Source organism: Lonchura striata, chromosome 5 (assembly GCF_046129695.1).
Source record: "Lonchura striata isolate bLonStr1 chromosome 5, bLonStr1.mat, whole genome shotgun sequence".
NCBI lineage: Eukaryota > Metazoa > Chordata > Aves > Passeriformes > Estrildidae > Lonchura > Lonchura striata.
Genome location: NC_134607.1, coordinates 55,502,006 through 56,036,086, shown reverse-complemented (window position 1 = coordinate 56,036,086; position 534,081 = coordinate 55,502,006). Strand labels below are relative to the sequence as shown.

Here is a 534,081-nt window from a genome sequence, read left to right as displayed (position 1 = left end):
TGGGGCTAAGTCCAAGACACAGCATTTGCCTGCACTTGTAAGAAAATATTTTGCAAAATTAAAACTATATGGCTCACATAGCTTGTGGATACTACTGAAACTACAGACTCCTATCCCCAGAGACAACTCGTAAGTGTATTAAAACCATATTTTAGACCCAATAAAGACCTAAACCAGCATGCAGACAGCCACTGCTGAGCACTCATACACTGTCACTAACCTCAGATGTTCAAGAGTAAAGTGAGCTGCAAGAAAACTTGAAACTGGTCAAGTGCACATACAGGAGATGTGCCTTCCTAACAAGAGCTGTGCCTTGCAGACACAGGGCTTGATTCAGAGTGGTAGCAAGCTCTTAAGAAAACCAAGCTTGCAAATACCAGAACTAGCAATAAACATAACTTAGCTGGAAGAATACTTTCTACAGGTAAATGCAGAAAAGTAAATGTACACCCCTAGAGTCTGTCTAATTTGTTAGTTATTGCTTTTGTTGAAAAGCCTTGAAATACCATCTTTAGGCTGCTCCTACCGATGATTCCTCAACATAACGGACAGGGTAAAATCTTTGCCACATTTAAAAGAGATTTCTGCTGCTGCTTTCAGTGCAGACTGGATAGCATACACATTTCATGTGCTGATTGTCTTGAAAACAGCCACTTCTCCCAATGCTTGTAAAATATAGAATTTTGATCTCTTTACAAATATTAAATTATCACAGTAATTGAGAGGGAGGCAGTCAAATTTTAAGTCTGCTGAATTAACATAAAGGATGCATCACTTTGTGCTGCGCTCAGCCTTAACAATAATCAAAGGCTGCTGGACTCCTCAGGTGGAAATACACAAAAATAACTTTGTCAATTTTTAATCAGTTTCTTTTCTGTTCAAGGCATGTGATCACATCCTCGCTGCTTGCGAGATGATTTTTAGATCATAATTTGCTCTTGTTATTTGGAGGAACCTTCTTTTGTTAAGCAAGATGTCTTTGCCTTTTTAGCTCTTACCAAGAGCTCAAAGGCTAGAAAATCTAGACTTACTCAACTTCCTCATCACAGTCATTCAATTTAACAAAATAGTAATCTACAACAAAAAACAAACACAGAGAAAACAAACATTCCAATAAGAGTGTTAAGACTAAATTAAATCAAAGCTCAAGCAGCTGTCCATCAGCAGCAGCAGGGTTTAGAGTAAACAATTCATCTTGTCCTTCAGATTTGGAAACCTATGGCTTTATATCTACAATTTTCTGCCATAAATGAAGATAGATTCAAAGACTTCAGAATCCTGATCTCTATTTTATCATATATGAAATCTGAGTGCTTTCCTGCCAGATTAAAATGCTTCATGTTGAGTCAGCCCAAATCAAATTGTCAGATGTTATGTTAATTAAGTACTAATTTCTAACCTTACACTGTAAGAGGGCTCTTAAAACATTTCTATGTGGAAAGATCCTATGTGAAGTATGTCTGTTCTTCCCCAAAAAGAAAATGCGCAGTTTCTATACCATTGCACTCGTATAGATGTATTTGATGATGATTTCTGTGCATACAGGAATGAAGTTTGTTAATTAAGAATAGGTCCTTTTTTCCTTTCACAAAACTCTGTAAGGAAGGCCTTGCAGCTGGACAAGAACATTTCTATAATGTTTGAAAGTTACTTGAAAGTTTCTTGGGTTATAGTGACACCTTATGGCAGTTTTATTGTACCTTACAGATCATTTTGAAATTAACATTTTATAGCCTGGCACTATCAGTAAGGAACTGCTTTGATGTTTTTAGAAATCTTTTAGTTACAAGTTACTCAAAAGATCATTTTACCTCTTCAAATTTGTGTTTTCCCTTTTCCTCTTACTAGAAAAATACATTTTACAGTCTTTGGTATTATCTTCTCTCCATGTTTAACAGATAACCTATGCCAGGCAGTACAGTTAAAACATACTATTCTTAACTAGCTGTGTTGATATGCAATTTGTGAATAGTCTCTTACTTGATTGATTCACTGAATTATAACATGTAGCTCATTGTGTTTCTCTAATCCTAGATCTGAACTCTGTAAAAGAAAACATCATGATAGAAGTTAATGAACTTTTTTTCCTTTTAAATACTTTTGGAAACTAAAACTGTGGGACATGATAATAAAACTCACTACTACATGAAGATCAGAATTTATAAAACCTGCCTTCCTGGGGCTCTCCCTTATGTGAATTTTCCAGTGTCTAACCAGAGCTATCTCTACCTACAGCTCTTCCCTCACCTGAAATGCAAAGTTGGTCCTTCTAATGAGGCAACAATTACCATGAAACTTACATTAATTGTTTATCTTTGGTATTTTAATAACACTGTCATCAAACAAGGGTGGAAACTGGGTAACAGGTTTGAAGTTGCAAAGGGCTGAGAAGGAATGACAGAGAAGGATAACTGAGCAGTCACATTAATCTTAAAAACAGAGATGAAAATCTACAAATTCTCAATCTGAATTGTTAATGCTGAACTGCAGTTAGAGCTTAGTTATGTTAGAATAAAATAAGCTCCAGAATATCTTTCACGTAACCTTTTCTTGTTTTAAAATTGACATAGAGACAGCTTAAAATTATAAACATTTTTTTCTTTGCGCAAGATATTTGTTTTAAATCAATATCTTAAGTGTCAACTGTTAAATCTACTAACAGATGTCAGTGACTAAATATGTCAAATCTCTTACAATCTATAAATTAAAAAATTAAAACCCACATGCTTTTGCCTTACTTTTAAAGGTATTTCCATTGCTAAGCTAGCTGAAATCACTGGCTAAACACCTAGCATCACCTGCAGCTGTTTTGAAAGAATGGAAAGGAGACCAGCTGTATTTCAATTTAAACCAGCTTGTTTTTCAAAACTAAGAAACTGAGCAACACAAAAAGCAAAACCTCTTCCCTCACAATGCCTGTATTAAAACGTACTGAGGAAAAATGAACTTAAACAACTGCATCTTCTTGAAAGACACAGTGACTAGTAACTTCAGTAACTAGTAAGTTCAGGACAGTATTTTAATAATGATTACTCTTATTCAAATAAATTTTGTTTTAAAACACACAGATTTAATACATTTCCTTCCTAATGTCTCTAATCTTTATGTATATTTATAATTTAATATTTGACCTACCTTTCATCAGAAAATGTCTGCTACGGCAAAACAGGGAGTGGAGGAAAAAATGTGACTTATTCAAATTCTTCATCATAGTCATTCAATGTAACAAAATAGTAATTTATAAAAAAAACAATCACAGAGAAATAAAGCATTCCAATAAGAGTGTTAAGACTAAATTAAATCAAAGCTCAAGCAGCTGTCCAGCAGCAGCAGCAATAGTTGTCAGGACCAATCAGGCTCTTTCATAAAACAGCATCCACCAGCACTCCCAGCACAGGCTGCAGGAATGTGTAGAGAGAAGGTGGACAGGAGACAACTTCAAAGAAAATAGGCCCAACTCTGCAGGGTAGACACTAGATACTCTAGCATTTTGCAGATGACAGTTTCCACTGTCCTTCCTGTTTTGGGGTTTTTTTCCCCTCAGCAATTCCCTGAACTCTGCCTCTCTGCACTGAAGTGTTGTTGTATCACTGGGGCATCTGGATTCAATAATCTTTCGGGTCACTCACCTGCAGCTGCTTTTAACATTTCTACTTCAGGCTCATGCTGCCTGTAGAACAGAAGACAAGGCAAACTGATGCCTACTCATCAGCACACTCCACTGTCTTGCCAGAGCTGGACCATCAGGCTGAGGTGTAGAGCCCCATGTTAGGTTCCCTTCTGCAGCCCCTCATGGCATAGTAACCATCTCCAGCTGAAAAGCAACAAGCCCAAAATTCAGGCTGTCACTGTCATAAATTCAGTATTCCTTTACCAAGCATCACCAGAAAAAGGCAATTGTCAGAAGACCCCAAGTTTTCCCCCTCCTTCTAATTAACACAGCCATGCACTGCTTGGGAGCACTGATGCAGGAAAAAAAAATCAAAGAAAAAGTAGATGCAAAAAATGGCTTCACCAGAAACAGCCTGGAAAAGCTGCAGGAACATGCTCCAAAGGAAAATTCTGACAAAGGAAGCACTACATGTGGGATTGAGCTCAGTTAAATTGGAAATTATTCTCTTCTGTGTGAAGAGAGACACAAAATTTAAGACACACTTATTTAATCTCTGCAATGTGCAGGAAATCACAGCTTTATCCTACCTATGTCATGAATAGAATAACATAACACTTCCTACCCAGCAGCCAGTTAATGATCTGGTTAGCTTAAGAAATATTTTGTGTTTGCTAAATCAAAGAATTTCAGCTGTATGGCTCCAGTTTGCAAAATGTGGCAATGAAGATATTGCAACAGGTATTTGCTATTTCACTGCAAATCTTTTATTTGTAATGGTTGTAAATCAGTAAGACTCGAGCAATTAATTCTTTAGGAAGCATAAAACCAGTAAGGATTCAAACTGAAAAAGAAAAAAGCCCAGCTGATTTATCAGTTTCCTGCTTGCCAGATAATAAAAAATAGATAAACAATAATTTAATCTTGCACAGAATTATTAAAATGCTAGTACTTTACACCGAAATTACTCCAGTTGCAGAAATAACATTTAATATCAATCAAGTCAGAAAATTACACATAAAATAGTTCTGTTGTAGTTTTATAGAACAGATCAAGAATTTAGGCACAGCTTGCATTAAATTGTATATAGTTCTACAAAAACTTTAACTTTCTTCCTATTTTGTAGCTAAGTAGAGCCAGGGTTTGCAGCATAAGGCTATTTGAGGAAGGTCTACAATTGAAGCTCCCATTCAATAACAAAAGTATGAAAATTATATTCTAGTCTAATTTTATTTTTTCCTGATTCGTCTGCTTTGATTTTCTAAGATTTTCATCGTAAGTCACAATCATTGTAACACACAATTATTTTTGGAAATTCTTAAAAAATAAAAATAGTGAAAATATCTATCTGGTGCCAAGTTAGGATAGATTCTTCAAGTGAAACTTACAGTAATTACAGAGGCATCTGATTGCTTCATTAGCAATTTCTTATTTGCAATATTTGAAGTCACTGCTGTGACATTGGTTAAAATACTTATTAACAGCTTTGGTGCCATAGGTAAGCATTTATTTGATCTGCATGGCAACAGCAGGAGTCGCAATTCTAGTTTTTTTTTTTTAGTTCTCTGCTCTAATATTTGATTTTTCTGTTCAGAAAATAAAGCAGTAATTCTGTGTGGTGTTTGGTTCTGAAGTCACCTGCTGGAAAGCAAACTCTTCAAGGTTTTGATTTCGCTTACTCTTAAAAGTACTAGGTTGCATCAAGGAGACACAGAGACTAACATGAACAAAGGTTGCCTGTGCCATAACTTCAGCTCCCAAACCCCTTGCTTTTCAGGTAAAAGATAACAATGTTTTCATTGATGTAGTTCCAAATGGAGATTCTTCTTTGATTATTTGGCTAATTATTGCAGAAGAGTGTAAAATCTAGTCTTTTGACTAGATTTTGTTGTGCAAGAAATGAAGCATTTTAAGAAATTCCATCATAAAAAGCCAAATAATAATTAAGGCACAAGCAAGACAATGAAAAAAACAATCTTTAAAAAATTGGTACATAAATATAGGTAGGTCATTAAACTTCTAAATTTCTAAGTTTCCAATCATTCCACACCCACCCTGCCTTCATTTTCAGGAAGAAACTGCAATAGATCCGTAACAGTATAGTTCATAGGCAGGTGTCCAACAGAGGAAAAAATATGTTTTTTAAAAAAGTCTAGGGTTTAAATTTTTTGTCTAGAATACTTACTAAATTATTTCAGAGCTTGACTAACTAGTATTTTTTGAGCTGTTCTTGGGTTTGTGCATGGGTAGGAGTATAAACTGAATTCCTGCTTTGTTAGTTTGGCACAGGAAATCAGAACTCACCTTGTTACCTATGAACCATTTTGCAATCCTCTGAGCAACTGCAGTGGTCTCCAGCTGGTAACACAGCTCTACAAATGCTGACATAAAAAAGATTAATCTAAAATTCTGGTGTATAACAAATCCAAAGGTTGGACTAGAGATTTTTAAGTGATGAAATACAGACAATTAACTGCCAATATCAAAGGATTCTAGGCAAAGAAAAAACATCCGCAAATATTACCAGCTTCCCTGTCTGAAATCTGGATTCATGAAAGAGTTTATAAAATGTCAACTTTACTCCACAAAAAAACCAAGCCAGAACATCTAGGTTTCAGCATGTGAAACCTTCTAGTTTAAGAAACAGGTAGGAGTTATGGATCCTACCAATATCCAGGAATGAAGAGACAAAAAGAACATTACCAGGGTGAAGGACACACCAGTCAGATCAGGACTGTGATTAGCTGAGCAAATTAAGGCAGGCATTTCCTCAGCAGGGAGCTGGCAGATGAGAGGACTGTGCTCATTCGATGGATTCAGCTGTGGAAGGAAAGGGGCTGCTGTCATCCTCAGCAAGTGAAAACAGAACTGAAGCCAGCTGATGCTACCTTTCCATTTTCACCTAATCTATCTTTTTGTTATTTTACTCTCTTCGCCCACACCATCTCTGGCCAACAATGATGTTTCTGATCAGATCAGACATCAGATGTCTTGTACTTGAATAATTTATACCACACAAAAAGCTGAGAATTTCATTTCTTCAGAGTGCTGGCAAACTCTAACCTGCCAAGGCAGTGTATCTTGAAACTCAGGTTTAGAGAAAGGGCTGGTTTCTGGGTCAATGAGCTGTGAAAATGCAAATTGACATCACTGTGTGTCATCAGAAAAAGTAAATGCTAATTTTAGAGGCAGCTAGTGTAGCAATTTCTCCCCAGAACTTTAATCCACTGCATGAAGCCAATATGTGATGACATTTTACAAATGTCTGGACAGCGATCTCTAACTCGGAAATACACGGGATAAAATGTATTTCAAACAAAATGTACAGGGGAAAAGTTTTCTACAGAAGTTACTGTTAATTTAGTGAAAATTATCAATAAAAATATCTTCCAACATGAAAATATGAAAATTTGTTTATTTCCATAGGCAACCTAATTCAGAGTACAAAGTGATATGTATTTCCCAAAACTGTCACTGTACCTTTTACATAGCTTTAAAGTAACTGATCTAAAAGTTGATACAAGAATAATTTTGGTTTTGAAAAGCTGTCCAATAAACCAGATATACACTAATGCCATGCTATGACAGTTCTATTTATGAATCACAGCTGACACAACAACAGTATCACTATAAATCTCATGAGAATTTTAATGTTTTACAATGAGAACATAAAACTGCCACTAGTAACAGAGACTGTACAATTAGACAAATAAACAAGTATTAAATATTTTGCACAAGGCCTGAGTTCACTATAACACATTTTGATTTACAGCTTCATCTCAGAAATCTGTACAGCAGTTAGACCTATTCCAGAGAACTTGAAGACAATACAACTTCAGGGCTCATTTGTTACGTTGATACAAGGGTGAAGCCTGAAAGGCAAGAGCATTTGGTGTATGAATCCAAGGTTTTACTGCCTTGTGTAATTTTCTTGAAAAGCAGTCAAAATCTAATGGAAGGTAATGTACAAGGCAGAACCTCACTTGCAAATCAGCTAACTCATCTGAAATTCTCTAGATAGGTTTCCTCACAGCTTTCCAAAGGAAAATTTCACAATGAATATATAAAATGCAGCATATCTCTTAACAAAGAAAAAGAAGGGTTACATACACAACAGGGTCTTTTTTCTGTACTCCCTTTCCCTATGCTTCTTTCATTGGAAATGGCACAAATCACCAATATCCCACCCAACCCAAATAAAAAAAACCCTAATCAGTAAGCAAAGGTCACTCCAAAGTCCAAAAACTTCATTGTAATGCAAGATCCAGTGTTCATAAACTTATGTTTAAAAACCTTTCCTTTTCTGCTCAAGTTACACAGATGTAGGCAGACTAAGCATGTATTATTTACAATAGATAACACAAGTATCATATAATTCTTAGCCTGTATGGAAGCTTTATCAAATTTGATTCAAATCTAACTTCTCATTTAATCTGTTTTTTGGTGCAGTTGAACTGAAAAATCTCAAAATCCTATAACCTAGAATATAATCACATTTACCTGTCTACAGACACAGATAACATTACAACAGAGGTTATAATACAAAAGTCAACATACATTTTTCTTACTTTAAAAGGCAATCAAGGTTTTTGTTAAGGTTCCACATAAATGTGAACCAGTTGTTGCTAAAAAGACAAAACAGAAAAGGAAAGTTTTAAAGAATAAGGCTTGAAATGTTGTGTACCTACACATCCAAAAATTCACCCTTTTACTTGGGGTACTCAACACCTGTGTAAGGCCACAACTTCCCCACAACATTTCTTATTCACAGTGAGGAGAACATAGTATCTTCATTAATAAAAAAAACTAGTATCTACCACGCTCCCAGTAAAATTCCTCTCCGTATCTCCCAAGTAATTGGTGGACTCCTTTACTTTCAAAAGACTCCAGTGGTACTGCTGCTCTCCTGCAGAAGCAAGTTCCAAGGGCTGTTCTGTGCCTTACACCACTTGTGTGATGAAAAGGAACAGAAGATTGGTTCCCTCCTCCAGTGACACCTGTGCCATTTCATTCCTGGCTTTTCTCAAGATTCAGAACAAAGGGTTTCTAAGCTAATCTGAAACTCAGTAGTTTTAAGATTCTCCATTAGCCCAAGTAGAGAAGGTTTTTCAAGCCTCTTTAATACAATCCTTCCCTCTAGCAGGACTAGTTTGTTTTCTGTGACTGAGTTTTGAGAGGATGTTTCAGACACTTTCATACTTAAACCCAAATGGAACCAAGAGCTCAAATATGGAAAACACTGCTGTCTTGGTGCAGTCATGTTCATTTAGCAAACACCAGAGCAGCCAAAGCACAACTGATGTAAAATGTGCAGCTATTTTCACTTAACTTCTTCTGTAGAAAACAAAATATAGATGAATCACTTAAAGAATAGGAGCTTATGCCCTTTCCTTTACCTCCCCTTTACAAACGAATGTAAACTAGATGGGCTGGACACTTCAGCCCAGACCCTGTCCTCATTTCCACAGCAGAATGAACACATGCTCACAGTGGGTGAGCAGAGTGGGTACACAGTGGCTGCTTTGATGATATAAAATGACAGGCTTTCACATTTTTTCCTTTAAATTAGGTTGAATATGAAGGGCAGAAATTTAGTGTAATTTACTGTCTTCCTCAAGGCATTGTAAAGAATAACTTATTACCAGGTTACTATTTAATTAACAGCATTTGTAGTTCCTTAATCAGGTACCAATTTCAAACCTGTTCTCTGCTTTACTTTACATGAGGACTAGGCAGACCCTCTACTTCAGGCCAAGCTAGATGTAGCACTACTTTCCATCCAAGTTCAGCCATAGGAGGCTCTTGGAATACCCACATTTTATAACATTGTCCTTTCTCCTCTGTCTTTCCCAAAAACCAACCTGGATGTGAAGCACAACTCCTGCTCTCAAACAATTCATTCCGGCCACAAAACAAGTCTTCCAGCCTCTTGCATGGCCTCAGAATCACAACTTTTAAATGATCAGTTGGCCAAGGATTCCTAAAGAAAAACTATGGTAGCAGGAGCCAAGTAGCACATGGCCATTGTGACTTACCTCTTGCAAGTCCTCTTTCCTTTAAGTTAAGAAGAAATAATTCAAGAACTTCAAACACACTGAGTTTCCTGACAGACTAAGCAAGAAGCAACTATGGGACTAGAAAAGGGATTGGGCTCACTGCTTTTGGTTTTTTTCTTAAATTTTTAAATAACTGGAAGATTTAGTTAGAGCTTCTTTAAGAAACCTTTCTAGTTTTCTTTGTTGTTCTTCTACTCTGGACATTCTGAAAATTACGGCAAACAAGAGAAATCAAAGTTATGCTTTCAAATATAAATGGAAAAACGTTCTATTGCTCAAGTCAGAATTACATTTCAATACCATTTCATAAAAGAGCTTATTTTAATTTGAACCTGTAGGATTTTTTTTTTTTGTTCTTACAGAATAGATTATGTTCTGGTATAGCCCATGCCAAAAGCACATACCCCAAACTGCACAGTTTAGGAGGCCCAGTATATGAAATCACATCAATTTTTTTTCCACTTTCCCTGCAATAGGTTAAACTAAATCCAGTTCTGAAAAGCTCCCAGTCCAGTGAGATCAGCGACTGAAACCCCAGATCAGGACACTGACTTTAAGACTGCCTTTGCCATAGATGTATTAATTTAATACATTGTAGAGTCCAATTAGATGTTTTTAATATAAACTTATTTTCAAATAATTTAGAGGAATGCAGATTCAAGTAATTCTTCAAGGGCTTCCCTTAGGTTACCCTAAGAAAACACAGCTTCAAAGGGTTGACATAAAAGAAAATATGAAGTATGATTGAGAGTGTAGAGTGCCAGCAACCATAAATAAACTTAAATAGTTTAACAGTTGTAGTATAGTACTTAAATCTACATGGATATTTTAACATAACCTACAATGCTTACCATGTATATTAACAGCATATAAGCATCGCAATGTTTTCCAGACCACAAATTTATTGGTCCCAGGTATTTTAAAATAATAGGACTAACACAGCAGCTATAATACATAAAGAATTCTTTAAGAAATATGCTTAATGCTATCATGGCTCAGAACTGTGGACATATAACAAAGTACAAGTCATTTACAGAATAAGGCCCTTTGGTTTCTTAAGCAGCAAACAAAAGCTTCTTCAGTGAAAAGCTTGGAAAAATAAAGCAGGTAGGCTTTCTGTAAAAAAGGTAACTAGTTCTTTCCTTCTCAAAATAACCATTTATAGTCTTCAAAATACTAGGTAAGAAGGCTCTTGAAATTCTTAGGAAAACAAAATTTAAAACTCAACAGTAGTATCTGGCAGAGCAGAGATTCCACCATGGGCAAGCTGAACATACACCTTCTGGAAGTAGAAGAAACTACTATTTGGATTTCTGGAGACCTTTATTGAATTTAGAATAATACAATAAAAAGGATCTGCAATACCTGTGTATTTATCATACTCTAGAGCTTACAAAACCATATTTGAGAAATCACTTCATGTCAATCTATCCTTCATAAGGACTTGATTTAAACCGAAAGTAAAATGAAATAGTTCACTCCATCAAGGCAATTTATGGCAGTCTGCTTTTTCAGAAAACCCTGTGCAAATTGTATAATTGTCTCAATTGAGCCAAAAATGATTAATTAATTCAAGATATTTCTGTGTAACTGAGTAATGTGTGTTTCGTTACACAGTTGGGGCAGTCAACATGTGAATTTTACATTTACATTCATTTTTTGAAGTTTCATAAGTACAGGGGTTTTTTCACATCAGTTAGAAGCAGTATCATACTAGCTAAAACAATGGAATATACAGTAAATGTGATGAAATCACCACATGTATTTTAAAATCCTGCTTAAGTGGTATGTTGCTTTTGCTATGGGGCTTGTAACAAGGATCTGGCATTATAAAAGAGATTGTAAACCAGCATGACCTTTGAAGCAGTATTCTTACTCTGTCCCAAACTTGAATCAAATTTTAGAACAACTTCTTATACCTGATGAATCGTGTTATATTTACTACCACATTTATTACATTAGCTTACATGAGAGAAGAAAGTCAGAATATGCTCCCTTCTTAGTCTCATCCACAGTTATTGGTTAGAGTGCTTTATCTATAAAATTTGGCTACCAAAATTTTTAGGCCAGAGTAAGAATTTTCTTTTGCTAACTGTCATAGGTCAAAATAACAGCTTGTGATAAATTCAGGCAACAAGAGTAATTCTCCAGGTTTGCATCCAATAGCAGCATTATCCCATAAGCATTTTTGCTGAACTTAAAATTTTGTAGGAAATTTCACTGAACTTGACAGAGTTCACCTCTGAATAATTTCAATACTTATTTTTCCGATTAATATACACATCCTACCTTCAGCACTCTCATGTTGGTAAAGAGACAGGAAATCTTTAGCATGTAAGATGACTTTGCACTTACACAATTCCACTGCAGGAATTCCACCAGGTGAATGAAACATCAGCCTTTTTTCTTGCCCAAAAGTCTTTACTTTGCTGGGTTGAAAGTTTCCCCAAGTCATACTTTTATTAATCAAAACAAGATGTTAATCAGCTTACCCATGATCCAAATTTCATCAATCTTTGAAGGAAGAAAACAAAACACTTTACCCAAAAAGATCTTTTAAGTCATTGCTAGCTGAGCTGCTGTTTGTCATTGTGTTTGCTGGTTGTGCGAAGTTCTGAGGAGAAAAGAAAGGATTACCCTGTATACCAAAGCCTGGCTGTGCTATCATGTTCATCTGAGGTCCCAAGGCTGTATTGCTCGCATTTGGGGACCCTGGTGGTGCCACAAACTGATTAACCCACTGGCTTGATTTCTGTTGAGCCAACTGCTTCATGCTAACTTTGGGTTTTTGAGGACCAAAAAGATTATCTAAAGCAGACATATCTGGGGGTCTGTTTTGTTGTGTCAGTGGAGAGATTGCAGATGCAGCATTCATAGGACTGTAATTTGGCATATTGGCAGGTGGTACCATGTTCATCTTGTTTGCTCCTGTTGCACTTGGACCACTGAAGAAATTCTGAGTAGCAAGACCTGCTCCCATGGTGAATCCAGCAGTCTGAAACCCCATACTTGTATTTAGTCCATTTGTCATATTTCTCTTTGTGTTGTCAATGGGCGATGAAAATCCCATTCCAACACCCATAGAAGGAATGGAAGAGAAGCTGTTTGAAGATGCAACTTGAGCTTGGTTGATAGGACGGCTGGTCAAAGATGACATATTATCTATCAAGGTATCTGTCAAATCTTTTGTCTGCAGAACACATAAAATGAAGTTAAATGTTTTACCTGTACATACACTCTGGCAACAGTATTTTGTTGTTACCCCTGCAGACCTGGTATTAGTTTTTCAGAAATTAGAATGCACTGCATGAAATTGGACATGAAATGTAATAACACACAAGAGAAATTACACTACTTGTATTCTTTGCTACTTAGAACTAATTGTCATGCAGCTTTGACATCTAAGACTACACACAAAGCACTGCTGTGACTGTTTGCTTAAATGCCCCATTCCTATTCCCAAATCCTATATATACTTCCTTAATAAACTCTTCAGAGAAAGGGCATAATAAGAAAGGTTTTTTTCCTTATCTAGTACAATGACCTTCTGATAATAATGATACCCTTGGAAACTCTAACAATTTAAAAAGTGGAAATATTGCTAATGATGAAAATGAAAGGCACATGAAAATTTAATATAGCTTCTCAGCTGTACCAGTGTGCCACCAGAGAAAAAAAGTGACTCACAGGAGGAAAAAAAATGCTAAATGCATACACAGCCCTTGAAAAAGCATCAGAGCCCCAATGGAAACAGTGCAGTTGCTTGTTCTCTCTCACCTGCTTCACTGGAGGTGTTATTGTAGTTGCTTGGGGCTTAAGAGGTTGCTGGCTTTTCAGTTTCTGTGCCTGTTCTTGTTCTTTAGCTAACTTTTGCTTCTCTTCCAGTGTAAGTGAGGCCTTTAAAAGGGAAAGTACTAGTAGTAAGTTGCACAAAATGTTTATTCTGACATTCATATTTTTTTATTTCATACTAACACTGTTTCAATAATATGTGGTAAACAATACAATTATTTACACAAAATAAAAAGTCAGCAGGTGAAATATACTATAATATTTACCATATTGCTAGAAAGTACTTTAAGCAAATATAGTATTAAGAGCAGCATAAAGATAAATTTGGGTAGATGTCAAATAAAAGATAAATATCAGCAAAACCACATTAGCTTTGTTTCCTTAATATTTGGTATAAGAAAAAGTGTACTTCAGTTTTTGTTTTTATATGGTTACTAACTTGATCTAGAAATGCAATTGACCATGGAGTTGAAAAGGGAATTTCATTTTAAAACTGCTCAAGCGTCTTTTGAGGATTTTGACTCCACTTTTAATAATGAAGGATGAAATAATTAAATCATTCCCCCTTAGTGTAAAATTAATGCAAGGATTCAGATAATTAGAAGAAGGAATGATAAAGCATATAGATTCTGGGGAGCCATTTCCATAAATCTTAGTACGAAAAGAATTTTACAATACTTAAAGCTTATGTTTACTGTATTACTGCTTATATTTTATCTTCTGCTATGTTTTTCCTTCACTTCTTGTATTTAACAACATATTGAATGCTTTCACTTAACTTTGGAAGGTACAGTAAAAGTTAGTGTCTGCTACTACTTAAAACTCTACATTTTATCTTCATTTCTCTTTATCATTTTATCAAAAGGATTCCTATTTTACGTTTCCTATCTATATCCAGTGGTGAGGTTTCAGTTTCATTTAAATCTATAATTAAGGAGAAATAAAATTACCACAAATTTACAATCCTAATTGCTGCCTACTTCAAACAAAGATATTTTCAAGGAAAGGCTTACATTGAAATTGGAGGATATGATTTGAATGTTTTTCATGGACCTTCTCAAGTGACTATATAATGTAATGTGCTATATATAAAAACAGTTAATTTTTCTACTAAAGCTTTAAATATGGTACCTATTTACATACACACTTTTTCTCCTATCAGCCTTGTATTAGGCAGATGGAGGAAAAAAAAAACAAAATAAAGTAAAGCACACCTTTCTCTGTATTGATGACATCTCATTCTCTTTACTATCAGATCCACTAGTTAGAAGGTCAGTTCCATTATTGAATACCTTGTCAATCTGTTAAAGTTCAAAGAAAAAAACCTTCATTATTTGAAATACTGTAATTTAAACTATGTAAATATCAACTAAGTGATCTTAAATTTCAATATTCTATGTGTAAGTTACATATTGTTACTTACTTGATTGCCTGTACCACTAGATCTTGCCTCTTCAGCCCCACTCATTTGGTTGGCTATGTCCAAGGATCTACATAGTACAGAGTATATTACAACAAGACAACTTTGTATCACATTCACAACACTAATCTAACAACACAGATCATTCTTCTGCATTTAAATAACACCAAACAATTGCATTGAGAGCAACCACTTCTATATAATGCCTTCAGGAGACTGGCAAATGTTCCTATGCTAAATAGCAAACATCTCCTAATAATTTCCCACGGTCTTAATTTCTCCCTTTGAACAGGGTGACCCGGATTTCCCAAATTATTTTGTGTCAGAAATCTCACCTCATATCAGGCCCCACAAAATAGCTCCAAATACTTCAAAATATCACAGCCTTCTAAAAGGCTGCAATGTTTATGTTTCTCTGATATGGTTTATTTCTTAGCAACTAAAGGAAAACAGCTTAGCATATAGAAGCAGATCTCCTAACAACTGTGCTTATCTGAGATAATTCTCAACTACTGAACTTAGAATTACCTTATTTTTTATTGCTGTGGCTAGAGTTCTCTAACATTTGCCAAAAAATGACTACTTTTCCAATAAATACATTAACACTTACTTCTGTTGCTCTTGCATGACATGGAGTTGCTCAAGTTTTGTTTTATGCTCTGCTTCCAATCTATTGAGCATATCTCTTATAACACAAATAAAAGAATTGAACTGGAAAAAAAATACATAAGTTTGAATTTTGCAGGGATGGAATTCAGATAGGTGTAACTTAGCAGGTAATACCTCAAAAACCTACAATACACAATGTAAGATAAAGTGTAGATTTTTAAATGGTTTATATTCCACCTTCGTTACCATGCATTAGGTAGATTATTATAAGCAGAGTGCATACTGAAACAGGGAAAAATACATGCCACTAAAAAAGTGAAAAGAGCCAATGCAGACAAAACCTCCACATACAAGTATTAGCAGTTTAATTTGCAAGCAAACAAACCAACCTATTATTCCCTTTCCCAGTATTTCATAGCAATATAGCATTTTATTTTAATACTTATTATGTTAGTAGCTAACTGCTTTTGCAGGGTATTTGGAAGGTGACAGTGTTGATTTTGAAATTTTACACCTGATCAGTTAAATACACTAAAAAATAAGCTTCAAACACAGAAATACTGTAAAATTGGGAAGCATTTTTCTATTGCTTATTTTCACAAGAGACACAGAAATGCAGTAATGTATGAATTTTTTTATGACAACAGATTAAATTTATTCTCTGGTAATTGTCAAGGAAAAGCATGCAAAACAGTCATGTTCCTACCTGATTGAGATTAAGATTGTTCTCAATACTAAGAGGAATCAGATGGGGCAGTACTTTTCCTGCAAGCTGCTCTTTGGTAATTCCCAACTTCTTGTGAGTAAATGTACATTTGTAAATACCTAACACAGAAGACCAAAATAGGAGAAATTGATAAGTTTGGTAAACAATGTGAACAAACTCGAAGTAGCACACTCATACATGTATTGATCATCTGAGTAACCACTGTGTCTGTGTGCAAGCAGGGACAAACACGACCAAGAGAATCTTAAAGGCTATGTACTGATCCACAAGAAACAGCATGAGGCTTTGCTACAGTTCAGAACAAGATGCCCAAATTCTTTGCAGCTATGAAACCTGATATTAGTGAATGTATTGTTTTGGCCAATTATCTGAGAATATACATCTTTGAATAGACGATGTGCAAGTCATTTGCCACAAACTGACACACTGCCACTTGAGGAATCAAGCTGCATCAACTAAGGATGAGCTCTCTCCTGGCACACTACAGGTAGCTAGGATTAACTATCATCCTGCTCTCTGATTTGTTTTTACAGACACTGTTAGCTAGAAGGTTTGGACTGTTACAGAACTTATGCATAATCTTTATCTGTTTTAAAATCACTGAGAAAATAATCCTGGCAGGCATGAGAGACCCAGTGTCAAGCCTAAACATTCTTGTGTTTAGGTATTTCTGACAGGAAGAGTCCTCTGCTTAAATAGTCCAGGTTCTGGTGGCAAACACTGAACATATGAGCATAAAAGACACAGCAGCTTTCCTCACTTTCTATGGCAGTAAAACAGAGCTGTCACCAAGACAAAGACGGGGAAGGATGGTATTGTGATTCTGGAAGAAAGGAGAGCCTAAGTACATAAAACTGATTTCAGCCCATCATTTCCAAAGTAGGATTCACTCCATCTGAGTAGAATTCAGAATTAACACAACTAAAGCAAAAAATAGAGTCTTATTCTTAGATAGCAAATAAAAGTCAAAGCTGGAAGGGTTAAAGGAAACAGGCAGTTTCAGATCAGTATATATAAGATGCCTTCTTGCTGCTTTTGAGCAAATAAAAATAATGCTGCCATCACATATTAGTACAGCATTTAATGAGGGTTACTAGCAGTGCAGCTGAGCTGTTACAACTGGTCTACACTACTTTGGTGTCAGAGGGAGAAGTAGTCACTGTCTTCCAGACTTGGCCAAGGAGTCACAACTGTTCCTTGGCAGTGGCTCTGGTCATCTAAACTCCTTAAGTCCACTCAATTTGCTAAAACCACACATCCTATAACAGGCAAGCACTACATGGCAGTAGGAAAGCTCAAATGGGAATGAGTTTCCCCTTCCAGAAGTAACAAGCCATTAGATTTTGTTAGTTATTTTGGGAGACCTCACCCAGACTGTGTTCCATTTCTGCCCACAGGCACAACTGTGTGCCTAAATATCCAACAAAATGAGTCTAACAAAACCTGCAGTAAAGAACAGCAGATTTTACCATCATTTATAGCATCTCCTATGCAAGAGTGGTAAAAGAAGGCAACAGTAACATGTCAAAAGCTCCAGCATCTGAAAGATGATAGTTCATATGGTCCTCCGAAAAAAAGCCTCTCTGACTCTGTGAAGCACTCAGTCCATGTAAGTGTCACAGCCCAAGAACTGCAGTGAGTACTCAGAACTGCACCAGGCCCCGAGGATCGAAAATATATGTACTAGTGTCCAAATGTCATACATAAGGTAACTGAACAGGGACATACTCAAGAAACAGAAAGTTTTTAATTTTTAATAGTATTTCAGGAACACACTATGTAAACATGTTCAATGGTAACACAGAAAGCTCTCAGATTTACAGTATCAAAGAACAAAAGACAAAGTTGGAAGTAACAGTTACCTAAAATACCCATGAGGACTGCAGGTTCCTTTGATGGAATTTGTTGTAGAAAAGGTAAAATATCATCAAGCACAAACCATTTATCCAAGTACTCCAAAATCTTGCCCAAACACACTAGTGAGTTTACCCGGACCTGTGAAGCATGATAAGAATTAAACAAACTTTATTTATAGAAAAAAAAAACAAACCAAAACAAATTTACAAAACTTGTAAGAAAATCTTTGTACTGAAAAATTCAAGACAAGTTAAAAAATGCTTTTGTATCGTGAAAGAAAAATGCTTGTTTTTATGCTAACAAAAACTTAGTTTTCTCCATGGCAGACATTGCCAATATGTATCACAGTGGAACTCACTTCAGTAATTTTCACAGTATTACTAATACAGTAATTTGTTAACAAATTTAAAAATGGTTAGAGCAAAGAAACAGTGCTTCTGCACTTTTAAGAAGTTTTTAAAAAATTCAGTAAGAAATCAGAACACAATGATTGGCTTTTCTTTAAAGACACAACACTGTAAACCTAAAGTAATTAAAGGTTGCAACATTTTCTGAACATTGGAGAATGTTACTATGATACTCACAGCAAGAGAAGAAGTTTGCAAACATGCATTTTTAATTCTTGGAATTAATGAATTCTTCATTGATGGGTAATCTATTAAATTTGCAAATGTGGGAATTATGTTTAGGCAAAGCTCCTAAAAAAGAAATCCACATAAGTTTAAAAAGAAACATGCATATTTATTATAAAATTAGTACTAATATAACTCAATATCAGTTTGAAATGTCTTCTTAAGCTTTCCTCTTAAGGAAATATTTAAGGAAATATGTTCAACTAAGCTACCCTTAATATATCAGACTCACTTAAAAATAGCTAGAATAATGAAGCATCATGTTATGCATACAGAATCTTCAAAAATACAATTTCTGAAAAAAAGAGCATTCATAAATTAATAATATTTAAATAGCAAGAATTTCTTGCATTTTCACAAGGCTCCTTTATACAAAACTCAGCTTTTACTGCAACAAACTATCAATCTCCTACATAAACCAAGAAAATTTCAATGAGTACTATCAGTAATACTGCAGTACAATGATAGACTCAATGATAAAATATCATGTCAATATAAACCATACTTTAGCAACAGAGAAAAAGTAAACACACAATTTCAGCCCAGTCTCAAAAAAAAAAAAAAAAAAAGACAGTAATACTAAGTATATGCTGTAAGTAAACACCTCAGTAACCAAAGTACTGATGCAGAAATAAACTCATGACTGGTACTTAGAAACAAAAATCAAAAATCTTTGTCTCTAATATTACAAAGGCTTTGCAAAGGCAGAAGTCACATCTGATTATCCAAAACCACCTTTGAGAAATATTTAGTTTCTTTATCTCTCACTCCTGAATGTTTTTGGGTAACTGGAAGTTAATTGCAGTTGAATGATTAAAAAATATTCCCAGAGGAACATTAGAAAGGTAGAGAAAGCCTAAGAAGAAGAAAAAAAAAAACCAAACATGGCTATATAAAATATCACCAGAACGAATATTAATATGATTTTAGAGCACATCAGGTCTCCTGAGGTAACTGTCAGCATAAATGTTCTCACCAGCAGGAGCTCAGAATAAGCCACCTCTCACAGACTGGTACAAGCATGCATGCCTGCATGGTTTCTGCTGCACAGGCAGTGAAATAGAAATGCATATCCTACTTTCTGCTATGGTGGCTAGTAGGAATCTAAGGTAAGAGCATTAGAACGGTCAAGTGGTTACCTTCCCAGAAAATAAGGGAACTAAGTTACACTTTACCAGAAACAAATGTTCTTTAATAAAGCATTCATCTCTTTCAACATTCAGGCATATCATACAGTTTTATCTTTTCAAGTGAACAAACACATGAGTATACAAAAAGTTGGCATGTCAGCTGAAAGAGGAAAAAGAAAGTTTTAAATAAAGGCTGTAACTACTATACCTGGATCTGAATTGAAGGTGCCTCCAAGGCTCTATAAACCATTGGTAGAACGCTGTTCTTTATTTCATCTGGTGGAGTTTTGGTTAGAAGCAAATCCATTTTTTGCAGGAAGATTAACAATATCTATTCAAAGAAAGACAATTCAGAAGCCAAAAGTTTTAACTGCAAAGGATATATTTACAATTTAAAGTGTGGTGTATCATATCAAAAAACTTCAGAAGTTTTCTTATAACTCAGTAAATGTGATCACTTACCATGTTGCTTGCCTGAAGGCATGGAAGACAAAAAACACTTTAACATGTTATTGCATTTTAAACACAGCAAAAACAAATCAAACAAAACAGGCATGTTCTAGACTAATTCTTCTGAAATAATAAATCATAATGACTCAGTAAGGAGTTCTAGTTTCTACTTACAAGAACTTATAAATAGTTCTTGTTTCACTTAATGGTCTTTTGTTAAAATATACCCACAGAAAATTTTTATACATACATCACTGTTACAAAAGCTGAACTTCCAAAAAACTGTAACTCAAATTCTGTCCTCAAAGCACTTGATCACAACTCCATATACACAACCTGTATTCCATGTGTCTTAAATCAAAATAGGGACATAATAAAAACAATATTATGGCTACTAGATGGACAAAAAGGCCTTTAGTCTATTTAATATGGAAATCGTGTATCATAAAATTAAAAATACCTCAAAATATTCACATCACATTAACTTAAAAAAACCCACTAGAATAGCATATATGCATAGTGGGATCTGTCTTGTTTAAGAGGAGCCATTTAAAGGTTAAATAAACACTATTTTAAAACACTTGGCCAGCTCAGGCTCAAATACACAGCACTGCGTAACTTATAAGATTCATATCACAGCTCGGATAGGTGCTAGAGGGGACAGTGAGGATCCATTGATGGTAGAACTCCTTTCAGAAAATAGGTTAAATTGGATGGATAAATTATATTTTAAAATATCACATTTAAAGCAAAAAGTCAAGTATTTTAGAGCAAGACTTAAGTTTTTGTCTAAAAATACATGGCAATCAATGCTTCTATGTCAAATAAACAGAAATATTGAAGTGTAGAAAGAGAAATGTACAAGGACCCCATTACAAATTTCCCCCTTTTATTTATTCCCCCTTTCTCTTTACAGAGAAGAAAAATAGATTTTTATAGTGCAGTTAATATGTGTTTTCTTATTGGAAATTTATAATTTCCCAAACACACACAAAATCATTCACTTATTCCATGAACAGTGATTCTGATGTAATAGGCCCATATTTGAGACAATCGGGGTGAAATGGACAGGACCAATTTTAAAGCTACATTTCATGGTTTTCTTCAATACACAATGTTTGTCTTAAGCTTGAGTTTTTAAGACTTACATGTTCTCTTAACACCTGTTCTTCTCTAATAACCCTAACCATGTAATATTGTGGAATTACAGTTTCTAGGTTTAAGCTTCTAGGATCCTATTTGATACTTTTTATCTATTTGGGTAAAAATCAAGACGGTACAGTCACAGATGCATACACACCATTTAATTGCTGCAATTAACAGCAGCTGCACCCTAAGTAATAACGCTTCATTCATTAATGCAGAGCCCAGTACTTGCCACGAAACACTTCTGTGCAGTGAATTAGAAAATGAATTTACAGCACATCCTATGCTGTCTAGGGAATCCTGTAGATACAAATTAAGGGTTTGTCTTGGAAGTTATGTCAGAATAAACTAGGATGTTAACATACAACACACATTACTCCACACTAACCCCAAGGAAAAGTTTATCTAAATATTACATTTTCATATTATGAATTCCCTTACAAAAAGACATTAAGAACACTAGCTAAATTTCTTCATATTGAACTAGAGTAGCTTTCCTATGATGCATTTATTTCCTAATCTGGATATCTTACTAAAGTCAAGCAACAGGCCCCTCATACAAATCTGTAACATCTTGAAAGAGTGTTTGGAAGAAACACTGGCATCCTCCCTGAATACCCTTCTTTAGAGGTTACAAGCACACAGAAACTAGACATTTCTGCCTTGTACAGAGATTGTCACACCTACGTCAGAACTCATCCCTGTATGGGCCACCAACTGTTCACTGTTAGTTTATTATCTTACTGTAAGACTGATACCTTCTCTCTGTGAGTTCTCACAGGCAGCTCCTCACAACACTGACTCCTTTTCTTCTGCATGGCTGGCTGACTTCTTCTTGTCCCTAATACAAACACCTGACCCTTTCAGTCCCCAGCAGCACAGACTGACCCTTACAGTCCCTAACAAAACCACCTGACCCTTGCTCCTCACAGCAGCAGAGCCAACTGACTCCAACTCTCTCTCAACCAGCTGAGCCACTCTTTTATAACCCATCCTTATTGGGCCATCCTATTAAGGGCAGGGCAGCTCCTACTCTTTGGTAATTAGTACAGCTGCAACTCCTCAGGGGCAAGATTGCCTTCAGCACTATCTCTATTCTCCTTCAATCCATCCTCCCACACACCTGGAAATCCATCCTCTGGCACTCTGAACCTCTGTATTTTTTTCCAGAATTCTGATATATTAACTTTGAAAACATGACCTAGATATTTAAACTCTGCCATACTAAAAAGACCATAGAAATAATAGTTCAATAAGACATATAGTCCTTTGCATTAAAAACACCAGCGTAAGAATTTCACAGTGTCTAGACAGTCACAGAAAAACTTTGCAAAGACACATCTTCACGAGTTGGCTCCAAGTTTGAATTTTGATTCCATCATCTCTCAAAATATAAACTAGCTTTTGTGTCCATTATACTTCAGATCTAACTTTGCTACAAACTTTTTGCAGCAAGGATTGTGTCACAAATCTAATGCTAAAGGCAGCAGAACACAGAGTTACCTTTCAAGATGACACAGCGCAAATGAGATGTTCACTGGCTTCTGGTTTGTTAAACATTGACTTTTTTCAAGACAAAAAACTAACATAAAACTTCAGAGTACCAAGTATAAACAGCATCTAGTAGTTCAAATTTCCTGAGGTATTCTCAGTTAAACAGATGTCCCCTTCCCTGCCTCCACAATTCTCTGGTCCAGTTTTCTGAAACCCAGAAATAAAAGGTCTGCTATGTTTACCTCACCCTTTAAGTGCTCTGCAGAAAAATAATGGCACACAGGAGTGAGCTCAGAGGAATGCATACCTGTCTCTCATCTGTGGAATCACAATGCCCTACTTTTCAACAGATTTCTCATGGTGATCATCATGGTGATGACAAAAGGATGCAAATTTTTGCTCCTTTACAGTAACAACTATGTCTTAATATTTTTATACATTTAAACAGCAAGGAAAACAGCATATTTTACTTACACATTACATCTGTCAAATAAAAATGAAATTAATTTCACCAATTTTTGCACAGTCCTCATACAAATACTACTCTTAATATGAATAAATAGTACTTCTTAGAGAATGTCAAAGCTAAAATTTTTCCACCCCATAATCCCAGTGTCAGCAAACTGGTTACAGGCAAAAAACCCCAGGTTCATATACTGATAGAATATATGCAAACATTGTACTGTACAACCCTGCTCAGATTGCCCAGATATCTGTTAAAATGCTTACAAATGTATCTTCTACAATCAACCAAAACCAAGTGGTAAATTAAACCTTTTTTGCAAATCTCATCTCATCTATAAATGCAATATACCCTCAGAACACATCTAAACAAGCAGAGGTAGAGGCTTTGAGAATTTCCTGGAAAAAACTATTTTGAATGAATCATGACTAACTGCCTGGACAACTACAGAGCAGACTGGGCAATGTGTGTGAAGCTGTAAAAGGAAAATAGAACAATTAGAATTTTCAGGGAAAACAAAACCACAGACAAAAATTGTAATATGAATAATATTAACATACCTGGATTGGTTCTTGCTGCTTAAAAACAGGACCAAGATCAGGCAGAATGAGCTTGATATATTCCTCTTTGGTGCACTCCTCAGCAATTAAGAGAACATTAGGCAAGACAAAGGGTACCATATCCGGATTCACAAATTCAGAAGTCAAGCAAGGCAGAATTCGCTGAATTATAACACGCTGAAGGAAAAAAAAATGCCAAGTATGAATCATGTACTGCACTGCAGTAAGTTACCATTGTGCCCGTTCAGCAGCTTTTGTATTACCCTGATATTTACAAAAAAAGCAGACAGATAATTTTCAGTTTTGATCTCTTATTTACACAATACACTGTAGTCAATTTACACTGTACTACTCTGCTTAATTTTCTCTGTTTGCACCCAAAACTAACAACTGTGAAGATCAACAAAAAGCAATTAACAGTACAGAAAATAGGACTTCGAGCCACACGAGTTATGAAAACCATACTCCATATGCTTTCTTTAAAAATACCCTAAAAAGACCCTTAAAAATACCTAATAAACCCTCTGAATTAGTAAGTTTTTCTTTCTGTACCCCATCGTTCACTGAATAAACAAACACATAATCTACTATACCTTCCTGCAAAACTCCAGATACATTCCCTAAACAGGATTCTGAAAACTGTGGATGTCTACTGTAGCATTAGACATCCTTAAATGATTTTGAAGTCAATAAACAGAAATACATGGTTCAAGGGCACAGTAACTTCCCTCATAAAATATACTTTCAAGACAGAAAAAAAAAACAAAAAAAAAATGCCCTAAAGATAATTTGGTCAATCCACGGCCGTCTAAATTTAGGTGAAATACATGCCACTTATTTCCAAATTCAAAGGAGCAACCATTTCTGAGCAAATGAAAAAATTACTGAATTAAAAAGAATAAACTATGGAGTCTAAATGTTGCACAGTGTAGTGCAAAACATAATTAAAACTACAGAAATCTAATGCACTGGTTGAGAAGCTCAGTTATTCTATTATGTACTAAACCAATACTACTTTTCTATCACATATGCATTACGGCTTATATAAATTAAGGTATACCACAAAAGGAAAGGGAGCCAGTCTAGACATATTGCTTAACACTACACAGGAGAAATATGTAATGCCAGGCATTTAGCTTTGAGATTTCTGAGCACTGCCAGCACAACAAAGCACTTAGTCTACTGAGAGAAGGAAACTTTGCATCATTCAACATTAAAGTACTGCCTTGCTATGAAAAAACTTGAAGCAATCTTATAGGAAGAAAAGGTGGCAAATTGGCTTCAAAGAGCTGTGATGGCATCTGGAAACACAGGGAAAGCCTTGTAAGTGGAGAGAAGACAACTCCCTTTCAAAGTGGGATGAACTACAACAGGACATGCAAATGATGGTTCCTTATTTGGCTTATTTGTCATTTTCCATTTAAAGTATTATTGATTGCCAAGGAATACTTCCAGAATAAGTATGCTCCAATCTCCCTTTATTTCCTTCTATTCTATTCTGACAGTCTCACAGCAGTCTATTATGGTAAAATGCAGCAGAAAGTCCAGCATTCTAAAAGTCAAAATGCTAACAGATGTTTATGTATTTTCCAACTTGCTATTACAAGACATCGTTCAGACATACCTTAGGTAGTTTTGGCAGAACTTTTGGTAGTCCTTTAAAAAACTGTGATTTCTGCAGGTTATCCCTTTGAAATAATGAATCAAAATACTGAAGCGTCATTGCTCCTACATCATCGAAGAATGGTATCTAAAAATAAGATTAGAAGTTTGTGATCTGGAGGGGGACAACACTGACACTGCTACAATAATTCCAAAATATAATCATCTATCTACCATTCCAATGCACGACAGTAAGCCCTTATAATGACATGTCTGCAACTAACAATTAGAAAATTAAATTTTTACATACCAAGTAGTAAAATATTCAGAAACAAGTTGGTTACTAAGACAGAATTTTCCTAGGATTTTTCAAAAACTCATGCATGTTATGTATATCTAAGTTAAAACAATATTTCATATACAATAAGTGGTTTACCAAAAAAAGTATTGAAAAATAAAAACTTGGAATAAATATTCTTCTAGGAATAATTATGCTATATTATATTACAACACAGGATTACCTATTAGGATTACCCATCCACATCTGGCTCCCACCCCTGGAAACTCCAGAAAACCCTGGAACCTCTGATATCTCTACCCTATGACTCAGTGTGCAGATATGGTAAAAGAGACTCAATATCTTTATAAAACCATACTTCTTAATACAACTCCTCACAGATTTATTTGTTGTAGTCCTTCAGACATTTGAGTTGATACCTGAGAAATATCTGCCAATTCCCTCACTCCCATCTTTCAGCATATTGGTGAACACAACCATCACCTGATCCCTCTCCCTTCTTCACCCACTGTTTCTTTCAACAGTTAAAACACTGATTCCTATTTCTGCATACCATCTTTTAACACCACAGCAAACTAATAAAATCCTTTAGCAAAGCAGATCTATAAGCAAGAATCTGAAAGGCTATCAGATTGGAGAAAACAGGGCATAAGACAAGGGAAGAACAATGCTACTTTCAGATAGGAAAATGGAGCAACAGTTTTGCCAAATCAAAACTTACATCATATCCTACTTGCAATTAAATTTTGCTTTGTTATGGGAAACTATTTCTGAATATAATTTATTGTTCTGCAGACTTCAAGAATACAGCAAAATCTCAAGCTAAAAGTTAATCCTTATGTTTATTGCCCTATATAATTTTCTTACTTTCAAATCCTTCCAATCTAATTTTAAAGTCCAAAATGTAAAAAATCACAGCACTGAAAAGCTTCCAATTGAATGGAAAGGAATAAAACAGTGTTCCAATGAATAATTTTTTAATAATTGAATAATTTTTCTAAATTCTGTCTCAGCCCCCACTTTTTCCATATAAATAAATGTCAGCATAAGGATAACTTTTGGCATCAACTAGCATTACATCTAAATGGTTAAAAACTATTTAGCATTTCAAATAAAATGATTAACAGAAAACACTTCAAAATAGCTCTACAAATCAAACACTCATTTCTCTCTTTCCTATGGATCCTGTATTTTCCATGGACTGACCTTAGTCATTTGATCTGCGTCTGGTCTGACTGCCGGAGCTACATTTAGGAGTAGCTTTACATGCTCACGCACCTCCTCAGGTATGTTCTCAAGAGTACTGGAGCTTAAACGGCTCAGCTGTGGAAATCATTCAAGCATGAATAAAAGTCAGAAAACCCTGCAAGTAACTATTTCCAATATATAGCAGGTCTATACTTTGTTCTCTTGATGGTTTCTCTACTCGTGCATTTGATATCCCTCCCTTCTTGCTCACAGTCTTTCTGTTTCCCAAGTGTCTACCTCTTTTAGGTCCCACCCCTGTTTTTCCAACTTCCCACTGTAGTTCAGGTTATCAGACAACACAAACATGATATTTTAAACAGGCAAATGTCATTATCTGAGGTGTTGTCTGCACACATTAAAACACAGTACATACTGTGTGGCAATGGGCACCCAAAGAAGTTACAACCAAAGAAACCTGCATATGAACAGACATTATTTCAGTTGATCCAATTAACTGTGACACTGTCCTCTGTTAATATTCACAGTCCACAAAGAATAGTGGTGAAATAGTGATAGCAAAGTGGATACCAACTGCCATGTCAAGTGATCAAATCACTCTAAACCCAGCACTCTTCAATGGTCCTACATATGTAATTCACTTCCAGGCGTTTTATACTGTTCACCCCAACAGTTAAGCATTATTTCACAAGACCAGCATTCAACAGGTTAACAGAGAAATCAGGTGAAAAACGCAATTTTTAGTTTATAAAGTTGGTACGTGTAACCTCGTCTAAACATCTTTTTATTTCTCATATTTTGCTACAATTCTTTTTCTTGTTGTAACAACAGTATGCAGGGTAAGATAACACTGTCAGATGGTTTATGTTGGAGCACTGATAGTTTTCTCAATATTTAAATCTATTTGACAGTAGTAACTTTTCAAATATGAAAATCAATAAACAATAACCATAAAAAGAATAAATACCTGGTCCAGCTGTCTACTAAAGCTTTTATAAATATCTTGCTTGTTGACCTCAAAAATTGGTTTCCCTTTATTAAACACTGCATACATAACAGCTCCCAGAGAGTACATATCACTGGCTGTCTCACAGCTCACAGAAAGAATATATTCTGGTGCTAGATACTCAGGATTTGGAAGACACAAGGATGGCAAGTTTGGATCCCATTCCTTACACGGGAACTTTGGCTACAAGAGAAGTATGAGAAGTGAAACAAAGTACATTTATCAAGGATTTTTAAATACCATTTTCAAAAAGAATCTCAAGCAGCGAAAAATAATTAAGCCCCTCAAATTCAATTAAGAATCAAACAGCAACACATTAAGGCAAAACTGTTAAGAATCTCTGTCTGTAGCTTAGAGTGATTTGCGGATGCAATTTTATCTGAATATCAGAGCTGGGAAGTGTAATTTAAAATCAAAGCACTGCTGTAATGAGGAAACATGAGCTATGATGGAATTAATTTTCAAAGGTAGCAGCCAGACACTGAATAAGTGCAACACACTAAGTTAGACTTGCAAGTCATCCAATATGCAGGGGAGCAAAAGTGGCACAGGCTCCAGCCTCTGAAACTGTCACTAGTCTACTGTGACCCCACTGAGCTGACTCAGGCTCTTTGCCTGAGACAATCAAATGCAGAGCTTCAATCCAGACCTGTGCCATATGTTCTAACTACTGACCAACAAAATACAGAGGTGAATAGTAAATAAATGTTTACATACAGGGATGCAAAATCATGAAACTGGTTTCAGGAAAAGACCTGAATTTGAAACTGAATGATGATAAATATAAAGATTATTACCTCCTGTTCAGATGGATTTGTTGATTGGATACAAAAATCAAAGCCCATAATTTTCCAGGCTCCACTCTTATTCAAGATTATATTTTCAGGAGTAATATTTCCATGAACCATTTTGACACTGCTATGCAAAAATGACAAACCTTCAGAAACCTGTTCATAGAAGATCATTATTTCAGGTTAAATATTTCCCCAAACATCCTGAGACATTTACAAATATTCTGTTCTTATGGTCACAGTTAAATTCCTAAGTTAACTCAGAAACAATTTTTCATATTTTAGCCTATGCCTTAAAAATTATGCATGAAGTAAACTAAACACAGATGGGTAATCAACGGGTGAGATTACTAATGTTAATTAACTATCACAGTGTTAGTGTGGTGGCGCATTCCCCTCTCCTCTCATTATGTTCTTCATCTCAGAAGAACATAATGCTTTATGAAGCTGGTCAACATATTTACCAAACAAAACCTGGGAGCTAATGGCTCTCCACAGAACATAAAGAAAAGATTCACATATGGAAGAGACAGCTGTAACATAGACATTTACATGGAAAATAAAAATTAACTGAAGTTTCTATTTTACATGTCAGAACAATCAAAAAAAGAATAGCAGCTTAGAGCTTCTAGTGGTTATCCTCTTTTACACTTAGTGATCAGGGCAGTATTATCTCTCACCTCACCATTGTTTGATTTACTACAGGCAGACAAAACTTCAGCAGTGTACTGACTTCATTTTAAAATAAATCATTAATACTAAAAACAGAAAAAAATTATAAACACAACCTGTACCATACCTGAAGCAAACCATATTTGGTCTCCACGTCATAAAGTTTGTATTCTTTAATGTCTGATGGTAAAGGAGAAGGTAGGTTGTCCCAGCTGCCAAGAACATTAGCTAAACTTGCACAGACTGGTTCTGTACAAAATGCCAAGCAATCCCTGTATAGGAAATGCATTGAAATATTTCTTGTACATAAATGCAATATATCTCTTGATATAGATAAATAAAGAACCACACAAACACCATATATATTGCCAAAGCACCTGGTGCTACCAAAAGCCATGTTTTATTTCTGGTTTTGAATTCTTTTAATATTATACTAAAGACATAAATGTCTGAAATTTTAAAAAATACTACAATTAGGATAATTTATTCTCTAACATTCACATAAATTACTAATGATTCACACAATGTTTCATAACTTTTTTTTAAAAAACAATTCTTTCCTTGTCCTGATCCAGGACAAATTGATTAAATAATTCTTACTACTATTAAAACTTGTAAAATCAGACTTCTACCTATGCCTAAAACCAACATGTCCCTGACTGAAGCAGTACTTAATGAGGTCAGACAATGATCAGAAACTAAATTAATATAAGGGAGCACCTGAATATTCTTTTACTTTGACAACTGATAGAGAATATCTGCAAACACAAATACACACTTGTTATATGAACTGCAGTTTGCATGTGAAGTGACTGTTCTCTAAATTATTTTATTGATTTTTTTTTCTTAATGAAAAATTAATGGTCTTGCTTATGCATTTTTGCATCAATTGTGTTTGAAAAGCACAGAAGAAGCAAACTTCCATACATAAGGACTGGTCATAACACTGTCAAAATTTCAAATATCAAAATTGGTCCTGAAACCAATATATGTCTCAATTCCACAAACTTCATGAGACACAGAGTATTTCTTTACATCCACATCCTTCATACTGCTCTGCACAGCAGTGAAGGCCCTGGACAGCCATTGCAATTCACTCCTTAATTGGTTTAAAGGGCTTTTTTTTACCCATGTATGGTAGCACACATACCTACTTTAACGATCATTAATTCATGAGAATACTAAATACTGCATCAGTATGAACACAGAAAACAGAAACCAAGTAACAGTAACAAAGATACATTTTTGAATACAAAGTTATAGGCAAGAAGACAGAATCTAACTTTTTGATCACTCCATAAAAACATCAGAAGACAAGTCTCAGCATGAAACTACCACATTTTTTTTTAGTATTTCAATAATTAACAAGCTTGACCTTTGAAGTAAAGTAAGGCCACTAAAACATGCCAACCTCTTATTATCCACCCAGACTTTAGTTTTATCTACTGCCTCTCTAGAAGTAAAACAACTGAAAAGTAAAAAACATTGAATGCAAAGTGTCAGCCAACCTGACAGTTTTTTTGCTTGGTTTCCTCACTCCTATTCTGATAATGACATACTTTTCATGTTTCTATTAGTATAACTAGGGTTGTAAAACTTGTTTCTGTTCTAAACACAAATCAAAATGAGAACATAGAAGGACAAGTACTTTCTTTTCAGTCTGACTTCAACTTTACCACAGAGCTTATCCATTTAGTTAAGGCACAGATGAAAATACCAGAGAACAGTTATTCTGTGGTTTTCATAACAAACTCCCTGATTACTGCTGTTTTGAGAGAATAAAAAGATGGCTGTTTATTTTTTACTTGAAGAAGTAATTAAAAAAAGGGGCCCAAGCCACAGTATTGGAGGGATGCAGTAAGCAGAGTATTGCAGAAGGTGATGTCTGCCATCAGGGCAGCTGCCTTAACAATTTCCTGAATAAAATCAACACGAAATTCAGAGTAATAAGATAAAAACATTTTAAAAAATAAAAAGTGACAGCTAAAAATATATAGGCTTTCTACAGGGAAATAATGTAAAAAATGCAATGTCTAGTAAATTATAAGGGACAATTCATACTACTACTATTTTTAAAGGGTAGGAATGATATTATAAATTAACGCATAATTTGGGGGTTTTTATCATTTTCTTCAATAACAAGCTAAATATAAATTAAAAATCTTTTCCAGTGCTGTTAATGTAATTCAAGACCAATTAAATATTTAGTATAAATAAGGAGCTACTCATATAAATACATGTTAAGAGGCTTTACATCATATGTATTATGTATATTTATATTAAATATAACTATGTTGGATATCAGTAATTTGTAGTATAAACATTTGATTAATAGTGGAAAAACTATCTACACACTAGGGTCAGAAAGGTATGGCCTTTCTTTCCATATGTACTTCAGCCCTCCAGGTGCATTAAGTGTCTATTTGCACTATAAAGGAGAAATATAATGGGTGACCTGCAAGCAGTTCTTTACAACTGTGCATTACTTTGGGAAAACACAAAAGAAGAAAAAAAGGAATAAAAAAAAAAAGATTAGGTACAGCCTAGCTAGAAGCCCATGAGAGATTTCTTCAAGAATAAGCACTCTGGAAAGACCCGAAATCCTAAAACAATCTTACAGCATACTTGCACAAAGTTACACACATATATATTCTACATAAATCTTTATTTTGCTAATCTTCTCCAAAACCTGTTACATCCATTTCTGGCACAGCATGCAACTGTATAGGTTTTGTGCTTCTGGTGTTTCTACCAGCAGCTGAGTGTGCCAAGTATGGAAACAAAAACAGCAGAAGTGAAGTGTAAGGCATTACTAAAAACTCACAAACAAGAACTGATGTAACTACACTGTTACTTTTATTCAAAAGGCTTAAATGCTTTGCAAGAACACCACCAAAGCTTTCTTAAAGGTATGAATCTTGATGTTTTCTTCTGAAGGGTAAAGTTCAGGGGAAAATTTGCTGAGTCAACTGGAAAACTGTGACAATTTTAGGAAGAAGCCCAAGGGATTCTCTGGGATTCACTTGCACACCCTATAATTTGAGATGACCCTAGGCCATTTAGCACATAATAGTTTATTTACTATTGTAGCATACTGAGAGCTGCCTTCAACTACCTAATTTATCTTCTTTAGGCCATTGTAAGGGACATACTAGATCATAGGTGCAATGACAGCTTTGAACCACTGTTAATGTGAAATCTGTTTAGCACTGGAGGAAAGACAGATATGAATATGCAAGTGCAACTTAATCCAATAAACCTGTTTCAAAGCAGGCATTGGAAAGATGAAGAAGCATTCCGACGGTATTCTCAGCTCCTAGAAATCATTTGGAAAAAGTCAACACAGAAAGGAAGGACATTATATAATGAATCTTTATCAGGCTATAATTTAGGATCACAGAACGGCTGCAGTTAGAAAGCACCTCTGGAAATATCTAGTCCAACTCCCTTCCTCTTTGGGGAATAAAACCCTAAAACCTCCATGATCTTCTCTGGAAGTATGAGGATCAGATTCCTATTTTAATATGAAACCTCGTTTTCTTTGTTAGATTTTAGTACGTTATTATCCCTACAGCTGAACAATAAATCTGCAAGACTAACCAGCTATTTTCCCTGGTGACCAACCTTTCATAAATCAAATAGGCAATATTGAAGAACATGCTGAATTTTGTGTCTCTCGATTGGCACTTGAGGGCCTATTCAACATATATTTAGCTACAATACATACAATTTATCAAAAATCCCTAATCTCACATGTACTAAATACATCTCATACATGGAACTAAATGAATGAATAAGTTTTGAGAGAAAACTATTTTAAGAGTGTTCTTTAAACACGAAATGGATTAAAGCACCAAATTTTCATGCTGTAATGGTCATGTGTAGCCTTACAGCTGCAACTGGACTAAAATCAAACAATAGATTATTAAATTTGATTCACATCCAAACTACATTCTATGGTGGGGGGAATATGGGGGTAGGGTGAATACCTTGCCTTATAAATAAATACACTAAACTTGAATCTCATCAGATGTATGTATTGAATGTTCCAGACAGTTTACATACACTACCAAAACAATGATTAAAAGTAACTGTTCTCTACTTTACTACAGCTTACCTGGACTCTTCTAATGGGTGTTGAACAGTAAGTAGTCTAGGGTGTCGAAGCCTAGTTAGCTGTTGAACACCTCGTTTTAAGGAATCAATAATCTGATCTTTTTCAAATTTTTGGTACTTGTCTATTAGCTTCTTATCAAAGACAAAAACAGCCACTTCCTGAAAATAAGCGACAGAATTCACTCAGTATATAACACAGCCAGAACCTAAGTCTATACACAATTATATACAAATGTTTGTTGAATCAACAGTACAATCCCACCAATACAATAACAAAACAAAGAAACTGACTTTTTCTTACCTAGTCTCAGTCATGAATGAGGTTACTGTAAATAAACTCTGAAACAGACATTTTGAATTAAGGTACTAATGCTCCTTTATTGTATAAACAGTAACGCACAAACTATAACCCTACCTACACAGTGATAAAGCAGCAGATTCACAGTCAGAAATCAGTTTGATTTAAAGTAGATTAAAGCATTTATATCAACTATGAATAGTTAAAATATTCTGAGTATATATCAAGCATTGCTTTATTAAACCAGGTCCTGTCTCAGTGTTCTGCTCCAAACCAGTACGATCTGACAAAACAGTCACAGTAGTCTATTAACTGATCAGAGCATTCACATGATAAAACATTAAGAATTTTGTAATACTTAAAGATGTGCAAAAAGAAGTCACAAAAATGTTAAAAACAGAGAAATCCTCTCCGACTTCTGCAACTAGAGCAGGAGATAATTAAGAAATTTTTATGAAACTTTGAAATTACAGAGGTCGATGTAAAATAAAAAATTAGATTACATTACCATCTGGGAAGTTATTAATGTGAAATGTATTAACTGATGAAAAAAAGAAATTAAAAACTTTCATCATGAAACAGACTTTTATTTGCTGCTACAACAGCATTATGAATAATAATAATAATAAAGGTTAGAAAGCAGTAGAAAATAGTATGAAAATACAGTTTGCAGTCCCTAAGAGGAACTCAATGCTCTTTTACTGCACATTTTATAACCATTACTCTAATTAAAATCTCACAGGAACAGCTTCATTATTAATTAAATAAAACCCTACGAACTTTTACAAATAGGCTATCCACAATACGAAATTCAGCCCAATACACAAAAATTGTTTTTTAGCTATTTTCATTAAGCCCTTAGCAGGTGAATACTTGTAACTATCTCTTATTTCCTGCCTCTATCCATACTGGCTCCTTGCTCCAGCTTTTAGGTGTGATGGATCAAACATTGACACAAGGCTGAGAAGAGCAATGACAGGGGATGGAAGACATACACTGGGACATATACAATAACAAAATTTCAAACTCAGACTTCACTTATGAAAAACCTTCTGTTTGATGACAATTCAGAAAGTGAGTATTTAAATCTGCTATGGCTTGAATATTTTGTGATGGGTCTAAGTAAGTGCTATTGGCGCTTGCCACAAACCTGCATGGTTTGTTTAGACTTGTAATTTCCTGCTCCTGGCAAAAGAGAACACAATTTGTGCTTCAGATCCTTAACCAGAGGACTCAAGGACATTAGCTCCCTCTTGACTGTCTGTAGCTTTGTTGTTGGGATTTACCTTCTGAATTCTGCTAGCTTTACAACTCAGCTGGCAAGTGCTTAGTGACCTTAGCCTATCTATTTATGATTGCACTTTCTAAACAGAAGGACAAGTGCCATATTGTGCCAAAAAACCTGTAAGTGCATAAAGTCTAAGTTAATAAATTTAAGATGAGCTGAAATACATACTGTGAAATTATACATCTATATATAACCAGAGTGACTCATAAATCTTTCAAACAAACAACAGCAGATCAGCTATGAAATAGCACCAGACAAACAAATGCACAGGTAAATAATTCCTCACATTCTGTTAGGTTGTTACTAAGTCACCTACACAGTATGCAAGGAAAAAAAAGGTACATTAAAAAAAAAGTAACAGACAAATATTCAGAAATCCTGGAAAAGCAGCAAGGCAGGAACCAGGCAGCCCTTGAAAGAGAAGAATAAAGTTACAGATATCTATTGCCACCAGAGATGGAGTATTTGTAACTGCCCATTGGCTCAAAATAGGAACAAAAATAATCCTGAAAACAAAGATTTCTGACTACTGTAATGTTAAAACCTCCAAATTTAAGTCATTGCAGCCAAATAAAACAAATAAATTATTACTTGTGTTGTGCAAAGTGACAACAACGGGCGTAATTAAGCCCTTACATCCTGCTTGTCTGATTACAATACACATTGCAAAAAAACCTTATAGCTTCAGGTTACACACTTGTAATACAGCAAATATGTGCAACTTCACAAAAGTGACTGCTATCACCTGGAAAATGACAGCTAGCCCAAATAACATTCAGAAGGCACATGGGAGAGAAATAAAAAATAATGTTAAAGAACGTATATTGCAGTACAACACACCATAAGTTGCATTGCTGCACAGTTTGTTTTGCAATGACAAAGTGAATGTTGACATGATGTTACCTAACTGGTAATGTTAATAATGAATGGTAACTGCATGTTAAAAGACCAGCCATCTGAAATTCCATGCAGTATAACTGCTGCTGTATTTTCCATTACTAATGATGGCATACAGCTGCACAGATGTTAGTCAGGGTTTACAGATATATTGCAGGACCACATGGAGCACCTGAACTTAAACTCTGTAAAACTGTTGGTCAGAACACCCCTGAAGGCTTGAAAAACGTGATAGACAGGAACCTGGTTACATATACACTGTCAACTATAAAGCGAAAGAAACTTGCTACAACTCTCCAGACCTTAAGGACATACCTTCTACAGGTCAAATGCTTACTAGGAACATAGATTGTATAAAACCTATCAAAATTACCATGCTTCCAATGTAATCACTTCGTATAGCTGAGTAAGACCAAAAAAAAAAAAAAAAAAAACCCCAAACAACTGCTGTGCTGGGTAAATTCAGTAAATAAATGATGCACAGAGCTCTGCAACAGCTAAAAAAATGCATTAAAACATGGCAGAAGTACCTGATTAAACATTATTCAAACTCTGTCACACAGAATCAGATCACACATTCTTTGCAGATTATTTATTCTGTGTATTATATATATCTATTTGATAATGTTTATTTGCCTATGAGCTAACAGATGGTATAAACATTTTCCAAAGGCATTCCTTTGTGTCCATTTCTTTCTGGTACATGTGCAGCAAACTGATGCACTGCCTGAATAACTTCACATCATTTAGCATTACATTTACCTCAAGACTGTAACTTATTAACACTTCTATTTACACTTTGAAAATTGTATTTCCTCCCTGAATTTGAAAAGACTTTTCATATTTCTCCAGTGTAACAAAATAATTTCCTGCAATAACAATTCTTAAACTCTTTTGGCAAACCTTCTGAAGTGACAGTCCCATATTAATTTACACATGTGACTTAAGTAAGTCAAAAGTTTGAGTTTTGGTGCTCTAAACCCTAATACTTTAAGGAAACTAAAAAGGAACACTACTGATCTGATAGCAGCACATGGAAAGCATAAATAACTTCCTTCACAACCTCCTCCTCTATCCCATGCCTTCCTGTTACAGCATCTCATAGCTTAACGTTTCTAACTGCTCAATTTCTGTATGGTAGCTGAGCAAAAAACTACAGTGTTGTTTGCTGACAAAAAATGATGACATACTTCATAGTTATTTTAAACTGTAAAAAGCCAGAATTGTTACCAAAAAAAAGCTGCAAACTGCAACAAACTGAACAAACTGGGGAATCAATCTATGGTAAAGCAAACTTCTTCCTTCTTGTCAGATCACTTTTAACTCAGATGAATTCTTGATCTTGGTTCCAAATTGTATGCTATGAATACAGAACCACTTCTTTCTCCAACAAAAGGCTTAAAGCATGTATCACTTACTTACATAGCTGAGAACAATGTACTTAAATAGTGCTGAGTTCTTTGTGTCATTTCACTACCCTTAACATGAGTCTATCCAGTCTAACTTTAACTGCCACTTACCAATTGCTACCAATCAATCTGTCATCTAATGTTTATAAACACAGGTCTTTACTTGATAACTCACCTGCTTTGTTGATTTTTTAGTTCCATTAAATATCTTCCAAGCAAGACCATTACCTCCACTGGCAATATGTCGCCCAACATCGAATTCCCTGGTGACGGGATTTCCCATGACTGCACTGGTGACATCAGCTGTCACCTTTGTGACGGTGCTCTTCAGCTTGTTCAGCATGGACTCCATGGTTTCAATTTGCACCAAAAGCTTACCCTATAAATACAAGAAAACAAAAGTTTCACAGTCCTCTCAATTTAACCATTTCTTGAAAACTGTAATAAAATAATACGCAAAGGATTTATATACTGTCCCTCAGGACAGGAAAGGTTCACAACCTGTTATTAGTATACATCAAAAAGAGAAACACATCTGAAGGAAAACAGACTCCTTTAATTCCAGTGCTCACAAAATTACTCATTTGTCTGAAGCAAAGGATTGTTTAAGATTCCCAGACCAACAAAATAATGGAAGTGTATTATACAGACAACAGGTAAAAAACAGGAATATTCTTTCCTATGCAATGCTTTTCAAAATACAAGCTCAAAATTCAGTATTTTGCCCATCAGACTGCTGACATTACCATTTGCATTATACAGGTGTTAACGAACTTAAATATTAAGTGAAGTGGAAAGAAACAATAAACCATTTTTTTATGCTCTACCAAAATTGTGCAAGAAGTTTTTCTCATACCACCTTTCAAGTTTTAGAGCTAAAAGACTGTGGCAGCTTCCAATTTACTTCATCTTCCCCTGTAGTGTGGCCTTTCAGAGTTTTTTATATTTTCTTAATAAATCTGACTTGCCTATTCTGCGAGATACAAGTTCTGAAGCCTGCGTCCCATTTATACAATTGTTTCTCTGATAATGTGTACGCAGGAAAGAATGAAGGCAGCAAACAAACAGAAAAAAACCAAAAAGATATATTATTACAAGAAATTCATGATCTGGAAAAATGCACACAAGTCCTCACTGTGCAGCCCTACACCAAACTCCTATGAAGACACTGGCTCATATCCCTGTATAAAGAAACTTTTCATTAACCTGATAAATAGGTATAAACAAGGAGCATGGATTATTCTAAAAAGGAGCTATAGGCATTTCCAGGTCTCAGCAATTTTATTCAGCAGCTATTCTGTGGGCAAACTCTATATGCTAAAAGACTATAAAATCAATCCCAGTGAGTTTAAGATAATCCCAAATCTAATTTACTTGGGTTTAGATCTCATGCTTTTTCCATTGTTTTGCTCACTCCCAGCCATCAAATCTTCTCTAGTACCAATGCAACACCATCTTGTTAGGACTCTCAAAACTAATAAAACACTTTGCAAAATTAACTGCAGAAATATTACGAAACAATGTATGTGCATGCATGTTCAAATTCCTTTGTGCAAATATGAAAGGAAGCTTCTCTACAGAGATGGTGGGGAAATGGTGTAGTATTCACTAAATCAGAAGTGTCCTCTGCTGTGGGTGACAGCCTTACTGCAGTGAGTAGCCTGTAAAAGCCACTAGGTGAGAATGTCAACATCATTCCAATATCTGAAGTGCTAGAATTTAAAATTCAAGCCTGGTAGACCCTGTCCAACCTGTTCCCCTCCAGCTAGACAGTAGGCAAACTACTGTTTAATTTAGCTTCTGAGCAAGCAGTACCAAGGAACTTATTTCTCAATAAGCAGATGGGGTTTCAAGTTTACATCCACCTAACTGCAAATTTGTAGAAATCCTCTTATCAACCTTTGAATGTAAGCTAAAATAGTATATTTTGCTTCATAAAAACAATTGCTTCAGTAAAAAATCTATATATATCAACAGGAACAATGTAGCTAGAAAATCCATGCCCCACCAAAAATATCTGTTTTGGATAGTACCTCTAATACCACAAATCATGACAAGTTAACCACATCTGAAATACACAAGTCTAGTTCTTAACTGTAGGAAAACTTGCTTGTTCAGTTAAGACTGGTCTAGTATTTCCAAAAAAAAACCCCAAAAAACCAAGTAGCAATAAAGTCAGTCACCCACAATGAAATTTGCATTTCAAGTTAGAAGGTAATAAATGAGACAAATACAAAATCTGAAGTGCCTGGATAAGCAACACTGGACATGCAATAAATATTTAAGAACTCTTCCTGTTTGAATTTCACGAGTAATATTAATGGTACTGATTCTGAGTCCATGAAACCTGGAACTAATCCTAAAAAATTCTGAATGTTCAATATTTCATATTTCATGAATGCCCCTCACAATCAGTAATGGTTTTTATGCCGATGTACATCAGCAATCATACAGCAGCATGATGAGAACAACCACTTAGCAAGGTAGTAAGCAACACCAACACTGCTCTCAGAAAGAAGGCAAAACATTAAAAATGTTGAAATCCAAAGCAAAGACTGTACACCATTTTTCAATTCTCACTCATAAAAAAACCTGCATAATGCAAACCCAGCAATTTATCCTCAAACTAATTCGCAGCTTCACCTGATGTAGGGCTGTGGCCGCACACTGTACAGCAGTATAACATACACTACCGCTATTCTGAACTACAGCAAGCTGGGATCCCCCTTTGGGAACCAAGACCAGCAGGCTGGTGCACAGCTACTTCATGCCATCCACCTGCATCCTATATCCACCTGCCCCAAGCAATGATCAATCCACAGAACTAAGTGCTAGAACAACTGAATCACAGCAAACAAAAAACTCGAGCATTTTTAAAGCAAAACTAGTCTTTTGCATTTGTTACAAAAAAAAAAAACAGAGGATCAGATGCAATGAAGCACTGTGCAAGGCTGCTGTAGCCGCACGTCCCCTTCTTAACTTTCACGCACCATTTCGGTTCTGGGCTTCAGCTGAGTCCCTACCAAAACCTCACGGAACGAGATCCATGAGCAGAGTTGTTCTGCCTGTCGCCTGGTGACAGGTGAAACCCAGCCCGTGCGCTGCACAAACCGCGGTCAGCCTGCTGCGGGTCAGTCCCCGGAGGAAGTGTTTACTGTTATTTACACCGCGAGCGGACTCGCACCGCTCCGCAGGGCCGGCGCTGCGCTCCCTGCTCCGCGGGGCAGCCGGGAGCAGCGCGCCGGGCGGCGGCCGGCCACAGGCGGCAGGTGACCGCGACCCGCCGGCTCGGGCAGCCCAGCGCTCCCCTCCCGGCCCTGCCCGCGCGGCGATCGAGCCTCCGGGGCGGCCCTTCCCCTCCAGCCCTCAGCGCCGGGCACCGGGACCCGAGCCCACCGCCGCGCGGAGCCGGCCGGCCCTGCCCGCCCCCGCAGCGCCGCCAGGCCACGGGCAGCCGCTGTCGACCCGCGCCGCGGCCTCGCACCTGAGCCCGCGGGAAGCTGCCGGCGCAGCGCCCGGCCGCCCGTCGTCCTGTGGGCCCGGCGGGCCGCCTGTCACGCCGGCTCCGTCTGTCGCTCGGACCCCGTCCTGCCGCGGCTACTCCATAGTGACGGCGGCAGCCTCGGCGGCGGGGCGGGGGCGGCCGGCGCTCGGCTCACTTCCGACCCGCAGGGGCGGCGCTGGGCGCGGCCGGGGCGGCGGGCGGGAAGTGATGCGCTCCGCCGGCTTCCGCCAGCGGCTCGGCCGCGGCCATGGCGGGGTATTTGACTCCGCGCTTCAGGAGGATCCGCAGCCAGAGCGAGTTGCAGCCGCGGCGGGGGAGCGGGCGGCGCCGAGGTGGGCGGAGAGCGTCATTCTCGTCTCTGCGCTGCAGCAGCTGCTCCCCCGCAGAGCCGGAGGGGCCGGGGAGCGGAGCGGGCTGCGAGGGGCCGGTGCCTGCCCGTTGTGGCACCCCCGGCTGCCGGTGCCGCGGGAGGGGGCGGCGGGCAGAACTGGGCTAGGGAGGCTCGGCAGCTGAACAGCGGGGAGAGGAGCTTCCTCCGGCCGTACTCCTGGAGCTCACCTTACGGGGCTGTTAGAGCTGGGCTGGGTGTTTCGACCGGGAGGCAGGCGGATGTGTGAGCATAAACTAGGGGCTTCGGTGCCTCAGTGAGACTGAGAGCGCTGGGGCTGCTCAGCCGCGAGAAGAGAAAGCTCGGCGGTGTCTCTGCAAGTATCTAAAGAGAGAGTGCAAAGAGGATGGAGGCAGACTCTCTTCAGTGGTACCCAGAAAGGTTGCGATTCCGTGTGTGGACATCTCAGCATCTGGAGATACTCAAAATCTGGTTCTGGGCGACCAGCTCTGGGTGGCCTTACTTGAGCAGGGAGATTGGACCAGTTAGACCGCAAAGGTCCCTGCAAGCCTTGGCTGTTTTGTGATTCTCTAATGACTTAATGTGTATGTATATAGCGCATTCATAAAATGTGTGGTCATAACAATGACAAAAAACCCCTCACCTTTTTAAGTGGGTTTTTGTTCTCTTCTCTTGACTCTACTGTATTGGGTGTGAGTCTGCTTACACGAAGGACTGAGTCATGAAGTATTATCTTTGTAAAATTCAGCTGATTTCTGAATATTTTTTAGAAATATGAAACTAAAATCACAGTGTATTTTTAAAGTATTAAAGTACAGGTTTATAAATTTGTAAAACTTTCATATAAATACTTTGCAGACTGCGATGGTCCTTTTCAAGCAACCCAGCTGTGGAACAGTATTATACATGCCCTTCACAATCAAGTGGAAATCAAAAGACGCAGACAGCACCTGAAAACATATAGGAACTGTTTCACCGGCTCCAATGCGGTTGATGTGGTACTAAGCCATCTTATGCAAAGCATGTACCTAAGCTGCAATGATATTTCTCGGCTGAAGGGGGTCCGTGTTTGCCAAGCATTGATGGATCACAAAGTGTTTGAGCCAGTTGGAGCCAGGGTTTATTTATTCAAGAATGGGAAGGAAACAGAATTTGAAGACACGGACACTAGTCTCTATAGATTTGTAAATAGCAGTCTTGATCCTCTACTTCCAAGAAAGAATAAGGACAATGGAAGCTTATCTCCTGAGCAAATCTGCAAACAGAAAACAAAACCATGTTCCAAGTGAGTTATTCTAAACTATTCTAATTTTTCTCTTTTTTTAAAGAAGTTAAGAAGATTACCTTTAAATGAAGCCGTGTCTGACTAAACCAGGTGTTGGAGACTTTGAAAAGTCTGTGCCAGTTTTCAGAAATGTCATTTCTAAATTGTAGATGCTTTCAGGTATTTTTGAGTAAGTATTTTGGTCTGCCATTTGGTATTTGGAATAGAGTCTGGCACAGTAGCATAAGCCTAGGAATAATTTGGTTTTGCTATCAATTGTGCTGAAATCTGAGACTTAGCACAAATTAGCTAGTTACTGAAAGCCAGTTAACAAAGTGGAACTAGCAAACATTATTTGGAATCAATAGCCTTGCCCTTTCCACAAAGCAGATGTGGATGAGAGGAATTCTAGTAGCAGGATGGACTCCAGATATAATGAAGACCTAAAGTTCTGATGCAAGAGCAATTTAGTAAGTAACAGAAAAACAAATGTAATAATATTTGTTATACATGTTTTTTTTCCTCCTCCCTAAGCAGAACAAAGGGTGGCACAACACTTTCAAACCCCTTAGCATTGGAAGCAGCTGATAAAAAGAGGATTGAGGAGCTCCTTCAGTCAATATATGTTCATGCATCTCTACCTCCAAAGATCATGTTTAATGAACCAACTTGCCTGCTTTCAAAGGGAGGTGAGGATTGAATTTTTATTTGTAAAACTTGATTGTTCTTTACTGTATCTTTGAGCAAGTGCCCCATTTCTGTTAAACAATGCTCCACAGAGACTTAGATTTAACATGTCAGTAATGACAAAATATCTAAATGAGTGTCAACGGGGTTAATGCTTGCAGTAACTAAACAGAAGGAAACACAACAGGGTTATGTTTTTGCATAATGGTGCTATTTATGAAAACACTGCTTCAGAAGTAGGTCTTAAGATTAAGACTATCTTTATTATGTGTGTCCTTTGCTTTTCACTTGTCTTTTTTTTCCTTCTACTGATTAGTTTATTCTGAATCCTAATATGATGGGGGAGACATATTTTTTTAACATTCCTATTTTGATCCCTTCTTATCCAACACAGCAACTTCAAACTATGCTGTTACCATGTTTTCTTTGAAAACTTAAAGATTCTTTAGTAAGTAAAAACAAAGGTTAGTTGTTTACATAAGATCTTGTTTCTGAGGGTTTTTTGTTTGTTTATGGTATCAGTAATAGAAGATGTCTGGAAACAACAAACTCTGCTAAGACTGCTGCAGTTAATTGATGTTCCCCTTCTAGAAGATATCTTGGTGTCTTCAGTGAAGACAAAATCAGACAGTTTTGGCAAAGAAGAAGACATGATTATCTCAAATACTTTCCTGGACAGAGAGGTTACATGTAGCTTAAACTTGCCCAAGTAAGTTATCTATGAATGGAATTTGTTAGTAAATGCTTTATTTTACATTTGATCAAAGAATTTTTGTTAAGCGAACAAATAGACATTATGCTTGTGTACTTGTAGGCAGAGGTGGCATTAGTGTGATTGCCTTCTTTTCAGAAGTGGTAAGTGATTTCACAAAAAGTGTATGTTTAGAGTTGGACACTTGAGTATTTTAAGTAAACATTACAACTTTAACCTTGAGTGTTGTAAACCCTCCTAGTTTCTAGACCAGATTCTTACTCTTAGGTCAAACATCACAACTTGAAAACTTTATTCTGAGTCTTTTTGTTTGTTTGTCATGGTTCCTAGTGGGCATGGTGTGAAGATAGTTTCTCCTTTTCTCTTGCTAATAATAGATGCCTTACTGACTTTCTAAGCTGTAGCACTGAATAATGCTTATATAATGAGAATATAAAAGTGGCTGCATGTTGTCAGTGTTCTTTTCCTTAAATCTTCTCTTTTGTGGTGTTCCTGTTTAGTGTTGATTAGGCTGATTTCTGTCTTGCATATACTTCTAATGAATATGTCAAGGATCATGTGAATGTCTTAGGAATTACTATTTTTGTCAAATTAATACTGTTTTTATCTGCAATTTCACAATCTTTGCTTCTGTTCTCCATGATAGAAATAAGATTCTGTGGATCTTAAATAATATTTACAACTTGTCATTGGTTCAGATCAAATTATTTTACATCCAGAATCAGATAAAAATAATTGTTTATCTGTCCCACACATTTCTATAATTTTATATTCCTTCTGTACAAAATGGTTGAGACTTTTTTCTCTGATCTTCTGGCTTCTTTCAACAATAAATTATGCACCTGAATTTTAGATGGAAAATTAGGTTATATTTTCTTTCCTTACTTAAGATATAGAGACAATTGATGCTTGTGAAAACTCATGCCTTTATAGAAGGTTATATAATAAACTGCTTCTGTAGTGCTCTGGGATTTAACCAACTTTTATTTTCCTCTTTTTTTCAAACTAACTGTCTTTTTCTCTCCTGTAAAGATCAGGTTTTTTCACCCTGGTTAGCTCTGGTGGGTTCTCAGTGTGTGTGTTGGAGTAATGATAGGGTGGTGTTTGATTTTTAAATACTGGGTGAATTCCTGGTGTCAGTGGCAGTCTGGCATAATTGCATGATACTTGTTTTGATCTGGGTTTATCTCTGGTGTATTGCCTTTAGCATAGGAAAAACATGGAAGTTGCTCATTTTGAGCGAGTTCTTGAACTGCTCAAAGTGAAATAAGTTACACAAACTGCTTAATATACAAGTTAGTGTTGTGGTTCATATATGTGACTATACCTGCATGGTTATTTTTATCTAGTTTTCTTTAAAGGATTAAATGGACCCTGAGATAGCTCAGTTGTTTAGAGCATGGTGTTAATTACACCAAGGTAACAGATTCCATACCATTTACTTAAGAATTAGATGCATTGATCCTTGTGTGTCCCTTCTGACTCAGAATGTTCTATGAATCTGTGAAAATAAAAATAGGTAAAACATTTTAAAGCAAGCACTCAAATGACCTTTTCCTTCTACAGGCTTGACAGATGGCTCTGTGCTGCAATTGAATGCTTGGAGTATTTTCCTGACCAATTCCTAGTAATGGTTAGTCAGCAGTTACCTCAAAGCACTAACAGCCCCAGCAGTCTGAATACATACAAGAAGATTCTTTTTGATGTTATAATGAAGTATTACAGTCAAAAGAAAGATTCTCTTCTTGGCACTCAGGATTTTGATATTCATTCAGGAATTATAGAACTTCTAGGTAAGAGCAACCTGGAACAAAAAATAAGGATAAAAGCTGTGTAGAGGATGTCACTAAGTATCAATTGACTGAATCATGACACCATTTGCAATGCCATTGCAGATGCACTTTGTAGGTTGGAATGCTCAAGATCACTATTATGAACCTCTACTTGAGTCAAGGATAAATTTCAAAGTTAGATCAATTAGCTTAGGGCCTGGTCCAACTGAATTTTGAAAATCAGGAAGGATTTAGATCCATCAACCTCTGTGGGTAACTTTCAATAGATAACTAATCTCATTGTGAAAAGTACTTACCCCAAGTCAGAATTTGCCTTATTGCTACTACTGAGTAATTACATAAAACTAAAATCACTGCTATGAAGTTTTTCATGTTAACCAGAATAAGGTTTTTAAAGTTATGGACATAGGGTCCTTTTTAGTTATTTGAAATTGTTAAAGGGACTATTAAGAACTCTCCCATCATATACATACAAGTAAACTAGAAGTGTTTCATTTAAATACAAGTTTAAGATTAATTCTACCTAAATGGGCTTTCTTGCTGCTTCTTCATTCCTATTGGGTTGTTGTGCCTTAACCCCAGCTGCCAACTAAGTACTACAAAGGTGCTTATTCATGGCCTGCTGCCACCCTGCCCCTGGTGGGGAAGGAAAAATTAAAACTTGTGGATTGAGAAAAGAACCCTTTAATAACTGGAACAACATGAAATTTTGTTTGGAAGGAAACACCCCCAAAACTGGGATTATTATTGGGATTTAAATAAGTATTCATTACTCTGAAAATGAATAGTAACATTGGATATGCTGTTTTACTCCATGGTAGAAAAAGGAAAAACAGATCAAGCTCTGGAGGCATTACAACTTTATTTAAAATTATTAGCACCGAATATCAGTGAAGAACTTCACAGGCTCCTTACATTCCTAGCCATTGCGTCGGAATCTGAGGGCTACAGATTGCAAAAACAAGTAAGTATCTGTTCTGCTTAATGTGAAAAATAGCAATTTGTCATAGTAAAGCTATAATTTTTGTCTCATTAGAAGTATTCTGTTTACTGCCTTTCCATGTGATCTGTTTCCCACTGATAGCATTCCATTGTACTTAGTCTTTGCTAGCACACTACAAGTCAATCTAATGCCAAATCTGGGTACTACTTTTTCTAGTTTGATAACAGATTTGTGATCATCAAGACTTGTACAAAGTTCATCATACAAAACAGGACACTGTCAAAACCACAAGCAGAACTGCTGACTCAGTTTCTGATGGACAATCACTCCGAGCTCTTCAAGGTATCATTCTCCTTACATCGTTGGCTTTCTCATTTTAAATGTTAAATGCCATGAATTGCCTTTTGAGTATGACAAGTCTGAGGTACGGTGTTTAATGCTCCATTTGTTCTAGTTTAATAGTACAGCCAAACAGGGTGAGAAGCTATTCCAGACTACATAGGACAGATTTTTGAGAGCTTTACAATCCTTTTTAAAGTATATCCTCTCTATTTCCATGATTTGTATTAGGAAAATACTTAAAATATTAATAACTTCTAATACGGTCATTTTGGCACTTTGTTGGTGATGAATGCCTACTAGATACTTGGGTATCTTGGTGTCGTTCTCCTTTAGAAGTTCACTGGCATACTCTGAGTGGTAGAAAAAGGGCATGCTCTTGTACCCCAGTGTACGTGTATAGCTTTGACAACTCTAAAAGATCCTTCAGTATTTTGGAATGTTAACTTCTAAATTGAAGAAAACAAATAGAACCACAAAATGCTAATAGCTTTTCTGTTAAACTTGAGTTGTGTAAATATGCAGGCTTTTTATAATCTCCTTAATTTGTTTCATCATATTGTCACATGTTAAAAGATGAAACTTTACCATACCCTATAAAAATAAGCTTCACAGAAATTTGGTTTCAGTAAAATACTGGATTTTATTTTTATACAACACATAAATTTCCACTTCTGACTTCAGGTTGAGACACAGGAGAATTATTATTTTTTTTAAATAGCTCTAGATTAGTTTGCAAGTATTAAGTGGTTAGTGAGGGCTTTGTATTTGTTAGTACACAGCCAACCCCCCTTTTTAAATTTGTGTTAAGGGTTCTGACATGAGGGTTGGGCCTTTGATTCCCCACTGGAGATAGGGCCAGAACTGTGCAGCAGTGACGGTGAGTGGATGGTGGTTCACTCTGACAGCTGCCACTGAAAGCCTTGTGTGAAAGCTGAAATCAGCTTGTTTGGCATTGCAGTTTTTGCCATGGAAAATGGTATCTAGAACTTTTGCTTCCTATTTCTTTTGTTAGAAATACCAGAAATAAACACATACATCTTAGTAAAACTATGTTTTAGTGCAATTCTGTGAGAGACTTTGAATGTGTACCTAAATAAATGTGGCCATAAATTCTTCTACATTTTATTATGTGTTTTTAAATTGGCTATTTGAAAGCTTTAGAGTATCAAAATACAGAAGTTTTGCTTTTGTAATATTTTCTTTATTGGGTTTTATTTTCAGGCTCCTTTGACTCTTCTGGAACTAACAAGTAGGAGATTTCAGAGTTTGCTAGAAGGGCAAGATCCAGATATCCATTCAGGTAGATGATGGGATAAATTTTTATAAAAATAATTTTATAAGAACTGATTTATCATCAGTTGATTATAAGTGCATAGACTTATTTTCCTTTGATAGAAGTGAAGCATTACGGGGAATAGTGGTCAATGCATTAAATATTAAATTATATGCAAAACTGATCTGAATATTGGAGAACAAGGATTCTATTAATAATCTAGTTTGGATACATTACATTTTTTTTACCAAATAATTGCTTCTGGGACTAGTACTGCAAAATGTGCTTCCTGAAGTTATTTGCTTCTAATTTGGTTTGTGAATTTAATGGGATTTTGTATTTAGGAACAGTATTCTTTTATTTTTGCCACAAGACATGTACAAATTCTCACAGAACTCAGTAGTTCAAGGTTCTGATAGATGACTTGAGCACAGACTTTGATTGTTTAGTGTTGTGAAGAACTTTCCCTTTTTTCCGAGTAAGCATAAAGTTTATTAAGATCTTGGGACTTATGCACCAAGTATCAAGTGCCTTCCTTTTAGGCTACACTACCCTTCTGTATGTGGGGTTCATACTTTTTCAGCTTATTTCTTTTGAGCTAACATTCCATCTGGCCTTGCTGCCAATACTGATTAAAAGGGTTGGTTTAAATAATTGAATTTCTTGCTGACTCGTTATCTTCTTTGACTGTGCATTGTGTGTTTAAACAGTGAAGAGAAACCACTCAGGAAACAAATTACACTTGAGTTATTTTGCTGTGTAATATTAAATTTCATACAGCAGCTGCCAGAGAAGTAGTTTGGTACAGAATCTTTTACCATCTGTGTTGGGTTCTGGAATGAGGCCAAATTCCTTCTGGTTTAGTGTTCTGAGAATCACATATTGTGAAGCCAGAGGATACAGAGATGAGCAACAGTGGAAAGAGCTGCCTGTCTGTAATATTCTTGGAACCTATGTGATCTCCATTGACACACTGAAGAGACAACAGAATTACAAACCGCATGCTCCCTTTTTCTTACTAAGTTTTGGGGTTCCAATTTATAAGTGCATATAGGTTCTATCTACTTGTTGAAATAGTTTTGAAATAGTTCCATACTTGTTGAAATAGATTGTAACCTCTCTGGCATGGCATATTCCTATTTTCCTGTGTGCCACATATTCTGGTGTAATTTTCCCTTTTCTTTCCAAGATCATTCATAGGAGCTATTGAACATTCTTAGTTGGTGAACTTCTTAAGTCCAGGTGGGAGCAGGAGGGAAGGCTGGGAGACTCAGATAAGAAAAGGGGTCTGTCAATTGCAGGAAAGTAATCCTTAAATCTGCTGGAAATAAGACTAAAACCAGCAAGGGAACTCCAGAATTGGTTTAAATCTAGTAAGATACTTGAAACCACAAACTAAAGATCAATGCTGAAGTTTTAAGAGTTAATCTCTTTGACAGTTGTTAAGCTTTCCCTTTTGAAGGAGCTGTCTTTTTTCTTCATCTGATTCTACTGAACCATAGAAGTATTGATGTTTGACAAACTTACTTTAGAAGAAGGGAAGGACAGGACCATGTGAAAACTGACAGCTCAGGTTAATACTACTCTCTATGTGAACCCTAAAGATGATGGTGTTTGTAAAGAAGGATTAGTAAGAAATCTTTCCCCTTTAGGCAACTGACACTTGTTCAACCAAATTGCTCTCTAATATGTATAGGAAGAAAAAGTTTCTGTGGAGTAGCTGTATGCCAGTCCTTCCTCAGGCCAGGACTCACCTGCCCAGTGAGGGGGTTTGAGTTCTTGCAGGGCAGTACTTAACTGTAGAAATGTGAATCTCTGCAGTAAAGTTGTGCTGAGTTAAATATATCTCTTGCATCACCTCTGCCTGATGCCCAAACCATGCTCACGTAGAAGCTCTTAAATTCTGTTCCTGATTTTTGTAGTGTGGTTTAGAGGCAACTATTTCTCCAAAGTATTTATTCACTTGCATTAGGTACTGACCCTTGCTACAGATCTGCTTTATTCACAGGGAATCTTTGGATCCTGACAAATGCAAGGTGCCATTCTTATGTAATGTTTTTCATTGTGGTTTCTGTGTGAGAACTGTATTTGTTCTTTGTCTTACAGGCCTGTTTTGCAATACAGAATCTTGTAAGATACTGTACTTGTAACACCGCTTTTCAACTTTATTTTTGCAATTCATGTTTAGATTTCTATCCATTCTTAATGGGGATCTTTGTTTCACATTGCTTGTAGATGTAATCACATCTAACTGGAGTATCAATATCCCTATGTTTCTTATCATATTTTTAACAAGGCTTTTACATGATTCATGAAACTTAATCTCAACCTCTGATTTCTTACAAAGGCTTCACCTTCTGTCAGCGCATTACAACTAAAGAATATGAAGATCAAAAGCAGCAAACCAACCAGTATCTTCTAGCACTGATTCAAGAGATGGACAATGACCCTGCAGTTCCTTTGAAGCAAAAGAAGAAATTGATCAGAGAATTACAAAAATACCATTCTTTTGTCTACTGTAGTGGTTGTAAAACTACATGTGAATTTTGTGCTCCAAACGGTTAGATTTCAATACAGTCTTTGTAAAATCTTTTTTTTTTAAAGAGCAAAGGAGGCACATGAAAATTGCTCATAAAAATCTTTTTATCTTACATCTTTACATCTTCAGTTTCAGGAAGCTAACTTTCAAAATTACTGTGCTGCTAAAAAGCATTAAATCTAATTAATCTTTTAAGCAAAATAGCCTTAATTATTTGTAAGTAATAACAGCTCACTGCTTGGGCTGCCTTGAGTTCAGGGTTTGGCACTTTTTTCCATCTGTCCCACAACTCCATGGCATTCTGTCTGAGCCACATGTATGTTTTGAGCCATGCTTGGGTTGATAATCAGTAGGGGGTTTTAATCTTTTCTATCTTTAATAATAACTTAATTTCATCTTAAACCATAGGTTATGACTTCTGTGGGTATTGTAAAAGTGTACAAAGTGTGTAAAAATGTTGGAAGCAGGTCAGTGGGTTTTGAATCTGCAGCAGGAACAATTTATTAGGCAGGGGAGCTGTGTATGCTTGCAGTCAGTAATTACAAGCTCTTGTTATTCACTCTGGCAGACTGAGCTGCTGCTCATTCAAGGAAAAAGTTACATTTTGAAGAAGCCCTCTCCAGGTCTCTTTGTAGGCTCCCTTAAGGTACAGAGAAGGCAACAATTAGGTCGCTCCAAAACCTTCTCTTTTTCATGCTGTCTCAGCCTTTTTTAATAATAAATAAATATGTGATATAGTGTGGTAGGGGTTACATTGCTTCTTTCATCCTTGCAACAGACATTTAGTCATGTATTGGACAAAAACTCGAAGAGGTGGTATTGGAAGGGGCCTCTGATCTAGTCTCACCACCCAGGTTGAAGTGGACTTGATTAGTGCAGGCTGCTCAAGGACTTTTCCAGTTGAGTTTAGAATATTTCCAAAAACAGATATGCCACAGTGTCTTGGGTCAGTCTGGTCCAGACTTTCACCAGTCTCGCTGTATTTAAAAACAAGCAACCATACCCTACTGTTACACTAAAAAGCAAAAAAAAAACAAAACAAAAAAAAACCAAACAAAAAAACAAACAAACAAAAAAAAAACAAACAAAAAAACCCCCAAAATAAAACCCCAATCAAAATAAACTGCTTTATATGCTTTATATTAGAGTAGAATTTCTTGACTGCCTCCTATTCTTTCACTGGCACTGCTGAAGGGTCTGGCTCAGTCTTACTCACTCCCTCCCGTGAGCACTCTTAGGGCTACACAATCACAGCACTCTCAGCCTCTTCCCTGTGTGACTGATCTTCTACTCCTCTTATCATTTTCTTGGCCCCAATGCTGGACTAGCTCCACTATAAGTATTTTTTGTTTTTTTCTTGTTATGAGTGTGCTGCTTTAAGTAGGCTTCAAACATAGTCAAGTCAGCAGGATACCAAAGCTTTGTTAAAACAAGTGCTGTTTTGTTTTTAAATTGAGATAGTTACACTCTAAGATAAAAACAACACAACCTATTGCCTGTAGACTTAGTTAACCTGCATTTGAAGTAGCCTTATTTAAATTATGTAGTCCTATTAGAAATCGGGGGAATATAGCTGAAACCTCTGTCCATGAATCCCTGTTTATACACTTGCTATTTAAGTGTGACCAGTGTGAAATAAATAATTTCTAGAGGAGGAAAAATGTCCAAGTTTGCTCTTTCAGAGGTGAATGCCCTAATTCCTATAGTACAGGGCCATACATTCTTTTCCTAGCCCTATGTGGAGTTTTGGTCATTCTTGCAGAAGAGGGAGCATATATAGAAGCAGGTTATTGAGACTTGTAAACAGGAAACTATTTCCTGTTTAAGTGCTTCTGGTGTTGAGTAGTAGAAGAAAGAGGTTTAAGTTGGTTTTTCTTTTTTTTTTTCCTAATTGCTCTCTCTCTTTGTCTTCAGTCCCTTTATTGTGTCTTACTCAAAATACTAAACCGGGTAACTGGGAGGGCTGATAACATGGTAATTTGTGGGCTGTGAATTTCTTTGGGGAAAAACTGTGTTGTTAAAAAACAAACTTGCACTTTGTGACTTGATTTAGAATTTTCTTGTGCTAATTTAAATATAATAAATAATTGTATAAAAAGTTATGAGCCTTTCATTTCATAGTGTGTTCATTGGGAAGAGGTAGTTCAGGGGGTGTAGAAGCAGGTGTTAAACAGTAGGGAACTGTTCTGAGCAGCAGTTTATAGCTGCCCTGTGGTTCCCTTCAGTTTATAGGACAAGAAGCTAAGATTGATCTAGCTCTGCAAAGGAAAGGAAGAGCTCTTGAGAGCCCTGTTTTATTCACATACCCTAACAGGAGGATCTACTCACCTTTAATCTGTTGACAGGAGCCTGTTATTTTACATCTAAGGGTGCACCGAACAGAATAGGTTGGGTCTATAGACTACTGGTTTTCAGTTAAATTCCAAAATTAGAAATATTTTACTGGACTTCAGGAAGTCGTGTCATGTATTTTTAACAGTATCTGACACAGAATCATGTTGTAGGGAAACTTGGGACCTGTCACTCATTTCTGTTTATGATGTCTAGCATAGAGCTATAAAATTAACTGCCAGTATGAATGTGTTTGAAGTAGAGAATATTCACAGTGAAGAGTTTAGTTGAGGTATTTTTCAGTACAGTCTCAACAAAGCACAAATGGTGCCACCTTCAAAGGATGTTTGCTTCTATTCATGGAGTATTCATGTATTCCTACAAAAAAGTTCATTAGTGCTTTCATGAGAACGTGTATGTTTCTTTAAGTCCCAGCTAAATTATGCTGACACTTGCATGAAGCACTTAGTTAAAAAACTAGAGCTTGGATACAAGGGCTTCTCCATGTGGCTGTCAGTGACAGTGTACCAGACTTACTCGTGTCCTACAAAAAGTTATACAATCTGCGTGCAACAAGTTGTAGGTACTGGTCTCATGCCTTCATACCCTAGCTGCCTCCTGTGTGGTTCACATGGCTGCTAACAGCAGGAGGAAGGTACCCCTTTCATTCCTTTCAGCAGGTTAGACTAGAGGAAAGCAACTTTGAACTTTTTCTAAAGTAAAAAAAGTCACACTCAAGAAGAAAGATCATCTCCCACTCTCTGAGGCACTGGCTGCTGTTTGATGTTGCCCTTATGCAAGGTAGCCAGGTTAGGACAAACGAGAGAGGGAATACGAGACACAACAGGATACTCCAGTGTCCATTATCCACCCTGTCTGCCTGTCTCTGTCTTGGCAAGCAAGTCAGATGGGGCGCCCCCACTGAGCCTGGCCCTCCAAGCCTTCTGGCTCTTCCCCCTACTGCGTGCCATACTGCACAGACTGATGGCAAAGTAACACAGCTTATGATGACAGAAATAACACATTCTGGGATATTTGTGTTTATCTAGGATGCATGGAGAGGACACAGATGGGTCATCACCCAGGACACAGCTGCAAGCTTTGTTCACCTTTGTGCCACATCTTTATCAGAAACATGGGAGTGGCAGGAAACTTATTTGCTCAGGCATTGTTTAAAACAAAAACTAACCAAAAAAATCCACAGCCTATTAAATTAAAAACTCTTTAGAAAAAGGAATTGTACAAATTACTCTCTTTTCAAAGCCTAAGCATATTGTCAGTAGCAGTGGTCACATTTCAAGTATATTTCTCTCATAGCTACTCACTAAAATATCTAAAAATAAAACTCATGTATTTCTTTTCAGGGGAGGCAACATCAAAGGCTCCTTTTGAGATATGTTTAATGCCCTATTAGTGAGATATGTGAGTTAGAATAATACTCATTTTGAAAATAAAAACAAAACCATTTCTTCTCACTATGTATTAGCATCACACCAGTACAAGCACTTGATATTTTTATTGCCTCATGCACTGAGGTGTTCTGCAATAAAAATACAATGACGCTATCAGAAAAGATACAAACATAATGAAGTTGCAATTAACATATCATTTCATAGTATTATGCTTGTAAAACTTTATTTCTAAACTCTTAAAATTATTTTTTCTCAACCCAAATCAATACAGGAAAGCTAAAACACAATCCTAGCTGATGGAAAAAGAGGTTGTAGTTCAAAGAATTCCATTCTAAGTAAATCAATGGAATGACAACATATCCGACTATGCTACCTATATATCAAATTTTTCTTCACAGATATTGTGTCCGTGTTCTTCATAGTCTTCTCTAGTTACTATCATGTCTTCAAAATCATCATTTTCAGAAATGAGCTTCCCACCTTCCCAAGAATAAGTGATAGGGCTGGAAAATGAATAAAGTTATTGTTACTGCTCTATAGATTTATTTAAAATAGAAATATGCTGTGATGATTTCCAAGACTTTTATTTAGCCATACCTATTTAAATTACATTTTTGATTGCTAAATCAAACCATCCAGCTCCAGAGAAGTTATGAGACAAAGTTTGAAACTTTAGCAGGACTAGCTAATTTGGTTTTTAAAAAAGGGCCTCTTTGAAGGCAGATGTGAAGAGGGAACGACATGGGTCTACCTTTGTATTTACTTTGCACAGATAATAAGTCTTTAATAGTGTTTTAAAATACTCCTTATTTAAAAAGTAGATTTTTTTGGTATATTCAAAATATATTTGTTTTGTCTCAACTCCTTCTGCAAAGATGTTACCCCTTCCTAATCACTGAAGTGGTACATTAATATGACATGGCAGCATTCAGATACTGAAAATTCTAAGTAAAATATGAAGTTCTAATCGTACATACTTATAATACAGTCATATTTATCTGTTTACAGTAAAAAGGCTGACCCTAAAAACACTTCCTTAACTTTATGAGGTAAAGTACAGAGCAAGCAGGTGATCTCTCTATTTGGTTTGTCTAAAAACACACTGATTTAAAACAGTCTTCTTGCACAATTTTTGTTCACTTAATATTTAAATTAAGGCCTTTAATCAATCTACCTTTTTAATCAGCAAAAGAAACCCTACTTTATTGTTTGTTCTGCTAGAAATATAAAGCCCCTTCTATTTAGTAGTTTAGGACTTACTTTTCAGGAAGAACAACGGAAACATCATAGTCAGTTGGCGTAAGACATCTAACTTCAGAATAAACCCGATCTCTGAAGCCTGGAAAAAGGGTGTTTCCCCCAGTCAGAACTATGTTCTTGAAGAAATGAGGCTGCATTTCTGTAAAATAATTAAGTAAATCTGTGGTTAAGAGATGGAACATATATTTAAAGATTAAAGGTGGTGATTTTTCCAATTTTGTTACAAATTTGAACAGAAGTAAGAAATATGCATACAAAAAATTATGATCATCTAATCAGCATATCAGTTAAATAGAAATATGAGAAGGTGATCAATCACCCTATGTTCTCCCTGATTTCAGAATTTGGCTTTGATAACTACTGTTTTTTTATATTTATTAAATTTCACATTTGCCAACATAAATCCCCTTTCAAAAGGGATTTTAAGTGACACAGGCTTTTAAAGAGTACATTAATAGCCTAAATGCTGCCATACTTACATGGCATCATAAAATCTATTAAAGTCTTCTTTGTAATAATAACAATTACATGTACATAATCTGTGAAATTAAAGCCTTAGCATTACTTCTGACAAACAGAAGTCAGAAAGGTTTTACTCTTTGATGCTTAAATTACTGAGTTTTGGTCAGTTTCACACCAAATGAAACCAAGCCATTACAACATCCCTCCTTTTCCCACCCACCCTGTCCTTTTCAAAATACTTTCAGGATATACCTTCAGGTAAATTCTGAATAGAATAAACAATGGCTTCAGGAATTCCCATCTCTTGGATACCAATATCCGAAGGATGGAAAAGTATTTCTGGAACTGCAAATCTTTCATTTGTTAGACGAAGTATTTGTTCACCAGTCTTGTATTTTCCACTTAACACCATCTCTTCCCTTGGCTAAATTAAAGACAGGAATAGTACACACTGCTTAAGAAAAGAAATTGCATCCTAGAATATTCAGCTAATCTATTTAATGTACTGCAGAGGTAGGCAGTGTGTGCTGCCATTGTCATATTATCTATCAACAAATCTTTTAAGAATAATGCATACTCTGATATTAAATCTGAAGTGACTTTACTCTTACCAACTGCAGTTTTGCCCAAAGCAAAATAAAACTGCTAAGCATAAGAGTGACCTTAAAGTATAGAACTGCTTTCAAAATTACAGTTGGCTCAGTAAATGAGATAAAGCTCTTAAACTGTCTTCACTGGTATTTCAGGCTCCTCTATAACAGGATTTTGCACTTTTAACCTTATTTGGGTGTTTAAATGTAATTCAGAGAAACTTACAAGAAAAATATCAAAGAGAAAACATTTCCTAACAATGTTAAAAAACTAAATAACGATAGGGATAAGTTATATGACAGGCCACAAACAAGAGAAAGCTAAACTGTTAAATAATAGAACATAAAATGCAATGCTGGAAAAACAGTATTTTGTTGTCATCCCAACTTATTGAGGAAAAACTTTACCAATTAATGCATAACAAGAAAGATGTTACAATACAGCATTAGAAAAAAGGGAGTATTTCTATCCTCTCCACTAGATTTGTGCAGGGGAACAAAAAAACTTCAGAACTATTATTACCTTACAAAATCCTTTTTTGATTGTGCTGAAGTCTGGCAAAACATAATCTACCATTACAGTATTCTCCTCTCCTTTCAATCTGAAAAAGAATGTAAAATTCAACAGAATAAAGAACAAATTCTAAATTCCAACTATTTTATACTGACTTGTTTAACTTAACTGGAAAGTTTTGTGATTAAGAAACAGATTATTCTACATTTAGTACCACTGCATACGTACTTGGCAATGTCCATGTCTTTGTAAAAGTCTTGAGAAACATAACACACATCTTCTTTCACTTGATTAATTACGTGTGTTTCATCCATAACATGTAGCTGCCTGTGAATAACAAAAACCAAAACCACAGAAGTTTGAGAATAATTAAGTGTTCCCTTTCCTGTCCAGTTTTCCTCTGGAACTGAGCAACCATTGTTTTTCAGCCACAGGAAGCTACTGTCTCAGTATCTAAACTTGTATTCAATTTACAAAAGCATTCCTGGCCTACTGGAGCTTAATATTGTCCTGTTTCACAGTTCAGTAAATACATCAACCTGCATTTGCCCACTGTCTTGCTAACAAGCACAGCTGTAATCCTGCCAGTAGCTCTTTGGTAAAGACCTTTACCTAGATAAAGTTCCAAGCTGAAGGATCCCAATGATAGGTTGGTCCTACTGCATTTTCTTTACAGTATTGATACAATCAGTTAGCAAACTGACTGATGACCTACTGAGATACCTCAGAAAATATGTTAAGACTTGTATAATTGTGAACACAGGTAACCTCAAGAACTTCAAAAGCATTGGCACTTTGAAAAATAACAGCCTAATTAATTCTTCAATGGATTTAACCCCTTCTCAATTCATCTTGATCTTAAAGGTCAAGATGGTAGCTAGCAGATTATAACAGACAGAAAATTCCCTTCTCATTTAAACAGCAATTAATCTAAAATTCATAGAACCAGTATGCATACTTCATAAACTTCTAGCTTACTTCATACCAAGTTTCAGAGTGAAAATTAGCATGCTTTACCTGTAAGAGATGATCTCCTTTAGATGGTTGGTTAAGAGTTTCCCTCCAACATTAATCCTACAGAAAAAGAGTAACATGAGGAATTCTGCTATTATTAACTTCAGGCACAGAAAACACTTCTAGAAAATATATACTTCAATATACCTGATGATTGCCTCTTTCTTCTTTTTACTTCTGCAATAAGGTACAATGTGGGTAAAAGAGTATCCGCTATCCACGATGATACAACACAACTCAGATGGATTATCCCGGAAGTACCTATGTGCACTAAGAGCTCCAGCTGAAATACAAAAAAATTAATTCCATTTTTATATGCACAGTTATAATTTACAGTGATATGAAGGTGTACTTGCTTCATATTTTAAATGCCTTTGAAAGACTTTCAAGTCCTCAATATATAATTATACTGCCACTGCATTAATTCATTTTGGCAGTGGATAAAATTGTTATATATGTCCCTATATAATTTTTTCAGGAATTCCAGTCCATGTTCCCATTTCCTCTAAAGTCTAATCACACTGATCATGCTAGAAACTTATCAAACCTATCTAAAGGAGTACCCTGTGTCCAGTTATCTTTCAGAAGATTGGTATGATTGTTTACACATTCTCTGTGAGACACAATACATTTCGTAATTGTAATGCTGCATTTTATTTGCTAACACATAACAAAACCAAATCAAAAAAAACCAATCCTACCCCCTCTAAATAAGGAAAGCTATCAAAGACTTCATGCAAAGTTTTGATAAGAGTTCTTTAAATACTATCCTGTTCCAAAATCCATCTGTTATTTCTGTCATCCTTACTCTCCTCAAATTTCCTGTCATTATATACCACGACATTCTTTAGGAGGTAGTACAAGAGTACAGCTGGAATTTATAAAAGAAATCATTTTTATAATGTTTAATCCACTTTTACTCAAGAGCCAGGAAGCAACTGAAGTGATATTTTTTACTATGTATATATATGTGTTTGTGCATGTATGCTTGCTTATTCATTTATTTAAAGGGTTAAGCTTCAAAATACATAAATGCAAACAGGAAAGAGACATACTCACCATTTACTCTAAGAACTGCTTGAAATTGATATTCTTCAAATAGAATTTCATTCATAGATTCTTGTATTGAACTAAAGTTAAAATAAGGTTCGGTAATAATAATATTGGTATCTACAAAATCCACCTATAAAAAACACATTAAGATTGTCATTGCATAAAATGTAAAAATTAAAAATCCCTTATCATCTTTTGCAACAGTGAAAATCATGTAAATCTGAAGACATGATTACCACTTGCTATATCTGTTTGTAAAGCCAGACTTAGAATGTTCTAGCTTTTTTGAAGGCTTCATGATCAGTAATACAAGTTTATCTAATTAATGGGTAAAAAACATAATAGAGGGGAACACTTTTATATGTACCCTGATTCTGTTCCCATCCTTAAAAATTGTAATGCAACATTTTAAAGGGACACCACAAAGGAGCACTAGAATTTGAATGTAAAATACTTTACACTAATCCTGTCAGCTACAGAAAAATAAGTCTCCTTGACAGCTCAGTACTTGCACCACAGATTACTTGTCTAATAATCAAAGCCCTGTACAGTGAAGAGTCAATAATAAAACTCCCAGTGACCTCTACTGAGGCCAGCAAAAGATCCTGGACTTTCCATGTTTATCAGTATCTCAAACACTCTTTTAGAGAGGACTTAGTATGGTTGCTTCAATCACAACTGGATATGGCCCTAAAAACATTACCAGCTGTATCTCTCTGTAGTCTTCATTTGTGAAGAAGAATTAAGAACAAATTATCAAAACCATGACTATATTGAATAGAGTTCCAAAACTAAAACGAAATTTATGTATCAAAAATCCAGTACTTTATATTTTAAATATAAAAAAGTACAGAGACTAGGTTAATTTGAGGCATTACTTTCATTCTCAGTATGCAGGTGTTAGAAAAAAACTCAAGAATTTCCAATGAACTAAATAATTTTAAAAGAAAAAAAAAAGAAAATATTAATATACTTCCTATGCTAAATCCAGCTTGTGTGATACAAAAAAATAAAGTATCATATATTTATATTTTATACATTTAAGTTATTCATGGGTAGAAAATGGCTTGCCAAAGATGATTACAAAATGTGTAGATATTTTGGCCTACTGACCCGGTCATCCCTCCCTTTTACATTAACTATTTATTGATCTCTTAACTACATTGTATCTGTGTGTGATTATTTTTTATTAACTTGACCTCTAATGATAGTGATATGAATTTCTTACGTGAGCTGCACTCAGTAGAAGTACATGCCTACAAGACTAAAAAATTTAAATATTTTTCAGAATTCTACAGCAAAACTCAAAACATTTGCAAAAACTTAAATACCTGTGATTTCTATTTGAAGGCACTTTCAAAGAGAATGGTAAGATCACCCGTTCTACATAATATTTGTTAATTCCATTAGTCAGTATTTAATCTACACAAAATGTGTAATTAAGAAAAGGCTCTTACTTTATACATTTCTTTTCCAAAGAGATAATCCCAAACCTGTCTCTGAACATCCCAGTTCACCAAGTAACCCTGTAGGAATTTAGAAACAAATTTACACTATTTAGAAAAAATAAAATCATACTTTAAAAAAAAAAAGTCGACAATTGAGACTGGTAATATAAAAAAATTGAGAGTTAAAATGTCTAAATTTACATTATTAGGCTAAGGAGTAAATGTTACATAGGATTAAGGTATGTTACAAATATTCCCCATTGATACATTGATTACTGCACTACAAAAACAATGTACATTGCGTTTTCTGTAGACATTATTCTTTTTGGCAGAAGCCTGTCAGTCTTCCACAGTGCCAGGGAAGCATACTATGAAGCAGATTACCTGGAGTGCCACCACCCAGCATGTAGGGAACATACAAGTGATCAGGTCGAGTCAGCATGGGTTTATTACACCTTGATTAACTTGTTCTCCTTCTATGACAAGATGAGACATTGTGTGGAGGAGGGAATGGAAGTGAATGTTTTCTACCCGGACTTTACCAAAGTCAGTAAAGTCTTTGGCACCAGTTCCTACAGCATTCTCCTGGAAAAGCTGGCTGCTCATGCCTTGGACAGGTGAACTCTTTGCTGGGTAAAAGACTAGCTGGATGTCCAGGCCAGAGAGTGGTGCTGAATGGTGCTACAACCACTCGGCATCCTGTCACCAATCCCCTTGTCCAGACTGTTGGTAACAGGGGCCCCCAGGGCTCATGCTGGGACAAGGGGATTGGGTGTAATTCAACAGAAAGCACTGAATTGGGTAGGACTGTTGATCTGCTGGAGGATAGAAAAGCTCTGTAAAGATTTCTGGATGGGTTGGATTGATGGACTGAGGACAATCTTATGATGTTCAACACAGCCAACTGCCACATCCTGCACTTGGGTCACAACAACCCCATGCAGCACTACAGGCTTGGGGCAGGCTGGCTGGGACATTGCCCAGTGGAAAAGGACCTGGGAGTGCTGGTTGGAAGCCACTGAGCATGAGCTAATGTGTGCCCAGGTGGCCAAGAGTATCGTGGCCTGCATCAGCAATAGTGTGGCCAGCAGGACTAGGGCAGGGATTGCCTTCCTGCACCTGCTGAGGCCATCCCTTGAATCCTACTTTCAGTTTTGGCTCCCTCCCAACAAGAAAGGCATTGAAGGACTGAAGCAAGTCCAGAGAAGGGCAAAAAAGCTGGTGAGGGGTTCAGAGAACAAATCCTGTGAGGACCAGGCTGAGGGAGGCTGTCTAGCCTGGAGAAATGGAGGCTCAAGGGGGACTTTATCGCTCTCTGCAGTGACCTGAAAGGAGGCTGTAGTGAGGTGATGGTTGGTCTCTTCTCCCAGATAACAAGGGACAGGACCAGAGGGAATAGCCTTAAGTTGCACTAGACAGTTTTAGAATAGAAACATTTTCTCACCAACAGGGCTGTCAACTACTAGCACAGGCTGCCCAGGGAACTGGCTGAGTCACCATCCCTGGAGGTATTTAGAAGATGTGCAGATGTGACACTTACTGACATGGCTAAGTGATGGGCCAGACAGTGCAGGGTTAACTTTTGGACTTGATTATCTTAAAGGTTTTTTTCAACCTAAACAATTCTATGACTGTTAAACTTCACACTGCTGACTGATTCTTGTGTGATACTACATATAACCCTGCAGTTGGGACATACAGTATGAAAACTATTCCTTAGAACAATTTACATTTGGCTTTAATGTTAAACTGAAGATATCTTACTTACTTTCTGAAAGGGAAGAATATAAAAAAGACCAGAGGGATCCTTAATTTCATCCAATTGATTTGCCGTAAAGGTTTTCAAGCGTGCAGTCTTTGACCTGAACTGACAGTTGGGAATAACGCTGGAAAAGATTGGAAAGCTTCCTATTAAACATGGTATAAGACACATTCACTTTCTTTACGCCACTTTCATAAACACTGTAATTTCAATAATATTTTTGCTGCTGTATTTTGGCTTTAGTCCGTTAACTGGAGCCAGTAGTAGGGGAAATGTTTAATTTCTGACAACTCCAGTACAGAAGAGACACCTTTTGGAAAACCGAACACCACCCCCCACCTCTGCCGCACACTGCGCTGAGCTGCAACCCTGCTGCCGGCACAGCAAGAACAGCGCCAGGGGCTCTCCCCCAACCCCGGCCAGTGGGGCACGGTGTGACACAGAGGCACGGTGTGACCCAGAGGGGCACAGTGTTACACAGAGGGACACGGTGTGACACAGAGGGGCACAGTGTGACCCACAGGGGCACGGTGTGACACAGAGGCACGGTGTGACCCAGAGGGGCACAGTGTTACACAGAGGGACACGGTGTGACCCAGAGGGGCACAGTGTGACCCACAGGGGCACGGTGTGACACAGAGGCACGGCGTGACAGAGGGGCACAGTGTTACACAGAGGCACGGTGTGACACAGAGGGACACGGTGTGACACAGAGGGACATGGCGTGGCCCACAGGGGCACGGCGTGACACAGAGGCACGGCGTGACACAGAGGGGCACAGTGTTACACAGAGGGACACGGTGTGACCCACAGGGGCACGGTGTGACACAGGGGCGGGGGTGCGGGGTCCGCAGCCGCCGCAGGGGCGGGGCGGGGCAGGCCGCGCCTCTCCGCGGCGAGCGCAGGCGCGCTGCGGGCCGGCGTGCCGGTGAGCGGCCGAGGGGCTCGGGGCTGGCGGAGAGCGGCGGCGAAGCCGTGAGGGGACGCCCAACGCCCGCCCCGGCCCGGCCCGGCCCGGCCCCTCACCTGACGTTCGCGTGGCTGTAGCCGATCTTGGCGTTGTAGGCGCCGTTATCCAGCACCAACGTCGCCATGTTCCCCACGGCGCCACGGCCGCCGCCGTCCCAGTATTGATCCGCCACCGCCGTGGATCTCTACGGCGACCATAGAGCGGAGGAGCAGCGCGCGCGTGGCCGCGGGACGCGGGAGTGCCGGCAGCGCTCCGCCTCTGCCGCGCGGCGCGCGCCCTGCCGGTGACGCTGCGGAGCTGCGGCGCCATTGGCCGGGCGTGACCCGGCAGCGCTCGTCACACGGGGGCGGGCCCGCGGCTCCCTGCCGCTCCCAGCCCCGCGGGGCGGCACCGACGGCTGGGACAAGGCGGGGGTGCTAGGGCGAGAGCCCGCTGTGGCGGTGGTTTAAAGTTACAGACTGCCCCGGTGACCCTGCCGGCTCGGGATGCTGCGGTGCGGGAGCCCCGCGCCTCGGGATAAACGTGTTGAGTGACAATCTCATTGAGAAGTGTATAGCAACACGGGCCTGGGCTATATAAGAATGTGACACAATAGAAAGGGAGACAACTGTAAATTCCATCATCATTATTTTACTGTTACAGAATCACAGAATCAATTTGGTTGGAAAAGACTTGAGATCACCGAGTTGAACATATGAATGAGCATTATGTAAACTAGACCATGGTTCTAAGTGCCATGCTCGCCCTTTTCTTAAATACGTTCAGGGATGGTGACTGCACCACCTCCCTGGACAGTCCAATTCCAATGTCTAATCACCATTTCTGTGAAACAACAACAACAACAAGTTCTGGTGCAGTTTAAGACTTAAGTCCTCTCATCCTGTCCCTGATTTTCTGGGAGAAGAGGCCAACTCTCAATGGGCTACAACCTTTTTTCATGTTGAAAGTCTTTCAAAATGTGCATAATTAACACTTTTATTATAAATTATATGGAAAACAGTGCTATTGGAATTCTCTGTTCCTGTGCAGTTTTTGCTTTACTGAAGTCTGTGTAATATAGCACCATAGACCTTTATAAAATCACAGAACCATAGAACAGCAACAGGTGGAAGGGTGCTGAAAGATTATCTGGTACAACCTGTTGTAGTAAAGGGAACCATGATGAGATAATCTAACATCCTGTCCAACACCATCTTGAAAACCTGCAGTCAGAACTCCCTGAGGAGAGGTTTTTGCAGTGATTGGTTGTTCTCACTGGGCAGAAGTTCCCTATTTCAAAATGAAAGCTCTCCTGTTACAGCTTAACACGTGTTGCCTTTTGTCTTCTTGTGAAGAGAGAGCCTCCATCACTGTAGCCACTCTGTAAGTACCACAATACTGTGATAAGGTCTCCCCAAGCTTCTTGGGGCAGAAAAAAAGGAAGTTCTTCAGTCCTTCAGGGTGTGTTCTTGAGCCTTTGATCATCTTTATAGCCTTAATTTGGATGCTCTCCGGTTGTCCACAATTTTTTTTGGAGCTGCTAGGAGTAGAACTGGACACAATACTCCAGGTGTGGCCTGAAATGCACCAAGCAGGGTGGGATGATCAAGTTTCTGTCCCTGCTAGCAAAGCCCCTGTGGATGCAGCCCAGGATCTGCTTTGTGTTCCTTGCTGCAGTGGTGCACTGCTAAGTCCAGTTCAGCCTGGTGTCACCCAGACCCCCAGGCCCTTTTCTACAAGGCTGTTTCTGTGCCACACAGCTGTGAGCCTGCACTGGGCTCTGTGGGTATGTCCATCTCAGGTGCGGCACCTTGCACTTGTCTTGTTGATGAATTTTGATTTATATGTTTTACTTACCATCACTAGTTCTTTTGTTGTACTCCAGTAAAACAGAGCATTACAGTTTTGTATTTGTATGTAATTTACTTTCCTTAACTTAAAAATAACTGTTACTCTATATGGTGACTCTTCTCCCTAACAAGTATGAAATAGCTTTCCATGAGCCAGGATGTTCATTGGAACACATGGCAATCTGCTTTTAGACAAATCCTCTTTATCTGCTTGCGAAGGAAGTGTATCTTAAGGACAGCTTCCTTAATCTTGACTGTAGCAGATACATAGTTTGATTCTTGAGAAGAGGTCACAGGAATTATTCAAAAGCCCGTTTTTCAAGTTCAGGATCTCCTGGGTGCTTTTTAAAGAACACTGTAGGTTGTTTTCCCTCTTTGCCTACTGATAAGTATACTCATAGTAAATTTTGGGTTTGTAATTTACACAAAACTTACAATAGTAATAAATTTATTAGGTATTCAGTGTTAAAGGGAAACATAAAATACTACTCTTAAAATTGCATAACTTTTATTCTTTTACTAAAGTTTTTAGAATAACTGTTTAGATTCAGAAAGTCCTAAAATCTATTGCTAACTTTTGCCTTGTGAAAATAAAAGTGAAAGCCAGAATTTAGTAAATTACTGTTTCCCTTCTAAATACTATATCCAGCTCTATGAAGCTTCATCTGTTACTGTCCAATTACTTGTATTGGATTTTGAGTTACTTTTGCTTTGCTCCTTTTTTTTGTTTTCCCTAGGATGTAGGACAAGTGCCAAGCATTTAAGAGTTTACTTAGATTTATATTAAGTGGTTGATATACATAAATATTTCCAATTTCTTCAAACTAAAGTTGGTGTATTTACTGTCACTGCTACTTGAGGGCAATCCATACATATTTATTGAGATTGTTTACACATTCACCCATATATTCCAACGGCACTTCTGATAAGACTTTCTGTTGTCGTTGGAGTATGTAACACAGACCAAGTCAGCCACACAGCAAGGACACATAAATAGGACTTTCAAAGTCCATGTGGTAGCAAAACTTGTACATTGCCCCTTACAATAGTGAGAATTGCTCTTTTGTGGTGCTCTTTGAATAATGCTCTGTCAGACTATTTAAGCCTTGCATATCTGCATTTGAAGACAAACCATTATCTTTTGTATTGTCCATAAGAAGGAATGCCAGATTTCTCATTCTTGAAGTATGATACTGAAACTTAGCTCAAATTTAGTTTATTCTCTTACTACATCTCCTATTGCTTTATTTAATGGGAAAAACAATTTTTGTTTTAAATTCTGTGACCTTCATGTTTCTGAAGTTGCTTGAGCTCAAGTTGGTTTTGGTTTTTCCTCTCAGCTCCATTCCAGGTTTTACAGTTAAGAAATCCCCACGAACACAGGAAGCTGTGAGAGAGTCAAACTTACCCTGCAAACCCTCTACAAAGCACAGCTGCTTTTTGGCTCCAGTCTGTGGCAACGAGCAGCCTCAGAATTACTGAACAGTGCCAAGTACAGAATTTCCAGGTTGTTTAGAAAGATATCCTCAAGGAAGAAGTTACTGCACCCTTTGACACAGGAGGTTGTTATTCTGGACTTCACATCAAGAACAGCAAACACTCTATGTTGGGTGATGGTGAAGGGCAGAGTGGTGGCTGAGATGACTGCCTGAATGAAAACTCTACATCCATGGCTTCTTGGATGTTCTGTTGAATTCACCAATTCTGTTGTGTTCACCAATAGGCCCTAAAAATACCTATGGCAAATATAAGACAAATTTTTTCTCTGAGATCATTTCCGCATCCTGGATATGCTCACAAGTGGGGTTCTTTCTTAGTGACATAAGTGCCAGCTGCTCCAAGAGGGAGAGAATCCAGGAGCTAGGAGGAATACTGTGGCAGGGTAGGGCCTTGCTAGCCAGGGCCTGTCCCACCACCCCCAGCCAGGGAGCAAGGCAGACAGGCATGGGAGTGAAGCCCAGAGCCCAGGTTATCAAGCAAATGTGACAATGAAGCAGGTGGAGCATCAAGCACATAAAACACTCCTCAGGTCACAATCAGATCAGGACTGGTGGGATTAGCAAGGACCAGACATAGTCTGGGGATCCCCATGCAAGTCCCTGGTGACTGGGAAGGTCTGAAATCAACATGGAAAGTTGGTGCCCTTCTAATTGCCTTCTGGGTGAGGAGGGTGTGGTGTGTGGTAGGTGTTATCTGAGCATTTTCCCCTCTTCCTCCACACAATATGCTCCAGGACATGGGGATACAACATGAGGTCACAACTCAGATCAATGTACAGAAATATTTCTGGTCTTCAGTTCTGACATCAGCGAGGAGTTTCAGGACTTCCCCTGTTCTTCCAGAGCTATGCTTGCAGGACACTTGAACGAGAACACTGGCATGTGTCCTGCTTTCCTTGCCACTTGTATTTTCTCTCTTGATGAGAAGTTGACCCATCATGATGATGAATATTGCTTCTCCATGATACTGGTAGACTTTTTCCTTGAGAAAACTGAATGCAAAACAGACATAAAAGGGTTAGCTTCATACACAGCTCATTCCTACTTTATAATTCTCCTTAAGAATATAAGGAGGTCAGTATTACACAACTGACTGATTTTTAAATGTCTGGAAAAATCAATTGAAATCTCCTGACCTATTTTTTCTATTACTGCTTCATATTTCTGACTTAAAGGTCCTTAGGGTTTTGGTTCATCACTTGTAAATTATTAATGTTATGTATATGAGAAGCAGAGAAAATAGTATCTGATGTCTTTCCTCTTTAGCTCAAAATCTATTACAGAGGCCCATCCTGCATATGAGGTCACATCAGAAAAAGTTTTTAGTTTTCTGACTGATAGTTTTTTCTTTTTCCAGTTAATATTTTTAGGGTACTTGGTTACTCACCAATTCTTCCAGATGCCTTTTATGAATGAGGGAGTGCCAGGGGAAAAGGGTTACAAAACCCTGTTTGGATGAACAAAACAAATACAAGACATTAATTTCTTAACTGACTTGGAGATTTTACTACAGCATGAGAGGCTATTCTCTCAAAAGTAAAATAACTCATAGGCTGTATACTTGTCACAGATACCCAGCAAAATGTTAGCATCTGAGGGATAACCTGATTTTACAAGTCTCTGGGTTTGAGCAATGCAGGTATAGGATATTTGTGTATATGTGTGTGTGTGTGTGTGTGTGTGTACATGTGAATTTCTTGCCATAGCATTGTAAGTTTCTGTCAGTGAGCTCTTTATCTTATCTAGCCTTGTTCCTTTCCTGTGGTGCTGTAGAAGCTGCAGCTGTCCTGTCTTTGGGCTTGGCCGAGGTCAGGCCCAGGCAAAGGTGTGATGCTGTTGGGACTGGCTCCACAGCGGGAGAGGGATGAAGCCACAGGCGGGGATGCAGAGACACGCTTCCGGAATTTTGGAGATGGGAACGCTGAAAAGGGATGAAAGAAACAGCTGGCGGAAGAGAGAGGGGAAAAGGTGGGCGTCGGGGCTGAGACGGGCAAGGCTTAGGGCGCTGAATGGGGACGCAGATGCTGAGCAGGCGGACAGGGGCTCTGCAACAAGCGAAGGGGGAGGCGCCACTGCCCTTGCCCGTGGCCCCGCGAGCGCCGCGCGCCTGTGCCCGTGCCGGTCCCGGCGCCGCTCCCCGCGCGGGGCGGGGGCGCGGCCGTCCCGCCCCGTCCCGCCGCCGTCACCAGGCGATGCTGCGGCCAAGATGGCGCCGGGCGTCGAGTGAGCGCGAGTGGGGATAGCGGCTCCGCTCCCGGCGCTCTCCCCACCTCGGGCAGGGGCGGGCGCAGGGATGAGGCGCGTTCCTGGTCCCGACTGGTCGTCGTGAGGGGCGCGGGCAGGCAGACACCATGGCGGGGATTATCAAGAAGCAGATCCTGAAGCATCTCTCCAGGTCAGTGGGGTGCGGTGCACCGGGCAGGCTGAGGCGGTGCGGGGAGGGGGCGACTGCGTGTCCTTGTCCGGGTGAGCGACCCTCGGTGTGGGCGCTGGGCGGAGGGACCGGGTCCATTCTGCGCGCAGAAGGGGGACTGAAGACGCCTCCTCGCAGTGATTTGGAGGCAGAGGAGGTGGCTGGGTGCTCGCGTGGGGCTGTCCGGCGGCCACAGCCGCTTAGCCGGCCCCTGGCGGTTCCTTCGCCCGGAGCCCGGCGGCGCAGGCGGGGAGGGGGCTCGGTCTGCCTGGCGCAGGAGGGAGTCACCGAGTGAGTCACCGCCGGGTCCGGCCGCCTCCCCGCCGGGCTGGCGGTGCCCGCCCCCGCTGCCCGAGGTGTGCGGGGGGCAGAGAACGGGGGAGACCCGAGCCTCGTGATTCCGGGCGGCGGGGGCGAGCGGCCGCCGCCGCGGTGCGCTGGCTGGCCGCGGCTGGGGCAGCTCGGCCCGTGTCCGTGCAGCTCCGCTCGCCAGCGCCTGAGACACCGAGCGGGGGAGGCCGGGCGACAGAAAGGTGTACGCGGAGAGAGGAAAATACGTTCGTGATTTCCTGGGTGACTGAAGTAATGTCTAAGGTGCCTCACGGCCTGAAGCAAAACAAACAGCCCTCTTGTAAATTTCTGAGCTGTCAATGTCGTGTGCTTGAAAGATGGAGAAATCGCAGAAAGTACACAATCTGTTTAATACAGTTTTAAAAAGCCGCATCAGGTTTCTTCCATTTTCTAAAGAGGCAAAAACCTGTTAGGTACTTGATCTTTCATAATACCATAGCCTTGCTAATTCTTCAGAGCTTACTTGTATATCTTAAAAAATACAACCTGAAATACTTCAATTTTTTTTTTTCCTTCCATAATGTTCCATTCCACCTTTGGGTATTTTTTCTGAAAAGTGTTTATAGAGAAATAAAATGGAGTGACATATTGCCATTTGACTAATCTGTTGTTGATGCATACAGAGAACATAATTCTCATTCCAAATCCTTTGATATCTATCTGCTAAATGTGATGTATGGAGCACTGGTAAAATAATTTTTCTTCTCAGCCCTGCTCATGAGTTGCGTAGCAGGGAATGCTGACAAAGAAATCTTTTCTTCACAGAGCACCGTGAGACTGGAAATACAACAAGAAGATGTCATCAGCCTTGAGTTAGTTTTCTAATCAGCAGTATGCTTAGAATAGCTGGATTAGTAGCTTGTTTCCTGTAGTGATATGTAGCAAGCTGTACGGAAAGAGAAGTGAGCTCTAGTCTCTGTGCTACAGGTTAACTCTAAAATGTGTCTGGGATCTAGGCACGAATAAAATGGGTTGGTTTTTGTCCAGTTTTTCAAATGTGTAGCTGAATAGATTAGAACTAAGTACTTTGTCATGTTGGTAAATTTGTGATTCCTCTCTTGTGTGCTGTGATAATGCTTACTCAACAAGGTTCTGTCAAATGATTATGACAGATTTTATGACTTCTGGAAAGCTTATGGGATATATCCAGTGGTCTGTGGCTTGCAAGTTGAACTTGATGCTCATAATCCATACTATTCAAAGAGTGTGTTTGAAATCTAAAATGTAGACAGTATTATTAAGCCCCTTCTTATGGGTGTCCTTTATTACATGTTCAGATAATATCTTTACTACCTGCAGAACAGGTGTTTCATTGGTTTCAGAAGTTGGTTACTCAGGAAAACAGAATTCAAGTGACATGAGCTTAAATTTCAGGACCTTGATTTTTCAGCAAAATTTATAAAAGTATTAATTCAGGATTTTCATTGATAAGTTTTGTAATAATGTGACTAAGTAGCCAAATATATAAAGAATTTCCTGTACTAGAGAGAGTGCCAAAGGATGCTTTCACTTTTTACTCTTACTATAATAGTTACCGTTCTGCAGTTTTCATAGTTTCTTGAAACTGCTGCCTGCTTGTCATCTTCAACTAAGCAGGTATTAGTGGCAGAATTAAAAAGTATAGTGGAAAAAATTACCCTCTTATCTTGATTTATTTTCATTTTTGAATATTTTATTTCCCTCTTTATTTGAACAAAGATATGAATTTGTACCTTAAGTTACAGAGAAGTACTTTGATTTTTTGCCACAAACCACAGAACTGTTGAGGTTGGAAGGGATCTTTAGATCTTGTCCAGCTTCAAAAATCATTGATTTGGCAATGTTTGCCATGAGAATTACTGCAATATCTGTTAATCATGTGTTTACTCCTTTTCCTGTCTAGATACTGTATTTGCAAATTTTGGAGCGCTGTGTCATTCAGCAGTGCAGTTTCCATTTAGCATTTCCTGGTGCTCTTTTAGATGAACTGATAATGGACACTGGTGTAGAAGGAGCCTCATCATTCTACGTTTGTTAGACAGTGAAAATTTTACATAGGTATGAGTCTTTAAAGTCTGAGAACAAGAAGATGACCTAAACTGCATTTTGAAATGGTTTTGATATCCAAATTAGTTTTTACTTTATAAAAGTTTTTTTGTTGCTGTGTTACAGTTTAAGAGCAGTGAAGGTAATAAAGTTTATTTTATTCCATTTGTAACAAGTCTTTATCTCATGTCAGGACATGGTGATGAGTTTTTTGCTTTTTCCGTCTTTTAAAATTTTAAAAAATGTCCTCTATATTCAACATGCATTGTTCTTTCCCAAGGGTGTGGTAGAAAATGAGAAGGAGGGAAGGGGTAGGAACAAACTACGTCTGGTTTTGTTGTACTTCACATTATGTGGTGCTTGGTGTAGGATAGGAAACTAAATGTATCAACTAAACTGAAGAGATGCGTTTGCCATTTGGAGGCAGGAAATTTTGACCTCTCCATGTTGTGTTAGGTGTGGTTTTACTGAATGCAATTGATGGAATGTCTTATTTCATATGTACCCTAAAATGAAACAAGTTTCTGGATAGCAGCATCATTCTTTACAAAGGTAGGAAAGATACACCATCCCTAGGAGAAGCCTGCTCTGTATTGTTGGGATCACTTGTATTGTAAAGGTCCTCCCCAGTGAACCAAAACTTGTGTTGTACCTTCATTTGTGCTGTTATGTATTTTTAGTGGTGAGAGATTTCTTGTTGAACATCACCTTTTTTATTACAGGATTTTCTGTTCAGTGCTTTGCTATGATGATTGCAGATATCCTTCAGCATACCTTCTTTTTTCTCAGACTTGATGGACAAGTGTATAAAACAATGGTGTTAAAGATTTCCAATAAGAATCTAGATTGCCCTATGCAAGTTCACTGTGGGGTTACTGTAATACTGTCTCTGGTTATGAGGGGATCATCTCTGTGGCGGGGGTTTCAGTCTAGGGTTTTTTGGATGGGAGGTACATCCAGAGATCAGGTATTACTAACTCAGACTTACTTGTATAAGGGTGTTTTCAGGTGTTTTTTAGTTTTGGCTTTTAGTCTCATTGGAATTCCCTTTCTAGTTAATGAGCAATCTGAGTTTTCTGTGTATTTGCATGATCCATGCCTTTCTTTGAAAAACAGTTTTGTTTAACACATATGTGCAAGAAGCACGAAGGCAAGCTTATAAACTTTGCCTGTCTGATAAATAGCCACATTGAATATGACAATTTTCATTTCAATTGATATTAACTCTTAAGTTTATTAATGATAACACATAGTTTAACTTAAAAGGTTACCACTTGCATCTTACTCAATATTTTACACAGAGAAAACAGTAAGAGGTTTTAAAGTGTTTGGTATGGCAGAAGTTTTCAGTTGTGTCATTAGTTAATATTCTGTATGAACTTAGACCTTTGCTTTTGCTTATCTTAATCAATAGATGTGAATATACTAAGATTTCAATAGAAGAAAATTTCAGTGAGTTTTGTGACAATTGTTTTCATCTCATAGTTAGGAAGTAATTCTAAAGCTCATATGAAGAGTGGTTGTACTTAGAATAGTATCCTAATTGTATGAATATCAGGAATCACCTGGTACTGATTTAAACAATGATATTCTACATCATCTGGTACAACCGATATGTATCCAACTGAAGTATTTGCCCTGCATATTGACCTGCTTTTACGCCAGTCAGACATGCCTGATTGGTGAGGAATTTTGTCCTCTCAAAAGACCTGAGTGACTTCTTTTAGAGTGAAGCAGTGTAATGCCTTTATTGAGCTAGAATGGACTGTTTCCTTGCTGAAAGTAAATGATCAAAATTGTTTGGATGAACTTTGAAAATTCAGATAGTAGCAAAATAAGTAGATTTTTGCTTATTTTCAGTTTTGTGTATTCTATTTCTGTGTCACTTGAGTTTTTTGAAAGTTATCCAATTCCTTTAGCCAGCCAAAGAACACAAAGTGTGTACTTTTCTGCTTCTCTCTTTGCTTGTACTAATTTTGCAGAGTGTATTCTAGGTGACTGACTTTATTGGCTTGTGTAGTATGTGAGAAAATTGCAAAACATAACGTAGATATAGCAATTTCTGTTGTTCTAAATGAGTCTGTATTGTATCTGAATGCTTGCAGAAAATGTTAGCATTATGTTTGTCTAGGGAAGAATGAGCCTAAAAAACTACAGTAGTAAAGCAGAACTGCTTGGAACAGCAGGCAAGAAGGAGAAAGAGCAGTTTAAAATTTCACTATAATCCTGAATTTCTTATGTTTGAAAATCAATACTTTTAGTATTTAAGTGGAGACTTTATGCCAACAATTTCTTGTGTGTGAATGTGTTGATGTGTTGTTAATGTTCTGATGAGTGTGAAGGAATCAATAAATGCTTTTTAAAACAGAAATAAAAAACTTTCACTCGCTTCTGTTTTTGTTAGTAGCTTCATGCATCATATTGCATTTTAAGATTCTGTAATATAACATCTTCCAAAATTCAAACTGAAACTGCTGTGATGCTTTATGAAATCATACATGTATACATTTTGGAGATAAATGAGCAGTAATGCATTTTCTGGAAAAATTCTTAGTCATTACCTTTATTAATATTTGATATTAAATCTTGTGTTACTTCTCAGAAAGGTCTCTTAAGCTTTCAGTAACATTTGGATTAATAAAATAAACTCACGTTATTTTTGCAAATGTATTATAAATCTAAATGCTAATTCTACATTGTATTTGTATAATTAAAGTCATGCTGAAGCTTTGTTGAAGTCAGACAACTCTTGTGCATATATAATAAAAACTAATACATTTGCACAATCAAGAGGAATTAATCAGCAGCATTTTTGTTGTATGTGATAATTTTCTTTAAAGAGTTCTCCGAATACTAGTAAGTTTCACAGTGAAAATGATCTTGAAGATTGCTCTGTTCAAGTATCTGACACACTAATATGAAGTATTTCATGGGGAAAAAAGATATTTAAATAAAGCCTGTAAGGAATTAAATTGTCTCTTAAGGTCAAGTGATTATAGAGTATGTAAGAATCAAAACTAGCCCATGGTTACATATTTTTGGTTGAAATTTGTTATTTCTCCTGCCAAAGCCTTGGTGTTTTGAGGGTTTTTTTAATATTGAAGCAGAATAAAAGTTGTTACTAAATAACACCAAGAATGAGAGGTGCTTTTTAAAGTGTCTTGCTTAACTTTTTCTTTTTTACTACCGGAAGATTGGATGAAGGAGATCAGATAACTTCTGATGAGACATTAATGGAATTATAAGAGTTTAGGCAAAGTGATTTATTTCACAGATTTTTTGCAAATCATGAGAATAATTGCTAACAAGTAATTACTCAATTATATCACGAGTATCTTGGGTTTGGTCACTTGCACAACAACCCAGGTTTCTCAATACAGCAACTCCTGTAGAAGTGCACCTTTGAGGAGCTAGTGCTAACCATGGTTCAGATCTCCTCATTGTCTTCTTTTTTGATAAGGAAACACAGGAGCAGAAAGAGTTCCAGCTAGGATGTGCTTTTTAGTTCTTCCAGCCTCCCCTGCATCTATGAGCCTTTCTGGAAGAAGAATGTCCCCAGCACAGATTTTTGTGGCAGCTCTGCGATGCATCTTTACCATTTAGCTTGAGAGCCCCAGAGTTTTGGGTTTTTTTTACCTCAGAGGCTCTTTTTGACTTCCAAGGAAGCAACACTTGTATCCAGCTACCCAGGAATCTGAAAGTATTTGCCTACTTCAGAAACAGTTTTCATGTTGTAGTTTCTTTCATTACTGGAGGTCTGGAGCCTTGAGAAGAATAATAATTTGTAACAGGTGTCTGTTATTCACTTTAGTGATAATTTGTAACTAGGTATCTGTTATTCGCTTTAGAGATAAATCTCTTAAATTCTGCTCTGATATCCCAACAAATTGTCTACCAAGGTCATTGTACAAATGTTTGGGTTTTGTTGCACCCAAAAGGTTGAAAGTGTAGAAATGGATTATATTTAAGCCAAGATACCTCTTTGAAATGAAAACAGTTAGTAGAGAACTTTTTTTTGAGGAGCTTATTGTACTAAAATTTCATAGCCTGCAAAATCAGACCATCAAACGTGTGGAGGTCTTTGTAGCACCATCCCAAATGCAAAAACAAATTCAGAAGTCCCATTCCCTTACATCTCTAGAGAGTCAGTTTTCTTTAGTGTGAATTTTCAATAGCTGAGGTTGAGACACTGTAAATATGAACAAATAATGTGAGAAATCTCAGGCTAGGCAAAACAAAAGTGAAAAGTTGTCTCCCATTATAAAATGAACTAAAACCATTTTATGCTGCATCTTTGGGCTGTGTTCTTCCTCATCTTCTAAATGTATTTACTGAGTATCTCTGAAACGACTTGGCTACATTATATAGATATTTTCTGCATGATTAAATTTTTTTTCATAAGCTGTTTATATAAACAGGACTCCAGTACTGTAGTATCAGGCAGAAAGGGATACTCTCCCAGGAATCTAGTGTTTTACACAGGTCTGTTTCCTTTTTAACTCTGTAGTGTCATGATGTGTAACAAACTGTTGTAACTGCAGTTATCTTCAGCTAAAACTCTCTTACATTATTGTATCACTCCTTCTTCCCTTTGAACTTGATCCCTTGTGTGCCCCCTGTGTCCCGTTCCCTGCAGCGATCCCAGCAGACTCGGGTGGAGATTGGTTTGCTGTGAATATCCTTACTACCAAAATGAGTACCAGAAGCTTCTCAGAAGCCGTGGCAACTGACCACTTGCTTTCACCAGGAATAGGGGCCTTATGTCTGAATACCTTGCCCTCAGGTAACTTTCCCTCTCCCACCTTTGTAGAGTAAATGTAAGAGGTGGTGTGTATTTCTATAAATTTAGGAGTGAAGTGAGCTCTATAAAATGTTACTAGGGTTTCCACTACTATTTCTTTTTGTAATTTAAAATTATGCAAAAAATAATTGTTTGTATGCAGCTGTGTGTTTTGGATTCTTTGGGATTTTTGTAAGTCTTAAATTAAATTTGGGGTTGTGAACTAAATCAGCAATCCTATTATAAATATAGCTTGATGTGTATTTTCTAAATGTAATCTGCGTATTTCCCAATATCTTTAGGCTATATGACATTTGCTGTTTATTATTTGCATCTACTTAATTGCTTCTCATTACTTGTTGTGTATTAGGTCTGTATTGACATACTTGAAGGATCAGTCAGCTCTTTAACTAGTTTACAGAAGTGACTGATTTTCTTTTTTTAAAATGAAAATAATTATTGTAGTTAATATCAAACGATCTTATTTTGTTGTGAGATCTGATCAATTAGTATTAAAAAAGATACCTGCTAATGTCATATAAATAAGAGATGCCATTTCAAAAAAGCAGGTATTGTTATGCTTTTACACTGTATCATTATTTCATGATTTTAAATTTCTGAAGTTATTTTTCATCAAATGGCTTTTTTTTGCATTAGATACAGAACATTGTATTTTAAGTCGTATTTAATAGTTATCAAGTATAAGCAAATTAAGGTAGTTTTTTTGCTGCCTGCAATGGGGAAGTTGTATTACATTACCACATATTGTTTGATATATTCAGGATTTTATATTATCTTGTACTCAATGTATCATTAATGCATGACATGTATAGTCATGTTTGAATAAATTTCTTTGGGTTTGACCATATTGGCCTTTTCTCTGCTTGATATGAAAAGACTCATGTAATAGAAAAGATTAATATTGGTCTGTGTGAGGGTTTATCATAAATGAAAGGTAAATTGCTTGAGCAGTGTTTTACTTGCAACATGATTATCATTTGTGCAGTGCAAGCTCCTCATTTATGCACAGTGCTTGGCTGTGTCTGTGCAGATCTGCTTCATGACACATAATTAGATAATAACCGTTGGTGACAGCAGCTGTCTCAGTTTCTGCCTGTACCCAAAAAGCAAGCAATAGAGCTTTTCTAAATGAAAACAAAATAATTTCCTATATGTGTTATTACAGAATTAACTAGGGAAAGCATGATGTATTTGGTGAGGATTTGAATATTTGAGAACGTGTGTAAAAGGTCTTAAAGCAAGTAGGAGTGTGCTAAGATGTCTTTAGGAAGTCACCTGGAGTGAGAATTTTTGCTGAAGTCCTTCTATGTTGTGATGAAATGGAAGCAATTATTTGGAAAGTGTCAGCAAAACAGATGTATTATTCAGGGCTCCTGGTGGTGTGATACTGCTCCAGATGTGTTACACAAATACGGGTTGCTTGTTGAGCCGATTAATTAGTGATTTCCCTGGAAAGGAAGTTTAGTCCTTAGACTATGATAGGGTAAAAAGCATGATAACTGTTAGGTGCTTGATGTCTTGTATAGTAGCCTGAAAAGTCCCACCTGAAGTTGTAGGGTTGTAGGTGCTATTTTGGATTTGTCCAGTGTGCTATAACTCATGACCAGCCTGAGAGCAGTAGGTCCAGGCTGGGTAAACAAGGAAATGCCCTGTTCTGCTTCAGAGGGTTGGCCAATGAGCACTTTCACAAAGTGCTTTGCAGCAGGTGATGCAGATCCTCTCCATGCTGGACATCCAACAGGCCATGGAGGGCTCTCCATCTTGCACTCAGACACCAAATACATATCTGATAATTCTGCATATGTTTGAGGTAAGATTAGATAAAGCATGTAGGCACTTGTGTGGAGTGGCCACAATAGTGATAGGTAAGGGAGTGATACCTTTCTTGTGTACAAATTGATGTTGGAGGGTGTAAGAGGGTCCCAGCTGGGTGTCACATATAGTGAGGGGTGTACTTGATTGAGCCAGTTACTTAAAATCAGCTAGGGTTTGTGGTGTTACGCTGGATGAGAGGAACTCAATTGTAACCGTATACACTGTTGATCCAAACACATTTTTTCCTGTGGGAAATTTGACAGAGTTAGTTCTATTCCTCTTCTATACTTGAAGTCTTAAAGTTTGAAGTGGTATAGTGAACTGAATGGTGGTAGATCCCCTCCATTCTGTTACTTAGTCATGGGAAGGAAACATCTTGAGAAATTCAATTGAAAAAGACCATTTTTATTGTTTTAGAAATGGTGTAATATTCCTTAGTGATCAAATAACATGGTTCAGCCAGGTGAAACAGTAAAAAAAAAGTTATCTTTGTGTTCCATTTCTGCTGTTTTATTATTGATCCAGTTGCCAGTGCATAGTAGGTCATGCTTCCCTTTTTCAAAGCTTGTTGTTTAAGCAGTTTGAGTTCCTAACAAGGAGATAAGCAAAACTTGTAGCACATACTGTGATTTAATAATTTGTCATGATTAGAGAATATCTTTAGAGTCATATCACTGAGGAAATTTTATTTAAAAAGGAGAGAAGGCCTGGTAGACCTGGGGAAAACAGTTCTATATTCAGGAGATTTGCAAAACAGCTGAGAGTCTGTCTCCAAATGTGATCCAAACTTCTCTAAATCCACAGGTTGTAGTTTCTGTTGTCAAACTTGACAAGGCACCTGGTATTTGCTCCAAACCTTTGGGGAGCATTGCTCTAAGCTTCATGTGGTTTGTGGCCTTCTGTGTACAAACCATAAGTTTGTGGCTTCATAAAAGTGTTTTCCCATCTTCTCTGCCTGTTTTGGGGTTTTTTTGGCTTCTGTTTTCAACTTCTTGACCATCTTCTCTGCCACCATGGTGAACCTCAAAGCCTGTGGTGTTACAAAAAAACCTCTAGAAAATAAATATTTTAGGCAAGGAAATAAATGCATCTTTTATGTCGGTGTTGAGTTATTTTAGAGGGAGTGAACTGAAAGAGCTGTTGTGGTCCTGACAAAATGCATTGATTGTAACTTACTCCTCTTTAATACTGCACTGTTACTGTACAGTCTTTTATGCTTTTCACAAAATTCTTAATCTGTACTTTGTAAATTGAGGTTGAACATCTATCCTTAACTGCATAGGAATATTTAGTGCATCTGTGTGTAGATATACCCAAAGGAGCTATGTCAGGCAGCTTGTGATATTGACAAATTCATATTTCTGGATTCTTGTATTTAAACTGTAAATATTTACAGCATTATTCTACTTATGAAATTCAATATTAAAGCTGTATTGAAATCACATATTAATTCAGATATGTTTTGAGAAAGGAAGTGTAGTTTGTAAAACTGAGACTCAATTGTGAAAACAATTATGCTAAGAATATCTTCTCACAGCTCACCTGTTGAGAGTTTCCTTCCATGGCTTTTGACATGAAGGGTACAGTCTTAACAGGCAGATATACTCTTATGTCTGTCTCTTCTGAATGAAGCAGTACTTGGAGCATTTTCCCTTTCACTGACTGCAAGGGAGGAAATAAATTCAAAGCAACACTCTTGGAAGAATTAAAAAAAAATGTATACAGAAAAAGTTATGGTCCTTTTTGAATTTTTTTCCCTGTCTTTCTGCTCCCTGTTGAGAGAAACTGGCTTCTGTTTTGTTTGTTTGAAGGATACTGAAAGTAACTCAAAAATGTTGCCATTCTCCTCCTTAATGGTATTTTGGTGTCTTCCTTGCTCTGAAATTTGAAAACCTCTTTCTGTAGGTCCTGTGTGTTTCACTGTGATGTGTCTGCAGCTGTGACCCAAGATCATGCTTAGATCTCTCTCTCCAAGCTGATAGGCATTTCTGGTGTGGCTGAACCACAGGGAACTCTGAGGGCGACTTCTTTCACAGAGCATGAATCTCGGGAGACTTGTGTGTACCTGTGTGTGTGTAATGGCAGAATGGTTTTGCATTTGCTGTGTTAATGTGACTTTAAAATGACACCAGTTTGTAATTCTTATGTTGACCCTTACGTAGAAAGTCAAGAGTGAGAGGTAATACCAGGTGACTGAAAACACTCAATAGCTGTTTTTTATCTTCTACGAATTTTGTACTACCTGAGTCAGATGAGACTTTGCAATGGTTTCTGAGATAGGAAGTTTTATTTTTTATTTTGCAGTTATTGATAGGTTGTTTTAATGAGGAAGGTTATTTAGCTCTTCTCATTATTCTTTCCTGTTGAAAGTAAGAAAAAAGGGTAACCAGAAAACAAAATAATTCAAGTCCTTTATTCCCCTCATAATGTTTCTAAACAGATAATTTTGAAATACATTAGTTGCCAAGGAAAATACATTTATCAATAGCCTTATTTCAATATATTTTTAGTGCTAAAATGATGAAACTGTATTATTTACAGATTAAATCTCATTGCTTGTGGATAATTTATGACTGTAAGCAACACAATAACAACTGCAGCACTTCTGTCATAAGAAATATATCTAGTATTATTTGCAAATACTTGTATTTTGTCGGGCTATGTAAATGTATATTCAAAGCTAACCATCCTGGGAATGGAGGAATGGAGTCAGGGAGTTGAACTCAAAAAATGCCTTCTCTGTTTTAAGCTGTATTTGCAAACTCTTAAGAGGAAAAGCTTGCTGACCCTCTTCATCTTCTTCTACCATCTCCTCCAGTATCAGACCTAATGAGGACCTTGTAGTTCAGTTAGAAGTTGCTCTCTTGAATGGAAAGGAAGTGCTGGAATTGCACCTCCTGAGGCATTGCTGCAGGGCAATATTCCATCATTGAGGACAGACAAACCCCTTTGCTCTCTGCCTGGAGAATGGCAGCACAAGGAGATTATAGTGGGAAAAGTCACGAAGCGTATTGCCAACAGCAGTATTTTCTACTACCTAATCTTAGAAAACTATTCTAAGCAGAATAGTTCATGAGCAGAAACAATTTTTCATGGCAGATTGAAAGTGTGGTAAAGTTCTTAGCTTACGGTAAATACAATGCTACAGCTGTTCGTTTGAAGGGAGAGAAACCATGGGCTCTGTCATATTGTCTCACAAGGATGTGGAGTACCATTTGACACAGTCACACAGATTGTTTCATTTTATCAGCAAATCCTAGTGCATTTGAAATTTAATAATATAAATATAATATAAAGTAATTTAATAATAATATAATATAAAGTAATTTATATGTACACTTCTAAATAGTGACACATTTACCATATGGATATCATTTTGGGATTTTAAGTTTTCATCCAATATATACCTCATGCTGCTATGTGTGTGTATGTGTATTTCTAATTTGTCATTAGATTCTATGGCTGAATCTAATTAATATTGTAAATAAAAGTTTTTTATTGCAAGATTTTAACTATATATATATAAAAATACTGCTTATAACTAATTCTAGGGGTTTGGGATTTTTTCTCCTTTAAAAAAATTAAAAACTGAAACAGATTAAGTTCTAATAAATAGTTCAATAGTTCAAATAGTATTTGTTATTCTGGGTGACAAAAATAAGAAGATATCTCAAAATATATTTTTGTTTATATATTTATAAATTGAGCTAATGGGATGAAAAAAATAGACAAATTCTATCATACCATTTCTTTCCCGAGTGAAATTTATCAAAGATTTCTTCAAACCCAGACCATTGCTTTAAGTTAAATTGTCACTGATATGCAGGATAACTTTGATTGCTTTGTATGTATTTACTTAAGCTGTGTTTGTTTTTAGGTTCACCAAAAATCTGTCACCTGACAAGATCAACCTGAGCACGTTAAAGGGGGAAGGTCAGCTGACCAATTTAGAGTTGGATCAAGAGGTACTCCAGAACATGCTGGATCTTCCAACATGGCTGGCTATAAACAAGGTGTTTTGTAATAAAGCATCCATTAGGGTGAGTGTTTTATTGTGCTGGAATAGTAATAAACCAAATCTTTTTTCTTTTCATTTTGTCTTTGTAAACTTTCAAGCAACTTTGTATTAGTAGGAGATTGTGATAAGTGCTTGATAAAATTTTAAAGAACAACCAAGATTTTATTAGCAATAATTTCTTCTTTATTTTTTGTTTCTTTTCATCTGGAAATAATGAAAATAAGAGTAATTACTTTTAATTTTTTTTTCTTCCTGAGTAGAATTCATTCCTGCATGTTTTGAAAATGTGGCAGAAGTAAAAGTTTATATTTGTCTGTGGTACTTAGTTTATAATAATTGTTTTGTGTGTGTTCTCTCTTCACTCCTCTTCATTTATCACTTTCCCTCTTGTTCTGTTCCTGTTTCCAAAAATACCTTTCAGAGTGCTTCTGATGTCTATGGCAAATACAGGAAACACAGTAAATCTAATAGATGCTGCATTTTTAGTCATTCTGGCTGCTAATAATTGAAACAATGAATATCAGCTGTATCACATTTTATGAATGTGGGATTAAGAAATGAAGTATGGCTTGTACTTGACTGAAGTTACAATTTGGTTAAACGTTAACAGCTCCTTAGTTTTTTAGTAGGGTTTATTTATGGTTTTTTTGGTGTTCTTTCTTTGATTTTTTTTTTCCCACTATGAGAGATTGTCCTGATTTTTCTAAATGCAATGAACTTGATGTTTTGTTGCAGGCATCCAATCAGTTGTAGGTCAACAAAGGAAATGTATCTTTTCTTTCCTTTTAAAGGAAATAATGTGTAAGGCAGTGATGCTTTTTCTGATGCTTGACAACCCACTGTTAGAGACTGATTCTGCTTTGTTCCTCTGTTTTTCTGCTCAGGGATAACTAAATTTTGAAGTTCAAAGTTTTTAACACCCAGTGTGTGCATAAAGTTACTATATAGTATGTTCAGATGAGCTTAATATTTTGAAAGTACTATTATGCTGAGTTCAGAAGTTCGAAATATAATTTGTATGCCTAAAACACGTTCTGTATGATTTATTTTACTGTATTTTTGAATATTTAATTTGCTTTAGAGTAGTGTCTTCTCTTGCAGATACCATGGACAAAATTGAAAACACATCCCATCTCTTTGGTGAGTTTTGAAATAAACTCTGAAATGTACTGTGTGTAGCAGAATCTATATCAAATATTTATATAGTTCTCTTGATGTGATTCTAGAAATAACTGAAACATTAACAGGCCTTTACTAAGGGTCCTCTGGGTAGCAGCAGATCAAGGCAAAATGCCTTAATGTTTTCCTTGGTAGGTTTATTTTCTTAATCTGTGGCTTCAATGTAATCACTGTAGTGTTTGATCGTTAGCTTACTTCTGTCACCTTTTTAGTCTTTGCATGTTAATTTGGGTTTACCTGAAGGGTAGTTATTTGTCCAACCAACCCCTTTTAGAAGTTCCTGCCTTTCTTTTGGAGCTGTCTTTTCTGAGACTTTTCAGTTCTATGTCTGTACTTTACATAGTGATCTCAGCTATAGCATGTTTGACACACATAGCATTTATAGGGTTTTTGTAACCACATAGGGTTCAGCCTGGATATAAATAGGGAGTAAAATGTGTAAATAGGACTCAACAACAATTAGAAGTCACATTAGTTCTTGCATTTGCTTTCCTTTGTTCTTTATTTTTAAATATACTAACAATTGTGGTAGCACCAGAAGTAATTTATTTGATGGCGAGTAAACTTTCTCAATTGCATTTGCATAAGAGTGAATATTCCTTTAGCTGTCACGTTTCCCAGTCTTGCAGTAAATGTGCTTGTAATTCCTACATTCTGAATCAGACTTGGGAAAGACATGTTGTTTTAAATTATTGATGCACTTGCTAGTGACCCAGTTGGAATGTATTTATGTCTGTACTGCTTCTTCCTGACACCCAGAACTTAAAGTCTGGTATTGCCAAGGTGGCATGATTCAACCTCTTGGCTGTGAAATGCAACTGCCAAATTAGGAAATGGGTTTAAGCTCTGCTATTCTTAAACATGGCACACTTTGACCTGTGGTAGCAAGGTGCTGTTTGCTTTGCTCCTGTTGAACTTACATTACCGTCCTTTGAGGCTAAGATAACTTTCAAAGTAACCTTTTTTACATAAAGGTGTCCTTGAACAAGTGCATTAAATATGTAACATAAGTTCACTATTCAATGCTAGATTGTACAACAGCCTTTTTGATTTCTAAAGGAAAGTGAATTCAGTGGCCCAAGTGCTGAACCTTAGCCCTTCATTACATCACTGAGCTCCTGGTATTTTGGCAGGGACGGGAGAGGGGATATTTTTGCTCCTGAGGCTTGAATTAAGTTGAAATAGCATCCTCTTTTAGCACAGCTTACTGGATAACTAGAGCCCACTTGTCTAACCAAAGGGACTTTCACTGTGCTGAGTTGTCCTTTGTGAGAATCAGTCTGTTGACATAGTGACACATACTGTTTGTGCATGACCCAGTTCTGGTTTTATATGATAAATAGGATAGTTTTGAGGAGTGATTTTGGGCCCCAAGCCCATCTGTAGCAGTTTTTACTCTATCCAAGTACAGAAGTTGCCAGTGAGAAAAGACATAGATCTGCATCCAGGCATTCTTCATTACCTCTTTTTTATACTGTGCAATCGCCTTGAATCTGTGTCCTACTGTTCTGTGCAGTAGTCATATAGTAAATAGAATTTTTAAAAGAGTGGTCAAACATCCAAAACTGTTAGGGTAAGTAGGAGAAATCTTGGCTTCCCCCCACCATCCTTAAGCCAAGGGATTGGGTTTTTCTTGGTTTTTTTTCTCTGTTGTTTTCAAGGCAAGATATTATTGAGACAGCTAAAAAAATAATTTTAATATGTCCAAATCTACTGTTAGCAGCTATTGCTTGCTTCCCTTTAAGCATCAAAATACTTGATGCTTAAAGTGAAGTATAAATAAATCCAGACTAGGCAGTTCATTTGTTGTAGACAGGTTTTCTTGGATAAGAGTACCACAGAAAAATGTTGTACAGATTATGACAACAAGCATGATTAACACAATATCATAACAATCTAGTGGCTAAGGCAGGTTGAATAATGAAAAATCTATAATTGAGGACAAAGGGGTTTTTGGTGTTTGTCTGACCTAAGAGCATAAATGAGGGAATTCAGAAGGGGTGATAGAAAGTTATAATTAGACAGGGAAAAAATCTTAACTGCTGTGCTTTGAATCAGCTTGCATTAAATATTTCATTAAAAGAAAAGCCATATAGAAAGAAAATTCAGATAACTACACATTAAAGCATGTCCATTTTGAAATGTGATTTTTGAAAATGTATGTTTTGGATAAATGTCAGGGATCAAGAATTTCATTATACAATATTTGACTGGGGATGTGTGTTAGAACCCACAAAAAAAAAGTTAAGAAAAGATCATTCTAGTCCGTTACAAAAGTTTGTGTAAAAATTGACATGGTAGGAAATGTCTTATGTATATTTCAGAAAAAGTTCTCAAGTTCCTTATATGTCATCTATTTACTTTGTTAGCTCTAAGGTCTCCAATGTTTTTTTTGCTTTGTTTTGTTTTTCAAGTCCTTGGATAAAGTTGTAATGGAAATGAGCACATGTGAAGAGCCACGTGCCCCTAACGGACCCTCTCCTATAGCAACTGCATCCGGGCAGAGGTCAGTGATGGTACTTACATGTAATTGGTCAAAAAAAGGTTTGGTATTGTATAAAACAGATTGACTGCAAAATTTCAGAAGTATATAGGGTTGCAGCCTGCCATTCCCATCTCCTCCAAAATTTTATTTCATTGCTTGTATGTGAAGTAGTGTAGTGGAAATGGAGCTATCCAGACCCAAGCCTTGAGAAAAGATGTGAACTAGATCTAGAGCTTGCAAGGTAAATTTCATAGAGGTGCAGCTGCTATGTCAGATATTTACTGAGTTTAATTGATACTAAGTTTTTTAAAAATGAATGATATCTTGCCTTCCTCCATTTGGGAAAATACATATAATGTTTATGTGGGTTTTAAAAATTTTTCTTTTTTATTTGTTTTGTCTAAAGAGTTTTAAGGGTTGTTTGTTAGTGCAGTATTTTAAAGTTATATTTCCTTAATTGTATCAGCCGATTCTTACTGAGAGATTTCATGTACACTGTGTAGCCCAAAACTTAAGCAATTTGGTGGGTCAACACAACATTACATTAGTGATTTTTTTCTCTCTACACCCCAGTAATTTCTTTACATGGAACTCAAAACATTTTTCCATGGTCATAGGGACCTATATACAGAGAAATAAATTTGATGATACAATATTTTTTCTTGTAGTAACATCTATATAATGTGTAGAGGTAGTCTATGGGCCTCTGTGTCTCCTAAAGCATACCTTGAAAACCACAGCCATAGAGACTTTGTGTAGAATGAAATTTGATAAAGGAAAAGGAATGACAAACCACACAAGTTTTGTTTTTTTTAAATAAGCAGAAAAAAACCCTAGAAAACAAAAGGATAGAATTTTTTAGATGTTAAAATAATATTTAATGATCAATTTTCCATACACTAATTTAAAACATTCAAAACTTATAAAATTTTTATTTAAAAATTATTTGCAACAGCCTAATCTTTTTTAATACTGGAATGGATGTTTATTTGCTGTAGAAGTGTAACCACCATTTAGGATGCCTTTCTTCATAGAATCAAATAATGCAAATACTTTATACTCTTTTGAATATCTGAAAGTTATTATTTTTAATGGACAAAATAATTTGGCTTATAGACATAAATACTAACTGGACTGGAATTGTCAAGTAATTAATTTAACATGAATTACTCCTTATGTATGCATAAAGAAGAATAAGCTTTCTGCATAACGATGTAGACTGCTTTTTCTATATATTTATAATACATACATCTTTGTAATTGAACATCAAAAGATTGTATTAACTGTTATACTTTGTGTAGATTTATTTTAGTCAAATATAAGCTCTTTATGTAGAGATGAAGATCACAGAGTGAAAATTATTGTAAACTAGATCAAGTATATTGAGCAAAAGTTGCTAACTGTAGAATATGTTAGTAACTTCATTTATTTTAACATCTGTTTAATTTTGTGCCCTTTCACTTGGTTTATATTTAATATGTTGGCATTTCACTTTTTAGTGAATATGGCTTTGCTGAAAAAGTGGTAGAAGGCATTTCAGTTTCTGTGAACTCCATTATAATACGGATTGGTGCAAAAGCCTTTAATGCTTCATTTGAACTTTCCCAGCTGAGAATATACAGTGTAAATGCAAACTGGGAACATGCTGACCTTAGATTTACCAGAATACAAGAAGCTCAACGTGGAGAGGTAAATAATACCTTTTACTTACTTTTTTCCCTTGTTTTTGTGGTAAAGGAAGAAGTAGAACTGCAACCTTTCACAGGGTAGAGAACATACCATTACTGGGAATGGAGACATTCTGTGCTCAGTAATTTCAGTTGTCCTTTGGGAGCACAAATACGTAAAAATGGTGGATGTGAGTCAGATCAAATGGCCAATGTGGATGCTTAGGCAAGAACGAAGACCAGAGCAGGCAGGTGTATGGTTTCCCTCCTACATTCTCCAAGTGAATGACTATTCTAAAATGCAAACTGAGCCAGACTTTAAGAGTGCTGAAAGAACAAAGAACGATGTATTAAATATGGAAGGATAAGAGGTTGTGCTGGTTGTGTTGTTGTTGTTATTAGTAGTAGTAATAATAATAGCAACAACAACAACAGGAATTATATTTTAAAAGTTTTAACTAGTTATTTGTTTGCTTGTGAGGGTTTGCCTGATAAGAATTTTTCTTTCTTTTAATAAAGCAATTTAAAATGAAATTTAGTCAAGTCCTTCTGCAATTATTTTCTTGGAATACCTAAATCATATGTATATATAACAAAGTAATAGCAGTAAAGTGTACATGTTTCTACTGTCCCAGAGAATAGCACATGGAAGTGCTAGTTTGATGTACACTGTTCATTTGCCTTCTCCCAGCTAAACAAAGTTAAATGTATGCTGAGTGCAAGGTTGATTCTAAAGATTGTATTCAAGGAGACTTGTTTTAGCATCATACATCTGGCCAGCTTACTCCAGAGTTAAGGAGTCTGGCAGTTGATTTTTATGTCAGGAAATAAACCCCAGGAGAATATCAGTTAAAAATACCACATAAGTAAGAAGTTGAAAACTATTTTTATGATAGTTTTTATTTTCTACAGCTTATCTGTATGCTTATGCTCCCATGTTAATGAAGTCTGATGGGAAGAATTAAAGTTTGACTAGATGGAGTTTTGTATTGGCAGATTTTTTGGTTTCTAGGAACAATTAGATTCTGAGCAGTTGACCTGTATACAACAGAGCTTTCCTTGGGAGAGTTTTCCTTTTTAGTGCAATTAATACTAGAAACAAATTTCCAGATATTGCAGTGAATTATTTGTTAGCAGCAAATTGTATGAAAAGGTGAAAAACCAAAACCAATGCTGTACTTTGAAGATAACATGTGCTGAATCATATATTTAGAGCATAATCATTTAGCTTTGCACTGTAGCTACATTGCTAATACAATAAGGAATCTCCTTAGAATACTTTTAGAAGCTTTTGATCACACTGCATCTTCTGTATGAGGAGATATGTGCTCTGCTTTTCTGCAAAAAGTGTTTCAGGATGCTTTGCACTGTACTTTCCATCTTGCTCACTTTATGGAATGTACCTCCTTTCCAGACACACTGGATATGTTTTACTTAAGTCTCTGTGTATGTTCTCAGGACATAGGCTGTAAGATTTTCAAATTGACAAGAGGAGAATGACACATGAAGAATAAGTCAGATACCAAAAAAATTCTTCTGTCTTGCTCTTTACTCATGGCTGATCCTTGTTTCTTCAGAGAGTAATCATAGAATCACAGAATAATTAAGGTGGGAAAAGACCTGCAAGATCATTGAGTACAACTTTTGACCAAATGTCACCATGCCCAGCAAACCATAGCTCTAAGTGCTGTGTCCAGTCATTTCTTGAAATTCTCCAGGGATGGTGACTCAACACTGCCCTAGGCAGCCCATTCCAATGCTTATCCACCCTTCTAGTAAATAAATTCTTCCTCATGTCCCTACTTTAACCTCCTCTGGTGCAGCTTGAGGCCATTTCCTCTTGTTCTGTTGCTAGTCTTGTCTCCTGCCTGGGAGAAGAGACCAACCCCCATCTTTGTGCAATCTCCCCTCAGGCAGTTGCAGAGAGCAGTAAGGTCACTTCTGAGCCTCCTTTTCTCCAGGCTAAACATACCTATCTCCCTCAGATGCTCCTCATAAGACTTGTGCTCCAGACCCTTCACCTTCTCTGGACATGCTCCAGCCACCTCCATGTCTGTGCTGAAGTGAGGGGCCGAGAACTGAGCAGTCACTCTGCCCCCAGCCTGCGGCACTGCCTGCAGTTGTTGTAACCCAAGTGCAGGACCTGGCACCTGGCCTTGTTGAACATCATAAAATTGCCCTTGGCCCATCAATCCAAACTGTCCAGATCCCTCTTCAGTGCCTTCCTACCCTCCAGCTGATCAATACTCTCTCAGCTTAGTGTTGTCTGCGAACTTTCTGAGGGGACTTGATCCCATCATCCAAATCATGTAGGAAGGAATTCTAGGTAAAGAATTACTGTTTTTCCCTATTGATGTCCTGTTCATTTGATGTTTTCCATGATGCTCCTATTGGACAGTCACTGATTTTTCTGTATTTGATTTTCAGCATCCAGCTGTACTTGATGCTCTTTTGTCATTGTTATTCTAACATTTGCTTGCTGTGTCTTCTAGAAATCTATGTAGTAGATTCAGAGCTTGTGGAGTCTGCATGCTCAGTGTTTAACTTTCTCTTATAATTGAGATAAAACACTCCAAAAAAACCTCTCCTATCCTGTAGCTTTGCTTCCCTCCTTGCTCTTTCCTTATTTAACATTTTGAAACTAAACTACACAATATTTTTTTCCTCTCCTAAAAGCAGCTTAGTATGCAATAACTATGACCTTTATTTTTTTTTGAATATTTTAAATGCTTCTTGTTACCTCAGCCTGATTGGAAGTAGCTTAATATTTCTGTGACAAGCAGGGTGAGGGCTTCATGACACCTTTAGGTGGAATAACAAATGAGTTGTATTTGTTCTTGTCTGTATAGCTCCTGTGAGTTTTTGTGTACATATGTACAGATGTATACATACACATGCACAGGATTAGGTCCAAATAACTGTCATATTGCATCAAGGTGTTTTTCTCTTTTTTTCTGTCTTTAAAGGTTTTGACTTTTAAAGAAATCAACTGGCAGATGATCAGAATAGAAGCTGATGCAATCCAGAGTTCTAAGCATGAAATAATGAGTGCTCCAGTTCGACTGATTACTAACCAATCAAAAATTAGGGTCACACTTAAAAGAAGGGTAAACTTGAAAATTTGAAGTCTTATTTTATTTTTAAGTTTGTAACTCATGCTTTTAATGCATACATGTGCATAGTAATGGTTTTAAATTTAGGCCATATGAATGTAGAATTCCCTGAGCTACATTTATAATAACATGTAACTGGAAAGACTGTAGAATTTACAAGAAATGCTACAGGCAGATTTTGAAAATAAAGACTTTATATAGGTCCCATTAATAAGACAGTTTGATCTGCAGAGTTTTGTTTATGATGATGCTCATTGTTTTATCTCTCTAGATTCTTGTAATATTTACTTTATTTACATTTAGAGAAATGCAGCAGTTTAATATCTGATGCATGCCAAATACATAGAGTGAAGCATAAATATACTGTGTCTTAGGTACTTCTTACTTACTAAGAGGAATCAAATTTAAAATAAAAAATGTTTGTTATTGCTTTTTGCACTAAGCTTTTCTTTATCCCATGTATTTAATATAAGAAATAGAAGTACTTAGTTCAACTTCTTTAAATTTTTATTTTACAGTTAAAAGACTGTAATGTTGTGGCATCCAAACTGGTTCTGATTCTGGATGATTTGCTGTGGGTTTTGACTGATTCCCAATTGAAAGCCATGGTGCAGTATGCCAAATCTCTTAGTGAAGCCATAGAGAAATCAGCAGAACAGAGGAAAAGCCTGGCTTCTGAAACAGCCCAGGTATGAGAATTGATTGTCTCACTATATCATTATCAGGTGTTCTACAGCACAACACAGTGTGGTTAGTTGTGTTAATTTGTTTTAGAGAATGTTCAGTTACTCATTTTCATTCAGCTGTATATCTTAAATTACACTGGGAATTAATCATAGTTTAAAATGGTCTTTATTTTGCAAGATTTTGTGTACTGATGTTAACTGCAGAAAATAAAAGTAGTTATATTTCTTTATTCATGTGCAGTGTTTAGACTTCTGTATTTACTTAACTTTTTATTGACTGTTCAGTAAATTTTTTCTCCAAATATTTTATGGTTATGAATTTAAATAATTAAGACACATTAAAGTAACCTTAATGTGTGGGTAGATATGCTTACTATAATGATTTAAAGTGCTTGTCCAGCTTGTTCTCATAGTACTGAAAAATTAGCTTTTATTAAGAGTTTATCCTCATGCAGCTCTTGTTGGAATATATAGTGAAAACCAAGTCTACTTTAAATATATTTCTGCTGGCATATCTGTGCTGTTGATGCTGCATGTAAATTTTGGTATTCTTCAGCACATAGTGCACGCTAGACCAACAGGGCTTTGTGAGTGTAGAGGGGAGGCACCTCTTCTTGTCTGTGAAGAAGCAGGATAAGTACACTTATAGAAGATAAGTGCTATAAAATAAAACATGATTGATTACTGAGTACAGTCAGTTGTAGAGAATTTCTTAGGGTAAAGCCAATGTACTGTAACAGAGAGTTCAGTGAGTTCAGTTCTTTTGCTGGCCCTGATGCCTTATGCTGTGATGTGAAGATTTAGCAATAGCATGGTTACCTGCTCTTGAGCAGGGAGGTTCTGATTCTTCAGTGCCCTGTACTTGCATCTCACCTGTTCTCTGACACTGGCACTGACTCATGCTCAACCCTATCATGATGTAGCTTGAGGAACTAAATAAGCAGAAAGGACCCCACTGTTAGTTCCCTGAACAGCTTGCAACAAAAGTTAGAAAAATACTAGTTCTGTGAGTGACTGGGGTGTAAGGAAGTGGGAGGAGGAATAAGGAGAATGGGGGGTGCCCTGGCAGTGCAGTACAGTGCACACATCTATTAACTCAGCTTTATTCTAAAAGAGTACACTTAAATCTCAGTAATGATCCAAGGGGGAATGCATATAATGCAGATTTTTCCTTGTTTCAAATGCCTGTTTTGTGTAAAGAGACATGCTTGAAAGAGAAACGATAAACATTATAAATTTATGTGATGGACTAAATATTTTTTCAGATCTCTGCCCCTGCACCCAGCTCCCAGCAAGTGAAAGCTCACCAGACAACAGCAGCACCTGATCAAAACGATGCAATAGTAAAATTATTTAATGATTTTGATGTTAAGGAAACTTCTTATCACTTAGTAATTTCCCACTTGGACCTACATATATGTGATGATATCCATTCTAAAGAAAGAGGTACTTTTTGTTTTTTTAAGTTTCATGTCTGTGAATCATAATCATCTTCAGGGTAGATATTTTGAGGAATACAATAATAAGAAAATAAGAATACAATAAAGTCAAGAGACGTTAATTTAGAGGAATAGGTAGAATTGTCTCCAGTGTCTATGGACTCATGTAAAGCTATTTAGGTAGCTCTGTTAGGACAGCATCTCATTAATAAATGTAATTATTTTAGAATCAGTGCAAAACCTAAGAGTGCTGGTAGCTTCTATACTTTTTCTGTCTTCTAGGAACATATTCTATCAGTCTGATTGTTACTGCTGGGTTTTTTTCTTTTATAAGTTAACTGGGTTATGAAGAATGCAGTGGCAACATTTTTGTGGCTTGAAGGGATCGCTATACAAACTGTTTCTTTAATACTCCTACAAATGCAAACTAATAAAAGAGCAGTCCTCTTTCTGTTACTAATTTAGACAATTTGATATGGTCTGCAGCACATGAAAAGAAGGGAACAAGTGTCCTGTGACCTTAAAATTTTGTGTGTAAATCTTGAACTGCTTCTTTTTAACAAAAGCCTATTGCATGTAGTTACATTTAGAATCAGGAAAAAGAAGAAGACAAATAAGGACATTTGTTCATGCCTTTCAAAAGTGATCATATGGAAATATACAAGGTCTACTATAATACTAGTCACTGAAAAATTTATGGAAGCATACAAGGTCTGCTGAAGAAGAATATGAAAAACTTAGAGTTTAACAAAAATGCATTTCCTTGGTTAGGGAAGACACTTTCAGAACAGCAGAGCATCAGGTTCACTGGCTAGAGATGTATTTCTTTACATGCAGTGTATCTACGTTGTATCCTAGTGAGATCTTTTTATTGGTCCTTTATTTTTGGCCATGGAGTTTAAATTCAACAGTTGAAAAAGTCAGAAGACAAGAGTCTCAGAAGACCCCTTCACTGCAATATTTGTCAAATAAAATCATATTATGTAGTATTCTTGAAAGTAAATGTTGACTTCAAAGACTGATCATAATCATATATTCAGTGTAAAAAGTTTTGTTTCAGAAAAACTGCAGTAATGTGTTTTCAAGATGTTGTCTTTTTAGTAGCATTGAAAACAGCACACAATCTGTAAGTAATGACTGAGTACAGAATTCTGCAAGCTGATCTTTAGAAACCAGTGAAGACTATCTAAATGAAAATTTTGAGGGAAGATAATGAAGTTGTAATGAGAGACAGTAAAGGGAAGAAAGTAGTGTTAGGTGTTTAAAGGATTGCACCAGCATGAGAGCTAACATGCTAAATGCAATGTCTACAGGGCCAAACATTGTTTTGTTTTACAGACCCAAACAGACGTGTTACAGGAGGGGCCATGCAGCTTTCCTTCAGCTATTTAACAGTGGACTATTATCCATTTCACAAAGCAGGTATGAAAGTAAGCATTTTATTAATTACCTGTGACTGTCTTGTTTGAAAGCTAAAAAAAATTGTGTGTACATGTATACAGCTTGGATAATTGTGCTCAAACCATTTGAAAATGCACCTTTTTACTTCCTTCTAGGTGTAAAAACAAACAACAAAAGCAACAATCTGGGAACCAATTGAATTTCTGTGAATGAGCTGTTTTAGTCCAAATGCTTTCACTGTTTTGTTTGGTCAACAAAACAATGTTTACACATTTCTGACATGAAGAGAATTTTGTGTTGACAGAGGAAGGCAGTATTGCATATTGAAAATTCAGTAATTTGATAGTAACATGAATCAATCTGTTAGATTTTTTCATGTATAGAAAACTATCATTTTATGTCCATTTCCAACCAGTGTTTTGCTTTTTACATTATTTTGCTGAACAAGAATCTCAGTGTGTAGAGGTTCAATTGGGTAGCCTTTTGTTAAGAAATGTACTAAAAAAATGTTAGCAATTTCCGAAGTGTTTCTTACAAATAATACATTTCTCACTAATAATTTCTAGTAGAAATCTAAACAATTTAAAAGAAAATACATTACAAAGCATGCAACAACAAAACAGGGTGTGATCATCTTCCTAATCAGATGGTTTGGAGCAGAAATCCACAACATCATCATTCATATTAGTCTGTCCTCTACTCCAAGCCTGTAAATAGTCAGTTGACTGGTGATCCATCCCAATGCTGAGCTCCATCTGTTCCCACTGGTTTTGTCCTGCATGCCATCTTGTGCTCCCTAAAAGCCCGTGTTCATCCCCTGCAGGGTTTCAGTCGTATGTGCTCTTGCCACGTGTCTATGATCCTAATGAGATCACAGCCATGCAACTGCATACAGGAGTGTGGTTGCCTTGCTCCCACATGATGCTGCATGTGTTCATGTTCTTCAGAGAGGCAGTTGCCCAAACCGGCTTCCCAGAAGGCATTAGGGCTTTCCCTATGGTGTTGCCAACAAAGTCCTGTAGGTCCTTCAGAGTCTGTGTGCATCTGCCCATGTTGCTAGCCCTGTTTTGAAGAATCCCAATATCATGGGCTTTTGTCCCTTTCTGTTTTTTCTCCTGTTCCTTTATCTTCTTACCTAGCTATAAAACTGATAATAACTTGTCAAAGATAACTGTGAAGAAGGGTGGGGAAAAATGTCATCTCTTGTGATAGGTTCCAGCCTAAAAGTGTATTTAATACTGCAATATTTGCATTTAGACTTAAAATCACTTTTTTTTCCCAAAAATAATTTTCCTATTTTAATAGCAAACATATTTGCTTATCCCCAGTATAAGTATCCAAAAACTCATTAAGTCCCAAATACAGTAAATTTTCACATGGTAGTATTTAAACAGTGATGTACCAACTGATAGAAGTTATTTGTTATTGCATCCTTATTATTGAACAGGTTAGTAGAATGTCTTTACAGGGACTACTTGATACTTGAAGATATCACTTCCTTTCAGAAGTTTGAGTACTTGGCCAACAGAAACATGTTGGAATTGAAAGCAAGAACAAGAGAATTTCCAGTGGGATTGATTTTTAAGGCTGTGTGTACTGCAGCACTTCTTGAACTTACCTTGTTGTTTGTGTGCCATAAAGGTGCTAGAGAACCAAGACAAAAAGAATACATTTCTGGAAAGGGACCAGGAACTTCTTAGGACACAGTTCTGGCAGGAAAGATAAGCTTGGAAAAAGTGAGCATGAGAACATCGTTCTGTTACTTGCTCTCACTTTTTTTTTTCAATTGAACATTTTTTTGCATGTTCTCACATATGACATTAATGTGTCGTAAGATTTCTCTGAACTGAAAATACTCAATGATGTTTTGAGTGTTAGTGGTGTTATAAGGCAGCTGGCAATGCTATATTCTGAGTGATTTCGTGAAGTGCTGAGATTTGGTTTATAGAATATAACTTCTGTTTTAACGTCTGGTATGACTGCTCTTGTTCTATAATTACAGCATGCAATGAGCTTATAGTTTGAAAAATACTTGTGAAATAGTGGAAAGTTGTTATGTTGTTAAAATCAAAATTTCAAATGAGCTAATATTTTCCCCATTTCTCTTATTTGCAGGAGACAGCTGTGATCACTGGATGCATTATAGTGATGCCACTAAAATCAGAAGTGGATGGGCCAAAGAATTATTAAATGAATTCAAAAGCAATGTTGAATTGCTTAAGCAGGCTGTGAAGGATCAAGTAGTAGATTCTCCTCCCAAATCACCACCTGCTGTATCTCCTCAGAACCTACAAACAGGTATTTTGTTTACATCACTAATTCTCTACTTCCATGAAATATTAAAACTATGAAAAAAAAAAAGACTTCTTTTTAATGATTCCATCACTATTCTTTCTTACAGGCAAGGAACAGATACCAAAAGGAACATCTAGGGCTTCCTCTGTAACTTCCCAACAACCAAAGGGTAAACTGATGTCTAGTCCTATTGTGGTTAGACTTGCAGATTTTGATATATATCAGGTACATTTCTTTAAGTTAGTAAAACTGGGGCAGCTCCACCCTTGACTGTTTTGTAACTGTGGTTTTTAAGGGACAGTATGAAGCCCATTGAAATTAATGAGACTTTCCATTCATTATTGCAGTAGACTTTTATGGACCTGCTTTTGCTTTTTTAAAATTGTGATCCTATCACAATTATGTGTTGGGTCTAAGTTCTGTTGTTCTCCAAATTATGAATTTGGAATTGAAATTTAATCTTTTCATTGTACTATCTTCTGTGCCCAATATTTTAATATTTTTTTAATATCGTGCTTTTCTTATTGTTATATTTTTGAAAGTACGTTCAAAACTGTTAAGAGGTTTTATTAAGTTGTAAAATCTTTTTCCAGCCACTCCTCCTCCAATGATATTTTGAGCAGACACTTACCATTTCCATCGCCCTCCCCTTTGTTAGAATGAGTAGTTTTAGTTGCTGGTTGTTGTCCAGATTGACTGTTCTGAGCCAAGTGAAATAGAGGAGTGTGTCTCCATTAGGCAGAATGGTAGTGATATGGAAGGATTTACTCTAAGTTTCAGGTCCTAACAAAAATGTTTAGTGTGTGTCATTGTGATTTCTGCTTGCTCTTTTTCCAATTTCCAACACTTTTCTGCCATATTGCTTCTGGTGTTGTGGGATATTGCAGATTGTTGCTAGGAGCATTCATCTAGATCTGATGTGGTTTTGTACTATTGTTTTGTATTGTTCATGTTTCCATTTGCCTTCTGCTCTTGTCTCCTCCTCTCTTCACAAACACATTTTCAGTTTTTAAATTGTCATTATTTCTATGCAATTTCCTAAAAGCTGTTTTTCTAAATAGATAATTTTACTTGAATTTTTGTGTCTGTTAATGTAGATATGTTTGCCTTTTGAAAACAGCTGCACAAAGGGAAGCAGGCTTATAAAAGTCATGTATTCATTCTTTTCAGTGACATTCTAGTAGTGTCATCATATATTCAATATTAATACATTAGGTAATTTCAGACTAGCAGTTTGACTTACTGTTGAATGGAAAAACTTTGTTTTGGCAATATACTTTTTAAACTAGGTCACGTTCAATGAAATTTAAGGTCAAATATATATCAAATGTTGATTTCATAATTTACATTGTAAGGAAACAGAAATGAAGATTAGTGTTCCATAGCATCTTGAGTCTCCTGTGAAGCATATTCATATGAAATGCAAGCTTATCTAAGAATACACATCTCTGCCAGGTGCAAGCTGAACACCTTGCTTCACACACAGTTTGAAAGTTGGTCTGTGTATTGGAATTTATTCTTATGACAATACAGGAACTACCTAATGTGTGTAATAAACTTATCTAGCTTATCTATCCCTTATCTAGACTGTATGGAAATACACTCCATCCAGGCATAAATTCTTAAACAGGAGCTGTAGTATTTGCAATAAAAAATAAGATCATTCTAGGCTTCTGCTGAACACCTTTGAAAGTGACCTGCTGCCTCTTGCCTCATACAAAGGAAGGGGTGCTGGTACCTTTAAGACTATTTTCTCTTCTATGCGAGTAATTTCTGCTTCTAGGCAGTAAAGTGTTTGTCGCTGTCAGCACTTTGTGTTGTGTTGTTTGGGGGCTTACACCCAAGGGCAGTGGAATGTTACCTTACTAGGGATTGTTCCATGCAACTACAAATGCTTAATCATTCATAAAAATGTAATGTGTTAATGAAATAATCTTTTATCATTTACAGGTTTCAACAGCAGACCAGTGTCGTTCTTCCCCTAAAGCTCTGATCTCTTGCAATAAAAAGTCACTTTATCTTCCACCAGAAATGCCAGCTATTCATATTGAATTCACTGAATATTACTACCCAGATGGGAAAGACTTCCCTAGTAAGTTTTTTTTATTTTTACTGATGCTTAAATTTTGTGTGTTACTTTCACCTTTGTGAAGCTTAAAGCTTGAAATAGGTAATGGCTTTCTAAAATGGATAGAGTACAAGACTGCTCCATTTCCACAGTGCTTGCTCCTGGCAAACTCCTATTAATACTGTTTTTTATAAACATGGTTGTTCAGTCTGAAATCACTTGCAGCATTTTTACTGGCACGTGAATTATTCATTCTCCACATCCACATATTGTTTCTGCAATTTCACTGCCTGACTACAAGAAAGGACTCCAACACTTGCAACAATACCTAAAATGCAATGAAGAGCTGCTGGAGTTATTTGTAGGAATGTGTTTTGTGGCTGGCCTTGTTTTATATACAGAAATGTTAGTGGATTACTTGGGGATGAAACTTGAGGACAGCAAATTTCCATGGTCTTCCCTTTCCTCTGTAATTAGAATATTCTCCCAATTTCTTCAGATTTAATTATATTCTTAGTTTTTTTACACTCAAAAATTCAGTTACTTTATTGGAGTGAGAGAAAGAAGCATCACTTCAGGTATCCCCTAACAATTAATTCTTTGTTGAGACTGAAGGACTGGGTTTCTGTTCTTTCTCTGCTGAAATGTACTGGTGAAAATGTAAGTTTGCAATAATTTAAAAACCAGAAAACCCAACCCATAAACATTTTACTTATTCTCATGGTTTCATTTTCTTTTCTCTTTTAGTTCCATGTCCAAATCTGTATGGCCAGCTGAATGCTTTACAATTCACTCTGGATCAGAGAAGTATTCTTTGGCTAAACCAGTTTGTGTTGGATTTGAAACAGAGTCTTATTCAGTTCATGGCCATGTACAAGTTAAATGACAATTCAAAATCAGATGAACATGTTGATGTGAGAGTGGATGGACTAATGTTAAAGGTATGCTGTCATTGAGTAAGGGTTTTGTGGTTCCTTGGAAGACTACTTCTTTTATCCTCTTACAAATACCTAAATGAATGAAAACACGCTCTGCAGAATATGGTTGTTTGAAGACAGCTTGTTTCCTGTACTCCTTCATGTCCTGGTATTTTGGTTTGGGTATTTCGGTTTTGTATTGAAGACCTGAGTGGGAATACTAACAAATTATTTCTCTTTGGTTGACATAGCAGACCTAAAAAAAAAAAAATTGAGCACTAAAGTAAAACAAGAAGTGAAAAATTAATATTTGTATTCTATATTAATGCAAGGGCCTTCCCTTGTTTCTGTGGTTGTATTATATGAAAGCTCTTTTGTCTTGCTGGTGAATGCCTTAAAGAAAGCAGTTCATCTGTAGGTCTATTTCATTCTCCAAAACCCATTCTCACCATTTTCTGTTTCATGCTGGCTGTTGCTGTAATTCAGGTACATATGAGTTCTCTGTATGCTTATTCCAGAGGATTAATGCTTCTTAATGCAGCTGAACATCAGATTTTTGCTTCCCTTGTCTTCTTCTTTGTAAGAAAAAAAGATTATTGAGCAGATAAATTTCTCATCCATTCCCTGTTTGTATTGGGCATTGTATTGTATGGTTTCCAAGTTTCAGAGATGAGCAAAGTGAGTCTTTTCAGTGGTGCCCACAGGAGAGGTTTCAAGGGCTCTAAAATGTCAGCATATGGAGAGATGGTTATCTTTCTAAGCTCTTGTTACATTCTTAATGGAACTTTACATGGACATAGTTTGTACTGAATAGAAACAGTTATTAAGAGCAAACAACTGGAAATCTGCAAATATAGATTGATCTGATATTGAATTAATAGATGTGAATAGCCTACTAATCTATGAGAGGATAAAAGTATTCTTACATCCCTCAAACCTTGATTTATATTAATTATGTCATCCCTGTATTAACAGCATTATTTTTATTCTAGCAAATGATGAATTGATGTTTACATATCGTATAGTTAATTATTTTATTTAGTTATTTTCTCTGAGTCTGTGTATTTAAATGAAGAAGTTCATAACTCTCTTCTTTGTGTCTTTAGGGATGATTTTTTACTCCTACTTTCTAGATTCAGAATGGAGATAATTGTGATAGAAGGCAGGGTCACTGATATTAGCAAAACTAGAGTGGCCAATGTTCATGTTGACAATTTAAGATTCAGGATTTGGCATAAAATAAGTTTACTTTAAAATGTACACTAAAAATACACAAGTTAAATACAGTGTGCTGAACTATTTGTTGTTCTTTAGTAGTTGAGGTATATTATTATTTTCCTGATGAAAGAAATGTATTATGATTATCAGATAATTGTCAAAAATACCTATTCTGCAGTGTTAAGAATATTAGCTGCATTGGCACATCTAACTGCTTGTATCTTAACAAAGAAATAAAACACTGGTGTACTCGGTATGGTGAAAAACCCTATCTGACACACCAGATTGAACTCCAAATTATAATTCTCTGTTTTTCAACAACGTAAATTTTGGAAACACTTTAAGAAACCTTCTACCAAGCTGCTTGAGTTAAGGAAATGAGCTACTTCAGCCTAATATAGCTGAACTAAATTTAAGACCTTCAGATAAGAAAAGCCTGAGACCCTTATGTTTTTGTACAAATATTGATGCCACAGCATCCTTTTAAAAATGAGAGAGAACATACATCTAGTCTGTGAGCCCAACTTATCCCTGTTCTGTTTCACTGTACTTGATTTCTCATAAAACTATAATTATATTCCTTTGTATCAACTGTCATGGCAATTATTTTATTTCTTTAATTGTATACCTTCTTAACCTACATATTTTTAACTTGAAAAAATGTATGTCTCCCTTACAGATCATCATCCCATTTGAAAACAAACCTGAAATTCATAAAGATCAACCTCGTGCACTTTCCATTCAAAGTTCAGAGATGATTGCTACAAATACCAGATGTTCACCAAACTGCAGACACTCTGATCTAGAAGCTTTGTTTCAGAACTTCAAGGATTCTGAATTTTTCAGTAGAACTTTCACCACTTTTCCTAAGTCCCCAAAAAATTTTAATCTTTTGCATCCAATTTTCCAGAGACATGCTCATGAACAAGATACCAAAATGCATGATGTTTATAAAGGTTATATCATCCCAGAATTGAATAAATATGCATTAAAGACATCTGCAGCTACTGATGTTTGGGCCGTGCATTTTTCCCAGTTTTGGATAGATTACGAAGGAGCAAAAAGTGGGAAAGGACGGCCAATAAACTTTGTGGACTCGTTCCCGCTTTCACTTTGGATTTGCCAGCCAATAAGATTTGCAAAGTCACAAAAAGAGCTTGTATCCTGTAGTCAAACAGCCTTGAACATTCCAAAAAGCGAGTCTTGTGATCTCTCTAATAGACTGCAACGTAAGAAACTTCTAAAGGAGTATTACAGCAGTGAGATGGAGCCCTCAACCAATGGCATTCAAATGTCTGAGACTTCAGGGGTGCTTTCTGAAAACTATTCCTCTGATGCAGACGTACATGTTCTTGTCCATGTTCAAAAACATGTAAGCGTGCAGATAAATCACTACCAGTATCTTTTTTTGCTGTTTCTCCATGAATCTCTTGTATTGCTCCTGGAAAACTTAAGGAAGGACGTAGAGGCAGTGACAGGAAAACCTGCAAAGCAAACAGATGTCTGCATTGGGATTCTACTGAAAAGTGCAGAAGTAGCCTTACTGCTACATCCAGTGACTCAGGGAAACCCTTGTAAATCTGGTGAGGAAGAAGGAAGTCCTGTGGCATCAGAACTCTCCCCTGTGGGAAATGGGGAAACTTTTACTTCAGAGAGTAAATTAGTTGGTAGTAAGATAGTGGAAGCTGGTATTACTGATTTTGGTTATGTAAATGACTGCAAGCCTCTGAATGTGGAAGTTAATAAAGGAATTTTAATAGATCCTCTTTTGTTTAAATCAGACAGTAATATGGATTTTCAGAAAGCAATGTCATTTTCTGATGATGCATCAGATAAAGGTTTGGGAGATACAAGTGAAGGAGGAAGCAGTGGACTTTTTAGTAGAAGTGATTCAGAAGAGGTCTGTGGACCTCTAAGTGAGAAAAGTAGTTTGAATCCTAGGGATTCGGTGTCCATTCTAAATAAAAGAGAAGATTCTACTGAATTTTTTATTGATAAGGAGGATGACAGAAACATATTCTCAAATAAGTTAAATGAACAGGAAGGCACAACTGAAGGCTGTCCTAACCAAGTTGCTGACTTGGAAACAGAAACTGCCTTAGAATCTGAAGAGCTTGAAATCAACAAAGACAAAGTGGCTTCAGTTAAAATGTTTGCATCCCAGTCTTCTTCAAGGTATAGAAAATTAATACTAAAACAGTTTTCCTACTCTTTGAAAATATTTAGAAATCTTGTTGACCACAGACTTCTAGTACTTTCAGCAGCCAGGAAGGGAACATCTTAAGAGTTAGACTTGATGGTTCTTCCAACTCAGGCTGTTCTGTGGTTTTGATGAAAATTTTTAAAGCATGTAAAAAAGTTATGCAGTATCCAGCATTCAGGGAAAGTTAAAATGAAGTGTTAGTTAATTGATTTAAACTATTTACTTTTAGTTAAAATATTAGGAAATATATATTGAGAGAAGTATTGACATAAATACCTAGATGAATATATGTTTCTACATTTACCTCTTCTTGTCAAAGGATTATTGAATAATCAGACTTTTTCATTTATATCTTGCTTGGTTTAGAGGAATTTTAAAAGTAACTTCTATGTATTATTTAATTTAAATAATAATTTCATAATATCTTTATATTTTAAAAGTGCTAAGCCTAAGGAACGCTACTCATCCAACCTCCCTGCATTCTCTGTTTCTTACAAAAATATGAAGAGAAGTCCATCACAAGTCTCTCTGGATACCATCTCTATTGATAGTGTGATGCTAGAGGATCATTTGATAGAGAGTGATGGTAGTGATAGTCAGAGCTTTCTGGAGAAAGGTAAGCAGGTTTAAAAAATATTTTTAAGCAATCATGAAAATATTGTTTTTTATTAAAGTCATGCTCAAAAGGATTCTAGTCCAGCAAATCCTGGATACTTTACAGGACTATTTCTGTTACCTTCATCGGTAATATCAAGTGTATTCACCATTTATAATTTCAGTGGAAAGCAGTAATTTGCTCTACTTTAGCAGGACTATTTAATTTTAACTCTGCTTCATTTTCCTCTCTTAAGGAAAGTAAGAGCATTGAAGTGCTTTTTTGCAAATCTGAATTAGGCAGAACTTGTTCCTTGTTATGCTTGAAAGCAACTGCTTTGGCTGCAATAACTACAGGTTGGAGCCCAAATCAGTCTTACACTTGAAGTGGTAAAGAAGCTTTCATTTTAGAAGTGGATGAAAAAAAAATGAGTTTTCTCTAATGCTCACCATGCTAATTACCAGACAGACAGATAGCCTCCTTGCAGCTCCTTTCCCAAGTATTGACTGTCTAATAGCAGGTATTTGTCCAATTTTTGCTCATCTGTGTATATACTGACGAAATAATTTTCATGTCAGGAAATAGAGTAAGAAAACCTTATTGCTACCTCTTTTTTGATAATTCTAGTTTGCATAAGACTGGGTTTTTTCCTAAGAGATTCAGTCCAGAGCAATAATGAGAAGACTGCTTCACTTGCCTGTTACATATTTGAATTGTAGGAGTATTCCTGCATATGCTTATGTGGGAGTATGCCATGAAATTAATACATGAAATTTCCATTTTAAATAACCTGTATATGTCTTTTTAGGTTGTTAAACTATTTAACTGCAGGTTAAATATGCTTTCCAGTTGTCAAGGAAACACTATCATGATTGCTCTAATGAACATATATGTAGCTTCTTTAAGCATACAAGCATCTGCTCTAAAGGCACGGTGCAGTATTTTAGACACGCAACTTACAATTTTTTTTCTGGCTGGCTGGATTGCATTTATATTATTTGATTTGGAAACCTAAAAAATACCTTCACAGGTTTTTTTAACAATGCATGTAGAGTGCTGTTTTGGTTTTGTCACTATATCCTGCTTTAATTTTGATTAGCATCTAGAACTTTGAACTTTCGATAACAGGAATGGATTTGGCAGTTCAACTATAAATATTTGTTTAATAAGCCACTCAACTCATGTTAAAAACAATTTAATGTGTGCATTCACTAACAGATACGGACTTTATTCATAATGTAGGTGATGTTCCCCTCCTTGCACAGCCCCTCAAAATATCCTAGGCTAGCTCAGAGGTAAGCAAGCTGTGAAGGGGAGGAATATCAGGCGATGGCAAAGATTTCCAAAAGAGGCTCTTACCCTAATATACGTTGGTTCAGCTCTCTTTATTCTCTGGTGTCCAAGGGGAGAGCAGTGCAAAAAGAGCACGAACAGGAAATGTCAGGGATCTATATAGACTTTGGACAGGGTGGGCTTCCCTGGCTCTCCGCCAATCCCATTGGGGCAGGAAGGAGGAGGGATCCAGGGTTATCTTGATCAGAGTCACAGGGTCCCAGGGAAGGGGGAATAGAGTGCCCATGAGCTCACTGTAACATGTAGGAGTGATTCAGATCATGCTATGCTAACTTTGCATTTTTTCTGATGTATATTTGGAAGGTATTACATCCACAAACTATCAAAGCCCATCAGAAAATGTCCACGAAGGAGGCACAGTGATGGAAAATTGTGATGGGTCATCTCCAGATGCCATGAGTGCTGCTTCAGAAAATGCCCATGAGACTATTGAAGAAATGGTAATATTGTTGTATTCCATTAGAATACATTATTCTGTGAATTAAACCTTAAAGCACAACTAAAATGTCTACTTTTAGAGGTGATTTTTCAAGTAATTAGAAAAATGAACCCAAAATAGTTGTAATGATGATGGATACACATCTTCTGATACCAAAGCTGACTTAAAACTGGCTTCTACTTATTTTTAAAAAATACTGCAACCCAGCACATAGAGAAAACTGGCTTCTACTTATTTTTTTTTAAGTACTGCAACCCAGTACGAAGAGAAAAAGGGCTGACTAATATTCAGATAGCCAAAGTTTCTTAGGCTGTTCTAGCTTTTTAACCTGATTCAGCGCTGCAAGTGCTTGATTGTGCTTATTATATGCATAAAATTGAATGCAATTTTAGGAAATGTCAGATACCTGACATTTCAGGTATCACATAAGCCATGTGCTTCTCAGTCAGAGTAAGGAAGCTCTATCTCACTTCCATGGCTTTTCTAGCCAGTTCTGAATTGGTGTCAGTGGGGTATAAATAAAAGTGTCTGTGTTTGGAGAGGCTGTTGAGCAATCTGTTATGAAGCCATTGTGTACAAAAAGAAGAGAATAAGAAAATGAGAACTTTTTGCTTCTCTGTGAGCAAGGGTTTTAGATACAAAGGGTTGTTTTCCTTTTGTGGTGGAAAAGGTTTAGACATACCTTACAAATTATAATCACTGTAAATTCATTTTATAATTTTATATTGTTATATCTGGGTTTTGTTGACAGATGTCTGTTGTGGTTTTTCAAGTATTTGGTGTTAATGGTGAAATTGACATCAGAGGAGAAGACACAGAAATATGCTTGCAGGTCCACCAAGTGATACCAAACCAACTAGGAAATATTGGTGTTCGACAATATCTGTGCAACAGAACTGTTGGTAAGAACTAACAATTCAGTGTGTTGAAATTGGAGCTGGAAACATTTGTTCTAAGTAAATAAAAATGTAAACACAGCTTTATGTTAGACTAGCATCCTTTATATGCTAGTTTAGAGCTCTGATTTCTTTCTTCCTTGCCATACATTAAAAAGGAGGAATAAATTAACTGTGTAGGATGATCATGTGGGTTAAAAGGTGCATTGCATTGAATTCTGGTCATTAGTTTTCTTTTTTGAAAATGAAGTAAGTTGCATTATGTGCTGGTTTTGTCTGGGGTAGAATTAATTGTCTTCACAGTGACTGGTATGGGGCTATGTTTTTGGATTTTGTTTTCTGTATTAAACTGTCTTTGTCTTAAACCATGAGTTTTCTGGCTTTTACCCTTCCAGTTCTCTCCCTGATCCCACTGGTGAGGGACGGAGTGAGAGGCTGTGTGGGGCCTGGCTGTGGAACCACAGCACATTGCATTGTGTTTATTGTTTTGTGAAGATGGAACTCTTTTTGACTCTAATACTACTTTGCTTTATTCCATTAAAGGAATGTTTATTTTTTTCAAGATCAGTTTCTCTAGATTAAATGACACACACAGTTTAAACAGGCTTATAATATGTGGTTTAAGAATTTTTTTTTAAATTTCCTCTGTCAGGAAATATGAGCTTTAAAGACAGACAACTGTTTTTAGTTTGCTTTGGGTTGTTTTTTTTTTGTTTGTTTTGTTTTTTTGGGGAGGTTTTGTTGGTTGGTTGTATTTAGCTTTTTAAGCTTAATACAAAGAGTTTCGTGCCAAATATTTGCACAGCTAGATCAACTGGTGTCTTGTCAGAGCTGTTCTTGGGCATGAGTACAATATATACACACTTTGCCAGAAAACCCAAGTTCTAATGGATGAGATGTTTTCCTTGGCATGATGTATTGGGGTGGCAGCTCATGTCACAGTATGCTTTGCTCCTGTCTGCCAGCCTTCAACATGGATTGCTGGATGTAAGCTCTGTTCCACTATAGGGTTTTTGGGGCAAATACCTGACACACCTGCTTCTGGTTCAGCTCCTTTCTGAGAAAATAGCTATAGTAGCTGTTGGTTGCCATCGTTTTATTCCAACCTTCTATCAGCATGGCTTTTGTTCAGGAGGTGCTTCAGCTTCAGAGGTGGTACAACCTCTGATCCTCTGGCTAAAGAATACATTTCCTGGTAAGCTGAGCCTCTGCCAGCAGCTGCTGCCTGAGCAGCTGTTGCATGATGTTGCAGTCAAGCATCTGTTGCAGTCAAGGATCTGAAGCCTAGGAAAAGTTCCAGCAGGGAGGACTCATGGCTGACCTTCAGTTCATACAGCAGGCAAATTGACTTCTGGTTATCTGCCATATCCTCTGTAAAAGCCAGAGGGAGTAAATAATATGAACATGCCACCTTCCTGCTCTTGTTTGTATCTACAACTTGAGCCTCTGATAATAATAATGCTTCTCAGCTGATAATGAGAGGCTTGTGCACTGTCCAATTATTTTGTGGATAGAAGGGGTATAACGTGATTGGAATCTCCAAATACTTCCACTTCGTATCTCTTCCTTTCTCTTTCTGGCAGGTACCTGAATGGCTGAGCCAACGACACTTTTTTTGGGTTTTTATGCATTGCTGGTCACTCTATTCTGTAATGTACATCTCCCCACAGATGTTTTCTCTCCACTGTGATTTCTGTACTGTCAGGAATCTTCTGCTGCTGCTCCCTGTGTCCCATATTCATTCCTATTAGAACTAAAAGATAAAAAGTTTGGAAAAAGCTTGAGAATCAGATCAAAAGAGACTGTTTAAAAGAGTTAATGGTAACAAAATACAACCAAAAGAACAGGTGAGCAAATGTGTACAATAATATCCTAAAAAAAGCAACCTCCCTCTTCAAAACCTTTAATAAAACTTTCTCAAGTGCTGTATTAACAATTGAAACCAGTAATCTGAGGAACCATGCAATGCAGTGAATACTGAACTTATAATTACAGTCTACAAGATGTTCTGGATGAAGATAACCATTCAAAACCTACTATACTGTTAATGCAGTAGATGTAAAAATGGAAGAATTTGGCTAAAAGCTGGACTAAGTTGAGGTCTACATGGTTGCTGTGTAATTCCCTGCGGGGCTGGATGTAGGACTGCAACTTTATCTGTTCTTGCCTGGCAGCAAAACCAAAAGAAGGAGGGATGGAGTATGGCAGAGGTGTTGTGGGAGGGCTGTGCTTTTACTGAGGTCTTACAATGCTGACCATGCATGTTAGAAGGCAACAGCAGTTCACAGCAGCTTCCAAATTTTTTTATGCATTTTTTACTCCATTTTCCCTTGACTCTGCCCCTTTGAGGTATCTGCAAGATAACTAAAATAGACACAAGGCTGAGACTGGATGTATGTTCTTTTCCTCTGTTCTTTTTCTGTACTTTGGATGATACAGGCACTCTTCGGATGCTGAAATACTTAGGACACCTACTGCTTATTTCTTTATCTGTATGTGTGGGAAGTATATGGATGCTTGAGGGAAGCAAAGTTTCCCGAACCAGTTGCAGAGGTTCATTGAACAGAATGCTCATCATTCTTCTGTCCAGAGAGTGTTCTTTCTTCTCCTGGGCTGCTGGTAGTTTATTCACTTTTGCCTGGACTGAGCCTAAAAAGACAGTTCATACTTGCAGTATGGTTTTGGTTGGTTGCTTGGTTTTTGGCTTGGATTTTTGTTGTGAAAGGAAATACGCGATTTAGCACTTCTTAAACATTGGAAAGATGGAAGGATGGAGTCATGGCTGTCAGTGTTTTGGAAACATCTATTCACAGAGGTAAAAAAGGGAGAGATTCTGCTTCACAGCAGAGGCTGAAGATTCTCATGTACATCTTGCCATTGGTATTTGTTGGCCCAGATCGACCGTGTGTCCATCTACCCTGACTCTAGTGCCAGTAGATAAGTGTACAAGTCCTGACTCTGCTGCTGTGCCACATCATCCGTGAACTGGCACACTATACAGGAAGAGGAACCCAATTAATGTACATATAGGAAAGCAAATCAATTACAATGTCAGACTGCTGTAGCTCTAGGCACTGTCTGTTGCATGATGAATTGACATAATTCAGTTGATTTTTCTTGAGTTTCTTTCTTGAGGTATCTTTCAACTTTCAATGCTTGGTTTTTCTGTTACTGTGATTGTGCTTCTTGTCATAATTTCTGTAGGTCAGCCATCACACTGATGACATGACAATCCCATGGGGTATATAAAAACCATATAACCATTTTATATAAAAAATGGTTACTGCTCACTGACCCCTCCCCAACAATCTGCTTACCTTAAATTTTTATTTTAGTTTACTTTAGTTTAGTTTATTATGGTTTTTAGAACTTTTTAGGTTGAATGTTGCAATTGTCCTTACTAACTAAAGATACTGAAATTAGCAAGAAAATGCCAGAGTTTTTCCAACATTCAAATTTATTGCCACTCAAGTAATGCATATGTGGTCATATTTTCTATCTTACTGCATTGCTGTTTATGGTTCCTAAATCAGGAAGTTCAGCCTTTCCAAGAAAATACCTGTTCTCCTGAGAGAATGAAGTGACTTTAATGTTTTTCTGAATTGAAATTTAATGACTTAGTGGAAAAGTATGCAAAGTAATTGGTTATCCATCATCAAGGCACCAAGGAAACAATTTTTTTTGTGTACATGGTGATAGTTCTCCATTGTCTTTTCTCTTGCCACAGTTAGGTACTGTGCCCTTATATGTACTCTTTATTTTTGTACTTTGAAGTGCTATACTTAGAAATTTGCTCTGAAGTTCTGTATTTGCAACACTGCCTTTTATGAATAGTAACACAATGGTACTTATTGGAAAATCAGTTGGACAATAGAGATGGAAATAATTACAACGTAATTGATTTTCTATACACTGAAAAGTTTTAATGCAAATTTGTTTTCTTTTTGCAACAGGTTCTGACTGTAAATCTGTGGCTGGACCTGTTAATTCATCACCTGAGATTAGTCTGAGATGGGAAAGTGGGCCTAGTGCTGTTGTACATTCCCTGCTAGCTGTAAAAAATGGGTTTCTTCAGTGTCATGTGGAGAACTTCAGTGCTGAATTTCTAACATCTTCTCTCACAAACATTCAGCATTTTCTAGAAGATGAAAGTGTCGCAGAAGTGATGCCTATGAAGATAAAAGTTTCCAATGCAAGGATTAATTTAAAAGTATGTTAACAATGAGATATTTGGCTGCTCTAAAAAAATGTGTTCTTGTTTCTTTGATGATAAACTACTAATCTGGATATAGTTAACTTCAAAGAAACTGCTATCATACTCTGAAAGGTCTTTAGATAACACTGAAACAATTTTAAAATCCATAGATTTGGTTAGCTCTGTGGTATGCCTGGAGGGGAATTTTCTGCATGAACAAGCTATTTGTATGAATTAGTATTTTATACTTCCCCCCCCCCCCCCCCCCCCCCCCAAATCTTTCTTATAGAGTCATGGTGTCGAGAATTTGATATGTAAAGTTCTAGAGGCACAGTGTGGGTTTTTCTGGTTAGGTTTTTTTGCTTAGCGAACGATATGATTTTCTAATTACAAACCACGGATTTTGAAGGTTATTCCTCTCTCCTAGTTGGAGGGTAGTTCTTGCAATGAGAGTTCTGTACAAAATAAAGAGAAAGGTTATGGAATTCCAGTACAAACAATTTCACTTGAACACAACCCAAATTTCATGTTCTTCTCTACGTAGAAACAGATACTGAACAGTGCAAGCGTTTTTCAGCACATATCTTAAAATAGTAACATTAAGAGGACACTTCTGCTCTCACCATCTTCTTTAAATGTCTGAAAGAAAGTCTCCTAGGGGACTTTCTTTCAGACATTTAAAGACGATGGTGAGTTCTGTCCTGCAGAATCACTGAATATAAAGATAAGGACACTTTTTTGAGGGGTGTAGAACCACAGAAAAACAAACAAACATAATTATTACATTGCTTTGGACAGTAATAATCACCCATACAAACTTTGAACAAGGTGAGGATTGGAAGAGCAGCTTCAGTTCTACATCTGGGGCTAAGGTCTTGATTCTGCCAAGATCATTATTAACTGGAAAGGCAATTATCTTGTGTTCTACTCAAAATGCATCAGTATTCCTTCCCTCAGTGATACAGCCCTTCCATCCCCTGAGGATCTTTGGGCACTCTTGGAGCTGTTTCTCCTCTACAGGATTAGCCCAAGCATTTTCTGTAAGAGATGTGAGCCTTCTCCTCAAATTTCAGTGGATCACAAACATGAATGCCCAAATGCAAATAGCAAAATCTTTACACATAGCCACATGCATTTAAAACCAGGATTGTGCTGGTTTATTGGCAAGAAGGCAGACTTAAGCAAAATGTTCTTGAGAAAGCAGCTGCTTGAGATGGGGAATATACAATAATAAACTGGCAATAAGATTCTACTTGGCAGCAAAAGCACCCAAGTGCTCACTCAGCAGTGCACACAAGTCATGGTGAAGTTACTCATGATGGTTGACAAAATGCAGATTTGACATAGAGATGATTAATTTCTATAGGGTTGTTGGGTGTTATAGAGTGAGAAGATATGGTTCAAATGTGTTCTGCATTGCCTATTCAAATGCAGTATGTTCTTTTATTTCTTCTGCATGAGACTTCATGCAGTGTTTTTCATGTCAGGAGAGGAATGTGAGAAAGATTGTTATTGTTTGATTTTTCTGCTGCAATTTTAATGCTGATTCAAGAAGATTTGGAAGCAATATCTCAACAGCTTTCTTGGTATACATTTAATGCTCATGTGTATAGTTTCTGATGATACTGGCTGTGTTATTCTATTTGACAGGCATAATGAACTATAAAGACTTCCTGGGGAGACCCCAGAGAAGTAATTTGTGAAGTTTCTCTTCTGTTAATACAGTAGTATAACTAAACTGCAGCTGGTGTCATCCCAAATTCTGAAAAGACAAAATCTGCTCAAGAATAATTGCTATACCCATTCAATCTTTAAATAGTTCAAGGGAAAATCAAACACTATATAGCACAGGCTTCTTATCTGTGACTCAGCTCCTGAGCTAACAAATGTCTTGAGTTGGGGTATAATCTTATTGAGATGTCTGTAAAAACACTTTGAAGTATTTTAGTTGGACTATATATTGAGTTCAGCAGACTTACTCCAGAGATAATTTTGAGCCTTTAAAATGATCCCTGGGGGGAAAAAAAAAGGGAGACAAAGTTGAGTGGAGATTGCATTGGAAAATTCTGTTCTGAAACATTCCCTTTTAAGTTTCATTAAATGCATTTATGTTTAAATAAACATCCTAATTATCTATTTTGATTTCCTTAAAAACTCATTTTTTTATTATGTGTCTTTTTTAGGATGACAGTCCACGCGAAAATCTTAAGGCATCTGATCTGGTTCCCATAAAACTGCATATTGACATACTCTGGATAGAAAGAAATGATGATGGCACTTTTCTCATTAGAGGTTTGTATGTTGCTGAACCTTGATATCTCAATTCAATAATCCTCTTGTTTTTTCCTTTGTGCATGCTTGTGACTAATTATGAAAAGATAACTGGTGATAATTTGTGTAAGCTGTGTTGCCATATGCCATAATTCTATGTGTAGTCACAAAAAGGAAGATTACCTTTTTGAATAGTGTATTGGCTGTGATAATCCACAGCTGAATCAACCTGGAAGAAATAAAAAATATGCTTATAATCTCATCGGGATATGCTTCATCAGTGCATATCACTTCATCTTGATAAGTTCAGGGTTCCTTTTTTGCTACAGAACAAACAAAAAATTGCCTTTCTTTACAGATTTCCAAGATGGTTGCTGTCTTTTGTTGTTTTGTGTTGCAGGTAGTAGTAGTAGAAACTACTGTAAAACCATGACATTGACTCCTTTCCTTGATGTACAGCAGTATATTTTAACAGGTGTTATATAGTGTACTTCAGTTACAAATGCTAGAAAGTTTCCTTAATGCCAAGTAATTAAGGTTATTTTCTAATCTAAAAATTTGATTCTGCAGGTTTATCTCACTGTATTTTTAAATGTAAATGCCATCTTCAGAGAGACCTGGAGACAGTATGTTAATGGCAATATTATAAGTTCTCAAATTTCTGATTATTCAGAGTGCATATTTTTTGGTGATGATATAGGTTGTTATAAAAATGCTTTTATTTTCTTCAGGCTGGAAGTTACATATTGTTTCTTTCTTCCTCTAAAAGCTTATGAGTTTTAATTAAATTTTAATCTTAATTTTGACTTTGAGAGGCAAATATTGATGTACTTAATATTATAAGTATATTTGTTTTAGGTGGGTTTAATTTTATACTGATAAGAATAAAGCTTAAAAAAATTTTGACAAAGCCTTTGCACACTATTTCTGTAATACAGACAATCAAAAAGTAAATGAGATGTCAAAGATGAAGAATTCGAGCAGCACGTTGCAGCAAGTAGTGGCATCTGTTGAACGTAAAACACAAGACCAAGCCACGCAAACTATTTGGGAGACACCCCGACTTTCTAAATCAAGCAGGGATTCATCTGACTTCCTTAAAAATGAGGTATAAAGAACTCATTTTGACTTCACCTTGCCCCCTCAAAATTATTAATCATAATTGTAAGGCTGTGATTCACTTCTGTTTAGAAATCTGTTTGAGATAGAAAATACGGATTGTGGATATTATGGTGTGGTACAGCAATTTAACAGTGCTTTCTAAATAGTGTAATAATACACTGCACACTGACTCTTTTCCTTTATGTCAGAGGGAATTTTATAAAGGAGTTTTCTTCTCCCCATCTCCCTCATTCCTTTACAACACAGCTGCCAAAGACAAGGAACTTAGCTGTGTGGTCAGACCCATTCTGATAGATCAGTCATACCCAGATTTTGAATGGATAATGACAGAACCCACACATTAATTTGGCTGATTTTCTCACTGGGTAAGAATCTGGTCCTAGAGCTCAGCAACTTGGGTCACTTCCATTCCACTCCAGAATGGAAATGGCATAGCTGAAACACTGGCTTTCCCACCTTTTGAGCTAATTGCATAAAAATATCTCCATGTCCTACACTAACTGAATGAGAATCAGTTGCAATTGACTCAGCCTCAGCAAACCTCCGCCCAGCAGTGAATTGGAGCATTTAGTTTTTTAAAAGTTACTGAAATGGAAAAAGTCATCAGTATGGAGTTATAGTAATACCTTTCTTTTCTAACCTGTTCATTTCAGCTTACTGAAGAAAATGAATGTCTCAAACAGGAACTAGCCAAAGCCAAAATGGCTCTTGCTGAGGTCCAAATGGAAAAAGATGCCCTGCTTCATCGCTTCAAGAAGATGAATGTTGATCATCAGTAGGACACTGTTCTGTTGGTACAAAGCATCATCATCATAACTGCAGGTGGTGGTGGCACCTAAAATACTATCTGCAAATCACTTGAAAATGCGGGTTTTTTTTGCTTACAGGCAAAATTTTCTCATTACAAAAAAATATGTTTGTGAACCAGGTACTCTTCTGAAATTTTCATTAAACATTGTAACTTTTCTCAGCCCATTTTAAACTGAAATTACTTTGGAAAAATCACTTTATACTGTACTTTATTAATTTACTGAGGAAAATATCATATAATCTACTTTTAATATTATCAAAGGAAATGTTATTTTTAAAATGTTTTCTGAAAAGTGGATGGTTCAGCAATGAAAGAAGGTGCCTAGGTACATAACAGACTCCATGTACCATGCCTCACTTACCTTAAAGGTGTACCTCTCTTTCTAAGGTTGTTATTTGATTGTTGCCAGAAGATATCTATAGAAGAGGTTACATTTGCACTATGATGATACAGGCTAGATCCTCTAGAATATTATATACTGAAAATTAAAATACCAGCCCTAAATTGACCCTACATTCAGTGTAATTTGCCCCAAGAGGATTTTAAGTATAATCCTCTGGTGCTATGGAGTTCCATATATCCTTCCCATACGCACTCTTAAAATAAAACAGTAAATGCTGGAGCCTTCAAATAAGAGGGCATACTTCTGGGCTTTCCTTCTGCTTGAAGGTCCACTGTATCCGTACAGCTGATGTAATTTAGACATTCACACTTTATTTTTCTTTTCTCTGTGAAGAGGATATAGCCCTGATATAGGATCTGGCCCTTTGTGACAGGTGAGCTTTGAGCCATTTTGCATGCATGTCTGATTATTGCACAACTCATCAGACATGCCCAAGGATTTGGTTCAATATGTTTAAATAAATAATGTCAGTGCTTGTGAGGGGTGGAAATCCTACTGGGATTCATTAGTTGTATATTGCTCTTTTTTTTTATAAAAAAGCTGTACAGAATCACTTAATTACCCAAAGAAATCATAAGATTACATGAAATGCCATTATACAGTTTAAATTATGGGTGATTTGTACAGATTGAACAATAATTTTCAGCTAAAAACTGGTGCAGATGAATAAGTGAAAAAGCACAATACCATAAAATAGAGACTGTAAGAGTGTGCTTTTAAACAATTTAGGAAACAACGTACAAAACCATACATGCCTGTAAGAGATTGTCTTTGCTGGAAGTAAAACTCAATGAATAATTTAACTAGTGACCTTGAATCTGACAAATGAAAATCTTTTAATTGCTACCACAATTGTTTCTGCTCCATGGGATGTTGGAGGAAGTTCTATTTGTAGATAAGCAAACAAATCTCAAAAAGTATTTAGTATCCTGTGGTTTGACTTTGCATACTCAGGTTGTCAAACCAGTTTTAATTAAATTGTTTTCATTAAAACTTTTCAAGGACACATCATTTGCACTGCTGGAAATAGTTACTGAAAGTGTGTAAATTTTAACAAAGAACTCTGTGGAAGAACTGTTTCAGGCACTGCCATATAAAACCCTAGTTGAAACTTTTCTTAATTCCCATGGAAATTTTAATTCTATCATTCTGAATTAGATGAAAAAATATACACACAATGTTTCTATCAGAGAAATATTTGTATTTGAATAGTTATATAAGACAACACAGTATTAAGTATGAGTGGTGCAATTTCACATAAATATAATGTCAGATTCAGGGGAGGATTTCTCCTTTGGTTTAACTCTGGATGGTACTATTAAAATAATTCTTATTTGGTTTATCCTTACCAAGATCTAGTTGGAATTATTTTGAAGAAGGAATGTATAGAGTGCTTAGTAGCATGTTGCTAGAATATTACATTGAGAATTATCTAATTTTTAAAAAGAAATAAATAGCAATATCAAATGTCTGGGTCTTTTTTACTGCATAAACTAAAACTTGCTTGTTTTGAGAAAAACCAATTGCAAACCAAATCAAAAATAACAGCCCAAACCAGCCTTTTTGCGTACAGTTGCTGAAATTCAGGTTATCACTTCTTAGCACTCATAACTGGATACATTTCTACTTCATGGCCATTGTACAGTATTGAACATCACCTGTGGACAGTTCAGAGGAGATGAGTGTGCTTGGTTGTGAGTTTGACAATACTGAGAGTGATAGTACAGTGTCATTCTGAAATGTGTTTTACTATTATAAAAACTGCAGAGAGAGAGTTAATTTATCAATGTTTGAAAGTACAAAGTTAAACTAAGCTCTAATAGGTTATACTAAGCATAATTACAAAAAGCCTCTGAATAAAAAAAAAAAAAAAAAAAAAAAGGTTTAATTCATCTTCAAGGCTCTTCTGGTGTTCATAACCTCCTAGACAGGAAATTTGTACTATCAGTAGAGCCTCTTGCTTTTATTCTGCAAATACCTAAATGGAAGATACTTTGGAGAACTTAATTGTATATAGACAACTGACTCCAGAAGTCTGGTAGGAAAACTGTTACCATGTTTTGTTCTATGTTTTCTATGGAAATTTTAACTGGCCTACACTTTAGTTTAGCACTCTTCATCTTGCTTGGAAATGCTGGTTTAATATCTAATGAAGCTTTCACATCAGCTCACCCGAAAGAGGCTGTGCGCTTTCTCAGGCTTGGTCACTGAATCTTTCTGGCATGTGCAGTTCCAGTTCTCACTGCAATTCTAACTTTGTTGGTAAGCACCAGTTTTAAATCAAAATTTTGTGGCCTTACAGTATTACTTATAAAATGCCTAGTAAAGAGGGAGTTTTGCAGAGATCATACCTGCTTGGGTCCCATCTACCTAAGTCCTTTATTTCCCAGTTCTGTTAGCCATGTTCTGTTTGTACACTGTCTTGCTTGGGTATTTATTTGGAAGTCTTAATCTGGGATCACAAATGATCTCTAAAGGACAACTGCTATCTTCAGAACATTTCCTATGTCTGCCATGATAATGGTTACCTTTATTCAAAATAATTTTATAATAAATGCAAGGATAATGTGATAATAAACTTCACTTGTATCAAGCATCTACAATTCCAAGAGTACTGAATGTATGTAAGTATTGCAGAAGCAAACTCCCTGCAGTGACCAGATTTCAGGTAATGATGGACACAATGATTTCTATATAAAATAATGTGCTCGCATTGGTCTAGTTCTTAAAACATTCATCACAAAATGCTTCAAGTGGACTTTCAGCTCACTGTTGTCATCTGCACATTTTAGAGTACATCAGATTCCAATTCAGCTGTTGGTATAAATGAATGTCTTTTTCTCTACTGTAGAAACAGACCATCACCTTGCTGATATGTTAAGTACTAATGAAATTGTGGGTATTTGTTGTGAAATCCATTAATTCACTCCTCCCAATAGGGAAATTATTTTTTTGATAGCCCTGCAATACAACCTTATCTTTTTTAAATTCCAACCCATGCCACTTCACTTTTGCTGACCGGCTTTTGAATAGCAGCCCCAATCCCTGTGCCTCATTGTGAACCCAGTGGCAGGCTCTGCAGTGCTGAAGCACAGCTCTTGTGCTGAGCGTGGCTCCCGGTGGTGCAGCACCAAGCAGCGTGCTCAGCTCACTCGGCTGAGTTCCCTGGCAGTGACCTCCTCATCTTAGTAACAGCAGGAAACCTAAGAGCACGAGCAGCACCAAGATCATGCTCATTGGCGTTAAGGGATGCAAAACTTGGACAGGAATAGTGGTCTTTGCTGGAGGAACAAAGCTTTGTTTCTCAATAAAATTAGGGAAAAACATAAAAATTGCTGGTAAATAAAAGCTGTGTAGTTACAGTTGTTTACAGTTTTAGGTATTTTTAGCATGCTTATATAAAAACTTAATTAAAATTGTTCTGCTTTTCGTTTATGGAAGATATTTTTGAACACTAATATTTCAAGAACTTTTTTGCAACTCTCAGCTTCTCAAATGTTATAGAATGTCTTGCAAGTATGTGTCATGCTACTTGCCAGCTGAAACAAGTTGCAGGAATTAAATCTTCAAAATTCAACTAACTCTTGCCTGTGTTTTCTCCCAAAATAAGGGGTAACTTTTGCATCCCAATGAGATGAGTATTTCATATTGGTAGCTATTTAATGGGTAGATTAATAACTTTTTTAAAAGGATATTTTTGTTGTTTTGTCTGCCATTGCCCAAACCACTCCTAAGCAATTACATTAAAGTATCTGTATTTTATTATTCCTTCACTATCTCCTGCCTTTTTTTTTTTGTTGCCATCACTCATTTTAGTATGAGTGGAAGTGGAATATATGTATGTCCTAAAGCTTTCTGCCATGTAATCTCAGTATTCAATCTTAATGTTGTCTTAACAATCTCTGAGAACATTATTTTGGAAGTAAAAATAAGATGCACTTATGCTGTATCTTCTTTTAGGGCAAGATGGCAGTGTGTGGAGCATATTGCAAGAACTGGTTAATGCAGTTTTCCTAGGACAGAGTCTGTTTGAAACCACCATGATTTAATTTGAGTTAGATAATTGGTAAGTACTTTAAACATTTGACGGAGACATGGACAAAAGAGTGCTTCCGAAGTGGTAGTCTGAGGCAGTAAATGCTGAATAAAGAGGCAGCCTCTACGCAACCTATCTGTGCAACAAATCTACAAACCTCATTTCACCCCTACCACTGCCAGAAACAACTTCTGTCAGTGTAATTAAATTGTTCTCGTAAGGTGGAGGCTGTGAGCGCTGGAACACGGTTCTGCAGTGTGAGTTCCGTGCTGCATCCCTGAGGGTGAGTGCCCTGCCGGTGCGAGCGGCCGCGCTCCGCTGCCGGCGTTCAGGCGGAGGTCGGCGCACGGCCGCACGGGGAAGGGACAGCCTGGAGCTTCCAGCAGCTAAGGATGCTCCATTTCATAGCGCGACTTCAAATCAGGGTTGTCTCGTTTTCGAATTTAGGTAACTTGGCTTTGTTTCTACTGCCTTCTTTATGGCATATGTTATTCTCTTTAAGTAAATCACGTGAACTGCCTGAACAGTGTCAGAAGAAAGATATTCTTCCTCCTTTTAGTTTTAAATAAATTGCACAAACTTATTTTTCTACGTATTGTCCCTTTATGGTAGGATTTTTAACAGATTTGTTGTGCTTCATCATTATCTCTTAGAAGTGTAGAATAATTTTTTCTGGTTTTCCTATCATTGTATAGGCAAAAAGCTCCACCTTGATATCAACAATTTATTTGTTCATTTTCCTCACAAACCAGAAACCCCCTTTGTTTTTAATAAAAGGAACATATAGAGGTTTTCTGTGTTTCTTTGGGAATAACTAAATGTAATCCTTTACAAATGCTTACCTTATGCACCTTCGCCAGATGGTAATCTAATATGACAGTTTATATTAACACCATAGTGTGTGGTAAGTGATCTGAAGTTATTTCTTTTTATATCCTGTTTGGCTATTCAAAAACTTACAGGCAGAATGACTAAGCAGAGAGAAAAGCAATATATATAAAATTTACTGTAGGAATGGGGTTGCTTTATTTTTGTCAAATAGAGAAAATAGCATAGAAAGCAGCTGTCTCTTCATTCCTCTGGAATATTAATGTAGTTTTTTGCTTCCACTTATTTTTAATTCTAACAAGAGTCTTCAACTCAGGATAGGTACAATGGAGAGTTTTTTAAGATGTCATCCCGCAGTGCCAATATTAGAACATGCTGCAGAACATGACAATATACTGGACACCAGCAAAATCACAGTTGCTTACCTGAACTGAGTTTTATGTAGAAATGAAGCTTCTCTGCTCCAACTTAGCAGGACGATAGCAGGAAGTTTCCTGAAAAATCACTTCCATCTAAACATGAGATTTGCTATTGTGTAGTATTCACCAAAAAAATACATCTATTTACAGACCTTTTGAGTTTGTGTGTGTGTTTATATTTGAAAGTATTTATACCACAGCTTTCTTAAAGAATTATAACAAATATGTCACCCCCAGCATTTAATTTCCTATCCAGAAGAAATGTAAGAAATATAGTAAATTGCAAACAATCATTGAGAAATTCTTTAAAGCCGTATCAGAGCTATTTGCTTTAACTGGATCCTAAATCCTTCCAAATCTCTAACAGCTGGCAATGTAACTCATGGAAACTACAAGTTAAGTTTCAAACTCATGCTCATCTGAAGATATATCTAAGGAAGGTCATGACCTGAATGCTGTTTTTAAACCTTCCTTTGCTATTATCAGAAGCATTCTCAGCTTATGCAACAGGAAAGAATTCCTTCAAAGTCACAATATTAAGAAGATCTTTTAAAAGACTCCTTGAAATGGGACTTGACAAAATACTTCAGCAGGCAAAGGCAACCTAGAGTTAATCTCTTTTGCCTTTTCATTATTCAAAACATGTCTCTTATTTAGCTACTGTAAGTCAAGGAGGAAAAAGGGAGAGGGTTTGAAATAAGCATAGGGAAAACAACACATTAGAAAAAACTCTGAGCACCTTATTCATGAAAACATGTTCCTATGTGGCTGAATATCTGTCATCCTTAATGTCAGTGTGGCAGCCTTTAAATCCACAGCTGCTGGAATCAAAAGGAATATTTTTACTTAGCAGCAAATAGTAATGTATAGGCAGTAATAGATTTATTTTTTTCTTCTCCATCTGGTGATAAAACTCATATATGGAGCAACATCATACTGCATGTGTTAGCTGGATACTGACAAACACTGTCATAATCTCCCACTTTGCTGATGTCCTTTCACTTTAAGGACACTTTGAAACTTCTTATGCCAATAAGGAGACCCATGGAGTGGGATTTATGAACAATAGGAAATTTAGGTGTCAGATACTCAGTGTCCAATCTCATCCACTCTACCATTTCTGATATCCACTGGAAATGGGCCTGCCAGAGAAATCTGAGCCTGAAACACTGGACGTGATTACTGTGAGAGCTTTATTGAAGCTGTGTATAACTAAATAAAGATAAGGCACAGCTATAGCACAAACATATCCTCAGCATGATGTACATGTTGACTACAACCATCCTAACAGGGATGTGAGAAAGACAGGGTTGTATTATAGAAGGAAGTAGAAAAGAGAGACTGAGAATTTCTGTGAAAGGAAATTTTAAAAATGCAGCAAGAGAGAAGTGCACAATAAACAGACAAACTGAATATTAGTTAAATCAGGTGCTATGAATGTTTCTCCGCACAGGAAACAAGTCATAGGACAAGGGGAAACTGCCTCAAGTCACACTAGGGGAGTTTTAGGTTAGACATTAGGTGTCACCCTGATTCTTAAGACTTCCTAAAGCCTTCTGAGTTTACATTCCTTTAGGGAACTTTCCCACACTATTTCTGTGAACATATTGTTTACATTCTTTTATGGGGGTGGAGAACACTTAATGTACTGGTGGTTTGTCCAATGTCTTTGGAGAGGTGGCCCATTCACTCTCCAATCCAATGTCACCCTTGGGAAGGTATAAAAGACAAAATCAGATAATAAACTTTCTTCTTTACCTTGCAAATAGCAGGTGGCTCATGTCGTGCTTTCACGTGTCCTACAGCGACAATTATGAAAAAATTTTTGGACCAAAAGGGTTGTCAAGCACTGGAACAGTCTAGCCAGGAAAGTGGTGGAGTCACCGTCCCTGAAGGTATTTTAAAGATGTGTATATGTAGCACTTAATGGACACAGAGCAGTGGTGGACTTGGCAGTGGTGAGGCAATGGTTTGGCTTGATGACCTTAAAGGTCTTTTCCAACCTGAAGTTTTCTGTGAAAAGGGATTGGGCTAATGCAGGGTAGTGTCTGGGAAAAGTGTTGGGGTATTGCTGAGAAAAGCAATATTTGACTAAATACTAACATCAAAATAAAACTGGGCAGTTCCATATTTTGATGCTTCAAATTTTAAAATTTACAAATTTTATATTGTATCTTCAATATAAAAAGGAATGATGTGATAAAATAGTAGTGTCATAGAAGCTTATTAATTTGCCATTACAAAGTCTATTCTCAGAAAACTAGTGTGTGGTAGGTCCAGAGGTGTGAAAAGAGGAAACAAATGTAAGAAAACAGCAGTTACCAGATTTATGTGCTTCAGAATTTTCCTACTTGAATTATTCATCCTACTTTAGTTATTCACTCAGCTTTATTGGAGGCGGATCTTTTTAGCTCCAATTTCTTGTATACTTAATTATTTGATTAAAGATTACTTTGCATTAATTATTGCATATTTTTCAAGGATTATGCCAGCCTATTTGCATATCCATAGCAGTGTGTGTCTCTGTACTTTCTATTCTCTTAATAGAATATGGAAATAGAACTTCTATCCCAAATAGCTGCACCAGTTTCTTTCCAATGGGAAAGAATGCAAAGATTAATTCCTAGATCTGTTTTTCTGAATCAGTTCCAGTTAGAAGAGTGTTGTGGATATGCTGGTATTCCTGTAATCCTCTCTGCTACCTTTGCTACAGATGCTCTGGGGTAGGTCAGTACACTGTTATGTTCTTGAAACATTAATCTTACATGGAATAATTTTTTGTGCATGGATCTTCCTTTAAGAGCTTAGCTTTTACTTACTTTGATGAAATAAAATCAGGGCATTTTGCCTGGGGTTGATAGTCACCTTCAGTTCAGATAAGTAAGTGTAAATCAAATTAATTGGCTGGTTTAGCCATAGACTTTACCAATTATTTTTTTAGACCAAGACTTATTGTATTTTTAGAAGGCTCAAAATGAGGGAGATGCACATCAGCAAACAAATTACTCATGTTAATATTTTCCTCTGTAATCTAGTTATACAAGAGGTAATTGAGATTAAGAAATTCACTGCATAACCATGTCCTCATGCAAAAAGCAGTAACTTTCTTCCCTAGGCAGTGCAGGACTAGCTGTTTAATTTTAATAAACACTCTAGAATGTTGTTTGTGGGGCTTGAAGAAGTAATTACGAATGAAGAACCTTTTTACTGTTGGACTAACTGAATAAAATATGTTGGGGTCCTAATCTTGTGCTAGGAGCAAAGTACCAGCTTCATGAAATCACCATTTCTGACAAATTTGATATTAATTTTTCTTGACAGACAGCAGCAGTACCCTTCACATTAGAATAACTGTGTGGTTGTATACGTACTGTACAAAACCACAGTAAACACTGTGCAGTGTATTTTAATTTACGTATGAAGACTCCATTAAACTACACTCATACACAAGGCAGTAACCTGAGATAAAACAAATTAGCAAGACAATGAGCTTACATACCTGTTATTTGTGCTGTGTTGCTATCAGTGTGCACACATACATGTCCATGCTAACATGTCATTTCTCAGAATAAAACCATGTGTTTCCAAGTGGAATACGAAGCAACCCCAAGCCTATTCTAAATTAAAATATTGGAATGAAAATAATTGTGTTTGCTGTTTTGATTATCATATAGCATTAAATGGACATTTTTATAGATGTGTCTGGAGATGTAACAGCAGTTTTGGAATTGTAAAACAGGAATCCAAAATATCCTCCACTAAAGAATTATTCCTTTCTTTTGACAATGTTGAGTTCCACCTACTAGAACAATGGACTCTTGCATACTCAGTTTTAGTCCAAGTTATCCTGAAACCTGTTGTCTTACTACGGAGGCTCTTTATGAGCCTGCTGGACAGTGCAGGTCCTAGGAGAGACCTCTACACAGCTGTACTGGCAACCTCTTCCCGATGTGAAAACTGGCCATTTTCCCCTTTTACTTTCCTTCCTTTAACCACACACAAGATAATCGTCCCTCTTAAAAACAATTTGATTTTTTAAAAAGTATTCTGTAAGTACCTTGTCAAAAGCTTTTTGGAAAGCCAAATACAACCTATTGATTGACTTGCAATTTTCTATATGCTCTTTAACTTCTTCAAAGAACTCCTACAGAAACACGAGACATGAGTTGCTTCTCCAAAAGCTGTACTGAATATTCACTGTTGTATGCAGACAGGTGTCTACCAATTTTCCAAGCATGCAAATCAACTCAGTAGTTCTCCAGGTCTCCTTCAAGTCCCTGAGGAATCATTAGGATCACATTTACCACCTTCCACTCATCTAGCCAAGGCCAATTGAAACAATAGCTCACATGTCATCATTTTAATTCTATGAGTGTTAGATCTGAGGTCCTTCAGACTCTTTGGGGAGTTCAATCTGGTCCAGGCAAGTTATTTTTATTTATTGATTTGTTTCAACAAAACCTTTGCTTATGAGACTGTAAGTTCAGTTAAAACCTTGGACTAGGCCTGTAAAGAAAAGCCCTGGTAGTTGAAATGTCAACTACTTTTTCACCACAAATAGTTATATCCACTGAAAAAAAAAACCTGGCCAGACCAAGAATCCAATGCAAAATTAGCTATCTGCATCATTTGTGTTACGAATAAGCATCAAAGCTAAAATTCACATGGATTTGGTAAATTAAAGCTAGTAAGAGAATCAGTGGAAGACTGTACATTTGACAATGCTATACTGGGAAAAAAGAGTGCTGTGTCCATTTGGTTCCAGGTTCATTCCCACTGCAACATTAATTAAAAATCTTTTTTTGTCATGTATTTCTCCTTTGAAATGTCAAATAAATTCTGCCTTGTTGGTCATTACCACACGTATGCACAAATACAAATATACCTAAAGAATGCACAATGTATGTGTTCACTCAACCATTTATATCAATTCTGAGCAGCGATTTACTACTATGTATTCATGTAGGATAGTTACTATCAGATAAGACAAAACCAGAATAGACCCCCTGGCAGAACAGTTCTAGCTGTGCTATTGCCTTACAGTGCACCAGCCCCCTGTGCTGTTTTCCTGAGTGTTACTGATGGAGAGCAAAGATAACACTTGCACACAATTCTACCAGCTGTCTGTACTTGCAGTTGCAGTCCCTTGTCACTTGCATGTTTCAGCTGAGACTTCTCTATGATCCCTCTTTCAGGCAGTCAAAATCTGATGTGTAGGCAATGTTGTACATATCCTCAAAGGAAGATAAGAAGAAGAAAATATTTTATAGTCTGAAAGAGGTTCTATGTATCAAAGATAGAAACAAGTTGTTTTTTATGCAACAAGCTGCACATTAAGCAGTACAGGCAAAGCTTTAATACTGTGCTGTATCCGTCAGCACACACTGGATTGGGGCATCTAATCAGCATGCTGCTCTTACCAACTTGTATCCACATTTGATTGTGCATTTCTCTCTAATGCATGAAAAATAGTGTCAGGCATATTTTGATAGCACACTGACGAAAACCTAACATAGAGCAGAAGGACTGGATGAATAATCATACTGCTAATCCCACCTGCTGTGACACAAGAAATACATGTAAAGATATCTATATATATGCCAGTTAACCTTAGGATCTGCCATCAGAGCAAAATCACAACTGCACTGGAAATGGCACAGCAGACAGATCTGACTTTCTGTCAGTACTATCTCATGCCCATATTCTGGAAGTTTGGCTTTCCAGCACTGACACAACTGCAGTCTGTGTGTCCTTGACACTTCCCAGCAGTGGGATGTTTCAGCCCTGTGGGTAATGTAGCACACTCCCATGGTATATTCAGATGACTCTGTAGGTTAGTGGCTGTGAGACAGAATCACAGTTTAATTTCTTGCTCTTCCTTAACATGTTCAGAGCCCCATAAAGATGATGCCATGGGGTCACTGCAAATGCTGAGACAATGTCTTGCTGTTGTGCAACATCACCAAGGGACTGGTTTTGCATTCTTTTCCCCTGCAAATTTCCAACATGCTTGAAAGGAACTATGTGTTTATAGCAAATGGCATCTAGTCAGAATTGTTTGGTCAGAGACAGGATTGTTGTGGATAAGTTGTCAAAAATGGCATTTCCCTCACATGTTACTTCACCTTCTACTTAATTGGGCGAGTCCAAGAATCCATGCGGCTTTTTAAGACCACAGAAATCTTGGTGTTTTTATATCCCTCATGAGTTAGTTTTAGTACCTCCAGTTTCTATAATTTTCTTTTACAGTGGGGGAGGATGCAAATCCTTTTGCATATTTCAGTGGCGAGAGCTAAACTAAGCGTCATGTGAGTATTATGGTGTGTCCCAGTTTTCCAAACCGAGGCCATGTCCACTGTGCCATCTACCTGCTGAGCGTATCCCTGAGGAGGGCTGACCTGCATCCAGGTTCCACCTTGGCAGGGAACCAGGACATGATGGCATTCACACTTGGCCTCAAGAGCTCATGGCTTCAAACTCAGGTTTTTTTCTATGCTATAGACATACACTCTAAAGAGTAAAAGACAATATCAAGAAAGAAAAACACTTGCCACACAGATGCATGGATGCATGAAAAATACTTCTTTCTCTTGGGCAGCCTTCACAAAAAATTAGAATAACAATCAGGCCTATTTAATGCTAATTTATTTTCTGCTGTCAAAAAGAGCTGATGGTTTGCTCTAGCATTTTGTGCTCTGTTTCAGAATACCCCTCAGAATTTGTAATCAGGATCTTAGGCCTTCCCTATATCTTTATGTGAGAGAATGGACAATGCATAGTCCTGAAATATGATGTCAATATATTTGCTATTCTACACAACTATTTTTTAATATCATAATTTAGTGTTTTCTTCAATACCTACAACTCAGTTTTTCATACTCTCTTCCATGCATCTGCTTGAAAATAAAGATGGAAAAGTCATGGAATGTTAGAAAGCACCCATTTAATATACCTTTAATTCAGGGAGGCTGCAGGAGGAGGAAATGAAGACGTTGTCACCCTGATATGAGAACAAAGCCGAGTGATAGTTGCATTGTAAAAACATTAACGAAACTCCCTGCTTTATACAGTCACTTCTAGTCCTTTCAAATTACAAACCAGTTAAAGAATTTCTAGGTAGGCTAAGTGCTCTCTCTGGTATTTTAGAAAATGGAAGAAAACAGAAGGTAAAGCATATGTTGTGTTGAGAGAAATTTTGAGATTGAAGGTGTGATGCCACTTAGATACTGACAGCTGCAGTGGTCATAACTTAAAATGTCTTTACAAATACTAAAATCCTAGAATCAAAATTCTGCTGTCATATGGAACATCTCTGCTTAAAAAGCATACAAAGCATACAACATTTTGAAGGATCTCTTTGCTGTATTATGAATTATTTTTCTCATCTGTAACTACTGCAAATTATACAGCCGTATTTCTACATTCTGTGTCTAATTAACTTATTTATCATTGTTACATACATCTTTTAAAACTCCACAGTCTTTTCCTAATATTACCAGGAGCAAAAAATGTAAGACATTTAAAAACACAAAGGAGTCCACTTAATCTAATGAATGGGTTTGGCCATATACATTCAACTCAGTCTAGATACTTTGCTTTTCTTACTACAGCCCTCTGTCAGTTTCATCTCTGGAAACAGACCAGCCCATGTTCTCAATTCTTCGCTTCAGTAGCCCTTAGAATTTATCCACGTTTAACCCTTCCATTAAAGAGTGCTGCTTACACTCTTTTTTGCTTTTCAAATTGATGGAATTACTCTGTTCTGCCTTATTTGTTAATGAAACCAAATCTTCTATTTGGCCTTCACAGGTGTTTTTGGGCACTGGGCTGTGGGTTTATTTCTACATTCATAAAATCCTTCTGAATTTGCTGGCTACTGCATGCATCTGCTCCATTGATATTTCTATGCTGATTTTCCTTACTGTTCTTCAACAGCTTTCTGGACGATCATTTCAATTAGAGCACAGTCTTGAGATTTTATTTTCCCTAGAAGAATTATGTAACATTTATACTGAGTCATATTTACCATCTGCTGATCCAACCACATAAACAATACAAATTCTTGAAAACCTGAGATTTTCCTTAGCATCTGCTTCTAATCTAATTTTTCACAAATGTGCAGGTTTATGCACACACTCCTGCCTTAAGATTAGCCCTTCATTGAATACTGGCACCTCTTCCGAGGCTCTAAGCAAACTTGAAGGAATCTCTTCATGCAGAGCATGCTGAAGATACATGTGAGGTGTTTATCAGGCAATGCACGTGACTGAGTACAAAATCAAAAGCAAGGCAGGAATACAGGGAAATTATGGCAACCTTAACATGAATTCAGAATGCAGGGGTGCTCTCGGTTTATGGCTGACTTCTTTGGTACTAGTTAATGCTCAAGTGGCTGGCAACAAGATACAACTTTTTAGTCTGGCTTTAAATTACAGTTTTCCACGGTGACTGCTATGGCTAAGGACTTAAACTATAAATCGAAATTCATGTGATTATACATTTACATATTCAAACCACATTGAAGCCCTTGTGATCACAAAATCAGGCCTTAAAATTGCTATTTATATCAGACTCTTTCAGTAAGAAAAGCTGTAGTTAGAGTCCTTAATAATTTTATGCATGTGTTCAGTTCTGTGTCCTGCTGACAATATTGGAGAAGACATAATTTTACATCCTGAAAATGACAAAGTATGTAAATTACATTTCCTAGCTAAAATATACTGTTTTGTATGAATGACTTTGTGGATTACTTTATTGAAATGATAGGTCTCCATAAGGATTGTTTTTTTCTTCTGTATGAGAAAATCAGACCCCACAATGAAATTTCTATCAATTTTTAAGATACTAAAATTTCTTAATTAGCTAATAGAAACACAAAAACATTTGTAGAACTGTGACTGACAGGCACTAAAACAAATCGTTTGTGAAATCAACAAGGATCTTTCCACTGCCTTAAATGTACCATAGGTTTGGTGTAATAAACACTCTCCAAAAACCTAACATCAGAATCCTGCCTCACACAATGTTATTTTGCCATTGGTCCCATTGCTTCTTGTGAATACAAGAGGAGAATGGGAACACATGGGAGAGTGCCACTAATCCCAGTGGGGGGTGAGGGATTATAATTTATTTGCCTATGGTCCTACCTACCCCAATTACTAAATTTATTTGCCTATGGTCCTACCTACCCCAATTACTAAACTAAAACAGGAACACGGGGCTATAATCTAGTTCTCGCATATGCACAGTATGCTGCATTTGTCAAGGATGTACCTAGGAGTTGACCAGCACTGAGTATTTTCAGTTTGGCTTAACAGAACCCCAAATCCAAGAGGAATGATTAATTTCGGTGCCCGGAAAAGTCACACAATCTGAATGGTCTCTGTAACAGAACGGGGAGCTCCAGAAGGGCTGACTGGATTGGATACCAAATATGTTCAGTTATACCGATACTCCGTTGGAAATCCCGAGAAGCCGGGACCGTGCGGCAGGTGCCGGCTGCCCGGCTCGCTGCTGACGCCCGCGGGGCCGGGTTTTCCTGTCTGCCTGCCCCGCTTCGCGCGGCGGAGCCCCCGGCTCGCACACACGCGCTGTGCCGCGGGCCCCTCGCCCCGCCCGCTCCCGCTGACAGTCGCCCGGCGGGAGGGAGCCGCCCTCTGCTCCCGCGGCTCCTCCGCGCCCCGGGCCGCCCGTGCTCGGCGCGGCCCCGGCCCCGGCCCGGCGCTGCCCTCAGGCCGCCGGGAGCGGCCGCGGGGGCGCGGGCGGGCGGCGCTGCCGGCACCGCAGTGGGGCGCGGGGCGGGCCGCGGGGCAGGCGGAGCGGCGCGGAGGGGGCGCCGTGCCCGGGCAGCCACTGGGAGCGCGCCAGCCGCGTCTCCTCAGCAACGGGCCTGGCACGGCAGGGCTGCGCCGCTTCCCTCCCTCCCTCCGCCCGCTCCTCCCCGCTTCCGTCCGTCCGTCCGTCCGTCCATCCATTCATCTGTGAGGGTCGTTATCCCCGCCGGCCCGGCCGGCCGCGGGGGTCGAGGCTGCCCGCTCCCCCCGCCCCAGCCCCTCGGCCGGGGCTGTGTGTGCATGGGGGGAGGTTCTTTATTGGCCTCGTCCTCCCTCTCTCCCTCCCTCCCCCCTTCTTCCACACTCCACCCAGAAATGATCCAGTGAAACTAGGAGGAGGTGATTCTCCTCCTCCCTCCTGCTGCTGCTCCTGCTGGTCTGGAAGGGACTGCAGGAATCTCTGCCGTGCTCTGCTCTCAGGCAGGGGCTGGGGAGGGGAGACCGTTCTCTGGAGGGAGGGGGCCGCAGTGACCCGGGGTGCAGCTCTCCCGTGCGGGGCTGCTTGGTGCCCGACCATGGGGAAGGACCAGGAACTGCTGGAAGCCGCTCGCACTGGGAATGTGGCTCTGGTGGAGAAACTCCTCTCTGGGAGGAAAGGAGGGATCCTGGGCAGTGGATCTGGAGCTATTCCCTTATCCAGCTTATTGAGGTAGGGACATCGTTCCCCATCAAATGCTGGGGATATTAACCTGTTCTTCCCTATCATCATTATCATCGCCCCTCTCATCTTCATTTCAATTCCTGCATCCTTCATAGTAACAATAAATCGTTCACTCTCTCGCCAAGTACAAGCATGCCAGGGTTTAAAGTCACAGGCAGTCATTTTATTAATATAGTGGTACTGAATTTCCTCCCTCAATGCGTCTGCAGGGTCCTTGTTCATTCTGTTACTAGCTGTGGTGCAGAACTTATGTTTTGACTGCTGGGTTAATACATACAATATATTAATTTTCCTTCCTTTGATATTTCCATCTTCAAATTGCTACTTTAATCACAGATGGAAGTGTTTATCACAGACAAGGCATTGCATTGTGGAATTCTGTGTTAAAAGACATAGCTTCACCCCATACCCTCACCCACTGCTTCTTCCCTTGCTTGCAGAAAAAATTAGCCATGCCATTGTAATAAGCCTACAAAACAAAGAAAAGAAATCTTTTTTTTGTGGGAGATCTTTGAGGCAGAGGAGGTGTAAAACTTAGGGAGCAGATTAGGTAAGAGCAGCATTACTTTCAAGGTACCTGGATTTAGTGGAATGAAACTGGGTTACTGGCCATGTTGGGTGACAGGGCTTAACTTCAGTCGTTAGTTGTATCTCCTGCGATCTACAGCATAGCTTTGATCGTAAGTTTCATCATGCTCTTAAGTCAGAGCATTGTCAGAGTCATTTATGGCATTTGACTGTACTCAGAGCAGAGAAGGTCTGCAGCACACAGTCTAGTGCTAGAGTTCAACACTAAACTAGGCATAGCAAAAGAAGACAAAATTAACTTAAACACTGTTGACCTAGAACTTGAATAAATTGGGGGTTGGTTTGATTTTTTTATTCCTTAAAGAAAGAAAAGGCCTAGCACCATGGAAGTTGATTAAATTAAAATGTGATTCTGTTGCCAGTGCCTTCTTATCAAGGTATTTATATTATTTCCATGTTCCCTATCAGGGAAATTTTAATGGTAACTCTCCAATTTATACTCCAAATCATACTGTTTAAACTCTATTTTAAAGTCTTGCTATTTTAAAACTAGGTTTAGTGCTGTAAACAACAACAGTTCAGGTATTCATAGTTTACCAAAGTTCTGTGGTGCCCCAGTTCAATTTGCTATTGCACCACTGTTGAATTATTAGCCCATTGACCAAAACCCAAACACACCATGTCATTGCTTGTTTGTACTGTACTCGAATAGGCTGCTTAGGAAGAAATGTGCCAGCTAGTCAGTTAAATTTGAAATATGATACCTACGTTTCTAAGTACAGAAGTAAGTTCACTTCAGTACAATGACTGGCCATTTATAATCTAGTTCTAACACATGGTTTGTGCAATGGCTTTCTCCAGGGCTAGTGTCTGTGCTGTATTCTTGCACTGTTTATTTCATGTTGTATATTGTGAGTTCTGTATATCCAGAGGGAGTGTATTTCCTTGTGTTTGCCGTCCTTTATTAAACAGCACTGTGGTATGTTGTGTACACAGAACATGTGAACCGTGTGTTTTTGTATATGCAGATGGGTCATCACAGTTCTTGTTTGTTACTCAGGATAGAAGAATTTTAGGTTGTAAAGTCAACTGGCTTTTTTCTTTTTCCTGGAAGTGCACTTAGCTTGAAGAGAAGTAAAGCAGAGTAAAACAGACTGTTTAATTTATGGCATTTCTTACTAATGTTAACAAGAATGTCTATGTCTTTCTGTAAACACAGCTTCAAAAATTAAGAATGAACTTTCAGCTGTATGCTGCATCCAGCTGTATGATGAAATATTTCTAATTTAGAAAGAATTCAGTGAGCATCATTAATGATGCTTAAATGTTTCACAATCTAACACAGTATAGAACATAGGACTTTTTAGAGGGTTCAGCAGGAAAGCTTGAAGCAGAAACTAGCATGCATTATAGTAAATGTTTTTCAAGAAAGAATTATATGTGATGGGTATTTTGTTTTGACATAGCTTTTTTTTTTTTTGTTTGTTTTTGGAAATGTTCCATGATCTAACTGTTGCCATTAATTATGGATTAAGTCCAGAATGACATGCAAGATTAAGGTTGGTTCTATCTTGGTACAGAAAACATGGAAACAATATGAGAGTCGTATGAACATCCTGATCCTGTTTGGGAAATCAACACACGGAAAATAATGAAGCTGTAGAAGAGCAATACTTGTACAGTATAAAAGTTTGACTTTGAAGCGGAACCAAAGATTTTTTTAAATAGAAAACCTGAAGAAGTTTACTAGTACAGCTATATTGGTATCTTTGCATACAGTTTATTAGAATAAAAACTTTGGAAAGTTTTAATAAAAGCAACAGAGAATAATATAGGGACATAATTTTCTTAATTTTATTTATTTTTTATGAGTCATTTTGACAGTAACTCCTGCTGTTTTGTTGATCATAATTATTGCTCAGTTTCTAAAATTGTGCCCAAGGACTGTACATGTTCCACTGTAGTGAGAAAGGTCTTTCTTTCTCCTTTTGGTAGTGCTGTTTCTACTGTTAGGTTGGAAAAGTACAACTCTTTCAGTATGCATATAGACCAATATTGTGCCTGATGCATTGGTCTAGGTAGCAGGACTACATTGTCCCTTTGGATTTCTTCAAAGTGCTGAAGACAACTCAATTTATGTGACTGAATGCTCTATGGATAGACTATGGACTAATTTCTATGGAAATTTGCTTCACAGTAATTATGTGCCCCGTGAATGAAATTTAATATGCATAGATTGAAAAATACACCTTGATTGTTATCTGAACCAATGAAAAAACTATCTGAGCTCTGATGTCCTATTTACATTTTTATAACAGCTTTTTTTTTCTTACTGATTAATGTATTTTTTGGTACTTGGGAGGAAAATAGGGCAAACTTTTGTATGGGTATTCTATAGTTGGACCTACTTGTTGATGCTAATTGCAGACTAAATTCTATAAATTTTAAAGGCCTGACTTCTAACTCCTAAGTCATTAAATTATAACAACAGTTCAAGAAAACAGCTCTGTTCTGCAAAGCTATTTAAGCACACATATAAATGTATGAATGAATTCCTGCGAGAATTTCAACACGTGCTTAGAGTATGTGCAAAGTACATGAAAATGATGTATGCTTAATTAAGACTTCATATGCATCCAGACATCTGTAATACTTACTACATAATACCTCATGGCCAGATTAGTTTGTCTAAAACAATGACAACAACTCAGTGATGTTTGACTGTGTGGACTCTATAACTCATTTCAACTTAGGAGGAGCTTTGGAAGGCTGCTGTGGGTCAGTTTGTGTCCCCTGCCTCAATATCCATAGTTTGCTCTTTATTATAAAGATTGTGGCTCAGTGTAGTGAAGGTGAATTCCTCAGGTGCAAAGATCAGCATTGCAACATACTAGAGCAAGTAACCTAAGTAAACACTTGATGTAATTTAGTTGCTTAAACTTGGGTACTTACTGGCACTTTAGGTGTGTTCTTGGAATGGAATGATGGACTTTGAAAAGAACCAGGAACTCTGGAGATACATATAAATTCCCAGTGTGATACACTAGGACATCTGAAGCTGTATTACATGTTTTGCCTATGGTCTCTAACCCAAAACATTAGTGCAGGGTTGGAGTCTCTTCTTTCACTATGTTGGGACACCTTATAAAACATTCAAAGTTTAGAAGACTTAAGTCTAAATTTATTTTTTCTGTTTCTTTGTGGATTCCAATGTCTGGAATGGTCATACATTAATATATTAAATATATTTTATATTAAAAAAAGTTTTTGAAGTTTAGAATTAGGAATTTTTTTTCCAGATTGCAAATAGAATTTTCACATATTTTTATGTGATTTCACTGGCTCTTATATTATTCCAGTGTAAGCACAAAAACCTGACAGTAAAATCCCACAGTCTCTCTAGCAGAATGTATAATTTCATTTCTGTATTCAAAATTTTTAAATGCATATTAAAGGATTTAACACATAGAAAGAGTAAAGTGTTTCTAATAAACCTGGTATTTTTAATTTACTTAATTTAATTATCTGTTTATACATAGCATGTTTTAATTGACCAACCAGTTTTTCATTGTTGGATAGAGACAGCCTATGTTTCTTTCAAAGAGTTTTTAGGAAAAATAACTTTGGAGGTTTTAATGTATCTCAGAGACCTTACTTCATTTTGCCACATGTAGCCATGCATATGCCCATTTGTTCTAAGTTACTAGCAGGAATGGATAGTTTTTGATTATATGTACATATTACATGTTAAAAGAGCTTTGGATTTTTAACGGGACTGTGGGATTGAATATTAATTAATGTGAACTGGCACAGACTAGTAGGGAAGGTTGCATTGGCCCTTTTTTGCTCTTTGTTGGCTGCTGCCATTACACAGCATGAGAGGGTGGAGCAGCCTGCCTGGAGCTGGTCTTTTCCCCTTCCACACTTGGCACTGTGGCAGGGAATGGTTTCGTTCTTTGCTCAGCCTTACTTAGCGCGGCTACACCATGTGTAGGCCTGGCCCGAGTTATTTCTCCTCCAAAGTGTAAGAAACACGGCAAGCAGATTGTCAGTCTGGGAGTTGCAATCTGTTTCCTCATCTGTTTCTCAGAGCAGTGTCTTGCTTGCAGCAAAGCCACAGTTTAGCCTGATGGCCTCAGTGTGTGCTGAAAACCACACAGATCCTCTTCTGTCCCTGTGCAGAGCCCTCTGATTCATTCAGCTTCCTTTGCGAAAACACATCACACTTGGTAGGCCTTGTAGAGCGGGAAGTATTTAAAATGTTGAAATACTTTATGAAGCTTTAGTTAACAATTTTTAAGTTTTTTCATGTTATAATTTGAATAACAAATTGATCAACTTAACAAGAATAAGGGATCTATTTCTGTTTATCATTACAACTAGCATTGTTTAAAGCAAGGGAACCTTTCTTAGGTTCTTTTATAAAGAGATAGTATAATATGAGGCTTGCAGTACCAGAGTTCTGGGCTCACATAATTCCAAGGTATTTATTTCAGACAACCAGCACAGATAATAAAATGGAAAGTATTTATTACATAGTTCAATTCAGCATCCAGTTAGTCTGTATTTATTTCTAATTTTAGTTATACTACTTTTAATTAATGAGGGGGTTTGTACTGATGTCCTAAGCAGAGACCAACATTCCCAGATTTCCCAATTACCTTCTTTATCATGTTAGAGAAGTTAATCTAATTCTTCTGAGGCCATATTTAATCTTTCTTCTTTTTGCCTTTCACTATGGAATGCAAACTAATAATCAGGACAACAGTTAGTTTATGCTTTTTGGTATTAGTGATAGTTGATTGCTGCATTGACTCTGCTTTCCCTTGCAAATGTGTGAGCTTCTTTTAGGCTTCATTTTGTTATCCTCTACCCTTCTTGGACTTATTTTTATTTTTGCTTTTGTTAAATGCTTTCAATCCAAGTTCAGGCAACATTTTATCTATTGAATTCCTTAGATTTCTTCTCTAGTTTGAAATATTTACAATATGTAAAGGTAGCAATATAACAATATCCCAGGACATCTGATAGATGGTTAAGGGCAAGGCAATTCACAAAGTCTGTGTAGTAAATCTTCCCTAGGAGTTCCATATGATTCCAGATATAAGCTCTGTATTTAAACTCTATGGATAAACTTCTCACATCTCCTTACTGCAGAAATAGTCTTCTGAGTATTGTTCAAATATATGTTCTATTAATTTTTATAATGTTGGACCAAATGCAAAAAATGACCAGCAAGAACTGTAGATCTAGTGTAAAATTTACCAAGGTAATTTTTTCTGCTCATAGATAGGATCAAGATATGGACTGATGGAGTTTATGATGGAATCAGGCAGACCAGTAAGGGAAATTTGACAAACGTGTTAAAAGGAGAAGGTAAGGAACAACCTTCTGAAGACTGAAGTGTCTGTAACTTAAAACAATACCTTTAGAATTCTTGTAGAATTCTTCGCCACTAGATGGCTAGTGTCTAATTCCCCAGAGGACCCTGTAAAGTCATTGTGATCACTACCGTGTTCCCCTTCTATCTAATATTTATCATTTTAGAGGTTTGGTAATTCAGTAATTTGGTAATGCTGCTTTGTAAATTTTTGACATTGGCAGAACATCACTGTTTTTAAGTACTGATGTTATAGTAGACATTTAAAGGGGAAACAAATGAAAGGGAATGAAGAATGATGTAATCTGAAAGGTCTGCTATCTTGTGAAGGTTGGAAATGTTATGAAAAGCAAATACAGATGCTTTTAGGGCAGGTGTTTTTACACCTGCAGCAGGAATTCAGGAAAACTCTACAGGTTTGGAAACCTCTACTTCTATTTTATTTGCCTTAATTTTTGTTAGTATTCCTGGATGAGATGCTACGGAGTGCTTACAGCTCAAGGCCATTTTTTTTTTTTTCCTGAAAAAAGGCACTATTTAAAGAATCCTATAAACTGCTTTAATTTATGCTACTGGTATATAACCTGTAAGGGACAGTGTAATGTAGAGTGCAGTTACAGTGCCTTTTCTTCAGCAAGCTTAGTCTGCTCACCTGGGGAGGTGACAGATACAAGAGTTCCGCAGCTGGAATTCCCTTCTGCCATGGAATTTGTCTGCTGGCCACCTCCAGTTAGAATACACATCCTAATCCAATACTAATACTTTAAGGTAAATTATATTGACAGTTTTTAATGTTAAATGTGTAAAGCATAGTAAGTAGTGTTAATTTCTGCCTACTCATATGACATTTTCATTTACATGGACCCTTTTGGGAATTCGGGAATACATTTTTTTTAACCTTCTAGCCTTTACTGGAAGAACTTTTTTATTTTTTAATTACTTTTTCCTGGTGACAGTATTTTCAGTATGATTACTTTTCATTAAGAAGTGATACAACAACTATTCTGCACCTCACTTAACACCTATTAATTTGTAATAATGTACAGGTATCTACTGTAAGAAAGGGTCTGTGAGATTTAATTCAACAAGGTTTTATTTTTATTATAACCATTTTACACTGTTTCCTATGTATTGTGTATGCATTATCTAAAGCAAGAAAAAATGTTCAAAGTGACATCTTGAGTGCAATTTAGTTCCTCTTTAAAACAGTCAGTGGCAGCTATGTTTCTGTAGGTGTTGATGTCAGTGCTAGGTGTCTAGGTTCCTATTACAGGCAATGGAGATCTAGTCAGTTAGGGGGCATAGAGAGTGACTGAGCTCACCCCAAAAGTGGGTATTGAATGAATTTATTTCTAGATTAAACATGTCCCTAATTTAATTTTTTTTTTTTGTAGATAAACGTTGAAGAACAAGTAAACAATTGTAATTGAAAGTATATGTAGAATGTATTAAAAATAACCGCTTGTTTAGGTAGGTTGAAGCTCAATTTGGGTAGAATTTCTTCCTTCTGCTGGTTTGGATTAATTCAGAAGCAATAGACAGTAGGTACTGATTGATAATCAGTAGATTAGCTGGCCAAGAGGCAGAATTCTGGATGGTTGAAGTTAGAGAGACATGAAAACTGCTTAAAATGCATGATATCCTATCACATGAGGTTTATTGAAAATGCTCCAAGTATACAAGAAACAAATTAGAAAACATGAGCTGAAGTTGAAACTTAGGAAAATAGGAAAGGCAAAAGTAAATGTCTTGACATCAAAAGAAAATATGGACTCAGTGCTTGGTGGGGCAGAAGACCTAGTGACAAAGCTCATGGAAAAGGCAATAACTTGTTGCCTTTTCTGCTTTGGTTGGTTGGCTGTACAGTTTGACTTGCCAGCTGTAAAGACAGTCCCTCAAAAAGAGGAAGATCAGGGGATCATTTACATTTGGGGAACCTATATTACTCTGAGGCCACTATTAATTTTTGGGGGACTGTGTCAAACATGGGAAGTTTCTGATGACTGAAAAAGGAAAATGTCATGCCCGTGTTCAGGAAAAGCAAAAGGAAGGTTCTGGAGTCACCTGGCTCATTAGTCTATCCTAAGTCCCAGAGAAAATTCCAGATTATATATCCTCATGCATATAATTTCTGCTCTCATAAAGGATAACACAACTGATAACAGCCAGCATGGATTTGCTAAGCTTAAATCATTCCTGACCAACGTTAATTGCTTTCTACAAAGTGAAAACTGTGTCTGTGGACAGAAAAAAATGTGTTTTACCTCAGAGCAATCTCAATTGAAATGATGAGCTATGGACTGAATAAGAGGACAATAAGGTGGGTTGAAATTTGGCTGCACTGTGAGAGGGTGTGATAAATATACAAAATCCAGCTGCTAGTATCTCCTAGAGGGTTCCCTCAGGATTCAAGGGCCAGTATTGATTGCAATGTTTCATGTATAGCAGGTTTGTAGATGACACCAAACTGCAGAATAAAACATTCATATGAAGAATTGCTGTAAGGAGGGACCTGGACAGGCTGGAGAAATGGGCTTATTGGAACTTCATGAAATTCAGGCAAAAATATTGTGTAGTCCTTCAGCTGGGAGGGAATAGCTTGTTACATCACCACAGGTTCTTGTGCTGGAGTTGGACAGTTTTTTTGTGTTGTACTTATTTTTCTGACATGTTAGTCATTACAAAACCACAAATATCACACTTAGTCTTTGAGTTTACACATTAGTAACTCTCTCCTAGAAGAATGGTGTGATTGGTATGTGGATTTTCTCCTAATCCTTCATAGCCTGGACAAGTGCTGAAATAGGTTAAGTTATTAAATATTCATACTGCCATAGTACGAGAAGTGTCCAGGAAGTAGATTTATAGTGAAAGTAAGAAAAAAGAAGAGTTTTATAAATCAGAATTGGGACTATCTTTTAGACTAGGTATTTTCTGCATATTGCATCTTGCTCGAATTTTTCTTGCGTCAAGCACTGCATATGGCTTGAATTTTAAACCTTCATGATAAAACTTTCCAGTGTAGTTTTTACTGATATTCTGATAATCAACTCTTGAGTTTAATGTCTTCTGTGTTTACTTACGGACTTGTTAGGGTCATTTTTTTCTATTTTTAGATGTCATTCCATATGACTAGTGAATCTCTAGGTTAGTTTTTGCGAACTAACATCCCCAGCATATTCATATTAGCAGTTTGACCCCAGAATCTCAATTAAGTCATTGGTAAGAATTTTTAAAAGCATAATTTGCTTATTTTTAGTTTTCAGCTTTCTCAAGCAATTATTTATGCACTTTCATGTCCTTCTGTCATCTGGATAGTTAATTTGTCAAAATAGGCTCATAAGTGATTTGCAATCACCCTGCTTCCTGTTTTGTGCACATTTATTGCAGAGCAGTATCTTGCATAACCAAGTGGTAGATCTGCCAGGGATATTCTCACATAATGTGCACAAGTAATGCTTCAGAGAACCAAATAAATCATTTGTGGAAATAAAGCATATGATATGTAGTATACATACATGTTACAAATCTGTTTGCCTGTCACAAATCTATCCCTTGTATTCCTACTTTCATATAGACTATGTAAGTTTTGATTTCAGAGGCAAAGGAGTGTTGTCATAAGCAGAAAATGAAGCCTCTAAAGGCATGGAATAAGCATATGTTTCTGAGGAGGTGAGGAGATGAGGTTAGAAGACAGGTGGAGACCTGAATCAAGGTATTTGGAATGGTTTGGCAAGCAGGCTGTATGTTAAACTCTGAAAAGAAATGATTGGCGCAGGAAATGGGTAGAAGAATTGAGATTAGGAATAAGAACTGAGACTGACCATGGCAGTTAGCAGCACTGAGGACAGTGAGAGAAGTTTAGGAGATGAGCTGTGAGGAACAGGGCAGAATAAAGAAAAATTCATTCAGCAGAATTGAAAGAAAATGTATATGCACCGAAATACAGTTTTCATTCAAAGCCTGACATTTTCATATTTCCTTGCTATATTTGTGAAATGCATTTGCAAACTGTCTCCTTTTCTTTTAGTGATAAAATAAATTCCTATAATAGTGGTTAATAAAGGGCCACCAGTCATGACATTAGTTTAAGTGGAAGAAGTGGTTGTGATAAATCATCTAGTAAAGTTTTGCCAAGATGACACTACAGGGTGAAATTTCAGGAGGTTTAGTTTGCCTTTTTTATGAATGATAAAATTAAAGTTGCCAGTGAAGTTTTTATGTATCCCACTGAATGTAGGCATTACATGTTTATATTTTAATGACACAATCTGTAGTCTTTTCCTCACTTGCGGCCCAGGATAGACAGTGCTCATTAAATAAGCAGTTATTCAGCATTTTTAACTTACTACTCGGTGTTCAGCCCTGAGCCTCATTTTCTGCACAAAATTCAAACTCTTCTCTAGAAAAAGAATGATTAATTTTTGTCCTGGGCTTTTTTTTGGGGGGGTGGGGTGATGTTTGTTATGATATGATATCTGACTGCTTCACAGCATTAATGAGTTTACTGTCCCTGTACTTCAGTGACTGGGTAGGGTTTTAATATTTGCACTTAAAAATGCTGACTGAAGCACTCTTAGATTATGGCAAGAAGCATGTGTTGAATTGGTGTTTCCATCTGGTGACTTCAAAGAGCTCCTTTTTCACAGGATTAATATAGTTAGTATAAAATTATAGGAGTGGCTCTTCATGGTCAGAATGAATGTCTGTCTAGTAAAGTACTCTTCTCCAGTTTTGACTGTGAGTCAAGAGCCTGTTCTTAGAAGAATATAGTGGCAAAGCAATCACGTAGTATGTAATAGTTTCCCCAGTGTACTCTCACAGCTTTTAGCAATTTACAGCAGCTTTCTACAGCAGATGTATTGTCTTTGTATTAAATAGCTCCAATGCATTTTTTCTTCCGTGCATTTGTTCAATTGGTCTTTGAAGCAATGGAAATTTTTAGCATTCATGACATCTCACAGCAAGGGTTTCACATCTTAATGAAGTATTGTGTGAAGAACATTCTCTGTAAATTAAGTAGCATTTTAGACGTTCAAATGTATAAAAATCTGTTCCGATATTCAGAGGTTTGTTTCTGGAGAACAGACATGGATAGAATTCAGTTCCATGGTGCAGCATTAAGCTGCTGTTCCTGTTCTTACCTTGTTTAATTGATTTAATAAATACCAATGCACCTTTTAATACCTTTGATTTTCAAAAAGAAAAGAGTTTTTATTCAATCATCCCCATTCTAGGGGATAGGCCTTCAACTGTTCCAAGATCATTCATTGCACAATAAAAGGAAATCATGTGATTAAGTCTATTATTAATACTTATGTGTTAGTAGGATGACTTAGCAGCAGAACTTTAATCCTTGCCTTTGCAATCTCAGCAGTTTTAATACACTCTTTCTGTATATAGTTATGTATATATTTCCACAGAAATTTAAAAAAAAAAAAAATTCTTTTGAGATTGTAAATATGTACTACCCATATGGTGGTGAACAGAACACAAAGAAATTTGAGATACCTCTAATAACTTACAAAAAACTACAACTCCTGATGTGTATCTTATATGTTTATGAGACACTATGTAGAATTTAAGATGCTGGAAGATGGTTGTTTCCTTTTTTTTTCTTTTCAGTGACTAGTGATACTCATTGAACAAGATTCCCATTATATTACCTGAAACAGGAAAAGTGAGGCAATAAAAAATCAAACTTTAATTGTTGAAAGTAAAATGTAAAGATGAAATGAAAGAGGGAAAGATGTTAATTTCTTCTCTTGTGGGAAACAGTTATTGAGGAAACAGCGAAATCATTCCCCAGTGATGGAACATTTCCTCTTATGCCCTAGAAAGATAGTTTGAGGCTTAAATGGGATGTGTGTCATTTTCTCACTTAAACTGTGGACCAGAACTAATGAGTTACTTCAGAAGAGAAGCTGTTCCTGAACTCTGGTACTTACTGTGTTGCTACTGCTTAACCAAAAAAAAAGAGAGGAGCTTCAGCACTGAGCATCCATGTCTCTGTCATTCAAGCAAGAAAGATTTACACAGGCATAAATGGCATTAACGGAGTAAAAGCAGCAGAAATCTTGTCATGCATCTCCAGTGCATGAATAGTTTTTGCTAAGATATGAACTGTTTCATGGTTTGCTCTCCTTTTGCTTTGAAGCTCAACTGGTTGTAACAGGACACAGACTGAGGAAATAAGTTCTGAGAAAAGCAAGTGAGGTTGTTTAGAAGTGTCTGCTTTTTAAAATGCCAAGGGAGCATTGTCCTTGTTAGACTGCCTATTTCAGCAGATAACCTTCAGGGAATAAATCAGCTAATTATGATGGTGGTAAGAGACAAGGAGATTTCTTTCCCTTCCCTCCGTAACTAAATACTGTTTTCATATGACTTTTTCTGATCACCATCATCCCTTCTTTTCCCACTATAATTGTGATGCCCAGTTTGAAAGCGGGGGGAGAATTTAGGATGTGAAGAATTCTGAGGTTGCTTATGTCAGCCTTGAAAAAGGGAACCTTGCTGCAGACATTCACCTCAAGGCCAGGGAGTCCATATTAAAAAAAAAAAAAAAAAAAAAAAAAAAAAAATCTAGCTTAATGACTTTGATAAATGCAGAAGGCACTGAAGGCACTAGGCTGAAAATGGCATGGAAAAATTGACCATAAAGCAGAATTCATTGGGTAGTTTGAAAGAACATACACAGTACTGATCAAAAAATGTAAGATTGAGATACAGGACTGAATTACAAAGTAGGGCATGATAATTTCCTGGACAAAATGGTAGAGGTCCATTTTCAGAACCTTCCTCAAAGACTGATGAAAACTTTTGAAGTGGCAAATAAATTTATTTAGAGAGTGACAAAAAAAATACATGCAGGTGATTCAATGTTATCTGATCTTTGCCCAAGAGACCCATAGCACATGTAGATGAATTTGCCTAGCTACTTGGGAAAATGCCAAAACCAAACCCACTATCTCTGAAAAATGGCAGGAACTCAGGAAGGAAGGAACTCAGTCCTTTTGTGGTATTTCTGTTAAAATAAGTTCTTGGGTTAAAAAAAATACTCAAGTCAAGATTGAGAAAGCAGGCCTCAGGATAATTTTTTAAAGGATAGAGCCAGGATGTCTAGACTTCTTTCTTTGAAAGTTTACTACTTTGGCTAGTCTTCATAGTAGCCAATTACCCAAATCTCCTTTGAAAATATGACTTTGTTAAATTACACAAAATGTCACCATTTCTGAATATCACAATTCCTAAAGAGGAATTAAGAGCAATTATTGAAAAAGGTCACTTCATAATATGCATCTCTTTTGATAAATGTCATTTGACTTGTGAGCTGCTGTAGCACCAGCAACTGCAGCATGCATTATTGTAATAATATAATATATACAATAATAATATAATAATAAACAAACAAATAAATAAAATAATACAATAATGCATGCAGCATGCATTATTGTAGTCTTCCAGGATTCTTGGAAAAGTCCAGAATACAGCTGAGAATTTCCCCATAAAAATGAGCCTTTTGGTAAACCTGACAATTCATTATATTCCTGAAAAGTTGTGTCTTTGGGGATTTTCTTTCTCAGCTCCATAGAAAGCAATGTATGTACCAGATTCATTCCACAGTTTTGCACTACCAAACTTACTGGGCATCATATGCACCTCAGGTAAAACATATAGAACTCAGCAAAGGATGGTTTTATTTTCACTGTAACTATAAGGCAGATGCTACCTTTCAACGCAGTTGAATTGACACTCACATAGGGAGTTGTCAGGAACTATTTCAAATTTACCAGAGCAGCAAAGGAGGCTGTCCTGACTGTGATAGCACTGCTCAAGGCATACTTCTGCAAATTTAGTCACATGGCCTAACATTCAGATCATCACAGGCAAATGCAATACAATTTTGATGACAAAGCTCTTTCCCTTTTCAACTCCATTAGGGTACATTATTACACATCTAAGCATACAGAACTTGACAATAATAGAAATTATTTAAATAGCTGTTTTTAATTTAAACTGCTTTTGATTAATGTATGAAGAATTACTTTCTTTCTAGCGATGTTTGAAGTTTAATTTTCATGGGCATCATGCAAAGAAGTTTTAGCTAGATTTGAACATGATTAGAAACTGGTAACACCTGGAACTAAGATTAGAGACTTGTGACCCGCCTTAAAAATTGTCAGAAAAGGAAAAAGTAGACTGACTTTAACTTCTCATTTGAAGTGCAATATGTCTCCTAATTTGGTATTGTGCTGCTGTGCTGAAGTTGGCTGTATGTAATACAGTACCTGATTTTTTCCATAATTTTCAAGAGGTTTTTGTTTTGAGCAGGTTTTGGGTTCAGTAAGCATATGTAGCAATTGCAGTATGCAAAGAGAAATTTGCCTTGTATCCCTTCAAATGGATTCTCAGGCTAAAGCTGGGATCATTTATCTTTACAGTAACAGCTGAAGACCTTCACACCTAAACATTAGTTCACATTCCAAATGAAGAAAATGCCTTTTGGCTAACAGCAGTGTATTCTGTAACTCTACACTGACTGCATTAATGATATTGTGTAACTGAGTGTTACTGTGCTAAATATTACACGTCTCCAATTCTGTTAGTGCTTTGATCATTTGATCAATTCAAACACTATCAAGTTGTGTTTATGTGTTTCACTGTTAATCAATAGTGAGCTAGCCTATCAATTTTTCAATAGGTCAGTATTTTCCACTACAGCTTAAAAACTTAAATGTAAATAATTGCTCACTTTATCTTCACACATATTTTTTTTTTTTTTTTTTCTGTGGTGGGATGTTACTTCAATGCTAATGAGACAGGGCTGGGTATCACCATCCTCCAGAAAATAATACAAGTGGGAGAAAACATATTGAAGACATTTTGCAAATAAATTTGAGTTATGTTTTACCTATATAGGAAACCTTGAAAAATCTTGAAATGAGCTCAGTCACAGTTAGGTAGTTATGTGTCCATTTTATAGATCTATGCTTCAGTGAAGAGAAACAAGTTCCTTTCCTTAGAGGCATGCATCAATAATATGATGATGTCGAAGGTGCATGTCCTCTTCCCTCCCAATCAATATCTTTTTTTTCAAGAAAGTAGAGGTGTTTGTATGTCTGCAGTTGTGCATGAATGTTTCACATAGCTCTGAATAGCAGCTGGTATTAAAATTAAAGTGGATAATTTTTGAAATAATTTTTTCAAAAACCGTCTTCAATTAAAAAAAACCCCAGCTTTTCTTGTTGAACTATGGTAGTTTTTATACTTGTTTTGATCTAAGTTTCTGACCACAGAAATGGCATGGAGTGTAACAGAGCCCAAAACAGTAGTTAAGCTGATAAACCCTGTAATTCACTTCTGATGTGGAGACTCAGGTTCAAGTTTCTGGTCCTGTCCCAAGAGAGTTCTGTTATACCTGGTTTACCCAGCATGTACTTTTCCCCAGACCAAAGATTATACAGAGTTAAGTAAAAGTATGGAAAGAGATTAAGGAATTTAAAACCAAAACATAAAAGCAGTGTTGGACATGGCACTTGCTTGGGAAACAGAATGATGGTACCAGGGTTACTTTAAGTTTAATCTTCCCATCATAATGCAGCAGCCTTAGTTTCATATTCTGTTCTTTTCTGTTTAAAAAACTTAGAAGTCAACACAAAAAAACTCCACTTCAGAACGATTCTTTGTTTAAATTTCACATAGGAAAGTGGAATTACCTGAGACTCAAAATTTGGAAATCATATACTTTAGCGAATTCTAACGGCAATTTGTTGCAAAGTAAGGGAGTGTTCTGTTTGTACTATATTGAAACCTTTCTGAACCACACCTTTCAATTAAATTGTTTTTTTGTGACAACATTTTGAATGAGTTAGAAATGTGTTAAGAGTGCTATGATGGTCGGTTCAGAAGTGTTATCACTGTTTGAAGTGGACCTGCAGTTTTCTCTGAGGCACAAACTTCAAAGTACCAGCCTTCTCAGAGTATTATGACTGTAATTTTATAGACTTAGCCGAACTGTGCAGTTATGCATGTATTGGTTGTAGGTTTGATTTGTTTAGGCACTGAACAAGATTTAAAACTGATCCTTTTTCAGATGAGTATCATCAATCCATTAATGTCTGTGGTGAAGTTTTATATTTGTGAAATAATTTTCATCTGCTGAAGTAATTACTATTCATATATGACTTCTAGCTGAAATGGAGAAAAATATGTTCATTAAAATATTACATTACTGAAATATATCAATTTGGAACACGGAAGTCTTTCTTTAATATCTCTATTTCTTTCTTCCCGTTTTCTCTGATTCCTCTTTCTTGGTTTCTCTGCCCACCTGTCCCATCTGCCTCTTTCCCTCTTCTCTTCCCTGTCACTCTATTTCCATTAATCTACCTTTCCATTCATCCCTTTCTCATTACATCTCTGCACTCCCTTCTGCCCTGCCACCTATCTCTCTTTTATCTCTCCACCAGTTTGAGCCATAAAGAGAATCACCTGAGGCAAAATAATACAGGAACACAAATCAGGAAGCATTGCCTATTAAGCTGAAAATAGTATGATGGAAGGATACAGTGACAAAGTAGTCTGGAAAGAGAGAAACTGATGTCTTAATGTAGGAAAAAAAGTTGGTGTTCTTCAGGATGACCCAATGGCAAGTATGATTAGACTGAAACAGAACAAGTCACCCATAATCCTATCCAACATTAAAAAGGAAAAGTCCAAAATAGAGAAGACATGTTTCATTTAGAATGTGGAAATCTGCTTGGGTTATATACTCTTTTCTATGAACTAGACTCAGCATAATTATAAGGGTAGTAAAAATCCTAAACAATTGTTGGATGATTTAACTGATTATATATAAGTTCATTAAGAAATAAAAATCCATGCACAAATACCTGATAAGAACATAAAATACTTCAGAAAAGAGAAATGAAGATGAGGATGTCTGATATGTTTTCAGAGATAATTTAGATGACAGTGAAAAAAGAAAAAGGTGTGACTATGGATTTCTGGCAGTAAAGAGAGAAGTTTTAGATCACACACTTTTAATTGGCTTTGGTGATATTGCTAGATTGTGGTGGATGGGCCTTTTTTTATAAGGTATTGTAAACAAAAAGCTTCACACATAAGTGCTTCAGATTTGCACTGGGGCTCTTTTGAAATAAGATAACTAAAGTAATGAAAAAGCAGAAAGAATGAGGAAATATACAGTGACTTGCTGATTTACTGGTTTATAAAAAATCTGGAGATATTATTTTGTTAGTTAAAACATAAGCATGAATAAACATATTTATTTAGGAGAGATATAAAGAGAAAGTACAGAAGGGAAGTCCTTCTCAGTATGCAATTGTCTTGATAAAGAGATAGATCAGCTAATGAGTAAAAAAGCTGTCTTGCAGAGATCAAGGTCATATACTGACCTAAACTTCAAAAGTCTCTTTCTCCCCTTCCTAAAGATCTTATGTCTAGGCAAAGTGTAATAGAAAGTGGAGAGTGCAAATTTAGGATCTCTTAGATCCTGAAGTACTGGAAAGCATGGTAAGGTAACACACCCCAATGTTATTTGTAAATGACATTATCTGTGCTAGGATCAACAGAGCCATCTATATATGGTTCCCTTTAGATTTATGTGTATGGAGCAATGATACCCAGTCTAGATCTACACAGAGCAAGCTTGGGTTTAGCAGGACCTCTTAGCTCAGATTCAGTATCATGCAAATGTGGTTACAATTCTTCCAGGCTTCAAGCTTGTTTTAGGAGCATTATAAATGCTAAGAAGTGCTATTAAGTCCAAACTGGCTTTTGCAGGCAGTCCTATGTCTGTGTACCCACATTTGTCTGCAGATAGTCTGCCCATGAACTGTGGCATGTTGGTGGCATATTGTGTGTACCACTGAATGTTGTATATTACCACATGGTGTTCTTCAGATAAAATTCACTCCACTTTAATTGTACAAGAGGGATGATGCTCTCTTAGTTGTTATTCAGTATTTTATTTTTTCATTGTCACTGTTAGCTTATGCCTTTGACGCACAGCTTGTAGGTGTTTCTATAAAGAGAATTCTTTTCCTCACTTATTTCACAGCAGAGTTTTGCAAGTATAATGCATTTATTTTCAAAAACAACCTTGTTTGATGGCAGGGTATTATTACTCCACTTTACAAATGGATATGTGAAGTCCTGAGACACTAGGGTCAACATTATTGAGTAATTTTAGATGCCTGATTCAAAACACCTAAAACCTGCTTTCTGATTTTGCAGAGTATTTGTCATCACAAACCATTTAAAAGTGCAAAGCACAATTTCCTCTGACTAACAGGGCAACTGCATGTAGTGCTTGTGCAGTTAAAACATATTATATGAAGTGGGTACTCTGAAAGTTACATGCTTGATGATCATTCTTGTAAAGTTAGATTTAAGAGACTTTCCTACTGTCAGAAAACCTCTGTGATACAAAAGGTCTGCATCTCTATGTCAATATTGCACTACCCTGCATACTCATTTATTCATTTTTCCCATGCAGTCCTCTAGTCCATTCAGAATATATTTCCCTTTCTGTTTAACTTCACATTTAGCAGGCTGTGTTGTACAGATTCATGAACTACCTTCAGAGTAGGTTACATAGACAGATTGAGGGACATTTAATGAGGAAAAAAGTGTATGTATAACTTATTTGTGCTATTTATTTACTTTTCAGTGTGATTTCTTAAAATATTTTTACATAATTATATATATATAATTTAATTTTATTTTATTTTGTAAAAAAACATGATAAACTAGAAATTCCCTCATGTTTGTGGTATCAAATGTTAATTTTCGCATCACAACTGACCAGCTGCATGATAACAACTCATGAGGCTAAGACCCTGAGTATTCATGGCCAAAGAAGATATCTTTTGGCCTCATTAAGTTTATAAGCCACTAACTACGTAACTTGATGCAGGACAATGAGGAAGGAAATACTTCAGAGTATGCTGCACAGAACTCTGTGTGCTTGACTAGAATGCTTGGTACAGGTAGCCAGTGCTTTTGGGCATTATTTTGTTGAAAGTGTTGCTGACATTACTGTTGCTGACAGTTATGGAATTCACTTTAAGAAAATGCATTCTGCAAGAGTGTCTAACAAATGTTTCTGGTCACTTGATGAAAGTTCAGCTCTTTTAGTCTGTTCAATTGTCTTCTTAGCTTTAGCCTTTATTCCAAATATACTGTGTTTCTTTGTGCCCTTTCATAGCTCTTCATTTTAGCCTTGGGAGGCTAATGCTGCCAGTCTTTTCCTCAGCTATTTAAATTATTTCAACAGCCCCTCTCCAAATTTCATGTCTTGCCTGTATGAGTTGGGTCCTATTTTCTGTCTTCTCATTTAATTTTATTTTAATTTCCTGTGCATTTCCCTTAATATGCTAATTCAGATTTTGTTCCTTTGTCCCCTATTTTCTTCTTCCATTCTAGAGCTCCTTTCTTAGAAATCTGACATGTGACATTTCAACTTAAACAAAGCAGTTTAATCATAAGCAAAGTAAAATGTGATTTTATATTGGGGAGTGGAGGTAATGCATAATAGGCAGTGTTGCTAGAGCACTTGCTAAATTCACCATCCATAAAGAAGAAAAGTTAATCAGAGAAAGAACATATCTGAGTCTACATTTTAGTGATGGGCAGTAGATTTTTTGCATGGTCAGTACAGAAGATGGTGATTTATTTAATTCTGCATGGTAGGAGATGAACAGAGTCTTAGAGTGCACTAATGTGTAAATAGTACACTCAGGGAACTTCTTGTTTATGAAAGAAAATATGATTATTAGAGTAGAATGAAGGGAATGCAGCAATCAAGCAGTATGGAAATAGTTTTAGAAATATTAATATTTAAGTTTTTGGTTGAAAAAGGGAAAAAGGGCATTTATTTTTGGGTATGTATATATAAATATATCTAAAAGGAACCAATAAATCCTTCAGTAAGTGAAGCTAATTTTATTGGTTTGACTAGTTGCTCTGCAGAGTGAATGGTAGAATTTCTCTGTGCCATGAAAAGCACTGTTTTCCTCACATTCAGCATATGCATGATGCAGGTACTTTGTTTTGCACTAGAACTTCTGCATTGGTAACATGTTCCAAGTAGAGAAACAATTTCAGAATGTCAGTACATTCAACACTTTTATAAATCTATCTTGACCATGAAACACATTCTCAGAGTATTTGACTGATGAACAATAGGAGAAGACCTTGTAAAATTTCTCCACCCAAAAAATGCAAAGTTTAGAATTCATGCTACATAACTATTTAAAAAAATATTTAAATATGCTGGATGTTTTATTTTATGAAGAGTATTAGCTTTAAAAACTTTGCCATATCTGAGAATTCTTCTTTAAAGAAAATTGTGAAGAACCCTTAGTGTGGTGTATAGTTTTCATAAAGGAAAAATATGATGATAAATATTGCTTTATCTAAGTCTAATATAATAGTTTACTATCGTTTAACTTTGAATTTGAAGCAAAAAAATCATTCATGATCTAGAACCTGAGCAGAAAACATTAATAATTAATGAATTATAATTTATGTAAAACTAGGTCCCATCTTAAAAGATAATTGTAAAATTGAGTAATGAAAAGAATGCAGAATATGCAACATTTTTATTTTAAATATATAATCAGATTGAAGTAAATAAAATAATACTGTGATTCTTAAAACCTTAATGTTGAAAAAACCAAACATTGTATTAGCGTGAACATGAATGTTGTCATGGATTAAAGTGTTACTAATAAGAGACTATAAACATAGAGACTATAAATGATAGTTTATTCTACCAAATTTTAATGTTAGTAGCCAGAGGGTTACTGTAACAGTAAAACAAAGAGGAAGATGCATTAAATGTGGCTGACTCCCAAGCTAATCTCAAAAAAGTCTGGTCTGAGAGTTCCCATATTCCTCTAACCTGTTTGTTTCCTTTGTTCAGTGTCTTGAAATAAATTGTGACTTAGAGAAATGTCAGAATTTGATTCTGTAGAGTATTTTTGTTTTGGAGGAAGAAACTAAAATTACATTAGTCAAATTGACAGATACTGAAAAACTAGAAACTATTGCAAAGTACTTTATAATAAACAGGATTAGACTATAGTAAAACCTTGATAATCTGCAGGAATGGGTTAAAGACAAACAATTTGATAAACCAAAAATATTTTTAAGAAGAAAATTAAATTTTAAAGAAAAAATATATAAAGAATACTGAGTATGAAGAAATTGGTATCAGATTCTTTAGATAACCACTCTATACATATACTATCAAAAGAATTGAGAGATCTCAAGAAAGCTCCAGGAACCTAAATTCTCTAGCAACATGCTGTAAGAATACTCCTAATCCCGATTTACAATACAAAACCACAGTAGTGGCAAGCAACACTAATAGAAAAGTTCCCAACATTTATCTCAAATTTTTCTCAAGATGACAGAAGTATGTGCCAAAATTTTAATTTCTTCTCACATCTCTTACTATGGGCTAGTGGTTTGTATTTATTTAGAGTTCCTCAGATGTCTGCATTTTTGTATTCAGTTCCATTCAACTTCCAGTAGGTGCATCTTGGTATTTTTGTTGCTCTTCTCTGATATCTGTAAAAATAGTGTATTTTATACAGTTGGTGGCTGGGACACATCCAGGTGCCTGGTTCATTTGGTTTTTAAACACCCTGGGGAGTTCTAATCTGTCAGTACCTGCAGGTAGTTGGAGCAAAATTTGTTACTTGAACATGTAGCTGATCTAGCACTATACAGCAGGATCTATTCTTGTAATCTCAAATAATGATTATATTTTTTACTAAATGGTGTATTAAGACAGTAAGTTGTGACATATTTTCAATAATTTTTAAAAGAATTTTATATTAAGGGGGATCCTCAGATTGGTGAAAATTTTCTCATGGCAGAAGATTACTGGTATAATGTGTGCTGCTTTCTCTTGATAAATTATGCCTTATGTACAGGTTTATCATTTCATTTTCAGAAGTTTTATCAAACCAAGTGATAATGTGGCTTTCACTGTAGAGAAAATTAGTGATTATTTGCAGCACCCAGCATGTTTATTATAACAAACTTTATATCTGGATGCCCATGTTTTGAAATAGATCTTTATGTTTTATACTGGATCTGTGAGAACCATCCTATTTGTCCTTCCATATTGAAGATGCAGTTTGCAGTGAGCTGAAAAAAGCACCTTCAGATGGTGTTCCTTGAGGCTGTACCTAAGAAATAAAATTCTTCTACAATCTTCAAGAGATGTTTCCCTTTTAGTACTTTACCAAGGATATTGAAGTCAACAGGAACTTGAGCACATCTTCAAGGTATTGCATTGCTATTCTGAGAAAAGTATGATATTTAAACAGTTGGAATGAGTGCATCATGCATTAGTTTTCTGTTACATTATCCCATGGCAGGTGTATTAAACTATTTCCTATTCAGGTGTTTATGAATACATTTAGTGAAGTGCATGATTGAAAATTCCCGGAAAGCATAATAGACAGGGTATTAGAAATTACAAAAAGCAACATCAGTGGAACATCATACAGGTGACTGATAACAGATTAACCAAATACATTAAGGCTTAATTTAAATGGATCTAGCATTACCCATCACACAAAAATCTTCTATATGTGGGATTTTCCTTCTAAAGTGGGACAGTTGTGGTCAAAGGAAATCCAAGCTGTTGTTCTTTGTTAGACTTAAAATGGAACAAAATTCATGAGATTGTTTGAAATTATAATTAATTAATTTTATTAATAGATCAACTATTCAAAGGATTTTGCTTAAGATCTGAGGAAGTCCTACATGGATAATTAATATTTATCATCTCGTATATATTATTAATATAATATCAGACCAAGTTTTAGTGTGAAATTATTCTCTATTTATCTTGATCTTTTGCCCTTAAATGCAATTGTAATGGTGTTGCTTTCAACTGAACTTCAATTTTAGTCTGTAATAGAAATGACAGTGTAAGACTATCCATTAACTTATGAGCAAACACTTTAAAATTAGTTGATCGGAAATTGCAGAATTAAAGATAAAGCAAGAATGTAATAAATCTGAAAAAATTAATATTTCTGTAGGCATCCAAAGTCATATGCATCTGGATAATGGAAGAAGCTTCTACCAGAAGCTTCTTATTTATCATGGGGAGAAATAAAGTAGGAGAAAGGGATTAAAGCTGGAATGGATAAAAATACTGAAAAGGATGAATAAAAGTACAGCCTTTAAAGCAGTAGGTGCTCTTCAGGAACAAGTGTGTAGTGTGAGATAGTAAAAGCAGGGAGGAGACTGTGTTCAGTGAGAGTGAAAGATGTATGTGTGTGCCTAAGTGGATATCCTACTTGATAGTGGTTTACCCTGTCTTTTGCAAATAATTTTAATTTAGAAAAATAACATTTTCTCAAGACTATTAAATATAGAATGGAATAGTATGGATAACTAGCTTCAGGATAATTGGTAAATTTGAACTCTGACAGACCATGCTGTTAGCAATGAGAGTATCTGTTGCTTTAACCCTTTAATCCCATGAAGAAATGCCTCAGTCCTTAAAATTCTAAGCTAATACAGTTCCCATACCTTTCCCAGGTTTGTCTTATATGCTGTCACAGCACCATTGTACTCTTTTGGGAATATGCCTACTGCTCTTTTCACAGCTAAAATCTACACAACTTAATTAATTTAACTTCCATTCACTTTTTCTATTTGGTAATAACCAACCTAATGCTGAAGGGTTCTAGGTCCTTGGACTGTTCTCACTTCTCTTCTGAGCTGGCAGTGAAAGATTCTGTTCCCGCTTTGTGCAAGGAGGACCAGGAGTAATAGAATCTCCTGGATTAGAGTAGTAGAATTAAATGTTATTTGTACTATTACTTAAATAATACTTAATACTTAAATACTTAAATAATACTTAAGTAATGAAGAAATGAAGTAATTTAAAGAATTGAATGTTATTTGTAACATTACTTAATCTGTAATGATTTAAGTTCCTACGGAGGATAGGATAATATTTTATTTTATGCTTTCTGATATGTAGTAATCTCTGTTTTACATCCAAAAAAGAAGTCAATCATGAAAATATAGCACATTTCTGTAGCTTTTGAAAGCTACTGCAGGCAAAATTTATATGTCGTAATTTCCTTTGATGTAATTCCATAGATTTTTTCATGTGAATATCTTGCCACAGACGCTGTATTTCTTACTTTTGTTTGACAGATTTTAATAAACTACCTGTCATCAAAACACAAGCCATTTGCAGAATCTCCTGCATAATTCAATGTAGGCTTTATCATGGAGACTTGTTACAAGTTTCTGAGAGAAAATCCTTGCTCTTTTTCATGCTTGAAACATTATCTTGAAAAACCTGTGTCAGGATTTATTATTCTTATGATTGTTTCTGTATTTCATCTAGAATTAACCAAATATAAAATTTACAGTCATTCACTAGTTAAGGGACTGGATGGTATTCACCAGGGTATTTCCTGGGTGAATGCTCTCATTTCCCTTCTTAAGGATTTTCCACCACCACTGAGCACCTTGAAATGAAAAAGTCAGCTTTTCTGAGTTCTTATAGAAGAGGAGATGGCTACTTATATTTCTGAAAGGCCCTCCAATCTATGGGCTGTAAATGGAGGACATTTTCTTTAGTCTTGAAATACCTTACCCTTGAAAGAAGAGGGGTTTTCAGAAATGTGTATGTCTTAGAATTTCCTCTTGACTAGATTTAAGGAGCTGCATAGTGTTGTTCACCTAGATTACTTTGTTGAGTGTTAGCTGAGGTGCTTAATTCTGGCAGTGTTTATTTGTTTGTAGGAATTAAACTTATTTAACCTGAGGAGAAAGAACTATTACCTGTCCTTATGTACTGTCCTTTTCATAATTCTAGGCCTTAGAAAAAAACAACTGCTCTTTAAAATTAATAGAAAAAAGAATCCAGACCATGGAAAGCTGAAGAGAAAGCTCAGAACATAGTAGTCTTTCAACTTTATCCAGTTAGTATTTATTTACAATTTGGTATGCCCTCCTTTTTAGAAGAGAACCATAAAATTAAAAAAAAAATTCAGTCCAAGTACTGAATTCATGGAAAATATCTGGGCTTCAGTCTGTGAATAAGGAAGTAAGATCAAGATTTGAAAGATAGCATTATAATAATGGACTTCTATTAAACCATGTATAGAATAAAGGATGTAAAATGATTCTTTTTTGAATCATCAACAGTTTTTAAAATATCTTTAGCCCCATCAGGGTATGTGTATTTTCTTCATGACAGCATATCCAAGCACATAAAAGACAAGAGGGTGAATGAAGGCATCAACTTGGATTTACCAAGGCTAATTTGTAGCTGGCTAACCTGTCTGCCATCTGTGAAGGGAACATAAGTCAACAATGTTTTGCAGCTGAGAAGGTCAACAGAAAACATGGCCAGCAAGTTGAGGGAAGTACTTATTCACCTCTGTTCAAAGACTTGTACAGTTTTGGACTTCATTATAGGAGATGTAAACCAACTGGGGAAAAGCAAGAAGAGAGAAGCACAACAAGATCATTAAGAGGCTAGAGCTGACATAGGAGAAGTTGAAAGAGCTGTTTGTTCAAGCAGAAGAAAAGAGCACGAAACAGGATCTCATTAAGGTGTCCTCAACTAAACGACTTATTTTGGTGTTATAAAGGGCACAAGTCTTATCAGGTGTGCACAGCAAGGAGAAAATGGGGGCAGATACAAAATGCAACAAGGAAATTTATGTTGGATATTACGGATAAAAAACACAGGGTAATGAAGCTATGCGAAAGATTGGCAAAAGAGGTGGTGTGATATACATGACTGAAGAAACTTAAAATTTGACTGCAAAATTTCCCAAGCAAACTGAACTAACCTCAAAATTAGCTCCAGCTTTTAAATTTTTTTTTTTTTTTTCTCAGAGAAAGGGATCGAATTAGATGATTCCAAAGGTCTGTTTTATATATTCTGAAAGTCTTCACAGTTAAATTCTCACCATAAGCTGTCTTTTCTGGCAACAATATCCACAGCTACAAGTTCTTCTGGTGCTGAAGCTCGGCCAAAGAATGTTCATGTTCACTACTTGCTACTGTTACTTAGATTCTTAAGCAGTGACACTGTTGGGCAAGAGTAATTTTATCCTCCCTTTCTCTTTGATAATATTATTTTCTCATCGACTAATTTAAGGTGTACTAATTTAGTAACTCTACTATCTGTTACTTTCTTCATTATGAGTTGATAGAGATGATTGCATGTTCCTTTTGTTTTCCACTACAGTTTGTCATTGTTAAAGGTGTCATTCTTCACAAACAACTTCATGGTAAAGTAGTTCTGGTACCTAGAAGTTCCTTCAGCCTCTGAAAATTAGACAGTTATCTTTTATTGGGATAGAACTTCTGTTGTCCTAGTCAGTCCATTATTTACGTTGTCACAAACACTCTGAAAATATGAAATTGTTCAAATTGTCTTGCTATCTGGACCACAAACATTTAGAGTTTTAGGAGAAAAGAAATAGGTATGTTGTAAGTTTTTTGGGTAGTTGTGTATTGTGGTCTTTGGTACAAGTCATTTGATCAACTTTTGACCAATCTCATTATTCTTTTCCTAGTGGTTAATGGAGGACTTTATGGCGGTATTGAATGCAGTTCAATATATCTCCTACATGCCTCTCTAGGACTGCCAAAAGCAGAGATGTTATTAATGCATCCTAGCTCCAAGATTCTTAGGAAGTATGTGTAGAATGGAATGTGAAGTGCACTTGTCTTACATGTGTTAGAAAGGAAAAAACCTGGTTGGTTTGGACTGACTGGATATATTTACTCCATCACTATAATAAGTTACTCTTGCTGCAATCTGCTTACTGGTGTCTAGATTAATTTTTTAGATGAAACACTGTATAGTTGAAGAGAAGAATTTGAATTATCTTTCTTTGAAGACAAAAAAATTACAGATGAATTTTCTATTGTGTGTACGTTCATGCATGTCATCAAGAGGTGGACATCTTAGTAAAAGAAATTAATACATCTTCATGTAAAATTAATGTGTATCACAGAAGAGTTGATGTTGCAAGGGACCTTGGGAGATCATCTGCAGAGGTCAGCTAGAAGAGGTTGCCCAGTCAGGTCTTGAGTACCTCCAGGAATGGACACACTGCATCCTGGGCCAATCCACTCAGGTGTTACATAATCTTTACAGTAAAAAAGCATTTTGTTACTTCCAGATGGAATTTAATGTGTTGAACGTCATGTCTGTTGCCTCTTGTCCTGCCAAAGGGCACTACTGAGAAGAATTTTGCTTTGTCTTCTCTACTTCCTCCCACTGTATACTTACTGTGATATCCTCCCTAAGCCTTCTCTGGCCTAAACAGTGCTACAAGACTCAGCTTCTACTCTTTTAAGATACTCCAGGCCCTTAGTTTTGGAAGTTAAGGTTTTTTTTTTCCTTTCAGTAACAATTGTGAAATAATTATGCTGATAGTTTAGACTGAAGTTTGTCAAATGTTTTTATTTTGATTTCTTTTATCCTGAAAATATAGCTCTATTTAAAAAAACTTTATCCCCTTACATAAAAAGAATTTAGAAAAATATCAGGAGAAAAAAAATCACCATTTTATTCATGTATTATGCAGCTATAACTTCCCCTCATTTTATGTTTTCTTCTTAACAACGGGAATAAAGAAATAGCAATACAGCCGATAAAAACAGAATCAAATGCTGTTGGAAACACTTAAAACATGGGGAATTGCTGTTCTTTTATTGCCTGAATTATTGACAAAGTAACTGCTCTCATTCGATTTTGAAATATTTTATGCATAATTTATGTTTTATAGTATATTACCAACTGTAGTAGTAAAACCTAATTTTATGTTGCTGTCTTTACAATGCTGAAATATTGATGATGATTTGATAGTAACTGTGTTGAATTTGGTATAATATCCTATTCATGCAATGCTTAGGTTGTGTTCAGGGTAGAAAGACTAATTGGTCACCTTTGTAAGGGTAAAATCCACATACTGTCTTTTGGAGAATATGAAACTTTCTTCCTCAGATAGGTTACAAATATGAGTTCTGTTTGATGTAGCTCAATGTTTAAGTGTGAAAATAGTTTCCAAAGGAAATGGCCTTGGGAAGAAGTGAATAATCATAGTATATGCATATTCTTCTTTATGAAAACCTCCACAGTGTGTGGAGGAGCATTTAGAAATTTAGTTTATTCTGTATTTTCAGATGTCTGTCTTTGCTTATTACAATAACTATATTTAAAAATAAGTTAAATTTAAAATAAAGTTACATTTTACAGTGTGCCAAGGAGATAGTTTCTAATTTTGGATTATATACATATGGATTATTGTTCCTCTTTTATATTTCATTTGAGATCCATGGGTTGAGGTCTAAGTTTAGAACTATGTACTCCTTTTATTTCACAGTGAACCACATCACTAGAAATCATAAATGAAGAATAAAAAAAATAATATGACTTTTATAGTATAACTAACTTGAGTTCTTCTTTTTATTTTTAATCTTGTGGTTGACTGCAAGTTTGTGGTTGATTGATTTCTGCACACATAAGATGATGCAGCTGCAATTAGAACTCCTTGATCTCCAGTGCCTATAATTCACTTCATCCACCATGTACAAGTGTAAAGAAGGTAGTACAGCCTGCTACCAAATCTCTGTGATCTTTTAATGGCTATAATTGTAGGATGCAACTGTTAGAAACTAAGTTCAAATGAACTGAATTTTGATTTCTTTCCTCCTTTTTCTTTTATTAATTTTATTTATATTACTCAATATTAATTGCATTTTGTTTTTATAGGTGTTTTAGTTTGTACTGGCATTGGTTAAAACATCTTCTTGAGTCTCTCCTCCCAGCCCTATAGCTGTACCATTCCAATTTTCCTTCTACTTTTTGTGTCTGTGTCCAAGAAATCAGTTTCTTTTTTATTGCATAAGAAATCAATGGGAAACCAGCTACGTACAAGTTTGAAAGAAAAAGAGGTCCATCTTGAGCTTGAAGAATAGTTTAAATGGTAAAATTCAATGCTATTTTATCTTTAAATTGACAGAGGTCATTTGTGTCTTTTGGTTTGTAAGATAGTTTTTTTCCATAATGTAATTAATCTGTGGGAAATTTAACTTAAATTTGATTATGAATAATTTCTGTATATAGTTCTGTAGTTTGGACTTTTTGTGACTCCCAGTATCTTCTGTTACAGTTTCCCATGCTCAGGTGGACTAGAGCACCTTTTTAATTTCACTATAATGATTAGGTGTGGAAATGGAGCTGTGCCACCATGTAATCTATAAACAAAGTGATACAAAATTCTCTCTGCTGTACTGGAAGCTGGCTGATCTTTTAGATCAGTATATCCAGTCAAAGATTTCAGTTCCTAGAAGCTCTGAATACGTTATCAAACAATTGACCTACTATATGCTTGTGAATTGTGAGTAGGAGTTGTAAGATAGCATTCTGTAGTTTGATTTTATTACCTCAGCCTTCCAGAAGCTGAACTTTGTCTCAGAGATCAATTGAATGTGTCTCCTACCCGACTTCAACTATCTTTCTTCTCTGTTTAAATTTCCTGATTTATACTTTCCTTTCTTTTTCATTTTTGAGGGATTTTCAGAGATAGTATGACATACTGGCACTATGGAAGTTCCTAGTTCCAGCATATTCTTCATCGTGGGTATGGATATCCAACTCTCACTTTCATGTTTGACCTGTTCTCACAAGACAGAAATTTGTTCTTTCTTCTGGAGACACCATCTAATTAATTATGGAAAATAGTATCTTTAATAAGTGGGACAAATTTCCAGTCTTTAACTAGATCCCTCTCACCTAAGAAGGCTTCTTTCTCCTTGACTGGTGATGACTGGGAAGTGAGAAGTGAGAAATGTGTCAGTTCAGTAAGGCTTTGGCTGTCTTTAATTTCAACTTGTTTTGTCTTGGTGGGATTAATTTTTTTTTCCTAGCCAGTCACTTCTGGCTTCCTTCTGTAGAATATGAAGTTTCTTCCAGAGTCCCTGTTTATAAAACTTAAATGTAGGTATTTTTGGTGTGAAGGATTTTCATACCTATGCCTTTGATTTTTTGAACCCCAAAAAAGACTGCTACTTTGGTAAGTGTTCTTTCTGCTGAAAAGTTGAAGAGATTCGTGCTGCTATAGCCATTAGTAATATTTTCCTATAAGGTAATTCTGAGTCCATTGTGGATTCCTTTCTTGAACTTTTACCAGAATGAGACTCCTAGACTGCCTTGCAGGTGTACTATGCAGTTGTGGATGCTGCTAGGAATTTCCATCAATATGAGTGTGCATGTGAAGGAGGAGAAAAGAAGAAAAGAAGTTAACAACGGTGGTGTATTGTTTGGGATATTCACAACTTTCCTCCCCCTTATCCTCTATTCTGGTGTCAAGCAGTCAAGCAATTCCTAAAAAAAGAATTTGGGTCAGTGTACCACTACTTCTCCCTTCTATGCTCTTTGCTGGGAGAATCAAAGGCATAAAGCAGAAACATGAGCTGTGGGCCAGAGGCTCATCATGATCTGTCTGGGCCCAAACTCAAAACAGTGGTGCTCTTGCATCCTCTAAGCTGATAACTGCTGCTAGTGAATGACAGGCTTCTGCCAAAATTGTGACAGGAATGTGAGGCTGCATCTAACTTTAACATGCCAGGGAACATTCCTGGGTACTGGAAGGTGCCATGTGGCATTCTCCCAAGGAAAGAGCTACCATGCTGAGCTGAAGAATTAGTATCTGCCTAGGGCCTGACAGACAATTTGGATTCAGCTATCCTGTTTAGAAAGTTTGAGGAGTGTAGGTGTGGAGCGTTCTATGCCAGTATGACCTTAGTGCCAGAAAATAGTGCCAAACATGTTTTGTTTACTATTGGTGGTGCAGCCTGAGTTCCTAAATGGTTCAGAGCTGAAGTGACAAGAGAACTGACATGGCATTCAGGGTTTGGCAGGATGGAGAGTCCTAGCCTGCATACAACTCTTGATATGTTTTCTGGGAACTAAGCAGAGCCAGATAGTTTTAATGATATTGACTGTGCTTTGATATCAACAGTATATAAGCATTCTAGATCCCAGACTATCCACTGCCATTTTGTAAATGAGGACTGAAACAATTGTGTCTCTGTGACATGGAAGAGAAGTACATAAAGCTCTACTGCCTAAAAATTATTGTCTGGAGAATCTGTTGGGGATTTTAGGTTGTTCAGAGTGACTCAGTGATGTGGGAAAGCCAAAAACCAGTTTATCTTTGTAAAATTAAAAATACAGTATTGTACCAATTTGTCTCTATGTGAAGATTTTTGTAACTGTGATGGCTACAAAACTGAAGCTGTAAAATTCATCTTGCCATTCAAAAAAAACCTCCAAGCTGTTCTGAAATTATTTCATACCCTAGACTGCTCCTAATGTTTTGTCTTCTATGTGGCAGAACTATATGATCAGCTATATTAAAATTTGTATTTCACATAATAAAAATCTATTCCTTCATTAGTTGGACTGTTGAAGTTTTATGTTTTACAAAAAAAAATTGTTTCTGTTTTTTTTACTGTACATTTGGTATAGTTTTGGAATTGCATGAATTGCATTCTGGTATTCTGTTTCCATGCCCAAGGAGAAATTAACCTTACAGCTTTGATTATGCTTTTAGAGAAAATATTTACAAATTCTCTGTGCATTCAGTCTACTCTGAGCTAGCGTGATCAAAGTCTGTATGGAATCATGGCTGTATGGAATCTTTACGCTAATAATGTACCCCCAATTAATTCAGTGTCTCCATTAGCAGTATTATAGGAGTATTACACAGCTATGCTGTGTGTGTTTTTTCAAATCATGTGCTATGCAAGTCTTTCATATAAACTTAGGTTGAGCTCTCTTGCCTTTTAAGATGCCTAGTTCCTTCAGATCACTTTACACTTTTCAGGTGGCTTCTTGAAAATCCAGGAGATGAATATTCTAGTAACTAGATGTTTTTTAAACATTTACCTTCTACTACAACCCCCTCACCCTAGGAGAGATGTGTTCCTTGAGTTTTGCTAACTTTAGCTGTCAGACACATCTATATGAGCTTCTTTGCCTGTGTGGTGGGACCATGAGGGGGGCCAGCCCTGAACTACCATCCAGCTAGGCCTTGGCCACTTTTAAAATTTAATTCCACTGGAAGGATATATATATATATATATGAGAATTTTCTAGTGTAACTCCAAATATGATAAATGTAGTTTTGGTCAGCACTTGGGGGAAAATATTCCTCTTCTTACTATTTGAAATCCAATTGTGCTCCCTTTGATGAAATGATGGCTTCATCTGAATAATTTTGCTGCCAAGATTGAACTAACAGTCAAATCTACTTGTTAAATGTGACCTTAGAATGAGATATAGTAAATGAACTTTCTTTCCAAGATTAAAGATAATTGAAATTTAAATCAGGTAAATTCAGCAGTTTTTCATGGGGTTTTGTGTCTGGATTCTTTTAAGAGTTAATACTAACTATCTTCTAGAGAACCTAGTCCTTGTGTATGTCAGAGGCCTTCCCATCTCCATAATTTTCTAAAAACCTACGGCTTTCTGGAGATTTCACAAACAAGTATCCCTTCCTCTCTGTGAATGTATGACCTTTAATGGAAAAAAAAAAGAGAGAGATTTATATATATAATAAAGGCAAGTAGGATGGAATCTCCCATCTACACATGCATTTAATAAATTTTTTTGTGTATCGTTTCCCTTCTTTTTGTTATAGGCCAGTCTAGCCTTGCATGATACATTTAGTTTAGTACCTAAGGTATTTAGTTGGGGACTGTTTTTTTGTTTTTTTTTTTCCTTCTCAATTATATAAAGATTTAGGAACATTTTTTGGATTAAACACAGCTGAAAAAAATGACAGTAATTGTTCGATGAGTCCTTCAGGTACCATAGTGCTGATACTAAATTAGAGAGAGAGATGTGATGAATCATTTTGCATGGTGTCTTATTGTGGAACTGGGATCTCTCCTGTGATGTTTTTGGTTTTTTTTTAAATCTATGATATTAGGAAGAATATTTGCAGACAAATTTGGGTTCTCTAGATATCTCTTACCAAACAGAAAGTTCAGAAAGGACATTAAATTATTCCTGTTGTAGCTGAGTCTTGTTATATATTTTACAGAAAGGTATTTGCCACAACAGATTTTGTGAAGTATCCTATCAGTTCAATTTAAAGGAGCAGAAAGATGCTGAAAAGATTATTCTTTAAATACATTCCCCCACATTTTGCATTTTTATTTTAATATTGTTGAAAAGCTTATGATCCAGAGAGCTGCAATTCTATGGAACACTTGCAATACTTTTGGAGTAGGTCTCAGGTTCATTTTCTGGAAAACATTCCACAGTAAAACTATTTGAGGTACAAAGAATATTTCTTTCTTGATGTGTAATTGGTTTTTGGAAAATTAAAAAACAGTGTTCACTTTAGATACATCTGAAAATAAGTGATGGGTTATTGTTCTTTTTAAGCTGTTTGAAAGTCTACATCAGCCGAATCTTCCGTTATAGTAGAAGCTTCTGTGTCATTTAAACCTCTTAGTTTTGGATTTCATTTCTACATTTGATAAGGCTTTTAAATAGAGTAAGAAACAATAACTCCTAATGGATTTAAATAGGGAATTCTAACATAAATAGACTGAAAATTTACTGAATAATTTTACAGTAATTATATTTTCCCTTCTAAGCTGTGTGTCATAAATGATTTTATTTAATGTAAAACATCATATTGGATGAATTGATATTTTCTGAGTGATCCAAATGATTGCTAGCATATCTTACCAAATACTTTGTCAGTCATGTGATGGATATGAGCTTTGTAGTTATTTCAGTAACAGTGTTTAGGAAATTTTAAGTGGTGACGTTGTTACATATCCAAAAGCTTTGGAAGACCTTTGTAGTATGTCACTGTGAAACTTCAGTCTCTATTTAAAGTATGCTATTTGCCTTTGTCAAAGTAATTTAGTGGTTATAAAAGTATTTCTAGTCATGATCATAGCTTTGGATGCCTGCTGAGGTAATTCTGACCTCTGTTGGCAAAGCACAGCAAATGAAATGTGTGCTGAGTAGCATCCTTCTGTTTTGATATTATTTATTTCCAATATAACATGTTGCTGAGAAAATAAATTTTGGAAGTAATTCTGTATTTTTATTGTTGAAAAGTTTTTTCTGTCCTACTCTTCCAGTTAGCTAGAGCATAGCTAGCTAACATAGGATAGAGAATTTATGCTTAAACTGTCCTTAGTTAATAACATTATCTGATTTAATAATTTTGTATCATGCAATAGTTTCATCCAATATCATTCTTATTCAGATTTTCTATGTTATGCCAAAAAACATTTGAACATTTCACATTATAATAGCTCTATGTGTTAAAGATTAGATGTTACAATGATTCCATTTGAGGTTTGCAGTATCTCTGATAAAGACCTATCTTCAAGGCTCTGATAAAACTTGATTAGTGGATTGGTTTTTCTCAGTTGTACTTAATCCAGTAGCTGATTTCACCCTGATTGACTTCCTTATTTAACTTGATAATCAATTTAAGAGAAGAAAGAAATGTTGATGTAATCTGAACATTCTATGTAGTGACTACGATTTCTATAATGTGTCCTATCTATATTTTTATGTCTTTCCTAAGCTGTGTCCTTGTTAACGAAGTTAAATCAAAGCTGATGGAAAGAATGAGTGTTAGCACTTGGATGGAGGCAGTCAACATGCAGATACTCCATGGTAGCATTCTAGCAAATGCAATAAGAGCACCTCTGATTGGAAATGATGTTTCTCCAAAGAACAGGCTCAAATTGTTTAATATTCATGTTACTAAATATAAGCATAATGTTTACATTATACAGTTCAGCATTATAAAGTCACCCCTTTAGGACAACAGGAAGGAGTTTTAGTACTCTTTTGAATACATTTTGATCAAGGTTACTTTCAATTACCTCATATCTTGTAAAAATGTACTGTTGCTCACTTCTGATGTCCTCTGCTTGCTTATTGTATGCTTAGGTTCACGGAGTCTAAATAACTGAGGAAATATTCTACTGGAAAGCACAAATGTTATGCATATATTCTACATATGTTATAGGTCATTGATAGACTTCAAGAGCCTTAATAACTCAGGATTCATATTTTGGAAGTGACTTCCTGGAGCTATAGTCTTTCACAGTTCTGAGTTTAGGCTAAGGTTATGACAGGTTGTCCAAAAGGGTTGGACATTATCAGTGCTATTATGAGATGAAGATATGGAAGCTTTGAATTGAGAATATGGGAAATCACGCAAATAACATTTAATATCATGTGGATGCAAACATAAGAAGTGAGACTCTCGCATGTTACATTTTCATATATTAAGATAGGGAGGGATTGATTACATTGATGAAAGGATTAATGTTACTATAGTTGATTTCTGGCTCTCATTTTCAAATCTCAGCATAAATTGAGAATGAGGTGTAAGATGGCCTTCAAGAAACAAGAGGAAATGGAATAATGCATTTCTTCTTGGGCCTATTTTGCTAGTGTCTGAAGAATTATTCTACTTTTGAGGAAACCCAGATGAGGAAGGACAAGGCATTAAAGCCAGCTGAATTGCAGACTCTATATATAGCACGCTCTGTTCTGTGTGTCCTAGAGCTATAACAGAGTCTCATCTCAGGTTGGTTTCTAAGATTAACAATCTTTAGTACTGGATTGAGGTCACAGATCTAACAGCATCCATATTCAAAAATCTTTAATGCAAATTGTTACTCTTCGCAATGCTTCTTCCAGTGCCAGAGCTTCAGGAATTTTTATTCCACTTAAACAAATGTCAGTAAGTGTTCCAGGGTGCATAATTAATCATTTAGAGGTTTTAAAATCTCCTTTTCTAGTAAATATTGACTTTGCCTCTCTGTGATAAGAATGTGTTTAAAATTGCAAACACCATGAATTTATGCTGGATGGGAATACTATGTTGGATCTCCAAAAATGAATTGTGGAAAAAAAGTCTCTTTTTTTACTAAAGATTCAAGGTCAGTTGAATTAGGATAAAGAATGGCTAAGGGAATAGCTTTCCTAATAAAATATGTCATCATATGTGTATTCTTGATCAAAAGAGAAATATGACTTTGCTTCAGTTTATTTCTGATAAAAGTAATATTAGAGTGGCTTTTAAAAAATTTTATTTTAATGTCAGCCATTTTTTGTAAAAGAAGGAGTCAGAATGATATTTCTGAGAATGTGTTCTGCTCTACAAAAGAAAATAGTGATGGACATTCATGGGTATATTCATGTAAGTGTATGGAATCTAAAAATCATAAAATAAACTGAGTTGGAAGGGACCCACAAGGGTCATCAAAGTCCAGCTCCTGTCTCTGCAGAGCAAAAGTCACACCCTGTGCCTGAGAACATTGTTCAAATGTTCCCTGAGCTCTGTCAGCTGGTGCTGTGACCACTTCCCTGGGGAGCTGTTCCAGTGCCCAAACACCCTCTGGGTGAAAAACCTTTTTGTAATGCCCAAACTAAACCCCCCCTGACACAACTTAAAGCCATTCCCTTGCGTCCTGTCATGGGTCACCACCTCCTCTTCCCATCATGAGGACGTTGTAACTGCAGTAAGATCTCTCCTCACGTGTCCTGCAGGCTGAACAGACCAAATGACCTCAGCTGCTCCTCATATGGCTTCCCCTCAAGGCCCTTCACCATCTTTGTAGCTCTCCTTTGGTTTCTCTCTAGTGGCTTTATATCATTCTTATATTGTGGCACCCAAATCTGCGCACAGCACTCATGGTGAGGCCACACTAATGCAGAGTAGAATGGGACAATCCCTCCCTCAACCAGCTGTTGAGTGTTTGATGTACTTGGAATTATGTGTTATGCAAGGGCTTTTGCCGCAGGCTTTCTCAACCACTCTGAAGACTAATTTCTGTTGTGCTTATAGAAAAATAATTATTGTTTATGTAATTTCACTAAGTATTAGTTATGTGAAAAGAGTTGAAAGAACCCAGTATTTACTATGGAGAGAGTTTAATATGTGAATGTACCCATAAGTATTGTATTCACACTGAAAAAAGATATAGCCACAGCAATTAGCCTTTCTCTATTATATGGCCTAATAGTAAATAACACAGTGAGCTGTGTTCCTGGTTAATCTTGCTCAATCTATAGATCTTATACAAAGTACATAGGTCTGATTCATAACAAATACATAGAACCAAACTACCTCACATATGTTAGGGAGCCCAAACTCATGATACAATGGGTGTGGAGTTGCTATTCGTAGGAACATTTAGCCTGATGCACTGATCTTCAGCATTAGCTGTGTAGTATTCTTTCAGATTGCTCAGATCACTTTAGATCATACATACCATTAGCAATTATTTTAGAACATGATTCGCATTGCTTAAACATGAATGATTTTACTTATTAAAGGTACTGGTTTGGTTTTGGATGTGTATTTTCATAATTTAGTAGTTGTTCTTACAGCATTCTTCTGCAGGATGATGCTAAATGAGAGATAATGTTTTTTCCAGTCAGAATGACTGGACTTTCAAGGACAGAACCCTGGATTAAATCCAAAGATCTATCTGACTCATCACTGACAAACTGGAGTTACTGTGATTCTCTGTGGACTAAGCCAAACCCCGGCTTGTCCCTGTAGACAAGTGGATACAGAGGAACCCTTATGTCGTAACTAATGGAGGCTTTCTCTCTTTTAACTACTCCAGACAAATTGGTCTTGACTGTAAAAGCTAACCAGTACTAGTCAGGAGCATTTTACTTTCTGATTATAGCCACAGTATTATGCAGTATACTCAGCCACTATACTTCTAGATGAGTAGTCCATAAGGAATGATGAAGCCAGACTGGTTAGATAAAGGTCAAATGCAAAGTTACCTTATATATGACAGATTTTTAAAATAAAGCATAACTGATCTCCTATTATTTGGGTGACATAATCCTGAAGTCAGTGTATTTCTCCTTTTGGTTTTTGCATATTAACTGATTTTTTACAACATTTAAATTGATGTAACTCTTAAGATTATCAGGATGAAACTACAAACCCTCAAGGAAAATTGATTGCAGCTTCAAGTAAACAGAGTTCTCAGTTAAAATAGTTCATGTGACTTCTGTTCAGGTTTAGTTTATTTAGATTTTACCATACAGAGTACTTAATTGGAGAGGCTGAGTGCTCATCAATATGTTTTTCTAGGTGGATTATTTCCCAAACTGGGCATACCTAAATTTGCATGTAGTTACACAAGCACAGACTGTCTAATCTGAGAAGTTGTAGGACATGCCTCCCAGTGGTCTATGTCAACCATAAAAGACCACTGGTTTCTCTAGTATTTTTAATATAGATGTCTTAACCTCAGAGACATACAGCCACACAACTGGCTCCCAGGCTACTTCACCTACTTTGTTGACTGATCCAGCTTTGTCTTCATTAGCAATCACACACTGTCTCACACACCCACACTACAGCTCAGCCTCTGATCCAAAGTTTCCCTCCAGTTTCTGCTATGCAGACCCTCATTTGCTCCATTTCCTGGCCAGGCTGACATATATTCTCACCAACCCATCATCTGGCTCAGGTGCAGGTAGTTTGGCCTTCATACATGCACACAGGATAGATGCCAAGGAAAATTGAATCAGAATTTAATAAAATTGAATGCAAAACATGACCAGTCAATCGTGCTGCAGAACCAACTATACACAAGTGATCAACCCTTTTTGTTCCCTTATCCCTCTATCTTCTCAAACTTGTTCCTCCCCTAATCACCTAAATCCATCCCTTTCCCTGCCTTTGGTTCATCCCCTAAATATTCCATCAGAAATCCTACTCAATTCACATGTCCCGTAGCCCTAGACAGTGATGTCTGTCAGCTTCAAGTGTTATCCAGCATTGTTATCCACATGTTGATATGTGTCACCCCTAGTCAGTGGGGTGGAGGCTCTCACAACACAGTTTTGAGAGGGACCCCCAGCAAGTTGTGTCTTTGCCTGCCATGGTGCTGCTGTGCTCTGCTGGACTTAGATGGATGGGATTTTAATGCACTGGTGGTGTTCTGTGAGGAGCTCTAGAGTAGTGGGGCTGGGGCATTGCTTGATTCTCCAATTTTCTGTTGTCCCTTTGTGCTCCTTTGTGGATAAACAGGAGCTGTTTATCACATAACCTAACATGTGACTGAGAATTTGTATAGTTTCCAATCATCTCAGTACTATTCCAGCCTGTTCTTTGGGTACTTCACAATCATAATGTCCTCATTTACAAGTTCTATAATTTCTCATCTCAGAAGTTTCTTTAAAGTTGTTTCTTAAGTCCTAGCTCTATCAAAAGGTGCTTTTGTAAAACTTTGTTGTTTCAATTGCAATTATTTTATGCTGAGGTTAGTCAAAGGATAAGGGCATATTGTCTCTGTGTAAGACTCATAATGACTAACTCTATTCTGGATATCTAGGACTTTGGTGTAGATATACACACAGTTTGTGGTAATTGGGAATGGGGCTGTGGCCAAGTCTCATCCCTAATGGGCTACAGCCATGAAAAGCAGGTGAGCAGCATTGAAAGTAATGAGGCACAGAGGTGTACTGAGCCTCATCCCCAGTGGGTACAGCTGTGCAGGGCAGGTGAGCAGCATTGAAGATAATGAGACATGGAGTGCCCAGGTGCACTGACCAGTCATGAGAGGGAACAGAGGACACACAGGTGTGATTCATGAACAATGAGGGTTATAAAAGGTTGGGCTGAAGATCAAGGCCAGCTGCTTGTAGTCTCCTGAACTGATGTGATGTTCTCCTGCATGGGTAGGTGTCTGAAGTCTTCTGATGAGGTATGGTGTTACTCTGTGTAGGTTGAAGCCTTCTGATTTTGTATTGTGATACTCTGTGTATTGTATGAGCTGTGGTATGTGCAGTGGCACTTTGGTATCTCTGTGCCTGACTTTCTGCCTCTCCTCAGTAACACGCAAGATTTTCACTTGTTTATAGTCAACCTTTTTTGTAGTCCTTTCCACTGGCAGAGTAATGGATGGCAGGTTGGACTAGTGATGGTAGGTGTCTCATCATTCTTCAACCAAAAATACAGTTGGTAAGAATGGTAGTGAGCAAGTATATGAGATTATCTATTGGACATTAGGCTATTTGCATGCTTCTAAATGCTGCTACCCTACTCCAAATTTTAGTCTGGGTAGCTGTAGCCTGTTAAATCTATCAGTGCTCATTTAGCAGTGCTTCTTCAAATAACTTGAAAAACAATACCTGGTAAGATAGTGGTTTTTGAGTCTTATGTTGTTGGGCATAGTCCCATACTTCTACATTTTTTTCTAAATTGTGCTTTTTACTTCCATGCTTGTATTATCACTCTAAGCATTGTTCCTGCTGTTTGCCTATTTGGGAAAAAGATATTTTTCTAACCCACTGTTGTACCTAGCTGTAAGTATAGTAATGGCTAATGGTTGTATACTAAAAATCAAACTCATAATATGTATTGCGCTTGATATATCAAATAGAAATTGTGAATTGAGGAGAATCAGTATGGAAATAAGATCACAGCTTGGTGGAATCTTCCAGTTTTGCAGACTTACGCTAAGGCCAAGAGTGTAAACAGATCAAGGTAAAAGAAAACAAGTGGAATAAACTGCTTTGGAACCTGAACTTGACTAACATCCTTAATCCCATAAGTAGTTGATCATTAATTATTGCATAGTCATGACATAGTATAATGGAATGATTGCTGCTTACATATAGAGAGAAGAAATGTGATTGAAAAATTAGGCATACCTTGCAAGCATAGTTCTTGTACTGTTGGTGGAAAGTGTCTGTGTGAGGATTAGCTGGAAAAAAGCTTTTATTTCCTTGCTTTTCTGTTCATATGTGTTCATATGTTCTGGTGTGTAAAAGCAAGCACTTCACAATTATTTCTAAAAAGCATAGTGAAATAAGAAATCAATCAACTAACCATCTTTTATCTGTTGCTTTGGTGTTTCTTTTGAAATTCTACTCTTTATATGTAACTACTTAAGCTCATTAAAAAAACCCAGTAATTTTCTTACCAGGTAAAGAGTATTTTCAATTAATATTTGACATCAGTTCATAAGGTCAACATTCTTTGTCCACAGTGAGAATAGGCTCAAGAAGGAGACCTTTCTGCTTTTAGTAATAATGTAAATAGTATAACAGATTTCTGTTTCGTTGTACTTTACTTTGGCAAGATGTGATGGAAGAAACTAATTGATAATCATGTTTTAATTCACCATTGAATGAAACTAATTTTTTTTGCACAAAAACTAGGTTCAATTACTTTTAAAAAAATACATTACATAATGGCAAAGTTTTGAATTTACTGATGTGCTTGGGAAAACAGATTCCTAACATTCCCTATAATGTATGCCACATTAAGAAATTTGGTTGACCGCATCACTAGAAGTAATATGTTTTTGAGAACATTCAATATTAACAGTATCCTGAAGAGCTGCTAATTTTCTTTCAACAAATATTCTTTTCTGAAGAGTGAATGGTATTTGTTTTCTGTCAGATCTGCCTTGGTGTTGCTTTCACAAGTGTTTAAATACACAGATAAATCAATATATTTAATGATTCTTCACGTATATAGGTTTATGATACTAAAAAAGCGGTCTTAAGGCTTTTCCTCACTCCATACTAAACTTTTGTTTGATGTCAGATGCTTTTTATTTAGCTTATATATGACTGGATTTCTGTCCTGCTGTATATTAATTACAAGAGAAAAGCTTTAGCTTAATCTGAGATTCTTAGGATGTAAGAATTTGTGTTCAGACAGTCTCATTTGAATTTGATTCTCAGTTATCAAAACATAAATATCCCGTGTATATACTGGACCTGTTGCAATGCAAGACTTCTTGGGAGAGGATTTCAGCACGGGCCCAAGGGAAGAGAGCTGCCTGCAGCCGAGTCCTGCTCATGTTTGCTGTGTTCTGTAGTTTGATAACCATGCTGTGATTTTAAGCATGTCTTTGTGTACGCTGTGGGAGCTGATGGCGATTAGTCTGTCCATTCTGTCTTATCTCTCTTGAGTAATCAGCATTTACTTATTGTCTTTTGTCCTTTGCCTTTCAGCCACCCAACCTGTGTGTTATGAGGAGTTTTGCATAGGTGCATTTGTATACTCTAATAAAGTCTCAGAGGCTTTTTTTTTTTTTTTAATCAGTATAGTTTCAGCTAAAAAATATTTCCTAAGACCAGAGTCAGGAAATTGAACGATGTTTTAATTAGTGAATGGATTAAAGAAGAAAATTAGGGAAGAATGAATGAGGATTATTTTAGGGAGTTTTGAAAGGAGTTTTTTAGATTTTAGTTTTGTTTTACTTTTTAATTCATAATGCCTAGTGCATCATGAACAGTATATGAATTCATGAGTCCTTGCATTTTGAAAAAACTGACAGACAAATCCTAACAACTCCAAGTCAAAGCAAGGAAGCTATCATAACCAAGAAAATTATATTCTGATTGGTAGTGTATTTTTTGTTTTGTAATATTTAAAATCTTACTTTTCATACCGCTTGTTTTCTTCATTCTCCTATAAGCTGATATATATCAAAGGATGAAAATATAGTTCAATAAACAATAATTGATAAATGCTGCACAGAAGTATAAGACAGGTTGTACCTTATCAATACTTAAGTACTTCTTTCCTTCTAATAAAAAGGAAGGATTATCTTTGCCATATACATAACATCTGTCTCTTGCAGAGGAGCTGTCAGTTCATGGGCTCAATTTTTACTATACCATGAAGTTAAAATAATTTCCTTTAATTGAAAAGATTAGAATGACTTCTGTAGAAAAGAACATCTGTAGATGTCTGAGCAGATTGTTTAAAGACCTACTTTTTTTTGCTTCCTTGTACCCAAGAAAATAATTCAATCCTGTTCTTGCAATAAATTAATTTGCAAGGAGAGGTGAGGTACCCAGCATTATGTAGAGCTATGCTCAGTGCAAATCACAATGTTTCACACAAATAATTGTGTGAAAACAACTGCTTAAGTTTATGAGCTAATGAATCATTCAAATACACAAAATTAAAGAGACCAGTCTACATCAGTATTCCCTAGTGTGGATATATATACACACATATGTGGATATATATACACACATATATTCCATTTTATAGGTAATAAAATACAGATTCAATAATAAATAGTTCTTAATCATATGTTAAGCAGAACATATCATTTTACTGATGTAGACAATGAAAAATGTCAGTATGAAAAATTCTTTATACTTATTAGCTTCAAGTTATTTTCTTTAAACAGCAGCACTTAATTCTAAAGTATGGTGTAAAGGGAAATATGGCTTGCCAGTGACTGTTTAGCACTATATTAGAAACTAATGAATATAGACTGTAATTCAGGACTCAAAACTTTCAGAACATAAAATTATAATACTAAAGATGAAAACTGTTACAGAAAAGTAAATTGGTTCTGTAAAGGATACAATCAATTTCAAATGTGGTCAGTTTGATAAAAAAGCCTGCTGGTTCTCAATGCACCTGTTTCCAGGGCTTGATTCTGGTGTTGGTTTTGGTAGATTAGCAGCCATGTTTTCTACTTTGAAACAAAATATGTCATTTGTTTTTTTAAAAGTCCGTAATAAATCATGTGAATAGTTAAACAGGACATACAATGAGGCTGTCTGTAAAATATGTGAAGATAACAAATGTAATGTAATTAACTTCTTTTTAAAAGTATATCTAAATTATTTTAAAAACACAATCGGCTAAAAAGGGAGCTAAACTATCAAGTTAAATAAAAAGAATAAGTTTCTTGCCCCTTTAAACAATATGATTGGCTCTCACTGATCTGATGTTTGATTCTAGACTAACTGACCTAAAGACAATGAATGCATACTTGTGGAAAAGTAGTACAAAATCAGATGATAACCTCGGTGTAATTACCAGGGTAATAGAGGCAGAACAGAGAGATCTAATTGAAATGACTAGTCTGTCATTAGTTTGAGTCTGCCCTACATAAAGTTCATGGCTCTCATATAGATGGATGTGTAAAATTATTTTTATAAATTATATCAAGATGACACTTGCTATGTTAAGTTTCTTTCAAGGTAATTCATCTCTTAAAGCTTAATCACACTTGTTGCGGAGATCTTTAAATTATTCGTAGATCAAATTTCTGACACTTCTGTATTTGCCAAGCCAAAAAATTAACACCACAACTTTGTTTTATTTGCAGCATCTGGCGAGGACCAAACATAAACTGCACTGACAGTTCAGGTTATACTGCTTTACATCATGCAGCTTTAAATGGACACAAGTAAGTGCCTCATATTTAGTTTTTATGTGGAATGACATTTAACTGTGTAATGCAAGGAAAATATAGTTTAGTTCTGAGATTTGTACCAAAAATTGGCAAACACTGACTTATTAAAAGAGCCTTCTTTCCAATAGAATATATTAATATGTTTTGATACTGTCATCAATATTAATAAGTAGTAATGACAAATGGGAATTGTAGTTTAAAAGCAATTGATTCTATACTGCTTCTTCTAAATTCTTCCTCGGTTTTGGGGAAATTTAGCATTGTTACTGCTAGTCTTGACTCCGGTGCTTTTTCGTTGCTGGGAAATTGCAGCAGAAAATATTGTGTTATATTTCTATATGTATGTACATATGTGTAGAGTGTGAACATTTCAGGAAGCGATTTTGCAAAACAACAGTAGAGATTAATTGTTATCAAAGCAAAAGTAATGTGGAAAGAATATTTAGTAATTATATACTCAAAAGCAGGGGAAAAAAAAGAGTATTTTCACTAAGAAAGTTTTGACATAAAGCTTTGGTCAACACCTCATTGTGAGACAAGGAATTGATCCAAACCCGGTGGAAAATTAAGATTGATTTGCATGAATTTTAATTCATGCAATTTTTTGGACTGTCCATAAAATAACACATGGATATATTATTAACAGTTTATTCATTGCAAAATTTGTCCTTCTATGGAAAAATTAGAACTTTAGGCTGTGTCTTCAATTGTGTTCTAGAAAGGTGCCTGTTTTCTTTAGGATGGATCAATCTGTTGATAAATATGGGATATTCTTTCTAAATAAATATATAAAGTAAACTCCTGAACAAAATATTGTGCATTTTCCTGAGTTTCAGCTATGTAGGAGGGTACAGAATCGTCCATATTTTTGCTTCTGTGAAATTAGAGCTAAGTTCTTAATATGGTCTGTTTAACTCAGCATTTTTATTTATGATTTATGGATTGTTTCTTGTGCTATTGATAATTTTTGACTGCCCAAACCCCAAGCATTGCTTGCAAAGATTGCTGATTTTAAATAGATGAAAACAGGGATTAGTATATTTAATACTAGCAATACAGTAATAGTTATACAGAAAGTTTAAAATATTGCTGTATAAACACTGAAACAGAGGTTTCAAGTGAATCCTAGCAATATCAAATCCCAAAACACACAAAAGCCAGATGATGATTTTGGACATAGTATTGCCCAAACTTATTCCAAGATCAGTGAGGACTTAAAAATGTGGACTTATGTACAGCAGCAGATATAACTACAGCCTTTGAAAAGTCCAGTGTTAGCTGCGAAGACCTCTTACACTCACAGTAGCAGTAACTGACATCACAATTATGCCTTGTTATATTAAAGTTAGTTAAAATACATTGTGAGGTATTTTGTGATAAATCATGAGGGTTTCAGGACCTGTTACCCAAGCCATTATACTGTTACAATGGTAGCATGGCCAGTAAGCGAATTGGACAGACACCTGGTGGTCCTAATTTTGTTAGTCATCATAAATAACCAATAAATTACTTTGCACTCTATTTGAGTTTTCAAACTTGAGTTTCAAAATGGCATGCAATTGTTTTATACAAGAACCTTCTCACTTAGAAGTTCCTGTCCTTTAAAAACTTCTGGGATTTTAATTTTTCCCACTTTACACTAGACTGAACCTGAGAGGTTTCAGAGTTTTGTAAGAACATAATCTGTGGCTGGGATGCTTGGACACCATTGTTCAAATCTTTGATCACTGGATGTGATGAATTCCCTCCTTCTTGGTTATTCTGGGATAATTTTCTTTCCTTGGGAAACTATTCTGCTTTATATAGGTAATTAAATAATATCTGGGGCAGGCACTGGAATCTCAGTCTCCCTAAGTTATTTCACTTAGCCCAGTAATGTTACTGGGCTAAGGACTTTCAATCTCCTCCTCTCTGAAAAGTATTTGTACAAAATGAAAAAGTTCTGCCAAAGCATTAAAAAAGACTCACCCAAGATAAGTGTGATGGGTCAGGGCATTCTTGAAGGATGCATGTTCTATTTTCTGGCTTGAATCTTGCAATAAACTCTTCCCAAAATTTCCTGTATGTTTTAATCTATGGGTTTCATCTGTGCAGGGCTTTTCTTCTGATCTTCCACTTAGTTCAGTTTATGCTTCCTTTGTTTCATGTTCCTTTCAAAGGAACTGTTGTGTATGTCTAGCTCTCATTGGATTATTTCCTGCAAGACTATTATTTAATGGGAAGTCTCTCAAACCTCATGTGTACTAAAAAGCTTCCCTCAGGAGACACTTTCCTGTAACTTTTTCTGTAACAGAAATCTTTCTGTAGTGGACCTGCTATTTTTTGGCTGTTCTCATGGCATTTGACCTTGTCAGGAGTAACCAAAATCCAGCTTAGCTTTTCCTCAAAGTTTAGATGTGATGACTCCAGTATCTTTTGAAGTCAACTGGGAGTTTCTTTTGACCTGGATATACCTAACTCATCATATGTTTTTCAATATGCAATTAAAAAGGTTCCATCAAGGTTGGAAGAATAATTGCCTTAGATTTATCTTCTGTCTTAATTGAAGTCAGTTTGTAGTAATTATTTTTGTCATAACATAGCCTACGTTGAGCTTCCTACCCTCACTAATGTTTTTGAGCCAAATCAATAAGTTGGTGTTTTCATATTTGTAAAAAGCATGTGTAAAGCTGTTCACACTGGATCCCAGATTCTCTTAATAATTAATGAGGCCTGACTGTGTCTAACTATGAGACTACAAATGCAGCAGCAAGACAGAATTTATTTACTTTCTGACATACTTGGTAATGTTATCATGCCACACAGCTGATTTTTATATCAGCTTTTGAAGCTAAATATAGGAGACTGCTTAAAATCAGGGATGCAATATACCAATTTATGCTAATCTTTCAGTTAATGTATGATAAGCCACACCAAAAGGCATATAAAGATAAAGTGGTAGTAAGTCACTTTTCCCCTCACTGCTGCAAGGCTGCTGAATGTGGGAAGTGAAAATCGCAGTTATTTCATGGAAGTTATACATAGAAGTTGTTTTAGATATCCACCTAGATCATCATTAAATTTTTTCCTAACTATCTTTGAGATAATGTCTTAAAGAAAAAAGATTATTACTTAAGCCTTATGGTAAGAAGTGTGTCCATCAAACTATCCTCTTGTCATCCTGTCTCCAGAATTCAGCAGTGATGGGGACATGAGTACTTCAATGCCTTGAGGGATGTGCACATGTTCTGTACAGGCAAATTCTAAAACAGATTCTATGGCCAGGTGATGATAATATTGTTCATGATATTCATAAGTAGTCAGAATAATTACAATTAATAGATTTGTTGATGTTTCACTATCTATTTCATTTTCAGAAATTATTGGTCTTCACTTTTTGTAGCTGTTTTGCTTGAAATACAAGTTTATTTTATTTTTATTTTCCAGGATAAAAATATTAGTCATATGTATGTTCATGTAAAAACTTAATAAAATTACCTTCCTGTTGATTTTTAGATTTACCTCCTGTTTTCCAGGGATATAGTTCTCAAATTACTTCAGTATGAAGCATCAACCAATGTAGCAGATAATAAAGGTTACTTTCCCATTCACTTGGCTGCTTGGAGAGGAGACGTAGATATTGTGAAGATTCTCATCCATCATGGACCATCACACTCCAGAGTGAATGAACAGGTGAAGTGATGAAAAATATTTATGTGCATCATCAGGAAAAAAAGCACATTCTTTGGGTCTGACCAATTTATAGACAAGTTTTAAAAAGCCTATTTTCAGTTGTTTCAGTAATTTTTTCTTCAAGATTGATAAAATCTTCAATTATAAGCATACCAGATACATTTCTTATGAATAGGCACTGACTTAAAGTATCAGATTTAAAAAGTATGGAAAAACCTTCTGTTTGTTTTGGAAAAATTGCATGAAGACATAGTCCAACTTTGCATATTTTCTGTATGGTTGTAAATGTGCACAAACTGTGTTTTTTTACTCTATTACATATTAAGTTCCTGAAAATCTTTGAGATAAAATTAATGTCCTTGGTATAGTTTAAGAGTACTGTAAATAATCAGATATGCAGAGGTAAATGACAAACCAGATGGACTGCAGGGGGATGCACGTGTAGCAGAAAGCACACATAAAAAGACCAAGAAAAAAATTTAGTATTACAGTGTGTAAGGGCAGTATAAGCATGTTGTCTTCTGCTGTCAAACATATGGTACACCTTCTGTTTTTATTCTGTATATTTTTATGTGGTCCATTCATAGGATTAGTATTTAGGAATAGAAAGAAGCTGATTAAAATTTGACACCATCTAGGCTGAGCTGCTTAAGAACTGGAAGCAGGGTGTGAAAAGCAGATAGTAACCATTAAGCAATTGCATTTGCTAGGTTAGTCAGAGGCTTGGAATGTGAAGGTGCGAGTCAGCTCCTAATTCAAATCAAGCTATGATGCCTATGTTACCTGTCTGTGCACCTTTTGGTCCCACAGAGGTCTGGGCTGTGTAATCACAGGAGCCAGCAGGGCTATTCAGGTGACTAGAAGGAGGATTCAAGTGATCAAATGCAGAAATGCAGGACTTTGAGGCCCTGCAGTAATGGGAGACATCTGCATGGGCCTGAGAGTGTGACAGAGGGTGCTCAGAATTTCCAGGTCTGTGTGGAACGAGTGGTGAAATTCAAGTATGGTACCACCTGGCACCCCACAGCACCTCAAATGGCAAAGTGCAATCTAACAAATTAATTGTTCTCTCAGTGCCCACATTAGTGTGGCTAGAAGGCAAACTGTGAGAAGATAAACATGAGACCTAGATTACAAACACTTAACCATTGTGAGATGCCATATTTTGAGTAATTGTTTGATATCTGAGGTTATGCACCTAGCCATTGGAATGCATACAATAACTGAAATATGATTATCAAGCATTAGTGCTGGAAATATAGAAAAGTAAAGTAATAAAACATGTCCATGTGACAGTCTTCCATGAAATCCTGTAGTACACATTCAAGAAAAAAACAGAACTCAAGATTTGTCATTCTGTGAATTTTAGATTAACATAATTCTCCAACTTTCTCATTCTCATCAGCTGTTTTATGTAGGATGAAACCAGTTGAACTGTAGGATTACCTTTTGTCAAGGAGAGGTTTTTTTTTCAGTTTTATTTATGCAATGAAAAGCAACTATTGAATTGTGCATCGCTCATTTGCTTGAAGACGTTACCTGTATTCTACAGACAGAATACTGGAAACTGTGTAGGAACTTCAGAGGGCAAAAGTGAAAAGGTGTTTCAGAAAGAAATGTAAATTCAAACCTACTTCTCCCCAATCCCACATATACCTCCAGACTTCTAGAATATTGGCAAACTTGATTAGGTGCTATGTATCTGGTTTGATCACTGGAGCAAATAAGCAGGGATACAGCTGATACTTATATACTCCACTGACTCAAAAAAGGTCCTCAGATGTCCTCCTGTTTATGCATTTAACCCAAAAACCTTATAATAGGAAACATGTGAGCAATCCTCACAAGAAATGTTGCATCTTAAGTCCTTTAAGGACATCTTGATCGTGTTAAACTTTGAAGTTGAACTCGTGTATATAGAGGTTTTCTGACCTTGTAAATTCCTTGGTGTTCCACTCTAGACAATGGCCAAGTTTAGTGTGTTGCATACTTTGCTGGCACTTACTTCCCTCTGCACATTAGCACTCTATGCAGGAGAATAGCCTCTCTATCCCAGAAAGAGGGAATGTCCACCTCCGCCCATGTATCCTCAAACAACACCTGAGAGGCATCCTGACCCGAACACCTGTTGTGCATTCCCATGAGCCTGTAGGATTTGGAGGCTTTTGCTTATTTGTAGATAGGCTCTGTAAGGCAGGTGATTCCTCAAAGCTCTTATAACTTCTCTGGAGCTGAAGCTATGGCTTGTAAGAAATCCTGGACTATTATCTCCTTTTTCTTCTGAGAGCTGGACATAAGGGCAACTGTTTTTCATTACACTTATTCACTGTAAGAAATAGTGTACTCAAGTCAGATTTCTTTCCCTCTGTTTTTGTTGTTGGTGTTGTTTTTTTAAGTATCATATTAAGATGTAATTGTTTGCATTTTAAGAAAATTATTTTGTTCATGATTTAAAAGTTATTGCAACTGATTTGTAATGCATTTATATTTTTATTTATCTGAAATGCTATATGAAAGAAATGCTTCCAAAAGTGTATGGGAAAGAAATGGATGACTGAACAAAGAAATAAATGATAAGTTCATGATGCATAAATGTATATTAGATTAGATAATGGATTTTATATGGTATATTGTAAATTGGTAGAACTGCATTCTATGCTTTGAAAATGCAGTTAAGTTGCATCATATACAACCATATCCAGCATCTAAAGCTCTGAATGCCCCCTGCTGTTCCTATTACATAAAATTGGAACAAACAGTAAAGAGACAAACAGTTAAATGACAATTGTGTTATGTTATGGGGGTGGTGGATTGTAGACTGGCAGCTTTCCACACAGAGAACAGTTACAGCATAACAATTATGTATGAAGAATTCTATCACTGTTCTATGTAGGAGTCTTAGTTGACAGGCATGGTGTATCTTTTTAAATCACAAAATATGGTGACATTGCAAAAATATAAGTGTTTAATTTCATTGATGAAGATCTAAAATTATATGAATTATAAACTGAATTAAAATAGTATGAGATCAAGATTTGTTAATTGATTATAAAATAAAAAGGTGTGCTCTTAACAGTCAAACTACTTACAGTTTATTTCTGTAAAACAGATCTGGACAGCCAAAACATTTATTGCGGCAACTTCCATCATAAAATTGCATCATTGATAACAGATCCTAATTTATGAAAAAATGGTTAATAACAGCTGCATACAGATCACTATGCAGTGTTTGGTTTTTTCAGCAGAAAATGTGAATAACATTAAGGATAAAGGTAAATGTCTTATTAAATATGAATAAAATATATTCCTATTATATATACAGAATATGTATTGTTAAAAATTTACAAAAAAATATGAACCCTTCTGAAACTTTTATGGATTCAGTGTGTTGTAGAATTTGCCTGTGCATCAAATTGTAATTGCCACAGAAAACACCCACATTTCTTTAAAACTATTCAACAATTCTTCTGAAATATGAAGAAAGAGTCCAGGATACATTCATATGATGTAAACACCTAAATTTTAACATATTTGCAAACTTCTCCCAGTTGTACAAATGAAACACAGGCTTCTCTGTGACAACTCATGGACTTGGCAGAAGTTCAATTCAGTTCCGAAATAGCCTGAAAACCAAATATTTTTCGAGTTCTGCATTTGATTTTACCCCTCAATTAGATACTAGAGTATGAATTTCAGTTTCCCCTTGCTACTCTTACTGTACTTTGTTTAGAAGGAAAGAAGTGCACACAAAATCTTTCTGATTTAAGCCAATTGCAACAATAAATTGGAAAAAAGCTTTTTCAAAGTAAGCAACTATATTACATTACTGTTTTATGATGTTTATGTAAGTAAAAGTGACTTTCAATGGGAAATCAGTAGACTTGATTTTGATTCACACTGAGTAACTTGCAATCAAACTTCCTTTATTTTTTTTCAGAGTTATTAACTTCTTGGGAAGCTTCCTGATTTAATACATAAAGACCATTCTGAGGTCATCCTTTTCTCTGTCTTGCATATATTCTTTTGCTCCTTTCCCCTCTATTTAATTACTTAGTTATTAAAGCCTTATTTTTGTATTGTATTTCCTCTAGTTGACTACTTTTGAGTATATTCAGTATATAGATAGGTGTTTCCAGAATCTCCCATTGTTCCTGCTTTCTTTAAATTAAACTTAAATTCTCATTTCATAACTGAGAGAATAGCAAAAAGCTTTTAATAACAAATGTCTTGTTCACTTACTTTACTTTGGGATTATGTGACAAAGAAATGGCTCAGTGATTTAGGAAGTGTCCTTTTTCAAGTTCAGCATCAAAACACTTTGGTGAAAAAAGGAGTTGAGCGTCCTTTGGAAAAGGTCTGTTAAATCAGTATGTGAGTTATTTTTGCTTGTACGGTACTTGCATGGACTTTAGGAGATTTAAAACTTACTTGGCAAAAAAGGACTTCACAACTGTACAATAAATGTCCTGAATTTACCCACAGTTTAATAGTGGCTTCACAAGAGCCTATATAATATTAATGTTAGCCATTCATTCTCTTGAGACTTCCTGTACTTTTTCACAATCAGACTGCCAAGCTACAATAACTGTCTCTATAATGCATTTGCTAATCTGCCCTCTAATGAATAGACCTCAAGATATATTGTACATTTTGCAGTGGCACACATCTTTAGCAGCTAAATGATGTAGCACAGCCTGCAAATACTGATGAGATGCAGGGCAGTGAAGGCACAGTTCAGTTTGCAGCCACAACAGCCTGAGTTCTGGCTGCATGAAGAGAAGAGATTCAGAGAAAGGCTACAAAAGGTCAGGATCGTGCCCATGAAATAATACGTAACAAATAATGAAGGAAATTTAAAAAAGTTTAAAAGCTGAATCCATGGAAAGCTTTCCTTATTTCTGAGCAAGGTCCTTTGGACTGTAAGAGTAACTACTTGTCAAAAAATATGATTTATAAATATTAGAGACTTCTTTTTAAATACTGTATTTGCATAATATTGGTCTACTCTTTTTACCTTACATTTTGTATGTCTTGGTTCTTATTTTTATTCTTTCTTTTTCTAGAACCATTCAGTCATAGAATGTCTTTTAGTTGCTACCATATAATGAAGCATCTGAAATGTCTACAAGGATTCTGGTCTTTTTCTTCAGCACTAGATGTATTATTTAACCCTTGGATATCAAATTTGAAGTTCTAATTACATAATGGTAGTTTGCATGCAGATATTTTTTTAGCAGATTATCTGCTTATCACAATGAGTACTAACACAAACTTTCTGTACTCCAGAAGCAATTGTTTATGCTTGGAACTGAAAATACAGGCAACAGCACAAAATTATTGCAAGTTTCTTGAATAATTTTTTTCCCATTTTAAAAATGCTTCTAAACAGTATGTTGCTTTAGTGATATGAAGATAAACTACCTTAAAATCAATAATCTCTCTACTCCATTCTAAGCTGATTTATTTTATATAACTAGTAATAAATCATCAAAGTAGATAAAATTGTCAAAGTAGACAAGTTTAGAATTAAACAAGTTTTAATTTACTCTTTGGAGGTTAAAAATATTTTTGTCTTCTCTAACTCAATTGAATTTATTAATTTACATTTTGAAGCAGGCAGAATGTTTTACTATCAAGTTTTAATTAGGTAGTGCCTCTCAGCTCTGATAACACAATATGTACAATGCCTCTTCTGAGGGCATATATGTAGATAATTTAATTATCATGTTTGCCCAAGTTGAGTTCTTCTGCTTTATTCAAGTGATATGTAGCTCTTTATAATTTTGTATCAGTTCAATTGGTCATGAACTGAAATATAGCTTTTATTTGGCAAATAAGAACAATAGAAAAATGTTCAACAATATACAGCTGAAAATAACATTTTGTTACTTTGCTTTTGTGCATCAGACTTTTCAGTATGCCTTTGTGTGAAAGTTCAGCTGGATATTCTTTATCCAGAGAGCAAATTCCAGTTTGCTGTTCAGCAGTAGCAACTTGTGCTGTTTGATCTGTGTCTGTATCTATCACATTTTTAGAAAAAGGCCATAGCAAATTTAATTTTTGTTTCTTTTAAAATTTAATCAGAATACTTTTAAGCTACAGTATTAGATCATTAGCACAAGATTTGAATTAGTTCAATTAGTACTTCCATAAGTTCTTGAAAAAACCCTCAGACATAAGCAGATATTGAACAGATATTTACAATTATTGACCTCACAGAATGCCAATATAGTTAGACATATAACTTGTATAACTATTTCTATTGGATATATAAATACAGTAACTGGAGGCAAAAATTACCATGATTGTAATTTTATGTGCAATTATCTGATTTTCATATTAATTCTACACAAAATCAGGCTGCAATTGCCTATTCATCTAGCTGTTCATGAAATATTGAAAATTTAAAAAATTTAATAAATTATGCTTGTGATTTGTTGGCGTACAATTGTACGTAAGAAAATTGCTTTGCTTGGTCCTATTTAAAGATAGAAGTCCCTTGAGCACAAAAAGCTTCTTTCAGGTAGTTTATAGAGCATTGCAGCAATGTAGTATTGTCACAGTATATATATTTTAATCTGAATTTCAGGTCTGTGTAATGAAGTAAGCCCACATGGTGGTCTGAATAATACACAATGATTTAAATACTTACTAGTCATCAAGCCATGTCTGCCAGTGGAAGCTTCTCACTTCCCACCTGGATCTTCTCCAGCCTCTGTGTTGCAGTTTAGCAGGAAACACATTCCAGTCTCTCACATCTTGTGTGGTGTTGTGGACATCCATGAGTTTGACTGCAACACTGATTTACCTGAATGTATTGATCTGTCTCTTGTGTTTCCCAAGTTCAACTGAGTCATCTTAGATTGTGAGAGATGAAAATGACAGCAATGTTGTTAGAACCACAAACCCAAGAGTCAAGTTCTTGGTTACAGAATTAGAAACATGATTACCAAAAAAACAGTTCTTACCTTTTCCTCCTTTTTAGTTTTTACTGTTTATCCTAGCTAGCTTTTGAGTGAGAGTCCAAAGCCTTATTTCTCTGACATTCTGTCTTTTAAAAGACAATTGGTTTTTCCTATTTTCACTTCTCTGTCCCTTGAACTTTCTTCAGCTGGCTCATTGAAAAATAGAACTACAGATTCAGATGTACCACTTTATCTTCCTTTAGAATGGTATCTCTACCCTCTTTAGTATCTTTTCTGAATTTACATTAATCTTAAATTTTTTATATAGCACATTAGCTTATTGGTTTTGTACTTTTACAACATTCCTAAACTGTTACAATATTTACAAATTTATCAAAATATGCATTAAATGTATATATTTCTACAATGTATAGCATCTATTTTATTTTAAAGCTCTGTAAGGTCTGCATATGATATATTAATAATATAGATGACATATAGAATTCATAGAGCTCAATAAACTATTTCCTTTGTATTTGCCTGAAGCTATTTGTCTCTTTGGTGTTGCAAGTATATAGACAGAGTTGGAAGGAAACAATTAAAAATATAATGCATATTCCCAATATTTATTGCTTAGTTTATTGAGTAATATTTTGGGAAAAATTTGGAGGGGATTGTTTTATAAAGGGAGGGATTATTGCTGTTCAGTCTACAGCATACTCATAATGTCTTAAAACATACATACCTCTCTTTGGGGTTCTGAGAAGACTCAACTGCTTAAGTGATTTGCTAAGTCTTTCTATAGGCCCTGTTTTGACTTCTGAGTTTTAATTGTTGTCTGGATAGTAACTTTTTATAGTGATACATGAAACTAACCTTGTGCCTCTGATATATTTACATTATATAGTTTTACTCCATAATTCCATTTCTCTAATAACAAACTGCTGTGGTATGAAACCAGCAAAATCATGAAGAGATTTCACTGTCAGTATATTTTTAAGAGAAGGACTCAATCATAATTTCAGGAACAGCTGAATCAAAGAAGGTTACAGATTTTGGCATATCACAAGCTACAAGGTTTTTCAGGGGTTGTTAAAATGCATTGGTAGCAATGCAGACACATAGGGAGCTCATCTGCTTGAGAGCAGCAAGCTCAGTATATTACTGTGTTATTAAAATGTCAGTGGAGTAATTTTGAAGCATTTAACATGTATTACCATACATTATATTAGAAACTCTGCCTCTGAGTGATCTCATGGAAACAATTTATAGAAGCTGAGCATTTCTATTGTGGGTTAAACATGAATTTCTGAAGCTTTTGGGTTTTTTTAACAGAACAATGAAAACGAAACAGCACTGCATTGTGCAGCTCAGTATGGTCATTCAGAAGTTGTTGCTGTTCTGCTAGAAGAGCTGACAGACCCCACAATAAGAAACAACAAACTGGAAACACCTCTGGATCTGGCAGCACTTTATGGACGTCTGCGCGTTGTGAAAATGATCATCAAAGCATATCCAAATCTGATGAACTGTAATACAAGAAAACATACTCCTTTGCATCTTGCTGCTCGTAATGGCCACAAAGCTGTCGTACAGGTGCTTCTGGAGGCTGGAATGGATGTCAGCTGCCAAGTTAGTGTGTAATTCCTTCCCTCCTTCCCCTATGATTTAAATGAATTTTTTTTCTTTAAAATATACTTGTATTTACTTTGTTAGAAGTGCTGCAAAGTGTTATATAATACAGCTTTATTTATTACAATTCAAACAATGGGGATAGCTCAAGAAGCATACATATCTTCAAAGCTGAGTGCATGTTTTAATGTTGTCTTGAAACATGTGGATACACAAGTCATATCAACCATTCATGTAGGTGTATATAAATATATTTTCTACAGCAGCTGCTGTAAAGGTCGTAAGCTGATTTTCTAAAGCTATGGCCCATTATGGTCACAGCAATCTAAAACTGTTTCACTGTGAGCTCATTCTCCTATAATTATTCCGTTCTAGACTCAAGTTACTACATAATAATAATTTTGATTTTCCCGATTTCTAAACACATGTATAAATCTAAGAGAAAATTCTATAGCAATACATTCTCCCAGCTAATGACTCCAACCTGTCAGCTGTTTGGTGTGTCTTGTTTTTATGCACAGTAAGTTATAAGGGCATTAAAGGGGTAACTTTAAATTAAATAGACATAGATGGGAAGAGACACAAGGTATAGCAGCAGTGAATTTTATGTTCAATTCTTTGTACTGGAAGGTGTCTAGTCCTTTTAACTATAGGGGACTGGGTTCTGTTATGTGTTCTGAAATGTTGCCTCAATCTTATGATTTCTTTTGATTTGATTGATGGTACTGTGTTTGTTGCAGAGTGGATTTAATCTTCATAAATAGGGTAACTTCCTTGCTCTCTCTCTTGCTGTATAAAATATGCTTTGAATTAAGGTTGTTTCAAGTTTATATCTATTTTCAGTTGATGCAAGCAACCAGCCAAACTTAATTACATCTACTTTAGAGTCACAGGCATTCTCTACTACTTAGCAGTTGGTTAGAGCCCGCTGATAAAAACACCAAAGTTGTGGGTTCCATCCCTGTGTGGGCCATTCACTTAAGAGTTGGACTTCACGATCCTTCTGGGTCACTTCCAACTCAGAAGATTCTGTGAACAAATCTTGCAAACTTTTTCTAAACTTTGATTAAAATTATATCCATTTTAAGATTTAGGTGCATTTAATTAAACTCCATTATACACAAAATTTCCTTTTATATAGAAAGATTGGTCTTGGATTCCATACACTTTTATTTCTGGGTTCTTCTATCAAGATCATGTTTTTCAACTTTTGAGAAAAAGAATATGAAGTGGGGAAGAAAAGATAGACTAAAAAAAAACAACAAAATAAATCAAATCGGAAAATATTAGTGTATTTTAAGATTAGAAGTGGATGTTCTCAAGTGCCTTCCATAGCAAAATGTGGTAAAATTGTTTTACTATTTTATTATTTCTTGCTTATTTTGAGTTAGTGTTGGTACTTGCTTCAAACTATTTTAAAGTGAAACACTTTTGTGTGATTTGTCTGTTTTTGAATTTGCCACCCATCAAGTTTTCAATTTAATTTTATTTCTTCTTTATTAAAAAGAGACACTTGCAAAGTACTCATAAGCAGCTCATTTTTTATCTTTCATTTACGGTTACTACATTGTCACTAATTTAGAAAAGTTTAATGCTACAGCAACATAGATCTTTCAAATGCATATTTCTGAATATATCATTTCTCTTTTATCTAGCAAAAGAATGAGGAAAAATTCAGAAAGAAACTGGTGCCTGAATTGATATTTAAAAAATAGAATAATTGAAGGAAAATAATCTCTGTCATGGCAGCTTACAAACTGATGGTTACATGAGGGCAAAATATTACACAATACTTTTATGAAATGTGTTCTTTCTCTTATGTAATCTAGATAATTTTAGCACTACTGTGACTTCTCCTAAGCCATTTTTATCTATAGTTGTAGAAAAAAATTTTTACTAGACTTTACAAAATACAGTGGTTGCAATCTTTTAAGCTGTGAAGGATTCTTTTAGTAATGGTGATCTCTTTGACATGTACACTAAAATTATAGGACTTAGTCGTTTTTAATTTTTTTATTCTAATTGCTTTTGTGTTCATTTATATTTTTAGATTTTTTTGTAGTTAGAGGCAGAGATTTTTTTTTTTTCCCCTAGGTTATCTTGTTTTCTTAGGGTTTTGTCCCACTTGAGATAAGGAAATATAATTTATTTATTTTCTTGCTGGTATACATGTTCTCTATCAATATGTTCTTTTCCATTCAGCATCTTAACATATTGGTAATTTGGCTCTGTTTTTACCTACTGTTAACTTGTTACTTCTGTAGCCTCTGAAAAATTCTGTTGAAGATTACTGGCAGCTTATTAAACTGAGAACACAAAATATCAGCCTGTCACTTAAAACTAAACTCAGTTATTTTGTTATTAATTAAATTAATCTACTTAGGAAAGACCTGATCTGTTTGGGAAAGAATAATTGACAGAGTAAAATCTTATGTGGTAAACAATTTTGTACACGTTTAAGCATGTTAAATAAATTCAGTTTATCACCAGTAAAGATCTCAGAATGTTTAGAGATTGATAGAAATAGCCTGTCTTGTATTACCCTGTAGTTATAAAGATGTATTTTTTAAAGGGGAGGTTTACCTTAGCCATTTTATCTTTCTCTTTTTTACTCCCTGAGCACTTTTAATCACAGCATAGATTTGGACTAATAAAAGAGAGCATTTAATTTTTTATTTAATTAATCACACATTTTATTAATTTCCCAAGTCTATCCAATATCCTTCAATCTGGAATTATTTATGAGTGGGCAATACAAATCTGCTTCATCTCTTTACACTTTGGAGTTTTCATTTAAATTGAAACATATGAAAAATACACAAGTTTAGGTTGAGTGATAGAATTTGGCCTTCAGTAAATTAAGACACTGCACAGTTCAGTATGTTTCATGTAAACAGTAGGTCAATAATTATAAATACCCTAAAATCTTTGCCTCTTATGTTTATCCAACTTTAGTCTATCCCTATTTGCCTTCCCTGTCTGTTCCAATAATGATGGCAATTTCCACTGCTTATCGTTGGTAGTTCTGCCAAAAGCTGTGCCCCTTCCTTTTTGCTCTCACTGTCTGTGGAGGATATTATTTGAATCAATTTGCAAAGCTACATTTTGTCCTTCAGATTCTGTCTGAAATCCATGTCAGAACTATAGCAAACTGCCTGTGAATAAAGGCTAGACAAGTGACCTAATTGCAAGCTCTTGCATAGTTACATGATTAAAAGAAAATCTGTAAGAATTAAAACCCTTGATGCTTCTCTATGAGCCTGCAAATTATATGCCAAGTTGACTTGGGTGTGCTGGTGTGCCTGTTGATGTCTTCTGGCCTAGCTTGGTTTATGTGTCCTGCTGTGACACTGTGTCTGTATTGAGTAGTAAGCAGGGGCAGGGACTGTTTTATTATATGTTTAGCACAATTTGTGCTCTAGTTCTCTGTATTTCATATACAGAAAACTTATGCCACAGAATCAATATATTATCCATTGGTGCAAACTCAAGCAGACTTTAGCTCACTTTGCTCATGAAAAATTGCCAGCAGTTTCTGTATTAAATATCACTGGGAAAGACTTTCCAAATATAATGGTAGTGTTTACTTGGCCAGGAAAATATAATCCAAGGCAATGAAAGTTTCAGGAAGTAAAGTAGTGAGAATTGTCTATAAATCTTAAGCTCACATGCTGTAGTATAGACGAGAAGAATATATTAATACATAAGCACACTGTTATAAGTGAAAAAAAGCTACCTAAAAGTTCTAGGACATCTTAAATAATGTATAGAAATTACTTGCAACTATATTTTTTAATCCTCATGATTTGTGTAAATGCTCTAATGTATAAGAATAAAACATTCTGAACTTACTTCTACCTTCAAGTAGTAAGCCACATGTACATTTAAAAAGAGAGATACATCTACTTAGCCAGTCTGAATTTCTCTTGCCCATGTTCATCCTGAGGTTCAGCATTACCTCTAAGTTAAAGCAGAGTTTTGTAACTGAACTGTCTGGTAATAAGGGCATTTCTGCCTTCTGGATAGTTTTTAGGTTAAGGGATCTGATTCACTTGTTAGTTATTCACTTATTACCATGAAATCCTGCCTAGGGCTTTTAAGATTTGTGTCAGCATTCATCTCCATGACATCTTATGCAGGGTTACACATCTGCATCTTACAAGTGTGCTTTCAATCTCTATATTCTCAGATTGGTTTTAGTTCAGTTTCATGATAATATTTCTCCTCTTGTTTGGAAAATCACCTTCGTAGTGTACAGATGCTTGCACTATTGGTGTTGTGCCTTTTAAATTCCTCTTTTGAACAAATTGTTCATAATATAGATCTCATTTCCAGGATGTGACATTCATTACTATTGGCTGATGTCTCAGTTATAAAGCACAGATTGCCCTAGAATGCAGGGCAGTGTGTAATATCTGTAAAGCATTTTTAGGATAATGTTCTGACATGACAGGAAATATCATGGTAGAATAGACTAAGAAGCAAGAAAGCATATATGGAAAAAAATGGTGTTTGTTTGGATTCTTCTCCCAGCTCTATGAATTACATGTGTAAAGGTGGGTTAAGTTCCTGTACTCCCTTTATGCATAGCAGAACTATCTTCTGGTTCTTAAATTGCTCCCAGATAGATTTGTTTGCCTTACTGGAAGTTCTTCTCCTGTTTTAATTCAATTTCTTACAAGATGCATGCTTTCATCAAGGAACATATTGCTTACCTTTCCTCCAGTGGGGAATTTTGATGAACAGAATGACTTCTGCCTATTCCAATTATCATATCAGGATCTTTTTCACCCTTTAACTGGGTAATCGGAGGATAAATCCTATTCCTCATCCTCAAAGCTGTTGATTCAGTATGCCAGAACACTGATATTTCTTAGTTTCAGATCACTGTACATCAATAGAAAGTTGTTGTCACTAATGTAGACCATTTTCTCCCTTAAACAAGGATCCTTATTAGTACAGAATATCTACGATCTTAGTCAAGGTGCAACTGGTTTTCATCTTTGTAGTTCAATCTCATAGAAATAAAATTTAGTGCTCTGGCTTCCTCTAACAATTGACCCTCTGTGGATTTCATTGTTGATATATACATCACTAATTTTTATTCTTGACAGAATCAGAGCATGGTTGAGGTTGGAAGGGAGCTCTGGGAGTCATCAGGTCCAACTCCCCCTTTTCAAGCAGAATCTCATAGAATAAGTTGCCCTTGAAGATATTTGGAAGTTGTTTGGACAACTTCTGAATATCTTCAAGGACTGAGATCGTACAACTTCCCTGGACAAACTGTACTAGTACCAGGGCTCAGTTGCCTGCAAAGCCAAAAAAAAAAAAAAAATTCAAACAGAACATACTGTGTTTCAGTTTCCCCCATTCTTTTCTGTCACTGGACCATGACCAAGCCTGGCTTAGACTTCTTTATACCCTCCTTTCAGTTATTTGTACACATTGATGAGATCCACTGTAAGCTTTCATTTGTCTAGGCTTAACTGCCCCAGCTCTCTCTGCCCTTTCTCATAGAAGAGATGCTTCAGTCTCTTAACCATTTTAGTGTTACTCTCTAGTAGCTCCATCTCCGTCTTGTGCCAGGGAACCCACAACTGAATAGAGCATTTTTGGTGTGGACCCACCAGTAGTGAACAGAAGGGGAGCCACCTCCCTTGACCTGCTGTTAACACTCCTCCTCGATGACAGAGAACTCTGACTTAATAGTAGTAGGTTCACCCAATAGTCATGCCAGTAAGTGATCAATCCAAAGGAAATGCCATATGACACCAAGAGGATATTAGGCTTTTTTCAAGATTGCCCATGTCAAGCCTCTTTCAGTAGTCAGAACTATAACTATCAGTGACTTTTCTGAGAACTTTTCTCATTCCCAGAAATTTCTGAACTGCGCATTAATCTTTGTGTGTACCTTTGTGGTTGCACTGTCATTGCAGTTATCCCATTTTGAAGTCAATTGCAGTAACTGGAAGTCTCCTGAAGATATTGTTTGAGTAAATGATTCTGAAACCATCTCTAGTAAATCTGAATATTTAGTCTTCTTGTTCCAAATAAACCTGGGAATGTTCAACTGGATTGCTTCTGAAAATGGAAATAATAGACCTTTTTTTGAGATATGTGTTTCGCATGTATATTCTCTTACTGACTTCCATCTCCCCTCTGTTACACTATAAGTGGTATGCAGGATGTGGATGTCACTGGGCATGCTCTACTTTTTACCTCCATGTACAGTTACAGTATGCTCACATCCTATCTCAGGATCTCCAATTATTTCTAAATATCCTGTCATTGCATTGCTGTAACTCTGATGCATTCTGACACAACTAGTTAATAATTAATTACTTTTTTATTTCAGAATTGGGTTTTGTATGGGTGTATCTTTAAGGTCTTTCTACCATAGTAAGTATGACTTCGATAAGGTATAGAAAAAACAAATTCAAGCAGTAAAACCTTTAGCATTTGTCACAAATAAATTTCAAATTCTAATTTACTATATTAAAAAAAGAAGGTAAGTCAGTAACTCAGTGTGATCTAGTAGTGCTCTAGCTAATGATAATGCTATTGGATAGAAAGTTATTGTCAGATTTTTCAGTAACAGCAGTATAAATACTAAGAAAAGTAGTTTGTTAAGAGAGTGTGGTTTCAGTACTATCAATTTTATTTGAGCAAAAGTCTGCTCACAAAGCATTTTGTGTCAAAAAAATCTGCCAAATCAAGTTCTCGGACATCTTAGGTAGAATTTAAATTACATGAGCACAGGCATCTAAAGCTGTTCGGGGTGCCTTAGGGTATCCAAGGCATCTGTATGGGACAGCTGTGAGGCAGATCAAATGTGAACATCAACTGGACCAGCAGCTGGACACCAGGATATCCTAGGGCATCTCTCACCACATAACTGAATTGACCTTCTAGGGTGTGATCCAGTTTCACATTAAAATATTTAATTGTAAATGTCCACATGTAGACTCTCTGACTCTGCTGAAAAACTGTGTTCCACTGATGGTGTTGACTAGATTTTCACTGCCTAATAATAGGAATTTAGAAATTTTACACAAATGCAGGCTTGTTAACAGGGACCTGTATTCTATTCCTATTATATTTTCTTATATAGTTATTAATCTTATAGTAGAATTTGACAGCATTTTTGGCTTTGTCTTGAATAATAATAAATGATCTTGTATTCTAGTATTTATTCTTGCCTATTCTGTGTTTTTTATGTATACGTAAAATAGAGGAGAAAAGAATGTACTTTCCAAGTGTATTTTTTACAGAAGGATTAATTGGTGTTTTAAATGTCACAATATTTCTTTTTTAGACAGAAAAAGGGAGTGCCCTACATGAAGCAGCCCTGTTTGGAAAGGTGGAGGTAGTACGCATTTTGCTTGAAACAGGTAAATCTGATTTACAGGAAACACTGAACAAATACCCTTAATTTTCCTATTTTGGTGTAAGCCTCCTTCAGTTTGGTTATACAAATTACTTTTCTCTTTATCAGCCTTTGCAAATCTAATCACATGTATTTCTCATTAAAACAGTGTTCTTTTAGAATAAGAACAAAGGTGATGTTCAGATTCAGAAATTCCATATATGACTCAGTGTATGCCACTGTATTTTGAGAATAAATACATTATGAGAACAAAATGGCTACATAAAATTTTGTTATTCACTCTGAAAGGCAGCCAAGAATATTCTTTGATGTAGAGACCAGAAGATTCATGTTCCTATTTATTTCCTTCAGTTAGCTATTCCTAGCATACATATCATTCTGCTTCTTCATTTCCTGGATAAACTGAGTGCCTACAAAGAAAGGGGAAGGCACTGTGTCTCTGAGAATTGCATTTGTCCTGGAAGAAAAGAACAGAGATATAAAGTACAAACAACCCATCTACTGCATAATAAGTTTCAGAATTGTGATAGGTAAATTACTCATCTAGACAACTGTCTTCTCAGGTCAATGGTAAAACCAATGAGAATGAAAACACTTAGAAATAATTTCTTGCAGATCCATGAACTTCCATTACACTGAGGGATCTCATTGGTCTTTATTATCAGTTCTTGTGGTGTTACTTATATATTGCAAAAGAAGGTATATCCTAATCTCAACTAGTGTATCCCTGATCTCAGACCTGTTTTCAGAAAAAAAATGGTCCTTCCAAGTTGCTCCTCTGTTTGGATGAAAAAGGAGACTAAAAGGGATCTTCACCTGCCCTCAAAAGGCAGGGCCTTTTTATTTCCTAAAAAAAGGACTGGATATCATCACCCAAACATAAGAAGCCCTTTAGACCACAGAAAAAGCCCACCTTTTTCAGATTAATACATGCTACAGCCTCTACAAGCATGCAATTGTCAAGACAGTGGAGTAGAATCTTCACTGTGAACTCCTTCAACCCTAAATACTCTGCATTTTAGCAACTCCCCACCTCCTGCCTTTTGTACCTAACAATCCCCTCTTTTCTAGTTCTCCTTCAAAGAGTCAGAAGATGTTATAAGTAACTACTACAATGGAAGGATGTGAGTTGGTGTGCCTGGCCTCTGAAAGTCAGCTGCCACTGCTAAATAGCCCAGTAGTATTTTGGGTTTGTTTTCAGTGAGAAAGTTTTGTGTGTCTCACAAAACAAATGGGGAAAATGTCCATTGTTTCCATGGAAACTCCTACAAAGGAATGGTAGAGTATCCTGTACAACAGGTTCTGATCCAGGGCAAGCCTCGAACTTAATTCACAGTTGAAGATAAACTTGTTAGCAGTATGGATGGTCTGTGAGGAAATCCTGTGGCTGATCATAGTGCCTGTATACTACACATGGTTATTTCAGTCTATCCATGCATGAATTTTGAAAATGTTGACATGAAGTACAACTTTATTAACATATAGATAAAAACTTTTTAAGTCTTGCTCCTGAAACACATACTGGTACTATGGACTAGAAAGGTCCCAATGAATTAAAGCAGTTTGGAGAGAAATGTAGGAAAAACATTGAGAGAATTTCTTGGTTTTACAAAATATCCTTTTCAGGATGGCTGTTTAGGAACAGTCTGTTAAAATAATCCCAAACTATCCATGTCAGCATGTGAGTTTTAGGCTACTCAAGCTTTAAACACAAACGTATCCTGTACTTCAGCTGTAATGTAGTTGTAAAACTGCTTGCTTTCAATTTGTCAGGTAATTCACTCTGATATAACACATTTATAATCTGAAGCATTCGGGGTTAAATATTCCACCATAGATCCCTTTCTTTTTCAGGAATTGATACCAACATAAAGGACAGTTTGGGTAGAACGGTTTTGGATATACTTAAAGAGCATCCATCTCAGCAGTCTCTTCAAATTGCAGCTCTACTTCAAGGTAAGTCATACTCAATTACATGTTTGTTAGAGACATTAGAGAAATATTATTGTATATAGTAATTTCTACTCTTTAAATGTTTCGTTACACAAAGGAGCAGTCTTTTGATTTAAAAAGATGAGTTGAACAACAATAAGTTGTTCAATGTCTGAATTTCAGAGTAAACCCTTTCTTTTTTGTGGGCCACTGACATTAGCATGGTGTGTCGCTTATAGTCTTTTAACATTCTTCATCACACCATAACATATTGTAACATTTCAATAGCAGTTCCATCAAATTGTAATGATAACCTACACTTGAAATGCTTGATTTGTAGCAACTAAATGATGGAAAGATGATGACAATTTTTCAAACCATTTCATTATATTTTTCATTTTCCTTAAATTAAAAAAATAATAAACCAGGCAGTATCTCTTATTACTATAGGAGAAATAATAAGATTTTCACATATGCATTTGTTCTCATTCCCCATCTTACTTCCATGGTGTAAAGTTGATGGAAGTTCATTGTTTACTTCAATCATTTACTCTAGAAGATGGCAGTAAAGTGCTGAAACATCAACTACAACATAACTCAGTGTTAAATGTAATTTATTCTCTTCTATGGAATTTTTTCCCTGCATTTTCAGCTTAGCCTTTCATTAAGTGCATTTGACAGAGGAGGTCCCTGCAGGTATCAGTGCTGCATCTTCATCTGTATTGATTATTGCCACCATTAAATAAGCCATTTTAATCATTTCAGTGTTGGTTCTACACATGAACTAGCTCATGTTACAGGTTCCCTTGTAACTGTAATTTATAAGAACCTTTCTTAGAGAAAAGGAGGTCATGCAACCATACTGTGTCATTTGTTTTCTGAATGACTTCCAAACTAGTTGACCAGCTTCCATAAAGTTTTCCAGTAAGATGATGGGCTTGAAGATACAAAGTTTCTGTAAGTATAATGAAAATTTTGCAGGCTGTAGGAGAGGTATTCCTGTAAGGAGCAGATTCATGTTAGAGCTGAACCAGTTAACAGCTTGCCTTGAGGTCTCCCTCTCTCCCTTCTTCCTATTTTCCTTTGCCTTTTCCCTCAGTTCCTCCCTTCCTCCTCCCCTACCTCCACCTACACAATTCCCTGACATATTCTCCATTTACATAAGACTTCAAAGTGACTTGATTCAGTTCATGAACCAATAGAATACAAAATATATATTTATTATACATATAAAATAATGAAAAATTATATTAAAAAATCTATACTTTCTGTAGTTTTAATTAGGTTGCCTCCTGTGTGATTCAGGTCCCAGAGTTACCTCTGTCCCAGGTAACTGGCAGTAATTTGCATTGAAAAGTGGGGAGGAAGAGGTGTGGGGGGACACAGGACTTCCCCTGTAAGCAGAAGGGAGTTTCTAATTTGAGTCAGACTCAAACGTCAACCTTTAAGTCCTCACAGAACTGCAGCATGAACATACTACCATGTAGAGGAAAAGAGGATTAAAGTCATACTGGAATTTCTTCAGTGGCAGGAAAAGTGTCAGTCAGAGCTCCCACTTTTTTAGACATCCAAATCAATCATCCTTCAGGTATTAATCTAAGATTCATCATAAAATCCCATCACCAAGTAAACTAATTTTAATTTTACTACCTCTTTATTGTTCTATTTGATCCTTATTGTGATAACCTTGCAGTCTCAACCCCACTGATGAACAATTTTTTCAAGTACCCTTGCTCTATGAGTAATAAAGCACTACACCTCCTCTTGTGGGTTTCTCATGTTGATGGATCAGTACCTGCCCTCAGTCTTTACCACACACACAGAGAAAAAGAAATATATTAATTTCAAACCTTTTTGTTGCTGTGACATGAAGTCTTTTTCAGAAGTGTACTTTGAAGTATAAAAATGGCTGCTTAGTAGTTTCAGCTCTTATTAGTGCGATGAAACTGTCTTGTAATGAGCAGCTGTTTATTTTTGCTCTCTGCCTATAATCAGAAGCTATGTGCAAGAATGAAAAATGGTTACAAAGATGCCATTCTGACTCTTAAGACAATATGAGGAGCTACAACTTACTTAGGGAACTTAGATTATTTTTCATCAGCAAAATGTTCACTGAATCTTTATCCATCAAAGTTTGAGCTGAAGTTGAAAAAATCAGGAGTGGCAAGATTCAGTACTATCACTACTGATGATGTAGTTGACCTACCCTCTAAAAAGACAGCTGACTATACTCTTCACTAAAATGTGGGTATTTATCCTATTGTAGCTGAAAAATCAATGAAGCACTAGAATTTTTGGAATCCTGAATGTACTATAATTGAGTTTGACTTCAGTGCATAATTAATTCCATGCTAAGAAAGGGTAATTACTAAGAGCGATTTAGTGGCTTCCAAATACATTCCTGTTAAGGCTGCTGTCTTCAGATGGTTGTCTAGAACAGCTTACATGGCTCTTTCATGTAGTCTTATAGGAAACAGAAATTAAATTAATGATGCCAGACAATTACTGGCCAGATTTTTTTAAGTTTCTTGCTAATTTTTTGCTTTATGCAGACATACTGGCATTGATTTGTTCTTTCACTTTGTTGCAACTATAGACTAAGATTTTATTACCAAGCATTCTCATTAATTTTTTCTGGTTCCCCCTTGCACTGTTCTGAGTGCCACTTTACAGTTTATAGTATTAACATAGCATAGTATTTGTCCCTGTCACAAAACATTAGCTTTCAAAATATAAAACAAAGGCTGAAAGATGCATATTGAACATGCTGGCAGAAACGGGCAAGGAAATTATGTGACTAGTATTACTGGTGGGTCTGTTATGCAGAGGGATAACAGAGTTGGAGGAAATGTTTAGAAAGAAAATGAGTTGGCTTTGGGGATATTTATAAGAAACTTCTTTGAAGGAGATAAAAGTAATTTCTGTGTTTAGAAGCAGTTAATGGAGGTGGTAACACTATATCCCATGAGCTGATACTAAACCCAATAGGGTTTAGTTTAAGAATTGTAGATAGAAATTGTTCTTATTTTAAAGGATATTTAGAAAACTGATTTTTACAGATTGTAGGTTTAAAGAAACAAGGCCTTTTGCCCATGAGGTTTTAGAAGTGATCCAGCATTCTTGTGATCTTTATTTTACATCTTTTCTCACTATCCTGAGAAAAGCGCAATAGAAGTTTCTGCAAAAATTTTTTGGTTTGGCTTTTTTTTTTTTGTGTTTGCAAAGACTGTCATATTTTTTGAGATGTTGCCACATTATGTGATAGAAGGAAAATAAAATATCACTTTAAAGAGCAGCCTGAAAAAGACTGAGTAAGCTATGCAACACCTAAATATTTTTTTTCTGCCTGTTAATTATAGTTGAAATTAAGAGAAATGACAGTTCAGATTTTACTTCTATGTTTTTTTTTGTATGCCACATCATTTTCTATGTCTTCATCAGGTCTAGGTAGCATTGAACTCACTTAAAATTACTTATTAGGGTTTAGATTTTTAACATAGTAAGGAAGAAATAGCTGTATAAGTACTATGTACTGGAAGAGAACTAGGATACTGCGCCAAGCAAGGCCAGGCTACTGGATGAATTTCGTGGGTGCACTGAAACAACAGTACTTGGTGCTGAAGCAGTTAACAATACTGGCACTAAGGGCTTTTATAATTAGGCATTGGAGATAAAAGGGATGTTGCCAAGGCTAGTAGGCCTAAAATTAAACCAACCAGCTGTGTTTTAGTTTCAGCACATGTGAATGTGACGCAGGTGCAAGCTGTACCTTCTTTCAACTCTTTCTCCACAGCCCACTATGCTCTCTATTAGAATCTTGCTCTTTTACTAATTCTAGAAGCAGAATTCTCGTTATTATAAAACAAAGGAGATAGTAGATAAACAGATAAAAAATGGTATGAGTCCCAGTAAACGCTGCTGCATAGATAGTATGGAGGGAGATGCAGTGGAAAACAGTTTCCTTTCTTCTGCTGAAGCTGCTTAGGAACCTAAAGTTGTTTGTACCTGTTACCACATTATTCATAAATGTAAAATACATAAGCAGCTGCAGAACCAGAACTCCTTTCTATTCCTCTCTGCTTAAATAGCTTTTTTTTTTTTTTTTTAATGTATTCTCTCTTTCTTTCCTACTCTTTCTGTGGACAAGTAGATATTCCATTCCCTTGAGTGTGGAAGGCCAGACTCACTGGAAGAATGGGATACGTTTTCAGTCAAGAATTTAATTACAGCTACATGGAAGGATGAAAATAATTGAGATCTCAATTTCCCTTCAAAGTTTGGTTTTGTTTTTATTTTTTGATTTCTTTTGTTTATGGGTTCATTTCGTTTTGTTTTTCTGGGGACTCTTCAACTTCTTCTGTAGGCGCTTGTGCAAAGGCTGTAGACCATTGACTACATTAATGAATTAATTTAACTACTGTTGTTGAGACTGAAAGTTTAGCTGCACCTTTATGTATCTCACAATCATAGGAGTACTTCAGTGCCTCTTTCTGTTATCTTCCCTGAACACACACACAAAAATGTTTATTGATTTCAGCTTTCTCTGAGATTCAGCTTAACTTGAATAATTTAGAAATTGTCCTCTGAAATTTAGAAGACTGAAGTGAACCAGCCTCCATCTCAGCTTGTCTGTCACCTTAGCACACCTGATAGTTGTAGGTACCAGTCAGTTTCCTGCTCCTGCAGCTGCTTTAGAGAGAGGAGGAACTGGGTCACAAAGCCTCAGGTGGGTTCCTTCCCATGAGGGCAAGTGAGCTTGTTTTGGGAGGAGTTTTTTTGAAAGCTTCCTGGCTAGGGTAGGACTCAGTGGAGCTGCAAAATTCTCAGAAAAGTTCTTTAAGAATCTTAGGGAGGGCAGAGGTTTTTCTGAAGATTGCTACCCTTCAGGAACATGTGAAAGAGGTGTAAGCACCCCTCTGCAGGGATATTGGTTATGGAGGGGACTGGTTTCTGTGCAAGTTTTATTTCTCTGATCTAGTTATTTGAAGAGTCTTCTGGTTAAAAAGGTGAGTTTTCATATTTATTTTGTGATCAAATTTGGTTGTTTTTGGGTTTTTTTTGGAGTTTTAAAAAGCTTTTTGGTCTCTGTAGGGAAAAAACGTTCTATGTGAATCTACCGCATGGTATGGATGAAGTAGGGTATAAAAACAAAAGAAAGGAGCTTATACTTAATTTAAAGGAAAATAAGGATTAAAACAACTTGTTTGGGTTTTTTATTTTCCATTAAAATAAAAAAGTTTTCTGAGATGAATATAACCATTACTCTAAAAGCTAAGGTTTGTAAACAAAGCAAAACTCTTAACCCTACCAACTCAATGAGAAATTAGGATCTAAGAGGACCTGAAGTTAAAGCAAGTTGTGCTTTTATACTCCTTGGAAGTTCAGGAGCAGCCCTAGCTGAGCTGGGCCATGCTCTCTTCATGCTGGAGAGGCAGCTGTGTTTCTCTGCTTGTATGTTTAGTCTTTCCCAGCTCTTTGGCCTCACCGGTATTGCAGAACTTAAGATAGCTGAAGTTCCAGCTGTTTGAACTTCCCAGAGCTTATTCCCTTATTAAGTTATATTCCCCACTGTTCTTATTTCCACTGCTGTGTATATATGTAATACTTTTATGGTATTGCTTTTTGTGTGCAGGATCCAACTTAGGTTGAGTGGGGCTTTGACAAAATCTGGTAACTATAGGAAACAATCCTACTAAACAAAGTTTTTTGAACTCTTAGTATTAAGAGCTGAAGTAGTCCTACTTTAGACTGAGCTGTAAAGTTTATTCTGGGTAAGGTGAAGTAGTACTTTTACAGAAGTAATATAGTCCATTGTCCCATTATGAATTTGACAGGTTGTGTCCTAAACAGCCTTGACTCTCCCCTGTGGTAGGAATGATGAGGTTTTTTCTAAAGTTGTGTGAAACCACACATGGGGACACTGTTCTGGTCATGAAGTGGTATAAGTCACTAAGCTTAGCTTTGTTCTGAATTCTCTTTTTGATTTGAGAAAAATGATCCACCCCTGACCACTTGAGCAGTCTCTCAAGCACTCAGCAGTGAGTTAAGTTTGGACAAGATTTGAAGATGGATTCCTAGCCAGCTGCAGGTGATTAGAATGCAGCTGCTGGTGAAAGCATCCGGTGCTTTTGTGTGTTTTTTCTCTTGCTCTTGATACAGATCACCTCTTCTGTGTCTCTTTCTCTGACAGTATTATGGGTAAATATACATTTACCAAGACTATAAGCCTCTTTGAACTGAGGCCCTGTCTTTATCTCGTATATATCTGCTAGAGTTTTCAGTAGCGTAAACCAAGTTAGGAGTAGTAGTCCCACAAAAGTCCAAAGTTTCAAGGGTTGCACCCTCACAACATTGACATGCTGCCAGCCTGTTGTAAGCCTTTTGTACCATACCTTGCGAGAGCCAGCTGTAAAGGTTTTCTGGAAGAACTATGTGTTTTTCAAAGTAAGTATTTAAGACTTATGTTGAACTTGGGATTTCCTCTTCAGAACTAGCCTCCAGGAGGTAAGTGCATTGGTCTGGAAGTGGGGACTGATAAAGAACAAAAATAGAGAATTATTTTAAAACCAGAGTCTTGTATGATTATGTGACTACAAGGTTAGAATTCTTCACAATAGCTCCTTCATTTCCTCTGCTAATTATAGCTGTAATAATCTAATAATTGTAACATTCACCTAATAGAATTACATTTCCTTTTGGACAGTTGCATAATTACCAAGCAAACATTTTTCATACATGAATTTGTATTTTCTTTTAGTTTTATTTGGGTATGGCTTGCTTTTTCTCTTATCCCCATCTTGCACATTAACTTGACAAATACTATCACTGGCAGAGCTGGAAAACATTTCAGAGCATTTTGTCATGGTGTTAGTTTTCTCATGGACTCCTACAGTTCATCTTTGCTTTCAGACCCACCACACAGAATTTTCATATGATGAAATTTATGACAGATTATGCCAGGGACCACTGCCAGTCATTAAACTTAATATATGGCTCTTTCAAATCATACAATTCTTTAAAAAAAAATACCCCAACAATCTGCAAAGTATTTTGAAACTGCATGCTGTTCTATGCCATTTCCAATTTCAATTTCTCAGATGTCTGTTTTATCACAGATTGTATTTGGGTTTTGGGATTTGTTATTTAATCATGAGTAACAGCAAGCTAAACAAGTGCATTGTAGACTGTAGAAATTAAATCAGGGAGATTTCACTTCCCAGAAACTCCTTAGTCCTTCAGTGTGATATTGATGAAAGACATTATTGTACTTTGGTGCTCTGTGTTGCAACATATGCTATTGTGGTTGCTATCGGTATCACAATGAAACTATTTAAACAATTTCATAAGCTCGAGAAAATGCAGATGCAGAATAACTGCCCAAATTGAGAACCAGTTACTCTGCTGGGAAAAAAAATCCTGCCATTACGGCATAAATCAATTTCTTATTTATTATTGCACTGCAATTCATTAACATTTTGGTCTTCCATTGAGGTAGCTTGTGTAGAAAAGCACATGAAAATAATGTAGATATTTATAATAAAGGAACATTAATGAAATTGAAGTTTAGCACATTCATTATTTCCATATACATTGTTGTGAACATGTGGCAAGGGAAGTTTTAAGGAGAAAAAACGGAAATTTCAGCACACTGCTTTTTAGACTGCTATTTTAAACTAAATTTTCAGAATTGCTTTTTGTTTTTGCTCATGTACTATATCTGTGCTGCAAGCAGAGTGTTTGGCTTTCTAAGCAATATCAATGTTTGTATGTGTTGTGAATATCCTGAATATCTTGACAAAAAACTCTCCACAAACTTAGAATAAAAGTCTCTTTTAACTGCAATAATGTAATAGAACAGTTATGTTGATATTTCAAGGAGACAAGAAAAACACGTTACCCTTACAATGAGATTTCTGTAGCTGTTTCCACAAATTGGAGGACTGGCCATTTTAGTGTTTTACAGTGCTTTCAACAAATGACTGCCTTGCAGCAGTGTTTATGAATAATTATTATTAAAAGGTTGTAATAGCAATATTTGCCAATGACTATTAATTTTTATAATAATGTTATTATTATTAATAATAATTATTCATATTGTTGTAATATGAAAATTTGAAAAGTCTTTAATGAAAAACGAAGTAACAAATATACTTGATTGAAATAAACCCCCTTAATTCAGTCTTTTAAGTGTATTTGTATCTTTAACTTGCAGAATATATGGAAACAGGAAATGCAAGTATTTCAGAGGAATGCCCACTGGAATGTGCAGAACATCAGTCTTGCGTTTTGTCCCCAGAAGTTCCTCCGTCTCCAAAGGCTAAAAGTAAATACATGTACTCTGTGAATGCAAAAGCTGTACTGAATTTCTCTGTAACATTAACATTCATACAAACTTAAAAAGTGGAAAAAAATTAGAAAGTTATTGATAATCAAGTATGGTTTTTTTCCTACCATGAATCACCTATGACTCTGTAATCCATATCATCTAGAAAATCAAGGAACTGTATTCTCAGAAAGGACAAATCACTAATGGTTTACAATGTACTGCATTGTTTGATCTTAAATATTTTTAATTTATCTGACCTTTTCCATTGCATAATCAAGCAAAACAAAAATGCTAAATATGTTGAAATACTCTGCAGGTATTGTTTACATTTGGGTTAAAAATTGAATTTACTTCATCTTCCCCAATGAGCTCAACTACCAATTGTTTCACACTTGGAAGCCTCTTTCAAAGGTCACAAATGTACTGCTCTTCCATTTGTCATCTAACACAGCTTTCATACACTGTAGCAGCCACTTGTGTGCATGTGCTTTCATTTTATATTCTGATTCACCATTTCCACACCACAGCCACTAAAACAGGGCATTTCCTGAGTGTGGTGTCTTTCATGAAAGTCATCTTCCTGTAGAACCAAACCTGACTTCTGCCTTCAGTAATCTTCCAGAGTGAATGTAGTGGACTGCTGGCAAATAACTGAGCCTGTCCTTGGATTTTTGTGTGAGTTGTGGTGTTATTTTGCTTCGTAGTGATTTTTTGTGTTTGTTGGGGTTTTTTGTTGGGTTTTTTTTGTCTTTGTTTAGCATGTTCTTTTTCTTTAACAAGTTCACTGGGAGAGTTTTTATTCATGAGAGAATGAAGCTTCCTAATGCATATCAGGTTATGATCTTTGGGGTAATAGTGAACAAATGCTGTAGTTCCAATAATATTTCCCATTGGGGTACTTAACACATACGTGGTGTGTGAAGATAAATAGTTCCTTTGAGATTAGCAGGATTGTGAAGCCAACTGTGCGATAGAAATCTGTCCTGAAATTAAGTAGCAAATATTTTTAAAATATGTTGTACTTTTTAACAATAAGGTCATGATCTCGCATTCCTTATTTCCTCTAACAAGGCATAAATAATGTAAACCATACTAGCTGTCTTTTGCTTGTCTATTATGTAATCTGATACTAAAGGAGAGAAATCATACTTGATCATGCTTCCCATCCATCTGTCTGCCATTCACTGACAATCTAATTTCAGATAATTTAAACCAACTTTGGAAAAGGATTAGCAGTATCAATTACCTTTCTGTGACTTTCATGAAAATAGGGAGCTGGATAGAGGTGAAAGACCCTAATTAGTACCTGCCCTGAAAGAAACAGGCAAAATCTTTTATGTATTCTGGCTGCAATCAGCCAGTCAACTGGTACACTCTCACCCAGGTCAGTCCAGTTCTGTCACACAGAGCTCATTCTTGCCCAGTAAGAAATACTGCAGGCCATATGTGGAAGACTGTGGGACTGGGGACATGAACACAGTTCTGTAGGAAGCAGTAGTTCTGTTTTTTTATAGCACACTGTATAATGATTTTAGAATAGTTTTTAATATTTAGATATTTTACTTCCAATTTTTAGTTATAATATGAATCTGGAATAATTTACATTTTCTAATTAAAAAGAAGAATGCAAATAAACCTCATTATAATTTTGCTTAATTTACAAGTTTTCGTGCAAAGCTACCATTGACTAAGAGTAGCAAGAGTTTGGAATGCAAAATTTCTGTTAGATTTTAAAAAGCAATTAAATGCTTTTAATTATCAACTTCTATTCTTGTCTCTGAAAATTTTGGTAATAACTGGCCATGGTTATACTTTAAATATTGAGTATGTGTGTTTACTTAGTGTAGCAAACAGTAACTATGAAAAAAATGAAACAGAGCTCTAGACCAAGCAGATACAATTTTATCAGTGGATTCTGTAGTTATGTGAGTATACTTAAATGTGTTTTATGTATACTGAGCTTAATATGCTCACTCTGTTTTTCCTTTTCAGCATTTTATTTCCAAAGATGGAATAACATGGAAGCATCTGTATTTTATCAAGTCTAAGCACTGCAGTTTCCACCAATATGACTGTTGTAAACCTAGTTAAAAAAGGGGGTTACTTACTTGCTCCTGGAAACTCTTGGTCTTTTTCATTTTTCATTGCTATTACTAAAGGTAGCTGTATAACACACACAGAGTACATAATCAGAACCCAATGTGGTTGGTCATAATGAGTAACTTTTCAGTCTGTGGAGGCCTTGGTGCTGCCAGTGGATTATTTGCAGAATGGTTAGCACTGAGTGTGATTCTAGTACTTATTAGTACCACTATTCCCAATAGTGGTCTTCAGTATAGACATAGAAAGCCTATTGTCTTACTGTTCTGGTAGATTTCTTAACTAAATAAATCTGATAAATTAAGGAAAAAACATGAAACGGTGCAGAAAGCACTAAATGTGAATTTCTGATAGACTGCTGTAGGAAGACATGTTTTAACTTGTGTAGGGTTTGCCCAGTATATTCTTCCACTCTTCCATTTAATCCTGGGAGAGTGAGAAAGAATTATTCATAAAGCTTAGCTACTTTGATGGGGAGGACATGCATTCTTAGTCACTCACAGTTCACAGATCTTACGTAGTGTATTAATTACAGCAGCAAACAGTAACCCAGTGCAGAGTATGGATTTTGTATGTTTGTAGAAACTTTCCTTTCCTGGATTAATTTAACATTCTTGAGTAGTTGCTATTTCTAGAAATTTTCAGGATTAGAAAAAATAGAAAGGGTAAGTATGTATTCATCCTAATTAAATGCAAGGTATAGGGCAATGCAGAAGTATGTAGATTGCCTCAAGCAAATTCCTAGCCTGGAACAAGATGCTATTATTTTTGAGCAGAGAATCGTGCATGAAGATCATTATTTAGAAGATAAGGTATGGAAAATAACAGATAATAATAAAGTTTAAAGAATGTGCATTTCCTTTTTAGGCATAAATTACCCCAGTATTCTAATTACTGACTAATGGTGTGTCTGTTTTTAAAGGTGAAGCTGTGACTGGAGAATTATCAAAGCTCTTAGATGAAATCAAATTGTGCCAAGAAAAGGAATACTCTTTTGAAGATCTGTCTCATACACTATCAGACCATTATCTGGAAAATTTTAGTAAAGTATCAGAGGAAGATCTTATGACCAGTGGAAGCCAAACCAAGCTTAATGTAGTAAGTAAGATGGGATACAAGGACAATGTATTCAGTTACATCTGATTTATTTATAGCACATCCAAGAAAGAAATAATAAGAGTGAGAATAGTACAAGGTTAACATTATAATAAAAAAATATAAAATGTGCTTCTTACAGATTTAGAATGTAATGTTCACTTCATTTCTCAAAAGTATTGCTTACCACACCTCAGAATGGCTTTTTATGTCACCACCATTACATTCAAGTTACTTATTTTGAGCATGATGAGGACAAGGAAGGGGTTTGTTTGTGGACTCATTGGAGGATCAGTATGTTCAGTACTCTACCAAATACTAAATATTAACAGAATCTGATAATCTGATAAGATACACCCCCAAAAGAACCAGCTAAGCATCCTCAGTTACTTTTCTTCTACATTTTATTATTATATAGCTTTCTTAGTGGCCTAATGGTATTGAAGACTGAATCTCTAATACAGAAAATTTTGGTTGTGATACTTCAGTGATTTCCAATGACAGTTGACGATAACTTCATTGCTACTAATATTATTAATAACGTACTCTAGGATTAATTTTTTCTTTACTGTAACAAGGCTTTTTTTTTTTTAAATTGAATTCTCTTCCTCAGTAGGTTTCCTGATTTCAGCTGGTTTAAGCTTAAACTTAAACCATGACACTAAATAAATGTGATTGCCCAGGGAATAAAGCAGAGAACAAAGGAAAACTGCTAAGTTCTAAATTTAAGTTAATGTTTTTCATAAGTTAAGAAAATTTATGCTTATTTATGCGAAGAAAACCATGGCAAGTTAAAGACTTTCATGTTTTGGAGGATTTATTATGACATATAGAGACAAAATGAGATTTACAAAGATGCATAGCTACCCTGAAATGCAGTAGATGCTTTTGTAAAGCCCTTCTAGATGTTTGAATGTTTAGATGCATAACTCACATTGAACTCAATTTGAACAAGATACTAATCCCATTTAATCATTTTTAGACACTTGTCTAGTGTCTCTCTGAATTTAGGTGTTAACTGCTATTTAAATCTTCTCAGCTGCTGTTTTGCAGAAAATGTATTCCATATAAATCCATCTGTTCAGGCCTAAATGAAGTACAATGTGAATAGAAAGTATTCAGATGCTAAATCTGTAATTTCTGTGACAGGGAAATATAAAGGTAAATTAGACAATATATTTTTTAGATATTTCATATATTTTATATTGAACTAGATGTGGAAACAAATCTTCAAAACTGGGGACTGTTTGAAGCATTTTATGGTACTTTTCTGCTGGGGCATCCAGCTTTTCTTTTAGAGAAAACTGTAGTCAGGATGATGGGTGTGCACTCCCAACATGAAGTTAGGATGGAGGGCAGAATACATTTTCCCCTACAGCAAACCCAGCTATACAGATCTGTATGGAGAGGACTCTGTTGTGATGTGAGATTTTCCTGTTTGTTCTAAAGCGTCCATTTAAATTTTTAATGTATTTTAGAGTTATTCAGTCTGTTCAGTTGCTACCTAGCATCCTTGCATAAAAAAAAATGAAAGTTGCTTCCATTTTGGGTGGATGTTGCCTTCCCTTTAGGTTCACTGTGTAGTACATGGGTGATATGAAAATCCACATGCTCTGTAAGGGGCCACAAGAGAGTAATTGGGAAGAAACACTAAAGTGAAGAGATATGTTTAGCTCTGAAAATGATTGCAAAGGTGGATACTGCCAAACTGCTCTGGGGGCAGGAGCAGCAAGTGTAGTCAAGGAAGATGTGTGACAGTACAGTGATGACTGAAGAAACTTAAATGAATATTTATTATAAGAATGTGAAGATAATAGAAAGAAGTGAAGATGTATATATAAGTGGAGAGTCAGAAATAGATTCCTTGGATATATATTAAAGAAGAGACATTCTTGCAGCTTTATCTGACTTAACTTTTCTCCTCCGTGGGAAGCTTCTGTAAGAATCTCAGTAGGTTAAGTGGGTTCTTTTCTGTTGTCTGCATTTATTAACCTAATATTTGCTTCTACTGCACATGCCAAGACCCTTTGAAAGTATGGGCAGCACAGGTCAGCCTGTGGAGTCTGCCTGGAGCACAGACTTTTTTCTGCCTGCTGGACTGAGTGTTGCCTTTCTTGGTTATCAGCTCCAGCAGAGGGCTGGAACCACACCTGGTGTGCTTCCACAAAGGAGCAGTTACTTCAGGTTCCCATCAGCAGATTTTTCCTAACTTTCATTTCTGGCTGCTCTGGCATCAGCTCTGAAGAGGTGTAGAAGTTAGCTCCCTGTTGATAATGTGTTAGGTGGTGCCATTTCCTGAACTAATGTCGATTCCAGAGACAATGACTGTTGAAGGCTTTTCAACTTCATGTAGTTCAGCAATCTGAGAAATTTCCAAATCCCAAGTCACGCCACTTTGTGACCCTTAGGGAGATTCTGCAAAGGCGTTGGCTGTGTGGAGACATCTGAATTTTTTGCATCATGCTATTGTTCAGAGAAACAGGGGGCCGAGACTGGGGAATTTCTGATTTGAATAGTAATTTGTGGATCATAAACTTAGGAAGCTGGAGCAAGAAGCATCAGGAGCCACCTCCTGAGGATAGCATGGGCTTGGGAAAGAGAAGGCATCAGGAAGCAGAGTGTATTTAAAAGCATTTTTTTTTAACAATTGTCTCTTTTCAGGAGGGCCAAAACTGCTGTGGATAAATGAGATTATGGTTGATTTGGGGCTACAGAAAAGAGTTTCTGTCTACCCAGAATGCACAGCCTGGAATTCTGTCCTAAATTTTAACTGCCAGCCTGTTGTTTGAAACAGTGGGGCTCACAGTTTTTGTTTAGTGTAAGGGTAGTGTGAATGCCTGCTTTTTAATATAATAATGTGACAGTAAAGGACTCATCTGGAAAAGTAGTGTCCAATTCTATCCATGGCATTGGGGTGAATTTCAACACTGGCTTTATAGTCACCCAGATAAAGTATGGATCATCAAGCTGTGATCCCTTCTAGGATTGTTTCTGCATTGTACAGCCACTGGAAAAATACCAGTGCAATCTGGAGAGCAAGACTTTGGGTGCCTTGTTCACAGGCACATTCTATTCCTTTTCTGGTCTTAGGCATCTTGCTTGGTTTGTTGCTCCATGATGCAGCACTTGTAGACTTCTATGCTTTCTTTGAAAGAAGTGGGTTGGAAGTCTTTTAGGTCAAGGACAGAATTGAATCCATTCCTCCATTTGCTGGGTTATTAGACAGGTAGTCATCCAACAACATAAGAAGTTGTTCTGGAATATTTGTAGTGAGAAACTTCTTCTTTTCATCAAATTTTGCATTGAAAACAATACATGTTTTTATTACTTTATATGTTTCTATTGGCCAAGTGTGTGATTTGTGACAAGGCATTAAAACCCCAGAGATTTATGTGCTTACAGTATTTTCAAGTCAAATAGGAAGCAGAGTTTGCACAACTCTGAGATTAGGTGGAAAAAAATAACAAAAAGAGAAAATAAACTATTTGGTTTAGTCTTCCGAGTTCCAAATTACTTATCAGCTTTGTCTCTTACATTTCTTTGGGACATGGAGGAGGTGACTAGGAAAATTGATGATGAGGATCTCGGGGACTAGAGGGCATGACATCTGGGAGAGGGAGAGTACAATGGAGCAGTAAATAGAAGTATGGACAGTAACAGTAGACCCATAGTGTAGACATGAATAGGAACTGATCTGGAAATGAGTGAAAATGTCCCCACAGGATGCTTCCCTTACAGAAGTTAAAAGGGGAACTGTGACAGAAGAGGAGATTGTCTTAGCTTCCTGAATGGGAGGGAACAATTAATGAAGAGGGAGGAAAAGACTGAATGATGAACAGCAGAAAGTCAGATGAGAGTAAGGTAATGTTATCTTTCAATTTGAAGAGTGCATTATAAAGGATAAACTAAAGGAAGTCAAAGCTGCACTGGAAATGTCATAATTTAAAGGTTTTCTTTTGCCACTCTGGCTGTGTTTGTTGTGCTGTCATGCAAAATATTAATGCCATATTTCCTAGTCTGTCTTTACCAGTCATTAAAATATGTACATTACAACATAGCATGCAATGAGCCCCTGTTCATTGTCTCCACAAAATTAAAAGCCCGATTGAATACAGTTTTGCAATTCTACTTGAGGGAGAGCTCCAAAAGGCATTTTTATAACTATGCATCCTTTTAGTTGTAATTCCTAGTATTTCTTAATGACTTGTATGCTGGGTGGGGTTGATGATTGATTCATAGATTTGTGTCTCCAGTTTCTGTCTTTGTTTTTCCCATTTTGATCATTGTGACTCAAATGTACTTTTTAGTTGACCTATGTATGCAGTCTTGGAAAGCCCTAACTGGTGCTGCACAGGCAAGCTTGGGAAGCTTTATACTTGTGTATTGCTAAGTGCTGACATACTACAGTTTTTTGATGTTCTCTAGATAAAAATTTTCCAAAAAAACTAGAGTTTGATTGTTCAGTGAGTCAGAAAAGAAACTGTGCTTCAAAACATATTTCAAAAAAACATGATGTGGAAAAAAATATAGGAAAGTCCTTGATTTTATCACAATTCAGTTAACAAAGATGTTTCCTTTTCAAGCTGAATTAAGTGTGATTGCATTTTCAGGTTTGTGGTTTTTTTTTTTTTTTTCAGTATAATTAAAAAAAAAAATATTTGTTTTCCAATAGATGGCAGTCTGGTTCAGTAATTTCAAGAACAAAAGCAACCATCTTATATAAGAGTTTTCCAACTTTTTTCATTACTGTGTTAGAATTGTGCATTTTAACACAGTTGATAGTCGAAACTGCTTCTAAATGAACACCTTAAATTCCTCTAGGAGAAAAATTTATGAAACATCATGACATACATTTAAGCTACAGACTAAAACATCAGGACTAAATTTAGATGTGTATCATGGCATGAGGTTACACACCAAGTGTGCATTCAAAGAATCTGTGTGAATTGAACAGCAAGCAAGAAAATTTAAATAGGTATAGTGTACAAAGCAGGGATCCAGAAAAATTAAATGTGTCAGGAAAATGAACAGAAGACTGTCAAAATGTGTATTGTGAGAATCCTGAGCTCCAGCAAGAAAATTGCTTTAGAGTCCTCTGCTTGTGGCATTCTAAGATCATTACCAGTTTCCTGTCAGGTGTGAGATTCCTGTGTCTGTATTCATGTCAGGACAAATAATTCTAACTGTATTATTAAACCCAGAAACACACCATCTGTATTGCAATGTATTTGCACATTGTGTTCTTTAAAAATATAATATCAGAAAATGAAAATATGGGCTTTTTGTACATGTAAGAAATGCCTATGGATATCAAAGAATATTTTACTTTTTACTTGCTTTGGATAACCTGTGACTACAAAACAAAAAGTAGGAATTAAGAACTTTTCCACTTGTGTGTGTGTGTATATACATTTGCTAGACGTACATATTGGATACAATAAATATCAGACTTTCTTTCATAAACTTGATGTTTTATTTGAAAAATATTTTCCTGAAATTGTCTCTTAAAAAGGCTTCATCTTACTCTGTATTCAAAAGGTTATTTCTGTCCTTATTTTGAAAAGTGTGGCTTTCTTTTAATGTAGAAACTATATTCTATATTTTTTGAGAACTCCTGAGGTTTTTTTTTACTAAAACTAATTTTAAAATGTACCACTTCAATAGAACTGAGACTCCAAATTGAAGTATATTCTGCAGAACAGTCTCTTTAATCTTGTGTAGTAGGTGGCTGCTTGCAGTGTTTGCTTTTACATTTATTCTGTGTTCAGAAGCATAATAAAAAAATGGTGTTATTGCTTTTCAAATGCAAATGGAATATCTTACTGTCTTTGGATTTGTGACACGAGTTTAGATTAAAGAAACAGCTCTTGAGAATTTTGTGTTCTTAAAGGCTGAGTATATGTTAAAGGATTTTGCTTAATTACATGGCATAAATACTGAGAAACTTAAGATGCCCCTAATTTATTTTTTTTTAACTGAAGATAGTAAAACTGTGTAGTAACTGCACTAGACAGGGATTTCACAGAAGTGACAGCAGCATATCTATTTAAATTTAATGTGGTTATATAATTGATAATAAAGGCTGGCAGCAGTAATTTAAATAGAAACATGAGGAAAGGTTCTGTGTAGTCTCAGGGTAAAGATTTGGATTTCATCACAGGCATATAGATGTCAGTTTCTGCTTAATTCTGTCATCCAGAATGAGAAGTTGATACTTGTGCATGTTGAGAGAGTGGAAAAAAATATACGTAAAAATATAATAACATTGCTGATAACAGTGATGGTGCATATTCAGAGATACATTTTTTACTCTTATGTCAGAATATCAAGAAGATGCGGCTATATAACAGCAATAAAACTATAATCGTGTCTGGTTTATATCTAAGGAGAGATTCAAAAGCATAGGATTATGTGGTTTTGAAAGAAGTTGACTAAAAGAATATATGAGGGTAGATAAAATTTATGCTTGTTTTTGCACAAGTCAATTATTCTAATTAATTTTCTTTTCTATAAGGAAAAGAACAATTATTTTTTTATAAAAGACAATTTAAAAAAATCATTTCACAAAATAATTGCTAGAACTTGTTGAAGAATATTGAAGTAAACTATTTAGTAGCATTATTCAAGAATACTGTTTTGGTTTTACTTTTAATATAACATTTACATAAATAATGGCTGGATTGAAATAAAATAGCTCAGAGTGACCAAACATGCTTGAGTAAAATAATTGCTGTCTTGAGCCTTTAAAAACACCGCACGTTTGCATTCATGCATTATTGAGAGAGGGATACACAATTTCACAGAAAAATGATGAACAAGCCAGGTGTAAAATGGCTTACTAATGATGATACAGTAAAAACGCCTTCCAAAATATTTTGGTTTCTTATTCATTAGGGAATAGTAAGATAATCAGGCCTGATTTTATAGGGCTTCAAGGACAGAAACAGGTACATTTAAAATTATTTAATATAATAACATTTAGTGAATTTGATAATAAAACTTCAATGTGTTTTGCAGGTATTTATGATCTATTAAAAAAAGGAAGAGAATTGTATTGAGAGACAGTGTTTGGAAGATTGTTGCTTTACTGAATTCCTTTTTTATTATAGTGTTAGATAATTTAAGTATTGCTAAATTCTGATGTTGCAAGAATTTTGCATTATGTTGCTCTTTCACCCAGTTCAGTTATGAATCCTATTTTGCAAGCATATATGGACTCTTATTTCTGTGGGAAATAACAGTATTAAGGCCATCTCTCCCAGGATATGTAAACATAACTTTTTGAAATTCCCTTGTTGAAATGGTTTACCCACACTCTGAAGATTATATAACTTTCAAAATTTATTTTAAAAGCTACCGCCCAACTAAAAACCATCTGCTACTACCAATTTCTAGTGCACAATGTAGTATTTCCCACTGAGAACTGTTGCTGCTGCTAATTTTTTTCAGTAGATATTTATAATGGGACATCCAGTACCAAACATCCTCTTGGTCAATGTGGAATTACATACTTTCCATAAACTGCTTTACAAAATGATTTCTAAGTTCTGTTTAAACTTGAGCTGGTGATTACAGAGAAGCCGAGGGAAACCAACTGGATAGAAATTTTTGCCCTCTCCTAGTGAATGGGGGTTCAGATGTTCTGAATGTATCCTTTCCTCACCTGTGTTTTGTAGCTATTAAAAGAGATTATATTCTGTACCTGTAGGTTAGGCTCTGTTTCAGCACAGTACTGTGAAAATTTATGTTAGAGGGGTCCGTAATAGCAGCTATGTGGAACTCTGTGCAGAATAATTTGCCTGGTATCGTGCTTCACAGCCGACTAAATTAGCCTGCAGCTCCCTGCTGCTGTGATTTTGGGTAGAAGGATTGCTAGCCAATCCTCTAGTGAGCTGCACAGACCTACCCTGTGAGAAAGCTAGTGCTTGTTTAAGAATATAAAATCTCAAAACATGACAACATTTAGTATGATTTAAACTACATGGAGTTTAGTATAACTAGGGGAACGTGCTGGCCAAACCAGCAGTCAATTTAATTTGCATTAAAAAGTACCTACTCTTTTTTCCACTAGAATGATTTTCTGGAATATTTAAGCAGTCTGTGCAATTATGTGTGTGTGGCAAATTCCTTGACTATCAGGTACTAGCAGGAAAATAGCTTACAGACAAATGCATCTCTCTGAATGCTGTTATGTGTTTAACTTGCAGTGGTGAAGCCTGAAGGTATCTAATCCTTTTGCTCCAGTCTGTCACTTTGTTTACCACCATGTAAATCCCTGTATTGCTATTTTTCAGAATGTGTGCTCTAGACATAGGCGTTTTCTTGTTGGTTGAGTATATGCTTCCATTTATCCCTATATGGTAAAATCTGATAGAGTAGAAAAGAACAAATGCTTTATGCACACCCTCCATAATTTGCAATATTTCAGGCTTGTTATTTCTTAAAGATTTCTTTTTCCTGACTAAGTAATCTTAGCATTTTCAAGTTTATTTTGTATTTCCATGCTGCCAAGCACTTTCACTTGCCCTGCTGTGGACCCTTTCATCTCAGCTGAATTTGTTATATAAGGATCTTGGATATGGGTTTAGAATTTTTTCCATATAAAGTAGTTATAATACAAGCTTTTCAGATCAAAGAGCTTGTTTGTCTGTATGGTTATAAAGCGGTGTGTAAATTTGGGGTGCTGTGGCAATGATTAGTAAAATTTTGTCTACTCAAATATTCTGTTTGATAGCTAGTTTTTATTAAATTGACTGCAGTAGATTTTTTTTTTTACAAGGACAATTTTAGTTCAATACTGAGCACATATGTAATTTTGAAGAGTCATGTCTGTTTCATTATACTTAGTTGAGCACCAAAGATATCTACTAATCTCAGCAGGATTAGCCAGGATCTGAGGACTCTGTCAGAACTGATCCTGAAATCATCTTCCCAATATGAAATGGATTTGTTTGCATTAAATACCTTTTTTTTTTAATATGTTACTCAATGCTTTAGAGAATCTTCTCTCTCATCTGTGTTTCATTTTTTTTTTTTAACATCCCAGAGGTGACTGTGCCATTGTGGAACCGTTGCCAGTGCTGCACAGCAGAACTCCTTCTCTTCCTTTTCTTTCAATACCCTCAGGGTCTGTCATCCTGGTGGTATTCACTAGTGTACAACAAGATGCCCATTCTGAAGCTCCAGTCTCCAGGTTCATTTGGGACCTTCCAAGAGAGTTTCAGTCACTTCTGGAGAACAGAATGAGAAGATAATAACGTGAGATTTCCAGCCAGACAGGGGACTTTTTTAATGTTAACAGCAACTCTCTCTTTGTGATATTATAATACCAAATCATCAGGAACAGTTACTGGTAACCAGAAGTGCTTCCCTCAAGCACTGACCTTCCTTAGAAATCTGTCAAAAAAAATCTGTCATGGACTCCTACCCTCTATTTCCCTTGGGTTTCTTCTCTCTTCAGACTGTTGTCTGGTGTTCCAGTCAAAATCATGTTTTCAGATTCTCCTTCACAAGAGAACAAAAAGTTCTTTTAATTTTCCTTGGTTTTCTCAAAGTACATTTTCTGTGATTTCTGGTGATTTAGAGCATCACCAGTAGGAATGCTGATACTCCAAAGGTGTATTGGTTTGTCACATTTGAGCAATAGAGTATGGAACAATGTATGAGGTCTGGAAGGAATACAAAAGACTTTGCTGACATGTAGGTACAATTGGATTTTAATACCTGAAAACATAGTTTTTGCTCTCTGGAAAAGCTGCTTTTGTTAGTAACATATAGGTAAGTAAACATATGAGTAACATATAAGAAGACTGAGCTTAGATATGTAGCAGATGTGTTTTTCACAGTCGTGTGTAGATATTTATGCAAGGGAAAAGATAACTGAGTTAATAAGGAAAGAAGGAGAACCTATTCTGCAATCTAAACAAAAAACACATTGTTCTGGAACATTTTAGCTTTTTATGTTTCTGCATTTTAAGAGATGGGAATTTATGTAATATTTTAGTGCTCTTAGCACTGTTGTCTGTAGGTAACAATGCAGATTTGATTGTTCATTATAATACATAGTGGCATCAGAATAAATGAGTGCTATACCTACACAGCAAGTTAAAAACAGTAGAGGGGGAAAAAACAAATGTTTTTGTACATAACTCAACACTGATTTCATGTCTATTCCATTAGTGTTAGAATTAAATCATTAAGCTTGGAACTTGCAGTGAAACCTGATGATCACCATCTGACACAAAATGCATGAGAAAAGAACCATATGGGTATGTCTCTGTTTTCTGTAGTGAGTGGAACAGCATAATTTTATCCCAATGTTACAACCAGGAGATGGAGCCTGCTAATCCATCAGAGCAATGTGAACTCCTACAGCATCCAGTAAGGGGTGGGGATTAAATGTGTGGTTTCACTCTATTTTATTAAATTATTCTTTTGAAGTAGGCTAAGTAGGTACTTAGCCACAGTCTTGCTTTCCTTTCTTTGCTTCTTAGTAAGATGTATACAAATAATGCTAACGGTAAATAGTGTGCCATGTTTCACCGGGCAAAATGATCACCCATGACAAGCTAATAAAAAATAATGCTCTCTTTAAAAATTGTTTAGTAGCTGAAATTAGAGCATTAGACAATTTGTTTGGACTACTTGTTTAATTTCATTTTTATTCTATCCTAAAGGCAAGAAGCAAATTTGTTTTATAATAGGTGTATAAAATAAATTATTTCTGTCCTTAAGTCTTGAAAGTTGACCAGTCATAACAAAGAGTTTCATTGTATTCTGTTGGCAAATTTTTCCTGCCCTTGTTAATAAGCTTAGCAAGTAGAAAATTAATAGAAAAATATGCTGGACCAGATTCCAATACCTCTATAAAATATAATACCTCAAGGGATTCAGTTAAAGTGCCTGATAATTACTATGCATTAGAAAAGTTTGCCCATGGACATCAAGAGTGTACTAGAAATGCACCCCTTAGCTTTTCTGGGACTTTAATATAACTGGAACCCTTGCCTCAGTTCAGTGGTATAAATTTTTAAACTGAGATTAGAATCAGAGACCAGATTTACTTGATGTGTTGTGTCACATGATGCATGTGTTGATCTTTACACCAGTTTCTTTATTTTTTTCCAGAGAAATGTGTAGGCTGAATGACTTACACAATTTTTGAGTATCTATTTTCATTTCTTCTCTGTTGGCATCTATCCTTCCTAAACTTGCCATAAGTTTCAGTTTTGTGTCATGAGGGAAAATCTCAGATGAGGTTCTTCCGTTTTATTTGCTTCAGTAATTATTTGAGATTAAGCTATTTGCATTAGTAGTACCACTATTATTTTTGTTGGTATTGGTGCTCTGCCTAATATCTCTGAAATATGGGCTGTTCACAATCAGTGAGGAAGCAGCCTCAATAGTGTTTGTCAAACTTAGAAAAAATAATATTAAAATATAATTACTTTTTTAATTGTTATGCTGGTCTTTCAGTTGTTAATAGTTGATTATTTATGGGTATTGGAATATTTATTACCTTGCCTTTGTCTCTGTCAGTGATGTTTCCTTTAAGAATTCTAAGTAATTTTAACAGCTCACAATCACTTATTTAGTCACTGATACCTTCTAAGAAATACAGTGCTTCATAGGAGGTATAGATAAAAGCAGGTTACTGACTGATTTGTTTATCTGTCTTCTATAGGAGCTTTAAGGCATTATATTATGAATGGCTGGAGAAAGGATTTAAATATTTAGCCTTCACATAGTTAGGAATGTGTCCAGTAAAGAACATAAAGATGTACTTGTATTGTGGTGGCTCTGAATGTGCGATGTTGAATCTACCACAGGCAAAAGGAAACAGTACCAATGAGCTGGCATAGAAAAAGCACATCCTGTCCTACATCTTCTGGCAGTAGTGGTTATTGAGATGACTGCAGTGACATCACTGGTTTAATGTTATAAGACAGGAAAAAGCAGCAACTTGCACTATGTGAACTTCACACTGGCAGATTTTCCTACTGGCCATAGCAAAGACTTTGCCTTCCTAGTGAAGATGATTTTGAATGCTGCTTCCACGTGCTGTGTAAATCAGGCTGCATTGAGAGCTATTCTCCACTTGATAGTATTCTGCTTCTCTGATGGGGTGTGTGTGTGTGTGATCCTTTTCAACACCTCTGGAGGAGTCTGAGCCATTGCTTGTGCTTCTGAGAACAAAGATTATTCTTTGGCTGATGTTTTTCACTTAGGCCTTCAACTTCTATAGCCTTTCAAGACATTTCACCTGTCAACTCTTCTACTGTGTTGTGTTTACATTATGTTTAGCACTTGGCTGCCAATATGGCAAACCACTAGTAATTTCTTCCTGCTGGATCTGTAAATCATCTAGCAAAAATGTTCTTCAAAGCTCTTTTGATTATCCACTCTTAACCAGCATTTACCTTCAGATGAGTAGCTCAGTACTGCATATAATTCTTAGATTGGCTTTGTCTTTCAGGTATGATTTTCTTTTATGCTCTTTATTAAGGCAACAGTGGCTTAATGGAATAATAACTGCATTTTCATTGACATATTTCTACTGAGAATATGTGTGCTAAATAAAAAACTGTGCACTGGAGGAGTAATGAAGTGGTGACTTCTGCCTACTCTCTTGCCACCTGATATTTCCCCTATTTTAATTTCTCTTCCTTCTGCTGTATTTCATGACGAATAATGTTTTTTCTATAAGTTTCATCATACTGCCACCCACTTATCCACCCTCTATTTTACAATTTTAAAAAAGGAAAAATGCATGCTCTACAACTGATTTTCATGGCAATTACATAGCACTGAGATTTTCAAATGTTATATGATAACATTCAGATGGTATAGGGCTGTTAAATACAGAGATGCCTCTGTAGCTATTTTCCAAGCAGTATTTTCTCAGAGGCATTTAAAGCCAAAAGTTGTTGACATAACTTTGAATTATGATTTTTTTCCTTTATGCAAGGGCAAATACTCTGTAGCCTTTAATTCTATTTAATATTTTTTAAATTATTAACACTTGATTTTGCTTTTCTGTGGGCTCCTAAGCCCTTCATTATTGGTTTCTTCTTTTTCATCTGGTACATGAGTTTTTCAGTGAGTCACATTTTGGAGTGAGTCATGTGCATATTGATGCAGGGAAACGCAAAAGTCTGTCATTAACATGAGAAATTCCATTAACTTAATTGCAACTGCTCCTGTGGTTAAATTTCAAGACTCAAAAAAAAAAAGGTACCAAATTCCTTCCCTTTTTGCACACCCCATATTTGTGTATGCCCTTCCTACATACCAACATAGGTCAAGTCTACCATGTCTGTGTGATGGAAAGGCATTCCTCTGTAACAGAATGTCCTTGCAGTCTGTATGACTTCCTGGGTGAATTATATTTTGGGGCATCATGTTCATGTGCTAAGTTCTTTTTCAGGGTAAAGTAAAGCACTTGAAGTGCTTTGATATTAAACATTTTAAATTAAATGTGTAAATAGTCTGATTTATTAGTATTAGGTATGTGTTCAAAGTTAGACAAGTATTTAAAACACAGGTTCACTTCATTTTAGTTAATGTTAAGAAAGAGAAATTAATGTTGCAGTTCAATCCTGTTCCAAACAAATATATTAGAGTGGAGTAAGTTATGGAAGTGCCTATGTTTTGATACATTATAGAGAAGTAGCTTAATCCATAGATAAAAAAAATAACTCTTAAATCACAGAGTAAGCAGAGTCAGAAGGGGCCCACAAATATCATCAAGTACAATTCCTGGCCCTGCGCAGAGCAATCCCCAAGACTCACATGCTGTGCTGGAGAGTGTTGTCCAAATGCTTCTTGAGCTCTGTCAGGCTGGTGCTGTGACCTGTCCTGGGGAGCCTGTTCAGTGCCCAAACACCCTCTGGGTGAAAAACCTTTTCCTGATATCCAACCTAAACCTTCCCTGACACAAGTTCAGGCCATTTTTTCGGGTCCTGTAACTGATCACTTGAGAGAACAGATCACCTATTAGGCTTTTAAATCCTAAAACTTTTGTTTATGGATGGTTGCATCCTTCTATGAGAGTAGTGCAAAGATTCAGTGCATCTTAATATTGATTATTTATGCTACATGTAAGGATAAATTAAGATTTTAAAATGTATTGCTCTACTTTCAAAATGTGTCCAGATTGTACTCATTTTATAATCTCGTTTTTACTTAAAAATTTCACCTTATTCAGTATGCATTGTACTTGCCATTTGGTTCCAGGATGTATTTCCTGTATAGTGTCAGATCCTGCTCTGGAGACAGTGTGATTAATTTTGGGGTGCTCATCATGATAGGTGTCAATAGCACTTGCTTACTGAGGGGCAGCAGCTACCATGTTTTCCTCATGTATGTGAATTAATCACATATGTTTAAAGTTAATACAGTTTGTGTTTGTTACATGTGGTAATTTCAGTTTACTCTAGTCAAGTGTCAGGAATTTCTCCTCAGAATCAGGTATCACTGTGATCTTGAGTTCCAAGTTTATAATCGCTTCAGATGTGGTGTTTTCTTTTGGAGCCCCAGTCAGAAAATATCACATGCAGCTGGGCTGATGTGCAGTGGTGTAATTCTGTGTATGGGACTGCTAGAGCTGGGATTTGCAAGGTACTTAGGCTCATATACTACTGAGAATAGTCAGAGTCTCCCAAGATGATTCCTGATGTAACCCAGCATTTGTGCAAAATCGCCTTCAGTTTCAGCATAGCCAGCAGATCAGGAACACAAACTTAGTGACCATCTTGGAGATGTTGAAATAACATATCTAGCATCCCACAAGGATTGAGGCAGAGGCAGGTACAGAGTACTCTTCTCCATCGTTCTGCTGCTTTAAGTACAAGACTGTCTTTGTCTTCCTGATACTTCTTGTGGAATACAGGAGGTGCAGTCAAACTCTACCCAGACTCGGAGCAAATGAAAGAGATGCAAACTTGGAATATGTTTGTGAAAGAATGGCATCAGAGGTGCAGGGTAAGGTGAAAGACAAGATAATGAGTATGGGAAACAGAAAAACACTGGTAAGGAGAAAGCATTGGGGGATGTGGGAAAGTTATGCCTAGGTTTCCAAAATCTTTCACTGTCTGTGACACATGGGATGTATGTCATAATTGAGGCTCCTCCTTTTCAGGATTCTTCCTGAATCTCAGAAGGGCATATATGCTTAATGGAGGGATGCTGCTGTAGAAAAATAATAACTGATTGTGTTATACATCATGTCCTAATGCTCTTTTTTTTCTGCATACCTTGGGCATTTTCGCCTGAGAGCAGCTTGGGCAGCAGCAGGGGGAGCACTGAGAGCACAGAACGCTGTCCCAGCTCTTCTGTCCCTGGCTTGACTGCTGCAGCTGCTGGTGACAGCCATGGCAGAGATAGACCTGCTTATCCAAATTTATAGAAGATATTCAGGAACAGTTTCTTGTTCTATTAGTTCTTAGTAATAATAATGTCAAAATAGAATACTAGGTAACGGACTTGTAATTTTTTGCTTTTATTTCACACTGTAAGGTACGTGTCCTTTGGGCCAAGGAGAGTTAGGAGCACATCTCTGTTAGGATGATAGAAAATACGTGTTTGACAAATTGTTTCTACAGAAGAAACTTCCTCCTTACTTCATTATTTCAAACTGAGTGACAGCATTTGGCTTATCAAATGTCTGTTTGCTTTCTGCCTCCCGTAAGCAGAACAGTATTGCCTTCTGGATTTCATCTTTGCTGCTCCATTTAAAAATATTGTTTTCTTACAAAGATAAATAATAAGTTAATGTTTCTGTCTCCAGAGTTATGATGCAATAGCAAATGGTAAATGTCCTGTTATTTTGTACCTTTAATCATTTGCTGAAGATGTTTTGCTCTAGCAGATACTGTTTAAAAGGGTATGTGAAATACTTCTGCAAATGGATGACATTGTAAAAAAAACAGATACAAGAAGGACAGGTTTTGATGTTTGGTTTTAGGTTTTCCTGGACTAGTTCAGGAAAGTCTCATATGTATTCTGAAACAAGGGAATTGAGTAATATTTTTCCTAGCAGTGGCTGCTTACAAATGTCAAGGCAGAAAGCAGTCTTCACTAAAGGCTGAGAAAAGAGGAAGCACTGAAAGGAAATAAGACATCTTGTATCATTTACTGTATTCCTTGAAGAAACTTGTCTAGGTAATAAGGTCATATGTTAGATAGGAGGTAGTTAACTTCTGATAAAAAGGCCATACATATGTGTGTTTTATACATGGTGTACAGCTGCTGAGCTGTGAACTTGGTAATTGTAAATATAGTTAAGATTAAATAGATTAAAAATAGTTAAGATTAAAGCTGCTCTCACCTTCTCTTGTTGTTGACTTTTAACAGTTGAACAGACTTTGTCTGCTTTTTCTTTCTGTATTCATCATTCTTTCTGTTGATAAATATTGCTTGCTCTCTTAAATTATCATAGATTCCAAGTTATTGTGATAGATAATCTGATGTACATATATACATGTACCTATTATGAAAATAAATAGCCTCTTTATAAAGAGTCCTTCAATCTAAAGTATCCTATGCCCAAATTTTGGTTTTTATGTAGATAGAGACATGAAAAGGAAGGCTTCCACACATACATTTTGGAAGAGATGATTTAAATACTCATTAAGTATGAAAATGAGAGGTGATGTGATAGGTTAAGTAATGTCTGAAGAAAATTTGTCATTAATTTTAGTGGTACAATGTCCTTATGCTGGATCTTACTACTCTCTCACTGTTGTATCATTATTATTTGCTCTTTACACAGAGAAATTACTTTGTTAGCCTTTTACTATTGCAAGTGATGTCTAATACTTGATTCAGTGTTCCAGTAAAAGCCAGAATTTTTAATAAAGCTTTAATTCTCTATTAATACCTTGTGATTTCTCTACCAATTTTTCCTTTTGCATATCATATCTAATATCATGTAAGGTTTTCTGTCTGTTTTGAGGGTATATGTTGCTTATGCTTGCATCTCTTCTAACTTAGGCAGAAGTTCCCTTACTGAAGCTTAGTATTCCAGTTTATATTGATTTTGCCATTTCATGTCTAATTCAATTAAATGAATAACTGTGATTTAGATGGCATTTTAAACTACATTTGTTTGGGATGTTTTAACTCCAAACAGGCATAAATAAGAGGTTCTAAATGGTCCCTGTTTTTCTTTAGTTGACAGAAATATTTTCTACTCTGTTTATTTATTTATTTTCTGAAAAGTGGGCATAAATAACTTTGATTTTACTAAAACTCTCCCTACAGGGCTATATCAAGGCTTCCCAGTAGCACACACAGAATTAGATTTTCATGTTCAAAGGATCTCTAAGGAGGCAAAATTAAATTATACAACAGAACAGAAAAATTAGGGAGTTCTGGGAAAGGAATGAAGTCTGTGAGAGAGTAACAGGAAACTGTGTGGTCTGGTTTTGGAGTTTTATGGGTTTATGTGACAGTCTGAGCTCTGTGAATTGATTGTAGATTTTTCTGTATGTCATTTGCCTCCTCCAGACGCATCCCTCTTTCCAGGGTATGCAACCCCAGTCTATCAAATTTGGGGCATTTGTGACCCTTTTCTCTCATGCAGCTATTAACTCCTTCCTTCCTCTTTGCAAATGCAGCTCTCTTTCTCTGCAGTAATTCCCACATATCTCTTTCCCACTGTCTGGGAGGAACTGTGCATCTGTCAAGCAGGGATGGGTGAGAAAGGTGGTGGCAATAACTGTTTTTTCACCCTCCAAATAGACTTTCCCTAACTGTACCTTTTTAGTGCCTTATTGGTGGCAGAAATCTGCAAGTGTAAAAAGAGCTCACCCTGATCTGCAGTAGTCTGTAAATTTGTCTGTATTATGTTAATCCCTGCATTGTCTAGTTGCATGAAAGTACCAGTTTGTTCCAGTCATGTGTCTAATGAATTCTGGCATTGACTGATCCTTTTTTGAATAATCAGGAGATCTGACTAGGTGTTTTCCACTTCCCCTCATTCGCATTGACATTAAATTCCTGTGATTTGCACTCTGTCTTAGGCTATTCATATGAAATACATATAATGGAAATATACAACTCTCATTCTGCTTGTGTACTTTGTTTTTACTGTTCAGTAATTGTTTGTCGTGGGGTTTTGTCACTCTGTCCCTGTAATGTCTAAATACTCATATGCTTCCCTTTCAGTGACTCTATTGTAATTAATGTTGAAAATTTCTCACCTGTGTGTCTGTGTTTTTTATCTTTACCGGGTACACTGACATTTTTATATGACTTTTGTATTCATTCACTTCCATTGGCTTGTAAGGTTACAGCTAATGTGAGTCACCTGCTTTTCAGTGCTGAGCACTGCTGCAGTTCTTTGCTTTTTACTCCAGGGGGCAAGAAGTGCTTTATTCTCTGGTACAGCAATTTTGAGATTTAAAATACAAGTGTAGGGCAGCCACTGTGGAAGATGGTGTCATAAATAGAGGGGAAAGACCTCTAGTCTGCTTCCTTTGTCTATGCAAATACCTAGTAATAATAGTCTTCCACGACCTACACTCTGCAGAATTAACCTGATCTTTTTAATAATCAGTGTGAGAATATTAGTTGCTATGGCAACATATTCTGAGGTACTACTGGAGTGTCAAAATAACCTAATGAAATACCATGCTAAGAATGTTTTAGAAATTGACTTCTAAAATAAAAAGTAAATAAATCCATCTAACTTTACAAGATAAGGATAGATTAATGAAGTCTGCAACAAGGGAACAGCCATTTTCTGAGGAGAATCAGAATAATGGAGTGGGATATATTGTGTTTCTCATCTTTGATGCATGAGTTGAGCTAGAATTTCTAAATATTTTCCCTGCTTAAATTAATGGTATACCAACAACTTTTGTGTTAAGAAGTTAGCACAAGAGTCAAGAGTTGAATGATCCTCAGATGTTACAGAATTTGAGTTAGTGCCTGTCTGTGTGGTGCCTTTGCTTCTCCTGCAGTTTCCATCAGCTTGTGTTCATCTTTAGAGCTGCTGTTTCTCTACTTCTTTCCCCCACTACTTTCCCTCTACTTTTCTTTCACTTCTCTATTCCCTTCCTTGCAGCAGACTCCATGTATTTCTTTATTCTATTGGCTAAAATAATATGCAGTTAGGTGTTGGGGGTTTTAAGATGATTTTTACATGGACCCCATAGCAGTGCTTTAGAGTTAATGCTACCATCAGATTGATGGCTGTCGTCATCCCTTGTCTCAGTTCTATTCTGGTCAAGCAAAGATCTAGCCACTTCTGAAAGAAGCAGTCCTAAACACAGAATTTAGTATCTGAGTATCAGGCAGGCTGCTCAAGCAAATTCAAAACAGGCTAGAACAGCTATTTCAGATGCCAATTTAAATAGTGTTGACATGAGAGTTTAAAAATCATTCATTACTGGGTAAACTTTCCTCCTGCTCCTAAAGTTAGTAAAAATTGCAATTCAGTTGGGGCAGATTTTCCTGTGTAGCAAAATAACATAAATATATGGGAACTGACCACTGTTCCTATTTCTGTCTGTCATAGAAAATTAGGTTACTGGTTTAAGCAAAAATCAGCATTTTTCTCTTATCACTCAGATCAATATGTAAGCTACGGTGTTCATAAGTCAATGATTATTCTTGATAATTTTCATCCCTTCCAGATAATAAAGCAAAAGAATATAGGTAATTTTTAAATACATTCATCTTTTGCCTACAAAATAAGATAGTGTGTTTAGTACTGATAAATATAATGCAAAACCTGAAACCTCATATTTTGATTCATTTAGTAGTTTTTGTCTGCAAAAATCTTGGACCCATCCAGTCAAATATTAGTTTTTATTCTTTGTGGAATATCCTAAACTTAATAATATTACAGCAAATTTTAAAGTAAAATGAAGTAGAATTTGCCAATTTCTTGGTAATAAAGACAATAAATATTTTCTATGTGTATTAATATGTTCACTCAATTTTAAAGTATAATTACAGATAGCTCAATATGCACCTTCCTTAGAAAGCATTATTTCCATACAACAGTTTAACAGTTGAGTAGGTACTTTGGATTAAAATAGCAGTTTATCATTTCTGAATGGGACATTCTTAAGCTCATAAAAAAAAAGTTTTTTTACAATATTCATCACTGTGTTTAATTTGAAAGTATTGTTTCTTTATGCACAGAGGCCTTCTTCAATGCGTTTATCACCAAGAGAGGAGGAAGATGATGATGCAGCTGAAAATACTTGTGGACCTTCCGGTTTATGGGAGGCACTGACACCTTGTAATGGATGCAGGAACCTTGGCTTTCCCATGCTTGCACAGGTATGTGATTCCCTTTTCATCATAAAACTTAGTAACTATGGAAGAGATGCTTAATCTCTGCCTTAACACTTGGAGTTATTTATAGTCTTGCCCGATTCCCTTCAATATTGTTACTTTCGCTCTTCATTTTAATGTCAAAAGCTGCTTCTAAAATTAAATGTGGAGGTTCAGTCATCCTGCTAAAATACTTATTCATGTGAGTTTAATATGGAGACTGATGTTTACTACCCATATTTTAGACAGATAGTTGCTGTGTTGGATAGCTTTCTTTTCCATCTGGAAAGAAATTTTGAAGTCACATAGTTTCCTTTGGGATAAGTACTCTATTTTTGACCAGCTTCTAATTAATATAATGACATCTCAGCTACTTTCTTTACAGAATTAATTGAGGACATCATGCATAACTCAACTGATGTAAGAATATAGCCTAAGACTTCTTTTTGAAGGTTATGTAAGTTAAAGAAAAAATCCCCAAACATTTTCAAATGCTCATCATAATACAGAAGAGAATAAATAGAAGTGTGTAATATATTTGTCTCTAAGTCCCAGCAACTCTCAGAGCAGACCAGTCTACATTACCTACCAAAGCATTCCAGCAGCTGTGTCCTGAACAAGTGTTATTGTGTTGCTACAGAACAGGATGATGCTTATTGCTGTTTCTGGGTCTCCCTTGTTCTCTCCCCCCACCATAAATTAGCACTCTCGTTTGTGTAACATTTTTCATGCAGGTTTTTTTGGTGGGTTTTTTTTAAGCATTGAATGAAGACCTGCCAAATTTCTGTTTGGAAGTGTCTTTTTTTTCAGTTGCATCCTTACTTGGCACTGCATTTAAATAGCTTTGTTAGATTCTTGTGTATCACATTGGAATTCCATATCCTGTCTCACCACTCTTCATACACTGTTGCTTTCATTCTGTGACTGTACGTTTTATTCCCTTTAAGTCTCATGAGACTTGCACCTGTTGGAAGTCAATGCTGAAGCCTTCCCTGCAGTCAATGGAAACAGGATATGGCAGCTCATGTGCTTGAATAACAATGAGCACTGCCCTGTCTCTTGATAAGGAGCCTTTATAGTCCTTTCCCCTTTCAGTATCTGTTTCCTACTTCATACTATCCATCATTTTAGACATTTGGCAAAGTGCGACATTGTTGGAATCATCCTGATTTACAATCAGAGTATTAGTTAATAATTACTTGTTTTTAAGGGTTTGTTTCAAAACATATTTCTTAAATGGAACTTCTCTTATTTAAATATCAACTGTGGTTTAATTATTGTTAAACTTGCCTATGATTAACATACCCGCCATTTTTATTTCCTAATTTTAGGAAATATTTTTGTTTTCCTTGTTTCTTCTTTAGATAAGGTATATATAAAGGGTGCTATAAAATTGAGGAATGCCTCTGAAAAGTGTAATCAAGTGTGATTGGTTGGTAGATATGTCTTTCCTATTTATAAAGAGAGATTCATTTCAACTATGATTAAGTTTTAAGATAGTGATTCCTGAATTAGTGTTATTCATTTTACTTGAATTTTAAGCTCGGACTTATGATATCTCGTCCTTCTTGCTCTGAGAATAATAAGATTTTAATTATAAGTACAAAAAATAGTATATTTATTATGTTTTCATTTATGATATGACAGATTGCCTTTCTAGATTGCTTCTATCCATAGAAATTAATGACAGAGATAGTTTTGGTCTTTTGTGGATTTCTTTTATGGTAGAAAGGGAAGAAGTTAGGTAGTGAAAAATCTCCAAACTAAAAGCCAGTGACTTTGATTTTTATAAATTGTTGCCATCAGTGTATGCAGTCTTTCAAGCTGTTAGCTAATCTGTTGGATCTTTCGCATTTACTTCAGAATGCAGCAGAGAACATCTTGTTCTAAGGGGTTGAAAACACAAAGTATATATGTAAGTTTCTGGATTAAGAACAGTATCTGGAATTGGTCCAACAAATTATTTATTGTGTGCAATAGCATGTTTTAGGTAAAAGTACAAAAATATGTTTCTGATACTCATGTCAGTACATTAACATATCAGAAAGCGCAGACTTCGTCAGGAAGAAACAGTGAGATAAAGGTATTTGACATAGTGTGTTAAAATGTGTACTCTCCTAAAGATCCAAAAATAGAGAAAGACTCTATCAATTATTCTTGGACTCAAGCAAATTAATTTTTACACTTCCTTTTTATTTAAAAACAAATTTTGCAATTATATAAATACATTGTGTTTTCACATCAAAGGTGAACAAACATAAAGATTGATTCCTGCTTTATATACACGGAGGAACAATGATAACATGAAATTGAGTTTTAGGTGACATTGTGAAAACGTCTGTGATCCAGTGAGCTAACAGTTTACAATATACCAAAGTTGAGGGCAGTAATCTCCTTGACAAACTTGGTTTCGTTTTGCGATTAGGGAAAAAAGTTTCTCTGGAGGTACTTCTGGCATGCAGTATGTTATTGCTGTCTCTACTGTGCTGGGAAGTGTCATTTTAGAAAGGGCTATTACAGAAAGTTCTGTGTAAAATGTTACAGCATTTAAGACCTAGCATAGCAGTAATACAGGTGTTCTCAGAACAATCAACTTTCTTTTACAATCTCAAAATTGGTGAAGTGCTGGAAGGGCTTTATGGAAAAATCTTTGTGCCTTGTAAAAATTTCAGGGGTTTAGAATATGCAGCTGGATTTTTGAGACTGAAATTTAGACATGTCATCTTATTTTAGCAGAGTGTATTCTATTTATAGGTTATGATTTAGGGTTAATTTTGGCCTTTGTTCTGGAGTTAATCTTTGGTTTAGGGCAAAAATTCAGTACCCACATGCATATTCAAGTCTTTCTGAGAATAAAGCTGCATACACTGAATGTATGTGTATAATTCTATTTTCTTTCTCATCTATAGCATACCTTGAATATTTCTGTGCCAAGAGGCTAACAGGGCCTGATGTACAGAGATAGAGGGCAGTCTGCAGTGTCAGAGAGATGACTGCTGCAGAGTTCTATATGATCCCTCCAGGATTATCAGTTTAAAGCAAGCAGTTCACACACCTTAATCTTGACAGCCATGCCAGCATATTGTTCTAATTATGATATAAAGCAATTGTGAGATAAGGCAAGTTTAGCTTGTCCCATTTAGGATGCTGCTGGGTCAACTTGACTGGACTTTGACTTGAATTATGTTGTATGTACAACTTAAAAATCCTGACAATTATTCCGTGTGTTTGACATGATGACAGCCAGGAACGCCTCATTTGTTGCAGCTCTGTTACAAAACGAAAATAATGTCTGTAAAGAGAGCAGTGCAGTTGCTATGGAAAAATTGAACTTTGATTCAAAAGCCATAAGTATAAACCTTCATGCTGCCAGTTGCTGGGAAGCATGGCTCTTCACTATAGGGAAAATCTATTTAAAATTTTAAGAAAAATATTTAATATAATAAAATTAAATATTTAAATGTTATGCTTCTAGCTTAGTGTCAAATTTTCATCTTTTAAGAGAGGGAATTATCTTCTGGGAAACCTTGACATTTTCCTTTAAGACTGATCACCATTCTTCTTATATAACTCTAGGATTCCTGGAGGTAAGAACTCCAGCAACTTTATCATGGGCTCTCTTATGGAGAGACATTCCCCGAAAATGCCTTTTTATTTAGAAGGAGGGAAGAAAAATTGGACTCCTAACTACATTTTTAGAAAATGAGAACTGTATCTAATAGTTTCTTTGTAAATACAGGCTATGGTAGGAATATATAAAGTTTGGAGTTTGATGCATCTGTTAATAGGGTTATTTATTTCGTGTCTGCCTTCCAGAAAATCATTTTGTCTGTCTGTATGTCTTTTAATAAATTTTAAAAAGTAATTTTTAATGGGAAGAGATTTTGCATACTGTTTGTATTGTAGAAGCTAGTTAAGGCTGTTCTGTAGAAAGCTTGACAGTGAAAATTGTTATGTTGCAATTATTTTTACATTTTCAAAGTCAGCTCAGGATACATGAGAGATGAATGGAGTAATTAAGTAAGGAGCCAACTCAGTTTTCACACAGACATCAAATCTGCTTCTAAAAAGCTCTCTATACTGACACTCTCTGGAGAGAGGCACCATGGCTCTTTGTTATCTCTTTCTGAAGAATTTTAATATTGGGAATTTTATTTGGCATTATTTGTTTTCATTTTAACATACTCTTTCAGTTTGAACTCCTATCTTCAGTTGCCTCAAACATTTTCTCAGTTTTTAAGCTCAATGCGAATGTTTGAGTAATTTTTGAACTGCTATGGTGCAGGGGAGGTAGTATAAAAAAGGAAGTATTTCTTCTTTGTTTTTAATAAAAACAGACAAAAGCAAAGTACATGTTTTTAATTAAACAATAAAGTCCAAAGTGTTTCAGCTTAGTTTTTCAATCCATTAATAACTTTACCTTTCAGTGCATTCAGTGGAAGAACATTTCAAATTAGTCTGGTAATGAAGCAGATTTGGCTCATCTTACTTAGTGCTGAAGTTCTCCAAAATTAGAAACAGAAAGTCTTGTGGCATTATCTAATTTCTGTGTTACAGGGAAGGAAACCTGTCTCCTTATTTAGTGATGGTATATACAAAGTAGAGAAAGCTTTGGCCTAAAATATACCTGAGTACGGATAGCTAGTGTAAGATTGTTATATTATCTAGAATACTTTCCTATAGTTTCTAACCTTCAGTGAAAAATATTTTTTTCTTCCTAATTTAGTAGATTAAATTATAAATTTAAATAAATGGGAGTAACATGGAAAGCTCTAGTACCCATAAAAATTATTTATGTTAAACTCTTGATTTGCAGTGCTGTTTCTTTTGCAGTAAGCTTAAGTCTTAATAGTAATTTCAGGAACACACCACCCACACACTGAAGCAGCTACTGAAAAGTTCAATATATAGTCTGCCTAGAAAGAACCAGCAGGTGATGGTTATAACCTGTTGAACAGCAATAGGAAATAAGTATACTGAAAAAATTCTGGTTTATTTTAGTGTTATGCTACATTTTCTGATTGTGTTTTAAGGAATGAAGCTGAACATTTTATTCTTGCATATGGTATATATTGGATATGTAGCTTCTGAATTTCCAGTGTAAATTTGGAGTTGCCCATGTAAATTTGTGGTGTCTTGTGGCAAATGCTTTTTTACTGTGCTAGTTGTGTAATCTAGACACCACTGCGCAGGTGTGTAGTATGTCCAGAGAAGTTATAATCTGCTTATCCTTGCATATTTTCAGAATTGACTTGTCAAGCCCCTAAACTCTGCTTCAACTGCAAGTTTGGATGAGATCACTTCCAGAGATCTTTTCCATATTGTTTCTAACACCTATATTCTATACTCCTCTCTAAGGCTATGGGACATTAGATGAGCTTATTTCTTTAATGGTTTAGGACTGCCTCTTCAGTTTGTAAATGACTGTTTTTGAAAATTTGGCTTTCCCTGTCAAGCACTGTGTAAATCTGGTCACTGCTGGCACGTGTTGACTCTTGGTATGATGATGAAACAGCAAAATTAAACAGGATGAGGGAGAAAGGAGAGAGGTGTCAAAATGTACTGGAACTATTGATGTATGTCAGAAATAATCTGAAATATTGATGACTGTAGTGTTTTACAAGGTTAAATTTAATTCCTATTAATCACATTCAAATTCACGTTGAAGTTACTGTTTAATTGAATACTGACATACCTAACTGAAATGTCACAATGGTAATCTGGGAAGATCTGACATAGTATAACTATATTACATTTTGTTGTTTTGTGGTCTCAAATTTAGTGGTAACCGGAAGACACACTTTCATGGAATGTTTTTCCTTTCAGTGCTGCCTCTCAAATTACGGGAAAATGGAAAAAAAAATTGAATTGCCTCGTGACTAGATAGCAGTAGCACATGGCAATTAGCTGTGTACATGTGAGAAGTTCATCTCATGTTAAAAACTTCATGTTTGGACTTCAACTGCTTCATAAAAGGAATTTTAAAGCAGTATATTAAAACCTGAAAATTTATGTTGATCTTCCTGGTTATTCTGACCAAATTGGGCTACTAATTGTTCAGTAGTAACATTTTCAGGGGGAAAAAGCCATCATAGATACACTGTATTTGTTGTTCCTACCATAGTAACAGGAGGAACAGGTTATGCACAAAAGTGTTGGTGTTGAGGTGTCTGGAGTTAAGATATCAGCTGAGTGGGGATATCTGGACATGGTGATTATGACATGGATTTGCTACACTGATTATCTGTGCAGTCAGACTTTGTGTCAGGTTGTATTCCTGTGAAGGGCTGTTTAAAGACACTTGATGTTTTGGGACTTTTTTTGAGCATAAAAACCTATTTTCTATTTTGTTTTGCTTATTTCTGTTATGTTAAAAATATATCTGAGAACCAAGATAATACTGGAACTGTAAGGAATATTTTTTTCACTTCAGTTTTTATAGTACAAAAAATCATATCTTTACATGTAAAGTGAGTCCATGAGAAGTCTGTAAAATGTATAGACCTGATTTATTTCTGAAGAAAAGACCTGACTGACAGCTGAAATTTTAAAAATAACAATTCTGTAGTATCTGTGAATCCTCTCTTGCTATGCAAAAGGAATTGTATGCCTTGGGTTTGAAGTCATGTCTGGTGGTTGTATTTTACTGAAAATCTTTAATGCTGGTATCCATTATACCAGCATTGAGTCTAAAAATGGGATAGATCCTGAATCAATTTATTTCTTAAGTATAAGCATTAATGTGCTCAGTCCCACTTGGGTTTCCATACAAATGGAACTTTATAAAGAGATATTTTATATTTTCACTAAAATTCAATAGTAGTCTAAGACTTACAGTTTCTTAAAATCCCAAACTGATTGTTATGATTTTTTTTTTTTTTTTCACTACTAGCAACCTGTCATTGAGAAGAGCTCATGAACTGGATATAAAACAAAATGAAACTGAATTTGGGGGATCTGTATTTAAGGTATCAAAGGGTATCAAAGAAAGTATGTAAGATTACATTGCCTCATGTTTTCATGAAAAGGTATTTTAGATTCACTTTGGATAGGAAATGTGATCTACCAATTATAGTGAAATACGGCTTTTTACTTTAAGGTTTCTCAAAAAGGCAATTCAGCTAGAAAATGGGAATCTCATGTTTCATGTTTTTTTACCTAGAATTTTAATCATATATATTGCTTTAGAATGCAGATGCTCTATTCACAAAGTGCAATAAGCAGTTTTGTTTCATAAAATGTATTATAATAAAAAGAAGTCACATTAATGGTCCTAATAGTATGGAGAATAGCTGTGTTCCTTTGGTGATAGGAGGAGATAGCTTTTATTAAAAAAAACATGTTACAAATATGTCTCTGTATAACCCGAACAGTCCACCTGGCATTTTATAATTTTTTGAGATAAAAGGTGTAAGTGTGAAGATAATAAATTGACAGTATCATGCCAACTGTATTATTTTTGGAGGTTCTATAATTTTATAGCATCCTAGTTTTTGTATCACAATATTTTATACTGTGAAGGAAAAGAGAGAAAATAAAATCTTTAGGCAATGTTCAGGCCTATTTATATCCACCTAATTTTGTATTTAGCAAAATTGAGTCTATAACTGTCAATGTTTTAGCCCAACGGTACTTACAAACCACTGGGTTTGTCCCTAATTAGCTTCTATGATTAGCAGATACTGCATACAGATAGCAGTTCTATATACACATAAAGCTTTTTTTGTGAACTGTTGTAATATGTTTGTATATGGGCAGGTGATTAAATTCTCCCTTATTCAGACTGGTTTTATAGAGCTAGTGGTTTTACATTGTGAAAAGCAAATATTGACCCAAGTTCCTTCAGAAACCCATCTGGATATTCTTGCTCCTTGTATTATTAAGAAAGTGTCAACATCTCTGAAGATGTTCGACTGATTGCTCTTTTCTGTTGAACAGCAAGCCATTGTGAGCCAGCCAGTGTGAGATACGAAGTTAGGATGTTTTTGACTTCATGCCTAGCTTTTGAGCTGAATTTGTGTGCAAATTAAACACCAGGACACTTAGGGACACAGCTGACAAAGCAGCTTCATTCCTGGACTTCCCTTCAGTCCTTTCTACCCACTTTCAAAGAGGACAGGCTGAGTGTATCTTCTTCATATTCTTTTTGAATTCAATAATGTTCTACTGTAAGGTTCGTGAGCAATTTTTGAGCTGCCTCTCAAGGATAGCAATCTTAACATCTTTCTCCCACAGACAGTTATTTCTCATCATGACTGTAAGATCAAAGAACAACTGCTCACACTCCACAGTTTAAATTTTTAGTGGCTAGAATATATTTTTTTTGCCCAGGAAGAAACACCTACTGCCAAGGGCTTTCTGTTGTCTGGCTATATGTGGTTTCATGTGACATCCAGGCATTCTGAGTAGCAAATTGCTTTTTACTTAACAACACTGTTTTCTCATAATGAAAATTTGAAAGTATCTTGAGTTTGCACATTACTTGAGGGTTTAAATTTTAGTGTTTGCATTGCTACTTTGAAGATGAGTTATTAATTGATGAAATATAAGAAAATAATTGAATCAGAGCCTAGAGCAATAGAATCATTAGAGAAAAAGTTATTTTTTGAGAACTTTTTGCCATCTTGGTTTTGGAAGACTCTGATGTAGTTGTTTGTGTATATGAAGGAAATGACAACATTAATAGAGAATACCCGTAATAAAAGTATTCACTGCAGCTTGTATGACTGCAAACCTGAAGCAAGACCCCTTAATTTCTGTTAAATAGACAGAGTGGTAGCTGTTCCAAATTGGAATCTTGCCGTAAACCTGTAGAAAATTTTTTGAGTTCGAATTTTATTGAAAATGTGATTTAGGTTCCCTTATAATCTTATTAATTTCATTTTATGTAATCTTCACATTCTTTTTCCATTTCACAATATCTCGGGCTGAGAATTTGCAATGACTAAGTAGATTATCATACCACAGACATCATCATAGTAACAATTAAAGCAGTAGAGCTTTGGTATAAAATGGTGGGATTTCTTGTTTAAAGAACCATATGGAAGTTTATTTTATTATTATTTTATTATATTTTTTTTTAGTGGAATGGTTTTGCTTCAGTGATGAATTAAGTAATTATGTTCATGTATTGTCCTTATATTTCCATCTTACCTGCTGAAATTCAACATGACCACATCAACCCTCGTAAAATTGCCAAGCATATAGGCAGTATGAGGAGATAGCACTGAGCAATGGAGCTTTTTGTATCCATAGAACTAAAAATTCATGTTATGAATGTTAGTAGGCTTTGGCACACTTTTGGCCAGGAAACAGCAGTGTTCATAGGTTCCTGTTCAGAACTACTGGTCTGAACTGTGGTATGAAATATAAAATTACTGGGTTATTTAAGAATATAGAAGATAGAGGCAATATCCTCTTGTGTTTACTGCTAATGTGCATATTTCCCCTGTTGCCATGGAATAACTTGTTTTACTGTGTTTAGGCACCACTTCTAGCTTACAGTATGAATTTACTTTCCCGCTGACAGTCTCTTACTGTTAGGCTTAGTTTTCACATTGATGAAATATCTGCAAAGTTTATTTGGTACAATTTGATTAGGAAGTGTTAACTTTTACAAACTTTGCATGCTCCTGGGATCTTTAAAGAACAATCTCAAACTTTTTTTTCAGTTAATTTTGTATTTAACTTTTCTCTTCAGTTATGTAACAAATAAAATATGATTCACAACAAAGTTTTTTGCTTTGACAGTACAACTCTTATAACTTCAGTATTTTGAAAAGCATTTTCTTGTTCTTTCTATTTTTCTGTGGGAGCATGTGTAGGAGAGATTTCTTCTAAGAGAGTCTTGGTTTATGCTATTGCAATAATAACTTTTATAGCAAACATACTTAAATTTTTATTTCTTCAGTGTCAAAAACTCTTGAGCATGAAAAGTTGTCTTTCCTGAAATAGCGAAGATTTATTTGTCTCTTCTATCAAACCTATTGCATGTGATATCAAATAATTGGTTTCTAATCTGCAAATTTTTCAGAGTATTTAGTTCAGAACAAGATACATGGGTAGATATAGAATATTTTTTAAAAAGTCATAGGTTATTTGTAATAGATAATGGATTAACACGTTTTGGTGTTAACTCTCTCTTTTTAAAGACAATTTCCCCCATAATATCTCATTTTAGTGAAGTTATCTGCTCTCCGGTCAAGTCAGTTTACAGCTGTAGGGTTGCTATTCACAGAGCAGTTGTGTTTTGCTTCAAGATTTACTTGAATGCATTCAGTTTTTCTCTCCCCTTCACAGCAACACATACATTTTTCATTTAGTGGTTGATAGTTGATAGAAATTAAGCTATAAAATGTGAAAAATGTGAGTCTGCTTAACACAGAGTAGTGCATTAATTGTTTTCAGCATTTGCTGCCAAATATTGACTGCAGTATAAGGTTTCTCAGTATCTAACATTTTCCATGGTTACTGCCCTTATAATGTGAGGGATTAGTTTTCCTGTTTGCTGCTTCAGTTAGAGCTGTGTGTGTATGCTTAAAATGTAGGCATTAGAGCATAAGCATCTTGCAGAGAAGTATTGTTTCCATGGAGCTTAGGTTTAAGCTCATTTTATCTTTTTTTTTAATATAATAGCCTTTATTTTAAAGAGGCATTTTCCCACAACTTCGAGTTCAAACAAGACATGATTTTTTAAATGTCTTTCATGAAAACAATAAAATAAAGGGAGGATATTTAAACTGGAAATTACTTTATAGTTTATAATAGTGTTTTTTCCAGCTAAATAAGAATAATTTATTAAAACAGTTACTATATTGCACTACATTGCCACACACAGCCTTTAATGTTTGCATAAACCAGATTATGTACACTTTTAGTATAATCTTTGTCACAGTGAGTTATTTATTAGAGGGAGCATCTGCTCTTTATCGTGGCCTGAGTGTTGAATGCATGGGAAAGCATGTAACATGACTGCAACAATCTAGCTTCATTTGAAATGCTGAATATCTGCCAGTTAGAATTATGAAAACACTGCATAAAATATAGTGACATATTTCTGCAGCTGAGGTTAGCACTGCATTCATTATGCTCACAATTTGCCCGTGTCTTCACACATTTATAGTTTAGGCAATATTAGTGAGTTTTGTGTTGTAAGGCATTGTAGGAACCTTTAGCTTTCAGGGATTTATGTCTGTACAGTTTTTTTTATGAAATTTTAAATTTGAAATATGGATATGGGAAAATATCAATTGGAAAAGGAGAAAATAAACCTATATTTGGGGTGTTATATAAATAAGGCTCTTTTTTCATATGTAAATTTTCAAAAAGCAAGTCTAAATTTTGAATGGTTTCTGAAAACCTAAACATCATATTTACATTTCTAACCAAATGAACAGGACAACAACTCTTGCATGCTTTTTAAAATTGATGTTTTTCTCAGCTCTGTGGAAGGCTTACTGAAATTTAAAAAGACTGTTTCAGGTGTTGAAGGGAAATAAGTATTTCTGTTAACTCTGTACATGTGTTATTCCTACATCCGCAAACCTGCAATTTCAGGTGTTTGCTGAAAGGGTAAAAGATCCTACTCTTTTAAAATCCATGCTAGAAATACTCTATGCAGGCCAGAGTAGATCCTCCAGTGTCATTACCCTTAAATGAGATTGGTGATTTTCCAGATTCTGTAATATATCATGAATTTTATTATATGTTCTATGACAAATTACACATTCAAGTGTTTCTAGGTGTCATAACAATGAACATTTATGATAGTTTGACTCATGAAAAATTATTCTAATTGTACAACACTATGAAACTTCCTTTGTAAAATACTAAATTATTAGTAATAGATAAATGAGTTTTTACTAGCCATAAATTATAATAATATTCCTGATATCTTTGAGTGGAAAGACAGTCAAAATAAATATTTCATCATCTACTTGGGGTTTTGGGTTATTGTGACATAGGAAATACTTTCAGTTGTTTATGCTCAGTACTTTATTGTGGCAAACTTGTGCAATGCCATTCAGGTTCATGTGCTTCCCTTTCCACATTGCTGCATGTCAGAAAACTGTTCTAATTATCTTGAGTCACTGGTCAGGACTTCTTTCTTGTTTGAATTCTTGATTCCACTCAGCACCTTATCTTTATCATTAACATTTCAGTGTGAAGTGTCCCAGTCCAACAAGGTTTGTCTGTTTACAAATGTCAAGAAGTCTGTGTCATGCAAGTACACTCAGACTAGATGTAAGGAAAATATTTTTTACAGTGAGGATGGTGAATCACTGGAATAGTTTGTTCAGGGAGGAGATAAATGCCCCATCCTGGGAAACATTCAAGATGAGGGGCTCTGAGCAATCTGGTCTAGTTTAAGATACCCTTCCCTGAAGCAGGGGGTTTGACTAGATGACCTTTAAAGGTGCATTCCATGATTCTGTGGCATACATGGGATAAATGCAATATTCATTGCTCACTCTCAGGATAATCAGGAGCTTTGGGTTGATGGAGCATATAAGATCAATAACTCTTCAAAGTTTCAGCAATAAAGTCTCATAGTACTCTTCTAAGGAGTAGCTGGGCAGTATTTATCATACTATGATGGAAGGGCAGCCACCTGCATTCTAGATGCTGGTCCGCTGGCCTTCAGCAAGCCCAAGGAGACAACACAATACCGTGGTGGATCTCAAGGGTATGTCAGAATTTAATAGCTGTTCTTTATTATCTATATAAATGAAAAATATTCTAAAGGCAGATACATTGAATTCTTATTTTCTGTGTTTCCCAGATTATTTCTAGTTTAAGAGGAGAGTTGTGTATGACTCTTGATGTGTTGTCCCATGTTCCAGGGGAGTAATAAAGTTTCAAGTGTCCTTATTTTTATAGGAAAGGATATTGACAGAATGAAAAAAAAATTATAAAGTACAAATTCTATCTTCTTGTTAGAGTTTCAGTTCAGATTAGGTGCCTCCTGAGCCTTTATCATTCTATTCATGCAAACACAAACTTGCATATACTGCTTATATCTCAGCCCTTATTCATACATCATTCAGTTTTCTTCTTAAAAGGAAGGCAAGACTATATAGAAGGCAGAAGCAAGAGAAGCTGGAAACCTGGAAAAAATATGGAAAAAAGAGGTCTAATTCAACATCATGTAGTTCTTGAAGATTTAGTCATATTATGGCACATTGTTTCACAATTGTGTATAACTCTCTGCAGTGGCTAAAAATAGGTATTTTAGGAACAATTTCATTCCAACTGATTAACAGTCCTCCTCCCCCTGTGCGAGTTTCAGATAGTGCATCATAGGTATTATACCTTCAAACATATGCTCAGAGGAGACCCAGCTGACTGCAGGCCTATGAATGAGGGCCACAGTGTGTCCCTGGCATGTGCTTTGCAACTTCAGTGTCACATTACTGTTTCTTTCTACAAGACAAAAAATCTAATTTACATTGAATAGTATGGGTGGTTGTTCTCTAGTGACTTCCCACTAGAGTGACTCACTCACTCTTAGTGTTGGGGTTTATTTTTACTTCCATTGTGTGTGTATTTTTATCCTTTCACAAAAAACTCCAAACTTGTTTTAACGTACTAGCAGCCCAACACATTATTTTTATGAAGTTATAATTTCAAATAAGGACAAATTCTGTCTTGATGTTGGTGGTCAGTTATATGTCTCATGTTCAGCAATTTGGAGTGGTTAATAGAAATTTGAGATTGAATAATCTCTATTTTTAAAACAAAAATTAGAATCACATTTTGATTTTGGAACTAAAGACAAGGGACGAGTATTTTAGGAGGTTTTATTTTGGAGTCAATAATAAATTGGACATGTAGAATTACTGTAGTTACTTGTTATTGCAGTTGGTCAAGAGCTTTCAGTCTTAGAAAAGAACAGAATCACATTGCTTCACATATGATACTTATAATCTTCCAACATCTGCTAACATCTAAGTAGAAGTCGGTGAATTAGTTTAGATCTTAGAAATTTCTAGGAATGCTCAGTACCAGCAAAATGGAGAACATTTTGCAGCAACCAGAGCCTTTACAATGCCTTTCTGCATTTTCTTTTTTCTTTTTGTTACAAACACACTTTTTAGTTAAGGTTTATCATCTTCACTTAATGGGTTGATAGAATTGCTGGCTTTCTAAAGTATTAGCAATTCTTTTTTGGCTCTAATTAGTTTATCTTCTGCTGGACATACTATTATTGTATTTTATTTATTAGAGAGATAATTAGGAAGAATTTAATTGCTGCTAGTTTACATTCTAACAGTTTTCTGAGAAACCCCATCATTTTTATTTATTCTTCTGACATTTATATTCATGCAAAGTTACTTACAGAATATTGAATAACATTCAGAAAATCAAACTGAATGCTAAGAGAAATTAGGAAAGGAGTAGAGTACAGAAGATCATTATGTCAGTATGACTGCTTGGTGAGCCCTCATCTTAAATGAGGAAATCTGAGAAAATGCCATCGCTGTCATATGATTGAAGACTGAGAGGATGAAGGATGACAGGGATGGTCAAAATCCTGGAACAGCTGGGTAAGTAGGTTAGTGTTTCTCATTCCCTAAAGAAGAGGACATGGGAAGTGCACATGTCTGCAACATCACTAGGAGGGGATAAGTGAAGAACAACCTTTCATTGCCATCTAAAGTATAAAATGGTGATGTCAAACTTGGTGAGGTAGCTGAAAAATGGGGGCAAACTGGGGGCATGAAAACTATTAAAGGGGACATGTGATCTAAAGGCAACTTGAGAAGGTAATTCTAGAAAGTTGAATTGGTAGACACGTGAAACAAAGTCAGCACCTTTTGACTCTCAAGTGTGAGACCCACAAGGTGTTGCAGAAGGAGGAGCAGTTACTACATGCTTGACCTAATCTCATATTGGTTTCACTGTTCTCTAGGTCAGCACTGCTGGATGCCTTTACAGACAGAATACTGGGTGACAGAAAGTATGATCCAAACTCCATTCTAATGTTTGGTGTATCAATTTTAATGGTTTTTTTTAAATGTAGCTGAACTCAGGTGCTGAACAGAATTTCACTTTGGGTGTTTTGTGGCAATTTTAAGGCTTCACTATTTCTTCATGGGCTTCTCTAGGCAGATTTACAATAAGTAGGGTTTTGGCATTCTGACATAAATTCATGTTGCTAGAATAGTACAAGGATTACATTGAAGTTTTCTGTTTCAGTCATTGTTTTGGTAAATAAATTTTTGCCTCTGCCTTTTTATAGCAGACTTAAATGGACAGGCTAAAAAATTTTTTTTCAAGGTTGGAAGGATTCCTTCTCTTGTCCTGCAGTTGCACTTCAGCTGCTTTGATGCCTCTATAATTTTCTGTTAACTTCATTTGAGGAATAAAATGGCTTAAGTTAATAAAATTACATTTGGAGCTGCAGGAAGCCTACTTGCAAAATTTTGTAATCTTTATAATTTCTACTACCTAAAACTAGTTATTATTAGTCTTTATATGTGAGGTTACTAATACTGAGAGCACATAATCTGACTAGGTAGAAACTGTAAAGGGAGAAACAGAGATGCAATCGCATTCCTCTTTTAGGTATGTTTTTTGAATGCTGGCCACCAATTTTGTACTGTTTGCTACTACGTACTATTTTTTTTTAATTACAAGTATTCTATTTATTATTTATTCTCTTTGTTTATTTATTATATTTATTTTATTATTCTAATCTATTTATTTTATTTGTATGATTTTTTTTCCCTGATCACTGCTACCAGTGTTCATTTTCAAGTTCTTTGTTAGTTAACCTGGGATTTAAATCCGTCTCTACTAAAGTCATCACTAATTTTGAAATGAAGCAGCTCTTGGTTTCATCTCAACCCTATCCTTCAAGAGGCCAAATGATGAACTTTCATAAAGATAAAATGAGCACAATGACCAGGGAAAAAAAAAAAAAGGCTAAGAGTCATGTAATTATTTGCTGACAGTATAAATCATTTATCTGAAAAAGCATTATTAGCTACAGACATAGCTTGCCTTAGGTAATACAAGTTCTTGGTGAAGAAATTGTTACTCCACATTTTGGACATTGTATTCTTCAATCATTTTCTGAGTAGGGCTATGATAATATCTAACTGTCAGGGAACTTCTTGCCCCTTGCCTTTTATTATATCCTACTTGATTTATGTCTGATGCTTGACTTTCAGAGACATCCACATGTCCAATATAAGAAAGATGTGAAAATGTGTCTTTGCCCATGCAATTGCTTTCTGCTGGGATTAAAAAAATAAATCTCTGGTGAAATTCTGTTGAAACCGGATGTTATCTTCTTATTCATGTTCAAAACTAGAAACACTCTGCTTGATTCAATTACTGTACCAGCAAAACTTCTAATTCCTTTTTTTTTCCCCCCCCCTCAACATTTGTTAATCAGTAGAATTTGCTGTACGTATTGCTGTCATAGGACCTTTTGTCAATATTTTGCTCAAACGTAGTGCAGTAATTAATCTTCATCACAGCCTGGGATCATGCTATCCATATGTAGAAGGCATATTTTTAGTTTTCTTATATGTAATGTAAACATTCTGTAACACCATCCCTGAAGAGAACATAATTGTAGTGGTTAATGTATTTTTTGGTCTTATGAGATACAATTAAAAAATAAAATGAGACGTCCCTTGAATTACAACCTAGGTATGGCAGAAGCAGTAATCCAGTTTTCATTAAATACAAAGTTTGATGAATATAGTTCTTCTGTAAACTGAACAAGAACTGTATTATTCAAAAATTTTAAGACTTAAGAAATGTTTTCTTCCAGTATGCAATTCTTCTGGTCTGTTACAGTTTGGATTTCAGCAGAATGCAGTATTTAATTTGTTGAATCTTGCTAGCCAGAGTTATTGAGCCTGGTTCTTTACCTGTCATCTGAGAAATATCTCTTACCTACTTAAATTTTTGCATTTCAGGAATCTTATTCAAAGAAGAGAGGTTATGCACTGGAAGCAATACCCTCTGTACCTCTGGATGCAGTTCCTTCAGAAAATGACAGCACTCTTTGTGATTCGATAGACATAGCAGTCACCAAAAAGCCTTGTTCCCTAGAGATAGCAAGAGTTCCTTCCTCAAGACCAGGTAAATCACCAAATAATCCTTTACACAGTCATTGGTGTAAGTGTTAATCTGTAGAATATGTAGGTTTATGTTTTTAAGCATGCAGTACTCTGTTTATTTAGCACAGTATGATTATAGTTTTCCATTAGCTACCATAAGAGTTCCACATAAAAATAAAGATTAATAGCAAAATGTTGTAGAAGTGAAAAGAAAGCAGATGTTGAAATACTTTTCTGGATAAATACAAGGTTGCAAAAAGCCAACTCAGAAACAGTGTCTTGTAGACAAGCCTTTTGCAGTAATCCTTTAACCAACTTGTTTCTTGTTTTTCTAAACACCCCTTAGCAACGACATTATGGAACTACTTCAAAATTTAAAGTACTCTGCTTTTTCATGTTATGTGAATGAATATCTGATCCATTTTTGAAAATTAAATATGAATGAGAATTAAGAAAAGTATTAAATGAAAGTTTGACAGACTGCTGTTTGTGTTATATATATAGGTTTGAAAAGCAATAAGTTGAAATAGTTAAAAACTAATAGAATTATGCTAAGTCAGATATTATCTTTAAGTATGATCCTATGTGTAAGAATTCTGTATGTGTTCTCCAAAATTATATTATCTCTTCCATTACCCTTGTTTGAACTCTTCATTAGTCACCACCTGGTACAGGAATTTCAGAATATAGTAATATTGCTCTAAGTAATTTGACTGCTTTGACAAATGACAGTTCTCAGCAGCAGAGACCTATTTGAAACAGGCAATTGGCCTTCTGACCTGTTGGATCTTGATTAGGAATCATGATTTGAGTAATGTACAAGGATGACAGATGATTGTTGACTACCATCATGTTACTGATCTGGTCTGTGTAAGGGAAGTGCCTTCTTGATTTCACAGCTGAACTAATATTGAAAGAGTGCCAGAGCTATATTGTGCACAGTGTATGAGGACCAGATAGCAAGATAAGGTGGAGTGGATCATAGTTCCCACCTCTCTATTAAATTTGGGTTAAAGAAGACTTGCTGGAACCTGCATTATAAGCAGCAGCCTAAAAGGTGACAGAAAATAGGATAGCATCTTTATAGCATAGTTGCACAGAATGGACCAGCATCTGGCTTGAACATCAGCATGACTACTTGCTTCTACTGCTTGTTTATGACTTTTATAATCTAAAAAAACATTAGTCTGTGCAGGACAGTATTGTGGGTTGCTTTGCAGTAGAGGAAGAAGATAAAGTATCTTTGTTTTTCACACTTCTACTTGAATAATTACCATAAACATATGTATTGCAGTGGAAAGACTGATACACATACCAAATAAATTGGTAGGGGGAATTCATTACCTGTCTTCTTAATAATGGGGCTCAACAACAGATCTTCCCATTATAATTAGTATTTTTAAAAGAAGACGGAGTTTTCACTAGTTAAAATACCAGTTTTGGAATTGTGCTTTCCACTGAACACAAGCATTTTTCTTAGGTATAGTAAGTCCATTAAGATCAGCATGAAACACAGATCCTATTAAGGATATTTTTGTGTCTTAATCTGGAAGTATGTTTTGTGTAGTTTAAAATAGTGTGTATCAGAGGCCTAGAGTATAACCAAGGAAACTGTAGGACATTCATGAGGGCACGCATGATATTTAGATGATCTAACAAGATCAATGCATTGAGAATACAAATATACTGTAATCCCTTCTATAAGTTTTCCATATACCACTATGATATTTGCCTCTTGGCATATTATTGGGAAGAACATTCAGCTGTATAGAAAAAACGTGGTTTTATTTTGAGCTATAAATGTATAAGTTTTTTAAATGGCCTGCCTTGCAAGCCATATCTGAAATAATTTTGGCTTTTATCTTATACTAGAAATGGACCAAATTAAATAAATCATGTCATTCTATAAGGTATTTAGCATTAGATGTAATTGTATCCTGCCACTTAAGGCTGTGTAGATTTATTGCTTGAATAAGTTACATATGATTATAGATCATTTATTTAAAATAAATATCTAATTCTGCAATTTTTTTTTCCCCTGAATTTCCCTCAGTTTTTGTGTCACTGAGACATGGCAACTTTGGGAATACTGTTTCAAATTTCTGTATTATGTGATATGTAAGGTTCTGGGGAGAAAAACAGACTGGTCTGTAATCCTCCTGAATTTTATTGTTGAACTGGTAAGGAATCACAGAGGATGAGAACTCCATGCAATAAATGGTAAAGGGTTATTTGTTTTCAGGGAGAAAAACTGAATAGAAAGCAAATAAAAGTAGTCATATAGTTGGCTATTTCTACTTCTGAAACCCTATGTTGCGTGAGTTTTATGTCTGTTTGCAAGAAATTAGGTTTCTATAGGAAGAGGAACAGTTACATTTATTGGTTTATACTCACAGTTAAAGCAGTTGCTTCTAATTAGCACAGATTTAAGAGTAAAAAAACTGTCTCAGTCCAAGTTCAACTGTTCTTTGTTTCTATGATAGATTAATAGGACAAGTTTGGAAGAGTGTATAAGCATTTCTACCTTTAAACTAATAGCTAAGGCATGATAGGAATATTCTGAAATACTGTGCTCATTGAGAACATTTTTTCAATTAAGTAAAATATAAATTTGGGGTTAAAATTTCATAGATTCATTTCATAAAATGAATATAATTGATTCATTAATCAATCTTACTGATTATTCTTTTGCACAATGGCAGTATCCCTATGAAAATGCAATCTCTCAATTGAATGCTGTGAAATGCGATTGAGAACAGAGCAAAGCAGGCCCAAGCTCAATAACAAGGAAAAAAAAAACTTTATTAAGCTACTACTACTACTATAATACTATAAAAGGAAAAAGAAAGAAGAAAACACACACAAAATTCAAAATTAAAACCTTCCAAAGCATTCCTCCTCCCACCACCCAACTCCAACAAACCACAGTGAGACACGATCTGGACCCCAGTCAGGTTTCCACCCTCCAGACAATCGATACTCAGTCCATCAAGGGAGAGAGGAGTCTCTCCTGTGCCACAGACCCCCCTAGAAACACAGCTCCACATCCTGTGTTTCCATGTCACTCATGGCACCGCCCAGAGAAGAAGTTTGCCATGGTGTCCCTCTCCTTTCCATGCACAGTGGTTTCACCACCAATGCATGGATGGACAGACTGCTTTTAGGATTTTTCCTTTCAAGGATGCCCTGCCAAGAGGGGAAAAAACAACAGTTCAGTTTTTCATTTTTGGGACCACAGTCACCCCCATTTTCCCCTGGGGCTGAGGGTCCAAAAGCAGGGATCTTCTTCTCTTCTTCTCTGAAGACAGGGGGCACCACAACAAACCTCCCTAACTTTTCTCTGTTCACTCCACTTCTGTCTTTCCCCAGCTGAAGCAGGTCTCTTGGCTCACTGGCATCCTCCTAAAATACAGTCTCTGTTGGAGGAGAAGATCCATTCAGTCTGTGGCTACCAAGAAAAAGTCCAGCCAAAAGCCACTCCATCATCTCCTCCCACCTAGAATTTCTCCTTCCAACATCCCAGGGTCCAAGCTGTCTCTCTTCCTCTCTTCCAAACCAAGGAGGAGAAAAATTTCAGAAAGCTTTAATTTCTTAAGGAAGGATTAAAAGTCCCAACTCCCAAGGATGGTTTGATGCCCAGACTCCAGCTCCCACAGCAGCTGGGCACCTTGCGCCCCCACCCCGCTCTTCTCCTTCCCCGCAGTGAACTGCTGACAAGCCGCTGCTGTCTCTTTCTTGAGAAAGAGAGAGAGACTCTGGGGGGGATGGAGACATCCCAGATTTCCCTCCTTCCATCTGCAGGGGGTTCCAGTCCCTCCACCCTTGGGCCCACCTCAGTCAGGCCATGGGCCTCCCCCTCCCCACCCAGCCACGGCCGGGCAGGGGAGAGGCTGCACTGCACGTTGACCGGAACCAAAGAGAGCGAGTTCTCCTGGGAATTCTGCTTTTAACCCCTCTGTGTTCTCAGAGGTGTGTCCACCTTCAATTGGTCAATATCCAAATTGACCTCTTCCTTCTGAGAAAAATTATTTTTCCGTGTCAAACCGTGACAATATTGTCCTGTTGGATATTGTACCGTTCTATTCCAGAACAGTATCCTTACTCCTTAAACTAGACATTTCTGCTACTCATTTTACTTTTTATACTGCTCTTCTATTTAAAAAAGAATTCACATGACATATGTGATCTTGAAAAATAGTAATGAAATTTTATTAGTTCATAAGCCATGCATTAGTAATTTCCTTTTGCTTTTAGGGATGTAATGAAATATTGTGAATAATAGAAACAAAACATCTTGGAAAAGGTGTAAATGAAGTTAAAAATATGTTCATTAATGTAATGTGGTTTTGGTCACTTATACAGGGTCCAGAATACTGATTTAGGTATTGGGGATGCTTTGGGGCTCTGCTGTTAAAGATCCTTACAGACCTTTACCCTTAGTAGCTTAGACATTCTGTACCACAATCCATCCATGTACCTCATAGTGTCATCAATTTTATTTAGGAGAAATATTGAATGATATCTGAGCTACATTACCAACTAAATGCTAATTATTTTTAGTTGTAGTTAAGTGTGTGTCCCTACCGAGTAGGGAGATTATATTTCTTTGAGTCTGCTTTTATAATTTCTACTACAGAAACTCCCCATGAGTATGACTAGGTGGCAGTTTACATGTTAGATCTTCAATAATAGTGAGTGATGGGTAGTAATAATTAAACTATTTTTAGGTCTCCTTGAGTATCATCAGGAATTAGAGAGGCCTTTTCAAACTGTTTCTCCCAAACAACTTGTGGATGAAAATTTTTCCTTGGGCAATTTGATCTGTCTATGCAGATTAACAAAGGTTTTGATAAAGCATCTCAATGACAAGAGACATTTCTCTCTGTAAACTGCATGAAAATCACCATTGGATAAGAGAATTCTAGTTCAAGAACCTCTTATGTTTCGTTATGCTACTTTGCTGTGGCTGCAGTTCAGGACACCTTAGTGAGCCATCTTCAACTCTGAAAACAGCTGAGCTGTGGCAAAGCAGAACTCAGTGTGGGCTGCAAAATCTAGCTAAGAAATAAGGTAAATACTATGGGGCTTCACTTGTGCTGAGCTCTCAGCCACTGCACAGTCAGCAATTCCCAAGGCAGTAATTTTAAAGATAACTCTTGTACAGCTACTCTACCCAGTTACATCAAAGATATGGATTCTATCAGGGATAAAAATTGTCCTTAGATATGTGATGTGTTGCCAGTAGCCTATAGCAGACAAACACAAGGGAAGGAGCTGGAACATAAAGAAAGAGATAGCAGCTATTCTGCTCCTTTGCCCAGTTAAGTGTACTTTGAAGTAATCTTGCCGTTGTCACTCAGGATGTTTTTGTTATCTAAAAAAAATTGCTTCATTATGGTTAAATGCCAGTGACTCGTTAGGAGGACCAGGCAGTTAATAAGTCTGTAGTTAATTATACCTTCTTCTTATGGCCTAATAATCACAACAGGGAAATTGATATATTGTATTAATTCAACGTCTACTACTTTTTTATTAAACTGTCCCTAAACTGGCCAATTCTTTGCACTATTAGGGGATTTTTTTTTTATTTTTTTTTTCTTTCTCAGCCTGGCATCCCTCTCCTATCATTACAGTGAAAATGAACCTGAAAACTTGTCAGTGTGTCATATCACCTCAGCTGTATAACCTCAGCTGTAAGACTGTGTCAGCAGTCTTATACAAATATCTAGGATACTATTCTCCAGAAACCTGAATAGAAAAAAGAGCCTAGCTGTAATAACATTTTTATCAACATTAAAATATGTCTTTTACTTAGTTTCAAAATCATCAAACACTTGGCTTGGTAAATGAAGTCCTATTTGTCTGATCATCAGTTTCTTGTTGACTGCAGTAATCCTGAATATTTGCACACTTCAGTTTTCCAGATTGAGACTAAGATCCCAAATACATTTTTATAACTTGATTAATTTATACCTTCAGTTTTGTGCAGTCATTTCCTAGTTATAATCAAATCAGTGAAAAGCGGCCACAAGAAGGAACCATCACACTGCCAGATACAAAAAATTGTCTGGATAAATGGAAATTCAAGAGTGTAGCTTTAGTCATTGATACTTCACCACTTTGAAACTCAAATTGATCTGAGGGCAGTTAGAAACTTTTCTGAAAGCCACTTACATTTGAATTGCTTCAAACAGAAGGACTGCTAATAGAGCTGTATTTCATTTAAGTAGGCTTTTTAAACCAGAGATAGCAGGATATAGTGCACTTAAACACCTGACCTACAGTCTAACTCCCCAGGATTAAATACTTTCAAGGAAAGATATTTAGTGATCAAGAAAAATCATCTTAGTTGTATAGAGGGAAGAGTATAATAAAGGAAACAGGGTAACAGTTGATCTAAACCAGCTGAAAATACTCTATGAAATTTAGCCTAATTTAACACAAATGTTTCTGAAACAGCTGGATGTTCATGAAGGCTTTTGATATTGTGGTGCTTATTCTAAATCATTACTACCTACCTGCCATCAGTGCTGAATTTTCTAAGCAGCAGGGATGCGAATGGAGAACTTTGGAATGCTTATCAGGGCCATTAAAACTTGGGACATGCTTCAGGACCTGACATGACATCACAGCACCAGCCTGCCAGAGTTGAAGAAATGTTTTGACAACACTTTGGCACATGATGTGATTCTTGGGGCTGTTCTGTGCTGCACCAGGAGCTGGACTTTGATGATCTTGTTGACCCCTTCCAAGGAATTATTATCAGAATATTCTGTGATCAGTGATGATATATGAGTGCTAATCAAATATCCTTTATTGTTCTGTCTATTACTCAAGGGGACATTATCTCCAAAGGTATAATTGGCCTGTATGTTGAGCGAGAAGTGCGGAGCCCCTCAGAGTTTGTCATTACAGAACACAGGACATGGGTATCGTAATGTGAGCCCTGCATCCGTTTGGTGGAGTTGGTTCACTGACAAAAGAGGGTAGTGTTTCCATAACAACCTAATAGCTGAACAATCTTAGGCAGCAAGCATTTTCTTCTCTGAGTAAATTTTTGCCTTAGAGAAATACTCCCTTTGTTAACTAAAGTTTCCCAGTGTTCAGGATGTTTTGCACAATATAATCCCCCTTTACGTTTAGCATAGAAAGAGTATCATAGGCCATGGAAAGAATGAGCAAGAGAGTCTCAGAGTGCCTTGAAACAATGACAATGCTCTCCTTAAAGGGAGAAAAATTAGATCCTAGCCTTTGTGTAGTTCCTTTCAAGATAGATCTTCAATATATATGGGTTTTGTGCCTGTTGCTCTTCAAAATTGTCTGTATTAGAATCACTGATTTCTGTGCTAGTGTGCTAGTTATTAAGAAGCTTCTCATTTCCAACTTCAGTGTATTCATGGACAACTCCAGTCAAGACAGAGATAGCCTAAAATTCTGTTTGTGGATAAGTTGGAGCTCTCCAGGAGCTTTTCAGAAATCAAATCTTGGTTATAATATTTATAACAATGGAAGTGGTTGAACTGGAAAACAGATACCTTTTTTCCCAATTAAATGTTGTATTTAGTCCAAATGAAAATAGTTTGATTTTGCTGTTTATGTGCTTTTTTGTAAAATTTACTTCAAATTAAAAATTGAAAATTAGCAAAATTTTTCAGCTGAGCTTTTATTCAATAACTTATTAATAGTAAAATTTAGTGTCAAGACCTTTTTTTTCTCCTGTTCTTTTTCTTCCTTTAACTCACAATTGAGCTAAATGGACATAATTTGGCTATGATACACAATGTATCAATTGACTTGTTTTAACAGGTTCATTTGTAGTGTTGTATGGTTTGCATTCAGAATTTCAAGATATACATCTTTGCCAGCACACTGTACCAGAAACTGAACTACCCTTCTCCTGATTTTCAGTGGTGACACATTTTATATTTGTCATTCTGACTGCCACAAGTGCAAGATATAATGCTCACTTATCAGAAACAATTTTGTCTAGTACATTAATATATGTGTACAGCTAAGATTTTTGATTTCATGTGACCTTTTAATGAAAATCAAGAGAGTACTGATGGAAGAGTGAAATACACAGTAGCTTTCCTATCTTGCATTTTGCTGGGTGTTTTCTTCAGTGCAACTAGTTCTTTTTTAAGCACCCTTCAAAACCAGAAGAGATTCCTGAAACTTATGCTGTAGCTGTTTGTATAACAGAAATAACAATTTTAAAATTTCTTTTAAGTTTTAAAGTATCTTCTGGCATTTTATTGTTCCTTTTATTGTTTTTAAAGTACAAATCCCCGGAATATGAGATTCTTGGGACTTTTGTCTCATCATAATGATATTTTCATGCCTATTTTTTGTATTTCTGATATCATTTAATTAGGATGCTTTCTATTGACTTTTTAAATACTGTATCTCCTAGAGGAGCACAGTTCACCTGTGGTCCTGTGTTGGTCACTGTTTTATTGAGAGGTGTTATAGACCTGCTGATCTCAATATATAGGTCTTCAAGTGATCCGAGTCTCAAGCTGACATGTATTTCTAATGTCATTGATGTTAGCACATGTTTTGCCACTGATTTCAGTTATGTTAGATTTTCACTGTACATCATCTTCCAAAATTAGAATTAGGAATTAGTGAATTAAGTGTTGATATGAGACTGGGAGAAATGTCTCTTTTGGGATGAAGAATGAGGTACTATCTGTGAGAATATTGCCCTTCTGATTTTGTCTGAAATCAGAAGATGCCTCTCAAGCTATCTGCTGCACTGTTACGGTTGCAAGTGGCTGTCGATGGGTCAGTGAGGTGTGTAATTCTGATTTCTGCCCTGTTAACTACATCCTTCAAATCACATATTGATAACACATTGAAGCTGGAGTCCACCCTAGCTATATTTGGGTAGTGTTCAGGAGGTGAGTGAGACAGCCTGAAAATCCTTTCTACAGTTAAGTTTGTTCCTAGGTTGTCCAGGTTTGTAGGTTTCTGGTTTTAGCCAAGAAACAGGACCAAGTGAATCTGTATTCACTTTTTGTAGACATATGCTGTCCATATTCTTTCTTGACATGTCTGTAGCCTGCTGGCAGTAGATACACCCACAGTACACATCTCCCCTCCCTAATGTTCAAAGAAGAAAACATCTATATTTTGTTTCAATTTTCTGCACAATGTGGGATTTTTTTTTTTGTTAGAAGTTACGAACAGAGAGGAAAAGAATTAACTTGTTGTGCAAAATAAGCACCATTTTCATTAGGATTTGACTCTAATTATAAATGTCTTAGCAGAACAAATTAAGAGATGAGGGAAAATAAATTATAAAAAGTTTCAGTAGCAGTTCACCCTCTAGCTTCCCCTCTAAGCAGTCCTGGGCAGCATGAGATAAAGCCATAGATTCCTCTTACACAGCTATTCCATTATTGATTCTATTTTAAACAGTGAAATTTTATATGTGGACAAACCTTTGTTATCATAAAATTTTCAAATTAATAACTAGAAAATTCAAATCCTTCAATTTTGTCATCAAATGCATGGCAGACTCTAAATCCAAAGTACTATGATAAAAATGAATTCTTTACCTTGTTGGGAATAAAAAAAAATCAGTCTTTTTTTTTTTTTTTCTTCCCTTTCTGTTAACTTCTTGACTTTTGAGAAAATGAGCATTTTTCCTGCAGGGCTAAAATAAAACTTCAGTGTCACAAACTGAGAAGTAGACAGTGGAACAGACAGAAGTATTCAGTGATTGCTGTTTCTAGAGTGCTTTCTTGGCTGACTCTTCCCCATTTAACTGGCAGCTTTCAGAATCCTGACAAAGAGCATTAAAGGAATGAGGTTTATGTAGGCTTTTTGACACTCCTTCTACCCATCCTGGATTGGCAGGATAAGAATGATAAAACTGTTAATTTTTTTTCCATTTGGATAGTGCACTTTTCTCATATACATGTATCTGGAAGAGAATTCAGTATAATTCTTTTTAAATTTTCTCCATTGCAAACATAGACTGCTTGAATAAAGTTTATTAATCCAAATATACTTGTCGTACTTACCTCTCTTCCAAAATCTTTACATTTTATTTTAAAAACCAAGGTTAAATAATATCCATTTTTTTCTGAAGCAATGCTAATTTGTATGACCTACGTCTCTTCCATTTACTATTAATGGTGATCCATATCAGCAATTCCATTATTCCTGATCTCAGGCTGAAAGCCTATAATGACCAAGGTTACTCCATTAGCTTCCTTTTAGCCTTCTTAAATCTTATCAATATGCCAGGTGCTATTAAAAACAGCACCATTTATTGAGGTGAATTCTTGCCAGATCTTTTTGAAATCTTGGATACAAATTAGATATATTGATTAAAAATTTCTAGCTATAGTAACTCTCATTTAACATTCCTTTGGAATATTTTCCTGTGAGTTTCTGTTTGATATTTAGGGAAAATATTTTTCATCTCTCAGTTTAGAATATTGTTGCTCCTGACACATTTCTGTAGTGATGTACCATAATTTCATGTATTCCCTTGTCCATTTCCCCCACATTTTTATGACCTTGATGCAGCAGAAGTCATGTGGAGAAATGGCATTATAATAATTAAGGCTTCTTCAGAGTGCATATGCACAGGAGACTGAATTGAGATTGCACAATTGAGGTGTCAATTCTTACATATTGCAGCTCTAATGTACTTTCCTTTAAAACCTTATCATCCCTCTAAAAGGTTTTTGGTATATAATTAGGATAATTGCTCCCAATCATGTGCTCCCCTGGATAGCTTCTTTGATAATATTCTGAAGAATGAAGTGTTATTCTTAAAAACTCTTTGTCATATTTGAAGTTAAAACACATGGGGATGGCTGATACCATGGGATCATTTAATTAGCAAAATACCTGTACTCTCCGCCCATCCACTGTGTTCCAGTAAATATGTTTATGTTGACGTAGTTTTATTTTCCAAAGGACTAGCTTCCATTTTCTCTACAAACTGAGAGAAAAAGGCTTCTGCTCAGCATATGTTAAAAATTTTCTGACGTTTCATTGGGTTTTACTATTATTCATTAAAATGCCGTTGAAAAAAATCAGCCCTCACAGGAGTTTTTGGCAATTTTTGCAAATGAGTGCTCATCAAACTGTGTGCATTCTGACCAAGCTCAGTTTCATCCATCCTGGTGTGATTACTGTCTAGAATGATCTCATTATACACTTGACTGCATGCTGTCAGACAAAAACCCTTTTACAAATCAAAATAATAATTCAAAGGAACATAATTATTTTTGGCTGTTTCTCATTTTAAAGTCCACATGAAAATATTTTTTAGCAGGATTTGAGTTTTTCTTTGTTAAATGACTATTAGTTGCCACATCCTTTGTAGTACTTTTGAGTTAGGGCTGCAATATATATAGACCACATAGAACATATTCCATTCTGGTAATACTACACCTCAGAGTGCTGATGGGATGGTTTGATGATTGAGCAGATGTAAATGATAGTGCCTTTCATAAGTGGCAGTAACTTAATATATAAATGGGAAATAATACTTCTGTAAAAATCACCAAATTGTTAATATTAGGAGTAAAACTTCATTTATTAATTTCTTGACAGTTTATGTGCATCTGGTACGTTTTAGAGGAATATAAGCTTGAAATATGTCTAACACTGCACAAAGGTCTTAATAGGCATATAGTAATATTATGTGTCTCCTGATGCACCTGTGAATTTTCTGCAAACCTTACACTGAATTTTCTACAAAGCTTTTCAGTTTGACTCTTTCTCCATTTAGGAAGCTGGAAAGAACTGGTTATCTTGAGCTCATACTTTTTATCCTCTTATATTCAAGACTAGATATTATGCTATTTTACATGAAGAAGAAATTGAGTCCTATAGTTTGAGAGATCCAGTGCTCAAGAGCTAGTGCTTCACTTGAGTTATGTCTAAAATGCAATGCAGTTCCAGTACTGTAAAAAAGGCTAAAGAGGTTTTCAGAAGCACTGGAACTGCAATAGAGATATGTATTGAATCACACAAAGAAATGTCTTTTGTTGAAGATTAATTTCTCTGCTGTTTGGTCTCTTCCGATGATAAAGCTGCTCAGCTCTGGGTGTTTAATCAATACACTGCAATATACATATATTAGGGTACTCTAGACATTCTCAGCATTACCAGTGATCCTGATGACTCCTGCTCCTTGTGTAGTTTTTCCAGCTTTTTTTGGTATTTCTGTATTGAAGGTTGCAAGTTTAACACAGTTTAATAGGGAACGGTTTGTGACTTACTGTAGATGGCGAGTAGATGTGTAGCACATTTTTTGTTATGTAATTACCTTTGATTTAGCTATTAGATTTGATGACTTGGGCAATCCCTTGTATTTCTCTGTCTCATATCAGGGACATGGAAGATCAGGTTGAGAACCGTAAATATCAGACTATAAAATGAGTGACTATATCTGTATCACAGAACATGACAATTCTGTTCAATGCTGGATGCTTCCTGTGTGCATCCCAGCTCCATGACAGACACCCCATGCAGTAAGTCTTCCCTTTACTCACCACTTAACAAACTAAAAAAAGTTTTTCTTGTTCTTCTGTCTGGCAGTCTTTAGGAGAATTTATTTTGGTAACTGACTGTGTCAGAATTGGAATGTAATTTTAGCTTATATCATACAATCAATGAATAGCCATGCTAATAATTTTATTTCAGCATTGGCATTAATCAGATCTGAAATACTAGATTTTATTATTTAAAAAAATACTCCCATTTATACTGTCTTTACTTCTCCAGTAAAAAACAACTGGAATGTTGTAGTTTGGTGAAAAGAATTAATACATTTAACTGTGTTCCATTGAGAACTCTTTCTAATGAGAATTATATGTTTTGAGAATTTTAATAAACTTCTCTATTAACTTTGGTACATTTGGAAAGCAGAAATCTTGGCATAGCTTGCTAAATTTTGTTAAAGTCAAAATATTTGTCACAATATTAAGCAATTTCTAAAATAAACCAATTTTGTACATAATGAACAGATTTATTTGCTTTATGCAGTGTAATAAATGATTAAAAAATAGAAAAACATTGATTCCTAGTGAAGGTACTCAGTGTTACATTAAAAAAAAAGTCTTTCTATTCTATTTGAAGCTAAATAAAAACTACTTATTTACTTCCATTTTCTCTGCTTCTGTCTCCCTTTCTCATCTGCTAATCCTGATGGCAACATGTAGCTTGCTGCCAAAAGGTTTACTTCTCTTTAGAGATTTGATTTTTGTTCTTTTTATACCTTTTTATGCCACCTCAAAGAAAACTTGAAGTGTGCAAGTGATGTAGGATTTCACTATATATCAAAATAGGGTGGGAAAGGGTTTCTATTGCCAATCCACAAACATATAGATGCAGCACGTACTTAATTTTATTTAAGAATAGAATAATTTGCTACTGCAGCAGAATATCAGATTAGTATTTTTTTTTTGTGATATGCATTAAAATACCTCAGTTTCGGAAGAACCCACATGAAAGAATATGTTCACACCCAGCTGCTTTATTGATATCAGAAAACAAAGTCTTCAAAAAGATCATTTCATATTTTGTGGCTCCAGAGCAGGATGTGTTCTTTCTGTAGTACAGTATATTGCTGTATGTGGTGGTAACTGTTCTGGATGATGACATTAAAACCAGCTGTTAGTAAGAATACTTTTTCCCGTCTAGCTCCAGCTCACCGCATGTCCGTTTTTTTTCAGAAGTCATTCTCTTCATGATGGAAGATACATAATAAATAGTGTAGCACAATTAAAAGCATTTTCTTACCCATAGTACTGGGATTGACACTAAATTTTTATCCAAGAGCATTTCCATTATTTTTACATCTATTATTGTCTTACATTAGGGTGAAAAGATATCAGACCTTTCTGTGAATGTTGTGTAAGTAAATTTTGAAAAAAAAGCAAACTTTTTTTTATCAAAGTTGTCTTTCAAAGTTTTTCTCATCCAACCTGTTATAACTGCAATAAGATTTTTCTAGTGATCAATTTAATAAAAGTGTGTTCTAATGGAATAGTGGCATTTGCAGTAGGAAGTAGTTAGTGGTTAGAAGTTCCCCTAGTAAGAATAACAGGACTTGTGTGGATCTTTTAGTTAAATTATTACCTGTATTCCAGTGTGATTTAATTGTGATTCTTTGTTATATTTTAAGAACTTTAAGTTAAAGAAACTTGAAAAAATTCAAGCCTTGTCTTTCTCCATAAAACTTGGCAACCTCCCCAAGGTTTTACTTAATTATAATCCCTCTTTGTTTTGGCTCCACTGCGCTGGAATACTCCTTCTTGTCTAAATACACTGAATGGACTAAAGTTGCATGGTCTAAAAATTTATTCATTTGCTGTCCATAGCAAATACAAATGGCATATCTTTTCAATATATACAAAGTTTTGTGCTAATTTTATCATGGATCTTAGAGAACCTAAAACAAAAATAAGAGAAACCTGTGGTGGTAGCTAATTAAATATGCTGAAGTGTTGAGAAGATACTAAACACTCAGACAAGTTATATAAATCCTGCTTTGTCAGTCAGAAGATAAGATTACTAATGTCTAAATATATAACACTTTTATAATATATCATTTTATCTGAATTGGAGGAGACAGAAAATTAATGCAGGAATATTAGTAAAAGGGATAGAATTTTAGTATTTTTTTAGATGAAAATGATATGTACAAATGAGATGTATAAATTATGGCAAAAAAGTTTCACCACACTAATGATAAAATCAAAAATTTGGAAATTAAAAATTGCTATACATTTTTGGGGGGGTTTTGAGTTATTAGAAACTTCAGTGCTGTAGTGCTAAAAATTAGCTGGTTGGAAAGTGGATTGTGTTATTCCAAAATAATCCCCAGTATTTCCTTTATCTTTCTCAAGTCTTTTGACCATTATCAGGGTAACATGATATCTATATCTGTCTATATAACTGGTCCACTCTGGTACAGATGCTTTGGTATCTTTTTCAAATTGAACAGTAAAGCCCATAAAGATTCCCTGAATTCTGACTGTGTATTTGTAGTGTATTCTATGTGCTGGACAAGTCCTTTATGCCTAATGAATATAACGGTTACATGACACAATATGCAATATATATTAACAATATACTTCTTTCAGTGTAAATGTCATTAAATACAAAAATATAAATTTTCAGGGTGAGAGTTGAGCTTCCTAAATCTCTCTGAAGCTGCTTGAGAATTTAGATGCTTTAAATAGGAATAACTGGAAACATATTAAAACATTTCTTTCTCTTTGGTTTTTAAGTGTTTTGGTTAGCACTTTGCTTTCAGTGTTCTGATAAAGAGCTTTATCAATTAATTGATACTTAGAAGAACTGAAAATATAGGTTTTTGCAATTAATTGATTTTCACTGTACATGTAGATAGATGTATATTGGGAGGTTTATCTTCAAGACTGTTTAAATTATTTATTAACTGAGCTTCATCACTGGGGTGTGTGGCTATCATTAGCATTATTTAAATTATTTGAGAACACTTTCACCACTTTTTGTGCCTTATTTTCTGAAGTAATTAGACAATATAGCCTAATTCAGTAATTATCAGTTGCCTTTATAAGAGTCGAGTATTTTTCTGCACGCCACACTTTGGTTATTTTCTTTGGTTTTTAGAAGTCTTATGAAACACTAAAGCACACATATGATTGCATTCAGTGACCTCTCACTGATAAGTTGAATTTGAAAATAAGCACAGAAATCCCCAATATCTACCATTGTTTTTTGGGGTAATTTTTTTTTTTACAAGTCTATTAGGAATCCCAGTTTTTAGTTAATGGCTAAGATAACCAAAAATATTTTGGCATCTGTAATTATACCCTATGCTTTTCACTGAACTCCCAGAAATATGGCACCTATATGTTGAGACAGTGCAAATATAGAAAATTATGAAATATCTGTCATAGACAAGTGTAATCATTTCACTAAAAACCGTTTTAATATGGAAAAGCCAACAAAAAAGCCATTACATAAAAATCAAAAAGGTAGATGGCAATTGTGTACTATTGTTTTTGAATGCTCAATTAGACATCAGCAGCTTGCAGAGGCAGTCTCCAAAGGTTACTCAGGAAATGGTGGAAATCACCCATCATCTCTCATTAGTACTTAATGAGAGATGTTTTTCCAGACAGTTGCCTGGTAATACAAGGGTTATGTGAGCTTGAAGCAATTCCAAAGTCTGTTTGTGCAGGTGGGTGATTAGAGGAAATAAAAACTTGATAATAGTCATACCCAACTCTCTTGGATGATGCCGAAACAACTAAACAGACCCCCTGCTGCCACTGGAATGCACTTCACTGGTAATTAATTTCAAATACAATCCTGAAATAGCTGCCACATCCAAGACTGGGCCAGTTATGGCTTTGAGTGCTTTCAACAAGACAGTTGCAGATATATATTTACAATTCTACTCAGAACAGTGGTTATTCAGGTTTAAGTGTGTGGGAACCAAGCAAATTCAAAAGAGCACGTTCAGACAATTGAGTCCAACCATACTCTCTATGCATGCAGTGTAGCTACCTACTGATTCTGTTATTCACTATTCCATCTGTTCTTTTGAAATGTCTCTGGTAATGTTTGTTCCTTGAAATCCTGAAATACATGTTTGTCCTTATCTGTAGTTTGTAGATTTATTCCATGTTGAAGAGTTATGTAGGAGAGAAGATTTGCTGTGAAGATTTAGTCAAGTTAAAACAATTTTAAAGCTGAATCCTATGCTATGGGAAATTACTTGGTCCTGTTTGAGGCTACTGTGTAACATGAATGCTTTGGTTATCTCCCTGACAAAATAGGAGATTTTAAATTTTTTTCTGGATTTCTGTATGAACTGCTTAATTTACTATATGCTATTGCTATTAATCTTTGCAATTGATCCCCTACTTACAGGGGACAACACATTTTTATCACACATGCTGTCCAGTAAGTCTTACACATGGCATCTGTGAATAAAATCAGGGCAGTTCCTGCTATTTTGTGATCTGCTCTGCTCAGTTTTGGGTCTATGTTAGCTCTTTCCTATTTGATGGCTTGGGCTCCTGCCTTGTAAATCTGCTCTTGCTGGAATATAGCAGCCAAAAGTGATCCACAGAGAATGGACTGAGCTCAAGTGCTCTTCTCACACTTCTACTGAAGTCTGTGGGTTTGGTTGCAAATAATGGCTTGATTCTCCTTGCTCTGCCTTAAAAAGGGTTGTTAATGAGCCCTCTACTAGATTCAGGGCATCGCTGGGCTGGAATTCTCTTTACCATGCAGAGTCAGATTTAGATGACTCTTCATGTGGGCCTGTGTCTCTCTCTCTTGCTTGGAGATCAAGCTCAGAGATTCCCTATAGTGGAATCAGGGAAGTTCCTGGTCTCCTTAGCATGAGGGTATCAGAATATCCCTGATAAAGCATCCATATAGTTGATTATCAAATAAATCGGATATTGCTGCTTTATCTATCACTCCAGTGGAATTATAACTGGCAATTCTTTTTTCATTCCAGCTGTGAAGATTTTAAAAGGTGACCATTCCCCCATTAACAAAGAACATTAAAATCTGTTCCTAATGATACCACACATGATGGGCCCTACATTAATGTGTTAATTTCTTAAACAGTCAATTAAATTAGCCATTTTGGTGTCTCTGTTCTGCAAGGAGATGTATGTAAGTTCAGTCACTGCAGACTGATCCTCCAGAAATAGTACTATTTCCATAATATCTTCTTTTTCGCTCTTCCAAGATTTCTATTGTGATTAAGACTGATTTCTGTCCAGGACAGATAATTTGCATTGCCATGTTCTTTTTAGAGCTTTTTGCCTTCATTTAACATATCTGATGTAAAGAGGACCTGTAACAGACAAAGGTACTCCAACTTTTTTTTTTCTAAGGACGGATCCAAACCCATAGAAATTGCCAGACTAGATAAGAGTTTTATAATAGTCTAGCAAATTGAGTCTGCTATAATTGATCAAATTTATGTCTGTCTTGTTAGCATACTAGAAAGCACGTTGAGCCCAGATGGCACTGAGCTATCTGGACCTTTATGCACATTTTTGCATTATCCTTGATGATGTGGTGTCAAAAACAGATGCAGGATTTTGACCTACCTTCAAGTAGTTTGAAACATTGCATGAAATATTCCACACTGAGCAAAGCTCGAGGAAGCTATTATTAATAATAGGGTGCCTTTGGATTTGTTGTCCATTTATGTGTGCAAGTTCATCTCTGTATATTTATGTGTATGTATGTTCATGCACATTCATTTTTCACCCTTGTCTTTTTTCTCTCCCAGTTTTGCACTGAACAAACCTGTCCAGGCCCTGCATTTGTAGTATAAATTTCTACAAGGTCATAATGATTAGGCTTTGTGCTTTAAATATTTTTGTTCATGCCTATTATTTGTCATTTGGGATGTTTTAGAATTTAGTATATGTATTTAAACACAGCATTAGGTGTGTAGTGTATAATCAAGTTCTAGGCTATTACTGGTTCATACCTCTACAGTGAAATATACATTTCTTCCACAAAAATCTGAGAATATAGTATTTAAGTGACTCCAGAAATGGTTGGAATATGGAAATAAAATGGGTGGAGTGTATATTTGCATTTTGACTCAGGGCACTGGATGTGAATATGAAATAAAACATCATTTGCAGTTACTATTAATTTCTTCAGTCACATGCCAGCTTTGCAGCACATAAACCAGATTCTTTCTGGATGTGATGCTCCATTTTAGGTGGGCACAAAAACACAGGGTCATCCTGGATGCTGGAAGTTGTGACTAGCATGTATGATGTGGGTGTATGGTGGAATAAATAAGTTGCTAGATAGTGCTAGGAGTTCAAACTCACATATATTTTAAGTGGATTGTCATGCAGATCAACTGCTTTTGATGTGCTGATCCATTGCCATTACACTAAGTTGCAGAAATAACTGATGTAATAGCTAATACAGACATAACTGTAAATTTTGATAAGGATGCTAGCATGTTTCTGCAATGAAAGTAGAAAACTAGATTAGCTGTGTGTTCCATTTTAAAGATTTATTTCTGAGATGAAATCTAATTTTAACTATATTTCTGGAATATGGGCTGTGTCTGGTTTTTGATATTTTGCTTGCTGGGATGCAGTAAGTGTTCTGGTTGGTGTACTTCATATTGCCTGATAGTTAATATTGTGGCATTGTATACACATAGTGCCTTTTCTTTGAGTACATTATGAGAAAAAAAAAATCTCTTAGAAGTTTCAGTGAGCAGTCTGTGGTTTGTCCTCACAGTCCATAGATGGATGAAAATGTCAATGAAGCACTCGTTGAACCCTGGTGTTATGGTCTGTTATTATCCATGAGGGTATTTCCCTCCATTCAGTGCTCCGTAAGAAAAAACACATGTGAAACCAATGACTGATGTCACATAGCACAGGAAAGGGCAAAATTCCCTGTATATGTTTTTTTTTTAATCATCTAAGATAAACAGTTGGCATTTTTATGTTTTTGTCTGACATCTTTAGAAGACAACCCTAGAATAACTCCTTAGTTTGTTCTTACAATATACTAAAAGAACACATACATACATTTTCCTTGTTCTATTCTATTTCCTTTGCCTGGAAATGAAGAAAATTGAGAATGTTAAGTCATAAAAAAGCATTTTCAAAAATCAGAATAAGCTCAAACTACATTAGCCTTGTGACAACTTCACATGTGATGGAGGAAGGAAGGAATATTAGAGTATGCTGCATGTCATTAGTGTTTTGCTGCCAGATGATCTCTGTAGCCTTATATTTTCTCACTTACACAGAAACATCTAGATTATTGCATCATGAGCCAGGAACTGGAAGAGTATGACAGTTGTAAATACTTCCCTGTGGGCCCCATCTGTAGCACCTATCAGAAATTCAGCATGAGAGCTAATCTTTCCTAGGTAAATTTGGTAGTTTCTTAAGTTTCCAAGTTCTATTTGCCATGGCATGTTTTTCTGAAACTTGCGGTGTTGCCATCATAGTTACCTGAAGGGGAAAAAAAAATTGCCTTAGTTTTGTCACCAGGGAAAATTTTAAAATTATTATTTTATAATTTAATTCCAAATAAAAGAAATTCAAATATACTCTTAATGAAACTATAAATACTATATACATAAACAGGTGCTACAAATTGGTTGCAGAAACTAATTTGATGGTGTTGTTCTCTCTCTGATGGAGCAGACCCAGGTAGTAAATCATTATTGGTTGCCTAGTGGGAACATCCTACTGTGAAAATAAACAGCTGTCCACAATAAAGAAATTGTTTACAAGAAATCATTACATGTCAGAAACTTAGCCCCTTGAGAAAGAAGGAAAGGCAAGAAATACTGAGCAGTTGGATGGTTTTTTTTGGGCTGTTTATTTAAAAAAAATTATAACTTCTTTTTGTAAAGTTTTGTTTGAGACTCTATAAACATGATTTTTTTTTAATTGCTGCTTGATTGTTTCTTGGAAAGAAAATCTGTAACTACTCTTTTCTCAGGAAGGTAAAAAAATGAGTTCTAGAGTGAGAAATGCTCCACATGAATCCAGCCGAGTGCCGGGTTTTCCCCCTTCATACATGCCACACATCGTAGCTGGAGATATTTTTTCTCAGCTCTGTTTTGTGGGGCATGTAACAGCCCTGTTCCCCCTCCTGTCTGCCTTTCAAGAATGTCACTCCCAGTCAGTTCAATGCCACTTGTGTGGCATGTATGAAGGGGGAAAACCCAGCCTTCAGTGCACTACTACAGAACAGGGTCAACAAGAAGTCTTCTATGCAAAGACCAAAACCTTGCTCATATATCTTGACTCCTCTGTTACCCTCTTCTGCATATTTGAAGTGTGGTTAAACTGAGCTGAGGTGACTATCAACAAGGCTTTGAAACAGAATAAACTGGTGGGCAGACAACTGCTATTGTTACCATTGACACCAGTCTGTGTTTCTTATGATGTGTCCTTTGAGTGATCCATCCTTGCAATGCTTCTGCATCTGCAAGACTGCCTGATTTCACTTGCAAGGCTTTCATGTGCTAAGTAGCTCAAGGGCACTTGTGCTAAGCACAGCCACACAGGCTCACAGGGAAATAGTGGCAGAAAGGCAGGAACTGCTGAAGTATGGAGTTTGTGTTCTTTATAGCTTTAGCTGTTTGTCAGAGACAATCATCTGTTTGTTCCTTGCACAAATATGAGTAAATAAATGCACTAAGTGCACTTAGCTGGATTCATGTGGAGCATTTCTCACTCTCAAACTCATTTTTTACCTTCCTATATATGGTGCCTGTATTCCCACATTTCTTGACAGTAGTGTAGTAGTCCCTTGTTTGTTGGCTCCCCAAAGAGAGGGCAGGGATCTCTTAGAGCAACTCTGATTCCTCAGTAACGGAGGTTCATTGATGATTTTCTATCTGTCCATAGAGTAAAAGGAGATGCTGTTTCGTAGTCTGGAGCAAAAGACACAAAGATTTTCAGCTCACTTAAGGTGTTACTCATATCTAGCTTTTGTCCTCACTATGAGATTTTCAGAGTATAGCGAGGCTTTAGAGGTTTCTGCTCTTGCCAAACCCATTTTTGATGAGCTGGGTTTTCATATCACAGAATACTCATTTACATGGTGCGTGTGAACAACATTATAAAGTTAGACACCAGGTCAGGCAGGAAAGAATGTGATAGACTTAAGGCTTTCTGAAATGCTACCAAAATTCTTCCATGTCAGTTACATTATTGTGAGAATTAATTTTCAGTTCTTTTCTAAGGTTGTGTAAAAATAGTTTTGATACATTGTATTAACACACCTTTATTACTTTAGGAAATAAATTACTTCTGATCCAAGCTTTCTGCACATGCTCATGATTCAGGAAAAACTCATCTGGGTTGTAAGACTGCACACCTTTGGGACTGGCAATTTCAATGAGATACTTTTAAAAAAAGTTGGACTTTTCTGTTTCTGTAACAGGGAGGGGTTCACTCTGTCAGGTAACACCTGAGGTTATCTACAGGACATGTCCATTTTGGATGTCTGCCAATCTGCCATCTGAATTTTTGTTTATACTTGCATTAAGTGCTGTATTGGTATTGCTGAAACACTCCAGCCTGACATTTGTTTTGGAAGAATAAATTGTCAGACTGTATTTCATTAGAAACTTTGATTAGAAACCTCATCCAGTTACAGTGTTTCTACAGGAAGAATACTGCAGATCTCCTAGAATCACTCGTGCTATGAAAGTATTTGTAAATTTACTTTCCTGAAACTATTCCCCTTTATCCTATTATTATCTCTGTTAATGTAACTGGGTATTTCCTTCCTTTCAATATCTCTGTTACCCTTCCAAGAATTCTTTCAGGTTAGTAGGACTGAGAGAGAGAAGCTTTGTCATGGCTTTCACAGAGGCATTTGTGACTTGTGCAGAGGGAGGAGCTCATGAGTGTACCTGTAGAAGTTGGTCAGGCAAAAATTCTCCAGTTTAAGAGAGCTGTTTTTTCTTATTGATGTTTGGGTTTTTCTGGAGTAGATTTGTCCACAGAGTGGAAGCACATATTGGAGAACCACCACAATCACAAAAAACTTTCTTTCTTCTGTGAAGCCTGCAGGCTGTCACAGACATGATATTTGACAGCATTGTCTTGATGCAGTGCTTCAGGTGTAACAGCACATTTTGGAGCATGGAGCATATCTTTGTAACTCAGAAAGGTGCTCATTAAGTTCACAGGCACTGTAATAACCACCATAACCATACACAGGTGATGGCACTTTACCCCGAATCTGAACTAAGGCATTTCTTTGCTGATACAATTTTAGAGGCCTGAAGTAATGTGGAGTTTTTTGCCTTCTGCTAAGTCATTCCAGTGATGGGTACTCTCACAGCTGAGAAGCTATTTCATAGTCCTCTCTACCCTCTGATCTGATTCTTACTAACTTTACATTGATCAAACAGCATTAAGAACATTTAGAGAATGTAAGAATGTTATTTTAAGTCCTTTTAATGGTCCTTCCCAGTGCCATAAAATGGTAAGAGCAAAATATGTCCAAAGAGCAGTTTCCCATACACATGCAGATATGCAAGTATTTTTAGGCCAGCTGTAGGTAATATAGCTGAGATACTGCTGGAAATGAAGTTACTGCAGTGCAGAACTCTATGGAGGATGCAAATTTTACCCAAGAGACTGAGCATATTTTCATGTAATTAGTCCTTGCTGGTCAGTTATGCTAATCAATCACAATGTTAAAGAAAGTTGTCAATGATGGCTGTTAGCGTGTTTTAAGTTAGTATATGTTTGTGTAACACATGGATATATGTAAAGCTTGGTCATATGTGTTAGGATTTTCCAGGATGAACTAGAAGTTGCATTATAAATCTCCCTTTCAAGTTCCCCTGTTATAGTGATAGTATTTGAATTCACTGTCAGTAATTCAAAGTAATGAAAGTAAAATATTCATGCTTGGTTTCCACCTCATTTTGTTTAGATACTGAGAGAATGCTGTATGTTGCCTTAACGTAGAATGAATGTATGGACTGAAAAAATAAGTGTAGATATGCAATATATTCCTTGACAAATATATTTAAATTATATTCAGTTTTATAAGTTTAAATAGTGTTCTGAGTAACCTGTTTTCAAAGTTCTTTTTTACTTTAAAATCTATGAAGTATTTGTAATTTCACATAGATGTTATTTTTATTCACAGATAATGCACCTCAGGTAGCAATTACCGCACCAGGATCTGGTAGCCATAGAAACAGCTCCACAGGCCCAACACCTGACTGCTCTCCTCCATCACCAGACACTGCACTTAAAAACATAGTGAAAGTCATACGTCCTCAGGTAGGTGCTCACCATAAGCATCCTCTTATTTGTTGTATTTCTCCTTTTAATAGCAGGCTGTGTTTGCACGTATATAAGAGGATGTTATGGCTTTACGCATTTGATAGGTCAAAGGCATAAACAGAACACAAAATACTTTGTCTTAATTCAATCTTAGTAGCAGAAGATAAAATATTTTACAAATGAGCCCAAATATATAGAGAGCTATCTGTAGATGTTTCATATAGTGCTAATAATTAAGGAAGTCCTTCTGCAGTATTTTGTACTTTTGGATACACTTCTTTTAAGGTTATGTTGTGATTTTATCAGCATTTTTTTCATATTACTTTTTCAGGTTTCCTTTCTTTTCTCTGCATCTTCATTTGCATGAAGTTATAATGTTTCATATGTTTTTTATTTTACTTACCCATGCAATATTTCTTATGAACTTCCATATTGCTAATCCTGTTTGGGAAACAAGATGCATAATGTGTGGAATACTTGAGTGCTCCATATAATTCTTTAAAGAGTGCATCTCTTTAAAACCAAAACTTTAAAGTAAATACATGCTAGAACTTGAATCAGTAATATAGAGTTAATCAGCACAGAGGAGTTTATTTTAGAATTGTGGGATTATGGGTAAACCAGAATAAACCTTGGGATGATCTGTTTCTTTGTTTAAAAAGCCATGACATTAGGTGTGCCAAAGCTAGCTCAGACAACTCCATGCTGAATTGACTAATTGCAAAACTTTTTTAGGGTGAACCAAAAGAACTTCATCTACTAATTTTGGGTTCAAGTGCAGCCATCTGTTCCTTATTCCTAAGCTGGTCTCTGCAGCTGAGCCACTCTGATGCTATTGGATGCAGGCTTTGTACCATGAGTATGTCACTGGCACTTGTTTTACTTGAGGAGCAAGCTGATGGACATGATATTTTCCTAGGACTTGAATAGGCCAGGTTGTTTTGGTACCACACAAGTGACTGTGTCACAGTGTTGGAGGTGAATTTTCCTTTCAGTTCTTACTGGAGTGCACAGTTGAGAAGGTCTTGCAGAATTAAAGGTAATTGCTAGGTGCATTTATCGTTTCTGTCTAGGAGCCATTGGCTTCCTGTGGCTGATGGTGTCACTGTACAAAAATTGGATTGACAGGCTGGTGCAGACCATCCCCTTCTGACACCACCACAGCTCAGTTTCCACATGCTGGTTTAAATCTAGATTGCAGAGAGTCTAAAATTACAGTTTCTTCTATTTTTTATTTTTATAGTTGTTTCTCATTTTGCTTGTTTCTGTATTGTCTCTGTCCCTCCCACCCTACACCAGTCTATAGTACTGAAATGCCTCCTTCCTTCCAAGCTGTTTTTTATAGTAGGTGGCAAACAAACAGAAAGGTAATGAAATATTGTTGAAACAAGCTGTTATGTGATAGCTTGTTGAAAATAGCATTTAAAAAGCTGTTTCCATCATAATATTGCCAACAGATGGACCCAGAACACTTCATGGTGATGTTCTCCTGCTAGTTAACTCTGAATGGATTCAGCAGATTCTGGGGAGCTATTTTCAAATTTAAATTATTCCATTTACTGACTCACAGTGTTCTCATCATTCTGCAGAACAAAAGCTAGCTCTGTGATATATATATGGTCAGAACTTTACCACATTTCCTAAAATGTCTCTCACATGGCCCTACACATGCATGCTCCCTGTACAGAAAACAACAGCAGAGAGACATAATGTACATTGTAAGACTATGTGCTAATACACGACAAGTTCGATATGCTGTGGCATTCATATCCCGTTATACTTCTCTTTTTTTTGTGTGTTTTATGCACATGTATCCCCCAGTATTTATTTTATTTGTTTTTGCTTTTTATCTAATCACCTTCCCCTAAGACCTCAATTCAAGAATTTAGACAGAGAAGCTGTAGATGTTTGCAATATGCTGTTTGCTAAGCATTAGTGTTCATTCTGCCTGCATATTTAATTCCTTTATTCCATTCAATTACATGGCAAGCTCTTTGAAGGGTAGCACAATGGGATTCTATTCCTGACTGACCTCTCACCATTCATGTAAAACTAATGAATACTGTTACACAATGTATGCAAAATAATTAATTTTCTTTTGGCTGCCAGGGCCTCTTTGCATTTTTCTAGCAAAATAAATTGACTTTTAAGAGATCTAAACCAAGGATCATATAGATTTCCAAAACAGCTGTCACTTCTTTCCCTTTTTCATGGGAAAGTTCCAGCAAAGGCTGAATGGGAAACCCTTCAGCAGCCATAGGCAGGCTTTGGCAGCTTGGATGGAACTGCCAGGGAAGTCTGGCCTTTCAACACATATTTTTATTTGTAGCCTTACTTACCTTTCCTGAAGGGTGGTTCATATACTGGTTTACCAGCAGTGAGGAGAAACACTGTGTTTCTATGCAACCAGGACAAGAGGATACAGTCTTAAGGTGCATCAGGGGAAGTTTAGGCTAGATGTAAGGGGGAATTTCTTCACAGAAAGGGTGATTACACACTGAAGTGGATCACACCTAGTGGAATGATCATCCCTGGTGGTGTTTATGTTCAGTGCCACAATGCCACTCACCTCTACTACCTTCAGTCCTGAGGCTGGCATACTTAACAGTATCCCAAGGATGTGTGCTCTTCTATCTGTGCACCTTAGTTATGGCTTGTACCTGTGATCTAGTATTTTGCAAATAAATTCATTCTTTTCAAATTTTCCCGTGGTCAATCTCTGAAAGAATAGTTTTTTGAAAAGTTGCATATATGCAGAAAAGAAGTAAACAGAATTTAGCTCAGGTCTGGAAATACTTGATTTTTTTTGTTGTTGTTGTTGTTTTTGGTTTGTTTTTGGGGTTGGTTTTTTGGTGGTTTTTTTGTTTTTTTTTTTTTGTTTTGTTCTGAATGTCCAGATGAGACTTCCTAAGTTTTTAACTCTTGAATTGCTAGTTAATGGAAACTTTGAAAAAGTAATACACTTTCAAATTAAGGACATATGCTGCTGTGTGTATTCACAGCACATGGGATCCAAAATAAGATGGAGAAGGAGAACAAGTAGGTAAGTCTCCAAGCTTTACTTAGTTACATTAGTGCGTAGAGTAAAATATTACTTACCTTGTCAGACTGTAATTTTAGAAAGTGATAGTAAAATGGAGCTTGTTCTGTCACAGTTCCTGTAGCTCTCAGTCTGGATGAAGCCTGAACAAAACTGAACTGCTTGTGATGCTTCATGTATTTTTTGTATTAGCTACTCAATTTAATAAGTTTCTCTTTATTTATTTGTTGAGCTCCATTTGAAAAATATACTATATCCATAGAGGGAGAAAGAGCATCTTTTTCCCTGTAAGAGTGTTTTTTTTTGCTAGTGTTGTTTACCTGTGGGTCTTGGGCCAATTCTCATAAAACTGAATTCTAACTTCTCACCTTTAAATTTAGTTATTAAATGTAGTCCAGCATTTGCATGTTGTCTTCTTGTCTTTTTAAGATATGTTTCAAATTGCTTAATGTAGGTATAGCTTTTGATATCAAAATGTGGATTATTAAAAATTATTAAAATTATTTTAAAGTTACTTTGATTTTATCTATCATGAATTAGTATTTTCCCTATTTTATGTGAATAACCCAATTTCCTAAAAGTGTTGTTTCAATGCTATTAAGAGAGTTTCTGGTAGGAGGACAAAGGAACAAAGAATTTCAGTGTTTCTGACATGATGAAATTTCATAATCTTGTTCTTTCTGATTTTATTGCTAAGATCTGCAATAATCTATTCATCATAATATCTTTTTTTTTCCTTATCAATATGGATGTGCTGTCTTTACAGAAATCAAAATTTTCCCCCATTTACCTTTTTTTAACCTCTGTAAACAAAGTTGCAATTTGATCTATGGCTCCTTATTCACCTGGCTAAGACATCTATGAATATAGTAGCAGCTAATATTTTAAACATTATCAGGCAAAATAAATTGTCTCCTTTCCCTGCAGATACTAACAGAATCCTGCAGGACACGTGTAGCCTCTGATAGACCTATCCCACTTGTTTGGGCTACCAGGTGTATGACTGTTTTTGAATGCACAGTGTGCCTGTCAAACCTGTGTATATGTGGTTTATCAAGGCATAGGGAAAGTCAAGGACCAAGACATTGCACTCCCTGTGTCAGCCTGGACATGAATGGACAGACCATCTGTAGGAGATGTGTGCTCCAGAGCCTCCCTAGCTGACTTAAAAAGTGATAATAATTTACATTAAATGAAACTGTTTATAATTCTTTTTGCTGGTAGGTGCAGGAATTACTTTGAACACAAACAAACAATCAAAAATTGTCTTAGTGGAAACTCTGGAAAGTCACAGTTCCAGAAAATAAATTTTCAGAGCTAATGGTTCCATAAACAGGATTTTCAAGAGGATTAGTGTAACTGTTTCCCCATGTTGAAACAATGCAATTATTTCTGCCTGATTCTTTCCCCTCCACTGGCACCATGCTGTGGTTTCCTTAGCTGTTCACAAATGAAATGCACACCTGGTCGCAGTTGGCTTGAGTTGGCACATCCCTTTCTCTGCCAGCGTAGTGAAATCCCTGCTGGAGGTTGCTGCACCAGTACACAACACCATGAGAACTCCGTGTTGCATCTACTGATCTTGTTTTGCAACACACACACAGAAAATCTGTTTTGTTCCATTTTACCACAAAAAGGAGGGCTGGAGAACACTGTTATGCAATAAATTCTCTCCACTCTCTGAATGAGAGCACAGGACAGCAGGGGTGCAAAGACCTTCTTTGTCCTATGAGCTGCTTTCTGTGCTTAGCTCCACTTATAACATGCTCAGCTAGGCAGGGAATAACCAGGAAAATCACTGTGAAGAAGGAATGTGCAGGCACACGGTGCTTCCTGTTCAAGTGCACACTTCTGCTGCTGCTGTGTTTTGGTGCTGACTTTGTGCTGTGTCTGGGCTTAGCACAAGGGGCAGATGGGACTTAAAAAAACCCAAAATTTTGCTGGAAATTATGATTTTGTCAGGGAGCATATCCAAGGTAAAAGCCACTCCTGTGTATGTGCTTTTTATGAAGTTCTGGGAGGTGCTGAGCATTCCTCAAACCCTCTAAAATGAAAACGTATTCTACAGTCTGCACATGGGTAGATTTAGTGCTCATCCCTTGTGTCCCTGGTCTGGAGATTCTCCCCAGCTGTCATAGTGTTTCCAATGTTATGTGTATCTCTTAGGGCTGCAGGCACATTAAGGTGGTTGTCAGCAGTCAATGACCTTGATTCTATGTAAATATATTTCAGATTATTCTCTCTGTAACAGGGAATGTCTATACAAATCTACTGCACACAGTTTGATGTCTTCTCATTCTAATGATGTTGAATAAAAATAAAGCTCCTAAATAGCCCTCGAAAAAAAGGAAGCAAAGCAGAGTAAGAGGTGTACTGTCAATGCCATTAAGATGTGGTTAGCAATTTATCTATGCATGACTGAAAATAGGATGGTCATTATGAAATTATTTTATTCTGGAATATTGAGTACCAAATACAAAAAAAGGTTATGGTTTGAATTGTCTCAGAGGCCTGATTCCTACACACCCCTCTCCCCCAGCACACAACTGCCCACATCCACCTATTTTACCACAGCATTCATGGGCAGATGTGTAACAGCTCCAAAGGAGAATATTTGGAAAAATAATTCCTTGGAGCATAATGGATACTCTGTGACTACTTAGTAACAACATTAAACAAAATATTATTTAAGAGATGCACTATAAGCGATCTCCTTTGACAAGTAACTATAAAACATAATTCTATTTCTATATTTTAATTAGGTCTAATAAGAAAATATAAACACATCTACCCAGTACATGGTACTAATGAAAACAGCAAACAGTGCTTGTAAGTGCATTTAATTGCAGTTCAACAGGATACTAAAACACAAATATAAATTAAAGCAGAATAACACTCTATTGTGAAGAGTGTTAAGTTTTAAAATGTCACTTGTACATGCATATATCTTTCTTTGTTGAAGCTGGTTTCTTACCTGGAGAGATTTTCTAGGTAGTGTTTCCTGATTCAGTATAAATACAAATCATGCAGAAATATAAAACATTTTTCCTATATGAACATGTAACAGACAGGTGAGACACTATTTTTAAAAGTAGCTCAGATACTGAAAGGAAAATCTATGGCATTAAAATGATCTTTAGCTCTGCAGAGTTGTCATCTACACTGTTGAATTATGGACACAGTCCCGTGTATAATTTTTGTAGTGTACAATTTTCTTTCTCCAAACATATCCACTGACAGGCCTGATTTGTGATTTGAAAAGACCAAGCACCATTCCTGGTAGATAATTCTGCCTTGAAGACCCTTCTCTGACACCTAATGAAGTTTAATTGTAGGGGTGTGAACAAATCTGCTCCAGTTGCCCTGCCCCAGTACATAAAACGCTTGGAAACAGTAATGCGTTCAGAATTTGGAAGATTAAAGCCTTGCATATTGGGCCTTAATGGATTTCTTACATTATTTTCTTAGCATTTTCATTTGTTTCTGTTAGTATAGAGGAGTTTTGAGCACCTTAGTTATGCAGTAACCCTTTATCATCATCTGGTAGTACATTTTCACACATCCATGCTGTCTGTAGTGTGCAGCTTAAAAAAAGTAGCCATCACTCTGGCCCCTCAAAAATTATGATATAAAAATATCATGATACAAGCAATTTTCATGATCTGCAGGTGAAAAGGGGGAGGTTACTAGCAGCTGGAAGCTGAGCTTTTTCGAAGAAAATGGTCTTACATCCATTTTCCAACTGTTTCAGTGAAAATAACAGTATTTTAATTTTTGAAAGATAGAAAATTTTTATCTGAGGAATGAGATATTCCTCTTATTTATCAAATTTATCTCTTGCTATTTGGACCTCATTTCAAGCAATGTTTTCCCAGGATAGGTATAATAGTATATCTTCAAAATCTGGTCACATCTATCGAGGAGGGAAACCGCTCCAAAGGTGTTGCTGTTTTTGGCCTTCAGGATTGCAGCTCCTCAGAACCCACAGCTGCAATATGGTTGCAACTAAAATAAAAGGATAAGGCAAGGAAAATAGAAACTGGAGGGAGATCAAGTTTTTCTCTAATTTGTTTCCTGTGCGATTTGTCATCTGAAATAAGACCACAGGTAGAAAGGGCAGCAACCCTCTGACCTTTAATTACATACTCCAGTGGGGGGCAGTCAGGGCAGAGCTAGGATAATGGGCATGGAGAAGAGCAGAAAGCTGTGTCTGTCTGGACCCCAGAGTCACACAGCACAGCTTCCTAACCACAGGCTACACTAAAGAGCGGAGTCTGTGTCATGAGTATGGTACTGACAGGGAAGTGGTCCAAGTATTCTGAGGGTCTTTCTCTAAATTAATAATCAATCAAATAGAAATTGCTCGGACTTTGAGGCTATCATGTCATTAAAATCAATTTGGTTTCAGAATTCATTATATTTTTAGTATCATAAAAGATCTACAGCTAAAAAACAGTGAAAGCATTTTTCTTTAATTTTTTTTTTTAAGTCTCATGGTTCTGCAAGCTGCCTGTTGTGTCTGCTTGGGATATATTAGGTGCCAGCCTCTGTGTATTTTTTGCTTTCTGCTCTTAATTAAAATATTGACAAGTAAAATCAAGAATGTCAAGATGCTGAAACTGCCTATATTTTATTTTTAATTGTTGTCAGACTATAAGATAAAGTTTTGTGAAATGAAAAAAGAGAAAATTATATTACTGTGTTAAAAAGAAAATATATCTTCAACATGGTATTTTGAAGCTTGACAGAATAATTGATTCTGTAGCATAGTAATAATTCAGTACACTGAATTAGTCTTGCACTTCTAGGTGACATAGATAAATCAAATGCAGAATCATTGTAATCTCCAGTTTTCCCAATTTCAAGGCTACTTGATCACCTTAGCTCAGATCCTATAAATTAATTCTTGACAGCAGCATTGACTGATGAGAATGTATCAAAACTGATAATTTCTGCAAATCAGATTTGAGACAGGAGAAAGCAAAGAAGCCTGTCCTGTCCTGTATTTTACTGACAAAATTTTGAATGTTTTGGGCTTTTATGTACATGAGCAAAAGGGACAAAGCTAGAAACAGTGATGGTATGCTGGAATGATGAGGCAAAAGACAGAAACCATAAAAGTCATGTGAAAGTTCTATTTGGAAGGGAGGACAGAGGTTGAAATTGAATGCATTCAAGGACAATGAGCTGGATGTAAGGACTGCAAAGTTAGTGTGAGATGGGACCATGAGGGAGTTTGTTTGAGAGACCTTGATGACAAAACCACAGAGAAAACAGAAAAGCAAATTTTGGAACAAATAAAACTGGAATCAACTGGATACTGTGCAGGTCTTTTTAGAGTAACATAAGTAGCTTTGGAAGGAATGTAACAATAGGTAGGAGAAAACAAAAGAAGAGAGGTGCCCAGAGAAGTTGCAAAACCCTGGGAGTGTTCAGGGTCAGATTGGATGGGGGTCTGAGCAACTGGGTCTAGCTGAAGATGTCCCAGCTTATTCCAGAGGGTTTGGATCTAATGATCTTTAGAAATTCCTATCAACTCAAACCATTGTATGATTCTATGAAAGGGAAAATGAGTGTATAGAATGAGATTTTAGAAGGAATCTGGAGAAAGGAAAATTTCTGAAGGAGTGAGTTGATCAGAGAATTGAAAGAGTTGAATCATCTGGGCAGGTATCAAAATGAGGGATTTAAGTGGCCTCATAAGTACATTTACATAGTGCTAAATATGTGAGATGAGCCTGGGGGAAGGGGCTGCAGCCTCTTGCTTTCTTTGGTAAGTCTGTGTTTTATGAGCTAACTAGAATATGAAAATGTAGATGCAGTTGTCTCTCCTATCATACATTTTCTGCATGATATATTGCAACTGAAGCCAGTTTAGGGCAGCTGGAATTTGTCAGGTTTTGCCATGTGCAGAACTTCATTAGGCTCATTGCTTCTCAGTGTTTTAACAAACCACGTATCTGTCCCTTGGGAAAGATCTATACCCTTGCTCAGCATCTGTAAAATGGAGCAACTAGCTCTGCCATAGTACTGAGTGTTGAGAGAATTATTTTTTTTAAGACTATGATAGTGCTATGTATAGAAACCCCAAAGGTAAAAGAAGGTGAAGTCAGAAGCTTGTATTGCAGAGTATACTTCAAAGCTGAAGAAATATTTTGGTCTTAAATTGAGGAAGGAGTTTTGCCCTACTGCCTCTGGTAAATGTTTTAAGAAATATTTTAGTGATCCCTTGCCTGCTCATAGTGTTACATGCCAATCATGGTAGCATTACAGAATTTGCATGCAAGTTCCATTAATGGAGGAGTTAAGTCCTTGCTTGACTTTTTAATAAAAATGCAATTCAGTGTGTGTATTTTGATGCTTTCCTGTTTTTGCAGTTTCAAAGGGGTATCTTTCATTGATATATGTTCACTACAGACTGAACATGAAAATATTTTTATTATACCTGATTTAACAGTTACTTAAATCTTATTATTGCAGTATCTTTAAAGATTTGTACTGACATTTTTTTCTTATGCATTGAAAAGATTTATTCACATTATTTATTAGCCTGATTTGATATGCTATTTTAGGATGGTGTGCGGTTTTCTAAGTTGGTATTATGACAATTGAAATAGTATTTGTGAAGAAATACCTTAAAAGTAAATATTGGTCATGAAATAGATTGACACATAACAAGTAGATAAACATATGAATGTAATGAATAAAAATCTACTTAAGGACAAATCTGCTATGTAGTATATGCAATGTAGTGTGCTTATTGGGGTGAAGTGAAGCCATAAGTATGCCAGAATTTCACAAAGGTTGTCTAAGACCCTTGACCCTAAGATCAATGTCCAGACCTTTGGAGTAGTAAAAGGAAGGCATGTAATGACAAAGCTGGCTTTGAAGAATGAAGGAAGGATTATCCCTTTGGGACAGAGTTTTGTGTTTGTGTTTCAAAAGTCTTAAAACTTGACCCCTAACTGAGTTTTGGTGTTCAATATAGTAAATAATCTTAGGATTTTTCAGAAACTATCTCAAGAGTTCCTGGTAAATGTAGTTAAACAGGGCTTTGGCAGGTGCAATCAGCAAACCAAGGTTACTTCCAGTAAGACTGGAAATTGACATCAAATTCTAAGAAAAGATTCCTATAGCTTGTCTAAATGTGAGCTGGATGGGAGATTAAATCTGGGACTGGAACACCTCTGCTTTCATTTCTGTATATAAGAATCTCTGTCTGATTTAGAGACCTAATCTCCCATCATGCTCAGGACAGAAGCAGGATTCAATTCAGTTATCTAAAAATAGGAATCTAATGTCATTTGAGGTGCTATAGAGGTGTATTTGAAATGCACATGGAGAGACTGTCAAGTATTTTACAGGGCATATATGGGGGAGACCTGCACTCTTCTGAATGGCAGCTGGAGGCCAGGTGGGATGCCCTAAGGAATCTGCAGTGATGGTAGATACCTGCATTAAGGCAAGGGAATCAATACCAAGGGGACTGGAGTGAGGGTGACTGAGCTGTTCTCTGAACTGTTGATGGTGTTGACTAGATTGTGATTTTATTGACTAGATCTCAACTGACTGATCTGGGAACTTAAATACCTAGGGTACATGTAAATACCTATGCTGTAAATTTGATTGATGAAATTGGAAATGGAATTTAATCCTAACTGTAGAAAAAACCTTGATTAATTTCTACTGGGTTTTTTGTTATTTTGTTTTTTGTGCAAATAGCATTTTAGAGAGATAAAGACAGATAGACTCAGCAGAAACTGGTTTACTAAGCATCTCAAATCATGTATTAATGAACAACTAGTGTATTTTAACACCATAACATTTTACAGGACACAGCAAAAGTACAAAAAATTCCTCTAGTTCCTCTAGTTTCTTAGTTAGCTACAAAGGCTTAGATGCTGGATTTCTGACTAATTATGTAGAAAAATGATTGGTACATGTTGATGGATGGACCTTGTTAACTCCAAATATATTGCAGCAGTGTTATGCTGTACAGTACTAGAGGCTGAGAGAGGTTCTCTGCAGAAGCCTTAGATTGGAAAGGCATATTAAACTGAGATACGGTTCTCTGAATCAGTAATAATGATGCCCAAGTCCAGAATAAGGTAGTGAAACCACCTTGGTATTGACCACTAATGGTGTTTCAGATGCTGCTATTCTGCCTCTAAGAAAGGGGCACACAGACAGAACAGTGGCTGGAGGGCTGACGAGACAAAGGCCAGGGCAGTTGCCTTTGGCGCTGCTTTGTGAGACAAAGATGGACCATTCCAGCTGCCCATTTAGGCAGGAACTGTCTCAGCTTAAAAATAACCATATACCTTACCTCATGTTAAGTGTCCCCTTTTCAGCACAGGAGTTCAAGTCCTGCAAATCTGCAAAGACACCATTACTTGGGAAGGGGCCAGAAACTTCTAAATGACCAGAGATCATTTTCAGTTTTAGAAATAATTAGGTCATTCATTAATCTGTTGTCTAGCAAAAATGTGCCATTTAGATTTAGTTAATACAGATAAATGTTTTTGGTCTGATCTGAGAATTATTTTGGCTCAGATCCCCAACAATGACTTCCAATCACACTGTTTAATGTTGGAGTCTATCCCTGTTCATTTAACTCTTCCATTAAATAACTAGACCTAGGAGTCAGTCTTTCAAAGCAGAAACTGGTTTTAATTATTAAAGAAAGTTCACTTAGTAGACCATGGATGAGTTCCAGATGATTACCAAGATTTCCCTTTTTTCTCAGTTTTTACATGACACAGTTAATTCACGTGATGCCTAACACAACTTGAATAAATAACCAACATTATACAGACCTAATTCTATTGAATTTTTCTGTCTGACATTCCAATATGAAGGGTGAATTTTTAGTGAAAACAGCCTGGTTTGGTATTTATAACACAAGTGTTGCAGGACATGTAACCTAAAAATTAAATTGATTGAAAACTAATTTGAAAATTACTCCACTGGGATAGATTGATAGACTCAACAGGTAGTTTTAAGTAAGGGATAGTGAATAACTTGTGGTCCAAGGAGGATCTTATTGCTCCCAAAGGTAATAATTAGCTCTTGACACTAGTAAGGAACAAATATTCTGACATGCTAAGCCTGACATACTAGAACAAGAAGAGGTGGAGAATCTTTTACTTTCTTTTTCTTATTTTTGTCTGGGTTTGGTTATCCAAGGCAGAATTTCCTGAGATGGTGTTCTCTATTGTGAAATGCATAGACAGCTATAAATGTGGATGCAGGCCCCCCTCTGTTTTGGAGATGTTTAATGTTTCAGGTCATTGATCTTGAAGCAGGAAGGAGCATGGTGGAGTTAGAGTATTGTGGGTTTAGAACCAAATGAGTGCTGCAGCAGCCTATTTAGCATGGCATTGCAAGCCAGCAGTGGTCTGTGGCTTAAAAGCCGTGATATTGACCACTTACTTTATGCCTGCACTAGTACATAGTGCAGTGAAATGGGAACAAGTCCATGTAGTGAAAAAGTTGTTGCTGACCTGATGAACTCATTATATAGATTTAATTTCTACATCTGATGGTGTAGATCCACCCAAAATAAATTAGTTTCTCATGCTTTAAAACTGCTCTGCAATCCAAAGCACAACCATTAAATGGACCCTTGAGGTTTCCTTTGAAAGTAAATATTTAAAGTAGTACCAAGTTGTTTAATTGTTCCATGAAAACTCACACACAAAGTTTGATTTTCATGTATGTTTTTTAAGCTGACACTTTTCCCTTAAGCTTCCAGACATTTCAGTCATTGAATATTTGAGGCATATTCATAAATGGAATAAACAGCAGAGGGTGGCTTTCCAGTGATGGGCACTTGGTATTATTTAGTAAACTTCATTATACAGGCATCAGCAGTCTAATTGTTTTGCAAGATGTACCCAGCAATGCAGCTGGTGAAGAGCTCCCTTTCTTATCAAAAGATGATTGAAATTATTATATGCAAGGCTGTAAAGGCCTATTTTATGTTGAATTAAATTGATTAGAATGAAGACATGCTTTTTTCTAATAAAAATTAATCCAGATTTTAGAAGGAAAATATCTCTACACACTATAGCTTGTCATATGAAATGATTTTTACTACTATGACCTTTGAGCCAAATAGAAACAGTAAAACCAGAGAAAAGTTTATTAAATGCCAAGTGATGAAAACTATATAAAAAGTCTGTATTTTTCATGCCAAATGAAAATTTTTATTTTTCTTGTAGCCAAAGCAACGTACATCCATAGTATCTTCTCTGGAATTTCACCGAATGAATCACGGCCACAATTATTTTGAAATCAACCCTTCCATTGGCTGTGCAAGTTTTGTTTCTACTCCTGCAATCAGTCCAGCTAATTATTCCTTTGGATCTCTGGAATACAGTCTTGAAGAGAAAGAACTTACAGGTATAGAAAAAAAAGCTTACTTTTTCTGTCAAAAAAAGCTTTATAAAACTTTAGGTCTTTGGATTTAAGTAGTAATTGCTGTTGTCTTTGGTAGTAAAATACATTTATCATAAATACACAGAATTATTCCTAATTTTTTTTCTTACTACTCTACAATGAGTTCTGATATTTTATGACCAGTATTATGAGACATACTTTTGTTCTGAACATTATTTTTTTTAATAAAACACCCTTTAATTTCCAGATTTGCCTAGAATTTAGGTATTGTAGTTTTTGAAATCATGGTGATTCATACATCTACTTTCATCATTGTGTGGTCAATATACTCCAATAAGAATTTGAAGTTGAAAGAATTTAATTAGATATCATTATGTACCCACCAATAAAGATGAGGAAGAGATTTCTAAGAAGCCTGTGATTGTTTCGTCAACAGTGATGGGATTCATTAAAGTAAAACTTCAATGTATTTGCTCTGATGATAAGAATTGAATGAAGTGATGGAATGGGGAAGGTTTTATCTGTAAACAGAGATTTACACAATAAAAATGCTTTAAAAAGGACTAAAGTATTTCCATTTTCACAGATCAAAGCTTCAAGAATAGGAAATTGTCAGTAAACCAAGCATGTACCTTTGTCCGTTCAAATGCCGTATAAAAGTTGCTTTATTTAGGCTAAATTTGTGGCAGAAGTGTATAATATTTAGGAAAGCTGATGTTATGAAACAAATGTCTTCGATAGCTAGTTTATGGGATCTGCATATCAAGTTTAAAAGGGTATTGTATTTAAAATATAAATAGGAGTAGATTACTGTAAAATAAAAATAATAAAAATTGAAATTCAGTGTGAACTTATTAATTGGTTTTTGTAGTATTGGTCTTGAATGAGATGAATCCTCTTCATTCCTAGTTGGTAGAGATTGAAAAAAATAATTTCATAGCTAGATCAATAGAAAACTATATGTTTAGGGAACTATTGTGAAATAAGAGTGAGAAATCCTATCTTCTTTGATGAAGAGAGAGGCAAAATGATAAGAGATTATTCAAATTGTTTTTTTTAAATTTAATATAAACAAAGATAGTGTTTGTCATCTTTGAAACTAAAATAAGATGCTTATATCAAGTATATAGCAAATATTTTCAAATATAACTGGAAACAATTTGAATGGTGTCTTTTATTCCTAGGTCTGGGGGCATTTGATTTCTCTAATGTTTTGGGTGTTTTCTGTTGTTACTAGTTTTTTTCTATGGTAAATTATCCTCAGCAATCACAATTTTATTCTGGGTAGTTGAATGATACTAAATATTTCTTGATGTTTAAAAGCAAAGATAAGAAAACAGAAAGAACATCCACTGACTTTAGATAATTAACTTTTCCAGATTTCTGCTGTTGTATAATTTTGTTTAAATTCTTCATCGTATCTGGATTCACTTGACTCTTACCTTCTTTGGTTAAATCTACACTCAATAACTTGTAATTAATGCATTTAATTTTATCTGAGATTGGGACTATAAAGTCATGCTTCTTAGAATTTTATGCTTCTAATTTGGGGATGATTTGACTTATGGATTGAGTTAAAGCTGAATTTCCTTTTATCTCTGCTCAGAAAGCTAAGAAAAAATAACAGGCAAAATGACTAAAGTTCAGGGTATCTTTGACAAGCTTTTCAATAGTACATTTTACCATCAGTAATCCTTAATTTACCATTAGTAAATGAGATAATTACAGTAAAATTATAATTACGCCCTCCATTTTCAGCTTGTATCCTAGAATTATTTAAGTAATATACGGATCCTATATTAGACACAATATTACCCTGAATGAAAAAACTCATATTTTATTTTGATCATTTAATTTGTTTGACTCCTTACTGGTAGATGATACATGGTAACTCTGCAAGAGACAAGGAATACTAATGTGGAAAAAGAATAACAAAATCTGGAAGGAACACATCAAAATTGTCTCTCTTGGAAAAGTTTTTAAGGCTTATCTCCTATCTAAAATTTTAAAAGCTGAACAATAATGGTCAGCAAGAACCAGTGTTCTATTAGCTCACTGTTGTTTCACTGAAAGGTCCCTTGTTTCTTTTCAAGTTCAACAGTGACAACAAATACAAATCATCATATGACCTAACTATAACCTTCTGAAAATTCGTGGAAAGTCTGAATCTTAAATAATGGTTAGTTTAATTGAAGATTTTTGTGCATTTAAGTGAAACAATTTAAATGCTTTTTACAGGATTTCTAAATCAGAAACTTCCATCTAAATAAGGCGTAAGTATTTCCTACTCAATTACAGTGCTTTTTTATGTTTTCTTAATGACATTCGCAATGATTCATTATAATTCAGATAAAAGTGAGAGATTAATACAGCCAAAAAATTATTCTAAAATCTTCATAATTTTACCTTTACCTCAGGTAGTCTAGGCTACTTTTGGTAGTCTGCTACCAAAGAATAATCAGCCTGTTGTTGATGGTTCCTTTTTATGTTTGGGGATTACAGTTTTGCTCTTGGTGTTTGCTAATTCCCTACATCACCTGAAACAGGGGTCCCGATTTTTAAGAAGTGTATTTTTATCAAATAGAAAAACACTGAACTCTTACACAGATATATTTAATATCTGAGACATATTATTTGAATGACAGTACATGACAACATTTCTGATTAATTATCCAGAGAACAGGCCACGTACAATGCTAAATATGTGCTTCAGCTTTGACATCAGATAGCCTTGTAGAGTTAAACAAACCAGGTATGTTGTATGCATGGATGGCAGCAGATATCTTAAAATCAGGTTGCCTGATGTAAGAATAAAGGTTCTGTCCTTTGTTTTGAACTTTAACTGGTGGAAGAACCTGCAACAAGTTGGCAACGTTTCTCTCTTTCCAGTATGTGTAGGGCAGAGTATGTGAATGCATCATTGGCATGACCTCTTTTCAGGGCTTTCTCTGGTGCTAGATTATTGACATCAGAGAAGCATTCTCAAATTCCAAGTGAATGGTCATGCTTTCATAGCATTGCATTTCACCTCAAGCTGGAGGCCAGTGCATCCCAGTAATATCAGCCACTACACATAGTAGTATAGGAAGTTACTGAACTAAAAGTGAGACCACTTCATTGCACAGGGAAGTCATTTCTGTAGGTAACTCTGTCCCAGAAAGATGCCTGTAATTTTCTTCATCATCTGAATACATGTTTAGTAGGTGTTCTGTAAGATAACATACATGAAAAATTAAATACCTGGTAATCAGGTGATTGTTGTTTGTGAGATGTTCCTCATGTTACTTTGATCATGAACTAAGACCACAGACATGCAAGATAATTCACTGTGGGAGAGGGCAGCCTGGACTTTCAGGGAAATGCCTACCTAAGAGATCTCTGCTTTGTTTTCTATATCCCTCAAGTTCTCTTGAAACTGTAAATCTTAAATATTGAAGACAACAAAATTGTGGCCTTTTGGTAACAGCAGCTTGGCACAATCAACACTTGCAGCTGAAACTGTTGGTCTGGATGATTTTCATTTTTACTTGATCAGTGCAAATAATGGAACTTTCTCCAACCCATATAATTTCATTTTGTCTTCTTGTCCCGAGTATAATTGGGCCATAAAATTAAAAAGACAGTTCTGCACAGGTTATTGTTCTGTTTTAGCTCACAAAATAGGTCTGTACTCAGATTCATGTATGCAGCAAAAACACCAGCAAATGTGTGAAGGTAATCTCATTACAATCTTTATTTTCAACACATGAAAATATGTACATTTTCAATAAGTTCAGTATGCCATTAATTGTAAACAAGGATACATTTTTTTCTCTCATCTTGGTGTGGCACTGAGAAGTATTTACTGAGTTCATCTCTTACTTAGAAATGCTGTCTCCAGTGGACCTTAAAGTAGCTGTAACTGCTTTTATATGCCATGTTCTCTGACTGTGAGAGACATTTAATACATCTAAGGCTACATTTTTCCTTAAAACAACCTGGAATAAACAATTCAAGAATTTAATCTTTAATGTGTAGACTATAATTTTTTTCCTTTTACTTTTGAAAAAGTTATATTTGAGTCACACCTTCGATTCCTTCTATAAGCGTCTTCAGATCTTTCTTTATGGTACATATCTGATTAAATGGTTCTGTCTCACAAGTCCTATTTCAGAAGCAAAAGCAGCCCTAAAAGCATAAAATTGGAGTTTTGTCTTTTTCTTTTGAGACAATCAAGAAATACAACCAATTAGAATTAGAAACTTCTTTCAGAGATCAGGCCTAAAATTCTTGGCTATGTTGCATTCCTTTATACAGTCAGAATTTATTCATTATTCATTTATTCATTTCTTTATGTGACAATAGCAAAAGCTGCTCTTCAAAGTAGGTCATGTATTTGTCAACATTACTTTCTCATTCAATTATCTCATGTATTAAGGCTTGATATGAAAAGATCAAACTCTGATGTCTATGTAGACTCTTCAAGCCTTGTTTCTTCAATTTTAAAAGGTTTTGGAACCTTTGGAACTAGAAGTGAAATACAATATGAAGGGAATACAAAGAAGAAGAAAGTAACTTATATTGCCAGAGCATTTTTTGGGTGTGCTGTATACAAGTTCATGGTATACTGTCTTTGTTAACAAAACCTCACTAATTAGCAAAAGAACACATAGCTTTCAAGTGACAGAAAAAAGGGAGAATATTGGCTTGTAATGAAATAAGAATAATCAAGAAATTTTGGTAGATAAGCTTTCCAACGTCCTTTATCCAGACACCTGTACATCCAGTGAGGTAACTGAAAAAACTTGTATTACCAGTCTGTACCAACTTGATTGAAAACTTTTCCAGATGAAATGGCTTGGAAGGTCAAATTCAGGCCTCTTTTCTCTGGTTTTTAATTTTCTTCATGATCTTCTTTATTACAATGCAACAAATTCTGCTAAGGCATCTTCAAAACAGGTTAATTTGAACCTTTTCATCTGCAAAGATTATCTGTTTTTCCCTATAATTTATGCTACATTCAACTGAATGCAATTAGTAAGACACAGTAGAGCATGCTCAGTACTGTCTCCTTCAGTTTATTTTTTGTTCTAATTAACTTGTTCAGCAGATGTTGCATGTTGAGGTCTCCTTATGTTGCCCTTCTTTTTGCTGCTTCTAATTTCAGCCTTTGCACAGTTATCCAAGGCAAGACACTGTCCCACAGGGACAGAGAAGTGTAGGGTTGATTAATATTATAAACTTCTTTTGGTTAACTAGTACTGTCTTTGCACAATCTAGTTTCAAAGCAATGTATTTCATGCAGCTCATTGTAATTATATCTCAGTGTTACAAATATGTCAACACATCCAAAAATCTAGCGGCAGAAAAGTCTTCTGAGGCAATACCTGGAAAGTTGTGGATGAAACCAATTCCTGTTGTTCCAATCAAAAACAGTATACCTTTTTCCAAGATATTGGTTTGTGCTAGTACTTTCATGAAACATTAGATACAATATGCTCCTGAATCTCATGCCACCTGAATTTAAAGGTAATCTCCTTGGAATTAACTGTGTTATTCCAACTTAAACTTCATGACAGCCCTTGCCTCTGCAATGTTGTCATTCAGTCTTTTCTGAGGCTTAAAGGAACTATCCAGACTAAACCCACTTAGCTGTTCGTGTGAACCTGTTCTCCAAACATGCTGTCTCATATGTCACTCACTATGTGGACATTGTGATTGCTAACAAATTGTAAAATTAATATGAAAATAAACCCATTTTTAGCAGGCATATTGAGGGAGTAAAACTGCAGATGGGTCTTGAATCTCTGTTGTCAGATATAGCCCTGGATGTGTTAATCAAACAAGGAATGACATGAACAGCTTATCTCTTTTCAAATCAAATTCTGAACCATCTGACCACATGTGGAAAGGCATGTGTTGAACCATGTGCCTGCCTATCTTTTATTCAAATGGCTATTCTTCACAGGATTTGCTCTTTTCACTCACATTATTTGCTTACTCTGAATAAAGCCCGGTAGTTATTGTTGACAATACAGTATTACATTAGAATACTTAGGGTATTTTGATAATTTTGAAAGCCCGTATTCTTAAGCTTTTGTCTGGCAAGGAGGAAGGTAGGAAGTAGAGCAATGCTGTGATAATGATGGAGATGAAAATTTCAGAGACTGTCCTAAAAGTGGGGAAAATTTTCCTCAGGATCCTTAGGAGCACTGTGTGTGTCACACTGCTGCCAGGTCCAGGAGTTGGCTATTTTTCTGAATCCTTTTTTGCCTCTGAAGTAAGCATAATGGAAAGCTTACTGCAATGTATGCATGTTTGTATACATGTCTATCTGCAACTATTAAAATCGTTTATACTTAATTGCATACATCTCCTTCCTTGAGAGGTGTCATCACAGATAAGTGCTTCATCACACCATAAAATGATTCCCCGAAGGAGCAACAGATACTATCATATTAAGTCAATAAGGACTGTCTAAGGACTTTCTTTTGAGGAATTTTATTTTGAGGTTATGAGTGCCATTGTTAGAAGGAATATAATTTAAAATGTTATTTATCTACATTTAATGTAGTTTTTTCCAGGTGTAATAACTATCCTGACATGTAAGGTCAAATGAAAAAATATTTTCTGTAATGTGTAATTTACAATTCTTAGCCATCTCTAGAAGCAGAGTAACTATAGAAAATACTCATATTTATCTGATTGTCATCTTAGTCAGCTCTTTGCTTTGCTATTTTGTTTTTTGGTTTTTTGGTTTTTTTTTTTTTTTGTTTTTTTTGGTTTTTTTTGTACTGAGCCAGAAGTAAAATAACTCTTTAACTTGTAGTAAGACCATTTGCAGTAACTTGTAGTAAGACCATTTGCAGAGACAGACTATTTTAGTCTTTAGGCTGTCACCATACTTTGTATTGTTCCCTTATCTTTTCATTGGACATTTTGTAAATGAGATTGACCAAACTGTGGAGGAATGCTCTTGAAAACTTCTTCACTTCATCAGTCAGAATTGCCATTGCAAGATGAAGGCAATGAGCATTTGATGTCTCAGTCTTCAATTCCTTACAATATTGTTTGTTTTGTTTGTAGCTTTCTTTTACCGTGTAAATGCACTTAAACTGATTGTAACATTATTTAGAATATTCTATCTTACATTTCAATCTATTTTTCTTTTCCTGTGTCATGTCCTCTCATTCATATTTAATTGCTTTTCTGCTTCTTCTCCTTTGTATCTTTTAGAAAGCTTTCTACTCAACAGATGTATTTCCAAGCCATATGTGAGATGATTAGAACTGAAAGAAATAGCATAAATCTGCCTCTTTTTTTGTAGAAATTTTAGTCCTCTGGGTATAATTAGTGATGTCCAGTTTTAAGAAAAACAAAAAGCTCTCTGTATAATATACTAGTCAGTAACAAAAAAAAATGTTTTCTCCTAAGGCCATTCTGAAATTAAAGACAATTCTTGTTTCTGTCTTGCACGCAACTCACTAAATTTCTTTCTTTGTTTCTGTTCCTTGCTGGCCCATCGAAATGTTAGTATCATTTGATGTTGCAATCCTCCCTCTTTATGTAGTTCCAAGCTGTATATAAAAATGGGGGTGGGAAAACAAGCCTTCTTTACCTTTGGTGAATATCCAAAAACTAGGTTAGAGTCAGTCTTCCTCATTAGTGAATTAATTATGTATTTTATAAACAGCTCTAGCTGAACAATGTAAACATGACAAATATCAGAGTGCATTGCTGATGATAGCGTTCTTGTGGAAAATTAAACTTTGATGCCATTTAGTGAAAGATCAAAACTGAACACTAGTCTCCCTCATTCTGGAATAGCCACTGTCATTTTTCCTAAAATGGATATGATGCTATGAGTTTCAGAATTTTGATTCCAGCCTTGAAAACCCTTTTTTCAGCAGGATTTGGCCAATAAATCTAGACAATTCCATGAATTTAAGAATGACTGAGTAGATCTTACTGTGAAACAAGATTAAATATTTGCATCTGGTTCTTGCTATATTGAGTAACTTCTATACAGTGGCTAGCTTGATTTGTAATTTGAAATTTAAAAAATAATGGCAGGTTTAAAAAAATTTAAAATACTCCATGCTTTCAGGAGCATTTCTACCTTTTGGTAGAAATGATTGATTGTACAAATTCAGTGTATAATAAAACTTAAACTCTCAAAATTTCTCTGAAAATCCACAGAAACACTTTATCTAACACCTAATTTAGCACTTGATTATACAAGTTATGTATATGAATTTTCAGTTGTATTTATAATTGTAATGTAGCTCTAACAGTAAAGTTGAATAAATAGAAAGGACTTTTTTTTTTTTACATTTCTAATTTTTACATAGTGAGAGATTAACTATCTTCTTAGAGCTATGCAGAGGGTTCACTGGGAGCTTGGACTTGCTCATTTGAAGAAGAAAAATTTGAAGAAGGTGCACATGGCCATGTCTGGGGAATATACAAAGCTGTACTCTGAAAATATGTCAGAACTGTCAGATACCCAAACAAATAAGTTCTCATAAGTTTTGCAAAAACAGGAGAACAGATAATAATGTGATTGGTCTGAATAAGAGTAAAGTTTCAACTACCCTGTGCCCTATTTGACTGATTATGAGTGCCTTTGGGAAATGCATAATTGCAAAACAGTGGCCTAGTGACACCTCTTCAGAGTGTTACAGCCTTTGAGTATTTGCAGCCCAAGGTCCTCCTAAGCCCAAGCACCTCCTGGTTGCTTCCTGTGTAATATGTAACCTTACTAGATGTATGTTCTATGAATGGATCCATTCTCCATGCTAGCCATATGCAGATTTTGTTCCCACAAGGAATTCTGTAATGAGTTACACACTTAACTAAGTATCTAATCACCATGAAGGAGTTCCATCTTTTGTTTCAATAATAATATAAGAACTCAGAAGAATAAAAAGTGCGTTCACTGTTTTTATTCTAGAGCTTTCATTTGTGTCACTTGCACCCAGCAAATCTGATGCCAGATTTCTGCATTTCAACAGCACTATTCATAAGATTAAGATTTTCAATTCCTGAGACAGAATAATTTTCTAATCACAGAATATTCTGAGCTAGAAGGGACCACAAAAATCATAAACTCCAACTCTTAAGTGCATGGCCCATGTAGGGATTTGAAGCCACAACCTTGGTGTTATTAGCAGCATGCTCTGACCAGCTGAGCTAATCTCTTGGCTTTTTTTTTCCTAGTTATGCATATTTTTCTTATATCAAAGAAAGACCTTTTTAAAATCATTTAGAAGGAAATATGTATTTTCGCTTTTGTTGGTGTTTTTTTAGCTCTCATTAGCAGCTATTTATTGTTTATATATTTACAAGGATGAAAGTGTTGCAGACTTATTCTGTAGTGGCATTATATATGCTTTCTTAATATTTAAGTCATGCTGAAGTGCCCTCTTGCCCTGATTTTTAAAAATGTTAAATTTTCTTTTATAATTATTTTGAAGGTTTTAAAGTTCTTTTAAAAGTTTTCCATGCCTTCTGATGTTTACATATTTCTACTGGAGTTCTCATGCACTGTTCATGTAAATAATGATTGTTTTACATTCTTCTTTGTAGGAGGAGAGAATTGGTAGACTGTTTGTTTAACCAATGTGGTCGGAGAGGTGGCAATTGCATCCTCCAATGCACTGTCACTTTTAGGACTCTATATATTGCGAGGTCAGAAATAAAATTAGCTCTTTTTTCTCTTTTGAACTTACCAAACTTCTGTGTACTCATTTTGTGGCCAATAAAAACAGTGCCCTCTTAAGAAAGAACTCTAGATCAAACTTTTACCACTCACAAGGAATAATATTGTCTCCTATTGATTTTATTTTTAAAGAAAATATTAAAGAATTGGTGCCTCCAGACATATCTCATAGAATGGCAAAATTCTCTATAGTTCTTCCTCCCAGAATCCATTCTGTCAACGGTAGAGGGAAAACACACCAAGAAGTTTGTGTCACACTTCTGATGATCAATGTAATATTACCTGCAGTCTCTTTTTAAAAGTATCATGTAGATTGTAGCTTTGATAATGGGATCTGTGTTTCTGGCACAAGTCAGGCTCTAAGTGGCTGTAGAGAGAAGTATGTCCTTGTGCAATTGTTTCCAAGATGCTTGCTTGTCAAGAAAGAGAAATCTCCATGCAAAACCTCAATCTATACATGAAAATACAATGACATGCAAAAAATAATTTCACCATTCCGTTTTAGTACAACTTTAATCAAAAATCTAGTTTAATGTTAATGCATCTCTAGGGCCCAGTTTTTTTTTAATTTAAGTTTTTCTTCAAATATAATGCTCCCTGAGCAACTTTTAATTTATCAAAGTATCAAGATACCAGATACACACACACGCACACACATATATATATATATATGTAAGCATGCTTGAGAGCTGTAATGTTACTTCTCTGTGTTGATCAGTGACAGGACTTGAGGGACTGACCTGAAGGTGTGTCAGGGGAGGTTTAGGTTGGCTATTAGAACGCAGTTCTTCACCCAGAGGGTGTTTGGGCACTGGAACAGCTCCCCAGGGCAGTGGTCACAGCACCAGCCTGACAGAGTTCAGGGAGTGTCTGGACAACTCAGGCACAGGGTGTGACTCCTGGGGTGGTGCTGTACAAGGGCACGAGTTGGACTCGATGACCCTTGTGTGTGCCTTCCAACCCAGCATATTCTGTGACTCTGTGACGCTGCTATGCTTAGCTTACATGAAGTTTAATCAGGAGAAAGGTAGGTGTATGTTTATTCAGTTTTAGTGTTCACTGGATTCCATAGAATGCTATAAGCAAATACTGTAGTTTAATTCAATATTTAATAGAAAGAATTCAATAACAAATTATTAAAGATTAATTTACTTTTTTATTTCTAATTTGGTATTTCCCAGAGTAGGACCATAAGATTGTCACTGGGGACTTTTGTTTCTGATAAATGGGTTGAATTTATGAAAAACCAACTTCTGCCTACACAGCAGTCCTCTAAGAGGCAGTTTAATGTTGCTATTACTAAGGCAAAAGTAAAAACCAGATAACCTTCAAACAAATCCTGTGTATCATATAGTTCCTTTTTGGATCTTAAAATATTGGCTTTGAAAGTCTAGTGGCACCTTAAAAATGATGGAAGAATGAATAATCTAAATCTAATCTGTGTAAAACTAAACAAAGATATAGTGCTCACATTTGAACCCACATTCCCACTTAATTTTAGCCAGAAGGAAGACGCTTCAGGATTGCATTCCAAGATTGCTCCAGCATGTGAACAAAACCACTATAAATAGGAACTGTGGAGAGATTTCCCAGCCAAAGGAAAACACTAATGAAGATGCACCTGTAAGCCTTCAGTACAAATGAGCTTCTATTAACCATGAAAAAAATAGATGAATGAAAACAATGAGAAATGAGAGATTCTGAATGTTCTGTAGAAAAAGCTCGAATTGTCCCTTTTACCATCAGAAAGCCTAACCATGAGATACAGGTTTTGTATAACCAAGCTTTTTGTTTTGCTCTTCTTTTCTGGGAAAAATTTCAGGAGTTAGATGTTAAAACCATAAATATTCAATTATTTGAATTGCTTGCTGTCTATCCAAGCAATTAGAATAACCCCTACCTACTTGCTAGCTAGTTCCTATCCCTCAGATAAAGTGAGATCATACTCAAAATTGTCTTCCCCTCCCTCCTCTTCTGAAAAGGTATTCTATGTCATCTTCATAGGCAAGACAAATGAGACACTGAAAAGTAAAAAAAAATTAGTAACAACATAAAAAAAGAAAAAAAGTGCTGAAAATACAGGTTCAGGAAAACGGAAGACTGTTTTTCCCTGTATTACCAGGCATTTTTCACAAAGCTAAAAACAGACATTATTTCTCAGAGCAGCATGTACTGCATGAACTATTCTCCCCCAAGTTTGTTTTGTGACTTAGGAGATAGTTTTATATCATGACCACAGAATAATAAATGTTCATCACCATTTACTTTTTCATATATGGTCTGTCCATCTTTTCATTCCATTTGTGAGTGATGTACTTCCCTTCAGAGCTTACTGTAGTATAGGCAGAAAATCCCTCAACAATGTAATGCCAGTGGAAGTGAGAGCCCATATCTGCCTACATGGGGTGTCTACATGTTGTCAGGGAAAGTTCTCCTTGGACAGTGTATCACTTAAAAGTTTTTGAAAGAATTTAGGCAGCTGTGCTTTGGTAGTTTCACAAGCAGCCAGCCCCCAACTGCTGTATCTTCATGCTTTTACTCTATGGCTGAATTTATCTACAGTGCAGTAGAGATGGAGCACTGTTGGTTATCATCCACGTAGGAATGCTGAGAGTAAGCTCTTGATAAGATACTATAAGATGCCTGAGTGATGTGTTGCCTTTTATCATATAGCTACACATTGAAGATGATGGGGAAATGGAAACAGCACTAATCTCAATTACAGATAAGGTGAGCACTACCGAGGTACTAAGTGCCTCATTTAATTTTGTAGAAAAATTTTAGAACAGACCTATTTCAAATTCCAATCAAGTGTTGTAATGTGTCTTAATAATTATTTCAGGAAATAATCACACATGATAATTTTAGTATTTCAGAAAATTCTGAACTGATATATTCCTTCTCTCAAGAACATTCTTCCACAGTAAAGTAGCAATTGAAACATCACCTATGGCAACAGTAGCCATGGGGAAACATTTTTTCTCAGTCAGTGAAAGCAAACAACTATCACAAAATGAGGTACACACAACATCGAAGCAAGAATATCTCTTGATGGTGTTTACCTGGAATCTTGATGAAGTAAACACTCTTAATGCATACTTCAATATTTTAGATTTTTTAATTGAACTCTTTCAAATTAATAATGTCATATATTTTGGTCTAAACTACTCTGCCTCTTATTACTCCAAGGATGATACTGAATTGCCTTAAATACCTAACATCACCTACATAAATAATCAGCACAATTACTTTAGAAAGTGTGATATAGTTGTTGCCTTTCTTCACCCTTTTGGGTTTTAAATGATCATAAATTATTATGCCTTGAATAAGTTCTAAACTTCTCATTGTAATTAGATGTCAGATTGTGTTTTCCTTATGAGAGCTTTATTTCTTTTTATGGGAGCTCTATGCACTCTTCTCAGCACTTGGAAACTGAGCTTGGTTACTGGTTACTTCATTCTTCTGCATCCCAACCAGTAAGGACATTTGTGCTTCCAAACCCCATATCCAGATATTGGTCCTGAGTTACAGTAGTGTTCAACAAATTAAAAAACCCACCCATCACTCTGCATAATTAAATTCTGCCTCAGCATCATAGACAGCAGATCTTGTACAATTAGCATCATATCTGTAAGCAAATTAAACTTAAAGAATGGATTACTAAATACTGTCATTAAAGTAGTATTAGGGAAAAATAACAAAATAGTAAAAACTATTTTGCAACTGCAAAATACTACTTTGTATTAAACAAAATACAAAAAAACTACTTTGAAACTGCATTTCACAGCTTTCAGTTGTCTTAGTCCTTAATCTGATAACCCAAGGATAATGGCAGTGATAGTACAAAATAAAATAAAAAGTTTTCTAGGCAGATAATTCATCTTGTAAAAGAAATTTAATTCTTAGCATTCCTTATACCCCTCATTCTCTGGAATCTTGAGAACTAAAAATAAACTGATGATATGGCAGTAGGTCCAGTTTTTCTCTTAAGTAAATGTCTATAATATCATTATGCTAAATCTGATGAGAAGTTTAGTATAATATGATTATGCTAAACCTGATGAGAAATTTTGTATTCTGACTTGGAAATACTGTCAGAATTGTGAGAAAGAGAACTAGGAAAAAATGAAAAGGTTTGTCAAAATCAGGAGAGAGAAAAAAATATTCAGTAGTTTGCTAATTCTCATCTATACTTTAAAATCCTTCTTTCAAGTACCTGCTTTCAAGTTTTTTAATGGATATAGCAAACTGTTCTACATGCTATCACTCATTCATTCATAACCTGAAAAATAAACTAGACTGTTTATGAAGGAGTTTTAATTACATACTGTAGTTATATATGCTGTATTATTCTTTGAAGTCACTGTTAAGACCAAAATGTGGAAATGTATTTTGCAAAATAAAATGTTCTGCAAGATACCTACACTTACAGGTACATATAACTATATCTATATAGTTATCTATAGAAGGTGTCATAGAATATTTGATACTGACAATATGTGCAATTTGGTAAGAAAATGTGTTTAAAATGCTGATTATCAGTTAAAATTCACTATGGGCCTGATCCAATGTTTATTGGTAATAGTGGAAATTTTCTTACTCAGTATAGCAGATTTCAGATGGAATCAGACTCCAACACATTTAAAATTACTGGTGTTGAACAGCTTTTTCTTTCTAAAAACACTGGAGGCAAATACATTAGTTCAAAACCAGTGGGATATCATTCTGGACTAAATCTATAATTCTAAAGTAGAACATGGGCAGGATAGAACTGAACAGTGATTTAAAACAGATCTGAATTGGACTAGCACACTTAACTGACAAGACTTGGGATTATTCTGTACTCTAAAAAGGCATTTAAATCTGCATGCTTCCTGTTTTTCTAAGGCCAGCAATCAATTTGGGACATTTTAGCACAGTACATCACTTATTTCTATTTCAGATTCTGAAAATTGCTTTGAAGTATATGCCAGAAGCAAAATTATTTCTGCTCGTAGATGAAATAACTCAGTCTCTGCGGCTCCTCAGATGTGAAGTCAATCTCGGATCAGGAAAAATATAATTTTTAGTAATAGAATAATATGTAACTCTTAATTTTAAGTTGAACATTTAGCATTCAGACAACTTTATGGCCTAAATTGTGGCACAGAGTCAAAAGTTTTTCTGATGGAGGTGCATCAAAGAAGTCGGTCTCAGCTGGGCACAACCTGTTCTGGAAAATAAAGAGGAGGGACTGTTGTCCACTGTATGTTATGCCAATGATAAATTCAACTTCAATCCCATTGGATAAATTGTTATTTGAAAAGCATGGAGGTGTTAGAAAAAAAATGTTGTTTTTATTATTTTTTTGCTTTTACTCAACAGTGCAAATTCATGCAAAATAATTTGAACTGTTACCTCTTTGCCTCTTTTTTTCAGATGTGTAAGATGTAACATGCCAGAAAAAAAAGGATTGGTTTATCTCTTTGGTACTTACCATGAGGTTCAGTGAGAGTTTCTGTTTGGTATTTTTGGACAGCTGTCTTGCTTGCTAGGTTTAAGGTCTTGTGGCAAGCTTTCACACATCCACAGAAGATCAGGAGCAGTACAGTCTGGCCCTCTGTAGATTCAGAGCAGTATATAAATAGAAAGTCATAGAAAGAGATACCTAGTTCAATCCATCACAGCTATAGTCCCATTACTACTATCTGGTTTTCAGAACAGTTTCTTAGCAATTTTCCACATAACTTTGAGCCCTTGAATATTCTAAGATGATCACAATGAAGCTCTTGTGTCGTCATTTCTGCTGCTGTGGCATTCAGTCAATTGTATCTGGTTGTGTTAGTATGGTTTATAAGGGGATTTCATATAAAGTGAATGCAGGACATGTTATCACTAAGGATAAGATATGTGAATCATGCTAGAACTTTCAATGCCTAAATTGGATCTCTGAAGCTATTAATTTTGCCACTATTCTGTTCACAACCTTCACAGATCTAGTGCAAATCCCACAATCCCATCCTGTGCTGGGGTGGAGAGGACACATTTCCTTTTAAGGATCCATCATGGGAGCTTCTGTCAGCATGAAACATGAGTGAATTTGGTTGATGATATAAAATTTAAAATTGAGAACAAATATGTTAAACATGTAGAAATTAATGTGACAGTCTCTTCTGTGTGCCTGAATTTCTGTGAACAGTAAACAGAATATACAGCTTTGGAATACCCTGTATGGGGACATGTAATAGGCTAGAAGATGCTTATACAAAATTTGAAAGGTGTTTGCATTGTTTAATGGTATATGGTGTAGTGTTAAGGAAACAGAAGTTTATAGGGTGTTTTCTTTTGATTCCATCTATTGGTCACTTTGAACCTCTTTCTGGACCCAGAGATGCACAGTAAACATGAAAACTCTTTTGAAAAGTGTGGTTATCAATAGAAATGTACCTTTCCACTCAAGCATTTGCCAAAGCTGTTTGAAGCTCAAAGCCTGAATAAGCAAAACTGATGCAATTTTTCCCAATTACGGTTCAAGTGTGATTCTGCATATTTTTATATAATTAGATAGCATATTGGAATTATAGAATTGTGATAAGGAAAGATTTGGTGAAAACTGTGCTGTCCTGGTATTTTGCAAAGAGTTACTGAAAATAAGTTAAGTGTGAAGCATTTCCCAGATGGTAAAAATTCACTCCAAGGAATTTAAATTGATACTCAAAATGTTGCTGTGTTCATGAAGCTCCTTTTGCATCTTTAAAAAAAAAATTGCAATGTACTCTAATCACTGACATTTGTACTATAATTTATTATAGGGGAGATTAAATTAACACAAAAATTGCAGGTGGAAATTTAATCTCACCCTGCATTAAAAACTTGCAGCATAATATTCTCATCTTCCAAGTTTTGACCTGTTTTTGCTGTATTATCATGAAACTGAGATTTCTTCAGGGAAATATCAGTAAAAAACCATGCCCTTATGAAACAGCTGTCAGTGTTAATTTAGTTACAGAGACATTTCTTTCAGTTTAAGCAAGATTCCTTATGATCTTTTGACGCAGTGCTGGTTTCTAAAAAATATTTTTAATCAAAGGATTCATCATTGTTTTTTGAAATATTTGAGTCAGTTCATAATATCAGTCTAATATAAACCTTTCTTCAAATTCCGTAACATTGAAATGTAGCATTTTAAACTGTTTTGCTGTCTGCATTACTTGACTTTTTTGTCCTGAATTTTGCATATAATTTTGTTATCCAGTGTTTGATATGTGCTTAATGCAAGCTGAGTCAAGCAAGGCAATAATGCTGATTTGATTAAAGAACAGAAACATATTGATTTAATTTGGTATTATTGACATAATAATCAGGATTAATTCATACAATAAATGGCACAATATATTCTTTGCTGAATATAACTTATATTGAAAAAATAAAATTAAGTACTTCCTTAATTAAAATATCTATAACCTTAATGCAGAGAATGAATCTTCTAAGTTAAGCAAATACTTCTGTATGCTTCTGCATAGTCATGTCTTCCTAGAGTTTCCAACACACAAATTCAACATTTTATGAAAACAAACCAAGAAAAAAAGGTCTTTAGTTATTGCTAGTATTACTTCTCTCCTTGCTCCTGCATAATTCGGAAGCTGATCATGGTTTATCTGATATAGGCCACATCCTTGTCTATCTAAAATGTGAGGTAAGAAAGTGGGTTGTTTAATTATGTGGTAGGAAAAGATATGATGCTGCTCATAAGTGCTGAATAGTTGCCATTGTGTTTTCTTCAGAGGCAGCTGCCTTGGTTAGGGGTAGCTACAGTGTGTTTCATGATGTTTGGATCAAAGCAATTGCTGGACTGATTGTGCTTCTAGTTATTAATTTATTTCTGTACAAGGAGAATTATTATTATTTTGCAAAGAGAGTTATTGTATACATTTATGTGTATACATAGTATAGCATTGTAAAGGCAAACAATATAAGCCTTTCAGTTTGTGATATTGAGAAATGAAGGTGCTGTTTAATGATAGTTGTTCTGGTTTTGTTTTCTGTTGAGGCTGGCAGTAAAATACTGGAGAAAAACCTGAAAAACTGAGAGATTGATCCAGTTCAGTTTATAAAGCAGCCAAAGATATTATTCTTAGAACAACTGTATTTTAAAATAAAACATAATACATAAGTATTAATTTAAATTTATCTTAAAAGCTGAAGTAGTGATTCTGACTTTTTGAATATTTATACCAAATAAAGAGAACATGCAAGGCTTATATCCAACAGTAGAGGACAATATCTTGACTCTAATCTGATCTATGACACAGTAGTAGACCAATACTTGTTTGCTCTTAAAAGAGATATAAGCTAATGTCTACACTAAGTGTAAAATATGAAATGCAGACACTATTGTAGGTGATATATTTTTGTTAGACTTCTTATTAGTGGAAATAATACATGAAAATCAAGTATGTATATTTTACATGTAGCTGAGAAACTGGGTTAAATGCCAGCTCTTAGCATTTTACATTTAAACTGAGATATGCAAAGAAGAACTGTGAGCACCTGCAGCATCTACTTCAATATTTTCTTCATTGCTATGATTTAACTTTTTCTTCTGTGTTTGAGGGTTTGAAAATTACTTATTCCAAGACATAGTTACCTGGAATTAATCGCTGTTGACCTAACATCTTTATCACTGGTGCTCTGTCTTTAGAGGGATCCCTTCCTCCTTTCTAAAATACAAGGAATGACCAGGCATCTTCTACTTTTCTAATGTAATTCTGTATGCTAAATTATGAGTTCTTGGCTGTGTAACTATGTCGACTCTTCAGTTGCTTGTACTGTCCTTCTGGCATAACATACCCTGACTATATTTCTTTTTGTGTCAAATTATATTCATTTGCCTTTTTCTCAAATGAAATTCAGAGTATCTATGAAGATTAAGCTCTGTAAAATACAGCTATAGAATGACTGCTAAAATTAGAGCTGGCTTTATGGTAACTATTTCTTCTACAATACCGGGAGGGGAAGTAATATTAATGGTGTAGCTAATCTTCTTTATTCCATTACTAATTCATATTTTAAAACTCCAAGCATAGATTACTGGATTTTTTTTTTTTTTTGGTGAGAGATCACCTGAACCGTATCAGCAAAATGAAAGCTGGTACCAGGACTGTGCTATGACTACCTCAATTTATTGCAATAGGACCAGTGTTTAGATTGCAATAATTTTATAAAGTCCATGTTTTTGTTCAGTATATCAGATGGGTAAGTTGCTAGTATCAGTTCTTTTACAATTTTGTTGATGTAAAATGCACATCAAATCTCGACTGTTTTTCTGGTCTTTTGTAACATCACACTACTTTATAAACTGGATACCGATTCTGAATTAAGTGGATTTCCATTCTGTGAGATTACTTTTTCCATGTTTTGTTTCCTCACAGTGGAGCTGGTTGCCTGAGCAACCTGTAAAGTGCCCAGCCTGGGATGTGCTGGTGCTTCCTTCCTCTCTCCTAACCTGCGTGCAGTCAGGGCCACACGAGCTCCCAGCACCGGGAGCTGTAAGGAGAGCATGTCCATCACGCTTTACTGAGTGAAGGGTGAACAACCTCCCCTGGGCTAGACAAAATCTGTGGTATTTTGTGTTCAGAGTTCTAAGAATTATGACGCTGGAGCTGATGCAGTAGTGAAGTCAGAAAACTAAGGGTGCATATCTAAGGACATGAGCCTCCATCTGTTCTTAGAAGGGGATTTGTCAGAGAAAAAAACTGAAGCACTGGCAAGTGGAGTAACCTCTCGAGAGACGCACATAAAACATGCAGCATAGAGATGTGCAGCAGATCCCAAACTTGTTAGAGTTGCATGTTCTCTGCACACAGATCAAGCGTTGCCCAAAAGATAGGTAGCTCTGTGAAACAGGGTCCCTGGGCAGGTTATCTTCAGAAGTCCTGTTGATGGTTTTCACTCTTGAGCTCTTGTAAAAAGATAAAACTCAACTGTTCCTTCACCTGGATAAAACAGAGAGTGGTAGACCCACTACTTCAAGAAAATTTATCATTCTAATTTGTTCTACTGCAAATTGAAAATTTCAATACCTTTGTTTAATACACAGGAAAATTTAATCAGTCAATTATGTTGAAATATGTGGAAGATCAAAAATAACCATGGTATGTTTCTTGAAAGTATTAGCTAGAATAAGTACTCTTGGATCAGGTGCTGTAATATCAAAAACAGTAATTATATTTTAGAAATATTTGGGGGGGTTGAGCTTATACAATGAGAAAAGGTGAAATTCTTACACTAACATTCCTTTTCCTGAGGCAGTAAGACAGTATTTTAAGAACATGCTTATATGCGGTGAAAGGAAAAATGAAACATTTTATTCCTTTTTTTACTCCTTTTAGTGGTGAAGAAAATAAAAAGAGATTTTAGCATAAATTAGTGGAGCATAAATTTCCTGCACCAGGCTGCTTTTTGCTCACTTGTTTAGTGTAAAGTTCTGGTACCTGAAGGGAGAGATGATGGATTTGAGGGTTTTTCCCTTCCTCATCTTCCATCATCACAATGATCTCTAGTGTAACAGTTCTCTAGTTTACATTTTTATATTTTACAGTCTCCTGAACTATAAAACACAATGGCAGGGACTCTCCACATGTTTTGTTTACATAGCCAGGCTGAGTGTGAGCATTTAAAAGCCATGTCACTGTTCAACATGTCTCTGGTACTAAATTACAGTTTAGAGAGTTAATTTGTTATTTGAAAGCTGCCCTTTTGCTAACGTATGTGGTGATTTTGCTTTTTGCTTGCATAAAATGTCCCTTCTTTGTGGGGGTGGTGGAAGTGGTATGTCTTCTGTAACACTTACAGCTAAACTGAAAATCCAGCCTGGTAGATATTTTAGTATCAGGAGAAAACAGGCTGTAGACAGTCAGCAATCCATGTACCAGTTCCATACCCATATTGCTTTGATCACATGGATATAAGCTGGAATTCACCTGTCAGTTTGAATGAGTGTAGTTGCCCATATGCATAATTAGACATAAACTTGGTCTTTTTCTAGAAAAAAACAAAGTCAAAATAAGGGGTTTTTCATTGAAAAAAAATATTTTCCCACAAATTTTAAAAATACTATTAATTAACATAAGAAATATCCAGCCTATTTAAGGTGTAGTTGCCAAAGTATAGAATTGGCAGCAAAATTACTGCTCATAGGTTTTTATCATATCATTAGCCACTTCTGTATGCAGACTGGACAAATCTGTTTTATACTTGTGATTGCAATATGAATTCACTTCCTGCAGGGAAAAACACTGACTAATCCCTTGCAGACCACATGAAAAAAAGGGTTTGTACTCAAATGTAAATATCAAACAAAATTTGACTTATGACTTTAGTTTTCAGTATTTTCAAACTGAATAACCTGCATTTAAACCATGTAAAAAACATGCATTCTAGTTCTGAACAGTTCCATTACACAATTTGCTTTCTAAAGACATTTGTGTCTTCACAGTCATAGAATCAGTAAGTGTGGGAAAGACCCCCAAGATCATCCAGTGCAACCTTTGACCGAACACCAGTGCCACGTGCAGGCATTTCTTGAGCACCTCCAGGGAGGGTCAGTCCACCAGCTTCCTGGGGAAGCCTTTTCTAGTGGCTTCTCCCTTTCAGTGAAAAAATTCTTCCTGATGTCTAATCTCCCCTGGCACAGCTTGAGGCCATTTCCTCTTGTTCTGTCTCTGGGCTCCTGGGAGAAGAGGCTAGCCCCCACCTTTCTACAAACTCCTTGAGCAAATGTTCCTGATAAGAAATATAGTCCTTAAATGTGTGCTGAGGCAGTACCATATATTCACTCACTTCAGGAAGCTTTGCAAATACCAAAGATAAAGTTTTTCACCATTTCATGTTTTCCCAGAAGCAGAATTATCACAAAATTATTATCTTTTAGTCATTCCTACTATCTATGGAAAATGCGACACTCTGGAAATGCATATTATACTGAAAAGTGGCAGATGCTCACACCATATGGATCAGCGAGGAACAGCTTCATGAATGCTAGGTATGGCAGAGGATCCTCTGGGTATTTTCACATCAAGAATTGCGTGGGCATAAAAGACCCAAGGACATCTAAAATATTCTTGATCTCTCCTGCCAACTTACTGCAGTGCAAGCTCTGGGGATTTTTTTGTGTGCTGTATATCTTAAATGGTTTTGAGGAGCTACTTGGGAGACCTGTAGTTCATGGCATGTCTGCAGATGGTCTCTGAACTCGTCAGACCAGTGGCTGTTCAGCACCACTGGCTGTTCTTAGCAAGGACTAGATGCAGTGACCCCATCCTGGGTGTGTGCAGCCTTTGGTGATGGCATTCCTCCACAAGCCTCTCAGTCTGTTCTTGGAACGGAAGTGAATGGATGGTAGTTAATATAAATGACATTTTGGTACAACACAAGCATCTTCTCTGTGGAATTTTAGCCACTATTGGAATAAGAAGAAATGGGCCTAGAGAACCCAGAAGAGAGAGACCTGGAAATAAAAAAGCATTCTTTCTCTGGTAATATAAATGTCTTTTTCTCCCCTCAGTCCAATGTCAAATAGATGGTATTTAGTAAAGAAGCACCTTGGAAGATAGTTGAATAATATTTAATACTAATGATAGTAGTAAAAGTGGAAAAATATCTGGGTTTTAAACATGTATTTTATTAATTATTTCTCATACCATCTTACAGATGTCAGTATTGTCTCCATTTCACAATATTTCTGTGTTGTACAATGAGCGTGTGATAACCCAGCAGTTCAGGAAATAGAAACATTTAACCTGTAGACTGATGTGAGGACCTGTTAGTCCTGAGAGAACACATGAAACAGACAAAATTATATTGACATAGAAGGCTGTATCTTCCACCTGGGCTTCTATTTTTGCATTGCATTATATTCAGAGTTAGATAAAGCATTTTCCACAGCTGTGCTTATCGGTATCCTTACCTTGTTAGGGAAATTAGATAAAAAGTGTGAGAAAGCCTAGGGATTGAGTCAGTTTCTGGAAAGATTAAATGTGTAGGAGTGGAGGAGGCAGATGATTCTGTTTGGGGTCATAACTTGGAGCAATGAGGAAAGGCTGTATGGCACAGGGTCGATACCCTGTTTTGGAGGCTGGAGCTGTGTAGTGGGAAGATTAAGAATGCTGTTTTAAATGGAAGTTTCATAGCTGGATTGATAGAGTTTCAACTCTCATATTTTCTAAGGTTAATTCTCACAACAGAGGCAGGTATAAAATCTCAAGAGATGTTACTTTTCATATGGAATTAAATTCTGTAGGTTACTCAGATGACCTTAAATCATATCAGGCTCTAGGCAGTAAGCTGAATGACTGCCTTGTTACCTAGAAAGTTTCTTGAAAATGTCTCTTCTCAAAAAATACTGCTTTTCTTTTAGAAAATTCTATGCTCAGTGGTCATCTCTGTCATTGTTAGTGAGCCAGCCACAGCTTCTGAAATAAGGTTATATTTGCAGAGATTATTTGGAGATATTTGGGAGGATTTTCTAGCCAGCATTAAAGAACCTGAATGCAGTTTTTATTAACCAAAAAAATGGCAATTATTAGAAGTCTAAAAGCTAGATGGGCTGTTGTAAGAAAGATCATAAAAGGGCAAGGTATTTAATTGAATTCATGACAACATTGCAGACTCCTGATACAGTTTTTTTTCTTACTTTTCTGTGTAGAGTTGCACAGTAAATAAATGTTTTAAGTGAACACCATATTTCTAGCTCCCCTTCCAGTACAGAATAACTCTGGAAGACCCTAGAGACTCTATTTGTCTTAAACAGAATGAAATACTAAATTGTCTGACATACCAGTCCTCTCTGTAAGAATACTGGATACCATCTGCCTCTGATATAAATTCATTGCATCATACTGTGTGAAAAATCATGTTTTTCAAAATAATATTTAATCATTCAAATATTTTAAATATTTTAAATTTGTTTTGTTGGAGTTAAATCATAACCATTTTCTTTTGAAGTATGTGTGCCTAGGAGTAATGTAACACATCATTATTATAGCCAGAGTGCTTTATAAAACATTTTCCAGTTTTTCAAGTTATTATAATGACACTATGTATACTCTGTAGTTAAATTTATTTTCACCTACATTCAGTTTCTTTCATATTAAAAAGGATTTATACAAACATTGGAGAAGTATAAAACCACAGTATAAGAGTTTTTAAAGGACTTCTGAAAAATTTAGGGTTTACGGTAAAGTCTGACAACCATCTTAAAAGATGCTGATAATACTTAGCTTTCCTATAGTGCCATTTTCCTTAGCAGGTCTTAATGTCCTCTAGAAGGATTGATGTTACTGCAGCTGAGGAAATTCAGGCAAACTAATATTAAAATGATTTTTGAAATTCACCTGGTAAACAACTGAAAATGCTAGGAGTAGCTACTGAGTAGCAACACAGCAGATTTTTGGACTACAGTGTTTTCTTTTTCATTCTCTTCTGCTTTAATTAGAAAGTCTTCCATTAAGAAAAATAGCTCTTAATGGATTGTAACATAGTTATTGTGGACAGTTAAATATTTTTAAAGGTATCTATCTGTGCATGATAGCCAAATTGAGTTAAAGCCTAATTCCCTTAGTCTTTCTTGGCAGCCCTGGTATTTTACTTATATTGTTGAAAATATTTCTGCAAAACAGACAATTGTGCCATCTTTAAACTGCCTCTAGCTTGAAAACTGGTACTGAAATGCATCATAACATGGGCTAATTTGGGTTGGAGCAAGCTTCACAGCCTATTCAATGCACTATGATGATATTGCATGTTTTCTGTAACCAAGTAGAGTTTTTTAAAGCACTCTTGCTCTGTACAAAACATTCTAGCTATTGTCAGTGCAGTGTGGTCACATCTTATGTCTTTTTAAGGAGTTCTGGGTTTTTCTCCTTCCTGTGACCTTTCCTATCAGGCATTTAAGTTACATTAAAGTGATTTCTGTGGATTTTCTGTAGGCCATTAAACAAGACAGTTCTGAAGTGTTCATGTTGCAGAGTTTGTTTCTAGTGAACACTTGCATTAATACTTAGAGCAGGCAGGTATTTAACAGAATTTCAATGCATGCTCTTATTTTCTTCAAATTAGTTTTTACTTTTTTTTTTTTTTTTTTTTTTTTTTTCCTGGCAACTAGAGCATCTTTCTGACCAGAATTTGCCATTAAATCAGATAATGAATACATTTTCTATATTTCATAAATACAGTCTATTTATTCTCTTCTGTATCTAGAAGGAGTTGTGTAGAACCTTATGTCCCCTTAGTCAAAAGGAAACTACCACATCAGGCATTTTGGATACCACAATTTATATTTGGAAGGGGCAATTTCTCAGTGTAATGCTCTCAGTGAACAGCTGGTACATAGTAAATTTTATGTAATCACAGCTGTCCTCAGTGATTTTTATGACTCAGCCTGAGTTTGATACTAAGACTAGAAGCTTAAATTATGTTCAATTTTTGTTCCTTCATACTTCAAAAAATTTTACTTCAGAAATAAATGAAAAGTATCCCAATCTCCTGATTTATGTGGTTCTTGACAATCTGTAAAATCCTAATAAATGCTTGAGGTCTTTCAAGAAAATCAGTTCCTCTCTAGTGGCTTATATAAAAATCAAGTTTCTTTCTATATATGTAAAATCTTTATTCCAGTTTTGATTTAATAGGTTTTGAATGTTCTGCTGTGAAAAAAAATGTCAACATGAAATGGCTTCATATTAGTAAATGTAGTTGAATCAGTATTATTATTCAGCTAGTCTGTGTCACATGCGTAAAGACATCATCCAAAAAAGCACCATTGGATTCCCACATTCTCAAGAAAAATCAGTTGTTACCTTGAAAACTACATTTTAATTAGGAAAGTGGAAATTTGTCATGATGGCAGATAAATAAAAAAAAAACCAAAACAACTTGCCATGTACTTAGTGACAGATCTGCAGTATTCCCACTAAAATTATGGGAAGGTAATTTCTTTTGTAAGAAGATAAAAACCTTCGGGGTGGAGAATGGCTTATGAGCAGCAAAGGCTTGGAGGCCACTGAAGATGTAGCAATGTGGCCGATGACACTGCCAGCTGTGTCACTGGAGTGGGATGTGAGAGATGATCTACTACATCTGAAAAATGGTTCTTGATGTCTCTAGGATCATAGCTGTCAATTAAGGGTTCCTGATGCTGTTGAGAGTGCCCCAGTAAGGGCTCTGTGTGCCATCCTTATGTTACTATGATTTAGTGGTGTTGAGGGTATTTAAGGGATGAGAGTCACACCTCACACACAGTTATGGGTAATGTTTCCAAACCAATTGTGGTGCATGAAATTGAAAAAGAAGTCTATCTCATTCACAGGTTTAATTCAAGAGTATGTGGGAGCCTAATTGTATTAACTGGCTTTAAAATTGTGGAGGAAGCAGAGCAATAACAATCTCATGCATAACACTTCCAAACTTTTCTTGTCACCAACATTGGATCTGCATATTAGCAGTGTTTCTGTTTTCTGAAGAATGCAGTTGATAGGGTACGTAATTTCCTAGCTCATCAAATAACCTTTTTGTCAAAAGGCTGAAAGGTATAGTTAAAAGGCTGAAATTCATCCTAAGATTTTGAAATATATAAAGTGATAGAAGTCAATGACTTCTTTACCTGCTTAAGCTATTTTCCTTTTTTCCCCTCCATCCCAATCTGTTTTTTAGGTGTATAATCTCCCTGAATATGTTTGTAATCTCATGAGGATTTAGAATGAAACTTAACATTTTTAGGTTAAGGTTCTCTCTCTAAAGTTAGCAGAAGGAAAAGTACATTCTGCATGTGTGTATTGGTATCTTCCAATTTACAATACCTGTGGTGGCAAATACAAGTCTGTGTAGAAATGAGCATGTGTGTTAGGAATTTTTAATTTTTGTTTTGTTTTATCCAGTATAGGCCAACTCTTCACAAGAAAGGCATGGGTTCATGAAACAGGCTAAAAATACTTTCAGTGTATACTTTCAATGTAATTCAGAAAATAATTTTATTTGTGTAAGAAAAGATGTCGCACTTAAATATGATTGACTTCAGGCAAGATGCACAGTAAAAATAAAAACTCCCTGCAATTCTCTTCATTTATAAAGAAACGGCAAACAAAGCAGTGTCCACTCAACAAATACTTGAAAACCTCAGCTTGTACCTGGGCAGTAGTTTAGAGTTGATGTGGCTGTGATATATAGGCAAGGAACATAGCAGAAGTGAAAGACAGAGAGGTCTAATTTCAGTATTTTGATCAAATGAGTTTCTTGACAGGAGAGACAGATGTAGCAAGATGACTGAAAGCACTTGTTGAGTAGTGCAGTTCTGGTGAGAGTTCCCTGGAACTATTAATATATAGATATTACCATATAGAACTATTAATATGTATATATATAATTAATATTTCCCCTTGACTTCTGCTTCTGTGTTTTCCCACTCTCATTTTTTTGCTTACTCTCCTAGAATATTTTTAATTTTTCTGGTATTGAAGCTCTTCTTTTAAGTTTTCTCTTTCTTTTCTTGGTTTGTTTTTTACAAATCTTCAAGCAGCCTTTTTGTATATTCCATATATTAATAAAATGTGAAATAAAAATAAAATCAGTTTGTTGGAGCTTTGCCTTTTTAAAATACTTCAACAAACACTCATTTGTGAAAGAAATATATAGTGATTAAAACTGAAGTCTGATTTACATATTTAGTGTCTCAGTGTCAGCTGTATTCAGGGCGATGAACCTCTTTATGCTCTTATGTGCAGGGCAAATGGAAATGGCACTTTCTGACCCTAAATTCATTATTTTGTGTTACCAACTGCTGTGTTTTTCTAAAAGACATTGTACCACACCTGTCAGCTTCTGAAGAAGACAGGCCAGCACTGCCTAAGCTCTGGTCCACTTTGATCAGCCGGGAACTTTTGTCTGATACCTAACTTTGAAATTTATAGAGCAGTTTGGGTTGGAAGGGGCCTTTAAAGGTCATCCAGTTGGATACCTGCATAATGTGCTGGAACATCTACTAGACCAGGTGAAAACCCCATCATGACTGGCCTCAAATATTTGTAGCGATGAGGCATCCACTGCCTCTCTAGGAAAGTTGTTCTAGTGTTTTGCCACCCCCATTGTAAAAAACTACTTCTTTATGTCTAGTCTGAATATGCCTTCTTTTAGTTGAAAACCATTACCCCCTGACCTATTGCTACAGGTTGTACTAAAAATTCTCTCCCTATCTTTCTTCTAATCCCCATTTAATTATTGAAAGGCAACAGTAATGTCTTCACCTAGTCTTCTCTAGGCTGAACAGCCCAGCTCTCTCAGCCTGTCTTCATAGGAGAGGTGCTCCAACTCTCTGATCTTTTTGGTGGCCCTCCTCTGCACCCACTACAACAGGTCCTTGTTTTTCCTGTACTGAGGACTCCGGAGCTGAATCCAGGTAGGGTTTCACCAGAGTGGAGTAGAGAGGAAAAATTACCTCCTCACCATAGCCCTCTCAGTAGCTGTACTTCCATCCCCATTTCATCAAAGATGAAATATTTTTACTTTCTATGATTCAGTCTCTCTAACTGCCAAGATACATTAAAAACTTATACCACAAAGATCTTCAAAGAAAGAATTCTCACTTTCCCACTGGAGTTCTTATAAGATTTGCGTTCTGCCACCCTTCACCTGAGGACTGTGAAGTAAAATCATACAAGTGTGATGGTTTTTCTTTATTAATAGTCTTCCTCAACTAATTAACTTCAGAAACTGGCAAAACGAATCAGACCTTGGAAATGACTGGCATATTATACACATCTGCAAAACAAGATCTCAGTGATCTATTGTCTCCTCAGGTGAAATGTAAGCACACTTGCTTAAATAGCAGAAATTTATAAATGATAGAAGGATCAGATCTGCCTGGTTTGAGGCCTTAGTTCACAGATAAATAAAATTATTGATGATACCAAATGTAACATAAATAGATTAGAGGAGAATGAAGCAATAATAACATTCTAGGTCTGCTTTGCTTCAGATGTATCTGGTTTAAGGCCCTAATGAACTTATTATGACCTGTCTTGAAGCAGTGTAGATGAGAAGTAAATAACTCATTATCAAAAAAGGTGTGTTCTAAATCTAAAATATCTAATTACATAGGAAGTTTCATTTATTTATTAAAGATGTACCAATGACTGGATGAGGTTATTTCGTAAAACAGTGTTTTCTACCATCTATATACCTGGTATTCTGAACAGACTGTTAGCTGAACCGAATCTGGACTATAAATTATGGGACTAGAATGGTATCATTCCCACAAATACTAGTCTATTTTCTTAGACTGAGTTTCTGTTTTCCTATTTACAGTTTCTGGACTCGTAAACAACCTCGTATTTCTATTGGTCTGGAGAATGCTTTTGAAAGCTGTACCATCTTAGTGCTTTTAGCTTGATAAATTAGTCCTCTTTAAGTAGGATGAGTGGTGATCTACTGTATTGCTGCAGCTATTCAGTAGATGGAACTCTGTCCTCTTACTCTTACATGATCCTAACTGAAGCTAAATTATTCAGAGTTTCTATGTGCAGCATTTGCGTTGCGTAACTTTCCAGCTCGTTGCGTAAGAGGGGTTTTAATTACGTTAAACTGTGTCTCTTGGTCTCTGTGGGAGCTTCTGTCCTGCAACTAACTGATGAGTCATACAGCTTTTCCTGATAATATTTTTGTTTATTTGCTTGCATTTGTATAGTAAGAGAGCTCTGTAAAGTGTCATTTGTGGTGGAGCATGAACGTTTGTAATTGTCTTCCAGCACCATTCACGGCTCTTCCATGTCTGAGCAGCTGTAGTCTAATGCTCATTTTTCCTTTAACTGTATCTAAAATTGAGCAAGTGCTTTTCTGCATCCTAGTAGCTAAAAAAAGCTACGCATTGACTGCTAACTATGCTACTTCCCTAGCAGTCATAGTTAATTTAAAGCAGGTTAATTTCATGTTCCAAATGCACATATGTTTCCAAAATATCATAAACTGACACCTTGTGTCAGCCAGCCTTTTCATGTTCTGTGGCACTCAGGTGTTCTAGCTTCTTAACTTGATGGCTATTTTGATAGAAGTATCAACAATCATTACTTAAAATTGTAACAACTTTTCAGTTCCTATTTAAAGTAAGTGTATGTAAGTCATCTAAAATGGAGTATGTGCACACATGAAATTAATTATTCTACCATAAAGGATTCTTTGAGAAGTATTGTCTTCATCTGCCCTCAGTACTCCTCGTCTGCTACCATTTGTTCTCTAAGAAACAATTTTAGTGCCAAACCAGGTGTCTAGACCAACTTGGATACTACAAATACTGTTTCTGACCTCTAGCTGCTTCAGCAGAAAGGCAGAGATTTCCAAGTTGTGTGTCACACCTGTCAGCCTTTGCAGTCACTTTGGATATCCTATAGTGTCTAAAATGGCCATATGTGTCTGCATTTAGCCACCTGAATCTCTGCCCTTTATTTCACATCTTCTTTTAATCATCCTGTGTGTAATATTACTTTTAAAAGTAAATATAGTTACTTGTGAAAAGTAAACAACTTTGAGAAATATTAAATATGCCTAGAAAGTTATTACACTTAGATAAATTATTTTGCACATTACTGTGTCACTTTTTAAGATGATTTATATTTTGTACATACTTTTCAAAATAAATGGTTATCCTCTCACATTTGCAACCCTCAAATAAATCATTAGGAGAAAGTAAATACAGTTAATTTGGTTTTTATTTTCTCATTTTTCCCAATCAGTATTTATAACTAAAAGATGTGGTGATCTGCAAGCTTGATAAAAGACTATGATTTTTAGTGATTAGTTTCAATACAGACACATATAAGCAATTAGATAAAATTTCAGTGAATATTCCACATGGGGTTGAAAATCTGAATGTAATTTTCCTGACTGTATATGTACCTACACCATGAACTGAAATTTCATTCTACAGCCACAGATATTTTCTAGACATTAATAATTTTTGTACACTTTTTTGTCCCTACAACCTAACAGATTTAGTAAAAACTGAAAGAGACCATTTGGGGTAGGGGGCCATTATTTTATATTATTTCTTATGAAAACATTAATTCCATTTTTTCTGGATTTTAAACACAAGTTGAGAAAGAGCATAGACAATCTTGTATGTGGAATGAAAGAAGAGACAAGATGAAGTATCTTAAACATACTGCTCTGATCAGAAATATATTCTATATCAAGGTTAGAAAAGAGAAATGTATGGTCAGTGCAAATGACAGAATATACACTTTGCTTTCCGGTCTTGTCTCATTATGGGGGAAACTGAGTTGTTGCTAGGGTAATTAATTCCTTTTAAGTGAAATTGTTGTGCAATGTCTCCTTTTAGAAACATTATTCTAAGAATCATCCACTATTTCTTACAATTTCTTTTGCCTTGTATATCGTAAGTTTTGTTCCCGCTTGGTGGAAAAATTTGTCATTCCTTCTTTGCATGTGATGTGTGAAATACCAGAAATGGAGCATGTAACAGGTTTACAGTCTTCAAGCAAAGGATATGGTTTCAAGAGCTCATCTATCACATTGATATTGCTTTGCACTGATTTTAGTTATTAAGTGTCACCAAGTTTTCCTTTCATATTACTCTGCCCTGCTGTTCTATATTGTCAAATTAACATGTACTTTCTGAGCACAGCCACAACCCACTCAACTGCTTTCTACTGAAAAAAGAGATCCCCACAGAATTTCTCTATGTGATTATATGTGATCTCTCTGCAGAATTACATTTTAAATGCATTGTCATTCACTTCTCAGAATTTCTTATGAAACATTCACTAAAAATTACAAAGACACATTGAGAGAATTTCTTTTTGCTTTTGCTGCATGGCAAAGCTGAAACATTCCAGCAGAATTTTAGCTTGAATGTGAGTGTTGAATTTGTCCACCATTTCACCTGAGGGATGTTGACCATTATTTTATCAGACTGATATATTTAGTCCATAAAAATGTTACCATGTTGTTTTTCTGAAGAATCCTTATTTTGATGTGAAGGCATAAGGCAGAATTTTGTGCTGTAAAATGTGATGGTTCATGAGAGCCTGTCTGTCTTTAAGATGTCTAGGAACCAAGCCTTATATAGTCACATAGAAAGAAATCCTCATGGAAACGGCATTATGGAGGTGGCAGCTGCAGCTCTTTATTTTTGTCTGTGTTGAATTTTGCAGTAAAAGATTAACCCTTTATGTGATTGTGAAAATTACATTTATGACCTCCTCTAATACAAAATATGCATGTATATAAAAAGAAATCTGAAGTTACACAGAAGAGACAAAACAGCTCAATAAGAGCTAAAATTAACTCTTTTTGTACCAGATTACACTGCTATTGCTGAAAATTTGGGCAAGGACTATATTTAGGCATTATAATGTGATTAGAATTAGCAGTAATAGCTGCCTAATATCCTTCATCACCCAAAGCTTTCTTTCTTTGTTAGATGCTTGCAAGCAATGATCAATAAACTCCATATCTTTCCCTGAAAATATTTCTCCTCTTTTCAGTTTCTGATGGATCGTAGTGAAACGATGAATGTACAGACAATGAGGTAGTAAAACCCCTCAGTACAGAGTCAAGTGCAGACTACAATGCTAAGGGGTGAATTGGCAGTTTTGAAGCTTATAAGAGCAAACTCCCAGCCCACAAAGATGCACACTAAGGGAATGGGTTTTGGGAAGCTGGCAGTGTTGGAACTTGGGCATAGAGCCTGGAGACCATCGACAGCAACCGTGCCCACCACTTTTTGGTGGTTTCTCTAGATTTAGGAATGACCAGTAGAAGAAACTGCAGTCTGGCTGGACACTATTGGTCCTCTTCTGTGTTGTTGCCAGTCACAGTAGAAGCCCATAGTCTTTATTACTTCTTTAAGTAATCTTGTTCTATCTCCCAGGTCCATTGTACCTTGCTATAACTTTTCCTTGAGTGAGAAAACATTGCTCTGCCTCATCTAAGATATCTGCAGCCAAAGTGCTGCCATCAAAGAACTGTAGCTTGGTCAGAGCACAATGTTGTTTGCTGTGTGAAATAATGCCTTCCTGAATATTTCTACTTGTGTTTTTAAATACTATGAATTTTCTGTCTTATATCTTTTTTTGTTGATCATCCTCTTTTATATTGCTTTGGCAATTAAAATTATATCCTCACTACTGAGGGTATTCCAGTGTTTGCAAAGCAATCTTTACTATGCAAATATGCTTACCCATCCTTCTGTAAGAGGGTAGTTTCCAAATATTGCTCAGTTCTGACTGTTGGTTTTAGCAATCAACTAAATGTGAGGAAAAGGGAGTTGAGAATACATTTTTGGGCATATATTACACATGTGAAAAGTGTGATGCTAAAAACATCTTTCTGGATCAAATGAAAACAGAAGTTGAATAGAATAATCAGGTCACAATATAGTTGTTACCATAGCTATAGAACAATTTTCTAGTGGATTTTTATTTTACATTAGAAATTTTGTGCCATGGCAACAGCAATGCCTGTTAAAGATCTAACTCTATCATTATAATTTATCTATTACAGCTCTTTTCATTAGTGTTATTAACAACTGTTATTCTCCTGAATGTACTTTAGTTAGGAACATGAAATCTCTTGGGATACAAATGTGAATAAGATTCCAACTTTACATGAATGCAAAATTCACAGTATTCAGTATGCTTCTGATTTTCTTAATGTGCTCTGCAGTATTGGAGTCAGAATCAGGAAAAAATATCTGTGTTTGATGAAGCATCTGTAAATTATAACTCTTGAATACTGAAAGTGAGAAATGGTATTCCATAGAGTTCTATATATGTACCACAAGCAACTGTGCTGGGGTGCATCAGTGTGAAAATAAATAGTTGATTGAATTTCAATCTGCTGCCTAAATACCAGTTTGGTTGTATATAAACTGGTGATAATAGCAGTATGTATCTGTGGCTTTGAGATTATGGCACAACTGAATTTATTTGTAGCTCCAAATGTAAATGTTTTCCTTGTAAGACAGATATGGAAGTATCACAGTGATTTTCAGAAGTAATCCTCTCAGATGGATAAGCTTTATGTGCACTTTTAATAACACTAAAGTTCTGTAGAAATGACATCTGTTTATGTTTTGCTATTTATGATACTATTTATGAGTAAAAAGATAAAGTGGTAAGAAAAGCAGTATCTGGTAAGGAAGCAAGATCTCTTTCTGTTTGCTTCTTTTTTTATTACAAATATAAATGTACTTGCAAAAAGAAAAAAAAATTGCTTATAAACTGAATGCTTCTCTGGGACTGAGTCCAAGAGCTTGAACTTCTCCTGTTCCTTTGTGTCCCCACCCTCTTTCTAAAGTTCCTTCTCATAAAGTTTACTCAAATGCCTGGGAGAAGAAAAACATGTCATTATTAAATGTCTGTTCAGTGAGTATAGACTATGTAATGTTTTTGTTTATATAAATTCTTAGTGCCAGTTAAGTTGCTTGAAATAATAAGAATAAAAACAAGAAGTAATAAATTGTTTAATAGCATGGGTTTTTTTCAGTACAGAGCAATATTCAAAAAAATATTTTGATATGTTTAAAACCAGAAAATAATATATAAAATATCACATTTTTGCATTGCTACTAAGCTTCAGGAGAAATATTGATTTCAGTATCATTTTTCTTGAAGTTTATGACAGAAAAATGCATCAATAAAAAAAACCCATCTCAGAGATGGGTAATTATTAATAGATAGGATTTAAATTTTTTTCATAAAGTTGCCTATTTTAACAAGGGTATAGTAGTGGTATTATCCTGTGTAAAGCTTTTCATTCCTTAAGATCTTGAGATGGAGATCTTGGATATTCCTGTGAACAATGAATCTGCATTTTTGGATAATGGTGCAGTTTGAAGAGACTTTTCAGGTCTTAGGTCAACAAATACTGATTTGGAATAAGAAAGAAATGTACTCTAAGAAATAATTTTATGATTACCTGTTATATGGTTTATTTTTTCCTTCTATGATTTATTTAGAACATGACAGGGAGTGATAGGCTACTGTACTATTTAGAGCAGTGCTATAGTCCATCTCTGTGTTCTCCTTTTTTGCTGAACATGAAACTAAAATAATAAGCAAGTCAGCATTCAAAGAGCATTATCCTTAACAGTTATCAGTTCAAACGCCAGAAGATTCAGAATTATAATTGATTCATTAAACTTTGGATATCTGGAGGATTTCTAGTCCATTCTCCTCTTTGGAGCAGGACTGTCATCATAAGATCAGACATACCTTTTCCTAAGCAGGTCTTGAAACTGTCCAGAGGTGCAGATGGCACCACTCTGGATAACCTGTTTTAGGGCTGCAGTGCAGCATGTGATGCTGCTTGCTCTTAACCTTCATCATGACCACATGGATATGTTTTTTTTTCCTGACAGCCCCAGTCTTTTTTGTTGCCTGGTATAGATGTGGTTTGCATTGTTCAAAATCATGGGGTGAAGAAGTTATATCTATAAGATCTTTGCTTACTTTGCCACATAATTAACAAAGCTCTTTTTAAAAGTTTCTTTAATAAGAGTCTCCCTGTCTCTACGAGGACTTTTTTCCTCTGGTCAAGACAAAACAAAGATTACCAAGTAGCCATTTACCATGTTCCTTAGTTTTTGAATGATGAATGTTGACACATTAGAGCTCTGATTTTTTTGATCTACTGAAATGAATAGTGACCATGCTTGAAAAATATTCTGTGTTTAAAAATGTTTAATACTCTGAACAAAGAAAATCTTGAGGAATCTCAAATCAGATGCCTAATCATTTTTGCATTTTCAGCATTATATCCATGTGCCCTATCTCCCATTTTTCAAATTAGCATAATAGCACATTACAATCTCACCTTAGAAGGGTACATGAGTTCATATTTGTGAACTTCTTAGATAGAGAACATCATAAAAATTTGAGAAGCTGTTAAAAAACTTGATATTCAAAGAAGAATTTAGATGCTGTGCAGTAAATAGGTAATAAGACCACTCTTATTGAACAAAGAGAATACAAATCCCTGGAGATAATTAAAAGGTGTGAAGATGTGACACTTAGGGACTTGGATTGGTTGTGGTGGTGGTGGACTCAGCAGTGCTGGTTTAACAGTTGGACTTGATGATCTTAGAGGCCTTTTCCAAACTGAACACTTCTATGATACTATGAAAATGTTGAGGAGCTTCTTCATTAGGCAAACTTCATTATCAACATTAAGTGAAATAGGGTATTTTTGAAAACTAATAGTGATCTTTTAAAAACTGAAATAGAGTCCTTGCTAACACCTAAGACTGATTGGTTCACAAGCAACCTTTATTTTAATTTTTCCTGACTTCCTTAAGCTATTTTTGTGGGTATTTTAAAGATGAAAGTTATACCTAAAGTACAATATATATACTTATGTGTACACAGTACAGTAAGGGTTGTGAAAGATCAAGCTGAAAAAGGCTCATACAATATATTTGGAATCTTTGCTACCACATCAACTATCAAAACAGGAGAATTAATGTTTTGATATGTTGTCACTGCATCACTGCTGGCAAGTAAGAGACACAGACACACTTTCTAGTGGTCAGTACATATATTTACTGGCCACAGGGGAATGGGAGTTCTCAGTAAGAACTTGTTTACAGTAGTCAATTGAGCAAAATCACAGCATGAAATGCCACGGGTTCTTGGCAGTCTGTACTCTTAAACTGTTTGTGTTTTGCCAGCCTTTGGCCAATACTGAATAGATCCACCTAGACAGTGCCCAGGCACTGTGAAAGTTTTGGCTGAGACCAGTGACTATTCCCAGTGATTATTTGGATGGACCAGCTATGTCTTGAGAATGAGGAGAGTTTAAGTTAAAGGACATGAGCCTAGTAATTCCTTCAGATCCTCATAGCTGTTGGCCAGTACTATTTAGTAACATAGATGTACCAAAGCTAGTAGTGAAATTCTTGCAATCCAGGTTCTGTAAGCTTTTCTTTTTCCTAATTTATTCCATCCTGGTTGGCTTTGTCCTGACAAAAATATTTCTCTCTTCAATGAGTTCAATACACAGCTGTAAGATACCTGCTGGAACATCAAAATAGGATTCAGTTCATGACAGATATATAAATGTAGGTATCTGGACACAAATGGAATGCTGTCTCCCCTCAGTCACTGGCAGTGTAGTTAGCCCAGTTAACAGAGTACAGAGAGTGATAGGTTCCATTCATTTTATTAATCTGACCTCTATGGTAGGAGCTAATGTGCTTCTTACCCATATAGAAAAATGAGGTGACTTAATCTGGAGCAGAATCTCAGCTACTGAGTTTTTCATGTAAAGGAATAACAACAAAACCAGTCATTATTTGCATAATTTATTCCTCATTTTGAATTCACCTTCAACATTGCAGGCATATGTATAAATCAGCAACTTTCAGAAATCAAAGAGAGAATGCCCCATGTCCTCCTTTTCCCCTGAATTTTTCCCTTAAACCAATTTTTTCTGGGTTTATTGATCACTTAAGCTCTGACATGTCCTACGTTTAACCTTTCTCCATAACACCTCACATCTTTTTGGCTGCAAAATGTCTCAAGTGTATATTCTAGTTGGTTGTTTCTCAAAGAAGAAAAGTATATTTTCTTAGGTTCTTTGAATTTTATAATATATAGAAAAGCATTTAATTTTATATTTTTAAGCTGCTGACTAGTAAAAGAGTTGATGAAGTTTTGAAGTAGACACCAACATCTTTCTTCTGTCATTCATAAAGTCAAGCACTGCTTTCTTTTAGAAAGGATATTTTGAGACTTGATTGGGAGGGTTTTTTTTCCACCAGATATTTTAGTTAATTGGAGAAAAGTGCTCAATATCTTTGCACATTATGGCATGATGCTATATTCAATTCATTGTGGTAGCTACTGCTGTGCTCACAGTCCTACACTTGGAGTTTATCTAGAGCATACAACTTCTAGAAGGAATGAAATTAATTTATTTATCTTTAATGAAGTGGTTATAGAGATGTGACCATTAGTAGGGACACAGTTATTCTGACTAGAACATGCTGACTTAATGCCATGTTGATAGAGTGATATTAACCACACCAACACTTTGGATGAGGCAGTGCAGGACCCCTTTTTTTTCCCTCTTCCTAGGTCTTTCAGCAACGAGTGTAAAAAAGAGCCATAGAATTTTAATAATTCACTCTAAACCTTGCCAAAGAAATGCATTTTTATGTGATTGCTTTTTGTGTTTATGTATATGCTAAGTTACATATAAAGTGTGCTTGAAATGACTTAATTTGTGTTCTTTTTTCCCAATGGTTGCTATTACTATTCTCAAAAGTTCCCAAAAATAAAAACACTAAAATCTATTCCTTAGAGACTGTCAGTAAAAAGGCATCATAGTGTAAATTCACTATTATTATAATGGTTATAAAAAGAAAAATTACTAAGAATATTCGTAACAATAATGGTTCTTCATGTATTTTACCACCTACAAACTACCTACCTAATTCATCATACTAAACTATATAATTTGTGCACATTTCAACTCAATAGCAGATTAAAAGAGATATCATCAAGTTGATGGAATAGCAGTGGCCTATTTTATCTTATAAATTTGTTTTTTCATGGAATTTATATATAGCACTGAGCATTGTTGGTTGTTCTACCAGCAGATATTTTAGTTAGGATAAAATAGTCTTTAAATATTTAAGATTTTTTTTTAAGAGAATAATAAATCAGTTCATGGCATAGTTGTCTTTTGTTTCTTTACACAAGAATGTACCAAGCAGCATTAAAAAGTCATTTTGAGGGGAGTAAGGATTTTTTTGTTTGCAGCATTTTATCACCCTTTTATGTTTACAAGGTGTTCTCTCATTTCAGAGCAACATAGCCAGGGTGAAGCATCCACTGAAAGTGAGCTTCCTGAAGAACACCCTGCTGAGCAGTTTGCAGGTTTACTTCATGGATCATCACCTGCATGTGACCCACCTGAAAATCCACTCCAGCTGTACAGCAAAGTAAACCTGTGCAGTGGGCCACTGGAGAAAAGCATTTTGAGCAAGAGTGCAGCGCAGCAGATAAAGCTACGGAAAGAGAGCAGCTCTGATCCTCCTGTTAAGAAAAAAAAACCACCAATTGTAAACAGAACCATATTTCATACTAAGAATAAACCAGCAGAAAATCATACCCTGGTTGGTGCGCCAAGGATCAGTGAACAATGGGTTATTACCACTGGGGGATTTGTGGAGCGAGCGTGCACACTGGGCAGAATACGATCTTTACCAAAGACCTTGCTGGAAATGCATTTGTGCAAAAATGTTTCAAAATCTGATTCTAATCTTATCACTCATCCACCAAATGATAAAAAAGCGAGAAGCAATTGGAGTGAACCCACACCAAAGCCACAGTGCTCCAAAGGGAATTCGGAGAGAACACCTTCCTTCACCTCAGAGTGGGAAGAAGTAAGTTTTTTTTCATTTTTTAAGTACTGTGGTCTTGTGAAGACACTGTTATTGTTTTCAGTTTCAGAGACAAAAAGTGAATATTCCACACTGCAAACCTCAGAGCAAATGTCACAGTGTATTGCATGGGAGTTCAACAGCTGGCACAAAATGCAAAGCATTTCTGTTCACACGCTGCCCACTTAATAAAGTCTATTGTTTCCTTAGTGAATAAAGTTAACCAGAAGTAATTCTGCAATTTTTTGTGGCAATGAAATTATTGTCTACTAAAGCCCTCACCACTTACAATAATAATGTTGGTAAAATCCTTAGTAACTCTGCCTATTGTTTGCAATTTGCTGATTATTTCCACCATGGCAGTGTCCCGTCAGCAAGATCCAGGAGAAAATGGCAGCAAAAGAGAATTGATTGTGCATTCTACAAACCCTCCTTATGTATCGTATCCTCTAAATGCTCTGTAGCCTGTGTACAAAATGCTTGGCACATACCTGGCTGCTGTGTGAAGTGGGAATACCCTTATAGCTGAAATGAATTCAGGACTACTAACAGAAATTTCCACACTGAATTTGTAGTGCACATGCTTGCTCATATGAAAGACTTTATTTTAGGTTTAGAATTCAATTTAAATTAATTTTTAGACACCTTATGTTTAACTTTTCTTTCCTGTACTGAATTTCAAGAATGTAAATGGTTCTTCATAGACACAGAATTGCCCATCTCATTGAGGTAAATTAAGAGTGTGAAATGTTTAGATCTTTACTGCTTCTACAGAGAAGGGAGCATTTCTCTTTAAAACTACCTGAGTGGGGAAATTCATCTATCTCTAGGGTGCTATTATGTTCAGAAAGAACCCCGAGTTTGATTATGCGGTTGGTTTTTTTCTCTAGGAAAATGTTTCAAGCTAGCCTAAATGTCTGATTTGATAGGGCATTTTAAGGCACTTTTGTGAGAGAAATACTCTGTCAGAGAAGATGTACTAGGGATATCAGGTTTTGATCTTTACAACTGGGATATGTTATTATAAAATCCTGATTAGAATCAGGTCCAGGTTTGCCTTTCTACATGGTCATCAAGGTTTGATCTTAAAAGTAAAAAAAGTGCCATAATGTATGTATGCATTTATGTATAAAGTATGAATGCTCAATCTGAAGATTCTGTCATAATTTCCAGAATCTTCTGTCACCAGTGACTAATACATACTTTTCCTACTAGCCCTAATATTAAGCTTAGTAAAGTGTGTTTCTCTTTGTCTACCTTCTTAGTCCACAGCAACCTTTTGATTCACTTTTTGGTTTGTCCTGTTCTTACAGAAAATAAAATAGATAGAGTGTTTTTGACCTATTAAGTTCAATGTGTTTTAGAAACATGTGAGCAAGTTTTGGGATTAGTGCAGTATTGTTTTGCAGAGAATGTTGTTCGTGGTATGTGGGGACACAAATATGTTTCATACCTATTTAGTGCCCGTGGGGCAGATGGAAAGAAAAGGGGGCTAAGAAATTCTCTGGAAATAAAAATTGAACAATTGATCTAATTGTGTGTATTTTAAATACTTTGGAACATACAAGATAATTTTTTTATTCATTAATATTACTGCTTAAATAAACTACTAGTGGTCATACCTAGATGAGCAGAGTCATCAGTATGTAAGGAATTCTACCATGAAAAAAGAAATACTAGTTCCAAGCCTTAGTTTTTGCTGACATACAAAATTGCAAATCAAATTGCAATATCCAAATCGAAGATAAATTAATTGTCTACTTTTGGTTTATGCACTTTTACAACTTTGATTGTTTTTTTCCTAATGAGGGTAATAATGCCATAAATCTATGCATGAAAAACTAAAATAAAATACTAAAGATTGGATCTTTCAATTGTTTCACTGTTCTCTCTTTTGTAGATTGATAAAATCATGAGTTCAATAGATGCTGGAATTAATACTGGACTGGGGGAGATGAAAAATCACACTACAAGTAAGGAAAACCAACTATTGTTTAATTTTGATGTAATTGTCCATAGGGAAACTGTGGATATAACATTGCTAAGTAACCCACTGTGTTGAAATAATTTGTAGATATTTGAATTACCATGAACAGAATCTATGTTGTTTACTGTTAGAGATGCATTAGGCCCAGTGTCCTGGAGCTGTTGCTTTAAATAGCATATTGGAGTCATTAATGTTGTTTTGAAATCTTACCAGAAAAAATATTCCATTAATGTTTTTGTATTGAAGCCTTTCTTCTAGGGTGGTATTTTACAATCTTTTTCAGATGAGGTTTTGTTTGGAATGATGGAACTCTGAGCATATATAATACATTTACTGCTGACACTTTTTAAAGTATTTTATTATATAATGCTGCTTCGAAGAAATATTTGGCACAGGGCTGAAAATGTTGCTGACAGACAGTGACTGGTGTTAGCAATGATGGAAAAATTTGAAAACCTCTGCTACTAAGTCATGCTTAGCCTGTTGGTCTGTCAGCATAAACCTGTGCAACTGTGCTGATAAAAATTTTTAAAGCATTTTATTATGTCTTCTCCCCAACTCATGGAGGGAAAACTGACTTGCATGTCCGAATAATTTAGTCCTGAGGCAAAGCTGTGTTACTCAGCTGTACTGGTACATCCCTGCTAAAAATTACATTGAGTATATATATAGGGCAGGGTGTTATGTACCTTATCGCTTAAAATTTGGAAAAGGATATATTTGAACAACTGTCCATTTCATGGAGCATTACATCTATACAGAATGAAACTGTGTCTTATCAATTAAATATAATTGACACAGTTATTTTAACAGTAGCTTGCAGTGAAAAGGGAATCTAGGATAAAGAGAAAATAACTGATTTGAATGCAAATATAATTGCAGATAAAACAAGCAGACTCAGCTTATTTTTTTTCTAAGAAGAGTAAGGGGCAATATCATGAGAAGTGCTAGGCATGTTGTTCTGGCAGTCTGTTCTTTCTGCAACTTGCAGTGTTGGAAAAAACTGTTCACAAACTCCACATTAGGAGATAGTGAATAATTTCTGAAGATATTATAAATAATTCAGGATTTTCTGTGTCTTGTATTTAATCATGGTAGTTGTTCTGGGTCTGCTGGAGGTGGAGTTATCTTTCCCATAGCAGCCTTCACAGTTCTTTGCAGGAGTAGCTAGAAAGGTGTTCACCTGTCAAACTCTGGTGCTCGTCAGCACCAAGGCTGCCTCTCCAACAGAACCCCCTTGCCAGTGGGGAGAGGGAGGGCAAGACCTTGGGAGGGGACGTACCCAGGACAGCTGGCTCAGCAATAAAAGCTCAGAAAAAGGAGTGGGGGGCTGGATATCACCAGCAATAGGAAGTAGGGAATAAATATTTTGTTTTCCTTTGGTTTTGCATAGACCTTTTCTTTTGCTGTATTAAACTGCCTTTATCTTGACCCAAGAGGATTTTTTTTCTGTCCTATTCTGTCCTGTGCCCTGTCTTGCTCAGGGCAGTGATGGGCACCTGGCATGCAGCCAGGGTCAGCTTCCCACAGCAGCACACAGGCACCAAAGGCAAAATCAGGTGTAGGGTAAGAAATTACAGAGCAAGTAAAAGCCATGAAATGGAGACAATAGCAATAATAGTATATGTTTTAAAATTTCCAGTGATGTGTAAATACTACTTTCTTTGTCCCCATGATTGACCACTGCTTTTCATTTTCTACATTTTTAAGATAAGAAAATACCTCACAACTCTTGTCATCAGCTATTTTGCGCTTCTACTGCATACCTTATTTTTCTTGACATGGAAATACAGCATATATGGCATTTAGTGTTTCAGCCCTTGCAGATAGCAGATCTACTCTTTGCTTCTTCTCCCAGAGTGGGCATTGAGTCCTTAATTTCTATTCAGCGTGCAGCTTTTGGAACACCAACATTTTTTTTCTTTTCTGTCAACTCCTTAATGTTCTTTAGCTAGTTTAGGATAACTTGATTTTGCTCTTAATTAAGACATCAAGCTATGATCAATCCAAATACAGTTATCTTTCCTTAAATTTTATCAGTTTTGCTTTATATGCAGCTTGCAATAAAGATATGTTTTTCTACTATAGACCTGAATATATGCAGCTTCACATGTGCATCTTCCACTTTTCATTCCTTTTGGACATTTCCAGATTCAATCAAACACAATTTAGGCATCAAAGCAAAGGGAACTATTATTGAATCAAATGCATTGCATGCATCAAACATGTTATACTTCAAGTATATTATTTTTTATTGTCTAAGTAATAACCAAGTAATAGGTTATCTAGGAGGAAATAAGGAATTCTTACTTCTCACTGCTAGCAGGCTTCTCCTTAAACATAGCACAACCAAAGGTAAAGATCTGTCCCATGCTTAGGAATAAAAATTAAGTAGTATGGTATCAGATAATATAATTTTGATATACTTCATCAATTTATGTATAATGATGATGGATTTTAGCTTTCACTTGAATATATGTGGAAAAAGCTTATCCAGTAAAGCTTAAAAATAATATTTTTGATGTTCTGAGTGTGTAAGTCAAAGAAACTTCTACTGTTGAACTGCAAGCATCTAGACTATTGAGCACTATATTATGGCAACTTCACTTGACTAATAACTTTCTAGCAAGTAGCAGAATTCCTGGTAACACTGAAGAGTAAATGTAGCTTCCTGTGGGATCCTTCACTTTAGTGTTTTCTTAGTCCTGTACTTCATATTATACTTCAGTGTTTTCATGAACTGCTAATAAAAACAAAAATATGTAAAATTCAAGCACAAATACTCTATCTGTCATGAACATAAAGAGTTTTTTGTAGTATGTAGTATCTCTTTCTCAGTGAAAAATATTTGAGTGGAAATATGTCATATGCTCATAATTAAATAGCTATATTTAAAATTAGACAATGATGACATCTTGTGATGAAATTCTTGAATGAACTTGCCAGAACTTTGGCCTATATTTTTCTACTGGTGGTGTCTGGAAAGACTTCTCTTAAATCTCCAGAGAAAAGTCTTAAGAAGCAATTAGAGGAGCAGTAAAAGGAGATATTCAAAAAAAGGAATTGTAGTGTAACATCTGAATAGATTATTATTGAGAGGGTTATAACTTTGGTTGCATCCAGCAGCATCTGCAAGACTTTTGAATAGTTGCCAGAATAAGAAAGAATAACAGTTGGGATATAACTGACCTTAGCTTGAGTCAGAATGGAATACATCACTGGTTCATACCCCTTTGAGTCTATTTTGTAATGATTCTTTGACTACCATGATAATATGATTTAGAAGGAGACTATTTACAAAGTAAATTAAAAAGAAGAAACACTAAAATTTCATATTTTCTTTGCCTAATTATAAACAATTTTTTTTCCAACAAGTCTTTCAAGACATACACAGCAGTAAATCTGTGTTAGTTTCAGCTTAGTAGCTGTTGGCAGGTGTGTGAGTCAGGGTTTACTTTTATTTGCAAATCACTTGGAAGGGAATAATCAAAAAATAATCTGCTTCAAAAAAAACCCCAAACTAAAATGGGTAATGGATATCATATCATCATCGTGATTAAAGCTAGAATTGTGTCAAATCAGAGCAGTTAAAATAATGAGTAAGAAAATAATTGTTGAAAGTCATTCCACATCAAAATAGTCAACAATCATTTTAGTTTTTTTGAGAGAGTCACTTCTGTCAAATATGTTCTAGCACATGGAGGGTGATTTACAGTTTTATAATTCTACTGATCATAAATTCTATTTTGGATGCTGTCCATAAATGCACTAAACAGTTGCTGTGTGTATACAAGTCAGGATATTTTTGGTCACCTGCATTAAGCACATCTGAGCCATTAATGCTGAGTTAGATAAGCACGCACCTTTTTGTTATTGGTCATCATGTCTAGATGTCTGAAGCATTCAAAATGGCACTGGTGCCTTTGAGGAGAATGTACCTATCCTTGAGTGCTCTCATTGTTCCACCTAGAGGCAGAAAGGGTAGAGTTTACTGAATTATCTTAATTTTCTTGATCTAAAATTTTAGTTTGAAATATACTGTCAAGCCTTTTTCTCACAGCTGAAATAAACAAAATTCTTATTTCATTTAGGAATATTGTGTTTTAAAGGGTTTTGTGTTGCTCTTTGTGAGAGCAATGCCTTTTCCTGTGCTTGGAGATAATCCTAGCACCACTTGCAGTATCTATGCCTTAATATCAATATCAAAGCTACAAACCTTCCTCAATGATGCAGCCTGAGTTCTTGCCTTTCAAAGATTAATGCTGCTTTTTACTGGAAGAGGTATATGAACCAGAATCACACCACATAAAAAAATAGACTTTCAAGGAAGCTAGCAAATCTTGCAGAATATTTACTTCAGCAGTATGTATCCTCCTGTGTACAGCTTCAGAGAGACTCATGAGTTGGATCTTTTAGGGCTGCTTTGAAACCAGAAGGACTCTGGAAGACTGAAGGCTATGCCTGAGTTGACTGCACTAGCTGTATCTCATTTGAAAGCAGGACTCCACTGCACTGTACTGTATTCAGAATAAACCTACAATTCCACTTTATATCATGTTTTTTGTACAAACAAGACCTTATTGGTTCTTGATGTGCCCACTGTATGTTTGTGTTTCAATGTCATGTACTCCAAACTTAATGCCAGGGACTAACAGTAGGTCACAGAGCAGTGAATTAGAATACATTTTGTAGTGTTCTTTCTCAAATCTTCCAGTTCAGGATAAAAGTTGTAGACAGCCATCATACATAAGTAAATTTTTTTTTTGTTTGTTTACCTTCTCTACTAATACAAAAAAAGGCTATTACTGATGATTTCTCCTTTGCAGTATTGGGAAAATTTTAAGGAATTTTACTTTCCAGATTTCTGAAGGAAATTACTTTGAGCATAAAGATGGGGAAAATAAAGTAGATGTAACTTCACCTGCTTAGGAAAAAATGGAATCAGGTGGGGCCACATTCAGAAAAGCTGACTGGGAAGAACAAGGTTTCATGTTGCACCCTGTACAGCTGTAAGACAATTGAAACTGGGCAAAACCCTTGACTGCCTGAAGCTACATGCTTGGTTTCCTCTCTGTCTTCCTCCTGTTCCACTGCCACTGCTCAGACATGAAGTCTTCATCATCTCTAGTGTAGTTCTGCCTATAAAAGCTAATATATTAACTGAAAAGTCAAACTTTCTTTTAACAAATGAAGCCTTGTTAGACTGGCCCTTTTTTGTTTGTTACCATATGGTTGCAGTTTTGGCAAAGTGGTTTTCCTCCAAAGCTGTTAATATCCTCCCTCCTCCAAGAGCTGAAAACAGATAAAATGTAAATACTTAAGGCAGAATTTTAATTGGATACATGTAGGCATGTTGGCATAAGGCAGATTTCACAGCGGTACATTATAGACTTAAAACTATATATTTTTTCTTGTAATTTAGTCCCTGTTTTTGCAGCATTTACCTTGTCCTTTTAAAATCTCCGTTTGGTTAAAATAAGATCTTTGATAAAGTGGACTTTATAGCATTTAATAAAATGAGCCATGAAACTTCTCACTACAAAGGATACCTCTTAAGCTTACAGTTTGGAACACATAATTCTGCAATAGCCAACCACAATAACCAGACAGTAAAAAAACAATAACAAATAAAAAAATAAGAATAACATCTTCTCTCACAGCTTCCCATAGAAGCTGGTATGCTGTGCAAAGAGACCAGAATACCTGTGGTATCATAGATGGCAAAAAAGTAAAAGACAGAAGGAACCTGACTCTGTAGCTGATGAGATGAGGCAGCTCCAGCAGCTGGTGTCTGCTCACAATGCTGTTTGATGCTTCCTCAATAGGAAACGCACATGCAGTCTGAAATTACTAAGCTGCAGGTCTTTGAACTCTTTAGCAACAATTGGTACTGCACATTAGGAAACAGACACACATTTGTGTTTGGTTCTGCCCTTCCTTGTATCTTACCAACAACTGGAATGTGAATGTGGAATTTTAATTTGCAGTGGCAGAACAGCTGGGGGGAATTTGAATAAGCCAAGTCAATATGTGATGTTATGGAAGGCAGAAGTGACTTTTCTTTTAGGTAAGATGGTTTTCGGTCAGTCCCACTCTAGTATGGAGCCTGTCACACTCAGTACCCAAGAGCAAGGAGGTGTGCATGTGTTCATGACCAAGTTGCTTGTCCATGGTCACTTCTGTGTGTTGTGGTAGGCTGACTGTTGCATTCTTAGTGTATCTGTTGGATTCCTTTTGATTAGGAGAAGCAAAACTTTTTTCATAGACCTTTAGGAATCAACCTTTGCTGTGGTATGGTCCTTTTGAGCCAAAATTTTCTTCAGTGGCACTCATTGTTTTTGCTTCTTTTTCTTAGATATTGTAGGCCATCCTTTTGGAATAACAAAAAGATGAGTATCACATGCAATGTGCCGTAATGTTGCTGTAGTGCAGGGTGTTCTGCTGATAGATTGTCTGAGCTGTTGTTTTATCAGAGCACACTCCTCTTGACAGGAACGTATTCCCTAGTGCTTTACCACTGCCAGCAGTGTCCTTGCTTATCAACACAGACCATGCCTTTATCTCTTTGATGCACTGCATCTTCTGGTGTTTTCACATATGCATTTGTGCCCCTACATTATTCATATCAATCTTTCTATTTCTGTTAATAATATCTTAATTTCAAATTATTTGAATGGCAATTTAAGTGTATGCAATCATCTAGATTATAAAATAGTGGAGAACAGAAAGCATATAGCTATAAAATATTAGGAAGAAATATTTTTAGCATTTATTTACTGAGAACATGATAGTCCTAATGTATTGCATGTCACTGAACTTACCTAAAGATCATATAAATTCTGCAGAAGTTATCACATATAATTGGGGTAATATTTTTTTTTTACTTCTACCTCATAAAAACCTAAACAATAGATAAAAAATGTATCTGTTTTAATGATTCATTGAATCCCAAAACAAACCTTACAGAAACTGGGCAAACTGAAAGATAATTGTAGAGATTTTAGCTATGTTTCATAACAAATGCAATGGGAGTTGGATGCAAAAGCTGCAGGCATTTATTTTATTTTCTTATACTCAAGTAATCCTATTATATTAGAAATTTTACCCTGTAGTGTCTTAAATGTAATATTCTACTCTTTATTCTTCATGCACCAATATTTTTTGAAACAGCTTACTACAATGGAAGACTCAGGCTAAGCAGAAAATAAAGTAAAAATGTAAGCCGTTAGACCATATTTACCAAAGTGGTCTTTAATTCTGATACATTTTGTTTTTATATTTCTGCTTTCTCTATAAGTGCCAGTCAACATTTACCTTTTTTATCAGTCCATGCTTTTTGTGTTCATTGTTAGGTTTCTTTTTCCAAAACTGTTGCAGGGCAATTTGGTCATTGTATTCACAGACTTGGATAAATGATTTCTGTTATATGTCTTCTAGAAGGAATACAGAATATTAATAGCAAAGCAAAGAAACTTAGGAAAAAGGCACTGTAATGTCATAAATATTGACATCCATCAGAGAGTAAATGTATAGCTTAATTCTTGTCAATTTTGGTGTAGTCTACTACTGGCTGTCAGACCTGGTCTCCAACAGAACTGCTTGAGCAGAGGAGTCTTCTACAAACTCTCTTTTATCTGGAGGATTGGCATGTAATTTTGACTGACTTAGTATGCTGAGACTTTTCAGCGGTATTTTCCCACATCAGATGTAATGTGCTGTTGAAACAGCATCGGAAATTAAAGCCCTATTTCAATAGTGAAATTTTCTCCTTTTAAAAAAATAAAAATTAAAACCATCAGCAGTCTGGTCTGCTGTGCCATTATTTCTGAGTAACTGCACCTTTTTTTTCCCCTCACAGAATACAATGTATTCTTTGGAAAATTTTGTTGGATCTAAAGGGTTTGTTTTTATTTTCTAATAATACTTATTCTCAGAAAGAGGAGTAATGCATACTGAATCCCTACCATCTCTTCTTTTTTTTTTTCTTTAACTAATAGCTGATCCATCCATTCTGTAGTTAAATATGGTTAAAAAAATAAGTCTTTGTGACCACAGATATGAACAATTTATGTACTGTTTGAATGCTATTCAAATCTATGGAAATTCAAATTGTGTGCTTACCACTGTTATTAAAGCCTTGTTTCAGTATTTTAAAAATATTCTCAAATTATATCATTTCCTTATAGAAGAAGTGAGAGATATTGAGTTAGAAAGAAGATATGTATGTTAATATGTCATGATTTAGAGCTATATTATATACAGTTCTACTGTTTGTTTTGAGATAGAGTGCAGAATTGTATTAATACATAGAATGCAAAACTCAGAAAATCAGATTTTCTGTGACTTCCAAGGGCATGAAGCTCAGAAATACTGACAAATAATAGCAAAATGGAGAGTTCAGTATCATGATATTTAAGCATGTTTGGGGAAAGTGCTTAGAAAACCTGTCTATGTTTCTCTACAGAAAATCAAAAGTTAAGTGAATAAAAGTTATTCTCACTTTAAAAGTTTGGATATACCTGCCTATGGCCCTAGCCTTACAAAATTGCACTGATAAAAACAAACCATGTTATGTCTTAAATTATTTGGTTGTGAAAGTTGCTTAAAAAATAGTATTGCTCACATTACCTCCTAGGTTCTATTGGTAGTAAATGGGTTCGTAACACTTAAGTGGATTTAAAAATATTTCTGAGGATGATATTAATACTGCACTCTGCTCTTCCTGGTCATTCTCTCCTCTGTCAGACCAGTCCCTGGAGTCACTGAGCTGTATAGAATCTTTTTCCACCATGGGGTTGAAGATATGTCTAAGCTTTGCCCATCTAGATAAGATAAAAGGAAAGAAGATCATGGATTTCAGAACTTGAAAAAAAAAAAAAAGTATTAAAACAATTTCAAAGTTATTTTCAGTAAGACTGAGGTCTTGCCTGTTTCTCCACTGAACCACAATGGTATGGGGGGAGTTTCCACAAAAAAAAATTTTGGCTGGATTTCACAAAGATATGCCAGAGTGCTTGCTGATGTGCCTAAAAAGTGACAAGCCAATGATGCCCTCATTCTATAATGCTCTAATAATCATCCTACTGTAATTCCAGAGGTTAAGAGTTTTTTTTGTTTTTTTTTCAAGCCATGATAAATGATGTGTAAAGAATTATCAGATTACTTGAAAGTTTTAGAAATCACATGTTTAGGTTCAGCTTTTTTCTTGCTGTTTAATCTGAACCATGCAACTAGTATCCACTTACACACATGTAAGTTAATATTTTATTCAATTTGCTTGATCAAATTGAACAGTGTTTATTTCTAAAGCAGAATCAAATTCAATACCAGGTTGAAAAAAACATATGCAGAATAGGAATCAGCACATCAATGAAATTAAAAATATCTGATGAAAAATGAGGCTTTTGCAGCCTGTGGTCAGAAAATACTTTAAAAGCAGCAGAATATTCCTAACTTCTAAAATAGGTTTTACAGATTTGACTTTAATAATCAGTTTGTTATTTTCATATGTAATTTTGAATGGCAAATCTCTAAAATCTTCTTCAGTATCTCTGGTGGTGTTTTGTATGAAATGCTAGGAGTGTTACTCTCAAAAATATGTTAGGGTTGGAGATGTTGTGGCAAGTGAATCTATGATGAAGTTTATCTTTTGTAAATAATATAGAGCTCTAAGTCTACTAAAACTGTATTAATACTGGTTTCTTGAAAGTTCAGCTGATTCACTCATATTTTCTTCTAGTAGTCCTTGGATATAAATAGATATGAATCTTTGGATTAATATTTCTAGTAATCACATTTAGAGAAATCACAAGAACATCACATGCTAGTTGAAAATCTTTGGCTTATTATAGAATTTACAACACACCAAATTGTTTCTAGTTTTCATTCCACCTACAGAAAATGAAGTAATTCAGAATATTGAACTTATTAAAGTGAATTAATTTACTTTCCAACCCAGACTGTTAACCTGAGTTCATTATTATAATGCTAGGATCAGTATTTTTGTGTTCCATTTCCCTGTATTCAGGAAGGTAGTGCATTGGAATGCCTTCATGTCCCTCAAAAATTATTTGTGATATACTACTCACCAGCCCTACAATGTAACTCATGATACCAGGAATTTTAGAAAACTGTTTTTCTACTTTTATCCATTACTGCTCTTTATTTTAGGTTATTGCATTATTACAATTCTGAGAATGGCTGAGGTTAAATTATTGATTGAAAATATGAATTTCCATTAAATGCTAAAAATAGCATTTAGTCTAAAGTTGTTCTGGAAGCTACTTCTCAAGTGTAGCTATTTTTCAATGACAATAAATACTTGCAGTTCATGTTTGAGTTTAGATAAATATTTATTTTCTTAAAAACTGCTGTTTGCTTTTCTATTTACAGAGTAGGATGGCCTATCTCAGTTACTTTGTTCTACTTTTGTTTTCTTCTAGGCTATTTGCAGTGTTTCATGGAGCAGAATTCTAAAGAATATATTATTTTGTCAGTACAAAAATCCCCCTGTTTGTATCAATATGGCATTTATATAGAGCCCAGCCATTCTTCTCAGATTTGTGCAAGAAGAAAATCCATGTACTTGAAAATTTTGAAACTAGTAGCAAGAATTCTTGTGTGGCTAAACAGTTTTAAACCATAATGTGAGACTACATGTAGGTGTTGGATTTGCTTATTGAACCACCTCAAGTTTTGATCTGCTTTGTAATATAGGAAATAATCATTAACCTGCAATAATATTTTTCAAATATTGGTAGAACTATTCTGATGAGTGTATTTTCAGCTAACCTGGACCACTTGAGCTCGAACTGAGATCCTTTAGCCTTGACAAATGAACTAGGTAAAGAATCATTCCTGGAATACATTTTGTGAAACTTACCTGAAGAGTTGCATTTGCATCATTCCGATTTCTAAAACAAAAAGCCGTGCAGGACTGAGAACAATGCCATGAGAGGTATTTGCAGTGTTGTAAACGTCAGCACATATTCTAGAAACAAGACCCTAGGCCTCAGAGGTGGGAGAGTGAGAATAGAGCCGTTGGCATGAGGGAGCTCACAGCCAGGATGAACTGGGTTTATATAAGCTCATCCATATGCAAACAGTCCAGTGAGTTGCCAGAGCCGTGCCAGCATGCCACCCACTCGAGTAACGTCTTTATTATTCATTGAAAGATGCTGCAGTTTTCTTGTGGTGCTGCAGAGCCTGTGTTAGCAGGGGATAAATATTGCAGAAGGTAGTTATAGAGTTTGTGTGTAATAAGGCTAGTTCCTGCTGAGAACCTGACTTTTTGTCAGGAAGCAGAAATGGATAGGAAGCAAAGAAGTGTCTGCCCCTGGTGGGCAGAGCCAGGTGCTGGTGACATGCTCCACTGACCACTGAAGTTAAGTTAGTATTATCTGAAATACCAAATCCAACCTAGTCTTAACTTGAAAGAAATCTTGGGGTAGTTTAATCTCAGATAAGTCTTTTCATTTTTAAATGAACTTTTTTTTTATTTATTTTTGCCTGTTTTAAAAGATTTAAAAGGGGAAGTTGGAAATAAAGATTAGAAAAGGAAAAACACTGATGTGAAACAAAACAATAAATTGTAGTAGCTGAAGGTGAAGGATGACGAAAGAGCAAATGACCATAATTTACAAGAACAAGAAGTGAGATAGATAAACAGGGAGCATAGAAAGTGAATTATAAAATTAAGTTAGAAAGAATAGAAAGGAGAGAAGGGAATTTACCTGATCAGCTGTTCAAGGGAGAAGTTCACTCTGAAATTCGGTACACTGGGGGCAAGGAAGCCCCTGAACCCAGCTAGGCAAAAGCAACCAGAAAAAAAAGTGCCACACTGTCTCAGGTTGAACCTGACTTATAAAATAACATCAGGATAAATCTTTAGCCTTCCATCATGTATAATGTCATGGTTCAGAATTTCAAAAATGTGTGCCACTACAGGCTTCTCATTTCCACAGCTCTTCACAGGACCTTGCAGGAGTTAGCAAATCTATAAATCAAGGCTATAGTTTATTTAACAGCTGTATTTAACTTCTTGAGATATCTCTGTGCAGATAGCTTTTTTTGAGCACTTTCTTCAAATAGTTCTTTGTTACCCAGTTCTGTGTTACCTCATTCTGCTTGTTTGCTAGTCCGGTGTTGCTTAGCACAGAGCTCTAAAAAGACTTGCTCAAATTTGAAATTACATAAATTTGGGTTTATGGTGCCAGGAATTATTGGATAAAGGGTTGAGCTTCCTTAGTATTTTTAGCAAGACTATGTAGTATACATTTTTTATATATATACACTCAGTGTACTGTTTTTTAACAGTAGTCTAAAATTTTTACTGAATTAAGTAAAATATTTTGATTGGTCATGGTGTCATCTAAATCTTCAAGGTTTTTTTTTTCCTTACTAGACGAAAGCAGTGAAAATGATTACTCATAGGTGGTGAGTGTAGTGTTACTATTATCCTGTAAAACTTCCCAAGACAAGGACAGAAATTGCTCTGAGACAGTAACTCCTTTTTTCAGAAAATATTATTAATTTCCATTGAAGTCAGAATAAGGATGACTCTTTCTTAGGCCATATTTCATCAACCACCAAATTGCCAGAAAAATGCGTAAAGGACAATTAAGCACAAGGACACTTTCTCTTTCAGGAAGGCATTTAGCTGCAAATTGCTGGGAACTGGGAAAATGCTAGGAAAGAATTGTGGGATGTCCATCTTAATCTTATGCTCTTCTGTAGTCATCTAATAGTAGCCACTGTGATTGAAGCTGATGAATGATGAAGCTAGATGAGCTAGATGAAGCTGTGTTCTGATGCAATGCAATTGATCCTGTGATCTTGCAGTAAAGCATCCATCTGTTCTTAACTAATTCCTTGTGATTCAGTAGGCTGCATCTTGTATTTCTGTTCTGTAAGCCAAGGATATACATCTGACTGAAGTAATGTGTGTTGCAATGCTATATAATGTATATATTTGATTATCTCAATGTCTTTAGAAAAGAATTATCCCTCAAATCTATTAATTAAAACATTAAAATAGAAAATCAAAATCTGAAAAGACTAACTGTATCTCAAGCAGTCTTGCTGCATGGTAATATATCTTACCAAATACAACAGAATATAGATAGATAGATAGATAGATAGATAGATAGATAGATAGATAGATAGATCGATCGATCGATCGATCGATCTCTGCATTATGGTAATGACATTTTTGAATAGAAATGACTCCTAGTCCAGTGGCTGTACTCTAGAAAACAGGTATTTTAATTTTCCAATAAGATCTGCTCCTCATTGACTGAACAGCATGCGTTCTGAAGGAGGCTAAATTAAAGTTGTCAAAGCAATCAACTGAACATGAAAAATATTCTAACTTTGAAGTGTCTGTGATAAATGTATGTTTCATGATACAGTGGAGTGCTTTGACTGAGCTCTTCCTGGGTAAATAATACATCAACAGTGAGAAATACAAACTTGTTGAAGGGCCAGTGAGTTTCACAAAGTACAGGTCACTGCTGACAAATCATCTGTCAAGTAAAATGAATTTTCCTTGTTGACTTTGAGGTTATAGTTATTAAAGATACAGTGCTTACACAGTGTAATGTAGAGTTATAATCAATATTGGTATAAAAATCAGAAAAGAACTGTGAGGATGATTTTTCCTAGCAACTGCGGGTATTCCATTAGCTTGATTAGCTGTGATCTGAGAGCTATTTTTGTGAGTTCTGAGCCACACATAAGCAGTGGAATGTAACCTTTAGATCATAGATACTAGATAGTGTTAGTTAAATTCAAGCTGTCCCTGTAGATTTTGTTTTGTTTCTGTATATACCATGAAAAATATCTCAAAAAACACTTTCAGAGAAATATTCAGCATCACCAAATATTACCATCCATCATCATTGAAAGAGCCAGGCTGCTGACAGAAGTTAAAGATTTTATGCAAGGCATCCATTTTTTTTCAGAGTTTTATGAGAAAGACCATTTAAAATCTCTAAACCTTTGGAGCTGCCTTATAATATAACTGAAATGCATGAGAGAAACCAGATTCCTGCATACCTTTATTGGAACCTTTCTTGCATATCTTTCTTTGGAACTAAGTTAATAATAAACTTTCATTATAGTAGTCTGCTGGATGTTAGGCGTAGTTTTTCTCATACAACATCCTGTTCCTATGTATCCTTATCTCCTCTCCAGGATACATGCATTAGGTTAGTTTATTCACTAGAACACCCTGCCATGCTAACTGCTGTCACACAAGTTCCAACACTATGTAGACAGGTGACTTTTTTATCTGCCTGAAATCATAAATATTAAGAGAAAAAATATATCCTATTTAGCTTTATACAAGGTTGAAAGCTTTAATAAAAACAAAAAAGAAAAAAAAAAAGAATTTTTCAATACTTACTCTAGCATCAGTTTCTTCTCCAGCTTTGCTAATTTTACCTGCCAGCTTACCTAAATTATTCATTCTTTCATATTCTCTACTCAGAAATTTTTTGGTCACTACTAGTCACTACTAAAATCCTCCACTTTTTGGTTCCTTAGCACCAGAAGTGTTTAGCATGGTTTAACAGGTATATATGTATCAAAAAAGAATTGTTTAAAATAGTCTGTTTATAATGACTGGGGAAACACCTCCTCTACAAGTAATCAGTGCAGTTTCTTCTTCTTCTCAGCTGAAAAACAAAGAAAAATCAAGAAAAATTCATATTGTCAAGTGCAGAAAAAATAAAATTGAGAGGCCCTTAAATTATTTAGCATTTCAAGCAGATCTGCCTTAGAACATGTTTGAAATCATGTGCCTGCCCTCTGATATCACAGATTCAGTCCATTTCAAACTCCACAATAAACATATTCTGAATCCCATTGGGAACAGGATGTCTCGTAGAAATTATTGTATAGCGTACCAGATGGCATCTTTCTTGCAGACATCTCTTCAGTGTGCTTCTTCTGTTGCCTTGGAGAAGAAGAGCCAAGTGCTGCTATCTCTGCAAGAGACTTAAGCTTAAGTGTCAGTTTTCCCGTGTAGGAATGGGTGAATCTTTTTTGATTGTGGTATCACAGAAGGATTATCATGGAATTTATGTTGTTTGAAATCGCAGGAAAGTACGGTAGTGTGTTGAGGTGAGGTGAGACCATCTCAGAGCCTGCAGGACATCTTCAATGTCTGCAGCAGCTTTAGGCATAGGCAAAGTGTAGGCACTGCCTGTAGCAGCACACTGGTGGGGCTGGCACTGAGTCATAGACTTGAAAAAATCAAGAGACAGCCTTTTAGTCTCAAAGCAGGAGCATCTGCTCCAGGTTCTCATTGCACTGGCTCAGAAAAAACTGCCCAAGCAACCCCCCTGAGGTAAAACACCTGAACTGGCTAAAGCTCTGGAGATCTTAAAGAGCTGCAAGTTCCCTAATCCAAACAGTCCTGGCTCTGTTCTGTGCCTGTCTTTGCCTTGCTATAACCCTTGGGGGAAGCAAGAGGGAGGAAGAGCCTTGTAGATAACAGGATACTTTAGCAAGAAACAATTGTTGGGGTGAGGACTAGGCAGCAAGCTGACTGTTTCTCCTCTCTTTCCCCTTGCTGAGCAACCTTATGTTGTGTTGATGGGTTCAGACATGTAGTTATACTGGCAAAGGACAGAGCTGGAGAGAGTGCACAGTGGGACCAGCAGTGCTATAATCATCCAGGGCTGGAGCCATGGAGACAGTTAGACACAGTACCAACAGCTACATGTGGAAATGTGTCTGGGGAGCCACTCAGCAACTGAATTTTGCCTACAGTGTTGCTAGGCATTGAGCCAAGCACTCATCACTGGCAGCATAACTTCCATGCTGTTTATAGTAAGGTAAGGAAGAAGCACTTCGACCATGAAACTAGTGTATTGATTATTGTGCATGCCTTTTTGTGGGCAGCAAATTTTTGGTGTTGGGAAACACAATGCAGAGACATTTGTGTTCACTAGATCTCTTTCTGATACCAGTTTTTCTGCTTACAGGGGAAAGGGGAAGACAGAATCGGGAATCCTTTTAAAAGAAGTTTATTAATTCTCAGTCAACTAAGAAAAAATCAAAAAGGATAGAATTCTCATCTTATTTAAGATAACTTTGTTCTCAATTTTCCCTCTGAAGATCTTGCCCAGCCTTTTGAATTTGCCTACTCAGCTAAAGTCCCCTCTATCTCAGCTCAGCATAGCCTGCCCTTCCTCATGCCTGGGCACTATCCTGAAAGGATTATGATCTCTCTATATAATACGAAGATATTCATTCATAGTAGGGAAAACTTTTCAAAATAGGAATATGATTTGCAGACCTGTGTGAACAAATGCATTTCTATTTCCATCAGACCTAGATTTCCTATCAGTTTGACATACCTGCTTTCTCTGAGATTAGTCATCCATTCATTTATTTGAAGTACATTTAGCAATGAGAAAACTCCTAAAAGTTTCTTCACCAACTGCAGATTTACCAGTGCCTGGTGAGTGTTCAGTATTTTTAAAGACATAATGAACCTTTCACATTTTGTGTAGTAAATTTATCAAGTCAGTAAGAATACCTGGAATAACAGAAGATCTTATAAGAGACCTTAAGCAACTTTCCAACTTCATGAAAGATATTCTACATTCAACTAAAATTATTCTACAAAATTATTATGGACTTCAGTTTGCATGAGATGTTTCACAAATCCAGGCAGCAATATCAAAGTGCAAGGTCATCCACTTTTATTCCAAGGACTAGTCAGGTTGGAGTTGAAACTCTTAAAACATTGTTAATTCTATATATTTAGAATCTGTTCTGCGACTGCTCAGGGACCTTCTGTGTGACACTGGAAGAGACATTGTATTATAATGTGTTGGTCAGACTATAGGCTTGGTTTTCAATGAAACACTTATCTACCATAGTACTTAGCCCCTTGACAAACATCTATAATTTCTTCATGACTTCATTACATTCCTCCTTTGAGATCGTCATTGCTTGAGATTCACAGTGGATAACAAAAACAAAAAGTAATTAATTTGCTCAATAAATGAAGCACCACTGACAGGATTCCTTCTAGAATTGTACCCTGAACATACCTATTTCCTGCCTTTTTTTGCCAAGTTCTTTCATATGGTTATGAAAAACAAAAGTTTAGTAAACATTCCTTTCAGAAAAAAGGAATAAAATATTTCCATCTTGAGAGAAACTGTCTCAAAGATGAAATGTAGATAGAAAATACATCATGAGGTATTTGGTTTCTTATGCACAAAATGAATTTTCCGCTCATTTAAAATTTATAATCTTTTTTTTTTCCAGTTGTAGTTGATAAAATTTAAATCCTCTTTAGAAATCATGAAAATCTTATCTCTACTTGCTGTCATTCACATTTTTGTAAGAAAGGATATAAAGTTACAATTTTATTCCTTTAATTATTCATTTGAAATTGTGACCTTTTCAGTTTGAATTATTATATGTTGGCATGAAGGTTTCTTGTGTCTTATATTTTACAGCTGAAGAAATCATGCAGATAATCTAATTACTTTGACTAAAATTGTTGTGCCTTTCATGTCTTCTGCTGTATTACATGAGAGAAACTGTGAAATATATTCATTATTGATTCATTAAAGGATTTTGCTATTATATAAGCAGAGATGCAGACCACTACCTATCTTACATTAAAAGGGGAAAGGGGAAAGCATAGTAAACCATGCCATGGGCTATGCTTTAAATACTGTGTTTCTTAATGTCTTGTGAAATGTAAAAATCTACAACAAATAGATATGTAAAGCATAGCTGGTATGAAGATTCTATTCAGATTTAAGTGCTCTAGGTTGCTTTTGAATCTTGCTATTTTCTGCATTTGTTTTGACTGCTCTCATCATTCAAGATTGACGCTTGGATGGGTGTGTAGGAGGAAGCAGCAGCAGCAGGCTTACAGCTTGCAGACAAAAAAAAAATCTGCCTTATCTGATGGCTATTATTGAAAATGCGAGGTGTAGCCTAGGCTGGGTAATGAAGGGGAGCGAGCGAGGGGGAGCAAGAAGCATGGAGCTGCATACTGATGAGTGTAGGAGTACTTGATAAAAAGAATTCTTGCTGCTGGCAGTGCATTGCTCATTGTGGAGTATTCCAACAATCACATATAACGGAGAACAGCTTAGCTGACAGCTTGATATGCCTTTTTTTTTTTTTCCTCTACTGTGTGACGTACTGGTCTGTAGTAAAGATTAATAACCAAGAAATGTAGAGCTGCGATCAGATCTTACGTTATATACTGCCCTGAAAACTATGTTTTACTTCTGACTTTTCTGTTTGCTGAAACCATTAATCTGTCAAGCTGGCGGGCTCGTTTGATACCAACTTTTCCAGGAACACGATGTGGCAATGCCACCTCTCAGCCCAGGACTACCGGTATTATCCAGTGGATGGTTATTCGTTGCTTAAACGCCTCCCTCTTCACCCTCCTACAGGACCCCGATGCCCTGTCCAGACAGTGGGACAATGGTTGGAAAATATTGGGCTACCTCAGTATGAAAACCACTTGCTGGCTAATGGATTTGACAATGTGCAATTCATGGTAAGAAATCTTCCGTGCGTAGCTGTGTATATACACTGTAGCTGCCTTTTTTGTCTGTCTCGTATGTGCTCATAAAGACCTTAGAGCTATTCTGCATTGCACTAAGATCTGTTTAGTGTTTCACTTTCCTATGTGTAGCTGAATTAATATATGAACTGCCTTTTTATAAACTTCTAGATTGTACACATTAGAAAAGAGTCTAGCCTGAAATTCAGTAGAATAAAAATTGACTATTAATGTTCTTTCTCTCCCTTATCAATCCTCCGATTAAAGAGGGAAACTGCACAGCTCTTTTACTCCATTGCAGGATTCTCATAATACAAAAAAGCTGCAAGCACCCATTTCTGCAGTGCATCACATTGTTACTTTTATTTCATCATTAACTTGTAATGATAATTAAAGAACATGCAATGCCATCCTTGCTGTGAGAGGTATTTTAATAACAAAAAAAATATTTAATAAAGTCTACTCTCTCTGCAAGTAATTCTGGATGTCTTGGTTAAATATTTTTGCATCTTAGATAATCAGGCTGAGAGATTCACTTGTTGAAACTTATGCCCTGAGAGAAAAAGTAATGCATTCCTGTAATTGTTCCATTTTTATGTTTTAATTCTAGGCATTTATCAGGAATGTTTGAAAGAAATGAAATTTTAGTTATGTCAGGATTTACAATATCACCATGTGGTGTGAAGTAACAGACCTGTCATGCACAAACTTTCCATTGAAATGAATATTGACACTAAAGAGAGAAGCTTACTTGTAAAGCTGTTATATAATCACTTTTCTACCTGCTTCAGTATTCCTCCTACTTGAGCCTCTTCCAAAAATCCCGACTATATTTCTTAAAAAGCATTAGGTCTTAAAAAATATTTTAAAATATCTTTAAAATGTATTTTAAGTATCCATGTATATCTTGGAACAATTCTAACTTTTCATAACTTATATCTGCCCTATAAGAAACAGAAGTGAAATGGCATGAATATTATAACTGTAAAATCATCACATGAGTTGTGTCCTTCTCTTTGTATTATTTTGCCAACATCATTATATGCTTTTGGACTACTGATCAAAAAATTGAGACATATCTCTGCCATTTCCACATTACAATAGTGTAGACATTTCTTCCTGGTTTTATATGGCTACCATGTGACCATTTGCTTAAATCAGTAAAAATCACTGTAATTTGTACCTCTAAATATTCTTTAAAACAAAGCTATGCTGTCAGCCCAGCAATATAGGGAAGAAAAAATAAAAAGTGTATCATGCTGCAGTTTCCCAAAATGTAACCACATATTCTTACATATGTTGTATCATTAGTTACATAAGTAGGTGATCATTTAGTCTTAAAGAGGTTACAAAAGGAAACTGTTTGCAAGAGGCTGTAGGTGGCATAACAAATGCAGAGGGGTGCACCTACCACAGGTAAATTACAAGCACCAGAGAAGTCAAATAACTGACCTGGAGAGCTTTTCAGTCATACCCTGGCTCTGGAGGGGCCTGAACCATGGTCTCAGGGAATTTATATGACTTTCCTGCATCTCTTCTTACTGTACTTATGCAAACATACAAATTACATACAAGATTTTGTTATGCAATATGCAAGTCAAACTTCTAATGTATCAGGCAGATTAAGTTTTGCTTGCATACTTCTCTGTTAGCCAGTGTTTTCTGGTAATTTTAAGCCTTTTCTAATATATTATTGATTAAATACATAATTACTCTTAATATTAGCTGAGGTAGCATGCATTGAATGGAGTATTAGACTCATAAATCTAATAATAAAAGAGCTCTGAAATTGTGTAGTAATAAAAAAAATGTATAATTTCAGTAGTTTTATAATTTCAATTTCACCGTTCATCTTGCTTTTGCATATATCAGTTTTTGTCTGTACCAAAAATATAATATTTCCTGTATTTTATTGGAAATAAACCACTGATTCCTTTTTATATCACTCCTCTGAATACATCAGCATTATGTAAGAAAAGCCTCTCTTGAAAAATTTAAATGAGTGTTTTAAAAGCTCTTTTTCATCTCAGCTAAATATTAAAGGGAAAATTAAACTTAGAAAGTATATAGGAAAATGAGAGGAGAAATACCTGCTAAGCTAAGAGAAAAATTCAGATTATTCCAAACTTAGTATGTTGTATTCTTCCTTAATATGACAGAACAGCTTTACCTGTATTACAGTGGTTTACATATTAAACTGGAGTTTACAGTCTTATTAACCTAAATATTTCAGCTGCCTTACATTGAAGAAATCTAATAGTTCAATGCAGTAAAAAATCAGTTAAGATGTATTTCTTATTCATTCTCTACTATATTCCTGCTTTTGTTTTTTCTGGAAGCACAGTCTGACCTGCATTTATTCTTTCTGTTGCCTAAGCAACAACCATCACACTTCCATTAAGTATGATTTAGTAGTACAGGTCTTACTAGCTGTTCAGAACAGAAGGGAGGATATCACAATGTTAAAATTAATGTCCATGAAGTAACATACATCTGAGAACAAATATATCCCATATATACTATTCTCAACAGCAACATTTTATTAATTAAATTAGCATTTTAATAAAAAGGTGATTTTCTGATAAAAAGATTTCATGGCTAATAATTCATTAGATCATGGAAATTAATTCCTTGTGTTTAGTCTCCCTTGGGCATTAGGAAAGTTATTCACTAGACTGTGGTTAGAATTATGAGGATGTTTATCTTACCTGAAGTGTGTGGACTTTATATGAAGAAACAGCTGGATTTCTATTAACTTTGCAGTAGAAATATTTTTCAGTAATTTATGAATATATATGTTGTAAAAATGCATTGAAACATAGTATTTTAAAAAATCATGTTTTTTCATTAAATACTTTAATTCTACTTACAGCATGTTTATGCACATAGCAAGTGCAACTCCTACCCACTGTTAGGGTCGTACAGGAATGACACTTCATAATATTTAATAGGCCCCAGGCACATTCCGTCCCAAGTTTTGGTTCACATGTGCTTGAATATGTATGAATACGCAATCATCATTAACTTTGATAATTTGTTGTGTAATGGGATGTTGTGTCCTTCAGACGTTGAAATTTGTAGTGACTTCGTGCAGATACTCTATATTTGAAGATGCAGATGATATTATAGTTTCTTAATGCGAAGGCTACTTCGCAGGCAAACCAATTCCATAGTGCAAGAAAACAATTAAATCAGTCATAAATCACAGTATATGAATTAGATGTAAACAATAACAAAACGTATGCATTTTTTTGATGCATAGGAGCAATGGATATCCCTGGGACAAGCTGTAATTTTATGCAGACTTGCAGACCTCCATAATTTAATATGCTGAGAGAAAAAAAAAAAAGTTGACTTGCAGAGAAACAGATGTAAATATATAAATGTGTGAGGTCACTAAAAGCTCTCATGCAGTTTTCTACAGCTTCATCAAAGGTTCCATTCTGCATTCACGGAGATAAAAGCAGCTCAATCAAATCACTGCCCAGTGGGAACTAGTTCTGATTAAGGACTGTATATAAGGACTATCTATTTGTAGGTTGTCCTAATAATTTAAGATATTGAAAAGTTTTATCGCTTATTAATGCAGTTTGATGAAAAAAAAAATCTCTTGAAAAGATTGATAAAACACACTATGATAGAAACAGGGACCAGCATTCAAAGTGAGTTAACAGAAAAATATTAAGTATTTTATCCTTGGCATTCTAAAATACTGTTCACTATCAACAGTTAATATTTGCATTACACTCTGGGCCTTCATTGCTGCTTTTAAAAGACATGCATCTCTACCACTCTGAGTACTTATGTTGCTTGCATTGCCTAATGGTCTAAGTACTGCATAAGTGGTTTGGGGTTTTTTTTAATTTTTTTTTTTTTTCTCTGTTGGGAAACTGAGACATAGAGTCACAGGGTGGGATTTAAAACTGTTATACATTTCATACAAGAGGCACTAATTCCCTAAATGCCTACTGACATAATGTTTGACAGATCAAGTCAGTTCCTTAAATGTAGGTGTCTAGTACCAATTGAAATAACATAGGGAATCCAGGAGAACTAGGCAAGGCTGACAGATGTTGCTGAGGACAAGGGACAACCAGACCCTTCATGATTATCAAGTTCAGGTGGGGTATCACCAAGCTTCTCAGACAGCTGTATAGTCCTGATGCTTTGGCAGCTGAAATGAATCTTAAATTACGCGGCTTTGTGACATGTCTAGAAACTGAACATAGATGTCTTGACTTTCCACTTATTTGTATATGCATTTCTTTATGTTCTAATAATTCTATGTATTTGTATTTATCCTGTGAACTTACCTACAAAAGTATATACCAGCTTTCTCACTGCTAGACATGGTCTACCTTCTCAATTCCCCTTAGCTGACTGCTTTGGATGTAGTTTTGAGTTAAGTTTTTGGCTTTTCTTTCTCCCTCTCTGTCTCTTTCTTTCTTAGTTTATTTTCTTTCATTTTTTTCACTAGTTCTGGAGGTTGATTAGCTGAACTTTATCTGAAGACTCTCTTCTCTCAGGTGCCATTCCTGGGAATTGCTCCTCTGGAATACACAGTAGCTCTTCTTGCCTTTTATCTCTTTTCAGGGTCTTAAACTCCATATCAAGTATAGAGGACAGAAGCAACTTTATTTCCTTAGAGTGAAATGCACCTAAAAGAAAATCTCTATGTACATTAGCTCCAAGTCCTCCATTTGTGGAGACCACCAGATCTTTTCACCAGAAATGTCTAGGGCAGAGATTGATGATTTAGGCATTAAATGAAAGCTAAAAAAGGATCTGTCAGTCTGCCAACACCTTTCTTAAATTGACCATGTGTCTGGTGATGAAAAAGAGGCCAATATTAGACAAGGGTTCTTAGTCTGTAGTGACTTTGGTGACTTCCAGAAGCCAACTCCAAACAAGCAAGTCAACCTCTGCAGCATCCAGGCTATTGGATCTCCAGGCCCATAATGGTTACTACTGGGTCTCATTGGGATACTCATGCATCATCTGGACCCTAAGAAGATTTAGAGGATGCTGTCTGATGTTGCTGTCGAGGCAGGACAGGAATTATAGACTTGACTCAGAAGGGTGTGAAAGTAAGACTCCCCTTTATTCAAAATACACTGCTCTTTTATACAGAGCTTTGTGAGGGCCAAATCCATTGTTTCTGAAGTGAAAACAACCCACAGCATTTGTGCAAAGTGCTTGACGTACAGTGATAGAACTTAACTATAAACAATGTGAAAAACAAGAAAGATAAAGAATTATTTACATTCTTTTCTAGCTCTTTCCCAGGCTTTTTGCCTGGCTATAAACTCTCAGTTTCTTTCTTTGACTGAATCTGAGACCCACAGTCTATGTGTAGTTAACCCAGAAATGAAGAACTGTTTAAGGCAACCTTAAAATTGGCTGTTGATAAGTTGGTGATACACAGGAAACCATACTTTTAGCAGAGTCCCACTGATGCTGAAGTAAGCTGTGGTTTAAGATTTACTATACATCTAATAAAATCTTAGAATATACTCCTGGAACCACAAGTTTTGGTCCCCTTATCAGGGCCTCACTCTCATACCCAGGACTTGCTTTTAGTTTCATGGCAGACTTACAGAACTTAACACTAAAAATGTGGAACTCTCAGTATCAGTGTAGCCTTGGGTTTTTTTGCATGAGAAAAGTGATTGTGTCATTCTGGTGTCTTCTGATTCTTCCTCTCCTTCACCCCAGTAACCTTTGCACCTGTTGGTCCTCAAGCAGGCCACCTCCTCCCTTAGCTTGAAGAGAATTAGGCATATTTAAAGTTCAGATATAGACAATTACATGTCTATTTACACATCAGTAGATGTTTAGGACTCAGTTTGCTTGCCTGCATATTGAAATTGAGATGTCTGGGACATCTATGTAGGCTTGGACTTTACGGTACAGGATCTATGAAATAGCAATACCTGTCTGGAGTTTCAATCAGATTTCAGGCAGTGTACATTTGCAGCACCTCAGATGACTCTAAATTCATTTCTGTGGGCAACTAAGTGAAGCACCTAATCAGACATTAAAGCCAATGGAGCACAGAATGCAATTTAGCTGAGTGGCTGAATAACTGTTAGGGTAGTTATTTGAGTATAAATTAAAGTAGATTCATCTGATCAGCTGAACCACTGTCTAAGCTCTATTGATGGTTTTGTATGAGATCTCCTTAAGCTATAATCTAGACACAAAATTTATGATGTTTCAGTTTGGGCTAGAATCCATACAGAGTTCACTGAAAACAAAACACAAATTATTTTTATTAGAGGTTTTTCTTCTCCCTCAGAACATCTAGCCCTGAGGCTTCAAGATCCTTTTCATCCTAGTAGGAATTCTTACTATAGAAACTGCAAATTAGAGCTCAGGTGGGTGCCAGAGTTGAAGATTGTGCCTGTCATCCTGCAACAGCAGCAAGTCTAACAAATAATCCCATTCCAAATGCTCCTGTTAATGCTTCTGTCATGGTATTCCTCAAGCTAGTCAATAGACAGAAGGGCTTATTAATGTGCTACCTAGTATTGCATGTGTAAATAATAGCTTGCACTGTCGTTCTCTCTTGAGTTCTCTGGCAAGTCAGCATCATCCTGTGTGAGTGCATGCAGCTATGGGAGAGGTAGTGCTCACTCCCCAATGGGAAGGGAGTTTTGAGGAATCTGCTTCATGTTTTTATATCTATATATGTAATGGGTGTGTGTGAAAAACACAGCACTGCAAGCTGGGGACTGATCCTGCACTAGATAAAGGACTTTAGGAAAGTTTGATTGTTGAACAAGGAGACGAAGGTTTTGTGTATTTCACTTGAATGACTGATTCATAAGGAACACACCTCCAAACAGACTGTTGGCTTCATTAGGATAGCCTGGGTATGGTGGATCCCTTGAGAGTCAGAGGGAGCATGTTTTCATCTAAACCTGTCTCAGCAATTGTGTCTTGAAGGTATAATCAGGAATTGGTCACTCTGCCTATATGCCATGTTCTGCTAAGTTAACCTTTAGGTGAGAGTTTCTCTGGTGGTTCTGGAATATTTGGCCATCTTCAATTAAATATTGTTCCACACAAGGTTGTACATACCAGGCAGAGAGACAGGACTTGAGCCCCACTCCTGGTCAACAATCCGGGTGCCAGGATCTTGAGTGGAATGTCTTTGCACTCGCCTCTGCCATTCAGGTTAGTGACACTTGGTGTGTACTTGCTATTTTGCTAAGCTCAGCCTTAGAAGAAAGAGCTTATCCAAGGTACACAGCCTTGTACTGGGCTCAGTCATACCCTCCCTAGGAACAGAGGGCCAAATCCAGATGTTGAATGCCATCACATGTACTGTCACCACTAACAGTTACACTATTTCATGGTATATATTTGTGAATACGACACTCGAGGACTGGAATTAGTCCCATCTGTTCTAACAATATGTTAAATGTCAATGTTAAACAGTGTGTTTAAGTTAAAAGCCTGCCTAGTGCAGAGGGTGGCCTCATTTTGCTGTACAAACACTGATGAGCTGTATTTTGAGACTACATATGTGAGGAATTGGCTATTGGCCCTAAATGCAGTTTTATGATAAACTAGTCACAAGTATTTCATCTGAAAGCTAGTTTGATAAAGTGGATGAAGACTCCAATAACCAGAATGAAGCATGATGTTTTAGTAACTCATAAAATAACAGGTGTATTGCTAGTAAAACATTCTTGTTATGTATTTATTTAAGACCAAAACCTTCCAGCTGATTATGTTGACCAAAAGGAACAATGGTAAATCTTCAAGAATTAGAAATGTTTGTGTATAGAGTGATGTGTATGATGTTGTTCTTGATAACTGATGAAAGCTGTGGAAAACTTGACAAAATATAGACCTTGTTTAAAGTAACAGAAAATTTAAAGATTGAGAAAGGCAGAAAATCTAAGAGGTTTTATGCTTCAGGGAAGAAAGCTGAAGATTCACAAGACAATCAGGTTTTAATTCTATTTACAGTTTTAAAACTAATATCCTGCATGTAATAAGAAGTTACAGCTGATTTGTAGTTATTCCATACAGGAATACTTTTTAATAAAATTAAATTATAAAAAAAAAGCAGAATGAAAGAAATTCTCAAAGCAACATAGTATACAGTTGTGTGTATTGCTGGTTTAGAGCAACATTGTCTAACAAGAAGCAATTAAATTGAATCTGGAACAGTTGATAAATTTCAAACAAGGACAGGCTTCCCTGACTAAGTTAAAGGACAGAGCAGTACAGATGGCTTGATTACAAATAATGGCATGGTGGGATTCGGAAGGAGTTTTCAGGCAAATATTAATGACTACAAAGAGATAGCTGGAAATAAACATGATTCTTGGGCATATTATCCTTTTTGAAGGAAGACCGGATGAGGTAGGAAAAGCTCAGGTAGTTATATGAGCAAGTATAAATGCTGATCAAAAAATAGAAACAATATAAGATAAAGAAAGAATGCATTGTGAAAGAGCAGATAAATAATCAAAATACAAAAAGGAAAAAAGAAATAAGAGAAAATGCAATGTCATTAACTGTGTGAGTAGGATGCATTCAGAGAAATTTTTATCAATATGCTATAGCTAAAAGGACTATTTAATAAGATACAACTGCTGCTGGAATCAGATAAAATTCATTTTAGTTTTGCATTAAGACCAAAATAAAACAATTAGTCAAGTACAGTGTTAATGAAGACCACTGAGAAATTGGAGGAAGAGAAAGAGTGAGAATAATCATATTGCAAACAGAAAAAATAGTACTTGGTTAATTAGAATATCTGAATCATATAGGTTAGGTGGTGTTTGATGAAGAGTTCTAAGAAACTGAAGTGAGAATACAAAATCCTTTAGCAGTAATTTTTGAAAACTTCTGGAGAATGAATAAATCATTAGAGTACAACTAAAATATAAATGTAGTGCTAATATGTATGTCAGATCACAGGGTTCTTCCTCAGGATAGATTTCCAACCTCCTGGGCTGTTTGCCTTCAACCATTCACCATATGACCTTTATGTAAATCGAGGGGGAAATGTATGGTGGTGTTACTGGCAACAGAAAATTACTGTCATTAGCACTGACTCTGGTGGAGGGAAAATGGGGAAGTATACAGAATGCTGCAATGGGATGCAATGGAAAGAGAATAAAGCTAAATGAAGTAACTCAGCAGTTGGGAGCTGAACTATTTAAAGGGAACCAGTAAAGAAACAGATGTACTGTACAACACATTGTGCCCTGCATAATTTTGATGAGAAATTATTTTCTGTCGGAAGCCACTAAAATTTCATCAAGAGAGACAAGCTTAATTTTGTTAGTAAAACTACATCTATCTTTTAAAAGCTGATTTAGAATGATATACCAGAATTGCCATGCAAGCAAGCCATTCCTGGTACAGTTTGCCTGACTGCTTCTAAATTTCCTGGGTATCTAAATTTACTGTTCTTCAGTTTGAAAATCTTTTGTTTTCTCACATATTGGTGATTTTTTTGCCTTGTTTATGGTATCAACACCCCAGCACCTGTTTTAACCTTGGCAATGACAAAAGCAGTGACACCCATGTAGCCTTTATCACCATGCTGTCCATTCTGTCTCTTCACACACACACACACACTCATATTTGTGCATACACATATTACACAAGAAGGTAATTCATTAAAATGAAATTTTCCACATGCTTAGAAATAAAGAACTGGAGACTTACAGTACCTAAGTGGCCTCAGTTCACCCCTCACATTCACAAGCCTTATGATAGATTCTTCAACACAGGTTTCTTTACTACTTTTTCCCCTCAAAATTATTTTCTCATTAAGGGTACTGAGATTTGAGTATGAATGGGCAAATACTTCAAAGAACTATAAGTTAAAATAAAACCTTTTGTTATTTTTCTAATGCCCAATAGTAATTTAAAACAATAATGAGACCCACCCCCTAAACTGCCTTCTTTTCTCATTCAGAAGTGACATACATTTGCATAGTGTTCTTCATCTCGAACATTAGAAACAAATACCTATATATCTGAGCATGCATTTGCATTTTAAAAACTGGGTTATAAAGAGTGAGAAACATAAAATTATAGTACTTCAGGTTATAACTTTATGAAACTGAAAATATATATATGCAATTAGAAACACTTTCGTCACAATGTTTTCAGAAGCTGAAAAGTGTGCATCAGAAGTCACCTCCGAAAACTTGGTCTGTGCTTCACAGACAAAGGGTCAAAACACTCAGTTATAAGAAAGTTTGATGTTCGTGACTTTACATGGAACAAAATATAAATTCTTAAATCTGCTGAAAGTAAGAGAAAGGTCCTGTGTAGACAAAGCAAGCTGCTGTGTCTAAACTATTATTTTATTCCACATATGCATAATTGGTTGAATTAACAGAAAGCTTTTGTTCATTGTAAGTACAAGGCCACACATGATATTCACACCTGATCTCTGGTCTTGTTCTTAGCCCAGTCCATATTGACATACATTTTCAGTAAAACAAGAAATACAAATGCTACTTTAATCCCCAAATAATTTACTTCTGTAGCCTTTAAAACACTACATTAAGCACTTCAGACATTTTATTCATTATGGCACATGTTCTATTCTGTATATTTTCCATTAAACCCCAATTATTGTGCATGTGGGATAAAATCTCCATGCAGCAATACACTGTATTTTCTTCAGAGTGGCTAGCACTGATGAAACTGGGGGCACATGCACTTGTTGCAAATGCAGCCCTAGACTTAACTGAAACCTCATATTTCAGATGTCTATCTTATGCAGTATTTTATTGAATTATTGGAAATTATTGAATTTAATTATTCAATTGAATTATTGAATGCTTTAATAACATTATTGATGGGGACAACAATAGGTTAAATTTGCAAGATGTACCATACCTGCTTTAGGTTTGTGTTGGAAGTCTTTGATTAGATAATAATTATTTGAAATTTTTTTTTGGTCCAAAGTCCAGACCTAGATGGAATTTTTGACATATAAAAGCTAAAATATTTGTCCAGGTGACAGAAGTAGGGGGTTAAGGTTACTGTAAATAGAAGTAAATAAAAATGAAAAACTAGAATATCATGAAAAAAAATACACTGGATAAATACCTATCAAATGACTTTCCATTATAAATCTGAAATGTTATTTTCTCTGAATGCCTACTTAGCAGGCAAAAAGCAGCAGAGTGGACTCTCTGTGCACTATCCCCCTTTGCATTCAGAAAGAACAGGAAAAATCCTGTGTGTTATTCACTGGTATCTTACAGTTTACACTAAGAAAAAGTATGTTATTTGTTGCAGCCGGTTACAGCTTTTAAATTTCTGAAATGATTGCTAGCTTCTGTTCTTCAGAACTATACAGAACTATTTCCCAGCTTTTTCACTTTTTGAGGTTCGTTCATTCCAAACAGCTCCCATTTTAATCACATAGAATGGCCATTTCTTTAAGTTAAGATGACGTTTAAAAAGAAATAGCAGTTCTTAGCTGCTATGCTGCATTAGGATAAAAGATTGCACAACTGAGTTGGTTTTTAGCCTTGATCCATTTTTAAATATAGTATGAATATTATAGCTCTGTTAGCTTCTCTGAACTCCCTAGGCATCCCTCTTGTTGCCAGAAAGGAATTACAAATTGGCACTGCAAGTTTTTTTATTTTGTTTTCCATCTCCCTTGGAATTTGGAAATGTGTCTATTCTGTCCATGAGCTTTTTATTTCCTGACACTCTGATTTTTAAGTACTTTTTTTATTGCCCATAGAAATAGTAGATCTTCATTTTCTGCTCAGAAAAATTACTTTATGTAGCAAGAGTGGAATATTATACCAAAGAACCAACATACCAACAAATCTATGACTCTCAGTAATATCAAGCTTTTTGTCAGAAAATTTTTCTCTCACTGCTTATATGGTTGCTTTCCATCTATCTCCTAACTCTGCTTCAAATATATGTTTGTTTAAAAAGCATCCTGATTTCCCTCATTCTTCAAAAATAAGAAATGGAGACTCAAGGGAAAAGAGAATAAAGAAAACACTTGCTAGGACATGCAGAAGCAGCCTGGTCCATGGAGAATCCATAGGACAATATATCTAAGGGTCTTCTCTGAGGTCAGCTTTTGATTTGAATTACAAGTTTGGAGAAAATGCCTCTCTATTCCCTTATCTGGCTGAGGGAAGTTACATAACTTTGCTGGCCTACATATAGGAAATCAAGAGAGGATCCTGGGATAGAAATATCTGTGTATTTTGAGCTATCTTGTCGATAATTATCTGCTTGTGTCTAACTTTTGACATTCAGATTTCTAAGTACCTTTAGTTGGGAAGAACACATTCTCAGGAGGGAGTCAGGGGTAGCCAGATTACCTGAGGAATCTCACTGAGTACCTTCAGTTCAGTTCTGAATTAAGTCAGTGGCAAGAGTTAGAGTAGCAAAACAAGTATTTAATAGTTAATTTAATCATTTTTTAAAATTCAGTCAGGAACTTTTTTTTCTGTGTATGAGCTTCCTAAATGTAATTTATAATTATTTTAATCTTTAAGTCATGCATTTTATTCTATAAACTGAACTCATAGCAGAAAGAGTTCATTAATATTCCTCTTGTCTCCCCTGGAGCTGCCTGGGTATCAGTCTTCCTTTCTGTTTATTTCTGAGGTACCCTTTCCCCCAGAATTCATTTGGTTTCTGAGATCTTTCTCCTCACCATTCCTGCAGGCTGGACTCTTCTTATGCTGCCCATGTCCTCCTTTTCTCCATTCCCTCTTTCCTAAGTAGAAATCACCATATTTCTTTTCTTTGGTCTCCAAATCAAAGGAGGGAGGGACCAAGGGAGGAAGAGAAGATGGGAAGGAGAGGAAAAAAGGAGATGAAATAACTGAAAACAAAGAGGGAGACAGGATATGTCTGCTTCACATCCAAGTTCTTTTACTGACCTAAAACATTTTTACTTGATTTGAAAAGCAGGGGGACATTTAACTGAATAATTGTCACAGTGATGTTCTTGTCACTCACACCTCAAATCCAACAGAGCTGGTTCTGAGTGAAAACTGACTTGCATGTCTGGGCTTACAATGAGTTCTTGCAGAGAGCTGGCCACTCTTTCCAGCATGCGTTGTAGTTCCATGTTATTCAGATTTTTCCACTTTCCAGGGTATCTCAGGCTTCTTATTTACCTGGACAGCTAGCTACAAATTGTGACAAACTTTTCTGATAAAACTGTTGCACTCAAAATCCTTTAATACACATGACAAAGGGAAGGAGCAGATTTTTATTTGCTGAAGTACGAGTGCTCACAGCTAAAACTGAATATAACTACAGTTGTCCCTTGAATACATATGTAGATAGATACTAAGTACTTACTGAAATGGAAGAAAGCAATCTCTGCATTTATGCATTGAGAACTAATATATTGGAATTTTTTTAACATTCTAGCCCTATTTTTTTATACTTTTATTCTTTATCTATATAATGGGCATTAAATTGCTACCTTCCTTTGATGGAGTCTTATAAAATACATTAAATCATTGTTTGGAGCTATCTAATATTAATTAAATGAATGTCTAAAAATGCCTGAAGAAAGTGAGTCATTCTTACTGGTGAGGTCTTCAATGGGAAACTATATATAAGACAGGGACCCACACAGAGAATGATAAAGGCTAAAAGAAGAAATATCAGCTGGCTTATTTTCCAAGTACAATCTATCCTCTTGTACTGAATTCTTGGATTATTCAGAAATATAATTATAGTGTGTGTTTGGTGCCATGTGGGATATGTAACCTGGGGTGAAGAGTAGTTAGCCAATGTTGAACAATCTACAGTCTGGTATTTTGTAGCTTCGTGACATTTCTATAATGTGTAGTGGGATTAGTAACTCCTGTTTTGTCTGTTTTATTTGTTGAAGTGACTGTTTCTTTTAGGAAGGTGTACTGAAATCCAGAAATTATATCAAGTGAAGTCACAGTGTCCCACAATCTTGTTTCAGCAGATCAGGAGCATACTATTGTACTGTGCAATTTGTTGATAGCGCTGGTCTGTTTGGACCAAATACCAGAGGCATAAGGGACAAGGGAAACTCATAAGTGTTTGCCAAACTATTAGGAGCAGATTTTTTACTGCAAAGAAAAATTAAATTAGGAAAAGCTAGCTCTTGTAGTAATGTGTAAAGTGTCAGTAAACTACTTGAGTTAGGATAGGAGGAGGCTCCAAAGGATCCCTAGTTATTTGTCAAATGCAATATCCTTGTATAGAAAGGGATTGGTGGAAACACTCATTACAATAGCATCAGGAAGAGGGGCACCAGAAAAGGTGGTGGACTGGCTTGCAAGAAAGTTTCCTTGTGACTGATGGAATGAGGTATTAGAGTGCCAGATTAATGGACTTTGACAGTAGACATCCCAACACCTTGAAAATCAGCTGTGCAGCAATGGTGAAGAATCCTTCCACAGTGTTTTGCAACTGAATTATCTGTGTGCAGTTAACATTATCCTAAGAGTATAACAAGCTGTCCTCTCATTAGTTTTGAACACACAGTATGTCGTGAGAAGAATAATCAGCCCCTTGGACAAAAAACAGATGTTTACCTTTATAGAAAAGGCTCTTGAAGATAAATACTGTTTGCTAGTCAGGAAGGAGAGTTCAGAGGGTTATCTCAAGGTGCTAAGACTATATCTATGAGATCAATATGCGACTTTAGGTTTCACAGCCAGTATTTGGTTCAGCTGAACACAAGTTACATAGTTCATTTCTCTGAACAAGCTTCTTCAGGAGGGTGGATTTTTTTTCCCCTTATATTCACTGCTAATAAGAGATTGTGTCTGCCATTAGATATGCAACTAATTTATAGGGTGGTGTAAAAATGACATCTTGTGTGAGCATTTGTAGCTTCTAACTACACGGGTATTGGTAGAAATCACAGAACTATTGTAGTCTAATTACTGCTTTTGTGTTGTATCTGAGATAAACAATACAAGAACATTTGCGAAAGAGTGAAAAGGTGTAAATAAAGCAGAGAATGGTTACAGAAAGAAAGGTCACAATATTAGAACTGTTTCTTAAAATATGTGGGCTGGGAATAAGTTGCACAGGAAAAAAGAAGCAGACATGAAGGAAAAAGGCAGACAGAAAATAGGCAACTTGCTATCTGGCTTGCACAACCAGAAATCTGATTTTGCATCTGTTTATTTTTTTTATGTGCTTGTTTATTTTTAGGTTTTGGAATCATAAATGTTATTCTTCAGTGGCAAGATACTTAAAATTTGTGGGCAAACTATTTTGAAGCCTGTGGTAGTTAATATATGAGATCCAGACAACAGCTACAAAGTGGTAGCCACTTTTTTTTAATAGGTTCTGGGTTACAGTTGCTGCATTATCCCTGACGTAGCTGGACCATGCTACATGAAATGATACTGTGTAATATTAGAAACATATAGTCAGGAACTGAAAAAGAAATACAGAGAAATGTAGTGAATCACTCCAGAGTGCACTTCTTGCATATCAGTGGCTACCCAGTTGTTTTCCAAAATGGATCCTTTTCTGTTTAGATATGGTTAGCATATATAGAATGTGTTTCTCTCATTCTTTGGACTCATTCATCAAGTTGAAAGGGATTTTGAGTAATATTCATATTGTTCCTGTCCATGACAGACAGGAGATTCCTTCTAACCCAAACCAGTCTGTGATTATGACTCTGTTAGAATAATTTAATTTGGAAAATACTTTTAAGATCATCAGGTACGAGCATTACCCCAGCACTTCCAAGTCCACTGCAAAATGATGTTCCTAAGTGCGACATCCATGTGTCTTCTAAATACCTCCAGGGATTGTGACTCAACCACTTCCTTCGGCACTCTGTTCCAATGCTTGACAACCCTTCCAATGAAGGAATTTTTCTTCATATACAATCTTAACCTCCCCTGGTGCGAGTTGAGACGAGGGGATTTCCTCTTGCCCCATTGCTTGTAACACAGAAGAGACTGACTCCCACCTGGCTGCAGCTTCCTTTCAGATGGCTGCAGTAGAGAGCAATAAGGTCCACCTGGAGCAACCTTTTCTTCATGCTGAACACCTCCATCTACCTCAGCTGCTCTTTATCAGACTTGTGATCCAGCCCCTTTCCCCAGCTCCACTGCCCTACTCTGGACTGTCTCCAGCACCTCCGAGTCTTTCTTGTCATGAAGGGCCCAGAACTGGACACAGAATTTGAGTTGTGACTCACCAGTGCCAAGTATGGGGGGATGATTCTGAAATATCTTTTCTTCCATGATCTCTACAAGTTTGGGTCTGCCATCACAACACAGTTTGGAAGGGTGTGCTTTTACTTCTATTCTTGTGGAATACATCTTCCCAATGTCAATTGGTAAGAAAAATAGTCTGTGTTTCTGTCATCTCTGCAACACATTAAAAAAAAAAAAAAAAAAACCAAAAAAAAAAAAAAAAAAAAAACCAAAAAAAAAAAAAAAAAGGAAAAGAGCTTTGCAGTGCAGGCATGTTTTGCTGCAGTCTAGAAAAGGCATGGTAAATCAGTTTCCTCAAAATGCTAAAGAACTGCTGGATCTCATGTATCCATTCAAATTTATGGTAGATTTTTATTTAGGAAAATCAGGTCTTCCTCCTGCTGGGTATATATAGATATATCTATATCACTCAGTCTTTGGTGTAGCTAAATGCCTGTGTGCTTAATGTTAAATTCGCCCAAAGACAAGTGAAAAAAAAATATATAAGCTAAATTCTTGATATATTTTTTCTGGGCAGTTTTGGCCAATGGCAGAAACACTGAAGCAATGATTTAGGGAGACCTTTAATCTCACCTAGTGTGGTCATACTGATGCTTCTGAACTGCAGGACCAGTTCAGATTCTCTGCAATGTTTCTGATGAGCAGGGTATGCTTGGTGCTGAACATAAGCTTCATGGAGCAAGCCAATCATTCCTGAAGTCACTGCATGGGAAGTGAAGCACATCCTAAGGTGTTGCAGCAGTCCAGCATGACCAGTGGAATGATAATCAATCCTCCTTCATGGGAATATTGACTTTCCTCTCCCAAATGGTTACTGGAGAACAGAGAACAGAATAGCACAGTGTAGTGACACAAAGCGCATGGGATCGCATCACAGCGATCCGCTGGTTGCCGTGGTGACGGGAGTGGGCCAGCAAAGCCAGCCTCCTGGCTGCTGAGTTGGAAGGGATAAGAAAAACACAGCCCACTTCCCATGTGAAATGAATTACAAGAACAAGCAAAGGAAGAAAAGAAAAATGTCAACCCTTAATCAAATGTTCTCTTATTTTTAGAAGAGTTTTGAAGAAAATGGAAACCATCTCCGCTTACCTCTTGGGCCTCAGGGATTTGGCTAGTAATATCTCTGTACATACTGTGGAAATAAATCACAGAGGTTTGTATAAGAAAAATCACATGTAAAAGGTATCTGTGTGCAGTGGGAGATGACAAAACATTATTCAATCCTGCTATCCCTTGTGCTTGCCTTAGCAAACAATCTGTAAATATATGTTAAAATGATTCTCAATATAACAACTGCAAATGAAGTTCATTAATTTTTAGCTAGAGAAAGGTAGTATAGTCCAGTTTCTTATTATCTCACAATGTCTCTTACCTTTTAACCTTGCTGCACAGCTGCATATCAAAAGCAGCATGTTGGACTGTGAAATACATTTAAACATAACAAATCAGTGGCTATCCTCTGCAACAAGTGGTATGTAGAAAATATCATAATTTTCCAGCATTTTTCATTCCTGGGAGCAGCTTTGTATTTTATTATATTTAGTAATATTAAACAAACCAGCCATTTCAGTCAACCCAACAACCTCCAGTTACTAGCAGCTAGGTCCTGAAAATGGTTTGGGCACCTGACAGTTAGGAAGTGCCTCCATTTCGCAGCACACAGGTTGCACTAAAAATCAGCCAAGTGAGGCCTCCAAGATCGTAATAAAAACACAGTGAGTTGCAGCAATTTGTGAGCATCATGATGTTTGACTGCAGAGTTCCTGTTTCTGGGAGCAGGATATCTGCTACTGAATAGGCAAATAAGACTGTGCATAACTTAACAGGAAGGTAAAGGCAATTAGAAAAAGTGTGAGCAATGCTAAGCAGAGGACAGTGAGATGCTCTGAAGCTGGAGTTATATCTGAAAGTTTTGCCTCTACTTGCATCCCTGCATCAGACACTATTTGGAGGATGGAATTCCTGTCCTGCTCCCTGGATCTTGACATGTGAATCAACTCTTTGGCTAAGGACATCTGCTTCATTGTTCTTTCAAATGGAAACACAGGCATAAGCCTATAGCTTAGAAGTTAGGATACTCAGATGAAAGAAAGTAATAAAATTTTAGGTTTTTTCTGTGGTTTTTTTGTTTGTTTTTGGGGTTTTTTTGGGCAGTCACTGGATATAAACCAGAAACATTTCTAGAAACTGCACAAGAAGATTGATTTAACACAACCAGCTGCCCACTGATCTAAAGGATAATATTCTTTCTGATTTACTGACTAAACCTCACAACAATTTAGTTTCAGCAGGACCAATGAGCAATTCCTCCTCAAACCCAGAGTTCCCTTTCCTAATAGTTGTTGCATGGTTTCTTCTGTTTTTGGGAAATTTGAGTATGACAAAGATATGTAAATCTGATCTCCTGCCTTCCGCATGAATCCTCTAACAGGTGGGCTGTTTTATGAGAAAGAAAGATAAAGCCATTCTTCCTCCTTTTGACACATTTTAAGAAAGAGCAGCAGCCAGTTCGTGTTGTGCTCCTGTTTCTGCCTTGGGCATGCTCTGAGACTTCCTGCCACATCAAGTCCTGATGACATTTCAGAGGAGGGCCTACTTTCTAGACTCCCACAAATGATTGTTGTGGTTTCCTACCTGCTCTGTCTGCTCTGAACTGGGAGCTTGAACACCAGGCAGCCCACAGGCAAAGCCACTAGTGTGAGAAGGGTTCAGTTGCAGGCAGGAGGTGAACAAGTGCTTGAAGATGTCAGTCGTAACTTTAGGGTGTAAGTGTGAAAGCTTACATGTTTTGTTGGGAATGTTTTCCTTGGTGCTATCTGACAGGCCACTTCTGGGAATAACTTATTTTTGAGGTATGGATCCTGCCCAGAACTTTAGTATCTTTGACTCTGCATTTTGTGCTCTCTGGGGTGATTTGGGTGGCTCACATTTTAAAACACATGACTACAGCTGATAAAAGTATGGGGAAGGAAGTACTTCTATAGGACACTGAGTAGTGAACTGAATTTTTACATTTCACAGAATCATAGAATTACAGAATTGTGGAATGATAAAATAGGTTGGGTTGGAAGGGACCTGAAAGATCACATAGTTCTTCTCCAGACTGAACAATCCTAACTCTCTCAACCTAGTTTAATAGAAGAGATATTCCAGCCCTGTGATCATATTCATGACCTTCCTCTGGACTAGAGGTCCATGTTATTCTTGTGCTGAGGGCTTCAGAGCTGGATGCAGCACACGGGTGGAATCTCACAAGAGCAGAGCAGAAGGGCAGAATCACTCCACTTGACCAAATGGCCACAATTCTTTTGATTCAGCCCAGGGTATGGTTGGCTTTATGGGCTGTGAGTGCACATTGCCCACCCACGTCAACCAAACCCTTCTCCTCAGGGCTCCTCTCAATCTGTTCTCTGCCCAGCCTGCATTTGTGCTTGGGATTTCCCTGACCCACGTTCAGGGCCTTGCCCTTGGCCTTGTTGAACTTCATGAGGACCATATGAGCCCACCTCTCAAGCCTGCCAAGGTCCCTCTGGATGGAATCCCTTTCCTCGGTGTCAGCTGCATTGTGACAAATTTGCCGAGGATGCACTCAATTCTGCTGTCCATGGTGCTGACAAAGATCTTCAACAGTGCCAGTCCCAGCACCAATCCCCGAGGACACTTCTCATCCCTGCTCTCCAGCTGGACATCCAGCCATTGACCACAACTCTTCGAATGCAACCATCCAACCAATTCTTTACCCACATCTGTCAAGTCCATGCCTCCTCAGCTTAGAGACAAGGATGTTGTGTGGGTCAGAGTCAAATGCTTTGCACAATCCAGGTGGAAGATGTCAGTTGTTCCTCAGTGCTTTATCCACCAGTGCTGTAACCGCATTGCAGAAGGCTGCCAAATTTGTCAGACTCAGTTTGCTGTTAGTGAAGGCATGTTGGTGGGCAGCAATCACCACCAAATTTTATTACAAAAGTTAATTTGTTATTTTATTATCACCTCTTTATTTGTTACAATACCACAGTGTTAGCTGGTTAAAACTCCATGTTTCATGTTACAGAGTAGGTATTTAACATTTTTGATAAGTCTGAAAATATTATCTTTGCCCCTTCTTGCACTCCACAGCCTTACACCCTTATTGGAGAAAGGAATATTTTTCTGAGACTTTAGAAGTCTGTTAATTAGCTCACAGTAATATTGATTTTTAAAGTGGGTCCTTTGAGAAATTTAGCATCCAAGCTAAGCAGCATTTATAGCAAGTAATCTGAATAATGGTGCAATAAAGACTCTCTGGAATTTTCATTACTCAAATGAAGTGAAATTATCTTCACAATATACATTCAAGACATTAAGATGTAATTTAGGTAAGTATTAATAATTATATTATTGAATTGTTATGACTAAATAGGTAGACAGAGTTGGGTCCACAGCATTAGTAATTAAGTGGGCCAAGTGTGACATCAGAGGTAATTTTTTCAATTGCCACCTTATCTGTGGAGTTAATTTGCGTGTGACAATTGTGTTGGTTGTAATGAATCAGTGCTACAAGAAGGAGGGATAAAAATAGCAGAAATTCTTCCTACAAGGATCCTTGTCCCAGCTATCTGTGTTGTTTAATTACCACTACACTTCAATTAACTCTTCCTGTTGTGTGAAAGGTCTGTGACTCTATGATCATTTGAATGTCAATATTTGAAAAGCTTTAGATGGCACTGCTTGTTTCAGGTTCATTTCTGTAAGAGCTGAATGTGAACCAGAGGGAGATCTTTAAAGCTTAAGTCATATGCACCTCAGGTCTGTAGGGACTCCTTTAAAAATTGGCCTTGCTTAAATCACCACTTTTTATGCAAGTTGTGAATTTGTACACAGAAGTGCTATCACCCCACCCTTATCTTTGAACGAAATGGCCTTTTTTAGTTAACATTTTAGTATTACCTTGTTTTTACTTCCTGACTAAATGACACTGGCATGGAAAATTCTATTTCAGTTTTCTCTGGTTTTGTGGGTTTTTTAACTGCTAAGAAAGTCAGAAATGTAAAGACTTGAAATAGAGCAAGGTGAAGATTGAGAATGAGTATCAATAGTTTTACAGCAAGTTAATTCTGGAAGAATGTTATCAAATTATTATTTTGCAACCTGTTTGGTCCTTTCTTCCAAACATAATTTATAATCAATCTCTTTCTCCCAAGACAAAATTCCATGCTTCGGCAGGGGATTTTTCTAACAAAGTCTTGTCAGGTTTTTAGATGAAATAATGTCTGCTGTATATTAAGAAATCTGAAAAATTTCTGACCTGAAAGTAGAAGTTGGACATTTAACTCTGTAATCATTCTTATAGATCTTGTTGTCATGTTAACAGTGGAAATACTAGTGAGAGGCAACCTTTTCACTTATAATGAAGCTTGCTAAATTCTGATAATTTGCCAGTTCTTGTTTGGAAATTAAATATGTGACACATTGCCTGAAATTTTTGCACTAATAACAAGAAATGCTCATTACTGAAAGCTACATTTCTCTAGTCCTTTCTTGCTAGTGTCTAAGAAATACATTATTTTATCTTGTGGGAAAATTGTGTTGTGTTGAAAAAACCCTTTTGGCTTATGATTTAGATTATGAAAAAGAAAAGTTTTGGTTATTCAGTGTGTTGTTAATTACATTGTGAGAGGTCTTTAATTTGTTCCCAGCCAGACGGCAGTTTAGATGTCCACTATTTCAAGAGGATACAGTTTGGAAGGATATTAGGGTTAGGTGGGTGAGAAACAAATAAATTCCAACTGAGGAGGCTTTTTTAAGTGAGCTGTTGAGGATATGCTTTGTAACAGTCCTTATTCTCCCACCAGTTATGCATCTGGGATCAGATAAAGTAAGAAATAATAAAGCTTTTTTGTGCTTTTGAGCTGAGTTTTCTGTCTCTGACTTCAGTCTTCAACCATGGGTAATGGAAGAACATTCCCATCTGCTCCTGCCCTACTCCCACTTCTCCTGAGTGACAGGAATTATGGTACTCTTGGATACTCCAGCTAAGTGTGCAACCCAGCAGATTTTCTTTTCTTTGCCAGGCCATATTTCCAGCAGCTCTGTAAGCCAAAGTATGAGGCCTGTTGCCACTGAAATGCCCCAGCTGTGCCCCTGCAGTGCCCAGGTCTCCATCAGTCCATCAGGGTGAGGCTCAGTGCAGTACACTTTGGTAGAGACATTGACAAGGCATTTCAAACACCCACCAGACCCTGTCTGTCATACACATACACCATGATTCTACCACTGCTGCGTCCTGGATGCAACCTGTACCAGCTCCTCAGAGTCTCTTCTGATCTCATTATTTTGATGATGCAGCAGATTACTACATGGATGACTGGGAGGGGGCAAAGGAGAGTGTAAAGTGCTCCCTGCACATTGGGAGTGATGCAAGCTCTTCTGCTACCCCATCAACCCTGTACTTACTTCAGAAGTCATCCTTTCCTTACCCACACCAATCCTGTTCTTTGTCAAACCAGTCTCCAGTATATCAGAAACACAAAGCGTTACCAGAAGTTGTTGTTACCTTGTTGTTACCTTGGAGCACTTGGTATCTCCAGCTGACCTTGGTCTCAATAATGGCTGCACAGCGAATGACTTTGACTCAATCTGTTAAGCAGCAGCACTTACACAGCTTTGGGTACCCGATTTACTACTTATCTTCCTCTGTTGACACAGATGAGCACCAAAAGAACTGGTTAAGTTGGCAGTGCCAGCCTAAAACCAAAAGTCCCCCAAATCATCTATTTCTTATGCAAGTCTTTTTCCTTTGTAGGGGAGAAAGAAAGCTTTAAATTAAAAGTCCATTTGTTCTTTCTTTTTTCAGTCATTTTGTTCCTCATAGCTCATCTCTTCCAATTTCAGTGGCTGAATTTCCAGAGAAGTCTAGTGATACATCTGCCAGCTATTTTAAAGCTTCTGTACCATTTTACTTAGGTGACAGAACCAGACATTAGAATTTTTCATGATAGTTCTCCAGCACAAAAAATATGTGAAGGAAAATTAAAAACATAGGTACAAAAGGAGGAATGTAAAACATACAGTCATGCCTGTAATTTTAATAATTTGTTTAATATTTTGTTAACTTATGGGACAAATCTTCAGAGTTCTTTTGTTCCTGTAGAAGGTGGAATGCATATGCTTAGGTCCAATCCAGAATTTTTTGGAAAGACTGTATTTATATGGAGAATGCCAGAGGTGATTTTGTATTGAACAACCCAAATAAATGCCAGTGACATCTTTATCCCATAATGAATCATTATGCATTTTGTTCTGAACTCATTTATAGGAACTATCTCACAATTTGGCAAAATTTCTGGGTTTTTAAAATTATGTTGTTTTTCATATGCCTCCAGTCTCCCACATGCAGTTTTTCCTTCGTCCTTGAGCCCAACTGTTCTGTGAAACTACTTCTTTCTCAGGAGATTAACTTCCTGTGTGCACTTACAAGGAAAAAGATTATGATCCTGGGAGTTGTGCAGAACCACAAATATGGGGAGTGGAGGATTTCAGATACACTCTTTCCTAACTGGAACTTCAGAAGAAGGATCTTTCCAGTTCATTAGACTATTAGGCATTAATAAGACAGGAATTTCAACACTGTAGGCTGAAATGAATGAGATCTGAATCTGTCCTTGTATAAGTGATTTTGATGTGTTTTTATGGCTTTAATTCTAAGAAGTTTTCCTTCCAACTAAGTTTTTCTATAGACTTAAGAAACTACAGTATCAGAAAGTCTCTTATGTTTTCCTTACAGAAAGCATAATAAGATCAGTAGAGATTGCTGTCCCATATTTCCTGTTATAAGAACCTGTTTTACATGTAAGCATATAAAAGTTAAATCTTTGTACTCAAATTCTCTAGGTGTCTACTAGGATAATTTCTTTTTGGTGAATATTTCAACTAATGTAGCTCAACTTTTTTTAAGGATGAAATAATGTGACAAGGCAGTCTTGCATTCATATTAATTTAAATTGCATTTACCATGTCATGTCTAAGGTTAATTGAGGTTACATTTGGTCCAGCTTATAATAGATGGAAGCTAAGAGCAGGGAGAGAATTACTGCCCTTGTAGCAGAAGCAAGTTAGGTATTCTTCACTCTTAATATAGGATCCTATGGAAAGAGACTGGAAGAGCACGAGAGGAATAATCAGGTAAAAAAAAAAATCAGGGAATAGGATTAAGGGGGCAATTTGAGCAGATACTAGGGAGACAGGACTGTGAGGGATAGGCTGTTTCTTTCTCTTCACAGGTATTTCTGCAAATCAAACAGCAGCTTTCTACTGCTATGAGTTTATTCCTCTATGCTAAGCAGTAGTGGATTACACTGAGTATCTAAATTACTCTGATTTGCTCTTGTGGAAAGATGAGAAGTTATTTTAGTTCCATGGCAGAAGACAATAAAATCAGTTTTACAGGAGGGATGAGTGTCTGCTACTGTTGACACTTAACATTGACACAGGAAAGCTCTAAAAACCTGAGCATATTCAAAGACAAGGTTGTTGCCTTATTAAACTGGGAACGAGGGGGCAACATGAGTTCCAGGCTTTCCTGAGTTTTAAATATTTGCTTTTGCAACCTTGACATACTTTAAAAAAATACATTAAATAATACATAAGGAAAAAACAATAGCAAAGAATTAATAAAATAATTATTTCTCTGTGATGCAGCAACTATGTGCAAATATTTTTCTTGTGCCTGTTAGTTTAATTGAGATTTAAACATGGTAATATTTGAAGGTATGCCAAGGTTACTGGCACCAGTAAACAGTGATGAGTACACCATGATTGTGTATAAACATCGTGCAGTAATGAAGGTGAAATCTAAAAAATTGTTAAATGAAGTGAAAGCACTAGCAGCAAACAAAATAGATGCATTTATTAAAATGAATGGAAATGTATAGTCTTTGTTTTGGACTGGTCCTCAGTTGGCTCTGTTCCCTTAAATCCATTTATGCCAGCTATTTCCAGCCACTGGAGAATCCAGCCGAAAATGGATGGCTTTTTTCAAGAGTCTTTCCTGTAAGTTTACAGCCTCCTTTTGCTTATTTAAAAGAGAAAGGAAGAAAGAGGAAATTATAATTTTTATGTGTTTATCAGGGAGATGAAGGGGGTGTTACCCCCATCTAATCACTATCACTGGTTGCACAGCCCATGCTGCAGGCATTCTTATATTGGGTGTTCTTCTTAAACTGGCATCATTGCACATCTTCTCCTTGTAGAGCAGGTGTCTGCTTGCCCTGTTCTGAATGCTGCACACAGATTGCTTCAGGTTTCCTCAATTCCCTTGAAAAGACATCACCTAGATTTTGCAGGGTTCTCCGTGGAGCAGCACTTGAGAGTCCTCAGGGGTACACCTGTAAACTAATCAGTCCATCTGAAAAGGGTGAAGATTTAGCAGCTGAACAGAGTGAAGTCTTCTGTATTCTATGGTGATTTTTGAAAGGAATCCATGCTGCTTTGGGACAGGAGATTTTATTTTCAGAAAGAAGTCATATCCGTTATTAAGCCCTGACTGAGCAAAGCATTGAAGCATGTTCTGTTGTATGCCTATTTGCTTTTCCTTTTGCCACTTCTTAAGGGCTGTGCTGTCAGAAGCAGCAATCAAATGGAAAGGTAGAGATGAAGTTTTCATGGATTTCCTCACGTAACACCTATTTAGTGATCAAATTAAATTAGTACAAGTAAGAATTCTTGCTTCTAGCCAGTTAGTGTCGTGAGACTCCAACAGGGCTAAGAGATCAGGACAGGTCATCTGTTTTTTTGGGTTTTGTTTTCATCTGTAATAGTTAGAAACTTTTTAAACATAAAATATATTTTTTTAAAATCTGAGGTTTTTTCTGAAACTATAAATGCAAAAAAGAATACAAGATTGCCAGCAATCCTGACTTGATCATTGTCTTCAATTCCACTTTTGAGCCACTATCGTGCTTCCAATGCTTCCTTCAGTAGTCACTGGACTTACTAGGTGATATCAGACTCCTTGAATTTAGGAATTGTATAGTCCTGTTTGTGTAGCTCCTACTGCTAGCAACTCCTATGAAGAGATACTTGAATTGTGGAGGTTTATTTCATTAACTTTCTGGGAAATTATTTTGTGTATTATTTGAACAGATGGTCTTTTTCAGCTATTTGAATGTTTGGAACTATTTGACCTGCCCACAAGCAGGAATATAAAAGCAGTGACAAGTAAAATTAGGATTGAACTGGTACAGTTAAATGGGGGATGGGGACTGTATAGTTTGTTGATGCCAGTCCCTTTCTTCATCATTTTACTATCAATGAACTAAATAATTTTATCCTTATCAACATTCCTCATCTTATTCTGTGTTGGTTTTTTTCAATCTGGAGAAAAATTAATGTCATAAATAGATGGGTGAAGTAGGAGGTGAAGTGAAACAATGTAGAGTTTCTGAACAATTTTGTAGTCATGTCCTTGGTTCCAAATGAAAGAGCATTCACATCTGGCATTTGGCTTGAGTGGGAGCTACAATTTTTCCACCAGCAGTGCTGCCAGCAGTGTAGAAATAGTCCATGGGTTCAAGCACCTGCCACCATATTTTATAGTGAAAATGAATGCAATCATCAGTACTTTATTATTCTTGTCAGATGCTATAAGTTAAGCAAAATGTTCTCTTTTAAATGTGATAGAAGGGCCTGTATCAAGATATTGAGGGCATCTGTTAAGTTTTTAATTTTTATTCCACCTTTTTTTCCCATTTTTAGGGAAGCAACGTGATGGAGGACCAGGATCTCTTGGAAATAGGAATCCTTAACTCTGGGCACAGACAGAGAATACTCCAAGCAATCCAGCTTCTCCCAAAGGTATAGCTTCTGTTATTATGCAAGTGAAGGAATTAACTCTTGCAGTATTCACATTATTTAAAACACTTTTTCAAATGGAGATAGATGTAGCTCTACTGGTTTTGTAGACACATTTTTTGCATATACAAATATAGCATAAAATAATGTCAATGCACTGGACTCTTGTCGCTGTCGAGACCCACAGACTCCCTTTGTACAGATGTAGTTGACAAAGCAAAGGAAAGTAAAATCTGTGATTTGATGTGATGGCTGTTTAGAATGAATTTTATTACTTTTGGCCTTTCAGCCTAATTACAGACTGCCATTACATGTGTATAAATAAGGCTGTCCATGAATCCCAGAACACCCATCTTAACATTGGAGTTGCCCTAGAAATACTTTGCCCCTTATCAAAGTAGTCTTAAAAGCATTTGAGGAAAGATTGTTTTCCTAATACTTGACTTTTGTGTGAGGTACAGAGACTTCCTGCAGGCTGCATATTTAATATTCTGCTATGTATATGAATTTTGCTTCTCAGCTGCAGACAGAAAACTTGAAGCCATTTTCTCAGTCATTTTTAGTGCTAGTCAATTTAAAATCTAGATTTTAAGATCAGTGATAGAATATTCTGCATACCAGAATGTATCACTGGAGGCTTCTACTACAATTCCAAACAAGAGATAGTGGACTTAGCATGAAAAATTACTACTTTAATTTGGAAAATTTTTTAAGAATGAACAACAAATAGCAGACACCAGAAGGGCTCAGAAGGTTGTCACGTGTGATGCTGATACTTTGTGCAAAATACTAGGGCAGGAATAAAATCAAGTGTAAAGTGCACTGAATGTTCTGGTAGCAACATGTTGGAAGAAATTGTGGTAAATAGAGATTAGTCCACTTGAAGTTTCATAATACTGGAGAATGACAAGAGTTATTAAAGGATTTTTCAGTTTAGATCATGAAGCGGATATTGTTGGAAAAGGCTTTTTGATGCATCAAGGCTTTCTGGATGGATGACTTGTAAAAGAGCACAAAGGTTTTTTTGTATGGGAAAATCAGAAGTTGTGAATCAATTTCTGTATCTGGAGGTGATAGTCAATCCACACATACTGCAATGTGAGTCTGTGCATGGAAACACCAAAGAGCCTTAAAAAAAATCATTTTCCATATACCATATTAGACAAATGAGATAAATGTTACAAGAAGTAGGGTATTAAGAGAAGCATTTGATGTATTACAAAAGATATGAAAGGTTAATTTTTAAAAATCTATAAATTTTTCAGGAATATTATCATTCAAAAAAAGGTTTTGTAATCTTTAGCTGAGCTCGTAGTTGACAATGTATTTATACTTTCTCATGCTTCTTAAAGAGATAAGCTTTCATGTGGTCTTGTTTTAACATTCTTCAAAATTAATGAATCAATTGTTAATATATATTAACACAGGATGGCTTGAAGCATGTGCTGAATAATGGTGAGATAGTTTTTAGCTTCTTCCCTGTTGAGCTAAAAAGGCAGTCCCTAAGGACCACATTTTTAACATGTCTTTGATGCAAGAATGTTACATCAAAACAAATGCAGTTGCAAGCTGAAGCTGTGCATCATGTTTCTCCACATAATTGACTCAGCAATGTAAGAGAACTTACATAGTAAAACCACATCATTTCCTATATGAACTGAGCTCTTTTGAAGGCAGATTATAGAGCCCAAAAATTAAGATCATGGGAAGTTTTATCTAATGTAACACGCCCTTGTTGTATTCACAACAGCTTGCTAAATACATAAAACACTTTCACATCCTTCAACAAACCATGAAACATTGCTGTATGTCTATTTGTATGTTGATAAGTTCAGCTGTGTCATCCTGCATTCAAAATAGTGCATGCCATCTAAATATATTAAGACCTCAAACCATAATTGGAGTCTTACTAATTTGAATCTCATTAGATAAAAATTCTGTTAGTTTGTTTATTTGTTTGTACCTCTTTTCTGGTCTTCATTTAATTTAAGTCTTGATGACTCCATGCATTTTTTACTTAATGACATTGCTAATGATGTTATTTTTAGTTTTACTAATAATGTTCCTGAGATACTTTTTCACTCATATTTTGAGGTGGAAGTTAAGTGCTTTAAAAAACACCTATCAAACAACACTTCATTAAAGCCCCAGGCAGCACTGAATAAGTTAAGAGGGTAAAAATCAAGCAACAAATCTATCATCAGGGTTTTAAAATACCTTTTGTAAAAGCTCTTTTTATTGATCTGATACATATTCATCTCTGCAGCCTGGAAATGCAACAGGTGTTTAGTAGCTGAAATTTTTTACTCATAACTGCTACCTTCCTGAAGAGTCATGAATTTGTAGATGTCAAACACCAGTATCCTGATTAGGAACCATTCTCTGGAGCTTGAAGTGGTTTTAAATAGGGAAAAATACCCACATTTTAGACAAATATAGATTAATATTTTATAGTCTGTTATGCAGGTATAAAAGGGTATGGATTTCTCAAAATGTTTTCCCATTATATTCTATTTGAGAATATTATTTCACAAGAGGGAAAAATGGTGTATTCACCGGTAGGCAGGTAGGATTGAAACATTTGGGATAGTATGCTTCTTTCCAAACTACTCTTTATTTTTGTTGGATTAGGGCTTGTAGCTCTAATTCTCATCTTAATGTAATTTAAGTTACTCAAGTTTCATGTTAATATTAACTAGAGCACTTTATGGACTATTTTAATAATATAAGGTTAAGACAGTCTGGTAGAAATATAATTTGCAAAATTAATTCTTGAAATTGAAATATTTTATACATTACATCAGTCTTAAAGCAAATTTCATAGCAGAGTTTCATATTGCATTTAAGATTCTTGTATGAAAAAATTAAATCAAGAGATTTTTGGAGGAGGATTTTATATGCTTTATTGAAAGGAAGTTCAGATATGTTGAGAAGTGGAAATAACATATAAAAAGATGCTGAAGCTGCAATTACCTTCAGAACAAAATTAATGCTGTGAAAAGAATTGTGTGCAGTGTATGCTTAATTGACTAAGAAAGTAATAACAGACCTGGCACAAAATTTTAGTCCCACTTAGGTTACACAGAAAACGTAAGGAGCATTGGCCAGATATTTCACATCCCAAACCTACATGCGGGTGACTTCTCAGTGGCTTCCTCAAAAAGTTGTGCTTTTATTTAAATGACAATTATCCTAGGTTATCCCAGAATTTATCTAAGAAAGAGGATTGGTTTTGTGTGGGATGCTCAGTGTATGGCTCCTTCTCCCAGCGTATAATGGGAACACATGCTCTCATTTGACAGATGGAAGAAAGATATAAGCTAAGAGCAGCTTTCTTCTGGCTTCAGAGCTATTCTTAAAGCAGCTTGTTCCTTCCTGCACAGAGAGGTCTCAGCACAAAGCAGGTTTGGGAATAGCAGTGGTGTGCAGGCAGCCAGCCTCTTTTCCTGGATGCTTTGCAGAATGAGACAAGAAGTAGGATTTGAGCAGGCTATGAGCACATCCTGGCTGCAAGTGGTGTTATAAAGCTCTGCTTCCAAAAGTGCTGGACTTATTACTCATATATAAAACTCTTGTGCAGGCACAGTGAGTCTGGCATTTAGGAAAGCAGAACTGTGCATGTGCTCATTAACTATGCTGTGTATGTAATAGAGAAAGATCACATCATGTGATCTTTGCTGTTGCTATATTGCTATTGGCTTAGACACCCCAGAGTTCAGCAAGATGCTTTCAGTCCTGGTGTTTAATTACCTCCCATTTAGCTCTTCCATTCCTGAGACAGTTTCCAAACTGGGAGATCTGCAAAATGTTGATGACCCTTTTTGACTGTGACTCCTCGTTTCTAGTCTGCTGGAAGTGAAGATGAAAAATGGGATTCAAAGGACGTGCTTTTTACTCTGCTGTTTTCCCTGCTTCTTATGCCTCTGGGAATTACATTCCTGGTTTGAAGGGAGGCCATTCACATGCTCACTGCACCATTTACAAGACCTTTAACTGTAAGGACAGAAAAAAGCAATTAGAATCCAATACAACACATGGATTTTTCAAGTCTGAAATATAAATAAGTAGTCTATGTTATTTAATAATGCAGCACAGTAGGAATGAATCAGTAGAATCAATTAGATACATGCAAGCTATTATATAGTTTCAGCTGTTTACTTCAGACCAACTTCAGACTGGTCCCACAGACCAAATGTCCTCTCCAGGCATGTGCTTCAAAACTGCCTGATGAAAGCAGTATCACAAACATTTTCCTTCTTATCTGAGCCTACCAGAGAGCCACTCAAGACATGACATGCTGACATTTATCTGTATCATGTAGCTAACAATAATAGCATGCTGCTGGTCCTGCCACTGTTGCCATACAGGATATCTTATTTACCTTCTTGCTTCTTTTATACTTTCTTATTTGTGATTGGCTCCACAATATCTACTGGCTGCTCTGAGAATAGTTACCAGGCAAGGAAATATGCTACATGAGAGGAAGTGCTATCCCCTTTTTTTGGTAACAAGATTAGGATGGCAACCTGAAAGAGCTGACTTAAACTTTTTCATGAGATCAAAGGTCATAGCTTCCACTTAGTCTGCAAATTTCATCTTTAGATCTTCTTAAGATTACATTTTATGCAATATATATGTCTGAGCTGTTGCATACATTGTCACTGAATGACAATTGTTGTTCCCTTGTCCCACATACTGTATATGATGAAGAACTGGGAGGTTTCTTTCTTCCGGATGTGGAACTGTTTCCATTTCTCCAGAAAAAAAAGAAAAAAACAAACACAAAATCCCCCGGGTGTTCATCTATTTTCCATTAAATTTCAAAGACAGATTCCAACTGAAAAAAACATGGAAAGGATGGCTACTGCAATTCTGACAATCTTAGGTAGGAAGTGCTGAACTCAGGGTCTTTCTTTGAGGCAAGATCCTGAATCAAGCACTGCTGTGATGTGAATGTGCCTGTACTGTCTTTTTCTAGCAAGCTCCACAAGAAGACAGAAGGCTTTTGATTAGTGAAAAGAAAAGTCAAACATTAATAGAACAGAAGCTTGAATAGTTAACTTTTAAAATATGTGACAGGCTAGATGGAATAGAAACCCAAAAAGTTTATATAAATTCTTCCTCACCTGCTGTATCTTTGCAGGCAGATGCTGTTTCACTCAGTGCCTTTCTACCAGCAGTACATGCAAAGTCCTCTCAGGTCCTTTGTCATTTGTGCCCATCCCCTGTGAAAGCTGCCCCTCTGCCCCTGACTGCAGGCTCAATTACTGCCCAGGCACTGTAGGCACCAGCTCCATTTGGTGCCCCTGTTCCAGCCAGGCTCTCTGGGCTTCAGAGCTGTCACTCTTCTGAGCTTTTTCTTTCAACGCTCCAGAGGAGGAAGGATCTCCTCTTCCAACAGCATCACTCCAACTGACCACATTTGTGAAGTACACAATATGTAACAGACAACTGACAAAAACAGGAAACAAAAAAAGAGCTGATATATCCCCCATTACAACCACCTAAAATTTCTTAGATAGGTAGCTGATAGTTGCATATAAGTTCCCAAAAATGCTGCTTAAAGCTCTTGAATGGGTCAGCAGTGTAAAAGAAAGCATTATATGCTTGCTAAAAAGGTCTTTCTTCCAAATGAGCACAAGCATAAATTCACAGTAATCATAGCCACCATTTAAAAAGCTGTGAAAGTCAAGTAATCTTATCCTCCTTTTACAGAACATAAAAAGCTTGATTTTGATGCACACACTAAGCTCCCCTGGATAGTGATGCTACCTTTAGAGAACATAGTATTAATTCACTATCTGTCTGTGAAGATCAGAGAAAACTGGTGACAGTCCATGCTACTGAATTTACCTTGATTTTTCTAGTGAATATGTGATTACTTTGTTGCTCTATTTGTGTTTGTTTGGCCACCTTTCAGAGACAAGAAACTCAAGTGCCTTTTATCCTAATGTAAAATGCTCTATTGACACAGCAGTGATATACTCTTTTAAAAGTCTGTTGTATGAATGGTCTCTTGTGAGGGATTTCTCAACCCATTAGGATACTACTTGACATTGTTATTTTATTAGGAGAAACAACTCTTTCTGGCTTCTGCTTTCTGTTCATTTCAAAGGAAGTGATACTAATGGTATATCAATAGGATCTAGGAGAGAAATCTCATATGGTTTGTATCTTCTTCCATAATTTTTTGAATCTTTTTTCTTAAAAATTTCTTTTTCTCTAAATCTTTTGGGCTTCAATTCCTAGCCTCTTCCACAGTTAGCACATGAAAATCTTCTGCAGTGAAAAAAACTGACATTAGTATTGCTCTCTAAACTACTGAATGAACTGGTAGTAGTGTCTGTGGAAGAACAAGAAGTGCCCTATTTATGAGCAGTTAATATTTGAAACGCTGTCATAACTTGCAGCTCAGAAATTTTACATTGATCTGAGTCAAACAGTGTGCACCTTACTTGGATGCTTGACACCGCTGGTGCTTGTGTTGTAGCTGGTGGAAAATGATTGAAATATGCATGGAATACACTCAGTAGGTAGGAGGAAGTTTTTCTTTCAAGAAGTATCAATCAACAAGGAAGCCTACAGAGTTTAAATTATCTGTGAGAGGAGTCCAAGATAATATTGCAGTATAGAAGATACAGTCTAAGATACTGTTAATAAAGACTGGGGTAAGATGCAACTAAACTGAATCTCTGACAAAGTAAAAGGGCAGCACTTTCAGACAGATATTTCAAAGTGGTTTTATTTAAAAACTCAATAACATTTTATATGAAAAGCAGATACTATTAATGATACTGTCACATCTAGATAACCAGTATGTCTATCAGCAAGTATTTGAAAGGAAAACATTTAGGTAACTATGAATGACAGTTAATAAAGTTGGTATTATTAAAAAACAGAAAAAGACTTTCTGTACAAGAGGACAGATACTGAAATTTTATTAATTTTCATTCTAGATGCATTTTATAAAGCCTATTTTAGATAAGAGAGTGGCTCTCTGTTCATGACAAAACAAAATACTGCTTTTGTGCTGAAACCAGTAGTAAATATTCAAGTTCTTATATTTTTTTGTGGTAGTAGCAACTGTCCTGCCAGGGCAGGTGAGCTGGGAGCTCAGGTGTCAGTGGGCAGGGAGCACTGGGACAAGGCGAGTAGGGCAGGAACCATGGCAATGACTGAACAGCCACATCCCAGGGCAAGTCCACAGGACATTCACAGGGATGAAGACAGGACTCACCTTGGAAGGCAAGTCAGTGGTTGAGGATGAACAAATGAGGGCTGGGCACAGACATAACTACAGCATAATTCAGGCAAGTGTCAGGACATGGACCTGAGTTCAGATGCAGCTCCTGCCAAAGGTGGGGTCTGGCTAAAGCCCTGGTCTGACTTCTCACTGCTCCTCCTCACACAGATCTGATCCAAGGCTATGCAGCTGCACTACCTGCAGCATGGCTTTGAATACAAGCAAATATCTGGGAGAGGGAAAAAGCTTGCAGAATCAGCTGCTACCCTACAACAGACCAGTTTATTTTCATGTAGGCTATTTAGTGACCCAATAACAGTTTTGTCTGTTGGCACCAAATCTGAAGACTGGAATTGTCACATCCATTTCAGTTGTTCTCAACCTCTTGTTTATTGCATTGTTCACCTGTGTTTACTTGCCTGCAGCCCTTTGCAACTCTATTGTAGAGAATATCAATTTTAACAATTCTTTTGATGGATATCTCCAGGGGGAATTGAAAATTTTGAAACTTGCCACATTGTATTCACTTTTCATAGAGGTTGATGGGTTAGCAAAAGTAAGGACCAGACTGCATGGGTTTTCTCAAATCAGGAGGCCAAAAAAACAATTTTAAAATCAGAATCTATTAAATGCAAAGATCAAATAGTAAGAAACACAAGAAACAATTTGCATAACGTGCCCTGTCTGAATACATTGAAAATTGTTTTCATGGTGCTTCAGTTTCCTCTGTTAGAGGAAGGAAACAAAAATACCTTATATTTTCCAAAACTCATGTGCTCCCTGTGGGCCTGTTCCTTATGTTTATATCTTCTCTATACTAGGTTTTTCTTCTTCCATTTATCGGGTTCTGGCTTTACAAGTGTCTATTTAAGCATACCCTTTTTAAAATGCCAGAGAGGAGTGATGCAGGCACACTGCAATGTGAATATTCTCATATTCTCACATTTCAGCTCAAAGCATTCTGTTTCTGTCACACTTCCATTGTTTCTCATAAAGTAGGAATATATATTAGTAGGCAAAAATGGGAAACTGTCTTTTACTATTTGCAGTCACACATACACAGCCATGATTTCCAACCCTCTAAAGCTTCTTGACAATTTACCAGTTCAGTGTATTATCAACTTAGCAGTAGTTACATTTCCTTAGAAAGACAATATGTGCAGAATACTGTGGAGAATTGAGAGCACTTCATAATTTTTTCTACCTCATTCTACTTTATTTTTGCCACTATTGTAGATTACTTTAAAATTTATTATAACAATGTGGTGTAACAAACTGCACAGGTAGACGCTTTATAAGTTTTATCTTTAATGGCTTTAATGAATATCTTGAAAGTCTTCACTTGTGTCACTGAGAAGCAGTTGTGAAAGAGAAATTGCCACTTTTACTTCCTGTCAGCTTAACAAAATTCAGAAAAATTAGATGCCAGTGGTATTTCTTAGTTTTTTATGAAAACAAGTTTTATGACATTACGTGGCTTTGTTTCTATACAGATGCAAGTAGTGCACTTCTGTGTACATTATTGTGTCAATTCCATTCCAATAATATCTGATTCAGTTATCCTGTCTTAGGCAACTTAACAGACACTGAGCAATCTAAAACATGTTAAGTTTCCATGCAATGAAAAATGTGAGCAGGTAGAAGAAAGATACTTTTTTTAAACCTTCCCTGGGGATGGAAAAATATAGTGCGGGTTCAGCTGTTCTAAAATAACATATAGCCTGGTAGAAAAGATAAATTAGGAATAATACAACCAAGACCATATATTTCATTTGCAGTGTGATACCAAAAGAACCATTTCTCAGTCTAATTTCTTCACCTTCTATGAAATCTGAGGTGAAAATCTGACATTTTTGGGCAGTAAGGATATTAATGTCTTTTTTACCCTTTTGCCTTCCCTCACTTATGGATTCTCTGATTTTAGAAAGAATTGAACTCCAGCTACAGTCTTGGCATACTCTGGTGTAAAAGGCAAGATACCATAGGAAAAAGATGCATCAAAAACTGAGTCCTATTACTGCTTAAACACAGAATTGTTTGATGTTGTACTAACCATTAAAAGACCGTTGATCAGAGAAGATAACTGAACCAAAGAAAATAACACGTGTTACTCCTGTCCTGAAAGGTGTTTAATGGGTATCACCAGTAATTTTTGCTCTCCTTGTTTTTCAGATGAAGCAGATCGGTCACGATGGTTACAACCCCTCCTCTGTAGCTGAATGGCTGGATTCCATTGAACTGGGTGACTATACCAAATCCTTTCTAATTAATGGCTATACATCGATGGACCTTGTGAAAAAAATATGGGAGATTGAATTAATTAATGTAAGTTGATTAATTTATAGCAGCAGTTCCTCCCAAATACATTATATAGTACTTGTCCTTGTACATCAAGGAGAACACAGAAAAGCAATTTGCACCACAAATGCAGTCATCAAATGCTCTTAATGACTACACATTTCATGCCTGTACCTGGGTTGGCTGTGCCCTTTGCTTCCATTTACTTTGCCATTGTCTTTAGCACGTTATTCAATCAGCATGATTTTGTTTGCCTTCAGGAGGCAGAATGACATTTAAAAATATATTTTGGGAGTTTGTAGCTACAAAGTACACAGCTCCAGCTGAATTAGACATAAAATAAGGAAACCTTATAGTTAGTAAGCTATTCTAAAATAACACAGTTTTTTAAAAATTATCATTTTTGCTTGAAATTTCATTTATATGACTCAGTTTAATTAGATGTCCATCTATAGGCAAGCATAAACTTTAATGTGAACTGCACTGTAGGGTAATTTGGAATGAGAGGAAGTTTGTGCTGTTATAGTGAAGTTTGTAATGTTACAGTGAAGACATTGACAGTACAGCTCTGCCAGGGGAATTTTCATGTGAGTTATGTGTCTGAAAGTGAGTTGTTTTCTCTTATAAAAGATTGAGGATTGTAGCTTTGCTATGACTTCCGAAATCAACTGTCATGTCAGTTTATGTTAACTTTTAGGGCAACTTCTACATAGAGAGAAGCCTGAAATTATATGTTATTGATTCTTCACACACAAAAGGCTCTGCTCCTCCTTCAGGTGTAGCAGATGTTACATCTCTGCCTCTGATTAGTGCCGGAGTCCCAGAGCAGTCCAAAGGCTACCAGTAACCACAGTCAATCAAGATAAGATAAAGCAGCTGGTGTAGTTGTATGCTAGGCAACAGGTCCCACTGTGTCCCAGGCTGGAGAAATGAGGAACATAACTATGGTGCAAAGCCCTGTTGCTCCACAAGGCACAGGCAGCTGTGGCCTGAGACCAGTATCTAAACAAAAGAAAGAAAAACATACAAGGTGTTATTTCATATTAGTTGGAAGACAAAACCACTGAATGTTAGATTTTCTTTTCTTGCTGTCACAGTTGATGTTAGCTAGCAGAAAAATGCAGTGTAAGGGCCAAACTCTGCCTCGTGTGTTTTTGTCTCATTTAGTGTATCTTGTAGGTTCATAATTGAAGTCAGGATATGATTGATGCATTACAGATGTCTACTGCTAAGCTAGTTATAACTGGGATTCTTTTTTCTCTAAATTGATGGAATTTTAATAAGAAGTGGGGACCCTTTGCCTCAGAAGCTAATATAGGTCATCAATCAGCACTGAATAGAAAAAAGTAGAAGATTCTGCTCTTGTTTTCTGTAATTTTGCATCCCATTTTGCCACAAACAATTTGGAAACAAATTACCCTTTAGCTCCCCCAAGTGGATCGTTAAAATGTCATTAAAGGTTTGTGGTTTGATTCCAAACATGCTTAAACTGATGAAAAGGGGAGACCTGCACTGAAGTTAACAGGAATACACTTCTGTAAAACTAGTATAAACCAAACCCCTATGTCCCACTAACTTTAAAGTTTAATGTTATGTTCAATTTGAAGGTCTGTACTTCTTGGGAAAACACCCCCTTTTGCCATGAGTTGCAAGAAGAAGCTGTTTAATAGTTGTATAAGTACTTCTATAGATATAGGAATCTATTGAAATAAGATTATTATTATAGATTATTATAGATTATATATATCTATATATAGAGAGATATCTATCTATATATTTATTTATTTTTATATAGATATATAGATCTGTAGAGATATTTCCACCTGATAGGATTGAATTATATTGTTCAAGAGCAGAGTTAATAAAACAGTTTTGCCTTATAAGAATTACTGGTTTAGTCCTGCCATATTTGATTCTCCCCAGTCAGTAGGAGCTCAATGTAATGATACTATGTTCACTGAGAAAATCTGTGGCTTAGAAAGGCATTCACTATTACTGTTTTCTTTCATTTGAAGGGGATCTTTCAGAAATGGACAAGAAATTGGTTTGAAGCATTGTGCTGTCTGTCAGAACGAGATACTTAGCTCTAACCAGCAGGCCTGCTATCTGAAATTGATTTCAAAGGTCTCACTTCTTCAGTTGATGGCAAAGAAAAGCTTATTGCAGAAAGTTTTTCATAAAAGAATGCATAAAGGTCAAAGCCACTAACTCAGGAACAGGACTCTTCTCTTGAGTAGGTCAAAATCCACATGCTTGAAAAACAAGAGAAAGAAACAGACTCAGAATCATAAAAATATGATAAAAATATTTCAGAGTACCCTTGGTTTGGATGCTCTTGTGCTTAAGTTGTAGATGAAACAAGAAGTTTAAATTAAAGTTATTCCTAATATGCACTAAAATATATCAAGGGCTACAGAAATGGTAACTTCTTCATTTTAGCTTTTTAAACAGTTTCAGCCACTGAACTTGACATGAAGGCCATACCTAACTTGCTTTGGGGAATCCCTTCATTCATACTTGGTGCTTCTTTCCATTTAGCCATTGGGAAATCAACCATGGGTCCTGGAAGGATAGAAACAGGTTTGGGGCTAAAGAGAGTATCTTTTGTTTGGATCCCTCACTAAAAGAAGGAGGTTGAGATGCTGAAGTGTATCTCAAAAGGGCAGCAAAGTTGTGAAGGGACTGGAGCACACGTCCTGTGAAGGGTGCCTGAGGGAGCTGGGTTGCTCAGCCTGGAGAAAAGGAGGTTTAGGGGAGACCTTTTCACTCTACACCTACCTGAAAGGAGGCTGCAGCAAGGTGGAGGTCAGTCTCTTCTCCCAGGTAACAAACAATAGGATAGGAGGAAATGGCCTCAAGGCTCATATTGAATATTAGGAAAATACTCTTCACTGACAAGAAAGAGCTGTCAAGCACTGGCACAGACTGCCCAGGGAAGTCACCTGGGTTGAGTCACCATCCCTGGGGATATTTTACAGACATGTAGGTGTGGCATTTAGAGATATGGTTTAGTGGGACCTGACAGTGTTAGGTTTATGGTGGAACTCAATTAACTTCAAGGTCTTTTCCAACTGAAATGATTCTATGATTAAAGTTATCCTTCATGATTTATCCTTTATTCCCATAGGACACTGGAATGATCAGAACTTTGAGTCTTCTTGTCTTCCTAAAAAGAACAGTTCTTACTGTATTTTCAACACAGTTTTATTATTCTTGTAAATTATCATCTAGGTAAGCACATTTAAAATGTCTGAGGCACTGGTGGGAAAGGCCATCTTCCCTCAGCTTTTCTGGTTCCCCAGCCAGCTCTCTGGCATTAAGAAATAAATTTAATGTTCAGCTTCCTAAAACTTATTTAAAATTATTCCAGCAAGGTAATGTCATCTCTGACTTACATGCTAGTTTCTTTCAAACTTTTATGTGTACATAAAACATGTGTTTCTTCAGGGGCAATCAAGAAGCAATTTCTAGAAGCATTTGAAGCAGAATAATAATTTTAAAAGTTATTCACTTGTGTTTCTTGTAAGCTCCCAGCAGCATTCTCAGTCCTTCTTCAACAAGTCAGACTTTAGATTTTGTTTCACTAATTAATTTTTCATTTAGATAATTTAGAATTTTCCCAGATCCATTTCCTTCTGTGATTTTCTTTCTGGGAAGCATTGTTCTATTTTTCTTATCCTGGGATTGTAAGTAGTCAGAATGCCTTCTCCTAAATTAGGAATTCCCAACACTTCTGCTTTTGTCTCCCAGGTTTCTTGGCTCATTAGAGAGATCAGATTCTGTATCCTTATTCAGATATAATTTATTTAATGCTGTAGCTTTGAGGAACTTTTCTGAAATACATGTCATCTGCTGAAAAAAAATGTCCAGCATGTTCTATATCCCTTAACCCGCCCGTGCACCTGTGCTTTGAAGTATAAATGCTCTTCTATATGACTAATCATATTATCCTTGTCTGTTATTCTAGATTACTTATGTAACCCTTCCCCTGTGGGACTCACTGTCTTCAGGGAACTTTTACCATAGAGATTCTTCAGGCAAGATATAAACATCTTAAAAGCAGAAAGCAGATTATTTGTCGTGTAACACACAATACTTTGTAGGACTAATGAACGAGGCATTAAATCAACCCCCACCAAATGAGTCACTCAGTATAATGGGCAAGTAGTCATCACTCAGGTAAGGGGAGAGCTGGCCTCTGGGGCTCACTGGAACAGGCTGATCTGTGATAGTGCTGAGATGCTATCTTCTGATTTCCCTTTCTTTTTTTCTCGTCAGGACTTTATGCCTCTTGATGCGATTGTTGTTCGTTAAATCCTTGAGGTACCAGTTTTCCCTGTCTCAACAATCTTACTTATATCTGCAACTTTACCTTTCTTATCTTGAATGCTTCCAGCCTGTGTACTCTCTCACAGCTCCCTCTCACGCCTTAGCAATTTTCTCAGAAGGAAACTGAGAACAGTTGCACAGCTGTGCTGTACTGAAAGTAGGTCTGGAATCACAGATAGCTGAACTCCTGGGAGAAAGGTTACATGGAAGTGGCCCGGTTTACATTTCTTCTCAATTAGTTCATATTGCACTCTGAGCTTCTTTTCTCATACATACTTCTTTCACACAGATGATTCAGTCTTTTTCTTCTGTAACATTAATCTTTATGCTGTGGTTCAATTACTGTCTGGATTTTGAACTTTTTTGGGAAATGTCCTGGGAAATCTCTCTCCAATTGCACTCCTGGTTTCTTTTAGGATATACTGACTGCTGTTCAGGATCAGAGCAAAAATATCAGAGAAATTAATTGCCAATGGACTGTCTTCCATTAGTTTATAGCTAAATACTTTGAACCTTTCACAAGATCACTGATGAGTCACACAATTTAATTGAATTATATACTGTGTGGAAAAGTGACTCTAGTTTTGTTTAAAGTGGGTATATGATTATTGAAGCCCATGATATTTTTACTGTAGGAATGAAAGAGCCTAACAGCAGCCATAGTGAAGTTGATCAGTGGGTCTACCTAACCCACTGTGGTGTCACCATAAATAGAGGACCAGGGAAGGCTATGTAACAAGTATATTATGAACAAGCATATTATGAATTATTTGCATAGCATTCTTAAATAAATGGTTTTGATCTCTAGGACTTCTGGAATTGGGCCCAACTGGTCCTTGACTTTTTAATCTTGAATAAGTTCCTATCATCATCAAGTTTTGTGATCTTACTGCTAGTCTTCTTCCCTATAGAATGAATAAATATATTGAGCTGCCAAGGTTCATTCACAGATCTCTGGAGGAATTCACTAGAAACCTTCCACGTTGAAAACTGCAATTTCTCCTGCAGTTTCCTGGTTTAAACAGCTATTTCTCCATGAAAGAACCTCTTCTTATGGCTTAATGTCATGACTCCTCTTTTGTGGCTTTTGGGGTATTTTTTGCAAAAGGGTTTTAAGAGTGGCTTCATCAAAAGGCTTTAGAAGTTCAGGCAAACAAGTAGATCAAGCAAATTGTTAACCTTCACTATATGATTTTGACTGCCTCAAGGAACACCAGTAGGTTCCTGAGATATGAGGCATCCTTACATGCAGTCACTACAATTCTTCTTGATTGTCTTTATTCATGTGTGCATTATTAGTATGCATGTTTAAATTCCTACTATTTCATCTGGGACAGGTGTAGGGCCAGTATTGCCATGGATTTTCCATTAAACTATTCTCAAAAACTGACATCAATTTTGTGACTTCCCAGTCCTCAGATAACAAGTTTTTAAGGGAAGAGTTCCACATTGTTGCTAGTAGCTCATCAAATTCATCTTTGAATTCCTTCTCTATTTATATTTTCTGTGCTGTGGTTCATTTTACACACTTCTATCATTTCATCTGTTAGTGGTCGCATTTGCGAACCAAAGAGTCTTACATCATTTAGTAATTTCAGACATCCAGAAATCCTTGTTCTGTATCTTTGTGGTCACATATATCTGTATCTTTCTATGCCACATATAGTCTGTGCTTAAAGAACTTAAACATACTGCACTTACTGCATTCAGATAACTTGATCAGGTTAGTGCATCACTTAGCAGCCTTTTCATCTACTCCAGCAAAGCAGATAGTAACATCACAGTTTGGGTAGTACACACCAAATGGATGGATTTTGTACAGTGCTCACTTGACAGCTGTATTTCCCATGCTATCTAGCATGAAAATATGTCTTTTTTTAGGAAGGCTGTCCTTCAAATTCTGTTTGAAAAATTACTCTGTGACTCTTCTTTTGTTGTTAATTTCCTGAGTGTGCCACTCTGCAGAGACAGTTTTGGGAGAGGAACGGAACATACTCTGAGACGTCGCAGCTCCAGAATTACAATTCCTGTTCCTTTTCCTCTCTGCTTCAGAGCCTCCTGCTAAATTTCATATCACTGAAAAGAGTGTTTAGAGTCACAGTCCTTTCTGATCTCCCAGAGACACTGTTGATTGATAAAGATGTGCATAGCTCTTCCTGTAGCTGCTTTCTCAATGGCATCAACAATTTTGTTGGTCAGAAGAGCTTTCAAGACCATGTGGCTGCACTAGCAATAGGCTGTAGGATCTCAAGTTATTAGGTATTTTGTTATTAAAAATATTTCTAGAGTTGTGGAGTGTAGAAAGTTGTCTGTATGACTTTTTCTTTGTTCACTCTTTACAAACATTTGGAAGCATATGACTAGGGTACTTGACTAAGTTCTTGCAGCTAATTTGTGTGAGCCAATACTTCTTTAGACACAATCATACTGATGTAGCAATACAAAACTAAAAGTGACTATTTCAAAGTTTCTAAGTAGTATAAAATCCTGATACGCTCCAGAATGTCTGATATACTGCAAAAACAATGTCTGATATACTGCAAAAACAAAGGAACTCTTTTACTAAGAGTTCCTCTTTTACTAAGGAACAGATACTTCTAGCCTTTGAAATTTTAATGTGAATCTTTAAATTCTCTGCCAGGCAGACTGAACTTTGGGTCTTCTCACTCATTAGTAGAGTGCATTAGTAGAGGGAGGGAGGGAGGAAGGAAGGAAGGAAGGAAGGAAGGAAGGAAGGAAGGAAGGAAGGAAGGAAGGAAGGAAGGAAGGAAGGAAGGAAGGAAGGAAGGAAGGAAGGAAGGAAGGAAGGAAGGAAGGAAGGAAGGAAGGAAGGAAGGAAGGAAGGAAGGAAGGAAGGAAGGAAGGAATATGAACAATGTCATGACATTTATTTATTTGGTAGCATAGTGATTCTTTTCTAAGCCACCTAATGTCATTTTGTACTACAAGCTATTTACATAGAAGACATTATATAAATACTTTAAAATCATTTTCCTGATTCTATTCTTTCCTTACATTATGGCAATAACAAAAAATATTGTTTTCTGATTAAAAAGTGATATTAAAACTACTATGTTTGATTTGTAAATCTAGCCATTTAAATTTGCAGATACAATTGCTTTTCCCTCCTTTCTGAGGCAAACATTTGCTTTTGAATTTTTAAAATCAGAACCCCCCTCTCCTTATCTCTTTTATTTCATTCCTTCTCTTCCCCCACACTCTCTTCAAAACAAATTATAATCAGGTAGTGATTGGCAGTAATTTTTAGCACTAATAATCAAAGCTGAGCAATTTTAGCACCTATTGTGTTCCATCTGCAGGATCATTTTCTTGTCCTGTAACACACAAGGTAGCACAAATGATTGATTTATTTAAAAAAAAATTATCTTGCATTATAAAGCAACCTGCTCTACCTATTGCCAGAGAGAGTACTGTCTCTGAAGTATCCTAACAAAATCTCTCTCAATTCAGGGAACAAATAAATTGCCTTATCATTTGATTTTCAGGCTAAAATCTTGGTGTTCTATCAGAAGGTTTGTATTTCAATTTTGAGAATGTGATCTCCTTCCAGAGAGTACAATAGACTTGTTATTTCCTATAAAACCTCTGAAAAATAACCTCTTCTGCCAGCCCACAGGTTCTCTACAAAAACAGATAAAATACAGTCACTAAATATTTTGTTGTCCTAGGCAACAACTTGTTCTGCTTTCAGGAGCTTAGAAAAGGCCTGAATAAAGAATTATATTTTCCCAGCTTAACCTTTTAAGTGTTGATGAGCCAGAAAGGAAGTTGAATTTCCATTTTAAAATAATGTCCTTTTTCAGATCAAGCTGATATTAATTTAGAAATTTTATACGTATCTTCTTTTGAATTTGACCTCTGAATTTTGCAGGCTTGGGCTAGCATCCTTCACTACAGCAAGAATTTTGATTGTAGTAAAAGATAGGTGCTGTTAATTTCATTATGGGTATTTTATTTTGTAGACAGTATTTGTGATATTTGAGCTGGAATAAATTGTTTCTTTCAAATGTTTGCATTTTTTGCCCACAAAATCTACCTCTCATAGTTTTAGCTTAAGGCGTTTTGAAACAGATTGTGTTGATTGAAGGTCAGTACAAAATACTTGAAGGTGATGATACATAAAAGCAAACAAGAACATAATTGTGTTAATGTTTCAAACTATTACTTCTGCTTTTAATTTGAAGCAATTTGCAGTGATAAAAATCATAAAGAAATATCCCCTTTCTGAAAGAAATAAAGCTGCAGAATTTATTACATTTTTTTTTTAAGGACTGCAGTACTATTTTGGTGCTTTTCAAAGAATACTCTGTTCAGTAGTGTGCAAAAGAGAAATAATTATTCTTTAAGATCTTCTTAAATCTAGTTTTTTTCTGCTTCTGCATTGCTCTGTAGAATATTGTGAGGGGTTGATATTTCCAGTTAAAATTCCCAAGTGTATCAGATCTTGGCTAGCATGATTTGTCTTCTGTTTGCAACTGATTTCAATAGCTGAAGGTAGAGAGGACTAAATGGCAGTCATTTTAACTATAAAGATGTTGAAGATCAGAAATATTTTAGAAATATTTTCCCTCTATGGCAGATTTTGTTAACATTCTCAGGTGTGAGAGCCAATGCAGTGCTGTGCCATATAGACCTATCAGTGTGATTAATGTTCCAGAATTAGGACAGCAGCCTTACCCTGGGTCTTTTTCTTGATTCTCCTGTCTCATATTGTTCAGAGCTACTTTGGTTATCTCTGCAGTCCACTGCATTTGTATCATACAGAATCAGCCCTGGATTTCAAAAAAGACTGGAAAGTATTATACCAAGATTATTAATAGAAGTCAGGTAAATTTTTTTCAAAATATTAAAGTTGAGGGGAAAGGAAGTATTTACTCAACTGTAAAAGGTTCTGTTGCAGCCTACGGCCAACAGGGTAGGCTGTCCTTAAAGTCATCTTCAAGGATTTTTGTCTTTCACTGTTTTTAACTTCAAAGGAATAAGGTTTCAGTAATTTTCCATAAAGGGCAATGCACAATTCTAATAGCTATTGGTGCCAAGAAACCTGTCATATTCAGTCTGTATTATTTCAAAATTAAATACCATTTTCTCCAGTTATTAATTTTCTATAGATGTAAATAACACATTGGTCCAAATGTTTACATCCTTGAAATAGTTATTGGCAGGTACCTGTGATCCCTTTCATAATGATCAAGACCTTGCAAGGTTATGTACATTTAACTCCTGATTTAGATTCCTGCCTCAGATTGTACTTTCCTACTCATTGCTTATTTTAAAGATTACTCTTCATACCACGTAGATATCTTGAAAATGCTGTACTCATCCTAAAGCAGTATGTGTATGGATTTGAATGCATTTCAATAATATGAAAAATAATTTCAGAAAATACAGTTAAACTTGGGTTTTTTTGTGCAATGATATTCAAAATGTAATTCAGATACTAAATTACAACATAGCTGTTGCAAGTTTGTGAGTCTGTTAATAGGAAATTAGAAAGCTTTCTAGTTTTTTGGGGTTCAAAACAGAAAATCAGTTTCAAAATCTATTAGAATGCTTTATCTGTGCTTTTTTAATCTATGAACTAAGTGCCTGATTCAGATGCACTAATGACAGAAGCTACTGGAAAAAGTATAGTTAGACCTTAGTTATTCTTTTCTTCACATATTAAAAACTGGATCAGAACCTGTCTGAGCTAATCAGGCTGTACGAGCACAATATTAATCAATAAAGGAAAGACATATATGAGTTTTCCAAATGGCATTTTTTATCACTCTTGAGGCATCAACCAAGCACCTGGCCATCCTGATTTTCTCAGAGTCTGGACTTCATGCTACCCTTTAAAGTAATACATTCAATAATAATTCTACTCGGTGGTTGCAGATGATCTGCTAATGACTGTCTTTCAGTCTCTATCATGTAAGGATTTTTTACCATTCTACATGCATGATCTACTTGAAAACAGAAAAGACAGTCATAAAGACTTTCTATAAAATACTTTCCTCTCCAGTAAGCCACAAAGAAATACATATGCACTCATGTGCACACATAAAGCACAAGAAGAAAAATTATGCAGAGCTAAGTATTTAAAACATTTGTGTTCCCACACACAATATGGTTCTTCTGTGTTTTCAGTGAACATAACCAAATGCAAGGTATTTTGTGCTTCCTGCTTTATAAGTTAAATTTATATAAGATTTATATAAGCAACAGATAAGCATCAAAGCCATAGCTGAGGAGAATGGATGGCAAAACACCAGGCTAGTTCATAAATTTACATTATTAAAGAGAAATGATAGATCTTTGCTGCTTCTTTAGTTGAAGCTGAGCAACAATTTGCAAGCAGAAATAATTTGTCTCAACTACTTTTGATAGCAAAGTATACAGTACATGACATCCACCAAAAAAATTCATTATTTTAGGTTATCTGCTCTGATCTGTGAACTTTTTTTTTTTTTTTTGGCAATTTCTGGCTCTCTGGGAATCAGAAGCATAAGATGTGACAATGTGAGAAAAAAAAAATGACAGAAGTCTAATATGCCTCTAAGCATATGGAGTGGTTGGCTTTAGAAATTGGCTAGAACTGAAGCATAGGAAAGAAGAAGCTGAGAACTGAGGAGAGTTAGTAGTAAATGAAATATATGCAAAGATGAGATGTCAGGAGTCAGAAACAAGTGCCATTAGAAGCTAATGGGCTTAGCAAGAATGACTAGAAATGTATTTTGAAGAAGCAAATACAGAGTATCTAAGTATCATATAAAACAGAAAAAATATGACAGTCCTTATTTTATGTCTATTTGGAATGGAAGCAAATTACTACACAGATACATAGAGAGTTTCAGATATTCAAAATTACTCTCACAATTGGGTTTTCTGTTTTTCTTTAGTCAAATCAGCTTGCTGACCCTTTACATCAGAGATTCAACATCAAGGTTTGACAGCAAGCTCCTAGAACACCCTCTAAAATATGATCAAAAATTATACTTCCTTTCAGTATTTTTATGGTGTTATTAATAAGCAATACTATGGATATGAAAATGATGATTTACAGAAAATGTGAAAGATGACCACATGTCATATACTAAAGAAGAAATAAAACATCAGATAGTGTTTCAGGTAAGGAGATTTGTATCAAGAATGCCTTGATATGAGAAAGAGTTTAAAAGTTCATAAAAGATTCCTTGGAGATGTTTCATTTAAGCTGAAGTTCTCGACAGAATATTTTTCTTTGATGTGTACTTCAGCTTTTCACCATAAGATTTCTAGTGGACATTGGAATTCAGATAAGGCAGAGAAGCAATATGACTGCTATTTTCTTTGCATTTCCCCAGGGATTTAACACAGATTATTCCAATGTGTCAAGGATAAAACCCACTCACTGTTTTGCAGGAGGTGCTGTTAAGCAAAATGGCTGAGTTTTTGTGTTTATTGCTGACAATTTGTTATATTTCCACAAGCATCAGCATTTTAGCATCCTATTTGTTTGTGTTAAGATAACTATTTTTTTCCATGTAAGTATGGAATTAGCTACTGCATTTTTCTACAAGGAATCAAGGAAGATACTGCTGATAATAAAACACAGACCAATTAATAGGAAAATGAAGAATTTCTTTGGTCCTGAAACTCACCTATTTTGTTTGATTGTGCATGTAGCAATTATCAAGATACTAAATAGACTCAGAGGTTCTGAAATATAAATTTTCTAATGGGAAAATGTCAAGGTAAGTTTAAATGAATAGCAGAGTCAGAAACATGTTTAGTTGGAAGCAGAAAATTGCCTTCAGAATCACAACACAAATAATTCTGAATATGTGAAAGCGTGTATTTGGACTTAGTCTTCATCATGTCCTCCTAATGTCTTGCAAGTAAAAAAAAATTAAAAACAAACAAAAATAAGGAACAAAATCCCAAAACCTTTCCAAAGTATCTATCAACAGAGCTATCTCTTTATAACAAATCTGTTAATGAATTGTAAGAGATGAGTGTTAGTGACAATACCCACAGTTAGTTTTTACCCACAAGTAGTAAAATAATAATAAATAGTAGTATGTTTTATTTATTTTAGTAGCTAGCTGACACTTGGCTTTGAAAAATACTGTGGGAAATCTATTTTCATTGTTCATTTTGTTTTCTGCTTAATCTTTTTTTATCTCAAGGGTAGTTTCCCATTAAAACATTTCAGAACTTTGTTTGCTCTCACCATGAGTTTCCCACCTGAGTTCCTAATTCAGTTTAGCTGACATGTCAAGAGTAAGTAGTCCTGGTACAGAAAGAACAAACACCAGTCAGTGCAATAGACATTCTGGGACATATCTGGAGGTTTTATACCTTTGGTGCTTTCACCAAAGTGGTTTTGCCAGCAGCTGCAAACTTGGAGTTCTTCTGTATTTCCTCATGAAACCTGCTGATACTTTAGGAACCCAACATGCTTGTTCAGTGCATTGCTTTGCCATGAGGCACTTGGGAATGTTTAAAATGGGTGCACTCAAGTGTCTCTGGTGGTAGGATACTGTGACTTGTTCAGTTGACATGTGAAGCTATATAGATAGAAGTATTAAAAAAAAATTACACAATCATTTAACAGGGTGGTATAATTCAATGCATACTTATCCTGATCTGCTTCTTGTGTTATGTTTAAATTACTTATGGCCTCCCTTCCCTGGCTTTTATTTTTTAAGACTTCTCTTTTGCCAGTTTTCACACGGTACTACAGCATAAGCAATAAAAAGCAGGCTAACAGTATTCTCAGAGAGTTTTAACTGAACCAGTTTCTCTCCTCATGGATAAGCAGAAGAACCCTCAGTTACATTACTGATATTTTAGAGTGCATCTTCTAATCAGCCATTACCAAAATGATTGAAGTTCAAATAGGTTCCCAGCACAACTTTACTGAATTATTATATAGGGAAACTATAACTAATTAGGCCTATAACCATATAGGACAAATAATACTATATTATTATAAAGGGCATTGTTGGATGAAATTCATAACTGTGTCTTTCATGTGCCCATTATATTAATTATTTTACATATTCCACTCATGAAGGGGGTGAAAGTGTAGCAAGACATTGCATTATTAGAAAAAACTATGTTTTCCCTATGCATGTGTTAATTTTTATGTTCCTTGTGATGATTTGTCCTACAGTATGCAATCATGGATATACTGGTAACTGTCCAGATTATTTTACTTTTACTAAAAGAAATAGGCTTAAGAAGCAGACACTCTTTTTTCATAACTGTGTCACTGTTATGAAAAGAAAATTTTGAAATGTATTACAAAAAATTAAAAATAAATTGCATTTGAAAATTTATGTAATTAAAAAATACCTAAATATTTTTTAAATAATCTTGAAAGTTTATTTCATGCACCCAGGTGATCACTTGAAATTGGAATGAAATCAATGATATTTTCTTTGACCTGTATTGAACATGCTAAATTGTGTTCTACTTTAGCAAAAGGAGTAACAATGGAAGGCTAAAATTTTGATTCCTGACTATATCAGTAAAATTCATATTTACAACTCAGTCATAGGAGATACATGTCTAGCTTCTTGCTATAATCATTGAAGATGTGCAGCCATTTCTCTCATGTGATTCATCTAGTCCGAAAGCAAATGCCTAAATTACATCAAATGAGTCATGCCTTAAAGGTACCTATTTTTCCCTGTTAATTAAAGGAACCTTTACATGAGTATTGAGATCTCTATCATGGACATTTTATGTGCCATAAGATGAATATTGCTCTGAATCTCTACTTGGATTTTTACCTGAGAAAATACAATAGAAATTACTGATGTAATTTATATTAAAATTGTGATGCACAAAAATAAAAAAAAAAAAATTTTAAAAGTCCCAGTATCAAAATGCCTGAGATGAAACCTGTTTCCCCTAGAAACCTGTTTCTTACTTGAGGAAACGTATTGAAAGTCTCACTATGTTCTGAGAAAGTAATTGTAGCACACCATCATATACCAACACATTTTATCATTAACAGCCACTGGATGTACCAGACTGCTAAATGCTGCCTATTCCTTAGGAACATCATGTATCATATGTCTGTTTTTTTCAGTCCTGCAACTATGTCTCTCATATTTCTAAGGCATTTGTACCACAAAAGAGAACAACTTTTACCATGTATTTTTAAGTCCACAATCCTAGTTATGAATAGAAAGAACAAAGTAAATAACCTCATTTTTCTGACATGTCAGTATACAGAAGAGGTCTAGAATAATCCCATATAAAACAGATTTTCCAATTTGCATTTTAAATTTCTGTGTTTTATCCAAGACCTGGGTTTTTTTATTCAGGAAAGATAAATCCCATTCAAATAGCACAGACCTGATTTTATAAGGGCTGTGCTCTTTACAGCTATGCCTACATATTTGAACCCATTTGCAATTCCTAAGGATAAATTTTGTATATGATGATAATTTGTATATGATTATAATTTGTAAACTTCACAGCAAGATATTAAATATTAATTTTATGTTCAGCAGTCAAACCAAGCAGTTGCTGAAAATGTAGCTCAGCATGTCCTGGGGTTCAGCTAATATACATTTGAGGCCTAGAAAACTTTATAAACATTTTTCTTGTGTTCTCTTAAAAAATAATCATGTATATGGAAGGAAATATGATTATGCTGTCTTATGTGCTGAAAACAGTCACACATGCAGAATCACCAACTCCTGACTGTATTCCTGAAATTAATTTAAAGTTCAAATTAGTTTGAATATGGTCTTACAGCTATAAAAAGACATGTTATCTAAACATATTTTTAAGTGTCCTTGATATTTCTGTGCATCATCTTAGTAAAGTTTTGCACATATCCACAGAAAGGTAATAATATGTATTTTAGGGAATGGCGAGAAAAAATAAAAAGTTCACCACAGAGTTTAAATTATATCAGTAACAGAATTTAATACACTTACCAATACTGCTCTGGAGTATAGAAGGAACATGACAGAACTTTACAGGTTTGAAGTTTAAAACCAGATTGTTGTCAGAATATTGTATTCAATTGCTTAAAAAAATAAGATTACACAAAAAGACACATAGAGGAAAAAAATTAATGACATATGAAAAATTAGAAAACTCTCTCTAAATGAGCAGGGTAAAAATCATCCTTTCATAAATTTAAGATAGGTGAAAGCCAGAATAATAATACTACATGACAGGAAGAAACCTAGCAGCAGTCTCCCCAGCCCTAAATTGTGTGATTCACTGACAAAAACATATATTAGATTTCCCATCAAGCAGCATATATTGTGATATTACTTACAAGATGGCATTTTAGAGTCATTGTAATAAAGGAAAATTCCACTAGGTGGATCTGGTGCTCTTCTAACAGGGATTGAGAATGTTAGTGCACAGTAATTCCATGCTACGACTTTTTTTGTCTTGATTGTTTTCTTAACTCTTTGTAAGTATGTCCAAATCCAAACACTGAGTTATATTTTGGATGTTAGCACTAATATTATGTTTCTTGATTAAGGATAAAATACCCATGGTTAAATAAGACCAAGGTATGAGACTTTAAAAGTGTGTAATTCCATTGCTGAGTAGGTAGTATTTATCTTACTGCTAGTATTTCTCTAAACTGCCAGAGCCATGCTTTATTTCAGCCCTCAAAATTACCTTTAATTTTTAAACTTGTACTGTAATCACAATGGACTTTGAATTACATTTTTTCTGGGAAGTTTCATCAGTCTAAGTAGAATTTTAAATTTGTAAATTTAATACATTTGAAACATTTTTATCACCTAAAATGGAATGTGACAATGGAACATGAGCAACCAGGGGAACTTTTTTTTTATAGGTCATTGCTTAGGTGAGGATGTTGATTTAAACATCTCTCTAGAGCTCTGCTATGGCCTGGTGCAGACATTCATACTTTTATTAAAATCAGTTTATACTTACCAACTTTTTCTCTCGGATGGCCTGAGATATGTAACCTCAGGCATGCAACTTGTATTCTTATTTAAAGGCTGCAAAAGCTGTTTGAGACCCAAAGGCCTTATTGCCCAAACACTTGTATCTCCCAGGTATGTCAGTCTGGTCTAGTAAAAGGTGGTTTTCATTACTACAAATCCTACCCTTTTGAGAAGGTTTAGGGTGGGTTGGCCTACAAAATGTTTTTCTGTCTTTTTTTCCTTGCTATTTCTGGTGTATTTTTGCAAACAACGTTCATGTTACTGCTAGGTAACTACTACAAATATTCCCACAAACTTCAGGATTTAGTTTGTTTCAGCTGTGTTTGCATTTTTCTAATATACTAGTAAATGAGTTTTGGAATATTACAGAGAATAATATAGAAATTAAAACATAACAGATAAGATAAAGTCTCAGTCTGTACTCCCAAAAACCAATTCTGATATTTTTTAAACTCATTCACTACATGTGGTCTTATTTCTGGTGGGCATGTGGGTTCATATGCAGCGAATATAAACCTATTGACAGTAGTCCTGCTGAGACTCTAGAAATTCTTGTCAGACCCACAGAGGTTCACAGTGCAACACAGACTTCCATCAGGCCAGAAATTATAGCTTACTACTGATAATTATGATTTATCTAGTATGTTTTCTTTTTCTTTATCTCACTGTTAAGAAAGCTTTTAAAATCAGGCTGTGCATTTAAATATAAAGGTGCAGAGCATCTATTAATCAGCTAGTTTCATCTAATGCCATGCCACACATCCTATGCAGGGAACTGATTTGGGGCCCCACTTTGCCAGAATAATCTTACTTCTTTTCATGGTAGGTGTAGAATGGAAATCTACTTCAGTCATTGAACAAGACTAGAAGTAGAAGTATTTTCCTGCATACAGGGATCTCAAAAGATCACAACAGCCAAAAAACATTCATCAAAAAGAGTAAACCAGTCTGAAAGGTGCTATGGCATGTTTTAAAAACAATTATTTGGCAGGCAGAGATAGAAAGCTCCATCTTTCTATAATCAAAAAAAAAAAAGCGGTACACTTTTTCTAAAGCTCAAAACCATTCTTTCATCTTGCCATAGCCAACCCTCCATATTAGAACTATTACAAAGGTGTGATGTAAATGCCTTCTAAGCTCTAGGAAGCTTGCCTAAAAATACCAGGTAAATAGATCAAATGTGCAATTGATGGTGATTCATGTGTTGAAATACCCTTATGACCTTTGTTATTCTAGAAAAATGTAAGACCAGCTAGAACTAGATATTGCAATTCAGAAATTCTTTGTACTCAAATAAAATTAAGCATGCAATGTGTGCAGAAATGCGTGAATTTGCAAAATTTATTTCTGCCAGAATTTCTTAGTGAAGTTGAAGCAGACATGCCTTTCAACTACAAAAAAATCTACTCAGTCTTTATGATTAAACCCCAGAATCTCATGAGTTAACAATTAGTAGAAGTTTGCTTTTCAATTCTTTTGACTGTTGTTGCTTGACATAACCAGTTCTCATTGTAACCAATACTAAGGCATCTGTGAGTGTGAAGAACTAACAAAGAGCATTATTTTTAACTTTTGTTTCTAAGCAATGTGATAGCAATACTGGTGCTGCAACAACACTCCTCTGCCTCAGTTCTACCCACAAGGCCTACCCTAAACAAAGAAGGACTACATACTTTGAGAATTCCATTATTAATGATCTACAAAATTCACATAGTTATATGAAAACAAAATAATCTTCTGCCAAGATTTGGACATTTCAAACCTGTCTTACTGCTCAAAATAAAAAACCCAGGGATCAGTCATTTTAGTATGAAAAGCTTTTTCATATGGTTCATAATGTGCATTGCCAGAATTGACCTTGAACTGAGAAGCCTGTAAGTATTTTTATTTTCTCTCAGTATTTCAAAAGAATATTTCTATTATGTTCAAATATTTTTTTGCTTGTGAACTTTATTTCTAGAGTAACCTCTTATGGTATGTTGTTTCTCAGGAGAACACATAAAATGTCACAGACTAGTCTAGCAGATTATAGATTGCCCTGGTGGTTCTTGACACACCAAGACAATTTTGGAAACTACTAGAAACAGAAATATTTGAAGAACAGTTTTTAATTAGAATTCTGATTTCACACATATTTTTCCAAGCCATTATCGTATTCATTCCCATGTGGACCCCCCAGGATACTACCACTTTAATTCAGTGCAAGTGTCTGTTATTGCTGGTGGATTTGTACTTGCTGCAATAGTAAGCAAGCAGCAGACATAACCTCTCTGGCTTATGCTACATTATCAAATTAGTTGTGACTTCAGAGCAATGAATTCCATAGTTATGTCTATATTAGTAAATTAAACAGTGTTCAGGAAATGTGTCGAGACACTAGAGCACACATTCAGAAGGACCCAGGTGTCCTTTTGGCTTAGTAGTACTGAAGAAGTGCTTGAAAAAATGAAGTTGTTTTTTTTTTTGTTTGTTTCTTCCTCTATTTTTCTGTTCATTGCATTTTATCCTAGTATTCTGGAAAAGGCAGGAGAATCTGTGCCCTCAGTGTGATTTTTTACCCTGGTATCATAAAGTACATACATGAATTAAACCAGTTTAAAAATATCCTGTTATCTGCAATGACAAATGTCTATATTTAACTCCCTATCCTCTTTGTCTTAGTTACCAAAACCCATCTTCACTACTGTCTTGCTGTAACAACACTTTATATGAAATTCCAATGACTTGCATCTCAATGGGGAGTTTTAATTAGGGACAAAAGTTTTCCATTTCTGTCTTTCTCACAATATTGTCATACAAGTAGCAGATAAAAGGTTTAAATTTTAATGTGTACTCCAGCATACACCTTTGATTTGTATTCTAAGTACTATTTGGCAGCCTGCCCTTATTACTTGTGTTTTACTTTATTACTATACATAATTTTGAAAAACTGCTTTAAGAGTTGATACAAAGTCTGGGTGAGAATAATCTAGGCATTTGCTGTTATATATCTTCCGTTATTATCTTGTTTCCAACAACTTTGCTCTATTTGTCAGCTCTCTCACATTCTATGATACCCAGGTTTTTGGATTGCTTTTTAATTTAGACATCAGCTGTAAATTAAAGCCTGCTACTTCTTACATTGCTCACTCTGCAGACATTACTATCTTAACTTTGTAAAACTCCTCAGAGGAGGGATCGCCATATTATCTGGACAGTATTTGGCACAGTGACTTTCTGACTCACAATCAGTTTGTCTACTCTAGAAGAAAAATTAGCTTATCCATATTTTATTATGAGTGATTTAAATTTTGTTTTTATTTGATCAGGTAGAAACCAAGCAAAACACAGCCTTCCAGCTGTCCTGCGTCAACAGGGTGGCTCTGTTTGCCTGCACTGCAGCGTGACAATGTGATTTCAGAGGTCTCATACATCTTGGCTTACCCCATGGAAGCCGCTTTATCCTTTAGAAATTAATTGTTCCACCTCGAATTTTATCTGAGGGAATAGCTGTTGAAACCTGTGGTACCACAGGTGTGGTGTTGTCAGTAGCTGTGCTACCCAGGTACATCAGCAAAGGTTGAGGCCACACATCTGGACAGCTGTTCCCTTGGTGCTTATGTATGTCTCAGCCTCTGACTTGCTTCCAGTGGGAATCTTTGTCTCAGAGTGGGGCAGGGATGGGAGCACGGTGGGGCACAGGGGGAGCCTGGTGCTGCACTGACTGTGCCACAGCGCTTCAGCAGTCAGCTGTGCCTGGCAGGTGGGGCTGTGTGGGCACTCAGCATCCTCCTGCCCACAGCCTCTTCCCTCTGACTGGCAGTGTCTGAGCCAGGAATGACTCAACTTTTCTGTAAGATACCGACAGAAGTCTTGAGCACTATTATTTAAAACTGTAGTATTTCCAAGCTGAGCTAAGCGGATGTGTAGCACATGCCACAGAGCTTCGTCGTCTGTTTGATGGAGTCGCTTTGCAGAACACTTTATGTTTTACCACTGCTGCTGGAAAGGAATGGATTTTGAGAATAGACAGAGGAACAACAAGATTTAGGAAGGGTCCAGAAGCAAAGGATCCCACAAGACTGGGGGCTCCCCAGGGCAGCAGGACAGGACCTGGCAGCCAAGCCTCATCCCGTCACCCCAGCCAGGAACGGGGCAACTGTGGGGGACCAGGGCAGCCCCAGGGATCAGGCACCTTCCAGGAAAGGGAATGGGCTGTGCTGGGATCTCAGCCCACAAGGGCTGTCAGGATCAGGCAGGCTGTGTGGGGGCTGGGGTCATACATGGCCCAGGGTTGTTGTGCAGAGCTTCCCCATGGCGGAGTCTGGGGGCCTCCATGAGGCCATGGACAGCAGAGGGGATGTGCTCTGGGCCCCATCAGAAGTGTAGAGTAGCTGAATGCAACATGGCAATGGCATGAGCCTAATGACTCCTTCCTTCAGTTCTTAAAATTGTCCAGAATGTAACATCTTTGCTGTTTATGTAGTTTACAAGATATCACTACTTTTTTTATTGGAATTTGAGATTGTTTAGGTCTTTTGGCACACTCAGAGATTTGAATGTCGTAGTCTACTTGCTTATATCATAGAATCACAGAATGTTAAGGGGTAGGAATGGCCCTTAAAGATCATCTAGTCCCAACCCTTGCTGCCACAGGCAGGGACACCTTCCATTAGACCAAACTGCTCAAGGGTTTATCTAACCTGCCTTCAACATGGCCAGGGTTGCGGCATCCGCAACCTCCCTGGGTAACCCCCTCCAGTGTCTCACCACCCTCACAATAATTTCTTCCTAATATCTACTCTAAATTTCCTTTCTTTCAATTTGTACCTATTACTACTTATTCCTAATGAAGAGTTGCTCTCCAGCTTCTCTCTAGGCCCTGTTCAGGTATTGGAAGGTTGCTATAAGGTCTCCATCCAAGCTTCTGTTCTTCCTTATCCTTTATGTCAAATCTGGGTATAACAGAGACGCCTTTACTGAAGATCACTATTGCATAGGTGTAGCAGCTTGCCTTTGGAGAAACTCCTCAGGATATAGGATACAGGAACATTCTAAATAATTCTCTCAAAAATCATTTCTAGGATATCTGATTTGGCTTGTCATTCCTTTGTGTATGACAGTCCCTCTTTTTTAACTAAGTTGAATATGAAGCTTGGTGGTTTTGTTATTGTTTGGGTTGTTTTACCTCTACTTCTGTAAATTAATTTCAAACTTCCATAAGTTTCTAAAAATTAAGTTGATCAGACTATGAAGGCTGGTAGAAAGATGACACTTTCCATAAAATATCACAACCTTACTATTTAGTTCTTTTTCAATTGCAAATGCAAGAAAATAAGTTATGTTGGATGAAATGCTGTACTTATTATTAACAAAGAAGTATAGTAGTTATTGTTATATTTAAGTTCAGAAAAATGTAGATAGATTATTTGGTAATTCTATTATTTAAAATAAGCATATTAGTATCCCTGCTACTTTGTAGGCACTCTCCAAGGTTGTGGAAGGAAATAGGCAACCCCCCCCCCCCCCAACCCATGGCTAATTATTACATGCTCAACTGTTGATTTATTCTGAAATTGTGCCTTTGACTACTACTGTTAAATGGTGACTGTATGATGGGGAATAAAATAGTGCTGATATCCAGATTCCATGTTACTGAGCTCTGTTCTATTGGAAAATTTTCTTTTTTTGTGTGGATAGTTATCTCTTCTGCAGAGGTTGGTGATGAGAGTAGTGTTCTCATCATAGCTGTGACTGCATGTTGAGTAATATGCCAGAAAACTTCTGACTTTTATGAGTCATCAAATCTGAGTGGTGTGGTGATCCTCTGGGCTGATTTGGAGGGTGGAACAGGAAGAATTTTAGAATGTTTGTGATCATTCTTGAAATGATCCAGTAGCTTATTTCTACTACATCAAATACATCATATAAGTTGAGCAAAGAAATGTTCTTACCCATTAAAAGAGGCAGGCCAAAGCCAGAGGAGTCAGAGTCTGTATGCTTTTTGAGGTTAAGTTTGGTTTTTGAGGATAATTGAGAAGGCGGAAGTTTCACCTAGAAAGATTTTAAAGCTACTTTTCTTATTTCTGAAGCAAAATGCTTCCAATCAGGTAAAGGTCATCTATCTCAGAGTTGCAGAGAAACTTCTAAATGTTAAAATGGATACAGACTCCAAGAAATGTTGTACTTTTTGATATTTCTGCAACTTTCATGCTGCTATCTGGTTTGTGGAAAGCCTCTGATTGACACTTTCAGTTATCATGTAGTATTTACAACCTCAAAACTTGAATTTTCTTGTTTTCTATTTTTAACTGCAGTAAGAACACTGACAAAATAGCAGAGCATGTGAGCTTTTTAAGGATTAGAAAAGCAGTTAAGTCCTGTGTATGAAGACAAAGTGTATCAGTTTTAGAAAGCCATCAAGGCTATTCTCTGCTGATGGACTTAGATAGGATAAGATAGGTTCTGGTAAAGTTAGAAACTATTTTAAAAATGATTTTTTGAGAGTAGTGCAGGCTGAGTTAGAGGCTGAGTTAGATTACAAACTGAACGTGGTTAGGGACTGTTGATGGTTTCTGAAATTAAGTGGCTTGAGCTGACTGACATCTATTCATCAAAAATCTCATTCTTACCTCCAAAAGAACAGATGATGATGTCTGTGAGAATGGTCCCTGGAGCAGGCTGTCCTGAGAACTATGCCACAGAGAGTGCTAATTTGCCACCTCAGAGTGAAGACTATTAGTTAATTAACGTGTGTGATCAGCAGTGTGGTGCCTGGGTTCACTGCCTGCTCCATTCCACTGAGCAGTTTAGCCACACACAGGTATCCTTGCTGGAAAGAGCAGCTTTCTCTGCAGGCTTCAGGCTTGCTAATGGGCATTGCTCATTGATTCAAAGGCAAGTTGTGATTTGGTCTTGTTCAGTGGGTTTCTGCTTTCCTAGCCTTGCATTATAAATTGATGAAAGCCCTTCTGCTGGAGCACTGGCAGAACCTGGTGGCTGAAATGGAAGGAAAAGACCAGCTTATACCTTATTCTCTTTCATGCAGTCTTACTGCCATTTTATTATGAAATAAAGGCAACTTGTGCAACCTAGCCAAGTAATCCAGTTTTGTGTGCACTGTAAAAAATACCCTGGCACACAGTCACAAGTCTCGTTCTATAGGAATTTAAAGAAAAAATTATATATATATATATATATATATAAACAGTAGCTAATCAAATCCACATCACCGATCTTTTACTCTTGGGTGCAATGGGTGAATTAGATTTGCAGCAGCCTGTATTTGGTTTTATGAGAACTATAATTCTTTATTTCCCTACTGCACAGAAAGGACTATTTTCCCAGAAGAGCTTAGAGAAAAATACCAGAAAAATATGAAGCTGCAGTCCCAGACTTCAGCTTTTGTTCAGACTCTGACCCAGTTCCATCTCCTGTGCTATAGCAGTAGTTCCAGAAGGATATGACTTTTCTTGCCTCTGGGTGGTTTTCAGCAAAGGTTGTTCCTGAGCCAGGAAGAAGCAAATGCTTACCTCTTGAGACTTAATTAATCAATTCTTATTACTTAGATGGGTTCTGCAACCTGTATTATCAGTATTTCTAAGTGGTGTTGGTTCTTTTTGACCAATAAACCTATTTACATGTCAGTAATTACTATATAAGGTGTTTTTTCAGAAACCTGCAACCAAGCAGGAGGTGCAGTGGCTCTTACATCTGGAGGATCATCTCATCTTTATTATTGCAAGCATTCCAGGCATCTTTCAGATGTTGGTCACAGCAACAAGGAGTGATGGGACCAAATGCTAAGCCATGTCTTTCTAAGTTTGGAAAGCAAAAGAATCTCTGTGGTAGGCTGATACAACTGCTTCTTCCTAAATGATTTGGAATAGATTGTGAAGTTTTTTGCATTTGCAGAGCCTACCATGTTATTGAACAGCACCAAAGAAAAATCTCCTGTATCATGAGGGGAGGGCAGGTATTACAGAAAGCATTCAAAATGGTGATCAAGAGAAAAAGCACTTCTGGAAGGGAAAGCACCTCTCTGGACCTGCAGGAGAGCTTACTATAAGTGAAACAGAGCTATCAAAAAGTGAAGCCACCAGACAAGGTATTTTGCTTTTTAATGTCACAGCTTTTTGGGTGTGTGTTTTTTGTGGGAATTGATATAATTAATTTTAGCAGACAGCATCCAGGACTTGATGTGTTGTTTCATTAATGTCTCTCTCTATGATTGCATATGTCAATCACAATATCCTTTATAGACCATTTCCTAGTTTTACATTTCGCTTTAAGAAGCTGATGGGTTTTAATATTCACTAGTGATGTAAGAACTATGCTAGCTCCCAGAATAAAGATGGTGTCTCCTTGTTACTGTAAAAGATAAATGCCTTGAAGAATGTGAGTATTTCAAAAAGAAATAGCAAACATTAAATCAATTTCCTAGAAAGCAAGTAGCTTACTTATTTATTTGTGGTCTATCAACTAGTAATGAATTGATCAACATGTTTAGATGATGGCACTGGAACTACTGCCTATTTAGTTTTCAATCTGTAAATACTTAGGTGGCCACCTCACATTATCAAGATTTTCTCCCCATGCTAGTTTATTAGGTTTGCCTTTTGTTTACTGAATTTACTAATACTGATAGCATAAGCTTCTTAGACCAAGAGGCCTTCCAAATCTGTAACTGATGCTAACCAGTGCAAACAGGATCTTCTGGATTAGGTTCAAACATGCAGGTTTGCATTATCTACTGCTGTAAGCAGATTTGGTCCTCTAAGTAGGAGCATTCCCATAAAGGTGATTTATCAATACGAAGGTTGAGGTCCCAATAGGATCTCAATTAGTGGCTTCAATGTCAATCTTTTATATGTTGCGTGTCTAAAACATGATGAGAAATGGAATACACAATAGCTCTGATAATCTGATCATACCTTTCTTCTTTTTTTTCTCTAGTGAGAAGACATTACATACAACAGAGGCCAGGAGAAAGCTCAGCTGCATAGCAACCTAGGTTTCAGAAGAACAGAAGAACAGAAGAATGAGGCAACATCTTCCTCCTTTTATGCAAGGAATCATGAAGATAGCCTGAATTGCAAAAGCCCAGGAGAATAAGAAAGGGGAAGAGAGTAAACAAAAATAGGATGTGAACACCTATGACTTTCCATAGAGTTTATATCCTCAGCATATCCAAACAGTACTGAAAAAAGGGGGATCAATAACAAAAAGAAAATAAAATACTGCAGAAAAAAGATAGAGAGAAAATAATAGCCTAAGATCACTTTTTTTTTTTTTTAAGAAATGAAAACATTTAGCCAAATTGTTGGTGTCCCTGGTCAAGTGCATTGTATATCAAACCTGAAGTAGTAGAGAAGCAGAAAACTTTTGTCCCATGTAAAATTGGTAGGACAAAGAAAAAAAAAAAAAACAAATGTGGAAAAATATTTTTTTAAAACATTAATAACAGTCTCTTTTTTCTGCAACATGTGGTATTTCATGAGTATCCTGCTTCTGCTTTTTGAGACTAAAAAGCTCTGAGAGGAATCTGTACCCTCCAGAAGGCAAATTCCTCCAAGGTCCTATGAAACTTAGAAATAAAAATACAAGCATCAAACGACTTCATTCCTTCCTGCTGTCATACAAACATGGGTGTCTGTATCTTAAGACATTAAAAATGCTGTATTATATTTATTTTTGCTTCTTAGAGAATGATACCCAGGTTTGTGTACACAGTGTGCTTTTCTGATGACATGCCAGTCTGAAGTGGCATATGCCTGCCTGTTGCCACACATCCAGCTTGGTGTGGCTGGCCTTTATTCAGAGAATTAAAGTAGGTCTTCCAAGATATCCTGAACCTTCAATTCTTGGTAACCTCATTCTGCTATGACTATAGGAAAGATAAGCACAGGTTCACTCTTTTTGTCTGAGTTATGTCAGGACTGTTACAAAGCACCAAGGGGGAATCACAGTTTTGCTGCTAGTGAGCAAAGAGTAGTGTTTCTCTGAAACCATTTCTTTATTTCTATAGGCTTACTGCTCTTCCTATTCTTCTTCTGTCTTCTATTGGAGAAGGAAGAGGGAATGAGAAGAAACCTATTGGCAGCTTTTCATGTTATTGTTTATGCCCATTGTTGAATCATGATAATGTATTATGGAGCAACCCTGAATTTATAGAAGTAATTGGTTTTCACATTTCACAACAACTATCATCAATTTTCATAATTTAGTGCATTAATAAGTCATCATCTTTGGAATGCATTGCACCGTCCTCTCTGTCTCTCTTTACCTTTTCATTCAAAAAGGTTTCACCTGTATGAGATACCTGATACCATATCTCCTACTCTTCCTGCATTACTGTATCTCTCAGGCCATCTTCAAAGGCATCTACTTCAAATGCAAACGTGAATTTTAAAACTGAAGACAGTGTAGTAAAAAATTACTCAAATAAATCTGCTTTATTTTATTTAGCTACTGATTCAGCTGTTCCACTTTGCAACTGTTTGTGATTTGTGGCCTTGAGGGTGAGGCAGTCTCCCCACAGTTTCTTGGTTAGAGAAAGAAACTGTTCAAAAGCCCTACTGTGGGCTATTATCCCCAAAGTTCAAGTTGAAATCCTGACTTTCCAAACAACTTTCCTCTTTCCTGTGGAGCACATCTTGAATAGATTTCTTTTGGGGGAATTTGCAGCTCCTTCCCAAAGCACCATCACATTAGTAATTTGTTATTGATTAGGGAAATATGAGCGTATCTCCAATCTGAAGCTTGCTTTTCTCACTCAGGTTGTTTTCTTTGTTTCTAGCAACAACACAGCAGTAGGAAATTGTTTTAGTGGGGGTTAAGTGAGCTCTGCAGATCATTGTTTGACTGTTGATCTACAGCCATACTGTTGGGTTGATGGGGCATATCCACTTAGTCTTATGATTTAAGGTTTCATGCTAAATTAAAAGTTTTAGGGGTTGTAAGTAATTTTTATGCACAGTACCAAATTGAACAAACAAAATTTTTATTTTGCTATTTCATTATCTGTTTGCATAGAAGTGTGCAACCCTATGTTTACCCAAATATATTGATTATAGGCAAATAATCAATCTCTTTGGGGTTTTTTGATAAGAAATTGCCAGAAAGCTAAAGTAAAAATATTCTTAGTATAAACATATTGACATAAAATTAATTTTCTTCTGTCAGTACTGTAAGTCATCTAGCATGCTTCCAGTAGTTGTAACAATACTGAGCTCTTTCAGAAACAAGTGTAATAAAAATGAGAAATTAAGTAAAAATGACTGATTGTATTCTGTCATAGCTAAAACCAAATGTAAATAATGGCATTGTGAGCAAGGGTGAATGTTGGCTACTGTCAAAGAAACACAGATTATGGTGAGTTAGAAGGAACTGATAGTGTTCTTGCTTTAAAGCATTATTACTTTTATTTCACAAGTTTGATATCTGATATTGGTGAAACTAGAAGTGTCAAATAATTCCTGGGAAATAGTTGATTTAATTAGTTTTAGCTCTGTTTCTGCATGTGATTTTGTCATGAACGTGTTATAATTTTCTCAAATGTACTCATTAGAAAATTTATCTGAGTAAGTTTTAGTGTTTGTATTGTTCGCAAATACTTGAAATTCAACATCTAAGCTGTTTTAAAGAGCCTTGATTGGATATATGAGTCACATAGTATTGTTGTGTTCCAAGACTGGCTAAAAGAAACTTATACATTTTTATGACTAGTCACATTTCTAAGTTCAAAATTTTCTGTGTTCTTATTCTCTCTTTTGTTAACTGTTACTGCTATTTTACTCATTTGCCTGAATAGGCACACAAAAACTAGCCTCAAAATGAGTGTAAACACAGCCATAGCAGAGTCAGCATTTTTCCAAGTATTTCTGGAAATTCTGCTTATATAGATGTATACCTCATGAACTGGACATTTCAAATGTGCTTTGACATACTTCTTTTGAAGTAACTTTGTCATGGGAATATTTAGATCTTGCAAGCTGGGGGGGGGGGGGGGGGGAGGGAGGGGAGGAAAGCTCATTTGCAATTCTGAGGTGTTGTCTGCTGTAGCTAAGGAAAGGCGTTTAGTATCCCTTAGCGTCCAAGTTCATATCATCAGCACTGAACGCCAGCCCAAAATATCTGGATATATACTCATTTTTGCATTCACAGGTTTTTTACTCTGATACCACTTAAAGGAACTAGCCCTTAAACTAATACTAGACTCTAGGACAGGTTCAGGAGCTATAGGTATATCTGTTATTCTAAATCCTGTAATTAAATCAGAAGAGTATTTCTGACATGTGAAAAATTTAAGCTCTGAGGCACTGATACCCCAGGGCAGCTCTTCAGTTTTGCTGATACATCATGGTGTATTAAGCTGGTCACTTTTGGCCCAATCACCTAATTCACACACTCCATAATGGAATGAAATACTTTGTTAAAATTTGATAGGCCTGCGCTTTACCTCTAATAATTTGTGGAAGAGATGGAAATGAACAAAATCTATTGATTACATATGCCACACTTTTGTAGTGGTTAGTATAATTGAAAAAGCAAGTTATGCATAAGAAAATGTTCATTAGTATAGACCCATACTGCCAACACCATTAGAGTCATAATAACATTTAAAGTCATGTACTTTGACCATAACTAACTAAATTTATTAAAAATACTTCAGTGGGATTAAATCAAAATTCAGAATATTCTTAAATCCTCTGTAGACTTGAAACATGTAAGAATTTCAAATTGTCTGTCATTTCCACTATGGCTCTTCCTTCTCTATGGTAACTAAAATCAAGCATATGCTAGTGTTAAGAGAGGAAGCTACATGTATTTTACAGCAAGCTCTAAGTGTGTCACAGAGATTATTCAACATAATCTAAGATCCTATAAATTTGCTACATCAGAAACATTCATTTATCTGTCTTAATTGCCAATGATCTCTTGCCACTCTTTTCAAGTAGCATTTTTAGGGCTACTGCTACCAGCAAGACATTTAGTAATATTGTGTCTTAAATAATATCAGTCGGATTTATTGAAGCTGGTATTTAAACTTTATTTTTGTTCACCACTGTAGTCTCAGGTAGAAATTAACACTGTGTTTCCAAATATATAGCAAGTACTGCTTTCAGTTTTCTTGTTTCAGGGAGTAATTACTTTTTGGAAGACTTACTCTGAAACTGCAAAAAGAGATCTGGGGGCAGAGCATGGCCAGAGTTTCCCCAGACTATTATTTCTCTCCTACTTGTATATCTTAACTGCCTTGTTTTTATTTCAAGTAGTTAGCAGATTCTCCATCTGACAACCTTACACAAAACTCTGTGAAGCTGTTCCCAGTAAATAAATTATTATCTTGAATATCTAATAGACACAATTAAGTGCAGATTATTTTTCCAGAGCTATTACACCATTTACAACTGGTAATGCTCTGACAACAAATGCTATCTTTAGAACAAGATGAACCTTTATATTTTGCCTTTTATATAGATGTACTCAAAAAATCAGCAACACTGTCTAGCAGTCCAAAATGGTAATTATAGCTTTCTCTTTCTTAAATTATGTAAATTCCTTTAGCAAAATAAAGACAAGGATATCCCTTATGCTTTATGATGGCTTGTTCTTCTGCCTTTTTTTCACGCAGAGGGACAGCCATACCTTACATAGGATCCCAGCAGGAAAAACCCTATAAATTCCTGGAAGCCCTGCCATCTGTTGGAGCAGAGCAGAATGGGAGCTCTCAGATATATAGGAAGTTTTGGTCCAACACTTCTTCTACACTTTCTGTAAAGAACAGAAGATAACACACAGCCCTCCATTTGAATTTTGGGTAAGCCCCTTTAACATAATTCTCATAAAAAAGATGTTGCTGGCTTACCTGAGGCCCTCTGAGATCACCAGTTTGGGATCAGCATTATTTTATTATATGAATAGTAAAGATGTAGCAAAAACTTGCATCAAATGAATGCAGGCTTTTCAATTTTTTTTCCTATATGAGCTTCTTCTGAAAGAATAGCTAAGGATCACTGTTATTTATCAGTATACAAATATGGTAGCACAAAGGGAATATACAGGTTATTTCCACAGTGAGTTGCTTTGCAGTGATAGTATCCCACCAACAGTCCTTTAGTAAATAGAGCAGTTTTATCCAAAATTCCTGTTCTTCCACAAAAACATCCTGCTTCTTTTCTCCCTTCCTAAAAGCAAAGGTAGAGCAGATGGAAGAAGCAGAATTAAATGGCATAAAAGCATTTCCTGTGCAATCTCTTTCACTGTGCTTCTTTAAACAGATTATCATAGATACTGAGATAACCACTATTTTTCAGTCTACATAAAGACAGGAATAAGGCATATTTGTAACGAAGTATCATGGGGATTAAAAATAATCTTCTGGCAAACAGCACAGTGAAATAGGAGCAGAAAGGTCACGACAGACAGCATCTGGGTGGATTGTGACAAGAAAGAAATGGAGATGAATGTCTAGTCTTAGATTAAAGATTCTCAGAAGCGTCTTACAGTAATCATCGTTGCAAAGGTGATTAAAATAGCACACTTAGTCATGTTGTCTCCACTAATCTGGAGCTAGAACATTATTATACAGCACTTATTCACATATGTAGCACATGAAGGCAGAATTTTTAAATGGTACATCCCATTTGGCTTGTGAGTCAAGCTAAGATTATGGAACACCCATTTAATTGCCTCTGTAATGCCACAGCTGCAGTACGTGTATTTCTGCATTCAAATACCATAAGCTACTTTCCTAGCTGTTTTAGCTCTTTTTACCTTAATTCTCTTCCCTTCCCTGCTAAATCAGCTGCCCAGGACCTAGAGTAGAAAATGGCTTTCTGCCATCTTTTAGGGGAAGGTGCCTCCTGCACCCAGCTGGTCTGCAGTAAATCATAAATCTCCATTCCTTCTCAAAAGGGAAAAAGCTTCTGCATTCTGCCTGAAGAAGGCATTGCTGACATTTTAAACAGACCATCAGACACCAATCTTCCTAAATTATTTTCAACAGATTTTACATAACAGTTATTCTCTCTAATCTATCCGACCTTCTCTTATAATTCATGGAACTAATTCCCTTGATTCACATCAGATACATGATCTGAAAATTCCTGTGCGCAGCCTGCATGCTCAGACTTTAGACTACCATGCTGATGCATTAGTCCTAGTTTATCTTTTTTCACATCAGTTTTAGAAAAAGATACTTCATTTTTGATAGTTCCAGACCTGAGGGGATTCTGACCTGCTTGTTCTCTTTGTGACCCTAAATATTCCACAGCCTCTGAGAAATCTAAGAAAATAATTAAGTATTAAAAGGCATATTGTCCAAATGTCTCTAAGGTGAATAAATTATCCCACATGCACCTTTTTTTTATCCACTTTATGCTCATATTCTATTGTGTACAAGGAGACTGATTAAGAAAGACAAGACATTAACTTAACTGAAAATACTACCATTGTGAGTAACTTGTTTAGAATCTGAGGGTTGAGAATGTAAAACATCGCAAGACCATCTTATCTTGGATACTTTTAATTTGTGAACTAAAAATTTAGAAGACTAAAAGAAAATAATTGGCATTATTATTGCAAAAACATCTATAAAAATAGAAAAATAAGAAGAGTATGTCAGTTTTCCAAAACTGAATAAAACACAGTTGCTTGAATAATCAAGGTAATAGCTAAACACAGAATATAGCCTTAGAGGGAGCTAAAGTCCCTGAGGAAGACAGCTCTGTGCAGCCCTAACCTCTAGGGTATTTGCAGGAGACAGTAGTAACTTACCTAGTAAGAAGCAATATAGCTGCATTATTGCACTCTGCTTGCTTTAATTTGTTCTGCCCAGAAGTTGTGTGTGTTGGACAAGGCAAATCCCCTCCCTGTTGTGCCTGCGATGCTGCAAGTCACTGATGTACTCTGTGCTGAATTGTGCTGTCTCATCATAATGGAAAAAGTTTCTTCTCTGGTTAAAGTGTAACGTTAAGCAATTATAAAAGATCTTCTTTCTTCATACATTATTCTGAGTGGTATTACCTGTTTTTCATTTTAGTCTCCTTTTTTCCTTGCACAGAAGAAACTCTGGTATAGTGCCTGGCAAAATAATTTCTCAGGTGTCATAAATTCCTTCTGATACCCAGATTTTTCAAGATGGTCTTGCATAATTTCATTAATAAGGAACAGATGTACAGCTAAAAAAAACTAATTCTAAATTTAGATATATTTTTAATACATTTCAAGCCATCTTTTAATTGCTGTAGTGTGGAATATGAATACTGATAAACTAAAAAGTCAAATAGTTACTGGGACTGATTCAAAAAGTTGTGTCCTTTCAACTAAAGAAATAAAACTATTACTGATATTTGCTAGCCCACTATATGGAGCTCTGCCAAACTGCTTTCCCAGCTGATAGCATCCATGGTAAATAGGCAAGATCTTTTTCTTCTTCCTCCCCTTCATCTGTGAAATGTATTCAACTCAAACAAGAGATTGGCCTCTTCCCAGGGGATCCAGAACTTCATATCCCTAGAAACTAATGTTCCTGTTCTGAAGCAGCATCATGAATATTATTCAAGAGTCAAGATACTGTCTGTTCTACCAGAGAAAAGAAGGCTTTTGCCAGATTTTAATCATGAACCATATAACCTAATAGCCTAAGTTTAGAAACTTCTCATCCAGATGGTGCATATTTCCTTTTCTAATCTTAGAAATTCTTTACTCAGTTGCACTGTTAGTGTTATTCCTTCCTGGTTTTTCCTCAATTCCTTTTCAAATAAGATTCAGAATTAGTCAATTCAGTTACGGTAAAAATTTAAAATAATTTTAAAAGTAAAAGTATTTCATTTCAGTGCAGTCTGCCTCAGGGTAAAAATTAGTATTTTTAGATAGTTTCGTGCCATTTTTTCCAAATTACTCCAAAAATGTATCTGAAATTATTTTACAAGTACTCTGGATGATCTCTCATTTGCTTTTATTTGAGGTGGCAATAATTTTGATGGATTCACATTACAAGGTTGCATTTTAGTCTTCCTTACACTAATATAAAATAGTAAAATTTTGTAAATTAGTTTGAAAGGTGTTGCTGCATAGAGACTGGACCAGCAAGAAAAGAAATCGTAAATCATTATTGTCTAATTGTAGGGACAAGGAAGGAAGCAAAGTTCAATAGAACTCCAAGACTACTACGAAATTGTTCATTAGAAAGGAAGACATGACCATGAAAGTTTTTTTTTAGTTTGTTTTTGATGGCAGAAATCTTTCTTTCAGGGGTGTAGGATTTCACAGAAAAAAAAAAAAAAAACACACACAAACAACTGAGAAGCAGGGAAATGAGAATAAATACTGCCAAGTATACAGTGGTGTTTATGTTTTTTTCTTTTGGGTAAGATAAGCCACCTCAGACTTTTAAAGGTGCACTTGATTGCATAGTACCAATGTTGTAACTCTGATGAGAGCCTTCCTTTACTGCTGTCCAAAGGGAAAGTGCTGTTAACAGGAGCACACCCAGATAGTTTTACTTTTGCTGTTGTTCCCGACCCTGTAAAAATGGTGGCACACTGAACATCTGAGAAATAAGAGTGAAAAGTAAAAATAGATGTAAAGATAAGCAATAAATATTTCAAAAGAGAATAAAAGTGGCAGTAGGAATCAACATGAAATCCAACAAAACATCCTTATTAAAACCTCCATCTATTCCATTGTTCAGACATTGACTCTGTTTCTTCTTATATAAGAAGAAAAATTCTTATAAAAGAGTGTTTCTTAATATTAGAGTATTATTCCTGTTTCCATACCCCTTTTTTAATGCTTAGGACTTGTAGCAAGATATTCTGATACGATATATAATTGTGGAAAATGTCTCATGGAGTACAGCTTAGTAGATAAGCATTAGTATCTTAGAAGAACATCACTGGAACATCACTGGATTAGTAATGAACTGTATCATTTGATGCTGTCTTGATAAAAGTGATAACAGAAATGGATCATGGTAGCTTTATCACAGTTCTTTTCAGTCTTTGGACAGGGAGTCACCAAGGATTCAAAGGCCATAGGCAGGATGTTTTTCTCTCTCTCACTCCTACTGTCCAGCCAGTCTGATCTCAGTGCACTAAGATCATGGGGAAGCTATGATCTGTTCCAGCAGCTGTGAGGGAGAAGGAGGGACACTGCAGGCTGGGCAGAATGATATCTTTCAGGTATTGTATATCTACTCTGTTAGACAACTATGTCCCCAGCTTTGAGGAGAAATTATGTTTAGCAGTCAAGGAGGCAAAAGCAGTTGTACGATACCGGACCAGAGAGCACTGTACAGAACCAAGAACAAGCTTCATGCTATGCTGACTGTCCTGACTAATACCTGCCTAATGATGCTGGTACAGTTGAGTATTGTGTCTGTTTAAACCTCAGCATTGTTAGTTGTGTAGTGTGGGAATATATGATGATAGTATTTCTGCATTGATGAGGATATTGGTTTTTTGAATAGCAAGAAAGAGTGAATTCCTTTGAGTCATGCATACACACTCATATTTTCTGCATAAGATGAGGAATTAGGAACATCATAGAGAGCCTGCTCTTTCTTTTGGATCTGAAATCCTTCAAAGCTGACACAAGCTGTTAATACCAAGCTGTTAATACTGCTGTTTGATGAATCTGGAGTGGACTATGGGAAATGTATTTCATGGCTGCCACTCTAGCTTCTATATTTGTTACAAATTGTCAGTGGTGTTGGTTAAAGACTATGTGTACTCAAAGGCAAAATTATTTGCATGTCTGTGGAGCTGATGCTTGCAAAATGGTTTGATGAGTGCTGGCAGGGCTTTGGGGAAATTTCCAATGGGAACTGATACACTTCTCCGGTGGGAGAATGGGAATTTGAAAGAATTAACAAAATGACCAAAAAAGGTTTCATCAAATACATAGACAGCTGGAAGCAGTTAAGAGAAACCTGAGTTAAATGTGAACGTGAACAACAAAAAAAGAAAATATTATAATAAACTGAATGATAATTACTGTTGGGAAAATTAGAAAGAACAATTCACATGACAATGGATAATGAACAGGATCAAAAGGGAGAAATCTCAAGATTACTGTATAATTAATTGCTATTTGCACCCCAGAGAGATTATTATTTTAAAATCTTTTTTTTTTCCTTTAAACTATACTGGCAGGTAGTGTATACCTAGATAGCTAGATCATCTTTTTTTTTGCATTTTTGTATGGGATCACGCAAAATACATTTCAAGTTATTTTATTTATTAAAGGTAGTTTTTTCACTTTCCACTTACTACAAGACACTCAAAAATCATTAAGAAAAGGGTATATTTTCTGGTCACAAGAGTCTGTTTACATATTTTTTAAGCTATTAATAAGGTGATAGTCATAAATGGATACCTGGTGATAAGGTCCCAGTATGGGACAGTACTTTTTCCATTATTAAAGATAGATCAAGTTTCCTGTTACAAAAAACAATTTTCCATGTACATAAATTCACACTTAAGATCAGCAAAAGTTTATTTATGGAATATCCAGCAAGATTACTTAATTTAAAATTTTGACAAGTTTGAAGTTTTGCAGGCATTTCTCCACCTTTAATTAGAAATTGGGATGTTAGGATGCTGCTATCTTTTGAAGAATGCCTTTAAGAACAATTACATAACATTCTGAACAGATATTGACACATTAATGAATCTTTTCAAAGATTCATTTGAGATCTTTGTTGAGATATCTACAGAAGAAAATTCCTGAAGTTACAATCAAACTCCACCAATTCCTTCATTTTTTCCCCCCAGCTAGCAATATTTTCAAAGTATTTCAAAACAGATTTCAAAACATTATCTCAACATTATGTTAAAGAGCAGGTGGGAACATTGGTGATTAACAGTGCAATTCACATGAATGGGTTTCCCTGAATAGATGAGCAGTCGTGATGACTGATGGAAGATCATTAGTACCTTCGTGCTTCAAGAAGAGAAGGAGGTGGGACCAGGCATTACTTCTACAGGATATTTTTCTGCAGTGGCTTCAGCTGGTGGGACAAGTCTGGGTTTTTTGGCACTCCAGAATATAGCTGAACACAGAACATTGGTCTTACAACCTAAATGAAGCTGTAGTTTTAGCTGTAATCAGAGGGCACTTTGCATCTCGTTAAAAAGTGTTTAGCCATTGCCATCTGGAAAGCTACTTCTTTCCCAGTTGTGTAAGCCTATAATCAGCCATTGTAATGTTGGTAAATCAACCACTGAAGGTGTCTTAATAAGACATATACTCTGATAAGTCAAAATATTACTGTAGTGTATAAAACTTGTCATAAAAAAGATTAATTACAGGTTTTAGTCCCTAAATTCCAAAGTCAAGCAAGCATCACCAACCAAAGACATAACCACAAGACTTGACTGTGGCACGTCATTTCGCAGCCCTGGCCCCCACTGGCACCCTGAGGCTATCAAACACTTGTATTTTTGTTTGTGCCTGTACACTGATGCATGCAGAATGGGGAACAAACAGGATGAGCTACAGGTCCACGGGCAGTCCCAGGGCTTTGACCTTGTTGTGGTTATGGAGGCACCGTGGGATAGCTCACGTGACTGCAAAATTGTCATTCCAGGACTTCTCACTGCTTGGGAGAGACAGACTAGGAAGGCATGGTGGTGGAGTTGCCTTCTGTGTGAGGCAACACTTGGAATGTATCAAGCTCTTGGGGTGGATGATGAGCAAGTCAAGAGCTTATGGGTCAGGATAAAATCTAGGGCGAACTAGTAAAGGTGACATTATGGGGTGCGACTGTTACAGGCTGGAAGGTAATCCTGATATTCAAAAAGGGTTAGAGGTAGGGCACAGGGAACTACTGGCCTGTCAGCCTCACCTGAATCCCTGGAAAGATAATGGAGCAGCTCATTCTGGAGGCCACCTCTGTCCACATGGATGACAGAAATGTGATCAGGAGAAGTCAGCATGAATTCACTAAAGGTAAATCATGCCTGACCATCCCGATTGCCTTCTAAAATGAAACAACTACCTGGATGAATGAGTGGAGAGCAGTGGATATTGCCTACCTTGACTTCAGCAAGTCTTTTGGCACCATCTCTCACAATGTCTTATAGGCAATCTCAGGAAGTGTGGACTAGATGAGTAGACAGCAAGGTGCATTGAGAACAGACTGAACAGCAGATGCCAGAAGGTTATTATAGTGGCACAGGGTCTAGTGGGAGGCCTGTCACTAGTGGTGTCCCTCAAGGTTCCATACTGAGCCCACCATTGTTTAACTTATTCCTCAGTGACTTGGAGAAGGGGCAGATGCTTCCTCTGATGACACAAAGCTGTGAGGCGTGGCTCTGCAGCCCTTCAGCATTGCCAGCATTGCCAGAGGGAGGTGATCCTACCCCTCTACTCAGCCCCAGTGAGGCCTTGGACTGCTGTGACCAGTGCTGGGCTCCTCACTACAAGAGAAGCATGGAGATCCTGGAGTGGGTCCAGTGGAGGGCTACAATGATGATGAGGGGAATGGAACACCTCATTTATGAGGAAAAGCTGAAGGAGCTGGGTCTGTTCAGCCTCAAGAAAGGATGACTGAAAGCGGACCTCATAATTGTCTGTAACTATTTTTGGGAAGGTGTCAAGAGGACGGACCAGGCTTTTATCAGTGGTGCCAAGCAATAGGACAAGAGGCAACAGGCAGATGAACAGAAGTTCCACCTGAGGAAAACTTCTTTACTGTGCAGGTGACTGGGCACTGGAGCAGATTGCCCAGAGAGGTTGTGGTCTTCCTCACTGGAGATATTCAAGAACCATCTGGACACAATCCTGTGCAATGTGATCCAGAGTGACCCTATTTGAATAGGAAGGTTAGATCAAATGACCCATCCCTTCCAACCTTTCTGTGATTCTCTGAGCTAATATTTGACTTCTCACTGGTGGGCAAAAGAGAGACACTGTAAGTACTAGTTGATTAGGTATGATTGGTCCATTAACATAAATATCTGAAAAGCTCCCTTGTAACATTGCATTTTGAAATTTCACCCTTCTCCAAACACTGAATAATTAAACTCTTGCCTGAAAGACATTAGTGGTGCTATAATTACAGACTTTTTTCTGAAAGACCCACTTTGGCTCATGCTTCCCATGTTTCACAAAAATTATTGCTGTTTGTATGCTGAAAGATGTTACTTGTATCCAAATTACAGGACGATACTCATTTCATGTGATAAACGTTTTTAGTGCGTGCACATCAGAAAGATGTTTACACAGAGTTGATGGATGGGGACCAGATCTAGAGAGTCTCTCAGAATGCTCTCAATAGGCTGCAACACTGCTTCTTCAGATGTCCTCTTGGGCTTTGGGGTCATGGCCATGAAAACACTGTGCTTTATTTGTAAAGTGGGTTTTAGGTTCTGAGTGGTTAATATTGGGTAGGAAATTATTGCACACTATAGTACCTATTTTGATTTTGTTAATAAAATTAAAGGGGATATGCAGTTGAATGGCATTTTTCAGTGAAATGCACTTCCAGAGTAATATAACTGTAGCTTTGAGGTGTAACAGCATAGTAGACTGGAAAACTAAAGTAGCATACAAAAAGGCAATGTGCAGGATGAGTGTGTATTTGTACAGCCATGGATCATAGCTGTTCTTGTGTTTCTTAACAAGTGGAGGGTCTGTCTGTCCTGTGTAAGTAGACTTTCAGTGGTTTTGTATCCTCAGTAGGTTTTAGGACAGGGTTAGAATGTCAATACATTTAGACATTATCAATCACTGTCCTTCAGTGAACTAAGCTTCAGAAGCTCTTTCAAAAGAGCTTTTCAGCTCTTCTGTTTTATATCCAGTATTTTTTCCTGGATGAAACTTTTTCTGTCCAGTATTCCTTTTCTTGACTTTTTCTGACATTTTTCTAGTTCTTCTGCCTTGTTCTTCTCTTCTAATGTAACTTTTCCTTTCTGCTTTTGTGCAGCTGCTAACTTGGAGGCATAGCTCAGTTTTGTTAAAGCAACACAATATTTCTTTTTCATTCCCTTTCTCATCTCTTACAGATAAAGCGAAGTATTAACTGCTGATACCAGTTTTTTTACCTCATGTTATGCTGTACTTGCTGCTAAAAAAAAAGAAACATTTTTGATTCCCTTACTGAAGAGTATTTTCCAGGAAGAAGAGTAAGATTTGAAAATATGTTTGGTGGGGTTTTTTTTAGTGTTTTCCCTGCAATGCAGTCTAACAATAGCCTTTCAAAGACTACCACACATCTTTCTAAGCAGAGGTAAAGGATTCAAAAGTAGTAAGACTAGTAACTTCATTTTAACCCTTCCAAGACAGGCTGTCCTTTCTTTGAAGATAGCACCAACCAGAATTAAAGTATGTTATTAATTTTAAAAATACACTAAAATTGGTCAGATGCACTTAAAAGTTCCTCAGCATCCTGAGACCAAGGGTTTAGCAAATGGCATAAAAACTGAGAGTGACCAGTAGGTGTTAAACGACATTTCTTGCTTTTTGTAGACAAGGATAATGACATAGAAGATCAAGTCAGAAGGGAACTACATGAATGCATGAATTCGCTCAAAGAGATCTAGTTCAGTAAGATATATTTAACCTTTTTGTCAGCTGAAAACTGCCAAAGATAAGCTGCCATTATCAGATTCTTTTGAACTGGGGGGAAAATACATTACACTGGAAAAATGCTCTTTACTTTTTAATAACACGTGATTGAGCTATAACTTACAGTTTTGCTAATTGATTCTCTGTGAACAAGATAAAAAAGTACATAAAGTTTCTTCATTCCTCCGGCAGTGTTCTGACAGTGATACCAGATGCAGTTCATAAACAGGACAAGAAAATTTATCAACCACTTTCTTACTATACAGGGGGTAAAGGATCTAACTGTTCCTTGAAAAGCTGTTCTCTTTGAGATGTAGAATGATCAATTCCAGGAAGTTGTCATGAGAGCAAAATGTTTAAACTAGACTCTGACCTGCATCTTGATCCCATGTGAGTGCCAGTACAATATGGGTTTTTTTCATATTTAGTCTATTTAAATGGTCTAGACAAATTTCTGTCTGAGTATCACTGAGCAGCTGCAGCACATTATATCCTTGCACACAATCAATTTACTTTTGCACATGATATAGTTTAAAAATGTATGAAAAGTGTTGTTAATTTGTACTCACCAGAAAAAGACTAAGTTCTGTCATGGGAACTTAATTTGGCAAGGATATAGCCTGTATCTCTTTGAAAACAGGGTGGATTCTTTTTTATTTTATGTATCTCTTTTTTTAGCAGCTATTGTAAGTCTTGTGGCATCTGCAAAGTTATAGGAATTTGCTAGCTATAGTAGCAGCTGGTTTATTTTCAAAACCGCCTCTAGAATCCTTTTGATAAGGCAGTCTCTGACTATTAGTCTTATGAATTTATTTAAGATTTATATTTCTAAGACTGACAATTCATAAATGTGAATATAAACACACATTTCAGATTAATCAACATTTAATTTGAAATATGAATAAGAAATCTCTCAGCCTAGATTTCTATTTCTTCAAATTATGTTTTATCTCCTATTTTTATGGCAACTGTAGAAAGATACTACTTCTCAGTTATTATATAGATTAATTAGTCAGTATATAGAAAAGGGGTATTAGGGTAGTATCAATTCTTCCTTTTCCAAGAATTTGGACTAAATTGATGACAGCAGGAGTGGACACATTGTTAGGAACTTTCTTACATATTCCCATTCTTTGAGAATCTCTATTCATACTATACAATATCGTATTAATGAGATTTGGCTTCTGGGTCAGCTGCTTAGTTTGGCAGGACAGTATTTCCATACCTATTAAACAATGATTCAAAATCTACTGTGACTAGCAGTGCCTGGACAGGACACCTGAAGAAGGAATGGGTGTTACATATTAATGTACTTTCAGGTTCCATTCACTTTATCTTTTTTGTGTGAGAAGGAAAGGGATTCTGACCAGAATGTCAATAAGGTCAAAATACGTGCACAAGTTGGCAGAGAAAAAAGAGCTGAGTCATTGGAAATACCACAGTGTTCCTTTCGTGGCCTGGCTTTCAAGATGTGCAGGAATGATTCAGAGGGGAAGACTAAAAGGCTGTTAAAATCCCGAAGTATAAAACGTTGTCCTCCCTCTTAACTCAGATTTAACACTGCAGAAACAACCTCCATTTCCACAAAATGGTGATGAAATAGGGGAAGAACTATCTACATGGCATGCAGCTAAAACTCTAGATTGCTTTGCTTGAACTTTTATGACCCCAACTCCAAAGCAAAGTGAAGCATCAATATCTGTACAAATTAGTGATCATGATGTATATACACTTAAGACACAAGTTTGTTACTTACAAGTGAAAATGTACTGAAAAATAATTTCTAATTGCTATGTAACAATAGTTTATAGCATTTATATGGTTTTTAAAGAAAGCTTAAAATAATTTTGCCTCAAATGTTTGCAGTCTTAATTTCAGTTTGTGTATAAGGAAATCTTATTATCTCTAAAAGTTTGGTATGGCACAAAATTTGTGACCTTATGTTATTTTTCTACTAGTGTATTTCTTGGACTTCTTTTCTTTCATTCTAATATATGGTCATGGTAAGTTCAAGGGCATTAATATTTATTCCTGAATGTGTTACATTGCTAAGTGGAAAAATGAGGATCAGAAGCAGTTAGAAGAGATGAAGTGGCCAAACCAATCAGAAAAAATGGGAGAAGTCTCATTTGATTTACAGATAAAGGATTAAAATATGTAGTGGGGGAAAAAATTCATTGCTTTTACTGCTCTGTTTTCTTGCTTCAGTAATACTCTGAAGGTGCTATAGCATTAGAAAAACACCTAAGCAGCTGGAGGACTGAAGGACATTGAAGTCTTGTCCTGTCATTACTTACTAAATATAGAGGTGGCACAGAAATTTTCAAATCCTATACAGCAAGCAGCAATGGGAGACTTGGTTATTTTAAAGCACTTTGTACCTCCTGTATTAGAGACTTTCTACAATATTGTTACTTGTCTTTCTCATAGGCTGTCTGATGGTGGGACTCTCACTGGGTCGAAAAAAGGCTGAAGGCACGTGAAAGCAGATATTTCTCTTGGCTGCACTCTGATGGCTTTCATGGTCTCAGGGAAACATTAAATGTATTGCAAATCAGACACAAAATACTGAACACACGTCATGATTCTGTGGTGATGGCCAGGTAAAAATCTGGTCCAGCTTCTCACACAGCACGTATGGAAATGTGCACTGGGGAAGGTTATTTTGACTTTGGGTTTTGGTAATTCACCCTGAGAACTTTGGCAATGAACTTGCCCCCTGGAAACAGGATTAATTACAATAAGTGTAATGTGCTAGGACATCAATGAAACAGAGTTAAAATGTGCCTCATCTCAAAGGCATGAAACATTGAGATCTTGTGTCATGCCTGTTCAGAAGCACAGGACTTCTACATGCAGCTGACTCACCATCAAAGACCCTGTCACATGCTGTAATTACCAACTGCCTAATTTTGAATATGTCTACATATACATAAAAATTAGATAAATGAATGGGGTGGGTCACAGGTTGAAGGGATCAAAGAGTTCTCTGAGCAAAGCAAATGTGGAGAAATCTGTTTGTGACAGTTGTGGAGAGAATTGCTTGAAGAGGTGATTGAAATAGTAACAACAACCTATCTCAGGATGAAATAGACCAATGTAGGGCATAATTTTACATAGAGTGAAAATTATCACTTTTTTCAATTAAAATCTTCAATGTATAGAGAAGATCTGCATTTTAATAGAAAATACTCCATTTGCTGAAAGACTTAGTTTAAATTTTTCAGGAAAAAAACCAAACCCAGACCTCTATAAATTTCCCACAATCCTATCTAAACACTTAATTTCTGTGCATGTGCTGGTTTTGGCTGGATTAGAGTCAATTCCAACTGGGTTTAAACCACGATGCTGCATAAAGGACTCAGTTTTTGTGAAAACTTCACAATTCAATATAATCTTCCAGGAGCAGCCATCAAAAGCACTTTCACAACAACTTCAAAAGCCTCTCTTAAATCTGGAGGAACTGGCTATCAAAGACTGTCAGCCAAAGCACTAACATAATGCCATCAATTCAAGTCATGAGCTAAGTAGAAAAATAATGTTTCACTCTAGAGCACTTTAAAATAGATCCTCCTTCCTCATGCTGTACTTCCTGATTGGCAGAAAGCTGTGAACAGTACAGTTCTCTACGCTAGTAGTTAATGAAATAATATGAAAATTTTCCACAATAAGTCACTGCTGGGATTTTTTGTAATTCAATATGAGCATGATCCAAAGCACATGGCAACAGGATGGAGAAGCAACAATATCTTCTTGAAACCCATCAGCTTATTATGGAATTAGTCTCTGTGGAGATGACATCTGAACTCTTTTCTACAGAATTTTCTGTTGCAAGCATGAAATGAGGCTGGTAATAAATATAGCTGTTAAAGAAACAGGTCTCCTTTATGAAATGGAAGTTTGTTTACTTTTAATTAGAAAAAGTGTCCTGAGGAAAAAAGGTCTGTTTATTCTTTGCACTTCATCCAATTTTTTTCATAAATTAGTTGCTGTTAGGGTGCTCTGTGTAGTTTCCTAACTAACTCTTGTCATGTTGAATGTTTTTTTCCAAAGGCATAGATTATTGCTGAAATTTCTGCAAGAAGGCATGGTAGTGTATATTTCATTTGAAAGGCTGTCGTACCCAGGCCTTGAATAACAGCTGGAACTACTGAAGTCCTTTTGGATGACATTCTGCCCAATACATGCACTGGAACTCTTTTTGGAATTAGAAAAGAACCCACTGAAATAACACTTATATAAAAACCACAGTTCTTGACAATCAGAAATAAATAGAAAAAAATATGATTATGAACTGAACTAAAAGATAAAAAAATAATTCTTCTGAGTGCTTTAATAACTTTTTTTTTCTTTTTATTTTTTAGGTTATTGTTTTCCTGCTTCAGGACAGTCCTTCCCTCCCCTTAATGTGCCAGAACTGCAGGGCTTAGTCATCTCTTTTCCTTCCTCTCCTCCCCCCAGTGACAGAACTTTTCATTTATGCTTTCATTTTTTGAGAAAGTTAAAGCATCATTTGTGTTCTCATTATTTATCCGTAATCCCTTGGAGCTCAAGGAAAAGTTGAGCATAGAATTTTTCAGAATATATGGTAATGAAATATGCCTCAGAAGAGTTTCTCAAGTTTCCAATTTAGAAGTCTTTAGTTTTTCCTTTCTGCTATTGTGGACAAGACCATAAGTAATATTTTAATGTTGATCACTGACTCCTGATCTAGGAACTCCCGAGAGCCTGATAACACAGTGTAGTTACCCAGAAGAATTACTGCTGGGCGATACGGACACCTCCTCACCAGGAGGGATAAAGGATTTGGCACCTTCAGGCCCATTCATCTTTAAATTGAGGAACTTAGGCATGATGGTGGTGCTAAATCTTCATGAGAGGCAAGGAAAGTGATTATCAGTGAGCCATAGAGCAACTGTCAACTTCCTTCTTCTTTTTTGTTGTTTTCTAGTGGCATGTGCATTCGTTTCAGGTAAAACAAATAGTAGCTTGGAGATTTTGATTTGTTCAAAAATGTTACCAATCTAAAGCCATTGATCTTTTACTTTATAATGCTGCTGCTCAATTTAAGCTATTTTAGAGAGGCTTTGATTTGGAACGTCCAATCCAAGTGTGAGCAAGTGTCATTAAAACATAGTGAATTAAAACTCACTGCCCCTCCTTTTAAAAGCAGTAAATTAATTACATTAAGGTGATGAGAATTTGGTCCAAAAGGGACCAACTCAGAGTCACTGGCTTCTCCATGGACATCAATGGGAGGTTGATCCCTTAGACATTTAAATCACTTTTTTTTCCTACGAAATATTTCTTTTCCTTTGACTGTTAAGAAAGAATAAGCAATTCCTACAGTAAAGAGAGAGAATGTGGCATAAATTTATAATCCAGCTACCACAAAACCCAAAGAATCAAACACAGATTGATTTCAATGACTGCTACAATTTCACATATCCCTGTTGGCAGTGCAGAGGTGCTCTGTAGGGATGGTGACCCATACTTCACTCTGCCTGGGAACTCTTCAGTGATTTCAGTTCTGCAAAGTGCTGAGCAAGTTCCCAAGTACATGTGGCTCCCACTGGCTTGCTTTGGGATGCCATTCAGAGGAATAAACCCAGAGAGAGACACTGCTGAATGGGGAGCTCTAAAAAGACAGATCATAAGAACAGATGACTGCTAAATGGAGTGTGGAGAGGAACTGATAATGCTTTCCACTGTAGGAATTATCTAGTTTTCTCAATAGGTTTTATATTTAGTATGCATCCTGGTGCTTTCACTGCTTCCCTTTTATGGGATGTCGTTGGTTCTTAAAGGGTATTGGTTACTAGCAATTTGCAATGTTTCCAATTATACTTCATTTATTATTGGTTAAGTATCAAAGGGTAATACTTTACATATAGTAGTTCACAAAATAAAATTGTTGTGGCAGGCTAGTGGATGCATCAGAAATAACTTCTAGCATTCTTTAAATTTGCATTTCACATAACCGGTCTATTTGTGCCACTGGATGCATTAATTAATTAACATTGATTTTTAGGGTATTTATAGTCAATGGCTACATTTGTTCTTCTGAATGGCTCTTCATTTCCACAGCTCAAATTTTATTTCACAAAAACCAAAAGATGTGTGAAAAATAAATAGAACAATGCTTCAAGTGTGTGTTTGCACAGAGTACTTCTAATCAGATCTCCATTTAAGGTTTGAGAGTTCTGGAAACAGTTTACCTCACTACTTAACTCAGCTAAAGAAAATGGAAGTGAAAGAGTACAATCTGAAGGTTACAGATCTTGTCCTGAACAGTAGCTCATTGTTGGTATGTGATTTAAACTTAGGATTTACTTGTGCTTTTTTGGTCACTCAAAAGGATTGAAGTCCAGAAAACCATCTGAGCCTTTTGGGAAAAAGATAGAACAGTGCTAATTGGTACATGACAGAGGGAATACATGAATACAACCTAGGAGTTTGTTCTGCTGACAGCATCATATTATATTGTTTCCCTGTGGATAGAAACTGGAAAAGCCAAGGTATTTTCCTCAAGTTTCTTTATTGCCATGGAAGTATTTCAAATTACTGGTAGAATAATCACAGTAAATTTTATACAAAATCTAAACATTACTGAAATGAGAAAAGAAAAGAGTAAGTTATCTTAAGATAGGGATATTCTTCTTTAATAATTTATTCTGACATATCCAGAGCTTGGCTAAAGGTCACGAGCAAAGACAAATTCCTTGGATTTATGGGGGGCTTTTTGTTGAATGCATGGAGTTTTCTTTCTGTAACAGACTTGGACACAGCCCCTGCCTACATCCAAACATCCTCCTGCTCTTTTGGCATGAGTCCTGGAGGCTTACCTGCCTTAATGCCTCAGGCTTAATAATAAATTCAGAAGAATTTTTACCAGATGCTGATTGGAAATGTGCTATAGCTATTCTCTGAGTGGTTTATAGGGGAAGAATAACATCTTAATTGTGTTACATTAATTTCTGGTAATTATAATGCAATAATAATTTAATGTGGCAAATACTTCCTCATTTAACTAGTGTAGTTGTTATTGCATATTACAGTTTTCTTGAAATTTTATATAATTTACTGATAGACAAACCTTCATATGTTCATATAAAAATTATAATGCACATAAATATATTATATAATTGATAATTTCTAATTACAAGGAGTAACAATTTGAGAATAACATGATTGCTAATTATCAAATCAGATGCTTCCATGAAATTAAAAAGATTATTTTTTTAACCTCCGTATTTTTCTAATTTGAAAAGCTTTTCAAAGTTACCTTCTGCCTCTCTTGGTTATTGGGCACTCGGATTAAGTGGTAATGTCACTGATAAAGAAATTATCAGTGTCTGGCCCCAAATAATTTTCTTATTGAAAGATATAATATAAATTCCCCAGAATGAATTGGGCTGGTGGCATTCTGTGTACTAGTTTATAACCTGCTTAAACAAGTTCCAGAGTCTGAGGGAATCAGTGGGAAGGAACCTGAGCAACTGGGAGCAGAATTCTGCTTGTGTAAATTAATAATTCAAATACAGGCATTCTTCTAACTATCAGCTTAGAACACTGAAGCTAGCATTTATTTTTTAAAGTATAATTAACAGCAAAATATCTTCAGGTCTTAGTTACTTTTACTTCCATGCAACACTGTTTCTTTCATAGGATCACAAGTAATTTAAAACCGAAGGGAACTCTAGAAGCCATCTGTGCCAGATGAGAGGACTTAATGGAAGAGGACTAGAAAAATATGTTTAAAAATGCTAGATTCTTCAGATACTATTGAGAATATACATTAGAACCTAAGATTTTGTGTGTCACTGCACCATTTGTATACTCCCTTTTACCATAGAAAAAAAAAATCACATTAAAAGATATTAATTCTCTCAAAAGGACAAAAAAACCCCTTTTTTCTTCTGGTATACAGTTTCATAAGTATATTACATTTTTTTCCTAGGCATTTAAAAAGCTCTGCATTACTATGCTGTCTATGTACTAGCATAAAGAGATGTAATCTAATTTTAAAGTTAAAATTGAGCCGTTTGCATGCTTGGATAGAAAAACTCTTCTCAGCAATATCTTCTGCATCTGAACAGCTCTTCTCTCTGGTCAGAAATGTCCAGGACTTTACTGCAGGATATTTTCCTGCTCACCTTTCTTTGCTAGTTTTGAGGCACCTTAGAAATCTGTGCTCAGTGGTGAATCTTGTATCCTTCTGACCCCCCTACAGTGGCCACACAGTACAGCAAGAATGGCATTGCAAGGAATTCTGCTCCTATAACATCTGGGGTTTTTTTTCTTTTGTCTTTCCAATTACTTGAACAAAGGCTCAAGGAATGTGTCCTTGTGCTTTTATTTTGCCCAGTATTGTATTAAGTTTCTCAACAAAGGAATTAAGTTTTCAGTCAAGATTTGTCCTAAAAAAAAACTAGGATGTTTTCTCTTACAATTCCCTCACAAATCTAGATTATTACTTTTTTGGTAACTCCTTCCAGCACTTTGTTTTTCTGTGTCATGTTCAATTTGGGGGAAATCCCAAGTGCTTTCTTCAACATGAAAAGTGAATATATTCCTTCCCTTCTGTAACAAGCATCAGTTCTGAAGTGACTTACTTTGATTATGCAAAGATATGGCAGAAGTAGAAGAACTTCTCAAAAAAAAAAAAAAAAAAAGCTACAAGAATTGTCAGAATTTGCCCCTTCGTTTGGTTTTATCAAACAACTTCTGCCTCTGCCAGAAGTTGCAGCAGGACTCCTCCCTGTTCTGTCACTGTATCAGCTGTGGGTAGTAATTAGGTACAACAAAATAGCAAATTGCTGGCTCTGCACTTTGTTCCTCATTTGGCTTTCCTCAACTGTCCACTACATGTCAAAAACAACTGCCACTTTTGGACTGTCTATTAAACTTCATTATTATTATCATCCAGCTGGCTAATTTGTGCCAATCCTCTTCCCTCCCATTATTTTTTCCGGAACACTGAAAACAGTCAATTTGTCAAGGACATAAATTTTCTGTTTTGCCCTTGTGCGGCCAGAGTTCACCATGGGCAAACAGAATCTCTGGGATCACAGGGCAGGGGAAGGAAAACAGGGAAGAGAGAAGGGCAATAGGATGGCAAAGGGGACACATAAATGAATATGTGACTCTGAGTAGAAAAGCCATGAAAGGTTCCACAGCATTCAGGATCAGGAAACCCTCAACAAATGTTTGCAATGTGTTATTGAAATATCTGCTTTCCCTGTGAGCAGTTGATATGATCCTTGTGCATGCTTATTAGGGATTATTGTCTATGCCTTCCTGCCTTCTCCAGATCTAACACACCTATTTGCATTAGAAGTATGTGTTTGTGATCACTTTCTAACATATCTTCTTCTGTCACTTTGTCTCTGTTAATTCTCTGTGGCACTACTTTTGGTAGGTGTTGTGGTTTTTGTTTCTTATGCTACTGTATTTATTGGGAAATCTGATAAAACAGGGGTTTCATTAAACTTTAGAGATTCTTTATTTAAATCAAATGGAGAATTTTACTAGAAATTATATAAATCTATGAAGGCTGGTGTCTTGTTTTGAACCATATCTGTAGAAATGGGCTGCAAAAATAATACCATGCTTTTTTATGAGAATAACATTGTCAGGGAAATAACAGGAAGTACAGTGGAACAAATAAACCTTGGTCTTGAGAGACTAAATATAGATATTATAAAGAATTCCATAGATCTGGTTTGATTAAGGTCATAGGCATTTTGGAATATCTGTGTAACTTTTCCTGTACAATAAGTGACATAATAGTGTGCAAAAGACTGAAATACAAAAGAAGAATAAATGTATTCACAAAAGAATAAATGCCAGCAAAGGCCATTAGTAAAATTAAAGGAAAAAAAACAAATTCGAGAATTCAGTATCAGTAGCATAAAGTATCATTGAGATGCAGTGTAAAAGGCGGTTGTGAAAATAGACAAAACTTTCTCATTTTGGACCTTTTAATCTAGTCTGGGAAAAAAAACAACCTAGGAAATAAAGGAAATATACTTGTGCTTGGGAACTATACTTTGTGTTTAATAGGACACTAATAAGGATTTTCTCCAGCTCTAAATTCTTTATATCAATTTTGGGCAAGACAGCCTGAAATGTCGATGTTAAATAGAAACATAAAGTCATTGACACAGTATCTTGTCATGGTTAGGGAAGTAAAGAAATTACAGTTGATATGTCAGCAAAGCACAAGTGCAAACACCAGGAGAAACTGGTAAACAGAGACCCAGTGAGGCAACCCTAAAATGCTTCATTTGGCCAGTGGCACTGTACTACAGATGGAAATTAGGTTTGTAAAGATGAGCAAGCCCTTAACTATGATGACATATTGTTATGCTGATGTTTCTTAGGGGAAAAAAATTCCTTGCCACAAGATTTTTATACTAAAAATGTAAGTATGTTCAATTCCGCTTTGCAATATTTTTCTTCTGTGTATCTTAATTTAAAAGTCTAGCTTCCATCTGGGCCATTCATTTATGGACCTCAAATGTCTGCTGTTTGGGCTTTCATGACTAGTGCCTTTTTAGGGTTTCTATCCTGAAATTTAGGACAGAAAATTACTGTATCTTGGATGTAGAAACATCTTGGCTGCCAGACTTTCTCACTGTTACCAAGCATCTTTTCACATTTAGAATTTATACCAAATCTTGAGAGACTGTTCCTAAGGTGATCTTAGTGTAACTCTTACTCATATTTACCATGATTGCTCTTTTTTCCCAGATGCCCATTTTAATCCTTTATTTCTTAATGTGTTTTATCTTGCTTATTTCAGATGTTAAAAGGATGTGTTTTAGTGTAGTTTTTGCTGTATTCTATCATGTTTTTAAAAACATCCAGAAACCCTAGATTTATCAGGGGAATTTTCATTTGGCAGCCAAATTATTTTTGTCATAAAGTGGATATTATAAAACTCTTTGAGAGGAAGCATGAAACTGAAATAATGGGACAAAGATCAAAGCCATCAGCTACACAGAGTTTCTTGTGTAGAATCCTTGACTGGCAAAAGGGAGCTGGCTGATGGCATATTTTTTGTACAACTAATGAAAATTTCTCAAGAGGTTAAGCCTAATAATTTGGAAGATGTACTAAAAACTCATTTCAGACTAATACAGAATTTGCAGCAATATGTTAAATGTATGAAATTTGCCCTTTACAGCTGGTAATTTGTCACCACCTTAATCTTGTCCTGCAACCACACACAGGATCAGTCCTGTTTATTTCAGTACTTATTCCCAGAAAAACTGTAAAGTCTCATTGCTGCTGAACTTTCTCCAACTTTTTAATATAGATGCTCTGATCATTTTTTTAGCAGTACTTTTTTATTTTATCAGTACTGAAATTGAATCTCACATCCTTTGATTGGCCTGGTGGAATATCTGCCTTTAAGTGTCTGTATTCCTTTACCAAAATACTTCTAGACAAATATAATAAATAAAATCCTGGTAAGTTAGTAGAAGTGGTAAAACATTTGTACTCCTTTAAATCTCATTAGGAACTTTTATAAATTCTGATTTGTAATTAATATTATATTTTATTAAATTATTTGGAATTTACTCACTTTATATGTAGTTTAAAATCACTAAAAACTTATTTAATTAAAACAGGGGGGTTTTCAAGAGTTTTAAGTGAAGATCAGAGAATGCAAGGTACAGAAAATAAATTTGGCGAACTGGAAGGAACAGAAGGAGAAATAACAGGAAAAAATAATTATAAAAGAGGAGTGATGTATCAAGTGGCAAGTAGCATGGGACTTACAGAATTTAGGTAATTTACTGAATAAAGTGAAGTAAATTATCCAAAATAAGAGTCAATCAGCAAGATTTATGTGTTTTCTGGAAAATTTTAACAGTGTTTTCCCCCTTCCAACTGCAAGTAGTTAGGTATCATGTTTATATAATATGGCCTGTGGTTTGTGCATTACTTTGCTATTTACTCACAAGGAAAAGCACCATTCATTAAACAACCAGAAGCATTTTGTTCAGTGTTATGGGCTTTCCTTACACAAGATCCATCACAATAAAGAGGACTGCTATTACTAAGATCTGGCAGCTATACAGTACAAATGATAAATATAAAAGCTGTTTAACATTCTAGTAGACTGTAACCTGCAGTAATCTCTGAAATTATAAAGCACTTCAACATTTTCATTCTGTATGGTCAGTTCTGAACACCTGTGACTTTTTAGAAGTTTTTAGCAGAAGCTTTACTATCAGGAAAGTAAATATCACCCAGAAGATATCTGATACAAATCTCGATTTCTTATTTTTGTCAGTGTACTGCAAGGGATGTCTGCTCTATAAGGGAGAGGATGCAAGGGGGTCCAATACGTATATTAAAAATAAGGATATTTTCATTCAGAGCTGTGAAATCTCCTTAATCATCCTGCAGTAGCTGTCAGTTTGGACAGGCTCAACTCCCTTTCCCCTGATATCTGGAAGAAAAGATCCTGTAAAAATCAGATACAAATTCTTTTGTTTATGAAGTTGGCATTAGCCGTTTTCTAACTACCTCACCGTTCATGGGTTTGGTGGGATTTCTGTGTCATTAAATCAATGCTTTCTACCCCCTAAGAAAGATGAAACAGGGGTCTGGGATTGATTCACCATTTCCAGGACCAACTGTGTTCAGATACTTGCAAGCCAAGTGACATTTTCAGCACAGACAGGCAGAAATGAACAGCTAACTGGGCTGTAAGAAAATCATGCTCAGTTAACCCTCATTTAGATGAGCTGGGCAGTTCCTCCTTGTTTAACACATATGAAATGTCTTACACTATTACTACACAAAATGTCTTACTTGATTTAATAAAATCACTACTACTACACAAAATGTCTTACTGATCCACTCTTTCCATCAGGATCAGGAACTTCTTTTTCAGGGAAACATCTTACTGTTAGTTTCTCCTCAGTGAAAGATTTCCTTCCTTTCTTATCTCAAACCTGGTCTTCACTGGACAATCATAACAGCAATTACTTAACTGATCTGAAGAATTTTTTCCTCAGCAGTCTTGCATGGAGAAGAAGAACATCAGATGTTTCCTGTGTATGCCTTTGTTTATCCAAACCTGATAAACCGAAGTATTTCCATGAAAATGAATCATCCAGTTTCTCTTTTGGGATTATTTCTTTCCTGGAAAGTCAGTCCTCTGGTTCATGAAAACCACCCCAGCCCCAGCCTGGACTTCTTGCTCAGAGCTTGGAGTCAACTGATGGTACCAGCCCTTGCTGCTGCTCTTACTGCTTAAGATCTAATTCAAAGTATTCCTTGCTGACCACACATTGTTCATTAAGCCAGAATCTTATCCTGATGCTGTGTCATCCTTTTCTTTATTTCTTTTTTTACTCAATACAATAGATAGGTAGCTGTAAATATACTGGTATGTCACTGAAATACAAAAGGCTCTTTTATTTGGTTACAGATTTGGGGTTTTTTGTATTTTTAGAAATAGGCCTAACTGGAGAAATGTGAAGTCTGTGAAGTCTGCCACTAGACAGTCCTGTAATATAGTTACCAAAGAATACAGGGAAAGGTGGAAAAGAAATTTAATTTTTCTCCTGGAACATGAAAAATACAGAGTAGCAAATAAGTTTTTTCAGGTTTGAAAGAGTACTGTGCTTCCATTCATCTAAAAGAGGTAAGGGAAGATACTTCATTTTATATTTTTAAAACTTCAGCAAAAGTTTTCCATATGAGAATTCTGGAATTGAGCTATTACAGTTAGGTTTGAACATATTGGTGTCAGAAGTTACCCTGAGGTTTCACCCAATAATATCCATTATATTTCATTCCAATGACACCACTGTATCACCTGCTGCTAACACAAGGAAGAGAAAATTTAGAGATGTTGAATTTTGAAACTGCTGATTACGCAACATTGGATAACAAAAAATAATTACAGATAGTGCAACAGTTTTTGTTTTTATAGAATGGTATACAAAAATAGTAAAGCTGAATTAATTTATACAATATCCCAAGAGAGCAGTAGCTTCTAAAGAAAAGCAAAGAGGAAAATAAGTAGTTTTGTAGGAACAAGTTATTTTCACTGTAATTGTCTACCAAAACCAGATTGAGCATCTTTACAGAAACATTAGTATATTTCCACTCCATTTTTATCCAGAAGACTATTCCTCTCTAGGCTCAGATTTAAGTGTTTTGCTTTTGAATAATTTCATAGTTGTGGTAGATTGCTCCAGTGGTATGGCCCACTTGCTTTAATCACTATACTGGATTCCAGATTGGTAAGGAATAATTTTATTCTATTCTGTAATTTCAGTATTCTTCATTTGCTGAGATCTGTAGTACTGTGCATGTGGAAGAAATGCAAAGTACATTGAAAAAGAATGATAAAAAATTAGTTCCAAATTTGAAAGTATTAAAAATGGCATTAAAATTATATTTGAGCCCCCCAATAAATTTATTTAGGATTGCCTTTTGTTAGTTTATTTTAGCTGAAGAAAATATATTATTAAAATTTATTTTGGCCTCTAAAATACGTAATTTATTGGATAGAATGTGGTCTTTTCGTGAGTAAATACCTGTTGATATATCCATTAGTTAAGTATTACAAAATGTAGGTTTATTTATCAAAAACAAAACTGGATGTATCAATAATAAACTGCTTGATTTCTTGCACCAGATTAGAGAGCAACTTGAAAATGCTGATTATTCTAGAACTACCTTTTTTGACACCCCGAAAGCTCTAATTTCATTATTACCACCTTCCATTACGTTATAGAGTCGTAGATGAAGACAAAATTGTAATGAGTGAATCTTACCATATTCTAATGAAAAAATAACTATCAAAACTATGTACTACCAAAGGAAAAAAAAATCATCAGGGTCTCTTTCTGGCCTGCCCAGGTTCTGCTGACTACAGAAAAAAAAGCAGTATCCATTCAGGAACATGCTTAATCTTGCTGGTATTCTGCCACATTTTGCCTGAAATAACATGAAAGAAATAGAATGAATGAGAGAAAATTGTACAAAAAGTAGCTCAAACCCCTTTGACTGGTCTGGGTGAGGATGTATTGAACCCCAAAGCTGTGGGCAGAGTTCAGGCTGTTGAATCAAAAATATTTCAGGCTGAACTTTCCAGAAGCATGGATTACTAAAGAGTTACATTTTTCTGTACTTGTACTTGGAGTTTGTAGTTTGTTCTGTATTGGTGTTATTAACACGGATACTGTATTAAAACATTACACACACATATATATAATACTGACATAAAAAACTGTCATAAAACAGGTGTATCAAGCTAAGTCATACAGCCAGCTAAACTGCTACTTTATCAACTGGCTGAATTTTGATAACAAAAATCTAAAATGTCCTGGTTGTGCTTGCTTGACTGTCTCCCTTGAGGCGGTCAATTGAAATTTCTAAACAATCCACCTTCCATTATACGCATTTGCCCCATCACAAATGAATGGATAGAGAATTATGACATATCTTCATTTACTGACAGACTTTTGTCTTTCTACCTTCCTGCTGATGAATGTACCACGCATACATACAAAGCAATGATGGAAACATATGCATAAAAGCTATCACATTCAGCTTAATTATAAAATAATTAACAGCCCTTCTGGCCTTTGCAGAATACCATGCTAAATTAAAGAAATAATTTGAATAGGTAATTATGAATGCTATTTTAAAATAATGAGTTGAAGCATCTACAAGATTTTACCTTGACAAAAATGTGATTGCTAAAATTGCCACTGACTAATACATAGTTGGGAGGAACAAACTTTTTTCTTTTAGAAAGAAAAAAGTGTAGTCCCATTGTCCACAAAAACTCATTAGAAATAAGAAAGAAATTTGGAAGATCTCCAAATGCAGGACTATGAAATTGAAGAAAGAAAAAAGTGATTTCTTGGAAATATTTTTTAGTGGATGAAAATATGCAACATCCAATGTCGTTTGCGAGGCACTGGACTTTGCACCATGCTGGCAGTGATTGTCTCCCCACAATGCAAATTATAACTGGGGACCAAGTAGTCACTGTCATGCGCAATTCTACATTATAGCACTTTAGATTTTATTTCTACAGCAGCCTTGAAAATGTTGCTACTGACAAAACGAAATGTATTCTGTCATAGTATGGCTTTTCAGTCTGCTTTTTATTCACTCATGCCCATAAATCACCACTTTCTGTTTATAAGGTTACACCAACATCTTTAATCTAACAGTATTGAACTAAACCATTTATGAAAATTAATGGTTTTCATACATAGAATGAAGATGTCTGAATTACCCAGAGGGTTGTTAAAATACAGAGTTATTGTATAAAGTACAAAGGTATTAATCAGTTTCGTGTTTTTGTTGCCTTTTACAAAAGCCAGAGGCGATTGCGGCTGCAGAGTTGCTCAGTCTTGAGTTGACCTCTAGGGGTCACCTGATACTTTCTCTTATAAAGCACAGTTTATTTAATTATTTCTGAACAACCCCAAAGAAATTAAGACTTCTTGAACGGTTTTTCACTTTAAGATAGCGATGGCACACTCTAATTTGCATATGAACTCTTATTTGTTCAAATCTTATACAGTCTTTCCTATCATGTAACCTAAATTTTCCTCTCCACATGTTAAATGAGTTCCTCAGTCTTCTTTGATTAATCAAAAAATATGGCCTACTTTATGACATGCCTTTAATTATTCGCAGACAGTTCTTGTTATGTCATTTTCCTCTGGATGGAAATTGCTTAGATGTATAAATCCACATAGGTCTTGTTTTGCAAACACCTCTGTTCAGCTCCAGTCTACTTGCTTGGCCAGAGCACATCCTTTTAGATACTGTGTCCCTCGACAATTCTCTGCTCTTTAATCACTGTCGAGTACTGCATTGCCATCTTGCTCAGTGTTTGCCTTGTGCTTTCCAGAGTGAATGAAAAATAACCTCTGAGCCTAAAGGGAGCCCCACAAACAAGGAGGAGGAAGAGGCCAGTTTAGAGGGGAAATTAAGAGAGATGTTAAGAGGGGCAGCAGCCATGAGAATCCTGGAATTCCCTGCCGGGTCAGTCAGGTGTGACCACAGAACAGCGAGAGGTGATGTTATTCTGCTGAGCCCAGTCTTATTGTCCTTTCTGGGATGGGAGACAGATTCCTTAGATCCTGCACCTAGCCATAAATTGTCTTACAGTCTGACACTCCAGTATCTTCATACAGAAGATGTAGCCACGTGAAATATTAATATAGGATAAATTTATATTTGATCCTGGGAAAAGAACTAAAGGTCACTGTAGCTTTGCTTTGCATTTTTTTATGTAGCAATACTTTCTGGCCATGAATCACTAATTTCAGTTTGTGTTTGATTAATGCCTAACATTTACATTTTTTTTTTCTTAAAATAATAAATATTAAGATTTTTCATTCAGTGAATATTCTATAATTTTGAAATTCTTTCAATTGATTCATGACAAGAAACTGAAATCCAAAAATATTTAAAGGAGAAAGTATTCTGAAAATGTTTTCAGAACATAGCACATATAATATGACCATATTTATGGTCATAGACAGTTTTGAATTCTCAGGCAAAAACAAAATAGTAGCATTGTAGTTTAAACTATTCCATTCATTTTCATGTGGGATCAGTATTCATAGACACATTTTATAATAGTTTGTAGTTTACTGATTCCTCTGATTCACCATGGTATTTGTTCAGAGGAATCTTGTAGTAAAAGACTGTAGTAAAATACTTTAAGGGATTCTTTTTCTTCTTCTGAGAAAACACAGAAATCTTACTGATAGATCCTGTGAGAAAGTAATTGATTTGGAAAGACAGTCAAGAGCTTCCCCCCCCCCTTTTTTTTTTTTAAAGAAATTATTAATATGGAATATTTAATTTTGGTTTTAATTTTTAATTTTGTTTTACTTATTCGAAAACACAACATTCATAAACCACCTAGTAAAGATAATGTGTACCTTTTGATTCTCTTCCAACTTTCTTCTGATCACTCTATAATCCATCTCTCAATCTGCTTGTAATATCTTGAGAAATTTTATGCTGAATAGTCTTAGAAATAGACTGTGTGTGTCTAGTATTTAAATAGTTCAAATATAATATGGCCACCATTACAACACAGTGATTATTTGCAGCATGACCTTTGACACCAATAGCAATAGTCAGTATTTAGATTTTTTAAAAACACCTATATGCATCTTACAGTGACATTAAATAGATATTTGAAGCCATATATTTAGTGTTGGTATACAATCTCCATGCATATGCCTGCATTTCTAAAGTCAAGTTTTCTTTCTGTTAGAAGCTGATCATCTCATGGTACTTTTGGACTAACTATACCATCCAGCTCAAAATTAATTTCCTCAAGTAGCCTTCTCTCTCTAACACTCTGGGAAGTATTTATTCCTTCCTCTCTGACTCCCAAGCTTTAAAAATGGTACATTTTCAGGAAAAATAATAGAACAAAGCTACTTCTATGACTTTATGCTTTCCTTTTCTACATAAAGACCACCAAATGGCTGAGCTGGGTGTCTCCCTACTTCACTTCAATATCCCATTATTTTTTCCCTTGTCCCAGTAAATGCATGCTCATTAACATTCACATACATCCCCTCCATGGGTCTGTGCTTAATTATCTCATTACTAGGAAACAAATATTCTGTCCTATAATTCTGAGGTATTATTCCACTTTATACATTTCTTAATCAAGATTAAGAACAGACTTTCACTCTTTTTCATTGCTTTGCTTTCTGATCACACATTAGATTATATCTTTACTCAACTCTTTATTTTCTTTTCTAATTAGTCAAAGGTAGAATAACCATTGTGGTCACAAGAATAGAATGGATCCATGTGCTTTTCCTAGATTTCTTTATTTCTTTCCATTAACCAGATTATACTTTATATTCATGTCAATATTCCACATGGAATACTAAAGACATTTCAAACTACATTCTACAGTTTTCTAGATTTTTTTTTTTTCTTCAAATCAGGTTGCAATGTTGTTCTTTTAGGGAAATTTTGCTCTCAGAGAAACTGACTTTACAAATATTCCATGTTTATAAGCACATTCCACGTTTATAAGCACCACCAGCATGGGTAATTGACCAGATCAGTTCTTGACACTTCATTCAAAGGCAGGTTAAGAGGATTTGTAGTTATTCCATGCCTTTGACACCCAGTTATTTGTTAGTTCTCAGCAAGAAAGAACCAGATGTTGTTGGAGTCCATATGGACCTCTGTGTACATTCAGTTGATCTTCAGATATTAAATTGATTTGATTAACACTTTATTTGTTTATTGACCTAGGAGATTGCCCTGGGGGGTGGGGGAAAGGCATAATCTATGTTTGCCAGGGAGAATTTTTCCTCAAACCCCAGCACACCATAGGACGAGCTCCTGCAGATACTCTAGTGGATGCAGAAGATACCTGCAGTTATCTCTTTGGGTCCTACAATAACTGCATGCCTACTTTATTTGGAACTTGCCCTTTCCAAAGGGTCTGTATAGTCCAAATTTATCAGCTTCTTTGAAATTCTCTCCAACACTGGACAATTTTAAAAATAAAAATCAAAATAAGTTGTGGAATATTTTGAAACATGGGCATTTCAGTTTCTTATTCTGAGATTGGAATTAAAAGATATATATAAAGACAACTCTTGTAGTATAATAGCTAGATTTCTTTTTAGTCCTTCACTTTTTTTTTTTTAGAAAATTTAAGCTTTCAGGAGTGTTTATCCTATACAGCAAGATCCTATCATCTGAGTGCTGACCTAGAGCTGAAAATAAAGCCAGCTTGGAGGACTATCTTAAATTTCCCATGAGACTTCCCTGGTTAAAACATCATTCTGTTACCTTTCTGTGTTCAAAAAATGACAACTTCCTTTTTCTTCCTTACTTTGGACTTTAGTCCCTGCTCCTTACCTGAGCCAACACAGCTGTTCCACCTGTCTTCAGTTAGTGTATTCCCTTTGTCCTGATTTGCTGCAGCCCTGGTGCAAGTGTTGCTGTCTCTGTTGAGTTATATAGCGTGGGCATTACCTAAGCAGATTTTACCAAGTGCAGAGAATTTCTGTGATTCTTGTTTGCAACTTCCCCTCTCCACGTGTCCCTTCTCACCTGTATACGACCAGCTACAGGAACCTATATTCACCAGCTATAGGGGTGTTTTGGCAAGTATAATTTACTAGTAAAATTTTCAAAAATCCAGGTTCATAATCGCCTCTTCACTAAGCTTCTAAATGTCTAAAAATGTCTTTTCTTTCACCATATTGCTAGAAACCTTCATCCTTCCCTAGGACTTTTTTCCTCCAGGAAGAGCTGCTCGAGGCTGGAGTATGTTACAATCAATAGAAGTAATGAAGTTTATGGCAGGTATAGAAAACGGCTGGCACATCCACTATGCTCTGCCATCTTCATATTGGCCTCATGCTGACAGCCTTAACTGGTTCCTCCTGTGTCTCAGCAATTCCATGTAATTATTGCTCCTAACTCAGACAGTTGTTAATGGATCACATCCCACCTATTCTAAAGATCTGATTTCAATTTAAAAATGCAGATCACAAAATCCAAGACAAAGCAAGTTCAGACCGTGTTAAAAGTCTTGTCAGTTGCAGGGATAGAGATGTGGAGACCCAAGGTAAAGTCTTGGAAAAGTATAGACAAATCCATAAACATTATTCAACATTTTAAGGAAATGCTGCCAAAGCATCTGCTTTGGAAAGATCTGTTCATGTCAGAATAAAAGTGACACTGACAATTTAGGTGTTAAAATTTAAACTGCATTGACATATTTTGAAAAGATGAAAAAGAAATGTTTTGAAATGGACATTTTCATATTTCCAGCCTCATTTTTTGGAATTCTGTTCAGGAAATGTTGCAAAATGTTTATGTTTTCTCCTGATTCAGGATGAAACTAAACTTTTGTATTCTGTTCGGTCCTTCTCCAGATGGGCTACATCAAATCTGTATAAACACCAGACTGTGTCTATAAGATTTTATTGAAACAATGGAGCTCTGCAAAGAAGCAGAGGGTACTCAGTTGAAATCAAAATAATTTTACAAATCTCATTCTAAAATGTGCTTTGGAGCTAATGCTTACAGATCCCCAACATTATTTTGGCAGGAGTAATTTGCTGAAATCCGTTATGATACAGAAAACTATACTTCTAGTTTTCATTACTACTTTATGCATTCTTTTCAACTCTTAAATAATCAGCAGTTGATCTTCCTGATTCATAAGCAAACACTGCTGCCTTTACTCACACATGTACCAGTGCATTCAAAGTCAGCACTATCTTGTGGTTGAGTCAGTCTAGCCAACCCACTACATGTCGCTGAGCTCGTGGCTATGTGCATGTTACTAACACTCTTTGTAACCAAGAGAACCATTTGTGAATATGGTCATTTACTCCTTGAAAGACTTGCTTTTGAAAAAATGCAGCTTAGCAGTAGTTTGAGATCTAATTAATGCTCTGAGGGACATACACTCAGAGCCTCAAGTATGATTTATTTTGGTGCTCAAAGCCATCTATGCTAGAAGTTTTATATAAGCACATGCAGTTGAACATGCCAGACAAAAGGGCTAGTGAATTAGGTTTCTACATTTAACCAGTGTGAGGTCTCTGACTATGAACTTGTATGCCTGGGAAGTTTGCCTTGCTGGTGTGCTGGATCTACAGCTACTGCACTGTCCATTCCCTGCTATTCCTCTTGCAGAGGTGAAAATGATACTGAATTTTGGCACTGTGACATATCTGTGTAAATCTGCCCAGAGAGAAACATTTAGTTTTTCTTCCACCTTTTCATTAAGGATTTTATTTAATGGAAAACAGAAAGCCACCAAGGGTAGGATTGAGGCCTGAGGCTGGTATCTTGGATAGATCTGCCGGAGTGGGACAGAGAAATGCAGCAGGCGTTACTAACCTCATCCTCCCCTGCTGTAACTGAGTAAAATTTTTTGACCTGGTAAAATGTTTCTTCCAGTCTCCACCGGCTGAGCTTGTCAGATAATCAAGTGTGTAACTTCCTCAGGGAAGCACAGTAAGAGATAAGAGTCACCATGGGGGACTAGTGGGGGACTAGACTAAAAGTGCAACTCTGTCTTCTGACATTTTGTAAAGTTAAATTACAGGTGCATTATCTTTTGTATTTCATTTTATTTATTCAGCAGCGCGGGTGCTGCTAAATGGGATGCAGTCACTGAAGTAAATAATCCCGTGGGATGCTTATTTGTTCGTATTAAGGCAGGCATTCGAGCTCAGATGTGATTTATGTAGACAATCGTGTTAAAAAAATAATAATAATAAAAAAAAAAAAGGTGGTTGTGCCAAGGGAACAAGGCAAGGCGTTCGCCAGCCGGCGGCGGGGACGGAGTTTCGCCGGCGGCTCTCCCGGTCCCCGCGCCGCCCCGGCTGCGCTCGGCGGCCCCCGGCAGGCCCGGGGCAGCGGCGGCGCGCGGAGCGGAGCGGCCCGCCCGCGCGGTGGGCGCGGGGCCCATATCCATAGGAACGGCGGGGGCCGGGGGAGGCGCCGCGGCAGCGCCCGCCCGCCGCAGCCGGGACCGCACCGAGCCGCGGTGAGCGCGCGCGCGCGCCCGCCCCGCCCCTCCCCCCGCGGGCGGCGCGGCCCGGAGCGCGCGCGCGCGGCCCCGGGGAAAGCGGGAGGGGGCTCGGGGGGGCGCGCGCGCGGCGGCGGCCGGGCGGGGAGGGCGGCGGGGGCTCCGGTGTGCGCGGCTCCGCGGCGCTCGCCCTGCCTGACTCACCGCGGGGCGCGGGGAAGATGCTCAGCGCGGAGGGGTAGCGGCTGCGGAGCAGACGTCGGGGCCCCCCTCTCTCCCCTCCCTCCCCGCCCCCGCCGGGCTCGGCAGCTCAGCCCGCCGCCGCCGCCGCTCCTAGGTGAGACCGGGGGCCAGGGGAGGTGCTGGGCGAGCACGGGGGGCCGGGCACGGGGCCACCGGGCACCGCCCCCGCCCCGCCGCGCAGCCCGGAGCGGGTGTCGTTCCCCTCCGGCCCCGGGCGCGGGGAAGCGCCGGGAGCGGACCCCGGGGGACGGGCGGGCGGGAGCCCGCGGCGCCTGCGGTTGCTGCGTTCGCAGGATTATGTCAAGCCTCGGAGCCGCTGGGGCGAGCGGCGGCGGCGGCAGCTCCCGCCCGGCGGCGCTGCGGGACGCCGCGCTCCGGGGCGGGCGGGGGTCGGCGGGGAGGCGGCCGCGGGGCAGCGGTGGGCGGCGGGCGGACGGAGTCGGAGCCGCCTGACGGAGCCGGTGCTTGCGGCTGGTGAGCGCTCACCGGGCCGGCGTGGCCGCGGGAACAGGGCGTCCCGGACAGCCCCGCCCGCGCCGGTGCGCTCCCTGCGAGCCGTCCGGAGCGGTGATTAATCCCAGGGGAGGGGGAGCGGGGCACCCGCCTCTTGGGCCGCTCGGGAGGGCGGCAGCGCGGCGCGCAGAGACCGCAGCAGCGGCTGTCGGGGGCGGGGGCTGTGTCCGTGTGCGCGCTGCAAAGCTCTGTTTGCTTGGGTCTGGTAACTTGGTCGTGTTGTGCCCTGGTCCGAAACTTGCTAAGCGAGGTCTCGCCTTCACGGCACCGCTGGTTGTCCGCTCGGTATTTCAGGAACGCTAGTTGGGCGAAGTGTTACGGTTGTGGAAAAAAAAAGAAAAAAAAAAAAAAAGGGAAAAAAAAAAAAAGGAACAAAAGGGATGAAAAGCAGAAGTGTGTAAAGATCAGAATGATGGTATATGTTTCCGTATCTCAGAAGAGACTCGTGTTTGAAAATCACACAGTAACGAACGAGTATTGTACCCTACGGCGAGAAATCAGTATTGTTATTGGGAGACAAACGGTACCTGAGAATTTAATTTGGAATTTAGTTTGCTGCACACGTGCAGTAACGTTTTCCTGAGCATTTTTAGCATGTGGAGTGATGCATGTTGCCATGTGCCTCGCGAAATTCCTTTAGCTGTGCGAGCAGTGGTAATGTGTGCCAACATGCACAAAATCAAGGTGTACTCCATACCGTTAAGAGCAGCGGTGCTAATAAGGAGGGCTACAGTGTCTGTCTGTGACAGGATTATTGATAGGAGGTATCTTATTTTAAAGAATGTTTTAACTTGTTCCATTAACGAGGCACAAAATACTGTTAGACCCTGCCATGATGAATAGTAACTTGCCATTTGAATGCACTTTAAGGACCAATTTGTCTCCTCTTCTGTATATGCTAAAATATAATATATAGTCACCTGCTAGAAAAAAAAAACCTCAATGGAAGGTTGTTCATATGACTATTTTTCCTGTATAAATATGATCATAAATTGCAAGCACTCATGTGAAGTTGATACTTGTTTGCTCAGTACAAAGCCTTGATGCTGTTGTTTATAATTAGGATAATGAAATAAAGCTTCATTCTGGTGGCATTCTAAAAATTTCAGCGGTGCTCTGAAAAAAAATGAAGAGTAAGTGATTTTAGCAGAAAATTTTGGTCTGTTGGCAGTTGCTCACTTAAGATACCTGTTCTTTTTGATACATGAGTATAATGCATACAAGACGCTCTTGTGCCGTCGCTCACACACCCTCTTAACTTTACACACCTGAGAAGTTCCATTTCAGATTTCTGCAAATGGTTGACAAATAAGAACTGGAAGAGCTCTCTGATGTATTTGAAGTAAGCTCTGCTTTCTGTACTTTTGGTGAGCTCCTTTATAGTTTTTTTTCCCAGAGAAAGGAGATGTGATAGTCAGGAATAGATAAATTTATCCAGTAAGAAGGCAAATTAAAACCAAATTAGGCAAATTAAAATATGTACTATACATATTCATTCTACTTAGGAGGCATTGAAATGCAGTACCCCAAAATTAATTCAGAAAGCTGAGGGTCTGGTGCTTTTCCTCTTAGCATTTTTCTTGGGTAGGGGGGAGGGAAGAATGACACCTCTAGCTGGGAGTGGGCACATGGAGTTAAAAAGGGAGGGTAGAGGATGTGAAAATTTGGAACAGAACCAGCAATGAAGCCGCCATCAAAGGTGGCTGCACTGAACTGAGAACCTAAAGCAAACTGGCTCTAGGTAAAAGTTTTGCTGCTGAGGAACTTAAGAGGGAGCTGTGACCTGGGTCAGTCATGATTTCATTTACAGTCCAAGAAAAAGACACTTTTAATGTCAAAGGAATCAGAATTCAATGTCAGAAATGTTAATTTGTTTCCATCACTCAGGAGGATGGGGGTTTTGCTTTGTTTTAACAGTGAACAATTGGCATTTTGGTAAGGATCTTTGTATTTATTTGTTACATGTTAGTGATAGGCACAGTGAATAATATTCTTCATAAATAGTAAATTGCCACCTTGCTTTGGGCAGACTGAGGAACTGTCAAGCCTTGGACTTAAGCTCTTTTGGCTCTGGGTCCTGAGACCTGCTCTGCATGCAGACTGCAAGTTAAAGCAGAGATGAGAGTGAATGGCACCATTCTGGGTCCAAGCTTATTCATTTGCCAAATACCAATCATGACTAGATTTTTTTCTGATGATCCTATTATAATAATGCTTTGCTTAATAAATGTTGAAATTTTATATTAATCTTCCAAATCAACACTGGTGATGACCTGGCCAATTTTTATTCTGAGATGTGATTTTTGTGTTTGTACATTAGAGAACATATCAGTTTATGCTAGTTCACATTTTCAATGTTGTCTTCACAGTTCTACAAGCTGCAAGCTTATTTTTAAGAAATCACAGTCAAATTCTGGAGAATAACACCTTCAGAAAATTGTACCATACTGGCACTCTGTACGATCCAATGCAATTTTTCCCTTTGTGTAGGCAATAACAGAGGGCTGCTTGTACTTGGTCTCTTGGTCCACGTGCCAACTATGCCAGCTTGTCTACAAGACAGTAGTCATGGTTCCAAGTTTCAAGGGGTTATGCTTCAGATAAATATGGCTTTGACAAGGTAATTAAGCAAGGAAAGTTGTTTAATTGTCTTAGTTTGCTTGCTGTCTCTATGCATACACTTTCTGAATTTTTTTGCCTATAAGGAGAAATCAAAAGGTGGTAAGTTCATTGGAGGGTTTCAGCATGTTATGCTGAGTGTTTTGGGCACTGCAGTTCAAAGAAGCAGGTCTTCACATTCCTCATACAGCTTAGCTCTATAATAGAGTATCAGTCTGCACCTATGTTTGAATTGCTCTTAGAGATTGTCTTGTTTTATGGATTACATGTAAACACAGTGGGGCATTCTTGGGTCAGTTTCAGTGGTCATATTGCTTTCAATACGAATTTATATACTGCCAAGTATTCTGGGACAAGAGGAGATACATGGTGTTCTGTTGAGGTTGTTTTCCTTCTTTTCTATTTACGTATTCTGGAAGAATAGAATTTTTCTAAAAGTCCTTCAGTCAGGTAGAAACATTCTTTCCTCTCTTCATTTCCTTTCTTCATTTTAAAAAACCCTCAAATTTGGCCTGGATTCACTCTGAAAAACTTGAGCATAGTATTTATTAAAGGATCTTGTTGACTTTGTCACCCTGCAATTAATTTCTCTGAAGTGAAGTATCTTGCAACATTTCTGATGGCTTCATGTTAGCTGCAGATAGCAACTGTTATGTCTGGCCTCAGGAGGTGATGATACTGGTATTGAACGAACCTTGACCAAAGTCTCTCTTACTTGATAAAAGAAGAGTCATTCTTGGTTGAGAAGTGCTGGTACATCTCCTGGAGATTGTCTCTGTCCTCTGATCAGAGAGTCAAAGAGGTTCTTATTGTCATGAAATGCTCAAGCACAGAGAAAAGTCAGGACCATATCCATTCTTCCTCCATTCTTTCCTTATTGCCTTCAACCTCTTACTGGCAGGTTATTTCTAACTCTGTCGACTGAGGAACATCTTAGAGTTTTGCAATGCCTTTCGTAAAGGCAAATGATATTTGGTCCTTGCTTGGCCCATCCTTTGGGTGTGGATAGCATCTTTATGGTATCTCAAGAGGAATAACAAGAATAATAGAGGCTGCAGGGTTATCAGTGTTAACAATACCCTCCATTGGTCTCTTTTTCATTAGTACTTAAATCCCAGAATATCTATGCCCTGAGAACTGAGTTTGGGTTAAAGTCAAATGCCTGAAACACAGCTTGATCAAGAGAATAGGTAATGAGCAATGACAGTGTATCTGAGGACCTTCTAAAATCTCTGGCTGTGCTATCACTTGAGGGCACTTGCTCAATGTTAGAAAGCAGTCTTCAGTACTGGAATATGCTCATTCTGTGGATGGTTAAGACTGTACTTTTTTTCCTTTGTGAATATTCATATCTTGGCTTGTTTCCAAGGTTTGCATGATCCCTTGTTAAAAGAAGAGTTACCTTTCCTTTGGGAAAACCAACTGGAAATTCCAGCTGGTTCAGAACTAAGTAACTGTAACCATCCTGTTTTTTCTAAATGTACCACACATACTGTAGGCTTTTCAGCAGTGCCTGAAATACATGTCTCCTGGGGTCTTGGGAAGCTTGGGATGAAAGTTCTTTCTCCCAGGCCTTTCTCTTTGGAGTTTGCTCTTTCTAGAAGCACAAAACTGGAACATGTTAAAGAAAGCTATGTCTTTTTCCGTACTTGTTCTCATCTTTTAGATGCAGGAAATCCAACGTGATTTATACGTTTGTTACATATAATTGGTTTGTTCTTCATTCTGTTCTTGTTTCCTGCAATCATCAAACATTGAGTTTTTCTATTGTTTAGAATATTTAAGTTCTGAGGCTGTAAAAAGGCTAAATTTAATAAAAGCTGCAATAATAACAGATGAAGCCAGCAGGGAGTTTTGCCTCTTTGACAGAAGATTTTATACCATTGTTTAAAATTTGAAGTTCTTTTTTCCAGAAAGTGCTTCTCTGCAGCAAAGAACAAACATTTAGTTTTGCAATACCTCTAAATGTCATGAAACGTGAAAGTGATAAACACTTGTTTTGCTTGTCCATCTGTAGATGATTATCTAAACTCTTCAGTTAGTTGACTGGTCCTCCTGGTGCTGATTGGGATCAGACCTTCAGTGCTTCTGGGTATTGGCATGTATGTTGCCTTAGTTGGTTCTGTGTACTTTGAAGTAAAGCTTTTGCAGTGATATCAGTGAGAATATATGTCTCTTTTACCATGGGTATGCTGAAGATAATTTCTTTCTTCTTCATGAATCAGTTCAGTCCAGAACGCTATTGCACACAATATCTTTAAGTGTCTCAATACAATGATGGTACAAGCCACTGGTAAATTGGTGAGCCACAAAAATGTTTGGGTGTAATTATTCCCAATATAGGAAAATTGGAAGTCAGAGTATTCATCAAGAATTATTATATAATATAAAATATGTGTTTATGTATATGTATGCATGTATAATAGGAATAATTTTAATTCTAGAAGTTTTACTGTTGTAATGTGTGATCATCTCACTGTTCTCAAGCTTCATCTTACCCCACTGAAATGATATTAAAGGTCTCAGTAATTTTGAAAAAAATAATAAAAAATGTGTGTAAAAATAATCTAGTAAATTCTTACTGTTTATACAATCTTAGATAATGTCACAGCATAAATAGATATGCTGATAAATGCCAGTTTGCAAATAGTTAAAACACTTAATTTTTAATTTAACTGAAAACTGGCTAATTATCTCCTTCAGGATCCCATAATCAAAGAGCTGTTATGCCACTGTTGTGCTTTGTTAACACTTTAGTTTTCCAGGAATGTTTTCATATATAGTTATAAAACCTTGGAAAAGTGTTACTTTGTTAATAGTGCAGCCACCTGGAAAATACATTATTAATGAGTACCCAATTGGTCTGTGAAACACCTGTGTTATTATTATACATATACAAAATCAAAATACATAGAACTTTAGTTTTCTGTACCAGTATTAATAAACCACCACAGAGCTAAGTGGATATTAGAGTGAATAGTCACATAAAAAAATACTTCAGCAAAACCTAAGGGAAGTATTGTATGATTCATTGTATTTTTACTGAAGCCATTATGAACTGGATGTAAGTTATTATTTTTCTTTAAAATCTGAGTGTGGTAGGGATTTGGCTCTTAGCACTAGCAAGAAGCAAGAATTCAAGGATTTCCATAGGCTTTTGTGAGTACTTCTCAATTCTAATCCATGCTATGCCCAGCTTCGGTATTTCAGAAGCAAAGATTGGCTCTGCAGGAAGCACATTGTAAAAAAGTTTCCAAACCTCATCTTTGTTAAAAATTCACATGAAAGTGTTACATTTAACAGGTGTTGACAGGTTTAAAAACCTGTTGCAGTAACCATTTCCTAGGGGTTTCCCCACTGCTTATTAATTTAATTAACTAAGTATCCATGTCATTTTTACATACTTACGCAAAAGGACAATAAATCTTTAATATTGTCTTTATACTGCAAAGTTGCACTTCTTTAAGCATTAAAATATGGAAAGAACATGAAGTATTACAACTGTCATTTTTTGCTTGAATTCTATTGATCCTAATTTTTGTTGTTGGCATGAGTATCTTTAACTTGTGTGATCCTTAGCTCAAGATACAGATTTTGGAATCATCATGTGATGGTGTGACTTGAATGCTACCAAACCATAGCCTGCACTGAACCATCTCAGCACTCCGCCAGACAGCTCCATACTTGTTCTTTAAATACTTTGTGTATGTATTAGTCACAGCACAGTAATAGCAAGTTTGTTTAATGCTGTCTGCATTATGTTCCTTTCACAGCATCCACCAACCAGTGCAGGATAATCTTTGGGCTTGCCTGGATGAAACATGCCCTTTACAGCTGTAGTTCTTGGCTGTGCCCATTCCTTGCTGTTACCATTTTTGTTCCTTACTCAGCTGTCTGGAGCTAAGCAACAGCTCTGCAGTGATGATACACACAGGGAAGTGTAGGGCAGAAGGAAGCATCACGTACCCTGAAGGTTTGCACGCGGAGGTTTTGAACACAGTTCTCAGCTAGTGAAAATTGTCATAGCACCATTGGTTCTGTTGACTGCACAGGCTGAAGAGCATGTCTCAGGTACCTCATAAGAAATAATCTTCCTGGATACTGGGAAGAAGGACAAGCAATGGAGTATGTTCAGTTATTGCTGTGGTGCAGAGGTATTTGGGCTACTTCATACATACCTTTTGGAAGATAGCAAGAATCTTCCTATTGCTTTCATAGTCATGAGAGCTCTAACACTGAGAGAAACCCTGTGGGGCCTTGCTAAAGATGCCGTCTTCTAATGTGATTTTGTTTACTTTTTGATTCATTTGCATTGACCAATTAATTGATTAAAACTTCAAAGAAAATGAAATGTTGAAGAGGAAACTCGATATGTGGTTTTCAAAGGGAAAGGTGCCTTTAGAGGAAGTGTTAATATAGTTGATATTCTTTGTGAATGCTCAGCTGTGGAAATAGGAAACTAACATTATGTGATTCTGATCTGGAAAGCTTGGCTGAAGAGTGTTAAGTTTCTCTTTGAAGTATATTTCACTAAATACGCCATGTTCTACTGTAAATACAAGAAAGTGGTGTTCCTAGGTTGAAAATTTTATTGAAATCTTTGGCCTTAGTATTTAAGGGCAGTATTGCAGGCCTACACATCTGTAATAAAAGTATTGTTAATGTTAATTTAAAAATATACGGTGTTTAAAACATAAGCTTGAGAGCAAATCATAGCTCTCCAAAATAGCAAATTTTTTTCCCATTTAAATAGTTGACTGCATTGAGATTTAAGTTTTGGTTATTAGAGGGACTGAAGACTACCGTAGTTAATGGAAAATTGGGAAGCTCCTTTCTTTTTTGAACAGTTTCCTAAATACTTCCACAAGTAAGGCAAAGCTGCTGCTTGCTTCTGCTGACTTTCAGGATGGTGCAGCATCTAATAGGTGTGCTGCCTGAGGACTTGGTGATGCCCATAGTGGTCAGATCACCTCAGCTGAGGACAGTAGCTTGGTCAGACTGAGAAGTGATTCCCCAGCGACTCATTCTTTGGTGTCTGGGATTCTGGTGGTGTCTGGTAATCCATGCTGGGATCTTTGAAAGAGAAAGATCCTGTTTTATCTGCAGAGGATCACTTACAACTGTTTTTTAAAAATGTCTTTCTTGACTTACAGTAGAAAAAAATTAGACTTCATGTGAAAAAATTTCTTCTGCAAAAGTAGTGTAGAACAGAAATACTGTAAAATAAAAACCTGAGTTAGAAGCAGTGAATAAACAAAAAACAGTAGTCATCTTTCCATGTTGTTTTTACATTGACATGCACCCTGTTTTGAGTTATGTAACTTAAGTAATAGGATTGTTCTTTGACCTTCATAATCTCTTTCTATACTGGAAGTACAAATACTCATGTAAAGTAAAATTTCTTCATTTCTAACCAATCTTCACTTTTAGTTATCCATATGTGATGATGATTTATATGGTAATGCAAAACTGTTGATTCATGGAAGTAATCCTGTGTTCATGCATTATACAAAAGCTGTATCTGGTATTGTTGCTATTGCTAGGGGCTGATGTGTCACATTTTTATAAATCTTGTTTTTAGAATATCTTATTTCAGCCACCACAGCCCAGTTCTGCTTAAAACCCTATTATGTTGATCCTAACGCAGTGATGACATAACTAAGAGAGTGAGGGGGCTTATTAAAAACTAATAATATCTCTGAAGTATTATTTTAATTTATTAGGTATGTAGCAAATCCTTACCAGTCAGGTATTCCTAAAGAGGTTGATTTGAATGTGCAAATTAAGTGGAATTTAGCAGGTTGTGTTTATCTTTTTTTTTTCTTCTACTTCCTCCCTGTTTTTTAAGTCTAAGTATATACTTTTATATTATGGATCTTATACTTCATTATTCACATCTGCCATTCCCAAAAAACAAATCCTGATCATTTTCTGTGATACCTTTGTGCTGCTCTGTGGATGAGGGAGAAATGGTGCTGCCCTTCCAGAGTGTGTGTGCAGAATCCTCTTAACTGATGGTCTCCAAGATGGATCTCACCATTTGGTGTCCTGTTGTTCCTCCTGTTCCTGATTTCCTACCTCAGCACAGGGCCCAGTGGTGAGACAAAGCTCTGAATCTCCCTGCCCATGGGAGGAAACTTAACTCAATCTTGAAGCATCCTCATATCCTGCAGATTCAAAATGAGGATTAGGGCATCATGGTATAACTTCAGGTCACTCCTTGTCACACATTACTGTGGTGAACAGAGGGTCTAGTCCAGCAGTATGAAAATTAACATAACCAAGTTTGTTTGAAGATTTTCATGTTGCTAAATTCACGGATAAAGCAGCTTGAATTTGGCTCAAACATTAATGGTGTATGTGAGTGTATAATCAAATTTGAAGGCATTTACATAATTACTGATATATCAGAAGCAGTAAGAGACCTGTCATGCATTATTATGCTATCAAACATGATACCCTTTGTAGACTATGACACATGGAGTGTTTTTGTTTATGCTTTTGACATACTACAAAAGATTATGTGATGTATTCTGAAATTACATTGACATTATAGCAGTCGCTCTCTCCCTTTTTCTCACAGAAGTTTTTCAGAGAGAAGAATGTCAGTCATGGTTTTCTATAATATGAAAAGGGATGAAAGTTGAGTTAGTTAATCATCATAAAAAAATTAGATAAAGGACTTCTTTTTTTCTACTTTTTTAAGATATGACAAAGAAAACTTCTTGCTCACTCTTACAGTACTCTGTATTTACAAGCTGTGAAGGTTGAAAGTTAAGGAACTTGTTAAATTGTGAACAGGAGTATTTGAAAATAGCAATTTTAGTGTTTCGTGTTTGTAGTCTGGAAAACAGTGATGGCAGAATGGAATAGAAACTTCAGGTCTTCGGGATTGATTCTGGATACTGTATTAATTAGACCATAATCAAGCTTTTAATTATTACAGTTTGTATTTGTATTCTGGTATCTTCTTCCACAGACAGGAATTCAATACTCATATTCTTGTTTAGATTTTTATAGGGCTGGTTTGAAAGACTGAAATACTGCCTGCTAATGGGGTAGGATTATTTTATTTCCTGGGACACAAGACTTACTGTGCTACATTTGTGAGGATTCTGTGAAGATACTGTTCTCTGTTATACTTCAGGTGCAGGCTGGGGATCTTGTGTAATCCAAGGACTCTGTATGGAAGTTGAGTCCTCCTTCCCTAATCTGTCAGGGAGATATTTTGATGGTTACATGTATTTTTCTTAGGTATGTACATTAAGGGACTATGCAAATCAAAGCAAAGGGCACGTTAGTTTTTAAAGAGTGCATCTCAGACTTCAACTTGTAAATGCAATATTCCTATTATTTAGCTGAATATCTAAAATGCATGGAATTGGTGTGTTCTGAATTGTATATGTGTCCATAGCATTGCAGTGCTTGGTCAATGAGAACGTTCTGGTAGGTGCCACTTGGTAGAAAGCTCTTGTGCCAAATGTCAAAAAGTGTGAGTGGCTGAAGGCAGGTAACAACAACAAAGGGGGTTTATAAGAAGGCTGCAGAGAGACTCTTCACAAAGGTCACATAGTGACAGGACAAGGGGGAATGACCTTAAGGTTAAGGAGGGTAAGTTTAGATTAGCTATTAGGAAGAAATTATTTACTGTGGGGGTGGTGAGGTACTGGAACAGGTTGTCCAGAGAGGTTGTGGATTCCTTATCAGTGGAAGTGTCCAAGACCAGGCTGGATGGGGCCCTGGGTAACCTGATTTAGTAGAAGGTTGCCTGCCCATGGCAGTAGGGTTGGAACTAGATATTCTTGAAGATCCCTTCCAACCCAAAATATTCTATGATTCTGTCACAGCAAATGTGGCTCATCAGTAGCTCTGTGTTGCCACAAAAGATATTGCAAAGTCATCTTTGTTTTTTTTTTGTTTTTTTTTTTTTTTGAGCAGTAAGGAGTGAGAGAGCAGGGTCTCCGAGGCATTGGCTCAACTAAAGCAAATATTCCTTTATGAAATCACTCCATGTGCTCTTAATTCAAGCCTTCTATAGAAGATTAGAAAAGATGGTGTTAGTCTGCTACAGATGGCTTCAGTATCAGTCTAACTTCTGATTTTGTTAGAGTAGTAGATTCAAATGCTTCTGTTCACTGTGGTGAATCACCCATCTGAGGCAAGGATGTTTTCTACCAACCAAACCAAGGCTTTGTTTGGTGATAGCGTTCATAGGATTGATTGCTCCTCCAAAGTAAAACAAATCCCACTGGAAAGCAAGAATGATTTCACCAGAAGTGCTTGGTCTGTGATGAACGTGAAAGTGTTTTTCTGGATGAAGTAGATAAGAAATTGAGTGATGCTCATTTCATACACTTTTATCCTAAACTACTGACCTCCTCTTAAGCAGTCCTGAATTTCTGTCAGCTCTGTAACAGTCCTGGCTGCTTATCTGCCTGTTTAGGATAATACTATGTGTGTGATTATTATACAGTTATGGTTTTGAGGGATTTATTCCCTGTGTTTGCTCTGCTGCCTGAACCATACCTATCCTAGGAGTTGATTGCAGTATTTATCAAAGCTATGGAGCCCCCATTGAAGCCATCTGTAGGTAGTGGTTCTGCCATCTGTCACTAAAGACTGTTCCAGAGGGAGAGACAATATGCACAGACTTCTTCATGCAAAGCCTGTAGGGTAGTCTCTGATGTTTGCTTTATCCATCTAATATGTATAAGTTCCAGTGTTACACTAACTTCTAAAATCTTTATTGCAAGAGGCTTTTGAACACCACAGTAACTGATACTTCATCCTTGCCCCCTCTGTATGCATTATGCATTTTGCTGAACTGCACACATTCCTCTGGGAGGTGCACTATGATCCTTGGTTGGTAAAGACTGCAAGGGTAGTAAAAAATGGGCAACACCAAGCTGCAAAAATTTTCTGACTAGTGTATGAAGCTCAGAGATAATGGCAAGAACCACAAAAACTAAGGTGCCTTTGGGTGCAAGCATAGAATTTTCTGAATATTATTTGCTATGAATTATCAAGGATTACAGCAGCAGCAGATGTTCGAGGCAGCATGATATGGATTGTGTATACCTTTGTGCTATGATTAACTGAGCCAATATCCTTGCATGCTAAGAGATAGGTGACTTCAAAAAGTTTCAAGAGAACATTAACAGAATATTTCAGGAATGCTTTCCCTAAAGATGTTGCTACCAAGAGCAACATTCAAATTTTTTGTGCGGTGTTTAGTGATCTTGTAATTTGTGAGTAGAAGTAGTGGCATGTGATTAGCCACCAAATTTTAAGTAGAATTTGCATTATCTTAAGATGTATCTCATGTTGTATCTGGGGACAATGCGATGACCTAGACAATACTGTATGTGGGAACCTACTATTACTGTGTGTTGGAACTACTGTAGGCCTTCAGAACAGCAATTTTCATGACTGCATATTCTCTCTGTTGCAAAAGCTTAATTGCAGTCCTTGTCATAGGGAAGGATAGACCTTCATACTTTGTGCTCATGCGGCCATGAATCCTTGTGCTGCCTCTTTCAGCTTTGAGTAAAGCATGTACCAGACACATGCTGGTAACCACAGAGTTCAGAGGCTGCTATCAAATTTGCACATTGCCCAACTCTATAGCTCATCCACATAAGTAGGACTCCTGAGCTACTCTTATTTGTTTTTGTCCACGCAGTGTTGGCAATCTGTCAGAAACAGACATGAAATATAAAGCAACAAAGTAGTGGGGCTTTTAGTATGTTTTTTTAAAATGCAACACAAGGAACATTTTGTACGAATGACAGCACCCTAAAAAGAGATATCAGTAAGAGGCAATACTATGCACTGCTTTGTTAAATGGGAGAGGAACTGATTTAGCATAAGCAAACGAACTTTAAAGAAGCCCTGTGATACCTATTCCTAATCTGTTACAAATCAGATATAGCATTAAGAGACTGTCATGACTTACGTGTATTATGGTTGTGTACTTAGTGTATGCATTAAAATATTCCAAGAAATACATAGTAAGAATATAATTATTGTCAGCAAGAGGTTATGCATGTTTAATCAAGACCGAGCTTCTGAAAATACTCATGAAATGTGGATGATCAAACATTTTATTTAAGTATTGAATTTGAGGGCATTTGAGTGGATTAATCTTTGTTCTTTATGGATGTTCTCTTAACATGGAACTACAGGAATATAGAAATATATATATTTCCTTTTTTTATGTTTTTTTTTTTTTTGCACCATAGCAAGGACTTGCTTCGTTGCTAGGTAACAAGGTATTGCTTTATTTGCAGGAGCAGTAGCTGAGTTGATAGTGGAGGCAATGATTTATCTGCAATGTATTAATATATACTGGAGCAGTAATAATGATTATTGAAATTGCTTATTTTTATATGCTCCTTGCCATGGAAAAAATATATAATCAGTTCATTAGAATATTTCTTACTACTGTGTAGAATAAATACTTAATTACTAAGAATGTCCAGTTATTTAGTAAAGCACAGTCTGTATCATTTATTTAGTGTCTTAAAATGGGTTCTTTCAGATACATAACAAGTAGTAAAGTGCTACCAAAATAAGGGAATTTATAAGGTGTAGCTATAATTGTCCATTCATAGCTTTTTTGGCCTTTCACAGACAGGCTTGCTTTTTCAGCAGCAATACATTTTCCTTCAGGGATCAAGGCCAAACCTGCCAGTCACCAGGGCAGAAGCTGGCTCCTTTCCCGTGGCAGGCTGCCATCTCGGTTCTGGCTCCAAGAAGAGCGGCAGGTGGTCTCCAGGCCACTCCACTGCCTCCTTTCTCACACAAGTCTGGAAATTTAGAGTAGTCACAGTTGCCTTCAGGGTAAATGTTAATGCCACCTGCTGCCACTGATGGCACCATGACTGGACTAGGTGGTGCTGGATGCTGTATCCATGGCCAAAATATCACTGCTGTTCATTTTGCTCTGTTTTGCTGCTGTTTGTGGGAGGGAAGCATGTACAGTCCTCCTGGAGTCCCCATCGACTTGATGCTCGCTCCTCTTAGGTCAGGTTACTCTTAGCCAGGTAAGCATCTTCATCCCTGTCTGTTGTATGAGATACCAGGTCTCACTAGATTCCATGGATGCAGGAAGACTGAGTACGTGGAAGAGGATTTCTGTGGTCATGCTGAAGCAGAAGTGTGAAGTTGTTCTTTCATGGTGGTGGAAGCCACATTGACTCAGAAGAAAGTTGTCTTCAGCATTAGCCAAATTAGTGAATGTGGTATGGCTGAACATTTTTTAGTGTGATTCATGGAACCCTAGAATATCCTCACTAGGAAGGGGCCCACACAGATCATCCAAGTCCAGCTCCTGGCTCTGCACAGGACCATCCTCAAGAGTCACACCCTGTGCCTGAGAGCATTATCCAAATGCTTCTTGATCTCTGTCAGGCTGGTGCTGTGTCCATTTCCCTGGTAGTTCCAGTGCCCAAACACCCTCTGGGTGAAAAACCTTTTCCTAATATCTAACCTGAAACTCTCCTGACTCAGCTTCAGGCCATTCCCTTGGATTCTGTCACTGGTTACCAAAGATAAAAGAGCAGTGCCTGGCCTTGTTCTTTAATTTGAGTCACCCTTGCCTAAATTTTTGGCACCTTTCCTTCTTGCAAATAATGAAGTTTAATAATAAATCACATGTATAATTCTGCAATTTTTGGAGTAAACATTGACCTTTTCCTCATGTCAATCAGTTTTTAGCAGCTGCAACTCTGCAGGATCACCTGTTAGACTTTGGTTCCAGATATTCGCATGTGGCACCAGAAAGTTGCAGTTCACCTTCACTCCACTCATAGAAATTTTCTCACCCTGGTGGTTTTACCTTTAAAAAGGATATTAATCTGTAGTCCTGATCATTCAGTTTCATTGTTTTGTTGGAGTTCTTTTTGCAAAGCAAGATCCAACTTAATTTAAATAAAATTGGGCATTTAAGCAGTCTGTGATGGAGAGCAAGACTAGTCTACAAGAGACAGTTGATGGGCAGGCAAAACTAGGAGAGAAGAGATAGTAAAGTTTATCTCAATGTGTGTTATCTGTGCAAAGAAATATTTGCAACTGTGGGTAATATTGCAGCTTGTTCTAGTTTCTGTATTGTATCACAACTGATATTTTCCCTTAGACCTCTAATGACTTCTAACACAGTCACCGACATAATAATTTCATAAGTAAATAGCTGCAGGCTTGGACAGTGTCTTAAGAACTGAAGTATTCCTTATCATTTTGGCTTCCATTTCAGCAAAAACAGTGAGTAAATAAAGGCAAAATGGCACTTTAACAGTATCTGGCTCGCCTGAAAAGTTGCAGAAAAGAAAAAAAAAGGCAAAGCACAATAGGGTTAAAAAGAATAAAATTTAGAAAGCTGTTTCTATATCGATAAATGTAGAAGATCAAAATAAATAAAAGGAAAATAGAAAGGACAAATGAGAGAAAATGGATGCTGCAATAAATAAAAAAAGAGCAACAATTATGCTTCAGTGTGAGTCAAAAGGACAAATAAGGATGGTTCTTTTCTGTAGATCATCAAAAGGAGAAGGAACATGGAGCCATTGCTGGAAAAGGACTTCAGTATATCAAATTCTGTTAATTTAAAGTTAGAAATATTTTTTTTTCTTACATTTTCATGTCCTATCAAGTGAAAGTTATGCAGTAAGAAAACATGCTTTCAGGGTTGGTCACTGCCTGGCTGACCATCCTCACCTCACTTTCACCTCTTTTGACAGCCCTTAGTGTGCAATGTGTTAGGGCTTGGTGTTGATTTATCTTGACACTGGGAGCATCTAGAGAACTCTTGGATCATCATCATCAGAGACATACTAACATGGAGTCTAGGACTTCCTTAACTCCCCAGATTTAGTGAGCCTTGTGTTTCATTTCACTGCTGTTTAAAATTCCCCAGTAGTAGTAATGATACTGACAGAGGACAACGTTTGCTTGCCTGATGTTTTCATTATTTGAACAGCTGGGTTGATGGCTTGTTTCTTCACTGAATAGGAGGTCACCTGTATGGCTGTTTTGGCAAAAATGCTTTCCTTTGTGGATAAATCATCAAAGAACTGGAATTTTTCTGATTTCAAAATACTTTAATATGTTAGTGTAGGTGTGTTATAAGCTCAGAAATCAATCTGATCCTTGCCCTTCCTAAGCATCAGATCTCTCCAGTATGTGTCAAAAGAATGCTGTGTGTAAGTTCTGGATGTGCATGCTCAGGTAAGAGGAATCACTGAAGACAGTTGCCTAATTAATCGCTGTTCTGACAGGAGCGTGGAATGACATTAACTCTACATGAACACCATGTCATTAAGTAAACACAAGTATACAGCCCAGGTTTGTTTTGCTGACTTATGTTAATTGTTGCAGAAGGATGGAATTGAATCTGAATTTGGAGTACTTTAACTTCTCTTTTAAGCAAAATAATATTAAGAGTAGCATTATTTGATGAGCTGAAGAGTAATTAAATAACTTCAGTTATATAAAATTGCATAAGAAACAAGATTTGATGTTCTTGCTCTGAACTGTATTATTAAAAGACACGTATTTTAGCATTTTTGGTCACTGATTCATTCCATTAAAGTTGCCTTTTGGAGAATACTTTTTAACCTAATGAAGTATGGTCTTGCAGTGATTCTGTTGGTCTTTCAAACTGATTTGGCATTCGAGCTGGAAGAATGGTTTCCTTCAGAGATATTAAGTTCCTACAACTTTCATGGAAGTGAGTAGATGGAACTCTTCATGTCCTCTTTGTGGTGGAGATATTTTCTACTCTCAACAGGCTTGCACTGTTGGAAAAGTGCAGTTGAGTAGTAGAGCTGTGATGGGAAGCTGAAATTACAGTGAGGATGGAGGAAGCTGAAAATAATACAGAGAAAGAGGTACAGAGAGAGGAGGAGTTCTGCTATGGGCCAAGGATTGTGGAGACAGACGTGAAAATCCATAGGAAAATGTTCTGTTATTTATGCTGCTGTTGGTATTGGTCAATCACGAGTTGCCTTTTTAAAACAACTCACTGTGTGATGGATGGTGTATTGGCTTCAATAAAAGCACTCAGTTACAGGTGATTTCTCATACTGCCCTTCTCACTGCAATAGTGCACCATGACTGATGGGAGCCACCAGCACCTGCTACTCTTGTCTTCTGCCCAGGGAAAAAGGATTGGAGCTGGATTGAGCAGAATGCCATGGTTGGTGGGAATATTCCTTGGTGTATGTGTTGGGAAGGCAGAGGCAGATAAATACACTTTCTATCTGGGATGGAAGAGAATGGAGTTCTGTGATAGATGGTGACATTAGAAATTCACTTTTGCTTTCTCACATACTTTTAATCAGATATTTTACTTTTTTAAAAGGGCTAATGTTCGACAGTCCTTGATTTGTATTTTCTTTATATTTTTTATGAGAAAATGCAATGTCTATTATGTAGCCATAATAATTTTTCACTCAAACTAGTAGTCCATGAGAAAGAGTGTTGTTATCTTCATAAATATTATCATTAGTTAATGAGAACAAAGACCACTATAAGAAAATAGTGTGGAACATCTGATTTTAGGCTTGCAGAGAGTAAAGACTGTGAATCATTTCTTACAGTGTCCAGCCAGACTGTATACATGGTAGATGTTTTTTAATGGCCTTATTTCACCCATTCTGATTGTGTGGATACAGCAAGTAAATCCAGGATGATTTTATGAATAAGGCATGGTGTTAGGATTTAGAAGATAAGGATTTCATTCCTATTAGTATGCCAAGTTTCACCTGCAGCCTCAAATTCTTCAGTTAATCCACATGTGCTTCAGGTTTGCATTTGTTCAAAATAGGAAGGAGGAATCATGTTAGTATTTTTTTTCCCTCTGCGCTGATGGAAACATACACTTGCATTATTCAAAGACTCGAGAGCCACACTCTCATCAACAATACAGAATCAAGTGACTACATTGCAACAGGGAAGGTTGACTCTATATAAATTAAAGTCAATGCATTAAAAATGGTCTTATAGCCTGATGTTTGTACTATGATAAGACTCGCTAGAGTACAATAAAGCTTGATCATATGCAATGTAGGGTAGTGGATTAAATTTCTTAATTGCTAATAATAAGTAATCCTTATGTCTCCAGGGTGTATAGAAGGTTGAAAAGCAGCCAAACCCACTGCATTTTCATTGTGTCAGTCTCCATGGCAGTTCTCTGTGGAAGCATGCTGATGGGTAGGAGGGAGGTTAGGAAGAGCCTGTGGGTATGTATGGCATTGCTGTCAGGTTAATAAATTACATGGGTCCACTGCAAAGTGGGTACATAGAAGTATATATTGTATATGCTTCTGTGACACTCCAGCATGGCATTCTTCTGGCTCAGGGGATTCAGTTATTCATTGCTCTCTCCCTCTCTTAATTTAATTTGTGAGCTCATTTTGCAGTCGTCTATTCTCCTAATGCTTCTATGTAACTTTCCTGAATGCTGGAAGTGTATAAAAGCAGTGAGAATAGACCCCTGAGCTTGGACTGTGTTTTTCACTGTGCTAAATTCGTGTTTTACCATTCATAAGCTCTCACTCTACAAAATCTGTGCTGCTGTTATAAAATGTCTAGGTTTGGATTTCATTTTTCTAGGAAGCTGGATAATAGAAGTGATGCATACAGCCATGTATCAGAATAGTTCTGTGTTATATAGCTGTATTTTAAAGTAAAGTTCAAAGAACAAGTCTTTTATTCTTCTTCATATTTCTTTAATCATTTTTTTGCATGCTGTGAAATAAAACATACTGTGTCATATTTTTCTTCCCAAATCACCTTGCTCTACCCTATTCTTATTTATCTAGTGAAGCAGGAGGCCATGTCTGAGCACTTGTACTTTGCACCCAGCACTCCAGTTCTAAACTCATTTGATGTTCAGTTTACTGCCCTTTTTCATTTCATGCTGATGGCTTATACTTTACCCTGGAGTGATACAAGTCCTGGATTCCTGAGATGCAAGGACAAATCTTAGCAATGGGATGTGTCCAGTTGTCTTCATTTCACCAAGGGTGTCATTCTTCTTGAGACCCGAGATCCTGGTAAGCTTCCGCTGTAATAAAGTGTGGGTGTTAACAAAGCAGTCTGGAAACGTCAAGAGTTGACAATATAGGATCGAGAGCAGCTATTAGTAAAAGTTGCTAACATCTGCATCTTATCTTAACATATCATTACAGTTGTGACTGGGATGAGCTATGTGTGGCTCTTAGCACTGACAGCCTGGGCGGAGTTCCTGTAGAGAAGGGAGAAACACATCAAAACTGCAGGTTGTCTCCAGCTTGTCTCAGATCTTCCTCAGTTTTACACACTGAAGCAGTGGGTTGGCAGGAGGGGATTAGCACTAACAGCAGTGTCCTTTACACCCGAGTCTCAACACAGCCCTTTACAGAACACAGGGAGAGATAACATCATACAACTTCTCTCTTTGCCTATGGTTTTGGATTTTGTAGTTTGATTGCACTTGTGTCCAAGCTTTTCTTTGCATCCTTCAGAGATTGTAAATTCCTTTTACTTCAGTGAGTTAGAATTGTTGACAACCCAGAGCTGTGAAAAGCAGCAGCTTTAGGGAAGGGTTACCGAGTGCCTTGTTCATTTTGTCTTGTGAACCACAAGGAAAATGTTGTCATGTTTAGAAATAAGAATTTTCTCTTAATTAGAATAGGCATGTTGCCTGAAAGTCTAATTTGGTCTCTGTAAGGCTTTTTTCTTGCCCTTATACAGTAATAAGGTGGCAATTTACAGTAGGGCTCTAGCTTGGGCAGACTGTTATGGTGTGTAGAATTTGGAAGTTCAATTGTACTTTAATTAGTGATTATCTACATGATGAAAAACTATTTAACCTCAGGGCTTGAAATATTATAGGGGAAAAAATTTCATAATTCAAAACTGTCCATGCAGTCATAGGACTTGTGCATTTGTCTTCCTAACAAAAGCTGGGATTCAAAAGTCTGTGGTTTTGGGAAGCAAGTAGACTTTGTTGAGACTTGTGATGAAATCACAAGAGTGAAATACACAAGATCTGCTTACTGTCACCATAACTGGGCCATCTCTGAAATTGAAATAAAAAGTAATGCTAGGGTGTTTTTCCAGCTCTGAGTATAAGCAGTTATGAGATTGAATATATTTGTAGGGTAGGTCTGCTGAATAAGAAAATACTGGTTTTGCACAGTCAGCTTTCATTCTACCATTTTGTTTTAATTTACCCATCCTTTTCAGTCCTGCAGTGCAGTGTAATTCCTATTTTATTGGAGTACAGCATGTCCAAGGGAGACACAGGCTTCATTCCAGTCAATGGTATTTTGACAGTGGCATCAAGAGAACCAGGTTCTCATCCTTATTACCAGTACGTGGTGTTTGAAAGAGAACCTTGCACTGGCATTATATCATTGCAGGCAGGTAATTTATAAGCTTGTGGAAAATACTTTAAGTGCTTTCAAACTTCTAGTGCGTGTCTGCTTTGTTATTAAACAGTGTCAAGCTGGTATTCAGTGTGCATTCAGAAATTCTTACAAAGCAAAGATTCCTTTGGGAACAGGGTGCCTCGGACCAAGAACATAAGTGTAAATCCAGACAAAAGATAAAGTGTTAGCTCGGATCTAAACATGAGCAGTTTCTATAGGAATTATAGGGTGTGCAGCCCCAGATGTCCAGCACCTTGATACTTCCAGCAAGCTGAGAAGGCTTCTCACTGGGTTCTCCTGCCATGGAAAAGTACATGGGTCTGCAGGCAAGGGCAAAAAAAAAAAAAAAAAAAAAAAATTTTGATTCTGCTTGGAGGATTTTGTTGTTAATACTTAATTTAATGAAACACCTAACCTATTGAATTATTTTCTTAACCATTTATCCAACTTTAAAATTAATGAAAAATTCAATGTAACTAAAAGAGCAAAAATAATTTAACTGTGTGTTCACTGAGTGCATAATAATCTGCAGTGTATAGATAGCTTTACAGTTTGCTGCACAGAAATTTAGCTGTGGAACTTTCAGCTAAGTTAAAATAATGATGTACATTTTCCCATTTAATTTTAGATCCTATTTTTCAGTATATGGGTCAACTTCTTATGTCAGTCTTGCATTAGTCTTATTGCACAAAACAGGTTTAGAACTGCAATCGGGTCTTCCACATTTTCATTTCTTTAAAGTGCTGAACTGTAAATTAGATTATTATATCTAGAAATACAGATGTGTCCAACAATGGTTCTTGTCTTATAATCTGCACAACAAAAGTTATATTTACTCTATGAAAGAAAATATTTTTACTAGCGACTCTTCTGCTGATAAATCTCTGGGGGTTTTTTAACCTTTCATTAATTAGAGGTTTTAGAGAGGAAATGTTTTTTCATCTCATCTTAATCTCAGTTGTAAATTGTGTCAGGTTTTGCTATCTCACTTGTCCATGTACATTCTCTGCTATTGTGAGGAACATTTAGCACAGTAGCTTGTGTCTGCATTTTTCTTTGGGGTGGAGAAATCTGCCTTGACTTTGAATTTAAAATAGATTGTGTGAGCCTCTTTGAGAACATCTAAATGAATAATTCCTCGGTTGTGTACCCCAGAAAGATGAGGCTTACCTTCCAGTTTTCTCTAACCTGGAGGACATTAATGCTACTCCAATCCAGGCTTTGGGGGTCTCTGTTTCTCAGGCTTGTTGTGGCTGGCTCTGCTGCAGTATTATGAGGGGTCTCTTGTACATTTTTCTTTCCTGCATTCTAGCCACTATACAAAGCTTTCTAGCCTGTACAGAGACGGTAACACACATCACGCCTTTTTACTGAAGAGTGGGTGTATTTATTTAAAACCCACATACTTGCCCACCAAGTGTTTGGAATCAACTCAATGAATCATGCCAGTGCAAGATTCACTATACGTTCCATTTTATGCCTTAAAACTATACCTTTATGAGGAGCGTGGTCTGAGAGATTTATGAATAAAGGTCACTGGTAGGTATCTCTGAGGGATACCAGCCCAGATCTTGTCCGTAGAGTGCTCTGTATTTAGAGTTTTTGTACTCTTCATATATGGAAATTATTTCTGCCCTCAATTTATTTTTGATGCAGGCTTTGTTAATGTACATTTTCTTATCACACATACAGAATAAAAATGTTGAACTCTAAAGAATAAGTGACTGCCCTTGCTCAAAGAGAAACCTATATATATATACACAGATACATGTATTCTGTATAGATATCACCTGGCCTTTAATCTTAACAGGTCATACAAAGTGGTGATCTGTGAGGGAAATGCTGCCCTTTTCCCTTCCCTAATTTTAAGGGATATATGTGGGGGACAAAAAGATAAGGTTAGGATAAGCTTTTGGCTTTTTATTGCCGGTTGAAAAATAATTCCATACAAATCTTACGGTAGACACTTTTCATTGTGCTTGTCAATTGTTTCACTTCTTTACAAATGTTTTAAATGAGATAGCCGAACTACATTGCTTTAGCATTTAAATGAAGCCAAATTAGTATTCTGTCAGCAAGCAGAAGAGGTTTTTATACTAGAAAGGTGTAGGAGGAAGATGGATAATGGGGGATGAAACTTGCTGATACAAACACATGCCATATCTTGTTAAAAAATGAAATTCTGAACCACTGAAACTTATAAATTATTAAAGATGACCCTAGATGATTTCAACATACATGCCTGTTTCTGGGGGCTTATGAAATTTTTAATCAAAATGATACAATGATAACATACAAGAGTAAATTTTTATATTTTCTGAGTATTTCCTGCGTCATAACACAGTAATAATTTTTGGTTTAGACAGTAAGAAAATGTATCCTGATGAGGGAATTTCATGGGATTTTGAATAACTAAAACTTAGATGCACAATTTTGTGCAAATGATTCATAGCAGGAGCCTATGTTCACAAAATCAGTTCTTTCTTCAAAATACTGTTGAATAGCCAGCCCTTCTACAAAATGCTTCCTATTGGTAAAACTTCGTGTTCTGTGTTTTATCTCAATAAAGAATTAAACAATCCTACTACGTGTGGTAGTAAACTCATTTGTCCTAGGTCACAGCTGAAGAGAGGAGGTAGTTGCAGTTCTCCTTGCAGCACCACTTGTACAAGACTGCACAGACCATGGAAGAATAGAAACGTATGTGGGTGTTTGTTCTCTTCATTTCCACAGTATCCTAGAGTTGCAAAATAAGGACAGAGATTATGAGGCTTAAGAACGAGGCGGTCTTTCTGCAATCATGAGTGGTTATCCTGTAAATAACGTATATAGTAGATACTAAACATATATTAAAAATGTTCCTTATGTTGGTGTTTCATTGCTTATGGAGGAGAGCAGATGCCATTAAATGAAAACTGATTTTATTATTAATCCAACTGCTTCCTTTCTATTTTTCTGTGGACTTTTTGCCTTATTCATTACTCGGCAGGTTATGCTTATTTTGCTATCATTTCTCCCTGTCACCTCTGCAGTGGTTGGCTGAATGAGGTGGGAATATGGTTGCAAGTGCAGATAAATTGCTGAGCTAGGTGGTGAGTGAGGGGTGGTAAAGAAATGAAGGGGACCTAGAGGAAAACTGCAAGGAAAAAGGAATTTGGGGTTTCTTGAGCTGAAAACAAGATGTGAAGAGAGAGAGGTAGAAGGTTGACAGAGAGGGAAGGAAGTTGAATTTGCAAAGAAGAAAACAGGAAAGTTACTCAAATAGCCAGAAGAGACAGATAAAATAATCTACTCTGGTTATCACAAATGCCTTCTGATGTCACCTGCTGATATCCTTCAAATAGTTGCTTTTTTATTTCATTGTAAAATGTTAATCCTTCCATTAGCTATTTCTCATCTGATTACTATAATGACCTATTTTCTGGTCTTCCTATTCTTCTCCCATGTTATTCATCCTCTTAAAATTCTGGCACTCATTTTATCTCTCATAAGTTCCACGTTCTCATTTTGCTTTATTATTTCAGGAGCTTGCGTTGGTTGTATCTGCAGTTAAGGAGCAGATTAGCAAAACTGAACATTTGCATTTTAAGTTCTCAACAGATATAATTCCTTGTACAGTTAGTACTTAATTGTAACTCGTGGTGTCTCTCACCATCTTTTCATTTATGATTTGCACATGGTGTTTTGTGATCTGCTTGCTTTCCCCAAGCATGGATGTGGAGGAATCCCTGGCCTGTACAAGGTCTTATTTCCCACTGGTCTGTAAGACAAACGTAGATTGTAATGCTCCACAGTCCTAGCTCTCTCTGAAGATGAGAGCATTTGTTGATACCTGAGATGGAGCCAGAGATGAAGCATGCAGCAATGCATTCAGCATGATCCTATTTGCAGCAGTGGAGCTGCAGGACGGCAGTGAAGCAGCTCCAAGCAGGAAGGGCACACTTGGGCTGGTAGTGGGAAAATTTGTGCACTGTAGTGTTCCACTGTGCTTCAAACTCCTCCATCCCTAAGCCTTCCAGCATCCTGGTTTTGAACAGAAGCTTGTGTGTCAGTCCCCAGAAGGCTCTGCCAGCTGATTGCTGTTGTCTGGGAACAGTCTTGAAATTTCAGGGAGCTAGTTAGTGCATTGTGCTCTGCTCCCTCTTTTCCAAACTGAAATACGCATTTTCATATCCTGAGCAATCCTGAAGAGCCAGTACTTTCAGTGTTTTCTTTTCATCCAGAGGGTGTTTGGACACTGGAACAGGGACATGGTCACAGCACCAGCCTGACAGAGCTCAAGGAGCATTTGGACAATGCTCTCAGGCACGGGGTGTGACTCTTGGAGTGTCCCATGCAGGGCCAGGAGTTGGACTTGATGACCTTGATGGGTCCCTTCCAACTCGGCTTATTCTATGGTTCTATGATTTGAGACTGTTTTGCTAACTTTACACACAATTCTCTGTCTTCAAGAGTAAAGAATCTGGATCATTTTCCCCAGTCCATCCATGCCACACTTTGATGGCAAGCACCTGCCTGCAGCACTGTTGTGCTGGTTCTGTCCTTTGGGCCTGTAGGCAGGGAGGGCACTTGGCTCCCGGGGCTCAGTGAGACCATCGACACTTGGTATATTCCTTGTGCTTGGTGTTCATTCATGAAAGATCACTAGACCAACATTAGTGTGATACACAGAAAAAGTTTCTGAAAATTAAGAAATTTCCCACTGCTAAGCCTGTGGTTTCTAATGCAGAAATATAATACAAGATTTCAAAGGCATGTTTTGAATTCAACACAGTCATTTCCTTACAATTCTGTTCAGAAATTTGGTTTACTTATGCAGTTGAGTATCTGTGAAAAATTTGTTTGAAAAGAAAATAAGGACACAAAATATGAATGGAAAATATTTTATGATTCAAAGGTTCTTACAGCAGAAACAAGTTTAAATGTCAGGATTCTTAAAATGAGGAAAGGCTTACACTCTTCTGGGTCCAGATCTGGATCACAAATACAGGAAGAATTAAAAAACTCACATAAGGGAGATGTATGCTTGAATAGTAGTCTTTCTAAAACTATATTTAACAGCGACTAAATTTAGGCTTACTGACTAATTTGAAAAGCCAAAACGTTATTTAATTCTCTAGTACAACTCAGAAGTACATTTTAAGTAAGTCATGTGAACATACCCTAGGTAGCTACATGTTAGAACATAGCAAATATGTAGGTTACATTATCATCTAATTTTCCATAATAAGAGTTTTTTTCTCTTTGCTTGTTATTTATTTAAATCTGCTCTTCTGATTCATCATTAATCACAGTTCATGTGGTGATTTGGTGTAAAATGCTCATGACAGGATTTCTTGTTATAGTGGGATAATGTTATCTGTACTGTAGTGCACATTTGAGACAAGATCATATAGAAACTTAATTGGCTTAACAATAATGCCTCTGGCCATTAGACCTAATACTATAAATTAAGAGATATAAATATATATGTAAACTAATTTTTTTTTGCTCTAGCAAAACTTGTCATCCTAAACAAATGTGGATTTTCATGGCATTATCTCTGATCTGAAAGGTGATTATTTAACATTGTAGTAACATTTGTAAAATAGGATTAAAATAGAGTATGATCTTTATAATGCATAAATGGGTTGAATCAGTTATATAATATTTAATTGAAGAAATGTGAAAGTGATTTACTTTGAAAGTACAGATCACATGAGAATATAATGAGCTCTGAATATGTCACTGAACAGCACTACGGGGGAATAATTTGGGCAGGAGGACTAGAGCTACTGGGTATTTGACTGAACATCAGTCAACAACAGAACAAAAAAAGAAATGTTGTGCATAGTAGCAAGAGGAGTGTGTTTAAAAACTTGTAGATTTCTGCCCCCTAGCACAGTTCCCTCCATATTTCACTTGGGATAATATGTTTATATATTGTTTTCTTTATGTCCGCTTAAAATAAACTAGGAAAAGAAAACAAATTCCTATTCTTCGTAGGAGGATTTTGCAAAATTGCATGTATGTTACGATAAATGACTTGCAGTAGAAAGTAAAACTGTTCATAATGATGAATTATTTTCAAAAATCAGTAAGGACAGAATAGAAGTGAGTGTTTAGGTTAAATATTAACAAAAACCATCACTCAAAAATCAGAGGGATTAGTTGTTGGGTTAAAGATATTTATAATCGTAGGATCATTTAAGTAGGAAAAGACTTCTAAGATGATTGAGCCCAACTGTTAACAATGCTAATTTTAAGCTAGCACTGCCTGAATATTTACTGAATTACAATATTTAGAATTATAAAAAAGACATAACTAGAGATTGGGGTGATTCTTGACAACATTCACTGCAGTTTGGAAATCATTATGGATGTGATTCTGGGCATCTGACTTCTTGCAACATGGGACAATTCTTCTGCAGTTAGCTGAACCCAAATGTTTGATAAGTCTTTTTGGTTACATGGAGGTCCAAATATCCCCTCATGTAACACTCTGCAAAATAAGGACCTGCTGGTGTTACTGCTACTGATGGGGAAAAGTGACAAATGGAATCCTTGGAACTGTCCTTCTTTTTTTTTACTTTATTTTGTGGGTTGGATGGAGTTAAGATAAAGAACAAGAAAATCAAAGCCAGAGCCATGGAGATGAGATTTATCATCCCTTTGAAGAGAACCTTCCTTTTTCAGGAACTTTTTATAAGGCTGAAGAAAAAAGGAGGAAGAGTAGAGGTGTAGAAGACCTGCTGCTCTACCCTGTGCGAGTAGTTAGTCATGTACAGCCCTTCTCACTGAGAAAATTCAAATAGAATTTGTAGCAAGAAGGCCTTTCCCATGACAACCCATACACTGGTGGGTTTTTGCCAGAATGCTTCATTAATAATGGATCTGCCCAAACTGTGGATTCAAAAACATACATCTATATTCCTTTTAATTTATAAAACAACTTCAAGAACAAGAAGTTTGAGATGACCAAAACTTGGCCAGTTTTCACTGTTAATAAGAAGTTCAGTTTATCTTTTTTTCAACCATAGTACAAAATCAGCCTCATGTTTGGAGAGCTCTTCAGTACAGCTTGCTTTGTTCTAATTTGGTAATGTACAAAAATGTTTCTTTCTTAAGCCAGATTAATGTTGAATGTTTAATGAAGGAATCTGCATAAAATATGTAAGATCTGAATTACCTTGTGGTTTTGATCTTTCTCAAATCATGAAGCCAGTAATATTTTCTGCTCAAATTCGTTTTGTCGCTCAGAGCCACGTGGGAAGAATTTACTTGAGCTATTGACGAATGAATATTTTTGCCACTTTATTTGTATCCTTTTGTAATGCCACTTTTTGATGGTATTCCTTCCTGCTCTTACCTCCAAAGCATGAAAGAAAAAGATATTTTGAGAAATGCTTTTGCTGTCCCCTTGCTGCCCCTGGCAGAGTTAATCCAGCCATCCTGCTGTGCTTATAGAGCTGTTCTTTCCCACCCACGGTGCTTCCTCCTCACAGATTAAGAGTCAAAGTACAGGATGATGCTGGCTCTGCCTGTATGTGCTTGTGATGTGTGATTCTGCTCTGCCATGGTGGCCATTGCCTTTTTTAAGATAAGGACTATCATTGATAGCGTCGTGACAGCATCAAGGATACAAACAAAGCCAGGCTATAAGGGAGAACTAACAACTTTTTTAAAGCCTATCATGTATTTGGAAAGTGTACAAGATTTGGGGTTAAGAATCTGGCAAGCAGTGTCATAATCCAAACTGAATGTAGATTAGTCAAAAGTTCTCTTAATTTATTTAAAGTGGGCTGATCAATCAGACTACCTGAAAGAAATCAGTAAACTGCTTTACCTGGAGTTGAGATGAATTGGTAGCTTTTATGTATGCAGTATCTTCTTCCATTTGGTCTTAAAGAGTGACATTCATGAAGGTGGATAAGAGTGTGAAGCTTGGGGAGGGGGCTGACATTTAATTTAATCATTGTTTAGTGAGCAAAGATTACAAACCAAGATAGTAAAAGAAGTTGAGAAAAATAATTAGATGGAGAATTTTTTTTAATTCATTATTTTTGTTCTAACATTGTATGTCACAACATAATCTATACTGGGTTTATCAGTTATTCAAAGTTTATTCTTCTAGGGAGTGTCCTTGCTGGAAGAAAAGTAATAAAATTGGTCAGATGGCTGTTGCTACAGTGCAGGTAGAGCAATAATTGACACCATGTCATATCTGTTGGTGTTGGTACATATTTCCTGTAAATTAATGAAATTAAGATCTTAATAGTGGCAACATTCCTCGATGGCATAACAAATTGTGCCCAAAATCAAAATTAAAGCTGCCTATTACCAGAATATCACAAAAATGTGTTCTTTCTTCAGTGTGCCAAACACTGTCAACGACAATGGAATGGCTGAGGGGAAGCAGCCACTCTGCAGCAGGGAGAGTCCACACTGGTAACTGTTAAAACAAGATCTGCTGAGTACTCAAATGCATTAGCTTATAGACCATTGTTTCTGTTAAGGCATTTGCTTTATGTCTCTTTGCGGTCTTTTTTAATCCTATCTGCCCTCCTTTTTTGGGTGGTCCCTTGTGAAAAAAAGCTGCAGTTTCCCTGTAGTGGCTTCATCTTGTGTTTGGCTCGTGCTGCTGTAAGCACAAGCACAAGCAGCTGCTGAAAATGAGATTTCCACCCCTTCTTCTTTCCTTCATCTCTGGGTGTACTTTCCAGCCCATTTACTTGTGCCAGTTAGCATTTCTGTGATCAATGAATGCATGAGATGAGGAGCTGGCCATACAGAGAGCTGCTCTCTGCCCACCTCCCAGGTCTGTGTTTGGAGTGGATGGGATCCCAGGAGTGACATCCCTGGGAGGTCACTCTGCTGCAACTGCTCCCACTGCAACCCAGAACCCCTCCTGTTGGACCAAACCCTGGTATTTCTTTCTGCAGATCTTTCTTCTAAGGAAGCAGTTCCACACAGTTTTCATTAGATTTATAGGACAATGCATCTGTATTTTGGCAGTGAATTGGGATGGGTTGTGGCCTCAGCATCATGCTGTCAGTTCACAGTAGAAGAGTACTGACATTACCAGTGCTTGTATCAAAGCCTACAGACACGTTTCAGATTTTTATCATGATGATACTTACAATTTTTCCCCTTAAAAAGTGGGTAAATATTAATGTAAGCAGTAGAGCGATAATGCATTGTCATGTTTGTAACTTTGGGATGTATACTGCTGTAAGGGTTAAGTATATTTTGGATTGCTGTATATCCTGTATGAACCTGCTGGAGCTTATCTAGAGAAGGGCAGCGGATCTGAGGAAGGAACTGGGGCACACGTCTGATGAGGAGTGGCTGAGGGAGCTGGGGATGTTTAGTCTGGAGAAAAGGAGGCTCAGGGGGAACCTTATTGCTCTCTACAACCACCTGACAGGAGGCTGAAACCAGGTGGGGGTCGGCCTCTACTCCCAAGTTACAAGTGACAGGACAAGAGAAAATCATCTCAAGCTGCACCAGGGGAGGTTTAGTTTGGATATTAGGAAAAAATTTCTTCACCAAACCCATAGTCAAGCACTGGCACAGGCTGCCCGGGGAAGTGGTGAAGTCATATTCCTGAAAATATTTAGAAGATGTCTAGATGTGCCACTTAGGGACATAGTCTAGTTTTGGACCTGGCAGTTTTAGTTCTGTGGTTGGACTCAGTGGCCTTAAGGACCTTTCCCAACTTAAATGATTTCCACGATTCTGTGGTTCTGTGATAGCAGAGCTGGAATGAAGCCATAGCCTCTGTGCATAGATCTGGCTTGAACTAGACATTCGTGAGTGGAATTTTAATGTGAATGTTTTATAATACAGAAAAATAGTTTTACTAAACTAAAATAATTATGATGCAAAAGTAATTAGGTCTTCATGCATACATCTGGCAATTGGCAAATATACTGAGAAGCTAAATCTGTTCTGTATAGCATTTCTTAATAACATTAGTTCTGATCCTCAGTCCAGGTTCTTTGCTCCAGTGTTTGGGTTTTCCTTCTGTTGACTATGTTGATAATAGTCTTTCTGCACCCATTGTATATCTAAATAATGCTGATGATTTAAAAGAAAAATCAAAAAAAACAAAGCGGGACTTTCATTAAAGTCTAGTAGTAGAAGATACTTAACACCATCTTAGGTTTTCCACTATTTTTGCTGCAATTTTTATCAGACTATATAATTGCATAATATAGACATAAGCAATTTCCAATCCTAATATATTAATATCTTCATAATTAACTGATACTATTTGCATATTGCAGAGCTTACCTTTTCATTATGGCCTTAGTTATGACTGTGAGCTAGAGTAATCTGCATTTTTACTCCAGGCAGTGAATGGCTGTTTGCTTCTTCTGATATTGTAAAAACACTTACTACTCTGTGATATCAGAAAGTTTTTTTAAAAAGCTATTTACTTAGTAGAAAAATGTCCCATTTTTAAATGGGCTTGAATGTTTGGGTTTTTTTTTTCCTTTTGCTTGGAATTAAGTCTGCAATGAAAATAGATCAAAATCAGGGGAAAAAAAAAGGATCAATTTTAGAGCTATTAAAATGTTTTATAGAGATTTTTATTTTATCTCATATTTCTCATTGCATGAGCTGTATTTCATGCCTGTGTACAGATTAATGTGCTTTGCTGATAATTGCCTGTTAAAAATAGATAAATAAATTATTAGCTCATTATGAAGTGTGTTGTAGTACCAGTAACTTTAATTATAATTTATCTGCTGTGTAAGTAATCCTGCAAAACATCGTGGGATAACATATTGGTGTTGCAATTGCTCTCTTGTAGTGCTATATGATTAACACTGAAGACCTGAAGGAGTAAGTACTCCTGGTCTCTGTGACCACACATTCTTCATATCTCATCTGAACCAGTAACTGAATCTATCATTAGCTCAGCACACACAGGTGAAAATGCAAGTCCTCAATGGAAGGAACTGTCCACTTTCTAGGGCACATTTGAGAATGTGTTCCACTTTTCAAATTGTCTAATACTTTTTCTACTTAATTCCTATGAAAATAGAATGCTTTCCTTTATGTAAAGACCTGCTTAGTGCTTACCATTTTTCACATAAATAATATTTCAGCTTTATCCCTTAGAATAGGTAATCATTATTATAACAATCTTGGTGTTTGTATGTATAATAGATCTTCTGGATTTCTGATTTCTGGGAGTTTGAGACTAATGCGACAAAAATGCACGTATGTAATGTTTATCATTACATCTGAGCCTTTAAAATGATTGAACTGTGACTTATTTTTTAAGAGGTCATGTATTTAACTTTTTAATTTAAAAATTGTTTTTAAAAAGCTGTCCAGCATGTAGCCTAAGACACATCCTCAGGACTCAAAGTGACCAGGCATCAGTTTCAGCCAGGTCTTATTTCACTGCAATTTCCTGGGATTTTTAAAGGAAATATTAAATAAATTTTTTTAATTTTTAAATAAAATTTTTTTCACTGAAATATTAATGTTTGTTGATTACAAGCACAAAACTACTGTTACTGTTTTTATCTTTAGTGGAGCCTAAATAGTACCACTTGTTATTTTCCAGTACCAGGTTAGCCAGTTTGGAAAACACTTTAATGGCAAAAATGGCTTGATTGGCCAAGTCAGGACAAAGTCTGTCCTGAGAACTCCTATAAAAAATAATGAATTCTCACCTCCCTCAGTCTGACCTGGGGTGGCAATGGCAATGGCAAGTTACTTGGAGAAGACTCTTGGCCATTGCTTTCGCAATGCTCTTAAATGGAAATTTGCATCTCAATTATTTGAGTGATAGGGGACCAAACAAACATCAATTCCTCATAATAACATATAGAAATGGGACTTACGAGACAGCCACTGGCCTTTTTGAAGTGCTGTCATCAAGACAACTGACATCTGTTTCCAGGTGGATAATTCGTTCCAGAGGATTGTGACGCATATTTCATACCCTTATGGTATGAAATCAATATAATATGAAATAATATGTCTCTTACAGATGTCTTCCTAGGCATAATAAACATTGCTTCCCCTGAAGTTGTGGACACCAGAGAAGTTGCAGCAAGCCTCTGACCATCAGTGTGCTTTGCTGCTCACTAGCACTGTTCTGATCACTTTTTAATTTTATATTTTGTAGGTGGTTCCTAGTATCCAATTGCTGGTACACATTTAGTCCATACCTCTTGTGCTATTAGGATCCTAATTTTAGTCCATACAAAAGTTTTTCAGATTATTCCAAAAGATGGAGAATTAATGTCTTGAATTTCAGTAATCTTTGTAATATTCTGGAAAAAAATAGAATCATACAGTATTGAATATTATTATTCAATTAGAGAAAACATCAGGCAGAAGAATGTTGCAGAAATAAAGCTCATTTTTAGGTGGAATAATTTGTTAATTCCAGCATTTGCACATACACAGTCATCAGGGAGTTGTTGGGCTACATGTATCTTCTGAAACATCTGTCAACTAAGCCAGAGATCTAAATGCAAAGCATTAAATTAGTTATATTTGTGGATTTCTTACATTTCCTAGTGGAATTTCATTTTGTATGCTAATCATTGCAGAGTACAGAAGTAAAAATAAGATTAAATTTTTGTGCATGTGTCAGTGCTTTGGATGAATGACTTGCCCCATTCTCTTTTAATTGTATTGCAACCTCAAATACATGCAATGGAGTAGTATCATTCTTGTCCCGAGTATCCTGCCTTCAGTGTGGAAAGAAGCATGTCATGTACATGCCTTTTCTTTTTGTCCCCCTTTTGTCCCAGTGATGAAATAACATACTGTGGACAGCCTTGAGCTACTCTGAGCAGTTTGATGACATGTTGTTGCTGATTCCTGCAGCCACACTGCAAAACTCATTTCATTGTTGTATAGTAAGTGGGCTACAATCCATTTGACAAAATGCCTCACTGCATGACATTTAGGTGCACTGTATTGACTGTCCTTATTCAGTGTTATGGTGTTCACTGTAACCTGATTTATAGAAATTATATACCAGGAAAGCTAACTTGTGGGCTGTTTTAAGTGCAAGACTTTCAACATTAACATATTTCTATGGTACTGCTTTAGGCAACTGTTCCATTCCACACTGTTGACCTATATTTGGATATTTGACATTTTTGATAAATACTGTCAAGAATAATCCATCACAGGATGAGTTTCAAGACTTTCAGGATGTTTGTTAAACCTTCATAACTCAAATATAGAAGTGTTTCAGAAAACAGTATTTTATGTTCAGAATCAGGTTTTCCAAGTAAGAAAATTGCTAGGGAGTAATTTCCAGAAAAATACAGCTGTCTTCAGTTAATGGAGTATGTGCTCCAGATGAGTCTGGGATGCAGCTGCCTGTTGCCTGAGGACCATATGTTTCTGTAGGTTGCATCATTAACTCACTCCCATTTACATTTGGGGCAACCACAATTATAATAGAAAAACAAAATGTGGAGTAAACTTAGCAGTGCCTATGGTGTTTAAAGATCAGTATTACTTTCAAATTGAGCACAGTTTTTGAAATAATTTAGTAATTGAGACCTGTCTACTGATCTCTTATGTGTGCAGTCCCTCAAGACTCGTGTTTTTTCTTTCCCACTGTTCAACAGCTCTGAAGTCAAAGAAAATTGTTTTGTGTTTTGATAGAGCTAATAAGGCAGTCATAGCGCTGAGGACCTTGAAACAACCCAAAGAACTTTAGCTTGGCTTAAAAATCTCTGGAAAAATGATCTTGTTGATGAGGAGGCATTATGAAAGAAGCAAGTTCACTGGAGTGCATTACTTGAGTAATGCTTAAAGCAGCTGTGGTTCATTCACGTGTTTCATATAGTTAAATACAGAGATAAACTGTGAACCCTTCTGTTTAACACTCAGTGTAAACTGAATACATAACTAAGTCTCCTGCATGCCTCAGGCATTTCTCTGTGTGCTGCATTATCTCAGCTTCACTCCTGCTTCTCTAGATTTAGACTGAAAGGATAGCACGTGGCAGGGTGGTTTGTGGGACTGCTGCTTGTGTCCGCTGCTGAGCTGCAGGGTCTGCAACACCCCTGTGAGCTGCTTCTCAGAGGAAGGCCTCCATCTGCTTCGTGTCATAGCCCACCACTCTGGAGATGTGAGCAGCAAAGAGGTTATTGATGTTCAACAGTATCAGATAGCACAGAGACATCTAACAGAGGAAATGTGGACGGATGCGCGTGCACGTGGCTGGGCAGGATAATGGATGGGTAGGCATGGATACAGGAACCATGACAGCATGTTGCTGTACCATATTTTGAGATGCTGCATTCAAGAGATGTAGCAGGGGATTGCTGGGGTTTGGGTTTTGTTTGTTCTCATGAATTGTAGCTCTTAGTGCTACTGCTTAAGCTGAGGTAGCTGTTCATTTAAGATATAGCATTTCCAGGTTTTTTTGGGACTATTACTTTTTCTAGGTTGAGTGAGAACTTCCTCTCAACTGAAGGGTGTTGACACACGGTGGTCCTAAATATAGTGGGAAGTACTGTTTTCTGAGAAGGAATGGAGGCAGCTCTGGAGTATGAAACCACATGTACAGTCTGGAGGAGTTATGTAAGGACACTGCTGTTTGCAGAGCAGAGGCTTTGCTGCTACAATTAGTGCTGCTATATACTCTTTACAGCCATTGTAGCCATTAAAGAATATCACTGAAATATGTTCTTTTTCCCACTAATACTTAAAATTTCCAACTCGCTGCTTCTGTTCTCCATCTTTTCCTGAGAGCAGGGGTGGTTTTGTACAAGGCAGGGACACAGAGAAATACAAATGAGGAGTAGTTGCTGTAAATTTGGGGCAACTTTTTGGCAGCATTTTGGGAGTTTGGACAAGCATGAGGTGTGTGAATATCCACTGATGGACCCGTTTCTGTTCAACAGAGATTTTGCATCTGATAAAAAAAGTAATACAACTCCAGGGTAACAGTTTGCCCACCCAGTGTTTCTTACACAAGGATGATTCTATATAATAATACAAACTATGAGATATTTAAAGATTACCTCTGTGTGTGAATCTACACATACCAGTAACCAAGGGCAACCCTCAAAGCACAGCTGAAATGCAAAGGGTGGATTTATTTCATTACCTTGCTAACCATGCCAGGTGACAGAGGGACAGGGTCATGGCTCCATTCTAGCTGGCAGGAGTGGAGGGGAGGGCTCCTGCCTCTTTACAACACAAGTCTTCCCCCAAGTCCATGAGAGTGTGTTATCTCTCCACAGGACTTCCACTTCTCAAAACAGGCAGAGGACAAACAACATTTGGCATAATAAATGGAGCTCTCCCATACCAACAATTTTAGCATTCCCAGCTGCAAGGTCACTTTGAGAAAAACTATTCCCTCCTCCTCTGCCAAATCTTGCAGTTTTAACCCTTTACTAGCAACACTGTGAGAGGCATGGTAGATTTAAAAGTTATAATATTTACTCATCGTACAAATCCGTTTTTCCCTTCTTGCCTCCTCTAAGCATTCACTGGCTGTTTCTCTTTTCCTCATCCATGCCATGAATCACTTTAATACTTTTCACTCATTGTTTGCATGCACCTTTGCATTTCCTTCTTCAGTCTTCTCATCCCTTTCCCTTTTTTTCTTCATGCTCCTCTGCCTTCTCTTAATTTCATTTTTGTTTCCTCTTTACTCATGTTTGAGTCTGGCTTTTTTCAGTTTTCTGCACCTATACATGCTCTAGTTTCTTCCTTCATTTTACAGTGTTTTTCCTCTGATCTCACCCCTCATTTTCTCTGCTGATTGTTTGCCTTGCACAGTTCCCTGTCTGTTCAGCCTGCCTAGAGGACTAACATGTTACGAGCTTTAAAGAGAAAATCACTTCAGTCGGAATTGGATGTTCATGTAATGGATGCCATGTGCTCCTTTAATGATGTATTTTTGATATTATTTCAGGTCTTAAAGATTAGCTTGATTGGCCACCGGAAGCGTGTTCTGGCATCTTTGGGAGACAGGCTTCACGAAGATCCTCCTCAGAAACCACCTCGGTCAATAACCCTCAGGGTGAGTCCCCGTGAAAATTTGTTTGCATTTCTTGACAAGTCAGTAAGGGTTTTAAAACATTCACATGAAAACAATGGCTGCTTTGATGGGGTTCAACTTACTTCCCTTCAGAGTTGTACATTATGGACATCTTAGGCTGACCTGCTGTGTCATCCCTCCCTGTTTGGCCAGCAGAGATATATTGACATTTTTACAGGGTGATCCATGTGACCTGTTTCAGATGTCTGCCTAGGATGAAATAAGTAGAATCTTAGAAGTATCAGGTTATCTTTGCTAAAGAAACTAGCTTGGGACCAGGGATGTAAAAGATGCAAGTTTTCATTTGCCCACAGGATTCCCAGCCCAGCCAATCACTAGTGCAGGAGGATTAGCATTCTCCTTTCATGTTTTTGAATGTTTACACTCACTTTTCAGACATATGCTTTAAGCTTCCTTTAAGGAGAACATCTTGCAAATGTTGAGATAAAAACATCATTAAGGTGTCTCTGTATATCAAAAGTTTTATCATGTTTTTAATTTTCATTTGTACTCCCTCTTTCAGAAACCTTGTTGCAATGTCCCTGGTGTTTTTCCACACTTGACCACATTTAATCTCCTCTCATTACACCATCTTCTTTTGGTTTCTCAAATCCAATGCCTTTGCTTACTTGTGTGCTACTCTTACCAAGTTGTGGTCTGATGGCCACTTCCTACTGTGTTCCCTCCAACAGAGTTCATAGCAATATTTTTATTTTGATATTTTAGGTCACACCTTTCGCATTTAATTGGATCCCATTATTTTCATGGGGTTGCATTTCTGACAAGAATCTTGTTTGAGAACAGGTTTCAAAATGTCAGAGAGTGTCTGTGCTCCCAAGTTAAATTTCTTAGTGTAAAGAGCAATAGCGAAAGACAGAATGAGGACTTAAGTGTATTTAAAATTTCTGTGGCCAGCTTGTTTTCACCCTGCTTATTATCAGATGCCCCATACAGACAATTTAGATCCAACCCCTTAATTCAAGCTATTCCTAATGCCGTATTTTAAAAAGTCTGACAAATCTGTAATGTGCTCTAAGGCACATTCCACAAATGTGTGGATGTTTTTCTTGTATTTTGTTTTTATGTATTTTGTGAATGATTCCTGATGCATGGCAGGTGTTAAAACACTCCAAGGAAAGAGAAATGGATAAAAAGGCAGACTTTTTTGCTGAATGCCTTCAATACTCTGGACTGGATAATTAATTCCTACTCAGCAAGTGGGAAAGTTTCCACGGTCCACATTCTTGGTCAGGACTGTATATTCTGAGTTAATATGGAAGAGAAAACTGGATGTCCTCCATCTGTAGTAAAAATGATAAAAAGTAGTCTGCTGCTGCACAGCTAGAGTTACTGATGCGGGCCAGTGCTAAATGTCATTTATCACCTCTTGGAATTGGAGTCTTCCCAGAGAATCCTAAAGAGGAGAACAAGCATTTGGAATGAAGGTTTTCTTTCCCATCAACTGCTACTATGTAATTTCACACAAAACACAGACAGTGTTTAGTTTGCAGTCTGCAATAATTTGTATCTTGAAAATTTGCTTAAATAAACTGCTACTGCTGTAAGATTGATTTGTATAGAATCACTGAACAGTTTGGATTAGAAAAGACCTTAATGATCATCGAGTTTCAACCTTCTTTGCCATGGGCAGGAGCACTTTCCACTAGACAAGGCTGCTGTACATCAGTAAAAAAGGTAGTTTGTTATTTAAAGTCTAGTTCTAAGTTCCCAAGCTCAAGCTAAGCAATGCTAATGCTTCATCTTTTTTAAGCTTTTAAAATATTTCAAAGTAGAAAATTAAACATTAAAAAGCAAAAATTCCTTAAAATCTTAAAAATATCCACAACGTATGTTATTCCCAGTTGTGTGTTCCTGTGTACTAATGAAACACTATTTTGATTTCAAATATACTGTATTGAAATATATATATGTTTTATATATTATATATAATAGCATTTATATGCACACAGACACTATACATATATACTTTTCTATACACAAAAGTATAGAAATTGCTGGATCTTGGGTTACCTATGTAATCTTCCTTTCCTTCCTTGAATGCATCTTTTCCTTGAGTAATCTTTAATTGCAGGATCAGTTTCCATGTTCTTCCTGGGAGCCCTTCCTCTCCCAGTCAGCACTGGAGACTGGAATTTAAACTGGAGGGCCAACAATTTTGGCAGAAAAGTTAGAGAAGTGTTGCAATAGTAATGATATTTTAACACAAGAAATAGTTCACTGGAGAGAATTCCTGGTTTCAGGTTAGACAAACATCTGTAGAACATGAAGTGTGCCCAGGCAGCCTGGGAAAAGATCTCTTAAGCTCCTTTCCAGCCCTGACCTCTGTGGTTCCAGGTGTACATGAGCAGCAGGTCTGAGAGGGGATGAGGCAGATTTTGAGAGTGAAATATGTGATCAGGCATCCCTGCAGGTCATGTGTGCTTGCATTCACAGCCAGGTAGAAGCACAATATGAATACCTGGTGATTAACAGTAACATGGTATGGAGGCACCTGCAAGGATGTCTGTGCCTGGTCTGCAGGTTTGTTAGAGGAGGTGAAAAGGTGGGCATGGAGAGGGGAAGAGGAATGAAGGAAGAATGGGAGACAGGCTCATGATTAAAGGAATAGCTGTACCTATGAAACTAGAGACTTACACTTGGTTTTGCCACAAAAATCTCAGATAATTCATGGTAAGCTATTTAATTAATTGCTTCCTAAACAGTCGCTAATTGTATGTCACTGACAATCTCCATATTTGACTGGAGTCTTGAGTCTGATTTTTACAAGTGCTGAAGTACACAGTGCTGAAAATTAAATCAACAGATGTGGAATTCAGAACTCAAGCACTTGGGAAATTGAGCAATGGATGTTGTAATTGAGTGACAGGTACTTTCTAACCTTTGGTGTCTGTGTGTCTCTGGTCACCCACACCAAAGCAGTGATCATGAAATGCCAGAAGTCACAGGTGTGGCAAAAATTAATTGATTAACATTTGTAAAGCACTTATGAGCAACATGACTACAACGATGTTAATCATCTTATCTTCAGAGCAGGGTTTAAAAAGGGTTTAGGAGAGAGGTTTGGGGCAAGAATAAAATACTGACTACACGGTACCTAATGATAACATGGTGCTGAGTATATGACAACACGCTGCACAGTTGAGGATCCATCTGTGCTGTGAAGGACAACTTTGAGAAAATAGCATAAAATCGTACAAAGACATACTGTTCCATAATGCAGAGGCACAGTAATTCTTTAATTTCTTGAGTTGGTATTTCTTGTCTGTATTGCTTTGCCAGCAATCTTCCAGTATAGATCTCGGAGTTAATTTCCTCCTCATATGCAGTTTGATAAAATATGAAAAGCTCAATGAGGGCTGGAATCTCTACGTTCATCTGTCACTTTGATACACTGGTGGCCCTGCAACAGTGGGTGAATCCTGATTCAGAGCAGAGAGAGGTTACCCACCTGGCTGGAGCAGCAGGTAGCACTCACTAAAGAGGATCTTGTTTGGTGCCCATGTACTCAAGTTATTTTCAGATCAGAGGTGTGTGCACCATGTTGTTAGGCCCAGGGAGGGTGGGTTTTAGAGGTTATGCCTCACCAAACCTACTGAGCATGTGCAGAATATAGCTTTTCAGGAGTTTTTAACTGGGCCATATGTAGGTGGATTTTTGTGAAGGAGGGAAAAGATTATTCCTAAGAGTAAAATACTCTTTTCTTTCCCCTGGGAAATGTCAAGTACTTGTCTCAGATCGTAGGAAAGCCAGAGATTTTTTTTTTTTTTTTTAAGTTAAAATCCCAGGTAATTAAAAATTACTAAAGAGCTATATTTTCCTAACATTTTTCTTGTTGAAAACATGAAAAATACTAATCCATAACTGTGATTTCAAGGAATAATGTCACATAGACTTCTACACTTCAAATATTGACATCAGGCATTACTATGACTTGAACTTTCCTTTCCATTTGGAAATTACAATTCTCTGATTTCTTACACCAGACTTCTTTGTTTTTTAACAGCATGGAGTAAAATACCTTGATGCTTTTCAGACCTGGGCTTGCTTCGATGTAATAAAGTATAAATTGTCTGCTTTAATCCTCCCTTTAAATAAAATGAGCAGGTTTTTTTACCTGGAGCACGTTTTTTGCTTGCTCCACCATCTTCAGGTCCCTTCTTGTTGCTGAGTATTGAAATGGAGCATTGCAGCAGCAGGAGGTGGTTTAGAGAAGGTCTGCACTGAGCAAACCTGCTCCTGGGTACGTTCTGCCCAGTCCATCATGAGAGAGGAGCATTTCCCACTCAGTTGCTGGGAGTGTTTTCCTGCTCACATGGGGCAGTGCTGGTGCAGACAGTGCACTGTAGCTCCCTGCTCCTGCTGTGGAGCTCCAAGAGAACGTGGAACGGTGGATCTGGACACCGGTGTTCGTAGCTGGTTGAACAAGTGATGCCGGTGCATGAGACTGGTGCTTCCAAACGTACCTGCCATGTCTGGCTGTGGGCAGCGTGGTGGCAGCTCCTGGTGAAATGTATATTCTCCTGCTTATTTATTAGGCAGCACTTATGGATCAATTCTGTTTGGTGTTTGCACACTGACTGATACAAGGTTACAGTTCAGTAGAGGTAACAAAAATAGCCAGGTAAAATACGTGTACTCTGATGCTTTCGTGTATTCCAGGAGTTGGTATTTAGCTTGTGTCTGATATCTGGTACTTCAAGTTAAAATGGATGTGCTGCAAAACCTATAAAAATTGCAACAAAATGTCTATACTGTGTAAATGGGCATGCATTTCTTTTTTACAGCAAGAGGTATTGCTAGTGTTGAAATCACTTTCACTGCTCAGAGCAGCTGCTCAGAAGTGGTGAGAATCTATTTCATCTTACAAATAGCTAATCCTAAATAATGGCTTTATTTGGGCCTTGACAAGAAGTAGCTCACTGTTTTATCTCTAGGAGAGAGTATATATTACACAAGAAGGTTTTGGGGAGGAAATGTGCCACTAGTTCATGTAATCATTGAACTTTTTTTCCTTCTACATGGGCTCTGTACTTCAGGTAGCAAATCTCAAAAGTTCATCCACAGTAACCTTTACTGCAGGAATTGTTCCATAATTTTTTTTTAGTGTGGGCAGTTCAAATGCACTTTTAAGTATGTGATTTGAAGTCAGCAATATGCTGTTCTTCTTATGCTGCATTTTTCTTTTTCTGTCCAGGAACCCAGTGGTAACCACACTCCTCCTCAGTTGTCTCCATCACTTAGCCAAAGCACTTTCACTACTGGTGGCTCCCTGGACGTTCCCCACATTATCATGCAGGGCGATGCAAGGAGAAGAAGAAATGAAAACTATTTTGATGATATTCCCCGGTCGAAGCTGGAGAGGCAGATGGCACAGGTAGGACTAAAACCGGTGCTGGTAAAAGGCCGGGCCTTGCTGCTTTTGGTTACAGGACTAATCCTGACCAGAGCAAGGGGTGTATATGAAGGCTGAGTTGCAATGTTTGACAATTTTTCCAAGCTGTCTGTTCCAGCTCTCTGTATTTCAAGTAGTGTAAATTGATTTGTTGGTATGCAATCTCTCCTCAGAGGTAGAGGTTTGAGGACATTTAGATGCATGGAGGCTGAGATGAAGGTGGCTCCTGTGCACCAGAGTGTGCTGTCTTCCCCCAGCACCAACTCTGCCCCTCATTTTTATAATAAGGTGCAGATTCCTGAAATTCTGAGCAACCTAGATAAAAGTAAGCTTGTATCAGGTCACTGCTGGAAACTCAGATGACTTGAAGAGTGATGATTGCTGTATTTATTAATGAGAAGGGTCAGAATTCTGCAAAAATGTGATCTGGGGATATATTTTGATTATTTAAAAATAAGATTTAACTATGCAAAAAATTATTTGAATAGCACTAGACTCAACTGTGTGTTAAATCAAACTGTTAATGAAAGAAAGCTTAAAGTAGCCTCTATGTTTACATTTTTTTCACCCAACCACTGAAAGAGTACTGATAACTTTAAATTTAGCATAAATTAAGTGACACCACAGGACCATAGAACCATGTAGGATGGAAAACATCCTTAAGGTCTTCAACTCCAATCCTTAACTCAGCACTGCCATGTTCATCACTCAGCCATGTCCCAAAGAGCCACACCTACATGTTGTTTGAACAATTCCAGGGATGATGATTGAACCACTGTCTGGACAACTCACTCCAATGCCTGACCACCCGGTTCAGTGAAGAAATTTTTCCTAATATTCAATCTAATGCACATTAAATTATGCATGGACAGTCTGTTGGTGAAAATGCTTTAGGATGAGCTCAACTGGTTTTCAGTGATACCTGTGATGATGAAAGACAGCCAGGTCTTATGCTGCATGCTGGAAACAGGACTTTGATTTGCCATCAGAAGCAGATGGGCAGCCAGGGCAGTTCCTGGAGCAACTCATTCCACGAAGGACCAGGTTGCTGCATGCTTCCCTGCATGAGGCTTCCCAGCAGTGGCTCTGCCTGCCACAACCCAAAATAGAACCTCTGTCCAAAATTCGGCCTCAAAATGGAAACAGCTATGCAAATAACTGTATTATAATGAACAAAAGGCTGCAGTCTGTCAGCTAATTATATGAACAAGAAGTAATTAAATAAAAACAAGCAAAACAAGGTGCTGCCATTACCTGGAAAAACAGAAACAAATTGAATTCCATTTGTTCAGAGGACATTTCTAGAGAAGTGAAATTGCATTTGGTTGGGTGGGGCTGTTGCCTTGCCCTTTTTTAAATCTAATTTTCTGCTATAAAACCTTCTTGCACAGAATTAAGGAGAAAGTTGCTGAGTGAACGAACTTGTTTTCAAACCAAAGTCTGCTGGGCTTTTGTGGCAACAATAAGGTTAAGTTGAAGTCCAGCAAAGAAAAGACAGGTTCTTAACATGAAAATATTTATTGAAGGTCATAAAATTTAGGTGTTTGAGCATAAAATGCACACTTGCTTGTGGCTGAATACACTGGTCTGTCTAATTAGTTCATTTTATCACTTTGTTCACAAATCCCCATACTCACTACCTCTTTTACTCATTAGCAGTGAAGACAAAAAATAAAACAAAACAAAAAAACACCCCTGTGCTAACAATTCTTTCTGACTCCTTTTCACTCCTTTCTTTTACTGATATTCCCAAGAGATATGACAAACTCTAATAAATGACACCTGGAGATTTTCTTTGTGCTGTTGAATACTGCATTTCCAGAAGGACTGATATGTTACATGTCCAAAGACAAAACTGAGCAGTTGTTAATTAGACCACTGCAAACTCCTGTACAACCAATTAAGTGCTTAAGGGTTTTTTTTCTGTTGATGGGGTTTTGTTTGGGTGGGTGGGTGAGTGGATGATTGGTTTTTGGGGCTGTTTTTCTTTTGGTTTGGTTTTTTTTTGGTGGTTTTTAGGGTTTTTTGTTGTTTTTTTTTTTTTCTGTTAGTATTGTGGGTGTGTACCCACTGAATGGATGACTTCAGTGCCTTCTTTCTAATTTTAACCATTGAATATAGCTGTCATCCTTGGAGACTCCAAAGAGGAAAATGGATTCAGATTAAATCCATAAAATTGTGGTTTGTGTTGTTCCCTGAACTCCAATCTGTTTGAAGTCTTTTTCAGCTCTGCCCCCAAATTCTGCATCCCTGATGTATGTAAAATTCCCTTTGACTTTAATGGGAAAGTCAATGACTCCCTCTGGTGATCATTCTCAATAAATTGGATTCACCCCATTAAGAGGCTAATCAGGGATTTCTTCAACCATTCTAGCCCAAAAATAGATTCTTAAATTTATTTTGTGCAATGTGTGGTCTGCCAAAATGAAATATATTTCCTTCCGTCTTTTCCTTGAAAACCTCTTTGAAATTAAAAGTAAAATAATTGTTTCTGCAAAGTAAAGGAGGTCCAACTGATTCTTAGCATAAAACTTCTGCTCTGTGTGTTGTGGGGTTTTGGGGGTTTTTATTGTATCTAGCAACTTTCTCCTTGCAGTTTGCTGGTTCCTTTGGCTTGTGTCAGATCAGCAGCAACTTCTGAACTGACACCAGTCCAGCTTTCCAGCTACAATACTTCTCACATACAGAATGATCTAGAGGGATTATTTGAATTGCTTTGAGAATGTTCTTTTGTCTTAACCCTTTCTTTGCTAGGCTGTTTGCATGCCGCTGTATGAATCTGCATGTTTACTGGATGCTATAGTTCACAAATGTGCATAAAGACATCTTGGATGCTGTGATGTTTTGGGAGTTTTAGGTATGTTCTGGATGATCAGATTAGTGGGTGTTTTTGTGGCCTTGAAGAGAGAAGCCAACATGGTATTGTGAACTTATTTATTGTATTGCTTTCATGAACTTGATTTTATTTTTAAAATGTTAGAATAAAACTATCTTATCCTTAATTTTAAATATAAAATCTGAAGATATTTTGATGAAACTGAATATTTTCATCTTTACTATGGCCTATGTTTTCACTGAACTGTTACAGGGAGTCATCAATCATGTTGATCTTTGCATCAATCAACCTATATTTCTTAAACAATGAGCACAGCAGCTTAAATCTGTTTTCCTTTGATGTGCTAGATGTGTTTAAACAGTTCTCTAAACCATAATCAAATCTGCTTGTAAGTAATACAACTCTTTGTTTCCTGGAGGAAGCACTGATTTAAATTTACTTAATGTGGGTGGTTTTGTCTCAAGGCCAGCATGTACCTTCATTTACAGTTCCCTAGCAGACTATTTGTGACCTAAGGGGAAAATTGTAATATAAACAATGAGTCTAACCAATTTAGATTCCCCAATGGAATAGATTTCGTTATCCAACCCCCCAGTTGATCATCCAGCTCCAAAAGTCTGTGATGTCTGGTTGTAGAAATCATAACTGGCAAAATGGTAATACAGAAGGTTGTGAGATGCTTTGTTTTCCAAAAAAAAGGAGAAAAAAAAAATCTAGGAAGAAATGAGTGGTCTGAGTCATCATTAGCTGTGGATGTTGAATTTTGAGCCTGCAAACTGTAGATTAGTATGATCAAATTAACGTAGTTTAAAATAGCTGAGGTTGTTCTTAAGATTGCCTAAGCCTTTAAAATAAACATTAAATAATGCAGGCAAAGCTTGATTACATTGGAACTAAAATCAATAGGAGTCCCACTGAAGGGCTCTTCATTCACCCCGAAATAGGTGCAGGGAAGAACTTTGGAGGTTGAAAATAGTCATAGGCAAGTTCATTAAAAGACATGTGCTAAAATGTCACCTTTTTAGGATTTGCAATTCTCCAGGTGGGAGAGAAACTTTAGGTACTAGCTGCAAGCATATTCCAGCTGCCAGCCCCGAGGTGGTGGCTTTTTGTTGTGCCAGGCATGTGGTGCTTTTAGCCACACTGGTCCATAAGACCTCTTGCCATGGTGCTCCGAGCTCTGCTCCTGCCCTGAGCCAGGAGTGAGGGCCAAAAACACCCTTCCCGTGGCAGGCATGCAGGGAGGTGGGAAGCACCTCTGCCCGTGGCACTCCTTGCACGAGGAGAGCTGGGGCAGGTGTTCCCTGGGGCTGGGAGGTCGGTCCTGCTGGGGCGCAGTGGCAGGAGCCTCCCTGGGGCTCCGGGGACAGCTCCAGCCTGCGCGTGCCTCCGGCAGGACAAGCCCGTAGTGAGTCCGAGCACCTTTCTAGTGGGATAAACCTCGTCATGGCCCCTACAGGGGCACCCCAGAGAGCTGTCATGGAAGGAAGAGGTCTTTTAAGATCTGAGAGGGTTGAAAAACGTTGAAAAACTTATTCACAAAGACTGACAGGAGAAGTTCTTTCCCAGAGTTGGTGAACTCAGACTTAATTTTGAAAGCCTTTCTGGGTGCTTCAGTCATATGAGCTGAGGACTCTTGCTTTTTAAAATTTTTTTTTTTTCTTTTTTTTTTTTCCTAAAATGCAAGATGGCTTAAATGTAAGGTCGTTGTAATGACTGCACAGTGAGCATGAAGTAAATCTGTCCTGATTGTTGGGATTCTGCCTTTTAATGTTATTTTGTAAGATATAATAATTTGTTGCTGGGTTAGGATTGATATGCAGGGGATAATCATTTAAATGATTATCTGACAACAGATTCTTTACCTAAAGAAAATTAGTTATGTCATAAAAACAAAAAACAGAATTAGTAAAGGCAGGTTTATATTAAAATTGTAGAATAACTTTGCTTCTTTTTGAAATAGTACTTTCAACTTAGCAGTGTCTTCCAAATACTTCACAGATACTAATGCATTTGTATTTCCAGTGCACTGTGGGGCTGTAATTTAAAATCATATTTTCCATTTTTCAGCTAGGAAAACTTACATACAGGGATGTTGCAGGTTGAGTAAGATGAGAAAGAAAGTTTGAAGGAGCCTAAAATAGTCATCTTTAGTTTTGTAACTTTAAACCACAGCATGACATTTTTTATTTACTTTTTTCGTGTTTGTTTTCCCATCTGCTCTGCCTTTGAAGGATTTAAATATTACTGTGAATGAGGAAAAATATGCCCAAGAGAATACTGGTGTGTAAAATGAGATTATCTAAGAAGCAGTGAAGAAGGTTTTTTTTATCAATGGTTGAAATTACTCTTAAAATAACAGAATTCTTTACTAGTTGATTTATGAAGCAATAAAAACAAAAATATGGTCATCTAGATTCATTCTCTCGTTACTTCTTAGGCTACTTATTTCATTTTTTTATAAGCATAAAATAGTTTAAATTGTGAGGATAAATAAGCAGCCAGCTAAAAAAAGTCAAATCCAAACAAAATTCTGTAAGGTTTATATTTTAGGTGCATTATATTTTTAATATGGTAAGATGAATGAACTATGATGACCTTCAATTTAACATCAAAAGAAAAATGCTTAACTAAATCTATTGCTGGCAGTTGTATTTGTAATTCACATAGATGCAAGCACCATAGACGGCTGTATCTTGATCTGTAAATTTCAGCTCATTTTCATCCCTAGATTCCATTAGAATTGTGTATTTCATAGAATCTTGGAACCATCACTGAGCTGGGTCATCTAGTTCCAACTCCCTGCTCTGAGCAGGGACACCTCCAACTGGAGCAGGTTTCTCAAAGGCCATCCAACATGGCCTTGAACACTTCCATGGATGGGGTATCCAACATTTCTCTGAGCAATGGACAAGTAAACTGATAAAGACATTATAAGAAGTCTTCTTAATTTCTGCCTGAATAGAGAGAGAGAATTTTTTCAAGAATGTTACAGAAGCTAATATATTAAACTGAATTCATGTGAGGTGGATCATACCTACAAGCTGCTTCAGCAAATGGAATTAAAGAAGCCTCTTCTGTATTCAGTATTAATGATCCAAACTTCAGCCATAAATACCACACCAAGGAAAGGACAAATGTTCTTTATTAATTTGCTGGTTTTTACACTCAGTCTTGTGAACTATAAAGTGTACATTGAAAAGATTTTATGAAAACTGGATTTTAATACCTAACATTTGCATTTTTGATCTGCTGGAAAAAAGCTGTACTTAGAGTTTGGGGTGCTTTTCTGCAAGAGCATTTTTGTTGTTTGGGGGTATTTTTTTGAAGAAAGGTAGGTACCTATAGTCTCATAAACTTAATTAGTGTTTGTCCAGAAGTATGTATCCTCTCTGCAAGGCTAAGAGGCTGGGGTGCACTGGAAGCTGGCAACACCAGCAGAAGGGATATTGTCAATGAGAAGGAGCTCACACCTATCACCTACTTCTTGCCTGCAAGAGAGCCAGTCCAAGGGGCTCCGTTGTTGTCTGGAAATTTTCATGTGAAGTATTTTCAGGAGCAGCAGAAGAAATACACCACTGCAAAGCATGTAATTCTTCTAATAAAAAGTGATCTTTTAAGTTTCTGCTTTTCTAAAAGAAATACAAATTTCAAATTTCTCTCTTCATCTCTGAAGATTTTATTTTTTTAGAAGGAGTATTTGCAGTTATTTCTGTTAGTAAGGCAAGCTCTCCCCAGAGCTTTGAGAACATTCAGGGATGCAGCATCTACTTTTACTAAATACCTGAGGTTTTTTCATATGGGAGAAGGAAATTCAGCAAAGGGCCACTGAGATGGTTGGAAACTGAAGCAATTGCCATCTGAGGAGAGTCTGAACAACCAGGGCTGGCTGGAGAAGATGTAGCTTTGGGTACTAAGACTGAAAGAGGGACTCTGGATGCCACAAGGAACTTTCTCCCCATCTGGACCAGCAAGCAGGGGGACAGGTTGTTCACAGAGTCTGTCCAGTCTCTGTCCTTGAGGTTTTCAAGACCTGACAGGATGAAGCCCTGAGCAATCTGATCTCATCTCAGCTGCTCCTGCCTTCAGCTAGAGCTGGAGTGGAGTTTTCCTGAGCTTCCTTGCAGCATGAATTATCCTGTGATTTATATCCTTATTCTTTTTAAAGACTGCTAAGACTGCTCTATTTAATTTGAAGTGTATTGAAACTTTCAGATCTTTTTTTACCTCCCCCAGCCTAAATCACTTTGCTTCACTTTCTTTGCTATTTTATTTTCTCTGTGTAATCCTACCAAATTTCGTCTGACTGATCTGTAGTTCATCAGACCTGTTTAGAGTTCTTACCCCATTCTGAGAAGTCCCTCACTTCTGGATCCTCCTTAGAGAGCACTGGCACTCCTCCAAGCCACAGCATGAAGCAGGTCCTTGCAGATTGCCTCAAGATGTTCAGTCCATTTGTGCTTAAATACCAATAATCATTCTTGAAACATGCTGCATCAGGAGTCACACAGTGTCCAAGTCTTGCTGTACTTCTCCTTGCTGCTGCTGATTTAATCGGCCAGTTTTCCAACACAGGAAGGAAATTTGATCTGAGATGATTCATACTGAAGGACCTCATTGTGAACATCTTGAATTTTTCTTGGCTTATAGAAAGTGTCTTGGTAGCACATGGCAGGCAGTATTACACTTTTTCTTTGTTATTCTCTATAATGTATCCATAGATATAAATATGCACATGCATACATCTATTCCTGAGTGTTTATTTCAGGTGGCCAGGAGTGATGTCAGAAGGTCATGAGAACCACGGGGTGGTGACTAGATTTTTAAACATTTCTAGTCACTTACTGGTCCCTGCAGTTAGGCTGGCTATAACCTTCTGAACCTTCCTTTTCTCCCATCTTAAATAGTCTTTTAGCCCTTCTTTGGTCCTTTAGTATCTTCTGTGATTTTTCAAGGATAATTACTCCTAATTTAGGTAAATCTTTTAACATCTCCTAACATGCCATTGAGTGAAACTCATTGAGGTGTAATGAATACATCTGGGCTGCCTTCAACCCGGCCCCTGCTGCTCCTCTGTGAGCTGTCCAGGTATTCTTTTCTGCCACTTTCCCCTGCTTAGAGAGCATATGATTTCTGTGATCAGTCTTATAGTTTCTTTCCTTCTTCAGATTATCAGTCATGTTTTCCTAGTCTATAAGGAGGAAGCCTAACATTTTTCCTGGATAATTTTTTTTCACCCTTCCTTTCCTCTCCTGCATGTCAGAGTTGTGTTCCACTGTGACTAGACAGGGAAACCTTTTATGCGTGGGACACCACAAAAAGGATATGATAGCAGAGTCTTGCTGTGACATTACTCGTAAGCATTTATCTTTTGGAAAGTATTAAGATCATGGCATTTTTGATACTAATCAGGCAATAGATGATGCTATTGTTTTGCTCTTCTTCAACATATTACTTAGGAAAATGTTCTTCGTTAAACTCTTTCACAGAACTTCTGTGTCAGTGGTATTGGGTGCCCAAGTGTATTTGTGTTTACTGTGGTGGAAGTTTATGCACAGATTGAATTCTTTAGAGTTTTTTTGAGAGCATATGTTTTGGGAGCTGAAAATTGTGAGTGTTTGAAGCCTAATCTGAATTCTTCCTTCTACTGCCTATTTTTTGGCCTCAGATAATCACTTAACCTTTTTCCTTGCCTTGATTCATTCCTCTACACAATAGGGATATGCAACTTTAGGCACTTCTTCTGGATATTTCATAATTCATTAAAACTTTGAGTACTTTGAAGATATAAACTATGTATATAGTAAATGCTAAATATTTCTACAATAGTGCAAGGAAAAGGTTGATTTCTGAATTTGAACTAATTACCATACATAAAATTAATGTTCCATCTGCACTGAATTTCAGTACCTTAATCATTTAAACATTAATGAAAGCAAAACTGAGGAATGAGTTTTGCACTGCTGCCCTTCTGATTGGGCATTTGTGGAGTTGTGGGAAATTCTCAGTCTCTGCTGGTCTGCTTGATTTAATGTTGATTGTATTTAAAGATGGTTTCACTTAAGCCTAAGTCCTTCAAATATGTAATTCTGGAGGCAAGTCTGTTTGCTGAGGGAAGTTCACTTGAACAGTTCTTGCAGCAGAGACTTGCACCCAAAACTTGTGTGCTTCCATTTGGGAAAAGATGGGCTGGGGAGGGAGGGGCAGGATGAGTACCACTGACATTTGTAAAAGAGGATTAATTCACTGCCCTCTTTTTAAAAGAAGCCTGGGCACTCACTGCTGCAGGGTTACCTGTCCCTGAGTTAGCACCAGGGCAGCTGAAGGACTGAGCTGGCTGAGGACCCATGCCAATCCCTAAAGGCAAGTCCTTGAGAGGGGCAGTAATTATGAGCACACTTTTGTCTCAAGAATATCATGATGCTGAGAACTGGTTGCATGATGTGGCAGCATCATGGCAACCCCTTGCCAGTGCCGGGGAGAAATAAAACATCTGCCAGCATGCAACATCCTGCTGCATCCCCTCCTGCTTTCAATACCTCGGTGTGTACAAATAGCAGTGCCATCGGTTTTCTTTACTGCCTTGATTACCAGATGTTTGGGCATGCTGCACCAGCATGGAAATGCCTTCTCTTTGCTCTTCTGAAAACCAGAGGCACAGTCTTCTGCCATGGATTCCTATTCAGAAATCTTCCCCACCTCAGGCAAACGGATATAGGTATCACAGCAATGGGTATGGCCAGAATATCCAGAAGTCAGTTTTCTTGACATACACTGTAGGAGGTCATTGGTAACCACTAGTGCAATGTCCTAAGGCTGGCACAGCAGTAGAAGCTGCAGCAGTATTTTGCTGCTGGTCTTGCACTGAGACTATGTGTTCATCACATGGAGGAGGACTAGTCTGTAGCAAGTTGGAGGGGATGAGGTAGAAGACTGAAAAAAAGTCAAAGTTTTAATTAGCTAATGCTATCAAAATGTAGAGACCTGCATATCAGGAAAGAAGCTAAGAACTTCAAAAACAAGATGAGGGAGATGGAATTAACCAAATATGTGAAAGTTTTAAGAGTACTGAAGCTGGAGGAAGGGATATGTGCTCATGCATTTCAGATAATGAAGGAAATAAGGGACAATTAATGCCATTAGACAGCCACCAGGCTGTCTGGCAGCACTCTGTAGTCAGTCCAGAGGATGCCAGGCTTCCCTGACAGTATATAGAAGTGGTAACTTGTTCTGTCATCAGCCAGGGTGCAGGCCACAAAAGGTAAGAGCAAGAGTCGTATTTTAAGACTTGCACTTCTTTGATTTGATTTGAGCATTAGTGCAAAATTCCTGCTGCTGCTGACAAAAACCAGCAATGCACATTCTTGATGCTGTTAAGTTACTGATATATTAATTGCTATCTCTTCTGGATGCTGCAGTTGCATTTTTCATGTCTGTTTATTGCCTTTTGTTGCTGGCTGCTGAAGATAGCGTGGGCAGATCCTATGTCTGATGCTTTGTTTCAGTTGCCTGGCTACTGTAAAATGTTATCTTAGCTTTTGCTGAGGTGCCACAGATGCCTTATTGATGATTGTCCAAACAAGGAAATATATAAAAGATGCTGGTGAATGCTGTGCTTGCCTAGTTCTGCTGCTTTTGCTAGAGATGCTACAGTATGATTGCTTTACTACTACAGATTCTCTGTATGATAATGTAGAGGGTAGGCTGAAACCTTTCGTTTATGCACTGGGGTCATGGTCAATACCAAAGGTAATATTATCTATATCTTAGTATGCAAAGAAACTGTTGTTGAAAGGAGATGGTGGGCAGCTGTTTCACTAAATTGCAATGCATTCATTTCTGGTAATTTTTATAAAGAAAATGTATTTTTCCTGTTGATTGTGTTGCCATATTTTTCCCTTCTTTTCTCCCTGTGAATGTCTCCAACAGACAGAGATTTAAGTCTCAAAACTTACTTGGGACATTGACTTCAGACTTCTTCCCTGCCAAAAACTGAAAGTAACCAATATTTCTTCTGCTCTAGGCAGTTTCTATTTATCTCTACATCACGAGCACTTCTGACAAAATTGTTTTCTTGTACTCCTAGTCTGAAAGCTCTTCTAAAGTCTCTGAATAAGCTATGTTTCTTTTCAGTTAGTCCAAAAATATTTTGTCATCAAATAAATAAAATAATTACTTTGTACAACTGTTTTACTTCCTTCTTTACTATTGTTGCAAGCCTTTTCCTAATTACTCTTGCCTTTTGGCAGTTGCAGTGCATTAATATTTACAAGATGAGATACAGTTTTCTGTTTATATTAGCAGTCTTCGGTCTGTGAGATCTGGACCAACCAGAATGCAGGATATCCTTTCTCATCGATTCATCAGGTTCATAATGTAAGATACAGCGATGAATGGCTGTGTTGTCACTCTGGATGTACAGTCTGTTGCCGTGGTGTTATCTCCGGGTGTCGTGTCGCTGAGATGACAGAGCAGTCCGTACCTTGTCAGCCGTGTGCGGGGACCGTGTGTGCAGCATCCGTGTGTCGTGCCTGTGGTTAGCGTGTGTCGGCTCCGTGCTGTGCGAGCGCGCAGGACACCGCCAGCAGCCGTCTCGCCCAAGGGGGAGCTTTGAATTCTGTTCCTCGTGTTTCTGTGGGCTCCCTCTTGCAAAGCGGGAAACCGTGTAAACAGCTGGCTTTGCACAGTTTCGCCCCCGCCGTGTGTCGTGCTGCCCTCTCTGTGTCGGTCCGTAGGCTTTGCCCGGCTGAGGTTGCACAGTGCCTTTGCAGAGGCACTTCGGGCGAGTTGGAGGAAACGCTGATGGTGCCCTGAGATTTTGTCACTTCGGTGGCAGCCGTGGGTGAGAGCAAACCTAGTGGTCCATACTGCAGTGTGGCAAGGACGGCAGCCAGTTGTTCAGCAAAGTATTTGAGAGCAGCTGTAGATTTCTCCTCATTCTGTCATTTCTCCTTGGAACATTTCTGCCAGAGAGGGGTCATTTTGGCCACCGAGCATCAGAAGTATTTTAAATCTGAAGTACACCATGAACCTGTTTCCATTATTCCAAAGCCAAACATTTTAGGAGCTAAAAAAATCGTCTTCCTCTAGGAATTAAAAGACAAGCAAATAATGAGGATTTGACTGGATCTGCAGAACATTTAAATTTTTTACAGGAAAACAATTATAATTTTTTTCAGCCAGAACTGTTGTATCCATGTGTGCTCCAGTTTGTTGTTGTCATGGTGACTAATACATGTTACCATAACCAGGCATGAGGCTTAACAGGTGAAAAGTTATAAGATGTGGTCCTTGTTAAAAATAACTACATTCAAACCACTCAAAACCAGGCCTTCTTGGCTTTTTCTTCCTTTTAGCGCAGAGGCTTTTTAATGTGACATTTTTATAAAAAGACAAGGGAGGTGTTAGATTTTTATAGCAGATTTATTGAGGTTACTTCTTAGCTGCAACTGTCTCTACATCCAGGTGCGTTTAATATGAGTCAAATATACTTCTCAGAGAATGGATGAGATAGGAAAATGTGCGGCAATTGTAGAAAAAATTGTAAAGAAAATAATAGCTGTAGTCTGCTTCTTTAGCTCATTTGACATCAAGCATCCGACCCTTTCTAGAGCACTAAGTGCATTTCTGCCCATTTTTGGGGTTAGGAAACCCTGCAAGAGCACAAGGTATTGGTCTTTAAGGCTATTAAAAGTTGTCATTGCAAAAGGATTGAATCCTTAACAACTCTGACACCTGCCTTGAGACCATTTTCTGATTATAAATTCTTTATCTGCAAGATGTGTAGCAAAAAAAAATCTTCTTTTTCAAGTTGACTGAGGCCAAAGAGAGGAAAGGTTCTAGTTACAGTCATAGGGAGGTTAGAATACTAAACTGCAGGCAGTACAGAAAAAAACATGTGATAAATTGCACAGCTGTCTGATGAGCTGTAAAGTTAGATGAGGAAGAAATTATCTCTTGCCTTTCTACTTCATCAGAGAGATAAATATCTCCATCCGTATATTGTGTCATAAAAAATACATAAGCTTAAATGTTTGATTATTTCTTATAATTGCAAATTAAATATTCAAACCAGAAAATCCTTATCCTATCATATCTATTTTTAAAACTTAAATCAAACATTATAGTTGGTCTTGCACAGCAATTTATTAACATTTCTGTACTGCTTGAGAAGTGTATTAGGTGCTTATGAAGGACCTGAATCTCAATATATCACCCATAAATTGTTCCACATCAACTCCTCAGATTTATGACTAGTAATTAATATTTTTCCACCATGGCTTGAGCCTTGTGGTTTCAAGTCGTCTCCAGGTCAAAGATGGTCCTATTTTGTATTTTACTTAATGTTAGCTGTCATCATCACATCCTAAATCTCAGAATTTCAGTATCTGAATAGAGCCAGTTAGATGAGAATTCCCTTTCCTCTTGGTGAGGTTTTTAGACACAGATTTATGAATGTATTTAGATCTCTAAATCCTGTTTAAAAGTGTTTCTTCCCTAAAAAAAAAAAAAAAAAAAAAAAAAAAAGAAAAGAAAGGAAATTGCATGGTGAATATGTAATAGGGATTACACTTCTAAACATCTTCATGGATCTGGGCTTTGGAGACCACCTTGTTACAGCTCAGTCTAGATAGGTTGTGAATACTAACAGTAGTACTGTTTAAAAGTCTAAGGAGTTTGGTAAGAAACTTTTGCTGAATATTAAAAAACACCAGTGATACAACTGTAAAATAAAATTTTGACTATGTATAATATCTTGTCCATTCATCATAATAACCTATATCTATTTGTTTAATTTTATGCACTTTTCTTAGTAGCTGCTCTTTCTACAAGACACATGGAAGTACATAAATGGTCTCCAGAGGCAGTAGTCTGTCAGGAACAGCAGAAATCTTGTATGTCTGCATTCCCCTAACCTCAGCTCTATTGCATGTGTAGAACATCCTAGAGATATATATAGAAATCTTGGCAATTCTGTTTTGTCTAATTTAAAAGGAGTAGGTAGTAAGATGATTTTATTTATAGAGCATTCAATGGATACAAGCATGGTCTCCACACAGTCCCACTCTTAAGTGTCTCATACACAAGTTTTATTAGCCTGGTTGAAGCTTATTTCTCATTTCTTTATCAAACTGAGCCAAAACAAGAGTTAATCATTGTTCCCCTTTTCCTGCCCTTTATTTACAGACAGTAATGCCGTTCTCTATGCTTTTCATACTTAATGTGCAAAAGGGAAACAAACTGTAAAATTATGTACTCACTTTACTCCTTATGAACCCTGCTTAATTTGCCAGTGCTATCCCTTTCCTGCATGTGAGGAAAGCCACCTGCTGAGCAGTGCAACAGAAGGGTTTGGAGCACTACCCCTGGTCACTTGTTCAGTAGGAGTTCTGTTCCTGCCTCATGGCCATCCCTTGATAGAGAAATGGGTGGTCAAAAGATGTACTTTTGTAGCTTTTTTATCCTGAATTTACTCCCTGTCCACACAGGAACCTTTTGCTAAATGGCCAGGATGTGCCTCCTGAGCTCTGCTTCCTTACACAGAGCATGCAGGAGTGTGTCTTTATTAGGGAGGAAAATAAGAACTAAATCAAGTGGTCTGTTAGCTGTGGCCTTGGACAGTTCATAAGAGACAGCTGAGCACACTGTGAGAATTTGTGATAGGTGCAATCCATCTTCTCTTGTTGTGAAAGACAGATTCAGCTAATAAGGATGCAGATCCTCACCCCTTGTAATATGCTGGAAATCTTATTTTATGAGAAGAGCTGCCTCGTAAAGAAATCAGATTCCCCCTTCAGATTAAATAAGATAGAAAGTTTTTATGCATTAGCAGCCAGAAGGATTCACTTTTGTGGATACAAACTGCCAAAAATTGGAGTAATTTCTCCTGCTGCTTTCCTTTCAAAATCTGATGCTGAAGTCATATCCATGGCATATAGGCAACTTAACTAGGCAAAACAGAAATTACAGTACTGTGTAATTGGTAGAATTGCTAATGGTGCCACCAGTAACTAACTAGGTTCGATTTGTTTTATGATGTTCTCTTGCTTGAAGTTGTCATATTGGCAGGGTAATGTTGATGTTTCCAGATTTATCTCTTGCTTTTCATTGCAGAGCTGTGCAAACGCGTGTCATTTTGTTATTTTGTGACACATGAAAATGATGTACTTGTTCTGTTTACTCTGTCCTGACTTAATTAGTAAGATGTGATAGATTGCAAGACTTTGAATGTCTTTGATAAGATTTTTTTTTCATGTGTTTTTGATGCTTAATTTATTTTTGCTATAAAAGTCTAAACTTCTAGCCATGTTCTGTGTGAAATGCTGATAACAATTCCTTGTTAGTTTCAACATATATTTTAACAATATGACATACATAGAAAATACACAGAGATAAGTAAGGTAAAGAAAGAAGTAACGTAATCCAAACTAAAATAATCATATAGGAAAGGGTAAAATAGGTTGAGAGAGAATGGGCAGGAGAAGAAGGAGGATCAGGAAAGACAAGTGTAATTGCAAAAAGACAGAGTTGCAAGAAGAGCGGATTTGAGAGGCAGTCCAGACCAGAGAGGATAGGAGAGAAGTCAGAGTGATGGCAGAGGGAAGAGGGCTTAGGAAGAGGAGAAATCCATGTGTGGGTAATTTGCAGCATGGATCTGCAAGGTAGAAGGAGCCCCTAAGGAGAGGTCAGCTCAGGTCCTATGGAGCCATGACCAAATGGCAAGTGAGACCCAGACCAGCACTGCCAGGCTGGGGACATTCCTGCACTGATGCCTACACTGGCTCTTTTGGAGGGAAGTGTGCTGCAGAGGGATTTGGCAGCAAACTGCACTCCTACCTATGTTCTCTGAGAGCTTTGAGGAAAGAAGGGAGATGACAGCTCAGAAAGGCAATCTCCTGTATCAATGAGAATGATGAATGTGGAAGGGCAATGTGAGTACCTCCACAGTGAGGCATCAAGAGAAGGTGATCAAAGTAAATATTCGTAAAGAGATTAAAGAATGCCTCATGTGTTTGAAGAATGTATAATAAGTCTTCAGATCAAAGCAAAGTCTCTGTTATTTAGCCATTTAAGAAAGTTAGTTATTGATTATATGTGCCGGATAATGGAAGGTGTATTAACTGTGCAGAAATCTTGTAAAACACACATCAGAATTTGTGAAAGTCATTTTTGTGCTTCTAATTATTTTTTTCAAGTGCTCTCATCCTATTATATGTATTGTAAACACTTATTTTTAAGGAATGTTTCCGGTGTCTAATGATTTTATTCTCAAAGCAGAGATTTAATTAAAGCCTCATTAAACACTACAGTAGATGACATTGAATTATAATTTAAATAATGAAAAATGTAGGAGTTGTGTTCCCTTATTTTAGTAATATGGCTCTATGTGTAGAAAATAAATACTTGTTAATTGAGCACAACAGTGGAGGGCTACTTTATAGTGAATTTTCCTGCACATACTCTTATATCTTGAACAACTGTGATTTTCAGACAGGAGACTGGGGAGAGCCTTCAATTACCTTGCGACCTCCAAATGAAGCCACAGCATCAACGCCTGTACAATATTGGCAACATCATCCAGAGAAACTCATCTTCCAGTCATGCGATTATAAAGCATTTGTAAGTGTTGATAAATATGGTGGTTTGATTTGGGGTAGATATATTAAACTTGGATTTTGATAGGCTGTTGTGTTTTAATTTCATTTATAATATTTTTTCATTCACTTTTAGAGAGACAGTTCACTACTTCTGAAATGCTGTAATTGTAATAAATGAGAAACAAGGATGCACAGTACTTTTTTGTTATGAATTGTGTGATACACTGCAGTCCATGTGGCATTAGTGTTAGAAAAAGAGTAAGTAGCTAAGTGTTGTTGAAGTGACAGTGAAAGCAAATGCCCATAGTTTTCATCTCTTACAAAATAGTAGTTATGAAAGAATAACAAAACATAATATGGGATCCTCATACCTACCTTAATGCTGTGTGCACAGCACTTAAAGTAAGTGTTGCCTCACCTGAACTTTATACAAGTGTTTTGGGAAAAGGAAATGGAGAAAAAGGAGGTGAAGGTCCCAAGTGTTTTCCATCTATGGAACAAGGGCACATTCAGACCTCTCCCAGCCTGATGGCTGCTTGAAGTACCCATAGCGTCAGATCCATCAGGGCAGGCCATACTTATTTTTACCTCCATGTGGCTTCAGGCAGTTACCACTTCCCATCCCTGGAGAAATGAATCTTCCCTCTACAGCTAAGCAGAATTAGTCTTCTCTGGCTGTTATAAATGTTTGTGGAGGAGAGAAAGGTCTCCCACAGTACAGAAAGTCATTGGAAGGCTTTATTTTTTTTTAATGAAAAACAGTTTTCTGAAATTATGAGTTCCCTGTCAACAGGGGTGGGGGAACTGGAGCTTCTGGGGAGCTTCAGCCCACCTTTTTAAATGCTCGCATTTCCCCTTCTGACTAAGGTGTAAAGCATTGTTGAAGCTGCTGAAGGTGCCTGCCAGCCCACTGTGTATCCTCTCTGGAGGTGGCCACCTTATGGCTGGCTTATGTACAAAGGAAAGGGGCTCAGTAGTTGCAGCGACTTTAGGATGATAGCTGGGGATTAACTGCTGGTCCAGGACGTGGGGTTGAGATCCTCTTCACTTGAAGGGCCTTGGATCTTTGGTGCTTTTTAGGATAATGCTCTGTTTGTTAAATTCTGCTGCATTTTGGGGAACAGTTGGAGGTTGCTGAGACAGAGCCTGGCTTCCACTGAGGAGGGGCAGAAGGAGTGTTACAGACTTGTCTTTCTGGAGCACATCTGTATCTTCCATCAGACCCTCATGGGGTTAAAAATTGCCATGCATGCAGTGATCATCCCTGGACAGTAACTAGAACTTCTGCCTTCCTCAGCAAGATGGTCAAGGACCATCTCACTGCTCTCAGCCTTGCTCTCCTGCTGTTCAAAACCTCCTTGCTCACTTCAGATTGAAAAGGAAGGTTAGCAACTTCTAGTTCTTGAAATATTTTTTGTAGTTCTCAGTGAAGTGAACATGTTCATCTCAAGTGCCTTTTCTCTTTTTACATAATCCAGCAGGAAATTCATAATCTAATGTAAACTTTCTAGTAGATTCAAAGATGGATCATTAAAGAAATGAAATTGGAATAACCAGGAATATCCAAGTTAGTGGTGATTGAGGAAAGACCTTCCTTTCCTAAGGACCATGTGTCATCCCTTTGTTTCAGTTCCTTGAGCTGTATTGACCTCAGCTTTATAGAGTAAAACCCGGGCTTGTAAGTTATAATTGGGGTAGCTTTTACTCTATGCCACATCAATCAGTTAAACTGTTGGATGTGTATTGCTCCCACATGCCCTGGGTGTTTGAGAAGGACTGTTTCCAAAAGCACAGAAAGTCAAAAGGAAGCAAAATTTCTTCCAAGTGTTTCAGATTTTTCTGACAACTAAATTGGATGGTACTGCTGTGATTTGTGTGTCTATTCCACAGTCCACCTTGGGAAGCATTTCTGAATGCCTTCAGCTGAGGCTTTTTGCTGCTGTGCAGATGGGACAGGTGCTCTCCTTCTCTTTCTTCCGTTTCTGCAGTAAGCAAAAAGCACTGCTTTTTTACTGTGGTGCCTGACCAACTAGTAGCTTTCAAGGAAAAAACAATTTATTTTACTGTAGTCTATAAAAAAATTAGAGAAATAAAACCAAACAACCCCCAAAGCAAAACAAAAAACACTCAACCATTCATCCAAACAACTAAAAAACTGAAGACATTAATTGCAACCTGCCCAGAGAAGGCTAAGGATTCCAAACGTGTCAAGACAGCAGGATTCGGAGAAAAATACAGTTAGGTTCAATATGGTTTTGTTTACTCTTCTAATTTCAGAGCTTGCTCTAAATATGTTGTTTTTCTTCAAGGGCAACATCAAACTGTCCCATCAAATTAATGCCCAAAGCCCTATTCACATCACTAGCAAGCCCCCAGCTGGACTCACAGCTGCTCAGTCTATGAATCTTTCACATCTGCAGTCCTCTAGGAATGCCCTTCATTCATTCCTTTATGCTTGTGCTTATCTGCTAGTCTTGATGTTGCTCACTGGCCCATTTATAATGCCCTATAAAATGTTTCTTGCTAATTGCTGTGTTGGCTCCTGTCTACATGGAAATATTTATGCATTTTCTTGCAGGTCAGGAACTCCTGCTGTACACAGTGTAAACTGAAGGCTTTAAAAAAAAAATCTCAGTTTAGGTCAGGAGACTAGACAACTGAACCAGTACACTCTGTGTTCAGTTCCAGCTTGCATTCATCTGTAACTGAAGTTCTTTTTGATACATTTTTGTCAAAGCTGAAGCTGGTTCACCATCTGGTTAGGACAGCTTAGGCTGTTTCCAAGAGGAGACATTCTGGTAGAGTGAGACAGGTCAGCAGTGGTGGGTTGCAGCATCCTCTGGAAAGTGCTCTCCACAGCGCTTTCTCTCCTCCTGCAGCCTACTTACTATATTTTCACAGTGGCATGACTTATCTTCAGCTCCCATGTTTCTCCCTTAGAACCAGAGACTTAGGAGAAGCCATGGCCTTGTGAAAATACAGAGATTAGGTGCAGGTGAAAGGGGCCTTGCTGTGCTCTCTGCTCAGTTGAGCCGGAATTGCATGTGACATCATGCAGAAATTCAGAAAGGTCCCGTTTGCACAGAGTTCTAGGAGCACATGCACACCCACAGGTGTGCACGCCTGCAGCATCTACAGGAGAAGTGCAGAGCGTGCTGTGGCTCTGGTTCAGCCCAGGTAGCCATAACAAGAGCCCTCACTGCTAGGTGGGAATGGCAGGGATGATGCAGCCTGCTCCATCCCTGGAGGAGCAGCACCATTCAACCATGGTGCAGGGGGGTACTGAGACCTCAGGGGAGCAGAGGCTGCTGTCAGGGTGCAGGAGAGCTCAAACTGTGTGTGCCAAGTGACACAGTGAGGGAGAGGGGCTGTGTCGCTGAGGCACTGCCTGCCTTGTTACCCCTGGAGATGAGCAGGCTCCTCTGAGTGATTCTCATGGTGCTTTCCAGTGAGCTGAGCCAGGAGACAGCACCCTGCTGCTTCCTCTCACACAGCCTCCTCCAGATCACTAAGGGCTTCAAAATAATAGTTCAGGGTCAGCCTTTCCTTAGGAAGAAATAATGGTTTATGCTAGTTTTAGTACAGATTTATTGTCTATCTTTGCTGACATCGGGCTCTATTTGCACGTAAATTAGTTACAGATTGAGAACACTGAGGTTAAGATCACTGCTGGCCTTCTCATCCACGTGATTGCACACATAACAATAGGAGTTTGGCAGATGGCAGCTAAAAAAAGCAAATTCTCCATTTCATAATCAATTTTTTTTAAGATGGAAGCTGTAGTATTTGTTCGTTGTTTCAGTAACTAAAATGATAAGCTAGAAGACTTTCAGATACTGCTTCAAAGAACTCCAGCTGATTCAATACACTTGTTGCTGTGCATTCTTGTTTCATGGGTTGATTAACACGTTAGTTTAAATGATTTAAAAGAACTGCAGAGTGAAAAAGATCTAAAGCAATATCTTAAGAAATTGATTGCTACCACTAGGTTTTTTAAAACATGTTTTGTGCATTTCTGCAGATGTCTGTCAGTTCTGGAATTTCAGTTAATCTAAGTTCAATGTATGTTTGTTCTAGTATTTAGGTTCTATGCTGGTAAAGGAGTTAAGAGGCACTGAGTCAACACAGGATGCATGTGCAAAGATGAGGGTAAGTTTGTAAACCTACTCCTTTCTCTATTGTAATAGTATTAAATAACTATAATTGCTTGTACTGTACCCTTTTTGCTTTTGTAATGTACTGTTACCCATTTCCTTTCCTTGCTTTTACATTGATATTCAATAGGAAATCTATTCCGTCTTATGTCTTAATTTGAAGTAATACAAAAATTTAAAGATAAATTTTTATTTTGCATGTTGTATCTAACAAAAAACCCCAAATGTTTGTATTATGTTTCCCATGAATCTTTGAGTATGTTTCAAAGTACTTCCACACAATATAAGCATGTGCATAGCCAATTGTTTTATAAACAGAATTTACAGTTTTTATATTATAATCTAGATTGAATTTTCAATGTTAAATATGTAGTAGTAAATATATAACATGTTATCAAACACATTGCTTTTTATGTATGGTCTAATCCAGCAGTCACATAATCCGATGGATAATTTTACTCACATGAGTACTTCCTTTAATTATGAGTTACTTACATGTTTTTTGATTAAAGGGTGGAATGGGGTCTAACTCAGCAGCTAGGTTTCCTTCACACTGTTAAGAATATGTTTTCTTGTGGCTCTTTAGCCTGATACTGGTTTGTAGAAAATTACAGTAGTGTATCTCCAAGAAACATTGCTGCTGGAAACACAAAACAAGCCATAGCTTGATTTATTCCCAGCTGTAGTTGTAATAAGAACACACCTGTTCACAGCCATGATGAACATATAATGGGCTGGCATGATTAATTAATGAAGAAAGTAATTGTTTGCTAATCTACCAAACATGTACAATTACCTAGATGAATGAGCAAAATCTTTTCTTCTGTGTATCATATGTCTCTTATGCAAGATGTCTCTGAGCACAAGAGATGGCATTCAGATCAGAAAGCTGGAAGATGTGTAAAATTCATGCAATCAGACAACCATTTCCTGCTGGTTACATGTGTGCAGCACACAGACTTCCATGCAAACTGTTTTTAGCTAAGGGCTGGCAGTAGTTCACAATTACTAGATTTCCTGAAGATCTGAGGCTTTTCAGCTAATTACATGCTTATCATTCCTTACCTGGGCTTAAACTCCTCTGAAAAAAACCCAAAAAATTTGACACAGAGAGAAGATCTACAGTCACATACACGTGTTCTGGGGATTTAATTGAGGCATACCATCTTCCAATCCAGTTTTGAAACTGTCAGTCTTAGCAGTTCAATTCCTTAGGCATATGCCTGTGGAGAAATTAGGGCAGAATTTGGCACTGTAGTAGCATATGACAACTTCAGTAAGTTTTCTGACTGAACTAGAAGGCTTAACATCAAAAAAGGCACTCTAAATAATTTATAGGCATTTTAATATATATTTCTATAAGTAATAATGTTAGCCAATTAAAATTATACAACTGAAAAAAATGAAGTGTTTGAAAACATATGTAATTTAAAATACACATTTCCTATATAAAATAAATAATGCAGTTGTGCTAGTTTTCTATAGTGCCATACAGGACACTTACATAATACAGTGGTGGGGTTTATGTACATTTCTTTTTTACGTTCTCTTTTGAAACAATTGTTCTGTGAGAGTGTTTATTTTGTGGTTTGAGGGTTTTTTCATTGCAAAGATAATTGAATAAAACAGTTTTTTATCAGGATTTCATCTATTCTATGTAGTCCTTTTAATCATGTTCCTATTCAAGTCAAAAGCAAAAACCTTTGACTTAATGGGAACATATTTTAGCCTGTTTCCCAGTGAGAAAAATGTATATTTTTTCCAAAACTTTCTGCTTCTGGATGTCTCCTGAAGGTTGCTGTCGGCAAATTGGGAGTCCAGGTTGTCCAAAGTCATCCTGAAATTTTGTTGTGATGTTCATTATTGTATTTAAGTAACCTTGGGTTATCATTGAAAAGCTATTTTCTGTTATAGTCACGTTACTTTAAATGTATTGAAAGGTACATTTCACTTACAAGAAAAAGGAGTGAAAAGGTAGATATGTTATTTGTCTGGCTCTCAGGTGCTGAATTCTTTACACTTGTCCAGTGTCTCCAGAGTCAGCAAGACCTTTACATAGGGTTTACTATGAACAATATTTTTTATTCTAGTATTTTATTTGTTATTCCACGCACATGTTGCAAAACTATAGCCTGCTGCAATCTGGAACGTGTTGGGTTTGTTGGGCAGTATGTCACATATAAACTTGTACCAGGTGGAGGTCACTCCCCACAATTTTTTTAATCTTTCTGGACTCAGCCACATAATGGTTTTATGGAGAATGTATGCAAATTAGGTACCTAATTTTTCTATCAATGTGGCTTTTGATTCTCCATTTTTTACCTAATGCTGCTCTCAAAAGTGTTGACATTCACTGGATGTCTTGCAGTCAGCAGGTGCACAAGGATGAAAGAAGTGTATCAGTGAAAAAAAATCTTGATCTTCCTTAATCATTTATGAATACAGAGAAACGACAAAAATGACATGTTTGCTGACTGCAGATCCCTCACTGTTAGTTGTAGATGCTCCTAGGGCTTTCAATTATTGCAATTGATGGGTTTAGTTCTCAAGGGAAGTGTCATGTGGCTATCCCTTATGTCTCTCCACAGAGGCTTACAGCAGCGTCCTTCTTATAGCTTAAAAGTGAAAGGAGATCCTAAATCTTCTATAATGTAAAAAAAAACCCACCAAGCATAAGAAGAAACAAAAGAACAACAAAAAAAAAAAACCAAAAAAACACCAAAACCAAAAACTGAGAACCTTTACCCCTTTACCTTGATAACTCTTCTTGGAAATCCACTGTGCCTCAACACTGGGGTCAAGGTTATACATGGGTTTTTTCCCCATCCAAACTTCAGATTCTTTCAACCACAGAAAATTATGGATATTTATCAAGAACTTCACTTTTCTATTCATATATTTGCTCTCCTTTGTATTTTACAGTTTCTTATTTGTTTCCAGCTATTTTCTCTCACAAATTCCCTCTCTAGTGGACAGCACTGTCTCCTTATCTCCATTCCCACCTGCTGTAAACTGACCTTTCTTACTTGGAGATTAAATCTTGCTGTCCTGGCCAGAACAGATTTATTAATTATATTGGAGAGATGCCTTCAAGAAGTTAAGAGTTCATCTTTTTCAGTGTGAAGTGGGAAATAGCACAAGTTGCATTTTCAATCAGATTGCTGCAATTTATCATAGGAACATGAAGGGAGAATAAGATGTGTTTGCATCAAAATAAAGGCAAGAGTTAAATTTAAATTTGATCTAGAAAGAGACTCTCTACAGAAGACTTCATTTGGCATTTACACATTGGAATTTCTTGACCACATGGGAAGGGGATTGTTTTATACTTACTGGTATGAGCACAGCCAGAAGGTAGACCCTTTCTTTGCAGCTGTGTTAAATCACTGATGTTGCATATACCAACTGAGCAGTCTAAACCAGTCAAATATTTACTGCAGCAGAAGGGAACTTAAATTTGGTTCTTGGATCCTGCCGCCTTCTTATTATTTTTTCTTTCTTAAATATTTTCTTGTTAGGAATAGGTTCTTAAATTTCAGGTCAAAGTTCTGAGGAACCAGCTGTTCACAAAGCAGGTGAAATATCTTGCTGACTTAAGACCAAAATGTCAAAGTTGGAGTTGCTATAAAATCTGATTCTCTTATCTCTGGAGAGGAAGGTGAAGCAGAGTTGACTCACTGAAAACAGGCAGCATGTGGGGCCTTTCTTCCTCCTTTCATTTCTTATGTAAAGAAGGAACTGAATTTAGATGGCAATCTCCTTGTTTCTACTAAACCTTTTCTTACTTCTCAATCTTTGTTTCATTTTTCCTCCAAAAGTAGAAGTCTACATATGCCTTCTGGTGAAACTCCCTGGGCAAATACCATGTCAGCATCAAAGACTATTTTGGGATTTAGATTCTTCAGTCTCTGCTCTTTTGAGACCTGCAGCTCTGTCTCTCTTGTGTGGCTCCTGCTTTCAGAGGGTCTGCAGTGGAACAAGCACATGGATATTACTCAAAAGGAAAAAATTAGTAGTGGTAGGAGGTCTTATAGGCATTCAGTTTCCATGCACATCCACATCATGCTGTACCATGTGTTCAGAGAATTGTACATCCTTGAATTCTGGCTGAAAGGAATCTAAAGGGCAGGAGGAATGCATAGGAATGTTTAGAGATACTGAAAAAGAAAAAAACAGTCTCACTCTCAACTAGCTGCATTACAGGTGCACCCCAAGTGCAACATTCATATTAATGATGTAGGTTGGAGGCATCCACTTATTGTAGAGCAGTAAAAAGTTTTGTACCATGAGGATTGCAGATTTAGTTTTATTCCAAGAAGTGTTAAATTATGTCAGTAATGCATTTTTAAACTTTTTGGACTGAGAGAAGTTAGTATTTGTTAAAAGGCAGATTGTATAATTGTATGTAAAAATTTGTTAAAAGGCAAAGTGGCTTCAAAACTAACTGGTCATATGTGGACTTAGACTTTTTATTTCAATTTCATCTCATGCATGACCTTGTCAAAGTGATTCATTCAAGCTGCTCTTCCCCAGCTGGTCAAGGAAGGTGATTGTCCCACTTTACTCTGTGCTGATGCAGCCTCACCTTGAATCCCGTGTGAAGTTTTGGGCACCACACTACAAGAAGAAAATAAAGCTGTTAGAGAGCGTCCCAAGGAGGGCCATGAGAATGTTGAAGGGCCTTGAGAGGAAGCCTTATGAGGAGCAGCTGAGGATACTTGATCTGTTCAGCCTGGGGAAGAGGAAACTGAAGGCAGCTCCTGCATGCCACTCTGCAACTTCCTCATGATGGGAAGAGGAGGTGCAGACACTGATCTCTTCTCTGTGTGACAGGACCCCAGGAAATGGCCTGAAGCTGTGTCAGGGGAGGCTTAGGTTGGGTATTAGAAATAAGTTCTTCACACAGAGGGTGTTTGAGCTCTGGAACAGCTCCCCAGGGAAGTGGTCACAGCACCAGCTTGGCAGAGCTCAAAAAGCATTTGGGCCATGCTCTTGGGCCCAGGGTGTAACTTTTAGGGGTGGCCCTCTGTAGGGCCAGGAGTTTAATTCAGTTATTCTTCTGGTTCCCTTCCAACTGAGATTTCACCAATTCTCTGAACTATTTAACAAAGTTTCATAAGCCTCAGATAAGTAGCAGACTTAGGGGTATGGTAGTAGGTGGTAGCAACACATGTTTTAAAATTTTCAGTCTGGTGCCATTTAGAATTACTAGTTGCTACCAGTTTGGGAAAAAGTTCAGATTCTTATAATGAAGTGGATTCCAATACATAATTGAATAGGAGACTTGCCAGCTACTGTGTTCATATTATTAAAAATCAATATAGGACGGAAGATTCATTTGCAAAAGCAGAAAGCCAAGATGAAGACTTAAGATTTTACAGGCTCATAAACTTTTTGTTGGAATTTATTTATGTATGGTGTTGTTGGTGACTTGTCATAGCTGAATAATGTTTCTGTACTGTGTATTTGCAATATCAAATATAATTACATATAAACCTTAAAAGTTAATCTGTTTTCATTTTGGCCACTGTATGAAAGCTGTGTAATCTAGTTATAAATGCATGTATAAGTACCCTGAAGTGGTCAACATGGCAAAGTAGAAGTACCAGAGTATCCCCATTCCTCTTGGCAGGAAATAAATAAATGAGATGAAAGATTTTTCATGTTACACTATGTGCTACAGTACATCAAGGACTTACTTGGACACCATTCTAAGTGTATTTCTGAATTTCTTGTTCAGCTGCTTTGTGTGGTTATGTACTCAGAGATGCCATTATTTGTTTGTACACTGCAGGAGCATTCAAAGGTTGAATTAGTGCTCTCAGTTCTGCACAGAATAAGGTATTGAGGTGCAATCCTGTCTTGAAAAAGTTAAAGGCCCTTTAGGGTTGCAGGTTTTGTATTTGCTTTTTAAAAATAGACCACTAGTTTATATTACTTTATTAAGTCCTCTGCTTCTTAAGCCATTGTTAATTACCTTGATTTGTTAGGCATGCTGGCAGGGTGGATCTCAAATTTGGATTGATAGCTGGATTTTATTTTATATTCTAAATAAATGTCTAGCAGTTCTAGACAGCCTTTAACTCAAAATCAATATGCAGGTGGAAATGCTTTACCTACTTAAGACAATTTGTAGTACTACTATAATATGAAAATAAGTTTAGGCTCTGGATATGGGAGTGATTTTTTTTTTTTTTTCAGTGAAACTTAAGGAAATCCATGAACAAGATGAGAAGCAAGATTGCATTCCCTCTCTTGCTCTCTCTGGCACTACTGCTCTTGCATCTCCTTGTGACCCATTTCAAAAGGAAAAATTGGGACCCTCACTGTCCGAGCCTAGGCAGGGTTTTGGCATTGTCCTACATAATGGCAGCAGTGGGTTCAGATGCAAACTCAGAACAGTCTTAAGTTCAGACCTTTACTGTTAAAAAGCAGTCACTGTAGTGACCAGATAGTTATGCAGAAGGTACCTTCTACCTTCTTCCACTCAGCTGATCTGCACTGTGGGTGCTGAGGGGATGAAGCAACTTTGTTCCAGCAGCTGCATCAAAATATAGACAAGACTGATACTCCAGATATCCAGTATTTCCTGAAGAGAAAGATGTTCTGTGTCTTTTAAGGAATCTGGGGAAACTGCACATGTATCAAATTAGATTTAGGATGGTGACACTTTCTTCTATCTTCCTGTGAATGCACACAAGCCTGTTTTATGGTTCTTGAATTATACATGGCCTGCTTTCATGTAGTCATTTACCTGTCTGGCAGCAAGGATTTCAGAGGTGGCACCAAAGCTCAGTCTCTCTGCAGACTGTGCAGGACAAAGGCTCCTAGGTGCAGGAGCACTGCACCCATGGAGATGGGGCATGCACATCTGTCCTGACGTAGGTGACCAGCTGATCAGCAGCAGGCACCGGCAAGGAGCCTGGAATAGGCTTGCTGTTCACCCAGGTGATTCTCCTAAAGAAGTGTATTGAAATCAAGAGCCAGTTACAGTCACAAACAATGGAATTTGTAGGAACTATGACCAGTTCCAGGCTAGTGAGCACCTGCCCAAAGACAGTGTCCTGTCACTATGATTGCTTCTTTGTGAGATGAAATCTAATCCTGCTTCTATGGTATGAACATGCCTTGGAGCATGAGACCGTATGTCAGCATGCACATGACATCCAATGCCAGCCTTCAGCTGTGGCTCCTATAACTTTGGCTCAAGTCCATATGCTTCCCATAGAGACACCAGATGGACAAGAATATTTTGTCATCTCATTGTGTCCTCATGGAGTTAGTACGATGGCTAGAACCGTAAAAACCCAAGGAAAGGGAATACTGACTTCTTCTCAGATTCTGGGCACAGACATGGGCAGAGATGCCCACTTGGCCTGCACAGAGGTGTGAAATGTCTGACCAAGAAAGCCATGGGGCTTCATCTCAGCATTCCTAGAATTCAGAGCCAAAGCACGTACAGGGCGTGAGCAAAAGGTATTCATAGTGTATCTCTGAATTCACACGTTACACATTCTGGCAGGCAACTCCTTCGTTAAAAAGAAAGCAAATAGTGTGAGCTCACCATGACAACTCAAAACTGTTGAAGCCTGGAAACTGCTTGGAAATAATAATTATCTGGTGGACCTCAGTTACTGTATCACTAACAGTTGAGCCAAGGAATAGAGCCGAGTGTTCTTCTTGATAGCACTGCTGTAATAACAAAGGATGTTATTCCACTGCCCAGCTGTTTGTTTCAATGGGAGTACAAGTGCAGAATTGCTGCCCCACATTCTACACTGCACTGCAGTCTTCCAGAACACCTTCCAAAACAAATCCTGGGGTTTGTACGGTTTGTAAGCTGATGAGAAATAGCCTGTGTTCCTTACCAGCTGAGATGGTTTGGCTTAATAAATTACAAATGTCCATCAGTCTCTGATTCGTTTCCTAATTTGCCAGCTGTAATTTAATAGCATCTTGATGAGCTGTTTCACTCAGAGACAGTCTTCTGGCAGTTTGCAACCCTGATTAAATACTAGAGGTCAGGTCTGGTCAAGACAAACCCAGGTGAATGTGGAGCAGATGAAGATGATTAAATTACAAACTACAGGTCTAGAAGACAGACGTAATGAATACAATGTGGCCTGGCCAACAGGATGCTTCACCTTTATGGCAAATACCAGACAGTGGGAATTATACTGAAAAATTAAAATATGTGAATTTAGTACCTGTGTTTTTATAGCATGTTGGAGAAAAGGAATTTTGCTGTTAAGGAGGAAGGAAGGAGGTAATTACAATAATCAAAATGGAAAAGAAAGCTCTCTTGTGTGTAGCTGTTGGACTAAAGTGAAAGGACAAAAGTAGAATGATTGCTGCCTTGCCAGATGATTAAAGTGATATTGTGATATTTGTGGCTATTTTGTCTAGTATGAGCATAGGCGGTGTTCATTGCTTTTTATTCTGATAGATTTATGTATTGCAGCTTCTGTACAGTTACTGTTGTGCCTTCTGTGCATTGAAATTGAATTTTATGAAAAGATATGTTTAAAGATCTGTTAAAGTGACACACACACATAAACACAGGTAGCTGCTTGCTCTGCTTTTGGCAAGGATACCTTTTCTTTCTCCACTCAGTTCAGAGGCATGCAAATCAGATTAGTGTTTTTCTTCAAATTTTGTTAAAATTCTTCAGGATGTTTTAACATTTAAGCTTTCATTTCTCAAAAGTGGTGAGCATTCAGGGTGAAAGGAGTTTTCTCTGGGATAAATTGACACTTGATTGCTGTCTCAAGTCTCTCGTCATTTGATGTGGAGAGATCCAACAAGCTCTCTATTACACAGATGGGTGGGGCTCTCCTTGAAACTGTATTTAGAGGTTTTAGCCTGCGTGGTGGCATGGACACTAATTGCAGAACATAGCTGGATCTGTAACTTTGAATTTTATGCTAACAAAAATGGACCCTTGTTTGATTCTGGGAGTATCAAGAGCCAATAAGAAGACATGATCACAGGGCATTTTTTTGTTTTAAGTTTCTGTTTATTTTGCTGTCTAGTGTTAGCATTGCCTATTTTTTCAAACATATTTTTTTTAGTTGCAAATCATGTTTTCAAGTTTCCATCTCTGCTTCTTTGGGCTTTTTTTGAATAATACAAAGCCACCACAGCTACTTTTGTTCAGCTGCTTTAATGATTTTCCTATGCGCCAGTTCTAGACTTTTCAGTGTGTTTACACTTTCTTTCTGTGTGCTGATGTTTCTTCATGTTTACCTGTATCTGTCAACAGTTCATTTCCTCTCAGGAAAATATTTGATTGATCTGTGTGATTGTTTGCAGTTAGTCCCATAAATAAGCATTTTCTGAATGTTACTATAGTAAGTTTTGTGTAGAATAGTCTAGTCTATCATTGTCGTCAACCTTAAAATAATTCAAATCAGTTATGCCACATTTGGGGGTTTTGTTTGGTTGGTTTTGGGGTTGTTCTAGTAAATTTAATCTGTAAACTGAAGATTTTTTTTTTCTGCAGAGAACTGAAATCTGCCCCAAATATTTTCCCAGTCTGTTCAGCAGGAAATATGTTTGCTGTGTGCATCACACTGAAGGCACACAGAAGTAGCCTAGCATAAAAGGAAAAACAATCTTATGGGAGGGCATGAACTGTAGGTAGGAGAACCTGGCACTGAGGGAATTCAGAATAAGCCTCTGTGCTAATTCACGTGTAAAGCAGCTTCCAGTTGCAGCTGCACTGGAAGTGCAGACAGCCAGACTGACAAGATACAGCTCTGGGCTGACAGATTGACTGGCAGGACTAGCGGGCTGCAAGGATACCTCATGTCACAAGTGCAGCTGCAAAGAAGGGGAAAACAGGGAAATATTTCTAAATAACAACTAATTACAGCAAAGAAATAGTACTACAAGAAGTACTGTGGTGTAGATTCTTCCAGCTGGGAAGGGCAGGAGAAGGGGAGGGAGGCAGCAGTGGATGGGGCATATCAGATAGGTGTCCTGAACACAAACGGTTTGGGAAACACTGGTTGCATGGCTCGTCTTTTTAACCCTGGAAAAGCTACTTTATTCTCTTCTCATCGCGCTAGAAAAAAAGGAGAATTTTTACTATCCTCACAATTAATTTAAAGCTATTTTAGTTTTCTAAGTACAAGAGAGCATAAGCCCAGAGCACAGCCAGCTGAAGAAAAAGTAAAATATTTGTTTAACTTAGGTATTTAATCAGGAGAGCACTGTTATTGCAATGCAACACGACTCTAAGAATAATAATATCTTCATTTTGATTTCAGAAGTCTACAGAACAGATGAAGAAAGTACCAACCATTGTCCTGTCTGTATCTTACAAGGGAGTCAAATTTATTGATGCCACAAATAAGGTATGTGCTATTATGGAATATTACCTTTTGTTTCTCACAACTAGGAGAAATACCTATGAAGGCCAGGCCAGAGAGGGGACAGATTTGCACTTTGTGTTTTCCTCCCCTTTTTTCCTCGTCTTTTGCCCAAAATGGATGTAATGTAATTGTCATTCTCCAGAAACTCAGTCTGGAGGACAAGTGAAGCAGCTTTAATGGCTTATTTGGAGAACATTGTGTCCAGCATTCTGCTCTTATATGCAAGCTTATCACAAAAGACATTCAGCAGGGAGCCTCTGTGGAATCCTTTACCATATTATTTTCTATACAGTTCCATAAATATGTAGAATATATATATATATATGCTCATTAATATAATTTGATTTTTAAAAAATGATGTCTCAATAAAGAAGTGGTTTTATCCAGGGCCAGCAATTTTAAGAATAAGGAACACAAGCCTTGAATGTCCTTTCCAGACATTCAAATACCACAGCCTCTCTGTGAGTTGTTTTCTTGATGCTAGCCATTTAACTACCTGAACTGCAGCAGCTTCTTTATAGTTGCTATTCCTTTTTCTTTTTCATCTTTCTATGTGGCAATGCTCCTATGCTTTGTTTCTTACATTTCTAAATACATCCAAATCTTAAAAACCCAACCAAAGCCACAAAAGTAGAAATTGAGAGATCAGAGAACAGTATGATGGATAGAGCAATGGATTATTACTTAGCCAAAGTAAAATGTACAAACTCTGTAAAGAGAAGTAAAGTAATGCATTAATTTCTTTTCTTTTTATGTCTAAAATGGCATGGAAATAGAATCCATACTGATACTTTTATATGAACATGACAGAAATTATCTTTTCTGCTATGTGACTAAAACTGACTAAGCAATATAAAAAATATATCTGACATCCCAGCTACCTGACCACGTTAATGTTTATCGCAGCTTTGTGCTGCTGAGCATTCAGAGCACACAGTACAGCTAACCCAGTATCCTTCAAACTTACCAAATCAATCAGTTTTTAAGTTTAACTAGAACTGTGTTTTAAGTGACAGATGGAAGCAGTTTTGTGAACTTCTGGTAGAGTTTGGAAGCCATAATTAGAGTTAGAAGATGACATAAAAGAAAAACAGAGGTAAAATTGCTGTTGTTTCAAGTCTGGCATATTTGCCAGAGCAGAGAGACCAGGGTTTCCTGTCTGCTCCTTTTTTCTTCCATTGACTCAAAACTGAGTTTCTACAACCCTCATTTCTTTTATGTTCTGTGATGTGTAGGGCATAAATCAGGACATTGTAATGCTATTAATTCCAACTTGGATAATGCTGTTTTCAGCTCTTAAATCTCCTCTGTAGCATAAAGGATGTAACTGCAGTGTCCTTAGGTTTACAAAAAAATCCCAGGAGAGCAAAAGGAGCTTCTTCTGTCTTTGCACAGTGCATGGAGTCTTATGTAAGATGGAAACCTGAAAGAAGTTTGGCAAATTGCATTAGATGACTCTAGATGTCCCACTGAAGCCTAGTAGTGCAACAGATGTATTTGATGGAGTTAAATATGCCACAGTTCAATGCTTTTTCTCAAGTGGTAGATTGCTTTCTCTCCAGTTCAAAATCTGCACTGCCTTTCCCTTCTGTAAAAACCTGGTAATAGCCTGCAGCTCTCCCAGAAGCATTGTTATCATCCTTGTCCACAGTGTGCTGTTCCCAATTCCTTCAAGACCCAAACCGATTAGCCCTAAGGTGAGAGCCTATCCAGACTTGTACTGCTTCCATATGAGCTTACAGTTGACGGTGCTGGGCAGCACTTAGCAATAAATGCATAGTTTAGTAGCATAAAACCAAAACTAGCTAGCAGTTCTGTGCTTGAAAACAGCTCTCATGGCTGCTCATCCTTCTCCAATATGCCACCAAGCTACGAATTTGTCTTCCCAGTCATAGCAGGCAGTTTCAGGTGACGAAGGGGCCTCGACCTCATTCCACGACAGCTATTTCAGTGGCGCCTTGAAGCTTGGCATGACACCATTTCTTTGCAAGTGAGGCCAGAAAGAAATTACTGCTTAGGAAAAAGCAGACTCATAGAATTTTCTCATGGCTCACAGCTCACACTAACTTCTGGGTGATTTCTGCCAGAAGGGGGATTGGCTGGCATGAGTTAGGCAAGCAAAAGGAAGGCTGCTTAGCAAAAACCTGGTCTCTCCAAGGTATTTCCTTGGCAGAACCAGAAATTACTTTCAGCTTCCCCACTTTTTGAGAAGCACTGGAGGTTTGTCTTGCCAAACTGAAAGACAATTTTTAGAACATCTCTACAGTGTCAGTCAGTGTCTGAGGAGTGTACCCAGAGCAGGAAGCTGGTTCATAACCTTCTATTTCCTACAGAATGAGACCATGGTCTAGTGAAATGTGACAGTAGGGCACAGTAAAAGCATGGACTGAAAAATGTTTACTTTTGAAAGGAGATCACAGTGGACATCCTAGAGCAGCTAGGAAAAAATCTCAATTTCACTACCAATTTCTATCCAGAATATTTTGTTTAGGGATACTTTATATTATCCAAAACAGACTTGATATGTATATGTTTCTAAAATTCACTTGACTTAAAATTAAAACATTAAAATAATTAATGCAAATCTTGTGTCAACTCCAAGTCACCTAGAAAAAGTTTCAGCATAGTAGAGTTCTTTTCACCTATGCTGCATAAATTCAGGTGATTACATTTTGGCTCATGATTTGGCATAAATACTTCACATAAGATTTTGACACCTTCCAAACATGAATTCTTTCTGCTTTCTGAACTACAATTTTGCCAACACTACATCAATGACAGTGCATTACACCTCCATCTGTGAATATCTAAATCCCTGGTTTTGGTATAATTCTAATTCTCATAAAAATATTTATTGATGGTAAAAGTTATCAATTTGAGAACAAAGAAAATAAAGTGCTTCAAGTAGCATAAAAAGCAAACAATTGTTGAGCAGAGATTATACATGTCATTATAGATTGGAATATATTGAAACACAAGTACTGGTTTTGTGATTTTTATGAATAATGCATTAAACAGAAATAATCAAGTATGTTGCAACAATTTAAGAGGATTACTTCTTTTCTTCAGTAAAGTTTCCTTATCTCAGTTTTTCCATACTTTGAAATTTGGTATGCTTTTTATTAAGATTTTTCCTAAGTCATGATTTCTTCAATTAGATATGTTAATACTTCTTTTTGTTAACTTGGCACCTACATGCAAGGGGGAAAGTTGCCACTTAGCAAATGAGAGAAGATATGGCAAAGCATCTGAAGTAATTTAGTTGCACGTATTAAAAAAAAGTCAATTAAAAAAGGAGGTGGAGGAAATGAGGTAGGAAGGATAAGAGAGGGGTGAGGGAAAACCAGATATGCTCAGAGATTGTTTTAACTTGGACAAATGCCACCGTGGCAGCAGCAAATGGTGGCTGTCTGAGGAACTGGGACACTACAGGTGTCACCTGTTCCATGATGCAGTAGTGATGTCATGCTGCAGCAGGATATGTCACTGTGGGCTTTTGTGGAAGTGCCAGAGCTACAGACAGCAGGGCTATAATTCAAGAATTCATATAAACTAACCCCTAAGTAAATTCCTATTGAGTGAATCATTCTTCTCTTTAAACAAACCATTTGAAACATATATGTTGCTGAAGCAAGGTCTAATCCTAAGCCACTCTGCTGTATCTTCTCTGGCTTCATGGTTCCTTTGGCCTGAACATAGTAATTACACATCAGCAGTTTATGTAATGAGTATTCATCATTTTCTTCAAAGCTTTAAGATAGCTTTTTTTATGGCATTGGACAGACAGGCCCCACCTCTCTCCCAGTACTGTGCTATAGCTTACATTGGCTGCTGCAAGTAGTGTCGCTTGGTGCATGAACAGTTTCATTTTCCTACATCTCTCCTAACGGATGCTGCTGTCAGGAAGTGGAGATAAGCTCCCAGATCCTCCTGTATTTACCATTTTAGTAATCAGAATCCTTTAAATTTCTCATGGTTTCAATTATAAGGAGTGTTTGGTGTTTTTTTATCCTGAGGAATTATAGCTAAAATTGTCAAATAGCATGTGCAAAAAGCTGGCTATTGAGCTTGCTGGGTTTCACCAGATCTTGTCTGTCGGTAGACTGAAGCAGTGTCCCATTTTGATCTTTATACAAAAGCCCAGGAACTTCATAAGATGCTGGTCTAGTGCTTTGAAATTGTATTATTAATACAGTTTTGGATCACTAGACCATCATCTTATGAAGTGGTGTCCTGTGTGCTGGGAATGATGTCTCTGTCAAAGGAACCTGAATAAACTGCAAAGCACAAGTGGTCTCATAGAGAAGACTAGAATATAATGGTTTCCTACCAGATGATTGGCAACTGGAGAGGGTCAAAATTCCAAATACCTGTGTATTATCTTACATGGTGTATATTAAATCTCTTTTTTTCAGGATATTTCTGAAACACTTTGGTACAGTAGATCAACGCAAATGTGAATCTAAACCCACACCTTTTACAGCTCTTTTAAATGTAATTCTTAAATTGATTGAAAATTTTTTTTTAAAACAGAATATTATTGCCGAACATGAAATCCGTAACATTTCCTGTGCTGCACAAGACCCCGAAGACCTTTCTACGTTTGCGTACATCACTAAAGACTTGAAGACTAATCACCACTACTGCCACGTATTCACTGCGTTTGATGTGGTCAGTTTATAGATGATATTTCATTTAATAGTTCTGTCTATTCGTAATACTTAGTTCTGTTAAAACATTTTCAGGATATATTAATGGTGATTAATGGAAGGCATCATTAATTTACCCTAGGAAAAGATCGCTAGGGGATAGCAAAAGGACATTTCTGGAGATGAGCAAAGATTTTCTTTGATATCTCATTTCCCACTGGAAATAAGTCACCTCTGTCACCTCAGTTATTGACTGTATAAAAGCAAATAGCTTTTCAAACAAGTGTGGACATATAATTCTTATAACCTAACCTATAAGCGTAAGGTTTCCAAAAGTTTGTAGCAAGTATGTTTGGCCAGCCATTCTGAAATCTCAGTACACACCAAAAGATTGCCTTTATTTTTAAAGTAGCAAATTAATTATTTAATTCTAATTTCCTTGTTCTGTAATTTTTGCCTACATATCTCAAATTTGCTTCAGCAAAAGTCCTTGGAGCTCCTATTATATTGGTGGAAAATTTGTCATTTCTTCCTATACTTATATTTTTCAGGTGGGGATGCACAAACTATTATGGTTTCAAGAAATCATGAACACATAGCAATTAATCAGTCATTAAGTTTTCAGTTAAATTTGGTGAACTAAGTAGTGGCTAAAGTTTTATGACTAAGATTTATAGTCCAAAACTTTCAAGAAAACTTATTCTTTGAGTTGTGCACAAGAGAAATTTAAGGTGCTATTAAAACTACAAAATCATTCAAGAAAAAATTTTAATAGAGTATATTGTGTACGAATTCTTGAAACATGCTTATATGAATATAGATAAGTTAAATCAAAAGAACAGGGTACCTGAACTGCAGCTTTTTATTTGGAACTGGGGAAATAGTCAACATGCACAGCAATAGTGTGTGGGAGAATATAAATAACAAGATGTACAGGTAGGTTAGAGGAATTCTAGCAGTTTGGTTGAGTGCTTTTGTTATTTAAATTCCCTGCTGACATTTTAATATCCACAGGGAGTAGGAAAACTTTGAAATTGTGTTAAAAATAGATAGACAATGATCAACAAGATGCTACATTTTATAAGTTTTAGTGATGTGTGAACAACCAAAATTAGACTGTTTGAGTGAGGCTATTATTTCTCCTGGTCTATTTAAATTGTACTTAATGGTTTTGAAGTACTGCAGTTTCATTTATAGGTTTAGTAATCAAGCAGAAATGTAGACTCAGGTATTGCAGATGAAATTTATCTCCTTTCTTAGCAAGGGAAGAAAAGTGATCCAGGAATAATTACATTTTGCCCACTTCCTGTACCTTAGGAGGAGCATTTAATATCCCAAGTACTTTAAATGGCTATTTTAAGAAATGCAGAAACTTTAACCCTCTTAACTTAGTTTTCTCCTGCAACCTAATCCTCAGTTGGGTGTTACTTACTCAAATATCCTCTTTTTGTGTTGTTCTTTTTTCCTCGGGAGTTAGGATTTTTGATGCAAGTACAAGCTCTATAAAAACTAGCTAGATGTTCAGAGTACAAGCATACTGTGAGTTAAATTTTCTGTTTAATGCCTAATGTTCATGTTAATCTGATCACCCCATTTGCTAATAGAAACAATTCTACCCATTTGCCAATGGATAGAAGTGCAATCATTTTAAGAAAATTGAGGTTTAAAATGGTAGAAATCCCCAGTAAGATGTAAGGCATTTTAAACCATATATATTTTGGTAATACAATATATGTAATGTTATGAAAAAAAAAAAAACATTCTCTCAGGTCCTTCAGTGTCTCAGGAAATGTGGGCAAGAATAATTTATTTATAGGTAGGGAAGTATTTTAGTGTAGTGACATGCAACGACAAGCATTACTGATAAAATTTAGGTGTAACTGTACATTTAACTTTAACTCAAAATTAAAATTCTAAATTGTAAAAATATCAGACATTATTACAGAATATTGAAGGGGAAAAGGTTTGGGAGAAGAAGAGGATTTATTGCTCAGTGTTTGAGATCCACTTCATTTTCATTCTTTTACTAAGCAGCTTTAAATCTATGAGTGAAGGATTCCCTCTGGAGAAACAAGCCAACAATATCTATATCAATTTCTGGTTTGTGTATTGGAGATACCCAAAGTAATTCCCATCAGATAATCCTTCATTGCCCAGTGCACCTATGAATAGAAGACAACAAAAAAGTCAGTTAAAATGTAAGGAAACAATTAGCTATTGTAATAGGTTGGCTGAGTTAAAGCTGAAGAATCCTGACTCAGACTTGGGCTGGGGCTCTGAATTGGAGCTTTGCCTGGCAAACAAGGCAGTTGACCTCATTCCTGGCCTCCCAGAAATTGTTGCTTACAGGCATTGGCTTACTCACTTTCCCTCTCTGCCTTACCAGGCAAGGAGCAGCCTGGGAAGCCCCACAGGCCTTTCTCTCTCCTTTCTGAGATGCTTGATGGGGTGCTGTGAGAGTCAGTGTCTCCTACAGCAGCCAGGGGTTCTACAGCATCCATGCTAAATGTCTGTCAGAGAGGGAGACCTGCATCCTTCCTTTTGTGCCTCGTGCTTTTGAACTTTGGAACTTATTTGAACATTTTTAGTTCAAGTAAGTTCATTCCATCAGAAGAATTTCCACAATGGATTTTGGTGTGCTTTTCCACCCCTGTCCTGAAGGGAATCCTGTTCCTACCAGTCCAACACAACCCCTGCAAGAATCTGTACCAACTCTGGTCCTTATAATCCTTTCCCAGTACTACAGGTGGGAAATTCCTCAAACCAAGTTTATTTACTTATGGGGTTTTTTTCAGATAACTTTTAAAGATTTCACAAGGTACAGTTTTAAAGCCGTCCTTGCCTCCATTTGCAGACTTACCTTTGTCAAGGTTCTACCACATTGTATGAAATGTATGTACAAGTTATGGTTCAGTTTTCATTTCAAATATTGAATAGAACAGTGAATTTTCTATTTTTTTTTCTATATTTCAAATATTTATTAACCAGAGAAGCAGTTAAATATTTCTTATGGTTTTCAGGTCCCAGGCAGGCATGTTTTTTTTTCATTTTACAGACAGCAAAGGTAAACAGATAACAGTGGCTTTATACAAGATTCAGGACTTAAACTATATTTATAGCTCAGTATGGCAAAGTTTCAGTCTGATCCTATCTCCCAAATTTTCAGGCTTATCTCAGTGATCTTCTTGTATGCCAAGCTAGGTGGTGTATTTTTTCAGTCCTACTAGTATTGCAGCCTGCATATTCTCCAACAAGTCATTCCTACATCTTGTCCTGCTGATGTACTCCTTGGTAATATTAATAATATCCACTGTAGACAATGCCATCATGATCTAGTACACTCTCTTACTGTCATGACAGCTGATTCTAAAGACACCTCTCTTTAGAATAATATTTTTATCCCACTTAAATTACACTCCATTTCAAATTATATTATTCTCTACATTTTTAACAACTATAATCTGTTGCTCTTAATTCCTTGGCCAGCATTCTGCTAAAAGGCAGAGCACTTTATAACAGGCTCTTTAGTTTTTCTTTTATTATTCCACTGACAAACTGCAGCCTCAGTGTTTTTCAATTCTGGACAGTTTCCCTTGAAGTTTAAGGGGAGATAATTTGGAGACTACAGCTATCAAATCAGGCAGACATTTTTATTTGGGAAGTTGTAAAATTTTGGCTGGCTTGCTGTTGTGACTGTAGTCGTAACAGCAGAGAGCAAGTCCCAGTGCAGGAGTATAATTGTTTTCTGCCTGACCTAACACAGAGCAGAACTGGCACCTTTATAAGAAGCTCTTATAATGAGCAAAATAGGCTGAATTTAGCCTGTATTATATCAGTATACATGAGTGATAAAAAAGGAATGGAAATTCTTCAGGGAAATTAAAGTATAAGGCATGAAATACAATGCTTGTCCATTTAACTTTGTTTTAATGATTGAAGTGGCTGAAAGTAGTGTACTTCCAAGTGCATTGCATTGGTTTCTCATTTTCTGCAAACTTAACAGTTAGACTTGATTAGTAAAGACATAACTCATTTGAAAAAGCATCAGAAACTTGGGAATTTTAAGGGATCACCTAGGTTCAAAGCAATGCAGAATTGCTTCCTACTATAGGCTATGGAGATTGAGGAAGGAGAGGGTAACAGCTAAATCGTATCAAAGATTTATGAATTATTCCAAGGGGACTGTAGGACATCATATGGAGGCAAGCCAACAGGCTTGCCTTTGCTCTGCAGGGGTTCTAAACATTATTGCAGAGTTAGTAGCCCAGAAATAGGCTCTAGTAGGAGCCTAAAAATAGGTTCCAGTAGGAGCCTGAAGATAAATACACAAAAACAAACCCACAAACCTGAAGAAAAATTACCATAGGATTTACCATACTTGCCATTTAGACTAAGGTCAAATTTGAAACTCCCAGCTGCTTTTTCATTCATGTATAACTGTACTGAAAAGATATTTATATCAACCTCTCTGATACCTCATTCATGCATTATAAATATTTCAACAGGTTTTCTTCCCCATATTCAAAGAGGATTTAAAGTATTCCACCTATAACACTGGACTGGTTTTAGACATAATAGCCTGACTTTTTTGGTTATGCCCACTAACCTCCCTTCCCCTTGCTTACAGGAGTGTTGTTACACAACTGTTTGAGCTCAATTTTACTTCTAGAAAACAAACCCATGAGAAGGTTTACGCCAGGACTTGCAGCACACACTTGAAGTGGCGCACTGACCTGCACACACAGCTGCCTGCACTGTATCTGTCACTAGGAGCACACACTTCCAGCCCTGGCTCTTTGTCCCTTTGAAAACATCACACCCAGGCTGCAGCCTCTTCCTGTGCTGCTTGGTGAGCACAGAGCATCCCAAGGCGTGTGCCCGGGGGAGCAGCACTCGGGCTGGCTCTGGAGGAGGACAGGTCAGCACAGGAGTTCTGAAATAGAGCAAGGCCAAATGTCACATTGCAACAGTGCAAGAGGGGCTGGATCCCGAGAAGAGCAGGCATGGGATAAGTTGGGAAGGTGGGAAGGTTAATGTACTTGTTCTAAAAAGAGATGACAACACACCCACCCACTCATGTTTTCATGTTTAGTAAAGATGTTTTCAAGGGGTTTAGAAGCAATTACTCTCAATACAATAAATTACTTTTAGATAGTTTTTAATCAATGAGAAATCAAATGACAGATGTAAACATCACAGAGAGTGAGGAATTTATTACCAGCATGATTTTAATTATTTACATTGCAAATCACTACCCTACTTCATGCATCTGACAATAATTCAACCTCACCTCATTTTTAACTGTTTCTGTTTTGTTCCAGAATTTAGCTTATGAAATCATTCTTACACTAGGACAAGCATTTGAGGTGGCCTATCAGCTTGCACTACAGGCACGAAAAGGGGGTCATTCTTCAACCCTTCCTGAAAGCTTTGAAAACAAACCCTCTAAACCTATTCCCAAACCACGTGTTAGTATTCGGAAGTCAGTGGTAAGTAGAAGGTAGTAATGCATGCAAAAAACCTCAAAATTCAGCTATACAGTTAAGAGTTTATGTACTAGAAGCTGTACAAATAAAAATACCTCTTGAATCAGAAATGCTCCATCATGCCACCTTGCTCATCAGCTGGCAGGGTTGTGTCACCACAGCACTGGCAGCCATTTCAAACAACTGCTTATTTCAAATTTCTCCAGATTAAGATGTTGCTTGGTTAGTCTTGTGTCTTATAGTAATTACTGAACTTTAATCAATTCAGTTTAATCAATGCATACCTCTCCATGAGGTTTCATGGACTTTCCTAATCTATCACTTAATTTCTTTGGTATACAATCATGGCATACGTATCCTAATCAAATTACAAATCCAAATCAATTAACAATTATTCTGGACCAAGCAACTTCTTTTCTTACCCTTTTCCTTCTTTTTTTTTTTTTTTTTTTTTTTTTTAATCTGGGATTCAATATACCTTTTCAGTGTTAATCACAGACTCCTAAGAAACAAAGCTCACTGAAGCATACGTTTTGATTGCCTTAAAAGTGCCCTCCTGAAGTGCAGAGATGATAAAAATTATTTTACAGTAGAGCTTTTTAAAAAATTATCAAAAATATTATAAATTAAGTAATAACACGGCCTCGGGGTGATTTGGGAGGGAAAGGAGAAAAATGACCGCACACTGTATCGTATTCACTGACTATAACGTGAGAACTGTACTCTATGACACTTAATTCTTGGGTGAGGGGAAGCGGGGGGGAAATGTATGAATGTACACTTTGTCATCCATTGCCACAGAATCTTCCTCCATAAAACTTTAAGTAGAAACATTTCCTGATGCCATCGTCTGTCTCATTAGCGAACAGACTTCTAAGGATGAAGTGTGGCTTTAATGAACTATGATGCCCTATAGCTTGGGGGTAAACACAGCTCTGATCTCAACAGGAAGAAGAAGGCAGCCATGAGTACATGGGAGTGTAGACACCACCATACTTGCTGCTGTACGACTTTGTCAATTCGGGATTTGCCCTGTTAGTTTAAAGAAAAACCCTCTGCTCAAGCTGCCGTGCACGGAGATGGTAACCCGTCTGTATGTTTGCATTTGTCTTAAAGCAGATAGATCCATCCGAACAAAAGACTCTTGCGAATCTACCCTGGATTGTTGAACCTGGACAAGAGGCCAAAAGAGGCATTAATACCAAGTATGAAACTACAATTTTCTGATACAAAACTGTCCCCCTGTTCCTTGTTGTGCCTTGCACGCCAAGCAGTCACAGCACAGCCTTTCCTTTATGGCAACGTTTCAATCCAGCAGAGAGGAAGACTGCACTGTATGAGTGGCCTTGTAACTAACAAAAAAGGCTGACAGTCATTTCTGGTGATGTTCTTCTTCCTGCAGCACTGACTGAAGAATGACAATATTTGAAGACTTTTAAAATTACAGTCCACAAGAGGAATGAGAAACCTTATTTTTTGTGCAGTTCTCCCTTGTGACTCTGCCACAGTGCATTCTTTGATTTCTTATTTTAAAATTCTACTTTTTAAAGAAAAAAAAAACAAAATAGCTCTAAACTAATACTAATGCTGCCTATGACTAGAGTATTTGATTGGGTTTTTTATTTAAATCTTGGCAGTTTTTAATTGAAATAGAAGCAGAATTAATAAATAGATTGTTTGTGAAACCACTGAATTCATTAATAATTATTGTGTTGAATAAAGAATTCATTAAAGTGACAAGAAATTAGGCACCCTGATTTCTGTGTGCACTGATTTTATATGTAATCATTGATGTCCTTTGATCCTCTACAGAAATAAGAACCTCTTGCATTGTAGCAAAGGATCAGAGTTTTATGAATGGTTAGAAAAAGGTATTAATAATGCACAGAAAACATTTATTAGATATTTTTATGGAAGAGAAGTACTATAGGAAAACATATGAATATTTATGGAAGGAAGCCAGATTAATTATGAGAAATATTGTTTATTTTAAAGTTAAGTAAATGACTGCAATTGCAGCATTATGAAAATTATAAGAGTTGCAGCATCAGTGCACTGGATGTTCTGTGTGATAAGTCTGGAATGCAAGTGGAATGGTCATTCTACTACACCTACATATAGTTTATGCAGTTCAACATTGCTATAGCCATGAATTCTAATAGTATTTTTAAAAAAAATAATCTCAGTGGTTCTAAAAAAGTCAAAAATATGGATTTTGCTATCAAGATTTCTGTCACAGAAAGCTTGTTTGGAAGAGTGTTGATAAAATTCTACTGCAAAACATTTTCTAAATAAAAACAGCAAGAAAAATAAAAAAATTCCAAAGTAATAAAAAATGTTTTCATGAAACAAAATAATTAAGCATTTGCTTAATATTTGGTTAAATAAGATTTACTTACTTTTTCTTTAAAGTGTTTTAATTTTTTTAATGTCTGTGGAGTATTTGTATAATACCATGATGTATATTTATGTAGAACTGAAATTATAACAGTAAAAATATCATTATAGGAGAAAAATGACATTTTAACGTATATTGTTCTTTCCAGTCAAATTGTGAATCATTTTGAAGTTCATTATAGAGATATTGATAAATTGTGTGGTTGTCTTAATGTTTTTTTAATTATTATTTTATATCCAGCTGAGGTTTTTCAGTTAGAATCATCAGCTGGTATATTCCAAAAAATGGATAATTGAACTTGGTTTAAAACTGATAATTGTATATGGTTTAGTTAAACCTAATCATAGCGCTGAGTGATGACATCCTTTTAATACAGTATTCAATTTACTTGAACAAAATAGTTCCTTGTACATATTTTTGCTTATTCACTGTTGATATGTACTTAGTCAACTGACAGTAAAAAAAAAAATAACACTAAAAATATGGTACCAAAAGGAAAATTGTATAGGAGAACAGTAAATAGTAGCCTCACTGCAACAAATACTTATGTAAATATGCTTGGGCTTCCAGTTATAAATTTTGTAATTTTGTCATTTATTTATATCCTATAAAAGCACACAAAATAAAAGGAAGTTGTACAGTCCCAGCTTTGTGTATCATTTTATCATTGCTAAGGGAAATCAGGGGCCTGATGCAAAGGATACTAAAATCAGTGGAAGATCCCCTTCACCCATTTCATTGGGCTTTGATTCTTCTACCAAGGAAACATAGGAATTGCTGTGGAGAGAATTTTGGTTTGCAATACAGATTTTGTTTACAGATGGTAAAAACATTACACTTTGAAGTCCTCAATTAACTGGTTCTTCCATGCTCTACTCAACTGCTGATTTCCCATATTTAATCACACCCTGTAAAGATTTGTGCAGGAGTTATGTTAAAACACATTCACTTCAGGCACGTAAAGTACAAACGGGCCAGGTTTTCAGGGTATAAAACTGGGGCATCTCTTATGCAGCTGAGTGACCCCTAAAATTAAAGCATGAGACAGGAGCTGCAGCAAAACTCTCAGCAGATGTAAAGGAAAGGTGTGAAACAACAGGAAGGACTGCTATCTTGCAGGAAGAATTTGATCTAGGTTTATCAAAGAGATGTCAAGCAGCTAAGGTGGCACAGGAAGCAGCTGAACTCATTTGGGAGAGATAATTGGGGCAAGAGAGACTGACGATAACTAGCAGGACTGATGAAAGATGGGACAGATGAAAAGGAAGACTTATAGGGCAGAGAATTGAGTGTGAAGGTTTTGGGACACAGGCAGTGAACAACTGAAGCCCCCACAGCAGGCAAATTTAAACTGGAAGGAAAGATAAGAATTAACACACATCAAGGACTTCTGTATTTGCAGAAACCTGGGATTTTAGAAGGAAATATATCCATCTACTCACCAATACCAGTGTAAGCCAGCTGGAGAGAAGTCCACGGGGTCTCCTCTAGCATGGGATAGTGGTTCAGCAGTCCGTTCTTTAGATCCAAAGGGACTTCTACAAACTTGCATTAATCCAAAGAAGTTACCACTTATCTTTTGGCTTTTTTGGTAGAGATGACTTTTCATTTAAGTTCCTGGTATGCTGGAAGTACATAAGCAGTAAGGAGAGAATCGTCAGTCTTAAGAGTGAAAGTAGGGAAAAACCAGAGACCTCTATAAGATCAGTCGGGAAAATTGCTGTTCTTGACCTTTAGGGAAGCAGACGCAGGTAAGGGAGGGTATGTGAAATAACTGGAGCATTTGGATGCTGGAAAACCAAGAGTTAATTCCAATGACTGACTTAGAGTGGGAAGGCAGAGAATAGGCAAGAGAGCTGATACAGAAGCAGATTGCATTTGACATGAGAAGGTAAGCAAATTGAAATCTAAATGAGAATGTGGGTAACAAAGGGTTTTGAGAATTATGTGAGTAGTGAGGTCTCTAATACGCTGTTGTTAATGGGTAACATCCACCATTTTGTCTTTGTCTTGGTGGCCATGCAGAGCTGGGTGGGGTGGTGAGCACCTTTTTGTATGTAAATCACCTCTTTTCCACACTGTTGTTATGAGTACTGTTTGCTGTTACTGTTTGGTTTTCTTCTGTCATTGCTTTTTCTTTAGTAAATTGTTATCTTAACCCATAATCTCTGGGTCCATTTTTTTTGTCCCTTTCTCTCTGGAGGGGATTGTGAAGAAGGGAAATAGCTGTTTGGTTTTAAACCACAATGATTTGCAATACCATATTCACACTTGGCAGACACACACTAAAGGAATGTGGACACACACCTGTGAAAAATTTCCCTCAGGATCAGTGAAATACTCATGTTGGATGCCTTTGCATCATTTTGAAGGACAAAGAGTTGAGCCTTGAGGAGTGGGAGTATCAGCCCAGGCTCTATCATTGGCTTTTGCCAGTGGTCCTACAAAAAGAGTGAGCTTGACAATTTTCTCACTTGGAGGAGTGTCCTCCTCAGAGTGAATTGCTGGCTACAGCCTTCTGTGGTCCAGGAGAGCTCAGAGGGTCTCACTTAGAACCACAGGGTTGCAAGAGTGTTTTCTTTTGTTTCAGCAATTTTTTCTTGTCACAGCAATTTTCCATCCTGGCCATAATTCAGGTCAGTACCTTTCTGTGTAAGTTCAATCATAAAAGCAGTGTTACACTTGCATTCTTAGGCGGGCAAGAAAAATAGGTTTCCAAGACTGTTCGCTATAAAATAGGAGCTCATTAGCCAAAATAAGTTCCTGGGAGCACAGAGGGTTTCTGATAAGCTCATGGAGCTTAGCTGAGCTGTCATTCATCAAGGCCAAGGTCTAAGAAGTATTTCTGAAATCATAGTGTAGGCCAGTGTGAGAGGGGATGCACCACCACATACGCACTGTAAAAAAGATGCTGCTGAGACAAGACTTAAAACTGCAGAAAGTCCTGACAAACAGGGAACTTCTGTGTTTCCTAAAGCAGATGTTGGTGTTGCGTTTGAGATTGGATGCAGTGACTCCTCCAAACTGACCTGATGTTTATGAAAAGCCAGAAGAGCCACTGCTCATAGCTGGCAGGAAGAAACACTCAGCATCTCTGGTTCTGGTATTCTGCCAGGAAGTTTGTGAGAGGCTGCGGCCACAAGGTATGCATGCCTTGCAGTCATGCATCTCAGCATCAAAAACTGGTATGGCCATAAAATGGTAACCATTGGCAAGGGAATCATCAGGTTGTGAAGATTTTTGTCTGTCCTTTGGAAATGAAGCAGCATGCTAGACAACTAATGCACATACAACTGTGAAATAGTCCATCTACCATGCTAGATTAAAACAGGCAGTTTGTGCCACACGCAAGACTCTAATTTTGCACTAGATTTCTTTCAATATTTGCTGTTTAGCTGGCCTGCTTCACACTTCACTGGAAGATGGTGTCTAAGATGTCAACAAGAGAACCATCTGCAAAGAGTAACTTCAACTATCTCCAAAGTACCAGCCCAAAGAACAACTGACTCCATGAAGGAGCTGCATGGCAGTGACAAGCACGTGAGAGACATGGCATAGGGATTAGAGACAATGTTTAGATGTGGGCACTTATCTAAGAAGAGGAATATTTGTTACCTCTTGTTAAAAGACCATCTGAAGAGAGTGGGAGAAAAAAGGATTATTAACTGGCTGGAAATCCTGGCAGGATTTTCAGCACACTGGAAAGCACAGGGGGATAGTTCTTAGGCTTCTACTGAAAAGTTCTGCAATTGTTCAGTAATATTGGACTTCTTTAGGTGAAACAACATTGCTAAATCAGCAAACTGACTCTAGTGCTATCAGGTCATGCTGATTCTGGTTGACCATATGCTGGTTCTAGTTAACTTTCACACTTGATAACCTGAGCTAGACAGAGGCTAGCCACAAGTGAAATACTGCATGTAGATTTTGTCAAACTGGTGAGTGATTTTGCTCCTACTGACTAGATAGTCACACTCATCCTCATTACAAGCCTGAATGTAACCAGCCCAAACACCACTGTCCTGCTGAAGAGGCAGAAGAGGGAAAGCAGAGAAATGGCCTATGGTCCTTGCCTTTCAGGAAGGCTGTGTTCCAAATGCATGAATGGGAAACAGCATCTCCAGCTGGCTCCTGCTCTTGTAAAGACCACAAGCAAATTTCTCTTCAATCCTATTCAACTTTTACAGAGTGCCACATCTTTCTTCCTTCTGTGGAAGTCAGGTAACTAAATATATTCAAGAGTGTGGGTCTGGGTAAAGTGGTAACAACTAGGCAGATAAAAATGCCATCCATGCCATCACTATGTAAATGGAACCAAACTGTCTCCCTCTCTCTCTCTCCTGTTTTCTCTTGGCACTGAGCTTGGATAGGAAAACTGCTTTTTCTATCAATCAAAAGCTGAATTCAAAACACATTACAACAACATAAGGAAAGATGAAGCTTACTGGAAATATTTAAGAACTGCTGCCTGGATGCAGGCCTGTGTCACATGCTCTAGGATGATCCTGCTTGAGCAGGGAGGTTGGACCCATACTGCGATTCATACAGCTTCTATGCAAGATGAAGTCAGTCACAGGTGTAACTTCATAAGGTCAATTGATTGTAAGATATATGACTTTTTGTCTTTTTAAACATTTCCTATTTTCAAGTCACTAGAACTGCTAGATTTCTCCATGCCCTTATATAAAGCTAAATTCATTCTAGTATTAAGTCCTTAGGGAAAAAAAAAAAAAAAAAATCATCCTTAGTGTTAAGGATAGGCCAGTGCTTGAGAGATTGAGAAAGCGTGTTTGAAATTTATCTTCTTTTCTAAGCATATAAAAGAAAATCAGAAAGCCAGTGAGACAAAGGAAATGGAAATATGCTCCAGTACAGAGAATACCCAATGAGCATTAACTTTATCCTATAGTGACACCATGAGGAAAAAAAGAAATAGACCACACTAATTTAAAAACCGCAGTGGATGCAGTGCAGTCTTCATTCTTCCACTCGTGATTATTGGATAGTGATAACTGCGAGGCTACAGAAGGGCAGGCTTGGGCATGTTCTAAGCAAAACTATCCTAATGTATATAGCTGAGGCTACCACTACTTCTTTTTTGAGTTAATGTTGCAAAGACTAATATTCTTTTCTTCAATTTATCTCCCAGACAGTGTGCAAGTCTATAAAAGTATCAGTGATGGATTAAGTGAGTGATTCTGCATTGAAATTGAGTGAATCTACTGAAACATATAAGTGTCTGGGAATGCTGTGCATAAGTGGAAGTTAATATAAAAAATATTAGATAATTCACCATGGCCATCTCTCTGTCACAGCCATTACATTTAACTCAGTTATACTTATATAAAACTAAAAGAGTTAACTAAACTAAGTACCTCAAAAACCTGAGAAATTCAACTGATTGTTACAAGTATAAGGAAAAGAGACTATAAAGGTGTCAACATTATCCCCAGCCAATGATGTGGCAGGCAAGCCCTTTAGAGAGATGTACCTAAGAATTGCAGCTGATGATATATACAGCCTGCTTCACAGACAAAGAAAATGATGGGGGGAAATATTCCTGTCAATCTGACTCTGGAGATATTTGTTTCCCAGCCAGAAGTCTAGCCCTGGCATGATGCAATCTGCAAGGAAACAAAAATATGAGTATCTATTGCACCTGAAAGTATAGATCACTTGTGTTCAATACTGCATATCCTAAAGCCAATCTCGTAAGGTGAAAATATTTAAAGATCAAATTACACAGTACAAGAATGAAATTCTTCCTGATCTACAGATGACCAACAAGACCTCTGAAACCTAGTATTTCATTGCAGTCCCTTCTCTAGAGCAGACTTTTGCAGACCTGAGGCAAGTAATATTATCAGAGGGTCTCTGAAATTCCCTTCTGTGCCTATTTTTTGGTGAGACATGTAAAGCAAGGAAATAAATATCTCAGCTTTATAATAATCCATAACATTTGAAACACACAGAACACCGGGAAGCATTTAAGCAGAAACAGAATGTTTACCTGATATGTTTGTTTAGACTCCATTTTGCACAGGGATGTAGGAATTAACATCTAATTCCTTTTTGTATGTGATTTTACAAGTTTGTTTTAGATAAAAATATGGTAATAATAAATCAAATTCCTTTAAGAAATCCAAGGTTAATGTATTGACAATGACACGTTAAGAACAAAAAAAAAAATCCGTAAGTGAAACATTTAGAAATCTGTCAGTAACATTTGCCAAAACCAGTCTCTCAAAAAAACCACAGCAGTCAGTAATGCCTAGAAAAAACCTGTGGTACTCAGAGTAGACTACTTTTCCATATAACCTCAAATCTGTCATTCCACTGTTTTCCTCAGGAGTGACTTCAGGTCAGTAGTTGTGTTGGTCACCTCTTTAAAAACACCAGAACTGCAACAATTCACAACGTTTTGTAATTTCTCATTTTTTACCAGGTGTGATTCAAAGGACTCTTCATCTTATCTACTGCAGACAAATGGCTATTTATCATTTGGACTTGGCGATTCAAAATTTTTTAGTTTGAACAAATGCACCTTTGCTACCTGTTCTGTTAAGATTATCGATTTCCAACGCCTTATTTCCAACATTGTATTTCAAAACTGTTTCACTCTGATCAATGGAATAAACTTCTTTTTATTAATTACATAGGTTTAATATTAATCCCTCATTTGCTTTCCTTTGGTATTTCACTCCTTGCTTTAAAAACCCTTATCAGTTGTTCTTATACTTTGTAATTTTCACTCTAAAATATTATAAACACCATCTCTTAATAT

General features: G+C 36.5%; 5 protein-coding genes across 18 annotated transcripts; 3 read left to right on the top strand and 2 right to left on the bottom strand.

Moving 5' to 3' along the window:
• Positions 1-7,005: 7,005 nt before the first annotated feature.
• On the bottom strand, positions 7,006-41,210 carry SCYL2 (SCY1 like pseudokinase 2). 2 transcript variants are annotated; one of them, XM_021552901.2, is made up of 19 exons: positions 41,014-41,210; positions 37,705-37,908; positions 33,639-33,796; positions 29,649-29,793; positions 28,856-29,005; positions 28,020-28,241; positions 27,053-27,169; positions 25,571-25,696; positions 23,947-24,123; positions 20,296-20,307; positions 20,042-20,164; positions 18,656-18,769; positions 18,077-18,209; positions 16,194-16,312; positions 15,489-15,589; positions 14,882-14,948; positions 14,673-14,759; positions 13,444-13,563; positions 7,006-12,856 (listed from the first exon to the last, which is right to left on the bottom strand). In XM_021552901.2, the coding sequence occupies exons 2-19, from the start codon at positions 37,879-37,881 to the stop codon at positions 12,206-12,208; spliced, it is 2,799 nt and encodes a 932-aa protein (XP_021408576.2). In that variant the 5' UTR covers positions 37,882-37,908; positions 41,014-41,210; the 3' UTR covers positions 7,006-12,205. The 2 variants fall into 2 exon arrangements, with proteins under 2 accessions (XP_021408576.2, XP_021408577.2); XM_021552902.2 differs by lacking the exon at positions 20,296-20,307 and having other exon boundaries at positions 41,014-41,209.
• Positions 41,211-41,266: 56 nt separating this feature from the next.
• Positions 41,267-53,036, top strand: DEPDC4 (DEP domain containing 4). 2 transcript variants are annotated; one of them, XM_021552829.2, is made up of 9 exons: positions 41,267-41,366; positions 42,242-42,668; positions 43,185-43,336; positions 43,857-44,043; positions 45,613-45,839; positions 46,661-46,803; positions 46,999-47,124; positions 48,346-48,424; positions 50,745-53,036. In XM_021552829.2, exons 1-9 carry the CDS (start codon positions 41,282-41,284, stop codon positions 50,960-50,962), a joined length of 1,644 nt encoding a protein of 547 aa, XP_021408504.1. In that variant the 5' UTR covers positions 41,267-41,281; the 3' UTR covers positions 50,963-53,036. The 2 variants fall into 2 exon arrangements, with proteins under 2 accessions (XP_021408504.1, XP_021408503.1); XM_021552828.2 differs by having other exon boundaries at positions 43,182-43,336.
• A 1,728-nt stretch (positions 53,037-54,764) lies between these two features.
• ACTR6 (actin related protein 6) lies at positions 54,765-64,051 on the bottom strand. Its single transcript, XM_021552885.3, has 11 exons — positions 63,809-64,051; positions 62,789-62,906; positions 61,030-61,098; positions 59,579-59,702; positions 58,667-58,802; positions 58,523-58,579; positions 57,734-57,832; positions 57,515-57,593; positions 56,654-56,825; positions 55,940-56,078; positions 54,765-55,182 (listed from the first exon to the last, which is right to left on the bottom strand). The coding sequence occupies exons 1-11, from the start codon at positions 63,874-63,876 to the stop codon at positions 55,053-55,055; spliced, it is 1,191 nt and encodes a 396-aa protein (XP_021408560.1). The 5' UTR covers positions 63,877-64,051; the 3' UTR covers positions 54,765-55,052.
• Positions 64,052-69,240: 5,189 nt separating this feature from the next.
• Positions 69,241-117,855, top strand: BLTP3B (bridge-like lipid transfer protein family member 3B). 3 transcript variants are annotated; one of them, XM_021552883.3, is made up of 22 exons: positions 69,241-69,475; positions 76,506-76,652; positions 82,363-82,525; positions 83,590-83,643; positions 86,097-86,188; positions 87,667-87,856; positions 90,801-90,941; positions 91,466-91,636; positions 92,899-93,079; positions 94,411-94,494; positions 96,589-96,771; positions 96,875-96,993; positions 98,719-98,860; positions 99,584-99,777; positions 101,651-103,146; positions 103,615-103,790; positions 105,426-105,562; positions 106,313-106,463; positions 110,411-110,667; positions 112,836-112,944; positions 113,862-114,031; positions 114,699-117,855. In XM_021552883.3, exons 2-22 carry the CDS (start codon positions 76,630-76,632, stop codon positions 114,822-114,824), a joined length of 4,359 nt encoding a protein of 1,452 aa, XP_021408558.2. In that variant the 5' UTR covers positions 69,241-69,475; positions 76,506-76,629; the 3' UTR covers positions 114,825-117,855. The 3 variants fall into 3 exon arrangements, with proteins under 3 accessions (XP_021408558.2, XP_021408556.2, XP_021408559.2); XM_021552881.3 differs by lacking the exon at positions 76,506-76,652 and having other exon boundaries at positions 69,242-69,475; XM_021552884.3 differs by lacking the exons at positions 69,241-69,475; positions 76,506-76,652 and having other exon boundaries at positions 82,434-82,525; positions 83,585-83,643.
• Positions 117,856-130,695: 12,840 nt separating this feature from the next.
• On the top strand, positions 130,696-527,943 carry ANKS1B (ankyrin repeat and sterile alpha motif domain containing 1B). 10 transcript variants are annotated; one of them, XM_077783569.1, is made up of 26 exons: positions 130,696-131,024; positions 175,177-175,257; positions 178,779-178,935; positions 187,176-187,472; positions 194,788-194,863; positions 196,714-196,815; positions 205,004-205,114; positions 208,140-208,315; positions 228,467-228,607; positions 245,536-245,701; positions 269,353-269,489; positions 282,756-282,936; positions 321,487-322,067; positions 323,965-324,037; positions 342,492-342,598; positions 369,550-369,648; positions 379,061-379,213; positions 478,262-478,369; positions 483,603-483,782; positions 494,938-495,012; positions 500,128-500,256; positions 504,312-504,383; positions 514,663-514,746; positions 519,298-519,435; positions 524,735-524,902; positions 526,016-527,943. In XM_077783569.1, the coding sequence occupies exons 1-26, from the start codon at positions 130,891-130,893 to the stop codon at positions 526,124-526,126; spliced, it is 3,837 nt and encodes a 1,278-aa protein (XP_077639695.1). In that variant the 5' UTR covers positions 130,696-130,890; the 3' UTR covers positions 526,127-527,943. The 10 variants fall into 10 exon arrangements, with proteins under 10 accessions (XP_077639695.1, XP_031363339.1, XP_031363335.1 ...); XM_031507479.2 differs by having other exon boundaries at positions 130,697-131,024; positions 494,941-495,012; positions 514,660-514,746; XM_031507475.2 differs by having other exon boundaries at positions 130,697-131,024; positions 514,660-514,746.
• Positions 527,944-534,081: the final 6,138 nt, after the last annotated feature.

Bases quoted from the DNA above. Each gene is read 5' to 3' on its own strand.
- SCYL2 (XM_021552901.2), bottom strand. From the start codon at position 37,881: ATGGAGTCCATGCTGAACAAGCTGAAGAGCACCGTCACAAAGGTGACA. The intron at 27,170-28,019 runs GTATTTATTCTT...TGATTTCCACAG, and splicing joins TTAGTAGACAGCTGGACCAG to CTGAGCCGTTTAAGCTCCAG. The intron at 15,590-16,193 runs GTAGGAACATGA...TTTTTTTTCCAG, and splicing joins ACAATCTTAATCTCAATCAG to TTCAATTCTTTTATTTGTGT.
- DEPDC4 (XM_021552828.2), top strand. From the start codon at position 41,282: ATGGCGGGGTATTTGACTCCGCGCTTCAGGAGGATCCGCAGCCAGAGC. The intron at 41,367-42,241 runs GTGGGCGGAGAG...AATACTTTGCAG, and splicing joins GGGGAGCGGGCGGCGCCGAG to ACTGCGATGGTCCTTTTCAA. The intron at 45,840-46,660 runs GTAAGAGCAACC...ACTCCATGGTAG, and splicing joins AGGAATTATAGAACTTCTAG to AAAAAGGAAAAACAGATCAA.
- ACTR6 (XM_021552885.3), bottom strand. From the start codon at position 63,876: ATGGCGACGTTGGTGCTGGATAACGGCGCCTACAACGCCAAGATCGGC. The intron at 59,703-61,029 runs GTAAGAGCCTTT...TGTTTTTTATAG, and splicing joins TTGGAAAAGAAATGTATAAA to GTGGATTTTGTAGATACCAA. The intron at 56,079-56,653 runs GTATATCCTGAA...ATTATTTTACAG, and splicing joins TATTCAGAATTTACCTGAAG to AAATGCAGCCTCATTTCTTC.
- BLTP3B (XM_021552881.3), top strand. From the start codon at position 69,432: ATGGCGGGGATTATCAAGAAGCAGATCCTGAAGCATCTCTCCAG. The intron at 69,476-82,362 runs GTCAGTGGGGTG...GTTTGTTTTTAG, and splicing joins ATCCTGAAGCATCTCTCCAG to GTTCACCAAAAATCTGTCAC. The intron at 86,189-87,666 runs GTCAGTGATGGT...TTCACTTTTTAG, and splicing joins GCAACTGCATCCGGGCAGAG to TGAATATGGCTTTGCTGAAA.
- ANKS1B (XM_031507475.2), top strand. From the start codon at position 130,891: ATGGGGAAGGACCAGGAACTGCTGGAAGCCGCTCGCACTGGGAATGTG. The intron at 131,025-175,176 runs GTAGGGACATCG...TTTTATTTGCAG, and splicing joins CCCTTATCCAGCTTATTGAG to CATCTGGCGAGGACCAAACA. The intron at 514,747-519,297 runs GTATGTGCTATT...TTTTTAAAACAG, and splicing joins TTATTGATGCCACAAATAAG to AATATTATTGCCGAACATGA.